The sequence below is a fragment of the Lepidochelys olivacea genome (assembly GCF_965140295.1).
Source record: "Lepidochelys olivacea isolate rLepOli2 genome assembly, chromosome: 3".
Taxonomy (NCBI): domain Eukaryota; kingdom Metazoa; phylum Chordata; order Testudines; family Cheloniidae; genus Lepidochelys; species Lepidochelys olivacea.
In genome coordinates, this window is record NC_140413.1 from 170,810,602 (window position 1) to 171,387,317 (window position 576,716).

General features: G+C 41.2%; 2 protein-coding genes and 1 long non-coding RNA gene across 8 annotated transcripts; all 3 read left to right on the top strand.

The window, feature by feature from the left end:
• The first annotated feature begins 123,670 nt into the window (after positions 1-123,670).
• On the top strand, positions 123,671-135,696 carry LOC311517474. The gene is made up of 4 exons (XR_014710710.1): positions 123,671-123,752; positions 127,409-127,539; positions 128,671-128,737; positions 135,181-135,696. It is a non-coding gene; the product is annotated as an uncharacterized lncRNA (long non-coding RNA).
• Positions 135,697-191,552: 55,856 nt separating this feature from the next.
• Positions 191,553-448,650, top strand: EML4 (EMAP like 4). Of its 6 annotated transcripts, none has more exons than XM_084623061.1 (24): positions 191,553-191,882; positions 333,863-334,045; positions 348,811-348,940; positions 355,331-355,501; positions 357,552-357,680; positions 362,250-362,275; positions 362,734-362,766; positions 383,747-383,870; positions 388,787-388,936; positions 390,344-390,413; positions 391,834-391,944; positions 397,020-397,115; positions 401,697-401,831; positions 402,049-402,184; positions 407,038-407,189; positions 411,993-412,118; positions 412,278-412,409; positions 412,897-412,964; positions 424,172-424,260; positions 425,653-425,750; positions 438,674-438,761; positions 440,116-440,214; positions 445,849-445,979; positions 446,590-448,650. In XM_084623061.1, the coding sequence occupies exons 1-24, from the start codon at positions 191,858-191,860 to the stop codon at positions 447,052-447,054; spliced, it is 2,967 nt and encodes a 988-aa protein (XP_084479187.1). In that variant the 5' UTR covers positions 191,553-191,857; the 3' UTR covers positions 447,055-448,650. The 6 variants fall into 6 exon arrangements, with proteins under 6 accessions (XP_084479187.1, XP_084479188.1, XP_084479185.1 ...); XM_084623062.1 differs by lacking the exon at positions 191,553-191,882 and adding an exon at positions 257,706-257,745; XM_084623059.1 differs by lacking the exon at positions 191,553-191,882 and adding an exon at positions 302,473-302,773.
• Positions 448,651-475,685: 27,035 nt separating this feature from the next.
• LOC311518884 (uncharacterized protein) lies at positions 475,686-483,676 on the top strand (the record flags this gene model as incomplete). Its single annotated transcript, XM_084624948.1, has 5 exons — positions 475,686-475,974; positions 478,224-478,840; positions 479,891-479,962; positions 481,102-481,173; positions 483,602-483,676. 5 exons carry the CDS (start codon positions 475,686-475,688, stop codon positions 483,674-483,676), a joined length of 1,125 nt encoding a protein of 374 aa, XP_084481074.1.
• Positions 483,677-576,716: the final 93,040 nt, after the last annotated feature.

Sequence of the window (576,716 nt, forward strand, 5' to 3'; positions counted from 1 at the left end):
CCAAACTGTAGATGACCAATTGGTGTCTCTTTAGCTCCCCTTTTTACTAAAATAATCCTATCTGCTCTTTTGCCATTGGGATTCCTTCTATGACTGACTGGGGATATTTATTCTCTACCAACTTTCGTTTTACTTCCAAATATTAGGGTTACGTCTCTGCAGTTAGGCCCTGATGCAACACCTACTAAAGTCAAAGGGAGTCTGTCCATTGAATTCAGTTGGCATTGGATCAGGCCTTTAATTTTCAGCAGCCTCAGAGACCTGCTTCCCCTAGAAGCTGAACTTGGTGTATGCTCAGACTGTTCAATAGACTCCATACGGTTTTACCACTGGCCAAATTTCATTTGGCCATTAAGGGAGGCAAAGCTAGAGGTTCCTTTGACTAAAAGGGAGGGAGTAGAAACCAGAGATTAAATTCCACATCCAAGGCAGGAAACATTTTTTCAAGTTCATTAGAACTGGGAGAATAATTTTATGCAAATATCCTTACAGTTTTCTAAATGAGTCTGCTTTGATTATTTATACAACCCTTTGTTCACTTTCTGGCAATATGTGGCAAGGGTGTTTGCCAAAGGAGTGGATTTTCAGAGAGTATTGCAGAATATTTGCAGAAAGACAATGTCAGATACCTAATCTTGAGTATTCACATAGGAAATATGATTCTAAGAATTAGGCTCTATCAGAAACAATAGGAGGTGTCCCGTGTCTCCACTGAAAACAGCTCTGATTCTGAATTTCAAATACTCACAGCAAACTGGTGCTTACATCAAATGTTAGCTCCTAAATTACTGAATAACAAAATTAAATTCTGCTTGTGAATGACTCATGAAAGAAAAAGAGAAGGAAAATTTGTTGAATGAATTATACATTATGAATTATTTGCTCAGCTCTATTTTTGATTCTTGGAGTCCCTCAGGGCCTGAGCCATGAAAGATTGAGGAATACAAAATTGATTTGGTACCCTCATTATACTGTTGATTGACTAATGATTTGCATCTTGACTTGATAAGACACTTATGATTCCAATGTACAAGACAAATATGCAGTGGTTTAAGGGGACCATCTAGATGACCCAGTAAGTACTTATTTATACATCTTCTGTTCTCTGTGGAAGAACTGTGATCTTAAACAGGGACACTATCAAACAGTTAAGACCAACTTCTGATGTACTTTCTAAACAGGTAAAATATGCTGGGGAAGTGACCTGGAGATTCTAAATAAGTTCCAGCTTGAAATCCACTTCTTTGTCACTGAGAAAAGCAATCAAACAGCCATGGAGATTGGTGGATGAGACTCAATATTTGACAAAATAGGAAAGAACAAAAGTTGGAAGAGGAATTCATTTAAATTAAGGCCTGATTCTTCATCTGTGCAAATCATGAGTAACTCCATTGAAGATAGCCGTGCTACACAAGTGTAAATGAGAGGAGAATCAGGCCTTTAAGTAGTCTTTAAGTTTATATGAAGATATTGCTAACAATAGACAGTCAAAATACATTAAAGCAGTATTTAAGTAAAGTAACACAATTGGTTTATCTCTGGATATTTATTAGCTTTAAGAAGTCTACACTGTTGAAATAATTTACAAAACTAACATGTTCACAAGTGCGATACATCTCAACAGCTCAGATGCTATGATCAAAATAACAGATTCATTTCATCATCATTCAATCGTCATGAGCAGAACTAGCTCCTAATGAGTTTATGGTTCCGTCATAGAAAGATCTGCCCTCGGGAAACAGAGACAACTGTATTTTCTTGTTGCAGGCCCTAAATACCTTTTGCTTAGACACGCTTTTGTTGTGAACATCAAAATTATGTTTCCATCATTTAGAAACACTCTGAAATGGACCAGTATGAAATATTGCCCACCAGACTTTGTTTCCTGTTCAACTCTTCCTTACTGTTGAGATTACATGCACATGGCGCTCCAAAGAATAAAAGGCTCATTTTGTAAGTCTAATGTTAAAGTTATGTGCTGTTGCTCACTAGACCAGCTCCTACAAAGCATATAAAAATCAGAGAAGTAAAAGGAGCCCAGTCTGGCAGCTGTGAAAACTTTCACTGCTAGCATAGCCAAGCAGATGCTTCAGCTTAACATTTACCACCCACCCCTTTAGAGCAGTGGTCATCAAAACCATCTCAGAATTCAGAGTCCTTTGGTTGGCAGAACCATTGCAGGCTGCCAATCGGAGTAAAGGTGGCTTTATGTTCAGTCGCCCCTGTGGATATTCATTTGTATTTTATTTGAGATTAATTTTAAAGCCAATAGAAGTGGTGAAGCATAAGCTGATAAACCTGCCATGTTCCAATAGAAAGATGTATGGAAAGAAGAGCACACAACAACTGTTATAATTAGACACATGGCGCCCTCGGTCTCAGATAAAGTGTAAAGAAGACACCAAAACCTAAGGGACTGTTACCCACACAAGGAAAGAGGGTATTCCCAACTATACTTTTTGTTCTTTATGTATGGGCTGTATCCTGCACTATTAAAGTCAACAGGAGTTTTGCTATTGACTTCAACAGGGCAGGATAGAGCTGGATATACTGTTTATATAAACTATTCCTTGAGGGACTGATACTCCAGTCTATACTCCCCACGATGTAAGGGCTGCAGAATCTAAAAGATGTGCAACGTGCCAACAGATTTGTCTGGTCTGAATGGGTATAATCTACATAGTTCAGAATCCTCCTAGGCCTTCACCTCATCCAGATTATATTAACACCAAAAATACATGTGGAATCTTATATGTGTGGATGCTGAATATACCTTTGTATGCAATGAATTGGGAGGGCTGCATATGGTAATTCACAAATGGCAAAACCATGAGTGAGTTGTGCTAAATCATCTCTAGCTTATTGAATAATAATAAGCACATTTACTGTCCTTGGATGGACTATTCTGTTTATAGTTGGACATGCAGCATATTCTATTTTTTCCACTACTGTAATATCACTAGGCTTCCAGGTGGTTGCTTGTGCAGACACCAGGAAGAGTCTAAGAATTACACAACCGAGTTAGTTTGATTGGGTTATAAGAGTTTGAAATTCTGGAAACAACTTGCAAGAATAGTTAACATTACAGTGGTTGCCATTAAATAGTCAATATTAATCTACAGTTTCTACAGCACAGTTATCTCCTGTAACAGAGAAGGAAACAACTTACATATCTCGGATAGTGTGTGCTGTAGAAACTATTGGTAAACACTGACTTCGCAGTGGTTGCCATTAAGTTGTCTATTTGCCTTCGCTACAGATATAAAATAACTCATCACACAGGAAATGAATAGCACAAAGGTGGATAATAGAATGCAAGTTTTCCATCCTCTGGTTAAAATGTGGCTTAGATACGTAATTAATTATATTAATTAATAACAAAAGATAGGTAGTGAGTGACGCCATCCATAGGATCACTGCTCGTGAAACCAGATGTAGATTTCAGTACATCTTCTAGTGGAGAAGTGTCCATCTCATGAAAAATACAGTCCTTGACACAATCAGACTTACTAGAAGCTCAGCTTGGATGTCAAAAACTAAAATGATATGAAAAAGATGCAGCTATCCTTTCCCTTCCAGATGTGGATGTGACAGAATAGGGGTGATGCAGATTAGGGAGGCAGTGTTGCTGCTGCTGGGGATAAAATGGAAGACTTCAGTCGCCATCAGCCTATCACAGACCTTTCACCAGTACCTCATTCACAGAGATCTGTTCTGGGCTTCGTGGGGCTATTTATGCAGTGAGGAGCGGCATCAGGAGAAATTCTGCCTTCGGGACACATTCAATTGTGTGGTGCATCAGACGCAACCCTGCACAATAGTCCCACTCCTGGCCCACTAGAAGGAACAGCCTGGAGCACTCATCAGCACAATACAGCTGGGAGAACAAAAGGATGGAAGACTGAAGACACACTGAAAAGAGTTCAGTTCTTGTTAAAAAACAAACAAACAGTCTTAGAAGTTTCCATCAGTGCTATCAGCATAAAAAAATTCAGTCTTTTTTCACAGACCTGCAGAGGAATTCAGGTCTGTTTAAAACTCCTCAAAAGAAATACCTCTGCAATGATTTCACCCAACCTCACTCCATGCCCAGCATTGTATCTGCAGACTCCACACACCACAGCAGAAATCTAATAGAACAGGAGAGATATGCTCTGCCCTGGGCAAGGCAAGACTGAGCATTATGACTCACATAATCAGTAGAGCTGGGCAGAAGACAGAAGTTCCATGTCACAAAGGATTTCAAGATTTAGAAATTTGTCTTTCTTCTAAGTCAGAGCAAAAGCTGACATTTCAAAAGTCTCTGAACATTTTAAAAACATAATCTCAGCTTATTCTAAGTGTTTGATTTTGATTGTTTTAGATAATACAAAACAAAAACAAAATAAAGTAATTTCAAAATGAAAAATGGAAACATTTAATTCCAACGATATCATAACGCCACTATATAAATCCATGATATGCCCACACCTTGAATGCTGCATATAGTTCTAGTTTCCCCATCTCAAAAAAAAGATATATTAGAATTGGAAAAGGTACTGAGAAGGGCAATAAAAATTATTAGGGGCATGGAACAGCTTCCATATCAGGAGAGATTAAGGAGACTTTGACTGTTCATCTTATAAAAGGGATGACTTAGGAAGGATATGATAGAAGTCTATAAAATCATGAAGGGTATGGAGAAAAAGTGTTATTTACCCTTCACATAATGCAAGGACCAGGGGTCACCCAATGAAATTAATAGGCACCAGATTTAAAACAAACATAAAGGAGTACTTCTTTACACAACTCACAGTCAACCTGTGGAAATTGTTACCAGGGGATGTTGTGAAGGCCAAAAGTAAAACTCGGTTCAAAAAAGAATTAGTAAGTTAATGGAGGATAGGTCCATTGATGGCTATGAGCCAAGATGGTCAGGGACACAACCCTATGCTCTGGGTGTCCTTAAACCTCTGACTGCTGGAAGCTGGGACTGGATGATGGGGGATGGATCACTCAATAGTTGCCCTGTTCTGTTCATTCCTTCTAAAGCACCTGGCATTGAACACTGTCAGAAGACAAGATTCTGGCCTAGATGGACCTTATGTCAGCACCTTTTTTCCCCCTGCCTCAACAAAATTCCAGTGAAAATAATCTGATTTCAGTTAAATCTAGCTGATGGAATGGCGTATTTCTCGTGGAATATGACTGTCAAAGTTCTCTGACTCCACTCTTCTGCCACAGCATCTGTTGGAGGTGGTACACCAGTGCACTGTCCTGGCAGTTGCTCTGAGGGGACGTCATGCTCAAGCGCCAGCGAGCACAGACCTCAGTGCCACCCCTTCTAAAGATGAGGCATCTGTTCCACTCTATGTCAGCTAGTTCTATGGGCCAGAGTGGGTCCTATTACCTTGCCTCTCCCTGCTAACTTTGAAGAAACTAGGAACAACGCTGGATCAAGCCTTGTATATTCTTGTTCTCAGAGGAGCACAAGGATGGCCATTTTGCCTGACCCCTGCATGAATGGGCAAGGGAGAAGCTCTCTGTATTTCTCTCCAGCTGCCCATCCATACATAGTCTTGCCCTAAATATACAGTAGTAAAGTTGCTAGGAGGATACTTGGCTGTTATTTCAGTATAGCGATTTATACTAGGATGTAATGAATGACCATTTTGTCATCAATCTGTCACAGTACAAATATTCTGAGTATCGTAAGACAGCTTTAATAATATGCCTTTGGTTAGTGGCAAGAGTGGCTAAAAATGAATTCTTGTTGTTGGAATATTGCATTTCTATGAGGTTAACCACACTTTGGTCAAAATAAAGTTAGAAACTAGCCTTACAGTTTCATGAGAATGCAGCATACTACACAGCACTGATCAGGAATTCCTCAATGATCCTTGTTTTCTGGGACAATTCAGACCTGACATAAGTGAGTTCAATTCCAATGGACTTTACTAAAGTTACACTTGCCTAAACTAGGTCTGAAATTGGCCCCCTGTGTACAGGTATGTCTACTGATCGCTCTCTTTATTTATGCTCATATAAATTTGTTAGTCTCTAAGGTGCCACAAGTACTCCTTTTCTTTTCTCTCTCTCTCTCAGCCAAATTCCATCCTCAAAAGAAGGCATATAATTCCTATGGATGTAAACTGGAGTCATGTCTGAGAAGAAGAGGTCAGAATTATTCTTATAGACAGAGCTGATAGCATCACCTATAGTTAAGGTTGCCTGACACTTTCCATTATAAGAGTCCATTTCAATTGCTTATAACTTCATTGAGACTTCAACCATTCAGACAGAAGAGTCTCAAACTGGGGTTCTGCCTTAGCCTATTTTTTTTTAATTTTATCTAAAACCAATCCAGATGTTTCAGAGAATGAGAGGTGTGGCAGAGAATTTTTGCCCATGTTAAAACATTTGTACAGCCATTTATTTAACTGAAAAGCTCTCACACCTCTATCTTTTGAGCAGGGACTTAAACTTTGGTAGGATGGTGGCATTTGTGTCAGGTGTACCTTTTGCTACTCCAGTGACAATTGCCCAAATTTGGCCAAGTTATAAGCTTGTGAAAAATGAGTTGGCACATGGTCAGTAGAGACCTAAGAGTTTGGCAGATAAATTCTTGGAAGGTTCCATCTACATAGAGCATGCTCCAACCCCTCATAACTCCTCTGTGTGCCCAGACTGTGCATGTGCCATCCTCACAGAGCAATCAAGCATGCTCCATCCCAGGTATGTATGGTCAGAGCAGGATTTTCCCTGAAATTGCTCTTCCCATCTTCTGAAGTGGTGCTGGGCATAAGAACAGAGGAGGAAGACATGCTACCCTTGCTGGCACTCTCATTCCCTGGACAAGGAGGCAGCTGCCTGACTGGAATATAGAGGGGAGAGGAGCAGTTGGGATGGATGGAGAACAGGAGTGGGGTGGCCAGGGCACAGGTGGGAAGGGAAAATATGACCACGGTAGGATACAGAAGAAGAAGTGAGAGGATAAGAACGGGGAAGACAAGGAGTAGTAGACAAGCCTGGGGGAAATGCAATAGAAGCTGGGGGTAGGAACAGATTCAGGATCTGGAGAGTGGGGCAGGGGGCAGGAACAGGGTGGGGGCTCAGAAGTCAAGAGAGAATATGAAAAGGTGAGAAAGGGGGTTCAGGAGCACAGTAGGGGGCAGGGGCAGGAGAGTCAAGAGCAGGGATAGGAGCAAGGAGAGAACAGTGGCAGAAGCACCCGGAAAGAGGATAAGGATTGAAGCAGATGAGGACAGGGATAGACAGGTTCATAACCAGTTGAGAACACTCCGCTCTGGAATCTGGAATTAAAGGATTCCTGAGTCTCAACTTTCCTTTCCTGTCAGCAAATAGCTCTGAAACCCACTGGCAAAGTATGTCCCATCCTGCTCCTTTCTAGGTTAGGGCTCAAGTAGTGGAGGTGTGTAGTGTGAGGTCTCAAATAGACCTGGGCGAAATTTTTGACCAACCTTTTTGGGGCGGGTAGGGGTAAGGAAGCAGAGTCACATTGATTTTGGTGAATTGTTCCGGATGAAATGAAAACATTTGGTGGGGCAATATCTAAATGAACCATTTAGATATTTTCAAAACATTTCAATTTTGGAGGCTAGATTCACAAAGGGATTTAGGCACCACTCACCGATGAGGAGCACGCAGCAGAGCCTCAGCTCCCCAATAACCTTCATCCCAGGTAGAAAACTCACCTAGGATGTGGGTGACCCAGATCTGAATCTTCACTCTGGAACAGGGACCCAGGTGTCCCCCTCCCAGGTGAGTACCTGGCTACAGAGTCATTCTCATTTTCTTTCTCTGGCTCAATATTCAAGTGTTTTATACAAAGTGGAACAGTTTCAACAGGTAAAAGCCCCATCCTAGAAAACCTATAGCATGGTGGTTAGGGGATTCACCCAAAAGGGAGGAGAACTGGATTTAAGTCCTTGCTGTAAATGGGGTACTCAAACCTGAGTTTCCCACATTCCAGGTGAGTACCCTATCCACTGCGTTAAAGATTATAAGGGGACTTCATTGGTTTTTGTGAATCTAGCCTTTCATTTCCTTTACTTATATTAAAAATACCCCGCATGAAATATTTCATTTTGAGTTGACAAAAACATTTCTTTCAATGCAAAATAAAATTTCTCTGATTTTTTCCAATTCATCAAAAAAGCCAAAGAATTTCAGCTTTGGTTCAACTGGAGCCAATTTCCACCACCCCTAGAGCTGCCAATAAGCAAAACAAAACAAAAGTTATTTCGCACAACTCTAGTGCCAGCTCTGCTGATGATCCACTCATTTCAAAAATTCTATATTAAAAAGTTCATTAAAGTTGCAATGCAGGGTGGATTGATAAACATAAAATTGCTGATTTAAATATCAGTCAGGAAACCTTGATGTAAATAACTGATTTTAACCATGTTTTGCATTTTGTACTTTTTAGGTTATTTTAATTTAAAAAAAGGTTGATTCTCACAGGTTGGTAACCATTAAAACCTATTCATCTGCAACTAAACATAACATTTACACTAAATTTGGTGCTTTTTGCTGACCAGGAGGATATACTATATCTATATAAATTTATTTAAGCAATTATATAGTTTTACTTACATTTGTTCAGATTCTCAATTTTTACATTTTTTAATATATTAGAAAATAGTGAATGATGCATTTTTATTTACTAGATTTAAATTTTACTTGTGATTTATATCAAACTCTATTAGGACGGAAATTCAAATTCAATCAAAAATGCACAAAAATAGCATTTTTTTATTAAATAAACTACCTTAAATGTGCCGGACAAACTTTTTTCTCATCAAAACATTTTGCATTTAAAACAGATTTATTAAACAACGGAAGTATCTGTTAGTGAATTGAACTGATGGTTTCTAGTCACCCTGTGCTTGAAGAATTTAGAACTAGTAGATCTGATCCTCTCATGCATAGTTTTTAGTCATGGATTGGAAGAGGAAAACAAGCTTTCCTGTTTTTTTCAACTTCCAATTGATTTCTTAACTTTGAATGAACTAGTCATTAAACTGAACTTGATGAATAAACTGAAATGAAGAAAATATTCTCTTGGCACCTGCAGAAGGGGCCACTGCTCTCAAAAGCTGATTTAGCTTTTTGTATTTTAATTCAAATGATTTTAACAGATTATAATAAATTTAGGCCTTACCATATGCTGTCAATTTAAAATTTAATTTTAAAGTAGTTTTTAAATTTAAGTCCTGATTTATTTTAAAAAAATGCAATATAAATGAAATAATCCCTCCTTTGGATTGAAAAAATCATCAATTTTTATTCACCCCCTTGCAAAGTCAAGCACTCAAAAGTTAAGAAATACCAAACTTAGGGTTGCCTTCATTCAGCTCTCTTGCATATATGGATTATGACAGTGTTTAATTACTTGATCACATACTATTTTTCCACAGGAACGCTGCCTCATTTGTGCACAGGATAGCTGGTGCTCAGGGAATGAATCAGGGATGCATGGTGAATGAAGCTGTTGTTTCCAAGACTCCTTCCTAGGTTGTGGCAGAAGTTGGAAGATTTCTAGGGAATGAGGCAAGGGACTGACAGCTGAGTGGCATTTTGGGAAATTGGATTCTATTCCTACCTTTGACCCAGAGTTCCTATGTGAAGCTGGGCAAGTCACTTTAAACCAAAATTTTCATAGGTGATCACTAATTGTGTAAAAAGAAAAGGAGTACTTGTGGCACCTTAGAGACTAACAAATTTATTCGACCTGTCCGTGACTTTTACGAAAAATAACCGTGACAAAATCTTAGCCTTAGCGATAAGCACCATAGAAAAGCCCATGAGGAAATTAATAATTTTATGGTTTGTGGTAAATAAGATATAGGACCACTCAGCAGAAGAACTCACACTGGGGAACACTTACTTATATGAATGATTCCAATGGCCAGTGAAGCACTTAGGCGTGTGCCTAACTTTGAGCACGTAAATAATTCCATTCAACTTCAGCAGGACAAACGTGCTTAAAAGGAGGCCACATGCTAAAGTGCTTTTTGCATCAAGGCAAATTGTAGGGAACAGTTGTGCAGCCTAGCCCCAAGAATAGTTTGCCCTGATCTACTCATTAATTTATACTAATGGGTATGAGGCCCATTGCAGATTACTGAATGTTGTGAGTTAGTGAGTAAGCAAATAAATATTTCTGTAACAAAAAAAACCCCCAAAACAAAACATAATAATGATATTGCATTCCAAAATACACTTTGTTTAATACCAAACAGCACGTGCAAAATAATGTGAAAGTAATGTGAATAATATGCCTTACCTAGAATATCTGGGACCACTCCATTGAGCAAGTGCTCATGAAAGTGAATAAGGGTTTGCACAGTCAAGCCCTTAGAAAACAATTCATCCAAGGAATTTAGCTCATTTCAAAGATGATTTCTGAACAGGAGAACAGGCTTCAGAGTTTGTTTGTTTTTTAAAAAAGCATGTATGTGTTATTTGAATTCCTTCTAAATACAGGGAATACCTGCTCGAACCTTAAAACCTTAGTTAACAGGAAAAGAAAACTTCTAAAGAGGGTCAACTACTGTATCCCATAGTCATGCAAATAAACCCTGTTCAACTCCTATGGTTAGCACTTATATCAAAATTCACATTTTAAAATCGTTGATTATACAGTAACTAATTAATCCTCGCTACATCTTTGTGAAGCAGGTGAGTATTTGGATCTGTCTACGAAAGACAATTTCCCCATTATATTGTATTTAATTGCCTGAACACAAAGGGTAAAATACGGGACCCAGTAGACCCAAATCCTGAAACCAGGATTCCACCCAAAGAGTTTTTAAATGACCATTGCATGATCCATTTCTTTCTCCTCCAACTTCTAATGCTAAAGCCTGAGCCGACATACCTTCCTCACCAACCCCCCTTGAAGTCAGTGGGAGTTTTAGGTTCACAAGACACGCAGAATCAGGCTCCTAATTGCCATATGTTTACTTAGGAGTCCATTAATTTTTCAAGTAACATTTACAATTCCTCCCCCTTCCCGATTTTATCTCTGACTCCTACTAAATCATTAATAAATGGTAACAAGAGGAACATTTTATAATCTTTGTTATTTGAATAACCAAAACTGTTTAAATTAGTTATTTAAAGTATTTCTCCAACTTTTTCTTCCATTTTTGTGTTTCTGCAGCTATTTTCTTACAATTGACTTGGCTAGACATAGCATCAGTCTTTTCCTAGACAAGCTAAAGAGTAAATGGCCATTTCACTGTAAGGTTCTGTATCTGAGAGAGATAAATTGTTTATTGTCACACTGACTAGTCTCAGAAGCCTCACTTTTTCTAGTAACATTAAAGCAACTGGTCCCACCACTTTTGTTATTTTCTTTTTTCAAATATCTCCTCTAATAATATGAAAGCAAAAAGAAACAACATGGCTATGTTCAACAACAAAAAGTCATTCCAACTCCCCTCTTCAATAATATTATTTCATGCCTTGCTAAGTTTTATTTTTACTTATTGTGTAAGTCAGTTCACAGATTTCTCTTTAGTCACAAATGACTCAATGTTATTTCAGAGCTATTATATAAATGTGCACAGGGGCCTGGACAACATACAGAGTCTCATAATTAATTCAGAGCCCTCAAACAAAAGCAAAGGCAAATGGCTCTCTTCAGGGTAGACTATGAATATGATTTTTAAAAAAATACAGTAAATGAAACAAAATAAAATGGCAAAGGCCCTGCCCCTGCTCCCACTGAAGTCAAAGAAAGCTTTACGATAGCTTTAAGCAGGACTGGGCTGATGGTTTATTTTACTGAAATTAAACATGTTTCCTCCTCTAAGTATAGTTTTAAAATAGAACAATGTAAAGCTGCAGTTCTGAAAAGCCGCAGTGGGACTACTCACCACACGTAACATTAAGCAAAGGCATAAATCTTTGCGGGATCAGGGCCTACGAGTGGTTACTAAAACAGAATAAGAAATCTTCTATGCAGTATTACGGCATTAGGGTCTGATTCTGAAAGGAGCTAGGGGCCTTCTGAAAGGTGCTGAGTATACTGGGCTACCACTGAAATTGTACATGCACACCACCTCCAAGGAGGGACTCAGAATCTGAATTAGGTCCTGAGGTGCATCCAGCTGTTCTGGCACTGTGATTGGCTGGATGCCTCTAAATACTCTATGATATATTCTATGGGGACCTCTTTGTTCAAACTCCTTGCAGAAGGAACCTTTATTCTGTGCCTGACTATTTCATCCACAGTAAAATGACTTCTGACAAAAATCAACATCCTAAACGTTCCATGTGGCCTCAGGGGCCACACAACACAAAATGGAGGACATGTCCAGATCCTAAGCTGGTGTGACTTGGCAAATCCCTATTGAGTCCAATGGAGCTTTGCCATTTTACACCAGCTGACAATTTTGTCCAATGAGTTTCCATCTTTTCTGCACCCTAAACCCTCTCATCACTGGCCCCACCCCAAATCTCACACCCCCAGCCAGAGTCCGCACATCCTCCTGCACCCCAACCCTTTGCCCCAGCCCGGAGACCTTTCCCACACCCTGAACCCCTCATTTCTGGCCCCACCCTGGAGACCGCACCCCCAGTTTAGAGCCCCCACCTCCTCTCACACCCCAACCCCCTGCCCCAGCCCAGTGAAAGTGAGTGAGGGTGGGAAAGAGCAAGCCACAGAGGGAGAAGGAATGTAGTGGGTGTGGGATGGGACCTCGGGGAAGGGATGGGGAATGGCCTCAGGGAAGGGGCAGGGCTAGGGTGTTCAGTTTTGTGAGAGTAGAAAGTTGGCAACCCTAAAGGGTCTATAAGCCTGTCTGATAAATGATAAAAGATGCCTAAATGAAAAGAAATATTTCTGTTTTTCTATTTGTAGCAGACAGAGAGGGATTTTTTTTGATAACTCATTTAATTTAAAATTTGAATGAAATACTCAAAAAGATAGAACATGAACACCAAAGCACCAACTAAGCTATGTACTATGCAGTGCTATAAATCTACAAGTTACATGGCAAAGCTCCCCAATGTATGTGTCAAAGTTGCTGACAGTATTCTAAAAATAGACAACAAAGTCCCAGTGTATAAACTTATTATGTGTTCTATATACCAGTGCAAAACCACAGTTCCATCTGTGTGGCCTGTTTTTGATGAAGGGAAAGAAACGAAACAAGCAAAAATAAAGGAAAGTTTCTATGAGAGAGCACAGTACATTTCTCTTCTATTACAGCTCGCATCTCAATACAAAAGAAAATTGCAGGTGTTTCCAACAGACTGATGGCTCTTCGATTTTTAAAGGCACATTGCATGGAAACCAAAATCATACAAGTTACCCAGCTACATACACCACATCACTAATGCACATTATTTATTTTCACTGCTGCAAACAAATTCAACCTTGCTGCACAGAAGTGGAAGGCAGCCTCCAAAGGAGCCCCAGATGGTATCAACCTCTTTCACATGCTTATGGGAAACTGATGTAGGATTTAACAGAAAACAATCTTCCTCTAAGATTATCAAATCACCTATGGAATTTACCAATGAATTATATTCCTGCTATAGAATGGCATGAACAAAACACACCTATGGGTAAAATGATAATCTCTATTAAATTCTGTAAGTTTTCAGATGTATTCAGTGTTGTTGTCACCATGTTGGTCCCAGGATACTAGAGACAAGGTGGGTGTGGTAATATCTTTTATTACACCACCTTGTCTCTCTCACCAATAGAAATTTCTCTAGAACGCCATTGGTTTCATTCCTATAAAGTTCTATATGGCTTCTTAAGGACAGTTCCCTCCCCTCCTCCTCCTAAGGCATTCTGCCATCTGAGAAAAGTTATAATGAGGCAAGTGCTTCTCATTCTTGCTGTAATCTCTAGCTCAATGCCTATCACTCTGTCTCTTAAATGGCAGCCACTGGAAATCTACTGAATTCTCCCTGGTGAACAAAACAGAAAAGCCATAAGAAACACCGTACAAACAAGACAAAGGTACGTGGGTGCCACTGCGGCCCACAGAACTCCTACCTGTCTGCCACCTAATCCCTTAGCTGCCTAAACTCACTCAGCAAATAAGTTTTTGCAGTAAAAATTCCCTAGGTACCTAAGTTTCTGCCTCTGGGCATCTGCACTGCAGCCGCACTCTAGGAATCCAGATGCCTAAGCCCCAGAGCAATCCACAAACCAGGGGAAGATAGGTGTTCCTCCACTTAACTCATGTGTGGGGCCAGACCAGGTAGGCATGCTTACAGGCTGCCTAACTCCATACAAATCATTTGAGGGCAGAAGAACCTCCCTTTAGCCCAGTGATTAGTGCAGTCACCCAGGATGTGAGAGACCCCTACACCAGTTCAAGTCCCACCTCTGTCTGATTAGAAGGGATTTTGTACAGGGAACTGCCACCCCTCAGCTAACTGCCCTACCACTGGGCTATAGAGTGATTTTCATTCTCTCAGGTCCAATTATTTGATTAAATCATGGATACAGCTGGTCTTTACTTATATCACATAAACAGTCTGTACAGCCATCGCCTCAGAATTTCTAACGCTGAACTTAGTCAGGTAAATTCAGTTCTGCTTCAGAATTCAGTGCATGTCATGTTTGACACCTATACTGGAGAATCATATAATCAGCATGAAAAGATGCCAGCGTAAACACAAAAATCAGGAAAAAAAGTTTAGGATGCAGCATGTCTCCAACTAACATATCTGATCCTCTCTTCACACAAATGAGGGGGAAAGTGCATTCCCTATTCAGAAACTGTCCACGCAGAGGTATTGCTTGTTGCATAATGATACCTTGCTTCTAGTGAGTTTGCGGAGTTTATACCCATAGACTATACCAGTGGTTTTCTAACTTTTTTCCTGGGGACCAAGCTGAAGAAAATTGTAGATGCCTGCGACCCAATGGAGCTGGGAATGAGGGGTTCAGGGTATGGAAGGGGGCTCTGGGCTGGGGCAGGGGGTTGGGGTGCAGGAGGGTGTCAGGGATCTGGGCTGGGGGTGCAGGGTCTGGGGTGGGGCCAGGGATGAGGGTTTTGGGGTGTAGGAAGGGGTTCCAGGTTTGGGGGAGCTCAGGGCTGGGGCAGGGGATTGGGACACAGGATTGGGGGGACTTACCTCCCATTCAGCAGCACAGCTGGGGTGCAGAGGCAGGCTTCCCGTCTGTCTGGGCACCATGGACCGTGCTGCACCCCGGAAGTGGCCAGCAACAGGTCCGGCTCCTAGGCAGAGGTGCACAAGTGGCTTTGTGCGACTCTCGCCCGCAGGCACCGCCGCTCCAGTTCCTATTGGCCACTTCCCGGCCAATGGCAGTCCGGAGCTGGTGCTCGGGCAGCACACACAGCACCGTGGCCCCCCTGCCTAGAAGCTGGACCCGCTGCTGGCCGCTTCCAAGGCACAGCGCAAAGTTGGAGAAGGTAGGCACTAGCCTGCTTTAGGTGGGCAGCACTGCCGATGGGACTTTTAACGTCTTGGTCAGCGGTGCTGACCAGAACAAGGCGATCCAGTGCCTTACATGCCCATGGTTTGAAAAACTCTGGACTATACGACAGCATAATGACAAGTGATATAATGGCTCAAATGTACAGGAGAGCAGACACCTATTTAGAAGAAATGCTGCCTTACCATTCAGTTCAAAATGTCTGAGCCCCCCAATAGCAAATTATTTCAGAATAATATATAGATTTTGCTGGAGGGGTGGAAGGGGCATGATTTATATTTCTATCACAGTAAGTTCCTGCCATGATGAATCTTTACATTAAAGCCACAAGGGCTACTATTGTTCATATCCTTTCCATTTTCGTCCCCCATCTGAATACATTCTTCTATGAGGATGTCGGAGAAGGCCTAGAAACACCTTGGGATTCAGTGAATTCAAAAGAACAAAATTTGTTTCTTATTTTTTTCTGTTGTGAAGCAGGAATTGCTTTTACATAAGGTTGGTTCTTTTAACAGAGTGAGACTAAACATTTATAAAATCAAGTAGGGGCTGAAATATTGCATTGTGGTTACTAACATTTTGCAGCAGCATATCAAGTTTCATGTTTCATCAGCCGAATAGAGTCTGTGTGCTGAGCTATTGTGGTTCGGTAGCTGACAGCAGTCAAGTAAGTGCTACTCTCTTCCTGACTTAATCATTTCTATTACACTTGGTGTCAAAACAATAATGTCAGTGAAATGGGCTTGCTGACATTGCAGATTAGAACTGAGTGATTCTGAATGTCCTGTGACTGAAATGCATTTTATTTCTAGAAAATTGCACATTACAATTGCAAATTAAAGAACATAGATCTCAATAGGCTGTATCAACACATATGTAGCATAGACTCCAAGCTGCCAAAGAGGTGATCAATCATGGAATCCATGCTGTATCATGCATACTAGCAAGTTAGGAAATTCCTAAATGCTCTCTGTGCTGTGTTTGGAGATGAATTTGAATAACAATAATTCAACTGCACAAGCAGGAGAGGTGGAATGGTCTGGTGGTTTTCACTAGGGCTCAGAGAGTGGCAAGTGTTCCATGAACGGAATAGTATCATTGCTTTATGCCTTCCTTTCCCCATCCCCAACTTCCACAACCTATCAAAACATGTTTACAGGCCTTCACTTTAGAAATACATCCAAGTCTTATAGGAGCAGCTGAAGTAGCAGTCTGCGGAAGGTCAGAGAGTCACTGAAAGCTACCAAGTGACAAGCTGTGGCTTTCAATGACAGCAGCCACCCGGTGGTCCTATTGAACGAAGATGGACATTTTCATGGCCTGAGATGTTGACTTTGTGCCACCCTGAGAACAGCCTATGCTAAAGGACTATCCTACAATCCCTATAATATCCACATGCAATAGTGTTTACAGGAATACAAAGAGCTTTATAAAAGTAAGAGTTATAATGGCTCCCTCTCTCGTCCTTAAAAATCAGCAAAACAGAAGACATGACGAGGGAAATAAAGTGAGCCCTCATGCAAGATGCTAGTAAAATTCATCTCACTAACACTGCCATGATCAGCTGTTTCTTAGAATAAAACAGAACAATTGAAGCTCTCCTCTGTATTTTACAAGGAAGTGGTTTGCTGCCAAAATAATGGTGTTTGTTTCTTTTACTAAACCAAGTTTTCAAAATGTTGGAACAAACCGGAGAAATCTGTGTATGCTCCTCATTATTAAGAACAAGAGCCACAATAAAATACACTCATAAGGCACTCACTATGTTTAAAGAATTGTTTATCCCCATGGGGAAAGAAAACCCACACCAGCAGATCTCTAAGATAGTGAGGGGGGAGGGGAGGGTAGCTGATGGGCAGTGATTTACACCATCATCATCATGAAGTGGATTACACATAAGGCTACATTTTCACCATTGTCAAGGGTATCTGGATGCTGCACACTCTCTACTTCTTTCTTGCCAAAGTCGGTGCACAGAGTGAATGTGTGTTGGGAGGAGCAGGAAGTGGGATGGAGTCTTGGTACCACCTGTTCTTTTTCCTGGCGGGGTGATACTGCAAGTGTTTTCTTTTCCAACAAGATGCTTAGACAGTGGAGGTCTGTAGTGCCGAACATCCATGGCCACACTGTGAGGCTTTACTCCAGGCATCTAAGAGGTCCACAGGATTATTACTGATCTGGTGCAGCCAACTTAATTGTAACTGACGGTGTGACTGCCACCAGTCATTCCCGGGCAGTGACCTGTCATGACCTCAAATCCAATCTTCCAAGCTCAGTGTTTGGGGACAATGACCAAAAAGGGCCAGCTGGCAGTGGCCAATGATGATTTCAGTCCTCTCCAGGCCAGTTCTCATTGATACATCCCTATTGCTGATAAAGTCAAACCATCTTATACCCAGTAGTCACCACTAGCAATGCATATGAAATGCCTCCACCCTCCTGATGTCTTGTTTAAGCAATGTCTATGTTTCAGATCCATATAAAAGGCTTGCAGCTACGCAGGTCTGCTAAATCCTAAAACTATGGGTACATAGTTTAACCTTCTTTTGGCTCCAAACGCTATGCAGCCCCTTCCTGACTGAGGCTACTAAACCCGTTCTCCTTGGGATGTCTGGCTGGCTGCACCTGTTGGATGGCAGTTTACTGCCTACTTAGGTAAAGTCAACCACTGCTTCCATATATGTCTTGCATCACAACTTTTGCATTGACACTCAAGATGTTTGTTTTTGCCCAAGAAACCCTTAACCCAAGCTGCCTTGTGCTGTAAACTCTCTAGGGCATCTTTGAGATTGGCTGTATCCGGACCAAAGACGACATCGTCCACATAATCTAGGTTGGTAAAAGTTTAACTAACAGGTATACCAATATGTTCAATGAGCCAATTCACTGTGTGACAGAACAGGGCTGGGCCTAGGATACATCCCTGCTTCACCTCTGATCTAGTGTGAAACCTGTCAGACCTGTGTGTCCCGCAATGCTCCCATGCCCCAAGTCATTAGTATAAGTCTTGTATTAGCCTCAGGGGAATGTCAGGAACACAGATACCTCCCCTCTCCTCTTAAGAGGATCCTGGTGCTTCCTAGTCTAAGGATCCTCATCTCTCTCCACCCTCAGCATTAGGTAACCTCTCTCCTCACTGAAATCTCCCCACCCCCACATTTCCATGTCCCTCTGTCTCTATCTCCCAACTGTCTCAGTGCCCATCAGTATTTCTCCATCCCTCAAAACTGAGAGTCTCCAAGCAACCCAGCTGCCTGTCCTTTTTCCCACCTCCATTCACCATCTCCCTCCACACACATAATTGAATGTCCCTGGAACCCCAGCAAATGGTTCTCTCTCTTCCCTCTATATACACACTGCAGAACGGTGTGGGTTCCTCCCCTCCCCACTCCCAAACACATACCAGGCAAGAGTCCCAGTTTGGCTGAGAATGCCCTGGGTTTTACAGACATACCCTGGATATTGACAGTCTCAGCTCACAGAAAAATGGAGGAATTTTCAGCTACGCTACTCCTCTCATTCCTCATTCTTTCTTTTTCCACAGTAGCTCAGTCTCTCTATTGCATAGTCAAAATTAAATGACTAATTTCAGATAGTCAGCCCACTATCAGCTAGGACTGGACAAATATTGCAAATAAATTGCAAACATCTATTTGAATTTAAAAAAAAAAGGAATTCTCTTCAGAAGCATTCAAGACACTTATTTACTTACTGCCAACATGTGGATAACTTAATTTTGTTTGAAAGTACATTAGTGCAAAGAGGAAGTGTCATAAGTACATGTGTGAATATGTATTCTGAAGAATACTTGAGCCAGAAGTAGTATGACTTCGGGAGTCACCCAAGTTTAAATGAAAGCTGAGATTTTCATGTAAGTCACCTGACTCCATAAGCAGGGGCTTTAAGAAAAATGCTAAGTATTGTGAAATTTGTGATACAATCATGAGAGTTGGCAATATTAAATTCAACATCTCCCATCTAGGACCAGCTGGAATCCCAGATGAGTGGGGAGGGATAGCTCAGTGGTTTGAGCATTGGCCTGTTAAACCCAGGGTTGTGAGTTCAATCCTTAAGGGTGCCATTTAGGGGTCATGGGGCAAAAATTGGGGATTGGCCCTGCTTTGAGCAGGGGGTTGGACTAGATGACCTCCTGAGGTCCCTTCCAACCCTGATATTCTATGATTCTAAGTAGTGAACTAGACATCAGTGAACAGCTGGTGCTGGCAGAGGGTTCTTGGGTTCTTCCAGAGGTGGCAGAATGTGGGGCAGTGGGAGCTAGCATCCCCACAATGAAAATATTTTGGGGGCTCATCTATGTTTCCACCTACACAATATTTCCTCTCTACCCTGGGAGGGTGTGGGATGGGACAGCCTGGGTCCTGCTTTGTATCCTGCCCACCTCCCTTGGCACTAGGGAGATGGGGCACCTGGAGGAGGTGGAGAGCAGGAGGCTGGGGAGGTAGCTGCTCTGGGGGCGTGGGATGGGGACACCATGCCGCCATGGCTGCCCTGACCATGCCATTCCCTCAGCCTGCTGTGCATCTCCAAGCTCAGATGCCTGCCCTGCTGCCCACTCCCAAAGCAGCTCCAGGCACTGCCTAAGTTCCCTCTGGGCCCGGGCTTCTTGGTGCACACTCCCAGCCTGAAACCTCAGCCCCCGCCCCTGGCTTCTGCTACAGTTTCTTTTCATTTTGCTCCAAGTTTTATTACTGTGCTGCAACAGCTCTTCCAAGTTATGTGCCTATCAGCTTTTCTTCGTATAACTGACGGAAAAAGTTTCTGCATTTTCTATTCAGCAGCAAGTCAGCCATGCACATCTTGGAGCCAGAGATGTTGGGATGGAATTATGGGTGCAAGACATAGGAAATATTTATGTGTGTAATCACAGGACATCTGTTCCTTTCCCCCTATGGGTGGTCTGACTCCAAAAAATCCAGCAAGTTTACACCTTTGGCTATGCAGCCCAGCCAAAATAACTGTACTTTTCAGGACCTTGATTATGGCTGCTTGTTATTTTCCCTTCACTAATATTGATTTCATGCATAGCTATACAGAACTAAAACAAAATCAGTCATCTCAAGTCAGGGAGAGAAATTGGAAAAGTAAGTGTAGCTAGAGATACACAACTAACTCACCATGCCAATGTATTTATCATTGATGAGATTTATAAACATCAAGTCTGCCGTAACACAACCTCCTGCCAACCCCCACACTCTATGCGGGGGAGTCTATGGATTCTAATGGTAAGAACAAAGGATCTAGAGCCATGAACATCCAGGTTGAGTGTCCAGTGATTTACAGTTTGACCTTGAGTAAATCATGTAACCTTGACCTTCTTATGCTATAGTCTGCCTTGCTGGCCTATTTGTTAAGAGAACAGGGCCTCACTGGAAACCAGATGCTGCATCTGAGCTGAGCTTTCCATGGTAAATAAATGACATCCATCCAGATACCATGGAATGCAGTCCCTCAGGAAAAAAGGTAAATCATTTTCCAACAGGGAGTTTCAAACCCACACTCTGCTCTAAAATTGTAATGAAAAGGTTTTTTTTTAAATGGGAACACTGCCGCCGCCTTCTAAATAATTCACCTTTCACTTTCATCAGCTGTAGAATGCAGGTTCCTGTCCAGCCCAGGTCAGTGGCGTGAATGAAAGTTGGTAGCATTCGATGGCTGTTCAGTGGCCTGATAGTTCTTTGTAGACAGGTGTTCATCCCACAAAACACGTCATAATTGGTACGAACTAACACCCTGAGTGGCAGCCTCAGAGAGCCCAGGGACTGAATGGCCATGGAAAATTATTTTCCTCTCAGCTCTGGAAGTTGTCCCTCCAGGAATAGTTGCAAGCCAGGGTGTGAATCCTGCACTGCTATTATTTGTGCTGTTACAGTATTAGTCCTCTGGACCCCGAGAGAATATGAGTCTCTGAAGCTGCCGATCCAGCCCCTAGTGGGAGCCTTAATATCACAATTCTAATTTAATTCAGTTATTAAAATATGAACACTTGGAACTTTGAATCTGAAGTTGTGTTCAAAGTGAACTTCCCTTTGAAGCTTCTGAAGTCCCCCCATTACTACAGTGAAGTTCCTAAGTAGATTTTTATATCAGAAATAACACCTCCTTTTTCCCTTCCCGGGATGCATCCTCCAGGTGGACCTGATTCTATTTCATTAAATGTCACAGAGGATCGCTAGACAAACACACATGACATGATTCTCATGTATGAGAAGGGGAGGGCCTCATTTTATATAGGACAGATGCAAACCAGATGGACTTGAATTTTTTTTGGGGGGGAGGGGGCTAAGGAGGGCTTGGGGAGTATCCTGCTGACTGTAAACTATCAAATCCGTAAGGTTACATGGCTCAGTACTGCCCAGATTTCATCACTGGATTGAATTAGGTCTTTCAGAAAAGAGCTGCTACTTTGATAAAAAAAATTACAGAGATAGGATGCATACAGTGGTGGCTGCCTTTACAATAGCAAGACAAAATCCCTCTGACTTCATTACTGGAAGGAAACAGAACTTTCAAATAAATTCAGGAAAGCTCATGGTCTTTCTATGCAGTGGAAGTGGCCTGTTTGAGGAATCAGGTCTCAGACTTTCTTAAGAATAAGTGTACAAATGTCTCTGCAGGTATGCAAGGCCTAAGAACTCTAATATTTTGCATCTGCATAATCAAATTACAATACAACCTACGAGCCAGGTGTTTCTTGCAGCTCATTAGAACAGGGTTCAGTTCTCTCTCTTGGTCTTGAGAGGCCTCACATTCATCAAAAATAGCACATTCTGCCGTCCGGGCCATCAAAAATGAGTACTGATGCCTTTTTATGTTTCTCCTCATACAGATTGGCCAGGAATATAGCAGCTCCAAGGAAGGATGGCAAATGGGTGGAGGTGGGATAAACAGGAAAGCCTTGGATCTTAGACAGTGAAGGTGCTTATTCCACACTGGGAAGAAAAATACATGAAAGGGAATAGTAGATAGAAACTCATCAGACTCAGAATTCAGACTGAAATTCTGTGATTAACTCAATTCCTCCTACTGGGCCTGGCTGCTGTAGTCTCAAAATGCGTTTTGTGGCCCAAGAAACACCTGTGTGTTGGTAAAGTGGGGTTAGGACAAGAGGGAAGGGGTACCTAAAAAGAAAATACATATTTAGAAGTATTTGAAAAATCAAGGGCACTTTTATAACTAAAAAATATGTAGATAGACTTCATTTGCCAGTTTGGTTTTTGTGAATCCTGATTACTTTTAGCTATAGCTTTAGTAACTTAATACAGTAGAAACACGTTAAGGTCAAGTGCATTAATATCATTACAATGCTACACCACCACAGTTAAAAAGTTGCGATATCCATTTGCCATGTGCTGCATTGGACTTCTATAGCCAAAAACTTTATTAATTTAACAGCTTTCCATTTTTGAGTGCTCACTGCATGTACACATTGATAGGTCCCATAACATGACACAAAACTTGGGAACCTACAATACAGAGGATTAACTAGTCTATTTAAATCTGAGCTAAAGAAGTGTCTGGAGTTCAAAAAGCATAAAGTCAGGAAATGAAGTTAAGGTTGTCTTCCTACCTTCACTCTGTTTCTTTGTGTGTACGCATTACAAGCCAGTCTTTATGGGCAATGTTTTCAAAAGACCTAATTGGCTTAGGAGTTTAAGTCCTATTGAAAGTCAGTGGGACAGAGGCCCAGCTGACACACAGATATTGTACTGGTATAACTATTGTGCATAGGGGGATGATTTAAAAAAACAAACAGATTAGTTATACTGGAACAATCCCTAGTGCAGATATTGTTATACTGGTATAAGCACTTCCTTGCTAGTATAACTGTGTCTCATAGGGACTTTGCACCAGCTGAGAAGAAGGCAGATAACCCTGCCCCAACACATTCTTTTACCTCCCACTGTCAGGGGTAATCCTCAATTATTCCTTCTATGCCACTTTCTAGCCACTTCATGCAGCTGGAACTGGGCTGAGGATCTAGACCTCAGTGACTTTCCTGGGATCACGTAGGAAGCCTGTGTGGGAGCAGAAACAGAACCCAGAGTCTTTGAATTCTATTTCAGTGCCTTGATCATCCTTCCTATTTCCACAAACTCCTGCCTCATTCACTACAGTGCACATGAATGAAGTGGGGCTGCTATTGGCTGAATAAGACAGCTGTCTGAGGAAACATTAGTTTGTGATCATGTAACAGACTCTATTGTATGCACACAGAAGTACAGCTAAGGTTGTACACCAAACAAACGAAAGGCAGATTTACAACATAGAGGTGCTAGAGTAATGAATTTTAATGTTGTCCCTCTTAGCAGAAAAAATGCTTTTGTCGCTCTTTCCTTACTTGAAAACAGCTCAGACCCCCCCCCCCTTTTTTTTAAATCAAAGTTTCAGGAAAAAGTGTCTCTGATTCAGAGCAGCATATTAAATATTATCTGCAAAGGTAACACTGAGAAAAGTTATAAACAATTGGAAACGGCCTTTTATAAATGGCAATACTTACTGTACTGCATAGTAGCAAACTTAAATACTGCATGTTATACTTTTATAAAAATTGTTTATAGAGCTCAAACGCTCTATGGATATCAATTAATAATGATCATATATGTTTGCATGTTTACTCTGGGTATCTATGTACATGACTTGATTGCTTCAAGTCATCTGGGAAAGAGTTAGCGTCTGCCATTTTTTAAACATAAGGGCACCAATCTTCTACTAAGCTACACTGGCAAGCCCCAATGAATTCAACGGAGTTTCAAGTGGGGACGCAGGTCTATCTGCATGGTGCTCTGTGCAGGATCAGGGCCAAAATAAATACAATTTAAACCTCATTGGAGGGCACATTTCCTGTAAGCAACACAGCGGAAGCAGGTCTTGAGGAGCAATGTGAAAGAGGAGAATGCATGGCTATTTGTGCTAGCTCTATAAAGACACTTTAAGAGGCTGTGACTGTTATTCATTTATTTTAGGCCAGATTCTGCAACCTTACTCGTGCTGAGTTACTCTGAGTAGCCAGGCTGAACTCAATAGGGCTACTCACAGAGTAAAGAACTGCTTAACATGAATAAAGGTGGCAGGATCGATCCCACTGATATTTTCTCTTTTCTCAGGTGCCCATTGCTAAGGATATAAAAGGCTAGAACAGTGATTAACATTTCTCTACATTCAGTTATACATTAAGACAGCCACCACAAATAAATGAAAAAATAATCCAAACAAAAGAGCGATGATAAAAAAGGAGGCTAATAAAGCCCAGCACATAGCTGGCTCAAGCCTCTGAACACAGCTACAGAGAGATTCTAGCTGACATCTGCAGAGAGCTCAACAGACAGATGCCCTATAACAAGAAGGGCCTGCCTCTTGTTAGAAACTCTGGGTGGAGAGCAAAGATAGCACAACTGATCTCAATAGCCTGGGAGAGGCACTGGGTGGAAGACTGGAACTTAGTGGACAGACCTTAATTTGTAAGGGCTTTATATTAGTGCTGAACAGATATCTACAAAACATTCTGCAAACATTCATTCAAATACAAAAGTCAATTACCTTTGCCTGTGACTAAGTGCTCGTTTTCCACACATATTCTAAGAAACTAGATTACTGGCCCAGGGTTATTTGGTGAATAATTCTGAGAAACAAATGTACTCAAGAAAGCCATAAGCTGTTTGTGGACAGTTCATACACAGAAAAGAGGTGAAAACTGTCACGTGATTTGCTAAGCTCCACTTTCTACCAGCTATAAAAGATCAGGCAGAACACAGAAGTGGATATAGGACACTTTTGCACTCCTATTATCAAGCCTTTACAGCTGAAGAGGAGAGACTCAATGACAAGAATTAATGTTGCTTTGGGGAGAAGCAGTGGAAATTGAAAACATACAAAGATGCTGTTCTTAGTGGGAAGGAGGTATGTTTCTTTTTTGAGCATTTTATGGCAGCTCCTGAAATTAAACTTCTATCGTTATTATGAGCTTGGAAAGGCTGTGCAAAATAAAAACCAGAGCTTGCAGCAGAATTTGGCCTAGAAAAATGTGACGATCTGCTCCCCACATTTCCTCTTTGTCCTACCCCCGCCCCCAAACCTCCTCTTTCCTTTCTCTGTCTGACCCCACCCTCAACTAGCAGTCCTGAAAACTTGGCTGCTGCATAGCCACATCCAAGCACTGAGGTTACAGGAGGTCTAGGTGGAATTGTTTTAGCTTCTCTTGTCACTAGCAGATCCCAAGTTATTATCATTGTCACTCTGGAGTTCTTCAGCAAAATACACTAATGAAAGCTACACTAACTTCCAGCATCAAGGCAGTTAAAAGGTTAAATACTGTTGTATCAAAGGGTACCCCTCCCCTACCTAGGACTTTTTACCCTGCCACGGCTTGTCTGTAGGCACAAAGAAAAATGACTGCAAATCCTTGATAGTGAGCACAGACCAATATTTCATTCACATGTGTAAGAATAGTTGTTCCTTTGTAAGAAAAAAGATTTCCTAAGAATTAGCTGAGTTCTATAAATCAGCTTCATGTTGAAGCATGACATTCCTCTCCACTGTCCAGTCAAGACTGGAAACGGATGCCTGTGAGAGACTTTTTCTTTAGATGCAAACACATGATGTGATCTCTTCACGCTCCTGGCAGAAGTAGTTACAGACTTAGACAAAAGTAAGCCACATGAAAGAAGTGTCACATCAATCCAAAGGACTGATTGGTGTCCGTGGGATCCCTCATGGAGTAAAGCAGTGAACAATCAGTCAGGGTACCAGAATCTGGCCCAGATTTGGGGGGAGCATCAAGACTTGCACTTTTGTTTCACTGAGTGAACTCAAATACCATTGTAAGAGTGGAAAGGCCACCACTAGAGAGTGTTATGGGTCAGGGCTGAACCCAATGATTAACCCATAAATATAACAAAACCTGCTGTGATGCAAGAAACAAAAATGCATAAGTTATTGAATGCAGTTGCTGTTACTTCCAGGCTGTGAAGAGTCACTGACAGGTGGTAAATATTTATATCACAACATTTAAGGCCTACTAGTTTTCCAGTTACTTCTGTTTTTTTTCCTGCTCTGCTCTTGAGATTGTAAGGGGCAGATGCACAAACAGCAGATAGTATATGCAAGATCTAGTGCTTTGTAAAACTGGCAGGTGGTTCTAGTAAAAAAATCTAGAACAACCCAAATATGAACTAAGTTCAAAGTTATACCCACTTCAAAATGTGTGAGTGACAATGGCATGTACATCGTCAGGTCTGAAAAGGATCTCCCCTAAGGTCTGAATCTACGGCCTGGTCTACACTAGAGGGTGGGGGGCGAGCTAAGTTGGTCTAAGTTATGCAACTTCAGCTACGAAAATAGCATAGCAGAAGTCGACATACTTAGTGTCTTCACTGTGGTAGGTTGACCGCTGATGCTCCCCCCCCCCATTGACTCCGCCTACGCTTCTCACTCTGGTGGAGTAATGGAGTCGACGGGAGAGTGCTCAGTGGTTGATTTATTGCATCTTCACTAGACATGATAAATCGACCCCCACTGGATCAAACGCTCTGGAGGTAAGTGTAGACATGCCCCAAGAGGATAACCAAAAAAGGAAAGGCCAAGTGTTGTTGGACTTAATTTATACGAAAGGGTGTGATAAAAAGCTTCCTCTTTACATTGCACATCTTTCTGTTTTATTCATAGTATAACAAATAAGTACTTTGTAATCATATAGCACCTTTCAAGGGATCTCAAGGAGCTTAAGGCCAAGACTATAACAGGGTTCAAAAAAGAACTAGATAAATTCATGGAGGATAAGTCCATCAATGGCTATTAGCCAGGATGGGCAGGGATGGTATCCCTAGCCTCTGTTTGCCAGAAGCTGGAAATGGGTGACAGGGAATGGATCACTTGACGATTACCTGTTCTGTTCATTCCCTCTGCAGCACCTGGCATTGGCCACTGTCGGAAGACAGGATACTGGGCTAGATGGACCTTTGGTTTGACCCAGTATGGCCATTCTTATGTTATTGTTAACAAGGGTAACTATCCCCATTTTGCAGACAGAGACAAGACAAATAGAAATTAAGGGTTACACTTTCAGAAGTGCCTAAGTGAGCTAGGAGGCTAAGTCCCATTGATTCCTACGTCTCTTTTGAAAATGTTACCCTAAATCTCTTCCCAAGGTCACATTACATCAGTGTTAGAGTTGGGAATAAAACTCAGTCTTGAAGTACAATCGGTCTGGCCCAAAGTGCCAAACTATTAAGCAGCCAGTTACTCATAATGACCACATGCATGTGTATCTTTGCTGGGAATTCCAGATACAGGAAAATTAAGGTTATATGGACAAAACACAAATTCATCCGTCTGGTTCCCAAATATTTTGATGAATGCCTTGCTTTGGCACTGGTGAAGTACAGTGTTGTAAGAAATAGCAATGGGGTTTGGGTACCTAACTGCCTTAGACTGCTTTGAAAAGCCCAACTTCATTTCAAAGAAGCCTAAGGGAAGCAGGTACCCACTCCCACTGAAATTCAATGGGACTGGGGTGCATCAGGGCACCTTTGAAAGTCTAAGCCTGAATAGTTATCTTTATATTTTTATGTAATCTGCAGGACTCTGGAGCAAAAACTCTAGTAATTGACCTTGGCGCACAGAACTTGCAGCTTTCATTTGCATATCTTGCCCTTTAGTTTAGAAATATTTCCCTGAAAGCACTTGAGCCAATGACATTACTTACAGCTCTTTGACCTGCATGCTTACCAAGTTAAATTTATTTAATAAACTCGGTTCTTTAATGAAATGTTTACTGATTGCATTGTAAAGCTGTTGCATTTTTTGCTTCCATGTGTTGAAAACCTGCTTCAAAACGGCAATAAAACCCATAAATTATGTGTTTTCAATTTAAACAAAAGTCATTAATTTTATCACTCAGATGTCAGTACATATCGTTCTCCTTTTATTGCAATTTTAGACCTTTTTCAAAGTAACAGAACAGATAATACATCTCTTGCTTAATCCATGGTGAAGTATCGGCCTGTTGGAATTCTTCTGTGTTTTGTAGTTCACTGTAACTTTGTCCACCGCTCCCCTAACTCAAAGAGACCAGGAAATGGAAAACAGTTCCAAGATACAGTGCTGAGAATTGGTGAAGGCTTGCCAGTTCCCTATTCACAAATTAGAAACAGTATCTGGGCCTGAGGTTTGGAAGGCATTTAAGAACAGGAAACAAAATTCAGCTTTTCATCAGTCTCTTTCAGCTGTCAGGACAGACCTAGTGTAGCTGGTCAAGTATTGCCATCTCATGGTCAAGACTGGAAGTAACAGATTTTAAGAACATATGGGGCCTGTCCAGTATAGAACTCCTACTGAAGTCCAAAGAGTGTGATTCTCCTTTCACCCGAGTTCTTCCAGTGTAAGTGACTGATCCAAAGCCCATTTAAATCAACGGGAGTTTTTCCATTAACTTAATGTGAGTTACACCAGTGAAAGTAAAATCAGGCCTATTATGAATTTCAGCAGGGATTTTATATTCCCCGCTGAACTGCCTTATTTTTAAATTGAACTCTAGCTTTCACAACCACCTTCTGTTAAAGCATTAAAAGTAAAGAGGAGATTATATGTTGCTGCTGCTTACAATTCAGGACACTAATAACCGTGCTTTCAATCACAAATAGTTGCAAAAGTCTGGCTTATCCTGAAGTCTTTGATTCCATTTCAACCTCAGATGAAAGAAATTGAAGTAGACTAGGGTCAGATCTAAAGAATCTCTACTATCAGATATAGATGTTTTGTTCAATATCTTCTTTAATGATCTGGAGGACGGCGTGGATTGCACCCTCATCAAATTTGCAGATGACACTAAACTGGAAGGAGAGGTAGATACGCTGGAGGGTAGGTATAGGATACAGAGGGACCTAGACAAATTAGAGGATTGGGCCAAAAGAAATCTGATGAGTTCAACAAGGACAAGTGCACTTAGGACGGAAGAATCCCATGCACTGCTACAGACTAGGGACCGAGTGGCTAGGCAGCAGTTCTGCAGAAAAGGACCTAGGGGTTACAGTGGATGAGAAGCTGGATAGGAGTCAACAGTGTGCCCTTGTTGCCAAGAAGGCCAATGGCATTTTGGTCTGTATAAGTAGGGGCATTGCCAGCAGATCGAGGGATGTGATCGTTCCCCTCTATTCGACATTGGTGAGGCCTCATCTGGAGTACTGTGTCCAGTTTTGGGCCCCACACTACAAGAAGGATGTGAAAAAATTCGAAAGCGTCCCACGGAGGGCAACAAAAATGATTAGGGGACTGGAACACATAACTTATGAGGAGAGGCTGAGGGAACTGGGATTGTTTAGTCTGCAGAAGAGAAGAATGAGGAGAGATTTGATGGCTGCTTTCAACTACCTGAAAGGGGGTTCCAAAGAGGATGGATCTAGACTGTTCTCAGTGGTAGCAGATGACAGAACGAGGAGTAATGGTCTCAAGTTGCAGTGGGGGAGGTTTCGGTTGGATATTAGGGAAAACTTTTTCACTAAGAGGGTGGTGAAGCACTGGAATGCGTTACCTAGGGAGGTGGTGGAATCTCCTTCCTTTGACATTTTTAAGATCAGGCTTGACAAAGCCCTGTCTGGGATGATTTAGTTGGGGAATGGTCCTGCTTTGAGCAGGGGGTTGGACTAGATGACCTCCTGAGGTCCGTTCCAACCCTGATATTCTATGATTCTATGAAATTACAATGACTTACAATTCTCACCCATATTTTATGCACCTACACAGCTGTAAATACACATGCATCAGTGAGATATCTTTTTAGGTGGTTTGCTTTGAGTGCCAGAATTAAGTTACTGTTACTTGTCCTGTTGGCAAAAAAACAAAAATGCCTCTCCACTATAACAGTAAAATGAAGCACTAGAAAAACAGCTCTTCACTACTATGTGCTTCTGTCAGCATTTTTAGAAATATAGTGGACAAAGCTAGCCCAATTCTGATCAGTTACATGGGTGTCAATCTAGAGAAACTCCACTGGTGACAACACAATTACTCCAGATTGCTCCCTCACATAACTGATAGCAGAATTTGCCCCCAGGTTATTTTTCTTTTGATTGAGACTGACACTGCTGCTAGACTGAGGCCACCCTATTGTATGTGGGTACCAACCGTGATACAGGGAGCACAGAGCTTTCTCCCAGTCTTGTACCATCGCTCAGGGACCAACCACAGTCTGATTGAGGAACATAGTCACTGTGCCCTTTCAGCAGTCTTAACCAACCCAGTAGAGACTGGGAAAGAGCAAGGTCAGGGTCAAGGTCTGGGGTTCCAAGTGCATCATGTTCCCCCAACATCCTGCTCCAATGCAGTCTGTATCTTAAAAGGCTTTATCTGCTCTTGATTGCCCAATACAATCTGATTGATTGGCTGGCTAGGTCACACTAACAGCTAGTATCCCTCTGCCCCTGGAACTTGGGTATGACACAGCTACACTCTGGCATCCCATCATTTCATTTGCATACTAGCCTGAGCCCACACAGGGCCTTGGGACCTGAGTTTGAATCCATGCTCTCTAGCAAGCCCTCCTGGAAGATGCCAAAAATGACAGTAACAGACTCTGAAGAGAGTCTCTCCTAGGTTAACAGGAGATTTTTTGGCATGATCAGTCATTGATGAGGGAACAGAGAAAAGGAAGAAAAACAGGGATATGACGGAGGTCTATAAAATCATGAATGGAATGGAGAAAGAGAATAGGGAAGAGTTATTTACCCTTCATAGAACACAAGAACCAGAGGTCACCCAAAGAAATTAATAGGCATCAGGTTTAAAGCAAATATAAGGAAGTACTTCTTCACACAACACACAGTCAACCTGTGGAACTCATTGTCAGGGGATGTTATGAAGGCCAAAAGTATTAGTAGATTCAAAAAAGAACTAGATAAGTTCCTAGAGGATAGGTCCATCAACGATTATGAGCCAGGATGGTCAGGGACACAATGCCATGCTCTGGTTGTCCCTAAACCCCTGACTGCTAGAAGGTGGGACTGGATGATGGGATGGATCTCTTGATAAATTGCCTTGTACTGTTCACTACTTCTGAATCATCTTGCACAGGCCACTATCAGAAGACAGGATACAGGGCTAGATGGACCATTGGTCTGACCCATTATGGCCATTCTGATGTTCTTAGAGGCACATGGGGCTCCGAGAGTTGTTCAGAGAATCCTTTAAAATAAAGATAAACTGAAGCCTCTCTTGTACTAGCACTACGAGCTTTCCCAGCTATTGATGGCACCATTCACAGCTGCATTCTGGATTATACGTTACCTAGAGTTTTGCCATCTGCACAAAATGCAGCAACAGGGTCCGAGCTCAGAATCTTTGACCCCAAGACGAAAGATCTCTACCCAGGGAACTGAAGCTTCTTCCCCTGAAAATCATTAAGGGCCAGGTTGCACCTTTAAGGAACAGCTCACAGTAGAAGGCTGAGCTAGAGGCCTCTACAGGAGCTCACAGAAACACTGTCTGAGACCGGCCATTATAGAAGAGCACACAGGTTCCACTATGCTTTGCCACACTCTTTTACAACGTGCAAATTTGCTCCCTTGCTAGGTCAGTTACAGCTAAACTATGGCTCTGCCTCAGCCTACCCTTTTAGGAAGGCTGGCTCTCCTGTTGGAGTTAGCATTCAGTGTGCTCCATGAGTGTAAAAAATTGGGATTTTGTTTGGCCCCTGTGCAGAGTTGGAAGAGAAGCTTCAGGGAACCTTTACTCTCTCTTCCTCTCCACCCCTTGCACGCTAGCACTGGATCAGAGACAATCTGGCTGCAAGAACAGTACCTAAAGGAGCTTGACCAGACAAGAATGCTGAGCCAAGTTCTCATCCCAATGAAAAGAGATGAGCCTCTGAAGCAATATAAAGTAAATACCTGGCAATTCAGTCACTTTATCTTTATGAGAACCGCCCAGCTATCCTCAGTGCATCAGCAAAAAGCATACTTCCAAAAGAAAACTTCTGTAATTAAAGGGTTGCTCCCAGGCATTGAGTGGTACTTCCATCAAATTTAGGTTTCTATTTAAAATGTTAAGTGAGAAGCATTACAAACTCACATCTGAAAGTTGCCAGCCCCTTTATGGAAACATCCCCATAGGATATAACAGAGAATAAGTTTTCAAAAAAATTTTAAAACCAACCTGTAGAATTTTATAGGAGTGCTGGAATTCTCCAGGATTCTAGAACAGGACTCTGCAGATGAATGACCCTAAACCCGAGTACCAAAATTCCACATTCCCACAAGATTCAGCTTTATACTGCTACGTCATTCTGGTAAGTGGGTGCATTTAGTTCCAACTAGAATAAAAGGGTGAAAGTTTCTCTTTAGGCCCAAGGGAAACAGGCAGGTAACAGAGTGGGGAAGCCCCTGGGAGGGCCAAACTCAGGGGAAAGCTTAGGCTAAGTGCTATAGTACATTCTTCTTTTTGTGTTATCAATAAATCTAAATTCCAGAAAGGGAAGTGTTTGGACACTACCTCAGGCTCTGCCCTGCTTGAGAAGTGACTACATCTGTTCACACCACTATTTACAAATTCTACAGAAAGGATACCATCCTCTGGTATTTTCTGAAATCTGCACAAGGGCCCTCCTACCTACCATGGTTAATGCCGAAAGCCAATGCCCTCAAAAACTAACCGTTTATTCTTTCATCCATGCACACCTCCATTTTCATTTTGTTTTGTTTTTTAAAATTAAGTTTTTTGAGGGAGTATGGTGTTCTAGACTCCACAGCACTAGAATTGTGAATCTTTGGAAATTGATCCTAACACACCTGCAATATCTAATATGTTAATGGTGCCCAATCTTTATTTCTTTGAGTCCTGCATTCTGCTAAACCACCCAGCTCATTTTAGATTAGACGTGGAGCAATGAATACCACATCTTCTGAGTGACCCATTTTGTTTGTTTTGATTGGCCTGATGACAATACATGGGAGACAGTGAATACTAACCACATTGTATAAAGATCTGGCAATTAAATAACAAAAACAGCCTCAAGCTCTAACTATTAAATCCCCCCTCCCTCTAAAAAAAAAAAAGGCAAAACAGGAAAGTCTTTAGTCCGTTCACTTTTAAACTCAGCAGATCTCAACCTTAACTAATGATGCATCATAAATTCAACAAGATCACAGTACATGTTTTGTCTTCAGATCCAACCCTCTACCCCCCCATGTATTTGTAAAGAAGGGATAAATGTAAAGTGTATGTATATATATTAGGGCTGTCAATTAATCACGGTTAATACATATGATTAATGCAAAACAAATTAACTACATTTTAAAAGTCATGATTAATCACAGTTTTAATCACACTGTTAACAATAATAGAATATCAATTTAAATTTATTATAAGGATTTTGGGATGTTTTTCTACCTTTTAAAATATATTGATTTCAATTATAACACAATACAAAATATACAGTGCCCACATTATATTTTTTTTGCTAGGGGGTGCAGAGAGGTGGCGCTAGGGTAGGGTTGCTAACTTTCTAATCACACGAAACCCAACACCCTTCCCTGCCTCTGCCCTGCCCCTTCCACCACGCTCCACCCCTTTCCCACCCCTTCTCTGAGACAGGGGTTTGGGGAGCGGGAGGAGGTGATAAGGGCCCCGGCTGGGGGTGCAGGCTCTGGAGTGGGGCCAGAAATTAGGGGTTCAGGGTGCAGGAGGGGATCAGGCTCTGGCTGGGGGTGTGAGCTCTGGGGTGTAGCCAGGGATGAGGGGTTTGGGGTGCATGAGGGGGCTCCAGGCTGGGGCCGTGGAGATCAGGGCTGGGAAAGGGGGTTGGGGCACGGGGGGGGCGTGAGGGCTCTGGGTCTGAGATGGGGAAAGGAATGAGGGGCTTGGGGTACAGGAGGGAGCTCAAGATTGGGGCAGAGGGTGTAGGGTGTGGGATCCGGGAACACGTTTGGGTGAGGGAGGGACTCAGGGCTGGGGCGGGAGCCTGGGATGTTGGAGCGGGTTGGGTTGCAGGGTCCAGGAGGGAATTTAGGTGTGGGAGGGGGCTCGGGCAGGGAGTTGGGGTGTGGGAGGGGATTTGGGATGCAGGCTCTGGCCAGGTGGCGCTTACCTCAGGCAACCCCCGGAAGTGGCTGGCATGTCCGGCTCCTAGGCAGAGGGACCACAGGACTCTGTGCACTGCCTGCACCCACAGGTGCTGCCCCCACAGCTCCCATTGGCTATGGTTCCCAGCCAATGGGTGCTGCCGAGTCAGCGCTCAGGGCAGGGGCAGCATGTGGAACCCCTTTGGCTGCCCTTGGGCCTAGGAGCTGAACATGCCAGCCACTTCCAGAACCTGCAGGGAGCCTGCCTTAGCCCCACTGCGCCGCCAACTGGAATTTTAGCGGCCCGATCAGCAGTGCTGACCGGAGCTGCCAGGGTCCCTTTTCGACCAGGTGTTCTGGTCGAAAACCGGACACCTGGCAACCCTACGCTAGGGGGAAATTAAATCCTGCCTGTATGTGCTAGTGTTGTTACTTGCAATGTTCCAATGAGTCCTTTGATTTCTAAAAAGCATATGACACAAACTTAAAGAGGGATTTTACAGTTAAAAGGGTGTGTGTAGCAGGGCCTGGTCCACTCCTGGCTTCTTGCACCAGAAACCTGCTCAGACTCCACTGGCTGGATAGCCACACTGTGCTGTTTATTTATGTCCCCTCCACAACACCTTTACAGTTTTGTACAAGAATACTATTTACAACATTGTTTGTATTCTCAGCCCTTCTTCCGGGGCCCAAGAGGAGAGGCAATCTCCCTTCCAGGGATTTGAGTCTAGGTTCAGCTGGCGCTGCTCCCACCCCTTGCATTTCCTTCCTGTGCCTTTTATCGGTCCTCAGCTGATGGGCTAATTAATCTTTTAGTTCACCCAGCCTGCTATCCTGATTAGCTAATTAAATTTCATTCCCAGGCCTCTTGGGGGAACCAATTAGCGCCAGAATGAAGGCTCTCCTGTTAAATCCCGGCAATCTGTCACAGGGCTCTAGGGAAAGGATAATACAGCCTGAGTCATATTTACCTTTCTCAGTAGACCCTCCACTCGATGCTCAAATGGGAGAGGAGAAATAAAGTGCGCAGCGTTCTCAATTCCCCTGCCCCCAACTCATATCCCTTTTGCCCACATGCACATCCCTGACTCACAGCAGGCTTATACCAGGGGAAGGATCCTCTTCATCTTTTACCGTGTGCTCCCTGCTTGAAATCCCCCTGCCCTCCAGCTATAAATTGCGTGCTGCCCTCATTCATTGACTGAAGTGGAGAAAGATGGCAAGTCACACTCTGAACAGGCCCACCAAATATTAATTATATACATCCTCCTATCCCTACAGGAAGAAGATAAAACCAACACACTACAGAAGTGACAGAAAAAAGCTACTTGCCTTTTTAATCTGCTCCCATGTTAATTTGTTACCATTATCTGCCTATATCCATTTAAACCAAACAATTTAGAAGACAGTGTGAATGGCAGCTCAACATTGGTGGTAATGCTCCTTCTTTGCTGTATGTACAGTAAATGGTGACTTTAAAAAAACCAAAACACCCAGATACTAAAACAATGTATTTACACAGGGAAGGACCACAAGGAGCCTTGAGCTAGCTGGCAAAAGGAAACAACAGCTACAGAGAAACAGCTTACTTTGTAGAGATGTTTTTCAACCCTGCCATTGGCAAGCATCCACATTCTGAATTTACATGCTGCTGAATCCCATCCAGAAAAATGTCTACACTTACTTACAAACACGGCCCTCAAGCCAAAATAATTGTTTCTTATAATGTGAATCTTGAAGAGCCATTTATTATTACAAATCATAAAGATTCTGTAAAAAGATTACACTGATGCAAATCCAGACCATCAGCATCCCAGGCTGCATGGGTGTAATGGAGGGCAGAGTTTATCATACTATAAATTAAACCTAACTATTGCATCATAGTTTAATGAAACCTCATTTTCTTGAGGTTGAAGATGTGGTGTTCAGTAATCACACCCAGTCAAGAAGTCTGATAGGTCTGTTTCATTCAGTGTCCGAGTTCTACCTGATCATCATTACTTCACATGAGCCATAACAACTGGTTCCAACTAGCTCTTTCCAGAGGTTCTCCACAGAAGATAGTGGAAGCCTACTATTCTTGCAGGATTTCAACAGTTGTATCATTCCTGTACAGATATCAGTCATTTGGACACAAATGAGAAGTGTTATAACTTTCCAGTAAGACAAAATATTCAGTGTAAATGGGCCTGAGATGGAAGTTTCAGTTTTACAAACAGAATTCTCCAAGTGCAGGGAAGGTCATCCATAATTCTAGGTATTACAGAGATACTGTAGGCTTTAGTAGCAAAGTCCAAATTTGAACTTTTGCAATATTTGAGAGGGTTCAGAGCCTGGTTTGCTTTTTGGATCCATCCCTAATACTTCAGTATTTGTCATTATTCTAAGGAAACAGCCTACCTTAAAAATACTATATACTGAATACCTTGGGTCAGATTCTCTGGTGTGCCCAGTTCACTTCGCTTTGTGAACTTAAAGCAATCAGAATTTGATCATGGAGACCACCCCATACTGTGCATTGGGAAACTCAGCTGGCATAATGGTGGCACAGGACGTAGCTCTGTTGCTGGTTCTGTAAACAACTTCCCCCAGCAAAAGGGGAGGAAGGTGGGGTGGCTAAAGGATGCATCTGGAGTGTGACAGGGGACAACGTGGCAGAGCAAGCCTCCACCATGTCAGATTCTCCAGTTTTGTAAATACAAGCCCCATCCCCAGTTTTAAGGTTTAGGCAGGGACCTAGCAGCTGCGAATCAGGGAGTCACAAGCAACTCCCCTCCACTGTACCTGAGCAGAGGTCTTCTCTCAGACCTTAATCAGGGAAGTTCTCACTGAGTAAAAATTGAGGCCCAGACCTTTCCCTCACAAGGTAAAAGTCACTGGAGGACCTAAGGTGGAGGAACCCTTGGTTTCATCAAGGGGGGGGGGGGGGGGGGATTCTGTCTCATACAGAACAGGGTCCAGACTCCATAGGACAGGGGTGGCCAACCTGCGCCTGAGAAGGAGCCAGAATTTACCTATGTACATTGCCAAAGAGCCACAGTAATACCTCAGCAATCCCCCATCAGCTCCCCACCACCTGCCAGCAGCCCTGATGATCAGCGCCCTCCCACCCCCGCCATCCTTCCCCATGCTGCAGGAGGCTCTGGGGGGAGGGGAGGGAGCGAGGGCATGGCAGGCTCAGAGAATGGGGCAGGAAGGAGTGGGGTCCTTGGAGGAAGTGATTAAGTGGGGGCAGGGCCTGTGGCAGAGCCAGGGGCTGAGCAGTGAGCCCCCCCTGGAACACTGGAAAGTTGGCTCCTGTAGCTCCAGCCCCGGAGTTGGTGCCTGTGCAAAGAGACGCATATTAACTTCTGAAGAGCCGCATGCGGCTCTGGGGCCACAGGTTGGCCACCCCTGCCATAGGACAAGGCTCTTCTGGGGCCCTGTGACTTCATGTCAGCAATGAGCACCTAGGAAAGGGGGCAACCATATCTGCATTTTAGGGGAGTTTTCCAGAACAGGCTGGGGAATAGGAAAAGATAATGCATCCCTGGTAATCTCTGTTTGGAGGGAATGATGTGCCTGCCACCTAACTCCATCCATTAAGGGCCTGACCACATTGACTTTCAGTGAGCCTTATTATCTATGATTTCAACAGGACTCCTAGATCATTTTTGAAAATGGGACCTGAGTGCTTTTGAAAATTTTACGTTAAATACTTGCCCAGACAAAATTTCCATTTAAGTCAAGGAGACTTTTGCCTGAGAAACCATGGAATAAAAACTGTGTAAGGACTTCAGGATTTGACCCCTAATCATTATATTAAAAAAATAATGAAATGCTATTTTTACCAAATGCTCAAAAGCCAGATTCTCCTCCTCTTGCTGGTCACTCAAGTCAACAGAGTCATACAAGTTCAAACCTCATGCAAGTGAGAGGAGAATCAAACCTTGCCTATCTGAATATAAATGACAGCTGTTTACAAGTCTTTTAGGATCTAGGATGTAAATTCCAAAGAGCTTCTGACATGTAACAGGGCAGGTACTGATTTTAGAGTTGTAAACGCTTTCCAAAATACAGAAGTAGATAGGTGTATTGTATCCTTGTTTATTTTCATATTTAAAAACACATAGCATAAATTTTGTAATTCTAGCAAAACATTTTGAATACACTATTCCTCTTTAAAGTAGCCAAAAATGTATCCCTGTATTCTCTAATCAAACCCACAGATGTATGTCAAAATTGTCTGCCCTTCAAGTATTAGTCATAGGTATTTTGCAACAAGAAATCTAGTAAACTTCAAATTTACTGTGACAACTTACATTTAACTCTACTAACAGAAGTTGGTGTTTTTTTCATGGCCTGCTACTATTATATTTCCCTGTATACCAAATTATTAAACAGACAACATAGCTGTTTTGGAATATTATTAGATATACCTATTTCTTACAAAAAGACGCTAAGAATAAAACACCACTTTGTAAACTCTTTCTTACATAATTCTTACAAGAAGAAATATGGGAACGTTCCTTGTTTTACAAGTCTAGTACTGCCGTTTAAAATCATGTCAAGAGAAAAGACTGTGGGGGGGGGGGGTTGTAGAGAGACTGCTATATTTACAGCATATTGAATCCTTTAAAAGTTAACACAGAGTGGTATCAAGAGATGATGACGATACCACAAGTACTAATATTATAAAAGCAGCATTTAAGAAATGTAAAAGAATTTCTGAATCCTCTAACTAGCAAGGTCTGCATTGACAAGAATATGTAACATCCATCTGCTTCTAGGTTCTACTACATATTTTGTATAGCTGACTCAGGGAACTAGAAGGTTGATTTTCAGCAGCAGTCTATATTTAGACTTGGAAAGATGCCTCCTAGAAGCCATACTAAAGACAGAAAAGGTCAGCATTTTTGGCATTCAAAACAGAACTAAATGAGAAGGATTCAGTACTCTTCGACCCCTTTAATATGCTGTCAGCTCCTTAGCTATCAGTAGAGAGACAAGAATGAGGTCCTTTAAGGAATGCAGAGAAACGCTCATGGAAGGGTAATGGGGTTAAGGAGGGGAAAAAAGCATCACTTTGTACTGGAATGTCTCTCTTGGGATCTAGCGGATGCCTTCGATACACAGTTAAATTGTGAAAGCTGGGAGCCTCAACAGTAAAAGTTATCCTGAAGGAAATGAAAGAAATAAACAAAAGCCTTATCAAGATTTACAACATCAAGTGGAAAATAAAACCCACTACAGTCTGCAGATCAAAAAACATTTCTTGTGACTTTTTCAATTAAATTTCCAACGGTGCACAGCATTTTCTATCCCCCAAATGATCCATTTCTCAGATCAGGAACATAAATCAGATAGTTTACCAGACAGGCTAAATGTTTTCAACACCCCAAGGTCCTCAGGATAGTCAGCCTGATAGCTCTTAATTGCTCATTTCATTGGTCTTCCCATGGTTTGACAATTGCACTACACAGAGCAATAGCCTTCGGTTAGTTCCTTGTGGCTTTTCAGAGTGGAAGGATGGTCCAGTGGTTAGGGCGCTAGTCTGGGACTCAGGAGACTGAGAACCAAGTCCCTCATCCCCCAGACTTCCCATGTGACCTTGGTCAAGATACTTTCCTGCTCTGTGTCTCCCTGCCCCATCTATAAAATAGGGATATTAGCCCTTCCCTATCTCACAGCGATATTGCGAGGATGAATACATTAAAAACTGTATACTATATTCTGGTCATTGTCATGGCAATGGGGTCCATATAAGTAGCTAGGTCCATGGTCAGAGCCGTCCCTTGGGTACGGTGAATCGGGGCGACCGCTGAGTGCCCCGCGGGCTGGTACGGTTGGTCCCGGAAGCGATGGATCCGTCACTTTTGCCCCAGGCCCCGCACCCCCCTAGGGACAGCCCTATCCACGATATCTGGTTAAGTCTATTATGAACACACAGTGACTAACCCAAGAGGAAACATTTTCAGTAGCATCATTTGCAGAACTAGTGACAAGCAGCAAAGGTGATTTCTCCTGCATTTCCTTGGAGAACACAAACATCTTGGTTTATGGAGAGACAAATTAACAAAATTGCATTAAAAACAGTGGCCAACTGTCTGGCATTATGTTGCAGTAATTATCCTAATGATAGAAAAGTGTATTCTGATATTCTATAGTTAGCACCAAAATGACCCAGAACCTGTATTCCAGTCATTGCCCATAAATGGACTGCACAGTGCATTACAACAGCTAAACCTTTGCTTCTATTTTATTGCCTCAGTCACAAGGTTTTAAGCTCTATTTACACAAGTGGTTTGAGTTATAAAACATACATTATTACTTATAAGTAATTGAAAATAGCCTCCCAGACAAACAGAGATTTGGCCACCTGAACTGTAAGTTTGCCTAACAAAACTATAATTTGATAGGTGTGCAACAAATGGTAGATATCCGGCACTAATTCTTCTGCATGTCATTGGATACAAAGATGTAAGGGAAACAGTAGCAGAGGTATACCCACTTATTTTTTCTTTAAGTCACTAGGAAAATGATGTGAAAATTGCAAATGTCTTCCATTAACTTTTTAAACTTTATTAATATGTTTTCAATTTAGCTGACAACTTCTCCTTTGCAGTTCCTCAAGGAATGTCTAGAAAAATAAGGTACCTGATAAAATGCTTCCTTGTAGAAATTTGGTTTCAGCTGTGCAATAAACTGTACAATAACATACAGAACTCAGTGCAGACATGGGCCTTTTCCTCTGTAGGCTGGTGGGAACTAGAAACATTATACAGTTGCTGTGTTCTCCTGCCCATAGGCCAAACGGCCTCATTTAAAAACACACCTTACAGGTCTGAGGGGAGGGATGGCAGATGAGAGTTTTAGGAGAACACAAAAATATATCCAGTAAAAGATGTAAAAAAATTCCTGAATCTTGCACCAGAGTCTGATCTCACTGCCACTGAAGCCAAAGGCAAATCTATTAAATTGGATTGGACCTTCTTCTAAGAAAGTAATAAGGATAAGTACATCTGGCATGACTTGAGAAAACCTACCCAGGAAGCGTGGGATTGTGTGGCTACAAAGAACATCAACCACCAGCTTCAAGTCTTTAGGTTTCTGTTAATCATGGGTAGCATTTTCAAAAGCACCTACGTGACTTTAAAGCATTTTAGTAAATTTTACTACAACTTCCAAATCATTCTGTGTGTGTGTTCTTTCCAACACACACATGCATGGCATCCTTTTAAAGGACATGTTGTACTGGAACACAGGGAGCTGTTATGCAGTACAAATAGCAGCTTTGCTTAATTGCAAAAGGAAAGGGGTTTTTTTCATTTTGTTTTGTTTTGTTTTTTTTATCATCCTATTAGGAGTCTAAAAGAGCAAGCTACAAGAAAATGTGAAGTCTGAATCATGTAAATATTTTTTATTTTAGATACCAGTAGATAAAAAATGAATCTGAGATGAGCTTGTTCAACAAAAGATAGTTTTTCTGCTTACCACAAATAGTAGGTTGAGATAAAATTTTAGGCAACAAATGTATTACAGCATAACAACATTAGGGGACATTTTGCTAGCAATTGTTTGAAGCAGGACTCCCCTCTGATTTCAATGGAAAATTCTGCCAAATAATCTTTGGCATTATGTACCCTAGCTTATCTGATAACTTTTATGGGAGCATTTTAAAGTAGTTGGCTGATTAGACATCACTGAAGTAAAGTGTTGTTATTCTCACTACAGATGGTAAACCAAGTCACAGAAAAATGACTAGCCTTACAGTGCTCATCAGAGCATTTTAAAAATCAAACACCTCTGATTTGTTTTCTGTTGTTTTTTGGGGTGGTGGGTTTTTATTTTTTATTTTTTTTTGCAGTTCCATAATAAGCTTCTACACTGTCTGGAGTAAAACTGTGTGCATGTACTAATGGTTTTAAGATGTCTCTCAATCAAGAATAAAAATATTTTTCCATTGGAACAAAATAAGCATCCTTTCCTGACTAGGATTTAACTATAGAATTAAAACCATTAGTATATCAATTGTTTTACTCTACGTTCAAAAAGTAGTTTACATATTATCAAAATCAGGAGCCTACCTAATTGACCGTCACACAAATATCACTAACTCTGTGCAGCCCTTTGGCAGGGGTGGGGCACAGCGTACCTAGAGTGAAGGATTGGTCCTGTTTAGAATAATTTATGGCCTAACTCTGCAGTCTTTGCTCAAGCAAAGCTCCAATTAACTTAATTTGAAATTTTGCCTGAGTCAGATTTCTAGAGCTTTATAGTTAATGAATACATTTTAATTATTTAAAATTTCCACTGCAGAAAAACTGCATGTAGTCTTTAGGACCACCTAGTGGAATATAAATACAATTGCAGTGATTCAACGTAAAGCTACATGGTATTTTAGTTGATCACAGGCAAACTTGTTCAGACAAAATAAGAATGGCTCTGAACTGTCAAGTTTTATGTTAAACTGTTTCCTGAGCCTCAGCCAGCTTCCTGGGAGCAAAATTTACAAAATCTTTTGTGGCAGGATATTCTTGTAGTGCTATCAAAGATCTGTTCTCGAAGTTACCATGTTTGCTTTCTACAGTAGCTTTCTGAAGTCCCTGGAGAGTCAATATTGCCAAGTCTCCATAAGGAGATAAACATTCTATAATACACACATGACAACACAACAGAACCACATTTTCTGGTAAGCGTATTCTGTATCAGAAATCAAACTCCGTAATGGAGTCCAATCCCATATCAATCGAATGTGGTGCTGAGAACAGTACTGAGTGATTCCGACAGCCAGACGCTGAGTGTCACGTATGTCGGAAAAACGCCTGTTAGTGTTGCAAAACCGTTCTGACCCGCTCTGTCGTGGTGCTAGCTCAGGTGGAGCATGGACTTCCAGTGTTACCAGCTAGTACGAAGTGGCAACTGCATTTCAGTTCTGGAGCTCAGCTCTTTCAGTAAATTCTAGATCTGGGAGAGCCCGTGACAAAACACTTGGATCAAATGGCACACTACTGCTCTCAGTGACACAGCCGAAAATCTGAAATGATTCAAAGGAAGTCCAAAGAGTTTTTTTTTACACTGGCGTAAGAGAACAAAGTTTGGTTCCTCCTAGAGATCAGTGATAAAGACTTCTTTGATCATCTTTCCATCCCTCCTTCCACACACCCAACCCTGCATTCTGCCAGCGCAGGATTGTTCGCTGCTTTCTGTTCACTATATTTTCAAAACCAGGTGTTAAAATTAGGCTCTTAAATGTATATGTAAGGCAACTAAAAAGCAGAGGTGCCTTTGAAACTCCCATTGACTTCATTGGCATTTGTGGGTTCTCAGCAATTCTATAAATCAGCTATTTATGTAGATACCTGTTGTGTTAATGAACACAAAATGCCTCTGTTAATTTAAGAGCCTAATTTGAGGCACCCAGGTTTGAAAACATTGACCTGCATCAACAAGTATTTTGCCCAATCTATTTTTAAATGACCATGAGATGGTTCTTGTCCCACCACTTCACCAGACTGTTTCTATATCCTAGAAGGCTACCCTTTGGAAATTCTTCCTGATAGTTTCTCTCTCTCTTTCCCTAAACGAGGGAAACTTTCACAGCACAAATGGCAGTTAGGACTGGTTGGCAGTGAACTACCAATTGTGCCTTCAAAAATCAACCCCAATACACATAAATGTGATTCCCACCAAGCAAGCCTAAACTGAATTGAACAGCTGACTTCCACTAAAGTGAGAACAAGCATGTTGTAAATCATTTAAAAATACAGTTTTCATTCTTTTCTCTGCACACGCCCATCCAGATCTCTTTTTGAGTGCAATAAAAGCTATGAATTTATCTAAAATGAAAGGTAGTCCTGAGCTTCCCGTTTGTCATCCCATCACCATTACAGGTTCTTTCATCTCACGCCTCTGGTTTGGGCTACAATTCACAAACACACACACACACACCTCAGCGAACCAAACTTCTAGTTGCCCACTCACCTGGGGTAAGTTACTTTTTGACAGGCAAGTAAAATAGCATTGGTGTTTTCGTTGTTATCAACAATCATAGTAAAGGGGTGTTGAAGGAATGTTGTAGCTAAGCTGGTAAATGTTTATTACAGTTTTGCACAGTTGGTACAATATAAAGCAGCCACCCAAGTTAGACCTTTCCTAAGCTTCAGCCTATAGAAATACTGAAGAGCAAAAACAGAATCTCTCTAACAAATCTTGGTCCAAAAGGACTGACACAGAGCCTTAGGTTCTGTTTAACAGGCTCCCTTTTATGACTCACAACCAAATATTGAACAAAGGCGGCTCTGCAACCTCCTTTAGTCTTTATGCAGTCTCTAGAACATATGTCCCCTTCCCCCCAAGGTTGAGGTTCTTTTATTCTACTTTTTATTCCTTGACCCAGAGACCCCCTGCAAAAGTGCACAGCCTCCTGCAGTGTCTATTCCAGCACTTCCAGAGATGTCTGCATGAGCCTCTCTGCTCCAGACAGTTCCTCTCTGTTCCAGAGGAGGTACCTGCAGAATTCTCCACTCTTTGCAACTTCCTCTTACAACTGAGCGGGACTCTTCCTTTTAAGCCTGGCCCTGGACATCTGCTTCCTGCTCCAGGTGTCTCACTTTCCGCTGAGTAGCTCATTCTACTTTCTTGGCTCCCAAGAGCCTAATGATTTTTTGACCCCAGATCTGCCACCCTGCCCTTAACCAGGCAAAGTCAAACTGACACACACTTTACTTCTCGTGAGTAGACGGATACTCACTTATATTAAAAGCTGCTCTAAATTAGGAAGGGAACCAGCCCAACACATAGTCAGTCCAAGACTGGGGCACACACAGGCCACTGTTGAGCTGCAGTGTGCATTCCTCAGCTGCAGCTGGTGATCTGGGCTCCAGATTGTATAGGAGCAGTTTTTAGATCTGTATTTTTAAATTATAGGAAGCGCTCAATATCAGTGGAGATAAAAATGGTCAGTGCCCAGAGTTATTACAGCTTTGTTACAGTGACATTCTTCCACTGCTGGTAACAGAAAAAAGGATTTTCCTTGTATATACACTCCACTGTGGAAGGGGTTCTTAATGTATCTGTTTGGATTATTTCTGGGTGATATTTTCTGGCAAATAGTAAATCTGTCAAAAAAATCATGTGTGTGCGGGGGAGAGGGAATCAAAAGTATTTGTGAATTTGGGTTCAATTCAGTAACAGATTCAGCCGAAAAAAAATATTTCCCCCCCAGAAATGTCAAAATGTTTCTAAACATTTTGTTTTGAAAATGTTTCAAATCAACAATGTTTCATATCTACTAAGGTTATATATGCCTTCATGTGCCAGCAACGCCCCTCTGCCATGTACATTGGCCAAACCGGACAGTCCCTAAGTAAAAGAATAAATGGACACAAATCGGACATCAGGAATGGTAACACACAAAAGCCAGTGGGAGAACGCTTCAATCTTCCTGGACACACTATAACAGATTTGAAAGTAGCTGTACTTGAACAAAAAACTTCAGAAACAGATTTCAAAGAGAAACAGCAGAACTAAAATTCATTTGCAAATTTAACACCATTAATTTGGGCTTGAATAGGGACTGGGAGTGGCTGGCTCAATACAGAAGCAGCTTTGCCTCTCCTGGAACTGACACCTCCTCATCTATTGTTGGGAGTGGACTACATCCACCCTGATCGAATTGGCCCTGAGTTCAACACTGGTTCTCCACTTGCGCAGTAAGTCCCTTCTCTTCATAGGTCAGTATATTTATGTCTGCATCTGTAACTTTCACTCCATGTATCTGAAGAAGTGAGGTTTTTACCCACGAAAGTTTATGCTCAAATAAATCTGTTAGTCTTTAAGGTGCCACCGGACTCCTTGTTGTTTTTGTGGATACAGACCAACACGGCCAGCCCCCACCCCCACCCCAGATACTTGACAACAATGTTTCATTGGATCCAAATGGAATTTTTTCAGTTTTTCATTATGACAAAAAAAAATCAGTTTTGGTTCAAAATGACAATTTTCTTTTAGAGACACAAGGTGGGAGAGGTAATATCTTTTATTGGACCAACTTCTGTTGAGGAATAGTTCTGTGTAAGCTCAAAAACTTGTCTCTTTCACCAAGTCTGAGAAACTTAGGCTATGTCTGCACTATGTCATTTACAGCAGCATCGATGCAGCTGCGTCACTGTAGCACGGTGGTCTCCAGCCTTTTTACACACAAGATCACTTTTTGAATTTAAGTGCAACCCAGGATCTATCCCGCCCCTTTCCCCAAAGCCCCGCCCCACTCACTCCAGAAGAGGGACTTCAGGAAATCAATGACCCAGTAACAATCCCTCCCCAGCTGCTTCCCCCCACCCATCCTCCCTATGACTGGGGGTGGGGGGGGTGTTAAAAGGCCACTTCACCTTGAATAGCCCCTCGAAATATTGTGTTAACTACTTATGCTGAACAATCTGTTCCATTTTGTATGAAGAAGTCTCTGTAAGAAGGCTCATAATAGCAGAGAGCAGAAATATATTGATATTTACAGAATATACAGATATTAACAGAAGCAACAATTAAATTAGACAAACTTTCAGTCTGGGAAGATGATATAGCCACAAATAAGTAAAAAAATTAATCAACATCCTGACAGATTGAATAAACCAGAAATTTTAAAAAGGGATTAGATAAATGGTTCTGGCAATATAAGAACTGAACTTGGGTGTGCCATTGTCTGAAACTTGAACTGAAACATTTCTGGAGTTTTAGAAAAGTTTTAATAACTTTACAAATATTTTTTTAAATTTTTTTGCCTATTCCTGTGGTCCAGATTCCAACCAGTGCACAAAGTGCCAAAATGCCACAAAAGAAATTATTCATGGTATTTCTGGCTGATTGCACTCAGGAAATACCAGAGATCTCATGAGAGCTTGTTCTCACAACATTTGCAGTCTGAAGCAGCATAGAAAAGCATCCAAACTTTTGGAAAATTAACCAAGTCCAAACTTTTGGGGTCACCCATCATTAGTTAAAGTCACAGCAGACCAGTTTCCTCTTGCTAATATAATAATAAAGATGAAAGGCAGTATATCTAGTGGTTAAAACTCAGGATTGTGAGTCAAACTCTACGTTCTACTCACTGTTCTGTCACTGACTTGCTGTATGATCCTGTGGAAGTCACTAATTATGTGCTTTATCTGTAAAATTGGGATAATGATATTTGCCCACTTCCCAGGGATGTTGTGAGCTGAAATACATTAATGTCTGTGAAGTGCTTTATGTTCATTGGATACAAGGGGCAATAGAAGTGTTTGGTGCAGAAAACCAGTGATGCTGGAACAATTTTTATAGTGGGGATGCTGATGATGGAAACCATGGAAACCATGCATTTGGTGTTTCTTATTACTACTTCAAGACAGGGGGTGCAGCAGCACCCCCAGCACCCCTAGTTCCACCAACACTTGTGAAAACAAGAATTTCTTTTACTCCAAGATCATTACAACAGGCAATTTTTATATAGAACCTTTAAGCTAAACTTCCCCATCAGATCTTACTTATAAACAAGAAAGGAGGTATTCCCTTTAAAGCTAAAATTCCACCTAACATTTCTGAGAGCAATACAGGCCTGCTAATCACAAATGTAACCACAAGGTGGTGTCATTACAATGCTTTCTAGGAAGCCAGATCATGTTGCCTCATATTGGTTTTTGCCCATTTTAAAATATTTTGACTTGAGTTGCCTCTAGATCAACATATCAGGAATGAAAAAGAAAAACAAGAAAACAAAATACAAAAACAGACCCCTGAAAGCAAATAGTCTCCTGCCAAATAATTTAAAAGAAGGACCTTATTAACTATTTCTGTACTGATTGATTTACTCTAATGAGCTGGACTCTATTTGCTAAATAAGAGCTAGATTGAGAATCAGGCATACGTGACCACACAGGGGAGTAAAGGGAAATTAGCATCTCCTGTGGGGCTGCATTGGACCTACATAGACCGTGAGTGTAGACATGGAGGGGGCAGAGAGTAGAGCAGAGGTGGGCAAACTTTTTGGCCTGAGGGCCACACCTGGGTAGGGAAATTAATTGCATGCAGGGCCATGAATGTAGGGCTGGGGCAGAGTGTGGAGTGCGTGAGGGGGTATGGTTACAGGAAGGGGCTCAGCGCAAGGGGTTGGGGCAGAGAAGGGGTGCAGGGCGTATGAGGAGGCTCAGGGAAGCGGCTGAGGTGCAGGAGGGGGTGCACTGTGCAGGAGGGGGCTCAGGGCAGTGGTGCAGGGAGGGGTGCAGAGTGCGGGGGGGCTCAGGGCAGGGGGTTGGGGTGCAGGAGGGATTCGAGGTGCAGCGGGGGCTCAGAGCAGGGGGTTGGGGTGCAGGCGGGGCGTGGCAGGGGGTTGGGGTGCAGGCAGGGGGCTCAGGGCAGGGAGTTGGGGTGTGGGGGGCAGGAGGGGTGTGGGGTGCAGGCTTCGGCCAGGCACCACTTACCTGGAGCTGCTCTGGGGTGGCAGCGGCGCACACCGGGGCCAGGGCAGGCTCCCAGCCTGCCTGCCTGCCCTGGCCCCGGCCCCGCACTGCTCCAGGAAGCGGCCGGCACTATGTCCCTGCGGCCGCTGGGGGCGGGGGGGGGGCGCAGAGGGCTGAGAGCGCTGCCCTTGGCTGTGGGTACCTCCCCCGAAGCTCCCATTTGGGATGTGGTGCCAGCCGCTTCCCGGAGTGGTGCGAGGCCCATGGTGCTACGGGGGTGGCAATCCCGCAGGCCAGATCCAAAGCCCTGAGGGATTGGGTCTGGCCTGCGGGCCGTAGTTTGCCCACCCCTGGAGTAGAGTAAGGGCTGTATAGCTACTACTCAACACTGAGCAAGTGGACAGAGCAGCAAATGGAGCTGGCTGGACCTGAGGGTGGGAATATGCTGCATGCATCTGGTAATGTACTGATAAGCATACTCCCACCCCACTCAAAACAGGCGCTCCAGAGGAATTGAGATTCCTCCCTTCCTCTGATGTTGTCCAGTTACAGTGTGCAAATTCCATATACGTTTCCATGAACAATAGGAACATCCAAATGGAACTGTGGATCCCTTTTTCATCTTACTAAGGGCTTGTCCTCATTAATACCTAGTGGCAGTAAATTCCACTGCCAAATGGATTATTTAAAATAGTATTTCCTTTGGGTAGTGGACATGGAGGAAATAAACTAGAACTTTAAATTGGTTTAACAAAATCAGTGCTTATAATCATGATGACTAACACATAGAGGAAAGTCTCATAAGAGGCAGTGATAATTAGAGCTGTGCAGGAACTAAATTTCTGTTTCACAGGAAATTCCACTATACTGTAATTTGTTTTCATTCCAATTTGGAAAGAAAACAAAGAATTGTGAAATTTCCCAAAAAGTGAAAAAAAAAAATGTAAAATGTCATCCAAAACAATTCTCTATTGTATTCTGACTTTGCCCTTTACAGTTTATGTTATAAAAATAATTTATAAAATAAATTTCTAAATCACTGTGCCCAAAATGTTGAAACAAAACACTGACATTATCAAAATGCTTTGTAACAATGTTTTTAAAGAAAATTTTGATCAATAGACACTTTCGTGCCGAAAGTTTTAGTTTTGATGAAATGACTTTTTCCAGCAGAAAAGTTTTCCTTCAGACCAATTCTAGTGATAACTTCTTCAGAGAAGACATGCATCTAAATACTTTTGTAAGTATCACAGCCTATATCTGAGAGGAGGATTTAAAATAAGGGGGATTAAGCACTTGATACCAGAGGATGCAAGACAGACAACGCTGGAGAAGGGACAAAGAATTAATTCCTAGACATTTAAGTTATTTCCTTTTAATTTGTGATAACCAAACCAAAGGGGAGTTTTTGCATTTTCAGACTCAATGTGTTATGCAGATAATTTGTGTTGTTTTAACCTGAGGTTTCTCTATTCCCAATAAATCTCGGTGTTAATTACACCACTTTAGTCTTAGTCTGTTTGGAAAATTCACATCATGTGCCCCAAAGGTGGTAAAAGTTTTCCATCTCTACCTGTGAGCAGAAATGCAAAGCCTTAACACTGTTAACACAGAATAACTTCCCAAATGCACTAAATGCATGACAATCATATGTGCTGATCTATTGACATAACTGATACAAAAGCAGATGAGGTCACTGTTAAGGTTTTCCATTAGAGTGCAAGTTTTAGGAAACTGGGGTATGTATTGCTTTGGGATATCTGTTGGAGATGGAAATGAAAGCCTTATGGAGCATTGGAGTTTATTATCAACTCATGTGAGCGGTATGAAGATAGAAAGGAAGGGGAAGTTTTTCCCTTTAACTTCTTTTTTCCAGCTTTCGAGTTTTAAGTGGGTGGAGTGTGTCCTGCCCCAGCCTTAACTATCAATAAATGGTTTCTTTTTGCTAACGTCCTCTGTTCTAGGTGGTTTTCCTCGCTAATCACATCTATTGGAAGGGATTCATCCTCCCTTCACTACAGGGACTCTGAATGCAACCAGGGATAATTGTAACACTTCTTTATATGGCCTCTTGAGTCCACACATTTCTTGTTACATTCTGTTCTCTTTTCAAAGCTATAAAGTTTCAGCAGTATTAATTCTGGCTACTGGAGTAGGAGGTGGGTGGCTGGTTTCAGAGCTCTTCAGGGATTAAACGGTTTCTGCCACCCTCGAGAAAGGTTCAGCTCAGTTCATTTCAGCTGGGCACACTCAATTGATTCCTCAATAATTCCTCAATAATTCAACCTCCTCCTCCATTTCTCACATGAAAACAATAGAGGGGGAGCAAGACTGCTCAGCTGAGATCTACTTAGCTTGATCATCCACATCTGAAACACAATGACAGAATCTGAATTGTCCTCCTCAAAAGACTTGGAGAATGTGGACTCCATCAATATCTGCTAAAGTCACTGCTCCCTTTTGGAGTACCCTACAAGTAATTTCTCCAGCTTTGTCATGTCGGAGAGCACTCTGGAAAACATGCTGTACAATGAAGGAGCTCAATCCACTTAGTTTACCAAAGAGGAGCTAAGGGGCCCTGCCACACATGTGGGCAGGGAGCAGATGAAGACTTGGCTCCACTCCACAGAGCAGGCCAATTAGCACACCAGAGCCACTGTGCCTGGGGAAGTAATCCATACTAGGTACAGGGCCAGGACTAAGGGGGAACCAGGAAGCAAAAGAAAGAGGTAGACTCTACTCTGGTTCCCAGTCTGCTCTTGACGTAGTACAACTACACACTGCCCCTTGCTCAAGGCTTATGGCAGAGAGACAACTGAGCTACTTTGATATAGTTCACCTCGATAATATAAATTCCCTCAGACCTCCTATACCACCCCCGCCTCAACAATCCCCTCCCACTCCCCTATTGGAAAAGCTAATTTCCCTTCTCCTTCATTCCCTAAAAGCCCCCAGTCATCCCTCCCCCAATCACCCAAGCCTTTCTTCCCTCCACAGATAGCTCTCTTCTGTTGATCCCTTAAGGTCCTTGTGTCCTTGTCTATCTCCCCCAGTCAAACCCATAACCTCACTTTACCTCCAGCCCACCCTCCTGGTCCCACTTCATTCCACACACCCAGTATTCTCCTTCTCCTCAAGTTTCCCCACCACCACCCTGTATCCATCTCCTAAGCGAGGGAAGCAGCAGAAAAAGCTGGAGTGTTGCTGAATGGGCAAGTGGCAGGATTTCTGCCCAGCTGGTTCTGCTGCCCCCTGACTAGCCAGGCTCCTCCCTCTCCCACATTCTCAGACTCTCCAAGCCAGCAGGGAGGAGCCCAGGCAGAAATAGGAGGAAGCCAGGCAAACTGAAGTGTGTCTTTGTAAGCGGGAGAATAGTCCCGCTATTGTCCTGGCTTCTGCACTACCCCGGTGAAGTGGGCTAGCGAAAGGATCTGAGTCCTCGCTCCCACTTCCTTTACCCAGTGGCCTCCCTGCCCTTGAGGACTCCCCTTCCACTCTCCTGTCTGGCAGAGTCCTCGTAACCCCAACAAGGCTGGGCCCAGGATCCCTGGGGAGCTCAACTCCCAACCCTGCTGTGGTCATCTAGGACAGGGGCTAGAGTGTCCCCACTCCGGGGTACTCTCTCTGCACTGGGCACTTCTCTGACCCACTTACCATTACATACAAGTTAAAGCAAATGCAAGTTATTTAATCAACAATTAATTTTAAAAAGAATAAGGAATAATGGGAAAGGTTAAAGGAAACACATCAACCGGCTCTGTGGCAGGGAACATCACAAACAGTGTCTCTGGAATGTCAGGGCAGTTCACAGTCTGTTCCTTGTAAGTCCCAGGCCACCTTCTCAGGCCCTGGCTTTGCTGCAGGGATGCTGTGGGTTTGGACACTTGCTTTTGTGGTGGCCACATGCTCTCAGGCTCTAAGTGCTAGGACCCTTCTTCCCAATGTCGCCCCCGCCCTGTCAGGGTTATGATCCAAGTCTGGCCTGCAGAGCCTCTTGCCTGAGGCGTCTCCCTGTGCTGGGCCTGCAGCCCAGGGTCCCCCTCGGTCTCCCCAGCTGCTCACCGCACCCAGCTCCAGACTGCTCCAGCCCCAGCTGCACCACTCTGTCTCTGCTGCTTTGCCTCCAGCTCCCTGGGCTGCTTCTTTGGCCCCTCTGGCTCTGGTTGCTGCAGCTCTCCTCCCAGGGCAAGTCTGCTCTCTCTGGGCTGTGCCTCTGGCTTTGGGGCTACAGCTCTGCTCCCAGGACAGGGTCTGCTCTCTCTGGGCTGCTTTTCTGGTCCCTCTGGAACTGGCTCAGCTCTGCGCCCCAGCTCAGCTTGAGCCCCTGCTTTCTCCTTAGCTCGGCCCCACTCTGTCTGACCCATGCAAATCCAGCTCACACGGAGGATAGGACCTCCCTGGCCTCCTGACTCTCTGATTAGCCTGCCCACCCTGTCATTCAGGCTGACGAGGAGCATTGGCCTCTCCCCATTGTTCGTGGGGACTATCAGTCTCAAGGTCCTGGTTTCCCATAGACCCTTCCCCTTTTAGTACTGGGAGCTAGCCAACCAAAACACCCCCACTGAATGTTAGTCAGGGGGCAACTGTTCCCTTACATCTTGCTTGTTGGGCAGGAAGGGGGCCAAATGGTCCCTGTTGGCAGGAGGTTGCTCCCGCCTCCTGAACCCTGCAGCAGATGGAGGCGGGAGAGTTGTCCAAGGGCTTCTGCAGAAAGAGCAGCCTCTGGCCTGCGCTACCACTGCCGTGCTCCCTCCTTTGCTGCTGCTGCTTCTTCCCTCCCCTCTCAAACTGGACTGGGCATGGCCGAACTTATTAAGGTTTGCCGGGTTTCACCAACTTTTTGGAATGTTAGCCCAAGTTGCAAACTGCCTTTGCCGTTTTGAGGCATCCCGAAACATTCGAATAGAGATCTCCTTTCCAGAGGAGGGAGGTATTCATGACATTACTGCAACAAATTCATCCACCTACAACGTCACAGTTTTCACGTGGCCATGCAGCATGACTGCTCAGAACTTCTAAGCAATGGCAGGAATGAAATTTGGATTCCCAGGCTGCCTGAGCACAATAACTTACCCTTTAAGCTAAAGCAAAATCTATGGTTGTGACAGTACTTCAGTGTCCATATTCTTTAAACATTAGAATCAACAAGTCATTCTGAGAGGGTAAAAAGGCCTAGGTTCTGAGTACAGTCATATAAACTTCTGTTGGGGTTGTTGGGAAAGCCTGTGGCTTGTACACCCACAGGGTGGTTTTCTACAATTTTTCTCTCCCCTCATGGTATTAGGGTTTCTGTCTCCATGTTATAATTCCTCATCTTCCCAGTGGGTTAAGGGGGTATGACCCGCAGACCTTCCAACAAATGTAATGCGCTACAGTTCCCAGCAATCCCTAGTATCACAACTTCAATACATTTTGTCTAAAGCAGTGTAACACCTTACTACTTAGAAGAGCACAGGATACCATCCTGTATAGTTCCTATCTGATTATCTTGAGACAATTAAGCAGCGTGAGATTAAATAAATCTTTGGTGAGCAGTATGGTATTATCAGCATCTGTTAAAGTTAAGCCTTCAAGATCTATTAAAGTTAGGCATGATTCATCTCTTCTGTGTCTGGAGGCGGAATATGATGCAGAAGGAAGTTAAAGGTTTGGGAAAAAAAAATGTTCTGCTTCTCCCTAAAACATGTTACAGAACTATATAGCTTTTTGGCTAAGAGCCATGTACAGGTTATATACTTGTCGCCCAGAGCTGTAAATTTATGTACAGCCATAACTTCTACCAACCACATCTTTCAAATCAGCAAACATCATTGCCGCTAGAGTTCTCATATTACAGAAAATTTACAGCAATAGGGATTAGATCAAATATGCTCCTGTATCTCACACATGTTGCTTTTGTTTTCTCTCTTCTTCTAATTATATATCAGTTCTTCATCTGAGCCAGGATAATAGGAGTGTATGTGGTTTATCTCAAGAAGAGTTTGTTCCCATATAATTTTTCAAAACATCTTTAACATTCTTAGAATTTGCTAAAAATTTGGTTTCTTTAAAGGCAGTTTTTATATTACAAATATGTTATACAGTTTAGTATTACCCTAGGAGCACCCTTCTACAAGATCTCTGTGACATACTGAATTTGCATTTAAAAACTGTTGGATTCTCATTTCTCCAGTTCAGTCTTTTCGGTCTATAGTTTTAACTTCAAAAACTGGTGTGCAACAGTTAAGGTAGGTCCACAGGTCTAGGGTGACCAGATGTAACGGAGAAAATATCGGGACACATTGGGGAAGCAAAAAAAAAAAAAAAATAGTGGACGGAATTGCCGAAGCAAAAAACAAAAATAAAACAAAAAAACCCTGGAGTGGCCAAAGCCGCAATATGGGGACAAATGGCGTCCTGACCATAAATCCGTCTGGAGGCAAGACAAAGACCTAAAAAACGGAACAGTCCCGATTTTATCGGGACGTCTGGTCACCCTACCCAGGTTCCACTATTTTGCACTACCCTGTAGAATTTTGGACTATTCTGCAGAGCTCCCATCTCTCCTTGCCCTGAATAGATTTTATAACATGTCCATCAGTCTATGCACACTTTACAAAGTGAGTGCTACTGTGTCAGACAGTAAGCCCAATTTTTGTAAATAGAGCTGTTATTGATTGTTCTTTATTATAAAAGGAAATTAACTGTATAAAGTTTGAAGTTTGCAATCAAGCTGGGGGGGTGTTAAGTTAATGGCTCCCAAAAAAGTTGACAGTGACTAAAATTCTAAAACAGTTTCACATTTAAGCATCCATAACTTAAAATCAGAGCTGGTTGGGGATTTTCTGATAGAATATTTTTTCCATCAGAAAATGCTGATTGATTGAAAGCAAAATGTTTTGCAGAAATTAGTTGACTGATAAAATTTCATTTCAGGGAGGGGGCGAGCATTTCGATAAGGTTGAAACAATTTTGATTTTTTTATTTCAAAACAACTTCATTTAGAAATTTATTTTATTTTATAAATTAGTGTTTTTTTAAAAGTCAAAATTGCAATGAAACATTTTGATTTCATAAAAACAAGACATTTTGAGCCCTCAACATTTTATTTCTTTCCTTTTCTTTTGGTTTTGGTTGTGTTTGTTTGTTTACACTCAGTTCTGGAACAGAAAGAGAGTTTCAGACTCACAGGATTTCCTGTGAAATTCCCACCAGACCTATTTAAAATGTTTTGATCAAAAATCTTTCATTAAAAAAATACCTAGTGCACCCTAAAGTAATCACAATACTTCACCCAATCATCATAATAAGGGGAGTTGATAGAGAGCTTATATACTGGAATTCTCGTCAGAAGTGTAACTGTGAAGCTTCAACTGACAAGTCAAAATGATCAAATCTGAGTAATTTGTCAATGACCTGCAACTCAAAAACAATATGACCAGTTTTCCTCAAACTGCAGAGATTTTCTGCCTTGTAAGGGTCTGCTCACTGATACTGCTGGCACAATTAAGGAGGCTCACTGAAAATGTGCCTATGTATATTTACATGAAGAAAACAAACCTTACAAGGCAGCAAATCCTTAACATCATCAAGACCATGAGCTGGGTAGCTACTGCAGCTGCCAACAGTAAGTCAGCTAACAGAGAAATAGTGAAATATGGGGGTTTTTTATTACTGCTACAAGGGACTACAGTTAGGTTTAAGTAAAGAATATAGTGCTCATGGGAAGCCTCATAAACACTGACATAATCAAGTATTGCTTTTAATACAAATTCATACATTTTTATAGGTGTTGAATTATCAGGCAAGATAATATATGACCAAGCTCTGGATAAAGTATACCGAAAGAAGCATTCCAGAAGGACTGCAAACGTAACATGATACAGTGCAATGCCATGGAGAGCTGAAGCTTTGCTGGGCCCATCACTGTGAGTTAAGGAGCGTGAAACCCACTCTAGAAAGGATGTTTGAAATAGGAGTTTATTGTGCAAAGTTCTGCTCTATTCCTGCAGATCTCTGAAAACGTCAAACAACGAAAACACAATGGTTAACTGAGAGATGTACACAGTAAGTGGAGTTGACATAGTACAGGCTCCACATAAATAAAATCTGTATTAGAGGCAACACTTACCTTACAAAGAAATAAGAATGGGAACTGATGGCTGATGGGATTTATAATAGGAGGATATGGCTGATGGGATTTATAATAGGAGGATATGGAGCCTTTCACCTTTAGGCCACTGGTTTGAATTTACTTCCATTGAGTAGCGATGCACTTTACCATCTGATGGCTCAGTGGTTGCCAGATTTGGTCTCTCTCCAGTTCCTAGCAAAATGTCACCTACATCACATGAAGCACTACAACAGCTAACACCTTCATGGAAATTCTCAGCAACCGGGCCCACTTGTGCTGGGTCTTACCTATTGCCTGTAAAAGGTAGTCTCTCCAGCTCCAAGGTCGAGAGGCATTGATAGAAAGTGCAAGGGGAAGCCTGTCCTGCTGCTGCCCATGCTGTAACTGGTCTGTGGATAAAGAGAGAACACCAACGTTCAGTGCTATCCATCTGGTTTTTACATAAGCATGCAGTTACCTTTAAGAACTGTAAAAAGAAGAGTGTAGCTAGCTGTTGTGTCTTCCTTGTTTCCTTCTCATTCTCGCATTGATCAGAAGAATGCAGGGGCCCATTTCCTTTTCTGTTATATTGCTGTTTTGGTCCTCTGGTTACCCCTTCTTCAGTACTTCCATTTGCTGGCCACTAGCCACTGACCATCTCCCCACAGGCAACTAGAGATGCCATCTCAGAAGGAGCGAAATGCCTAGCTAATCACGAAACTTTATATTCTGTCACAATACAACCTTGGCTTCCAAATAAAACAAAACACACACTTTGGGAAGCCAAGTGGCTAGTAAACCCCCTCCCAAAAAACCCCCACCCTGGATGGGGGAAATCCTAGCCTCATTAAAGTTAATGGAAAAATCCCACCGACTTCAATGATCCCAGGATTTACCTTGGGTATTCATATACCCTTCTGCTTCTACCTGGGTTTTAGTTTGAATATGGATTTGCCAAACTTCCTTTGTGCAATGTTTCACTCTCTTAATATAATCATTTTTGCCCCAAGTGATTATATTTGGAACACTTATTGTATTAGGAACAAATCTCCATCCCAACAGAACAGTTCAGATAAATCAACTGTGCACTGAGGAGTTTCTGGGAGGATGGAGAACAAGAATCTGTCTCTTTCCACACTGGCTGAGAAGAGTTAACATGGGAGCTTTGTGGCTGTGGCTGCCATCTTAGGGTGCCTATGTCGTAAGCTACTCTGGCACCCCTCTCCCTACTCACAGGGAGGAATAACCAGTGGATCTATGTAGTCATGGAACTACAGTCCTCAATCTGCCCCAGACCTATGCCCAGATCCCACTCCATGCAGCACATCCCCATGGAGTGATGGTTCACAGCACATTGGCGGTATAAACCTCCTATATATGCACCTTGAATCCTGCCTCACCTGTACACAGTCCCTTCCCATTTGCATGCAACATAAAGACACACTTAGTCCTAAAACTGATGCTGTGATTACAACCCAAAAATTACTTCAAATTTTGACAGGTATTAATCCTGTTATAGTATATAATCAGGGCTGGTACTGGAATGCAGCTTTGTTATGCACAATTACATGCATACTACTAGTCCACACTCTGCTAATTCCCTGCTAGTTTGGTTGTAGTTTGCATTTTGTCAGGCACAAAACTCTATTAGAGGGGTTTGACTCTCCATGCACTAGGCTAAAAAGTTACCCCTAAGTATTAGAGAAAATTAAGCTTCCTACTAGGGCTGTAAATTAATCACAGTTAACTCATGCGATTCACTCAAAAAAATTAATCGTGATTTAAAAAATTAATTGTGATTAATCACACTGTTAAACAATAGAATACCAATTGAAATTTATTAAATATTTTTGGATGTTTTCTACATTTTCAAATATATCGATTTCGATTACTACACAGACTACAAAGTGTACAGTGCTCACTTTATATTATTTTGGATTACAAATATTTGCACTGTAAAAATGATAAAAGAAATAGTATTTTTCAATTCACCTCATACATGTACTATAGTGCAATCTCTTTATCATGAAAGTGCAACTTACAAATTTAGGGGTTTTTGTTACATACTCAAAAACAAAATGATGTAAAACTTTAGAGCCTACAACTCCACTTATTCCTATATCTTGTTCAGCCAATCGCTAAGGAAAACAAGTTTGTTTACATTTACAGGAGATAATGCTGCCCACTTCTAAATTACAATGTCAGCTGAAAGTGAGAACAGGCGTTCACATAACACACTGTTGTAGCGGGTGTCAAAAGATATTTACATGCCAGATGCGCTAAAGATTCATATGCCTCTTCATGCTTCAGCTACTGTTCCAGAGGACATGCTTCCATGCTGATGATGCTCATTAAAAAAATAATGTGTTAATTAAATTTGTGACTGAACTCCTTGGGGGAGTATTGTATGTCTCCTGCTCTGTTTTACCCACACTCTGCCATATATTTCATGTTATAGCAGTGTCTGGTGATGACCCAGCACATGTTGTTCGTTTTCACAACACTTTCACTGCAAATTTGACAAAATGCAAAGAAGATACCAATGTGAAATTTCTAAAGATAGCTAGCACACTTGACCCAAGGTTTAAGAATCTGAAGTGCCTTCCAAAATCTGAGAGGGACGAGGCATGGAGCATGCTTTCAGAAATCTTAAAAGAGCAACACTTTGATGCGGAAACTACAGAACCCAAATCACCAAAAAAGAAAATCAACCTTCTGCTGGTGGCATCTGACTCAGATGGTGAAACTGAACATGCATTGATCCGCACTGCTTTGGATAGTTATCAAGCAGAACCCATCATCAGCATGGACTCATGTCCTCTGGAATGGTGGTTGAAACATCAAGGGACATATGAAACTTTAGCGCATTTGGCATGTAAATATCTTGTGACGCCGGCTACAACAGTGCCACGCAAATGCCTGTTCTCACTTTCGGGTGGCATTGTAAACAAGAAGCAGGCAGCATTATCTTCTGCAAATGTAAACAAACTTGTTTGTCTGAGCGATTGGCTGAACAAGAAGTAGGAATGATTGGACTTGTAGGCTCTAAAGTTTTACATTGTTTTGCTTTTGAGTGCAGGTTTTTTCTGTACATAATTCTGCCTTTGTAAGATCAACTTTCATGATAAAGAGATTGCACTACAGTACTTGTATGAGGTGAATTGAAAAATGCTATTTCTTTTATTTTTTACAGTGCAAATATTTGTAATAAAATAAATATAAAGTGAGCACTGTACACTTTGTATTCTGTGTTGTAATTGAAATAAATATATTTGAAAATGTAGAAAACATTCAAAACTATTTAAATAAATGGTATTCTATTATTGTTTAATAGCACGATTAATCGTGCAATTAATCACAGTTGATTTTTTTAATTGCGTGATTAATCATGGGGTTTTTTTAATCATGCGATTAATCATGATTAATTTTTTTTATTGCTTGGTAGCACTACTTCCTACCTATAGGAGCTTTGGATGGGAATAGCAATGGAGAGAATATTGAATGAAGTTAAGTGATCCTTCTGCAATACATCATCTGGCATTGTGCTGTCTTCAGTAGAAAACTACCTTTCATTTAGAGCTGGGAATGGTTAGCAGCCTTTGGTAAAACTGAGGAAGAGCAAATAATGCATCCCTAAATTTGTGTTCTTTAAAAAACCAGTTCATCTGATGAATGTGTATTTTGCAGTGTTTTCATTTTTTTAACTTTCTCCTGAACAAAAACCTCATATTTTATACTCTTAAAAACAGACAACTTTATAATTTATGCCAATTAAACATACGGTATATTAGAGCTAACATAAGCCCTTTGTTTTATTTCAGAACCTTATTTTGCATCACTAAAATCTTGCCTTTTCCCCTTTGCTCTGGTACACACACTAGGGCTCTGGGGCCATGCCAAGAAAAATCAGCATATACCCATGGAGGTCATAAAGAAAAAAAGTTTGACATCATTTCCTTCCACTCATTAGCAGATTTAGTCTGGCTGGACACCATTTAGTTTTCAGATAGTGTGGTAGCTGAGTACTGTGTCTCACCTCTCTGTGGATTTATGGGTAAGATATGCTAAAAGGTTTTACCATATACTTACACTGGGTAAATACTTGTTACTCTACAAATTATGAAAGCAATGTTGATTACACAAGGGCTTTTTTTCTTAAAGCAATGAAGTAGGAAGTGCTATTATGCATTCTGAACATCATTCTGCAGAGAGAACAGCAAAAATAATGAGTTGTAATTCTTCAGGGATTCCTCACAGAAAGATTGCAAAGTTTAATAACCTCATGTATTTTAGGACTGAAGGAAAATCACTCATATGAAACACATGTTCTGTACCTAGGCTGCAGAGTTAATTAAATGTTTCACAGACAACTCACATGGTATGTTCTTATTCTCTTCCTGTGGCGGACTATTTCTGCTTACAAGGCTGCAATTTTTTTTAGGTCAAAAGGAAGGTATTCAGGTGTGGTGTAGTCCATTTCAAGATATGATTTTTTTGACTGAACTCCTCTTGTAAGGGCCTATTCCTGCTCCAGTTAAGGTCAATGGAGAAAACCTCCCTGGTTTTCAGAAGACTATTTGGGCCCCAGACTAGGTGGGGAAACAGTCAAGAAGCCTCGTGAGACACTGATTGCTAGAACTCAGCGTTCCACAGCAAACACTCTGCAACTTGCAGGTTATGACCAACACTGAATCAATCAGGGCTTGTCTTCACTACCGGGGAGATCAACCCGGCTGCGATCGACGCAGTGGGTGTCAATTTAGCGGATGTAGTGAAGACCCACTAAATCAATGGCAGAGCACTCTCTGGTCGACTCTGGTACGCCAGCTCGCCAAAAAGAGTAAAGTAAGTCAACCGGAGAGTGTCTCCTGTTGACGCAGCGCGGTGTAGATGCTAGGGTAAGTCGAGCTAAGCTACCTCAACTCCAGCTATGTTATTCAAGTAGCTGGAGTAGTGTAACTAGGTCAACTTACCCCGGTAGTGAAGACAAGCCCTGATTGATTCACTGTCCCTGGAAGTCAATGGGAGTCTTTCCACCAAATTAAATGAGTGCTAGATTAGGCCCAGAGGTCCTGATTCATGAAAGCATCCCTGTTCAGAAGAGCATTTAAGTACATATTTGTTGTAAATCTGTTCTGAATAATGATGGGTTTAAGCATATGTTTAGATGTTTTCTTGAATCAGGGCTGTAGACTGCAACACAACAAAAACTCCAGAGGATAGGAAAATAACTATAAAACATCCAATTTACAAGATTACACCTAAATTGTCACCTGCTTTAGTTAGTAGATTTTTTCTTAAATTAAATATTTCAAGTTATGGACTTCAACTAATGTTACAGAAAGTTACTCTATTCTGTTGTGAAACCTAACATATTTGAATTTCACTCTGGTATCCACAAGACTTATCATAAGTGAGTAATAATGACCTTGTTAAACCCTGTGATGAGGGTTAATCTCCATCATTTCTAAGGTAAGAGAGAAAACCTAATTAATGGTGCTCCACACCTGGGAGTTGATTAACGGATTGCCTCCTGGTCAGAAGAGGTGGGATTTGATAGTAATAAGGAACAGAGAGAGAGCTCACTTCAGGCAGAGACCCAGAAGAGGAACTAGATAGACTTCTCACTCTACCTGGGAAAGGTCCTGGTGGAAGGTCTGATGGTTTGGGACTGGATGTGATGAGGGGTAGAGCAACAGGTGTCCGTTACGGTCAACTCCTGTGGCAGAGATCCTAGCAGAGGGGAGCCTTGGGCTAAAGTCTGTGAAAGAAACCAGGGAAAGAGGTAGAAGGCCATGATGGCAGGGGAAATCAGGTTAAAAGGTACTTAGACTCCCAGCAGGGACAAGCCTGGGTGGCCAGCACCTGACAAAGAAAAATTGGAGATAAGATGAGCTGGGGCAAAGGACTTTTGTGTGGAGGTAAGCCCAGTAAAGGAGAAATACCTTGTTTGTGTGAAGCTGAGCCAACGAAGAGTGAAGGACTTTTTGGTTTAGGACTTAACCCCAGAAAGGGACTGAGTTGTGTGTGACTTGGCTGGAGAGCTGAGCCACAGAAGACCCATCCAGGGAGCCCAGAAAAGGGACTGGCTGGGACTTATCCTAAAGGCTGAGTAAATGGCCATGAGAGGGAGTGAGGCAAAGTCCACTGAAATGCTGTGTCTGGGCAGCCAGGGGCACTGCAGAAGTAAGGATGCATGTTTACAAGCGTATTCCTTCCTTGGGTTTGCCTGCACACTGTGTCTTTGTGCTTTCCTTTATGTCCAGCCTAATCCTCAATTGAAGTCAATACAAACTCAGTGGCTTCAACAGGAGCTGGATCAAGTCCTGTATAGGAGGGAAAAGATATGTAGAAATCAGTTTTAAAAGCTTTAAACTTTTGGAAACATTTTTATTCACATTTTCTTTACGGACAAAAAAAATCATCAAAAACTTAGGCAAAAAGTTCCAAAAGCTATTTTAAATTTGTTAGAATGGACAAGTTGGTTTCATGGCTTTTGTTTTTAAATATTTTCTTAAATTCTGGAAGCTGAAATGGAATAAAGACCACAACTAGCGTTGGGGGATCTATTTGTTATAAATGAATATAACCCTTTTTCTACTAGGAAGTCACCTGCTCTATCTGACGCTGATAGTCTTTGAAGGTTCCTCTTTTCATTATCCAGTATCTCAGTGGTTCTCAAACTGTGGGTCTGTCAGGACAAATTGCTGAGAAATAGGGCAGACACACCCCAAGACTGGGTGGTTATTCTCCCATAAGATACATCAAACCAGCAACAAAAGTAAACTTCAGTCTCACCACACTGGCTAACAAGAAGTCAGAAAAGCAGTTTCCTTAGGTATTCCAGTACTAGTATCACCACCAAAAACACTAGACTTAAAGATGAGTGGTTCTTTAAAACCAATTTCATCAAATAAAAGGTTCTTCTGATCCCCAAGGACCAGCGACATACCCAAGTCAATATACAACTCAGATTTTACCCAATAATCACACTGTTGCCAATCCTTTAGTATCTAAAATCTAAAGGTTTATTTATTAAAAAAAAAGAAAAGTAAAGAAAGGTGAGAGTTAAAATTGGTTAAAGGAGTCTAATACACACAACTGCAAAGTTCTTGGTTCAGGCTTGTAGCAGTGGTGGAATAAACAACTGCTGGCTTGTTAAGTCTCTGGCTGCTTCCAAATCATTGGAAGGTCCTCAGTCATTTGGTTAGAATGCCCCCATTAGTATAAGCCCATAGTCCAGAGGTTTGAGTAGGAAAGAGGCAAAATGGAGGTGTTTCCAGGGCCTTTTATAGTGTCTCTCAAGTGAAGGGAATCCCATTGTTCTCACTGTGGAAAATTACAGGTAAAAGATGGTGTCTGGAGTTACATGAGCAAGTCACATGTCCATGCATGATATCCCTTAGTCACAGCAGAAGCCATTAACCATACTCCAGTGAGAATGTTCACAGGAAAGTTCATTAAGTGTAGATAGGCATCTCCCAATGTGAGTTAAGTGTTCTTTTGATGTTCAGTTTGAATAGTTCCTTCAAGATGTACAGGCTAAATACCTTGTGGGCATTACCACAGGAACAATCATATCTGAAATACAGGTACAGTGCCAATACTCATAACTTCAAATATAAAAATGATACATGCATACAAATAGCATAATCATATTCAGCAAATCATAACTTTTCTATTGACACCTTACTTGACACACTTTGTATAAGATTTGTTGCAATTATATAACAGTGGTAGCAACAATGGTTTACGTAGTCCTATTTTAATCAGATATCATCACAGGGTTGGGACCCCAAAGTGGGTCACAACCCCATTTTAATGGGGTCACCAGGGCTGGCTTATATTTGCTGGGGCCCAGGGTCAAAGCCCAAGCCCCACCATCTGGGGCCAAAGCCAGAGGGCTTCAGTCCTGGGTGGTGGGGCTCAGGTTACAGACCCCTGACTGGGGCTGAAGCCCTTGGGCTCCGGCTTTGTTCTCGTCCAAGGTGGTGGGGCTTGGGCGTTGGCTTCCCCCCGACCCTCCAGGGTACCAGGCTCAGGCTTCAGTCCTTCCTCCCGGGGTTGTGTGGTAGTTTTTGTTGTCATAAGGGGGTCATGGTGCAATGAAATTTGAGAACCCCTGCAGTATCTATTATTGCCTCAGTTCTGCAAGGTAGTAAATCCCACTGTTGGATGCTGAGCACTCAACTTCCTTTTGAAATCAGTGGGAGTTGTGGGTGCTGCTCTGTAGCCTACGGGATGGCACTTGTCACACTGAAAGATGAAGCACTACCTGTACTTATAAGTGTTTGGACAAACCAGTTTCCAGCTATGAATTATTCTACTTTGACTATTCAGATTGTGTTGGTCACATGGTACAGTTTCTTCTTGACTGGATGTCTTAACAGTTTAAACAAGAGAATAATGCATAATAAGCAAAAGATAATGCACCAAACACACTGAAATCCGTGGGGCTTTGTGCAGACTCAAGGATCTGCTCCCATGGAACTCATTACAGGATCACCACCTATGGCATGCCATTCCTCACATAGCCAGTTCAGCTTCTTTGTTTACTTGCTGCATCCTTTAAAAAAAAAAATCTCCTGTGGAAAGGCAAATGGTTTTTAAAATAAAATAAAATATACAACCAACTCACTAGAAGAGGGGAAATTTTGCTTCCCCTCCTTCTTCAGAATGGCTGGATATAAAACAAGCTGTTTTGCTTTACCCGTGGGGGGGGTCTGCTTGGATTTATTAAATGATACATCACTAATTTTTTGCAAGAGTTTTTTGATAATGTATATCTCGGGAGATTGGTTGTGGCACAGCATGATTATCTTGGAACCAGCACTGGTCTCTTCATTTTACACATATTCTTGCCTTTGTATGGTTTCTTGATTGGTACTTAAATGCTTAATCCCCTTAAGGATACTGCTCTCATGATGAAAGACGCCAATCTACAGAGCCATTCCAAGAACTAATCAGTCCAAAAACATTGTGTGGCAAGTGCACCTGCAGATTTCAAAAACAGCATTTTATTCCTGATCAAAACTATGTTCACAAGAGAGATGAAAAACATCTAATTAAATATAATTATTACAGGAGAGAGAGAGAGAGAGAGAGAGAGAGAGAGAGACAATTCCTGTCAAATGGAAAACGTGATATGCCAGGAGAGCTCAGTGAATTCTATACAACAGGTAATTTACCTGACAAGCTTAGTCACTTTCTGCAGATGGTCATTGTTTCCTCAGAATTATTCAACATAGAGGTTTCTGCCTGTATTTGCTATTCAGATACCTGTTGTACACTTTGCAAAAGGCTGGGCAAGCCACAACCATATTACCACCCTGACTCCTAACCTTTACTCATCTTTAGGGTTCTAAGGAGGGTTATTTGTGGGATCAGAATTGGCAGTGTAGGCTTGGGAATTGAGGGCTCTGTATTGGACAGGTGTAGAGCAATGGGAGATATGTTTAGTCCCAACTATACATATAAAATGATGGGGTCTAAATTAACTGTTACCACTCAAGAAAGAGATCTTGGCGTCACTGTTGAGAGTTCTCTGAAAACATCCACTCAATGTGCAGCGGCAGTCAAAAAAAGCAAACAGAATTTTGGGCATCATTAAGAGAGGGATAGATAAGAAGACAGAAAATATCACATTGCCTCTCTATAAACCCATGGTACGCCCACATCTTGAATACTGCATGCACATGTGGGCGCCGAATCTGAAAAAAAGATATATTGGAATTGGAAAAGGTTCAGAAAAGGCCAACAAAAATGATTAGGGGTATGTAAGGGCTTCCGTATGAGGAGAGATTAATAAGACTGGGACTTTTCAGCTTGGAAAACAGACGACTAAGGGGGGATATGATTAAGGTCTATAAAATCATGACTGGTGTGGAGAAAGTAAATAAGGAAGTGTTATTTACTCCTTCTCATAACACAAGAACTAGGAGTCACCAAATGAAATTAATAGGCAGCAGATTTAAAACAAACAAAAGGAAGTATTTCTTCACATAACACACAGTCAACCTGTGGAACTCCTTGCCAGAGGATGTAGTGACGGCCAGGACTATAACAGGGTTCAAAAAGAACTAGATAAATTCATGGAGGATAAGTCCATCAATAGCTATTTGCCAGGATGGGCAGGGATAATGTCCCTAGCCTCTGTTTGCCAGAAGCTGGGAATGAGCAACAGGGACTGGATCACTTGATGATTACCTGTTCTGTTCATTCCTTCTGGGGCACCTGGCATTGGCCACTGTCAGAAGACAGGATACTAGGCTAGATGGACCTTTGTTCTTACCCAGTATGACTGCTCTTATGTTCTTATTTTCTTCTTCAGCCCCACAAAGATTAATTAGAAGTTAATACAACCAACTGAGGATTGTAGGTTTTTGTGCAGAAAGCTCCCTTTAAGTGGTGTTTACAGGGTGGCCATGATAAAAGGAAGCCCCATTAGCACAATCCAATGATAATGTCTCATGACAACACTTCTATATCTCAAGATATGACCCCAACAGTAGCTCATTGCAGAGTTCGTTGCTTAGTCTGTCCCCCCCCATCTCTTCAATCTCTCCCAGTTCTAGTCACGAGAACATCTGTTCCTGCCAATGAACTCTCCAATGCTGCATTACCTATTCTTGCTGGAATTCTGCAACTGTTGCATTTAGAGCCATCGCACTGCTGCAGAATTCCAAAGAGGGATTACAGTAAGTTACCAGAGCAACTGTGCTGTTGGCTGTAGGGAGGTTACTACAATGTATATCTTCAAACCATTCACATTTGTCAGATACCTGAATGTCATCAGGTTGAGGAAAGCTCTGGTATGCCTGTCCTTGGGCAGACAGATGTATGCTTTCCTGATCAATGTCTGCACTATAGTACTTCTGTTGGTCCAGCAGCATCTAGAATTGGATCACTAAGGCCAGTAGACAATTACTGATCCTATTACCATTCAAGTCAAGTGGAGTTTTCCCTATACGGGAGGATTGGGTGCTTAATAGTTCTTTGATTCTTTGCACTTACCATGTGGAAGATCTTTTGAATGGTGGGAAACTTCTAACACTGAATTTGATATGTAATACAATTACAGGACAATCAAATTAGGAAACAGCAAACATCAGAATCAGAGGTAAGAAGATATTTAATTACCTATTTTACTGAGAATGAACCACAGACAGGGTGATCAGATGTCCTGATTTTAGAGGGACAATCCCAATATTCAGGGCTCTGTCTTATACAGGTGCTTATTGCCCTCTGCCTCCAGTTCTGATATTTCACTTGCTGTCTGGTCACTCTAGTCACAGAGATTATTACTGGAATATCTATGTACCTGCCACCCCAGCCTAAAGAAGAAAGCACTTCATGCTATAGGAGGGCATTATAGCACAGAGTAAAACTGCTTGTATACTTTACTACTGATAATTTTAGTGTGTGTTTCCTTTTTGGTTTAGATTGGCACTTGTAATAAAGCGTAAGTAAGAGCCTAAACCTTGGTCATCATTCTCAGCCGAATAGATCTGTTAAAAATCAGCCTGTGTGGGGCAGTGGCAGACCATGCGCCACAGGTCATCATGAACTCTGCAAGGTGACCTGGACTCCAGCTGTCGCTGCACATCCAACCACTGTAGGCACTATCCAATGGCAGAGGGAGCTTTTATCTGGAATTCAGCAGAGTCAAAACCTAATAGAATATTCACATTCCTATTGATTGCATAAGATATACAAGTCTACATATAGGGTATCAAATCCAATCTGAGTTACAGCGATGTAAACCAAGAGTAACTCCTTGTAAGCAAATGGAATACTATATAGTACATAGTACACTGAATGAAAGAAAAATACTCCTGTGCACAGATTTGACTGTTACAGTACCCACAAAATAGCTCAGTCGCTAGCTCTTAGGCCCCCTTCATACTATAGTTGACATTCTTCCTCTACTTTCAATCAAGAGGGCTGTAAGGGGTGTAAATAGGGTCAAATTTGGTCCTATCAATCCCAATACAGGCAAATGAGTATTCCCACACCGTCCCCCATTGATTTCCTAACACACAAAACTCCATTCACATGCCTCTGAACATCTGCTTATGATTGCCTTTCATACAACATAACCAACTCAATTCCTGCATAAGACATCTCAGTGTAATGGTAGCTATTTCTCCTCCTTTTATTTGACTGTCATTAACTTCTATGAAATTGGGAAGAGGAGAAGTTCCCTCCTCTCTAGGGGTGGATATTATACTATGTAAAACATAGGTAGTCAGCTGCATCTGCTTTAGATTGTAACAGTGCCACATCTTATTCTTAGCTAAATGGATTAATTGTCAAGGAGAAAATCCTGCCCCTAACCTCTCTTCATTTACGAGTAACCTCTTTGGGGTTTCGAGAGCATGGCCCCCCTAAATCTTTTTCCTAGGGGGGAGGAGGAGCAGTGAGAGAAAGGAGGGAAACTTGGGGATGTGGCCCTGAAGCTCCAGGGAGAGGGGGGTGGCAGCCTGCAGGCCCTGACAAAGTGAAGCAGCAGAAAAGCTGCCTGAAGCCTGGGAAGGACAGGGTGGCCGATCGGGGACACCCCAGGACAGGAGCCAGGAGGAGGACTGTGCCAGGGAGGAATCGCCCGAGAAGGACAGGCTGGAGCTGGACCCAGTATCATGGCTGCCCAGAGCTGCATGGGACTGTGAGTACTGGGGCTTGTGACTCTGCACTGGGAATAAAGAGGGAGGCTGCTAGCTAGATAAGCGGGGAGGTGGTCGCTCTATGTGGCTTTGCAAAGAGCGGCCGAAGAGGGCACCGGAGGGGTTTGTTGGGGAAAGTTCACTGGCCTGAAGATGACCAGGAGCACCCAAGGCTCACCACTCAACTGGAACTTTGCTCAGGACTCCTGAACTCTGTGTGCAGACGCATTGCTCAGTGTCTGCCCTTTCAGACTGTGCTACCACTGGGCCTGTGGGGTCTTGGTTTGGATGCAACCCTGTTCTACTGCTCCTCCTATACTTCCCCTTGTTGTTTTTCTCCTCTCATCCCTCTGTAAATAAATATCTCCCTTTGTTATATCCATTGTACTTTTCCTGTGGGGGTGTGTGTTCACTCTGGGGGGTTTGGATCAGGTGCCCCTGGGGTGGAAGGGATTTTTCCTGCTGCATTCCTGCGCGCATCTTCTCTTGGCCAGAGCTGCCTGCAGCGCAGACTCCATCTTGGCCACGAGGACGCTAAAGTTACATATGGAAAGTTGTAAAGATGCCTCACAGGGGGGTTCTTACCGCCTGTGCCCCATTGAGCACAATTCTACAGGGGTTCCTTGTATCTCACCACAGGGGAGATTTGAGGAGTAGGGATAGCAGCTCTGTGGCTCTGATGGTACATTAGCCAAACCTGATGCAGAGGAGTTGAGGGTGCAGCAAGCGTGAAGGGCCTCACAGATCTGATACTGCAATAAGAGCCACAAATCAGCTCTCTCACCCATGACCTAAGGATGAGGCCAGTAGTCCTTGCCCTAGTTCTTTCAGAGCCCATCTATCCTGTATGCACTGGGATGAGGATTTGGCCACAATATTGTTTAATATGTCCTGACTAAAGTACTTAGAAGCAGTTGGCCTTTAATAAATATTAATTCTCTTCTTTAAAAATAAGTGAAAATATAGGACAGTCTTACTGTAGATCCTATAACTACTAAAAATCCAGAATGGCCTTTTTGCTTTGGACTGAAACCAATTCTGTAGTTCCATACATGCAACGTTTATTGAAATACTTGTGTTATTCCCTTTAACGGAGATATGACCACATACCCTGCACAAAACGTTCTAGTGCTACTTTTACAAGCTTTTTCTTCTTCGCAGCCAAACAGATTGGCCCCTGTTTGCATTGATAACTGGGCACAGTAGAGTCAAAGAAAGCCAAGAATCTGCCTGTTTTAGCTCCACATTTTATTTTCATCGCTTGCAAAGCGAAGGATATTTTGAAGACTAATCTCCCAACTCACAGGACAGAGGGAAGCACCTAGTGGCTTATAAACACAGCCTATTAAAATGGATGTTTTTACTTCTATGCACACATTGTGCTCAGTTTGCAGACATGCCAATGAGCAGTGAATGTTTTCTTTTTACTCTCAGTAGTTTCATGGTGATGCTGGTATAAGAGCCTTGGGGAAAATCCAAGAAGCATGAATGTCTTTGTGTGTGCACTGCCATCTCCTCTGCAATCTGTTTTACACTATGCAGTATAATTTTAATATGATCTCTACAGTACAGGCCAGGTTGGCTGGATCACACCGGACCCTCGCTAGAATGCGCGTCTATATAGTGCAAATTCGCATATAACACAGTCCCGTGCATGGATCCCAAATCCTGCATTCTAGCAAGGATCTGGTGTATTGTAAAACCAGAAAAAGTGATCTCAAGAACTTCATAACAATAGCAGGGATAAAACTAGCTAGTACAGCTAGTAGATAAAGTGTAGCCTTTTGTAACACCAGACCCACTTCACCAGGCAATAAAAATCATTTTCTTCCTTCCACTCCTGCGTCATACTATTACTAAAGACCCAGACTGTGCTAATGGAGATTCTCGTATCGCTCATGGGAGAAGGATCTTCTGCTTTTAGAGCAGGCCGCTAGGACTTATGATGCATATTTGAGCAGTTCTAATTACATCCAGTAGAGGGCAGTGGTACAGCAACATTAACCAATTACAGCACAAATGTTTCCAAGACTTCTTTTTATATATAAAATGTCACATCCAAAGTCAATCTTCACCATTTTACACTTACAAGTTATGCACTAAGAAAATCACTGCTAATGCAAGAAGAATCCCTATGTTTGCCTGCAAGCATCCCATGCCAACTGCTCATCTTAAAAAGGAGGCAAGACTAGGGTCTTGAGGATCACATAAGGCTAGACATGAAGAAAACCCTAAATACTTGTCAGGTGAGTGGTGGGGAGGGGAACTGTACTCTTCAGGGTGGCATTCCACAACTCTCACCCACCTGCAGGCCTGTCACGGACATATCAGCTCACTGTTTATAGGTAGTAACATCACAATAGAGGCTGCTGGTGCTTCTCCTTGGGGTTTACTGCATCTCTGACGCTAGTCAGAGTAGGGTCTGATAGATAATACACCATCCCCAAACTTCATCCAATACATAAACTGAACCTGAGGTTTGCAGATGTGCAGTTAATTTTTGTATTCTTTATATTTGTATGTATGTGTCTCAGCGTTCTGCAGTTGATAGCAATATCCAGTATGACTAAAACTAACATCAGACATTTTCACTTCTGTCCTAAAAGGGGGCAATTTGCCATAGTTTCATGGTTGCCAACAATTTCCCGCCCCCCCCCCCGCACAGAGATAGTTTTTCAGTCCAAGTTATTATGCTGTATTAGGTACTGAAGAAGTTTTGAAAGCCCAAAAGGGGCTGGTTCTTATTTGCCCAGTCCTGTAGACTTTTCCTCACTGTACCGTCAAGAGGTAGTTTTGGAAGGCAGATTAATGTATTATTTTTCCTACAGTTTAAACAGCACATTCACAGGAAACAATTTCTGGAGAAATAGTAAATCAGAAAAAGAGTTCACTGGACCCCCTTCTGTTTTAAGCTTTCCCAGATGTTATCCAGGTGTCTTGGTCAATACATCACTCAATGGATTAAAGCTAGTCTCTGCATACAAAATATCATCACTTGCAGATGACTGATGTATCTTCTTGTTATTGGTTCAATGGCCACTCAAATCACAAAGCAACTAAATATGGTACTGCTCAAAGTAACACCAAAACCATTCCATCAAGGTTCTGCAGCATTCCCCCCCATCCCCCTTATGAATATATGAATGAGAACAGTCTTCTAGTGCACCTGGGGTTTTTTCCACCAAAAGACACTTCACTTCTCTCTTTCAGATCAGAATCTTCTGCTGAACACAGAAAGGAGAAGAGAGATTTCCTGACATTCAAATTGAAATAGGCCTCCCTTTCCCTCTTGCTACGTCAAAGACAAGGGGGACACGGAGAAGGCTGTACATATTTAGGGGACTGGAACACATGACTTATGAGGAGAGGCTGAGGGAACTGGGATTGTTTAGTCTGCAGAAGAGAAGAATGAGGGGGGATTTGATAGCTGCTTTCAACTACCTGAAAGGGGGTTCCAAAGAGGATGGATCTAGACTGTTCTCAGTGGTAGCTGATGACAGAACAAGGAGTAATGGTCTCAAGTTGCAGTGGGGGAGGTTTAGGTTGGATATTAGGAAAAACTTTTTCACTAGGAGGGTGGTGGAATACGCACTGGAATACGTTACCTAGGGAGGTGGTGGAATCTCCTTCCTTAGATATTTTTAAGGTCAGGCTTGACAAAGCCCTGGCTGGGATGATTTAGTTGGGGATTGGTCCTGCTTTGAGCAGGGGGCTGGACTAGATGACCTCCGGAGGTCCCTTCCAACCCTGATATTCTATGATTCTATTTGTCGTAGCCTTCTTGTGGTTCCCCCCCAATATAGGCCACTATCTGCTTCCCACTGTAGTGGATAGCAAACTCCCAGAGACCTTCCTAAGAGCAGGATCTGGGCCTTTTAGGTGTGACATACCATTGTCTTATTATTTAAAAGTTTGTTTTCTCTCTCGTGTATCTTGTAAACATTATAATAAAAACATATGATTGTAAACAACTTCACATTAAAGTTCTCCAAAGTTCATCCTTCATTATAGCTACCAGATCATTCTCTTGCCTGGAACTTGGCATTGGGTTTCTTTAGTCTGGAAAAGAGATGACTGAGGGGGGACATGATAGCAGTTTTCAAGTACATAAAAGGTTGTTACAAGGAAGAGGGAGAAGAATTGTTCTTCTTAACCTCTAAGAATAGGACAAGAAGCAATGGGCTTAAATTGCAGCAAGGGAGATTTAGGTTGGACATTAGGAAAAACTTCCTAACTGTCAGGGTTAGGAAGCACTGGAATAAATTGCCTAGGGAGGTTGTGGAATCTCCATCATTGGAGATTTTTAAGAGCAGGTTAGACAAACACCTGTCAGGGATGGTTTAGATAATATTTAGTCCTACCATGAGTGCAGGGGACTGGACTAGATGACCTCTTAAGGTCCCTTCCAGTCCTATGATTCTATGAACTTAAAACAGTAACTTTTCCAGCTGTAAGAAAAGGAGTACTTGTGGCACCTTAGAGACTAACCAATTTATTAGAGCATAAGCTTTCGTGAGCTACAGCTCACTTCGCTCACGAAAGCTTATGCTCTAATAAATTGGTTAGTCTCTAAGGTGCCACAAGTACTCCTTTTCTTTTTGCGAATACAGACTAACACAGCTGTTACTCTGAAACTTTTCCAGCTATATGAATTTGAGTGCTGTTGAAATCCCTTTAATGTTCAATTCACCTTTCTCTGATGCGGCACACAAAAGTGCCTTAACAATTGTACATCAGTCAATTCAACCTTAAAGATACCATTTGTTACACAGTAATTTCTGCTTTGCATGTCTGTGTAACATAGTGTACTTATTCTGAATAGTGTCAAGTAATGAAGGGGAAAAAATCCTTTCAAGGCTAGGGAAGTTCTCTCCCTCAAAGAATTGGCTCAACTATCGGGAAAGGAGACAAGTTGCTCCTGAAGAGAAAGTAGATGACGGGGGTAGCCTAGAAAGGAGGCAATCATCTTGGATCAATTCAGATCATCCCAATAAAAACGTGAAGAGGATGATTACTCTTAAGCAAATAGAGTCGTGGTGAGCAGGTAAAGAAAGAGCTTTTGTTATACCCAAGAGAAAAACAGTTTGTATCATTCGTTTAAGCCACTTGGCTTTATGGTTTGATGATAAAGACCAAAAAGTCATGTATAATCTGAACACTTCCATGTTCCACTTTTGTCAGATGATACGGGGAAGCTTATTTTTGCTCACGTAGCTAGTCTGGGAAAGTTAATTTTACAATATCTTCCCAGTTATCAACGGCATAGGAAACTAGTGTGGTACTGAATACTCTTGGAACTATAGTATAGATTCATATATCCCTTGGCTGTGTTCGAAAGGCAAAAAATGCAAGAGTCTTTACTCTGAGGGCAAAGGCCACAGAATAGCATTTCTCCATACACAAGGAGCAACCATATACTTTCAGTCAAAGAAATATTTTAGATGAAGGGAAACAGTCAGAAAGGATAAAAGTCAAGTCACCAGGAGGGAGCACAACGGGTGTGTTTCCTGTATGACACACTGCATCAGTTCTGCCTTACAGAATGGCAAGCAGGCAGACTCCTTACTTTGAAGAGAAAATCTTTAAACATTTAATAAAAGTTAATGTTTCAAGTTTATTACGATAGTGCCAACGGACCAACCAAAACCAGGGCCCCATTGTGCTAGCATAACACTGACAGATCCCAGTCATCAGCGGGTGGGATCGAATCTGGGACCTCTGAAGCTTAATGCATGAGCTAAAAGCCACATGCCTCTTAGCAAAGGCTGTAGCAGACTCATTAATCTCTATGTGGACTCAGTGCCACTAGATGGGGACAGAGCACCACACCGAGGAGGGGTGCGGGTTACACTAAGCTCTGTACATACACATTATAAGAGACAGTTCCCGGCCTAAACGGTTTACAATTTAAATAGATAGGACTTACAAGAGGTAGGGGGAAAGGATACAACAAAGCTAACATACCTATTTACAGTAATCTATTTGCAGTGTATAACAGACCATTTTCTCAAACCACCAGAAGCTGTTTCTCTCAAAAAGATCCTCCAACCATAGCAAAGTTTTAGGCCTATGTGGCATGTTAGAAAATGAAACATACTCCAGGCCAAATAGTTTAGAGAATTCCATAAATAGATCAACAAGCAAGAAGTTTACAATCACTGCAGTGTTCAATATCTGTAAATAACCTTTGGCTGGTTTTCCTGCTGGTTCTTTGTCATCAGTTCAAAGTGTGGAGTAATATTCTCATTCTGTGAGATATATCACATTTCTGAACCGTGAGTTTTCCTGTGAAATTTCACTATAGCTGTATCAAAACAATCCACAAAAAATTTAAGTACGCCATCTTCAATCAGAGGGGGGATTAGTATTTTTGATATTCTTCAGGATACAGGCATTCATCGGAATCACATACCCTCAATCTTGTTAATGCAATGCTAAAGTTGAAAATTTAAACCGCCAAAATGAGGGCATGAAAATGTTATGGTTCTCATAGCAATGTTATCTTTCTCACATTGCACATATTTGTACATTCAATCCTCTGCTGCTCTGATTTACAAGGGGGAGTGCATAAGGACCGTCGTCTCATCACAGAAGCAGCCAGGAAAGATGCCTTCTTGTCCCATAACAATGTGCTGGAAGGTACATCAATTTTACTCCCTTGATCATGAATTATGGACCTAATCCAAAGCCCATTGAAGTTCATGCGAGTCTTTCCACTGACTTCAATGGACATTAGACCAGGCTCTAAAATCTCTTACTTTGCTTAAAAAGAATCTTTATGTTGCCATCCACAGCAAACATTGGGCCAAGTTTTGTTTTTGGGGTTTCATTGTTGTTGTTAAAACATGTTCCTGATATATTCCACAGGCACATTCCACAGTTTTGGGTCCAGGCCAATGGAGAATTTTTCAGAAAGTTACAAGTGACTGAAAGTACGTTAAAGCTGCTCTGTGATGACTCCAATATGTAGTACTTGTGGCATCTTACATGTATACAGAGCTTTATACACTGAAGGATTCTGAAACACTTCAGAATTATCAGTCAGACTCACCATTTCATTACCTGACTTTTACACTAGTATAATTAAGTGGTGAATCAAGCTCCATTATACAAGGAATCACTTATTCCACTACTGAAATGTAAGCACAAGGTGGGACTAGCAGATGCTTAATACCACTCCACAACAATTGAGGGTAGTGCAAAAAGAATACTATATCCAATTCACATTTCACGATGAATTTAGATAGCCGCAATGCAATCATCCAAATAGCAATCTGGCTAAAATCCTAGAGTTGATATCCTTGAGAAAAGTGCTGTGAGGTCATTAATGACAACAATGGGCCTAGAAGGTGGTTTGAAACTTTAGCACCATGCTCCATATGTAGTTCAGTACTGTTTGAGTGCAAAGACTATTCACCTAATGAATCAACCACAGCACTGCACAAGGGCTGATTAAAATATTTTCCAGAGAATATAGATTAACTGTAGAGTATGCTAACGAGAAAAAACTCAGAGCAGTGACTCTGTGTATACTTTCAAATAAACTGACATTTAAATATTCTCCCTTCTATCATAGAGGGTATATAAGCAGTCCCTGTAGACAAGTCTCTTCTCAGGGGATGCGCTCATGGCCTTGTGCAGGCAAAGGTACAACAAGGGAGGGGGCAGGGGGCCCAAGCCGTTCCCTGGCCATAGACAGGAAGGGAAGGAGATGTTCTGGCTGGTCAAGGTCTCTCTGGTGGGGGTAGATGGGGGCAAGACGCCCAGTCTCTCCAGTTTGAGGGGGAAGAGAGAAGAGATCCCAGAGAGTCAGGTCTCTCTGATGGAAAGGAAAGGGAGAAGTCCTAGCTTTCTAGGGACACTCTGTTGAGAAGGGAAGGGGATGGGGGGAAGAGGTCACAGCAGCGTGAAGTGGGTAACCCCATACAAAAGTCCGCACTTCACAGGCTTCTTCATTAGGAATAACCCAGTCACAGGCAAGATCTTTGAACCAGTACTCCCCACGCTCCTGTGGTCTAATTTATTAAATACCAATCAGCTCCCCACAAAAAGACCCCTTCCTAGGGTTGCCAGGCGTCCTCTCAGCAGGCCGTTAAAAGTCCGGTCGGCAGTGCAGTGGGGCTAAGGCAGGCTCCCTGCCTGGCCTGGCTCTGTGCAGCTCCTGGAAGCGGGAGGCATGTCCCTGTGGCCCCTGGATGCAAGGGCAACCATGGAGGCTCTGCATGCTGCCCCTGCCTCAATCGCTGGCTTCCCAGCTCCCATTGGCCGGGAACCATGGCCAATAGGAGCTGTGGTGTTGGCTTCTGTGGGCATGGGCAGCGCACACCACACAAAGCCACCTGTCCGCGCCTCCACCTGGGAACGGACATACCGGCCACTTCCAGGACCCACAGGGAGCCTGCCTTAGCCCCACTGCACCACTGCCCGGGAGCTGCCTGAGGTAAGCGCTGCCCAGCCAGAGCCAGCACCCCAGACATCCTGCCCCAGGTTGGAACCCCCTCCCACACTCAAACTCCCTCCCAGAACCTGCACCCCACACCCCCCCCACCCCAACCCTCTGCCCCAGCCCAGAACTCCCTCCTGCACCCCAACCTCTTCATCCCTGTCCCCACCCTACAGCCCATACCCTGTGCCAGAGCCCGCACCCCCTCCCACACCGCAATCCCCTGCCACAGCCCTGAGCCCGCTCCCATGCTCCAAACCCCTTGGCCCCAGCCCAGAGCCCTCTCCTATGCCCTAAACCCCTCATCCTCAGCCCCACCCCAGAGTCTGCACCCCCAGCTGGAGCCCTCACTCTCTCCCACACCCCAACCCCCTGCCCCAGCCCAGTAAAAGTGAGTGAGGGTGGGGGAGAGTGAGCAACAGAAGGAGATGGGCTGGAGTGAGTGGGGGCTGGGGCCTTGGAGAAGGGGCGGGGCAGGGGCAAGGGTGTTTGGTTTTGTGCCATTAGAAAGTTGGTAACTCTACCCCTTCCCCTCACCCCTCAGGTTTAGTCTAACAATCCTCCTTACCACCGTGCTTCCAGTGTTGGTCTCTAGGCTGTGCCCTGTTTGAGGGGTTTCACAGCCCTCCTTCCTGGGACTGTATCTGGGCTGAGTTCTCTCTACATCGCACCCCTCAGCCACAGCCAGCTAAACAACATTGAAAGTTACCTTTTAAACCAACTTTTAGACAGAGCTAAAGCAAGGGTTTGGCAAAGCACCTTCACTTTTTAATGTTCTCATGTCACTTGATGCTATAATGCCATATTACTACTCGGAGTGCATTTGAGCTTAAGGGTGGGTAAGCTCAATCACCTTGCCAAAATACCCTGAGGTCACTTAAGAGGTCAACATATTATTTAAATTGATTACATGCCTACTGTCAAATGTTCTCAAACTGTGGTCCCCTAGAAAGCACTTATTCCTCCCCACACTTTGGAAGCCTCTTCGTACATCAGCATGCCCATTATTCATAGTAAACCTCAGGGATTTCTTTCCTCCAATACAGAATACTTGTATCATATTGGACTTTCCACCACTGAAGTTAGGGTTTCTAGGCCCCTCAAAGGTAACGAGGATTACATGCTGCTGCTTTGTGACCACTTAGAAAATGTCTAGCTCTCCTATTTCAACACTCCTCACATAATGTGCAGCCCAGGGAGACAGATTGCTTGTTCAGTTCTATTTTGCAAACTCCCCTAGTAGCATAGCTCAATTCTTTAGTGGCTCCCACATTCCTGAAACTTGGAGTGGTACAGACCTACACAGGAATCTAATTACTTAATTAAAGGAATACTAGAATGACTAGCTAATCATTTATATTCTATATATTAACTACATAAGAATATTAAGGGCCAAATATTTCACCCAGACTTTATTGGCCCTCCCTACGGGCTATGCATGAATGCCTGAGTCCACTCATGCACATGTCATTGCAGGATAGGAGTCTCGATGTGTAAAATTGCACCCACAATTAAAATTTGCCCTAAAAGTATATGACACATACAGTCCGTACACACACACACCCTCCTCCCCAACCCCCCCTTTGCTAAGGCTGATGAGAAGATTGTGGACTGTGACAAATATTTAGGGGCAGTCATTTAGTTTATATTGTGGCAATTTATAGGCACTGGATGGGCATCTCTAGAGACCCAGGAAATACAGCAGTGTTTGAATTTGAGCACGCTGCTCTCACTGCATCTGAGCTGCCCTATTGTTCCCATTTTGATACTTCTTCACCTCTTCACAGGAGCTGAAGGGCAGGGTGAACATGGAAAAGATCTCTAAACCAGAAAGAGGGATGCCTGTTTCTTGTGTCAATTACAGTGCTATGTAAACTACCCTCTTCTGACTCATTGGCTGCCAAATAGCATACACCCCTTTCTGCTAACACTACACAAATTCAGCTGGATTGTGCCCAGTTGCTGACTGCATGTGTGTGTGTGGGGGGGAGGCATATTACCCTCCCCTCTCAGTGGCCCACTGCTAGTAAAAGGAGAAATACCAATGCCAAAGCTTTCAGGGAAGACCCAAGGAAGGGCTCCCCATCCTCAACCATACAAGTTTTGTTTTGTTCTTGAATGAATAATCCCTTATTGCCCCACTGAAATATTTGAAAATACTCTTGGCTGGAAACAGCATCCAAGCCATGACAATAAATTTGTGTTGTGAAAAAATTTGTTTGGAACGAAAGAAAAGCCTGCAAAAAACAAACAACTCCCCCAGCGTTTCCTCCAAATGGCCTCATTCTGGCAACATGTAAAACTACAGAGGCAGAGCCTGCCCCCAGTTACATGGGGGTAACTCCTGTGCTAGGCAGAGCAGGACAAAGCTCATAATCTTCATTGTCAGTTCACGTCCAGTTAAACTACAGAGGGCCAATGTGCACTGTGTTATACACAAGCAATCCAGCTGGGCTCAGTAAGAAGACACTGAGAGCAGCATTTCACCCAGTAAGTGTTTCGCAACATCTCTTCCAGGAAACCCCCCCGCCCTCACATCTATCAAAGCAAGTACCTCACTGCGGCAGTTGGAGAGAGCAGGAGTAAAGAGTTTTTCCTGGAAAGCATTTGCAAATTACTACAAATCACATATCTTTACAGAAGCATTAAGAGGAATTTGGATTTGATTTTATTTTTAAAACACATTCTTTTTTCTTTTCTTCTGTCTAGTTCCAACTTTCCAGGACTATATGTACTACAAATGCACAATGATAAAGAAATCAAGAAGTTATTCGCTCACGTGCAGTGAGTTGATTTCATTTTTCTATATAAAATTTTTGACCAAGCTCATGAGTTGGTGTACCCCACCATCAAAGTCCAGGATTGAACAAAATCTTTATGAAAGATGTCTCATAAAACACGACCATATATTAAGAAAAGGTAACCACTGTTAATAACAAAACAAAGAATGCTTTCAGATGATTTTCTTTTCTGGTCATCATTCTTCAAGCAAGTCCTTGCTCCTATCTAGTATTTGGAGGATTTCATTGAACTGCAAAAGAGTTATTTGGGATTTTTAATTATGCCAGACTAGGTAGGAATATAGTCAAGGATAGACTGACCTAATCTTGCAACCTGTACTTCACATGAGAAAGAGTTATAAGTTTCTCCAAATATTCGAATACCAATAACAGTGGAGTAAAACATGCCTCATGTTAGATGAGAAGGACCTTTTAGACTAACTTAATGACACCAACTCTCCAAAGATGAGGAGGATATGGAAGAAACACATAAGTATCAAAGGCTGCTAAATTAAGTGTCTATTAAAGAAAGTAGAGACTACTGCCCAAATGGAGCAAAGCAAGAATCCACAAAACTCATAGCTTTGACCACATTCAGACCTAATATTTGAAGTGAAAGCTTCTTGCACTGATTTGCAATGCATCCTTAGCCGGCCGGATGTGTGCGGGGGTGGGGGGAGAGAAGAGGAGGCTGGTTTTAAACAGATGTTCTCCTTTCTTGGATTTCATTCATAAATGAATGGGAAATGGAAGTGAAAGTGAGTAAATGTATCTTGTGTGTAGAGACAAACATCAATTCAATTACCATTAGACATCTAACAATGTAATACATTTTTCCCTTAGGGCTGCAGCACTGCAAAAGGAAGAATCCTTTGTCAGACTCCAGAAGTGCAATGAATTTAAAGACGCTGACTTAATGCCAGTTTATCAGCTCAGATACTGAACAGGTTGATGTTAGCTGAAAAAGGAATTAACCTTGTCATGATGCATCTTGCAGCTCTTTGTGTCCTGCTAGCCACGTGAAAAATGACCCTGCAGGATAAAATGTTAAATGGCAGAGTGCGAAAGCTACAGTAAAGTAAGCTCAGATATGTTGTTAAAGCACCGGGAACAGGAACCACATACCCATACCTGCACGCACATTTTTTTTAATGTCTTACCTGGCTTTTATCATCCAGCATTAGCTATATATTACTTGTATCCCACCTCCCACCCAACATGCCTGCAGGCCAGTACCTACCTCTATTTATAGTCTTCTGTAATCTTTTCATCTTCTCCCCTGATGTCATCAGGTGAGGTGACTGCCTGGCTCTCCCACTCACAACACAGGGACTTGCCTACTCTCCCATCCTGAAAATAGAAGCGTCGCCAGGAGGCATGAGGGGCTAACTGCCCTAAGTACTATCCTGTTTGAGCCCTGCCCTTGATATGTACTAGAGCAAGCAGAGCAGGATTAATCTAAAGTCCCATAGAAAACATCTGACTTCTCCTCACCAACATGAATAGTATTCATTTTCTTTACCTTTTGAATACTTGGTGTTCTGAGTTTCATGGAATCACAAGAGAAGGAAGGGTGGTATCTGCCATCTGGAAGTGATTATGAAGACTTACTGTACTGCAGAACTAAGCTATTTTGTATCAAATTCTAACAAAAAGAGGTGCTATTGAGATAAATGCCAGACTAAAGAGTGGCTAAAACAATACAAACACGAAGTTTGCCATCAGCATTCCAAGCACTCAGTCTGACTAACAAAAAGCACAAACTGGAATTTATGAATAATCACAAAATGCTGAAGTAATTTTGCCTTGGGCCCAATTCCCCCCAGCTGGTCCTCTTTTGGCTGATCAGGAACTGCTACTTGCTTCTTATTTCTTAAATATCTTTATTTGTTCAAGTGTATTACTGACTGCATAATTCTTTCCTCCTACTCCCCCTCCACAAAATAAATCCCTTTCCATATTACCAACTAGAAATAACTATATTTTCCTGCATCTTCTCCAAATCTAACATTTTCACCATCATCATTTGTATTACGGTAGCACCTAAAAGCCCTGGTCATGGGCCAGGATCCCATTGTGTTAGGTTCTGTACAAACACAAGAGAAAGATGGTCTCTGCCCCAAGTTGTTTACAATCACCACTTTATAACAAATTAGAAAAAAAATCATAATGAGGAGTGCACCAAGGGTGTTACAAACTGACCAGTAAAAGCATAGGGCTAGATTTTAAACTGGGCCTCAATATAGCTTATATTTTTTGTACACATAAATAATTGCACATTCATAGTGTGTCCCAAATTTTGTGGGTGCAAAGTGACAGGCACATCTATCTGTGAGGGTAAAACTGTACCTAGAAAAACTGTTCCCATCTAAGAAAGCCATACTTAATCTGTATTTATACTGGACAGCTTGATTTAACTTACTCTGTAGCCATAAACGTAAAAGTCCTTAGTGACTACATGGATCTGCTCTGAGCAAAAGCACCACATGTTCTTGTACTGCCTCTGGAGCAGCCCAGTTTCCCCACTGCTCTAGGGAGGATGTAAACTGGTGAGTCTACGTTTTCCAGCATGCTGATACTCCTGGGGGAATTCTGCGCCACTGTGTGTGCACAGAATTCTTGTCCCCCGCAGATTTCTTTGCTTCCTCGCAGAAAAATGACTTCTGATGAGGAAGTAAAGGGAGGCCGCAAGAGTGGTCACGCAGCCCTCCACAGCAGTGTGAGCACGTCATTTTGGGTGCCCAGAGCATCCAGCAGAGAGGTAAATCACTGCAGAGGGCTGGGGACACTCTGGCTGATGGCTCCTGTGCTGCGGATGGGAGAGTCAGGACTTCCTCTTCCCCTGCAAGGAGTGGCCAGGGCCAGGTCACAGCCCCAGAAACTTCCCTGGCTGCAGGAAGCTTCACTCCCCTCCCTGGTTCCAGCCTTGTGTGGGAGGGGGGGAAACGGTCACTTTACAGGGAACTGCTCCCCCATCGGCCCAGCCCCTCCATACCCCGACCGACCCTCATCCCTGAACCCCCAACCTGCCAACCACCATCATCTCCTGCATCTGGACCCCATGAGCCCCTCCCCCCAGACCACCCACCACTGAGCCCCCAATCCATACCCCAACGAGCGGCATCCCACCTGCACCTGGACCACCCCGACGAGCATCCCACCCTATTGAGCCCCAACCGGCTGCACCTGGACCCCCACCCCACCAAGCTCCACTCCCCCCAACACCCAAACTCACCCCTGCTGAACCCCAGACACAAGCCCCTATGCATCCAGATCCCTGACACATTCAGACCCCTCACCAAGCTGCCTGCACCCAGATTGCCCCACACAGAAACCTCTCACTCCAAACCTGGATCCCCCCACACTAAGCTCCTCCACACTTGGATCCTTCTGGGCTGAGCCTACCTGCTCCACACCTGGATCGGGGGCCAGAGCTGGGCATGCGTGTGAGACTCTGTCGCTCTCACTTGAGTTGGTGTGCCTGGCATGGAGGGACAGGGCCCCAGGGTATTTCTGGTGCAGGTGCAGAATTTTGTAGACTTTTAAAATGTTATGCACAGAATTTTTATTTTTTGGTGCAGAATTTTTAATTTATTGGTGCAGAATTCCCTCAGGAGTAAATGCTGATTCAGCTATATAGATAAGTACATTGCAGGGTGTAGAGCTAAGGTCCCACCCCCTGCCAGGCACCAGCACAGGCATGGAATGTGTAGCCTGCTTCCCCTTGCATGCTGCTACTCCTTGTACAGATAGCATATACCAGGGACTAAGGAGGTGTCTTACACTTTATCACTGCCTTCCACAGATGCACAAGCTAGGTGACAATTTGGTCTTTAATAGCTTTCTACCTGCAGGTCACAGTCTACAGTAATGACTTCTCCAAGTCACGAAGTTATCAAGTGTCATTTTGCCTAGAAGAAGGACATTTATCAAAGACTTTAGACTAATAGCTCGGCTGATATAAGAGCAGACTATAGGATCCAATATAGAATTTGTATTAGGGTGCTATACCATTTAGTACTGATCCTAATAAAAATTGCATGTGCAAAGACTGGGTATTTAATGACACAGTAAACCATTAGAAGTTATGTTCCAGTTTCAGCTTTGTCACCTGAATCGCTGGAAGGGAATTTAATTGTATTCCATTATTTCATGGTTTGTTTAAATGTTAGTATGAGGGAATTTTCTGAAACGATAATAGAAAGTTACAGACCGTAAAAGTATAGTAGAACTAAAGTCTCCCTGCCCCCCTGTCCCAAGTCTTGTCTTTTTTCCAAGGCACATAGGAATTCCTAAATTGATTATGAGGCAATGAACATAACAGGAGATGACATTAGCTCCCTTTTGCTAATCAGAGGATAGGAAATAGCATAATTAAGAAATAAGTGTACACTTCAAATCACTAATTTGCTGTCTCAGATGATTCCATTTGTTAATATATAAAAAAGGTGTACATGCCATGCACATTATCAAGTTTGTAAGCTCTACAGAAACTAACCTAAATCAGTATATGCTTCACTTATCCTGTTGTAAAATATAAAATGCACTGAAGTTCAGAAGTTAATCTGGCTTTCAGTGAAGGAAAAGAAAAAAGTTATTTCTCCCAATTTGGGTCAGTTCAATTTTTTTGGAAGAGACTGATTGCAGAGAGAAACAGGCAGGTCCTTTAACACTCACACTCTTTCACCTTCCATTTGGAAGGAACAGTTGATTTCCCAACACCTTAAACTCCACCCAGAAAATTACAAGCATCTAGTGATTGATAGTGCTACAATTAAATATAGCTGCATTAAACCAGAACAGAACCCCTTTCTTCCTTCCAGTTGCATAGGGGTGGCTCTTAGGGGCTCAGTAGCACTGGTATTTTCCACCTGGGCTACTAGGTTTGGTCCATGAGCTACTGTGTGTCAAGGAAATTTTTCAAGCTTCAGTCTAATATTTGCACCTATAAAATTCCCTGCGAGTTTAATTTTTTTGTCAGCACAAAGTTGTGCCTACCAAAGAGGGAACTGGTTGACTTCCAGGTATATCTGCTAATCAAGCTACAGTTACAGGACCCCAGGGCCAGGGTCTCCTTGTTGGTGGGTTAGCACAGGCATGCAGTTCCTGGAATGAGGATGCTGGCTTGAGCTTTGTTTAACAACAGATTGTCCATTTATTACTGGGAGAGAGTACAGAGGCAGCTCCCCCTTCTGCTGCTAATAGAAACACTCACCCAGTCAGGAAGTGCACACACATTCAACTTCCCCTCAGAGGTACGTTCAGGGAGGGCTCTTACCTCTCTGGGAGAAGCCATATCTTTTAGGGTTTGTGTGCGGATGTGCCACACACACAGACCCAGCCAAGTGGTTTGAGCATTGGCCTCCTAGACCCAGGGTTGTGAGTTCAATCCCTGAGGGGCCATTTAGGGATCTGGGCCAAAAATTGGGGATTGGTCCTGCTTGGAGCAGGGGGTTGGACTAGATGACCTCCTGAGGTCCCTTCCAACCCTGATATTCTATTATTCTATTTAACACAGTAACTCGGTTATACTAGCAAGGGCACCAATTAGGGAGCGCACAGGGGGCTCCTGCCCCCCTCCCTGAGTTTCATACAGGAAGTGGGCTCCCAGGCGGATTTCTTAACTGCACAGAATTAGCCCTGGTCTACACTGGGGAGGGATCGATCTAAGTTACGCAACTTCAGCTATGTGAATAATGTAGCTGAAGTTGACATACTTAGATCGACTTACCATGGTGTCTTCACCGCAGTGAGTCAACTGCTGCTGCTCCCCCGTCGACTCCGCCTGTGCCTCTCGCAGAAGCGGAGTACAGGAGTCGACGGGAGAGCTCTCGGGGGTCGATTTATCATGTCTAGACTAGACGCGATAAATCGACCCCCTGCTGGATCGATCGCTGCTGCTGATTCGCGGGTAGTGTAGACATACCCTTAGGGTGGAATGTGAGTTCTGCAGAAAGTTCTCCCAGCTTGTGCCCCGGGGGCAGGGAGTCAGTGTTTTGTTTACAAACAGACGCATTAAGATTAAGATAAGAATGGGCTGGTAATTTAATTAAAGATCTGGAAGTCCTTAGATGAACCTGTAAAACAGGAATCCCTTGCGTGGGGTAGGGGGAGTGTTGAAGAAAGAATGCAGGGTACTCAGAAGAAATATAACTAAGCCCTTTGAACCAAATTTACATTCAGAAAAGAGGGAGATGTGAGGGGGGGTAGGTGAAAAGAAGGGGCCAAAACCCAGGGAAGGGATAGCAGTGATATAGAGAAGTTCCCACTCTACCTGTGGTACTTATGTGGCCCATCACCACAGTATCTGAGCACCCTCTATGAGGTAGAGCAGTGCTGTTATCCCTATTTACTCCTGTCATTCTGCGCCAAAATAATAAAAATTCTGCACATAATATTTTAAAATTCTGCAAATTTTATTTGTCAAAATAACACTACATAATCACACCAGTTTCAATTATTTTGGTAATTTATTTCAAAATACCTGTCAGCAAGTAAGTCTGTAAAACAGATATACACATAAAAATTGCCCCAGGAGTAGAGAGTAAAAGAAACCACGATGACAACCCAGTTCCTATTTCTATGTCCCCTTCCCTGCACCCCCGCATGTATGTGCACATTAATTTCTGCAAAATTCTGCATTGCTCAGTGGTGCAGAATTCCCCCAGGAATATCCCATTGTAGAGACTAAAGGCCAGATTTTCAAAGGTATTTAAGCACCTAGTGGGATTTTCAAAAATGCCTAGAAGGTTAGGTGCTTTGTAAACCCCACTAGCTGTCTGGCTGCATCTTTGGGTGTCTAAAAACCTTTAAAACTCTGTCCCTAAAGCACTGACCTGAGGTCACACAGAAAGTCCATGGGGTGGGAGGGAAAGACTAGAACCCAGGTCTCTCAGGGATAGCTCCCTATCTACTTGACCATCCTTTCTCTCTGATGCATGCTGCAAAAAAGAGGACTCAGATGAGAGCAAAACCAATAAGTCCAGGTCTCAGAGACTCCAGCAATTGGGAAGGATGTCATAGTTGACAGTATGAAAAGCAGCACAGAGGAAAGAAAGAAAGTTACATGAGAGGAGAGCACTTAACCGCCAGTGGGTGGTAGGTTCTGCCCCAGGCTGGATTGTACAGTAATGTGCAATTCTAGATTTTAACTGAAAACTATTTGGTTTTGTCATTTTTTTGTTCTGAGTTTGAGAAAAGGAAGGAAAGAGAAAGTGTCGTATGAGTATCAGATGTGATTATACCTCACATTCTTATGGTTTCAGCTGTATTCAGGCCAATTCCAGAATAAAGAACAGAAATTGCATCCACAGAATCCATAAAGTCAACAATTATTATCATGATTTGTATTATTCACTGGGGACCATCTGTGTGCTCAACATTGTTCAGAATATGCCAGAAAATGTAGTCCCGGAGCCAATGGGTAGCGGATATGTAACTCTGGATAAGATGGCTCAGATATTTAAGCATTAAGTGTAAAGTTATTGATCACACATGTTATCACGTGTTCACTGTGATGTTAATATTTATGAGTGGAGGCACTGATGGCAATAGAAGTTTTACTTGATTAATGGCTAGAAGATTTGACCCTCCAACTTTCTTTCAAGAGGAAGAACTGCCCAGAGCTCCTGTGCTTGTTTATTTTCCTTTCCTGCCTGCAGTGGCCCTGATATACCTCAGAAGTCTCAATTTTTTTTTCCTCAACTTTAAAACCTGGAATTTTCTTGGTGTGTGATTTAAAATATTCTACTGTGAAAACTGCAACTCAGTCACTGTAGTCTTGTGTTTAAGATCCTTCTGGAAAGTAACTTTAAACAGAAGTGAAAGCAGTGCTGCCAACTCTCATAATTTTGTCATGACTCTCATGATAATTATGGTTTTCCTTAAAGTCCCAGCTCCTGGACTCAAGTGATATGTGATGATTTCAGCCTTTATTCTTAAAGAAAAATGAAGTTTCTAGTCCTTGTGGCTCTGGAGAAAGCTTCAAAATGTGACCCCAGTGCATGTTAAAGGCTCAAAAAGCAGAATGTAAATAAAAAGAATCTCAAATCTATTATTTTTACATAATCTCATTATTTTAAAGCCAATCTCATGATTTTTGAGCCTGATTTATGATTTTTGAACATTTGAGCTTGACAGTACTATGAAAGTGACTTGAAAGTGTCAGTTTCATTCCTGTTTTAAGTCAGTTTCTAGTCTATTATTTGTATTGGGGTAACACCCCTAGAGCCCCAGGCAGGTGCAGTATAAACTCGAGGGGCTTTGCCCTAGTAGGATGTTACCAGAAGTTAAATGACCTATTCCAAGTTTGATGAACTGCAAAAAAATTAAAATTAAAATAAAAAAAAGTGATACAAAGTAATCTAGATTTTTTCTTCAATTGTTGTATTAGAGAGTTAGTAACAAAGTAAGAATATACATTACATTTTTAAACCTAACCAGTGTCCCGTAAGTGAATTGACACAGGATAGAACATGTTAGTATTGGAGCTGAGTGGGTCTAATATTTATTTAATTCTCTTTCTTTATATAGGAATTAGAAATGATTATCTGAGAGGTGTACTGTATCTAAGTTATTATCTGCAAAAAAACAAGAGTTTTTGGGTGCACAAGTAGCCTCTGGAATCACAGTTAAAGTTGCCCCCCTCAAATCTGAAATGGTGCCCCTGTCTAAGAAAGAAAGGCATTTAGTAACAGTCAGCCTTATATCTGGCTTGTGAAAAGAGAAGAGCCCTGAAGATTGAAGGTCTCTTCAGAGAGCAAGTAAAGCGTGGGCAGCAGCAATTGAATCTCCAGCACTGTTTTAACAGCTGGTAGAGAAGCAAGGTGGGTGGGGTAATATCTTTTATTGGACCGACGTCTGTTGGTGAGAGATCCAAACTTTCAAGCTTACACAGGGCTCTTCTTCAGGTGATGTGAGAAAAACACTACATCACCTGTGGGTAAACACTTTTCACAAAGCAATCACTCTATATCTGACCTATCAGTTCTCATCCTCACAGGAAACCTGCACCAACATTTTCAAAAGATGAGCCTGGGAGCTTAACTTCATAACTCTGCTAGAAACTAAAAATCATGGACTGAATAGAGACACTGGATTTATGGCTTCTTATAACAATCTATAACCCACTAGCCCCTCCCGATCCCAGCTGCTTTCCCCCCTGGAGCGGTTTTAAAGGGCCACTTCACCTAGAATAGTCCCATGAAATGTGTGTTAACTACTCATGCTAAACAATCTGTTCCATCTTGAATTTGGCTGTGGCACTCTGAGTAAGGCTACATCCACACTAGAAGCACTTCTGGTGAAGACACTCAATAGGAGAGAGCTCTCCCGTCAGCTTAATTACGCCGCCTCCATGAGAAGCGGTAGCCATGTCGACGGGAGAAGCGCTCTCGCCAGCGTAGCGCTGTCTACACCGGCGCTTAAGTCAGTATAACTTACGTCGGCCAAGGGTGTGAATTATTCACACCCCTGAACAACATAAGTAATACCGAAGTAAGTTCTAGTGTAGAAAAGGTCTAAGTTTCCCGGACCCGAAGAAGAGCTCTGTGTAAACTTGAAAGCTTGTCTCTCTCACCAACAGAAGTTGGTCCAATAAAAGATATTACCTCACCCACCTTGCCTCTCTAAGTTTGTCAATTGTTCATTTGAAGTATAGTTGATAAAGGTAACCATACTTTCACTTAGTACCACATGCCATTCTGGTTAAAAAATTAGCACAGTACAATATTAGTACAGCATAAATTAAATGGATCAAGAACTGGCTGACAGATCTCACAAAGTAGCTGTCAATGGGGAATAATCATCAGGATCGAAATTGGGGTGTTTCTAGTGGGGTTCAGCAGGGACTGGTTTTGGCCTGATGCTAGTGGACATTTTCATCAGCAATCCTGAAGTAAATATAAAGTCACTGTTGATAATATTTGCAGATGACAAAGATTAGCAGAGTGGTAAGCAATGAGGACAAGACAGTCATACTGTGTAATGTGGATCATTTGATAAGCTGGGCCTCTTCAAATAAAATGTGTATTAATACAGCCAAACACAAGGTCATACATCTAGAAACAAGAAATGCAGGCCACAACTATGGAATGGGGTGGGGGTGGGGGAGGAGTCTGTAACCAGGGAAGGATGTAGGGGTCAGCAGAGTAACAGCACCACATGAGCTCCTAGTATGATGCTGTGGCAAAAAAAAAAAAAAAAAAGAGGTTTCTATGATTCTTAGACACCAGGAAATAATGAGTAGGCAGGCACTTTTACCTCTGTATACAGCATTGGTGAGATTGGAATACTGTACTGCATACAGTTCTGGTGTCCACACTTTAAAAAGGACGTTGGAAAAATTAGAGAGGGTGCAGAAAAAGCCACAAAAATGATTAAAGGCTGGGGAAAGTGCTGTACAGCAAGAGATCTAAAGAGCTCAATCTTTTTAGTTTAGCAAAAAGAAGATTGATTAGGGTTTATAAGTATCTTTATAGGGGGGGAAAGACCTGGAACTAAAAGGGCTCTTTAATGCATAGCAAAAAGGGCATAACAAGAACTAATGCCTAAAAGTTAAAGCCAGATGTATTGAAATTAGAAATAAAGGAACACGTATTTAGTAGTGAGGGTAATTAACCACTGAGACAAACTAAAACTACCAAGGAAATTGGTGGATTCTCCATTTCTTGATGTCTTTAAATCAAGACTAGCTGCCTTTCTGGGAAATATGCTTTAGCCCAGTGGTTCTGAAACTATTTTTACTGGTGATCCCTTTCACATCACAAGCCTCTGAGTGCGACCCCCCTGATAAATTAAAAACACTTTTTAATATACTTAACACTGTTATAAATGCTGGAGACAAAGCGGGGTTTGGGATGGAGGCTGACCGCTCACAATTCCCCATGTAATAACCTCCCGATCCCCTGTTTGAGAACCCCTGCTTTAGCCAAACAAAAGTTATTGGGCTCAGTATGGGAGTAACTGGGTGAAATTCAGTGGCCTGTGACATACAGGAAGTCAGAGTAGATGATCTAATGCTTCCTTCTGGCCTTAAAAGCTGTTACTGAATGTATGAATTATTGCTTTATAACCTGAGTCCTCCACATCTAAACACATCATGTAATCCCGTGTGTACTAGAGATAGTAGCAATGTGTATACAGATGCTTTTAACACTGTCATATTCATTTCATGTCATATTCAGGCTACACTCAAAGCAACAGTTAAACAATAAACTTTCTCACTGTCTCATTTGCCTGCTCAAATCAGTAGACAAGGATTTATGGCTAACAAAGAAATAAAGTGCTCCTTCAGTAATCCCATTTGACTTTAATCTATACTAGATGAGATAGCCTACCATATAGAAACAATGATAAGATGATCCAAAAATTTATTGCAACCAAGATATTACTAGCTATCTTCAGGCTAGAGTAAACCCAATAAGCACTTATTCAAACAGACTATGACAAAAATCAGCACAGAGCTGGGACGGAGAGTAAGGATTAGAAATGTTTGATACTCACTCATGTGTATCACCATGGGCACTTCAATTTCTCTGCCTGCAAAGTGAGGCTCACGGTACTTTCCCTTCTTTAAAATTCACAAATGAAAAGTATTATTATTGTGTTGACATTTCTACCTGAATTTCCCCTATCTGTCCAATGATTGACACGAGTTGTGGTGTCTAATTAGCTACTGTTTGCACAGTGCTTTGAAAATATAAGGCACTATATAAGTATTGAATGTTAGAATAGTATCCATGAAGATAACAAGATTTGATGCCCACCCAAAGCAGTCCCTTATCCAACATGCCAAAAGAGAAGCCATTTTGCAAAAGACTTTTAATCAATTCAGTCAGAATCGTCACATGCTGATTATGCCGCAGAGCACAGCAATCAGAGGGTGTTCACGATGGGGCCGGGAGATGGCACCATAGTATTGTGAGCAGTCATTCCAGCATACAATTGACTTTGCTGTGGAACCATCTCATATTTCACATGCCTTAAATAAGGCATTGTTCTGCCACAAGTGATTTAGCATGCTTCAATACTTTGAAGAACTGTTGTAATTTAGTGGTGCTTTGTTCTGGGAAACCTCTATGTTCCCTCTGACTATATTAAGCTTCTAGCTGCTCTCTAAGAAAAGGAAATAAAAAATTTTTTGAGTGAAATTGGACCCAGTTCTGAGCAAACCTCGGATGATTTACTGGCTCGCATTAATGTGAATTGTGATTTCACATAAGTTGGATCCAAATCAGGTAATTTTGATTGGGTTTCACTATGAGATTTCAGAGATGTTTTTAAGGCCCTTAAGTGTGAACCCAAGTGAACAAAAAGTACAAAATACTTGTATGAATCCTGTGGGTGGAAGATGCTTAGTCTTGTCCATCTCTAATTTTCAGGTTGCCTGGAAATAGGAAGTATAGTACCAGAAGTTTGTTAGAACATCCATTTATGATTTCCAGCCTAATTTTGCAACCTAAACTTTCAGGTGCTTAGCTGGACTAAGCCGCCAATGTCTTATGAGGATCATCATTATATATAGTACAAATATTGCCCTTTTAAGTGCTTCTTTAATACAGCATAAACCTGGGCTCCAAACTTCTCTCCAGTCCCAAATACTTAAGATTAAGGCAATTTCCACTCCCACTGGGCCACTGAAATACAGTTTGACTTACATTGTAAAATCCAAAGACTTGGAAGTATTATAATAAGCAGTTATAATATTCATTTCTGGTTTTAAACACTCTCATCATTCCTCTTTTCCATGACAGGACAATGAACACTGGAGGAGTTGGCATAATTCATAATAAATTCTTCACAACATTTTGCTTCTTCTTTCTGTTTGTGTAAAGTTCATCATTAAGTTATTGGGCTCAGTACAGGAGTAAGTTCTATGGTTTGTGGTATACAGGATCTCCGACTAGATGGTCGGTGGTTCCTTCTGGATCTAAAGTGTCTGAATCGATTAATCACTGTAATTCTTTAGTTTATTATTTCAAATTGTGCATTTTTCATATTTTTCTAAACTATATGACTAGCACCCAAACAGCTCCTTGCTGTTTGATATTTGATATTTGATATACAGTATTTGGTTAGTCACAAATATTTGATATACAGTATTTGGTTAGTCACATGATGTTGTTTCCGGTCCCTTAATTACATAATTAACCAGCAGGTGAACGCATTGAGTTTCAGATGACACAACTGAATACATACATTCAAAATTTACTTTGAGTGAAAGTTTAGGCATCCAAGTTTAAAATTCACTTCCTACAAATGCTCATGTTAATGAAGCTGGGCTGCTGGTATTTTCATGAAATGCACAAATATGATAACATTTTGTTTGAATTCCAACAAATAATCCCAGAAAATAACTTCCATTGTTTGCTGAGCTATAAAGAATTTATCCAAGAACAAATGAAAAGGGATCAGAAGTACCACTGCCATTCTGAATACCCAGCCCTTACTTGTGTAAGTATTTCCAGTTACAATTCTATAATTGTTACTCTAATTTGGTCTAATAATGTTCTATTCATATGTTTTACAAATATCAAAATATAAAAGTGTAATTTAAACACTCGACAATTATTCCTTCCTTAGGTGAAGAATTGTGTTCCATTAGATCTCATGTGCAAAGAAAAAGAAAAAAAGGACGAGGAAAGAATGGGGGAGGGGAAATACTTTCCTTAAATTTTCCTTTTGGGGAAGTGGAACACTGATCAGAAATTCAACTGAAGAGCAGAGACGGACAAAAATTTTATGCAGTTCCAAAGCCAAGTCAAGCAGGAGCAATGCAAGGCATCACAGTAGTATAATCAAAGAAGATATCTTTTTGATTAAAATGCATATGTAGAATTCCAATATGTGATTTATGGAGGCACTTAGCTAATCGAGTGTCCTGGTGTTTTCTAATCAGAAAAAAGAGGAGTTTTACATTCACAGAAAAATACCCAGTAGTGAGAAAGCTGTAAATGTGCGATTCTTAGGATTAGTAACTAGTATATTTTTGGAACTTATTGTCCCTGTAAACTCTACAGATTTAGAGAATTCGTAAAACAAATGTTTTTTGAGCCAGCACTGCTGTCCATTTCTGCGTGAGTTTATGTGCTAAGCTTCATTTTCTATCCAATAAATGTCAGTTTTGAAGAGCTTGCTAAGCTTATAACCCTACAATATTTTTTGCTGTATTCACTCAGAACTCATAAACACATGCTATTTCAGCACTACTGTCAATTAACATTCTCATTCAACCCTGTCTTTATTTTTAGTTCTCTGATAAAGAAAATTGTTGCCATAAAAGTTTATGGCAGACAGATCCATGTCATTCCAAACAAGTATGCTTAATTTCAAACCTCAGGTTTTCAATGAGACGTCATTTCAAGATGCAAGTGCCTACATACTGTGACAGGGGCATTTGAACTGCGTAGAGACAGACAGATTTTAACCTTGGCTTTTCTCTTTCTCCCTCCCCCCCATACCCTCCATAGCAAACCTCTTGTATTTATTATGAACAACACATCAGAAGAACAGTTTTCAAAATTAAAATTATAACCCATTCAGAAAAGCCCAATGACTGCAAAACAGAGTCATTAGACTTCTCCAGACCATCCCCAATCTGATCTAAGCCAGTTCATTTTGACATAGCTCCTACACAGCCAAAACCCTGGCTTTTATCACAGTTTCTGCTTGGCTGGCTCTGTTGCTGCTTTTACCAGCCAGAATGTGCGGAGGATGGGAGAGCTGGAATCCTCCTTTTAGTCAATTCCTGAAGGCTACCTTCAATCCTTAAATCATTATCCAAAAGGTAGCCAACCAGATTTAGACAGGACAGCTTCATAATCACTGTGTGTGATGAATGCAATTATCTGCTCTGGCCATGTTGTATGCTTCTCAATTCTGTAAAAGCTATCAGAATTCTTAAATTTTGTAGCTGAGGTAGTGAATAAAGTGCTATTGTGCTACCCTTTAACCAGGTACAGTCCTTTGTCCCAATCTCTTGCAGAATATCATAAGCATCTTCCTATAATTCTAATTAGTATCCAGTAATCAGTTGAGACCACCACCTCAGGTGAGGAACTGTGGAGGGGTTTGGAGATATACAACTTAGACACCATGGTTAAGATTACTGTGTCACAACAGGAGTGTTGTCAGTCAGTCACGGGAGGCAGTTGTTCCACTCTATTTGTCACTGGTGAGGTCTCAGCTGGAGTACTGTGCCCAGTTCTGGGTCCCAATCTTTAGGAAAGAGGTAGATAAATTGGAGAGAGTTAAGTGGAGAGCAACAAAAGTGATAAAAGGTTTAGAAAACCTGACCTATGAGGAAAGGTTTAAAAGAAACTGGGCGTGTTTAGTCTTGAGAAAACTAGACCTGTGTGGGGACAGGGACTGATAACAGTCATCAAATATCTTAAGAGCTGGTATAAGAGGATGGTGATCAATTGTTCTCCATGTCCACTGAAGGTAGGACAGGAAGTAATAGGCTTAATCTGCAGCAAGGGAAATTTAGGTTAGATATTAGGAAAAAAATTTAACTATACCAGCTCTTAAGTAATATTATTCTATAATGTTGATATTTGACCTCTGACCTTGGGAGATCCATACAGATTATAGTTCAATGCTAGGTATGTCATGAAAAGCTAAAATGATAAAGGAAGTGATAATAAAAACAGTTAAAGATATAATGCAAGTAGGGGAAAGTAAGATGTAAAACTTTTTGAAATCAGCTTTGCAATAAGCTTGAGGCGTAATAGGACCTAGCAGTTAGGGTAACTATTCCTCCCTTTTGCTAAGTGCTTGACCTTTTAAGACTTAGCAATAAGTAATTTTAGGATAAACAAACTGAAAAACAACAGTTTGATCTTAACTTAGAAGATTTTTAGGAGCTTTTTGGTTATGTCGTCCTGAAGCAATTGCTTTTACATATTGAAAACAATGGGAAATGTGCTGACGCAAATAGTTTACACTAGAACGCTAATCACGGTCCCCTGGAATAACAAACATGGACAAGATTAAGAGACCTAATCCAGAATAGTCCCAGATGTGTGGGAATGTAAGGGGAAAGGGTTATAAAAGATTATCCCAACTAAGGTTTGGTCAGACTTCGAGATGACAGGATGGCAGAAATCTTATCACCATTCCCACTTACAGTTCTTATTTACTTCCTGTTCTTTCCAGCATCACTTCTGATGGTTTCCATAAGGTTGTGAATACGATCAAAGCTGGGGGTCATTTTTCTGTGTTTATCTTGCTTTTCAGAGGTTGCTATTATGCTTGTATGCAGTTGGGTATTAAATAAAGTCTTCATGTCTCTATGTACAGGACAATCTAATTTCCTGTAACAAATTTCAAGTAGCTGCCTGAATAAAAGAGCCTGTTCAATGACTTATGCATTTTGCACCCTAAATTAATAAAGGATACAAATGATGGCTTCCTCCAGCTATTAAGCCACATTGTTTTCCTCAATTGAATGTGTTTCTGTAAAATAATTCATTTCATCCCACTATTGTATCATTTGACAGAGGGGCAAAGATGCTATGTTCTCTCTTCAACCTTAAATCTGATTTCAAGGGAGCCAGCATTTCACCCTCTAAGTCTGTGACCAGAATAAGAAAATTATGAACGCTCCCCTTAAAGTCAGTGATAAAGCTCCCATTGACTATGGTGTGGTCAGGATTTCACCCTTAGTCATATTGCTAGTGTCAGCAAGAGGATACAATTCAGGGGAGGGTTTCTGCTCCAAAGTTCATTTTTGGCATTCCAGCACTTGTCAGTAAACTTTCCAAATTACAACAAAATATGCCACTGGTAGATTACAAATTACATTCTATATGCATGAGAGGAAAGTCTGGTTCATAACAGAATTCATACAATAATTACAGTGAGCACAGTGGATATGAGCTAGTGCTGATTATTTAGATCGAATTATAATACAGATTATTAATCATTCCATCATGCCCACAGCATACAGCAAATTGTGAATCTGGCAGATGAGGCAAGTTACAGCCTTGGAGTCCAAACCCTTCTGGCAAGCTGCATATAGTGCATGCCACCCAAGGACTGTCAGACCTTTTGATGAGGATGTGGAGAAGGTGTAAGTTGACTAAGACACATTGGGCCAAATAATTCCCTGGTGTAACTCCAGTGAGTACATAGGGACGTATTTGGCACATTTTCAACAGCTTTAAGAAAGGCTGTGTTCAGCCATAATTCAGTTGATGAATGATCTAGAAAGTTTCCTTCCATCTTGCCTATTAGGGAAGGGAAAATCCCATTTTCAGTCAGTCCTTCTTTCATCCTTTACCTTTTCTTTTTTGTTCTAATTTAAGTGAATTTGTTCTGGTGTCAAGTGCTTAATTAGCAACCCTGGAGATGGAGGCCCTCTGCTTCCATAGGATTCATACGTATGGAATCTTTATAAGCTTCCCCACATTGTCCTGCCACTGTGCCTCACCTCTGACTTTAGTCTCCTTGCCCATTCAGCCTTTGGCTTTCTCCCAAGATTGTGCCAATTAACGCCACTTGTGATTCTTGTCCTCTCATGAGGATGTATGTCCAGGAAGGACTCAACTGAGTGCTGCAAGTCATTTCACGTAGGCCATTCACCGAGCACAACCCTACAATGACAATAATTTCAGTCATTGCCAATGAGGCTAGAACTGAACTGGTACCATAAAAGTCAGATAATGCCCATCTTATGAATCCTTTTCACTGTAGAGTATTATCGTTATGGGCTTGTTCAGTAATATTGAGCAATGGCATATCATGAATTATAGATTGCGGGGAGGGGGAACAGAACACTTGCCTGGATTCTTTCCATTCTTTTGCAGAAGAGCAATGAGTTGCCTATAGCACTCTATCATCTGCAGTTACAAGGAAGGTTATGTCCCTTTCACACAGATGCAGACTTCAGCATAGTTATTTCCATTGCTCATCAACGCAGAGTGACATTACTCCGTATTTGGATATTAGAGTTAGGGCAGGACACTGCAGCCAACTTGTTAAACATTCACCCAGCAAGCACATTACAGCCGTGCTCCATATTCTGTACTCATTACCAGTTGATTTCCCAGTGAACTTGAAGCTAAGGGATACATGTGATACTAAGGGAGCTGCAATCATCTCAGGTGCTCAACTTAACAGCCCCTTGGTTTACCATGCCATAGAGCTGCTGTGTGAGTCACTGAGGCCTGTTTACACCACTTCCCAACTGAACATCAACATTTGGGTCATTTAAAATTAGACTGTACAAAGCAATACTGTAGAGACCAATCTTGCACTAGCAGAGGATGCACTACTTGATCTTCATTTCCATCTCCAGATGTATATTCTTCTATGGTGTAGGAAAGCTATCCCTCCTGCCTGACAGGAAATCTGGAAAATTGGTTTGCACAGGTTTTTTCTCTGCACTCTTGCTATTATTTTGATTATATCTGATTAGGTCTGTAATTTGTACACTTGTCAACTAATTTTTAAAAAATCTTGTTTTAGGAAAACAGCTCCTTAGAACAAACTAGGGGCAAATAACCTTGTGGGTGTAGCTTTTCTCCAAGTTGCATATACAAATGTAAAAATAATTCTCCATATAATTCCTCACATGCAGGATTGGAATGCATGTGCATATTTCTACAATGCCCTAAAGAGGCAAACTTTGTAGCCCTCTGTCTATTTTAAGGTTTTATGGAGTTTGTACCATGGTCTAAGTGCTCCTCAGGAAAACTAAATCTATATGCTGTAGTCCTTCATGGAGTCTTCTGCTCTTCCCCGGGTAAAGGAGGGTTTACTTTGGAAATTCATTATATATATTTCCCATGTCTTGGCCAAATTCTGCTGATTTACACCCTGTGCTAACTCCTTAATTGGTAGGCTAATAAATATCAATGTTGTAAAGAGACTTTTGCTCTGAATTCTGGACTTCTCAGTACTAGCAAAAGGAAAGAATATTTAGGTTCCCCCTTCACCATTCCCCAAAGACCATATGTTAAAGAAATGCCCTATAAAATAATATTCTTCCTATAGAATTCTATAGGATGGTTTAAAACATCCTATAAAAAAGGAGGCCATTCAATGAAATTCCATAGTTTTTTAGAGTAATTTCTACAGAGCCCTCCTAAGTTGCCATACAATTCTATTGGTTTCATCCCTAGTGAATTCTGTAGGACTTTCCCCATAAAGAGTACCATAACTGGCCTGTTCACCATTGTAAGAGGGCATAAGCAACAAATCAACAACTAGTGTGGGCTGCCTCCCTCTTACGCAACCCTCCCAGTTTTGCTGGGAGTCTCCTGGAACTGGGCTCTATCTCCTGGAAGCTACTGAAGCCAATTTGGGAGATTTAAACCCGCTTAAAGTCCGGCGGCGTAGGGGGGCTCAGGCAGGCTCCCTGCCTGCCCTGGCCCTGCGCTGCTCCAGGAAGTGGTCGGACCATCCCTGTGGGCTGGGGGAGGGCAGGGGAGGGCAAGGGATCTCTGTGCACTGACCCTACCTACAAGCACCACCCCTGCAGTTTCCACTGGCCAGGAATTGCGACCAATGACAGCTGCATGGGTGGTGTTTGCAGGGAGATGCAGCGTGCAAAGCCTCTTCTCCCACCATGCAGGGACTTGCTGGCTGCTTCCGTGAGTGGCGTGGGGCCAGGGCAGGCAGGGAGCCTGCCTCAGTCCTGCTGCACTGCCGACTGGGAGCCACCTGAGGTAAGCACCGCCCAGCTGAAGCTCACACCCCTCCTGCACCCCAACTCCAACCTGGAACTCTCTCCTGTACCCAAATTCCCTCCCAGAGCCCTTACCCCCAGCCCTGAGCCCTCTCCCAGAACTAGCACCCCAAACCCCCTCCTGCACCCTAACCCCCTGCCCCAGCCCTGAGCCTCTTCTTGCACCCAAACTCCCTCCCAGAGCTTGCATCCGACACCCCCTCCTGTACCCCAACCCCCTGCCCCAGGCTCAGCCCAGAGCCCCCTCCCACACTCCAAACCCTTTGGCCCCAGCCAAGAGCCTGCCCCCCAACCCCCTGCCCCAGCCCGGTGAAAGTGAGGGGGGGGAGAGTGGGCGACAGAGGGAGGAGGGATGGAGTGAGCAGGGCGAGGCCTTGGAGAAGGGGCAGGGCACGGATGGGGCCTCAGGGAAGGGGCAGGGCAAGGGTAAGGGTGTTCGGGTTTGTGTGATTAGACAGTTGGCAACCCTACTCTCTCTCATGAGTGTATGATTCTGTTGGATCAGGGCCCAGATAATAATGCTGAGCTCCAGAGAAAAGTGTTCTCTACTCTGCCATGTGGGTGAAGCTAATTCACATTAGCAGATAAATATACATGCTGAAACTTTGATGTGTAAAACATCCAAAACAAAAACACATTTTTCAGTTTTGCCTCACTTAAAGAAATAAAAAAACAAACCAAAACCAGACCTCTGTTATTTCAAATCAAATCAAACCTGAACATCAGCAATAAACATGAGCAGAGATCCCAGCCCTCTGGAAAAATAGTCATTAAATGAGCTTCGGCCATTTGCTTATTTAAAGCAACATGACTCCAGGGGGAGTTGAGCCTCCACCTGGATGGCGAGATAAACATAAACTAAATGATACGTTTAGGGGATTGATTTATGCTGTTGACAAGTTCTGTGCTTCAACGTGGCTGTAATATGAGATGTAAATGCAAGTGGCCACATGGCTTTCAGAAGAGATGCAAGTTCCAATGTTTTCACATCATTTCCATGTTCAAACTTTTATTTTTATCCCGCTGAGAGCCTCCATATTCGCAGAGATGTTGCAACTATCCAAATAAAATGTGCTCATCCTGTTCTCATCAGCTCTTAAGCACCTGTTTTAAAAAAGGACAGAGATCCAGGACTGTGACTCCTGATGTATGAAGAAGTCTGTCCCGCTTTTAAAAACTGGAAGCCAAATCCTACTGAAGAAAATGTAAAAGAGCATAAATTCTGGCAAGTCAAGTGTGAGAGTATAATCAGGTAGGACAAAAAAAGAATTTGAAGAACTACTATCAAAAAAAGACACAAAAACAACAATTTCTTTTTTTTAAAGTACTTCAGAAGCAGGAAGCCTGCCAAACAATCAGTGGGGCCACTGGAGAAGCGAGGCAATGGCATTGGAACCGGTTTTATAGTGGGGGTGCCAAAAGCCATTGAACAAAACTGTAGACCCTGTCTAAGATAGAAACCACATCAAGCCAGGGGGTGATGCCGCAGCCCCAGCACCACTAGTTCCAGCGCCTCTGGATCAAGGCACAAAAGGAGCACCCAAGGAAAACTAGGCTGTTGTAGAGAAGCTAAATGAATTATTTGCATTAAACTTCACTGCAGAGGATGTGAGGGAGATTCCCATACCTGAGTCATTCTTTTTAGGTGACAAACCTGATGAACTGACCCAGACTGAGGTGTCAACAGAGGTGCTTTTGGAACAAATTAATAAATTAAACAGGACTAAGTCACCAGGACCACGTAGTATTCACCCAAGAATTCTGAAGGAATTCAAATATGAAATTGCAGAACTACTAACTGTGGTATTTAACCTGTCACTTAAATCAGTCTCTGTAGCAGCAGATTAGCTCAGATTAGCAGTGGATAGCTAATGTAATGCCAATTTTTTAAAAAAAGACTCCAGAAGCAATCCTGGAAGTTGCACGTCAGTAAGTGTAACTTCAGTAGCAGGTAAATTGTTTGAAATTATCGTAAAGAATATTATTATCGGGGGGGGGGGGGGCGGGGGTGGACAAGGGTGATAAAGTGGACTTTCAGAAAGCCTTTGAAAATGTCCCTCAAAGGTTCTTATGCAAAATAGGCAGTCATAGGATAAGAGGAAAATCCTCTCAAGGATCATTATTGGTTAAAAGATGGGGCGATCCTATTGTTTGTTTCCTATCTCAAAAAAGATGAGGATTGGAAAAAGTATAGAGAAAGGCAACAAAAGACATAAGGAACAGCTCATATGAGGAGAGATTTAAAGACTGGAACTATTCAGCTTAAAAAAAAACTAAGTGGGAGGTGATAGAGGTTTATAAAATCATGAATATTTACCCTCACACAACACAAGAACCAGGAGTCACCCAATGAAATAAATAGGCAACAGGTTTAAAATAAACATAAGGAAGTGCTTCTTCATACAACACACAGTCAACCAGTAGAAATCAGGTTGCCAGGGGATGTTGTGAAGGCCAAAAGTACAACTGAGTTCAGAAAAAAATTAGATACTTCATGGAAGATGTGTCTCTGACCATCTTGGCTCATAGCCAGTGATGGACCTAACCCTGTGCTCTGAGCTTCCTTAAACCTCTGACTGGAGAACAGGGGATGGATGCCTGTTCTGTTTATTCCCCCTAAAGCATCTGGCACCTCCCACTATCGGAAGACAGACTACTGTGCTAGACAGATCATCGGTCTGACCCAGTAGGACCATTTTTATGTTCTTTCACGTTAACACAGAGAGGACAACTTTATTGACTTATAAATACAAGCCTAAAAATTCATTTAAGGAAATAAGCATTGTTGCCATTTTAGGTATTTTGACACAAATGTGGTCATAAATTATTTTTTTATCATATCTGATAACCTTTAAAGCAGAAACACACAGACTCGGGATATAATAATGTGAATATTTGCCAAAGGGTAAATCAAAGTTTGCCTTTTCCCCTGGCAGTTTGTTAGCATCTCTTATCAAGGCTAATTTTCAGAGGGTTTTTGGGCGGGGCTTAAAATGAGATCAAAAACCAAAAACACACATAGGTTGTAATAAACCATTAAGAAAGAGCATGGAAAAGGGAAATTAATCCTGGTGCCTTAAAATGATAATTACCTATTGAAATGTGACTGTGTTCTTATCAAGACAACATATGTATTGCCAGGTTGCTGACTCAATAGGAAATTCCTGAGTCCTGTAGGTTCCAAGAAGACTTTAAATACTCATTCTGTGAACTGTTATAAAGGAACTATGTGATTTTATACAAAGAGTAACTTTTGCAAGAAGCTTCATTTTTGTTGAACATTTAAGGAAGGAAGTGACCTTGTCTGCCAAAGGGCAAGGTCAGGGACAAATTAGTGGTGGAGATTTTAGAGAGGAAGTGCTAAAAACATGGCTAAATTTCCATGTTCTGGTCTTGGATATGGGTGTTATTTCCCCTAATACATTTGTACAGTTGCATGAACACATTGTCAAGCATACTAGCTATGCCAAAATAATGTCCATAATCCAGAACTCTTTAATTATTCTTGGCATTTTAATTTAAATCATAAACATGTAAGGGGCTTGATCTTGCATGTAACAGGTGCACTGTGTCGGATGTATAAGCACAGGGTGAAAGGTAATGAGAACAGGACTGATAATACAATCAGCAAATCCTGCACTAAATGAGAACAGGCAGGCAAAGGTTACTTCCACCTAGTAGCAGGAGTATGGTCAGGGAGAGATGTGTGTAGCAAAGCTCTTCATTTTCATATCGAGGTTCACACATAAGCCTATGTCTCCTCAGACACAGAGTCAGAGTTTAAGGCTAGAAGGGACCACCAGATCTCCTAATCTGACCTGTACACAAGAGTTTATTAACACCACTCAGCACCCACACACTAAACCCAACAACCAAAATTAGACCGAAGTATGATGGGCCACAGGAGACTAGACTGTTATGTGCCACAGGGAGAGAACAGGAGGAACTACAGTGCACCAGTGCCTAAGGCATCTGCAGTGCCAGGGAAATTAAGCGAGATAAACCCAGATAATCCTGACTCACACCACATGCTGCAGAGGAAGGTCACTGCTAATCTGACCTGGAGGGAAATTCCTTCCCAACCCCACCCTTGGTGATCAGTCAGACTCTGAGCATGTGAGCAAGAACCAGCCAGCCAAGCACTTGACAAAGGGAGAATGCTCAGTACCTCCTCAGAGCAATGGCCCACCCTTTCCAGTTTTCCATCTCCAGCCATAGCCATCCCTGATCCTTCAGAGGAGAGACACACCAACCTACCTTCCTACAGAGTACATTGAGGGGAATGCCTTCTTGATCCCTTCAGATGGCTGTCTGAAGACCTGAAGCATAAACTTTTAGGAATAAGACAAAGAGGAAGTGACTCACAGGGCTGTCCTTACCATCAGAAGGAACCTTGTAACATTGTCATGCTCAAAACTAATCCCTATCTCTACTAGAAATACCTCCCCGATACATCCGAGGATCATTTTTGCCTTTTTTCACTGCTGCATCAGATTGGTGCTCAGTCATCCTGTTATCAACCAACACACACAGGTCTCTCATCCTCTGTTTGTGCCAAATGATGACCCCCACCCCCCACCCCAGAGTGTAGCACAAATTCTTATTAGACCCTAAGTGTATGATCTTGCTTTTATGCTATTGAATTTGATCCCAACTATTTGTCCAGTCCTCAAGGTCATCCAGATCTTCCTGTATACAATTCTGACTCTCCTCTGTCTTGACAATGCCTCACACATTTTTCAATCCCTCCTGCCCTTTTTTAACACTGGATAATAGTAAGAGAAGGTGTGCATCAGGCGAGGCCTAGCTTAGCCTCTCCTCTCAATTGCCCCGAAGCACAACGCTGCCAGTCCCAATAGTTAGGTCAGCCCCAAAAACTTTGGCTTAAAATTAATGATGTTGGTGGCTTTTTTTTGTTTTTGTTTTTTTTTTAGAGAATATGCATGGGGTTCTTATCTGCCCTCTTGTTTTTGAACCTTTAGAGTACACTTGGTCACATTTTCTAACTTTTGTCTAACCATAAAGGCTAGAAACTTGCTTTTCTGAAACATGAAAAACCGAAATTTTAAATGGAATTCCCAGCTCCTAGAGTCTTGAGATTAAAGAGTACCAAAATATTGTGAGAATACTATTGTGAAAGCGGACAACACCACAAAATCTTGCAGTCCTTGCTACATTCCATGCAAGGACTTGTAAGTTAAATCTACCTGAAGTGTTTATGATAACTTTTGAATTTCTAGAGCATATTCCTTTCTTAATGACATTTTGAATAGAATATTTCTACCTGTATAAAATCATCTTTCTAAAGGCAGACTTCCTGGTTTATCATTCATTTTAATGGGACTAGTTGCAGCACAAGGTATTACTCAAGTAAGAGTAGCGTATTCTGTCTGGAAAGAGTGTTCTGAACTGGTCATTGATATTTTTTAATTGTTTGTTATGTCACATAGTCTGGGCAACTCACTGCAATAGGATCTTATGTACAATGGGAAGGGGTATTAAAATAAACAGATTAGATTGCCATATATAAGAAGGAAAAAGGCTTACTCAGAGTGCTTTAAAAACATTAATTAATCCTCTTAACTGGCCTATGACGAATGCATTCCCCATTTCATAGATGGGAAAATTGAGGCAGTGAAGGGATTTGCCCAAATCAAGGCAAGGCAGTCAGATTGAGGTCCAGCACACAGGAGTTCCTGGTACTCTGTCTTGTGCTCAGACCTAGATCACCGATAGTAACCCTATCTGAAAGATCACTACTTCTGATGGGAAAACACCTAAATAACCTAATCTGAATAGTTGAAGGGTTAGAAGCACCAGGGACACAGTAGGTGTACAATGTGCAAAGATGATACTTAACCAATTTCCTAAAAATATCTTGGTGAATCTTTTCCCACATCAGGTGATATGGTCATAGAGTGCTGTTTGTGTTAGCCCTGCTCAAACATTCTCTTTGTAGTTAAGCACTGGAAAAACATCCCACAGAGACCGTAACTCCGATTTTTCATTTGCCCAAAGCGAATACCTAGATTCTCACTGTATGACCCATAGCCCTTGAAAAAAAGCTACACAAATCTTTCTGTCCGAGCAGCAGAGAGTCACATATCGCTGTCAGCTGGATCACGCCGTTAGATCAAGTAGCCAGTACTTTCAACAACTGCACAACATACACTATGCTCAAAGCTTTCATTCTGCAAAGAGCTATTTTTGATAGACAAAAGAAATGTGATAAAATACTTCAGTGCTACAGCTTTCTCTGATCACTCTGATGGCCTGATGTGCATACATAACATTTTGAATTCAGCTATCAAATCAGGAAAATTTACATATTCAGACACATCCCTTGGGATACTTTTCCACAGTCTAATTGCCAGGAAATATTTCCAGATATTCAGAACAAACAATCTTTCTAATTGTACCCCATTGGTACAATTTTCTATAATTTAAACTCCAGCCTTGGCATTTAAACCCTTCAAATATTTGAAGACGTTTATCTTATTCCCTTATCCCCTCTTATTCATCACTTAGCTGTGCTGCATAGATCAAGGGCCCAACCCTACAAATCCTTACTCATGCTCTGCATATGAGTAAAGACTGGTCATGTGACCACAGCTTTGCTCTGCATTGTCTTGATCTTACATCTTCAATTAATCCCTCCAGACCCTTAATTATTTTGTTACTCTTCTCTGTATTCTTCCACTTGGTCAGTGCATCTTTCTGTTACTGAAGCTCCCAGAACTTAACTCATAATTCCAGATAGGGTCTCTCTGCATATATATAGCAGGGGTGGTCAAACTGTGGCTTGCAAGCCACATGTGGCTCTTTCACCATTAAAGTGCAGCTTGTGGAGCCCCATGCACCCCCCCCCCATTCTCCATCTACCAGACTTGTGGGGGATGAGCTTGGGACCTCTGCCTTGCAGCGGGGTGGTGCAGTAGGGGCTTCTGCCCAGTGAAGAGGGGGGTCTCAGAGCTTCAGCCATGCAGGGCGCACCTGCCAGGGTTCAGGGCTTCACCAGGAGTGGGGCTGAAGTCCCAACCCTCGGCTCCAGGCAGGTGTGCTCCAGCTCTTGAACTTCTGAAAACTGCCGTATGTGGCTCGGAAGGCTAGTAAGTTTGGCCACCCCTGGTAAATAGAGAGGGACCCTTACCTCTCTGCTTGCTGGTATGTCAAAGCTGCCCAGGCAGAAGTTTTGAGTGTAAACTTTAGAGTCTGGGTACACAGTAACAATTCTATTGCACTATTTCCTGCAACTCTTCCTGACAGCAGAAATTCTGTATCTGATGAAATATATTTGTTTGTACTTTATTGGCTTACATCAAAATACTGCAGCCCTAATTCACCTCTGTGTTTCTTCACGTTCACATTCCATGGATTTCAACAGAATTACATCAGCATAAAGCCAAAGTAACTTCAATAGTGGATAAGTCCCTGTATGTTTTGTCACACTGTGATAGAAATAAACACTAACTAGTAAGAGGGGATGTTGCTTACAGACAATTGTTTTGCCATTGTGTGGTTACATCACAGGAACGAAAAAGTTATGCCCCATAGAGAAGGCCATTTTGGCTTCTTTTGTGAGACAAACAACAGTCTGAACCACAGTGAGTCTGGTCCTATACGGTAGGCTTGGTCCAAAACATTCAGAATTTTTTTAATAAAAAGGGATACATTATTTGCAAAATATTCCCTCTTTCAGTATCATGTTTCCAAAAATACTTGATACATTGTGGGTGAGACCCTTGTCTCCACCCTCCCCAATCCTTCAGCAGCACTGCACTCAGCACAAAGCAGCTGGAAAGCTGTTCCAAAGAGGGAGATGGGGATGCTCCTGATACAGGGGAATCTCTGGATGGCAAAAAGCTGGCATATCCAGCTCTGTGCTGCATGCTTCCCAAAACAGTGTGTGGTTCATGCAGGCCTGATGACAGAAAAAGGTGGGATGGGAAGAGAGTTGTGGCGCACTGATCCTCTCCAGAGAGAAGCCCCTAGGAAGCCATAACAAGTTGGTTCAAGTAAATCTGGCTGAAACTTGGAATTCCTGTTCCATAGGAAATTCTATTTAAAAAAAAATGGAACAAAAAAAGTTTCCCAGAGAACGGGAATCCCAAAAAAGTTACGTTTGAAACCTTTTGATTCTTTTTGATTCAGAAAATTTTAGAGACTTCCCCCTCCCCCCAAAAAGAACCTTTTCAGTTGACATTTTAAAATTGTAATATAACTAAGATTTTTGTCCATTTTCTTTTTAAATGTCATAACATAGCTTCTACTCTGATTAGTACTGCGGGCCTATCTTCTTTCCTTGTTCAAAGCGTCAGTCTTGAACTGTTTGATTACAACACACAGGAGACACTTTGAATAGGTAGCAGCTATTGTTTCAATAATTTTAAAACTAAGATCAAGAACCAGGTGCACCAGCTGCTCAACTCCTGGGCAGCGGCACTGGCCCAACATTGTCCTCATCCTCCTTTCCCTGTCTGGGTTGTGATGTGCCCTTGAGGGAGTAATGAAGGATAGGAACAAATTCGCCCAGGGAGTGGAAGTGAAGTGCAGGAAGAGGAAGCACTACCTTGCCCTTGCCCAGGCTCTACAGAGTGCAGGGGGAGAATGACCTCTCATACCTTGCTCCCAGCTATATGCTCACAGAATCTGGCTCTTAAGGATTACAGAAATCAGCCCAATATCTGTTAATTTTTTAAAAGCTGATCTACAGCCAATATTTACATATCCAAAGCCTGCCTCCGCATTGTTTCTTTTCATCAGGAACCACTAGAATCTCTTTAAATGATGAATTATTGCAGGGTAACATTCTATTTTTGTATATTTAAAGTTGCTGAAGCTCCTCTTCACTTTGTGCAAAGAAGTTCTCTTAGCAGGTGTTTGACTTTGCTTTTTGCGCTTAGACTTACAACACTGAAGAATTTTCCATCTGATCTTGTGCAAAGATTTACACCTTCAATATTAAATGAGAAAGCGTGATGAAACAGCAGAAAGAATATACCAAAGAGTGTTGGTGCCAAAACCCATCCTTATTTGACACCACTGTGGATTTCAAATCTGTCAGATTGATCATTCTCCTGGACTGTAGCCTTTATGCCATAGTGGAAGGACTGAATCAGACTGAAGGCAACCAATTCTCTCCAGTAATTGAAAAAAGGCCCTTCCTGCTGACCTGGTCAAAAGCCTTTGTAAGATCTATGATGGCCACATAGCCATGTTTTCTTTGTTCTTGACACTATTCTTGCAGTTGCCTTAAGGCAAAGGCCATGTCAATAGTAGATCTACAAGCACAGAAACCACACTGACTATGGATATACATGTTCATCAATAACTTGCAATTTTTTTTGAAAGTGACCCATGTGAATGCTTTATCAGCAGAAGCAAAGAGAAATTCCTCTGTAGTAGTTGTAGTCTCCTGCACACCACCTTTTTTTTTTTTTTTTTAAATACACAATGTTATGTTGGCAGCATCCTTAAAGTCTTATGATACCACTCCTTTCCTCCATCAGGCAAGCAACACACTGCAGATGTTTAAGCACAACCTGCTCTCCCCGTGTCAGTACATCAGTTGGAATTCCATCTCTTCCTGCAGCTTTTCCTGGTGCTAGAAAGATGATTGCTTTTTCAAACTCATTTATAGATGGTTCTATCTCTTCGATTGTCTGGAGACAACATTTAGTGCTGCTTCAGAAACACATGAAGGAATTTCACTTGAAAAGTTTGTTAAAGATGCAACACTTCTTCTGACGAGGTCGTCTCCACTAAGAGATTTGAGTAGAACAGTCTTCCTGGCTGAAGGACCTATACCTTTTTCAATGCCATCACACATACCTTTTGCATTTCCATTCTCAAAGGATTTTTGTATCTTCTCGCACAGATCAAGCTAGTAAAATTGAGCACAATACCCTCTTGGCTGTTCTTAGATTAGCACATCTTAGGAGAAAGGTTCACGTTGTGGTGAAGATATGTTCTGCATTTTGCTTCAATAACTGGAAGCATTTCTTCAGAGTAAGCTGAAAACTAGTCTTTCACCAAAGGCTAAAGTTGCAGTTAAATGGATTTTGAGTGTGTGTGTGTGTGTGTTCCATGTTGCATTCAGTGGAGGTGCAATTTATGGCAGTTTTCTTGAGTTTCACAGTGAAAATTGCAGATACCTTCCTTGATCTTTTGTGTTATTGATGTTAATGCATGTTTGGTCTGATAGAATTTCTGTAGTGAAAGTTTTATTTTGCAGCACGCAGTCTGTGTCACAGTCTGCACTATGAAAAACTTCCTCTAGGTGTTTCCTGCAGGTGACAATTAATCCAGTTGGTTCCAGTGTGGAGAGACCCCAAATCTGGATGAGACCTTCTGACGGTGACCATACTGGTAGTAGGTGTTGGTAATGCATAATCTTCGGTGGGTGTGGAGCTCCAGTAATCTTTGCCCACTGTCATTCATTTTTCTCACTCTAGGTCAACATTATAAACTCAAAATAAAACATTTTGACCTTCATCTAAACTAAGTGTTTTGATAAGATCATAATAAAATATTCCAGAATATTTCATCTTGTAAAAAATTCCAAGATTTCTACTTGTCCTGACAAAATGAAATTTCCAAATCTCAGACTCTCCCATGAGATGGAAATTCCATTTTTTTCAACCAGCTCTAAATTTGGCATTTCCACCGTATCTTTCACCCAAGGAACTCAAAGAACTTTACAAATATTAGTTCTTTTAATCCTCACAACAGCTGAGAAGAAGGCAAGCATTATTATATCAATTTTGTAGATAGATAAGAGGTAAAATGACTTGTCCAAGGTCCTCCAGAGTGGTGATTATAGTAAAGCAGTATAATTTAAAATATAAAGCATGGATTAGTCACCATAAAACATGAAAGCTCTGCCAGGTGCTAGAGCAGGGGTTGGCAACCTTTGGCATGCCGCCCACCAGGGAAATCTGCTGGCGGGCCAGGATGTTTTGTTTACCTGTAGCATCCACAGATTTGGCCAATTGCAGCTCCCACTGGCTGTGGTTTGCTGTTCCAGACCAATGGGGGGCTGTGGGAAGCGGCATGGGCCAAGGGATGTGCTGGCTGCCTTTTCATAGACACCTTAGTTGACCTCCTTTGTACAAGATTTGGTACAACTATAGGACTTTTGTTTCAACAATGATCTATACGGTCACAGTTCATGTCAATAATGTCATGGGGGTATCAAAATTTATTTAGACTATTTTAAAACATACCAGCACCACAGTGAAAAAAGGTCACTATATGAATTGCCTAAATGCCAAACTGTATTATCTTTGCAGTGCAGCATATCAAAAATAAAGCCAAAATTGTGTGATATTGCGGATATCCTTGCAACCTCTGTTTCCTCTCCTACCCCTTCATTGTCAGTCTTGTTTATATACATTGTATGATCTTTGGGACAGGGACTGTCTCTCACCATTGTACTGTGTCAAGCATCATGGAGCCCTGATCTCGGCTGGAACTTCTAGAGGAAGTGTATTATTAACAAACAGTTAACAGGCCTGAATTGAACTCAGTGGAGTTATATCAGCTGAATAACTGGCCAAGACTTTTTAAGATTAATTGTGTGAGTTTTGCCAGTGATTTCAACGGGACCAGGATTTTTCCCTTAGTAACTTAATGAAAATAAACATTTTTAAAAGCCATTAGAAGAGTTTCTACACGCTACTAAGGCAAGTCCCAAACCCATACCCTCGATCTAAACATCTCTGAAAGTGATAGGGGCCAGAATCCAAGCCATGATAAAAATCCAGATTTCATATCTGGCCCCATTACCAACATGGTCTAAAATGGTCCAAAATCCTGGATCCAAACATCCTTCAACTTGGCATCTAGATTTAAACCCTGTCCCTGTTATCAGGACAAGCTCTATATACTATGCGTACATGATTTTTGATTGTACTATAGACGTATTCAGTCTTTATACATACATTTGTAAGTTGTATTTTGGGTGAGAAAGTCAAACACATTTTAGAAACTAGTGATACCAGAATGTGTGTACAGAGTGTGTGTTCAAAACGTGAGTAGGTACAGATCTACAACATTTTCCTTTGCATTGGTTTCCTCCTCCATAGAAATACCCCAGAGCAGTTTTCTAGCTCCAGTTCAGATATGGAAAATGTGTTTCATGCTGACAGGTTAGTTTAAGGCAGAATCCAGTGATCAGAATCTTGTGACAAGATTGTCGGTGGCTAGGATTCACTGTAGACAGATTTTTAGAAGTCCTTGCCTCTATAAATTCTCACTTTTCTAGAAGCACCGAAATCCTACAACTCAGGTCACTACACATTATAAACAAACATTAAACACATAATTCTGCCATCAAGTGTCAGAAAGCATTATCCCCTCAGTAGTGGTGGTCATTACTACTGGGGCACTGCCATATTCAGAAAATTAAATAAATGCATGGATATTAATTCTGAAGTTCCACAGTCCCATCTTTTAGATGAAGAATATAAGGAGGGGCACCTGCTCCAATGCCCCAGATGCTGTATTGTACATTCCAGTGAGGGCTCCATAGTAGCAAGGCTTCATTTAAGAGCCCATCAGCATCGTTTCAGAAGGATCTTTAATTAATGAGTACATTTGCAGCTGTGTAGATTTACATTACAATTTAGTAATTTAAGCTGTCCCTTAGTCTTTCCAAGGAGTGCCTACTGACATTACAGTCAAGGGCAGAATCTACGGGTCATTTCCACTCTCTTCATTTAGGGACATGGGCCTGATCCATGGTCCTTTGAAGTCAAAGGAAAGATTCCCACTGACTTTATTGGGCAGTAGACCAGGCCCAACAAGCCAGACGCTGCTTTCAGACATGCATAGTCAATTTCCACTCAAGTCAGAGAGCAAAATGTGAGGGCAGTAGCTGACTATGTATTGAGAACACAGTTGCTTCCAGTATACAACAAAAAAGTTAACCAAGCTGTATTTGTACGTGTCTTTGGATCAGAAAACAAATACAGAAGTCAGTGTAGAACTGGTAATTAACCACTGCTATCATATGTGGATTAATTGGTACATTGTACTGCTAAAAATCTGGCCAGAAACCTCTCCAATTACAAACATTTTGTTGTGTGCTGCAGTCATTAGCATTCTATAAAAAATGCTTTCTATCTACAGTAATTTATTTTCATGAGCTTCAAAAACCAAAAAACCCACAGGTCTCATGACTGGTATTGTCCAGTGCACCAAGCTGATTTTACATTTTACAGCAGCTTGGAACATTTGAGAAACAGACATCAAACCATGTTTGACGTGCTTATCTTGCTATGAACTGTTATCATAAATGGCACCTTATCAAAATATTCCAGTATGACTAAAAATAGAAGTGTTTGGTTGATTTTTTTCATTAAAAAGGTCATGCATTGTTTCAAATAAAATACTCATTCAAATGGGGGGGAGGGGAAGGGGAGGGAAATCCCTTTCTTTTCGTGAGTACTCTTTAGTTAAAACCCCTCTTACCTAACGTAGTTCACATTAGTTTCCCCTAAATTCTACAGTGTAGTTCAATTGCACAGAAATCTGAGAGTCTTTTCCCCTCAGAAAAGTCTAGTCTTATTTTAGTTTATGGTTGAATGTTAAATATTGTAATTTATGGCATAAGGTAAAAAATGCAGGGTCTGGATCAAAGTGCATTGAGGTCAACGGAAAGACCATCCTGGACTTCAAAAAGCTCTGGATCAAGCATATAACAACCATTCAGAAAAATTATATACCCACCTTCACAAATCCGGTCTTCCCTCTGTATATATTCCCTGGAATTCAGCAAAGCCATCAGGACTCTAAACTGGGTGGGGGAGAGGGAGAAGAGGCCACATAAAGCAAAGAGGCCACACAGTGGGACTGCAGCCACTACGTGCTGCAGACATTGAATTGGAGAGGGGCATGGTATGCCCAATGCGTTAATAATTGTATGCATCCACTAGCCAAAACTCAGGGGGAGTGAACAAACAGCAACCATTATAAAAGCCCATGGACTGAAATAGCAACAACAACAAAAAAAGAAAGAATAAGGAAAGCTAGCAACTCAAAGAGACTGCATGGACACTCCATGGTTTGGGAAGAGGAGGATTCCTTTTCCATAGAATATCACATCAGCTGGATGTCTCCAATACCCCAAGCAGGCTCAGTCTAAAGCCAGCGCTCACACAGTTAATCCAGTTCCTTCTCTCCTAATAAACGCAACTCCCAAGTCTTCATTAAGTATCACTGACCCATGTTCCCCCACAATGTATCACATCCTTGATCTGGACAGACTATGTTCAGGTCAGATTGCAGAGCTGTCAGAGAAAGCACATACTGCTGAACTCTATAAGATATTGTTTCTTTGGCAATATGGTACAGAACCTTGAGGGCAGGTGAAATTTGAGCAAGGTGTCTACTTTACTGCTTGTATCTCTCTCACATCTTTTGCAGTTTGTCATCTGATAACATGAATGGAACAAGACATGAACCTTCCCCTTCAGTCTTTACAAAAGCTGCATGCACCATCAGAGAATCTTTTCTGGTGCGACTTCTTCATGGAAGCAAGGATCTCACATTTTCAGAATTACCATGCCTTTCTCATTCACTACAGTCCTTCCCAGGCAGTTTGATATACATCTTACTATGCAAGGAAAGATAGACGCTTAGAGAAATCAAGCAGCACTTCTTGCTACAATAATCTATATAACAATTTAATAAAAGAAAACATTTTTCAAGAGGTTAATTTAGCCTCTCAACGTCAATCCAGTATGTGTGCTGCTACTCAACACAAAACGCAATGCAACAAGTGGTGCATTGTCTGCACCTCTTACAGAATTGAATAAAAAACCTGAGCCTTTCTGAACAAACCCATGGAATTCTCTCTGCTTTCACACTTGATAGCATGATTCTATAATGCTTTCTACAGGCTCTCATGCACTATTACATTCTATACACAATTTATATAGAATCTTATTGGTTTCATCCCTATTAAATTTGAGAGGACTTTTCCATAAATGTCTCAATACTGCTTCTTCAGGAAGCATACCCTTGTTGAGCTATATTTAATTTTTTCTCCCTAAATAAAAAGCGTTTTTGAATGGCATGCAGGATGTGCAGCTCTAAGCATGTGTCATGATTAATCAAATCCTAAGGGATACAATACAGAACTCATGTCCTCACAGGAGCAATTCCAAGGACCAGAAGTCTATTATTTTATAACAATTAATATGGAAATACAATCATTCATAGCAGCATGTTCATTAGTAGCATTTCTGTTTTATCCTAACTGGAAGACTTTGCCATTGTCAACCCAGTGCATAAAGAACTCATGAATATAAGACTGGTGTGGAAGAGGAAGTGTATTCTTGCAGGGTGCAAGATGTTTGTCCACATATTTCAGAAGCCTGTCTGTACTCATCAGTACAGTACTACTATCTAATGAGGAAGACTCACTGCAGTCTGGAAGAACTAAGGATGTCAGGTCAGGTTTGTCGACACAGCAGTTAATCTGAACCCAACAATAAAATAAAGCCGTCTAAAATACAAGGGTCAATGCATACCGAAAGAATTAAGGATACTGATCTACATCTGTCAATTACCTTGATAGCATTAATACAAGTATATTGTTTTAAACGGAAATAGTATTTCCAGTGTTGTACTTAGTTATTTGAAATTTGTATATACAACAACTGATCCATTATCTTTCTCCTTCCTTTTCTAAGTCATCCTGATTATGCAAGTTATCCACATTTTTATCATTAGCAAAACAAGCAGCTAATAATGACGAAGCAAATTGAGATATAAAGATCAATATTACAAACTAATATTGAATTGAAATGAATACCTTTCCCAGACCTGAAAAAGATCCCTGTGTAGCCCAAAAGCTTGTCTCTTTCACTAATAGAAGTAAATCCAATAAAAGATATTACCTCTCCTACCTTGTCTCTAATTATACAACAGTCATTGTTCTTTGAAACGTTCATTTACTCAAGCCCAGGTAACACACGCTTATGTACTGCTCGGTGTATAAGAGAATTAAAAAAGCAAAAATTTAACCCAAAAACATTAAACAAGACAACTATAGCCAACTCCCTGCTGAAACACTAAAACAAGGATCAGCAATTGATAAGACACAAATAGAAAGGGAAAGTCTGCAAAACAAGTATTGTATCCGAACAGGAAATTTTAATAAAACAATGGGCAAAATTAAAAAAAAAAATCTAGGAAGGAAAAGTTTAACCAAATAAGGGAACGTTCACAAGACAAAAGGTAAACAAAAAAAAATCAAAAACAAGTAAAGCAGAACTTTGTACAAAGGAAGAGTCTGTTCTCAATGGACATACAATACTCTGGTGCCTATGTCTTTTATACTGTGAGGGATAAACAGACTAAACAGAGTTTAAACAGTGTGACGGGGCAAGGCCAGATGGCTATAGAAAAGTAGTGGGAGATAGATATATTAGCTCCAGGCTAAACAAATCCCTGGTACCAGGATAAGTGAAATGGCAGCTGCTCCAGATCAATTAAGACACCTGGGGCCAATTAAGAACTTTCCAGAAGGCAGGGAGAATGCTAGATTGATTGGGACACCTGAAGCCAATAGGGGCTGGCTGAAACTAGTTAAAAGCCTCCCAGCCAGTCAGGTGGGTGTGGATGTCAGGAGCTGTGGGAGGAAGTTGTGCTGTTGGAGAGACTGAGTAGTATGCACCACATCAGGCACAAGGAAGGAGGCCCTGAGGTAAGGGAGAAGTGGAGCTTGAGGAATGAGGGCTGCTGTGGGGGAAGTAGCCCAGGGAATTGTACATGTCCTGTTTCTAAAAGGTCAGCTACTATAGTATACTATACTATTAGGGTCCCTGGGCTGGAGCCTGGAGTAGAGGGTGGGCCTGGGCTCCCCCACCTTTATTCCCTGATTAATCACTGAGATTGGGAGACAACAGAGACTGTGCAAGGAAGGATAACTTCTCCTCATCTCCCTTACTGGCTTATGATGAAAATGGCCCAGTAGATTGTGACTCTTGTCTCTAGAGAGAGAAGGGTTATATGGAGGGTCACAGTGAGCCTCTGAGGCTAGTGAAATCTGCCAGGAAATGTGGGACCCACAGAGGCAAGGACAGAGCTTTGTCACAACAGCTTCACCAACATAAATATAATCAGGAAATACAAGTTGTATAAAATTTGATCTGAAAGCTAATACTGTTGTTCTGACTTTCACAAGCACAAAGCACAGTATGTGTTCAGTAATATATTTGACCAATATCTACTGCAGTATTTTTTTAGGAAGGCTTGTTGAACATCACCACATTTGGAATGTTTCTGAGTGAAAGGCATTTGTGTTGCATAAGTTATATGCTATAAAATGCTGTAACCTGCCCTCCCATGTTTATAAAAAATGAGTTATTTTGTTTCCTCTCATACATAATGTCCTGAAAGGATTAAATATTGTAACTGTTTCAAATCTGAACATTTAATGTATGGATCAATGCTATTTCTGGACCTCAAGATTGCCCCAAAATGTATGAGAAATTCACAAGCTGCCCCAAGAACTGATTGTTCATTCAGATCTCTGTATTAGCTGAATTAATGTGTAAAATGTTGTAGTGCTCTATTTTAGCTACACATACAGTGACTTATAATGTACCATCATTATGCAAATTCATAGTACTACACTTAAAAAATAATCAATTGCACAAATACAAAATGACTGCCTAGAAAGGAGTTTTGCAAAAACAGATCTAGTAGTTATAGTGGATCAAACTAAATATGAGTTAGCAGTGGAACACGGTTTGGGGTGGGAGGAAAGCAGCACACGTCATTCTGTAGTGTATTAGCAGAAGTGTTCTAAGCAAGACAAGAAGTAGTTCTTGCACTCTACTCAGCACTGGTAAGGCCTCAGCTGGAACATTGTGTCCAGATCTGGGCACCACTCTCTGGAAAAGATGTAGATAAATTGGAGAAAGTCCAGAGGAGGACAACAAAAATGATTAAAGGTCTAGAAAACATGACCTATGAGGAAAGAGTGGAAAAAAAATTGGGTGTGTTTAGTCTAGAGAAGACTGAGGGTGGACATGATGATAGCCTTCAAGTGTGTAAAGATTCTTATAAAGAGGAGGGTGATAAATTGTTCTCAATCACTGAGGACAGGATTAGTAGTAATGGTCTTAAATTACATCAAGGGAGATTTAAGTAAGACATTAGGAAAAAATACTAAATTTAAGGGTAGTGAAACATTGGAACAAGTTACCTAAGGCGGTTGTAAAATCTCCATCATTGGGAGGTTTTTTAAGAACAGGTTAAATAAACTTCTGTCAGGGATGGTCTAGATAATACTCAATCCTGCTTTAGTGCAGGGTACTGGACTAGATGACCTATCCAGGTCCCTTCCAGTCCTACATTTCATCATCAATTTCTTATCAGAACTACCCACTGATTCCAATAGGGAGTTCCACTGAAAGATCTATGGCACAATATAGCCCAATATGGAGAGGTTCAGCAATGTAAGCTTAACCTTCCAAAATCCGTTGTGATTGAGTCTGATCCAAAAACCCCATTGATTTCTATGTGCAATTGAAAATACTGCCATTTTGGGGCCAGGTTTTCCAAAAAAGGACAGCTGTCACTGATGAGGACATGCAGGTCAGTCCCACTTTTGAAGGCTAGCTCATGCCCCGCTTCTATCAGTTTGCTTCTTTCATATACCATCATCTTCTGATCCTTGAGAGTGTCCTCATTTTCCTATTCCAAACCACAGATCCCTTTTTTCCATTCTGGCACGGAAGATGGTATTTGGACAAAATATAACAGAAGGGACAAATTTCAGAGTAACAGCCATGTTAGTCTGTCTTCGCAAAAAGAAAAGGAGTACTTGTGGCACCTTAGAGACTAACCAATTTATTTGAGAAGGGACAAAGATTTGTGTAAGAGAAACTTGTATGAGTTCAGATTCTCCCTCTTGTACAGTAAATGAAAAAAAATTAAACCAAGTTCTAAAAATTTGGTTGAGTGGGCAAATGAAAAGTATTTTAAAAGGTGGCAGTTAATTGTTGCCTTATCTTTGATCTGTGAATTTGGAACCTGTTGTTTTCTCCCATGTGGGAGACATACCATAAGACACACAAAAGCTGTGTGAGAATTTAGAGTTTATAGGCTATTGGTTACCTCACCATATTGGGCTTTTCCTTATTAGACAATCCTATCGTGTTAGAACATGACCTTGAGAAGTTGTATTAAATGTGACCAGAACTTTGCAGTCTGTGTAGCTAAATAAACGGATCCACATCATATCAGTAAACACTATTAATACCAAGGTTTACTCAATACCAGCTGAGATTGTTGAACATGACTTGTCCATGTTGATACTGACTGCAAAGTCATGATTAACATTTAACATAACTGCTTCAGGTTGTGTTCAAACTCCATGTCATTTAGTTAAATGAAAACAAGATTATTCTATACCCATAATTCCCAGTGTTCTCAGGAGTTTTGAGTAAAGATTATGGTAATAGTACATAGCTGATGTAAATTTAGAACATCACTAAACTTATCAAGTTCAGAAGTTTCTTCTTACTTTAGCTCTTGGATGAAAATTTTAGCAAGAGTTGCTCTCGCTCCCCACACACCTTTAAAGGGACGCATAACTAGAATTATTTGAAAAAGAAAGTGATTTGCTGTCGTCAAGTTTTCATTGGTTTAAAAGAAAAGCAAAACATGTTATGGCTTTGCCTTGAAAAAAATTTTCTTTAACACAGAATAACACAAGTGATATTCATGGATTACCTGTTTTCATGGATGAATGTGATGAACAAATTGTTGCCACGAACAAACATGTAAAAAGTTCTTCCTCTCCAACCATTTTTACTTTATTTCCTTCCTTGCAATTGAGGAGGAAAAAATGTTATGCCTTCATTAAAACTCTTGAATTTTCATTAAAGTTCCTTTTTTACATTTTCATGGCAAAAAAAAGTAAGAATTCAGTTATGCATAACTCTGATCATAGTCACTGAGTGGTATATGCTAGAGCTGATTCCAGTGCCACTCACATCAGTGGAAAGACTCCACTGAGCTTTGGAACAGACCTATAATGAGAAGTGCAGATTATTCATGAATATATTCTCTAAGTCTGAACTCAGTTTGTGTAGACTCTGTGACAGACAAAGTGTTGCATACATGAAATGGTCACAAAACATGTGAGCAACCACAAGTCATGAATTGTCAGGCTCGGGGGGGTTCTGGGAGTCATCACACTCCAATCCACCACCCAGTAGCTCAAAGAGGGCAGCTGGGAGCAGCATTTAAGAAACACAACTGGGGCACAAGTGCCACCCTGTGCTCTGATTGGAAGAGCTCTACAGTTCCTGACTGGACTGCAGCCACAATTTATGCCAGTGGAGGAAACAGGAAGTTATCCATACAAGTGGGTTCAACCCTGCCATGGACCACTTGCCTGGTTTTTACCTGTTCCTGCCTTCTGATCCTGACCTCCTGGTATCCTGACTTGACCTGACTGTTGGGTAACTGCATTCTGGTTCCTAGCCTCCTGTTCTGTCACAAGATCCTGACCTCCTGGTATCCTGGCTGAGCCAAATTCCTAGTCACTGACTCTTGATACCTGCCCACTGGTTTCGTCTCTCAGTTCTGACCTCCTGGTGTTCTTGGTAATTGGCTCCTGGGCCCCAGACCCTCATACCCAAAGCTAACCCCTAGACAAGGCTGCCCATGCCCCACCCTGGCATGAATAAAGGCTTAATGTGGAAAAGCCAAAGTGACTAGTTTGTCAGCCATGGATAGTCTGAATGTTAGTCCAAACAATTCAACAAAAGTTTAGCTACACTAAATGTTTGCAGTCTGTTATTGGCTAGCAAGTGATTTGTGAACCTCAAAGGCCAATATTCAATATGTTTTTGGTTCAACAAACACGACACTATTCAACCAGCTTGGCTGTATTTATGGAGATGAGGTCTGATTCTATTGGCACGTGAGAATGGAATAGCAATTCAGTTTCCATTATAAGCCAAAAATTTGGCTCTCACACTAAAATGCACAAGCATCCCCAGAGTTGGCGTGCAATCTATGGTGGAGTCAGAATTCTTCCACAACATTAGAAGTCAAAGTTTATTCTTGATACCTATTTTTAGTGTCTAAATGTCCAAAAAGTTTGTAAATTTTGCCATACCTTGGGGATCATCTTATCATAATAGGTAAGCTCTACTTTTATGCATTCTAACGTTTAGGTAGTAATGTGAGAACAGGCACATAAGTTCTAATGCGCTTTAGGTAGAATGCTAAATGACTGAGACAACCTTAGCTTTCCTTTTGAAAGAGTCTCTAGCCATTTTTCTTGTGGAGAACACTGTTAGAATATAGATATTCAGGCCTGTCTGTAAAGGCCTATACTTTAAGAATTTAGGTGTATTCTTATCACTTAGCTAGCTATAGAGGTACAAAACAAGAATCAAAATCACCATGCCTGTTTATAGGCCTTCTCTCACTAGGATAGTCTAAGGCAGTGGTTCTCAACTGCAGTCCACCGCTTGTTCAGGGAAAGCCCCTGGCCAAACCTGCAGACACAGCAGGTAAACAATCAAGGCTCCCACTGGCCACAGTCCCCCACTCCAGGCCAATGGGGGCTGCGGGAAGGGCGGCCAGCACATACCCTGGCCCACGCTCCTTTCTGCAGCCCCCATTGGCCTGGAGAGGCCAGTGGGAGCCACGATTGGCTGAACCTGAGGACGTGGTAGGTAAACAAACTGGCCGGCGTGACAACCACTGGTCTAAGGCCTTGTTCTTAGGCTAAGGCCTTTGGCTAAGCAGCAGAGGCAACCATAAGCTGGGAAGCAAACAGTCACGTCTTCACCAGTCACACTGAAATAAGGCAGTTTTGGGCTGTTAAAAAGGTGATCCAATCTATCACCTCCAGAGAAAGGGAAGAGCCTCGAAGATTTAAAGAAAACTTAGTTTGATAGCATCCTGTCTGGCAAGAACTCACTTATCAATAGCTGGGGTGTGAAATCTTCATTTCTTTGTTGTTCTATCACTGTAGTCCCCATTTCCCTCTAACATCTTGGTACCGTGACAAAACAATTGTCACGAGAAGTTTTTCCATCAAAACTGAAAACCAGACAAGCTGTAAATAATACAATGTTTTAAAGTGTTCTCCATCATTAGTTAATTCTACACTCTTCTCCTCCCCCACCCCTAAAAAAAAAGTGAGAAAATTCAAATTAAGTTTACTGGAGTCATCCAAATTCTAATGTTTTACAGAGACCAAATTTCTGAACTTCATAATAAAATTTAAAACTTGTTAAATGTAAAAACAGGAATGCCAGATGGGTGCATCAAGCTATGATGATCTTTTGAGCTTTCTTGGAAGCTCAGATAATCAAGCTCCGATAATCAAAGAAATATTACTTTAACTTTGAATTTTCTGGCCTTTTATTGTTTTTTTTTAATACCAACAATGCTCAGGTAATCCCTTTTATTCGCTCCTCTGAACCCCAATGTATTCTCAACCTAAATTTAATGTGGATTATTGTCTGGAAATACTTCCAAATGTCATTCTTTAGTGACCAGTTATCCTGCCAAACAATCTTGGCAATGCAGTTTGACAGATAAAAATCCACATTTCAATATATAAATAAGCCTTACTGGAGGAGAAAGCTTTGCACTATGAAATCAGAAATTCAAACAGGTAAGAATAATGCTCCTCTAAGCAAATGGTTCCCGCTGAAATCTGCCTTGAATAGACTGCGCAGCCAGCATATTTGTTGCTCATTTCTCTTTACCAAGATGTCTGACAATGGGAGGTTATAGTTGATGGAATACAGAATAAATTCTCCTGAGAATACTTCACAAGCGTAGAAGCAGTTTCTCTAGAGCAAAGCTAAAATACATATATTTTGGATGGCCGTGATTATGCAGAAAAATTGCTTGTCATAAGTAAATGGTTCAGTAGCATTTTCAAGATCAGGAAATCCTCTCTCTACAATGGATACTTTGTAATGCCAACAGACCGATCCCAAATTACATTATGACTCATTCCTAAGGCATTTAAACATTTTCTTAAATGTCTGGAGTTTGAATCATTCAAGGCTCTGACAAGAAAAAAAAATAGTACTTTCATTCCTTTCAGACAAATCTTTATAGGAAGAGCTGTGTTTTTTACGCAGTGAAAATGGAACAGGGTGTCAAGTTCAAAGGTTAGTACTAGGCAGAAAACTGCATTGATATTGTGGGGTTACTAATCAAACTAATTACCAGCTTGTCTCTACAGATTTTCGGCTTCTAATATAAAGCCTTTCAAAGAACAAAAGTATTTGACTGTTGTAAGGTATGTGTAAATCATAACAACTTTGTACAGCTCGTGGAGGATTAAAATTCATGTGTTTGAACAAGTTTCTTTCCGGATTCACAGCTTAAGTCATTCCCCCTTGACAAAGTTTTAATAGTTTTATTAATTTCCTTCATTAGTGCTGTTCCATCAAGGCTGATGGATGTCAAACTCTCAGGCTACGGCAAGGATAGCAACCATCTTTGTAGTTAATATTCACAAGATCCCATTGGCTTTGAAAGTGATTTTACTCTCCATTAATATGCTATGTTCTGGGCAGCAGCGATGGGAACTTCAAAGATTTAATATTTAATGCCCAGATACCTAAAGAGTCAGTGTATGTTTTAAAAATGTTACTGAATAAATGCACATCACTGTAGATTTCTTTTATACCCTGAAAAATCTGCCAGCTTTACTCTGATTTGCTTCCTATGTACATACAATAAAGAATGAGGCAGAAGTATCTGTCTTTTTTCTGATTGTTCTAACTAGAACAGGTTAAGCAGTAGAAAAATGTCCATGCATATTTGGAAGAAAATGACTATTTTTCTGCCCATTTTGTGTTCCTTCCAGTGTGGGTTTTACTCATGATTTTAAGATCATACATAAAACCATCTTTTGTGTGTGTAATTTAAAATTCATTTTAGGAGCATTCACACCTGGAAAGCTACTTAGAGTTTAGCTTATTCAATAAGGAAACAGAAACAATGCCTTATGATTTGGGGACCAAGCACAACTGAGCAATATAGCTCAAGTTTCAAATAGCAAGCTATAGAGGGCTTTTTTTAAAAAACTGAAAATTTTGAACAATCGAACTTGAGATAATTATGATCTCTTTAACATGCCACAAAGAAAAGTAGTGAAGTGAATTGAAGTGTTTGTTATGAATTATTTGCCAAGCTACCACTCAACACAAATTACACTGAAGTACAATACTTAATGATTAAGGCCTCAGTCCTGCAAACACTTGCATGAATGTTTAATTTTACTACTCCCATTGAAATTAAAGGGGCTACTTATGGTAGTAAATCAAGCACATTTTTTGCAGGATTGTGGCCTTATACCAACAAATACAATTGCTTAGAAATATGTTATTAACACACAAGCATCTGAAAATATAACTAAGTCAACTCACCAGCCAGCGCCTCTCCTCACAGCAGAGCATGGCATTCAAGACTGTGGCATCGGAAACTGAGGCAGACAGCTGATTGGTGCTGTGACAGTGGGTCTCTTCTCATGACTTTAGCCCTCCAGCCTGGTTGTTCATAATCTCACCCCTTCAAGGGTAATAAAGAGTCACACAGGCCAAAAATCCCATGACCCTGTACTGAGTTGTCAGCCCCTGTCCTGCCCTGGTCTCCAGTAGTCCTTGCCCCCTCTTCCTCACGGAGATTTTCCTATTCCCTGAGGATGTGGTGGGGGAACCCAGTCCTGCCAACTCACTGCTGTGGGTTCCAGGTCAGAATCCCTGCATGAAATGGTTGGAATCACTCTCTCCTGAGCTCCTACTGCTTCCCTGACCTGCCTCCTGAGGGCTATTTCACAGACACAGGTCCTATGATCCTCTCCTCCTGGAGGTCCAGCTTCTTAAGCAGCCTCTCACCAGTCTGCTGCTGACTGGCCTCTCTTCAGTGGTTCCTCAGCCTTTTTGGCAGCTTCCTAGAACTCCCTGCTCCCCTTTCCCTGCAGGGCCAGTCAGAGTATAAACTTCCTGCTTCAGCTCTCCTCTCTGTCCTTCCTTTGCAGGAGACACCCAATCTGGTCCTCTTTGGAAATTTCTAGATTGTTTTAATTACCTGATCTCATGAGAGCCAGCTTGTCTGGCACAGTGAACCATCAACTCTTCCCATGAATTTATCAGACCTATTCACCAACTGCTGAAAATGTCTAGAATTTAAACCATGAAAGATTTTTAAAGAACAAAAGAGAAGGCTAAATTCCATTTTTGGAATAGAAACAAACCTTTGGAGAAAGTTTAACAAAGAAGACATGGATTTAAGAATAATGGAAAAAGAGAGGCAGTTGTGATTATTTATAGGAAAAAGGGGACACTACGGATAACATTTTCAAATCTATTTACTAAGCCTGGGTGTTTCATTTTTATGAAATTTGAGACACCGAGCAACAGATTTTCAGGATTTCTGAGCGTCCATACCTCCAACAACTGAAGTGAACAGCAGTTATAGGTTATTAGCACCTCTAAAATCAGGCCCTACATGTCTCAGATCAATCACTCCAAATCAGTGGACACTGGAAACTTTTGGTTTTCCAAATTGCCCACAGGCTAAGTGCACCATCTCTCTGTAAGCCAAGATTTCAGAAACTGAGTGCCTCTTACATATGTAGCCTCATTTTCAGAAATGCTGAGAATTCCAAAAGCTTTGGTTGCCTTCATTTGCAGTTGTTGGGTGCTCAGAGTTTTGAAAATTCTGGCCACTTATTTAGGTACCTAAATGCATATTTTGGAGTCTTACTTTAGGCACCCATTTCTTGTCAGCTAGAATGTATTCAAAGAAAATGTACTTTGCATGGAATAGTGCAGCAAGTGTTAGATACACTAAATGAAACGTTTTCCTACTTCAGCCTAGCAGTTAAACCAGCAGAATCACGATTTTTAAATTTAGAGATACACACACAATAAAATCCTTTCAGTCTTCATTCATCTTTAGTCAGTGCTCAAACAAGTCCATGGAAGAAATGCCAGCTAGTAAAAAATACAGGTGTGATGACAGATTTACCAAGGGCTGGACTCCACCATGCAACCATAAAATCCATTAGTGCATGTTTTAACCAGTCTTTTTGATGCAGTTTGTCCTCGTCCATAGTTTGTAGTTATAATGTGCATAGTACTCTGGTTCAGCTGCACCATTTGGGTAACTTTCCTAATGTAGACAAGGCTTATGGGCAAAATTCTGCCCTGACTTAGGCTATGTCTACACTACAGACCGTACTGCTGCAGCTGTACCACTGTAAGGTCTCCTGTGTAGCCGCTCTATGCCCGCGGGAAAGCTCTCCTGCTGGCATAATTAAACCACCTGCAACAAGGAGTGGTAGCTATGTCGACATAGCACTGTCCACACCAGTACTTTTGCGGGTGAAACTTATGTCGGTCATGGGGGTGTTTTTTCACTTTCAAAAATTTTACCGACAAAAGTGCGAGTGCAGACAAAGCCTTACACTCCGTGGAAACCTACTGATTTCAACAGAATCAGACCAGATGTAGATCAAGAGATATTTTGACCCAATGATTCCTGAATATGAATTTTATTGCCAACAGTGGGAATTAGCTAGCCAGGAAGCAGATTGACAATGGAGTGTTTACCACCAGCTTGTAAAACAAAATGCCAATCACCGTCAGGCAGTATTTGTAACCTTGTAGCAGGTGATATGAACTCCTCCGTTCTCACCACTTATCAACTTAATGCCAGAGAAAACATGCTAATGGTACATAGTATTGCATACAATGCAGTAATTGTGTTATATAATTTCATCTTCAGTAGATCTGCAACCCATATTTTTTTGCAGATACATCATCATATTAATATGATATAGGTTAAATCCTGGGCCCATTGAAGCTAATATTAAAAATTCCTATGACTTTACTGGAGCCATGAATTTACCTGATGCCCGGACCCTGGAGAAGCCGCACATGTAAGGTGAGGTGGTGGCCTTGGGGGGGAATAAAGGGTACGTGGGAGAAGGCAGGGGGGTGAGAAGAGGGAGTGGGGGAAATTTGGGATGTGCAGGGCTGCAGCAGCCAGAGAAAGAGGTGACTTTCCCCAGCTCCAGGGCTGCAGCTACTGGGTAGAGACCCCCACCCCATTCCTTCCCAGACTCAGCTCAGGGGCTGCCTCAGCCAGGGGGAGAGAGGGCACATCCATTGCATTAGAAAGGTAAAACTATTGATATGAAAATATGAGTTGTGTGTTTTTATTTGTAGAACAAAAAAGCTAATTATTAAGGGTTTTTTTAATATAGTGCTTTTATCCAAAGCGCTTTACAATAGTTAGTTAACGGTACAAACAACATTTGGAAAGATCATTAAGTGGTCCGCCAAGACCCTCAGCAATTTTCAGGTGGTCCACAGGAAAAAGTTTGAGAACCACTGCCTTAGAAGGTCAAAGGACACACAGCAGCACTATGTGGTTCCCACCTTTTTTGAGTAATTTAACCAAACTCAGACCTGGGCTGCATGGCGGATTTAGAGTTAGTGGGGCCCTGTGCGCAGCTTCATTTTTGGGGGGGCCCCCCTCATGACCCAGCCAAGAAAAAGAACATTCTCTCATCTCCCTGTGTCGGTCTGTACCTCAGGGGAACACCCTACACCCCCATGTTCATCTTTATAAAATGATTGTGTGGTATCCAATGCACAGTTTGTCATGTTGGGTGTCTTTGGAAGGCTCATAATGTGCTGAGCATGGTTGTTACAGTGATGTTATAGTAAGGTTATAGGTTATAATTTCATGTATACAGTTATGAGGATACATTTTCAGCCTCGTGGCTTAAAGCAAACCCAGGCAAAAACTCTCCAAGAACAGAGAGGCAGTTCACACCTCGTCAGGGCATGGCTGGGACGACCCAGCCCCATCTCACAGGAACAATGGACATTGGCTCAGGCAGCAACAAAAGAATGTTACACCCTCGAAGGTGTCACCCCCTTCCTTTAGTCAGTTTGAAACTGAGGTAATGCTCACCTGACTCTAAAGGGGGGCACGGGCAAAGCCAAGAGGGAAGAAAGGACATGATAAAAGGGAGACATTCTACCATGCTCTCTCTTCCACCTACAGCTACAAACACCACCACGCAACTGAAATGCTGATCAAAGGGGGAGCCTGACTGAAAAGCAAGCCTGTGGTGAGAAGCATTTAAGTTTTTAAGGATATTGAAAGTGTTAAGATCAGCTTACAATGCTTTTTGCTTTTATTTCATTTGACCAAATCTGACTTATGCTTTGACTTATAATCACTTAAATCTACCTTTTATAGTTAATCTGTTTGTGTATTCTACCTGAAGCAGTGCATTTGGTTTGCAGTGTGTCAGACTCCCCTTGGGAGAACAAGCCAGGTACATATCAATTTCTTTGTTAAATTGACAAACTTAGATAAGCTTGCAGCGTCCAGTGGGCATAACTGGACACTGCCGGATGGAAGTTCCTAGGGTTGTTTCTGGGATTGGAGATATTGGCTAGTGTTGTTCACTTGCAAGTAGCTGGGAGCAGCTTACATGCCAGAGAATGTGTGTGAACAGTCCAGGAGTGGTTTCAGAGTAACAGCCGTGTTAGTCTGTATTCGCAAAAAGAAAAGGAGTACTTGTGGCACCTTAGAGACTAACCAATTTATTTGAGCATGAGCTTTCGTCCAGGAGTGGGGGTTCTCACAGCAGAGCAGGATAAGGCTGGCTCCCAGAGTCAAGGATTGGAGTGGCCTAGCAGATCACTGGCCCAGACAACAGAGGGGAACATCACACTCCCTGCCCCCCCACCGTTTTTTATTCTTTTTTCCTTTATCATCCTCCTATATTATAAGTAATGGGAAGTAAATGAAAAAGTGAGGTACCTTGATTGGGGCAAAGGGTTGGGGTGCACAAGTGGGAGTGGGTTCTGGGAGGAAGTTTGGGTGTGGGCTCTGGGCTGGGCAGGGGGGTTGGGAGAGGTGAGGGGTTGACTCTGGGAGGAAGTTTGGGTGCGGGGTGCAAGCTCTGGGCTGGGGCAGGTTTGGGGTGCGGGAGGGGAGCAGGGGCACAGCGCTTACCTCAGGCAGTGCAGCTACCAAAGCGACCAGCACACACATCTCTCCGACAGCAGCTCCTAGGCAGGCAGGGCAGGGAGCCAGGGGGTCTCCATGTGCCGCTGCCTGCAGGCACAGCCCCCGCAGCTCCCATAGAGCCAACTGTGGCCAATGCTTGTATTTAAAATGTTTTCTGTAGAAAGCACCTAAGGCAGATTTGGTCAACATAGTGTGAAGGGGTTATTCAAGATTAAACTCGATAAGTTTATGGAGGAGATGGTATGATAGGATAACATGATTTTGGCAATTAATTGATCTTTAAATATTCATGGTAAATGGGCCCAAAGGCCTGTGATGGGATGTTAGATGGGGTGGGATCTGAGTTACAGAGAATTCTTTCCTGGGTAGTATCTGGCTGGTGAATCTTGCCATATGCTCACGGTTCAGCTGATCGCCATATTTGGGGTCGGGAAGGAATTTTCCTCCAGGGCAGATTGGAAGAGGCCCTGGAGGTTTTTTGCCTTCCTCTGTAGCATGGGGCACGGGTCACTTGCTGGAGGATTCTCTGCACCTTGAAGTCTTTAAACCACGATTTGAGGACTTCAATCGCTCAGACATAGGTGAGAGGCTTATCGCAGGAGTGGGTGGGTGAGATTCTGTGGCCTGCATTGTGCAGGAGGTCAGACTAGATGATCATAATCCCTTTTGACCTTAATATCTATGAATCTAAGTACTTGGGAGAACTTGGCTAACAATGGATTTTGATAGACGCCAATCTATATCTGAGCTTTCCTGGGGACGTTCGGGCTAACATGTGGGCAGTGGCGTCGGCCTGTAGAGTACTGAGTCATTCATGGACATGTGATTTGCCCATGTGACTCCAAAACTCTATCTTGTAGCTGTGATTCTACACAGCGGGAGAGAGAGACTTCCACCCACAAGAGAGACTATATAAGCCCCTGGAAACCACCCCCATTTTGTCTTCAACTGGCTCGAGAGAGAACCTCTCCACCCCAAAGAGATGCCTGAAAGAAACTGGAACAAAGGACACTAACCACAGGGGTGTGAGTGATTGCTGGACCCAGACTAGGAGGAAGTCTAGTCTTAAAATAAGCTTATTGGAACATCTCTGAGCATGAGATTTACCTGCATTTAGTTTCTTACTGTATTAGACTTAGACTTGTGTTTTGTTTTATTTTGCTTGGTAATTTACTTTGTTCTGTCCATTACTTGGAACCACTTAAATCCTACTTTTTATATTTAATAATATTACTTTTTACTTATTATTTAACCCAGAGCAAGTATTAATTCCTGGGGGAGCAAACAGCTGTGCATCTCTCTATCAATGTTATAGAGGGTGAATAATTTAGGAGTTTACCCTGTAAAAGCTTCATACAGAATAAAATGGATTTATTTGGGGTTTGGATCCCATTGGGAACTGGGTACCTGGATGTTGGAGACAGGAGCACTTCTTAAGCTGTTTTCATTTAAGCCTGCGGCTGTTGAGGGACGTGGTTCAGACCTGGGTCTGTGTTTGTAGCAGGCTAGCGTGTCTGGCACAACCAGGCAAGGTACTGAAGTCCCAAGCTGCCAGGGAAAATGGGCTCAGGACATCTGGTGACAGTCCCAAGGGGGATTCTGTGACCCAACCTGTCACAGATGGTTCATTAGCCTCTAGGTTTTTGAAAGAATTGTTTTTTTCCTACCTCCTCTCTGATGTACTAGATGTTTAACCTCGGTGATTTTTTTTTACCCTCATTTGGAGGGAACTGAAGTGCACTGCCTGCAGTCAAACAGACTATATTGATCTGTAGCAATGCCACTGGCAGCATTAAACACCTGGACATTATGTAAGTGAGGTAGAAAAACAGACAGAACCACTCTTGGCTTCCAAATTCCTACTGAATTAAACACTAACTGATCGATCTGTCATTGTGCACATCATGTTTGCTGTGGTCAGTTTGCTCATCTTATCACATCTTCTCACTGGCCTAAAAGTCAACTTATGATGTAGCTGCCCCTATACTACTACTTACCTCTCATCCATAGATAAAGTGCTTCACAAAGGAGGGTAAATATCTTTACCCCTATTTTACAGACGGCTCAGAGTCCACCACACTAGACACCACTGCACACTGCCTCCATCAGACATCATTAATGTTTCCGCAGCAACATGGACAGAATAAGTCCAGACATGTCCTTAGGCCATATGTGGAAAGAAAGAACAAAAAAAGAGGACATGGCCTGCAGCACTTCATTATAGTAACAAAACTTTGTTATCTTAGTCTTCATTCTCTAGAATCCATAATGACTTTGAAAGAGATCTAGCTGCATCACCTGCACATTCTTTCACTTTTAAAAAAAAAAGTTTTCCGTCCTTTTTTCCACTGGAAAAGTATAAGACAGCACAAAGTGTGGAAAATCCCATTTTTCATGTTTTGTTTGATTATTCTCCAGCTTTGAGTGAAAAAAAGCAGGAAGGAATTATTAAAAAAAAAAGAGAGAGGAAGCCAGGGAAGAGATAATAGAAATCCAACCCCCAAAACACAGAAAATTGATTTTTGGTTCCTAACGCGTAACAACAAAAAATGACTAAGTCAAACCCGCAAGTTTCATTTTGTTTCTTCATTTTGGGATAAAGATATATTTGGGCATGTCATTTCAAAATGAAAGTTTGTTTTAAAATTCCCATGGACAACAACATTTTTCATTCAAAAAGACTTGAAAGGAGATTGTTTTTACTCCCGGGTAAAATTTGGGTTTTCTGACCACTCTACTTCCAAACTTTTGATGGGTTTGTGGCAAGTATAAACCTCAAAGGAAGCAGTTTGCTTCAGTGTGGTCTTTTTCACAACTTCTGATTCAGAATGCTGCATATTTGTTAGCTTGACAGAGATATGATGCTGGGCAGGGGAAAGACAACATAAGCAAAATCTCAGAGTGTGCTTTAAGGGACACAGTGTAATCAATCATGGAAACTTACTTATTCCAGCTGCAAACACTGTCTTTTACCCTGCTTACAGGGGAACAGTACAACAAAGTTAACCAAACAGATTTATTCTAAAAACAGAAGAAACTTAGCTTTAATTTTGTTCTTTGTAACTTCATTTTATATGGTTTTCTCATATTTTCTTGACTGTCAAGTTTTATTTGTAGCCCATTTGGTCTTTAAGAGGTAACTAGTCCTTTTTATTGATTTGTACTTAGTATTATAGAGTCAGATTAGTTTTTAATAGAACAGATGACAATTTGTAGGGTCTTTTTCTATATGGCTTTTACCTGTAAAAATGTGTGTGAACAGAACACAGATGTTTATATACACACACACATTGTTTTAAATCTATTTTGAATAGAATTCTATGGACACTTAATGCAAAGAAAAGCCATAATTAGTATAAAAACTAATTATATAAATTAAACATTAAAAGATGCCCTATATAGGCTAAAGGATTGGTGACTGACTGGTCAACAAGACCCCACATATGAGCATTAAGGAAATATAAAACCCTTTATATGGGCTAAATTTGGATTTACTTATTAAGACCCCTGCAGTGTGATTATGGGACAGCACCCCTGCCATACCCCATTTACACTTACTGAAGTAAGACCACTTGGATCAGATTGCAAGATTGAGGCACAAATTGTTAAGTGTGCCTCAAAGTTCTGATTATGTAATAGTCCTAATATTGGAAAGCTAAAGCACAATTGCAAAGTGGAGAGTGAAACAAGCAGAGAGTCTAGGGTTTGTTTTTTTATTGTTTGGGGTTTTCTGGGGACAGTGGAGGGGAAATGCAGAGTCTACAGAATAAAAGTTTACAGGGGAAACTTTCAAAAGGCACCAACAGCAGTTAGGATCATTAAAAGAAGGTGCCAAAAAACCCAGTAGGTGTTTATCTGCATCTTTAGGCATCTATATACCTTTAAACAATCTGACCACAACTGCTAGTGGGAAAAAAATTGGTACAAGGTGAACGCCTAGCTCATTTGAGCCTTTGAAAAACCTCCCCCTAAATTCATATTGTTATATAATCAATAATTGTATGAGGTAGGAGCATTTTCCCATTTAAAATTATTTTCCTCTAGAAAATGCTTCAAGCAAAAGAGCTGAATCAAAATTTAAGGCATGACTTTTCCTTCAGCAGCCAGAGTTCAAACAAACAGCTAGACAGCTTTGCAGCAGAGAACAGAAGACAGCAGCTTCCAGCCATCAATACATCGGCACCCTTTTATAGTACAATGTCACCAAACTGAATGTAATCATTTGGGCTTCTTTGTAGCTGCATGGTTCCTGCAGCTCTGAATCAGCCATTTGGCTTCCTCTATACGCAGAAGAGTTACAACTCTCTCCACTATGCCACCTACAATTTCACAATGACAGCATCTCCATGTTTCTCAAACATCCTTCATGTGGAAAGACACCACTCATTTTAAACCCCAGGCTACTTGCATTCCACACAAATTGGATATCCTCTCACTTTTATTGTCAAAAGTTATTTACAAGAGAAAAAGAATCATGAAATTGAGATTATAGAAAGAGATGTTTGCAAAAATCCCACAGCATTTTAAATTTCATGCATAAATAATTTTTGGTCACCATCATTTTGGGTCTGTCACACATTATGTCTCACATTTGGGACCTCAGCATCTCTTTTGCTTCTCTGAAATAGTCACTGCTTTAGATTTCTAACACTAAGCAGTCTGTAGTTAGATAACAGTATTTCCTAAGGGTGGGAAAGCAGGCTGACTATTCCTCTGTAAAAAGAAAAGGAGTACTTGTGGCACCTTAGAGACTAACCAATTTATTTGAGCATAAGCTTTCGTGAAGTGAGCTGTAGCTCACTAAAGCTTATGCTCAGATAAATTGGTTAGTCTCTAAGGTGCCACAAGTACTCCTTTTCTTTTTGCAAATACAGACTAACATGGCTGTTACTCTGATTTCTCTGTAGTTAACCCTCACATCAGGTTAACTATAATGGCACATTCATTTTGATAGTATCAGTGAGCACAAAAATAGATCAAAATAGAATATGCCACAGAAAAAATACAGGAAAGGGTGACTCAGTCCTTGCTGCAGGCAAACAACCCTTGCAATATTACAATAAATTTGGCAGCCCCTCACCACCGCCCCACCCCACCCAAGAAACAGGAAAATAATACACATTACACAGCAAATGCTACTAAGTTTTCAGAGAACACAGAGATAGTGGGAGAGAGATACTGACATATTAATCCCCAGAGAGCTGATTTTGTTCTCACTCACCCCTAATTAACACTGTTTTAGCTCCACTGAAGACACCTGTGTAAATCCTGTGCAAGTAAGAGAGAATCAGGCTCCTAGAGGAACTCTGAATTCTCATTACTGAGGCCAGGCACCAGGAATGACGGTGACTTAAAATGGATGCCATACAGAATAAGGTTGGACTCAAAGCTGTCCCATGGCATATATAATGTTAAATAATGACAAGTCAATAGATTTTATTATGGCCATTGTTATAGCCATTGTTTTATTGTATAGCCATTTTTCTGTAAAATGTATCTTTTTAAATACTTCACTCCCTTTTTTTCCTCCAGAACCTGAAAATGTTTCAAGCCTCCCTCCTCCATCCCAAAGGCTCTCTCAGATAAAGTGACGAAAAAAACACATGCACAATGAAATGTTCTCTGAGCTCATGCAGTCATCCGGCACTGACAGAGCTCAGCAGAATGTGTGGAGGGACACAATACAGGAAAGTGGCCAGTGAACTTGAGGAGAGGTGGCAGCAGGAAGATCAGAGAAGGCATGAGGCAATGCTGGGGCTACTGCGGGATCAAACGGACATGCTCTGGCATCTGGTGGAGGTTCATGAACGGCAGCAGGATCACAGACTGCTGCTGCAGCCCCTGCTTAACCGCCCTTGGTCCTCCCCAAGTTTCACAGCCTCCTCACCCAGACGCCCAAGAATGCGAGGGGTGGGGAGAGGCTCCGGGCACCCAACCACTCCACCCCAGTGGACAGCCCAAGCAACAGAAGGCTGTCATTCAAGAAGTTTTAAAGTGGCCTTTTCCTTCCGTCCTCCCACACCCTACCCGGGCTACCTTGTGAGTTATCTCCCTATTTTATAATCAATTAATAAAGAATACATGTTTTTTAAATGATGGTGACTTTATTTCCTTTGCAAGCAAACTGTGATCGAAGGGGGGAGGGCGGGTGGCATACAGGGAATTTAGAGGCATCCAGGGGGGCGGGTTTTCATCAAGGAGAAACAAACAGAAGTGTCACATGGTACCCTGGCCAGTCATGAAACTGGTTTTCAAAGCTTCTCTGATGCGTACCGCTTCCTGCTGTGCTCTTCTAACCACCCTTCTAATGGCTGCGCTTATTCAGCGGCCAGGCGATTTGCCTCAATCTCCCACCCCGCCATAAACGTCTCCCTCTTACTCTCACAGAGACTGTGCACCACACAGCAAGCAGCAATAACAATGGGAATATTGGTTTTGCTGAGGTCTGAGCGAGTCAGTAAACTGCGCCAGTGTGCTTTTAAATGTCCAAATGCACATTCTACCACCATTCTGCACTTGCTCAGCCTATAGTTGAACAGCTCCTGCCTACTGTCCAGGCGCATGGCTTCATGAGCCAGGGCATTAAGGGGTAGGCTGGGTTCCCAAAGATAACTATAGGCATTTCAACATCCCCAACAGGTATGGGAAGTAAATCGCTTCCTGCAGCTTTTTAAACAGACCAGAGTTCCTGAAGACATGAGCATCATGAACCTTTCCCATCCATCCCATGTTGATGTTGGTGAAACGTCCCTTGTGATCCACCAGTGCTTGCAGCACCACTGGAAAGTACCCTTTGTGGTTTATCTACTGGCTGCCCTCGTGGTCCGGCCCCAAGATAGGGATATGGGTTCCGTCTATAGCCCCACCACAGTTAGGGAATCCCATTGCAGGAAAGCCATCTAGTATGACCTGCATATTTCCCAGAGTCACTACCTTTGATAGCAGCAGCTCAATGATTGCGTTGGCTACTTGCATCACAGCAACCCCCACAGTAGATTTGCCCACTCCAAAATGATTACCGACTTACCGGTAGCTGTCTGGCGTTGCAAGCTTCCACAGGGCTATTGCCACTAGCTTGTGAACTGTGAGGGATACTCTCATCTTGGTATTCTTGCGCTTCAGGGCAGGGGAAAGCAAGTCCCAACGTTCCATGAAAGTGCCCTTACGCATGCGAAAGTTTCGCAGCCACTGAGAATCATCCCAAACCCTGCAACACTATGCGGTCCCACCACTCTGTGCTTGTTTCCCGTGCCCAGAATCAGCGTTCCACGGCATGAGCCTGCTCCAGTAACACCATGATCTCCAAATTGCTGGGGACCGTGGTTTTAGAAAAATCTGTGTTCATGTCCTCATCACTGCGCTGCTGTCGCCTCCTCACCTGGTTTTTCAGGTGCTGGTTCTGCAAAAACTGCACGATAATGCGCGAGGTGTTTACAATGGTCATAACTGCTGCGGTGAGCTGAATGGGCTCTATGCTTGCCGTGCTATGGTATCTGCTTGGGCAATCCAGGGAAAAAGGCACGAAATGATTGTCTGCTGTTGCTTTCACGGAGGGAGGGAGGGTTGACTGACTACATTTACCCATAACCATCTGCGACAAATTTTTGGCCCCATCAGGTATTGGGAGCTCAGCCCAGAACTCCAATGGGCAGCGGGGACTGTGGGATAGCTACCCAAAGTGCACCGCTCGGAATGTTGATGCTTGCCATGGTTGACGCACACCGCTGAATTAATGTGCTTAGTGTGGATGCCTGCACTCGACTTTATACAATCTGTTCCCAAAAATCGACTTCTGTAAAATCGGAGTACTTTCGTAGTGTAGACATGGCCCTAATGAGCAGCCAGCCACTCTTCTCTCCTGCTGGAGAAACAAAGATGCTTAGCAGCAGCCGGTGGCCACTTGAACAGTGTTCAGCAATTAGATCAACATGTCAATAGAGTGGTCAAGCATGTCTGTAATCATTTTGTGTAAGTTTGCCAAAGTATGTTCTTATTTAAGCCAAGGCTTATTTGAAGCTCCTTTTCATTCCTCTGTGACGTCTGACTGAGATTACTGAAACTCCTTTCTTGCTAGCCTAAAAGTTTCACTGCTTCACCTCTGCTGTTTCTTGTACATATTGCTTGTAACAGACACTGAAAGCTATTGAGATCCATGAAAGGCATAACCAACTTTTCCAGCTTTTAATGCTAGACTTTTGATTTTAAGTTTGTGGGGGTTTTAAAAAATATTTAACCCACTATGTACACTTCATTGTAACGTGGGCTAGTCTTTGCCTTTCAAGGACTCTTTTTCAGTGCATTAATGAACTACCTGCGATAACTTAGATAAGGGAGTCCTGCTTCAGGAAAGATAGTACCTTAGGTCCCAAGCAATAGAAAAGAAAAAAAATGAATGTTAGAATTTTCTGCATTTTGTGTTTGTTCAGCAAGCACAAGTGTGAACAAGAGCAGTTCCCCCATCTTCATCCACCTTCTAACCCCTCCTTAGAACATGCCTCTTCAAGAAATCCTTCCTCATCAATAACCCAGGCCTTCCCACTCTGGAACTGCTATCCTTGGCCTTATGGCTTTCCCACCACCATGGCTTATTTGGAGCATCAGTCAGAGTTCTTCCCCTCTTACTCCAGGAGGGTGGGGGAACAGTTTGCTGGTGCCTTCAAAGGGTTTAATTTAAGAGCTATTATGAAATAAGGGGGGAAACAACTGAATCTCAATAGATTTGGGGTTTTCTGAGGAGGGGGGGAAGGAGGTTATTTTTGTTTTTACAAGAAGGAAGAATTGTATTTTGATAATCCTCCTTATTCATTTCTTCCTGCCTCCAGCTAATGTTTTGTGCTTTTTGAAGTTTCCTTCTACCTTTTTCTCCTCTCTTCTTTAGAGGAAATTGCAATGTGGCTATTTGGTGCACTCTTGTCAGATTTTGGCTCCTAGATCAGACATGTCACATGGCATTACCACTGTCAAGATATATTTAGACTCAAAAGTTGATTAAAAATTGATAAATTGGAGTTTAAAATATCACACTTTCAGGGAATAGTTCTCCCAAAACTCAGGGGAACAACATTCCCAGTTAGCATAACCACCACCACTGGAAAAAATGCCCCATCAATAATATTGTTTAAATTAGGCCTAGCCTTTAAAAAGGGTATAGTGAAGAAGTGAGCTTGCATTTCTAACAAGCTGCTCATCTCTACTAATAGAGCTGGTGGAATTATGCATTGCTATTAATATTGCTAATAGGAAAGTCCTATAGAATTTAATAGGAATGAGAAAGCTTCTACAGGTTGTTGGGTTTTTATAATTAGACTGTTACTTCCCTGCCTTAGATCCCTAAAGGACAGTTCAAAATACTTATTGGAAGGATATCAAATTCTATAGAGCCCTACTGAATTTCTATAGGCTCTTACTGGTTTCAACCCTTTTAAATTCAATAAAGCTTTTCATTAAGAGCAGGTCTACGCTACAAATTTACATTGGCACAGCTAGGCCGCTGTAGTGCATCTGCTGAAGACAATCTAAGCAGGAGAGAGCACTCCCATCAGCTTAATAACTTTGTCTCTGTTAGAGGCTCTCCTGCCAACATAGAGCTGCCTACATGGGGTGCAAGGTCTGAAGCCTTTTTCTTTTGTAAGCAGCAGCAGCAGCCACATTAGAACAGCAGTAGCCATGAGCTAAGAAGCAGAAAGTCACATCCTCACATTCCATATAAGTTACATCAAAACAATCTAATATTGAGCTGTTAAGAAGGAGCTCCCATCCTAATAGTACCCACCATCACCAGATAAAGAAACAGATCTTAAGATCCTTAAAGAAAAATGGTTTCATAGTAACAGCCGTGTTAGTCTGTATTCGCAAAAAGAAAAGGAGTACTTGTGACACCTTAGAGACTAACCAATTAATCCGATGAAGTGAGCTGTAGCTCACGAAAGCTTATGCTCAAATAAATTGGTTAGTCTCTAAGGTGCCACAAGTACTCCTTTTCTTTTTAAAGAAAAATTTGTTTGATAGCATTCTGTCTGGCAAGAAACCACTGAACTGTAATTGTGAAATCTACACTTCTATTGTTTTGCCTTTATGGTCCCCACTTCTCTATCGTTTATCTGTATGGCCTCTGTCTGGTTCTTTGTTTCTGTCTGATGTGTAACTAATTTTGCAAGATTTAAACCAATTTAAGTGGGGGGAAATGATTGGTTAAAGACTTTTTTGTAATGGGCTAGGACTGATGAAAAATACTGGTTTGTAGAACTTTGGTTACAGTATAGCTAAGCAGGCCTCAAGTTTAACTATATAAACTGTGGTCCACAGGGAAGTTCTTTAGAACCTAACTCCAGGACACAGCCCAAATCAGAGCTGTCAGACCTCAACACCCTGCGAACCATATTGTGCAGAAGCTGGAGGAGCCCTGGACGACCTGATCCTGACTGGCCACCAGGAAAAGTTCCTCTGCCTTACTGGGAGAGATGAGCATTGTATGCTTAGTGCATGTATTCTGTTTTGGTAACTGTTAATAAATAGGTTTCAGAGTAACAGCAGTGTTAGTCTGTATTCGTAAAAAGAAAAGGAGTACTTGTGGAACCTTAGAGACTAACCAATTTATTTGAGCATGAGCTTTCGTGAGCTACAGCTCACTTCATCAGATGCTCATGCTCAAATAAATTGGTTAGTCTCTAAGGTGCCACAAGTACTCCTTTTCTTTTTGTTAATAAATAGAGAGGCCCCACAAACTCTCAGAAGATTATGCCCTGAGCCCTAGGAACTGGTAAGGGGTGGGAGTGACTAAATGAACTAGGTTACTTCTTCTTCATGGAAGGTAAAGGTGGGGTGCCCTGAAGTGTGCAGGCAACAGGGGGTTCAGGTTGATATAACTACATCGCTCAGGGGTATTAACTTTTTTTTTTTTAACTCCCCGGAGCGATGTAGTTATACTGAAGAATTTATGTAACGTAGATCAAGCCTAAGAGCTTTATAGCAAATTTACCCCTTCTTCCTCTTATGTTTATAAATTTATCCCAACTTCCAAGAACATGTATTCATGAGCCACTAGTAAATACTTAAATAGGTGTCGGCCTCTTCAGTATGGTCAATTGTGAACATGAGAAATTCAAGAACTATTTAGTTTTTCTAATTACTGCTTAGTCTGTGTTACTATTGGTTATGCAGTTGACATGGTATCGTCTCTACTGCCTAACTGGATGACTAAAGCTTAAAAGAACAAATGATGGATAAGAGCAACTAATAATGCATTTATGGTATTATTTTTTATAATCACCCAAATATCCATGACTCCTGTGGGATGGCATGAGTATATTCACAGTGGTCATGAAATCTCACTCAAATAAATAGGACCCCCAAACCTATGGAACTCCCCACTTTTTTGAGTTGGGGTTTGTTATTCAAGGTATTCTAATCAACTAGGGCTTGATCCTCCAAATTGCTACAGAGCACTCTGGCCCGATGCATTAAGTGCTTTGCTGTATGTGTTTAAGACCACTGTTGGATCAGGCTAGAGTGCTGAGCAGCAATTTAGAGGCTCACACGCCAAGTAAAAGCCACTAATGAGGAATAGGAAAGGAGTGTTCCTGAGCCATTTACCAGTTAAAATGCAGCTGCATTATTCCAGGAACTACATCACAGAAATATCAACTCCCATAAGATCATATTGACCACAAAATTCTCAAACTTAAAACACAGAAAAATTGATTACTGCCTCAGTCTCTAAAAGCTCTGTCTACTGATAGCAGGCTTCTGAAATGGATTTGTAGAGATGAGTCAGCATCAAGCAGATTTCCTCTTTCTGCTAAGTGATATCATCATGTGCTGTCTCCTACAAGTTGAATGAAATAAAATCCATAGATATTGTTCACACATGCATACTTCATTAGTGAAAGGGAAAGTGGGTGTTAGAACTCAGTTGCACACCAGCTGTGCAACCTCTGACATTCGCACAGACAAAAAAAACCTCCCACAGTTAAATCAAGTTTTCAGACTTAGATACTGATGCTTAGATCATTAGAGGCACTGAGCAGTAGCAGAAAATGCTGAGTTCAACAGGAACTGCAGGTGCTCAGTAATTCTAAGGATCATGTTGCCCACTTAACACGATACAATATGAATTTGGCATTTTAACTAGCCAAGCTTAGAAGAGCACTCAACACTGAGTAAGACCCCTCCAAACTCAGCCACCCTCTTTATCTTAGCAGGATGGAATGCCATCAACCAGTAGATGGAAGTAAGCCATGCAGAGTGAGTAATCAGCTCTGGTATGTATTTTACACTCATCTATGACACAAGGGTGTAGGTCCCTTTTTGTCAGATGCCCGGCTGCCGCCCCAGTTTTCCACCTCTGGAAACAGATTCCTTGGGCCAATGGATTGATTTGCCCAGAGGGCTAAATTAAGGAGACCTTTCAGAGCTAGGAAGAGTCCAAAGAGAAAAAACTTTTCAAGTCAAACTTCTCCCTTTGTTTGCAGATAGCTCTCCGTACCTCAACAGCAGGGGCACTGCTGAGCGTCCTCCTCTCCTTAGTACAAAGGTTCTCCATAGCCTTCTCCCCAGGAACTACCTGTCATTGTTGACCCTTTGACTTGTGGTTCATGAAAGCCTTTCCTCCTTCAGCTTTAGGGGTTTCTCCACAGTACTCACATATTATCTTCCCTTCTATCAAGGCTGTCTGCTCACTCACTCCAGGGGACACAGCTGATGTGTACCGGAGCCCTCCTCTTCTCTTCTACAAACTCCAGCCCCAAGGAGCTAACCAATAAAGGGGCTACCTACCCACACCAGCCTCAGAACATCTGCTTTATTATTCCATTGCTGCTGGTTCATAAGCTGATCAGCATGCCTGCCTCATAGCCTTCACCTCAGCCATCTTCAGCTTCTCCTAGCTCTTCCTCAGGCCAAGCCCTTCACAGGCTCCATTCCCAGCTTCCACTCTGCAGGGAGCCACGCTAGTCCTGTCCCAACTCCTGCAGAATTTCCTCATACAGCTGCTCACCCTCCAGAACCCACCCAGTTTCTGGCCAAAGCCACTTCCCAGGCTCCCTTCATATGGCTCTTTGGGGACTATAGTCCCCATGATCAAGGAAGAAAATCATAGACAGGTGGTGTCTGGTAGTGTTAGGCCGGCTACCCAGTATAGTCTGTCCCTTCCTCCCTTACCTCCTCCAGCCTGGGCTGAGTCAATCACGTGACCTCTTTGATTATTATTCATCCTCCCTTCCTGGGAACATGAGCTCAACTTGTCACAGGTGGGGATGAAACCCATCTCCCTTAAGGGGCCAAGCACTTAGTGTTTTTCAGACAGGACATAAGACAATCATCAGAAACAATCCCCCTGAAACGATCCCCCTGAAACGATCCTGGGGGAAATGATTCAGCGTCAAAGTACTCCCTACTGAATCATCAGCACCACTTCCTGCAATCGAGCTCTGCAGAGAAAATCCAGGGTTCTGCAAGAATTCACCACAACCCACTCTGCTTAGTGTGTGAGATTCCAAGGTCCCAACTCAGAGAAAATAGTGATTTTTATTGGACGTTAACATTTAGTTTTACACTGCACTGCAGATGAATGCACCACATAGGGCCGGATCCTGCAGTCCTTACTGAAGCAAGTTACACACTGAAGTCAGTGAGCGTTTTGCCTGAGCCAAGATTGAGGAAATAAGCCCCATGTAGCGTACATTGATCTATAATGCAGTGTAATCCTAAATGTAAATTTCCAGTAAAATAATCCATTAATTTTTTATGCTTGTGTCCATTCTGTTAATGGCCATTCCCACAAATGGGGCCTGTCTAGTAATACCAGAGCAAAGGAAACAGCAATATTTATAAATAGCAGCACTATAAAAGCAATTTAAAATATTCTCCCTCCAATGTTACCTTGATTCCTGCCCACCAATAGTCACTCTATGGGCTCAGTCTACCCCGAGAGTAACTCACTGATCTCAGTGGACATATGCCAGGAATGAACTCATCCTACTATGATAAAGAGATATTCAAGATGAAATTATTGTGCCGCATTCTGCTTTTGGTTATACTGGTCAATATCTGAATTAGCTTCAATGGAGTTACTCTCCGGGTTTATGCCTGTGAAAGCTGGAGCAGAGTCTCCTTTTAAACGCTCTTGCTTGTGTTACTAACAACACTACGCATTGATACAGAAAATGTGACAAAAACAAGTTTTTTTCTTTATTGAGGCAGTTTACTGCAGCATACTTCACTCAACCTGGAGAGTGAAAATATGCAAGCTAGTTACACATGGTGTGACAGACTCTGCCCTCACTTCTCAGTGTAAATACAGAGCAACTCCATTTACTTCAGTGGAGTTTCTTCGTGTTTACACTTCCGTAACTGAGCGCAGAATTTGGCCCTCTGTTAATCCTAAGTGGGCCAAACTAGTCTGTTACAAGGGTGCACGTCTTGAATAACTCCATTAACATCTTGGTTTGCACTGGCCTGTCACTATTTATATTAGTGACCCTTAAAATGATATTTTTCTGATCAGACAAGTTTGATATCCCTTGAGCTACAGGATAAAGAGCCAGATTCACTTGGCCCAGAACCCAATTTAACTGGACAGTTAAGCTGGGGTGGTGTAATGCAGATAGCGTGTTCTGGGGAATCTTGTCCAAAATAATGACATTTTTGTTCATTTGTGTGATCACAACTTGCAGATATTCAATTACGACCCTGATGGGGTCCGTATAGGTAAGTAGCAAGCTAGGCAGAAGGTTCTACCCATGCTGCCTTTTCTGACTGACAGGATGACACCTGTTTTTTGTGAGGAGAAGCACACCATTAGAGGACAGCTCTGTACAAGTCCTTGATTGTACAAAAGGTGCGTATGATGGTTTTAGAAGTAATCACATTCCAGTACATGAGTCACTTGCACAGTAAGATGGCATTTCGCATCAGGAATAAAATATACAAACTGTCAGAGGTGTGTTTAAAACATGCATTTTTCACTTCTGCTGTTATTCTTTTGCTGGCAAGCCCTGGAGCCTGTATTCTGAAATAAATTTAATTGAGACTCTTCTCTTTTTGGCAGATCAGATTTCAAGATTTGTTTCTTCCATAGAATAGTAAGACAGCACAGAGTAACAGAATCTGGCTACATTAAATACAAACACATACAGTTGTACAGGGGACCTGGGTTACCTACTTTAGTTAGCATAATAATTCCCCAGGAAAGAAACTGGGCATCCAAATAGAGCGTGGCATGCTTTAGAAGGGGATTTCTCTGGCTGGAATTTTTAGCCTGTTGGAGGGTAAAGGCTTAGAAATACTTAGTACCAGGATGGACGGGGTGGGGAAGGAGTGGGGGGAAGCGTTGTTTTCTTTTCTTTTTTTTCTTTTTTTAAATCAAACTACCTCCCAGATTGGCTTTCAACTTTACATATCTGCAAAGTTCCTAAATCTTCGGTCAAAAATGGGAGAAAGCATACATCTCCCTGACAAAGCAACTGCTGTTTGTGTGAGAGCTTCTAGAGCCTCTCCCTTGGTGTGGGGGACTGTATAGGGATCCCAGTGCTATGGAGAGTTTGTTCCTGCTCCTCTTCTACTGGGCTGAGGGAGGAAGTGGGAATGAGACTTACTAGTGGACAGGGAAAGGGAGTTGGGCTCCACTCCTCTTTCTCCTGAGTGAGGGTGAGTTGTGCTCTCCTCCACCATCCCCACTTGCTCCCCTTTTCATCTTCTTCCTCCTGGTGATGTGGGGGAGACAAAGCAGAAAGAATGGCTTGGTTAGCATGGGTAGGGAGGTAAGAGTGGATCTGAGGAATGGTGGTGAGTGGAATTTGGGGCAATGCATATAGAAAGGAGGAAGAGACTGGACAGTATAAGGCAGCGGTGGCACAGGTTGGGAAAAGGGAAGAGGAGAGAAAGAAAATCTCTTCCTTCTTCCACTTCATCCCCTCAGTCTTCCCACTCACCACCCTTCCCAAAATCACCTCTCACCCTGTCAACACATTCCCCTTTTTTCTGCCCAAGCTGCTCTCCCCCACTTTTTGCCTCATGTGATCTGGTCTCTGGTACCCCTAGTCCGTTTGCCTTTTATTCTCCCTGCACCTCCTCACATTGATCCATCAATTCTACAGAAGGCTGTCAGGTCAGTTCAGGGTCATCCGTTCCAACACTCCATTCCTCTGTTCTGGCTCACCTCTCCCCCAGCTCAGTTCGACCACCACCCCTTTTCCAATTCTGACCTCCCCACCAAGGCAACCAGCACTATGTCTGGGTGTAGTGACCCAGAGTGTTAACTCTTCATTTGCTGCTGCTCAGATCCACCCTCTCCCCTCCAGAATGAAAATTATAAATAAAAATATCCTAAACAGCTCGTAGAAATTCATGAAGAATAAACTTACAAGCAAATCAGCAGGCACATATAAATTATTTAGATCACAAGGCATATAACAGTTACTCTCAATGATTAGAGCAATAATACAGATCATCTGAATAAAGTTCAGAAGGAAGGGAGTTTGAAAGCAAGCCATATGAAGCATCTAAATTAACTCCAACAACATTCATGCGCCCGTCCCCCCCCTTCTATAATTGGTTACTGAGGAAAAAAGGTAGTGTCTTCAGCCTTGAAAAACAGTCTATTTTTTCTGGTCTACAATCACACTGAGGTTTAGCCATAAAAGAAAGAAAGATTTCCTTGTAGCCAAAGGGTAGAAGGGGGGGTGGAAGTGAGGGTTGCTTGTTAAGTGATGCTCGCTGTCAATGAACACAGATTCTGTTATGATATTTACCTTGTCTGCTGCTCATTAGAACAGCATATATTCATACTGATAATAGCTAAGGCTCTGTCAAAGTTCCCATCATATACCCCCATATTAGGGGTTTATATAACAACCGGAATTATTTGCTCCAGCTGAAACATAGCACATTATCCATGGGGCATATTTTATTTTGTAAATGCTGATTGAAACAGAAGTGGCCCCCTGTCCTGCACTGGGATCCCCTTGCATTGAATCTAGGGGCCTGTGTCTACACTGAGATAAAAGACTCGTATGATGGCCGCATCTGTCCCAGGTCAGCTGACTTGGCTCATGGGGCTATTAAATTTCAGTGTAGATGTTCAGGCTCAGGTTGGAGCCTGGTCTCTGAGACCGGAGAGGGGCTGTCTTTGAGCCCAGACTCTAGCCCAAGGCTTAGATCCACACCACACCCCCCAGCAGGATCTTTCTTCCACTATTAGAGGAGCTACTATGAAATACGTTATACAGAACAACTAATCACAATGAATGTTAGGTATTTTAAACCAATTCTAGACACTGTTTTCTATTGTTCCCAACAGAAAAAGGATTCGTTATTTTTAAATGAAATCTTGCAAGTCACTGGGCCCTGACCCCACAAGTGATTTTGTGTGGGCACACACTTGCACTGGCCCAGAACATCCGTGAAGTCTAAGGGGCTCTGTGTGGGCATAGGGGTGTGCCTTGCAGCACAGGGTTCTTAATCATGAAATGAGTAGTTGCTGCAGTCTTGTGTTATTGTTGTATCTGGAGAGGAGACAGCAGGCGTGAGCCATCCATTGAATCAGATACTGGTACCTTGCATGCATTTTGCACGAGTATAAGTCTTTTCATACACATTTATGGTATGTTTCCTGACATTAAAATTACCTCATGAGATCTTTAGTTTGTTTAAAAAAAAAAAAAACCAACAACACCATTTCTTTCTAGAGACAATACCACCTTCACTTGACACACAAAAGTACAAGTTCCCAGTGAGATCAGATCCATGTGGATTTGTGCCGTTTTGTTATGCCTGGAGACGATGATGACTAGTTTGGTATAAAGAGACAGATCATTAAAATGGCAAACTTCCTATGTTTGAACACCTGCTGTTGTGCACGTTAGGATGAACATTATAGGACCCATTTCTGCAGCTGACTATGCCCAGGTGGGCCCCGACCTTGCTATCAACCCACAATTACCCTGCCCCACCCTTCGCTTTTGCTTCACCCACTGCAAGGACAGGGAAACTCAGAATCAGATGCTCCTTCCCCCAGCGACTAATGACTAGGAGATGCAGCCCAGCTTTCAGTCTAAGGAGAGGTCATAACCCCACCTATTCTATAGTCCTACGGAAGATCCTCCAGAAAAGGCGAGTAAGACTTGATATTGAGGATGCAAAAAAACCTTTCAATAAACTAATCTGAAATTTTCTTTATGCATCAAAACATAGAAGGACACACATGCTAGCATTATTTGTTTTGTTTAAAATGACGTAGCCATATAAAGTCAAGAAATTTAGGGATAAGGCCATCATGAATACACCTAGTTGTGCATGATAAGCTCTGGATCAATTAGTACTACTGCATACAGTACTGTATATAGAGTATATTGACATTCTTAGACACAGTAAATTAACAACAATGAAAATTCTTAATTTGGAGCGTCCTTAGACAGTAACATTTATGTCATAATTGGGTTTTGCATTTATGCCATTCAACTAAGGGAGACTAAGACAGTTTAAGCCAAAAAATGTACACTTTGCACGAAGGGGGGGGGGTTATAAAATCCAGTATTAAACAAAATATTTTCATTGCATTTTAAAAATTCAATGAAAGCAGTTTAGTTCGGTGTAAATATTCCCCTCCAGTGCTGGAAAACCAAACACGGCAGCATTGTGCTAGTGCATAAGAACCAGAAAGTGAAACTGACTAGAAATGGCCCTAACATCAGGGGCTGTGCTGAGCAAAACACAAGCATCATAAATGAAGAAAATGAATTACTGTCAGTTTTAACCAGACCTTTGACCATCTCACGTGTTAACGGTCACACAAGTGAAGGAGTTTTGTAAAAACTACATAGGGCCACAGTCTGCTCTCAGGTTTCAGAGTAGCAGCCGTGTTAGTCTATATTCGCAAAAAGAAAAGGAGGACTTGTGGCACCTTAGAGACTAACCAATTTATTTGAGCATGAGCTTTCGTGAGCTACAGCTCACTTCATCGGATGCATACAATGGAAACTGCAGTAGACATTATATACACACAGAGATCATGAAACAATACCCCCTCCCACCCCACTGTCCTGCTGGTAATAGCTTATCTAAAGTGATCATCAGGTTGGGCCATTTCCAGCACAAATCCAGGTTTTCTCACCCTCCACCCCCCCACACACATTCACTCTCCTCCTGCTCAGTTGGACCAATGGGAATGGGTGTGAGGGAGGGAGGGACATGAATTTACAACTTCATGCCACCTTTGTGTCCCACACAATCTGGGTGCCAGTTCAGTTCCCAGCATAATGTAGAGCAGCCTCAGTGGGCAGCTGCAGATTAGTAGAAGTCCGGCCATGCCATCTTTTCCCTGACTATTCCCCCACCCCACACACCGGGAGATGGCGGGAGCGTCACAGCCACTACTTCAGCTTTGTTTCATCAGCGAATGCTCAAGGATCCAGCGAGGTCAGAAATAGTGTGAAGCAGCCAGATTCTAGCGGAGAATTAGAGCCCTTGTCTCACACGAATATTCCCTCTCTAAGGCACTGATAATGCGGTGTGAACAAAGAACCCTACCATAGGCCGTGGCATGGCATTCCTGTGCTGCAGCAACCATGCTGCTGCTGAATGTAAGAGCAGAGAGGGCAAACCTGTGCAGAATGCAGAACGCTGTCACCTACAATGGGAAGCTAACATAGGCAATTGACCCTATTATGTCAATACATTGTCCTGAAAGAAATCTTTCCCAACTCCCCTCTTCTGGGCTTCTAACAACCCCCCAGACTCACCAAGCTCATCATAAGGAGCAAGCTCCCCACAGATCAGGACACACCAACTCAAAGCAACACAAGGCCCTGCCAGAACCACAGATGCAAAACCTGCAGACATATCTCCACTGCTTGCTACAACGATCAGTAGCTCCCATCCAACAACACACCTTTCAAGATCCCTGGGTCCTACCACAATATCAACCAGAGCACTAAATACCCCCAATAACAACAACTATGCGGGTGAAACCAAACAAACTCTCTCAGGAAAATGATAAAAAGACAAAAGCACCACATCACCTGTGGGTGAACACTTTTCCCAAAGCGATCACTCCATATCTGATCTCTCAGTCCTCATCCTCAAAGGAAACCTGTGCAACACTTACAAAAGAGGAGCCTGGGAACCTAGGAAACTAAAACACATGGACTCAACAGGGGCACTGGCTTTATGGCTCATTATAACAACTTGTGACACACCCTGCTGCTGGCTAGTCCTTAATTGCCCACTTCATTTTAAGTGGTCTTGTACAGCCTGTGTGAACCCCTTATGCTTAACAATCTGTCCCAACTTGTATTTACCTTGGATGCTGTAGCTACTTTCTTCAGACCTAAAGAAGATCTCTGTGGGGCTCAAAAGCATGTCCCTTCCACTAACAGAAGTTGGTCCATGGAACAATATTACCTCACCCACCTTGCCACTATTATGTACTTTCAGCCTGGAGGCATGAAAGACAAGGACATTCTGAAGAAAAAAAAATCCTTCCTGATGGCTTAAACAGCAAACATGCCGTAATTGCAGCCTCCTTTTGTCTGTCACGAGTGGCTATCAGAGGTGACAAAGGCAGGTGCAGGTAACCGCAACAGTGCCAAAGGAAGTCAGCACCATTCACATAAGTAAGCTTCCAGCAGTGCTATCCAGGAAGCGAGCAACCTGCATGCAGAAAGTGTATGTGTGGTAGCTAAGCAGTAAGCTCAAAAACCTGAACAGTGACCACAGTATCACTGTAGGGTCTGTTAAGAAAAACAGATCACACACTCCTCCTGCATCTTCCTTGTTCATAAACCAAGCCCAGACCTCTAGCAGTCCAAGTGTTGCTTTGCCTATTAACTCTAGCAGTCCTCAAGTGCTCACTCTCACTCCAAAATACCTTCTTGTTTGCAATGCACCAGCTCTCACATTCCTCCCTGATAAAGAGTGTCCCTCCCTCCAGTGTCACATTGCATCTACCTTCTAACACCTTTCATGTGCCCTTTCAATACTCTGCCTTTTTCTTAACTTGATGCTGAATTTTCAGAACCTATATGCATCCTTGTATTTTCCACCATCCTCTACTCTTTCAAGATCACAATTTGGAAATATACAGGGTAAGGGTTTGCAATGTGACAGCTCTTGCAATTTTATCATGAATTTTGCAGTATTTGATGGGTTTTTTAAGGCCCCAGCTCCTGGACTCATACGGATACACCAGGCTCTTAGCTTTTTTAAAAGAGTTCCTAGACCTTGCGGCTGAAGAGAAAAGCTTGAAAACATGAACCCTAGAAGTTCAAAGACCTGACTGCTTCTTGGACCAGCTAATCCTGGAACCCACAAGAGGAGAGGCAATTCTTGATTTAGTCCTAAATGGAGCACAGGATCTGGTCCAAGAGGTGAATATAGCTGGACCCTTTGGTAATAGTGACCATAATAGAATTAAATTTAACATCCCTGTGGTGGGGAAACCACCACAGCAGCCCAACACTATAGCTAACAAGACACTTCAATTAAAGTGGAAGCGGGCTATTCTCAACAATAGGATGCCAAGGGAGGAAATAAATCACTTTTGTAGTGGTAATGAGGCCAATGTAAACAGGATGGCCCATTTCAAACAACTGACAAGAAAGTGTGAGTAACACTAGGGGGAAATTAGTATGGGGAAATTAGTTTTGTAGTGACCCATCCACTCCCAGTCATTATTTAGGCCTAATTTGATGGTGTGCAGTTTGCAAATTAATTCCAGTTCTGCAGTTTCTTGTTGGAGTCCGTTTTTGAAGTTTTTTTGTTGAAGAATTGCTGCTTTTAAGTCTGTTATTGAGTGTCCAGGAAGATTGAAGTGTTCTATGACTGGTTTTTTAATGTTATAATTCTTAACGTCTGATTTGTGTCCATTTATTCTTTTGCATAGAGACTGTCCAGTTTGGCCAATGTACATGGCAGAGGGGCACTGCTGGCACATGATGGCATATATCACATTGGTAGATATGCAGGTTAAGCTAGAAGAACGGCTAGCCAAAGACTCAAAAAGTAACAGCATAAAATTTTTTTAAGTACAACAGAAGCAGGAAGCCTGCTAAACAGCCAGTGGAGCCACTGGCAATCCAAATGCTATAAAGGAGCACTCAAGAACGATAAGGCCATTTGTGGAGAAACTAAATGAATTATTTGCATTGGTCTTTGTGGCTGAGGATGTGAGGGAGATGCCCAAACCTGAGCCATTCTTTTTAGGTGACAAATCTGAGGCGCTGTCCCAGATTGAGGTGTCATTAGAGGTGGTTTTGGAACAAATTGATAAACTAAACCATAAGAAATCAGCAGTATCAGATGGTATTCACCCAAGAGTTCTGAAGGAACTCAAATGTGAAATTGCAGAACTACTAACTGTAGTCAGTAACCTATCATTTAAATCCGCTTCTGTACCAAATGACTGGAGGATAGCTAATGTGACGCCAATTTTTTAAAAAATGGGCTCCAAAGGTGATCCTGGCAATTACAGACCAGTAAGCCTGACTTCAGTACCAGGCAAGCTGGTTGAATCTATAGTGAAGAACAAAATTGTCAGACACATAGATGAACATAATTTGTTGGGGAAGAGTCAAAATGGCTTTTGTAAAGGGAAATCATGCCTCGCCAATCTACTAGAATTCTCTGAGGGGGTCAACAAGCATGTGGGATCCAGTGGATATCATGTACTTAGATTTTCAGAAAGCCTTTGACAAGGTCCCTCACCAAAGGCTCTTAAGCAAAGTAACATGTCATGGGATAAGAGGGAAGGTCCTCTTATGTATTGGTAACTGGTTAAAAGATAGGAAAGAAAGGGTAGGAATAAATGGGCAGTTTTCAGAATAGAGAGAGGTAAATAGTGGTGTCCTCCAGGAGTCTGTACTGGGACCGGTCCTATTCAACATATTCATAAATGATCTGGAAAAAGGGGTAAACTGAGGTGGCAAAATTTGCAGATGATACAAAACTATTCAAGGCAGACAAAAGAATCCCTCAAAACTGGGTGACTGGGCAACAAAATGGCAGATGAAATTCAATGTTGATAAATGCAATGTAATGCACATTGGAAAACATAATCCCAACTATACATCTAAAATGGAGTCTAAATTGGCTGTTACCACTCAAGAAAGAGATCTTGGAGTCACTGTGATAGTTCTCTGAAAACATCCACTCAATGTGCAGTGACAGTCAAAAAAGTGAACAGAATGCTGGGAATCATTAAGGAAGGGATAGATAATAAGACAGAAAATATCAAATTGCCTCTATTGAATACTGTGTGCAGATGTGGTCACCCCATCTCAAAAAATTATATATATTGGAATTGGAAAAGGTTCAGAAAGGGGCAACAAAAATGATTAGGGGTATGGAACAGCTTGAAAAAGAGACGACTAAGAGGGGATATGATAGCAGGTTTAAAAAAAAAAAAACAAAAGGAAGTATTTCTTCACACAACGCACAGTCAACCTGTGGAACTCTTTGCCAGAGGATGTTGTGAAGGCCAAGACTATAACAGGGTTCAAAAAAGAACTAGATAAATTCATGAAAGATAGATCCATCAATGGCTATTAGCCAGGGTGGGCAGGGATGGTGTCCCTAGCCTCTGTTTGCCAGAAGCTGGGAATGAGTGACAGGGAATGGATCACTTGATTACCCGTTCATTCCCTCTGGGGCACCTGGCATTGCCCACTGTCGGAAGACAGGATACTGGGCTAGATGGACCTTTGGTCTGAGCCAGTATGGCTGTTCTTATGTTGGCAATCAAAAAGAACCCCACATTTTGAAAAATCTCAAGATCTGGGGGGCTGACTCAGGATTTTTGATGCTTGGGTTGCCAATACTGTTTGTGTCTTATTCGGTATGTCCCAAAAGTGGTAGAGAGCGAAATAATGGGGATGTAAGTGTTATTTCTGACCACCTTGACATCCACCAACCCTGCTAGTCACAAACACACATCATTTCAAACAAGTATAGTCCACATCCTTAGACGGTACTCTCAACTTCTGCTCTGTGCACCCCCATATTAAGCAACACATTAATGTAACAGCTGACAGAATTAATCAGTAGCACTAGAAACACTTGCATGACTTGACCTATATAATCTATTTGAAGACACTGCTCTGTGACACTTGAATTTATGTCTATCCCATTTATTTTTACCAGTCATTTGCAAGTCAATCTTAAACACACAGTAGCATCACTGTGATTACTGAGCTACCCAGTACGAGTTAGTATTGACACTAGGCATTTTATAAAGCTGGTTAAAAATATTCTATAGAAGCTTTTTGGGGGGGACAGAAAATTATTTGTATCTAAATGAAAATTTTCCATGGAAAATTTGTTTAATTTGACTTCTTTTTTCCCCGTACAACAAACAAAACAAAGTCTCAGGGAGTGTCGGAGGGGTGGGGAGAAGGTTGATACCGAAGAAGAGGGAAAAATAAAAGGGAGGGAGGGGAAAAGGGTCAAAGAAAAATTACCCCCAAAAAACATTTCCCTCCTTAAAAATCTGTTTGCAAATACCACCACGGGAGCTTTTATCTGAGAGCTACTCTTTTGTACTGGTGTATTTCTGCTAACAATGGGCGAATCTGATCTAAACAAAGGACATCGCAGGAAGAAGTCCAGAGCAGGGCAATGGAAAGGATTACAATCCTGAGGGCTTTCTATATGAGGAGAGATTAAAAGCACTAATTGTATTTAGTTTGTGAAGACAAAGGGAGATAAGAGATATAAAAACAATGAACTGTATAGAAAAGCCCATCCAAGAGCTTGTTCGTAACACAAGAATAAGGAGAAACATAATGAAATTAAAAGGCAACAAATATAAAACAGATTAAAATCCTGTCACTGCATGGTGAGGACAAGGCTAACCAACTGCCAGAGCATTATTGCTGCAGAGCGCAAACAAGCAGCTCCTCCTCATTAGGGCCAGATTGTGCCTGGAAGGAACTGGCTTGCACAGGGGTGATACGGAGTCCTTGGGTATTGCTCCAGAACAGATTGTGCCTCAGGGATCTCCTGGAGAGGGGGGCCCCATTTGATGTGTGGCAAGCGGGGGGAAAACCTGTTTGCCACCCCAGCTTTTCTAGATTTATACACTCCACTTTTTGCCCCTGTAGACTTTGCAGGATATAATTGAATTACATATAAGGTTTTACATACTGACACAGCTTTCCCTTTACCCCCAAACTTTCCCAAAATAATGCCTCTGCCTACACTGGGGGAAATCTCTAACGGTGTAAGCCAGCTACATCGCCCCTTGCACCTCAAGATCAATGCGTCAGGAGCACAGTAGGGGCTCAAGGTTGAGCCCAACATGCTGATGTTTAAAAGACCCTTTTAACCAATGGCCTCAGTTGGAAAAATTGAAAAAAAGTCAATTTTGTTTCATATCAAATCTGGCCAAAAATAAATAAATAATAATAATATTTTTAAAAAAAAAAAATCACAGAAAGGGGGGAAATACTCAAAACAGCCAAATTAAGAAACTCAAAACATTTATTCAAGTCAACCAAAGTGTTTTGTTCAACTTGAAACAAATACAACAAAATTGAAAACAATTTTTGACCAAAAGATTTTGAGTTGAATTTGAGATTTTCAATTTGACAAAAAACCTCAAGTTTTTCATTAGAATCAAGCCAGATTTTGTGGGGGGGAATTTATCCATTTGCATCCCGGAACCAAAAAAATCCATTATTTGCTCAGCTCTAGTTGTGACTGTCCATGCATGTTGAATGGTAAAAGGAAGAGAGGAGGCATCCTATACCTGCATCCACTTGGGCATGCACACAAGCTAACCCCTATCAAGGAAGGTAAAGCAAAAGCAGATACAGTGATGCCGGTTTTAAATTTGGGTGTGCATAAGAGAATATACAAACTAGGCACAGCCCCTGAGTCCTGGCTGCTTGCCACCGCAGTTGCAAACTTTGGTCAGGTTAGACATTTATATGAATAATATGTGCAGTTACATTAACTAGGATAAACATTATAAGAGCGACCAAGCCTCATGCTTCAGAACATAAACTGATCACCAGCTGATACGAGTATAAGAACGTATATCCCTACTCTCAGTCCACAGTATGGTGTCATAACCCTCTGTCTTCAATTTGTACTTGCAAAGAAGACAATAGAGACAAGTGAATAATTCACAATGAGTAATTTACGCGTTTACTTTTTTCCTGCTTGTTGAATGTCCACAGAAAGATTCACTTCTCCAGGTGCATTTGATATTCACATTTACTCACTATATCTTCTCTAATGTTATACACTGTGGATCTCTAGGGTGAGCTGTGTGCATCAGGCAAGCCACACAGCATCATCTTTGTTCCCTAGGTTCATGAAGACATAAGGACTTTCAGAGCAAATTTTTGTGACTGAATCTGTTCCTCCAAATACTCAAACATATTACTTTGAAAGTTGCAAGTATTTGTGCCAATGAAATTTGATTACTTGTATATTTGCAGAAGGCCAAAGCAAATTGCTGTACAAATTTGAATCAGTATTTGTAGAATTTTTTGGACATTTACCCACCCAGCTTGGATGGAGAGAGAGAGATGATATTTGGTAGAGTTGGTCAGACTCATTTACAGGCATTTTTCTCATCTTCTTATGAAGCATCCTGTATGTGCCGTTGCTGGAGGCAAGATACTAGATGGTCTGTGTGGGTCTAACAACCAGCCTCACCTGGGATTAATAACTAGTGATCCTGATGATAGCTGTTAGGAATATCAAATATTCTAGGTAGCCCACACGGGTGCCTCAGAGAAACTGGGTGAGATCCTCAGCTGGGGTAAATCAGCGATGCTCCAAAGGAACTGTGCTAATTTACAGCAACTGATGATCTGGCCCACTGTAACCTGCATACCATGTTATGGTTCACAACAATCCCACTTGCTGCTACCTTTTTCATGCATTTTAACTCACAATGTCCCTTTTCAGAAGGATTCTCAGTGCTTTATAAAATATATACAGCTTATCTGACAAATGCTCAAGGTCTCACAATCCTGTGGCTATGCGTGATTCTAATGCTAAATGGCAAGAAAATCTTAAGAATCCCTTTTGTAAAGCATTTTAAAGTACCTTTGTCATGGGAATGACTAGCAATAACTGTTTTTTATAGTTAACCATATAAATATGTAGATTCACCACAAGCACACCCCCTCATGGCTGGGCATGTGTAGCAGGTTTTCCTCTAACACCTCCAGTGACAGTTGCTTGGGTCCCATAGTGGTCTGCCTCTTATTGTGACTTGGCCCTCCGTCCAAGCCACTGTAAAGTCTCTCCCCTTCAAGGGTATCAACATCCCAAACAGATAGTGTCCCACGTGACGTAAATATGACATCCACCATCCCTGCATGCCTCCTTTTCCATCCCATTCTTCAGTGAGACTAGTGGCTCCAGGAGCTTCTCCTTGGAGCTTTTAACCAAAATTCAGAAGCAAAAACACAAGTGCAACAAAAGCAACTTCTGCCCCCTCCCTTTGGGCTTAAATTTTTAATCCATCCTGGGTCTTCCCCCAGCGCTCCATTCTTTGGTAGAACACTAACATTCAGGGTTTAGCTCCCTGGAGCCTCATTTCTAATCTGGATCCACCACTCCCATCAAACCTCAAGGTTGTCTGCCTGGCAGTTGACCTCTCAGGCCCTCCCCCAAAATCTCCTTCACCCTCTCCCATCAGGGCCTGTAAACTCCCTCCTGAAGCTCCTCCTCAGTTAAGCATCTTCCTGGTTTCTTCCCTGGCGAACCAGGTTCTACTCTTTTACCATGACTCACTACCAGAACATGCCACACCCTGGTAACTCCTCTGTTCCTCTCTGGGTTCCATTCTCCACTCCTCAAAGAGGAACTTCTCTCCCTACAACTCTCTTCTTCTTGTATTTTATGGCATAGCAGACTCACATTCTGAGTCTATAACTGCCAGGAGCTGAATTTCAGTCTTGCTCTTTTCCCAGTATTTTTGAAAAAAATTGTAATCTTGCTTTTTAATGGTGCTGCATTTTCCTGGTACTCTTACCAGATATTTTAGTGTAAACTTTATCACTTTTAGGTGCCTGAATTTGTCATAAAAAATCCCCCTATCAATGTTACACTTCTAGAGGGAGTGCCAACTGTTTCTTTGACCTTGCATGTCTCACACCGCCCATCTTCATGTTTATTAATTACAGACAAGTTACTGTTTAAGCCACAGTGTCTGGTAAGTATTCGGAGTAGAGCTAACTCACTCATTCTCTCAGATTCTTCTGGTATGTCAGCATTTTCCATTCTAGGGCATACTTCATTAAAATCTTTCCCTCCATGTTTCTTTTGTCCATACTTCCTGCCGCCTGCTCTCTTAGTTCATTTTTAATTAGGTTTTTAAACTTTGTCTGCCACCTCACTTCTTACTATCCCTACATGCACTGGGATCAATGCTATTTCAATTATTACTGCCATCTGTGCCAATTCTGTTAGTAACAATATTTCAATAATTATGTCACTTCTGCTATCTGAATTCCCATTTCTGATCGCCAGTAGTCCTGATAGTGAATCTGAAGAGATGACAACGGAGGTAAGTCACACATCCAGGATCCAATATAAGGCCAACATTATGCCTGTCAGTTCAGTCTTTATAAAACTTACAAAATTTGATAGCCTCGGGATTTTTTTATTCCCAGCATTGGCATGGAGAATGCTGTCCCCATTCTCCCATCTTTAGACCCATCTGTAAATATTTGGCAATGTTTGCTCCCATTTATTACATATACATTTAGCTCTCCTTTTCTCTCCCACCCTTTTAATTTTGTAATATAGTGCTACATTTACATCAGGGGAATCCCCTTCTAACCTATGCTTCCTTTCTATATAGTCACCACCCAGCTCCTTCCCCCAGCTGGGCTTCATCTTTAATTAAGCCTGGTGTCCCTCCAGGTGCAGCCAGGTGGGATAATTGGCTTCACGTTCACAAAAACCCTCTCAGGCTAAGGTGGAGTACATACCCCATCACTGTATGTGTGTATCTAAATTATTCATCATATATATTGTTATGGTAGGTGCCACAAAGTGACCTGTTATACACAGTCTTCCAAGTTATTTTTCTTAGCACACAAGCAAATATTCAGTCTTGGGAAGACATGCTGTGATATGCAAGGGTTGTGTATTGAGAAAGTGTCCTTGGAGACGGAGCCATGCAAGCAGTGCCTAATCTGGGCCAGGGCTTGCCAGGGCTGAGCTCTGGCACCTCTAGGATTGGCAGATCATAGCCCCAGCCCCTCTGGGCTTGCCGCATCAGTTATGAAAGCAAAAAAATTGCTTGAGCCATGGCATCTCTTTCATTACAAATTAAGCCCTGTGTGCAAGCAGCAGGAGAGTTTGTTCTTTGATTAGAGTCAATTCTTGAAACACAGTTGCTTTCTGGAAACCAGGCGTTGGCTTTTGGCTGAGATTCTTGAGGGATAGAATTGCCCTGCATACTTTTTGACCTTGTCTGTGCCAGGACTGGTGTTTATACATAAACAAAAGGGTGATGATGTTTTCATAGCAGGACACTGGTGTCAAAACAAGAGGCAACAATTTAATACAAATCTCATTGGATGTATCACCAGCAGGAAAATTTTTACCTGTCCGTCACCAGTGATGCACCTGCCACCAGACTACCGTGATATGTAAGAATTAGTGTAAAAGAGGGCTCTGGATTTTTTTGCCACTATGGTATGGACTGCTCTATACAAGACTGTCTAGTGTAGATGCGATCAGGAGGAAGAGGCATGTCATCAGGATTTATATACCGAGAGGGCAAAAAAAGGGGATGTGGAGGAAAACCAACTAGCATGAGGGGAAAGAAGAAATCCTGGAAGCCTTAGAAATCATCACATAAAACCATCCTCAAGCGGCATGTGCCAGAGAACACAAAAGACGTTCTGCCCCCGGTGTAGCGCCTGGTCTTTTTATTTTTTGCAACTAACTTTAAAAACGACTTCTGTATAGCAGCTTACGGGGGCTGTGCCACAGGACCTGCCCTGGGAGTTATTACCCCAATCACTATAAACAATTCACACAACCCATAGTCTAGCGCTTCGTCTAGGCCCTCTTTACCGCCAGACTTCTTTTTCCCTGCCAGACTTTTTTCTACTTGTTTCGTTCGGGATTCCCCATCTTCCTCTCTTCTTCCCTATAGTGGAAAACATCTCTCCTTGCTACTATAGCCTCCCTCTGGATTCCCCTAGCACAGCAGAAGTTGGGGAGTAACCAATGAAGTTGATTGTGACTCCTGATTCCCAGGGACAGTTGGGGCCTGGTTCAGCCCCCAGTGTATTGTTGAGCAACCCCCAGTAGTGCTCAAAAGTATACTCAGGCCACAATAATCCCTAAGTGGCTGTCTGCCAGTTGCCCTTCATCCATAGCCATGGCCTGTTCCTACCATACCCCATCTACTGGGAGCTAACATTGATCTGATTATAGCAGATATACCTGGGGATTGTCCCCTACTTCCAGGGGCATACTTTGCGATGGGGTCAGGAGGGCAGTTGCACCTCCCAGACTTTGGTTTGCACCCCCCTAGACTTTTCATAGATCTATATGCTCAACTTCTTTCCCACTCCAGCTTTTCAAGATATAATGTAATCACATGTAATGCTCTATATGCGGATGCAACTTTGCCCCCCACAGAATTTTTTCTGAAATGACACCCCTACTTACATTGGGGGAGTCCCCAGCTGGTTAAGGCAGCTACATGGCCCCTTTGTGCCACCAGATTGGTGCTTCAGGAGCATAGCAAGACTCAGCATTGAACTCTGTATGTTTGACATTTTAAGAGAACTGCTGTTCCTCCAGGAGAGGAAGGCTGTCAACTTTTGCCTTAAAAATCCTGTTTTAATGCGTTCCCTCAACCTCTCACCCAAATCCACATGTCCATGAGAATACAAAAGCCTTGATGGTTAGTTCCAGAATTTGGAGACAGAAGCTTTGATATAGAATAGGTCCTATTCTAAAGCATGGTAGTTAAACTTAGGCAATTCAGTGTTATTATAACATATTCCATTGCAAGTGTGTGCTTTTTAAATAACTTACTTTGCTCTTCCTCTACCATGTTTACTTTGTCATCAGCTATGGCTTCTAGAGTTAATATGAAGTCCTCCTTATTCTCTTCTGCCCACAATAACTCAATCCTTATTTGCCACTCACCCTTGTGTAATATTATAAGAGAAATGTTGTCAACTTTTGCAAAGGTGGATGTTTTTCTTAGGACTCCAGCTCCTGTAATTACATGAAACTCTTATAATTCCTTTAAAAGAAAAGTTGTTTTCCCTTATGATTAGCAACAAGGTGTCCTGCCCCTTTCAGAGCCAGAGGCTTGAAGCTGGCCAGCCACATCCAATTAGCCCTGCTTGCCACACCTGGGATGGGGTATGGGGGTTTAATTAGTAAAATAGCTGGGTACAGAGCAGAAGGAAGCTATAGTGGGGAATATTCAGGGAGAGAGACAGACTACTGGGAAGGAATAGGTTCTAATAGCTACTGTGGAGTGCCTAGGGAAGGTGTGGGAGATACCAGTAGGAAAGGCTGGCAGCTTGGACTTGGTGAAGAATTGAGAGCTTAATGTAGGCTTTGAATGGGCTGTTTTAATAAATACAGACCCACAGAGGGATGTGGCTGAACCAGAGAAGAGTTTGTTTTAAGGGCCTTGAGCTGAAGAAGAGGGGAAAGGGGGGCAGACTGCCTCCACAACACCTCCCATGGCCTAAAGTTACTCTGCAGGTTTTCTCTGTCTTTTACTTGACAAGTGAGGGTTTGTTACAATTTTTACCCCTGAAGCAGGGTCAGTACCAGTACAAACTGTTTGCTTACCTGGTGCATGGACACCCACATTTTTGCTTACCTGGTGCATGGACACCCACATTTTGCTAAGTCTAAGCCAGCTCCCAATACACGCTCTGTACTGTACAGCCCAGAACATATACTTAGTTGAAAGAAAATAACTAATTTCCTGGATTCTTTGCACATATTGTGTATCTCTGAGTTTCACAAAGTTAAGGTAGAAGTTATTCCAAAAATGAAGGTGCTAAAAATATCCAGGCTTAGGAATGAAATAACATACACATATGTCAGTTTCTCCTTCTAGGTATATAAATCTTGTCTTGAAGAGCTGTAGTCAAGAAATTTGAGTAAGACTCCCCTTAGTAACCACGTTGCAAATATAAAAGTACTAATGATTTCTTTAGGCAATAATGATTCACTGTGTCAAACATCAAATGCATAGGCATCTGACTAATAATCACAGAAGGACATGGAATAACAAATGTTCACTAACTTACATAAAACATCCAACAAAATGTGCTTAGAAGCCTCTGACTTTTTAAAATTAAAATATGCAGCATGCCATTTCTGGAAAATGTACACAATATTTATAGCATTTAGTCATGATTAAAAACAGAAAGCCAGATTCTGGCTGCTTTTGCATGCATGTGTAAGGGATGGGGAAGGAATAATTTCTCTGCTTGCACATCTGCAGTGGAGGAGCTAAAATCTTGATGACATAGAATCAGAGGACAGGAAGGAACCTTGAGAGGTCATCTAATCCGGTCCCCTGTACTCATAGCAAGACTAAGTATTATCTACACCATCCCTGACAGGTGTTTGCCTAACTTTCTCTTAAAATGATGCTTTATTATATTACATTCTTTATAATTATTATAATGTATAGTTATTATAATTATAATTATTATAAATTCCACAATCTCCCTAGGCAATTTATTCCAGTGCTTAACCACCACAATAGTCAGGAAGTTTTTCCTAATGTCCAACCTAAACCATCCTTGCTGCAATTTAAGCCCATTGCTTCTTGTCCTGTCCGCCGAGGTTAAGAAGAACAATTTTTCTCCCTCCTTCTTGTAACAACCTTTTATGTACTTGAAAACTCCTATCATGACCCCTCTTGGTCTTCTCTTCTCCAGACTAAACAAATCAAATTTTTTCAATCTTCCCTCATAGGTCATGTTTTCTAGACCGTTAATCATTTTGTTGCTCTTCTCTGGACTTTCTCCAATTTGTCCACATCTTTCCTGAAATGTGGTGCCCAGAACTAGACACAAAACTCCAATTGAGGACTAATTAGCACTGAGTAAAGTGGAAGGATTACTCCTGATGTCTTGCTTACAACACTCCTGCTAATACATCCCAGAATGATGTTTGCTTTTTTTGAAACAGTGTTACACGGTTGACTCATATCTAGCTTGTGATCCACTATGACCCCCAGATTTCTTTCTGTGGTACTCTTTCCCAGGCATTCATTTCCCATTTTGTACGTGTGCAACTGATTGGTCCTTCCTAAATGGAGTACTTTGCATTTGTCCTTCTTGAATTTCATCCTATTTACTTCAGACCATTTATTCAGTTTATCTAGATCATTTTGAATTTTAATCCTATCCTCAAAAGCACTTGCAACCCCTCCCAGCTTGCTATGTCCACAAATTTTATAACTGTACTCTCTATGCCATTATCTAAATCAGGGGCTTCCATTTGACCAGCCCTCCAACCAACAGGGGAGAAGCTAACAGCTGAGTAGGCACCCCGAGCAGGCAGGGAGAGGGGCCGCCGGCAGCAGCTCACATGGGGCGGCAGCACAGCTGAGCTGGGCAGAGGGGTGAGTGCCTCTGGGAGCCAGTGTCCCCCAAAAGGGGAGCCAACTTAGGGGAGAGTCATTGTTGCAGCCGAGCGGCACAGCCCCCTGCCTTAGAGTAAAAATACAAGCCAGATGCTTAATTACATCTCCAATAAATGGAGTAAAGAAGATGGAAATTAACAATTTCATAATGATTAAATTTTAACTACAGTACGAATAGAACCAAACAGTCCCAACCAACCACGGGAACCTGGAGCTTCTCTTACCAAAGTAAAGACAAACTTTCAATCCTTTGTCATTTTCTTCAGCAGAGCAGACACGCCTAGCGGGCACAGGGAGAAGGGAGCAGGCACAGGGCAAAGCAGACCCCCATAGGGGAGCCAACTTACAGTACCTGCACTGATTAACTTTTATACCTGATTTAGAATTTAATGCAACGCTGACACAGTAGAGTAGTGTTGTTTTTTTAACGATTTTGCATATACTTAATTTCTTTCACAGTCACTTTGGCCTGCGAAGCCCCTTCAAAAATCTCCTCGTCTCATAAAGTTTGGAGACCCCTGATCTAAATCATTGATGAAGATATTGAGCAGAACCGACCCAGAACTGATCCCTGCAAGACCCCACTTGATATGCCCTTCCAGCTTGACTGTGAACCATTGAAAGCTATTCGCTGGGAACGGTTTTCCAACCAGTTATGCACCCACCTTATAGTAGCTCCATCTAGGTTGTATTTCCCTAGTTTGTTTACTAAAGTCAAGATATACCACATCTACGGCTTCCGCCCGTCCACAAAGCTTGTTACCATGTCAAAGAAAGCTATTAGCTTGGTTTGACACAATTTGTTCTGGACAAATCCATGCTGACTGTTACTTATCACCTTATTATCTTCTAGGTGTTTGGTAATTGATTGCTTAACTATTTGCTCCATTATCTTTCCAGGTACTGAAATTAAGCTGACTGGGTGGTAATTCCCCAGGTTGTCCTGATTTTCCTTTTTACAGATTGGCACTATATTTTCCCTTTTCCATCAGCAAGCACCTTTCACACTGGACAGTCGCCCGTGCCTGGCTTTCTGAGAGTGGGAAATGCAGGCCAAAGTCTCTTGCAAATCCACACCAGGATCTGGGTAGAGGCATCCATGGTCAGGTTCTCTGTCTGGATCCAGGTGCAGGTGGAGGAGACAGGAGCATTATTGGCACTGGCAATGTGGTCCTTCCTAACTATATTGATTATATTACGGCTCCCTCTTTCACACTCCCAGACAGACAGTCTGAACTGAAACTATAACTTTAAATAACCTGAAAGAGAACGAAAAACACAAATAGCCAAACAAACTCATTCACGCCAAGATTAGCACTCACACCTTGTTCATCCAGCAGGGGATCTCCTTCTCCCCCTCTCAAACTCCCCTGTTTGCTAGCCCCATGATGCCAACCCTGCCTCTCCAGAGTGAAAAGGGGACCTACTGCTCCCAATGGGAAGGAGTTTCCTGTTGCTTTTCCTGAGGACAAAGTGGGCACCTGCCTTCCTGGGAGGGGAGAGGTGGCCTTTACCATAACGCTCCAACTGGAGGGCAAGGTCACAATGTAGGGAGGGGGCCATGTGTGTGGAACTCCAGAGGACCCCATGTCATGGTGTGCCTAAGGCCCAGAAGTGCTTTAATCTAGCCTTTCCTAGTGATTGTTCTCCTTGAGTGTAAACTGCAGAGGGTCAAAGGACTAGCAGCAATGCTATCGGCATCCAAAAAAGGACATGGTAGAGTGACAGCCTTCATCCATATGGCTGTTAGACAGAGGCTGGCACTGGGAGGAGCACAGACTGCGTCCTATGAAAGGATCAAGCAATTACCATGCCTGTATTCCCCAAGGTGCATTCCACCTGCCTGCCTTCTCAGCAGGTACATGTCTCTGAGGTACTGCCCGGATGCAATGATCCTCCATGCACACTCTAAGAAGGAATGGGCTGATGAAGCAACTGTGAAGCCGAGAATATGGTGGAGAAATGGCAGTTACTTTCCTCCTTCCATTTTGTAATATCCCCTCTCTGGAGTTTGTTTGTTTTTTTATCATCTTTGAGATATGGATGGGGTCACAGAAACTTCATGATACCTTTAAAATACCTCACAACTAGCATTCCTTAGAGCTACTTAGAAACAGTGGAGAGGACAAACATAGCTATATCATTCCCTCTATATACCGCATATACTATATGTTCCTGTGTCACTGAGTGCATTAAAGCTGGACAAACACTGCAACAAACTATTCATGAATATTCATTTCAGTTACTAAACTAACTTGCTGCCGTTGTGTTCACACCCCTTTTGTGTCTGCTTTCTGCAAATATTCTGACGAACAAGTTTTCCAGTAGGACTGTTTGCAAAATGTAAATATTGCAGAAGATGCATGGAAAGCAAATCTGGCATCTGTAATCACAAACAATCACAGTGGAAACACTATCCCAAGAGCTACACCCAACAAATCAGGGAAAGGAGACAAAAATCATGTGACCTATGTATCCAATCAAAACAGCTTAAATGTTTAAGCTACAAATCTCAAATACTTGAAACAATAATTGCAGTGAACATTCTGCAAGCAATCCATAGCCTGTAATAGGTTTCTACAACACATTTATCAAATAACTTAGAACAGTTAATACATTCATAGACATTATGCTCAGTTGACAAACAATTCTCCAACAGAAAAAAGGATAAATAAATAATGGTTTACTCTGTATAGTTTACTCAGCTGAAATGTGGGCATCTGAGGTAGGTCTGGCTTGCACAGGTTTTTAATGCTACATGATATGGCTGGATCTGATAGAGCTCAAGTCTGTTGTCCATAAGGACTAATAGCAAGAATCAAGCCAGTCTGCCAGTCTGCCAGTCTTACTCAGCCAGTCTGTTTTTGGAACAGGTGTACTGGCTGTGGCAGGAGGGATTTGTTATTTGTGGAGAATGAGTTTTTTTGTAGAGTTTATTAATTGATTACTCTGTTTTAGTTACAGATGGGCAAATTAGAGCTGGGAGTTCCAAAAATCCCCCCCTCCCCAAATCCAGTTTGACCCACAATCTGAAAATCATGAAAAAATGCAGCTAACTGAGAAAGTCTATTGCATGTCAAACAAAACATGTCGGTCAACCCTATGTTTTGTTTCCAGGCTCTTTTGAAGGGCTATATGCCCCAAACGGCAGAAGTCAGAGGAACTCCTCTGCTTATAACTGTCAGCCCAGTGATTAGGGTACTCACCTGGATGTGGGGGATGCAGCTTTGAATCCCTGCTCTGGAGCATAGTTTTGAACATATAGCTCTCCTCTCTCACACGAGTGCCCTAATCTCCACACTATGGGCTATTCTGAGGTAGAGCTTTCTCAGTCTCTCTTGTTGAAGCTATATAAATAATTAAGTCATCCATGAAAGAGGGATTTGAGTCTCCATCCACCCACGAGATGAGTGCCTTAACCACTAGGCTAGAGAATGGTTGTCATATGTTGTGGCCCAATGACTATTCAAGTATTTTTTTACAAAGTGGAACAGCTTCAGTAGGAGCAACTGAAACCATCCTCTAGCCTGATGGTTAGGGCATCCCTCCCCATGGGAGAACCTGGCTTCAAATCCCTTCTCCAGAGTGGAGATTCAGACTTGGATCTCCTACAACCCACCTGAGGTTCGAGCCATTGGGCACCTGCCACTGTTTTTTAAATCTAGCCCCAATCTTTTTTTGGGGGGGGTCGGGGGGGAACTATTTGGCAAATTTGTGTCAAAATTCACAAATAGTTCAAGGTTGATTGAAACTTCATTTTTTGGCAAATAAAGTACTTGTCCAAACAAATTCATCCAGCTCTAGTTTGAATGTCATTAAGTGTGCCTAGAGATTAGATTAATATATAAATAAGTAAACAGTCAGAAATACATGCGGAGTGAGAGAAAAAGAGAGATTGATTTTATCTAGGTGGTAACTGTTATCTTCTGAATAAATCTTAGTCCCAGCACTGTCTGCCTGGTAACTTCTGCTTGTCCATCTATTGATTTAGAATGCTTCCATAAACATAGTCAATGTATCTAAGCACCATAACAGACATGCCTTAAAAATGTTGATTGAGGATCATCAGGAGACATCTATATTTAAAAGGAGCTCTTGGAAATGGGAGCTTAGGGGGAAATGATAAATATTTAAGATATTTCTGACCAAAGATATATCAGTATATCTGGATAAAGGATTAGGTACTGCTCAAATGCTAAAAGAGACTTTATAAGCCAAACCACACAACAAGGATTTTGGATTCTCTACAGGTTATGTGACTCATACATTGTCTTCACTGACACAAGCGGGGGTGGGCTTACAGCAAAATAACGAATGAGCAATAGTTGTCTCACCGCTAAATCCTAGTGCAGACAAGGCACCTGTAGTGTTTACCATAAAGTTGCTAAGCAAGGTCAACTCTGTATCCCCCACCCCACCAGTGGTTTACCTCACCAACTGCAGTGTCTTGTTTCAGCTAGAATTTTACAGTGAGATAGCTAATGCACCTACATTAGTTATCTCAGTAAAAAACCCATCTTTTGAGCAGTGAAGACAAATCCTGAGAAACTCTGAGCTAGCAAAGAGAGAAAGCTTTGGGCTGTGAAAGAGGAAGGATCTTTTTCTTCCATGTCCAGGGATTGATATGATTTCAGAATTCCATAACCCAGCTTAGGGTCAGTCCAGCAGTGCCTTTCATTGTGTTCACATAGACATCTTTATTTAACTCTTAGAATCATAGAATCATAGAATATCAGGGTTGGAAGGGACCCCAGAAGGTCATCTAGTCCAACCCCCTGCTCGAAGCAGGACCAATTCCCAGTTAAATCATCCCAGCCAGGGCTTTGTCAAGCCTGACCTTAAAAACCTCTAAGGAAGGAGATTCTACCACCTCCCTAGGTAACGCATTCCATGTTTCACCACCCTCTTAGTGAAAAAGTTTTTCCTAATATCCAATCTAAACCTCCCCCACTGCAACTTGAGACCATTACTCCTCGTTCTGTCATCTGCTACCATTGAGAACAGTCTAGAGCCATCCTCTTTGGAACCCCCTTTCAAATAGTTGAAAGCAGCTATCAAATCCCCCCTCATTCTTCTCTTCTGCAGGCTAAACAATCCCAGCTCCCTCAGCCTCTCCTCATAAGTCATGTGTTCTAGACCCCTAATCATTTTTGTTGCCCTTCGCTGGACTCTCTCCAATTTATCCGCATCCTTCTTGAAGTGTGGGGCCCAAAACTGGACACAGTACTCCAGATGAGGCCTCACCAATGTCGAATAGAGGGGAACGATCACGTCCCTCGATCTGCTCGCTATGCCCCTACTTATACATCCCAAAATGCCATTGGCCTTATACATCCCAAAATGCCATTGGCCTTCTTGGCAATGTCTCCTTTCATGTCATCATTCACAATTGTCAATACGATATTCTTCCCTATAAACCAAACAAAATGGGCTTGAAAATTTATCTGGGGCCTATGCTGGGTGGTATCCCTAGATGGGGAATGAAGTACTCTGTCCTCTAAAAAGAGATGAGAAAAGGTAGGTATTTGCCTGTGTTTATGGTCAAGACAAGGAGATAGTTGTGATCTTCCTCTGAAAATAATGCCACAGAAAGGTTTGCAAGTGTCCTACTGGACACAAAGCAACCCAAGCAACCAGATACGTGTAAAGTATACCTAATATTTATTTATTCATTTAGAACTAGATTGTGATTTAGACTATGCACTCAGGAGGGGAAGTAAGAGGAAATAAGAACTCCCTTAAGCAGGCTACTCAGACCTGAGGTTTGAACATGCAGAAGTAAGTTGGGCTGGTTAGTCTAGTGATTACTGTAACCATTGGGCGTGGAGGTAGGGGCTAACAGTTAGGAGAGGAGATGGCCTATAGGGGAAACTCTCTCCTGTGTGTGTTTTATTCTGGATTTTCCATACAGATAAAAGACTAAGGAGAAGTTAAGAGAAAGGAATAAAATGAGACAAGTTAGCAGATGTATGTTAAAATCTTTTATTTTCCTGCTATTTTCCCTTCTTTTCCCCTATTTCTCAGTGTTTGAAATGTGAGTTTCAACCACCATCTGTGATTCTCTTGAACTATGCCATCAGCTGTCAAACTATTCAGACAGCACTAACCTGACAGATTCAGGAAGGGAAAATCTGCAAAACGCCAGCACTGGTTTTAAAGAGTGAAAATTAAAAGAAGTACCATTAAATGCAAAAATACTTGCAATATTTCTTCCACTAGTTATCTCTTCAGCAGGCAAACAAACGCGGCTGGAGAGATTGTGAAATTTCTGTCAGGGGTTATAAAAAACAATAATAATCAGACAGACAAACAGAACTAGATTTGTTGAACTCAGTTCATATTTTGAAGGTTGTCTTTGCAGCCATAAAGACTACAGACTTAGGGTGCAACTGGAGTTTTGTCATTGACTTTGAATTGCACCCTTATTTTTTTAAAGTGAAAAGCGAGGGCCTCATCCAAAACCCATTGTAATCAACAGAAAGACTCATGCTAATTTCAGTGGCTTAGCCCATTATGCAGCAAATTTACAAAAAAGGGCAGTGACATGGCCATATCATCCTATCGAAGAGCTAAATATAAATATAAATTATAAGAATTGGAGACCTCCCTCTTTCTAATGGCAGGTTCTGTCAGAGACTATTACAGAGTTGGCAAGAGCTTAGACTAAGATAGGATAATCACCAGAGTCACTGGAAATCTGCAAGTTTTGCCAAATTCTGCAGATCTTTTATTTCAAACTCGGTGGGGTGTTTTGTTTTGTTTGCTTGTTTTTAATTTAGAGGTTATTTTCCTTTAAAAAAATTCTCAATACGTACATATGAAAACCCAGAAATAATCTATGTCTTGATACTGCTCCTACTGAAGCAAATGGAATTTTGCACACAGTTTCAATGGGATAAGGAATTTCCCATAGCAGCCAAAGTACAAGGATCATGAATCAAATGTGCCAGGCAATCCTTGGCTGGGCATGTTCCTTGCATTAAAACTGAAGCAGTCAAAACAGGCAGCTAGTCCAAAGAGGAAGGATGGTCCAGTGGTGAGGCACTAGTCTAGGACTTGGGAGAATACAGCTCAACTCCCTGATTTGCCGTAGACTTCCTGTGTGAACAGGGCAAGTCACTCAGCCTCAGTTTGCCATCTGTTGAAGGGGAATAATAGCCTTTCCTGACCTCACAGGAGTGTTGTGAGGATAAATACATTAGAAGGTTGTGAAGTGCTTTGAGATCTACTGATGACAAGCAGTATGTAAGAGTTAGTTATTACTAATTCTTAGATGCTTTGAGTCTTCCGTACATGATCCTTGCACACTAGCCTGAATGAATCATTTAGTGAATTCTTTGTATCTTTACTGATTTAAAAAAAAAGAGTCCAAAAATGGTTGCAGACTCAGCCTTTCAGGTGGAGAGAGCAATAACAAGTTAGGTCAATCTGAGGGTACACTTCTTTTTATTATACACCCATCTTTTCTTTGAAGAGATGCATTATTAACAGTAGGTTTCAGAGTAACAGCCGTGTTAGTCTGTATTCGCAAAAAGAAAAGGAGTACTTGTGGCACCTTAGAGACTAACCAATTTATTTGAGCATAAGCTTTTGTGAGCTACAGCTCACTTCATCGGATGAAGCTGTAGCTCACGAAAGCTTATGCTCAAATAAATTGGTTAGTCTCTAAGGTGCCACAAGTACTCCTTTTCTTTTTATTATTAACAGTAGTTCACTCTGAACAAGTACCAGATTTTATTAAAGTGCTACATTCTGTGTCTCTCATCCTACAGTCCTTCCTCACACAGTATGTCATTGACTTCACTGGGAGTCATCCTTGCAAGATCATGCCGCTGGAGTGGTGTACGTATCAGTTACAACCAATTCTGCCTCATATAGCAAGGCTAGTGTGGCACAACTGATAAATAACAGGTGGCTACTGGAAAGGAATGCAGGCACATAACAAAGGCCATAAGGGGCTGAAACAGTGGGATTTTGCCTGCAGCTGTCCACAATAAATATGCATAAGTTCATTTTTTGCTCAGTTATGGATTGATCCACCTGTTTTCCTGGGAGTGCCAGACGTTTCGTATTCTAAGTATTACAGAGCCGATCCAATGCCCATTGAAGTCAATGGAAAAATTCCAAATGACTTCAGCGGAGCTTGGATCAGGCCATCTATTTGCATTATAATGTTTGCATTAAGGCTTTCCTGTTCTATCATCCACCAGTCTAGAGCTGTGGAGAAATGCCTTCGTTCTTTATACCAAGGTCTTCTACATTTTTTTCATGTTGTTACACCCAGGATTGAGGGAAGGGAATGGGTTTTTTTGTTTGATTTGATTGTTTGTTTGTTTGTTAACGGAAACTGGTCTTTTGTTACATTGTTTCACTAAAAATCTTTCTTTAAAGAAAATCACACAGTAACAACACTTTGTCTGGAATCCATTGGAATGTATAATCCCAGTCACTATCTAACATTTCCCATTCCTCTGCTGCTCTCATCACCCACTGCTAGCTTCACACAGCCTAATGGTTCCTGCATCTTCCCACTTCTCTCCCTTTAGTCTCACTGCTACCTGCATGAGCACACAATGCTGGTCATAGAAGTGATGGAGCAGCTAATGGTGCTCCTGCCCTGATGACACAAGGTACATTGCAACCTTGCCTTTCCTCTTTCTCTCTATCATCTCTCAACCCTCAGCCTTCTTCTGACCTCCATCTGATTTTCTCTTGCTCTCTTATGATTTTATGATGCTGTAATGACTAAACATACCCTCCCCACAGTCCTGGACCCCTGTTTTAGTCAATTGGACTCTGTGTAAGCAGAGGGGTTCCACCTGTGTGGAGCAGCTTGCAGTAGCAAAGCCACAAAGTGAAAGCTCACCAGGACAGGATCCTATGTTCTGTGAAAGTGCCAACCAAACTTTAGGGACTGTGGCCAAGATTTTCAAAAATGGGTGCCTAAAGTTAGGAGCCCAAGTCCATAATTAGACATGTGACTTTTCAACAATGCTGAACACAGCTCCCACTGATTTTAGAGAACCATTTTTGAAAACCTGGCTATATATAAAACTAAATAATCAATTATGCGTGCACCTTATTATTAATCCTGTGTCTGTTCCTTATTTTCTCTCCTCAAACAGAAATTTTGTAGCTATTTTATGAACTGCTTGACTCCTGAGAATCACTAAATGCCATACCCCACTTTAGATACAAATTTGCAACTGAGCCACAGAAGACTTGTCTTATCTTTCTTTTTATTATTGCAAGTTATTTGCATTAGAAGTGCTCACTCTTGGAACTGAGGTGAGAACAAATGTGGTTTGTATTACAGAAATGAATCCATGCTCACTGCCTGCTTCCCGCACACAACACCATGAATCCAGAATTCAGAGCTTGGCAGGTAAGTGGAGGAAGAGCTAATTTTGAAATATTTTCTTGTTATATTTTTTGCTATTTTTTTAATTTTGTAATTTCTACTCTCTGCCTATATTCTATTACTGAACAGATCACAGCCTTTCTTTTCTACAGGTTTATAACTCACTTTTAAACTTCAACATTTTTGCTACAAGCTACGTACTTTTCTGATGTGCATGTATGATACAACAGTGACACGCAATAATTGACTGAGGTAACAGTGGAAAAGTAATCCCAAAGACTATTTTCTAAATTCTATTTGCTTTTTTAAAGGCTGGAATATGAACAGATCTCTATATTTGATACATATCTACATTTAAAATTAAATTGGTAAATAAGGCTGCACTTGGATGTTATTAACTAATACTCAGCTGTTCATATGGTTTGAAACCCGTGCAATGCTCTTATTATTTGTATAACAGTAGCAACTGGAGCCCATTGTGCTAGACCCTGTGGATGGCATAAGACAATCCTTGCACTGAAGAATTTATAGTCTAAATAGACAAGACAAACAAAGTGTGGGAAGGGAAACAGGCACAGAATGGTGACGAGATTTGCTCGAGGTCACACAGTGGTTCGTGGAAGAGGGGGAAAGAGAATCCAGGTTTCCTGCCTCCCAGTTCAGAGTCCTATCCATACTGCCTCTCTTGTTTAGTGTGAGAGACTCCTTAATTCACAATCAGATTTGCTCGTCTCGTATTAGTCTTTTTGAAAACATTTGGGCCATTCCATTCGTAACTGATGGAAGCTGTAACTGGGATTATTTCACTACAGAGATATTGTGCCACATTCTCTGCTTATGTAAACTTATAGACTAACAGACGTATTGGAGCATAAGCTTTCGTGGGTGAATACCCACTTCGTCGGATGCATGAGGCCAAGAATTTCTAAGGAGTAGCTTTTCCTTTTTGAACTAGCATTCAGGAGAGGAGATAAAGTAAGATGCCTAGGGGGAAAAAAGCCCTCCTGAGAGCTGAATAATGATTTTCACTTAACTCGCTGCAGCTAGTCAGGATGCACTCATTATTACTAACCGCTGAGGAGGCAATCAATAAAAACATATTCAAGGCCAGATCCTTGGTTGGTGAGTATCAGTGTAGCTCCACTGGAGTCTATGAAGCAATGCTGATTTACACCACAGATAGATCTAGTTGTTTGTCTTAACACAGCACTGCATTCGGCTAGCCTTCATTTCCAATTTTTCTTTTATATAGAAAAATATCAAATAAATCCTTTTTGTTTCCCTTCATTAGAAAATATAACAATACACAAAGCAAACGATTAGCTAGCTGTCAGGGCAAGGGTCACAAAGTTATGTACACACAATTAATAGTTGACATGGCTTTTTATTCAAGACTGCTTTTATGTCTCAGAAGCATCAATGTCTCTATAAAGCGACTCAAAGCTTATTGGAAAAACATGCTCAGTGAAGGCATTTTACTTTCCTTTAAATGGCTTGCTGCAGAACAAAATAGGGAAATATGTCCTGAACTTAATAAAATATCTATAAAGGACCTCTTCCTAGCAAGTCGAAACTTTGCCTATTGAGAATAAAACATTTAAAAAGCTGGGGACAGCAGTCATGACAAGTTAACTGTTCCTGCTAAAATACTGCAAAAAATTTATTTTAAATATAGGGAAATATACCCAAAAAGAGATTAACTTGGCAAAAGAATTCAGAATGTTGCACCAAATGATTTGCATTACAACACAGCATCTGGAGTCATTCCAGCACAAGCAGACACCAGTATCAGAATACTTTGAGAGTGCCAGTGTGGATTTCATCCTCCCATTTTCATAAAGATTTGTAGATAATGGGCCCTACAAAACTAAATCCCACTGACAGAAAAAACTAGTTATCAGTCAACCTATGAAAAAATGTTCCTTTTATATCTAGTTAAAATAATGTATTGAAATTGTTACAAGCATGCATTTTAACATTTTAAAATTAAGTTGGAGAAAAAGGTAAATTTATATAATTTTTATACATTTAAGGAGTTCTTTTTCTAGTTATTTTAAAGATTTTTTAAATATATTTAATAGGAAGAAATTTAGTCAATGATCTCAAAAGTAAGTGCTCCTGTTTCCGAGTTGTGATAGCAATAGTGTTCTTCTGTAAATCTTTGTTTCTTGAGACACCACTGAAAGATTTCTCATACATAGGACTGGCTGGAGTAAATAATTTGCATTAGATTTGCCAGTATAGAAAATGTTTACTTTGCTTCAGTCTGATTTTACAGTGTCCTACACCTTATGTAATCATTGGTTTCAGAGTAACAGCCGTGTTAGTCTGTATTCGCAAAAAGAAAAGGAGTACTTGTGGCACCTTAGAGACTAACCAATTTATTTGAGCATGAGCTTTCATGAGCCACAGCTCACTTAATTATTGATACTTGTGCAGAGTGGGTGTAAAACACTGCTAATGTTGTATGGTACCTGAATGATAGCATTTCACATCCACTTTAGTCAGGTGTAATTGATTACACATGGTGCAAGCCTATGTAAGGTCAGTCCCATTGTCTGTTATGTCCACTACTGATTGTGGGCTAGATTCTGATTCCAAATTCACTGATCTAAATTCATTAGGCCTGATTCTCTGTCTATACACTATGGGATGCATTTTCTTTACAGACAGATAAGGCCCATCTTCTATGAATCTGTAAGCCTGATCCTGAATAGTCCTGAATATCCTCATAGTATTTGACTTCTTTTAAATCAATGGGGGTTGAAGGTGCTCAGCACCATTCAGGATCAGAGCCTAAGGGAGATTATAAAATGATTTTTTGAATTAGGCATTTGCTGTAATTTCAGATAACAAGAGTCCACATTTAAGAATGTGGATACTTATTGGATAGGGTATCTACTAAAAGTGAGTTTTGAACTATATGCAGCTGGTTCTAATCCTTAGATAATTCAATCTACATGCATCTCTAATTTTAACATGAAGCAAGCCATCTGTAAAATGTTAGTTACATTAGAAGATACAAATCTAGATTTTGACCAGAGCAGAGACAATCAAACATGACTTTTTATTTTCTTTGATCTTTGTATTTTCTGGAATAAGGACAAAAAAACAAACAAAAGTCACCACAAAAATCAATCAAGGCCAGAATCCAGTCCTGAAACTACGAGGCACCCTTTTTGATTAGGGACTTCATTGCTGATAGACTTTCCCTGCTCACCACATGCATTTCAGTGGGGGTTCAAGTTCTTCTGCAGAAATTAGCTTGAAAGAGGATAACTGTGCTTGCAATCGTCTTATGAGCAGTAGGAATAAAAAAAGGGGAATGTGAATTTTCTCCTAAGTCATGTAGATGGTCCCTCTCATCTATTTCAGCTAAAAAATAGACTGAAATCATTTAAATAACTAGGGAAAATGATACAGAAAATTGCCAGCAATGAGAGTTCTTATGAGAATTCAATGCAGTCAATCTTTAGGTACATTTTATTCATATTCCCTAGTCACATTGCACTAAAACTATGCTTATTTCATAGTCTCACTTTCATACAAAAGAATGGTTTCATTGACTCGCCTACTGAAGGTTTTGAATTAGAAAAAAATGGAATATGATTTGTAAAAGAAGAAAATTAACAATAATGAAAAAGCAAGTATGTTAGCAAAGTTGACAGACCATTATATAATTTTGGGCTTGATACACTTTTTGGGGGGCTTGAGATGTGCAAACTCTGGGCCTCATTCATTACTGCCTTGCACCTTGTGAAGTTATTTTTACACCAAAGCTAAGTGAGTGCCAAATGGGTGTAAAAGACTGATATGGTAGCATTTTGTACTCACTTTGTACAGTGTAAATGTCTGTGCAAAGTGATGGCGAATAGGGCCTCTGTCCAGTAACCAGCCTTTGGGGCAAGATCTTGGTCCATGATATGGCCCCTATACATTGCTCTGGCTGCAAAAATGGATGTAAAGCAGCTTTAAGCAGGCAGCTGAAGATTCTACTTCCTATCGGCTTCAGGGAATTCCCAAGTGGCATAAGGCTACTTTGCAGCAGTGCCCCTTGTATAAAATTTTGCCAAAAAAGAAAGAAAGAAAAGAAAAGAAAAAGAAGGGATGAACAAGAGAGCACCAGGGGATGCAGAGAGTGGTTATTACCAGGAAAAAGATAGCCATATGAATAATGGATTACAAAAGCACTCGGCCCATTTCAGCCAGGCTGCTCAGCACCCCCAGCATCAGGCCCTTCATTAACAAGATGGTTTCCACAAAATTTTTGTTCCTGTTCTATCGTTTTATTAGCTCTAGACTAGAAGTTTTGCAATTGTAAGAGTTTGTTACATTGTCCAACTCACATCTCTGGGGCAGCTAGGAATTTGGAAGGCCTTTTAAATTGTTCTATTATCTATATATCTCATTCATGGCCAAATCTCTTTCTGGTTCAGTTACTTGATATCTGTAGAGGCTACAGACTTCTGACAATCACTGATTCTCATGTAGAGATACATTTTTCATTTAGACTACTTTCATATACTGCATGCTGGTTCTCCCTGCTTGTCCCGCTTAGCTTTTAGCTTTACAGTCTCCTCAGAGCTCAGGAGGTCAAATTATTTATCATGGACTTACTCTGGTTACCCCTTTGCTAATTGATTTCACTGACATGCTGAGAGAATGAAGATTCAAAGTCAGATCCTGGCCACTGCTTTTGTGTGCTCTGGCATCATAAAGTGGTGGAAACCAGCTGCATCTCCCCATCAGGTATAGCAAAGTATAAATAACTCCTATGTCCCCCACCCACCAGGTTTGCCGCTGGAGTAGGGAGTGTGCTGGAGGGGAAAGAAAGCTAGGAAGTCCTTACCAGCTGGCAGAGTTGGGGGCAGCTCCCAAGCTGCTCTAGCCTGTTGGGGACCCTCAAATGAAGAACTGTAACTGGCTCCCACACACTTCCCTTTCCTCTGCTATTCCCTGGAGGGAAAAGTCTCCCCCCAGTGCTCCTTTAGAGGTGGTGCAGCCATCTGCTGTTTTCATGAGGAAATTTAGTGAATTCAAACACCAGGAATTCTGTCCCCTCTAAATACTGAACATAGCCTCAACTTTGGTCCTGGTGTAAACAGGCAAAATTCCATGGATTACAATGACATTGTGCTGTCTTACCCAAGTGCTGATTTGGCCCGTAGAATGGACTCTGTACTAAAAGGGCCTCAGCAAAGACATAAGGCTTGGGCACTACATCTGCTGAGTTTTTAATGGTATCTCTGAAATTAAACAGGTATTGGGACAATTTTATTTGGTGCCGTGCACAAGTGCCCACAGTAAAACCCACATACAGAAAAGTGCAGCACCAAAACTCACTACCCCTGTTAAGTGTTATAGAGGGGGCTACTCCATAATTCCTCTCTGAGGAGGGGATGCATTATGGGGTGTGGCCCAGGAATGAGGAATCATGATCTGCATTTTTATGCACATACACTCCCTGACATGGCAAGGGGGTCTACACATAGATCCTTCATTCAGATTTATTCCTGTCTTATAAAACTAGATTATATGAGTGAGTTTGGGGGAGTTGACTTTCAGTACTTACCAGCACCTACAATATTAATGCTGATTTTGTAACTTATATCTGCTCCTGTTTTAGAAGCTATCTACCACAATTTGCCAATTTGCTTTAATGGCAAAACCTAAAAGAGTTTATGATAATATTACTGAATTGTTTGATTCTTTTAAAAATTGTGCTTTTTTATGATGAGACGGTGTCATGTAACATAACTATTGACTTTTAGGGCTCAGTTCTGTGAGATTCTCGCTGTTGGGACCAAAACATAGGCAGCCAAGTCTAGTGGTCAGAGCCAGAAATGGAGTCAAGGAGTCAAGCCACAGGTCAGAGCCGGAGCTAGAATCAGGGACTCAAGCCAAGGATCGGAGCTGGAATTGAAGACCAGAGGCAAGGATCAGAAACAAGGCATGAAAGCTGGACTTAGGCATCAGGAAAGAAAGCAGGGTTCAATGTAATAGCCTGATAGAGGCCAGTTGTGCAGACAATTTCCTGTGCCTCTCTTTGGCTTTAAATAGGATGCCCTGACCAATCAGAGGTCCTGGTGTTCCTCCAGTCAGGACCCAGGGGAGGGCTCCCAATGTAGCTTCAGGTTTCAGAGTCCCTCTGGTTAGTCAGCTGTGGGGTAGGAGCAGGGAGGTAAGTCAACTGGGAACCCCACAGCTGCAGGTTCAACATCTGTGGACCACGACACTTTCATTGACATCCTTGGGAGTGAAGGGCATTCAGTACTTCACAGAATCAGGCCCTTATTTATTTTTTCATTGAATTAAGTAATCAGAATTCAAGGCATAACTCTGACTCACACACACTTATATTTAAGAAATGTAAATTTACTTATTTACTTTGGAAAATTCTTCTTTACTTCTGCTGATTCTGCCAGTTTTTTTGACATGTGCTCCCTCCCTCTTGGGGTACAGTGAAGGGTTTGTCATTTTTGCAGAAAAGCAAAGTACATTGATTAATGGGGGAAATAATGTATTCATTCTGGTATATCGTGTACCTTTCTATGAGTAAATTTTAATTGGAGGACTTGCATAAATGGAATGTAAATGTGTCTACTACACAGCATGTGTCTGGTGCTTTAAGAGCCAAAGTTCAACTCCTGATGTCATTAATCAGGAACTATAATTTGTAAATGTGGGATACGTAATGGAAATTAAAACAAATGTGCTGTATTAACTAATCACTCATTCACAGGTACATTTCTTTCATAGTGAGCTCATTCAACCTAAGTACATACTCTGTCCTTAAGACAGTACCATCATAAATCGTCTAATGTGCTTATGTGCCACTGTCCTTTACTGGAAAGGACCAGGACTATTGATGTGTGTGCCGTAGGCCCTATATAACTAACCTTCTTTAGCTCTGCAGGAGCCTATGCTTTGGGATCACAGTTCGGCAAAGCACTTAAGCATGTGCTCAGTCCCACTGAAAGCAATGGAACTTAAATATGTTCTTTGCTAAATGGGGGCTTGAAGGAAAGGCTGCCTATAATGACTGTCATCATGAGCGGCCATGATGCGTTGCATAGCAGCAACTGTTAAGCTCCTTTGGGGGCCCCAATACTCCTATAAATGTTCCCAAACTGCAGTGTTTGCCATGAAAGACGTCATAAATGAGCGTGGGGACATTCCGTTTTAGAATTCCCAATCAAAACAGTACACGTTAAACGATCTCTGACTCACATGTTTTGGATGTGCAATAAGAAACTGATTAGAATCTATCCCTTATATTTATTTCCTTGATTGATTGTGATGTTTTTAGTTCAGCAAAGATGTACCCAGATATCACATTGTACATTACAGTCAATGCTAAAACCATTTCTGCATTGATCTGCCTACTATCCTTGCAAATGCAGTAATGGCATAAAGATCTGCATTTGTCAGCTTTTCCATCATAAATGTGTCCAATATACTGGTAGAAACCTTCTTGCCCAGATCTACAAGTTTCAAAAGAAGTAGTGAAGCAAATCTCTATTACTGTAGTAAGCAGTTAGTTATATTCTTTGTTTGGGAAACAGCTTAGTAAAGAGTAAGGTCTAAATGCACAATCCTGCATTACTTGTGTAATAAAGTAGAACTGAGCCCTGACTTTGTGTTTGTTACACTCAGAAATACTTTTGCAAAATACCTCAGACTTAGAATAATAATTAATATGTTGTGCTACTGATCAAATGTCCAAGTATTGCTCAGTAGCAATGGTTTGTACATCTTAATTTGAATGCATTTCTGCCTGATAATATTCAACTACATTTTAATTTTTTTAGCAAGGCTGTTGGTGACACTGTATTATACTATTATTATGTATGAAAGCAGATTTGTTTGGTATATCTGGCATGGCTCATCTGAAATTAATTCATATCTAAATTGCCCCATCTGAGTGCACAGATGCATAGTCAGATTTATCAGGTGCTTGGAACCCAAATCAGTCTTTCATTTCAAATTTGACAGTGCCAGATGCCCTGAAGCACCACACTTCCATCCCGATAGAGAGCTGGAAGAAATTAGATTTCCATTTTTCTTTGTTTTAGTTAGTCTTTTTTAGATTTCATTTTCCTGTGGTTTTCACTAGTGAACTTGTTGCAGATGCTACCAGTCCTTGAGATGGAGGATCATAGTTGCACTGCTCCCTGAATCCTGCAGCTACCAGTATCAGTTCTGAAAGGAAATGTTACTCACCTGCCATCCTATCGGTTTACAAGACAAAGTGATGGTGGTCAGAGAATGAGAAAAGAGGGATGGAAACTAGAAAAATCCCGAGGCTGTCAGAAGGAAGAAGGGCAGACTTAAGAGACAGCTTAAATTCATTGGTGTGTATGACATAAAGACTATGAAGGATTTTTTAAACTGTGCACAACATGACAAAAGAAAAAACTGCTAAAACACATGCCTGTTCATTTTTATTCCAGAGTCAACTGTGGGCTCCCAGCCTGTTTTAAAATCAACATTTCACAGCAAGAGACCAAAAAGCAATGCAACATGTCAGGCACTTCCTCTCACTGACAAATGGTTCAAGTAGAGTAATAGCATGAACAGAGCTTCTCTGAGGAGATAGATGTGAGTGTGTATGTGTATGTATTATATATAATATTATAAATGTATTAGATATATTGATAGATAATTAAATTCAGTTCAACTACTTTTCTGATTAATTCCTGGGTAAACAGCAGAATAATTGTCGTGGTGGTAGAAGTCAATACTGCAGAGTCTTTTTTTTCTTTCCCCATGGCAAAATCTTGTTGATTAACATATCTCCAAAGGATTCCTAAAGGATGCTCAGTCTGGTTTTCATTGAGACAGCTCTCTGTGGGCTACGAAAAACTGCCCAAGCTAGTTTTTTTCTGGACATTGGACCCACATTTAAATGCTGGGTTACTCTTATTTTGACCCCAAAAGGTTCCCTCTATCCCCATTATAACCACAACTCTTTGTATTAGTTTACACTTTTACCATTAGGTTCCTTCATCACAACCACTGTTTTTTGGTTAAGAAGGGCTGAGGCTCATTAATGCTGCTCCTTATTTGGACAGAGGAGCTACTTACTATAGGACAAGGTAAGGCACATTTTCCCCTAAAGGTAAAGGGTGACATTCACCTCAGTTAAACATAGGCACAAGGTCCCACGTATCACTTATACCTTACCTAAGCTCTTAATAGAAGGTTTACATAGTGTATGGAGCTTTTGTATGACCTTTGCACTGGGGGTGAATTTCACCAAGGATGCACTAATTCAGGCCAAGCAAATCCAAAGCAGAGTCTCTTGTATGACAACACAGACCACTTACCATTGCAGCTGGCTGGGGGGAAAAAAAGTGTTGGGGTGGGGGGGAACCTGTGATTTTTTAAAAAATTTCCAAGTTTTTGAAGAAGAAAAAAAAAATTAAAAATTTTGTCACAACTGAAAAACACTTAACTACAAATGGCCAAAAAATGGGAAATGTTTTCGCCAGAAAACATAATTTAAATGTTTCCCATTTTATAAAATGTTGGAAATGTTATTACAATTTTAACCTGCTCTATTTATCATTATCCCATTTGTGCTGATATTCTTTTCAATGTTTGCAACTATGTAGTAAAGAGTAACTTCAAAATGGCTTCACAAGAATCTTCCTATAAAGCGTGCTTGGGTTAATTAACACTGCTGCGTGTGTGTGTGTGTGTAAGATATTTTTTTCTTATTCCAGCATTGAAGTTTTCCTGATGTTATTGTTTTACAAACTGACTACTGTGAAAATAAGAAATAAAACTTCAACTAAACTTGATTTTTTGTAAGTCCTACATGTGAACAAAACTGTACATTTAAAAAATGTCACAGAAAAATAAACATTTACGCTTAAATTTTCAAAAGTGACTAGTGATTGCAGTACCTCAGGTTTTGGTGCCCAACTTGACACCTTAAGCAGCAGCTCTCAATCTTCCAGACTTCCAGGAGTCCGATTTGACTTGTGTACCCCAAGTTTCACCTCATTTAAAAACTATTTGCTTATAAAATCAGACATAAAAATACAAAAAAGTTTCACTATTACTGAAAAAATTGTTTACTTTCTCATTTTTACCTTACAATTATAAAATAAACTGTTTGGAATATAAATATTGTACTTACTTTTCAGTGTATAGTATACAGTACAGTATAGACAAGTCACTGTGTAAAATTTTAGTTTGTACTGACTTCACTAGGGCTTTTTACGTAATCTGTTCTAAAACTAGGCAAATATCTAGATGAGGTGATGTACTGCCTAGAAGACCTCTGTGTACCCCTGGTTGAGAGCCACTGCCTTAAAGGGAACTAATTTTCAGAGAGTGGGTGCTCAGCACTTCCTGAAAATCAAAGTGTTTCAAGTTGGGCCCCCCATACCCGCAAATTTAAGACCTCCAAAAGCAACAATCACTTTTGAAAAATTAGGCCTTACAGCTAAGTTTGAAATGTTTGTCCTTTCCACTCATCCTATTAAAAATGGTTATTCAAGCACATATAGGGATCTGACTTTTGCAACAAATTTTCAACTTTAATTTGTAAAATTAGCTTACTTATGAATACGTAATGATGTGCTGAGAAAGGAGTAAATATTAAAGCTAAGTTAATACATAATTCCCTAGGTCAAACTTCTACCCACGGTTTTTGTTCTGTTTGTACAGTGCCTAGTGCAATGAGGTCCATGACTGGGACTCCTTCGCACTATGATAACAGAATTAATAAATAATTAATCATTAATACCTTTTACCTGCTGTTTTACAAACTCACAAAAGAAGGCAATGGAATTGCACTGCTGTAAATGGGCTTACTCCGTGCACTTCCACTGAGCCCATTCAGAGCAGAATTTGGCCACTTGAAACCTTGATTCTAGCATTTCTGTACATATGTTGGTCTTTTCACTTTATAAAACAATTCTGTTGCTACTTTATACAAAACAGAGAGAGACCAAAAAGCCATTAGAAGCTGTTTACACCATGGAGTTTCAATGCTTACATTGATGTGACCCAGACTATTTTAAGAGAACCTAAAGGGATTTTTCTTTTTTCCCCTTGAGAGTTTACTACTGGAACACTGTGAAAAACTGTTTAATATGTACATTTTATTGCCAATTCACTTAAATAAAAATGCAATAAGAGCATGATGTTGAGTATTGTTAATTCAAAATGTTTAAATGGGTTATTTCTTCAAAGGATCAAATATCCTTTTTAATACATTCTAAAGAAACAGTGTGACACACTGCCTTGTTTTTATATTTTGCAATATAAATGGAACGTTTCTCTGTTGTGACTAAGTTCCATAAACATTAGACATGCACAGATGTGAGATTGCGGTTCTTCCTTCAATATCCTGAATATTATTATTTAATATTTATATTACAGTAGCACCAGGGGCCCTGATCAGAATCTATGGGAGTAAACCTGTTTCTTCATCATTACATTTAACAAATTCAATATCCTTCCACTTTGAAAACCTTCCATTATTCAAACTCCAGTTATGTGCATAAGTAAAAATGATATCGTCACTTAGCTCCAGATTAGCTGGAGATTAGTCTATTAGTCATCATTTATCAGGAGTTAAGAATAAATGATGGGAAGTAAAATTAACTCATCAGGTGAAATCTGGGTCCCACTGAAGTCAAGGCAAAACTTCCATGGACTTTGATAGGGTCAGGTCTTCCAAATAGATGCCCCTGACCTCAGGTGCTTTTGGGGACTGAACTTTCTGTTTCTTCTATGGAAAGGAAAAAACCCAACCCCCAAAGGAACCATCAATAGTCTCTGTAATGGAGATAAAGAGAAAATCCTCCATAATGACAGAAGGAGTAATTTAAACCGTCTATGGATGGATATCAAATGATTTCCTCCCCTAGACAGACAACCTAGAACAACACCGGGATAGTCAAAGTTATTTTAGACATTTTTAGTTTGCTTCAGATTTATAGAAGAAACAGAATACCCTCGTAAGTAATAGGATATGAGTTCTGTGGGAAGCAGACCTCTTTTTTTCTCCTAATTTAGAACATTAAATGTCTCAAAGATTCAGACTCCTAACCTCACATCGAAGGACTTGAGCTATTTAAAACTATTAACCATTTTCATGTTTCCTTAGTGGAAAAATAAGTTTAAAAATAATTTACATTCAAGCTACCTAGAAGTCATAAACAATTCCCAAGCTGAAGGTTTCCAAACTACATTGATTAAAAAAACACACAAAGAAATTATTACTCACAAAGAAATATTGTTTTAAAACGTATAGTCTAAAAGAGAACATGCCAGAGAAATGAAGCAATAAGAGAAATAGCCTATTTCCTTCAAGGGCAGAGTAAAAATTCTTGGAATGTATATAGCCTCCACTGTATATTGCAGTGGTGATCTTCTGTGGTTCAAACTTTCCACAACCTTCTAGTAAGATGAAACCCCACATGTATGGCCCGATCCCCACTAGTGTAAATCAGCATAGCTCCACTGAAGTCAATGGCTTTACAACATTTGAGGATCTGCCCCACAGTTTTGTAAATTGATTTCATCTGTGTAATTTAGACTTTATACTAAACCAACACATGGCATCACCCTGGCAGGAGATGAGCCCTTGAAGTCAATGGGAGTAGCAGAGGCTGAGCACCTCTCAGGATCAGACCCATAGTGAGAGAGACTTCTGTCTCAAAGTGAAATTAATCTTTTGGAGACAAGAGTTTGGATTTCCCAGACATAACTGTTATCTCTTATTCCAGTAGCTGGAGTGTAATCTACACCAACAATTAGCATTAGATCCTTGAATCAGAGGGCAGCATAGTTTTACATCTATCTTTACAGTAAAACCATATTACTCTATCTTTACAGTAAAACCATGGGCATCCACCTGATTTGGAAACTGATAATTTATGTATTCAAAATTTAACAACATCCAGAATAAAACAACATTCAATGCATCGGTAAAAGTGGTTAAATATTTGGAAAGCTAAAGCGCGCTACTTGTAACAAAGATTGTCAACTAAGAAACTGAACAAGTCAAACAATTCAAAACAATGTCCATAAACAACTGAATTTTCCTGTTTTTTGTAATATACTCCAAAGGTTGGAGGAATTCAAGTGCTCCTTATAGTCTGAACCTGAAACAGTAGGGCTCTTTATCGCCCAGCAGGTTATGGAGTTTTTACATACACTGTCTGTGTGTGTCTGAAATTTACTAGTAAAACAAAAATTCCTTTATCCTTTAATCATAATTTGTTCACTTCTTGAAAGTCAAGTACAATAGTTGAAGAAATATATATTTTTTTCCCTAAAAATCTGGGTCTGTGTGTTGTATGTCTGTACCACAATGATGTTGGCTGTCTGCGCCACAAAAAACACTAAATTCAAATCAGATTTAGGATTTGACTTAAATGTACTGAACAAAAGCAATGATATAAAGGCTGGAACTCATCATATTCTGTCTAGGCACTGCAAGACATATAATTTTTGCTCTTCAGAAATTCTTAATGGCACAACAGGCCAAGCTGAGGATGAATTTGCTGTCTTAAGTCTGGATTTTCTTGCTTTTGTGAATTTAGCTCAATTCCTTAATTTTATTTTTGGCATCGTTTTATTGTTTCATTACTTTCTAAAATAGTTCTTATTACTATTTTGCCATAGTAAAAAGAAAAGAAAATGGAAGATGTGGGTTTTTCCAGTGTCTCAACAGTAAGGTCATCTTGTATTTTAAGAAAGCAGCCTATAACTAAGGAGATCTAGCTCATGGTTCTACAACAGACTTCCTCTGTGACATTGGGAGTACAATTTAGTATGTCTGTACTTTAATTTCCCATCTGTAAAATGGGGACAATAATATTTCCCTACCTCTCACAGGACAGATTCATTAATATTTGTGAAGGGCTCAGATACTTTGGTGATGGGACCAATGAGTAACAATGTTAGCAGTGTAAGATAGTAAAGAGTGGAGACCAAGAAGACTAAGGCTAATTGAGTAGACGATAAAGTACCATTTGCAGTAGAACCTCAAAGATACAAACACCAGGGTTATGTACTTACTGGATACCCTGTGGAATTGGAAGTAATCCATCAGGCAGCAGGGGAGACAAAAACAAACAAATGAACAAAAAGCCCCAGCAAATACTGTACAGCCTCTGGAGGGAAGGGGAGGTTGGGGCTGCAGCCGCAGGTTGTGTGTGGGGGTCAGGGCTCCGAGCAGGGGTTCTGACCCTCATTGGGACCACTGGGGCTCAGGGCTTTAGACCGGGGAGAGCACTGGGACTCAGGGGTTCAGCCCCATAGCTCCATTCCCGGCTTCAGTCCTGCGGGGGACGTCGGGGCTCCAGCCCTGTGGCTCTCTTCCCGGCTTGAGCCCCACAGTGGGGTGGGTGGGCGGGCGCCAGAGCTCGGGGCTTTAGCTAAGAGGGGAGTGTTGGTTTCAGCCCCAACTCTCCCCCTGTAGCTAAAGCCCTGAACCCCGATGCGCCCCCTCCCAGCTGAAGCAGAGCCGTGGGGAGCCCTGAGCTGTGGCATTCTCCTTGAAGCTGAAATCAGGAACGGAGCCGCTGGGCTGAAGCCCTGCGCCTCAGTGCTCCTGAAGGGCAGAAGCCCTGAGGTCCCCTCTGCCCCACCCGGAGCCCTGGTGACCCAAGGGTCAGAAACCCCGACTCCCCCTCCCTCTACCAGCCCTGACACCCTCCCACCCTGCGGCTGCAGCCCCAACCCCCCATGGCTGAAGTCCATAACATCTTGTTCAGAGTTAGGGAACATTTCAGAGTTCCAAACAATCTCCATTCCCGAGGTGTCCATAACTCTGAGGTTCTATTGTAAAGCTTCTTTCATCATGGATTTGGCATAGTCTGGATGATGAAGATGTCCATTTTATGTAGCCATGCTCTGTCTTTTAATGACAAGCAAGGAGAAATTATGCAATAGTATTTTGGTGGTGGTAACAAAGTCTGGTACAACTAGTTATGAAGCTAAATTCCTTGAAGACAAATTCAGGGGTGTGTCTGAATCTGGCATTAGTAGAGGGCTTACATTTGAGACAGATAAATGGCTTGAGTCTACAATATCAAATTTGATCTTGAAAGCCTGATGATATCACCAGTGGGCAGGAATATTTTAAACTACATGTGTAGCTGTTCCTGATGGCTGGATCTCATATTCAACTCCCTCACCCCCACAGGGCTTCTGTACCTGCTGTAAGTACTGCTGTACTAAGGTTAATTACTGCCCAGTATCAAGCCTAATAGAGAAGTAGCCAAAGGACTCATCTAACTGAAGCTGATATTCTAAACCCAGTATAATCTGGATTTAGATGAGGAATGGGATGGAAACAGCTTTTGTGGCATTGATGGATTATCTCTGGCTGTCAGTGGATGGTGGGCAGACATCCATTTTCATCCTCTTGGGCCTCTGTGCAGAATTTGATATTGTTGACCATGAGATACTGCTCTCTCACCTAAGAGAGGCGGCAGATACCCAGGGGAATGTACTCAACAGTTTAAATTCTTCCTGGAGGGATGAACCTAAAAAGAGCACCTCTGCCACTAGATTCCACACTTGTGGAGTCCCACAAAGATCAATTTTCTCTTCAGTCCTGTTCAACACCTATGTGCAGTACTAGGTGAAGTGGTAAGGTGACATGGTCTTAAATGCCAGCAATATGCAGATGACACACACAGCTACAGCTTTATTTATCTTTCAATCACATATGACCATACTACTACCACCAAGATGGCCCAGTGCTTGGGCAAAATCAGTTCACAGATGAGGAGCAGCTGGCTGAAGATGAACTTGAGAAGCACAGTGGTGATGTTGGTGTGCAGAAGAAAGCACTTTGAACAGTTCGCAGCCACCTTTACAGTCTCCTTTGGGTACACGTTGACCATTAGTCATTTCAACCTGATTTTTTAGGAGTACTCTCTGATACTAACCTCTCATATAGCAACATCCACAATTAACTCTTTCTACCATCTCTGGTTGGCTAGGAGACTCCATTACATCACCACAGATGACCTGGCTGGCATTGACTGTACATGCCAACACAAAAAAACAACACAAGCATATAGGGACAAAATTAGAAAGGCCAAAATGCACAAAATGAGGTTAAATGAGCTAGAAACATAAAGAGTAACAAGAAAACATTTTACAAATACATTAGAAGCAAGAGGAAGATCAAGGCCTGTGCAGGGGAGGCCCCTTACTCGAGGAGGGGGGAACGACAATAGGAGAAAATGTGGAAAGGGTAGAAGTGCCAAATGACTTTTTTGTTTCAGTTTTTACCAAAAAGGTAGTAGCTATCGGACGCATGGGGCGACATGTGGGGTCATGTGCTCCCCCCCGATTTCTGCTTGGCCTGCTGGGGAGATGAAGCGGGGCTCTGTCCTTCTCCTGCTGCACCTGCCCCTCCAGCATGCTTGGCCCCTGTCCCTGGCAGTCACGCCCAGGAAAGCAGAAGAAGGGGTGGGACCAACTGCGTCCCATGCCGGCCACTCTGGATCATTGCTCTGTGCAGGGCAGAGGCTGCCTGAGAGAGAGCCCAGCTGGGGTGGCAGTCCACCCTGCCCTGTCCCCTCTGCTCCCTGCCCAGGCCCAGCTGAGAGGCACAGGGGCCGAGTGAACCAGAAACATGCTGGGGTGGGGTTGCTCTGTCTTGCTCGTCCCTTGTCCCTGGCAGCGAGGCACAAGCGGAGAGCCCAGGCTCTCTCTCAGGCATCTGCCACCGTGCACAGAGTCAGTGACTCAGAGCAGCCAGCTTCAGCTGGCATAAAAAGTGGCTCCCTCCTGCTCCCCACCCGGGCCCAGGTGCCAGGGAGAGTGGCCGAACGTGCTGGGGGCACAGGAGAAGGGAGGCTCAGCAGGAGGACGACAGCGGTCCTCTCCCTCCCTAGCAGGCCAAGCAGAAAGCTAAAGCTCCGCGATGAAGATGGTGGTCAACACCTTCACTCCTCTGCACAATGGGACTCTCTACAATAAAGGACAAGATACAGCAGGAGACAGAACTTTCTCAGTAGCTGGTCCACGAATGTGAGACAAATTCCTACAGGAATTAAGGACCATCATGACCTTACCACCTTCCACTTCAAGTGCAAGGCACAATTATATGACCTTGCCTTCTCTAATATAAACATATAACAGCATATTCATTTACAGAAAAAAAAATCCCCATCAAACAAGAAAATACACTGTACAAATTCTCCCTCTAGAAAGATGAGAGAATTAAACATGTGACAGATGTGAGTCACACTGCTTAATGCAGTACTGAAAGGTGCTCAGACACTGTGATAAGAGTGGTATAAGAACCTATATAGGATAGGATAAAATAGAATAGTAATCTGCCAGTTTGGGTCTATGTTCTAAAGCTGGTTCCATCCTGGAGTTTTCTTTTCCCCAAATCTACATGTCTGGGGAAGAGATGAGGACCACATGAAACCTGGTTCCGCTGGATGTATGTGGGGGTCTCCCATACACAGTTCTAATATTAATTCTAAACCCCAAGAAATGTGCACTTGTATAAATGAAAACTTCTCTTGCTTGTTATTCAGATAGGATACAACCTTCTGAATACTGGCCAAATCACTCAAACTGATTGCTGACCACAACAATACAATATTTTGGTTTGATCTTCTTTTTAAATATATGTATTTTTGTTGTTAATCTAGCAAAACCTTTTAATTCTGAGGGGTAACATTTAATAATATTAAAGTTTAAAAAAATCTTGCAGGAATGGATATGATATTCTCACTGGGTAAAAAATCACTCTCTTGCAGAGAGTCTGTGTATGGTACCTCTGCATGAGGAAGGCCTGGGAAAGTGTGCTTCATGCTAGTGCTGGGGCAGGCTGGGGAATGGCCAGTATCTGTGCACCTCAGTGCAGTGACTGGGAACCCCTCTATAGTGGAAGTGGAGGACCAACAGTCGCTATTGTAGCATGCTGCAACCTTGCTGCTTGGCTGTGGGTGGGGGATGGATTCCATTTCTGCCAGCTCTTATTTAGCAGCGTTTCCCGCATAATGCGTGTTAGTATGGGCTGTGTGCAGGTGTGTGTGCATGCCTATGCTTTTCATTCTTGTACAAGTATCTTATTGATTTGAAATTATGAGCCCTACTAATAAGAAGGGATTGCGAGGAAACAAGCAGGTGCATAGGTCAACACCATAAGGTGGATACTTTCATGGGTGCAAAGATACAAGGAGATGCATAAGTGCCTCAAGAAGATGTGCCTAAGTGCCTGGAATCAGCCTTCTGCATAGACTCATTGAAGTGCCTGCTGTGAACAGAGATGAGGTACATGAAGACACCAATACCAGACACAATGAGGTGCCTACCTTATGTTCAAACATAGCAACTCATATATCCTGCAGCAATAATCAATTAAGACTCAGGCAATACAGTGAACAAAAAGGGATGATGTCTCTTGAGGCATCCTCCCCCACCCTTTGTCTGGTCCTTGTCAGAACGTTGTCTGTTATAAGCTCTTCAGCACCAGGTTTCTGCAAAGAGCACCTCACCTGGGTAGGACACCGTGCAAATCAAAAAGCAGGTGCTCCCGAGTCAGCAGGGCTCCAAAGACAAGGAAGTGAACGCCCAGACAGTGAGCTGCACCAGTGCCTAGAGCCACGGTCATGCCCTAGCACAAGCATGGCGAGGTGCACCTGTGCCTAGGAGCAATGAGGTGCAGGAGAGCCTAGGAGCAATGAACTGTACCAGTGCTGCTTCGACAGAGCCAGGCAGGTTCAGAGGGAGGCCTGCCCCAGTCAGTCGCGGCGAGGGCGGCAGAGGCTCACGCCCTGCAGGGCACAGCAGCCCCTCACCCAGGCTCGGGAGGGCAGGTCGGCCTGCTCCCCTCCCGCCGGGCTCCTCAGCCTGCAGGGGAAGCCCCGGCTGCCAACTGAGGCGGAGTCGGAAGCACGAAAGCACTGGGCGCTATTGGGCGGGACTGACAGCCGCGGGAGGAGCCGGAGCCGGAGCGGCGGCGGCGGCGCTGGGTCGCGGAGCTGTGACTGAGCCCGGGCAGCGGCGGCGGCGGCGAGTGAGAGCAGCAGCAGCAGCAGCAGGCGCCGGAGGAGCCGCAGAGCCTGGGGGATCCCCGGGAGGCAGCGCGTGCGGCTCATGAGCCCGGCGCGGAGCCGCAGCCGCCTCCCGCCGCCGCGGCTCTGCGGGTGAATGAACCTGCCTCCCCGACCCTCTCCACCAGCGCGAGCGGCTTCGCCGGGGTCCCGGACCCCAGCTTCTCCCGACACAAAATGGACGGTTTCGCCGGCAGTTTGGGTAAGTGGCGGAGCCTGTAGCATCCAACTCCGGGGCGGGGAGGACGCCCCCCCCGCCGCCGCCGCCGCCGCCGCCGCCTCCTCCTGCTCAGGGCACGCACAGCGGCGGAGCTGTAAAGCTGCCCTTGTGGGAGATCCCTCCCCCCGGGGTAGGCTCTAGCAAGTGCAAGAGTCTCCTTCAGGTCCCACGTGGGTGGGTGGGTGTTGAAAGGGGAATGCGGGGTTGACTTCAGGGTGTTACTTTTTTTTTTTTTTTTTTTTTGCCTTAGCAGCTGTCAAGCAAAGACCCTCCCGAGATCTCTGTTCCCATTTGCACGGTCACGAATCCGCTTAAAATCCTAGCCGGGCAGAAACACGCAGGTGGAGAGCTCCGCACAACGTTTCGGGCGCGGGGGGGGGGGGGGTTAGATGTTGGCGGGGTGCAAGCCCGGGTGTCCCGGGCCGCGGGGCGGGGCGGTGGGCACAGGGGGCTGCGCCAGCGAGGGGATGGGAAGGAGCGAAAGCTGCCGGCGTGGTGGCCAGGGTGGAGTGTGGGTTGCCTTCCCCGCGCTTGGGTCGCCGCCTGCTTAACCGCTTCTTTGCCAACCACAGCGTCCAGGCAGGTGCTTTGGCCTCTGCCTTCATGGGAGCTCCTCTGGGGCCGGATGGCATCTGGGGCATGATTTAGTGTCAGGGAATAGCATGGGGAGGGAGGGAGGGGAGCCGCTTCATTCAGAAGCCTGGGGGGACACCGCACTCTCACTATTGTAGCTGTCCCCAGATTGTGCCCAAATCCATGTTTTCAGTCCTGAATTTCATGAATCTGCCTTTCATAAACGGTTCTATGCTTATACCGGGTTCTGTATCCCACACAGCTCTCCTTGGGAACAGTGCCTAGAAGTGTGCAAAATCTGAGAACGTGGGTATTCACCCACGAAAGCTTATGCTCCAATACGTCTGTTAGTCTATAAGGTGCCACGGGACTCTTTGCCGCTTTTACAGCTCCAGACTAACACGGCTACCCCTCTGATACGCGAAATCTGAGAGTTACAGCCGCCAGGGCTCTCATTTGTTGGATCGTGATCAGAAAAGTATTGTGAAGCTCTCTGTTAGCAATTTTTAGGTGAACGGCATAAATTCTGAATGCCTAAATTTCACAAGGTGTGATCAGCAGTTTAGTTGTGTTTCTTGCAGAATACAGGGAACTAGAAAGTTTCTCGGCAAATAATCTTAGAATCATAGAATTCATAGAATCATAGAATATCAGGGTTGGAAGGGACCTCAGGAGGTCATCTAGTCCAACCCCCTACTCAAAGCAGGACCGATCCCCAACTAAATCATCCCAGCCAGGGCTTTGTCAAGCCTGACCTTAAAAACTTCTAAGGAAGGAGATTCCACCACCTCCCTAGGTAACCCATTCCAGTGTTTCACCACCCTCCAAGTGAAAAAGTTTTTCTAATATCCAACCTAAATCTCCCCCACTGCAACTTGAGACCATTACTCCTCGTTCTGTCATAAATAATGTTTTATTGAGTAAAATATATCTTTCACATTGCAATCATGGTCAAATTAATGTGGATAGGTCAGCAACTGAAAGAAGAAAATGTTGGATTTGGTTATGTGTGTGAGAATACACTCAGCTCTTTAAAGAGACACCAACTTGAAATCTGGTCAGTTTCATGCAAGGGGTTAAAAGTAGATTCAGGTAGGCTTGCCCCATTGTTCTTCCTCTACCATTTTTTGTGGTTTTACAGTAACATTTTCATGTTAATTCCCTCCCCCCCCCCGCCCCTTTTTGCTGTGTGGAAGACCCTGAAGGAGGAAACTGACCAAGATCCTAATTCTGCAATAAGCACTATGCCTGGGTAAAGTACATTTACAGGATTGGGTCCCAGATGATTTAGAGGAGAAATGCTTGGCGGGATCTTTGGCTGGTATAAACAGTCATAGCTCCATTGAGTTCAACTGAGCTACAACAGTTTATGCAAATTGAGAATCTGCTCCACTGAATGTACACAAAGAACTGTCAAAATACGATTTTTTCCCTTAATTCTCAGAGTCATGCATCCTCTTAGGAGTTACATGTAATAATAAAAGGTAAAATAGTTTCACAAATGTGTGTTCTTTTTAAGTTGTTGGTATTCTAAAAATCTGAGAATAACTATTGTGTATGTTTCTAGCTATAGAATAAGCTTGGATTTTATTCAAAAATGTGGCAACTCAGGACAGTTTATTTAATAACATTTTTTCAACAGTACATATTATCAACACCTTTAAGGGTGAAAAAGTGCAAATAACAATAATATATAAATATTTTCAACTTTTTTTTTGGTTCATAATGCCATATAAAAGTCCATTTGCAGTACCTAAACACAAAGTTTGTTCTTTTTCACTGCAGTTGCATCTATTCCATGACAAAAGCTGTGATAGGGAGGACTCCTGCAAATCTACCTTTTGTGGTATTATAGGTCTCTCCCTATAAAGATTAGATTTTTAGTCCAATTCTACAGTCCTACTGTGAAATCCATATCATTAGAAAATCCTTCTCAGTTTTCTAGAAAAAGTTACATATTTAAATGCTTTTGAGTGTGATTATGACCTTTTAGATTTTTGAAATGTCTGTTCTGGCATTGTGGGCATCTGTCTGGACCAAACTGGTAACCATAATTAACAGTATGCTATTTTGAATTTGACTCTTTGCCTTATACTCTATTCCTTCTTGAATAATTGTCACAGTCATTTTATGCCTTTTGATCAAAAAGTGACACATGATGAAATTATAAGGGTTCTGTTTCCATTTTTAACAGGAAAAATTGTGCCTCTGGGTGACACATGCAAATATAATACAGTTAATATTTATAAGCATCTTCACCCCAGTGGTGAAGTTGATCTGCATTTCAAAGAGTATCAGTACTGTGTTAACACATGAAGTGCTAGTCATCCCACCTCAGCATGCCTAAAGCTATTTTTTTTCTTATGTCAGGAAATAAAATGTATGTGAAAGAGGTTTTAAAAGTGCCATTTTGGACACTGGTGTTCGTAAGGCATTAATTCTACTACAGTCAGATCCTGCAGCATCTTTCTTTCATGAATAATCCTTAGCCATGTGGGTAGTCCTATAGGCCTCACTTGCATGAGTAAGGGGCAGGATTTGGTCCTTCATTTGTACCATTGTTTGGTCAGGAAACAATGATTATGATTTTATTAACATTTAATGAGGACTGAACACAGTTCAACATGCCTACTTTTTAATTACATATAATGTGATCTTACATCCATTGTAAATTGGTCTTTGATTTTTATGTTTTTTTTTATAGTGAGCATTGACCTACAGCTGTTTTCTAGGCTTTGGTTGAGGAAAGGGCATTCTCAGAATTTTTAGCTTTGAAGTATGATGCTTTATATAACTATCCTGTTTTTCATTTGGGTCATGCTGTATGTGACTAAGATTGTTTGTTTGTTTGCACTTGCTGGTAATCCAAACCCAATGATATGTATATTGTTTGAGATTTTGAACACTTCCAATTAACATCAAAACAGTATATGTTAGTAGCTTTCTGTCTCAGGAAGGCCATAAATTTACTCAGTTTGGGGTAGAGTATAGAAATTTACTTAGATTTCTGTGAGTAAAAGTACTTTAGCTAGACTGTGTGTGTGCGTGCGTGCGTGTGCATTCTACCAGCCAAGCATGCTTGCTGCAGAGCTAGTTGTCCTGTTAATAATGGGGCCTGTCATTATTATCTGGAAGGCAGAAAGTTATTACAGATTGTGCCCTCCAGCACAGGCAGAACTACTTTCTAACATGTCTCTTGAAGTTGAAAAGACTTTACTCAGCTGTTTTCTTTTGGCTTTCTTGTTGAAACTTTTATGAGAATAAACAGATCAAAGAAACACATTTTTATATGTAATTTTAAAAATGATTGTTGAGATCTGGATAAATACAACATTGTACGTAACATACGAGAGAGTGTATTACTGAACATGAGTAAAAAATCCATATATTGCATATTAACTTCCACAGTTGAGGCAATTATTGATTTCCTTAAAGAACAGAATACTGAAGTCCTTTTTTCTTCTTTGCCAGAACTTCAAAGCATTTTGGATTTAATTGTCTTGCAATTGGGCCTGATGAATAATCGGGACTGGGTTGTTTATGACCCAGAAATGTCGTTAGCATGTTATAACAATATGGTATAAACCCCTTCAACAAGATCCCTCCAGCAAAGGAGGCTTTGACAGAATGGTATCCTATAAAAATAAAATGAAGAATTCTTACATATTAATTCTAGCTCTTGAATGGTGCTCTGTGCCCTGAAGCATCAATGAACTCTTCACTGAAAGATTGGAAATATTTTGACGAAAAGATTAAATCAGTCCCTTGAAAAGCAAACCAAAAGAATAAGTAATGCAGTGTTAAACGTAATAGGTGAACACAAATGTATCTTTCAGGGGAACAAGAAGGAAGCAGAGCTATTAGTGTTTGTGAGAATTGGAGAAATTCATGAGAAAGTGATGTGAAGGGCTATAATATGTGTGTGGAATCTGGATATCTGTACTCTTACGGCATATTGTCACTAAATAGTAGAAATGGGTGATAGCATTATAGACTGGAGTTAGCTGCCAAATATTTGCTGCTCAAATTCATCCTTTTTTGTTCTTTCTTCCCCCATTCCCTATGCCATATAAGATGAATGGAAAATCTTGATATATAATTGCCTGCTGCCAGCCCTTCCTAGTCTACATAGCTGTTTACCAAAGATATGCTCCTTTTGTTGATTTACAAGAGCAAGGATTTGGTGTACCTGGCTGTACTACAGGCCATCTTGGGCTGAGCTAAACTAGCAGATGCTCTGGAAGAAGCTGCTAGATTTGAGAAGTGTCATCCGTGGAAATGGTCACTTCCTCCCTTTGAAATGGTCACTGCCCCCCTGTGCTCTCTTTTAGTGAAGGTAATGTTAGAAGAATGTGCATTAGCATTCTGCTATGGTTGGGCTGAGTATGGTGGAAAATGAGTAGAACTAAGTGAGTAGCTACAGCAAAGGTTGTTCACCATCTATTTGGGCAGGTGTATGGAGGCAGAAATTACTACCTTTTTGATGTTCCCCCTTCTAGGCCTCTGAAGTGAGTGTGTGTGGGTGTGCTAGCAATTTTATTGTTGGTACTAGTAATAAGTTCAATTTACCTGAGGGGTTCTCAAACTTCATTTTACTGTGACCCCCTTCTGACAACAAAAATTACTACATGACCCCAGGACAGGGAATTGAAGCTTGAGTCTGCCTGATTCCCACTGCCCCAGGTGGGGGAGCCAAAGCCCGAGCTCTACTGCCTTGGATGAGGAAGGGATCAAAGCTGAAGCCCAAGGGCTTCAACCCCAGCCAGGGGGCTTGTAACCTGAGCCCAGCCGCCCAGGGATGAATCCCTTGGGCTTCGGTTTTGGCCCTGAGTGGTGGGGCTTGAGCTTCAGCCCCGAGCCTCAGCAAATCTAAGCCAGCCCTGGCGAGATCATTAAAATGGAGTTGCAACCCACTTTTTCCAACCCACAGTTTGAGAACCGCTGATTTAGCTCATTTGCTGGGCCTTTGAGGAATCACTGCATCCTATTCTCAGGGGCTAATGAGTTGTCCCTTCCTTAACAATGAAAACCTGGACAGAACAGAATTATGGCTTGACATAGAAAGGTTAACTTGATTGGTACCAGCAGCTGTCAGTCACACTGATAAAGAGGACAGTTGGTGGCTTTTTGACACCCTGAGATAGTCCATCTTGTTGAAAAAGGAATTAATTGGCTGGAAGTAGCCATCCTTCATTATGTTAAACAACTGAGAAAATGACTGTATGTTGCAAAAGTGACCTTTTGTACAGAAAATATGCAGTGTTGGGAATGGCTGGCAAGTAAAACTTCTGTTTTAAACCCCACCCCCACCCCAAGTCTGGTTATTTTATATTTTCTTTAGAAGAGTACTTAATATCTGGAGCACTCCAGAGAATTACTGTTCTACTTAAAGTCAGTTTCTTACTCCCTAGCCCAATACTTTTTGATTTGAGCATAACTATGTGTTGGATTTAATTCTCTGGAAAGACCTAGATTCAAAGACATAATAATTAAAAAAAATTCATTGAGGTTGTACATCATGTTGTATATAAGAGAAAATTAAGAGAGAATACTTCAATAACAAATCTCTATTGCATTTGTTAAAATGTACATTGTTTCCAATTATGCTGCTGTTAACCTATAGTGAGACCCCTAGTGGTAGTCTTTGTTATGCAAAAAGCAATTCAGTTTCTCTTCCTAGTGTGGCTTGGAGCAGTCACTGAAGATTTTTTTTCTCCCACTTGCATCAGGTACTTTCTAATCCTTTCTCTTAATCAGGGCAGTATCATGCCTACAAGGGTGTTAAGGACATACTTCCTGTGTACCTACTCCTAACATACTGCAGAGAAAGTGTTAAAATGAGCTTATTTAGAGCATGTGGCATGCTGGTGAGTATGAAGGTCCATGTACTTCATCTAATGTGAAATGTTGCCAGCAGGGATACTGGTTTTGAAAGTAAGTTTGTTTAGGAAAGAGCAGATTAGAATCACCAAATAAACAGCTAGGTTTTTAAAACTTCAGTTATGATTTCTAATTTATTTGCATTTGGCTATATATTAATAAATCATAATACCACTTAATTACTAGGTTAAATAACGCTACCATTCATCCAGCTTTATTATCTCTGCATTAGTCACTCTGTGTAACAGCTTGTGTAGTGAAAAAATGTAGTGTCACATTGTAATTTTATTAGTTTATTTGTTTTGTTTTTAAGGCATCATAGAATTCCAATTTAGAGTGCATTTTCTGATGCTTACTAAGGGAAAGAGTACTCTGTAGCAAGGTGGTAACCATGTGAATGCTGCTGTTTTTCACTTTGGATTCATAGATCACTTTTAAGAAACCTAGAGGTAGGCATTCTGATGAAAGGTATCGTTCCTAGACTGGCTATCAGACGCTGTTGGTAGTGCAGGGAGTCATTACTAGCAGAAGTGGCGCATGTGTCTGAAATCAAGTCAGCTACAAAAGCAGTATTTCAAAAGGAGAAAAGGGAGACAGCTATAAACTCAGGCCTGAAATCTAAGTCTGGGAACATGAAGCCTTTCTATTCTCCTCCTCCACCGCTTTTTATGTTTAAGATCTTTCTCTTTTTGGCTGGTTGTAATAGCTGCTTATGCTATGTGACATCAGTGAATGTAGCAATATTCCTTCTAAGCCTCCTCAAACCAATCCATCTTTATTAGTTGGATGCAGTAGCTCTTTTTCTAGACAGTAGGTCTTTCTTCTTTCCTACTTATTGCCATAGAATTTGTATGCTAAATATAGCTTTGTTTTGGACTTCCTTACTCATTGGTTGGTTCCCCAATTACTCTGACATTTGGAGACCAGGTCTGATTTGTCTTTTTGCTCAGTTTTACTTTCCAGGGCTGTGCTACTGTTTGTTGAAGCAGCAAGTAGGAATTCTGGTACGTTCTCCTCTGTTGGTGATCTGCACTGCACCCAAGTTCTATCTAGCTTCATTTCTTCCATGGTCACTGCAAATTTGACTTTTAGGGGATTTGTTTTAAAAGGTGTGTGTACAGTATGTACTTTTAATTAACGGCAGAGCAGTACAAGTACATGCATGTATTACTAAACTGAAAATCTCAAACATACAAAATAATGATTAAGTCAGGTGGGCTAAGATTTTCCGAATCTGCCTTCATTTTCACTGAGGATGGGAGATAAAGCTTTATTTTCTCCTTTGGTAGGCATGGAGCAAGATTCCACTGATCTGCAGAGATTTCTTGTTGAGTACAAGTCAACTTTCAATGAACGTATGGTTAATTGGAACACCACATTGATTTCAGTTGAGAGTTCTGTTTAAAAACTGATGGCATGGATAAGGTCAGTGGTTTCTAATATAAGCAATTCAGTTTTCTAGGCTAGGTATAGAGTCCAAGAATTAACCACATGCATTATAATTCTAATACATATCTTAAATTACCTCTTGGTTTTATGTGTAATAGACAAACCTTGGGCTAACATGAAATTGTGCACTGAAATATCCATGCTACATCTGACTAAATTCTTTCCCAGAAGTGGTAGATTTTGGGATCTGACCATGTAGAACAGAAAAAGAGATGGCTGGAACTTTACATTTCTTGCATATATTTGGTGTGACCCACTTGTGGTGAAAGAATACTTTGAGACAAAATATAGTCCTGAGATCATTGCTAAATTTATATGTGTGGGCTCCCTCTAGAGCAAAAGACCATTTTATAGGTTGGTAAGTCTTTTTGCCATTTATTACTATGTAACTTATAAGAATCGCAGAAAGAACACTTTAAGAATACGAACTGAAGCTTTGATGAAACCCTTTCATATATTCCTTCTTTTTAAAGGGGAGCAATGGGAATACTATTAGAAGCGTAAAAAATGAGAACAGCAAGATTAAACTTTTCATTTGAATGTAGTAAAACTTACGGATGTCTGTGTCTTTTTTTGTTTCAGAGTAATTTTCTTTCAGGTATGAAATTCTACAACTTATACGATCCCCCCCCCCCCAACTCGAATTTCAGGAGCAAGGTGGGAGATCCCAATGGAAAGTTAGTGCTTCCTGCTGCTGTCTTTTTTTTTTTTTTTTAATCCAAAAGGTGTCCCTTTAAAATTATGATTTAGTAGAGAATACAGTAAATTTTAAGAGTGTATGAATAAGAAATAAAAAATCCAGTCCCTGTTGCAATTATAGTTATAAGACAAAGCTAGAAAAGGGAGCTGTGAGCTCCTGTTGGCAACTTCCCAGCAGTGGTTTACTAACAAATACTATACCTAGAGCTGTCCTTTTGGTTTTTAGAATCTAGTGCACAAGTTAAACAAAACCCACCCTATTAATTTAATCTGTATTGAATTTCAGAAAAAGAATTTGTAAACCCAATAAAACAGAATTCGACAGGAATTTTTGTTTTAATTATTTAAGCTTTTGAGGTAGTAAACACAGTTGGAATGTAGATTGTGTTTAGGAAATTGATTTGTTTCCCCTGGTGTTCTAAAGGTTTAGAAATCCATTTGTATTTTAAAAAGTTTGTCTGTGACTAGTAACTTGCTTAAAATAAAAGGTTTAAATGTCACAAATGTAGTCCCCAATCCTTTAATCGAATTCATATCTGTGAAAGTGTGTACGCAGATCTAATTGCAGCAGGATCAGGACTATCACTTGTGTATCTTTGTCTCCCAGAATTTCTGGACTGAATTTCAAATGTATGAGTGAGGGTATATACCATATATGAGTGGGGGCAAGAGTGGAGAAATAGTCCTTCATTTTGCAAGTGTAAAAAATCTGCTTGAGAGCTTTGTAGAGTTTGCTTATTTTTTTCTTCACATTAAAAACCCTGAGCATTAAAGCCATTTATTGAGCTTGTTTAGACTTGATAGTATTTCTTACATAAATAGGATCTTTGTAATTTCTGCACATTAAATTAATAATGCATTACTGCATTTGCTTTAGGCTGCAGAGACTCATCTTTACCAAGTAAACCTTTTTTTTTTCCTTAAGGGCAGTGAAATGTTTTTAATTTAAAACATCTTTATAATAAACTTCATTCTTTTTAATACCTTTTTAATGGAATAAATTATTTTAGGCTTTGATGAATTTACAGAAATTAGAGCTGACTTGAACCTAAATTGTGCTCAAAATCTGCCTCGATTTGAATTTAACCTGCCAACTGGCAGTCGTTTGCTCAGATTTTTTTTTTTTTTTGGTCTGCAAGCTTTTCAACCAGACTGGATGCAAACTGTTTATTCTTTATCTGCATACCACAAATGTTCTGGAGCTGCTGTATGCAGATGCATTTCAAGCTATAGCTTTATTTGGTGTAAAAAGTTGCATGGTATCTATCCTGGGACCCTCTTAGGCTGAGCCATCAGGAGGGGTTAGCAGAAGCCATTTTCACTTGGTTTCTGAGAAATGCAGGATGGGTTTAGCTGTTTTCTAGAAGAAAAATATTTATTATGGAGGAAGGTTTAAAAAAAGAAGTGCTTCAGGACACTGTTCATGCTTATCTTGTTCCAAGTGTAAAATATTAATTGTCTTTGTTTTGTAGGTAGAGCATAAGCCCCACACAAAAAATGCTGCTGCAGCAGAGGGTTTAGCCTGTGGGCCAAATTATGGGCACTGAATAATGATGTGCTGGGCAGGGGGAATTGGGGTGAAGAGAAGATGAGGCAAGAAGCCAGCATAGTTTTGTTGCAGGTGCTGAGCTAATGGGGTGGGAAGGCAAGAGAGGGTGGCTGGAGGTGGAGTGTGACTAGTGATGTCAGTGTCCTAGCAATCCCAGAAGGAGTGGGACTGGGTGGGTATTGCTATGAGTCATCAGGCTTTTGTCGCTGCTGTGAAAACTATTTTTCATTCTGCTCTGCAACAGCTAAGCAAAGGTATGAGCAGCAGCAGGGTCACTGAAACTAGATATCTGCAGACTTAGGGAGACTGCATTGATTTTTAAAAATGGTTTGTGTTTCTCTTCACAACCAATAACTTGGAAGCTGAAGTTCTGCAGCAATAGTTGGCGTAGGCTTCCATGCTAACTAGGGAAAGGCTTCCAGTTGCTACTGGTGAGCTGATCTTGTCTCAGAAAGTTGAACAGACTCCGGGTGACTTTGGCTTAACGTCACAATGCTTCAGTTCTCCATTTGATAAAAACAGGTAATAATATATACTCACCTCACAGGAGTGTTGTGAGGCTAAGTTTGTTTATGCTCATAGAGTGCTTTAAGATCTTTAGAGTAGGTGGTGCTGTCCTGTACAGATACACAGTATTATTAGTTCTGCAGCACTTTACAGGGTTAGATGGATAATTGAAGTAAACTGATTTATTTTCTTAATTTCAGTTAGTTTTTAAAGAAACTCCTAGGATGGCTTTTTAAAGAAAATAACTTCAAGAGCTTGTTTGCTTTTTGCTTTTGCTGGTGATTTTTTTTTTTTTAAAGTGAAGAACTAAAACTTATGCCAATAAAAACCAAAACTAAATGTTTAAGCTTTTTAAAAAAAGCAACACACAAACAAAACCCCATAGTTCCTTTAAAAAAAAAAAAAAGCCTGATCTAACTTACCCAGTTCTCTGTAAAATGTTTCATCATGATGTTGTTGTGTATCCTCTCCATCTAGCACAGCTAACTGGGAGGGTCAAGTACAAGTCTCATAATAACTGTATTAGTATCATGGGAGTGAAGGGTCCACTTTGTGAACAGACATGGAACACCACCACAGAATTCAATGATTATATGGTGTGGGTGTCCCACTCGTGTGTAAAGGTCACCTTTTCTTTTGTCAGGTTTCAGAGTAGCAGCTGTGTTAGTCTGTATTCTCAAAAAGAAAAGCTTTCAAAAGCTTATGCTCAAATAAATTTGTTAGTCTCTAAGGTGCCACAGGTACTCCTTTTCTTTTCTTTTGTGACACTAGTGTTAGGGGGGTTGCTATCATAGGAGTTCTGTAGTTATAGCCCCACATCATGGTTTTTGAACGCAATGTTGTCTAACGTCCGGTAAACGCATCAGGCTCTCAAATAACAGTGCCTCAGAGAGGTCTAGCCTGTTTTATGTGAATTTTAGTGACAAACTTGTGTGAACCCGCATGATTTCATGTGAGACTCCACAGACAATGCAGAATAATAAATTTGGACAGTGGTTTCTCTTTGAGATTAAAATGTGACCTGAACCTTTCCCATGCAAACCAGTTCTGAGGGAAAAATACATAAAGCCATTTGGCGCCAAACTGGGATTTGCACTGATCTAAATGTGATGTCGTCTTCTTAGAAACCATTAGTAATTAATTACCTCATTCAAAACCTGAAGAAGGGTCTTTGTATATAATATATAATTTTTTCCCACTTGAAAATTGTTATTTAGTAGTGGTAGTGTAATCAATTTTAAAATCATTACACTTAAGCGGTTCATTCTGTAGTGTATTGCTTTTCATATAAAAAGTTGATAGCATAAATGTGTTGAGGATGCGAATAACTGTTATTTATTATCGGATGTAAGTTTTTAAGTTGAGCTGTGTTGTCTGCAAAATGCCTATTTGCATTGTAATGAAGTACACTCAATAACTTTTTTGGAGACTTCAGCCAACAAATGTATAACACGGATTATATGTGCAAGGCTTGGAGAAGAGAAGAAAAGGGGCATTGGTGTAGATTAGAGAAGTCCGATATCCCCAGGGAATTTTGTTTGGATATTTCTTTATTTAGAAACATAGTATTCACCTAGAAATGTCATCTAATGATCAAACATAATAAAGAAAATGCCTATTTTGGTCTGGTGGTGAGGGTGTGATAACTTAATACCACAAGCTAATTTAGATTAACATTTGCTAGAACCCAGCCAGAATCAGGCTGTAAGAAAGGAGAGCTCTGATTACGCTGTTGCATACCTTTCTGGGCATGTATCTTGGACAACATTGGAGCTGTGGGTATGACCCAGACTCTTCTGTTGTGGGTGATTTTTTTTTTTTTTTTTAAGGATCTTAAAGTGTGGTTCTGCTATCAAAATGACTCTGTAAAATTGGCATCATTGGGCCCCATGTTTTGTGTCTCAATGAGTGCCATCTAAAAAATGCTCAGTTTAAAATTATATTACTTCCATCCCTGGAAAATGAGACTCAGTTCTGAGAGTCAAGCATGGCTCCTTCTATCTTGTGCATTATCACCAGTAATAAAGTCCAGATATAGCCCTCAGTAATTCCAAACTATCTTCAGTAGGTTTGCACAAGTGTAACTGGAACTAAGTAAAAACTCTGTGATGCACAAGAAGGAATAGAATTCGGCTCATTGAAGCTTAGCTCTGCAGGGCTAATGCATAAAAAGTTGTTGTTGTCACTCAAGTAGGTAGATATGGTTCTGAATTCCTAATCAGAACCATTAAGGTTCAGTTAAGATGCAATTCCTACATACTCAGTTTTCAGAGTAGAGTTGTACTTTAAGCTCTGCTTTGTCACGGAGCTTAAGTGCCAGTTTAGCAATGCTTTGCATAGTATTAATGTGACATGTTTGTTTCTACTTACTGTATTATTTTGCACCTCTTTTGTTGCAAAATTGACAACAAAATATTTTCTTTAGGCAACCTGAAAATGTCTCAGAACTGTAATTGGGGCAGTTATTAGTGGGTGCCTTGGGGAAAAATATGAACTCGGACATTGAGAGAGGCAATACCAGGGGTAGGTAGGAGCTTTTTACTAAGCTATAGGTCAGTCTGTGATTGTTCTTCTGAAACGGGACCACTGAAAGGCCAAGTGAGGGGTTTTATGGAACAATGGGGATGCTAACCAATCTGAAAGGTAATATGCACATTTACGATCTACCACCTGATTTCATGTAGATCGAAATAGCATTTCTGCTGGTATCAGTAAAGAAATCTTACCAGGGTAACTCTGATGCAAACTCACATAGAGCAAAATCCTTTCATTTGCTCTATGAACTCAGCATTCTAATCTGAATTTCTTGCAGACTTTTCTGATTTAGTCTCAGTTACACCTATGCATATTGTCAAATCCCAAAAATAATGCTCCATCTGAAGCATTCTAGCAAATTTACATCGTTCTACTATTGAGATAAACTGCCAGTGGCATGCATAGTAGGGCAATGTTTAAACAGATGCTCACTCTCTGTTTTTTTTGGAGCAAGGATACTAATAGTGGTTAATTTTACATCAAATGAAGTGAGTTTTCAGCAGCATTTAGAACTTTTCTGTGTGTGTGTGACTTAAGTTGTAATGATGAACTCAAGATTGAATTTGTGTTTTTTGAAAAAGGAAAAACCCAGAGGAATGGTTGGTGGAAACTTTTTGTGATCGGTTTCAACTGTCAGATACTTAAGCAGAGAAACATCTTGATTGGAAAAAAATTATTAGCTGTGTAGCACTGTTTTTGTTTAGTTTTTTTTTTTTAAATTGGTGTATACATAGTAATGTTTTCAGAGTTATGAAAGCACCAAGAACTCTCTTCCTATGTGTACGTACAGTGCTTTTAGATAATAGATACTCTGATTTTAAATAGGGCTTCTAGGCAAAAGTAAATTACAGATAATGAGTTACAGCAGAGGGGAAATTTGTGGGACAGTATTGCCCAGAAACAGCTGTAGCATGTATATGCACTAAGCCCCAGAAGTATTACCCTGTGTGAGAATAGTAAAAGGAGCATAACTGGGATGAAAAAACCCCAGCTACGAAGAAAGAGAGCAGGTTTAAATGAGGTGTTTTTTCCCCTTGAAATTTTACCATAAATTCAGAATAGGAGGATAACTACATTTCATGCCAGTTTTGTATTTGGTCCAGGCACTCTGACTGAGACGTTGAATGCTGGAAAGTCAAATTTTCATTTTTCCTTAAGCTTTGGCAGTTTTTAAGTATGAGACTGAGAAAATTTGAGAAAATTACCACCAACTACAGTTTAAATGTCAATATCAAAGTTTGTGGGTAAAATTCTGTCCATGTTGAGGTTAATGGCAAAACTCCCATTGACGTCAATGGAGCCAGGATTACACCCCGTGTATCTTCCCACCCCTTCCTCCTGGAGTGAGGCATCCTATGCATCCCTGTCCTTTTCTAATAACCCTCCATATTTTCCTCCCTGCTTTTCAACCTGCTGTTCCCCATCCTTAAAACATCTCATGGTGGCCATAGTGCTTGTGGTTGAGGAGGATTGAACAGAACTCCTTATCCAGACCAGAAGTGTTGCTGCTTATTAAATATTTGGGGTGATACCTGGGGGTACAGGCATGGACAGGAGGAGACTTCATACCTAGTCAGCATTGGTTAAGGTTTCAGTCCTTAGTTTTCCTGTTTGAATTCTGGCCATAAAACATTATTGAATGCTGCACTCTGAAAACTGTTCGGAAAAGAGCCCTTAGGGTGGCATGAAGGACTGTTTTTATTCTTTCCTGGTGGCTGTTTATCCACCTGGCTAGATCCACAGTTACATGCATAGTGTTTATAGGTGCACAGATGTGTACATCTTCAAGGTGTCTGGAGTGATTGTATATTAAAGTACAAGGAGAAAAGAGAGGAATAAACAGAGAAAAGTGTTTTTATTTTATTGAAAAAACAGGGCAGTTTTGTCACCAAAAGTGACATTGCAGTGTGTATACCTGCACTGTTTTGCCACCAAAGCTGCCTTTTGCCAACAAAACTCTGTTGTGTAGATAAGGCCTTTGTATACGGCTCTAGGAATGGGTACCAGATTAGCTGTATGGAACCCGCATAGTCCTTCATGACAAATCTTTCATATTTTCAATTTAATATGAACATTTGTTAAAGCTTTTGCTCCAGTGTTCAGCAGTTTTTAGTTATTACTGCTAGTGGTGAGATGTCTGTTTCCAGTGGAAAATTTGCAAAATTTAATTTTTGGTGCTATGTTTTCTTACCAAAAACTGATTTTTTAAAATTTTGTAAATTAAAACTTTTCTTGAGGCTATTCATACAATTATAGGCATAGATAATGGGCAGAAACCTGTTGATATAATAATCCAGAGGTATATCTCAAATTGTGTTTGTTTTGTTTTTTTTTTAATTTTTGTTACGGTTGTCTGTGAGAGATCTTTATCATGATTTCAGTATGAAAGGGCAATTAATGTGCAGTCCCTATATACAAGTTGTAAATGCTTTTTTAGTTCAAGTTAGGTCAGCTTCAGGTTTAAGAGGCTTTTAATTTTCTAAATTATTTAAATACTTTTGGTTTTCCTTGTGTGTGAGAAATTTTTGTCCCCTATTTATACATCTGTAGTGAGCTTACCAATCAAAGGAAGCTGTTCTCATTTAAGTCATAGCTGTCTTTAGACTTTTGGAGCGTTAGATTTGTCGGTTGTGATACTGTAGAATCTCAAAAGTTTTTTATGCTTAAGCAGCTACATTTGCAGGTAAATGGATTTTGGGTTCCCTATTAGTGCTGTTCTTGCAGATGCTGACACTGAGTTTCATGTGCATTGCCAATGTTTGCTGCTTTCTTTTTATAGAACATAGAGGGACATCTTCAGAACTATAGATAAAATAACAAAGGGAAATTATATTAGTTTGCTTCCTTGCAACATGCATACACAGCATTCTGGCAGTATATATATTATGTAATGTAAAGATATATACAAGACGCTTTTTTGCTGAAGGGAGAACTAAAAAATATGTATGGGTTTCATTGTTTAGAAGGGGTCTCTCACTCTTGCGCTAAAATCTTCAATTGAGTTGGAAGTTGATATAAACAAACATAATAAAATAGGTCTCAGGAAGCAAAACTGTTCTTGATTTTCAAGCTAAATTGGTGTTTCCAAAACTCTTTTTTTGGGGCTGAACTCTGCCTTTAGATGTTCATGATAGACTTGCGCTATGACAGCATTTGTCCTTTATAATTCAGAACTAATTTACAACAATTTTGTTTTCATTCTACTAATCACACATTTTAAGCTAAAAGAAAAGGAGTACTTGTGGCACCTTAGAGACTAACCAATTTATTTGAGCATAAGCTTTCGTGAGCTACAGCTCACTTCATCCGAAGTGAGCTGTAGCTCACGAAAGCTTATGCTCAAATAACGAAGTGAGCTGTAGCTCACGAAAGCTTATGCTCAAATAAATTGGTTAGTCTCTAAGGTGCCACAAGTACTCCTTTTCTTTTTGTGAATACAGACTAACACGGCTGTTACTCTGAAACCTGACATTTTAAGCTGTACACAGAAAGTGCCTTTGTAACTCCTTATAATTATTTTGCAATTTTTGTGTGTTCTTTAATTGGATTATTGAAGCTGTGTGTCTGTATTGCGGCGTTAAACCCTTTCATTATATTGTAAGCCATTATTTTCAAGTGTTTATGATTTAATTTAATTGTACAAATATGTTCTTTGTTGTTACTTTTCAAGGCAGTTGGTTCTTGATCATTGTGTAGTGCATTCTGGGAAAGTTATTTGTTTGAAATCTTCTTGGTGCCTTTGCAAGACTTTTAAACAGTCAGCATCTTTCATATCACATGCAAAAGATGTTGCAGATAACAGTTTTCCCTGTAATGAAACTTAAAATCACTTCCACAGTTGTTATGATTAACTGGTAGAGGAAGAGTTTAAAAACAGAAGTGATATTAGAATTAGTTGACTAATGTAAGATGAATATGATCTAAAACCTAAATTTTGGCAAACGACCAATCTATAAAATAGTCTAATTGCATTTGTTTTTTAGAATAAAAAATAGTGTAAACAGAGATAATATTTTAGAAATTGCTACTGTTCATGTGCTCTTCTTCAACTTAGTTATTCTGGGGCGGTATTGGCCCTTGAATTGATATGGTTGAACCCTACCTCAGATCATAATCTCATGTTCTGTTTCTGATTAGCACCAATTTCCATTACAGTATGGCCTCGGTGCAAAAATACCAATTTAATGACGATTTGTGAAAGATGATGTCCAGTCTGCCCATTGTGAATTTTACTTGCTATGAAAATATTGAGGATTTTAATTATTTGTGTTCTGTATGTACTCTAGATAGTTCCCTGCCTTGGACTAAAATGTATGTAAAGGGCCCATTTCCATTTACACAGCAAGAAAGCATCAGTAAAACTATTTAGCATCCTTATACAATGAACATGATAATGGACATGTGTGCAAGACTTGGGGGCAGGAGACTGGGAGTGTGTTTCCCACCCTTACAATATAGTCTTCTCAAACTGTCAGATGGTTGTCAGAGGAAGAGGCTTTACTGTGTATCAAACATTGGATATGCTTTTTGATTTACTGTAAACAAATGCATGTCACACTAAGGAAGTAACCACCTTGTGAAAAGGCAAACATCTCCACATGAAAGAGAGGCCTGTAACCAAGAGGTGTAGGAGCTACCCTCAGATACTCTCTGGGAAGTGTCATTATATTGTTGGCAAGCCGCAGCTGTCTGGAATGGTGGTCTGTGAAATAATTTGTATTTTTTAATTCTATTTTAGCTATAATAAGCGATGAGCACAATATAAATTACTAGATATATACAAAGTGCAGTTCCAGGAACTGAAGTTGTGTGTAGTCTCTGTCTTGGTGTATTTGCATTCATCTCTGTTGTTTTGTGCTTTTTCTCTCTTCTGCAAGATTGCCATTAAACTCTGGTTGCTCAAAAAATAAAATAGGTTCCGTCTGTTTTGTGGTATAGTCGCTGGCTGTAAAACTGAATTCTAACCTCAGGGAAGGCAGGAAGGGTGACAGGAACCCTGCCAATGTACTAGCTGACAGTAAAAAGAGGACTGTGATCTTTGTCTGGCCATGCTGGAAGAAAGACAGGAGGCAGTGGATGTGGTTTAATTAGCCTGCAGCATTATTCACTTAAAATATCTGGGAGTACCTGGCAATAAATTGTACAGTGCAGGTCATCATTTTATCCTTAATCATTTCTACATAATCCTCAACCTAATCTGAGCCATCCTGTCGCTGGGACTCCCCTGCTGTCCCCTGGCCTAAGGTGAAAGGGGTCTAGGAAAGGGGGGGGGGTTGGCTGGCTCCCCATTGGACAAGACATAGACACCTCAACCCCCTCCCCCCCTTCCCTCTACTCAGCTCCCTTAAGGAAAGCTTTCCTTCACATCCTTTTCCAATCCATTTTATCCGATAACCTTATCCTGTCCTTATCTAGATGTGGTCATCTGCTATGAGGAGGCACCAGCAATCATGCTTATATATATATGCCTACCAATAGGATAGGTGTACCCCATCCTCCCTAAATAACTCTGGTGCCTAGTAAGATATGTGCGCTTGTGAAACTATCAAACCCCCTTGGTTACATATGAGTTTAGCTACCTTCCTATTTACATAGCTCCTAGTCTTCTCCACTTGTGGAGGCTCATTGGTCCCTGCCACACACTGTGTTGCAATATGTCAGGCCAAATAATCATTATCACTGGGGAAAAAATCCTGGGTGTGCCCCAAATCCCTTATCAAGTTGACCCCCTTACATCTCTTGATAATTTCATCTGATGCCTGCCCCTGGGCTGCCAAAGAACATACAAGGGGCATGAGCTGGTCCCAGAGCATGCCCCATTCATTTGCTGCTGAAGAGCACCCCTCCATCTCTGCCATCTCAGAGCTGCCTTACTGCTAATGCCGTGTGGGCCAGATACTCAATATTACGCCCACAGAACCAATCACCAACTCCTTTGCCCATGCATATAATCCTGAAGGAAGAGTTGAGTGCACAAACCACTGAATTATCTTCCTGAAAAGGGGGTTCCAGCTTTGTACAAATTTGCATGCTACCATTGGTAGGCTTGATTTGCTGGGATCCCATTCCAAGCTGTGCTGGGGATGTAACCAATGCAATCTTGAACAAGTTCACCTGGGACCCTCGGCAGTACGCTGTCTTTGATGCCAGGAACTGAAATTTCCTTCTCCAAAGTAACTCCCTTCCCTAGAATGGCACCTACACTAAGCAAGTCTGTGGGAAAATCGCAGCCTCCCCCACACTCTTGTTGTATTAGGACTCTCCTTGCCATACCTTAATTGGTGTGTTTGACAGGTATCTGGTCCCTCCATCCCCATTGCAGATTCCTGTTTAACACCTTCATTGCTGAAGCCTTTATTAACCCTGATAGACACTGTCCCTGCAACTAGTCCCAACCTCCCCAAACTCTTGTAACATTATGACCCACCTTGCCATCTCTTAATTGTTTTTTCCATGCTCTGAAAGTCAACGAGTCAGATCTCTCCTGCAGATCCTCAGATTCTAAAGCCTTATCTAAACCTTCCTTGTCGACACCTTTGTTAACCGTGATAGTGAAGCAGAGTAAATTCCCCGCCCCCCTCCGCAATATACATTCAAGGTGCTGTTTGCTTTGCATTAAGACAAAATAGTCAATAAAGAACCAGACTTCCTGAGGTATCACTACACCACTCAAATAGGCTCCTCGCTGGTTCCCTGCACCTGCTCTGAAATTCCACCCACATCATACTTCGAGTGACTTGAAGAACTGACCAGCACAGACCCCTGCCTGAATCGCCTCTCTCACCCTGACTTCATTCTCGTAGGTAGTCACCATCGTTAGGACGGGAAAGAGCTCCCACTGGGTTATGCTCCCATCCCATCCCAGATCCACTGAGCAGAGCTCAACTTTCAGGTCGGACTCTGGCGCCTCATCCTTCCCTTTACAGAAACCTGACTGGAGGGACTAAGAGATTGTCTAACACTTGATAACCTCTATCTCTTAATTTTCCCTGAATAAGTTGAGGCTGGCCATGACTGAGAAGGCTGCCAAGTGTAAAACGCCCATCCCAGGGGCATCACCTGGGGTGTGAAATTGGAAAATGGCCACGCTTGTAGTGCATACAAAGAAATTGTGGGTGCCATGATCCTGTCGGGGACTAGAATCCCTAATAGAATACCTACTTGTCTCTATCTTGTCTCCAAATGAGCAGGGCTAGTGTCAGTGAGTGGGCTTTCTGTATTTCACTTTGCTGGCAGTACTCCTAACCTACCAGCCAGTGTGCAGTGAAGTCAACAGGCTTCTATTTTCTTTTGAATCCACTCTTGCTGCAAACAAAAATTGCATCCAGGTGGCCTACCACATGCAAAGCTGGTTTTAAGTAAAATGTTGTACTCAGGTGGGGAAGTGACTTACACCTCCCTCGTCCCTTGCTATGGCATGCTTTTGGGGGGTTGTGTCTACCGCTGGGCTGCATGTTTATGAGGAAACCATCTCCCCTCTTTTGGGCTGATGCACAACTTCTTTTCTCTGTCCTGACTCAGTGTGTGCTGTGAGTCAGGGTCTCTTGACTGAGGTGCCCAACGCTATCCAGGGTTGTGCCCTGCCATAGGCCACAGCCTTCTGGTTGCTGCACATACCTTGGATGCTGTGTCTCATCTTCCCAGTTTTGGCTGGGGTCTTAACTGCAGCAACACTGGTCTGTACCTATTTCCCCAATTTCCACTGAAGTCTTTGCCACAGCTGCCCTGGGTCATGCCTCAGTTTCCACAAACTTGGTTCTCCAGTTTTCACTGGCAGCCACCCTGAACTGTGCCTGCATTTCCCCAGTTTTGGTTCTCACTATCTGCAGGGAGCTTGGCTTCAGCCAACCTGAGCTATGCCTCAGTTTCCCCAATTTTGCCTGCCCCCCACATTCTCCCCCCCAGTTTTGGCTGGGGTCTTAGGATGAGTGTGGCCAAGTTGTGTGTCAGTTTCCCCAGTGTCAGTTACCTCACCATATAGCATGCCCCAGCCTCTCAGCGGCAGTTCTCTCAATGGCCTTTGGCCCCTGACACTAAATTCCTTCTCTGAGTTGGACGTAAGGTGTCTGATCTGTAACATTCTGCCTGCTGGGGAGACCCATGCTCTGCTGGTGGCTTCCGGCCCCCTGGTCCCGCACCGCTGGGTAGCTTGCAGAGTGCCCACAGGGTTGCTTTCCTACCCCTTAATGTGTGGACTCTAAGACTTGGAGAATCCCAGATAAAAATTCCAAATTCTGGGAATATCCCTGTTTCTCCCCGGTTCTCCTTCCTGACCCTCCCAGCTCTTTTGTGGTGGGGAGGGCCCAGTCAGCTAACCTCTTCTCCTTCCCCTCCCCTCAGAAGGGGCCACACAGCTCTGTGGCAGGAAAAGTGTAGCCAGCCATAGTGCGCCTTTCACCCGGGTGGTTCCCTACTAATGTCCCGATGTACTGACTTGTCCCCAGTGACCCTCCCACTCACTGCTCTGTGATATGTTGAGCCCAGCCTGCCACCCAATGGGACCCACTCACAGTCCTGTGGTATGGGGAGCCTGATCAGACCTCTGCCTCTGCAAGGAGCCATTTGCCCTCCCCGCTCTGGGCTTCCCCTCCTCCTGCCCCCCTGTCCACCGCACATACTCCCACATATGGATTTGGGGGGTGGGATGCGGAAGAGAGATCTGTTGTGATCCTGAGGTGATTTCCGCTTGTCCTCACTGGGACCCTGCTGGTGGTCCTGAGGCTCCTGACCCAAGGCACCGCATGGTGGTGCCCTGTGGTGCGTGTAACTGTGGCAGGCTCCTCAGCCACCTATCAGCAGCAGCAGCTGCTCAGTGATTGATGAGAGTCTGGTGGCCCACCCTTGCTTCTCCAGGACTGCACAGGGGTATAAATGCCCACCCTATCTCCTCATCAGTTGGAAGGGCAGTAGCCATCCTCCCTAGACACCCACCTGGTCCATCTCCTCTCTGCTCCATACAGGTCAACTCCCCCCCCCCCCCACCTTTACTCCACCTCTGTTTTGCTACCAGTTGCAGGGGGAGCCAATAAAATGGCAAGAATCCCTTTTCTTCCAGCCAGCCGGGCAAGGACCCAGTGCATAAAGTTGCAGTTGCACATTCTTCGCATTGCTGTTGCAGAATGGCTGGTAATGACCAAAGGATCACTAGGTGGCAGTTACACATTACACAGTAAAAAATGTGAAATGGGGAGGCTGTCAGTGCTGTCTCTAAATGTCATCCCATAGATTCTATTCATTGCTGCTTAGCTCCAACTGCTGATTCAGCTCCTGTTCCTGCCTCCCTAGTTGCTTTCTCTGACAGCTTATCCCAAACCTCATGGTGCTGACAGGATAAACCAGATCTTGAATCTCTTACTGTCACTGTGTGGCATGCAGCACGGCTAGCACAACCCTTCCCTGCAAATACTTTCATTTGTCAAATCTGGGTGTACACCACATGCCTCCCGTGTTCTCTTTGCATGCCACTGGTTGTCATGAACCATTTTGTATCATGTCAGATAATTGTCTAATGACCCTTCTTAGGCTGTTCAGATGCTGATGTTGAATGATTTCCACACTTTAGAACTAATTTTCTGTGTCTTGGACGCAGCTGTTCAAATAGCTGTTCGGACTATAGCAATTTACTTTAGCCTTTAAACTGCCAGTGTTAGCCATCAGTATTCTCAGTATCATAGGCTCATTCATTTAGAAATGTTCAGATGCCTTGCCTTGTTAATATGCTAGTTCCTGGTATAGTATAATGCAGCATACTTTACTGATCATGAAAGCAGGAAAGATCATGTTTTCTTCACATACTGTCTAATGCAATGAATGAAGTGTACAAATAATTATAAAGGCCTTCCTCAATAAGGAGAAATCATTATCTTCACTGCATTTAATGAAGGGCTGGTTGTCAACTGACAGACCTTTTCTTTTTCTCCATCCAAGTGTTAATGATGATCTTAGAAAACTTGGATTACATAATCATTATTATGATTATTATTAATTATTTATTTGTATAGTGGTAGAGTCTGGGCTCTACTGTGTAGTGGAAACATGAGGTAAAGACATGGTCTCTGTCCCAAAAAACTTAGTCTCATTTGAAAAAAGGTGCAACAAGCCAGGTGTCTTTTTATTTAAGGTTTCAGAGTAACAGCCGTGTTAGTCTGTATTCGCAAAAAGAAAAGGAGTGCTTGTGGCACCTTAGAGACTAACCAATTTATTTGAGCATGAGCTTTCGTGAGCTACAGCTCACTTCATCGGATGCATACCGTGGAAACTGCAGAAGACATTATATACACAGAGACCATGAAACAATACCTCCTCCCACCCCACTCTCCTGCTGGTAATAGCTTATCTAAAGTGATCATCAAGTTGGGCCATTTTCAGCACAAATCCAGGTTTTCTCACCCTCTGCCCCCCACCCCCACAAACGTACTCCTTTTCTTTTTATTTAAGTTAATTGCTTGTCAATTATGAGTTAACTAAAACATTTTCGCATCCTCATCTGGACACTGAACAAACATTTGTTCCACAAATGTTATAGTTTACCGTAGGACTCTGTAGAGCGGTGGTTCTCAACTGGGGTATAAATACCCCTGGGGATACACAGAGGTCTTCCAGGGGGTACATCAACTCATCTAGATATTTGCCTAGTTTTACAGCGGGCTACATAAAAAGCACTAGCGAAGTCAGTACAAACTAAAATTTCATACAGACAATGACTTGTTTATACTGTTCTATATACTGTACACTGAAATGTAAGTACAATATTTATATTCCAATTGATTTATTTTATAATCATATGATAAAATGAGATAGTAAGCTATTTTTCAGAAATAGTGTGTTATGACACTTTTTTGTATTTTTATTTCTGATTTTGTAAGCAAGTAGTTTTTAAGTGAGGTGAAACTTGGGGCCATGCAAGACAAATCAGACTCCTGAAAGGGGTACAGTAATCTGGAAAGGTTGACAGCCACTGCTGTAGAGTGTCTGAGTTAATTAGCAATCAGTTAACTTGAGTTAAACTCTACCATAGACATAGCATGAGTGTAGCAAACAGTAGGAAAGAAGGGTGTGGAGAGAGGGGAAAAATGAAAGTAATGGTAATAAGACTGTGGTCTTAATAGGGTAACTATTGTGCAATTTGGTGTCTTCCTCACTGCACCTAAATTCTATTTCTCCCCCACTCCCCCCCCACAAAAAAACCCCAAACCCCCACAACTCTTTATCTTAAGGCCTGTCTGTGTGTATACACACAGGAACGTAAACAAAATCCCATTAAGAATGTTGTAGCTTGAAAGCCCTAAACATTTTGAAAATCCAAGACATTTGGGAGTATAATTTTCTCTGCTCCATAAAGGTATGTCTGTGTAACATAAGTATGGATCTGTAAGTTTTTCAGCTACTTCTCAATTTTTCTGAAATTCTTAAGAATAATATTTAATAAAAATAATAAATACCAAGCTCTTATAGAACGCTTTCCATCAGTAGACCTCCAAGTGTTTTTATGCAAGAGAGTGTTCACCTTGTAAATATGTGGAATGGATAAGGTTATATAGTCTGTACATTGTATTTGTAAGGCTGACGGTGTTATGGTGGGTACCTGGTTGAATATGGTGAGTAGGGTCTTTGACCCACACTCATAGATTCATGAGTTATAGCCAGAAGGGGCTATGAGGTCATCTAGTCTGACCTGTATATCATAGGGCATTGAATTTCACCCAGTGAATCCTGTATTGAACCTAATAACTTGTTTGTCTAAAGCATATCGTCCAGAAAGGGAGCCAGTCTTGATATGAAAACATCAAGTGATGGAGAATCCACCACTTCCCTTGCAATGGTTAATCACCCTCACTGTTAAAAAATAAATAAATAAATTGTTCCTTGTTTCTAATTTGAATTTGTCTGGCTTTAACTTCCAGCCATTGGTAATTGTTATGCCTTTCTCGCTGTAGTTTGAAGTCCCTTTTAGTACCTGGTATTTTTCCAACAGTGAAAATACTTATACACTGTAGTCGTCACCTCTTGAATTTCTTTTTGATAAGCTAAACAGACTGAGCTCCTTAAGTCTCTCAGTGTGTGGCATTTTTGACAGCTCTAGAAAAAATGTGTTTCTTTTCTGCACTTTTTTCATTTTTTGCAACATCCTATTAGAAATGTAGATACCAGAAACCGGAGGGAGCTTTCCAATATCAGACTCACTGGTGTTGTACAGATAGGTGAAATCACCTCCTTGTTCCTACGTACTATTCCCCAGTTTATCCATTCAAAGATTGCATTAGATCTTTTTGTTACAGCATCACACTAGGAGCTCATGTTCAGTTGTTAGTTCACTATGACCTTTAGATCCCTTTCAGAGGTCACTGATTTTCAGGATACAGTCCCCATTCTGTAGGTATGGACTGCATTTTTTGTTCCTAGATGTGTGACAGCCATAGGTTGAATCTGATAGTTGCACTTAAGGGTAAGCGGGGAGGAGGGGAAAAAAATCCCAAACAACCCATCTTTTTACATGTAAATTGAGCATCTTTGATGGGGAAATATTGACAGATGATGAAAATTGATCCCTTCAATGCCATGTTTACAGTCTATTTTCAGAGTAGAATCACACTTTTTAACAGCTTTAGAATTAACTTTTTATCAGGTAACTTCAGTGGTAGGGACTTAAAACTCAGCTGGTGGTGGACAGGTTTTTCTGCCCATGAAGCTTGATGGAGGCTGAGGACATATTGTGAAGGCTGATGGAGAGGAATAATTGAAGAAGAGATGCATTTCAAGTAGAATGTTGTCATTTTTCATGACAGTACTAAGAGCTATAACTAGAGGTCAGAATTTTTTTTTTCCTAGAGAAAACTTGAATTTTTCCCCCTAAGAAATCAAAAACTGAAATATTTAAGCCAAAAGCTCAAATGACATCATGGTGCCTCATGAGAGTTGTAGTTCAGATGCCTCGTGTTCCCATTCTTCTTCCTGGTTGGACTACATCTTCCATGATACAGCTCAATCTCCTGGAGAGGGGAGGTGGAGCACCAGGGGAGATAAAGTCTGTTGGGAGAGCCAGGCCTGTATAGGAGAATGGGGACAAGAGGCCACTGAACTACAGTTAACGTGAGGCACTATGGTGGCATATCCAAATAAAAATATTTCATGTTTTCTGTGGAAAGCAGACCTGTTTTGGAGAAATTTTGTTTAAATGAAAACTCAATTTTATGTCAACAAACAGTTTATATGGAAAAATTTTGAGCAGCCCTGGTTGGTTCCTGGTTAACTATGGAATCTTTGCTATGCCACCAAATCTTGCTTTCTAAAAAAAAAAAAAAAAAAAAAAAGAGGAAGAAGAAAGAAAGTGTTGTTTGGGTTTTTTCTTAGTTTTTGTAACAGTGGTAAAAAAAAAAAAAAACCCAGCATTTTCATGCTGCTTTGACTTTATTCTATTTGCTGTTTGAGGTAGAGACTATTGACAGGGTACTGAATTGGTTTGCCTAAATTAGTGGAGCACATCTTTAGACTTCCTGAAAGTTAACACAAATATTTATGCAAAGTTTTTTAGGTATCTTAAAATCTACTAAGTATTTTGCCTGGATATTAGTATGCAGTTCAAATATTTTAATTGAATGCATTTAAAAACCTGGTCATAGAAATAGGCATGCATCAACTTTGGTGGGCAAAAAAGGTGGAAGTATTGTTTTGAAAGTGTAGAACAGAATATCTTTGACTTTTCTTCTAAAAATGAAAAATTTAATTGTATTGAACTCTAGGATTTGTGCCATTTTTTGTTAATGATTATGTTGATTACGCTTTGTTCGAGATGACTCATTTTTCAAGGGCTTTTATTGCAGTAATTTACATATTTACAACACAAAGCTTAGAAGGAAGTGGAACATCAGGACACTGGAGATGTTTTATTTTTTTACAACTGTTTATTGTACTTTATGTTGTTAAGGTTAATTATTTCTTGGGGCTTATATTCTGTGAAATATTTTTTTTCCTTGGTATCATGTCTGCTGTATCAAAGAATGTTTTCTCTTCCCCTCCAGAATTCTGTATGAATCACCATAATTATTAAACTTTCATCTTCTTTGATATTGAAGGGTAGTTGAAACTGAACACATGTAGCTTTTCTTAAAAGTGCTTTTTAATTAATTTGTTGATAGAAAAAATGAGATACAGACTAACGTAGGTTAATTACAAAATTCTCAAGAAATAATGCTATAGTATTAATGTTAGTTGCTGTTGAGCTTTATTTTTCTCCCCTTGAATTAGATTGCATTGTGGTTACTGCCTTATTATTGCATAATAACTTTAAATTTTACAGTAATTATTAGGGCTGTCAAGCAATTAAAAATTAATTGTGATTAATTGTGCTGTTAGACAATAATAGAATACCATTTATTTAAATATTTTTGATTTCTACATTTTCAAATATATTGATTTCAATTACAACACAGTGTACAGTGCTCACTTTATTTTTGATTACAAATATTTGCACTGTAAAAAAACAAAAGATATAGTATTTTTCAATTCACCTCATACAAGTACTGTAGTGCAATCTCTTTATCATGAAAGTTGAACTTTAAAATGTAGAATTATGTACAAAAAATAACTGCATTCAAAAATAAACAATGTAAAACTTTAGAGCCTGCAAGTCCACTCAGTCCTATTTCTTGTTCAGCCAATCGCTCAGACAAACGAGTTTGTTTACATTTGCAGGAGATAATGCTGCCTGCTTCTTGTTCACAATGTCACCTGAAAGTGAGAACAGGAGTTCTCATGGTACTGTTTTAGCTGGTGTCTCAAGTTATTTACATGCCAGATGAGCTAAAGATTCATATGTCTCTTCATGCTTCATCCACCATTCCAGAGGACATGCGTCCATGCTGATGACAGGCTCTGCTCAAAAACAATCCAAAGCAATGTGGACTGATGCATGTTCCTTTTCATAATCTGAGTCAGATGCCACCAGCAGAAGGTTGATTTTCTGGTGGTTTGGGTTCTGTAGTTTCTGCATCGGAATGTTGCACTTTTAAGACTTCTGAAAGCATGCTCCACACCTCATCCCTCTCAGATTTTTGGAAGGTACTTCAGATTCTTAAACCTTGGGTCGAGTGCTGTAGCTATCTTTAGAAATCTCACATTGGTACCTTCTTTGTGTTTTGTCAAATCTGCAGCGAAAGTGTTCTTAAAATGAATAACATGTGCTGAGTGATCACCCAAGACTACTTTAATAAGAAATATATGGCAGAATGTGTGTAAAACAGAGCCGGAGATATACAATTCTCCCCCAAGGATTTCAGTCACAAATTTAATTAATGGATTATTTTTTTAATGAGCGTCATCAGCATGGAAGCATGTCCTCTGGAATGGTGGCCGAAGCATGAAGGGGCATAAGAATGTTTAGCATATCTGGCACGTAAGTACCTTCCAGTGCCACCTACAAAAGTCCGATGTGAGTGTCTGTTCTCACTTTCTGGTGACATTGTAAATAAGAAGTGGGCAGCATTATCTCCCATAAATGTAAACAAACTTGTTTGTCTTAGTGATTGGCTGAACAAGAAGTAGGACTGAGTGGACTTTTAGGCACTAAAGTTTTGCATTGTTTTGTTTTTGAGTGCAATTAAGTAACAAAAAAAATCTACATTTGTAAGTTGCATTTTCACAATAAAGAGATTGCACTACAATACTTGTATGAGGTGAACTGAAATACTGTTTCTTTTGTTTATCATTTTTATAGTGCAAATATTTGTAATAAAAAATAATATAAAGTGAGCAGCGTACACTTTAACAACAAGGAGTCCGATGGCACCTTAAAGACTAACAGATTTATTTGAGCATAAGCTTTCGTGGGTAAACACCCCTCTTCTTCAGATGCAGTGTACCCTTTGTATTCTGTGTTGTAATTGAAATAGAGATATCTGAAAATGTAGAAAACATCCAAAAATATGTAATAAATTTCAATTGGTATGCTATTGATTAACAGTGTGATTAAAACTGCAATTAATCACGATTAATTTTTTTGATTTAATTGCGATTAATCGACAGCCCTAGTAATTATACATTTGTCTTTATTGCTCCATTGGGAGCAACACAGAGAGAGGAGCTGCATACTAAGCAGCTCTAATCCGTTTGTTTTGTTGCAATATTTTAAAGTTTTTAGCACTCCTCCACTGTCCCTATTATGTTAAAATTTTATCCAGATCAGAATTTGAAAGAATATAGTTTTAATGAAAAAATACTGTATTTTTTGTGTGTAAGAAATAAATGTTGATAAAAGAGCCTAGTATTTTGTGGCTCAGTGCATTGCAGTTTGTGATACAGTAACACTTACTTACGCCCTAATAAAGACTGACTGACTGTTAATAGCCAGCCTAGGTGATAACCTGTCTTGGTCAGCTGAACACATTACCCTAGCAGGGTGCTGTGGAGAGGGAGGGTTTAACAGCATCTGTACATTCCTGTTAGATCTAGGCCTGGTTTACATTTAAAATTTAGATTGATCTAGCTACATCGCTCTGGTGTGTGGAAAAATTCACACCCCTGAGTGTTGTAGTGAAGCCAACTTAACCTCCGATGTAGAAGTGGTGTAGGAAGTGTCTACTGGTGCTCAAGAGCCTGTAGTGTAGATATGGCTCTAGGCTTGGAGCTGTCTTCTCCCTTCAGACCAAAAGTGTGTGTCTTCAAAGCAAATGCTTCTCTTAGTAGTCTTGCTTCACTTCTTTCAGGAGCCTCACTTTCTGGAACCTGAATAAGTAAACCTTAGTTGGACCATGTCTTGCTGGGCCCAAGGCAAGCTGCACACGGTCCAAAGATTTTTATGAAAGCTACAATTCAGTTTAGATTAAATGCAAGGCTGTTTGGAAATCCACTGTGAGGTGAACATATTCATTGCTATTTCAGGCTGTTGGCAAGAGCTGAGTCTGATTGCAGTGAAAATACAACCTTCAGGAGAACACAAGAAGAGAGTGCCTAAACATGATTCTATTAGCTAAGAAACAAGATGTCTTTTTACAAGATAGGGCTTGTAGACTCACTAAACCCCCGGCTGTAATGAACACTATGTTTAGGGGGAGAAAAAATATTGCTTATGCTTAAGACATTTATTAAGACAGTTTAGGATTACAGGGATGGAGTAGTTGTTTTCCTGGGAACTTGACAAGGGATAAAGTTTCTACAGAAGCTAAATAAATTAATGAGCCAGGCTGACATGGCTGGATCAGTTACGCTGTGGGACTGACTTTTTTTTTTTTTGTCCAGAGTCAGGCTAGCCTTTTCCTTAAGGAAGGCTTCCTGACTTTCTGAGAAGTTCTGAGATTTGACAGTCTGTTAGTCTGCAGCTTTACTGTCATGAAAGGTACAGGTACTTGCAATGCTGGATGCATTTCATGACTTCTGTAATTTAAGTGGTTCATTGTTATGGGTTCTGCAGAATGGCGTTGGGAGATAAGTGTGTCATCTAATCCCAACAAGGCAGAAGACCTGACCCTTTATGCTGACCATGAAAAGTAATTCAAAATCAATGGAAGTACAGATGGTGGCTAGCCTCTCCTGTCCTATAGAACTCCCCTGCCAAGAGGAAGACAGGAGATTTCAAGCTGTATTCCATTGTCTAGCACAGGCTTCCAAAACAGAGGGCCCTTGCTGGGACTTCCTACCTTTAATAGTGGGCGTGAGTGGTTTTCTTCATGCGTAGCCTTATCTTTCCTCCTGGCAAGGTCACAAAAATGCTTTTGAAGGTGAAAACATCTGCTGCTGGAGATAACGGAGATAATGGTGTGGGGTTGGTTCCAGTCTCCACCTCAATGTGAGGGAACTGTGTGTGCGCCTAACTTACCCACCACTGATAACCTTGGAACTGGAGATTTTTGGGCAGATGACTGGTGAGAAATAAAAATTATTTGTTAATTTATTCTTCAGGTTAACGTAATAGCACAAGCAGATCATGAGCTAGAGAACTTCTCCATTTCCTGCCTCCCAAATGCTACCCTCTATTTTCTTCAGCACTCAAATAAAAAGGTGGTGTCATCTCTGGTAGTGGATTTTCTCTTCCAGAGAAAAAAATAATGTATGTCAGTTATCAAGTTTATAGAGATTGCCATTAAAAGGAGTAGCTCTAGCAAATTTCTCCTTGCAATCACCAGAAACTATATGTAAGTAACATACATATTTATTAGTGTTTGATACAAAGTGAGAACATATTCATAAGTGAGCATTGTGACTAATGATGCAATTATCCCCATTGATTGTCATTGTGTGTTCGTTTTTACAGCATCTACATTTTACCGTCTGATATGTGTGATGTCTGTTTGAATTAAGTAATTTTACTGTAGCTTTGTACTAAACTGAGAATAAGTTGCCTACTGTATTCTCTTTTGGTATGTGATTAAGTGACTAAGGATACTCTTGGATTTAGAGTAATAGCCTCAAATTAACTAATTATTTTAATGCCTCTGAACTAATACTTGGTTTACAAGACCTGATTCCTGTCTCTGTATCCCATATCTAGTGTATTATGGAGCAGCTAAAGATGAGAATGGAGAACAAGTGTTAGGTTACAGAATTCTTCTCCTCAAAAATATGACTGCACATGTTTTTGAATAGTTCCAGATGGAAGAATGTGAGTTGTAATTTATTTTTGTGAATTGAATTTCTTTAGAACTATTTTTTTTAAAACCAACTCTTTAGAATAATTTTTAGGTGTTCTATAAACACTAGACAACAAAGGAATTTAGCTCGATTGCTTAATATATACTAAATGGAACTCCCCCCAAAACACAATGCTAAACAAACGACAAAGAAACGAAAAACCCAGCCCAAAAAACCCTTCTTCGTGTAATGCTGTGGTTTCACAGTTAAGCTTTCCAAAGTCAGGACATGCTAAAGGCAAGACTGAATATACAATTCTTGTGTGTATTCATTATGATGGAATTCTCTAACTATGACTGCATTTCTCCAATAATGCGCTATATATATATATATATATATATATATTTTGAAATCTTAGTTAAACATGTGCATTTCTTAAAAAGTTTATTCAACTGCTTATCCCGGGGACAAATGGTTGAGAGGACTAAGGAGGTCTGGGTGGAGACACTTAGTTAATGAAGGAGGGGAAGCAACTGAGCGATTGGCTATAGCTGCTATTGTTATCCACTAGATTAGACCACACTGTCCTGCTAGGCAAATCACTTGAACTCTGGGTGAAATCCTGGCCTTACTGAAGTCAATGGGAGTTTTGCCGATACTTTAAATTGGCCAGGATATCACTCTCAGTGCCTTAGTTTATCCATAGTGACTATATTTGCAAAGTAATATTGAGGCCCATTACTCTCTGCAGTGCAAAGAGAGCTCGGGACCTCCAGTGTGCGAGCCCAATGCACCCGGTTCTATGCCATGGGGCTTTTTGGTAGGAAGAAGTAGATCAGTTTTACCAACTCCTGGATTTTCCAAAGCTTTTGTGGCTTGCAAGGTTGTCCTCATCTGTTTCAAGAGACCAAGGAATCCGCCATGCAGCTAAACCTCCATGTAGTCATGTGCAATGCATCCAGTATTAACATTGCAATGTAAGATGTAATGGACTTTTCTACTGCTTGTGTACTGGGAGACATCTTCACTCTTGTTTTTACAAAGTATTTTCAAACTTATAAAAGCACATACTACCCAATAATGACTGTGCACATGGCGGATTTCAAGTTTAAAGATTCTTTTCTTTTTTTAACAAGATTGAGACTGGTGAATAGGTGGAACATATGTTTCATTGCTTAAACTCGAAGGTTTTTTGCTCAACTTTTTTTTTTTTTAAAAGACCTTTGAGGAGAGAACAAGCATGAAAAATTTCAGATGAAAAGGTAAAAAATATTTTATGAAGTTATTAGTATCAGAAAACAAGGTTAGAGTGGTAATTGTTTTGCAACATTAACTCTAACTGTAATTTACTGCATTGAATGCCATAGTGTGTACATATGGAAAAACAAACCCATCCTTGACAAACGACTAGTCCTGGTTTTGATCCCAGTTATTTATGTTCAGTGTGTAGAAAGCTAAGTGTTATATTTTCCTTAAATTCTGTGTTGCTTTAAAAAAGAAATTGTTAAATAAAGTGAACTAGTTGTTAGGGCTCAGTGTTTCATTTGTAATGAGTTTATATCTTGGAAAATGACAGAAAAGAATGACTGCCAGGGTAAAGATTGGTTGTCTGTATCTTCTTAGTCTTAATGATGAGTTGCAGGCTGGAGTAGTCTGTCTTTCTGAGGAATGGCAGTAATTGTTTTCTGTGTTGTCACAGTCTGAATAGTTCCAGTACACCTTGGGGTTTTTTTTAGTTCTTTTGTTTTGTAATACTGAAGCGTTAAGTCCCTTTAAAATGAAGCCGGTACTATGGTCATGTTTCTGGGATGGAAGAAAAATTGTATTTTTTATACTGTATTTTTCTATTTCTCAGTGACGGTAGTGGTGTAGGATCTAGCTTTCCTCCAGACAATTATAAAATCAGAATAGCTGGAAAACTCATTTCTGCAATAGAGAAATCTACTCTGGTTTTATTTCATTCGTGGTCTAGAAGAATACTGGTCTTTGATTATTCATAAAAATCGTATACAGTACTGCACATGACATCTTTGGTTTAGAACATCATTGCTTTTAAACTCTTGTAAATCTGTCTAAATGATTTTGAAGCATTGAATTAATCAATGAGTTGTTTTACATGTCTTAGCTGAATAAGTGTTAGGTGTCTCTGGCTCTCTAAAATGTAGAGGAGCTTTTCATGTTAGTGCTTAGAAATACCATCACTGTAAAGAGGACAGCGAGCACTCTGATACTTGGTTTTTAAAATCACTATGAATGTAAATAAAGTAAATGATTCTTCGAACATTTTTTTTCTAGGATATTCACTTTAATTGAAGTTACAAGTAAACGTGATTAAAGAGACAAATAGTCTTGTTGCCTCTGAAGAAACATTGTTTTATATCATACATGTGGAAATATACAACTAAATAAAATTGTTTCTGAAGTACAGAAGCTACTGTACAATGCTGTTTCAGAAATGCCACTAGCAAGACAGCCAAGAACAAAATTAAGGGGAAATAAATTTAGTATGGAAAATTGAAACTAAGAATGATCGGTACTTCCTCATGCTCGTGGTCATCCTATTCTGTTTACATCATAACCTTTTAGAGTGTTCCTAGATTTTCTTCTGAGGGCATAGCCAGAGATCTTAACAGCCCCGGCATCCTAATATTATGATCATCTTTATCTGTTACTCTACTGTTCTTGCCAATAGTCTGTTTTCAGAGGTTTGTCAAGTAAAATGCAAATTTGTCCCCAAATCTGCAAACATGCTTAATTTTACATGCTGTGAGTAGTATTATTGCTTTCAATGGGGTTAAATATTGAGTGTAAAGTTAAGCATGGGCATGAGTCTTTGCAGGATTAAGACCAGGAAACATTTTGATTTTATATTTGGTTTGAGAGCCATAACAAGAGGTTTAGGTTCCTCTAGTAATGTTCTGTGACTTCGTTGCAATTTCATCACCTTATTACCATCTGAAATGTATCACCACAAATGAGAGTCCTCATAATACTGTCCAGATGGTTTTAGGCCCAAGAAATTTTACCTAGTGGACAGTTACCCTAAAGAATTTGCCTCAGGACTTCAATAAACTGGTTTGTCCCTTCAAGGCCATGTGTACACTGAGTTTTTTCTTAACATTTCTCACAATTTCAGCTGGTCTACTACCAGTGAAGTGCCATCTGGAAATTTTTGATTGCCAGTCCTGTGGTCATTTCTCTAGATTAAGCTTTCAGGAAGACACTGCCACCACAACTACTAATAACACCTTCTCATTTTCCAGGGAAACTGTTGTCTCATGGTAGCTAAAATATCTGTAGGATTTAGATGCTTAAAATACTTGCAAGTTTAGATCAAGCTAAAGTACTCATTCTCCCAAAGTGTTCTAAACCTTTTTAGCTCAAGAAGAGGAAAACCCAGAAGCTGACAACAAAGTCAGCTTTGTTATGTGCACATACAAAAATGTAGGCGTGATAGTGAGTGTGTGTATATCTGCACGTGCTTTAAGAGGGAGACTTATTGTGTTTACTGAAAGTACAGTGTTCAGAACTTTATAAATCATAATTATTAGATCAGTTTTCCTCAGACTTGGCTTATTCCAAAAATCTCAGAGAAATCTACAGAGCAAACCATGTTCCGAAGAGTTCTGGCTCATATGGAAGTAATTTACCAGAGTTGCGAGGAACTAAAAAGGGGGTTTATAATGGACGGTGCTGTTGGACCTATAAGATAACATGTACTTCCAAGCATGCTGTGACAAACGATATATTTCATATGGAAAACGTTGTACACGTAAATAATAGAAATGACAGCATTACTGTTTTAGAGTAAAACTTTAAACATGGAATTACTGTAGTACTTTTACCCAAAGGGAGTTGAAGAGGGAGCTTAGGAAGAGGCAGAGATATTGGAGACTTTTTTTACAGTGATATCTATGCATTTTAATAAATTACAACAACATGGAGGGTGGATGGAATAATATATTTTCAATTATATAAAAATAAAGATTAGCTGAAGAAATACCAAATATTATTAAAAACTGGGGTGACCCCTGGTGGCTGCTATCCAGCCTTCTGGAACAATAATTTGCTGGCTTAACCAGGCAACATTTTTTTTGTTACATAAAAGATCTTCCTTTATTCGCTTGCTTCTTTGTTATTCTGTGTGAATATAATAAGTAGATTCCCTTCTTTATATTTTGAGCTGCCACAGGCAAGTATAGTGGCTGAACAATATTTGAAAAGCTGGACTTGTTCTCATTTGATTTAGTTTCCCATAAGTATGTTGTTAAATGTTAAAAAATTGTGAGCTAATTAACTTATGTGGCAGAAAAGTTCTGCTTTTCAATTAAAAATTTGGTTCAACCACTAAGAAAAAAACCCACCTTTGATTCCCAGTAGTTTCTTTATGCCGTCAGAATAAAAATATTTGAACTTTAATTAGAAACTTCTGAAAAAGAAAATCAGTGGTTAATTTTCTGATTCTGCCAACCCTTTATGCACCGGAGTAAAGTTACTTATGGGGGTAGACCTATTGGCTACAGATTATTCATTTGTTTAATTTTTCCAGGATGAAGCTCTAAGACAATGTAACATATCATGATACCTGATTTATTCTTCACACTGCTCTCTTTTTGATGTTAATAAATTGTTCAGCGAATACTCTGAAATGTTTTCTAACTAGGTTAGGAAATGGTGTGTCTTGTTTCTACCACCTTTAATAAAGCATAGCAATCTGGTATATTGTAATCTGATTACCCAAATGGGGGAGAGCTTTAATAATATAAATGAATAAGAAAGGAGCACACTGGGGAACAACAATACAATTAAATATTTCTGATCTCTACAGTTTTCATGTGACATAAAGGCAATAAAATATTCTAAACTGCTGTGCTGTATGATTTTTTTGGCCAGTAAATTCTATTAATAAAAAATACCATTGGAATTTTATGTGACTACATTATATTTACTACACTGGATTGTATGTTTTTAATTAGGTATCTAAAGCCATTTAACTGAGGCATGTCCTTATTTTAATTCCAAAATAACAAACAGATATTGATAAACTGCCATAAATTGCACTTGATCAGCAAACATGGAGGCACTTAAAACTACCAAAGTCAGGGAAAATGACAAGTTGTTTGGCTGGCGATGGCATCTCCAGTTTTAAGTAGCTTGCTCATGTATTATTCTATGCTTTTGTAATCCTGCCAGTTTGCAGGAAATTGTTGGGGGTACTGCTATCTTTCTGTATGATGAGCAGAAGATGTAAACTTCTGATATCTCAGTCCTAGCTCTCTGACTGAATTAATGTGTATTTGTGCACAGTGTGCGTTAACAATGAAGATGACTTTGGTTTGCAAAGACTTTTCTAGTATTGTGATGGTTCTCTAATTGCTTAGGACTATCACCTTGTTATCTCCTTGCCTCCAGTGAGAGAGAGAGAGAATTGTTTGTGACTTACTGGGTGTCAGCTCCCTGACACCATAACCTGTTAGTCACCCAATCTTCTCTGGGCTATGCTAGCCCTTACTTTGCCTTGGAGGTTCTACACTAGGTGAACCCCAGTTCTCGAGCCCTTTGAAGCTTCTCATAGAGTGTCTAGCCCTTTATCCATTGAATACTCTCAGAAATACTAGGTTTACTGTCCCAGAGGGGAGAGTGTACACACCAACTTGTTTGATTCCACTCAAGATCACTTCCTTCTGGTCTCAAGTTGCAGTGGAGGAGGTTTAGGTTGGATATTAGGAAAAACTTTTTCTCTAGGAGGGTGGTGAAGCACTGGAATGGTTTACCTAGGGAGGTGGTAGAATCTCCTTCCTTAGAGGTTTTTAAGGTCAGGCTTGACAAAGCCCTGGCTGGGATGATTTAGTTGGGAATTGGTCCTGCTTTGAACAGAGGGTTGGACTAGATGAGCTCCTGAGGTCTCTTCCAACCCTGATATTATTTTACCACAGCTTTGAGATATATTTATAGTTAAAACCGTGTTTATTATCAAAGATTTAAGATATAGTGACTAAGGACAGTGTAAACAGAAGGGTTACATATAAAACAAAATCATAACATGATTCCTAGGAACTAAACTTAACAGGCTAACCTTCAGTCTAAATACCTTTATCTCACCCAAATGTTCTTTGCAGCATTTCAACCAAGCTGGACTGAGAGCCTGTTTTCATGAATGTAATCGCACTACCTGATTACCTCCTAAGCAAGATAAAAGGGTGTCTTCCTTTCCGTCTACTTATATTCCAAAAGTTCATTGTTTGTACCCTGAGTCATAAGCCACTTTGTAATTTATTCTCCAGTATGCCGCTTCCTGCTAACTTTGTATGTAAATGACTCCCCATTTTATTAACTTACAGTGCTTAATTAATATGTGGACTGACAGAGACAGATGAATAAGCACCTTTGTCTGGCAGAAACCTGCTTGTTAACTCTGCCTTAATACAGACTTCAGGAACATATTTTAAGCATACATAAATAATTTTTACATAGTACCTGTACATAAATTTCACAATGATGTAAATGATCAGTGTGATCCTGGCTTTCGTTTAAGACCTTACATGATATTTGGAGAACCAGAATGTAGACACTGAGATGAGGATATTCTTGAAACCCCCTTTACAAGTTGGCATTGAAGGGTCCTTAGGGTGACAAGTATATATTATAAGTATGTGCAACTTTTGGGGAATGACAGGTGGGTTAAACATTTAACTTCTTTCCCACGCTATTTTTATCAATGTTTTGTAATACTTGTCTGCTTATTTTGATAAGCTCTGCCATAGTTCCTTCACCACATATTGCACAAGCCATAGCACTTGGGCCAGGAAACTAGGGCATTTTCTATAGCAGTGAAAAAGTGCCTACTATTTCCATCCCTTACATGTATAATTTCTCCCCTACTTGTACATGCATACACAAAACACACCAATGTGAGCAGCTGCTGAATAACCTTAAGTTGAAAGATTTCTGTTAGAGGGGGTATGTTTTCCAAATGTCAAAATTGGCACTCTTCCTAAGAACATTCCCCCACTGCAACATTTCCCAGCGCTCCCTACCCCCCTTGAAGACCTGTGAGCGCTCTCATTTTAATATCTTAGCTCTTGGTGTCACCTGCACTTTTACCCACTTACGTCTTCTTTAGGCTGACCACAGGCCTAGGCAACACATGTCCTGGGAGAGGACATTTCTGTCCAGGTCCTTCTGATTGAGATTTCAAATGGGGATTAAGATTCTTGACAACCCTGTACTCTTTGCCTTTATTCTCACCTTAGAGGAGTAGGGGGTGTTTTCGCTCTCCTGGGGTAAATTGTGTGAAATGTAGAGCCATCCAAAACACAGAATTTTCAGAAGATTCTGAAAAAATTCATTTCAGGACCATCAGAATACTTAGTTTTGATAATATTCCCCACCTTCATGTCTCAAAGTCTTGCATTTCGAAGGTTGATTTGATTGCCTGTGCCTTCACCATCCTCGCGAGTCAGGGTAATTTAATTCTGCTTTATGTCTATTGTTCTTGACTATAGCTGTGTTAGTTCATGCTTTGAGTCTGCTATATGCTGTTTGTGCACTGGCCTCTGAAAGAAGCAGAAGGGATTTTTCCCCAGTATATATCCCTCTTGCTATGAAAAATAACCATTTGGCAGAGCACAAGTCCTGTGTTCGGTGGCTTTCATAATGTTAACATTGATTTTGGAGCTCAGTAATCAGATATTTTGTTTGCTGTTGAGGAACAAGTGAAATTAGTTTGCAAGCAGTATTGCATGGCTGTTTATATTAAATGGATATTTATAGTTCATAAGGCTCTTCCTCTCCCCAACAAACATGCACTTTATTTAAAAAAGCCCCCTTTAGTATACTTTCAGTGACAGTTTCTCTCTGACCTTGGCTTGGTAAACACCGCCACCACCCAAATGCAAACCCTTTGGAACCCAGGAAGGCGCACTTGGGAATTCCTCCCAGTGCGGTACCCTCAAGCGCTTTCACCCCCCACGCCCCCCGGAAGAGCTGAGAAAGAAAACAAAGGGAATTAGCTGTTGCCCCCAGCTAATTAAACAATATATGCACAAACCTCTTAGGACACAAAAACCCAATCCTGTTCTGAAAGATAAATTTTATTAAAAACAAAAAGAAAGAAAATACATCTGGAACTTAGGCTTTTGCTAGATTTTAAAAGAGCAATTTTAAAAACTAAGCACCCAAAATAGCTTTCTTGCGGGTTCAGTTTAAAGGGTTACAAACAAATAAAAGCATCTGGGATTAGCACAGAGGAGTCCAATAGCCATAAGAAATGAACAGAAATAAACCTAATGGTGTCTTTCTAAACATTTCTGATCTACTTACACATATGGGGATTCCAGATAAGTAGTTGTAGGTATGATCTGATGATCTATGATCATACCTGGCTTAAAGTTTCTCATCGCATCACTGCTCCCTGTTCCCCTCTTTCCCGGAGAGCAAAAACAGAGACAAAGGGGAAGTTTTTCCCCATTTAGAAAAGTTTTAGCCTTCCCATTGGCTCTTTTGGTCAGGTGCCAACTCCCTTTCCTTTACCTGGGGGATTTTGTTAACCCTTTACAGGTAAAGCAAGCAGAGAACAGCTACTCAGAGCGACTTTATAGCTAACTGGCTGGCTGGGTGTCCATAAAAGGGAGCTACCTCCCCGCCCCCTTCACTTGTCACAGTGGCTAAGAACAGAAATCATTGACACTAAAGGACCGTATTTTGTAATAGGGAAGTATGTTAATTCTGTGATCCATTTTGTTTTAGACATACTTTTGCACTAATCTCCTTAATTTGTTGGGGGCTCAGCTTACCAGATACCACCTTGGGGATTGTCTCAACAATTCTGAACTTCACCTCTTTGGTTAACAAAAGTTCTAAACAAATTGTAAGTAACTCACAATACTCACTTGTAATCCCATGTTTCATAGTGGATTGGGGCAAATTAGGATTCTGTGAAAAGATTTTTTTTATCAAAATCTTTTTATTAAACTGCACTTCATCTGGAAATAAATTTGAGTTGAACTTGGATAATCACAAGACCTATGAATGTGTCTAGTTTGGAGCAGTTTGGTTCATCGCAGCTGTGAAAGGAGAAAAATAAGAGTGTATAACTGAAGCATATTGAAAGAGGATGGCTTCCTGCAGTGAGACAATGTCAGTGGGTGGTGGAAAGGCCCACCTGCAAAAAGATACAGCATGTGAACTTTGCACTACCAAATAATAATAATAAAAAAAGTGGGTGGGGGAGGGAGATACATCATCCCCAGCACCTGCAGTGCTGGGCATTTTAAGATCTTTAGTCCAATAAAATCATTCTCCCGTTCATCACAACATGAAGAATTTAGTCATGAAAGAAGAAAGAGTAACCCAGAGCAGTGGAAGGATTGATTGCCAGAGGGGTTGAGTGACTGACTAAAGAATGCGGGAATAATAGTTGGTCGATTCTGCAGCCCATATTTAAGGAAAACGCCCATCGATGCCTATACAGTTGACTGCAAGAACAGCCATAGTATTTGGGTTTTAAGATTAAAAAAATTAACCTAAATTAAAAGCGTTAAGGGAATACTTCATTAAATGTAATTCTAAAGTTTAAATTCAGTCCTGAATAAAACAATTCCTGTTTTATAACTCTATCAAAAAACCAAACACACACACTGCTGGAAGGTGGAGGGTGGGGAAGAGAAGGAACAGGCAGACCCAAAAAACCAAACCCTATTCTGGAGCTAATCTTCTTTTCTTTTTAATTTTATGAGTGTATTAATGCTTATGAATGTGAACAATTAGTAACCCTGGTTTAAGACAGCCAATTGTGAAAAGACACTTTGTAAGCTTCCCCATACAACTCTTCAAGTGCACTTCAGTCCTGACCTGCAATGCCTCTGTTCCAGTGCTTAGCCTCTCTTGAGCTGCAGTCACACCTGGTGTGCTAAATTGTTTCTTGGTTATGTGATTTGTGCACATGGGGACTAGACAGAGACATCCAAACACAGTTCATTTGTGACGCTAAGCAGGATTTGAACTCACAGATCAAGGAGATTGAGCTAAATATCCACATTATCTCATGATAGAACCATCTATTTCATTTAAAATAAAATGGATTGTCGATTTAGAGGTGTGTTTTTTCTATTCAATAGTGCTTTGTATATATGTATTACATCTGTAACTGTAAGTGCCAATACCAATAGCCAGTATTTCAATATTTACTTTTTAAAATATTTAGTTCCAGGTATGTCTTACCATTGTCCTTTAGTCTATACTAATTGCTTACTAACATCACTAGATCAATTATTCCATTTACATTTCTCCCTTGTGTTTGTTTTGTACTTGGAAAAGCTAACACATACTAAAGATGTATTTGCATGCTGCCTAACTGAGCCAACTAGCTTAGTGTGTTAAAAGATGATAAATAAATGTGTTGACTTTGTACACAATTAAGCATTTGGTAGATTAAGCAAAATGTTTTTATGGAAAACTTGTTCTAAAAAGCAACTTGGGGAACAAATGTCCATTTTTACTAAGAATTCAAAGATAAATATGGTGGAAACTAACTTATTGTACCAAAGTTGGTAGTCAAAACAACACCTGTAATAGAAACTTCGGTGGTAGAACTATAAAAGTCACAGCAGGCTTTCACAGTTAACAAAAACTGAGATTGAAGTCAATGGCCTTGAACCAAGAGAAAGTATACGCTAGCAGTCCAAAATCTCATCAATATGTCTGTTATCCTAAGCATTGGTATAAAATTTGGCTGTAAATCAGAATGGAGAAGAAACTCATAACAATCTCTCTCCATAAGCAGTTATGTTTTTCTTTTTCTTTTTATAGCAAAGTAATATTCAGAATACTTAAAATGCATGTTTTAAAACTCATATGAACTTATGCAGCTTTACGTGATATTAGAAAAGGTGTTTGAAATGTCAGGTAGAAAATGTACTGTAGAAGTGCATGATCTCTATTTTTAAATACTGTAATCCAATGGAAGGAAGAAAAGTTGTTGTTTTCCACATCCTAAGGTACAAAGGATGTGGGTTGATGTGGGCAGGGTTATGCATGGTTAAGAAATGAGTTTCTTTTAGTTTTCAGTCGGGAGCTCTTGGTGTGCCTGGAAGAGTGGGTTGAAAAATTGGCTAATCAGGCCTCTTGTACATCACTCCATGCTAGAACAGGTAAGGGTAGTTTGCTCTGAGGCAAGTTAATTGAAAAAAGGGTTAAAAACATAACAGCTTTGGAGAGATTATGGAGCTGTGTGTTTGCAGGAACTTCACTGAGTGGAAAGTCATCTTCCATTTTTTCTTATTGCCTGGAGCACATCTTGGTAGTAGCATCTGGAGTTGGGCAATGAACTGTGTTGCAAAAACAACAGAAAGTACAGGTTTAATTGCTACTGTCGCAAGAGAGTGCCTGTTAGAATTTTTTTTTTTTTAAAAAGAGTTTTGAAGGGAGAAGCTTCTGGAAAGAGAGTACAATGAGAATTTTACCTATAGTGCCATGGGTAGGAACCATTTATTGTACTGTGGTATACCCAAAATATGTCAATGTCCCTGCCTTGAAGATCATACAGTCTAACTACTTATTTTTTGTGAGAAGGCCAGAGGTATATATGTGTTACAATATTGTATAACTGGACAGGAGATATATCAGTGTGAGAGGGTATTCTTTTGACAGGAGTTGCTGATCAAAATAAGATAATTATACACTCCTTAAATGCCTCATCTCCCATCAGGGGTCACAGAATATATTTAGTGTACAGTAGAAAACAGTTAAATTTTACAGTCATCTTGAACAGGTTTATGATGCAGGTATATGTGCAATTATTGATCTGCAATTATTTTAAACAAATCTTACTTGCTTTGTAGCTCTTATTGAGACTTAAAAATTCAGCCAAGTTTGTAGTGTGTGTACTATGCCGTAATTTATTACAGATGCCTTCAGTCCTGTAATTGGATTGGTACAAGCAGACGCTTGTATCCAGGGAGAACCCTACGGAAGTCATGGCCATGATTTCAGTGGAGGTCAGCTTAGGAACAAGAGGGTACTTACACTGCCTGGATCGGAACCCCAGTCAGTTAATAATACCCTGGTGGAGTCAGTGGAACTCCACATGGTCACAGGAGTTCCCTTGTTTGGTATAAATTGCTGGGTTGAGTCTAACTCTTGCGAAAGAGTACATAACAATTTAATATATAAAAAATTCCAGTATAATAATATTAATTGTTAACCTGATAGAGACACCATGTTTTAAGGCAGTAGCACAGAGGCAGATTGTCTGACATCTGAGTGCTTGATTTTTTAATTTTAACCTTGCATTAATACTAGTTTGTTGGGTTTTTTATTGTATGCAGAGTAGCTTTTATTGTCTGTTTTAGAGAAAATAACATATAGCTTGATATTTTTATGTAAAGATACAATACGTACAATTAAGCTAATCTAGTTTATCTTCTTCTGTGTATACAACATCTTTCATACATTTTTTTCCTGATATGTTGAACTGCAGAAATAACCATTATTCCTTTTTGTGTTGTGATGCAGCTTCAGTTCTTGAAAACGTTTCCCCCTCCCACCCTCCAGTTTTCTGGAGACATCTATCCTGGTCTGTTGAAGTTGCCTTGGTACCTGAGAAAATATTTAGCCTTAAATTCACCCAATTCTTATTGCAAATCTTTTTTCCCACATTTCATTGATTTTTAGCAGCTGATCTCCTCCCCTCTAACCTCTGAACTAAGAGAGAATTTTTTTATTCCAAGCTTTCCATTATCAGAGTGGGTTTTAGGCTTTTAGAAAGTATAAGGCATTGGGGTCTCGCTATAGCAGTTATTCTCAAGTTATCAACTCTTAAAGTCATATAAAAAATCAGGGTGACAAGCAAAATGATAATCAGAATAATATAACTTCCAAGTACAGTATCTTGTGAGCTGCTGGAACAGAAAACAAAAGTTTGTACACAATTCAGAAGCTGTGACTTGTAACTTTTCAATTATACAAAGCACAATTTTGCTGCCATGATAGCGTCTGTGATATTGCCTCTTAAAGCTGTTCCCTTGATGCAGCAGTTCTTTTCTGGTCCTATTCCAGAATTGTATACAGCCTATTTGGAACCTCATTCCAGTATAATTTTCAATCCACGAGATTTATGCTTTTCAGTGTCTATTTTAGGATAGGAGGAAGAAACCTAATCAACTCAGAGGTCAAAACATTTGTAATAGGCAAAATCTAAAATGACAGGAAAAAGTAGCACACTACATACAGTAGATGGAAGTCATTGGTCTCAAGAGCACAGTCAAAGTTAAAAGTGCAAGATAGTTACAGAGGTGGAAATAATAGTTACAGAGGTGGAAAATAAGGAACAAGAATGCAAAGTATAAGAAACTTGGGAAGTCTATCTACTGTTCATGAACTGTGATTGGTTTTTTCTCTGTGTTGCTTACATGCTTCATCAGAAGATGACTTATTTAAAGAAGTGAGGGTCTTTATATCTTTTAAGTGCAATGGTTGCATAAATCTGTAATCTGTGCTCAGAAGATAGTGCTTCAGAGTGAAATAGGAGTTCAAAAATTGAAATCACCTTGAAAAACCCACTGTGGTTTGGTTTTTATTTCATGGAAAAATAAGCAGAAAACAACCCAGGTTTTTCACCACTGGTTTGTACCAGAACTAGGGCTCTCCCTCCACCTTCGAGGAGTTTGGTGCTGTCAGGGGGAAATGCACTAGAGCAGGGGTTCTCAAACTGGGGGTCATGACCTCAGGGGGTCGTGAGGTTATTACCTGGAGGGTCGCGAGCTGTCAGCCTCTACCCCAAACCCCGCTTCACCTCCTGCATTTATAATAGTGTTAAATATTTAAAAAAGTGTTTTTAATTTATAAGCGGGGGGGGGGGTCTCACTCAGAGGGTTAGTATGTGAAAGGGGTCACCACTACAAAAGTTTGAGAACCACTTCACTAGAGGTTGAAACAGCTTACAGCTGAATTTCCCAGCATAGGTTTTGTGGATAATAGCAAGCATCCCATAGTGGTGTAAATTGTAATGTATTTTCTAACTCTGTGTCTCTGCTATTAGTTGACTGAGGGTATGTCTGTGCCACAAAAAAAAAAAAAAAAGAGTGTTCTTAACTTGGGTTAAAAAAGCAGTGAAGACATGGCATCTTGGCTTAAATGCTGTGTATTTACTGCTGTTTTAACCTGGGTCAGCTAACCCAAATAAATGTTGATTTTCAATAAGTTTTGGAACAAGGGGAAGTTACAGAGGACTGGAAGAAGGCTCATGTTCTGCCAGGTTTTAAAAAGGGTAAACAGGGCAACACTGTTAGTTATAGACCTGCCATCGGTCCCGGGTAAAATGATGAAATGGCTAATAAGGTACTTGATTAAATAAAGAATTGAAGGAAGCCAATATAATTGATGTCAATCAACATGGGTTTAAGGAAAACAGATCCTGCCAAACTAACTTGATTTTTTAAAATAAGTTTACCAGTTTGACTGATAAAGGTAATAGTGTTTATGTAGATTTCAGCGCAACAGCCGTGTTAGTCTGTATTCGCAAAAAGAAAAGGAGTACTTGTGGCACCTTAGAGACTAACCAATTTATTTGAGCATAAGCTTTCGTGAGCTACAGCTCACTTATATACCTGGACTTCTGTAAGGCATTTGACTTTGCAAACAACATTTTGACTAGGATACTAGAATGATACAAATTCAGCATGGCACCCATTGAATGAATAAATTGTCTAGCAGATAGATCTCAAAGGGTACTTATAAATGGGGAATCATGGAGAAATAAGGGGTAAATTTTTAACAGTGAGAGTAATTAACCACGGGAAGAATTTGCTAAGGGTATGGTGGATTCTCACTCACTGGAAACTTTTAAATCAAGTTTGGATGCTGTAGTTCAAATAGAAACTAATTCAGGAAAGTTCTATGGCCTGTGTTATACAGGAAGACAGACTAGAAGGTCACAATGGTCCCTTCTAGCCTTGGAAATTGAGAGTTTAGAACACATCTTTTTTTTTTTTTTTTTCCCCTCCAGTGTAGACATCTCTATCCTCAGTTGTTCACAGCTGTTGTAGCTATAATTAGTCTGATCATTCTTGGTTGAATTTAGATGTTAAAAAAAAATCCAGTTTTCACTGCATATATATATTAAAAGCCAGAGGGTGAATCTCTTAAGACACTTCGTGGTTTAACCATCTTGAAAGCCATAAAAAGTTAATGCGTTTTGTAATTGCAATTGTAATTATCCTGCCTGATAAGCATACAGAGTTCCTGCTTGCTTACTGGCAGAACATTTAAGTATTGTCCTCTTGGCATTTCTTTAGGGGAGATGGATCATCATACTCCTTCTTACAAGGTGTTTTTTTTTTTTTAAAGTAAGTGTTTATGTACAGCTGGGGCAATCCATGCGCCAGTATATTAAAATAATGTATTCTGCAACAGCATGCCTCTCCCAACTGGTTCTTTAAAATGTACTGACAGACTTCTTATTGCTTTATTTAAAACACACACAAATATTCCAGGGGATTAGCTAAAGAAAGATGAGTTGATGATGATGGGGTGGGGGGGGGAGGGTTTGGTGAGTGAGGAGGAAGTGGAAAATGTGGTGGGTATGAGGTGGAATTAAGAGATACTAGGGTTGACCTAGTAGTTGTGCAGCTATTAAGTGCACTGCCTGGTGCTAGAGCTGGGGTGGAAAGTCAGAACACATGCAGCGTTCTTCATGCACATTTTCTTTGCTAATCCTGAATGCTGTATTCCCCTTTGCTGAGACACCAGTTAAAAATACATATGTGCCAGTTGGGGAATTTAACTTTTTTCTCTTTCTTTGTAATCTGGGAGTGCAACATTTGCATTTCAGGTCAAGGTATAAATGCAAGCAAGTGGAAGAAAGGCAAGCTCCTCCTTCGAATACCAATGTACGGTCAGAGAGGTACCAAATAGATTAGTTCAGTCTCCAGATGGAAATTGCTTGGAAGAAGCAGTATTTTTCTATAGAGATCTGCAAAAGCAATTGGAGCTCTAACTGTATTCTATATAAAGAGGAAAAATGGAGTTTGTGTGGAACTTCCCACTGCAGTAAAGATGACCAGTTTAGATATGGAAGAAAATACTTCTGCAAGTGGAAAAAGAGGTCTTTTTAATTTTTCTTATTTTTTTTTTTTCGTTTTGATCATTTCAGTCTGGGTTCTTGCAAAAATATAACCGGACAAGGCCTCTCTTAAAGAATGGTGTAGATGTTCCTGTTGTGTGTTTTTTTTTTTACTTCCTCCTTGTATTTCTTTGGGGAAATGGACAGGGGATAGATACAGTAGAGGTGTGTGTATATATAATATAAAGAGATCTTGTTTTTAATACAGTAAAAATGAGTATAAGCAAATTGGCACATAGAGAAATTTGGCCTATTGGGAAATAGGACTTTCTGTATTGCTCATGTCTGAAGAAGTGAGACCCGCTTGCCAATCTTAGTGTATACATTAGAGACAGGAGGAAGGAACTGAGAAGTGAAGATAGGAAAGGAAAAAAGGGTAGATTATACTGCAGTATGATTAATTCTGATTCCCACTTAAGGAATAGAAAGTATATGCAACTCTTTTATTCTAAATACACTGCTGAGATACAGGGTAGAATTTATTTTCTCTTCCTGAATTCACACTGTGTATGTTTAAATGCAAGTTGATCTTGAAATGCAGACATCTAATATTTTGTCAATTTTTAATGTTATTGGAATATGCAGGATGAACAAATCTTAAGAAATTACATAAGTGGCCAAATCCCTAGTGTAATCTCTCTGACTTCATCTGGAGTTCCAATGGAGCTGATTTTGAGTCTTGTGGACTTGATCCTTGTGTGGTGGGAGTTTTACACTCAGTAATTGTTGGCTTGATGGTGCAAATTATATGGTTATAAACTGTTCAGGAAGGACAGGCAGGGCAGAAAAGGTGGGGGAGTAGCACTGTATGTAAGGGAGCAGTATGACTGCTCAGAGCTCCGGTACGAAACTGCAGAAAAACCTGAGTGTCTCTGGATTAAGTTTAGAAGTGTGTGCAACAAGAGTGATGTAGTGGTGGGAGTCTGCTATAGACCACCGGACCAGGGGGATGAGGTGGATGAGGCTTTCTTCCGGCAGCTCACGGAAGCTACTAGATCGCATGCCCTGATTCTCATGGGTGACTTTAATTTTCCTGATATCTGCTGGGAGAGCAATACAGCGGTGCATAGACAATCCAGGAAGTTTTTGGAAAGCGTAGGGGACAATTTCCTGGCGCAAGTGCTAGAGGAGCCAACTAGGGGGGGCGCTTTTCTTGACCTGCTGCTCACAAACCGGGTAGAATTAGTGGGGGAAGCAAAAGTGGATGGGAATCTGGGAGGCAGTGACCATGAGTTGGTTGAGTTCAGGATCCTGACGCAGGGAAGAAAGGTAAGCAGCAGGATAAGGACCCTGGACTTCAGGAAAGCAGACTTCGACTCCCTCAGGGAACGGATGGCCAGGATCCCCTGGGGGGCTAACTTGAAGGGGAAAGGAGTCCAGGAGAGCTGGCTGTATTTCAAGGAATCCCTGTTGAGGTTACAGGGACAAACCATCCCGATGAGTCGAAAGAATAGTAAATATGGCAGGCGACCAGCTTGGCTTAATGGTGAAATCCTAGCGGATCTTAAACATAAAAAAGAAGCTTACAAGAAGTGGAAGGTTGGACATATGACCAGGGAAGAGTATAAAAATATTGCTCGGGCATGTAGGAATGTTATCAGGAGGGCCAAATCGCACCTGGAGCTGCAGCTAGCCAGAGATGTCAAGAGTAACAAGAAGGGTTTCTTCAGGTATGTTGGCAACAAGAAGAAAGCCAAGGAAAGTGTGGGCCCCTTACTGAATGAGGGAGGCAACCTAGTGACAGAGGATGTGGAAAAAGCTAATGTACTCAATGCTTTTTTTGCCTCTGTTTTCACTAACAAGGTCAGCTCCCAGACTGCTGCGCTGGGCATCACAAAATGCGGAAGAGATGGCCAGCCCTCTGTGGAGATAGAGGTGGTTAGGGACTATTTAGAAAAGCTGGACGTGCACAAGTCCATGGGGCCGGACGAGTTGCATCCGAGAGTGCTGAAGGAATTGGCGGCTGTGATTGCAGAGCCACTGGCCATTATCTTTGAAAACTCGTGGCGAACCGGGGAAGTCCCGGATGACTGGAAAAAGGCTAATGTAGTGCCAATCTTTAAAAAAGGGAAGAAGGAAGATCCTGGGAACTACAGGCCAGTCAGCCTCACCTCAGTCCCTGGAAAAATCATGGAGCAGGTCCTCAAAGAATCAATCCTGAAGCACTTGCATGAGAGGAAAGTGATCAGGAACAGCCAGCATGGATTCACCAAGGGAAGGTCATGCCTGACTAATCTAATCGCCTTTTATGATGAGATTACTGGTTCTGTGGATGAAGGGAAAGCAGTGGATGTATTGTTTCTTGACTTTAGCAAAGCTTTTGACACGGTCTCCCATAGTATTCTTGTCAGCAAGTTAAGGAAGTATGGGCTGGATGAATGCACTATAAGGTGGGTAGAAAGCTGGCTAGATTGTCGGGCTCAACGGGTAGTGATCAATGGCTCCATGTCTAGTTGGCAGCCGGTATCAAGTGGAGTGCCCCAAGGGTCGGTCCTGGGGCCGGTTTTATTCAATATCTTCATAAATGATCTGGAGGATGGTGTGGATTGCACTCTCAGTAAATTTGCGGATGATACTAAACTGGGAGGAGTGGTAGATACGCTGGAGGGGAGGGATAGGATACAGAAGGACCTAGACCAATTGGAAGATTGGGCCAAAAGGAATCTGATGAGGTTCAATAAGGATAAGTGCAGGGTCCTGCACTTAGGACGGAAGAACCCAATGCACAGCTACAGACTAGGGACCGAATGGCTAGGCAGCAGTTCTGCGGAAAAGGACCTAGGGGTGACAGTGGATGAGAAGCTGGATATGAGTCAGCATTGTGCCCTTGTTGCCAAGAAGGCCAATGGCATTTTGGGATGTATAAGTAGGGGCATAGCGAGCAGATCGAGGGACGTGATCGTTCCCCTCTATTCGACATTGGTGAGGCCTCATCTGGAGTACTGTGTCCAGTTTTGGGCCCCACACTTCAAGAAGGATGTGGATAAATTGGAGAGAGTACAGCGAAGGGCAACAAAAATGATTAGGGGACTGGAACACATGAGTTATGAGGAGAGGCTGAGGGAGCTGGGATTGTTTAGCCTGCAGAAGAGAAGAATGAGGGGGGATTTGATAGCTGCTTTCAACTATTTGAAAGGGGGTTCCAAAGAGGATGGCTCTAGACTGTTCTCAATGGTAGCAGATGACAGAACGAGGAGTAATGGTCTCAAGTTGCAGTGGGGGAGGTTCAGATTGGATATTAGGAAAAACTTTTTCACTAAGAGGGTGGTGAAACACTGGAATGCGTTACCTAGGGAGGTGGTAGAATCTCCTTCCTTAGAGGTTTTTAAGGTCAGGCTTGACAAAGCCCTGGCTGGGATGATTTAACTGGGAATTGGTCCTGCTTTGAGCAGGGGGTTGGACTAGATGACCTTCTGGGGTCCCTTCCAACCCTGATATTCTATGATTCTATGATTCTATGAAATGTTAATTTTTTTACCTTTATTGCAAGTGATAATTAATTAATTAATTAATATCTTGATTTTTCAAACTCCCTGCATACCCACAACTTCCACTGACCTTTCAGAAGATTCTTTCCTCTTCTGAAAATCCAGTCACGGCCTATTTGGGTGGCTATCTTTAGTGTACATTCCTTTTGTTTTAATGTTTGTGTCAATAGAATTATTAACTCAAAGCCTTAATTAAAACGAAACGCCTTTTATTTGTGAATATACGTGGGAACTTGTTAGTCATTAATATGTTTTGTCACTTTGTAGTGAAACTCATTACATGATGTTTGTTTCAAATGAATAACTGTATTGCTGGGTCATTGGTCTATATTAATCTGAAATTAGCAGTTCGGTACAAGAAATGTAAAATTTTATTCTTATGAGACAGAAATGCATCCACGATTATTATTGTATCCTTCCTCTGTGTATGTGTGTGGGGGGAGCACATTATTTACTTAAAACAAAAAAACCTGAGGTTTTAAAAAGATACTTCAGAATAGACCATTTAAACATCTGTGCACTAGTGCCAGTGGATAGGTGAAAGGTAAGTGCTGCCCACTCCTCTCCCCTTCATTGTGGAAAATTGCTCGGGGGAAATGCTATTTACCCACCAAAACCACAGAATCTCAAAGCTTGAGCTTATGCTAGCTCGCAGCACAAATCTCTCCTCCTCTACCCCCTCTCTCCCAAATATCTGACCATGGTGGTATGTCATACTCTTACCTCTTAAAGAAAAGAAGAGTAAACAATTTATTTGAGTAAAATGATTCGGTGCTAATTCAATTTGAAGAAAATTTGCAAAATAAGTAATAAGATATTGGTGTCAGATATCTCCTGTTTGTATATCTGATGCATATGAAGAACAGTTTTTTGTTCCTTTGCTAAAAGATTTATTAACTAATTCACATTTGTATATGAATTGAAAAAAAAGAATAGTTTCCCATGTCCCATTGCTCATTACTGTATTTATTCTAATTGTGTATTACTGAATTAGCATTTCTGTTGCATCTTCAAAGTTTCTCAAGTCACTTTACAAGCATTTATTACTTAATCCACACAAGTACCCTGTGAGGAAGGTGAACGTTACTCCTACTATACAAATAAGGTATCCATGGTACAGAGTTAAGTGACTTGCCTGAGGTCACATGGCAAGTCTCTGGCAGAACCAGGAAGTGAACCCAGGTCTCTTGACTCCCAGGACTTGGGGTTCAGCAACAACTCCATCCTTCCCTGACCTACTGATTATGCACTACAACATATATTGTCCTGTATGACTTCCATAATGGTGCTTAGATATATCCATGCATTTCTCTCCCTTGTTTTGCTTTGGTTGTAGGAGAATATTTTTGTGCTCTTTATTGTTGTTTTTTTCACGAATGTGATTTTGTTTATATTTTAAGAGAGCAACGTTAAATGCATTCCCAGTAGGTTAGGTAGTTAGTCTAAATGCTTAAAACTTAACCTGTAACTCTACAGTTCCCATCTATAAATTTATCATTAACGAACTGTCAGCTCCCAATTTATTAACATTTAATTTTTCTGCAGTGTTGTCACTATAAGCCTTAAGGTTTAAAATAAAGTTGTTTTAAATCTTTGCTGTTTAGATGTAATCTTTTAAACATTTTAATCGTAGCCCTAAAAAGAAGAAGCAATGAAAATCTGATTAATATTCACTTACACACAAACACACTTCTATTTTTTTTATACACACATTGACTGCAAGTTACTATTTCTCAGCTGCAACATCTGTTTTCCTGCTAAACGCTGATAGCTATGCTACATCTATTGTTAGTTGTTCTTACAGTGTCTAATGCAATCAGACCTTGAGCCTTAATTTGGTGTTCCTTGGTGCTACTGTAACACAAATAATAGTAAATTTGACTGAAACTCGTATCAAGTGAAATGCTCAGTAAGATTATATCAAAAAACAGAAATTATATGCAGATAGTGTCACAATTGCACTCTGTACTAAAATAGCTTTGCTTCAGGAAGTCCTGCATAGTACCATACGTGTTCTACAGAAGGCTGAGTATACTTTGTTTCAAAGGAAAGCTGAGTAAAATGGTATAGGATTACAGTGTTAATCTGTGTTCCACAACTATTGTATTGTTTCACAACGGTTCATACAACGTGACCTGGAGACATGCTGTGCTTTGAACCCAGAGTTAACCAAGTGTAAAATATAGAGTCACTGTTTATGTTTAGAAATGTTTGAAGATGAGAATATCATGAACATGATGGGCATTCTTTTATGCAGCAAAGGTAATTTGTGATCAACAAAGCGATAACTTCATTCATTCACTATACAAAAAGGGGATGAGCAGATAAATTGAGAAGTTTAACCAATTATTTTAAAAAGATGATCCACACAGAGCTCTAATACCGTGCTTCATGGTTTGTGAAATTTGACCATTGTAAAGTGTGGCTGTGTAGAAAAGATTTTAAATATTGCAGACTTGCAATTCTCATCAGTGCAGTGTTTTCAGATGTTTTCACATGAGTTTGAATTTAAAATTTAATATTAAGTTAAACACATTCTATCTTAGGAAACCTATACAGTTACTTATAGATTGGGGTTGCCCAAACTTACTGACCTGCTGAGCCACATATGACAATCTTCAGAAGTTCAAGAGCTGGGGCACAGCTGCCAGGACTTGGGGCTTCAACCCCATGGGAGGCGCCTGATGGGGCTTGGGACTTCAGCCCCACTCCTGCTGAAGACCTGAACCCTGGCAGGTGTTCCCCCCTGGGGCTGAAGTCCTGAGACACCCCTCCCCACTGGGCAGAAGCCCTGAGAACCCCCTCCTCACTGGGCAGAAGCCCCTACCCCACCATCCTGCTGCAAGGCAGAGGTCCTGAACTCCCTCCCCTCCCCACAGTCTGGTAGGTGGGAAATGGGGGGGGCCTCTGTGAGCTGCACTTTAACAGTAAAAGACCCCCATGTGGTTCACCAACCACAGTTTGTCAACCCCTGTATTATAGTGCAGGGACAATCCTGTGTTAGTACCCCTCCCACCCTGTCCCTGCAGGGCAGAAGCCCCTAGTCCCACCACCCTGCTGCAGGGCAGAAGCTCCCACCTTCCCTATCATGTAGGTGGAGAATGGGGGGAGGGTGTAAAAGAGCTGCATGCAGCTCATGAGCCACAGTTTGGTCACACCTGCTATAGAACATTTCCAGTTCTTGATTTATTGGTAGTCTGTGAGCTACTTCAGTGGGCTACAGTAAAAGTTTTCGCAAAAAGAAAAGGAGTACATGTGGCACCTTAGAGACTAACCAATTTGTTTGAGCATGAGCTTTCGTGAGCTACAGCTCACTTCATCGGATGCGCTGTAGCTCACGAAAGCTTATGCTCAAATAAATTGGTTAGTCTCTAAGGTGCCACAAGTACTCCTTTTCTTTTTGCGAATACAGACTAACACGGCTGTTACTCTGAAACACACATACTACCAAACATATTCTGCTTGAATTGAGACAAATGGGATGTTTGTTGTACAACTGGTGGAGAGAGGAGCTATCAGAATTCTAATTAAAGGGACTGGTACACCTGTGTTTTCTTGCCTCCTGCAGATGGGTGTAAATCATATTATGCTGATTCTCATTAGTTATGGAATTTTAAGTTTTATGCTAGATACGCCTTTCCCTTATTTATTCGTGCTTTGTTCTGTTGTTTTCCTGTTTTCATTGATGGAAGCGATTTGCGTTTTCATTTGGTTTTTAGATTTCTTGCTGAATGAGCTAGTAATTGCTTTTTTTGAAGCTGTTTTGTGCAGAAAGCTTGTCAGATTCAATAGCACTTAAGTTACTAATCTTTAAAGATTTGCTACACAACATGCATTGGCAAGTTCCTTCAGCCTTGATTGCCTGTCCTTTATGTGCACTAAACATACAGACCTGTCAGTTGTTTTCTGTATTGTGTTGTAACTATTTTAGTGCCTTTAGACATGTCAAGCCATGATTTAGATTTAAAACATTGATTAACATTTTTGAACTGTGCCTATCTTTTTTCCATTTATTTAGAGTAAAAATGGATTAGTGCTATTTGAAAATGTTTTGCAAATGCTTATACTGTCAAAGGAAATTAAGCGATGGATGTTTGTATTTACCAGTATACTATGTGGTTCTGTTGTGAACAGCAGGGCTTTTAATAGTTGACCAATAACATAAGTGGATCCATTCACAACAGAAAATTTCTGGCTGTTAGGAACTGAAACTTTCTTGATTAAATCACTTTCACACCCTTCAGTTGCAGTAAACTGCTTGCAAAGACTCCATGAGGATTCCTTTCCCTAGGGCTTTTCTATGCAACAATTCACCCTTCACAGAAATTCTGCTCTTACCCTCTTTACCTAGGGCTTGCTCTAGGGGAACACTTTCCTGAGCAACAACAGACTCTTTCTGGGTCTCCCTTACATCCAGAATTACCTCTGGCCCATCCGGCGGATTCCTACACAATCCCCTTTCAGGCAAACTCGCAGACTTCCTAGATAAAAGGTCAGAAGCATTCTCCTTCCCTTTGCCACACACAAGTTCAGGAATCTTTTCCTTCTTGCTACAGGTTTCCACACCCTCAGTAGGTAACACAATCACATCACCTTCATGCTCTCCTTGTGCCCTGGCTAGGATCTCACCCTGATTAGACAGAGTTGCTACACCCTTTCCCAGCCAAACACTAGCAACAGGTAAAATACAAGCACCAGAATTGTCTGGTCTCTGGGATTTTACATAGACACTAACTGGATGCGAGCTAGTTACAGGGCCATTCTCCGGAGCAGACACAAACTTAGGGCCATTCCCTTCCTGGGCTTTAGCTGAATTGAGAACAAACTGTGAGACAACTGCACTATTCTCAACCATCACAGGCTGAAAGGCCCCTTCTGTCTGCTCCACAGACAAAGAAGAGCCAGACACACTTTCTCCTTTACCAGACACACAGCTTGGGATCTCATTCCCCTGGTCCCAGCACACAAGGCTGGTTACAGACAACTGCTTGGAGATCAGGGTAGCTCCCTCCATAGGCAAGTCAATACCCCTGACAGACACAGGCACATTTCCTTCACTGTCACAATTCTCTACCCAGCTAACAGGTAAGGTACAGGGACACTCATCTTCCACTCTCCTCACCTTCCCACCCTGCTGACTGGACACAGCCATCAGCTCACAAGGCTGCCAAGGCTCATCCAAACTTTCCATACCAAGCATCTTGCCACTCCCAACAGATAATGTTCCCTGCCTGTGTCTCCCCCCACTCAGCTAGGGTCTCAGCTCCCACTGTGCTCAATGCTGCCCTTGCTGTCCCAGTGGGGGTAGCAGCGAGCTCGCTGCTTTCCTCACTGCATCAGAGCCAGCGTGAGCCCCCTCTCCCGTGTGCAAGGGGGGCGGGGAGCCCGAGGGGTCTGGTTACAGGCAGGCAGGTAGCCTGAGCCTAGCAGCTCCTCCCTGCTGCCAGCCAGGTCATCTGCATTTTCACTGACCATTTCCCTCTCCACCGATTGGTTCCCTGGATTCAAATTCAAACCCTTGGGAGTTATAGGAGCAAGGCCTGGATCCTGTCCCAAAGAGACACAGTCCCCTCACAACAGGGTCTCGCAGCTGGTATCCTGGAGAACCCCAACAACCAGCCAGCCCCACCCCTCCTGGGATCTGGGCCATAGGCAGGGTGAGGGGGCTTCGTCCCTGGGACCCTCACCCAGCTCACACAGCCCCTCAGCATCTGAGGCTGCACCACCCAAGGCCTGACAACAGTTCTCTCTGTCCCAGGATCTCACCACCCCAGGAATGTCTCCCCATCACCTTCCGCTCCCACTGGAGGTCCGAGGGGCCTGGCCCCAGGAAACTCCACACAGACATATAGGTTGGGACCAGGAGTGGGAGCATGTCCACCTCCCCACCCATCTGGCTGACGGAGTCTATGGCCTTGGGACCCAGCAAGGGAGCTAGACACCGGGGCTTTTCCGCAGGGTCCCCCTGGTTCAAATCTCCAGCCTGCTCAAAGGCAGTGAGGTGGGCATCCACATCCCACCCCTCCTTAACCAGGGGCAGCAATTTAGTCTCGAGGTTTCCTGTGGAACTGGCACCCCGGGGTCTATCCCCACTCACCCCTGGGAGGTCCCCTGTGCCTCTCCGCTCTCCCACCGCCAGTTCATGCTGCTGCTGCCTCTGCAGCTCTTTCTTGGACTCTCGTCTCTCACAGTCCTCTTGCTCTCTCGGACTCAGCTCCAATCCTGTCCATCTCCGATCTCCTGATGGGGAACCCGATCGTGAAGACCCCCGTCTGGTCGGGGACAGGAGTCTTGGCGATGCCTGGCTACCACTCCAGCTGCTCCCAGATCCTGCTATAGCCCCATTTGGGGTCAGGAATCTGTTCCTGCGAGCGGTCATCCTCCTCCAGCTGCACAAAGCTGTGCTTTGATGAACTTTCCAATGTTCAACCCTTTCTTTCTGCACAGGGTTACAATGTCCTTCTTAAGGAGACGGTGACAGGCCATCACTCCGCTCTTCCCAAGTTGTTGTGGACTCACAGGCCTGTGTGCTCTCAGCTCCCCATGGTTTCCAGAGAGAACCCCTAGTGTGCCAGCCCTTCTCGAGGTCACCACCTCTTTGCCAGGGTCGAGCTCCAGACTCCTCCGCCCCTAGACTAGTCGCTGCAATCCCCAGGGGAACCCTGTTACTGCAAAAGTCCTTCTCTCTCCCAGGGCCAAGCCGCAGGCTCCTCCGTCCCGAGACTGCTCATCGCAGTCCCCAGGGGGACCCCATTACTGCACAGTCCTTCTCGCTGGTCACACGCTCCCAGGGGTTAACCGCTCCCCGAAACTGCTCCTCTCTGAGCCTTCAGCATGCCTGGTCCTTGTCAATCCCCCTTCGTTTTACTGCTCCCCCGTCACTTACTGCAGGAAGTGCCATCCATGGGGTGCAGTACATCCCACCTCTGCCACCAGTTGTCACGGAGTCCCTGGGCAATGCTCTGGAACTGCTCCCCATGAAGCCACCCAGGACTCTGGGGAAGTCTCCTTTCTGTGAGCAGCCTGTCTTCAGGAGACACAGCTCACATAGCTTCCACCTTCCTGGGTCTGACCTTGGAGCATTCGGTGTCCTCTGCCCCTCCGTGTGCTTCCCAAAGCAAGTCCGCTCAGGAGGGGCTCCTGGGGAAGCCAGAGGGTCCTGCACCCCAACTTCGCAGTCAGACATGACTCTCAGCCAGCCAGTAAAACAGAGGTTTATTAGACGACAACAATGTGGTCTAAAACAGAGCTTGTAGGTGCAGAGAACCGGACCCCTCAGCTGGGTCCATTTTGGGGGGCAGTGAGCCAGACATCCACGTCTGCCCTTCACTCCATGTCTCCGGCCAGCCCCAAACTGAAACCCCCTCCAGCCCCTCCTCCTCTGGGCTTTGTCCCTTTCCCGGGCCAGGAGGTCACCTGATTCCTTTGTTCTCCAACCCTTTAGCTCTCACCTTGCAGGGGGAAGGGCCCAGGCCATCAGTTGCCAGGAAACAGGGTGTCGGCCATCCTCTGTGTCCAGGCCCCTGCACACACCTGCCCTCTAGGGCTCTGCAGTGATCATACACCCTTATCCCACCCCCTGGATACTTAAGAACTGCATAGGGGAAACTGAGGCACCCCCACACTATTCAGAGGAAACATTAAGAACAGTCCCACTTCGTCACATCTCTCCCCCCTTCGAGATCGAATTGAGCGGGGTCACTTTAGCCAGTGACCTGGGGAAGTTCGAAGCCACCAACGTTCCCATGGATGCCCCAGCATTTCTCCCATTCCTTGGTAGGAGTTACACCAGGCCCTTCCAGTTTCACGCCCTCCCTTAGGTCAGGGGTAGTCGATAGCACTCGCAGGCCGCATGTGGGAAGGTTTATGCGGCTTGTGCCCTTTGGCCACCCCCAAAACCCGAGGGGGTCAAACTGGGATTGGGTCTTCTCCCCAACAAGCTGGCCAAACAAAGCCACTTGGTTATAGGACTGTTTAACTTTCTTAACAGCTTTCACTTCATCTGAGCCCTTCTCAAAGCTATCCACACTGGATCTTTCAACAGGAAAGTCAGTGGATCCATTCTTGAGTATGTTTAGTTCTAGAGTACAGAAGAGAAGGTATTCTTAATTTAACCCTAAGTAATATGCAATAGTTGATTCAAGAAGCACCTCTAAATAATAGTGGCCACATTGTAATTAACTTCAATATCTCTGGTGGCGGAGAAAGTACCAAAAGTTAGTATGGTGTCACTAAACTTCAGAAAAATGGATTAAAAAAACTAAATTAGTCATAAAGTTTAATGCCAAAAGCAAAAAAATTAAGATCCCTAAGATCATTAGATTTGGCATGGATGTTATTTAAGGAAACAATAATAGTCTCAAAAGGCATGCATACTTCTAAACAATAAAGGAAGCAGGAAGGCAAAAAGTAAACCATTGTGGCTAAATGGCAAGGTTTGAGCCAAACAGATCTCCTTTAGAAAAAGGAAATTCAACCTAGTGAAGCCAGTGGAAAGGAGCATAAACTACTGTAGATAATATACAAGAAGGAAATTAGCAAGGCTACAATGAATTTGAAGGGCAAATAATTGAAAGTATTACAAAAAAATCTTTGTCAGAACCAGGAAACTTTTGTGTGTGTGTGTGTGAGAGAGAGAGAGAGCGAGAGAGGGTGAGTGCACTAACCCACCAATGGGTAGAGGGTGCAGTTGAGGAATTGTGCAATTGCTAAGAAGCTGAATAATTTCTTTGCACCAGTCCACACCACAGAGGCTGGAAGAGTGATCCCTACCACCTGCCCTACCCTTTTCTGGTAATAAAAATGAGGTACTATGATGATACCTGTGCAGATGGTTTTATACCGAAGAGTTCTGAAGGAATTTAAGAATGAAGGGGCTGAACTACTAGTAAAGATCCACAATTATTCGTTAAAATCAGGTGCGTTAATTGAGGATTGGAGGCTGCAAATGTTGTACCAGTAACTTTAAACAAGTTGTAGAGGGTGATCTGGGTAAGTAGACCAGTCAGCACTCTCTGTCTGGCAAATTGTTGAAATGAAAATTAAAAACAGAAATGTAAAATATCTTCAAGATCGTATGATGTGGTGTAATAAGCACAGCTTCTGCAACAAAAAATATCACTTGCTAATTTATTAGTTTCTTTAGTAGCCTTTTGTGACAGCTTTTTGAAAGTCCAGATAAATTATATCAAGCTGTTTTCTTCTCTTCACTCTGAGTGACCTGTTCAAAGAATTCCAAGTATTTAGGGACCAAAGGAATCTGCTGTCATAGATCAGAGAGTTGCTAAGAGCCAGAAAAAAATGAATATAATAAATAAATGGTCAGTTTACGCCATTGTGAAACTTTAGCAGCAGGCTGCCACAAGATTCTGTACTAGAAGTGGGGTGCTTAACGTGTGTTTTGGAAAAGGTGGTGCACAGCAAAGTGGTAAAAGTTGCAAATGACAGTTATGTAATGTAGTCAAAATCAGAAAGCATTGTAAAGAACTTCAGAGGGGCCTAACCACGCTAAGTAAATTGGCAGCATGATGATATGTGAAATAGTGCAGGTTGGAGGGAATAATCTGACCTACTCATCCCACTAAATTAAATTGGGGTGGAAAGAGTGGGGAAGGACACTTGGATATCATTGTGGTCAGCTCGTTAAGACCTCCGCTTAGTGTGCAGCAGTAGTCCAAAAAGCAAACAAGATGGCATATAAAGAATGGAATAGAGAATAATATGGAAAATATTACTACCCCATTATATAAATCAAGGTTACAAGCTCCTCTGGTGTACTCTATTTGGTTCTGTTCTCCTCATTTCGAAAAGAATATAGCATAAATAGGAAAGATTTCAGAGATGGTCAACAACAGTGATTAGGTACATGGAACAACTCATATGAAGATTGAATGAAAAAATTGGGACTATTTATCTTAAAAAAGGAGATTAAAAAGAGGGAATTTGATAAAAGTGTATTGAAATAATGAATGGTATAGAGAAGGTACTGTAGATCAGAAATTTCTATTCTAATTCTAGTTCTAGTTTTAATACAAGAACTAAGGAACATTCAATGAAACCGAAAGATGGTAAATTGAAACTCCATAAAAGGAAATACTTTTTTCACAGAGAGAATATTTAGATGGTGGAACTCATTGCCACAGGATGTCATTGAGCCCAAGATTCTTAGCAGGATTCAAAGATGGATTAGACATTTATAACAAGAATATTGAGAGGAGTTACAAAAAATAACAAAAAATATATGGGAAGTGATAGGCTTCAGGGCATAAGCAATCTTCTAATTATTGGGGTTGGGAGAAAAATTTCCAGAGGGTAGGTTATTATATAAATGCCCGTGGCTGGGTTCCTTGCACCTTACTGTGTAGCAGCTGGTACTGGCCTTTCTCGGAAACAGGATAGATGAGCCACTGGTCTAATCTAGTCTGGCTATTATAATTTTCCTACAGTACCATCACTTTGAAAAATTTGATAGAGCCACATAGGTGTTATACACTGCAGTGAGGTGTTTGTTGGGTTTTATTGGGAAAGGGAGAAAGGGAGACTCCTTCCTTTTTAAAAGAAACTTAAATGCTAAAGGATGTATATTGGGCTCAGGACTCCTCCTGCACAAAAATCACCATGAATCAGACTAACAACTCTGCAACTTCATCAAATACATTTTGGGAATATCTCCCTCTTCTGTGGGAGGGTTATATGAGTCTTTTGATGCTGACAAGGGGATGCAGACTCAACCCCACAGATCCAGATCAGCAAAGGCAGGAGTTGTCCTGAATGGATGGCTGCCCCCTCCATTAGCTGTGCTAACTCCTCCCCTCCCAGTGATAGCACAGATCCTGTTGGAGCCATGTTGCCCTTGGCTGCCTTGTTCTGGCTGCTTATTTGCAACTGAGGAGAGGACTCATGAAGAATTAATGCAGCATTAAATTCCAGCCAGATTTGGAAGTCCAAAGGCTGAGCAGATGACGGTGCCACAGGAAGAAGTTGGTGTAGCTTTTAAAAAGGAAGGTAAATACAAACTCTTACCATAATTGTCTTTTTTTTTTAAGAAAAAGAAAAATATGACCGTTATGGGTTTGTCAGCTTTAGCATATTAGATCCTTGGTATGCTCAGTTTGAGCCTGTTGGGGTATTTCGAGATTTTGCACCATTCCTGTAGAATGAAATACAGAACATTTTGCTAAGTTGAGCATGCTTTTCTTCTGACAATGTTTGGTAACTACCTTTAATTTAAACTGATGGGTGTGCGTGGCCCCTTTCAGTCCTACATAAAAAGCAGATCCCTACTCTAAAGAGTCTGTCTGAATTATGACTTTTCAGATCTACAGAATGTAAGGGTTGTTTCAGTAGATCAGACCAGCGATCTAATAGTCCGTGTCCAACAGTGGCTAGTCCCGGGTGCATCAGAAGAAGTGCAAGATGCTCCACGTGCACAGTTAAATAACCTAATAGAAGTTTATTTGTAAGCTTTATCAGTTAATAGCTAACTTGTGCCCTCACAAATCAGGGTTTATATCCCTTATAAAAATGTTTCACTCTTTCTAAAGTAACTCTGAATATTCTCATGATCCATTATCCATCTCCAGTACTCTTAAAAAAAAAAATAAAAATCTTGCTACGTTCCTGTTTTCAGTGGTATTTTGTCGTAAGGAATTGAAATGGAAGCATACTGAATTTAATTGCTGAAACATTGCCATTGGATGTCTTTTGTTTTCTGTCCATAGTACCGACTTCATAGCTGGCACAATGTGTCCAGGAATCCTGTCGCTTGCACTGTGTAATTTAGAGAAAAGAGTCAGTTCTAAGGTGGCTGTAAAGAGTGTTCCATTTATTTAGAGAAATACAATTAGTAATTTTTCGGGAACAAAGCAGAAATGTACTAATATTTTGTAGTACATGAAAATAAATTAAAAGCAAACACATTGATACTTCGATAGGAGGAGTACCAAGCTATAAAAAAAAAATTTAAAAGGAGATAAAGTCAGAATTTTAGGTGTTCAGATGTTTTTTAACATCAGCCCTCCCTCTAGCTAAAATTCAGACTCTCTTTAAAAAGTCACATATAGTTCATGCACAATAAAGATAAACGTGTATATATTTTAAAACAAACAAAAGCCCCAAACTGATCATTCAACTTATCGCATGGTGGAGAACACCGTGGCCCAGATTTTCCTACGACGATGATAACATCAATTAGAGATTTTTATGCAAATCTCTGTGTGTGTGTGTGTAAATCTTGAGTTATAAAATGCTCATGTAGATGTGTTCAAACACAGAAAGATCTATTCATAATTTCAATCTGCTTCACAGATGCAAAGTAACTTCTTGAGGGGAATTATACATTAGTTTGGTGTGAGGATTAATTCAATTTTTTGGAGTTTGAAAAAGGAAAAAAATATTTTGCAAATAAACATGTATATATTCCAGTGTTTAAAAATGTTATGTTCAGATAATCCATGTTGGAAAAGACATGAAAGCTATAGTAATTCCTTTTTACTATTTGCAGGGTATTATGGGAATTAAAAATGACTTGCTTAATAAAATGTGTATACAGTATATCAGGTCTAATTGAACACGTAGAAGCACTATACGTAAAATATAGTTTAAAAATATAAGTTTTCTTTAGTCTAGACCACACTCTACAAATCTCTACTCCATGTGTGACCTGTTGACAGGTGAATTTGGTAAATATGTGCATTATTATTGGTGTTTTAAAAAATCTTTTTAATTCCAGCAAGAATATGATGAACAGTATCTTTAGCAAAGTTGCTCCTGTATGGATATATATTATGTTTTACTTTGTGCCCTGATATGCAGCAAACAAAAAAACAAAACAGCATGCTGTATTTTTCTTTGTCCTGTAGAGTGGTATGAAGTATTACACAATCATATTATTTGCAGCCGTTATTCATTCTTGTTTAATGCAGTATCCAATTACTGTAATATAAGTAGGAAAACACACAGAGTAAATTATGTAAACTAAATGGGATTCATGTAGAAACTATTGGTTCTTAACAATTGTTCAGGAAACCCTTTGATAGCCTGAGAAAAATTGCCTAATTTTCCCCTAATTTTCATCAACATAAAAGTTGATGGTCTTTTACACAGGGACACGGGAATTGCAATATGAGATCACTCCTGTTGTCCATATAGTTCAGTATCCTGTCTCCAACCATGGCCAATACCAGATTGACATACATGACTGCAAGGTACAGCTCCCCCAACCCCCACAAGGTAGGCAGCTGTGAGGTAACCTGTCTCCTAACCCCCTAATAGCTAGAGATTGTTTAAAACCGTGAAGCATGAGGTTTTACGTCCCTTCCAAAACACTTACTTCGTTTAAAGTATCTACTATCAAAACTGGATATTCTTGTTTCTTCAATTTTTTCCGTTGTAGTGACAATAGCAAGTTTTTACTTGTGAAGAGAACTAACTGCTGCATGTTTGGAGCGGGGAGTTGCATCTAGTGACTCTGTCATTTGCTTTAAATCCTGATATAAATTTACAACTAAATAATCTCAACTGGAGGCAGGGAGTTAGTTCTGTTTTTAAGTAGAATGTTGATAATTTATAATGTGGTATTGACTTTATTCCCTTTTTGAACAAACAAAATAAGAAAAGCATTACATCTTCAAAATGTATGCAAGGTGGATGAAATTATTCTTACTGATACCTAAGACTATAACGTTCTTAATAGATAATTCATAAGTCTTTCTCACTAACATGATCTTAAAATAGGTGGTTTAGCAGTTGTTCTGATAATGTAAGAGTAGAAGGTTTTAAGTGATTTCTGTAAGGGTAAAGAAAATTTTATTTATTTATTTATTTTACTTTATAAGGATGATACCAAGAGTTTTCTGGAAGAAATTTTGATTGCAAGAAAAATTTAAACCTCAGAGTTCGTTAAGAAAAATGTGAATATCTGAATTCTTGTCTTCTCATCTTTCTTGTTCTGGAGCTGGGCATACATATACTTTCATTCATGTTCACTTGTGATCATTTGAAACAAGAGTAACACTTGTTCAGTGTGGAAAGTGTTTAAATATATATTACTTGGAGTTAAAAAGCAAATGGTGTAATTTTATTTTTTTCCTAAATGACCTTGAATGTAAGTCAGTGCAATAATTGGTTATTGCTGGAACAAAAAGATAGCCCTGTCTTAGGTTTGTTTGAATTCAGGAAGCTGTGTTTGCCAAAGTTAATTTTTGTGACGCAGCTATGTCAGGTTTCAGCAGCCACACCTCTTCTAAGCAGTTTCAAATCTTCAGTTTTGACCTTTGTTCATAGCAGTATTGCTTTTCTAAAGAAACACTCGAGGCTTTAAATTGATTCTCCTAAAACAGCTCAATGAAAACGGGAAAACACAAAGTTTTGAAATGAAAAAGCAATAGCAAATACTGTTAACGTTTGCAACCTTTGTTTTATTAATTTTATTCAGCAACAACCGGATAATAACAGGACAGATGGATACTGATCCCAATCATTGCGGTAAGGATAAGTCTAAACATTACTGTGATAACCAGTGAATGATGTAGCTAATGAGGCTTTTGTTAAGTGGAATATTACAGCAAAGCTACTTTAATTCTTGTTTTTAATAAAATAACACTGGCTTGGCACTCAGGATTTTTCGAACATTGTAAGAGAGCAGATTATTTCTTATACAATGTATAAAATTAAGCATGCATGACTGCTGCTGCAGGACCTTTTTCAGTACAGCATCAGACAGGTGTTATTGCAGAAGGTTTGCCCTTTGCTTTGGCAGTTAATGTAAACCTTGGTTCATAGTAATCAATGCCGCTGAACTGTTCTCTTTAGAGCTATGAAAATAAGTTTCCATAGCTTTATAGTGAAGGTCATAGAGTTATGGCTCTATAATAGCTTTTAAAGTTATTAACGCCTGTTTTCAGAGGGTTATGCTTTGGATGAAGAAAAATCCATTTTTTGTTTAAAGTGTAAAACTGTGCTTTTGTGTTCAGTGATTACATTGTACATATTGACTGAAGTCAGTGGGGCTCTGCATGGGTACAGTTTTGCAGGACTGGGGCCTTGATTGGTGTAAATCATTACCGATGTAAAAACTTGGCGAGTAATTGCTGTTTTAATTGCTTTTCATATTAGGAGGAAAAAATATTTCCTGAGCGCTGAATGTGGGTCTTAAAATATCACCATTTCAAAAGAGGATGTGCTCATTGTGCCTGTGGCAATCCATAGTTGTGCACGCAAATGCTTAGTTTGCATAGTATAAATAGCCAACTTTTGTGGTAGAACCCTTTGAAAATTTGACCCCTAGAGGCAAATGTTATTTTTAATGGACTTTGCCAAGTCCATGATAAATATCATTTTTAACGTGTCTCAACATAACGTCCATCTCAAGCAACCACAGAACATTTTATAAATGTTGTGAAAATCTTAATTCCAGATATGTGAATATTGCTGAGCTTCTCCTGGTTCCACTGCAGAAGGGCTTTGTTGTAATTGTAGCAGATGGATGTGAGGGGAAAGACTGTGTCAAGAGACTAGTTTCTGGCAAGTTTTCAGCAGGTTGTTTAATATTACTCCATAATCATATAAAGCATTGGGAGTCAAGACCTTCTTCTTCTTCTTTTCTTTTTTTGTTTAAGAGCAGTTTTATAGGGGATTTGTAGAGACAGTGGGACATAGAACTTTTGCTTGTCAGTCACTTTTTAATTTTTTCCCATTTTCATGGTACCCCCAAATTATTGGACATCTGCCCTGTCCTGTGTGAAACAAGTTCGTGATTTTAATCTAGGGGTGTGTGTACACCAAAGGCACCATCACAGTTGTCACTAATTAGTAGGGAGCAGAACTGATGAGGAGGAATGAACATTTCACCTCCTCAGGAGGACGCGGGGGATGGGGAACCCGAGGCAGGTTGAGGCACACTGCTAGGGAAGTGTGGAGAACTTTGAACTGCTGGTGCTGCAGCCTCTGCTGTCTAGTTTGTGACAAAACTCCACTTAACTTTGAAAAAAAGCAATATTTTAAAGACTACACTATTTAAATGTTACTTAATAAAATAGGCCCCCTTTCTTCCCACCGAGAATCCCAGGGATTTTACTATACTCTTCTTAGGTCTCTCCTTTCTGTTTTGATTCCCTCCAGAGCCACTTCTTTCATCAGCCCCAAAGAGGTATCGGGAGAAAGTTTTTAGGGCTCCCATCAACTCGAAGGGCTAGGCTTGCCCCCCTATACTGGTGCTGGTATAAGGAAGGGAGATAGAGAACTGAACTTTTGTTCACTGGTGTAGCAGCACATTATACTGGAGCTGATAGCAAAATCCCCTGAGGAACAGCCAGGTTCTAGAATCTTTGATTACAGATATTTAGCAATACTTTCGTTTAAAATGAAACATTTGAATTCCTCCTGTTGCAGAGTGTTTCTTCATTTTGCCTTTGTATAACACATCTCTAGCTTTCTTATTGGTAGGAGATGTTGATTGTTGAATTCTTAGGACTTGTTAAAGCAGACTGGTAAATGTTTTCTGGTTAGGGATTACTTTCAGAGAACTGCTGTGTAAAATACATTCAGAGTATGTCCCTATCATTAAGATAGATATACATATACATATATTAATTATACTGTGAGAGGAGCTTTTTCAATCTGCTTTAAGTTCATGTGTTAAGTAGTTTCTTAACATGGCTGGAACACTTGTGAGATGGCATTTAAGACCTCAAAGTAGAGTTTTCCCAACATAATAGAAAGAGGATGTTTAACTGCATAACACTGATATGCACATGGACTGATCCTGGGAGGTCCTGCATGCTTTCAAAGGGACCTGAGGCTGTACAGCCCTTTCTAGGGTCAGGACTAGAGCTGGTCAGGAAATGGCTTTTGTTCCCATGAAAAAGTTTTCATTTTTGTCAAACATTTTATTTAAAAGCTTTTGGGTTTTTGTCCAAAAAACTGAAACCTGAATTTTTTGTATTTTATTTTATTTTCAATGAACACCTGACAAATTTAGACTGAAATGGAAGGTTTTTATAGACCATATGGTCTTGGGTGTGTGTGTGTGTGTGAAGAAATTGTGAAATGTTTTGAATGAAAACTATTCAGCAGCTCTAATCAGGATCTTAGTTTCTGGGAAACTCTCTTTTACCTTCTCTTTGGGTTGCAGCAAAGGTGGCAGATAAAGGCTGCTAATGTAAGGTGAAAACAGAATAGCAAAAGAGAGTTGAAAAATAAGCAGACTTAAACATGCTTTAACTGAGCAGCAGTCTTCAGGTTCTGTTTATCTTTTTATTTTATGTCTGACAACCTCTTAGAAGGGTGGGATGTGATGTGGTTTTTGGCTTAAGTTGGAACTGTGTAAAATTAAAAGTGTTGATAATTAAGCACTTAATTTTTTTCTGCATAGAGATAATTCTTTAATTTGAAGACAGGTTTACATGATATTCACACGACATAACGCCTACTTGCATTGCCTCCTTGCAAGACTGTTGGCAGTCTTGTACATTCCACTATATGTGCCTGTTTTCAATTAGCAAAAGCAAAATTCTCTGGGCACCCAAGGGACTGTCTCTCTAATACCTGACTTGAATGCTAATTAAATGTTAAAATACACTTGAACTAGAGATCGCTGCAGTTTATTTTGGATAATTATTGATCAGTGCTAAGCTATGAAAATAAGGAACATAATTACGTTAAATAGTTCAGTCATCTAGGGCAGATTCAAAGCGTGTGATCAATTGTTACATAAAAGCGGAGACTGAAAAAAGTGTTTTCAAAGTGACATTTGATTTGCTTGTGTTTTCTAGTTAAGAAAACAGAGGGTTAACAGAAGAGTTATTATTAGGTGAACAATCTATGCAAGTACAATGTATACTGGGGTTGTTGTAATAGAACTATATGGGACATATTGACAGTTGTTTTCAGTCACCCTTTTTGTAAAATAAGCAAAAATGCATTGGGAGAAATGTTTCAGTTTATTGCACAGCAAGTTAATTTCTCTTGTTTTTTCTCTCCTTCCTTTTCTTTTCTGTTTTTGCCAGTAATGTCCCTTTTCCAGAAACAAGATCATGTGAAAGCCACCCTGTTGTGCTACAGGTTTCTGGTTTTTTTTAATTTCTTTCCACTAAACTAGCTGCAACAAACACGGTGGCACTCCACCTGGCTTTGGAGAGGGTACCCTTGAGGATGCCCTTCATTCATGTCTAATAATAGGCCAGCAGGGAGTGCTCATACAAGAGCGTGATCAGCGTATGTCTTCCCCCTAAACGAAGTGTGTGACCTCTACGCTTGAGCTGATTATGGGCTAGTGTAAGCGATAAGGTCAGTCTCTCCAAGAGAATGGGGTGTTTCTTTTGTGTGGTAACTCCACATATGGCTGCCATTGTGCCATGTTCTTTGTCATGGCTCTGAAAAATTGGTTTTAGAGTCATAGTCAAAGAGATCAAGGCCAGAAGGGACCACCAGATCATGGAGTCTGACATCCTGTATATCACAGGCCACCAGCAGCACCTACACACTAAACCAACAACCAAAATCAGACCGAAGCATTACAGCCCACCAGAGACTAGACTGTTGTGTGCCACAGGAAGAGAGGAGAATAGGAGGGACTGAGGTGCACCAATGCCAAGGCCCCTGCAATGGCAGGGAAATGATTAAGTGAAATATACCCAGATAATCCTGGCAAGTGATCTGCACCCACACACTGCAGAGAAAGGTGAATCCCCCTTCCCTTCCCACATCACTGCCAATCTGGCCTGGGGAAAAATTCCTTCCCAGACGCACATATGGCGATCAGTTAGACCCTGCACCTGAGAGAATGCTTTGTATTCATTCAGAGCGTAAGCCTGTTTTCCATTCCCTTTATTGCTTATGGTCTGTGTGTGAAGGCATCTAGTCTAGAATCATTTCCATAGTGGCATTTCGTTTTCTCTGTGAAGGTGGTAACCTTGCTCACCAGAAACACCGTAGTTTATCTTTGGTTTCTGGAATGGGAGAGAAAACAATGTTGCAGTTTAAGCCATCTCTTCTCTCCCTTTGCAGCAGATTAGTTGTGGTAAATTCTCCTACCCTGCATAGAACCAGGCCCTTTCTATCTCATGGCAGTGATATTGGACATTTTTACATTTGGTAGATTTTTTTTTTCCTTAACAGTATTTGCATTTTTTCTTTTGGTAGAGACACTGACAACGTACAAATCACATTTCTGTCTGAGAATTTTGTTCAGAATATATAATTACAAGTTATATCTCAGATTGAAAATATGTTAGTGAAAAAATTGGTTTTTAATTTGTTTACTTTGTGCATTTGGCATTGCCTTCTGACTAGTGAGTTTCACTGTTTCCCTTGTATACTCAAATCAGTCAGTTTCTTTTGTGCTGAAAACCCTGGTAAACATCAACAAGGTGACATAACTCTTGTAAAATTTGGATTTTTTTTTAAATTAATCACTTGAGAAATATTCAGGTTGACAGTGTTCTATTAACCTGCTTCACTAACTTCTAGGATTCAAATTTCGAATGGCAAAAGGTCAGTCTGGATTTGTTCAGTGTTGGCTTGTCGTCTCAGAACATGTCTATGAAGTTTTATAACTAGGTTTTATTCAGAACATTGTAGCTGAAATCTTAAATCCAACCCTCCTCAACTGTCTGATCAAGGATTAGGAGTTAATTTCACTCCCTTTGGCCATTAGCAAGGCAATTGTCTGACTGTACTGAATTAGTATGTGTATCTGGTTGTATGTCTGAACGTGTATCCCTCTGAGGAATAAGTTGCTCCTTGGGGGCGGAGGGAGAGAAGGACGATGGTGCATCTTTTTGTTACAACTCCAAATGTGTATTTTTGTATGGAAAAACCCTCCAAAATGGCATGGTTGACAAACTTGTAAAATGTACATGATATTTAAGAGGCACTGGCCATTCAAATCTGCCCCTGGATGGGCAGGGGGGACCAGTGGTTCTCCTTCAGCTCCATCCACTTGAGACAAGAAAACGAGACACAGTAGATTATCCAGACATTCAGAATGTGATCATGCATACTCTGCTGGGCTCTTTGGACTTGTCTGCCTTGTATTGGCATTCAGATGCAGTGTGGACTCTGTTTGACTCCTTTGACTTGGTTCCCTTTCATTTGGGGCTCAGCTGCATCCATGGGCTCTTTGGGAATTCTTAGGCTTGATTCCCGCTTGCTGGAACTCGGATACTCTGCTTGGCTATTCGGATTGGGCCCTTTCTTGATTGGGTGAGGGGACAAAGGGAAGACTTGGTGGTACTCTACCAAATGCCACCCACTTGTGATGTCAAAATGAAATGTCATTCACGATATGGTGTAGATCATCCTTCTCTTTTCTTAGAGCTGGTAGGTATATTGGTTTAACTAATGTCTGGAATCTTAGTGCAAATGGTGAAATTATTTTATTTTAATTGGATGCTCTCTTGCCTTGTGACGTTTGAGGCAACCCAGTCTTTCCACCTCCATCTGTCTAGTGCCACATTTCTTGCTCTGTTACAGTCTATTTCCATGGCAGTGGCATCTTTCTCAGTTTTTTTTTGTATGTCATCTGTTGTCCTCCTCTTTTCCATCTTCCACCAGGTAGTCTCCAATCAAGGGCTTGTCTAGCAGTACTATTTTTTGATATCCACACAACATGTCCAAACCACTTTTAGCCTTCTTTCTCGAATCATTGTCTCTAGAGTCTGCTGAGCTTTCTACCAGTGGACACCAAGTATTCTTCCCAAGCATCTCTGATGGAATGCATTAAGTTTGCTATTGTAGGTTTCTAGTGTTTGCCAAGTTTCAGAAGCATATAACAATGTGAGTATCACAAAGGCATTGGATAACTTTATTTTGGTTCCTGTGTGAATCTCCTTATTTTTCCAGATATTTGTCAGTCTTGAAAAGGCTCCACTTGCCCTCACAGTTCTTATTCCAGTTCCTTATGGAGTCGGCCGTTGGCAGTAATTGTGGTTCCTAAATATGCAAACTAATTAACCATGTTGTATTCTTCACTATCGATTGCATGTGCACTATCGTTTCTGACTCCTCTTTCAATGATCATGACTCGTTTTCTTTTACCCAGTGAAAAACCCCTGCAAGGAAGACACACTTAAGTCTGTATACAACTGGTTTATCTTAATTTTAGCTTAATTCAGTAAGTTTCTAAATGTCACCTCAGGAAAATTTGGTATGTGGGGCAGGGCACAGAAGGTGACCACAAATCTTTGTGTAGCTCTGTGGCATGTGTCAACCAATTGCTGCTCTCCCTTGTTGGGAAGCCATTATTGACTAACCCTTGCACTTCTAAAAGGTACTGGGATTGTATGATGGCTGGCAGGATATGGCTGTTAAAAGGCAGTGCTTGATGGAAGCAGGCCTCTTCATACTCAACCCCCGATGCTGCAAGTTGATGTCAGGTTTCCTGTTTTCAGTTCATGTTGGGGTGGGACACTTTGGGGCAATTGTAAGGTACAATGATTTGTGTGGGTACCATTTCAGATTTGACGCAATTGCACAGGTTATGTTGTGTGGGCACAAACTACACAATAGGAACGTTCATATCACAGTCATATTAATTTATGGCTTGTTTTCTACTGGGTCACAATTTTGGTCATGGTGCTCGGACAGCAGGTTTAGATTCCACTTGATGGGGTTAGAATTATTGGGAAGTGGCAGTTCAGTCTCCCAACGCTGCAGTCTTCGGGAGAGGTGAGGTGCAAATCCTGCAAATACCTTTCCTGCAAATTTAAGCATCAGCCTGTTTTGAGACCAGCGGGTTGGATTAACTAAGAAATCTGAGCTGTTGTGGTGAGACTTGGGGTTTTCTCATTCAGTATAGGACCTGCACAGGTCCATAGGCCTTAGAGTTGCATAGACCCATCAGGATCTTGGGTTTAAGTGAGACAGTTAGACCTTGGACAGCTAGACTGCTCTGGATTTAAGCAACAGAAGTGTGGAAGGGGTACAGGTCAGCAACAGATCAGGACAGCTGTTGCCTCCCTTTTCCCTGCTGCCAGGACAGATTCCCCTGAGAATTTACCATTTCTCTTGTTGAAAAGTTCTAAAAGATGTGAAAACGAACATTTGTGCCTGTTCTTACTGACTTCTACCATTGATAATCTCTCCTGTCAACCTATTCTAATAAAACTTTACACAGTGAAAGAGTTCTGGCTTCATTACAGAGAGAGTGCGCTTGTGTGTGCACTCACATTGCATGTGTTTATGCGTATATGAAATATGTTTACACAATTGTTTTAAATGCAGAGGATTCATGAGTATTTGCTCACCAATAATTCCTGGTTATAAAAAAAAAACTTCCATAAAGTAATATTGTTTCACTTGATTAATATTATTCTGGCTTTGCTCTCTGTTTGTTCAGCTGGCCAGGGGACTCTAAACATTTAATTATTTATGCAGTTTCCTTTCCTTTGTGTTCAAAAGAAGTAGATCATTTCGAGATGCATTGAAAGAGAAGCATAAATCTTGTACAGGTGACATTCTAAACTGTTGTAGGTAAAGACCTATACCGTTCATGTAACTCATTTACTAAATTCAAATAAAAGATTTCATTAGCACAGTTCCCTTACTCAAATATTCAGTGTCTCAACTGGTGATGCAGAATCTCCCTTTTCCCCCTCTCTCCCCCACGCTCCATTGGGTTTTTCAATGCTGTCCATCCCCAGTAAATGTAAAGGGGATCACAAGATGTTTGGAGATGACTAGCAATAAATTAAAATCTCATCAGACAGAGAGACTTTGCTACATTCACATTTAAAATGTGAATTTTGCGTGTACCAGGTTACAGTGTACAGTAATAGAATTGATCACACTTCATTTTTCATACGTTAAGAACCTCAAAGTATCCATAATGTTGCAGTGTAAAATTGTTTGCCATGAGGTACAGAAAAGTCTGCTTTGTGAAGTGTTCTTCATTTATCTGGGTTTGTGAAGAGATTAAATAAGGTCACAATCTCACAAATGAAATATGGGTGCAACAGTCTGCCCAGATGGAGTCAGGAGCTGTTTTAAAGAGGCAGATTTTCTATTACTCGAAGAGCTATTATAAAATGTTCCTTCAATGCATCACTATCGTTATTTAAAAAAAGAAATATTTTTATCTCCTCAACTATAAAAAAATAAATGGTTTATAATAATAATACTTTGAACTTCTATAGTGCTTTTCACCTGAGAATTTAAAAATGCTTTACAAATGTTACTTAACTCAGTCAGGCTGGTCAGATATTTGTCATCAAAACTGTTTTTCAACAGAAAATCAGGTTTTTGACGAAATATACTTTTTCATGAAAAGTGTCTGTGTTCTTTGGAAAACATTGATTTTATTATTATTATTTTTGCTTTTTAGTCAAAATATTTCAGCTGAAAACCAAAATATTATGATTTGGAAATGCTGCTGAGGTGCCTCATTATGAGTTCAGTTGCCTCATGTTCCCCTTCTGCTCAATGGGGCATCTTCCATAATGCCTCATGGGTAGGGACTCCCATAACAAACAGCTTTCCTTTCCAGAGAAGGGAGACCATGGTGCATCATGGGAGATGTAATCCAATCAGGGAACAGGAGCCTGAACTACAACTCCTAGGAGACAAAGTGACAGTATGAGCAAAGCAAAATATTTCTGCGTTCAAATTTCTGCTGGAAATCAAAATTTTCAGGGGAAAACCCGCCATTTTTTAATCAGCTGTAGAACTGAGCCTTATAGAACCTCTATGAGGTAGATAAGTAGAAAAACCCTGTTTTACAAAGGTTGTAAAACTGAGGCATTGAAGGGAAGAGGTTGAGGCAGAAAGGCACTGCTCTTTGAGTCTTTGAAAATTTAGCCTGCAGGGTATATCTATCTATACAGGGAAAAAAGACCCCTGGCACTGCCATGGCTGGCCCATGTCAGCTGACTCAGGCTGTGGTGCTAAAAATTGCTGTGTAGATGTTCAGGCTTGGGCAGGAGCCCAAGCTCTGGGACCTCCATCTTCATCGTGCCTCAGAGTCCAAGCCTGAATGCCTACACAGGGATTTTTCAGCCCCAGAGCTTAATCCCTGTGAGCCTGAGTCAGCTGACCCATGCAAGCCATGGGTTTTTTATCCCTGTGTAGACCTATCCTTAGAGTTTGACTTGCACACCAGAGTGGCAGAGCTGGGAATAGAATATAGATCTCATCTTGACTTCCAGTCTTGATCTTTAACCCAATAATACTCATTCCTTTTACCAACACTTCCCCCCACCCCATGCCTTTTTTGAAAAATACTTGGAAATTGCCATAAATGTGCAACTTTGCAAGGGTCTTTTGGCAGTAATATACAATGAAGTTTTATAAGATGCTTTTTGGTACTATGAATGAATGAATTAATGAATCTGACCACTTTGTTCACATTATTTTAGAAGTAAATCTGACAAATAGTCACAATGAGTTAAAGAACTTGCTTAACCCCAAAATGAAATTCAAAGTTAAGGTTAAAAACTCAGCAGTACAGAATACCTAGGATATACCATTTGCACTGTGGTCTGTAAGTGCAACAAAGGATGAACTGGCAGCGTTAACTGAATTTCTTTGTTTATCTTCTTACTCATTTGGAGAGGGGTCATTTTGTGGTTGTGGTCATGAGTTTCTTTTGTGTTTGAAGTGGTGGAATAAAAAAAGAGATTCAGGGTTAATTCAGAGCATTGAAAAGGGGTCTAATCTTGCTGCTGTTGAAGTCATTGGGAGTTCTGCATTCTCTTCAGGAGGAGGAGGAGGATTATTGGACCCATGGTATCAACGGACATGTTGTGGTAATAAATGAGTGTAAAGATTGAACTGTGCATATTAGCACATCTTAACATTTGCTGCTGTCAGAAACATGCCTGTTTTCCAGCAGCACTTTCCTGAGGGACTTCTGATATATCCCAGCAGCACAGAAATACAACTGTTCAGCATGGATGTGTTTAAATGTTACACTGTTTTGGTGTATGAAACATAAGCAAAACTAACAGAATGCTTAAAATCTTTTTTGAGAAGCAAAAATTGCGGGTTACAGAGGTCACTTTTTCATGCCTTCCAGAGAGAGTTTTTTTTTTTTTAGAATCTAAACATCCTGCCTCTTTAGGTTGTTCGGATAGAGCTGATACGAACATAGAAGAGGAGGTTGCAATAGATGACGTACTGCTGGGGAAAGTATTCTATATTGTATAGTCAAATATGAACATGCTCTGAAGAACAAAGGACTTTTCTTAATTATTGCAGAACGATAACATTATTTTTTCATGTGAGATGGATCCCTTCCAGCTCTGATTGTTAGGCTGGTTCTCTGTTACTTAAATAATTTATGAAACTGAAAGGGTACTAACGGTTTTTCATGGATCATCGGTTTATGGGCTTAGTTCCAAACAACCTTCTCGTAAAGGATAATTTCGTTAGAACAGTGACACAAATCAAGTGGAGGAAGGAGGCTCAGCAGATTGATAACAGGATGCAGAGTCTTAATTCTGTATGGGTACCTCCTCCACTGTAAATCCAATACTGCTGGGTTTCCTGCCTTTGTCCCAGGCTCGGAGGTGGTGCACCAGAGCCCCCTTATGACTTTTTATCTCTTTGTGGCTTGCTAGCTCCCCATGATGGCGCAACTGGAGAACTTCACTCCTATTCAGAGCCCAGTCTTCAGCCTCTACGCTGGAAGGCAGAGGTTCCTCCCTCAGGCCTCAGGAATTTTTTTTGCTGTTTTTCCCCCCCTCCCTCTCCGCTCAGGACAGCAGCAGTTCTCGCAGGGAAATTTATTTTTAATTTTTTTCCCCCTGGTGGACCGAAGGACTTGAGGCTAGAGATTCCTCCGGCCAATTGGTTGTCTCTCTCCAGAGCTAGAAGCAGTTGCATTGAGGCTTCCCATGCTGACAGTCAATGAAATAGCGCTCACAGGAGTTTGAGGGGGTGTTTTGGGTCTTTTTCTGAGGCAGGACCTGGGTCCTTCTGCAGTTGACTGCCCAACAATGAACTTGTCATCCAGGAGCAAGGATCAGGTCAGGAAGGAAGGAAGAAAAGGCCTGAGATTTGAGACTTCCCAGGCTGCTACAACAAGATCCTGTTGCCCCAAGGGCTTGTCTGTACAGGGCTTTGTCTGGAAAACTGTCCTATTATTGCTAATACTTGCCCAGCTCCCCCTGCAGGTTGGTCTTCACTGCAGTGTTGGCTTGAGGTGTAACTCGGAATGCTGCCACAACTTATGTCCACATTCAAAAGTCTCTAGTTCACCTTAGGTGGTGCTTTAACCTCGAACTAGCTGGCCTGTCGGGGGGTGTGTGTTGAAACTCAAGTGCTGCTGACGCTGGAACTAGTAATGCAGTGGAGATGCAGCAGCTGGAGTTACAACAGCTCAGTTGCTAGTCCCATCGTTCTGTGTAGTTGAGTGGTTGCAGTGTGGTCATTAGGTCTAGCTCAGGTGGAGTAATCTGAGTGTACTAACTTGAGCTAACTGTTGTAATGAAGACAAGCTCACCAGTGGTCGCAAAAGTAGCAGCGCTAGTGTAGGGAAGGAGTTGGTAACAGGACGTCATGTCTTATAGGCCCTGTTTAAGTAGGGTTAGATGAGAGTTTATAAAACCCCAGAGCCCACCTTGAGCCTTGTCTACAGCAATCCCACTATTATTAGTTCCACTAGTGGAGCTGTGCCAATGGTAACCATTGCAAGAAATTCGTCATTCCAAGGGCAGGGCTAGTGTAGGCCCTAACACAGTGGTCCCCAAACGGTTGAGCGTGACCCCTGGTGGGTACGGTGGAATGTTCAGGGGGGCATGCAGCCGGGCCTGGGGCAGCCCTGATGGGGGGGGGGCGGGGAGGGAGTATCACACTTTCAGCCTTGCTCCTCTCCCACCCTTGCTCAGCCTCCAGGCCCAGCTCCACCCTCACGGCCTCTCTGTCCCCAGACCAGCTCTGCCCCGAGCCGCAGCTCCGCTCTGCCCCCTGCTCTGCCTCCAGCCAGGCTCTGCCTTCATTCCCTCTCCACCCCCAGCCGCAGCTCCACTCGGCCTCCTGCTCCGCCTTCAGCCCAGGCTCCACTGCTGGGGAAGCCCTGGCCGTACAGTAATGGGTGGGGGGGTGGGGAGCGGGGACAGATTGCGTTTCTGGTATAGGCAGGGTACCACTCCCCTAATATGTTGTATTTCCTAACATCAGTGCCCATTCCCCATCTTGCTTATTTTCATGATGACCCACAGCCTCTTTGGATCTCTTCCTTCAAAGATTGAACACAGATGCTAGCCTGGGATTGGCTCTGAAACTTCAGGTTAGGTTGTCTAATTAGGATTAAAATATCAAGATGAAATGGTCTACACAGGCATTGTCTATATTCAGAATAATTATGGGTAGATGGTTAAAATGAGTTTATAATTTGTGTATTTTTAAAATCTATTTATGGCAACAAGTTCTCTCTGTTTAGCTGACAGCTGCTACAAAAAAGTAACCCCTTTTTTCAGGAGGATGCTGTGTTTGCCTACCATGTGCTTTTAGTGTATGTTCTGTCTGCACATAAACCCCCAAACAAACTTGCTGCATTCCCCCCCCCCCCCAAAAAAAATGAAAAAAACAGCCTTAAGCAGACAGGATGCTTACTGTTATGTGAGAATGTAAAGTTATTTCTGACATGGCAGGGAGAGAGAACTGTGACCTAGCACTAACTACATTCCTTCACAGGGCAAGTTCAAGTGCTTCTCTTCCCTCTTTGGATCGCTCTCCTGCAGAAGAGGATACTGAGGAGATAAAAATTCGGTGGTCCCGAGAGCTCTGAATAGGCTGTGTACTTTCTTCCTTTCTAATGGAGAGGGGGGGAGAGGAATGTAAAGCAGTTAAAAGTGAACAGCTAAGCCAAACAAAAGGCTTTTTACTGCTCCTTCATAATAGATACAGATGGGGTTTTTTGAAGCAGGTTTTCTGCCTTAACCCCCTCCACCCACACACGCTGGAAGGTAATGAGGCCCTGTCTACTTCTTGTCTCTCCTCTGCTACTCCCACGTCCCATTCTTCTTGTAGTACTATGTTACTTTGGCACTCTTTTTGGAAGACTGTGAATATGATATGATGGGACAATGAAATGTGAGCTGCAGATCTTCCAGACCCTAAGTGTGGAAAAGGGTATGTTGAGTAAGACCCACAGATCAGGTGACAGTCTCTTGTGACGTCCTGCTGCTTGTCCACCAAAGGTTGCCAGAGTCCTCCAAGGAAAAGTGGTGTGTCAGGAGCTAATCAATCTGATGAAGAAAATAATAAGAAAATAAACTTTTAAATATAAGAAGTGTTTAGGCTGTCAGTATACATCATAAAGAAACTATAAAGGGCAAAAGCAAAAGTTTATTTGCTTTGCAATCTACCTTTAGCATTAAGAGCTGATCAAATCAGACTTGGCTATGCAAAGCAAGAGTATTTTCCTCCTCTCCTGGCCCAGGATGATCGTATTACCTTAGAATCTGACACCATTGCGCCACTATGAGTGTCTATAAACACGTTTCCAAGACATGCATTATACCATATAATTATTGAATTAGGATGAGGAGATGAGCTTGGTTCCAAGGTAGGATGGAGATTCATTCACAAATGGGAAAAACTGAACATTTTTGAAAAGTAGTCCCCCCAAGAGATAACTGGGTACAAAAAGAGGGTTTCTTGTTTGTGAGAAAAGGGTGAGAAAAAAATGAAAATTGTTTTAGGGAGGGAGGGGATGGAAATTAAGACATAGTCCTGTCAGACAAACACAAAACTAAATGCAAACAGAGGCTAAGTCCCAGGTAAGAAGGTAAGGTGGGTGACAACTGGGCAACTACTCCTTGTTTCCCACCTCCTTTGCTACCCTCTGCAAGGGCTATCACCCAGAGGAGGATTCCCAGGCACACATGAAGCTTGGAGATCTCCAGCCCTCCCCTACTCTTCCTTACTAAGAGAGATCTTTAAATCCAGGCGCCATTGCCAGTTCCTCAGGGCCTATGTCTCCTTCCGGTTCTATCACATCTGGGACTACTCCTCTACTCTGCCCGGTTAAATCAGGTTCTTAAGAGACCACTGGCCCTTCTTATATTCTTCTCTGTCCTCTGAAAGGATGTCTAAAACCCTGGTCCTTCTCACAGCCCTCTCCTCTGAGGTAGACCTTTAGAAGAGGTTGATGTCATCTTGCCCCTGTCAGACCCATCTGTTCCTCCAGTGAAAATTTAGAGAGAGATCTTCAGACTAATGTGGTACCTAGAGTCTCACAGATCCTTATGTTTTCTCCAGTGGAAAAAATGCCCAGGTGGATGATGCTGATCTCCCCATTTTCCTCCATCAGGGACCTCAAAATTCATTATTTTTGCTGATCTATTAACAAAAAGGTGGAGTCAAGCTGAGCCTCTCTGGATGCCTTCAAGAAACTTGTATAAACTTGACTTGTCCTACTGTGATCTGTGGCTCAGTTGTGGCCTTGCGTTCCAAAGAACTCCATCTGCCCCTTAGAGGCGAATATCTCCCTTGAAGATGCCCAGAATGTGAAGCAGAGGGAGTAATTAGATCTTTTGAGTTGAGGGACTTCCTAAGGCAAACTACACCCCTGTTTTTCTCTTTTGAAGGCCCTTGTAAAAAGGGAGAGAGCTTTATGGATACCTTTTATCCTATTGGATCCACTTGCGCATCTAACTAACATTTTCCCCTTCTCTGAGCTCACTCCTCTCTCATCACAGTTAAGGACATCTGCTCTGATGTAGAGATCAATAGAGGGTAGCTGGAGCACCAGAATTTGGCATGATGTGCACACTTTCTCCAAATATGACCACCTGGACTTGATCTCATCAGCAGATGGTCTTTTAAACTATTGTATGCAAGAGTCCTTTTTCAGAACCTTACGGTTGCTGTTCCTGATAGAATTTTTTAAAATATTGTAAAGAAGATTACTTTCTGACCAAGCATTGTGTGCTAAGACTTTAAATGGCTGAAATATATATGCTTATAGTAGAAGCTCTGGCATGTGAGAATGCGATTGCCTAAAAATGAAGGGTGAAAGCCTTATGGTTCCTTTTCCCAGGCAAGTCCCCTTTAACAATAGTTACTACCTTAGGAGATGTGAACCTTCTGAGCACATTCTTTCATGGGCAGACTAGAATGTCTGATACCAACCAATAAGCTCAGATTTTCCTAATTATGTGCACACAACAATCCATGCACTTGCGTGTGCAGTTGCTATCAATGCAGTAGTGGTGTTTGTGCATGCAGATTGGCGGATGTCAGTTAGTTTGTGCAATTGGTTGCGACATGGTTAAAACTTGTGTGTATGATTATCAAAATCTGGATCTGTATTAATAAATTTGCAAACCACTTCTGGGTGCACCCTTCATTAGGAAGCTGCCTGAGCCTCCCATGCACAATTACTGTTTTTAATTGCTTCAAGTAACCTTTCAGAAAAATTAGATTGAATCAAATATGGAAACTACAGGATTCTTGTGCAAAAAATTGTTGAAAACCTGGAGTGGGGAGACAGGAGTGGGGAAAGAGTGGGAAGAGACATCAGCAATCCTGGGGGCCTGGCAGGGTTCAGTTACATTTAAAATAACAGCTAGTTTTGATTTACTTTGTTTAGCTTTTGACTAGGAGGAAAAGGAAGTGGGTAACACTAGGAGACAAGTCCTACATCCTGCATAACAATTTTGTAATTTTTTATTTATCCTTTCTCTGAGTCACCACATTAAAAAAAAAAAAATCATGAAAAGTACTTCACTTTGTCCAATATATTTAACACTGGCTTATGTTAAAACAGGGAATTTTAGACTAGATAACTTGTGCATGGAGGTATGTAGTGAAGTTGTACTAGGGATGCTAGTCTTTTGTGACTTCTTTAAACACTAAAACTGGCTTATCTGCAAGTTTGCTATACTTAGGTTATTCCAACTAGATGGGAGAACAATGTTCAGCCATTCAGAAGGAGCAAGGTGTCAAAGCTGTGTCCTCTATTGGCCTTAATAGACCATAAGGACATTGTGTAAATATAATCTCTGCCTGCTCGATGACTCATGGTGGTGTAGGGCATTAAAACTTTTGAACCCGGAAACAACTCTTAAAAATATCTTTTCTTGTTCTCGTTTCTGCAGTATTTCCTTCCTTTATTTTATGGTCATTGAACAGACACAGCATTTGCTAAAACTGAGTCATATTTCACATTGGATGTTCTTTAATGTGTCTCTGCTCTGAGCCTGTATGCACTGTAAATGCACTGTAAAATTGTTGGCAGACCAGATTATAATACAGTTGTTCAAAGACATGGTTTAAAAAAACCCAATACAGTCTTGTCTTGCACATTGGGTTTCACTATGCATTTTTAACTGTGACCCAAAGCATCATCTTCAATATGGAGAGGTCCTTAGGTGAACAAGTGAATTGTGAAGCCATGTCTTTGTTCTGCGGTTGTTTACTCCTCCTCGCTCTTCTACCAGTGAGGAGGTGAGCAAGCTCTGTTCATGAGACAGTAATACTTGATATCTGAGGCACGGAGCTGCTAAAACTTGTATTTGAGGCAAAGGATGGGATAAAAAGGGATAAAATATTATAACTTATATGTTGTAAGTGACATTAAGGATTTCTTATTTGTTCCATAATTTTTCCATTAAGGGCTGTATATTATTCCCTTATTGCTGCCCCATGTTAAACATGCCTATTTCACACCTTGCTAATCTCACCCCACAGGTGAGTGTGCATGGCTTCTGGGGCTTTTTAGAATAGGAGCCATAGACCCTTTTTGCTGGTCCTGTGAGTTTGAGGTGGCTCTTTCCAATCTGCCCTCTGTCATGAGGGAGGCCCTGTTCTGTAAAGTCTTTGCACAGCTGGGGGCTTGCATTTTAGACCTGCGCCTCAAGTTTGAGGTGGCTCTCAACTTTTATCTCTTCAAATACAGAAAAAGCCAAATAATTCACATTATGAAAGGACATACTGAATGCAAAGTTTAACATTTGTGTTTGGCACAGAATTGAGAAACAAAATATTAAAGTAAAGAAATCCTTCTTTCCCAGCAGTAGAAAAGTATAGCATAACATGACTTTGTGCCTGAAATAACATTCTGTGCTGCTGGTTTGTCAGTCATTATCTGATAAATTACTAGTTTGATAGATCCTACTGGGAATTGGAAGTTTGACTGTGTATGTGCTGTAATTTATAAGTATACTGTATCCTTTGGTAATACATTTACTTAGGGCAGGGGAAAAACCCCCACAGAAGCTGAGTTTCAGTGAAATTGGGCATCATATTATAATGTTGCCATGGCTCATCTGGAAGAGTGTAGAAAAGCAAAAACTGTATTTTCTTTTTGACTCTTAAAAGGAATATTTCTGGCACCCTGCCTTGTGGCTTAGACATGCAGTGCATTCTAACAGTGGTGGGAATCGTACAACACAATCTGCTGGGCCTAGGATCAGACATATAGTCATTATTCAATAAGTGCATGGCCTTTGATTATTCAAGTAACTTTCCCACACAGATGAACACAAGAAATTAGCTCAAACAAACATGCAGTTCAGTTTAAGCACTTGTGCCCCAACTGACAGTGCACACTTATTTTTCTGCACCTTGTTTACCAATATTGTTTTAAACTTCTGTGTCTTAATAAAGGCCACATTAGAATTGTAATGCCAAGTGCATTTTTTAAAAAATTACTTAGAATGCACCCTGGTAAAGTTCTGATTACTTTACAATATAATAAACACAAAAACCCTTTTGGATGCAATTAATTGGAGTTTTAATTTCACCAGAGCACTTGTTTGTAAAGAGATTCAAAAACAATATGCTTCATGCTCTAGTACAACAACACTCTAGCTTTCTGTTTGCAAATGATATGACCAGTGCACCTGGAAACAATCAATATGACCTATGTAGAATGACAAGTTTTATGTAAAGGTGATATTGTTCTTATGCAAGCCTTTTGAAAAGCAAAATAAAGTGCCTTGGATGAAAGCTATGATCTGAATAACTGAATCTAAGTAAATATCTTTCAGTGGAGGTACAAGTAAAGACTATGTAAAATCTGTTTTTCCTCCATCACTAGCAGTCTTGCCAACTTTCACAATTTTATTGTGAGTTTTGCAATAGTGTGTTGTTTTCTTAAAGCCCCAGCTCCTGGAGCCATGAATTCATAAGAGAATCTCACCTTTTGTTTGAAAAAGAGTAAGTTTCCAGCTGTCAAAGTTGCAGAGAAAAGCTTGAAAATGTGACTTGAAATATAACCTATAGGCTCAAAATTCAAAGGGCAAACAAAATCCCACAATTAAAAAAAATCTCATAATTTTAAAGCAAGTCTCATGGTTTAGGGGACTTGACTCAAGAATTTGAACACTTAGGTTTAGGAATACTGACTATACTACTCAACGAAAGGTATGTAAAGGATTTTTAAAAATACTGTATTAATAAAAGAAAAATTCCAACTTTTCAAACATTTTACATTTTATAGGATACCAGATATTCTTCCTTTCCCCTATATGTGCTCAGATAGCTAATTTTGACCCCATTCCTGCAATCAGAGCCTTGCAAACAAATTTCCATACCCATGTGGCAGCATCACTGACTCTAGTGGGGCTTTGCTTGGGCCTGGAGGTCTTTCTACATCTGGATCTGGATGCAGAGTTGGATCTTAAGTATTGAAAAAGATAATTGTAAAAGGCACACTTTTGTCAGTTTGAAAAGAAATAATCTGTTTTCTTCCCCTGCTGTTTAAAAACAACGAAGCAACCAACAACAACCCTACCCCAAAAAACAGAAGATTAATCAAAGTGAAATATATTTAATTAAACATCAATGTGAATTCAGTCCATACTGACTGGAAACATTGCTTCTACTGTGCCTTTTTTATCTTTTGTTAAATCAATAGAGCACTGCTGAGCAAACTGCTGTGTTTCACTGTGCTCTCTTGCTTGTGCCACTTAAATTAGGCCATGAAGAAACCCAAAAGTAATGGAACATTTAAAAAAAAAATCTGAAAAAAGTAATAATGTGTTTGAAGAGTTTGTTTACATTATTCAGTAACATGAAGGATAGTATCTCTTTGTCACAGAGTCACCGGGCGATGCTCTGGAACCACTCCATAAGAAGCCAGTCAGGACTCTGTGGGAGCCTTCTCTCTCTGAGCAGTCTGTCTCCAGGGCAAGAAGCTTACACAACTTTGGCCTTCCTGGGGCTGACTTTGGAGAATTCAGCATCCCCTACCCCACTGTGCGCTTCCTGGAGAAGCCAGTGGGCCCTACACCCCAATTCCACAGTCAGACATGACTCTCAGCCAGCGTAAAACAGAAGGTTTATTAGACAACAGGAACACAGTCCAAAACAGAGCAGAGCTTGTAGGTACAGAAAAAGGACCCCTAAGTCAGGTCCATCTTGGGACAGGGAGGCCAGACCCCAGGTCTGGGCCTCCCTCTCTTTCCCCAGCCAGCTCCAAACTGAAACTCTCCAGCCCCTCCTCTCGCCTTTGTCTCTTTCCCGGGCCAGGAGGCCACCTGATCTCTTTGTTCTCCAACACCTTCAGTTGGCACCTTTGCAGAGGAGGGGGCCAGGCCATCAGTTGCCAGGAGACAGGGTGTCAGCCATTCTCTGTGCAGACCGCATCACACTGGCTCTCTCAGGCTCTGCAACAATCACCCAGCTTATCCCACCACCTAGATACTCAAGAACTGCATAGGGGAAACTGAGGCACTCACACAGTATTCAGAGAAAACATTAAGAACATGCCCACTTAGTCACACTCTTCAAGCCTTAATGTGGGACCACATCCCTCAGGGCTCCCTCCTGGAGACTTTTTGCCTCTCCAGGCCTTTCTGGCCCCAGCTCTTCAGCTGGGCCACCAAAAGAGTACAGTTCCCCTTCTGGGGTGCATCAAAGGCTACTTTCCTGGTGGCTGGTGGGGGAGACCCAGGCCTGCTCTCTACTGTGGGTCTCAGCCCAGGGACCCTATAGATGGTAGCCATTCACCATGTCCCTTTAAATAAACTGCATTGCTCCTACAATTCCCTCAGCCTCTTCCCCGGGGCTCCAGCACATTCTTCACCCTTACCTTAGGGTCTTGTCCTGGTGGAATCATAGCAGCAAGCCCAGAGCATCATCCACTCTCCTCCAGGTCTAGCAAGGGACTGATCTCAGTGACCCTGCAGCTCTTCTTATACTAACTGGCTGGGCCCTGATTGGCTGCTTCCCCCACAACTGCTCTAGGCAGCTTTGAGGACCACTACTACCCTTTTCTGGGGCTGGAAGGCCTCCAGACAGAGGCCTCTGGACCTAGTCCACTTCATCACAGTCTTCCTGTATTAATGATAAATATGAGAACTACCAATATTTTAGTATTGCTTCTGTGTAATAGATATGTCTTTACATTAGTATTAGAAAATTATAAATTATGCTTAATAGCCATTCTTTTATACCTAAATAGTGGTTGCCTGTGATATTAAGAACCTGACCGCAAAACCTTAATGTTATCAAAAACAACTAATTATCCACAGTAAAGTGTGTGTTCAAACAGCAAGTTCTGTATAAGCTACTAACATGGTTATACTAAAACAACATTATGAAGAGACTGCTGTATACAAAAAGATGTTTGGTATTTACTGTTTTGAGGTAAGACTGCAACACGGTTAAGAATAAAAGAATAGATTACAATAATCTTGGGGTGAAATCTTGCCTCTATTGAAGGTAATGGGAGTTTTTCCATTGACTTCAGTAGATCCAGGATTTCATCATTAGTGTTTAATGCTAGCAGTGCCCTCTATGTTCCCCTATTCCACAGCTGTAGAACCCACTTCCCACTATAAATGTGTGCAACAGAATCCAAGATTGTTTTTACCCATTAATCTTCCAAACACGAATCCACTGTAAAACAATACGGAATGCAGTTTTCTTGAGTTCTGAGTCCCCAAAACATCTGTTGCAGGTCCACCTGTTCCTATTCATTCCAATGGTGTATTAACTCTGTAACCTAATTTCAATATTAGCTGTTTCATTGAAGATCTAGAAAGCAGAGTGGTACCTTAGAAGGTGTTATCTTCCTGCATAAGTGAAAACTTCCTCAGGGACTCATTAATGTGTGCCAGGGTCGCTGGCTTCATGTAGCCCCAGGATCAGGGAGGCAGAATGATAGTGGAATGCTATCTAATGTCCCCCTGCCCTGTCAGTGCAGCATCAGATAAGTTACTTGAGGATGCCAGGGAAGAATTTAAGGCAGAGGGACGTCTAGTAACTAGGACATCACAACAGTCAGGACTTGATGTGGCGGACATCTCATCTAGGATTATGGCCTTAGCTGTAACAATGAGGAAGGCTTCTTGGTTGCAGAAGTCTGGCATTGCTCCAGACGTGCAGCAGACCACAGAAGACTTACCATCTTCTGAAAAGGCGGACGAGACATTTCATTCTTTTAAGGATTCCAGGACCGTGTTACGGTCCTTAGGGGCTTATACCCAGTCAGTTAAAAGGTGCCATGATGGCCAGAGGTCCCCAAAGTGTGGGGTGTGCCTCCCTGCGGGGGGCATGGCGGAACATCGGGGGTGTGTGCAGTGGGACCCAGGCCAGCTCTGACAGGGACAGGGTGGGAGTGCCACCCAGCCCTTCCCCACCCCTAGCTCTGCTCCAGCCCCAGCTACAGCCACGTCCCCAGCTCTGGCCTCGTGCCTGGCTCCATTCCCTGGTCCCAGCCCCAGACCCACCCCCAGCTGCGGCCTCAGCCTTGGCCCCCTTACCTCTGTCTGCGTCCCCCCTCACCCCAGCCACCACCATGCTCCTGGCCCCGGGAGGGGTCAGAGGGGATGCAGAGAGGGGTGGGGGGGATGCAACACTTAAAAGTTTGGGGGTCACTGCATTATGGGGGTCAGCAACAACGGCAGTTGCATCAGTTCTCCCAACAGTATTTCAGATAGCCTCCTTACTTTGCAAGGCAACAGAACTTCTTTAAGAGAACACACAAGACTTACAGGAGAAAACCCTCTAGTTACTACTTTTACCAGCCAGGTCATCCTTCATCAGCTGCTGTCAAGCAATCAATCTGACTATCCCCTTGAGGGGAGCACGTCAGCATGTTTCAGGCCATTTCCCTTCTGTTTGGGGACAGGCTATCCCACTTCCATAGTGTTTGAGGTTCAATAACCTCAGACAGGTGGGTCCTAAACACTGAGAGATTGGGTTATACCATACAATTCTTATGTATTCCCTCTTCCCAGACCCCCCTACCCTGTCTCCTTTTTTCAGGGACCACTGTCGGGAGTCACTGCTCCTTTAGCAGGTCCAAACTATGCAGACTTCGGGAGCTGTAGAGGAAATTTCCCTGCAGTATCTGGGAAAGGAGTTCTGGCAAGGGTGAGACCTATTTTCAATCTCTGGGGTCTCAACAAATCCATGAAATATTTGAGATTCTGCATGGTCATCCTAGCTACAATTCTTACTGCTTTCAATAACAATAATTGGTTTGCTGCACTTGATCTCCAAGATGCTTACTTCCAATGTAGCAATTTTCCCAAGCCACAGGAAGTTTCTGTGATTCCTAGTTGCTGTGGTCAACATTATCAGTACACAGTTCTCCCTTCTGGCCTGTCATCAGTCCTACGTGTCTTTACTAAGGCATGACAGTGGTAGCAGCCTGTCTCAGAAAGAAGAAAATTCACGTCTTCCCGTACCTTGGTTAGTGAGAGGCAGATACAAAGAACAAGTCTTCCGTGATGTCCATTTCACACTGGACTGCTTTGGTCGACTAGGGTTGATACTGAACAAAACAAAGTCAACAGATTCCAACTCAAAAAATTGACTTTATTGGAGCCCTACTAGACTCTGTGAATTCGAGGGCCTTTCTGCCATGTGAGTGATTCCAGTTTGACACCTGTCCAGATCTCCAGTCTCAGCCTTCATTTATTCATGAAGTTAATGGGCCATATGGCTGCATGCACTTATGCTCAAATAAATTTGTTAGTCTCTAAGGTGCCACAAGTACTCCTTTTCTTTTTGCGAATACAGACTAACACGGCTGCTACTCTGAAACCTGTCATGGTGAGATTGCATCTTTGTCCTCTTCAGTTATGTTTGAAGTTGGTCTGTCACCTGAGTTTCCACTCATTGGACAAACTGGTCCAAATATCTCCTGAGATACTGATCTCTCACAGTGGTGTGTAGAGCAGAACAATTTACGTCAGAGTGTTCCCTTTTCCCATTCTCTGTTGACCAGGACTGTAGTCACCAATGCATCCACAATAGTTGGAGAACGCATCTAGGGACATTAAAGTTTCTGAGTTTATGGTCAGAGTGGGAAGCATCTTTTTATATCAGCGTTTTGGGACTTTGAGCCACTTATGATGTGTGTCATGCCTTTTAGTATCAGATTGGAGCAGTGGTGCACAAACTAACTGAAAATACCACGGCAACATATTATATGAACAAGCAGGGAGGAGCTTGCTTCAACCAGTTTTTCCAAGAAGCAATAGACTTAAAAGTGGCCATTCTTCAACAAAAATCTTCAAAAACAGACTTCAACGAGAAACTGCAGAACTGGAATTAATTTGCAAACTTGACACCATCAAATTAGGCCTGAATAAAGTCTGGGAGTGGCTGGGTCACTACAAAAAGTAATTTTCCCTCTGTTGATATTCACCCCTTCTTGTCAACTGTTGGGAATGGGCCACATCCACCCTAATTTAATTGGCCTCATTAGCACTGACCCCTTCCCCCCCCGCTTGGTAAGGCAATTCCCATCTTTTCATGTGCTGTATATTTTTACCTGCCTACTGTATTTTTCACTCCATGCATCTGATGAAGTGGGTTATAGCCCACAAAAGCTTATGCCCAAATAAATTTGTTAGGGTCTAAGGTGCCACAAGGATTCCTCGTTGTTTTTGCTGATACAGACTAACATGGCTACCCCTCTGAAACCTATCATACCCATAGTGGCACACGTACCTGGTTGTCAAAATCAGTTAGCTGACCATCTCAGAAGCACTTTCTTCAAGAACTATTTTCAGGGAATGAAGCATCCCCTTGGTTGACCCGTTTATAATGAAGGACAACAAAAAGTGCCATCAATTTTGTTCTTGGCTGGAACTCAGTCCAGGATCTTTAACTAATGCCTTCCATCTGAATTGGGGATCAGCCCTGATGTATGCCTTTCCCCCTATTCTGTCATCACTCAGGTTCTTCTCAGACTGAAGTTGGAGCATGCCAAAATGATGATGATTGTGCCAGCTTGGCCAAAACAATGTGGGTTCTGAGTTTGTCTGTTTGATCTCCCAGATCTCTCTCTTTGCTTCAGAACCTGCTGACTCAACAACACCATGGCTAGATTGCTCATCCTGCCCTGAGCAGTCTGCACCTTTCAGCTTGGATGGTACATGGTTAGATGAAGAGGAAGGACAATGTTCAGAAGCAGCTCAGGTAGTAATTACTAGTAGAAAACCATCTACTTCTATTAGGACCATTTATTTAGAGAAGTGGAAGCATTTTTTGGTGTGGTCGATATCCAGGAGAATTCAGCTTATGTTCAGGATGTTTTTATGTGATACAGCTGAAGTCCTCCAGTTTGGCTTTTAGCTTGTTGAGGGTTCACTTATAAGCGATCTTGGTGTTGTATTCTCCAAACCAGGGGAAGTCAATTTTCTCAAACTCCATGGTAGTGGGATTTCTGAAAGGTATTGTCTGTCTGCTTCCACTGTAAAGGAAATGGTGCCATTCACACCTGAGTGGGAAGCACGTCTGTATCCACATCCTGAAGAACAACAGTTACAGTATAGGTAAGTAATTGTCTTTTTCTGTATACAGTTCGACAAGCACTGTGGAGAGCTAAATTTTCCTCTCAGGAGTAAACAAAGACATTATGGATTCTCCTAACACTTGCTATCCTACATATATTTAAGAGAAATGCCTTTGTGGCACTTTAAAAAAAGATATTTTCCAATAATCTATCTCGAGTTTCTGAGATCTGCTAAAAGTGAAAGGAAATTGATAGTCTCGTATTTCCTAGAAGACGTTTTTCCACATGGCAAAGCCACTAGCCCTATAGGCAGAGAGCATGGGTTGAACCACTCTTTTATGTAATCTGGAAAGCTATATCCTTATTTCTCATAGGAGAACTGAATATATTCGCAAATCCACCGGGTCAACTTCAGAGCATTAGGGCTTTTGAAAACAAAGGTCCAATCCAACATGCATTGAAGTCAATTGTCAACAGAAAGACCCCTTTAATGGAGTTTGAATCAGGACGTAAATAAACAGAATTTTATCCTTCTCAAAATATAGATAGGCCAAAATCAATACTGTAATGTTCTCATTGAATAGATAGAGGGGAGAAATGGGTTGAAATGAAGAGTAGCCTGTTTACTTAGCTTTGGCACAGAGCAAAATGGATTGTTCTGTGCTCTTGATGTTTTTGATAAGTGGTATTCTAACAGGCATCCTCTAAAATCTGATTTGTGATGTTAGCACAGGCACAAGAGAAAAAGAATACCACAAATATTTGCAACATTTGTTATAAGTATAAGGAGGTCAGAACTTCTGTCAAACAGAAAATGAGGCACTAATCCTATATTCGAGTCTTCTCCCTTTGAATGGGAATGTAGCAACGATTACAAATTTATATCTAAATTTGATAGCCAAAACAGTGCTGCAGCAGTGAGCTGGTGAATGTCCTTCAGTCCCCCAGCAAAAGAACGAATGGGATATTCAGATATGATGTGCACCATCGTTTTTGCCTGGTGACCACAGTCACATACAAGCGTTTCCCTCATTTTCCTTTTAAAGAGGGTTTGTTCACATCTCCCTTGGGATGTCCTGATGTGATTCAATCTGTACCAGTCTTTCTGACATAAATCAAAACCCGGTGATTCCTTGGCAGGGTCAACGATGAGCTGTTTGTTTTGAGCCGTCAAAATGCTCCATGTGACTCTCCCATTGAGTCTCAGCTTCAAAGTTGGGTGTAATGGTCTTGATGTGCTACCATAGACGGTTGCTGGACTTTATATGTGAGTTATTTCATTTATTGAAATTGGACTACTTGTGGGTAACATGCATGTTTGCAGTATCAGGGCTACATTAGAGATGGAAATGTCCTTCTGAAGCATTTAGACAGGGCTTCACAAACAACTGAGACAAAAAAAGAACAGTTGTCAGATTTCTAACCTATACACATCTTGAGCATATAATTTAGATATGAATCATGGATCCCCAGTGAAATGGGCAGTAAACACTTTTACTAACCGTCTGTATGATGATTTGTAAGCTCTAAAAACCACATCAAGAGAGCAAAGGGTGCAGCTGGGCATGCCTATGTAGCTTCTTGTATATTGAAGTCTCTGTGGCTGCTATTCACTTTTATTTACTGTATACTTTTCTCTGAACTATTAAAATAAATCTTTTATGTTAATACTGTCTTGAGACATGAGAGCTATGTGCAGGGGTGAAAGTAAGCCAGTATGCGCCGGTATGCCATACCGGTAAAAAGTGGCCGCCAGTACCGGACCCTGCTTAACCCTCCTTTAAATCACTGCTGGAGCTCCGGGTGGCGTAGGCCAGGCAACGTGAAAGGGCTGGCTAGGGGACGCTGACCCCCTAACTCGCACCCTTCCGCCCGAGGCGCCGGCCCCCATACCGACAAGTCTTCGACTTTACTTTCACCTCTGATCGTGTGCATTATGAGGACAACACCATTACATTTTCAATGCAACTGGCATTTCATGTAATTTTTTGCTTAGTATCTCTATAAACAGGAAGACTCAGCTACTTCCTTTAGACAAGTATTGCAGAGCTATTAAAATAACATGGCCTGAAATAAACCTTCCTTTACAAACTGACAAACTATCCAGATCTCTAAGCCTAACTCTAGCATAATGCTGTTTTTTCATTTACTTTAGTTTACAGTGTGAATAGTGTGTCTTTTTACTTTAAGTGTAAAAGAAACCACAGGATTAAATACACTACAGTTTCACAGTTCTACATTCTTAATTCTTCCAATAAAGTGGGAATGCCAGTGCTGTAAAAAAAGAGAGAGAGACTCAAAGAACCAAGGGGAGGAGAGATGCACTTCACCTTGCTCTAGATCTCCTCTCAGAAATGAGCTGTATATTTAGATCATAGCTAGAGGGTGCTTTCCGTTACAACATAATAGCTATATCATGATGGAAACAACCTTTGAGGCAGTGTTAACAAGAGGATCTTCCAGAAGCATTAGGTTTACTGAATGATTAAATATCTGAGAAATGTGGATCAGGGAATTAATTCTTCTGCTGTTTGGATGAAATGAGACTGTCTGTGTTTGTCGTGGGCATGTGGATGTGAAGTTTGGAGGATAGCTGCAAAAGGAATGCAGGATTTGCTCTCTCTCTCCTGAAGGTTGAATTCTTTTCTCATATCCACAGAACTGGCATATAGCCAGTGGCAGCATAAATTTCCTTAGTTAAATGGGCATCAACCTTGACCTGAAGAAACACTTTGTTGAGACATTAAGCAAGGGTCTTAACCATAGTGGTTTTTGTAATATGAACACTTCTTCACTTGGAATGGTACAGAGACCAATAGTATCTTTTATGTAACAACAGAGCAACTCTCAAATGGTAATGACTTCTGGTCATACACAATCTGATCTGGTGGCTTAAAGGTGAAAAATTCTGTATGCCATTGCCAGTTCCATGAGCCAATCAGTTCTCTGGTGGTGATTTTTTTTTTTTAAACAGTACATGAAAAGAACAGGAGTACTTGTGGCACCTTAGAGACAAACAAATTTATTAGAGCATAAGCTTTCGTGGGCTACAGCCCACTTCATCGGATGCATAGAATGGAACATATAGTAAGAAGATATATATATATACACACAGAGAAGGTGGAAGTTGCCATACAAACTGTAAGAGGCTAATTAATTAAGATGAGCTATTATCAGCAGGAGAAAAAAACTTTTGTAGTGATAATCAAGATGGCCCATTTAGACAGTTGACAAGAAGGAGTGAGGATAGTTAACATTGGGAAATAGATTCAGTATGTGTAATGACCCAGCCACTCCCAGTCTCTGTTCAAACCCAAGTTAATGGTATCTAGTTTGCATATTAATTCAAGCTCAGCAGTTTCTCGCTGGAGTCTGTTTTTCAAGCTTTTCTGTTGCAGAATTGCCACCCTTACGTCTTTTACTGAGTAGCCAGAGAGGTTGAAGTGTTCTCCTACCAGTTTTTGAATGTTATGATTCTTGGTGTCAGATTTGTGTCCATTTATTCTTTTGAGTAGAGACTGTCCGGTTTGGCCAATGTACATGGCAGAGGGGCATTGCTGGCACATGATGGCATATATCACATTGGTAGATGTGCAGGTGAACGAGCCCCTGATGGCATGGCTAATGTGATTAGGTCCTATGATGGTGTCACTTGAATAAATATGTGGACAGAATTGGCAACCGGCTTTGTTGCAAGGATTAGTGTTTCTTTGTTCCTGGGTTAGTGTTTTTGTTGTGTGGTGTGTGGTTCCTGGAGAGTATTTGCTTCAAGTTTGGGGGCTGTCTGTAAGCGAGGACTGGTCTGTCTCCCAAGATCTGTGAAAGTGAGGGATCATTTTTCAGGATAGGTTGTAGATCTTTGTTGGTGCACTGGAGAGGTTTTAGTTGGGGGCTGAAGGTGACAGCTAGTGGAGTTCTGTTATTTTCTTTGTGGGGCCTGTCCTGTACTAGGTGACTTCTGGGTACTCATAAAAGTGTGATTTCTCCTCAGGAACCATTTAACTATAACCTACTTGGGTCCATCTCTCAGTTATAAGATTTTAAACAAGCATAAAAGTGAAGCTGGAGTATAGCTATGAAAAAATGACAGAGCCTGAGAGACCTTATTTAAAAAAGGTCATAAGAGTTTCTCTACACCTAGTTTCTTTAAATATGCATGATGTCTTTCAAGTACTTCCAATGACATGGGTCACAAGTCATGTCTTGACATTTCACAATAGATGCAACCACTTTTTTATTCAACATTTAAAATGAATCGTGGTATCTGTTTTATTGTGACTCATTTTGCTGTGAGTGCAGATAGAGCATGCTATTAAATATCTTTGTTAATGAAACAGATATGAAGCTCTGTGTAGATTCCTCTTGAATGACTTCGTATAGTATTCTGTGGCATCAGAAGAGTAGTTAATTTATGGACTGTACAGCTGTTACATGTGATGTTTCAGAATTATATGACTGTAAATGGTATTTTGATAAGGTCAAACTCTGAAGTGTTGTAATAGTTTGTTTAAAGTGTGACACTGTGATTTTAACTCACTAGATAGCAGTTAAATTGCGTATATCATGCTTAAGATGTTGCCATGAATACACGCTAAGGGTAATAGTCACTCCACCTCCACAGAATCTGAGTATTTAGGCTCTGTGCAGGTAGGGCATTGGGAGATTTGGGAGGTCACTCCCACTAACCCAGGCCTGTGGTCGCCAGAGCCCATCTGCAATTTGCACACACTACTAGGGCTACTGGTTCTTCAGAAGTACAGATCCGTGACACCTACCCTGTTCCAAACCTTGGCAGCGCCCATAGTGATCTTTTGTGCTTGTCCTGTGCAGCTACTCACTCCCCTCCCCGCTCCCATGTGTCCACGTGTGGGCTAGGGTTGCCAACTGTCTAATCACACAAACCCAAACACCCTTGCCCTGCCCCTGTCCTGCCTCCAAGACCCCACTGTGCTCACTCCATGCCCCCTCCCTCCATTGCTTGTTCTCTCCCACCCTCATTCACTTTCACCGGGCTGGGGCAGGGGGTTGGAGTGCGGGAGGGGGTGAGGGTGCGAGCTCTGGGAAGGAGTTTGGGTGCAGGAGGGGGCTCAGGGCTGGGGCAGAGTTTTGCGGTGCGGGGGGGAGGGGTGTGGGCCCTGGTCGGGCAGTGCTTACCTCGGGTGGCTCCTGGGCGGCAGCGCAGTAGGGCTAAGGCAGGATCCCTGCCTGCCCTGGCCCCGTGCCGCTCATGGCAGCGGCTGGCACATCTCTGCACCCCTGGGAGGGCCAAGGGTCTCCGTGTGCGGCCCGCACCCTGAGCACTGACTCCGCAGCTCCCATTGGCCAGGAACTGCGAACAATAGGAACTGCAGGGGCGGAGCCTGCCTTAGCCCGCTGCGCTGCCAACCGGGAGCCACCCGAGGTAAGTGGGGCCAGGGGGCTCTGTGTCGCTCCCAGAATTGGCCAACACATCCCTGCAACCCCTGGGGGGGGGCAGGGGACTTCATGTGCTGACCCTGCCTGCAGGCACGGCCCCCGTAGCTTCCATTGGCTGCAGTTTGCGGCCAGTGGGAGCTGCGGAGTTGGTGCTCAGGGTGTGGGCAGCGCATAGATATTCCCTGACCTCTCCCACAGGGTCTGCAGAGATGTGCCGGCCGCTTCCGGGAGCGGCGTGGGGCCAGAGCAGGGAGGGAGCCCCGCTGCGCCACTGGACTTTTAGCGCCTAAAACTCAAACTCCCGGCCCGTGGGCCATCTGCGGCCTGCGAACCTCCCCCATGTGGCCCGCGGGGCTCCAGCAGTTTTGGGGCCGGGTCTCTCCCTTGGCCCCGTCTGCCGCCCCCCAGGCGCTCCCGCTACCATGGGCCCTGGCAACAAGTGGTGTCTGCCTGCTTGCTCCAGTGGCTGCTGGCCCCTCCCTGCGGCCCTGGGGCAGGGCTGTGTCTCCGTGCACTGCCCCTGCCCCAAACGCCCTGCAGCCAATGGGAAGCTGCAGGTGCAGTGCCTTGGGGCATCAGCATGCAGATGCCCCCTGGCCCTCCCCGCCTTGGAGCCCCAGGTAAGTGCCGCACCCCAGACCCCCTCCCCGAGCCTGCACCCCCTCCCCACATAGTCCCTCCCACCCCCAAATTCCCTCCCAGAGCCTGCACCCCCTTCCCACGCACCCCGAGCCCCCAAACTCCCTCTCCTAGCCTGCATCCCCCCTTTCCCACACACCCTCTCCTGCCCCCAAACTCCCTCCCAGAGCCCACACCCCAGACCCCCTCCCGCCCCAAAACTCTCTCCTAGAGCCTGCACCCCCTTCCCACATACCCCCTCCTGCCCCCAAACTCCCTCCCAGAGCCTGCACCCCTCCTCCCTCCCAGAGCTTGCAACCCCATCCCCTCCTCTTGCACCCCCACCCCCTGCTCCAGCCCTGAGCCCGCACCCAGCACCCAAACTCATTCCCAGAGCCTGCACCCCAGACCCCCTCCCCCACCCAAACTCCCTCCCAGAGCCCAACCTCTCATTCCTTCTGCACCCAAACTCTCTACCAGAGCCTGCACTCCAATCACCTACCCCAGACCTCCTCCCCCACCCAAACTCCCTCCCAGAGCCTTAGGCAGGTGGGGGGCATAGTTTTGGTAGGGCTGGTTCTGGGCGGCATGAGTGACATTATTGGCCCGCTGGCAGGATTTGAGGACTGGCACTGGCCGTAAAGTAAATTGAGTTTGACACCCCTGGCCTAAAATCTCCCAATTTGGCTTCAGTAGCCTCTGGGAGATGGAGCCTGATTCCGGGAGAGTGCTGGCAAAACTGAGAGGGTTAGCAACCCTAGTGTGGACCTTAAGAGGTTCATAGGGCCTTGTGTTGGGCCTTTTTACCAGAGATGATTTTTATCCTGTAAGTAGATGAACCATCATTTTATATCCTTTTTAATCTGAGATTTTTCTGATCCACTGAGCACCTAATAGGGTATTGTACCCTATCTGATAATAAATGCAGGTCTTGAACAAACATAGACTTGGTCTTAGGTAATCAAACTGGTTTCACATTGCTATTGTTTACATTTAAATTGGCTGGTACAAATACATTTTAAGGATGGTGCAACAATCAAACATTGCAGTAGTCTATATTTTCTACTAGCTGATAGAGTCCAAATTTTTTTGTTTGTTTGTTTGCTGGAATTAAACTTCTAAAAAATAAAAGCGTTTAACTTTTAAGCAATGTAGTATTTCTGGAAACCAAAAAAGCACTGCATTTTGAAATCACTTTACATTTGTGCAGTAATCCCTCTTCCCCCTGCCCACCACAATACACTGTAAATGGCAATGGTTTTCTTCATGTTGAAATGAATTAAATAATCAGACTGCTAGTCATTTCCATAACCATAGCTTTGGAGTGACGAATACTATCAGTTACTAGTTTGTTTTCAATAATCGAACTTTTGCTAATTACTTAGAGAAAAATGAATGTACTACATAATATTATCATAACCGTGTGCGTCGTTTAAAGTATATAGTAGTTGCCAAGATAAGACTTTAGAGTCGCCCACTTATGGAGAACTTCCATGGGTGAAACAAACTTGGCCTGAGGTGAAATAGTAAGGATCTCTGTACAAAAATACAGAATTCTCTGGTGGTGATGCTGCCATTCAGGATTACCCCTGTTTCAGTTTTGTTATGGTATATGTAATCATAATATAGCATGGCAAATGTCATTAGCAAAAAAATGACCTGGAAATCATGCCCGGAATAAGAGGCCATAAAAGAGATGCTTTGTCTGATGTACTTTTTGACTTACTACATTTTAATTTTATCTTTTAACTCATTTAATTTTATCTTTAACCTTCTTTCTTGTTTCCCTTCTATTAGATGTTATCTCTACTTCACGCAAACCTTGCCCTCTATTTTTGTTCACTATTTATATTATAGTAGCACCCAGAAGCCGCACTCAGAATGAGGGACACACTGTGCTAATCACTGTGTAATTACAGGTATGGTGCCTGCCCTGAAAGAACTTACTGTTTAAGAGTTATTATGCGCGCTCTCTCCCATCCCTTTGTATTGTTCTTCTGCTCTATTTTGCGTCAACTCTTGCTCCCCTCATTGTGTTGACCATGACATGAGCTGTATTAGGATCCTGCACTATGAAACTGTGTTGTGCTAATGCTTCAGAAAACATAATTTTAGTAAAACAACATTCCAGCGCTGGGACCTTGAGTTGAAGCAAGAGAAGAGGAACATTGGGCATCTGGAAATGAGTGATTGTAAGGTAGCTGAGCTTCTCTAGCTGACTTTTCCTGAGCAATCTCTGGCACTGGGAAACCTGGGGCCTCGGGTTAATGAAAGCATTAAATCCTAGAAACTGTTCTTGTCCGTTCTAATTTATTAGCCTATGTATATTTCATATGAACCCCTTCCCGCCCCTGCCCCACCCCCCCAAAAAAACCCCAGACCTCTTCTAAGTGACTCTTATTCACAGATGCCCTGCTGTGTTGTGAAAATATATTTGATCCAGCCAGTGAGCATGTTTTTAATTGAAAATATATATTTTGGAACTAATTACATTTCTTCAGTTATTTCTTGTGATTCATCTAATAAAACAGGTTGATCAGTTTTGCCAGGAAAGGGATCAAGTATATAAAATTGTTTTAAAGTTACATATTGGTTTCTGAAGAGAGGTTTTTCCCCAAGAAAAGGGAATAAAATAGTCTAACAATTTTCTTAAAGCATTGGGTTGGTCAGTTATTAAAGAAATCACTGCAATTCTGCCTTTCCACTGGGGAAAAGCAATAAAGTATATGGTAAAAAGATGTAGCCAGTTGCTGAGATGCCATATTTGGCTAGCATGAAGATTATTATTTACTGAAACACTGCTGCTGCTAGTTGTATGTTGAAAAGCTGTTAGCTATTAAATGATTAAAGAACATTGACTCTTAAAAAATTGAATTAATCGCTGCTGGTATGTTGCCATTCAAAAAAAAATACACATTACATGAATCCAAATAATAGATCATTGCAAGGTTAATTATATGCAATTATACATACAGTTTGTGTACCTCAGGAGTGGGCAGACTTTGGGGCCCAAGGGCCACATCTGTGTATAGAAATTGTATGGTGGGCCATGAGTGCTCACGCAATTGGGGTTGGGGTGCAAGACGAGGTGAGGGTTCTGGTTGGAGGTGAGGGCTCCAGAGTGGGGCCAGAAATGAGGAGTTCAGGGTGCAGAAGGGGGCTCCGGGGTGGGGTGGAGATGAGGGCTGCAGCTGGGGGTGCGGGCTTTGGGGTGGTGCTGGGGATGAGGGGTTTGGGATGTAGGAGGGTGCTTTGGGTTGAGACCGAGGGGTTCAGAGAGCAGGAGGGGGATCAGGGATGGGGCAGGAGGTTGGGGCCCAGAGAGGTGGCTCAGGGTGGCACTTACCTCAAGCAGCTCCCGGAAGCAGCAACATGTCTTCTCTTCGGCTCCTACGCGGCCAGGCGGCTCTGCTGTGTGCTGCCCCATCCGCAGGCACTGCCCCTGCAGCTCCCATTGGCTGCGGTTCCCCAAAACACCCATAAGAATGGCCATATTCGGTCAGACCAAAGGTCAGTCTAGCCCAGTATCCTGCCTTTTGACAGTGGCCAATACCAGGTATCCCAGAGGGAATGAACAGAACAAGTAATCACCAAACGATCCATCGCAAATGATCCATCCCTGGTTGCCCATTCCCAGCTTCTGGCAAACAGAGGTTAGGGACACCATCCCTGTACATTCTGGCAAATAGCCATTGATGGACCTATCTTCCATGAAATTATCTAGTTCGTTTTTGAACCCTATTATAGTCTTGGCCTGCACAACATCCTCTGGCAAGGAGTTCCACAGGTTGACTGTGTGTTATGTGGAAAAAATACTTCCTTTTGTTTGTTTTAAACCTGCTGCCTATTCATTTCACTTGGTGACCCTAGTTCTTGTGTTTACGAGGAGTAAATAACACTTCCTTATTTACTTTCTCCACCAGTCATCCAGTCATGATTTTATAGACCTCTATCATATCCCTTCTTAGTCGTCTCTTTTCCAAGCTGAAAAGTCCCAGTCTTATTAATCTTTCCTCATATGGCATACCCCTAATCATTTTTGTTGCTCTTTTCTGAACCTTTTCCAATTCCAATATATCTTTTTTGAAATGGGGCGACCACATCTGCATTCAGTATTCAAGATGTGGGCATACCATGGATTTTTACAGAGGCAATATGATATCTTTTGTCTTATTATCTATTCCTTTCTTAACGATTCCCAACATTCTGTTCACTTTTTTGACTGCCACTGCATGTTGCGTGGATGTTTTCAGAGCACTATCCACAATGACTCCACTCTTTCTTGAGTAGTAACAGCCAATTTAGACCCCATCATTTTAGATGTAGTTGGGATTATGTTTTCCAGTGTGCATTACTTTGAATTTCATCTGCCATTTTGTTGCCCAGTCACCCAGTTTTGAGAGATCCTTTTGTAGCTCTTCTCAGTCTGTCTGGGTATTAACTATCTTGAGCAATTTTGTATCATCTGCAAATCTTGCCATCTCACTGTTTACTCCTTTTTCCAGATCATTTATGAATATATTGAATAGAACTGGTCCCAGTACAGATCCTAGGGGACACCACTATTTACCTCTCTCCATTCTGAAAACTGACTATTTATTCCTACCCTTTGTTTCCTATCTTTTAACCAGTTACCAAACCATGAGAGAACCTTCCTTCTTATCCCATGACGGCTTACTTTACTTCAGAGCCTTTGGTGAGGGATCTTGTGGAAAGGCTTTCTGAAAACCTGAGTACGGTATATCCACTGGATCCCCCTTGTCCACATGCTTGTTGACCCCCTCAAAGAATTTTAATAGATTGGTGAGGCATGATTTCCCTTTAAAAAAAAACATGTTGACTCTTCCCCAACAATGTTGGGGAATGAACAGTGTTCATCTATGTGTCTGACAATTTTGTTCTTTACTATAGTTTCAACTAGTTTACCCGATACTGAAATCTGGTTTATTGGCCTGTAATTGCTTGGATCACCTCTGGAGCCCTTTTTAAAAATTGGAGTCACATTAGCTATCCTCCAATCATTTGGTACAGAAGCTGATTTAAATGATAGGTTACAGACTACAGTTAGTAGTTCTGCAATTTCACATTTCATAGAATCATAGAATATCAGGGTTGGAAGGGACCCCAGAAGGTCATCTAGTCCAACCCCCTGCTCGAAGCAGGACCAATTCCCAGTTAAATCATCCCAGCCAGGGCTTTGTCAAGCCTGACCTTAAAAACCTCTAAGGAAGGAGATTCTACCACCTCCCTAGGTAACGCATTCCAGTGTTTCACCACCCTCTTAGTGAAAAAGTTTTTCCTAATATCCAATCTAAACGTCCCCCACTGCAACTTGAGACCATTACTCCTCGTTCTGTCATCTGCTACCATTGAGAACAGTCTAGAGCCATCCTCTTTGGAACCCCCTTTCAGGTAGTTGAAAGCAGCTATCAAATCCCCCCTCATTCTTCTCTTCTGCAGGCTAAACAATCCCAGCTCCCTCAGCCTCTCCTCATAACTCATGTGTTCCAGTCCCCTAATCATTTTTGTTGCCCTTCGCTGGACTCTCTCCAATTTATCCACATCCTTCTTGAAGTGTGGGGCCCAAAACTGGACACAGTACTCCAGATGAGGCCTCACCAATGTCGAATAGAGGGGAACGATCACGTCCCTCGATCTGCTCGCTATGCCCCTACTTATACATCCCAAAATGCCATTGGCTTTCTTGGCAACAAGGGCACACTGCTGACTCATATCCAGCTTCTCGTCCACTGTCACCCCTAGGTCCTTTTCCGCAGAACTGCTGCCTAGCCATTCGGTCCCTAGTCTGTAGCGGTGCATTGGATTCTTCCGTCCTAAGTGCAGGACCCTGCACTTATCCTTATTGAACCTCATCAGATTTCTTTTGGCCCAATCCTCCAATTTGTCTAGGTCCTTCTGTATCCTATTCCTCCCCTCCAGCGTATCTACCACTCCTCCCAGTTTAGTATCATCCGCAAATTTGCTGAGAGTGCAATCCACACCATCCTCCAGATCATTTATGAAGATATTGAACAAAACCGGCCCCAGGACCGACCCTTGGGGCACTCCACTTGATACCGGCTGCCAACTAGACATGGAGCCATTGATCACTACCCGTTGAGCCCGACAATCTAGCCAGCTTTCTACCCACCTTATAGTGCATTCATCCAGCCCATACTTCCTTAACTTGCTGACAAGAATACTGTGGGAGACCGTGTCAAAAGCTTTGCTAAAGTCAAGAAACAATACATCCACTGCTTTCGCTTCATCCACAGAACCAGTAATCTCAAGGCAATTAGATTAGTCAGGCATGACCTTCCCTTGGTGAATCCATGCTGGCTGTTCCTGATCACTTTCTTCTCATGCAAGTGCTTCAGGATTGATTCTTTGAGGACCTGCTCCATGATTTTTCCAGGGACTGAGGTGAGGCTGACTGGCCTGTAGTTCCCAGGATCCTCCTTCTTCCCTTTTTTAAAGATTGGCACTACATTAGCCTTTTTCCAGTCATCCGGGACTTCCCCGGTTCGCCACGAGTTTTCAAAGATAATGGCCAATGGCTCTGCAATCACAGCCGCCAATTCCTTCAGCACTCTCGGATGCAACTCATCCGGCCCCATGGACTTGTGCATGTCCAGCTTTTCTAAATAGTCCCTAACCACCTCTATCTCCACAGAGGGCTGGCCATCTCTTCCCCATTTTGTGATGCCCAGCGCAGCAGTCTGGGAGCTGACCTTGTTAGTGAAAACAGAGGCAAAAAAAGCATTGAGTACATTAGCTTTTTCCACATCCTCTGTCACTAGGTTGCCTCCCTCATTCAGTAAGGGGCCCACACATTCCTTGGCTTTCTTCTTGTTGCCAACATACCTGAAGAAACCCTTCTTGTTACTCTTAACATCTCTGGCTAGCTGCAGCTCCAGGTGAGTTCCTTCAGAACTCTTGGGTGAATACCATCTGATACTGGTGACTTATTACTGTTTAGTTTATCAATTTGTTCCCAAGCCTCCTCTAATGACATCTCAATCTGGGACAGTTCCTCAGATTTGTCACCTAAAAAGAATGGCTCTGTCATAAAAATAAAGGGAAGGGTAAACCCCTTTGAAATCCCTCCTGGCCAGGGGAAAGCTCCTCTCACCTGTAAAGGGTTAAGAAGCTAAAGGTAACCTCGCTGGCACCTAACCAAAAAGAAACAGCCAAATGCTGTTCAGTGGACCGGAAAGTGTCAGAAGGCCTTTAACAAGCTTAAAGCGACACTCATGTCTGACCCTGTACTAAGGGCCCCAGACTTTGACAAACCGTTCCTAGTAACCACAGATGCATCCGAGCGTGGTGTGGGAGCAGTTTTAATGCAGAAAGGACCTGATCAAGAATTCCACCCTGTAGTGTTTCTCAGCAAAAAACTGTCTGAGAGGGAAAGCAACTGGTCAGTCACTGAAAAAGAATGTTATGCCATTGTCTACGCTCTGGAAAAGCTACGCCCATATGTTTGGGGACAGCGTTTCCACCTGCAAACCGACCATGCTGCACTAAAGTGGCTTCACACCGCCAAAGAAACTAACAAAAAACTTCTTCGGTGGAGTTTAGCTCTCCAAGATTTTGATTTCGACATCCAACACATCTCAGGAGCTTCTAACAAAGTGGCTGATGCACTCTCCCGTGAAAGTTTCCCAGAATCAACTGGTTAAAATCGTCCTTGAGATGTGGAAAATATTGTTAGTCTTTATGTACTTGGTAGTATATTTAGAGATGCATGTGTCTTATTAACTCTGTTTTCCTAGAGCTCCAGGAAGAAATCCCAGCCAGTGTTTCACCCTAGCTGAGATTTGGGGGGCGTGTCATAAAAATAAAGGGAAGGGTAAACCCCTTTGAAATCCCTCCTGGCCAGGGGAAAGCTCCTCTCACCTGTAAAGGGTTAAGAAGCTAAAGGTAACCTCGCTGGCACCTGACCAAAATGACCAATGAGGAGACAAGATACTTTCAAAAGCTGGGAGGAGGGAGAGAAACAAAGGGTCTGTGTCTGTCTGTAGTCGTCTTGGCCGGGGACAGAACAGGAATGGAGTCTTAGAACTTTTAGTAAGTAATCTAGCTAGGTATGCGTTAGATTATGATTTCTTTAAATGGCTGAGAAAAGAATTGTGCTGAATAGAATAACTATTTCTGTCTGTGTATCTTTTTTGTAACTTAAGGTTTTGCCTAGAGGGGTTCTCTATGTTTTTGAATCTAATTACCCTGTAAGATATCTACCATCCTGATTTTACAGGGGGGATTTCTTTATTTCTATTTACTTCTATTTTTTATTAAAAGTCTTCTTGTAAAACACTGAATGCTTTTTCATTGTTCTCAGATCCAAGGGTTTGGGTCTGTGGTCACCTATGCAAATTGGTGAGGCTTTTTATCCAACATTTCCCAGGAAAGGGGGGGTGCAAGTGTTGGGAGGATTGTTCATTGTTCTTAAGATCCAAGGGTCTGGGTCTGTAGTCACCTAGGCAAATTGGTGAGGCTTTTTACCAAACCTTGTCCAGGAAGTGGGGTGCAAGGTTTTGGGAAGTATTTTGGGGGGAAGGGCGCGTCCAAACAGCTCTTCCCCAGTAACCAGTATTAGTTTGGTGGTGGTAGCGGCCAGTCCAAGGATAACGGATGTAATATTTTGTACCTTGGGGAAGTTTTGACCTAAGCTGGTAAAGATAAGCTTAGGAGGTTTTTCATGCAGGTCCCCACATCTGTACCCTAGAGTTCAGAGTGGGGGAGGAACCGTGACAGGCTCAGGTGTGGGAATCTCCCTCACATCCTCAGCCGTGAAGACCGATGCAAAGAATTCATTTAGTTTCGCCACAATGGCCTTATCGTCTTTGAGTGCTCCTTTAGCATTTGGATTGCCCAGTGGCTCCACTGGTTGTTTAGCAGTTGTTTTACTGCTTCTGATGTACCGAAAAAAAATTTCTATTACTTTTTGCATCTTTGGCTAGTTACTTTTCAAATTCTTTTTTGGCTTTCCTAATTATATTTTTACATTTCATTTGCCAGAGTTTATGCTCCTTTTTGTTTTCCTCACTAGGATTTTACTTCCACTTTTTAAAGGATGGCTTTTTGCCTCTCACAACTTCTTTGTTGTTTAGCCACGGTGTCACTTTTTTTATTCTCTTACTCTGTTTTTTAATTTGGGGTATACATTTAAGTTGAGCCTCTATTATGGTCCAGCTATATTCAAGGGGTCCAGCTATATTCACCTATATATATATTCAGCTATATTCAAGGGGTCCAGCTATATTCACCTCTTGGACCAGATCCGGTGCCTTTCCTCCTGTGGGTTCTAGGACTAGCTGCTCCAAGAAGCAGTCATTTAAGGTGTCAAAAAACTTTATCTCTGCATCCCGGCCTGAGGTGACATGTACCCAGTCAATATGGGGATAGTTGAAATCCTCCATTATTATTGAGTTTTTTATTTTAGTAGCCTCTCTAAGCTCCCTGAGCATTTCACAGTCACTATCACCATCCTGGTCAGGCGGTTGGTAATATATCCCTACTGCTATATTCTTATTATTAGAGCATGGAATTACTATCCAGACAGATTCTGTGGTACAGTTTGGTTCATCTAAGATTTTTATTCATTTGATTCTGCACTTCCTTTCACATATAGTGCCACTCCCCCACCAGCACGACCCATTCTGTCCTTCCGATATATTTTGTACCCTGGTATTACTGTGTCCCATTGATTATCCTTATTCCACCAAGTTTCTGTGATGCCTATATATCAATATCCTCATTTAATATGAGGCACTCTAGTTCGCCCATCTTATTATTTAGACTTCTAGCATTGGTAAATAAACACTTTAAAAACTTGTCACTTTTTAGCTGTCTGCCATTACATGATGTAATTGGATGAGACTTTTTTCTTTTCACTGTTTCTCATCCGATCTTACCTGTATTTTATCATCTTCCATCCTCTCCTCCTTACTAGGACATAGGGAATCTCCATTAATAGATCATCCCCTAAGGGATATCGCTGTCCGAACCACATGCTCCTCTGCACCTGTCGGCTTTCCCCCAGCCATTTAGTTTAAAAACTGCTCTACGACCTTTTTAATTTTAAGTGTCAGCACCCCAGAGTTAAATAATAGCGGAGAGGAGGAGAAACAAAGTAAGAGATGATTGTTAAGAGTGAAAAGCTTTGAAGAGCTGGAAATGGAAAAGACTCTGTGGAGTGCAAAGAAATTGCAAAAGAGAAAGCTCTTGCACTAGGAGTGGTGTAATTGTTTGAAGCGACAGATTAAGGACCCAGCTAGAAGGGTGGAAGCACTTAAGAGGCAAAGTTCATGAGATAAGCAAGACCTTGTCCATGAGGGTTTTAAAGCCAAAGGAAACAAGATTTGTCTGGATCCTGAAATTAATGGGAAGCATGTGGATTTGTATGAATACTGGGGTTGTAACTGTTCATGCCATTTTTTATAATGAACACATTGTATGGTATCAAAGATCATATTGCAATGACTGGCATTAGTGCCATGAGTCAAGTCAGCAATATATGCAAAAGGGAAGATGTATATCACACTAGCTATAACTTGAATATGTTTATGGCAAATATTGTTCCCCTTTGCACAGGTGCAGAAGGCCAGACAGGCAGTGGAACTGATAGACTTCCACTGGGTGACTGGAAAGAAGCACAGGATGTGGGATTCTTTGTGTGCAGCTATACTCGGAGAAGGCTCCACCCTATTGTACAGTGTTGTTTTGAAGGTGTAGCAGGTTGGGGGAAGGCTGGAAAGTGGCCAGTGGATTCAGAACTACACATATTCATTAGTAAGCCCCATCTCCAGTATAGGGATGATTAGGGGAGCAGGGCAGAATGGCGGTCATGGAGTGGTTGTGCTGTCATTCCTTGCAGAGTATTTAGTTATTCTCACTGCCCCACCCATCCACACACACCGAGTGCACAGAATTTTGAGAGTCCTTATATAATTAACCATCAGACACCTACAACGGCATAGCCATCTTGTTGACCAGCATGGTCAACAGTCATTTAAAGCAAACCATTCAACAATAAACAGTTTAAGACAAGGACCGAAAAATGTACTGTTTTACTTCAAACTCTATTGAAAATTATATTCTGAGCTCTGTATTCCAATAGTGTGTTTTGCTTCTTTAAGGAGTGCTTTAAGTGTGCTTTGCTTCCTCAGGAAATACACTTTTTGCTCTGGTGGGTGGTAGGTAGGGTTGCAAACACTCCAGGATTGTCCTGGAGTCTCCAGGAATTAAAGGTTAATCTTTAATTAAAGATTATGTCATGTGATGAAACCTTCAGGAATACGTCCAACCAAAATTGGCAACCCTAGTGGTAGGTTGTGAGCTTAGTTGGAAATACTGCATTAATGTAGCTTCATAGTGGGGGATTTTGTTGTTGTTTTCTTTTAAGAAATCCCTCTTCATCAGAACTAAAAATCGTTTGTGTCAAAGGTCATACATCTGGAAACATTAGCATTTAATTTCCCATATGCACAATACAAGCTCTTAGTTGCGTCCTGCAACAAGAATTCTGCCTTTATCCTAGAAATCCAACAATCCAAAGTTAATTTATTGTTTAAAGCCGTGTTTCAGTTGGGTGTCTCCTGTTTATCATGTACAATTGGTTATATTTTATGATCATCAAGAGCAATTTTAAGAGTAGGGAATTAGGTCTCTCTTCACCTCCCCCTCTGTTCTGTACCACTTAGCAAACCCAACAATCTGTTTGTTGGCCCAAATGTCGTATTCTGAATTTCAATTTTGCTTGTTTTTGTTCTCTTTAATGATGTTACAAGAAACAGGGGTGGAGTGGGGTTTTAAGTGATTCCCTGTCTCAGCAGTTCACCACCATCCAGTTTCTCAGGTGATTTCCCATTCTACCTTCTGCTTACTGGTGCAAGAGTTGTGTAGACTTGCATGTCCTGGTGATAGCCCACCTGATCTTTTGCTTATTTCTGTTTTAATCTCTTATAAGGTAAATTCTTTCCTTCCACAATGGGAAGCTTTCAGGAGTAGCTACAAGGCACATATTTTTGCTGGAATCGACTAGCTCAGGGAGTTTGAGTTTGAAAAACATCCTCTTGTGTATTATTTTTACTTTTAAGAATGTGTTGTCACAAACTCTTGAAGAACAATTCACATTAGAGGAGTGAGAGATGTTCAGAGCTCAGACAGGTTTCAGAGTAGCAGCCGTGTTAGTCTGTATTCACAAAAAGAAAAGGAATACTTGTGGCACCTTAGAGACTAACCAATTTATTTGAGCATAAGCTTTCGTGAGCTACAGCTCACTTCGTCGGATGCAGTTCAGACAGTATCACATGCCCATTGCCTTTTGAATGGTGAGACTTGACCCCAGCGTGCTTTTGTTTCTGATACCCTACTCTTTTTAGTCTCTCTTTTGCTGCAGGTATTTAATTTTTGCCTTTCTATGGCTCTGCAAAGCTTTGAAAGTGCTAGATTATTTAAAGCATATTAGAGATATAAGGGAAAATATATGCAATATGTAACCACCGATTCCTTTGTTTTGACATTTATCTTACTGTATTCATTTTGCCAGTTGGCTTCAGGCACAGCTACCAAAAGAATGAGCACATGTTGCATTCATTAGTTCTCATCTGGCTCTACTTGGTTTTGCAAGACAGACAAAAGCATGGTCATATTAAATAGACTGTAATGCATTTGTAATATGAGTTCTCTCACACTTAATGGAATGATAGCATTGCAAAAGCAGCTAGTTTTAAACTAGGATATTACACTTCAGTTTATTGTAAAATAGTGCATATAAGCATATTGCCAATGGTAGCATTACTTTTTAATTTTGAGAGATATGGTATGAAAATACCAAAAATTGGTATATCACTTCCATTTTCTCATGCATTGTTTGGCTGCAGTTACAATTTTTATTGATTGTAATACATGAGCAAACACACTTTGGGACAGTAGCAGTTTTCATTTACACTGTTTTTGTTTGTTTTTCCAGTTATTAAAAATGCAACATTGGAACTCCTCCTGGTTAGTTATTCTTAATTATAATTGTTTGTTCAGGTCTATGTAGGTGAATAAAAATTCAGTTGTTGCTTTTTTAATTTTGTAAAAACTAATCTGAAAAACCTGTGGATTAGCACGCATTGAGGACAAGTGGCAGTATAGCTTAATCTGAAGGAGAAATAGCAGAGGTACAGGTCTCTAAATTAAGAACCCAACTTTGCTCCTGTTGATTTAAATGGGGGTAGGAATGGACCCTTATTGTGTAAAAACAGTAGCCTTTTTTTTCTTTTTTTCCCTTTTTTCCCCTTATTTTGAAAACTAGTTAGTGAGAATTCTGTGAATTCCTCGGACTTTTGCTAAAACAGAGGTAACAGAGTTCTAACATTTGAGATCTTTAATTGTGACAAATTGCTGTAGTGCATGGGTTAGTGAGTGCCTTTATTATTGTATTTCTGATGTCTGAGATTTAGCCACTCCCTGAAACAGTCTCAGATTTTTTTCTGCATCCCACCCCCTTTTGCCTCTCTCTCTCTCTCTCAAAAGCAGAAGCTTTCCTCTTGCTCAGAGTGCAAAGAGAGGCAGAAGGAGGAGACCTATCTTAAGGAGTTTTTATTTGTGCCAACACAGAAGTGCTTTGTGGTGGGCCATCTGGACTGGGAGGATTTCCTCAGAATTCAAAGTATGCCTTCAGATTTACAGAGCTGGGATTTACTCTGAAACTATCTGGGAAGGCAGAAAGAAACATAGAAACAACTGGTTTTATAGTACTTGTAACATAGGTGACAAGAATGGAAGACAGCTTGCCTTGTCTTGCTTCAGTATGTGATTCCTCAGCACTTATGAACTTCTGCACTGGTAAAGTATATCTATCTTTTCTTTACTGGGAATGCCAGGGCAGTCTCTGAAAGTTCTTATGAATCATGACAAAAGAAATCTTGTGCTAAAGACTGCTAAAATGAGTTCCCCAACTCTTTCTTTGCCAGTCCCCTTAGCCCACACCAAAAAAAGAAAAAAAAATACAAGTAAATAACATGACAAATATTTATCTGCATACATCAGTAATTCTGCACCCTTGTTACAGTCAGCAAGGTGTGCTTATTCAGAGATCAAGATAGCTTACTATAATGTAATTTACAGAACAGAATGCATGGTGGCCTTGAAACAAAACAACTTTTTACTAGTGTACATGTACAATATAAAATACTTACTAGAGAGGGAATAATTAAACTAAATGTTTGATGGAAAAATACTCTTGGCGTGGTGACTTTTGTAGTGTGAATACACCCCCCCCCCCCCGGAGAATAGCATGTTAGTTCATAAAATGTATCATATAATGTGTTTTTCATTTTAATTAATATTTCAAATATTAATATATTTCAAATTAATATATGATCTATGTAAGCCTTTTACAGAGAAATGCTTCAGAAAACTAATTGTCTATTTCAACTTCAGTGTTGTATTTAAAAATTAAGTAAGCCACTGCAAGAAAGTTTTGATTGCATCGGGCTCCTAAGGCAGGAGGCAGTAAAGATTCATTCACAATAAGTAGTTAAAATAACCATGCATGCTGAAATTTCAAGTATGTGCAATGCTGTATTTTTGTTTCTGCATGGCATGGCATGTTCTCCTCACAAACTTAACTCAGTCTTCCTTTTCATTTTTAACGTTGACTGAAGCCTTACTAAGAGTAGCAAAAACTTTCAACATAAACTTCCTTTGTTTAAACAATTGTTATCAAACCAAACTGTATTTAGTGTAAGTTAAAAAATTAACTGCAAGGTTCCTGCTCTTTCATAAAGAAGTTTGAAATAGATCTTTAATATTCGGAGACAAGACCACTGAGTCAAATTAGAGGAATGAAAATACTGCTGGGTAGTCAATAAATAAATACTCATCCCAAAATCACACATCCCTCACTGAAAAAAGTACTGCTTTGCTTACTGATTCATAAAGGACAATTTTGATATGAGTACAACAATACATGTACAAAATCACATGCTTTACAGACTTAAGATAAAAGATGAACAGGAAATGATTAATTCCATATTTTAACTTTTTTTTTTTTTTACGTTTCCCAAATGTAACGGTAAATGCTCAGAGCAGTAGATTTCCATGCATGTTTAATTGGTAGAAGAATAGCACTGCTCTAATTTAAGTTCCTAAACTGGGAAATGTACTGTACTTTATCTGCTGCAGAATTCAAAGCATTCAACCACGATTAATCAGAATGTAATATTAAGATGTTGCAATCAGAGGGGAGTGAATTGGATATTAAAAAAACACTAGTGCTTCTCATAATCCCTTGCATAGTTACACAATGCCAGAAAGTACAGCAATACGAAGAAGGCTGCTGTTTAACTCTTTAAGTACCCACAGAACAGAAATCAAAGGGCACTAAGTTCTGTGGAAATACTTAGGGTCATATTTGGCCACCCTTGTTGATGCTGAGTGGCACCTTATTCAGCAAAAACTCCCATACGTTTTTATGTTCCTTAGAAAATAAGTTTTTAATAATCCTCTGAAAAAATTCAGGTGCCATCTCAAGCTGGTGATTTTTAAAAGCAAATATGAAATTCCAAATTGTGAATGAGTTGGATGGTTACCTCACTGTTAATTTTTCTTAAGTATTTCCATCCTAATGTGCATTGGAAATATAGGCCCCTTTCTACCTTCTAACAACAGCAATTTTAGTTTTAGTTAATTGGAAGCAGGAGACTACGAAAGGATGATACTTGTTCCTCTAGTCTAAGAAAGGGACTCAAATCTTTAATGTAAATTTTTGTGCTTTGTTAAATGTATGTTAAAGTCTCTAAAACAAAAACACAAATAACAATAAAACAAGGATCTTATCATTCAATTTTGTATATCATTGTCATAATCAAGGTTTTAGCCCTCGTTGGACAAATTAACTTAACATTTGTTTCTATACTTGTTCTGTGGAACATAGCTTCCACTTTGCAATTTTTTAAAAAAAATAGTTCCTATGAAATTTTATTATATAAAATTTTGGAGGGAATTTGCTCTGTTTTGAAAATAAAGCATTTCAAGCTTAAGTAACAAGCATTTTGGAGAAGCAGCTGCTTCTTCACAGTTTTAAACTGGGTTCCATTATAAGTCATATTTTTGATCTTCCCCCTAAAATTGTCTCTTTGGTATAAATGCTTAACAACTCTGAAATGCTTTTTTTAAGAAAACCCACAACATACATTTTAGATATAAGGTGCAGAACACCTTGGTCTGATAATGGTAGTTGATTCACACCTTATAAAAACCTGACCCAGTAAAAGGGCTACTTGCATAAACAAGGTTTGCGGGACTGGCCTCTACTTTGTTTGGCAAAACTGCCACTGATGGCAGGAGTTATGTCTGGGCAAGCTTTTGGCACTCTGCTTTACCACTACCTGTAATTGTTTTCATGTTGTAGTTGTGACTAGCAGAAACGAGTGGGGGAAGGCAGGAGTGGGGAAAGGAGTTTTCTCCACTTATTGTGGGGAAGTCCTGATTTCCATTTCCAGATCTTATAGTGCATACATTCAAGTGCTCATCCCCTGCTTTCACTAAAAGATTCCTTCATCATGAATGAGGCTAAAGAGTGGAGCACTTGCACTTCCTTTATAGCATGGGATATATCACATCACACCTGGCAGAGAAGCTCATTCAAATTTAAACTACTTGTGCTAGATAGAAGTAGTGGTAATTATTCCGCAAATGTTTGGTTATAAGGATGGCTTTTATAGTTAAAACAGTGTCAGTGCCCCTGTAATAGCATCTTCAGAGAGAACTTGGCTGTAAAAATTAGCTCTGGGATGATATGTGTTGTTTCAGCCCAGGATTGAGGTTTTTGTTTTGTACCAGAGAAGATAAATTTACTTGCAAACAAAATTAAGGAATTTTTAAAAATCCAGTAGTGAGTGTGTTGTTGGGGTCTGAGTATTTCAAATTCTCTGAAACCTGTCAAATTACATTGTAACTTTTTTTAATGAATGTAAGCAAATTCTAATGACACTAACTGCTGTGCAGCTGTTCTTGGAAAGATGGATGACCTTAGACTGTCCTATTGTCTGGAAATCCATATATTTTAAAAGAGTTTACTTAGGCTTTGGCTATTCTGGGGTTTTACCATGTTAGATCCATCAGAGCCTAGCAACCAGTAGAAGTACACTGGTTTAAATTCCTATTTTAAGCAGGAAAAGTTCCATTTTGATTAATAGAATTCAAGGCCAGAAGAGATCATTGTGATTGTCCTGTGTGACCTTGTATATAACACAAGCCATACAACTTCCCCAAAATAATGTATGTTTGAACTAGAGGGTATCTTAAAATAAAAATAAAATAAAATAATCCAATCTTGATTTAAAATTGCCAATGTTGGAGAATCTACCACCAACTTTGATAAATTCTCCCAGTCATCCTCAGTGAAGGTTAATTACCCTCACTGTTAAAAGTGTATGCCCAATTTCCGGTCTGACATCTAGCTTCAGCTTCCAGCCATTGGCTCTTGTTATACCTTTGATCTGGTGCAGCTTGCACTAGTTTCAAGCTGAGATAAGCTGTGTGGGTGCAGATCATGACTTATAGCAGATTTGGCTGTCTACGCTAGGGTTTGGCAGCTAGTCTGGTGACTGGCCACTGATAGGTAATTCTGCAGTGAGGACAAGGCCTTTAGAGTGTGGAGAGGGGAGAGAGAAGGAATTGAAGAGAGTGTCCAGAAAGTCTAGATGTCATATTTCTCTTGTCAGTTGCTCCTGATTCTCTTCCCCAACATAAGGGAGAAGGGGGTTGTTGTACCATGTTTGCTCTATTCTTTTCCTCTCTGTAGCTTTCAGTAATTGAGAGTCTGATGTGTTGGAACTGGGAGGGAGAGTTGGGTGGAATTGCTTAAGGCAGAGGGGCTGTGAGATACATCCTCTGTGCTCCAGTGCTGGCTAAACCATTGAGTCGCTGTGTGATGTTGGGCATCGTCAGAGAAGAGGCACTTTCATAGATGCTAAGTAGTAGTATTTTACAGTTCTTTCCGATGTGACTGTTACTCAGTTAGCTGGGGAATAGTCTGCTCTGTGCTAGGATGCCAGTGGAAAGGGAAAGTTATCTCAGCTGAGATCATTCCCTTGTGCCAAATTGCAGCCTAAAGCAGTCGAGCTGTATGGAGTCACTCTACCCTTGGGAATGGACAGTTGCACACACTGTGGAATGTCTAATGTTGCATTCTGCAGTTTCTGGAAAGGGAGCAGTCTTTGTCTCCCCATCACCCAGGAAATTCATGGCAGTTCTCTTGGCCAGTATATATGGAATTATTTTTTTTCTGCCTAGGACAGCGAAAGTAAAGATAGAATATTCACACTAATTTTTAATTATACACTGATATGACTAATATTGTGTTAATGTTGTTTTTGACTTTTAAAAAGACTGAAATGCCTCGGGGGAAATTGTCTCCTCGCAGTAACTGTGAATAAGTGCGTTCTGGGCCGAGGGAGGTCCGGCAATGGTAGAGGTTATTCCCCTCCATCAACCTGTGGAGTGGCACTAGAGTTACATCACATCTGATGTCAGGTTCTGCTCCTACTCAATTACATGAAGGTGTGTGGCTGGCTGATACACACAGGGATGGATCCCCTGATCCTACTGCCCAGATACAACAGCACTAACAGAGCTTCTGCAGAGCTGGGCTCTTGTGGCACACATGAGGTGTGGATTATATACACAGATTTTACAAATCTTGCACACAGTGGAACTGTATGTGGCTACGTGCCCTTCTATAGGCTCATAGGAAAGGATGAGATTTTCCCCTTAGTAAACTGTAGAGAGCTTTAATCAAGGTGGAGGAAGATCTATCTACGATAATTTGTGATAACCTAAAGTGTTTTCAACCGTTCATGTTTCTGGACTATGTTTTTGAATTGGGTCAAAATCAAAATCTGTTAAATCAAAATGGATCCAAAATGCACGTATACAATACAGATGGGAAGTTAGAGCTGAGGAGAGTGAGTCAGAACCAATATTTGGTATTAACTGTGAAATATGAAACTTAGGGTGACTTTAAAACCATCCAGACAGGGTTGGTTTTCACATAGAAAGGTAAATTCTACTCATGAACTAAGCCAAAATCCATAGTGATTTAAACTTTTATCAATGTGTGTGTTTTTGTAATATTTCATATGAATCATTAATTTTAAAGTATATTATCTGTCTTCTCTTTCTGTTTTTAAGTGTGTAGTACATCTTAATTTTTAACATCAGACTTTTACATTATTATCATTACTATTACATTAGTATTTAGAGTAGAGCTGATGTGAATTTTTTTCATCAAAGTAATTGCAATGAAAAATATCTGTCTTTTTTTTTTCCCCCAAGAAAAATAGAATAATTTCATTTTTGATGTCTTCCAGTTTTCTAAGAACTGGAAACTGAAATCAGAAAAATTTTGCTGAAAACTTAAAATGTTTCAGTTAAAAAAGAAATGAAAACTTTTAATGGGAAATTTCTACAAAGAATGGGGAAAAACATTTTTAAAAAATTCCCACAAAAAACGACTATATTTTTTGACCAGCTCTAATCTAGAGATATAAAGGCATCATTGTGTTAGGCGCTGCACAAACAGGTAGAACGGTGACAGTCCCTGATTTAGTGAGTTCTCAGTTTTAAAGATTGGAGATGAAATCCTGGCCCCACTGGAGTCTGTGAGAGTTTTGCCATTGACCTCAATGGGGCAAGAATTCTGCCAAAGAAGTTGCATCAGTCATCTTATATTTGTTTGTACAATTATGTTCCTTAGCATTTTCATATAGTTTTACTTACCTGTAATAGATGAGTTAGAAAATGGAACACTTCAGCCCAGTCTAAATTGGTCTGGGCACAGAATTTAAATGAACATATTGTAAAGCAACTTCAGATAATTCAGTATTAATTCAGTTGGACAAAGCAGTATGGACTCATTAGTTTAGAAATGAATTTAACTTAACGTGTAGTGTTCAGCTAATTTTGTTTGCAGGCCAGTGTAGATAGGGTCTCCCTTATGGTAAACTTACTATCAAAGAGCTATTTGATTCTGATAGCTTTTCCCTTTTCAGGTAACTGATACCAAGGAGCATGTCTTGTCTTATCCAGCTTTGCCCAGAATAACCTAGCACGTGTCAGTCCCAGTCCCGTGCAGAATGATGGAGATAGTTAGTCTAACCATTAGTTCAAAGAAGTTGATTGTTTGACCAACTGAAACAAGTCAGAAAATATGGGCATTTTACAGACAGAGTTTGCTAAAATTATTTTGTTATAGGGCACCTGGCATTTTCTGTCTTTGCTGTACTTTAAGGTCAATAATTGGTATTTTACTGAGAACTAAGGAAGGAGAAGCATGTGATATCACTGGCATATTTCTCAGTATAATTTTGTTACTAGTCAAGATCTCAATATAACACAAGTATGTAATATGCTTATAACTTATTTAGTTTAAAAAATATGCTTTAATATGCTTTAAAAAAAATCTAAAATTATTGTTGAGATATTTCTGCCAAATGTGTGCTTGAGTCTGCCACCCTTTTAATGGTTACAGGAATGTGCATTAACAACCAAAGAGGGATATGAAAGGATAACAATGATTGAAATAGGATGATGATTAATCTTTCACAGAAAAGAACTGAAAACTATATAGCTGAAGTCTTGTCTGTTAAAAATAGCAGTCCTGGAGTATTGTCAGAAAATTAGCCCAGTAGCACTCACAATAGACAAACATGTTAAAGGAGCAAAGTAGCTAAGCAAACTCACTTCAAAAATCACAAAGACAAAAAGCAGACTAAGTAATTGCGTAGAACCCCGAGCAGCTCAAGGTGGCCACCTGTTCGCTTTTAATTGTGTGTGTATGGGGGGGGGGGGCAAAATATTCCTGCTTATGGCCCCCAGTGGACTAGTACCACCTCTACTAGTACATGTTTTTTAGTCACATAAAAGTGAAATTGACCCTTGTGAAGAGGGACCCGAATAAGTATGTAAGCCCTCCACATAACTTAAGCATTACAGAGCCACATATTCAGGGCTTATATGATGCAAAGGGTCTTAAAGCAAAACTCATCTGTGCAGGAGACAGAGTTTTCTCAGGTGTTGATTCAAGATTGGGAAACAAAATCCCACAGCAGCTTAGAACCATCAAAAACCTCACGCTCTTCAGCTCTAAGAGCAAGGCTCGCTTCTTTGCCCTTGCCTTCTCTAACATAACCCCATGGTGATATATTAAAAGAAAAAACAACACTGGTCTGCACACAAACTGGGGAGAGGGTGAGAGAACGAACCACACGTAAGCTGACCAGATGTCCCGATTTTATAGTGACAGTCCTGATTTTTGGGTCTTTTTATTATATAGGCTCCTATTACCCCCCACTTCCTGTCCCAATTTTTCAGACTTGCTCTCTGGTCACCCTAACCACAAGTGAGTGAAATTAGTCACATTGCTTAATGCACTCCTAGAAGGTGTTCAGATACTATGGTGCTGAGCATGCTGTAAGTATTTCCATAAAATAGGATAGAATTTAGAGGCTCTCTCCCTTGTGGGGAATTTTACCTCTAACAGAAAGCATTTGGTTGTGAAATCTTGCTTAACACATTTTTTTTTTCAAGCATGAATTGCCACCAATTCACAGATATGTTTAATACTAGCACACCCGTAGGTATATCTTATTTTATTTCTAAACTGCCATAGAAGTGCACTGTGTTTACAGACTGACAAAAGGCAGGGGACCCTGCTCTGAGGAGATTATTAACAGGAGCTGATCCTACAATCCTTTACATTTGCAGTTATCCTTACCTATTAGCTCACTGACTTCAATAGGACCACTTGGGTAAGCTACAATTTATACGATGGGGTAGCCCTAAGAGAGCTGTGAGAATTGAAGTATGGCTATAATGTCTGCCCATATTGGTCAGGCCAGAGCCTTCATAGCTTGAGAGATCTAAAATCATAACTGAAGGAAGAATGGCAGATGCAGGTTAGTAGGTATTACTAATATCAATCCTAAATTTAGCCCTCTTGCACGCAAACCAAGCGTTATCTCACTTTATTCTACTCTGTTAATATAAAAAATGTGAAATCTTGAAAATGAGGTTATGAGAAGGCTTATGGATGCTAAAAGATGGATGCCATATGATGTCATGTCAAGCTTTTTTGCTCTTGTTTTTGTTTTGCTCTTGTGTTTTGCGTTTTTATCACGTCTTAACAAGGCATTTTGGCCAGTAACATTATGCAGAAATAGCATAATGATTGTACAGTCCCATTATATAATTGTAAATGGACACTTCGTTATGTGCGATGCTTAGAAGTGCATAGTTCATCCAACTGGGATAATTTTATATGAATTTATATAATTTAATCCTATAATTTAACAAAGACTTCTGGGAAATGGAATAAACTGGTAATTCTGTGGTCAGACTTCAGCTACAGTCAAAATGAGCTCGCTTCTTGGAATTTCTTTTCTGTTTCAGATTATTCCAATATGAGGCACTGAGCTAAGTTTTGAAAGGTCTACAAGATAAAATTTCTGTGGAAAGGGTGGCGGGGGGGTGGAACTAGAGTAAATACTAAATCTTTCTACAGACAACTTACATTTGGCAGATTAACCTTTTCTGATATTTGTAAATATTTATCAAGTTTATCAGCTAATAGCAATTATTACTGAGTTGAATGGGTTACTATAAAAATATGTGTCTCCTGTCTGTAAGATGCATGCAGATGGTATCCAACTTCATTGTCTCTAATTTGTCTCATGTAGTGTAATGAATGACAGTGTTTACTGGAAGCTGGGATTTGGCTGAGCTAGCTGGCTGAAGTCCAGATGAATAATGACTGAGATGATATTGGTAGTCTGAGGGAGGCAACCAGAAGGGTATTCGTAATTATATCAGCTCCCTTTATTGAGGGATTGAAACCGCTAGCAGTGACATAGGTTTGCTATTTCGGGTTCTTGTTCTGCATTGGAATTATGCACTTTGTTTCTGGGTTGCCTTCTGGGGGAATTCTCATTGGGGTCCCTTTTGATTAGTAAAAATTCTTGGTTTATTAAATTTTAAAAAACCTAAAGAAAATCAAAACACAACACGAGAACAATAAAAAATCTGCTTTTTTGAGCACAAAGGACTGAGTGGGTAGAATCTAATTTTCAGTGTCACTTATTTAGCTGCAAGTAGGCTTTCTCCCTCAGTCATGAGTCAAGTTTTGATTGTACTTTATCACTCCCATTTTTTCAGTTGTTTCAGACACATCTAGGGAAAAACACTATCCATTATTCAAATACTTAGTGTACTAGAGTTGGTGTGGTTCTGCAGAGCCTTCTCTTTCATGTCAGCCATTACAGGCAATACTCTTCCTTTTGTGAACAAGCAATCCCTGGAGGGATCCAGTGTGTATCTCTAGGATTTTGTTACCTTTTAACCTGACATACATGCTCTTTGCCGTACTGTATTTAACTTCATATTTAAATAAGTACAGCAACGTTTCTCTTCCCCTCCCGTTTCCCAGAAGAACAAATGTAATTTGAGGGAGCAACCTGGCAAGAAATGAGAGAGAACTCCAAAGCAAAAAAGCAAAGCACGCACACTCTGCCTACAGTAGGAAATCCTGCTGTGTTTGACAATGGGTATCAGAGAGTTTGTCTTGGCCAGCGGTTCTCAAACTTCATTGCACTGTGACCCCCTTCTGACAACAAAAATTACTACAGGACCCCAGGAGGGATGGGGGACGGGACAAAGCCCGAGCCACACCACCCTGGGTGGGCTGGGGGGGAGTGGCCAAGCCAAAGCCCTGGGTGGTGGGGGGGGGGGTAAAGCCAATGGGCTTCAGCCCTGGACGGGGGGCATGGAACCTCAGTCCTGCTGCCGAGGGTGAAGCTGTTGGGCATCGGCTGAAGCCCCGGGCCCCACCAAGTCTAACACCAACCCTGGCGACCCCATTAAAACATGGTTGTGACCCATTGTGGGGTCCCGACCCACAGTTTGAGAACCGCTGGTCTAAGGCAAGAGAAAAGGTTGTGTGGCTTATTTTTAGAACACAATAGCTAGTGGTTTCTTACTAACTCATTCTAAAAGTCTAGTGTAATGCAATGAAGGCAAATCCATACTTCAGCACATGCAAGCCAAGGGTTCAGCTCAACCAGCTAGCACCTACTAGTCATTTTCAACTTGTTTTTAAGAAACACATTTCTCCTAATGTAGATTTACCCAAGTACAACTCCATCCACAACTGTTGTTGAAAATGGTAGTCCTACAGTGTACATAGGGTAAAGAAAATTATAGGAAAGCATGGAAAAATCCTTGTTTTACTGGGCACATCCTGTAACCACTTCCATCTACCTTGATACTTCAAGCGACTCTTCCTTTCCTGAAGGCTGGTGCAAGTTACTGCAGCTACAACAGTAGGATGGAAAAGGGGGCGTTCCTTTACAGTATAGAGCAGGGCTTTGGATCCGGCCCACAGGATTTCCCCTCCACGGCACCGCAGGCCCTGTGCCACTGCTGGAAGCAGCCAGCACCATGTCCCTGCGGCCCCTGGGGAAACGGGGGGTGGGATGGACAGAGCACCGCCCGCCCCCCCCCCCGCCCCCGCAGCTCCCATTGGCCGGGAACAGGGAACCATGGCCAATGGGAGCTTCAGAGGAGGTACCTGCAGGCAAGGGCAGCGCGTGGAGCCCTCTGCCCCTCCTCCCCCAGGGACTGCAGAGACGTGGTGCCGCCCACTTCCAGGAGTGGCGTGGGGCCAGGGCAGGCAGGGAGCCTGCCTCAACCTGACTGTGCACCACTGCCACCCTGGAGCCGCTCAAAGTAAGTGGCGCTGGGCCAGAGCCCAAACCCCTGCCCTGAGCCCCCTGCCGCACCCCGCACCCTTCCTGCACCCCGACCCCCTGCCCCAGCCCTATGTTCGTGGCTCTGCATGCAATTTCCCCATGCAGATGTGGCCTTCGGGCCAAAAAGTTTGCCCACCCCTGCTATAGAGACTTCACCTATGTCAAACAAAAATTATATGTAAAGCACATGTGAATGAATATAAATACCATATTGTTTGTACATAATTCATACACCAACTACATGAATATAATTCCTTTTATATGAAAGTCCTCACAGACCGAATATAATACATCAAAATATGATTAAACGCAGAAAAGACTTGTGCTTACTCTGCACAGATAATAGGTCATAAAAATATATAGTATATGTGTGTAAACTAATACATACACATATCACTTAGTTCATGAATCAGTATGTGATCCTTCATAATTCTTATATGTAGAACATGCTGCTTAGAGTACATATATAAAATTATTTTTGTTCTGGTAGGTAAATTATTACAGAAAACTGTGCTTGGCTTAATTTAAACAAAATTTTCCCCAAGACTTAATTCCTTCTTTGCATCAGATCTCTCCTTCGTTTAAGCAGGAAAGCAATGGTCACCCTAAACGGTGCTTGACTCCATTATGTACTATCCTCTTAAGCTTTCTCTGCATTAGGAATTATACAAAATAAAATTAAACAAGGTTCCAGTTGCTTTTGGTGTTTTGCTATTCTGTTAATCAAACTTGCTTTTGAGCTATGCTAGGACTCTCACTGATGCTAACAACGATTCAGCTGAAATAGTGGTAGCAGTGGTTGGATATTTTTCTTTAAAATTCCTTGTTGTAGACACAGCCTAAATGTGGCTTAGAAGGGTAGTGTAAACTGTTTGTGTATATATAAAATTTCTTGCCCTTCAAGAAATTCTTCTGGTATCTGTGAATGAAAATGCCTGAATCCCATTATTAGTTTAATCTCTGTTTACCTCTATTGTTTGTTCTGTTTTGTAAATTTTACTTAGGTTTCATGGTAGTAATGCTGCTGGTAAGAGATTCTGCAGTTTCAATTTTTTCGAAAATTCTTCTATTGCTTCACAATCTAGGATTTCTTAGATTAAACAATAAAAGTAGCCTTCTCCTTTCCGAAATAACCATCACAAGGTAAACTCAGCCTAGCTGTGTATCCAGACCTGCCTCACAGGGGTGGTATGAGGATTAATTAGTTAATGTCTGTGCCATTCTCCAAATATACAGAGTGCTTTACAATGGCAAGCAAGTATGATTATTACTGCAGAAAATGTCCTGCAGCATCAAAGGTGTGAACTGTTCTTTCCACCCACACCTTGTTTACTTCAGTGAGGTGTTAGTTGGGGAGCTTCACTGGGAACATTTAAATGCTAATTTTCTTAAGCAATATCAGCCTAAAAACCCCAAAAATTTAAGTGGAGTCAAGGAAGTTTCAGATATATTTTTTCAATACCCTGCTGTCCATTTCCAGATTGTCATGGGTTTACGAGTTCTGCAAAGCAGGATTTTCCTGTCTCGCAGCTTAGGCTGGAAGGAGGTTTTTTCTGCCATTTGTGTTGGAATTGTTCCTTCATATTTCCCAATCCCTTCTCTGTAATGACTGAAATGCATATTTTGCACATTACTTTTTTTTTCAATGCGGCTACAAGCCATTGTAAATATCGCCTGACAGAGTGGTTGTGTGGGAGTCACAGAGCCTACTCTTTATCTTTTGAGACTAAGCAGATACTTAGCAATGTCTGATCTAGGCCCTGTCTACGCTAAGCAAATTGTTTCTTAGATCTTTTCCATGCTAGGGAATATTTACAAAAAATTGTCACTGTTGCTGGTTCAGTTCCACCTGTGTTGGAAATGTTGAGAGCCCTAGAGTTGATAGGTCTCCTGCACCAGTGCTGAAAACACTTTTCTTTCCAACCCTGAGAGAAGAAGTTGGACCAACTTCTGTTGGTGAAAGAGACAAGCTTTTGAGCTGCATAGAGCTTTTCTTCGGGTCTTGGAAAGGTACTCAGAGTGTCATCACTAAATACAAGATGGAACAGATTGTTTAGCATAAGTAGTTAACACATATTGTAAGAGAACATTCAGGGAGAAGTGGCCCATCACAGGACAAAAAGGGGTGGGGATGGGTGGATTATTGATTGTTTTAATAAACCATAAATCCAATGTCTTTATTAAGTCCATGATTTCTGATGTGTAGTGAATTAATCTTTTGAGTATGGGTTGCATTGTTTGATGTTACCCCGTATGTAACATCAAACATTGTAACATTGGGGGGAGGGATAGCTCAGTGGTTTGAGCATTGGCCTGCTAAACCCAGGATTGTGAGTTCAATCCTTGAGGGGGGCATTTGGGATCGGGGCAAAAATTGGGGATTGGTCCTGCTTTGAGCAGGGGGTTGGACTAGATGACCTTCTGAGGTCCCTTCCAACCCTGATATTCTATGATTCTATGTGTTCCAGTGTGGGGTGGTAGGTGACAAACAGGGAAGTGCAATTGGAGGGTTTTTCCCCCTGTATTGAAGTAGGTTCTCTCAGGGTATTTGCGTGACCTGTTCCATGATGAGATCTTCTTCTCTTCCCTTCTTTGGTGAAGGCAAGTTTGTGTTAACGTGTGTAACCCACACTTTCTCCTCAGAGCATATTCTGTGGTATCTGAGTGCCTGGCTGTTGATAACCTAGTTCTTGGTGTATTTGAGGTGGTTACTGGATCTGTGAAGGTAAGCGTGGACAGCTGCAGGTTTCTTGTATATAGTTGTCTGTAGGGTTCCATTGCTGAAGCTGATTGTGGTATTCAGAAAGTTGCTGGAGATGTGGAGGTGTTCTAGAGAGAGTACGTGTGCAAAGGCCATGTACATTGGCCAAACTGGACAGTCTCTACGCAAAAGAATAAATGGACACAAATCAGACGTCAAGAATTATAACATTAAAAACCAGTCGGAGAACACTTCAGTCTCCCTGGACACTTAATAACAGACTTAAAAGTGGCAATTCTTCAACAAAAAAAACTTCAAAAACAGACTTCAGCTAGAAACTGCAGAACTGGAATTAATTTGCAAACTGGACACCATCAAATTAGGCCTGAATAAAGACTGGGATTGGATGGGTCACTACAAAAACTAATTTCCCCCTTCTGTTACTCGCACCTTCTTGTCAGCTGTTTGAAATGGGCCACCCTTGTTACATTGGCCTCATTTCCACTACAAAAGTGATTTTTCCTCTGTTGGTATTCTACTTTGAGAATAGCCCACTTCCACTTTAATTGAATTGTTTTGTTGGCATTGACACCCGCCCCCCAACTTGGTAAGGCAACTCCCATCTTTCCATGTACTGTGTATATATACCTGCCTACTGTATTTTTCACTCCATGCATCTACTGAAGTGGGTTTTAGATGACGAAAGCTTACGCCCAAATACATTTGTTAGTCTCTAAGGTGCCACAAGTACTCCTCGTTGGTTTTTTTTAGATGGCCACAGTGACTCGTGGTGCCTGGGGCAGCCCTCACTGGAAATGGCAAGGTCAGGGCAGGCTGCAAAAGGGAGAACAGATACTCCCAAGACTAGTGGGTGACATTGAAGTTAAACTCCCCAACTAGTCACAAACTGTGCTTCTGATCCCCCACACTGGTTGTCAAGAAGCAAAAGAGGAATCATATAGCCCCCTTTATTGCATTCCAGTCCTCTGGCTCCCAGTCAGCACATAGGTCCAGTACGGTCCAGTACAGTGAGAAGTTATTTAAAAAAACTCTGCTCACATATATACAAAATGTTCTTCAGACCCCAAAGGGTCAGCCATGTCACCAGGTCAGTATAGGTTTGGATCTTACCCAAAATACCACGCTGCCAGCCAATCCTTTAGTATCTAAACCTAAAGGTTTATTATAAAGAAAAAAGTACAAGAGGAGAGATGTTAAATGGTAAAGCAATCCCATACATACAAAGATTCAAAGTCCATGAGGGTCCTAGCAGTACTGGTGAGTTTGCTGGCTTAAAGGTCCCTCTGGAACACATCCACAGCTTGGATGGGTCATTCAGTCCTTTGTTCAGAGCTTCAGTTTGTAGCAAAGTTTCTCCAGAAGTAAGAAGCAGGATTGAAGACAAAATGGAGATGGTGCAGCTGCCTTTTATAGTCTTTTGCCATGCGGCTTGTGCTTTCTTTGTCCCAAACACAAGCTGCACGGCACATGGCTTGGAAGCCTTAGAGTTCTGTCCATAGGCATGGCCCTGCATGCCTTGCTGCGTCATAAGGTGTATCCCTTGCCTTCTCTCAATAGGTCAATGCATAGCTGATGGTCCTTAATAATCAATAAGGCTAGGCAGAGCTGATGCCAAACTGTCTGGGAGTGTCACCCAGAAGCATAGCACAATTTTTGAAATACAGACATACATACATATCTATAATCCATAATAGAGGTGATACAAACACATAAATGAGATTATCATATCTGGCAAATTGTAACATATTTGCAGACATATTACATGGCATATCTGGCATAACTCATTGAAATTTTACGATATTGGTATTCATAATATCCTAAATTGTCCCCCAGCCATAAGACCCTAAAGTGTCACAGCCACCATATTCTGTTAACCTTTGCAGGTGAATGTGAGGCCATCCCTGCCAAGAATAGCCGCTACCTTCCATTATTTCCAGTAGAGCTGGGCGGGTGGGGGAGGGGAGGCCAGACAAGAGACAGGAGAGTGTGGAGTTAGAGATGTAAGATTTCTGGAAATTTTGAAGGTATTTGGGGGAAAAAAAGTGGAAATTTTCTGAGAATTTGAAATATCTGAGGTAGTTACTTGTTTATCAAAACTTAACTTCGCTTACGTTTTTAAAGAATGAGATATATATTGAATTTAGCACATAAAAAGTACTGTTTGGTATCTTTGTGAAATAAATACAAATGATCTAGTTTTGAGTTGAATAATCATGACAAATATATCTAGTATTAGGGATGGACATGCCTGACAAATGTAGTTGCCATTTTGCCTGTTGTCAAAGAGGGGAAAACATATAAAATGTTGAAAATAGAAAGCATCAGTATTGTTGTAAACAAAAAAAGAAGGTTGTATCCTTTGGGCTCAGAAATTGTATGCCAATAGACCTGACCTGACATTGTCATGCAGACCCAGCAGAAACTCCTGTTTCTAGAAAAAAGATTTAGAAAATGACGTAACTGTAAAGTTGTTATGAGAGCACAATATTAAGGATCAACAGTAAATTCGGGTATATATCCAAACTTTATAGTAACACCAGACTCTTTAATAGTGCATTATCATATATGCAAGTATAATTGTAGACAAAATTAACCATACCAGTCTTATATACAACGTAAACCGTTACTAATATATTCTTGGATGTGCTAGAATAGCTCAAGTTTTCCTTCTTTCCTCCTCCTTTCACTGTTTATTCTGAGAATATATTTCATATAACAGTTGATTTTCAATTTTTCCCCAAATTTCCAATTTTTCCGTACCGGGCCTCAGGAAAACAAAAACCTAGAAAAAATTTTCCTCCTAAAATTTCCGTTTTTTCCCCAGACCCTCATATCTCCACATGGATGTGCTGGGAGAGGGCCTCAGACAAAGGGAATGTGTTAGGGAACTAGACAGAAAACAGTTAAGGAGTCAGAGGAATAAGGGGAACAAGAAGTAGATTTGGGGGATGTCAGTGAAAGGTGGGGAGAAGTAGGCAGTCTGAGGGGTATATATAAAAATGTGGTGTCATGTCAGAAGGATGTGGAGCCCTGTCTAGTTAGGGATGCATATAGAAGGACCTTTTTTGAATGATAGTGAAAATATGCCCATCCAACACTCTCTCATTTGGGAAAAGACGTTCTTTACCTCTGTTCCTAGCTAACTGAAACCAGTGAGCTATCACATATGAGCTTCATTAGCTGGGGAGAGTAAAATTTGCAAACATTAAATGGAGCCAAATATACTGTATCCATAAAAAAGGATGGTAAGCTGTTTTCATACGTTATCTCACGTAATGACTTGAATGTTTTTCTCTTGTTGTTGAAATCATGTCCCAGAATTGATCTGGAAATAGCAGGTTTAAAGAGTGGAAACACAGCCTTCCTTTTAGGCAAAAATTTGCTAGCAAATACCACAGCACAAACAAAAATGAGGCACAGTTTATTGTCGGAATAAACAAGAAATATTTAAAAAATACGTCAGAGGCTTTCAATAACTTGCTTGATCAAATCTGTACTCCTGAACTCAGACGACTTGCAGCAGAGTAGATGTACTGCATTGATGGGAAATGCCAGTTTCTCCTAGTAATGTTGCAATCTCAGAAATTCAGACTCTGTGTTGGAAATCTGCTTTTGCACACACGTTGTTGAAAAAAGATTATTTCTCAGAAAATTTGCAGTAACCTAGATGAATTGGTATTTAACTAAAATGCTACAAAGAAATCTTATATATTTAAAGATTTTCTGTCCCAAGAATTACGAATTAGCATTATTACATTGGCAATTATAATTATAATAATAAAAAAAATCCTTGCCTGAGGAAGTACTTTATATGTTCAAAGCGCAGCTCCTGAGACTCGAGTTGGAGCACTTCTGTAAATCAGTCCCCAGGATCTCAAGTTGGACTCCCAGAAAATTAGAAATATGTAGTTAGTGACCACTTGTGAAAAGTTTAGTTTAAGTGACTTGCTCAGCATCACACAGGAATTCTGTTCCATGTCAGAGATAGAATCCAGTTCTCCAGGGAAGCTTTCAACTGGTTTAACCATGAGACCATCCTTTCTGTTTCTGACGTCTCTTGCCTCATTCACTACAGATCTTCCAGCTTTTGCTACAAATAAGGCAAGGGTTGAACAGAGAGCAGTCTTACACACAACCTTGATTAATTCCCAGAGCAGGTCCTTCCCTCGCACTGAATGAAGAGGGGATTGGAACCTTTAGCGTGATTGGAACCTTTAGATTTCATGCACAGACCTCTGCCACTTGAGGTAATGGAGTAGTAGGGCATTGTCATTCTGTATGAGGACCAGTATTAGAAGGGGAAGAGAGAGACCCTTTGCTAGGAGGTTTCATTGATATTTGCTGACAGCAGAGGAATGGTGAGATGCATATTTTGTTTCCATGCTGGGCTGTGAAGGGGAGTGTACTCTAATGGGCACAGACTTGTCCATCCGCTCTCTTCAAGCTTAATCCTTTCTGCCCTATCCCTCCAACCTATGTCATTACTGTTTCTTCCCACCCACATCCTTTGAGCTCCTCATCCCAGTCTCCTTGCCTGCCCATCCAGTCCCAGTCCCTGTCTCCTCCCTCCCCTTGCTTCTCATGCAATCTCTTTCCATGCTTCCTCCTACCCTGTCATTTGATTTCTAGTCCTGGTCTCTCTCTTTGTCCAGTCTGTCTCCCCACTCTAACCACTCTCCATCTCCTTGTCTCCTTCTGCTTTCTCCATGGTTCCTTGTCCCAGTCTCTTTGTCCTTACAGCTGTTGTCTTGCCCCAGCTCCTTGTCTTATCTCAGCTTTCCCTCCTTAGCAGCCAACTAGCTCTCCATTTTCCTAGCCCCACCCACCCCCAAACTACTTCTTCCCGCTTCCTCTCTGTCTGACTCTTGTCTCATCTGCATTCAAATCAGATAGCTTATTCCTCCCTGCTGCTTTGGTGCCAGCAGGGAGGTCTCTGAGAGCACTGGAGAAACAGGCTTCTCTTCTCAGTTCCATGCTTAGTGACAACGAAATCTTTGGAGATTTTAACTGCCAAAACTGAAGATATCTCTAGTGAGCATGTTCACACTGCAATTTTTCAGAGTCATATAATATGGCCAGATTTAGGCAGATTTTCATGGAGACAGCAAAAAGCACATCCCTGACATAAATGTCAAATCCCTGCTGCAAAGTACAGGCATGCAAAAGCTGTTCAAAGAAAAGGTCACCAGAATTTTTAAACATGGGCAAATCATATTTTTTCCTTAGCCTTGTTCTCAGAAACTGCTGAACTGTTTGGGTTGGGGGTGGGGGAGGGCAGCCCAAAGTGGACACTTAATATGGAAAATTTCAGCCCCAGTTGTTAAAGTTTGGCAAAGTAATAAGCAACCAAAAAGAGTCTTTTAAGATTGCCTGACCATTCCCAGTATTAGGCAGTGCTACTTGCACCACCTAAAATAACGTAAACATACACAAACATTATATATTTTCCACATATGTATAATTTCAAATATTTATATTGTCTATACCTGTATAATTTTCAACTTGTAGTATAATATATTGCAAAAGTCTCATCTATTCTATTCTCCCCCACATCAAACTTTCAGACGTTTATTTTAGGGAACAGAAAATTCCATCAAAATTTGTAACGTTTCTGATTATTTTTTACACTCGCAGAACTTAAAATATGTAATGCAAAATTGTGAAGGATGATATAAAGGGCTTGGGAATGGCTGGGTGACTCCTCAGTCAGTTATGCATGGTATCCCAAGCAAGTGTCAATAATCATACCACAGCATCATGAATTCTGTCTGGCACACAGACATGTATCTTGTCTATGTAACAGAAAAATTATTTTAGAAATGTTTTAGACACTTTTAAGTATGTTATTGAGACTGTTTCTTTGTATTCTACTTGTGAAGTTAGTGCTATGAGTCCAACTATACAGGCCTCAGAGTGAGAAGGGGATATTAAAAGTAACAAAGGTAAAATACTTCTAAAATCTTTTTTTTTAAATGGCACTTTTATGTATACAATACTACTTTAAATCCTGTCTCAAGATACCTAGGGCTACAAGCAAGTACACTGTGTGCCTTGCTGAAAAGCAGTAAATATCCTTGTTCACAGTTGTGGAAGATAAGATTGTGGATCGTCAACCTGGCATTAGTCCATTGCCCAGTTTGCATTCCAAAACAAGAGGGTTGTGGGGATTTTGGAGTAGGGTGGTGAGAATTTCCCATTTGGGGAGAAGAGGAATGATTTTTAAACCACAGCATTTAAAAAAAGCCAGTGACTGAAGGCAGCTACTGGGAAGTTTGGAACTTTGAGATAAACCCCAAGGAAGATAGATTCGTAGGCAGTGTTATAGGTGAGGTTGTAAAAGGTGCATTAAAAATGCAATGTGGATCCGCAATTTATTACCAGGATATCAACATCACATATGTGGGGTAGATGTGTATACATGTAGATATATGAATTTTTCTCAAAATTCAGTATTGGCAAGAATAAAATTGACTTTGTTATATAATATGGGTATCAGGCAATCAACACCGTTACTGGAATCTTTTACAAGCTGGAAACTAATACTGGCCACATTTTGTTGGCAATGAAATACTATGTATGGTCTACTGTATGAATCATACATTGATATGTTTCTAGATTACTTATGTTAAGATAATTCCAGAATATTTTCAGAGGCAGATTTACTGGACTATTCTGAGAAATTTCATCTTTAGACATAGCTTCTGTAATTTGTGGTTATTATGGAAGTGGTTTTAAGGATGTGTTTGTAATCCTCTGGCTCCTTTTTTTCTGAGCCAAAGAGCCTGAAAAGCCACAAATGATTTTAGAATTTTTTTAGCGTAACATGAAGATGAAGATAGTTATCTGATACAAATGTTTGTTAAACTCTTTGGAGATGCAATTTAATAATTATACGAGTTTTTTGATATATCTGAATTTTTCCTTTTTAGCATTCTCTAAGTAGATTAAGCTGATTATTTCCTGAGTAATAAGGTCTAATAAATTTTAGTATATTAAAAACAGCAAATGCCAAGAAATTGCACTTTAAACATTGAGTAGTGTGCACAGCATATCTGGTCACAAGGATTATATTTGATTAGAAAAATAATAGTTGATGAAATATACCATTAGACTCTGTGGCTAAAACTTTCAAATCTAAGTTACTTGAAGTTAGGCTCTTAAATCAAGTTTTAGGCACCTAAAAAGTTTCCTTAATTTCAGAGTTGCTGAACAGCCACATAACTCATTTGAAATCAGCACCTTAGAAAATAAGACCACGTTCATTTAGGTGCCTAAAAATAGATTTAAAACACTAACTTTAGTCAGACCGATTTATATGGCCCACATGCCAATACCTAAAACCTGTGTTTGTGTTCTCTGGAGTGACTGTAATGTTTTATTTAACTACTGTTTGCTGGTCCATAAAATTATATTTTAAAAGGTAAAAGTGTTATAAACATTTTTTTTATTTTGAACTTGGCTTAATTTTTAAGAAAGGTGCTGAGCTGACAGCACTACAGACAGAGGTGTAATCTGTACAGAATTAATTACAGCAGCAGTGCATCCTCTCATATATCTCAGTCTTGACCTACTGGGACCTCCTTTATGGAGGATATAGATGATAGTTCAATTTCTGTGCCTGTTCAATTTTTATAAAAGCATATAATATGCTGGAGATAGTATAACATGCAGTATAAGGTTCCTAGACACTGACTACTTTCAAATGGGCCATCAAACAGCCATCGGATGGTAAAGACCATTGGTCACTATTTCACTGAGTTAGGTTCATACTGATAACCTGTGAGTGAAAGGCTATGAGTTAGCTAACTTATAGTCTGTTGGCTAATACTTAACATAATGCATACTTTGCACCTAATGCAAAAATTCATATAAAAGTTAGTTCAGGAACAGTGAAGAGGGTTGCCAACTTTCTAATTGCAGAAAACCAAACACCCTTGATCCACCCCTTTCTGAGGCCCTGCCCATGCCCCGCCCCTTCTCCGAGGGTCCCCCTGCTCACTCCTCTCTCCATTGCTCATTCTCCCCCACTGTCTCTCACTTGTTCATTTTCACTGGGCTGGGGCAGGGGGTTGGGGTGTGGGTGAGGGTGAGGGCTGTGGCTGGGGGTGCAGGCTCTGGGGTGAGGCCAGGGATGAGGGGTTCGGAGTGTGGGAGAGGGCTCCAGACTGAGGCAGGGGGTGAAGAATGCAGTCTCTGGGAGGCAGTTAGGGTGCGGGAGGGGGTTCCAACCTGGAGCAGGGGTGGGGGTGTGGGCTCCGGCCAGGCGGCTCCTGGAAGCAGCTGGCATTTCCAGCTCCTAGGCTGAGGTGCAGCCAGGAGGGTCCGCGCACTGCTTCGGTCCACAGGCGCTGGCTCTGCAGCTCCCATTGGCTGTGGTTCCCAGCCAATGAGAGCTGCGGAGCCGGCACTCTGGGTGGGAGCAGCGCATGGATCCCCCGTGGCCACCCCTGTGCCTAGGGGCGGGCCACAAGGACATGTTGCCACTTCTGGGAGCCACGCAGAACCAGGGCAGGCAGGGAGCGTAACTTAGACCTGCTTCGCTGCCGACTGGACTTTTAGTGGCCTAGTCAGAGCTGCCAGGGTTCCTTTTCGACCGGGTGGTTCTGGTTGAAAACCAGACGCCTGGCAACCCTAACAGTAAATAATATAGAAATGTCTTGTCTTGGACATTCCTTTTAAACTTCCAAAAGCTATTAATGGACAAAGTTCATGTCTAATTGTTAAAAAACCCCAAACCTGAATATGACTACACATAAAAAGTCCCAAGTTCGTAAGTTTATATTTATTACATACTTGTATAAATTTATAACAACATAATGAAACTTGAAAAGGAATGTTGAGGGCAGTGATTTTTCAGGTTTAAGCCTGGATTGTGGTTTTTATTAAGATTATCATATTGCTAATCATGAAATTATAGCATAGCCTTTGGAAGCTCATACTTTAGGCATGTGGCTATTATTCCCCATTTAGGCAGAGTACCCGCATTTTAAAGCCCTAATCCTGCAAAGTGATCCATTCATGTAGATCTTTAGTTCCCTACAGAGAACCATTAATGTAACAAAAGTTCTGGAAGCTAATGGAAAGAGAATGAATCACAAAAAGGAATGTAAATTTAAAATTCTACAACTTCAGTAGTACACAGGGATTCAAAATACAAACATAAATATGGAATGTTTAACAATGTAGTACATCAGTACAGCAAGGTCAGTTTAGTAACACTTATCTACTATTGCAACAAATAATCACATCAGTACATAGATCTCGACGATTGTTTGATAGGAAAAAATAAGCAAAAACTCTTGCCTCTTTTACCAGTAGTCCTTCATATTTTATATAAAACTAATCAAACAGTGCATCTGTTATTAAATGAATATTTTAAAAAACAGGGGAAAGAGTGGCAAAGGGGACAATGCTGTAATATATATTGTCGCCATGTCCAGTGTAAATTTCCAGCAGTCAATAAGAGTTTTCCTCTCGTAGTCTACCTATACGTTTGGGTTGTTTAACTGTACATGTTTGTTTTGATTTTGAATCCGAGTTCAAAGTTGTATTCCTTACATGATTCATATAGCTACAAAACCTTTTGTTATTTTCATGCATGTTAACATTTGAAAGGGTCAACAGAGGCATTGGGGTCTGTAGAGTCTGATGCTTCCATATTATTAAAAGTTGTCTTGTGTCATTGGTTTTGCCACCTTATAAGCTGATTTTAATACCAATATATTGCAGCAAACTGCAAAGAAATTTATTCCGTTGAAAGTGATTGCAAAAGGAATTTTGTGAATTATCTTTCTAGAAATATGTTTCTAATAATCCTCAGCCAGTCAGATGATTCACGGTTCTTCAGAACAAAAATGGCAGGTTGTCTAAAAAGTGGCACCGAAGGGAGAACTGAGAAACATGCAGCCCCCCCCACACAGAGCCTTCAGATTGTAATGAGAATGATTGTTTTGGTACCATTTCATTTTACAGTCTTTAATCATGAGACTGAATCTGGTCCTGGGAACACAGGAAATTTAGACTGTGTTCCCACATTGAAGGGGCTTTCATGTTACTGGGGAAATTGTGTGTGTTGGCAGAGGGGGTGTAAAAATATCTGTGGTTTGTGTGGCTTATTGGATGAAGTGCTGGCTTTTCCACTCTGTAGTTTAAATTTCCATGTGCTGGGTTTTGTAGAATTTGTTTTTCTCAAATGTTGTTTTTTCTCGAAAATCAAACTCTTTGTGATGTTTGGGCATATTATGCAGGGATTAGTTGGCATATAGGACTGATAATGGGATTGATAGGTGCGCTGATATTATCATTATGAGCCCAGTATAGAAGGCTTGATATGTTTTCTTTTACATTTAGGTGGACAATTCAAATTTGCCTGAAGTAGTCAGTGACTAAGGCGGAGATTTTAAAATGTGATTACCCTGCTAAGTCTGCTTAGTGGCCTATGTGAACTGTGTTTGGAGGTCTGTCCAGCACCATCACTGGTGCCTCTTAGGGCTTCTGGCAAAGAGTTCCAGCACCGAATGGGCTGAGAAACTGAACTCTCCCATCTTCTAGAAGTGGTTTCAACCCACTTAGGCAAATTAGAAGTAGGGATGTAAATATCGGTTTAAAAAGTTAACCAGTTAAACTATTAAAATTATATTGTTTAACCAGTTAACCGTTAACCGAGGTCGCTCCGGCTGGCCTGGCGGGATTGGGACTCCTCCAGATGGTTGGCACGGGGTGGCTGAGACTGGGGTCACTCTGGCCAGTCGGCATGGCACGGCCATGGCTGGGGCTGCTCCGGACAGCTGGCGGGACTGGGGTCGCTCTGGGGCCGCTCCAGTGCGGCCGGGGCTGGGGTCCCACCACAGGGCAGCCAGGGTTAACCATTAAGGTTGGCTAACAGTAAGCCTGATGCTTACTGGTTAACCGTTGAACCTTTTACATCCCTAATTAGAAAAATAGCATGGAGCATTTTGCAGTGCTGTGGCTGTACATGTTATATTGAAAGAGGACTCTAGTCTCTGGGGCTTTTGTTTCAGAGATTTTTCTGAGCACTAAATTCATCCCCCTCTTAAAAAAAAATGTTTTTAAAAAGTTAAATCTTTTTTTTGTCTTTACATCATAAAAATTATTTTTCATTGATCAGGTGATTGCACAGGTGATAGCTTCTTTTAAATAAATCACATGCCATGACATTAGATCTGGAAAGTTTTTGGTATATATCTTCATATCTATATTATGAGCTCTTTGGTAATGTTCCCTGTTATGTCAAGAATAATACACATTGAATATTCTAAGGTAATGATAGTGCACAAAGTTGGTGTGACGGGGTATACCAGACCCTCTGAGGCCCCCTGCTGGAGACCTTGTTGCCCTGCCACACCCCAGCCCAAAAAAGGGCAGTGAAGAGGGTCCTCCAAGCTGCCTAGAGTGGCTGTGTGAGACACAGTCAATCAGGGCCCAGCAACCTAGTATAAGAGGAGCTGCAGGGCCAGAGGGAGTTCAGTTCCTTGTTGGAGTTGCAGGAGTGTGGATGGTGTATGGCTGAGTGATGGACCCCAGACAAGGCAGCACTGCCAGAAGCCGGGGAGAGTGAGAAGGAGACCTGAGCTGGTTGCTGGGACTCCATTAGGACAAAGCTCTAAGGTAAGGGTGAAGATGGCATGGGACCATGGGGAAGTGGCCCAGGGAATTAGAGAAGTCGTTGGACATAGTTAAAGGGACACAGCAGATTGCTACAATCTACGGGGTGCCTGGGCTGGGGCCTGGAGTAGAGGGTGGGCCTGGGTCCCCCCCACCAAGTCCCCATTAGCCACTGGGGGGGAAGTGGCCTGGACATTGAGGCACCCCAGAGAAGGATCTGAACTGTAGTGGCCTAGCTGGAGATCTGTAGCCAGGAAGCCCAAGAGGGTGAAGACATTGTCTTCAGGATGGGAGCCCTGGGGCACTGCTCTATTTTTTGAGCAGGGACAATCAGAGAGAGAGAGAGACTGGGCACACGTACTCGGCCAAGGGGGTGATCACGAGAGGTGAGTGCACCCCATTACACTGAGCTAAAAAGCACTATTTAAAACATAAATCCAAAGCATACTCTTTGGAAATCAAAATAATCAGCTGTGTGTACTCCATTCCCTGTACCCTGCTCCTGTCTTAAAAATCCTTGCCCTGGATTGAAAATGTAACTTAAATTTAAATGGGAAAATTGTAAAATCCTGAATAATAATATTCATAAAAAAAATTGAGAAATTTTAAACTGTATGGGCCAAATCCTGGCTGACTAGAAATCAATGGCAAAAAAAAAAAATCCAGTTGATTTCAATAGGACCAGAATTTTACACTAGAAGTGAAAAAGTATTTAATTGCTATGTCAGAGGAAGACTTTATATCATGAGTACCATAAGTTCTGTTGTAGCATTGGTTACACACGATATTGCATAACTGAAGAAAGCCATAAATATTTTGATCCTTTGGAAATATTTACTTCTGTTATTCTGTTAAATGACAGCCATATATTTGAATGAAATAACAGCACAGCAACTTTAGTTTATTTACACAAAGTAGACTTAGATTTGTGAAGAAAATCAATGGATGTTTGGAGGTAACTTAAGAAAACGTCATTGAACTACAATATTTAAGTGCTATTCCTGTTTGCTTTTCAAAAATTAAAATTAGTGTAGCAAAGTCAACTGACAAAATCATTGGTAGGCAGTACTTGCAAAGTTAGAAAACAGAATGTCATACAGGTTGGTGTTTTGTTTGTTTGTTGCTTCTGAATTTTGAAATGTTACACTACTGACTTCATTCTGAAATGCGTGCATTGCAGGTGGCTTCTGTAATATCTGAAAGTAGAATACTGCTTGTTCATATTTTATAGTTTAAGAGGTTTCTTTGCTTGTTTTTTCTGTTTGCCGTATGTTTGCTCTTGGTCTAGTGACCTCTAGGCCTGGGCAGCTTGAATGTGAAAAATTGCCCATTAATACTCTAACACTATCTTTAAAAAATGTATATATTTTATATATATATATATATAAATAATCAGTGCCCTAAAAATGGTATTTAGATTACAAGGAAACGTTTGTAAGGGAAGCAGAAATCTGTGAAAACAATTCATTTTGAAAACTGCTGATCTGCCAAGGAGGAAGAGCAGTATAATTTTCCAGTGTCCTAAATTTGTTGTAATGGTCTGGATAATAGCCTGTCATATTTAGTTTGAAGGCATCCTTTAGGGTAACTTGAAGTAGGTACCCAATTGTTTCAGTTTTCCAAGCACTTTTGGAAATGGGATCTCTTGGAATTTTAGTTTGTTTTTGCAGTTAAGCATTTCAGTTTTAGGTAACTCATTTTATATCTGTAATGTTTCACAATTTAACCTATAATCTATTATAATATCTGTTTCTCCTCTGGTGTGCTAAGTACTAATAAGTCATCTTCCTAGAGTGTTACTCTGGTCCTCAATATCAGCCTCAGTACTCTTGCTTTTCCTTGGAGGTTGTTCTTGCTTATTATTAAGAGTCAGATAATAAATTTAAGGCCAGACAGGTCTTTATGATTATCTAATCCGATTTCCTGCATAACATAGGCCAAAAAATCTCACCCAATAATTTCTTCGATTCCATAGCTTCTGTTAGAGCTATGGCATATCTTTTAGAAAGAGGTGCAGTCTCAATTCAAGACTTCAAGAGATGGAGAATCCATCATATCCCTAGGTAAGTTATTCTTTGCACCATTTTTTCCAGTCTAAATTTGTCTAGCTTTAGGTTCTGACCGCTGGACCTCATTATGCCCTTTTCTGCAAGATTAAAGTGCTGTCTGCTCTCAGAAATCTCTGACCCGTGTAGGGACATATAGATCATGATCAAGTCACTTCTCAACATTCTTTTGAATAAACTAAATAGATTGAGCGTCTTAGTTATCTTATGCTATTGGGTTTGCTTTCTAGATGTTGATCTTTGTGGTTAAGTCAAAGCAGGTCTGCTTTCCAAGTTCTCTTGTAAGTTTCTAATGGCAGCAAGAATTTCTCTGCAGCCATTGTTGCAGAAAACGAGAATGACTCAGTCCAGTTGCTAAATACTTTTCTTGATGATCATTTTATTTGGTATCTGGTTCCAGTTGATGTCAATACTGAAAATACAATAATTTGCATTGGCCAGTATTTCACTTAAATACCTAGTGTCTGTGTTCATCAAGGAAATAGATGAGCAGACTAAGGTATGTCTCTGCTGCCACGCAGTTTGGACTACAGAGGAATGAATAGCAGTGCGTACCAAAGTGCTGTATTGTAACTCCCCCTGTCTGGATGTTGTGAGCATGAACTAAAAGGTTCCTAGTTTACATTAATGTAGTCCTGTTTGAAGAGGGCTACGTTAATGTGAACTGGGAACCATTTAGTTTGTCCCGCAGCATCCACACAGAGGAGTTACAGCCCAGCACTTTGGTGTGAGCCACTATTCATACCCCCATGGTCTGAATTATAGGCTAGTATAGATAAGTCTTAAGTAGTGGAGCCTTGTTTGGTAATTACTATTGGATTTCACACAGTGAGCATGGTAATGTCTGGCTTTTAAAACTCTGAAACATAACTAAAAGATGTCTGTTTCTTTTTACAAATGTTTTATAGTAATCTGTAGTGTATCTGTAGGGCCTGGGGATTTACTCATTGTAAGACTTTTCACTGCTGTTTATATTTTTTTATTTTATTTTTTATTTTACTTCCGTATGAAGCACTTCAATTTGGGCTAATTGATTTGGGGGTGTATTGCGACAGGTATTATGTGATAGCTGTGGTATTTTGGTTTTGATTGCTACCAGCATAAGATGAACTTTAAAGATCCTTACAGTTATTTTACTATTCTTTCAGTATATCTTTAATTTTAATTACAATTAATGTCTTCCTTGTTTTAAGATAATATAGCTGGCTTATAGTTGCAGTTTTTGGTACGAAGTTGACAACGATCATCCCATATTTTATTTGAATTCTCATAATATCTCTATTTAGCAAAAGTATAATTGTGTTGTACTTTTTGGAATTCCAGGGAGTCCAGTGTCTTCCTCATGAGTTATAACATTTCTAAGTTTTTATTAGTTTAGAGAAGGATAACATGCACTCTTTACTTTGAGCAAAATTTTAAAATACAGCTTTTTATGTTTTGTCACTTGTTTGACATGGGGGCATTTAAAAACACTTGTTCATTCTTTGTACATTAGGGAACTTATGTTTCTTTTCTGACTAGAGTAAGACATTATGGCGCACGATCTGTTTGTGTTATGCTTCTTATTTTAGTAAATAAGCTTTCTGCAAGAAACAGAAATTTCTTATATCCACTGAAGGTGTATGGAAATAAAATGTGTAATCTTGCACTGGTGTCATTACCTTTTCCCTCCATATGTTGTAACAACCCTTTCATTCTCTCTCTCTCCCTCCCTCTCTCTCTTTTTAAGTTGTGTCTTCTAAGCATGAAGACTTAGTCTCTTACTGGTGGGTGATCTTGCAGAATACTTATGTAGCAGTTGAAGTATCCCACAGATGCCAATGACATAAGAAATATGGCTGTTCACTTTTTTCTGTATGTTTTAAGCATACATACGTTTGCCAGGATTAAAGGTGTTTTTGTTTAGAGTCTTTCAACTGCTATCCACATTACTGAACTGATTACATATATCTTACAATGCAGCTTTTTATTGATTAGTATACACCTATCATTATTAGCATATATTTTTCCTCCCATTAACTCAGGACTACAAAATGCATATTATATATACTTCTCCAAATCCCCTTGTAATTTATCTTTCTTTTAGATTTAAGTGAGTTTCCAGCCTAAAAAGCAATCTTAATTTTTCTTTTTAAAAATATATCTGACTGGCAAAAATTGATAATCAAGCCTTCATATGTTGTAAGAAGACATTTTATGCCAATATCTCTTTGGATATTCTTGCCACTGTTTCTGCCATTATATGTACATTTCACTTGTAACTTCTCTTGTTTGAATAAATCCTATGGTGATTTCTTTGTATCTCGTAAAATATCAGTATTAAGAATTACAATAAAATAGAATTTGGTGCTACTTCAATAACTACTCCCAAATGTTAAACATTTTATCAGTTTTATCAGCTTAGGGCCTGATGGTGCAAACCCTTACCACCCTTTGTTGTATTTATTTCATTGGGACTAGTCAAGGTAGGGAGTGCTTTGTCCCCCATTCTTGCAATCACTTACTTACATTGAGCTTGAGGACTACTCAGGTGTATAAGTGTTTATAGGATCAGGGCCTATGTTGGATAATAAAGGGTTTCAGGATTAGGCATTTAAAAAAAGTTGTTTCCCTGCATTGAAATTCATGAAACTAGTGGCCCAAAATTTAAAATGTGCATAACATTTCACAAACAATAATGAACTTTACTATTTGCATATTTGCTTTTACATGTGATTTGATGGTATGAATGTGCTTCATATATGTCACCCATCCAATATTAAATAAGTAAACTTTATGAACCCCAGTGACTTTACACTTTGTATTTTGTTTAAAGTATGCATAAACCCAAACTCACCAAGGATACCTTTATGAATACCTTTTCTTTGATTTGTATTTTTTACAACCCATTTGTAGTGCACACACTCCGATTTATGCTAAAAATAAAAACCTATGATGTGTTATTTTGGCTTGGCAGAAATAATGCAATGAGCTGTCAAAGGCAAAGAATATGCAGAAGCTGTAATTCCCATTTTACCACTGAAGAATAGATTTGGCCGGATTATGCCTTCAGTACTAATCTATTTCTGTGTGGCCAAACAGATTTTTGGAGCCCTTCACAGCATATTTACTTTCTGTTCTCTTCACTTCGGGCCAAATGTTATAAAGTAGTATATTTTTTTGGATCATACAGTGTGGTGATGTGAAAAAAAAAACAGTAAAAAGAAGAAAAAGTAACAAGTTAAAACATCTGATCTAGAATATTTTTGAATTGGAGTTGTCACTTCATTAAATTTGGTCTTGGTGAGTTGTGTATTTTTAAATTGATTTTTAATTATCTCATGCTTTAAAGCGAAGGATGCTGAGGATGCTTCTTTAAAAGTTGTAGTAGAATACACTTCAAAATGTTTGCATATATTTTATTTTGTATTACATTTGAAAATATAGCCTTGTCCTGTTTAGCATGTATCTTGTTCCCATTACAGTACAAGTTCAGTTTCCAAACATCCTGTGTAAGCTTCAATGTTTAAGGGCCTTAATCTTCTCCTTATGTTGGTTATGCTTATGATCCCGTACTTATCCGTTATCATCTTTATCCAAACATCTTCAGTATCCCCCAAACATTTTTGATAAACAAGATTGCACTGTATGTTTTTATAACTCTTTTCTTTTTAGTAGTTTTTGAAAAAAACAATTGAATTCCCTCCTCCTTTCTCCCCCTATCCCCAACTAGATGATAGCATCTCTGCTGCAAGCACATCCGATGTCCAAGACCGTCTTTCAGCTCTCGAACTGAGAGTGCAGCAACAAGAAGATGAAATCACTGTGCTAAAAGCAGCATTGGCTGATGTTTTGAGACGTCTTGCGATCTCTGAAGACCACGTGGCCTCTGTGAGAAAGTCAGCACCAAGTAAAGGTAATGATGCATATTGTGGATTGGAATGAATTTGACAGATTCTAGCTTTTCATATTGGAATGTTAACACTTGGAATTTTCTCATTGGATTTGTTTGCTATCTTAAGCATGAAAGCAGGTGTCAATAAATTGACTTTCAGGTATTTTTCACCAAGGTCTTTTTTGATAGGATAAAAATCTGAAAGCTGAGATTGTCTTTTTGACTTTTACCGTAGAACATCAGAGTTAAGAACACCTTGAGAGTGGAGGTTGTTCGTAACTCTGAAATGTTTGTAACTCTGAACAAAACATTATGGTTTACACAACTGAATGTTCACTAATACAGCTTTGAAATTTTACTATGTAGAAGAAAAATGCTTCTTTCCCTTTATTTTTTTATATTTACATTTAACACAGTACTGTGCTGTATTTGCCTTTTTTTTTTTTTTTTTGGTCTCTTTTGCTGCCAGATTGTGTACTTCCAGTTCCAAATGAGATGTGTGGTTGACTGGTCAGTTCGTAACTCCGAGGTTCTACTGTGTTTACATTTATATGAGATCTTCCGTGAACTCCACCTTACTCCTTGTAAAAAGACCACTTTCTACTTAGACAATAGTATACTTTACATCAGGATTGTTTAACCTGCATCCTGAGGTCTGGATGCAGACTGGTGAATCTCTAATCCCACAGCCAGGTTCTTCCTGTTAACTTCAAGGTGAGAACAAAGATGGTCAACTGAAGACTCTTACTGGAGGTTAACTAAAAAAAATGAATTCTACTTTCTGTTTATCAAGGAAAAGGCAAGATGAAGGAAATATTATAGAGGGGTGTACTTTAAAAAAAATAGAATATGTACATTTACACAGAAACTTTTCACCACCCTTATGCTCCTTGCAAATTGCCATGTGACCACTACTATCAAATGTTTGGGCTTCCATTCATTAACATTTTTACATCTACTTTCTTCATGTACTATGTATATATGTTTTATTAAAAAATTGGGATAAAAGAAAATAGACATATTTTGTGCTAATTTGCACAATATTTAAGAACTACAATAAAAAGTTAGCAGAGATGATTCAAATCCATTTTAAGGGTCTTCCAATTCTCAGAATTAGAGGAGTGAGTATAATTGTGTGTATTCCCATCAAACTGCCCCAGTTATTTGCCTTTAACTGAATTATACATCCTTGATTCTCCACTGTTACTCTAGTTTTGAAATCAGTGCTGTCACACCAATAAATTGGAGTAAGATAGTGGTGAATCAGGGCATGTGTATGTTTATTATACATACATTTTATATGTTCAAAATATGAAAGTTGAAAAATACTGATTTTTGTAATCATTTTAGATATAGAACAGCATAGAGATCTAATTATTGTAATTGTTTTTTTTTTCATGTCCCCATGCCAGATGGAAGGAAGTGTTGACACTTAATTGGCATTGACTCTGAATCCTGCTATTCTGTCTTATTTGCTAAATGGTAGACAGTCATTATCTGTGCTTATAAATTCAGCTTTCTTTATCTGACATTTATCATGCCTCATCAAGATTCAAACTTACTTGTCTAGCATTTTGAATAAACAAAGTACTAGCAAGTATTTGCAAAAAGTACAGTAAGTCTGTGTTGCAAAGTATTCATTTTTGCAGAAAAGTGATGCTTTCAAGTGTAAAATCATGGACAGAATGTACATACTTGGGGCCATAATTTTCATACTTGGATGGTTAAAGTGCCTAGTTTCTGTTTAGGCACTTACATAAGTGGCTTGATTTTGGAGGTGCTAGGTATCCATGGCCTCCACTTAAATCAGATGAAGCTGTAGGTGCCCAGCACCTCTGAAAGTCAGGGGTGAAATTCTGTGCCTATTGAAGTCAATGGTAAAACTCCCCTTAATTTCAGCGGGGTCAAGATTTCATCCCAGGTCACTTAAGGAAAAAAGGAAAGGCTTAAATTTAAATATGTGTTTTTTAACATGCAATCTTTTGGTCCTAAAACACCTGACCCAGTCCTTTTCCCATACAGAGCACCTGGTATTGTCTAGATCACAGAAATGATTGTATCTGATTTTTAGAAATTTTAGGTATATTACCTTAACTACTTACAGAAGATATGTGTCTGTACAGAGAGACACTCCATGTACTGAAAAATGTAACTCAATAGCACTGGAAAGAAAAATACAATCTCCCATGCCTCAAACAATTCCTAAAACTGTCCATATCTGTCTGACTCTTTGCATACTACCACTAAAAAAAAAATATATACAGCAAAAAGCATGTGTTAAAGAGCATTTCAGTCATTGACTTGAATGTTTTACTAAAATAAGGGAACAAACAAAAACATTATTCAAATGCTAGACTTAAAAGTTTTCAGATACACACTATTGCTCTGAGTCATGCTTATCTTTGGTTGTATATAAATAAATTAGTGGACAAATGTCCAAACTAATGAGCATCTACAAATTTCACTGTAGTCAGTGTCTGAAGTAGCTTCTCTTTACCTCTGAAAATCAGAGTTATAAATGGATTTTTGTGCCTGGATTTGAACATTTTAACCAATAGTGTTTTTTAATCAGAGTTGTTTAAATGTCTTCATATAGCTCCATTCCTCTGGTATTTAGCTTTAACAATGATTTTTACTATTGCTGATCTAAATTTCACTCATTTTAGTGGGGGAAAGAGAATACACCGTAAAAGCTTTTAACTTTGCTACTATATATCTGCATAAGTGCATATTACATAACATTTATGTATATAGTAGCATTGAAGTATTATACTATTATTAATTGTATTATTGTTTCTTATTTTTATATGTTTATGTTAACATATGTTTATATGTTATATTTTATATTTTTATTTTTCCCACAATGTGCTAGGAACTATCCATAAATATACTGAGTCACTGTCACTGCCTCAAAGAGCTCACAGTCTCTCTATTTGGAATCTTAAGTCATAATTAGTTTTTGCCACAGAATGGCAGTTTTTAATGACACAAACTTTCCTCTAATCCTGTAGATCCCCCAAGAGACATAATTGGGGAAAGCTGAGTAACATGAAGAGGGGAAACTGAAAGGAAATAAAACAAGATAGGCACTGGATCCCAAGATCTTCAGTGCTTACAGATTCACTACTTGAAAACACATTCAGTTTACTAGATCTGGGATTCAGATTTTTTTTTATGTTCAGACACATTTAACACTAAAATCCAAAGTCATTTGGAAGGTTTCTGTTTTATGCGAATACTTTGAATAGTATGCTTCCAGACTTCAAGTCAAATGAGTGCTAAAAAGGGGTGTGCGTGTGCTTGTATACATACCAACAGCTGATTTTCTCCCTTTTATAGATAGGCAGATACATTTTGGCACTACCATTGTTCCCTTTGGAATGGTCTCACTTTCAGTCTCCATTCTGTCTACCAAGACAGCAGATGGACTTTTTTCCTGGGGAAATGTCTGGGAATATTTTACTCAGTAATTGTGAAATTTTGCACAGTGTAGGGTGCCCATAACTCCAGATTTACTGCTTCTGCCCTAATTTAGCCATATACTAAGGTCTTAAGAAGGATGTATGTCCATGAACGGTCCTCTGGGCTGTGTGAATTTCACTCAATGAAAAAATCAGTAAGGCCTCTGCTACTTGCAGTTGTAACCAATTAAACCTCTTCAGTGAAAGGCTTCTGAATCTTGGTGGCTGTCTGGTAACATAGGAATACTCTAATTCTAACTTGTGCCTTGGGAGGTTGTTTACACCTGTTCATTCACAGTTACAGAAATAGTGAAAGACAGGTCGAGGTATAATTTAAAAATTGTGTTTAACTATGTATACACAATATACAATATCTAATATTAATGAATTATAACTAATTGCTGCTATTTTTATGGAGGAAATGGCCCCTTTGTGTTGAAACACCTAACAGAGCCACAAGTAAAAAGCACTGCAACTGTTGCATTAGTTTCACTATTGATGACTGGATATTTTTATCTTGATGTATAGGACATTATAGAGTGGCAGAAAAGAGATGTTTAGTGACGTATTGCCACCGGTATTTTAGACTTCAGGAATAGCTTTGGTTTGGTTTAGTTGAGCCATAAAAATTAATATTTGGAACAAACATTCCAAAATATGATTGTACACAAATAAAATATTAGTGATTTCTATTTTAAATATTTCTTTCAGTACAACAGTTGACTTATTTTCCGGTTGTGTAATAAAACGATACAAGTAAGGCCAATCTTCCCAAAACCCTCCAAAAATGTACTTTATAAAAGTCACTCAGTATCTGATCTGCTTTTGCACTGGACATTCTTTTGTACTTGCTGCTGAGACGTATCTTCCAAAACCTCTACAAATTTCCCTTAAGTAGCTCAGCAGTTGCCTTCAGAGGGGTGCTTTCCACAATGTGAAAATGAGTGTTGTGAACTGACTAAATCAGGTTGAAAGGGGCAAACGTAAATGATACTTTTTGGTATTCACACTTCTCCACCCCCATTCAAGCAGATGATATCCAAATTCGTTGAGAGAGAGAGGATCGCTAGGGCTTCTGGCAAACTGCTTCAGTATGGTTTGTTCATGCTGGATATCTCTTTGGACTGAACTAATTTTGTTTTACCTTTCTTATCCCCCTATTTCTTCTTGACTAGCATCTGAATCAGCAAAAGCTAGGACCTTTGCTAATATCCTGGTATTTGTGATATTATTCTTGTCTGTACTTTTCATCATATGCTTATTGTTGTATTGTTTCAGTGGAAACCTTCCCAATAAGTGAATAGATTTCTATAGAAATAGCACAGGGGCATCCATAAGTGAGTTAATTCGGTAGGGACTGTTTTGTCTGTCTAGTGCTCTCTCAAGAGCAGTGAGATCCACAAGGTGGGAGGTGGCAGTTGAGATGTGAGCTATATGGTGTTCATTTTTTTTGTCTTCAGTTCTTCCTATCTTATGATTGAATTAAGCCAGAGGGCAAGTTTTTAATAGTCATCCTAGGAAGGTGTAAGGTTCAGGGACTACCGTGTGAGAGAAGTATCTCCATTTGGAGAGGACAAGGATATCAGCACTTGTCTGTTAGTGGGCAACTGACAAAGCAAAAGGAAGATATTTCTGCCTCTGTATCTTCCACCAAGAAGCTCTCATAGATACAGGAAATCCTTTCAAAATGAACATGGAAGAAGGTTGTTATAATGCCTCTCTGTCTCTACACAAACTATGCACAAGTATGCAAAGCGATAGGAAAGGCTAATAAATCCAAGGAAGGTATTAAATATTATTGAAGTTATTCTAGTTCAGAGAAGAATTAGTGGTGCTGTCCTAGCCTCTGCCCATACACAAGCATCCCTGTAGGTTAACACACAGATGCTCCCTTCTGAGATAATCTTAATGCTTATGTTTTATAGCAGTTTACTTGTAGCTGGTAAACTGATCATTTCCTTTTTTATGATTATGCATTTAGATGACACTATTCCCGCCCTCATATGTGTTGAGCTACTGAACTAGGGCATGGGTGTTCAGTAATCTTGGGGGGGTGGGGGGGTTGATAGGCAGCTTCAGTAGTTCTGTAAGTGCCATCTCTTTTGTGGGAAGTTCTTTCCTTTTGACAGCCTTGAAGTGTTGGTGCCACATGCCTCTTTACTTGATTACAGCAGTTGACACTTATAGTATCTGCCAAAAAAGATTACCTGAACACTGGAGGAAAGGGAAAGCATACAGTCATTTGGTACTTGTGGTTGCCAGCAAGACAGATTCTATCACGGTTGGTGCCTGGGATGCTTTTGGGGTGTCAAAATGTATGTAACATGAGAATGCAGCTTGTAGGCAGTGTGTGTGAAGACAAGTCCATGACACACAATGGCACTAGTAAAGTAGCTCAGGGTAATCATACCAATGACGGCCAAGATGCTTCCCGTTCCAAGAAGTTGCTATCCAGTTGAAAGTATATATAATTTTTTTCTCTTATCATGCCCTCTTTTTGACTAGAGGCAAAAATGAGATTTTGCACACTTTGAATCTCCAGACAGAACATGATGCAAAAAATAGGAGAATGCAAGAACAGAAATATATAGCAACTGGCTCCTACACAAGCTCAGTTAATGGAGAGAAATAGGTTGCCACAGAGAGGGGTTGGTTGTCAGAAGATGTGTGAGAGTACAGGCCAGCGATGGAAAAGGCATATGTTACACTTTGCACAGAGGTGTCTAGGACAAGCCAGTGGCACTTTGTGTGACAATGCAAGTTTTTTCTTTAGTGGACTTTTGGTGATATGAGTCTGAAGAGTTCCTACTTGTTTTGTTTTGGTATGCAGTAGTGTGTACATACCCCAAATACACAGAAAACCTAAAGCAGAATCCTATTTCATTGCAATAATTTGAGCAGAAGATTTAAGATGTTGTTTTTCACCTGATCTTAACTCTTGTTTCATTTCAGTAATATTAAAATGAAAAGTAGGCTGGCCAAAAATGTTGGGTTTTTTTTTTTTTTAATTTAAAAATGCTGACTTTAAGGGAAAATAGTAAACTTTGTGGAAAAAAAACTTAAGATATGCTTGCACTTGAATTTTTAGTCATGATTAACACATGCTAATTAACAGAATTGTAAATTCTAGTGTAGACGCTACAGGACACGATTTACAGTTGCTGGATTAATAGGTGTTAAAACACAACTACAAATTCAAGACCTACTCTGACGGTTGGAAGTTGCTGTTAGCCATGAATTTCCATAGAGAGGAGGGTATGAGGAGGGGCATCATTTAAGCAGTCCCAGAGTTGTATCTGCCTTATCAAGGCCAACAACTGCAAGCTTGCATGTATATCACTTTACTCATGGGAGTAGTCCTGTTGAAGCCTGTGGGCTGTATGCTCATGTTACATACATTTTAACACGCTTCAAATCTTAATGACTTTCCCATGCACTGGTTATTATGTCATGTGCTCTTTTTATGTTAAGTGTCTTTCTTCTTTATTACTTCCTTTTTCATTTTTCTGTTCTCCTCTCTCCTTCCAATTTTCCATCTCCTTTAACCCCTTTTTGCTTTCTTACTCTACTCATACTTGTAATTATTTTGGTCTCTCTTCTTTTCCTCCTTCCCTTTACTTTACATTCTTTTGAAGACTAATGGGAATTAATGAACATTTAACCTTCTTTCTGAAGAGCTTATTTTTACATCTCATATGAATATCAGTTATCTAATTATTAGATATATGCACTTGCAGCTGTATTTATCAGGAAAAATAATTTAGGCTAATAGTAAAGGTGTGTTACCTCTGTGTGTGTGGTTTTAAGTGAAAAAAGCAGTGTGCCATTGTCTCAGAATATATGTATCTATCAAGTAGTCTTAAATTCATCAAACCTTTATTACAAGTCACACAAGTGACTGAAGGTCATAATAAACAAATTAGAACCATTTTGGGGAACGTAACAGGCCTGCAATTCTAAAATCCTGAGACATACATCTGGAACTAAAAGCTATCGTTTTATCACAAGACACACATTTTCAAAAGTTACTGCTGTCACTTAAATGTCATTTGCCTGCATTTCTCCTCAATTTAGCTAATAAAATCTATCTCCTTTTTTTCTGATTCTGTTGGTATGGAAGAAAGGGAGGGAAACAGATTTCAGGTTTATGGTGGTGGTCTGTCTAATCTTATCTTTCATTCACACACTTGTATACTTGACAGATTTTAATGAAAGGTCTCTTTTGAACTCAGCAGATATTATTATTCTATGAAAATTATCAGAATAGAGATGGAATTCATTATCCATGAAAGACATTTTTACTACTTTGATCTCACAGTTTGGCTTTAATCCTGGCCACCACACACTGGATCTCATTTTACATTCAGCTTGCATCCGGCTCTTGTTCCGAGCCAAAAGATAAAGCTGAGTGCTATTCAGACTGAAAAATTACAGACTGTTTATGTTAGTAATTGACATATAATGTGATATTGGCAGACATGCAATTTGAATGCTGAGAACTTCATTGTTTTAGCCTATTGAATTCCATCCTGAATTTGTGTTTTCACTGCAACTTCATTATAACACTCTCCTTTGAAATTAAGCCTGTTAAGGCTGTTATGAAAGGATATTTTTACAGTGGGAGACAGAAACTTTCTAAGGGTATTAATGTAAGTTGGAGCCTTATGATGAGTATAGATATTCACTAGCCATCATTGAAGCTCTAGGGCTGTGGACCAGGGAATTGGCTCCACTGGAATTCTGCAGCTAGAGTCAGAAACATTCTAATCCCAATCTCTGATCATGGAGAGCTAATTCATAAAGTCCAATACTCAAGGTCTGCAAATGGGTTAGGAATTAACCCCATGAGTTTTATTTTAAAATGTAAATGTATTTTCATTTTTTAGATTAGATTTTTTTTAAATTATTTGGGATCCTAATAAAAAAAAAATCCTGAGCCTCTTTTAGTTCACCTTTAAAAAAAGAACAGAAGTCCGATATTAATGAATGTCGAAGTAGAGGAGTGTAAAATATTTGTAACATTGTGCAAAGCTACTTGGAAATTGCGGAGTTTTAACATTTTCTTACAAACTGAAAATTTACCCATTTTTCCTCAAGAAATTCTAAAGTACACTTTTCTTTAGTAAAGACAGGCTAGTTTTACGGTGAAGATGCCTTCATTCTGGAATCAAACTGAAATTCACTTTTTTGATTCAAATGTCGCGATTTAAAATGGGCAAAATTTGGGAGTTACAAACTTAGCTGAAACTAAATTATACAACCTCTTTTACTGCAGCCTGTGCAACACACATAATTCCCCCCTAGAACTTGATATTTTGATGACTATTTGGAATGTGTCCAAGTATTTCTTATATCACTTCTGAATTCCTTATTTCTTTTAGAGGCTAGTTTTACAAACAATAGCTGCTCCAGTTTTACTAAAATCAGTTTTTAAATTGATTTAATTAAATTAATGCAAGTCCCTGTCTGGATTAATTTAAATCTCAAGTCAGTAAGTGTTCTGTGAATCACCCTAGCATGTTTGTGGTCATTATTAAAATAATAATTTAAAAGGAAGTCCTTTCATTTAAAAACAAGTCACCACAATCTACTGTATAGATGAGAATCAACCCTTTTACTGCTGCCAATGTCGTATGGTCAAGAGCATAGTGTAGCTAGAAAAGAGCTGGATATAATTGATCTCAGATTTTTATTCATGGATAAGGTTTTATTATTCAGCGTAAGAGCCTGAGACATTTTATCTTAGTATAGACAGTTCCTTGTAGATGTAATGTCATGAGCCCAGTATTCCCATTAGTATTCTCTCCCTGTGGAGGAGAAGGTTGTACATGTTTTCCATCTGATTATGTGCCTATATCAGATGTTTCTGATCTGAAACACTGTTTCTGTGTGCACTTTACACACAGCTTGTCCACTGAATCTTTTGTGTCTGTCAGAGAATTCAGAGTTGTTATACTTATATCTCCCATTCCCATTTCTGCATAATTGCCTCAATGGCTACCTGAGATGTACTGATCTATTACCACATACAGAAAGACAGAGAAGGGTCACCTACAGTTCAAGAGCAAATCAGGAGCTTTGACATATTGTACCTTCTTGGAGAAGATGATTTACTTAGTCATAGAAAATAAAACAAGCACATTTATATGCCAGTATTACTCAAGATATTTTTCCAGCTCATACTGGTTTATGGCTTTCCTGGTATCTGTGTTATGAAAACATGTTTGAGGTATTTTAAAAATATGTTGAATTTTGAAATTAGAATCTTTATTTAAAAAAATGAAATAAAACATGTCCACAAAAGTAGTCTGTAGAGTGTGGCTAACTGAGAAGAATTATGTTTGTTTGATTTTTTTGGGGGGGGGGGACAAGGGGCTGGGAGAGGGGAGGGGGGAAAAAAGAAAAATCAAAATGATTTGTATCACTTTCCTCATCATCGATCTCTTTCCTGTCATCTTCTACTTCTTCCCCTCTTCTACTGTGCCCAGGTTTTTTCCTGACTGCTTTTGTCCTCTTGACCTGACTTTCTGTCAGCTTTCAGTAGCACTCTGTACATTTGGAGCAGCCTGCCAATTAATGTTTCCCCATCCCCAGCCTGCTCACATTTTTGTTAAATCACACATTTTCTTGACAGACTTAACCTGTTACACACAAAAATGGTTAAAATAACATGAGTAAGGTTGCAAAGTCAAGTGCTCAAAAGTCAGGAAATGCCAGAATTAAGGTTGCTGGTGCAGCCTTAACTCAGCCTGTCTTGCATATGCTATATAATTAGGTATGGTAAATGTCAGTAAACGTCAATTTCACCATATATGGACAATCAGTGAAAAAATATATACGTTGATGATAATCAGACTTTACAGATAGGCAAAGTAAGCAAAATACTGCTTGAGAACTTTGTTTGGATTTAAGGATATCTATTTTCTATATTTTGACATCTGATGTTAGCAATTTGTGTTTTAATGGTTATAAAGCTTTAATTTTTTTTTAATCTCAATGTCTGCTGTCATTAAATAATTATACTGACCCCTTCATTGCTTGTTCCATACATCATTTCCCACAACTGTGAAAATTTAAATAGATAAAAATAAAAAAATGGTGAAAACCCATAATTTCCCCAAAATGTGAACATTTAAATTGATGAAAATAAAAAAATGCTTAAAAATAACCAATATTATCCACTGAAATTATATTTAAAATATTGAATTCTGCCAAGCCTAATTACAATGCAGTCTTTAATCTTATTAAGTATGGCTTAAAACCGACAATGTTAGATGTCCAAATCTAGGCTGGCGATGATGCAGAGTAAATGGCAAATTGATTATTTGGGACATTGGTTGATCAGTCCATAGTCTGAAGTCTGTTTCTGCAACCACAAATAGGATTATGTCTTAGTCCCCATTTATGGAGAAGGGATGTGCGGCTGCAATTCAAAGTGGACCATATTTTCCATGGAAGTGAAAAGCCATTGAGCTCTTCGGCTGAGTCCCTGATGAGCTTTTATTCAGGATGTTAGCGTCCTTCCACTTTGCTGGTCCTTGATCTTTGGGTGAAAAACCTGGAGTCTTTGAGCTTTTGTGCTGCAACCCAAAAAGATTTTTCTGGATTTGAATCCGAATGTTGGTGTATTACTTAGATCTTCTTGTACTGGGGGACCCTTGTTCCCTCAAGTTTGATGGAGCTTCTGAAGAATTCTCCGGTTATGACAAATTTGGGGTGGGTGGATATATGTCAGTATGGGAAGCCATGGTTCTGGTGTTGATTCTACTGTGGCCATAATAATCCACATAGCAAAGTTGTGATAATGTAATTAGAGACTTTCTATTCATATACTATGCTTTCCACAGGATCCCTGCCTCATTCAGAGCACAGCGTGGACCTGCTTTGGAGATGAATCAGGCAGGGTCTGTAGGACACCTGCCTAATTTGTTTCAGAAATTGGAAAGTCTGTAGTGAGTGAGACAATGAATTGCAAGAAAAGAAAGAAGGGTCTCATGGCTCAGGCAGTTCGATGCCTTAATAAATAATTTTAAAATAGTTTTGTGTGTGTAAATTCCTAGATTTAAAAACAAACTGGAAAACAGAAATTCCTTCATGTGGCATCATATTGACACCTATGTGGTTCGTCAGAAGGGTTGGAACCTTTAGATCTGCCTCACTGACATCTGCTACTTGAGCTAATGGAGTAACTGATGGCAGTAGTAAGTTGTAACCCACTGCCTGTGGGCTAGCGCTAAAGCGGGGGATAAGATGCTTGTTGACAGTAGAAGAATGGTGAGACTCAGGGATCTTGGGTTCCATTCCAGCCTTTGGGGAAAGTGTGTTCTAGTGTGCACAGAATGTTTTGCTCATTTTCTCCAAGCTTAACCCCTTCCACCCTGTCCCAGTTCTTGTTCCATCCTAGCCAGTCCCCAACTACAATCCACAGGCTTCTCATCCCAGTCTCTTTGCTTAGCCAGCTCTAGTCTCCCACTATGGACTTCTTGCATCAGTTCTGGTCTGCTCCCCACCAGTTCCAATCTTTCACCACTCCTAGTGCAAGTCTGCTTGCCCTGCCAGTCCCACTTTCTCCCCTCCCAACTGCTCTTCCAGTCTATCTCTTTTGCTCAGCCTTGCCTCCAGCTTCCACATTCCCCATCTCCACAGTCTTCCAGTCTGTGGCCCTGGTTCCTCATTTATTCTCAGTGACCAAGTCCCTGCTCCAAAGCAGGGGGATGCTAGAACATCTCACGCAAAGGTCGTCAGTGTTTTGTAGCATGGGTAAAACAATGTATTTGTCTGTAGCTTCATTCTTGGAGATGGCTGAGCCATTTTGGGGGTTGCCTGGGGCCTCAGCAGGTGCTGGGAGAGGGTGGCCCAGCTGCTTGGGGGGGAGGCGGAGGCCAGGTGGTGGCACGCGGACTGGGACCCCCGCTGGTGCTGGGTGGAAGGGGTCGTTGGGGCCGGCAGGCTCCCTACCTGGCTCTGCACCTCTCTCTTCCCTCCCGCTCCCACCCAGCAGCAGCGGAATCTGGGTGTGGGAGGGGACAGGGGGTTGTGGCACAGGACGGGGTGAGGTGAGCTCTGGGCAGGCACTTACCAAAATAATTTTCCAAAATAATTCGGTCTGAGCTAGACACCCGGCATGGAAAATTTCAGCCCAAACAATTAAAGTTTGACAAAGTTATAAATAAGGCTGCGAGTTTGTCACAGGGGGTCATGGAAGTCATGGATTCCGTGACTTTCCCTGACTTGTGCAGCGCCTGCTGCACCTGGCTCAGGGGCAACTCAGACAGCCCCTGCTTGTGCCAGGTGCACTGGCCACTGCTGGGGCAGTCTTGGGCCGTTGCCCCCACCCCTCCGCAGCAGAGTTTGCATGTGGGAGGGGGCACTGGCCAGGGTGAAGAGGCTCTGGGCAGTGCTTACCTGGGGGGCTCCCTGGAAGCGGCGACATCCCCCTTGCTCAGTTGTTAGGTGGAGGCGTGGTCAGGCACCTCTGCACGCTGCCTCTGCCCAGAGCGCCGGCTTCGCAGCTGCCATTGGCTGGGAACCACGGCCAATAGGAGCTGTGGGGGTGGTGCCTGCAGGCGGACGCAGTGCGCAGAGCTGCCTGGCCATGCCTCCGCCTAGCAGCTGAGGGAGGTGGATGTCGCTGCTTCCGGGGAGCCCCCCCAGCTAAGCCCCACCCAGAGCCCGCCTCCCCCTATCCTGTGTCTCAACCCCCTGCACTCTCCCACACCCAAACTCCCTGCCTGGCTCCACGCCTCCCCCCCAAGCAGCTGGGCTGCCATCCCCCAAACACCCACGATGGCCCTGGGCAGCTGCCCCCTCCAAGTTTTATTCACTGTTATTTTTAGTAAAAGTCATGGAGAGGTCACAGGCTGTGAACTTTTGTTTACGGCCCATGACCTGTCTGTGACTTTTACTAAAAATACCCATGACTAAACCGTAGCCTTAGTTATAAGCAGCTGAAAACAGGGTCTTATGATGGGAAGTGTCAGGCTACTTCAATGGACAATACTACCCTCCCTGCCCATTATAAGGACCTCCTGGCAATGTACCTTGGTGTGTATTGTGCCATTCTGTTTATAATGGCCTGGGACTTCATACCTCGTGGTTGCTACAGCTCACTTGTAATACAGCCTTGTGTGTGCTGATGGCACTATGAAGTAATAACACAGTGATCTTTTGGCCAAAATCCTCTTCCCAGGCCACAGCCTGAGTAATTCAGTTGTATACTTGGTAGAAGTCAAGCCTCTTCAAGACAGTTATAGCTAAAATAGCTGTCTTGGCCCTGGAACCCCACCCTGGGACAAGAAGTTTTGTGTAGCAGTAAATGCTGTGGTCTTTACCAACCTTGGGCTCCTTACCTTACCTTGTGTTCACAAGGTGTAGGAAGCCCCAACAGAGTTGTGTTGTGCCCCCTCCCCTTACACAGGATTTTCCACTCTAAATGTACATTTATTTGCATATAGTATCTTCAATATTTACCTAATGGGAATGGTTTGAAGTACATTGTATTGTACATTGTAATGACATGCTATCTTTCTGGTTTCTTCATACTTCTTATCACAAAGCACTTTATGAAGGGGTGATAATGATGAGAGAGCCTACCTGATGAGCTTCTGGGAAATGTGATGATTTAAGATGACGCAGCTTTTTGAGCAACAGAATGCTGCTGCACAAGGAATTTATATTTCTGTTGCAATCACGACTAAAATAATTCTGTGGCAAGTGAAGCTTAGGACGATACTGTGCCAGAGTATTGTATTATAATTTACCATTTGACTGTAACATCCCATTTGAGTTACTCCACTTTGCAATTTAAAATATCACTTCTAATGTTTCCATTTTTGAATTCCACAAAAGAATCCTCCTATGTACAAACATCCTTAGTTTTGGCCGTTAAAGTGCTGTTTCATTAGCCAGATGTGTATGTGAACATATTTTTGGTTAATAGTTTCATGTCAGATAAACTTTATTCCTAGCTTAAACAAATTGTTGAACTACCAAAACACAGTATTTCTTTGCAAAAACTAGATGTTTATTGGTTTGGTGTGAATGTTTGACAATAAATCTTTATCTACCTATCCATCCACTTACCCACCCACATGAGGGTGTTCATATACACACTGCATATGAATTGTTCTTGTTCCTACGGTCGTCTCTTAAAGTTTTAAATGATTTCAGAACGCGATTTTTGGATTAATACACACATCCTTTGTCTTGAATGCCAGCAACAATGCTGTATGAAAGCCAACCCCACCTGTTATGGTTCTTAATTTGAATGTCACGTGGATGCCTTGAAAGCTACTATAAAATCTCTTCTTCTTAAATTTCTTGTAGGTCAGCCAGGCCTCCGAGAAGCTATCTCTATGTCCTGTATAACCAATGGAAGTGCAGGAAGCAGAAAAACAGGCCATAGTTCCTCTGTATCAATTGCCAGAAAAGAGACCCTCTCATCTGCTGCTAAAAGGTACTGGCGTCTTAAAAAGTTAAATTATACACAACCACAATAAGGAAGCCCCTTTCTGTGTTAATTTTGAAGTTTTCTGAAATATACCAATTAAAGAATAGGATTTAGACTCATAGCATACCATTAGAATTCGTAACAGCTGGATATATAGAAAGGGGATCACTTTGGTTTTCAGTGTACAACACATGAAATTAAAGTTTCGCAAAAAGAGGAAAAAAACATATTTCTAATAGGCATTTTTGTTCCAAAATTGAAATGAGCCACTTGGACAGACAGTCATGCTTTTTAGCATGCGCCTGAATTTTTTAATCTTTGAAAGGAAATAAACAACAAATCTGACGTCATGGTCTTGAATGAAAATAGTAGATGATACCAAAGTGAAAATTATGAAATGAGTTAGGTGAATTTAGGAACTTGTGTTAATCGATTCTTTATAACTTTATATGGCACATTTCAAATTTAAGAAATTTCTTGTTGCAGGATTTTACAAAACAAATTTTGTAAAAATAAAATAGCTTGAATTTTCATTTTATTTAGTATCTAATATATATATATATATATATATATATATATATATATATAATTGATTTTTTTTTTCATACAGTGGTGTCAGAAACCAGCAAAGTGTTTTCTTATTTATTGTTTTCTTCTGGGACTTTTAACCACTCATTTTTCAGCATCTCGGAGGAATGGTTTGTTTCTGCTCCTGTTTGTTGGAGAGAATGAAAGAAAGAGCTGCCACAGATACAGCTATGGAACACAGCACACGTAAATGTTTTACCATCTGTTCAATTATATATGAAAAGTTCTCGGTCTCTGTAGAGTACTGTGCTGACTTCAGTGGATGATTTATGATTCAGTGTGGATTTAAATATTGTGCTATACAATTAGACAGGGATGCAGTATATTTTAGGGATTAAAGATATTGTATGTAAACCTAGGCCACTTACCTTTTCTTCTGCCTTTAATCAGTAAAACAATTAAACAGGAAGAGCGAAGCAGAAAATGTTTAAGGCTCTTTTGAGTACAGAAAGCAGAATTAATTTGCTTTTTTCTATTCTCAGTTATGTAGTGTCTTAGTTTTTGAATGTCTGACTTCCCCTATCCTACAATGAATCGAACACTGACATCTCTATCTATTGGAAAGCCAGGAGCTCTAAAAGAGAGAGTCACTTGGGAAGGTATATATGAGCTAGTACTTCCCCATTAATTTTGTCCTGGAAGTATGGAGCCTGGGTGTCTGCCCTCTCTTTCATACTTCCTTCCCAGCTCGTCCCTTCCACCCCCTGTTCAAAGCGAAAAAAGGAGACACGGGAAGAGACTAGCTATGTCAACATAGCTTTTAATGACAGGTTTCAGAGTAACAGCCGTGTTAGTCTGTATTCGCAAAAAGAAAAGGAGTACTTGTGGCACCTTTGGTTAGTCTCTAAGGTGCCACAAGTACTCCTTTTCTTTATAGCTTTTAATGGAGCCAAACCTAAGGGAAGAAGATGGATGGACAGATGGCTGGCCGGAAGGAAGGAAGGAAAAGAGAGTTTGAGAAGAATCAGAGAGAATGTCAGACCCAAGACCTTGTGGGGGAAAGAATCACTCCTGCATCTCCTCCCTCCATGTCACCGGGAGCTCTGTGAAATTGCCTAGGGGAATCTTGGACATATACCACTTCATCAAGACTACAGATAATCTGGATGAAGGTTCCATGGGCTCTGTGACACAGCTTGTCCAGATGAGAGAAAGGTTACCTGGTTGCTATAGGATCATACATTTGTTATTGGTTGGGGAGAAAGCCCATCTGTATCCTTCCAGGATATTACTCTATGTGAGTATGATCCTAGATACATACTGGGAAGGCTTCCATGTATCCAAACAGACTGTCTGTCTTCTCTGCAGTTTTACCTCCAGGAGGGCTATTAATCTCAGCCTGTCTTCACATCAAACATTTCTTAGACTACTTGATTGCCTGTGTAGACCAGGCTTCCTGGAGTATAGCTTGATCAGAAGTTCTTTTGGTTGTGTAAAGGAATCTCCATTTTCTGGATGTTTCACTCCTTGTTTCATTATTGGTACAGCAATATCCTTCTGAGTCTAAGGTTTACTCACCCCGACAGCTCAGGTTTGTATAATTGCAACACAGACTTTTGGGGTTAGAGAAAGTCATTCAGGCCCCTTTGCCTTCAGTGGAAATTTTCCCCTTAAAGTGCTCATGCAACATCAACTTGTTGAACTGAGGACAGTGAAACCAAATCTTATATTTGCAAACTGTTACTTAGCGGCCTTCTGGTTCTGTCATGGTTCAACAGCTGTACAGCAGTCTCTTACATCATCCCACAGGTGGGATGCTAAAAATTCAGCCATAATTTCAGAAGCACTGCATGAGTATTTTTAGAGGCACCAAGGGATTTGGGAACCTGGTTCCTTTGAAAACCTGAGCCTGGATATTCTCAGTGTCATATATAATTCTGGCTTCTGTTAGGGCAGTCTATTTACAGGGCAAAGATTGGCTCAGATCCGTGGGATTGATCCCAGGGGAACGGTGCCTGAATCTGGAGATTTTCCATTCTGTATGTCAGCATCTGTGTCATCTCTTAGGACTATCATGCCACCAGGAATTCTGCAAAATCAACCTGATTTTTCTCTGTTTCTCTATCCCTTTGCTATAGGGAGAGTATTTTTGATGAATGGAAGAGGAGACCTGGGTTATGCTTTCCTGTCCCTTTTCCCAGTTCATTAAATTCTCTGCAAAACCTGACAGGTCAGAGCAAAGGTGATTTTATTTGACCCCTCTTAGCCACGTGTACCTGGTTCTCAGGTCACCGGAATGTTTCTGTAGGACTATAGATATGCTTCGTTAAGGACCATTTCCCTTTGAACATTTTGGGGAGATTCAGCCTTCTGGTCTGACTGAAGGCCACGAGTTCCTGATGGAAAGAGCTGTGGATTGTCAAAAGCAGGTTGGAGGTCACCAGGATCTGAAATGTGTTCACATTTTGGTGTTGCATAAGGACTGCTCTGCAGATGACTAGCTGTTCACTCATTAGCCATTGTGGTTTATTTTGGACACTTTATAAAAGAGTCTATGGATTAATGTGGCACAGTTTCATTTAGATTGAGTTCATTGAATTCATTTAGATTTAGATAGTTCTCCAAAGAATGACTTCAGTTAAGTAGTTAAGTATAATCTTAAAATGTCAGACTTCAGGTAAGGTCACATCCTCACTCCAGTTTCTGGTTTGTTGTAGTCTGGGAGAAGAAGAGAGAATTCACAAGTTGGAATTTATCTTTGTCACAGTTCTCTCTTCCATCCTGCTTCCACTCTCCTCCACATATACTTCATAACACAACTGTGTGTATTTTGTTGGTTTCTTGACTAGAGAGCTAGGGGAAATGCTTGTTTGTGTGTGTCTTCCTGAGTGACCCTCTCTCTCTCTCTCTCTTTTTAACGCCTTGCTTCCTGGTAGTTGGACTCACTCAGTCTCCCTTTCATTGTAGGAAAGGGAAAGAAGAGGTTATGACAAGCATCATTGTTAATAAGTAAATTGGCCATACAGGATTATGAGTACAAAGTACAGCTTTCATAATTGTAATAAGAGCCTGTTATTTGCTTTAGTGGTAAGACATTGCTAGGGCTTGTTTTTTTGTATTCCATTTTCCTGTCAGAGACTTTGGAAAAAGGTGAAAGTTGTTCAAAGTACTCTTGTTTCCAGTAATGCAAGCTAAACCTAATGCAAACAAAAAATGGCTTCCAGAGTTCCAGTTGAACAGGGACTTGAGACCACAAGTTTATCTGCCAACCCATCAAAAGTCATCATGCTCTTATCTCAGGAGCCAATCACAAGCGTATCTTCACTGAAAGTGAAAAAATACTGTTGCGTGTTTCATAACTGCCTTCAAAACAAGCACATTTCTATTTTAATTTCTCTTCTAGTGACTTCCTTTAAAACAAAATATGCCTTGACAAGTTAAATTGAAGGAAACTCTCTCTCAAAAAAAAATTGTCGGCTGTGCCCTTTCTTGCTGCTTTATGATGTATGACATATCCCTGAATGATTATAAATATGTATTTTTTTTATATTGAAACCATCAGGAATATCCTGTCTTTTATCCCCTGCTTTTTACTGCAGTTTTCCCCAAAAGGATTCAGAGAAATGGGTTGGGAACTTTGAGCCCTTAATTAGAGGGATGAGATGTTGAATCTTGAACAAAGACAGCTTTTTCTCCATCTGCACTTAATGAATTTGAGTTAAATAGCGATTAACAAAAACAAATTAAAACCAGTGTTTTAGATAGGCTGAATAAAAATCATCTCCACTTTCACTTAGAATCAGATTCTGTTTCCATGGTTTGTACTAGTTTTCCATTCCATCCGGATTCTGTTTGCAGAGTGTCTTTTGTGGGGAAAGGTAGATGAGTCCAGAATTTCTAATTTAGTAAAACAAGCAGGAAAAAAACACCCTCCTCTTTTTTTTTTTTTATTTTTCAGTTGGAGATAGGGAAAAAACATTTCATCTCTTCTTTGTACCTATTTTGCTTCTCTAGGATGTATAAGCTTTATTTTTTTAATTTGTAGATTACTTTTAACTTGAGAGAGGGAATACCAGACAAAATTAGAGGCAGGGGAATGGTAACCTTTTTTCTTGCTGCTTATTTTGTTTTATGGCATGTGAAAAATTTAGTCAGACTTCAAATTCCTGTAACATTTAACAGTCCACCTTGAGTATAATTAAAGGAAGAAAACATCTATATGCTGCAGAATACTACTACCTTGAGCAGCTTGTCTTGCCATTGTGTGTTTGCTTCAGCATGTCACAGGAAGCATGCAGCAATGTACTTGAAATAAGTCACATGGCAAGAGTAAATTCTCAGTTAAATGGGGATTGTATAATTGGTCTGTTAACTCTGATCCTCTCAGTATTCTTTGTACTTTAAAGAATGTATTGTTGGCCATTTCAGGACTGTATTCTTTTGCTATGGGGAGAAACCTGCAGGAGTGAAAGATCCATCCTAGTTTAAACTCTCAGAATTTAGGTGAATTCTACTCTCAAAACAGAGAGATTTGAGACATTGTTGAGGAGTTAGAAAACATGGCCTCCAAAGTCTCTGGATTCCAGTATGGTGGTCCAGTCCTCTCCTCAATTCAGTTCATCCTCTCTCTTTGCACCAGCAGCGTTTGCCCGTAAGGGGACATACACACACATTTGAAGAGGGGACAGGGGATGCAAGAGAAGAGGTTCATTTCCTGTGAAGTGCTGGCTGGAGAGGCTGCTCCCCCATTCTACCCCAACATATTTCCCCAAGTCCAATAAAGTGCTAACCACTTGAGGGACTTCCCCAGGCTTGGAAAAAGGGTGAGCATTCTACAAAGGCTCTGCTTGCCCTTTTACATGGCTCCGGGACACTTCTGCTCCTTGGTGTTGCTTTGCTCCTTTTCCCACATCACAGCACAACAGATCATGGGGACCTGAACTAGTGCAGGACATCTACATTAGAGAGTCACATTTTCAAATAGTGACTGTTAATTCTGTTTGTGCACAAATGTGGTAACTAGCCATCAGCTTGCCACATAAACATGTACATATGAGAATATGCACAAAACTAGCCATGTTGAGGCTGGGTCCATATATCAGTGATAGCAATAGGAGTCTTGCTATTGACTTCAGTGGACTTTGGACCAGGGCCTTCATGAATAAGAACATTTTAAAATTGCCACTTAAAATTATTTAAAGGGATTTAAAATGTTAAAACAACAAAGATTATGCTCCATTACATTGTTAAAAGTGAGGGAATTGTAATCTCATAGTTTATTTACAACAGGTGTTGAAAAAGTGACAGTTTGACCATTTAATATCTGTTATGGCCAAATAGGACCAAAAAAGGTGTACCCAGTAGCTGCTTTGGTACATGGCACATTTAGTTAATCTATTTCTGGAGAGACCCAGGACCAGTGAATGCATTTTATTGCTAACAATGGAAGGCTAGGAGGGACAAAGCATACACAACAATCTGCAGAGAGAGATACAGCAGAACCTAGGATACAGTGCATATTTTAAATTGAAAGGAGCTGTGTTCAGGTTTAAATGGGAAGGGGTAAGTAATGAACCTAAAACAGCGATAAACCTTCGCTACTTTTCCAAGTAATATAATAATATTTCTTAGTACTTGACAGGAAGCTCTCTTCAACTGTTTGATCTTTGCTTTTAGCAAAGTACTTTACTAATAATTTCATTAACAAAACCCAACAAAATCAGTAGATAACCACACATTTTCTTATGGTGATTTTTCTTTAATGAATTTTGAATTGCTTCTTCCTTCTCTGATAAAATGTGTGCATTTTTTTCACCTTCATATTATTTGCTTATTCTCTATTGTTCCATCTTATACTTTTTTTTACAGCGGTACAGAAAAAAAGGAAAAACCTCAAGGACAGAGAGAAAAAAAAGAGGAAACTCATTCTAATGATCAAAATCCACAAATTCGAGCATCACCTTCTCCCCAGTCCTCCTTACAGACTCTCCAAACACACAGGCAAACTCAAGAAAGCAAGAGCTCTGCTCCAGCTAAAAGGTTTTCACAGTACCAAAGTACAGAGCTAGAAAATGGTTGTAATGATACTAAGAGTCCACGTTTAACAGCAAATCTTGAGAAACCAAGATCCAGTTTCACAATTGAGTGCAAAAATCAGTATTTTTTTATGCTGCAAAGTTGCACACAAGATGCATTACAACATTTACCACTAAATAAAGATTAAAAATGCAAATATTTCTTCCATAAATTTAAAGATGAGAAAAATAGAATTAAGACATTGCAAAGTACACAGGATATAAAACATCCTAATATGATAAAGAGAGATTAATTACAATCTTATTAAAATATATAAAAAGGTGCCAAGAAGTAATATCACTGAAAGTATGCTTTTCAAGGTATTATGTTAAACATGGCCAACTAAAACTGTGAACCATATCTTGTGCTATTTACCACATATCATAATAGCACTTGTCATAAACTAGTATCATTACAACCTTTGACTCGGGTGCCTTTCTTCCCAAACTACTGTTTAATGCGACTGCAGTTTGGATCTTTTGCTTTTTTCTCATATCCCTGCTTGGTTACAGAATGGTCCATTTCACCTGATATTTGGATTCTTATTCTACAGACATGTTTGGTGTCATATTTCTACACCAATATTAAACTGCGATTTGACCGGGGGAAGGGGACGGGAGGGATTTGTTTAGGGCCTGATCCTGCAACCTTGCACATACAGAATTCTTGCTGATTTCAGTGGGAGTTAAGTGCAGAGAACATCTGCAGGATGATGCTCTTTGATTTTTAAAATTGAATATTTTTCAAATAAACCCATTTTAAAATTTGGCTGGTTATTTTAGAGCAAAAATGTTCAAGTTCACGCCTAGTTTGTTATGATCCATTGTCACCTTTATTATTTTGAAACCTTGGGAAGGTATGGAATTCTTTCTCGGACCACTTGGCATTTTAGAAGACTAAAACAAACAATAACAATAACAAATGAATTATACTCTCAAATTTGCGCTGGTTTACAAACATATGTTGGCTTGTGTTGCCTGAATTCACAATTCTAATAGAAAATAAAAACAACCCTTTCACTTGACTGATGCATGTTTAACACTCATAAAGGCTGTGTCTCCATGTCTTGCACAAACTCTTACAAAATCTAAAGCTGAACTTTGGTTTGTTGTTCTCCTGCCTGGCATCTTACTGCAAAGAGACTTTTTGTGCCTGGGTTTAGCATACTAATTTATTACCTGGTGGGGGAGTGGTAAGGGGATGGCTTTTAAGTCTTTCTTAATATTTTAATATGTCTTGATAACTTGTCATCATCTTTTTTCAGCTTCTTGAGATACTGTGGAAATAAGCTTGCCTTTCTAGAGTTGCAGTTTTGAATGTTGTTCTTGCAAAAAGTATTTTTGACTGGATGAGTTGCAAGGTTGTTGGCAGGGCATCTGCAGAATCATAATTCAGGTTATTTAATAACTGTTATAGCCAGACCACATTTAAACAAATTTCCTATGATAAAGATATTATACATGAAATTAACTTCAGTGAAACCAGTGACTACAAAACAGTTTTGAACTGCCATTAGCATAAATTTGGCTCCAGCAGGATTGCTGATGTAGTCTATCAGACATTCATGGGTCTAATTTTCCATGATATTGGGCCAAATCCTGCTTGCCTTATTCCTCTCTAAGAAGTCTCAGAGAAGTGAATGGAATGTTGTGCATGAACAAAGGAAGCAGGATTTTGGCCCATTGTTTTGGAGCTATTTGCTTCCAAACAGTCAGTGGCTTACAGGGCTTGGAACTTGCCACCTCAGAGTGCTTCTTATGGAATTGTGCCCTATCTATGTGCTGACAAAACAGCTCAGCATTCAAAATGTTTTATTGTGTTCAATAGCCATTGAGCTTTCACTCATCTGGTTAGAACTTTTTGACTAATCTTTATTTCTGTTTTCTGGATCAACTTGAAGGAAGTCCTAGCACTGCTTTAGTCTCCTGCTGCTTGATCTGTCAATTGCATACCAGCACCAGCTATCGTTATCTCATTAATTTTTAATTTTAAATGTAAATTTTGTGTTTTTTAGCATAAAGCGAACTTCGACTGCTGAAAAATCACATAGCATGTGGGACAACTCAGATGACAGTCGTAATAAACTGTTGAGGGCAGCTTCAACATCAAAACTCATATCAAAAGTGGCAAAAAATGCAGAGAAGTAAGTATTGCCGTTTGTAGCAAAGTGGTATCTGCAAGTTTTAAGAATAAAAACCCTCAAATTAAATTGTTTTAATTTTATTACATAAGCAAATTTTGTAAACTGTCAGTTTGCATTGTTAATGTTTTGCAGATGTTGTCTGCATAATCTGACTATTCACCTCTCTAATGCAAGGAAATCTCCAGAGAATCTTAAAATCCCTGCAAAATGTAGATGTATTATTTTAAAGCATGAATATGCTTCCACTGCTACATGTTTGGATTTTACAAATTATGCATGCATATGAAGGCCCACTGTCATTCATGTACAAATTTCCCCACTTGGAAATGATTGCCTAGAACAGCGGTTCTCAAACTTTTGTACTGGTGACCCCTTTCACATAGCAAGCACCTGAGTGCAACCCCACTTATAAATTAAAAACACTTTTTTATATATTTAACACCATTATAAATGCTGGAGGCAAAGCAGAGTTTGGGGTGAAGGCTGACAGCTCGCGACCCCCCATGTAATAACCTTGTGACCTCCTGAGGGGTCCTGACCCCCAGTTTGAGAACCCCTGGCCTAGAAGAAGTACTGCAGAAGATGATCTGGGGTTATAGTGGATTACAAACTAAATATGAGTCAACAGTGTAACACTGTTGCAAAAAACGCAAACATCATTCTGGGATGTACTATCAGGGGTGTTGTAAACTAGACATGAGAAGTAATTCTTCCACTCTAATCTGCATTAATAAGGCCTGAACTGGAGTGTAATGTCCAGTTTTGGGAACCACACTTCAGGAAAGATGTGGACAAATTGGAGACTCCAGAGGAGAGCAATATCAATGATCAAAGGTCTAGAAAACATGCCCTGTGAGGGAAGATTGAAAAAACTGGGTTTGTTTAGTCTGGAGAAGAGAAGACTGAGAGGGGACATAACAGTCCTCAAATACATAAAATGTTGTTATAAAGAGGAGAGTGATAAATTGTTCTCCTCAGCCACTGAGGACGGGACGAGAAGTAATGGGCTTAAATTGCAGCAATGGAGCTTTAGATTAGACATTAGGGAAAACTTTCTACTGTAAGGGTAGTTAAGCACTGGAATAAATTACCTAGAGAGATTGTGGAATCTCTGTCATTGGAGGTTTTTAAGAACAGGTTAGGCAAACACCTATCAGGGATGGTCCAGTTAATATTTTTTAGTACTGCCTTAGCACAAGGGACTAAGCTAGATGACTTGTCAAGGTTCCTTCCAATCCTACATTTCTATGATTCTGTAAGTTTTCTCCACTTCTCTTGTCTTTATTTAAAAATAAATTTTGAAATGTTAAGGTTTCAGACACAGTTTTTATTTCATTGTAAATTCAGTTGTGTCTTTTCTGGATTTGTGTTAAGCTGCAGTTTTATACTTAAAAGTAACTGTAAAATGGCATTGTGAGGTTCCATGTTTCCATATCTCAAATATGCTCAATTTACAAGTAAAGATTTTTTTTTCCTCATGGCCCATTCTGCAAACTCAGCCTGAAAAGTAAAACAGGTCTTTTTCCTTCTTGAGCAATATCACCAGGCATAAAAGGCCAAATTATACTCTCAGATACATCTGTGCTACTCTCTTCATTTTTGGTGGGTTTGCAGAAGTTTGATTGATTTAGGCCCTGATCATGCAAACACTTATGCACATGCTTACTTTTACTACTGCAAGTAGTCCCATCAAACTCAAACAGTAGTAAGGTTAAGCATGTGTATATGTGTTTGCAGAGTCAGGGCCTCAGAATTTAGTGGGTTTTTTTAAAATGGTATTGATCATACATAATAGGGCATAAAGCTTAGCTGTGTTGGCTTTGCAATGCTAACAAAGAACAAGGAGTAACATTTTGTTCTGTGGTATAAACAAATACAACTCTGAATGCACACAGGGAGCAGATGTCTTCAGTAAAAAGGTGCCTTTTTACACAGTAACTTCACTGTAGATCTAATTAACTGTAAAGGTGGCTTAAATAGAATTGCTTTGAATGAAGCTGCAAAATCATATATGTAAATAAAGGTAAAAATACTGATGAAATACAGGGAGGTTATCATTAAAATAAGTTCTGAATTTGTAAATGAAATTAAAAAATAAAATTCAAATCTGCTGGCATTAACGAATGTATTAATAATGTAAAATAGGTTGTTTTCATACAGATTCTCAAGACCAGTGCAAAACTTAAAATTGAAAGGGGGATCACAATATTATGCTAATCTGACCTGACAGCAATACTTACATTTAGTCACAGCTTTATACCTAGACTGGAGAATTCTGTAATACACTGAAGTAGTGTGCACTAAGGATTATGGTTTAGACATTCTGCACACAATTTTCTTCCCTTTTCTAAATTCCTCTGGCAATTCAGGCTGTTGCTGGATACTGATAAAAGCTATTTAAAGACTGAAAAACTCTCTAGCTAAATCCTCTGGCTTTATTTCAGCTTATCAAGTTCCTTTTTTCAATTATTGCTGTTAAAACAGCGTAATCACAGTAGACATATTTAAAATTATTAAGAATAAAAAATGGTTGCTCTTTCCAGGCATTTTGAATTTGTGCAGTAGTTCAGGCATATAGTCAGATGTTTTGTCTTTTTTTTATGATATGCTCCTTATCCTTTGAAATGCTTCAATTATTCCACTTCTACAGTATTTCCCTAGAATAAGAAAAAAATATACTTTTCAGTGATTATGGATTAAATGGGGGCCGGAAGGATTAGGATTAATAATTGTTGGAGAAAAACAATCATCTGAGTGCATCTTCAGGTCATTGTTTAGCCTGAAATACTTAATGAAAGTGAAGCTTCAAAAGTTGTGAAAACATTTTACCATCATCTCACTTGAAGACTGTGTACTATATTCTTTACAAAAGTATCTTATCATTCACTTGTCTCTGCACTGAAATTCATTGTAAAGACACCCCGGGTTGAGGAGGGTAAGGGAGGAGAAGTGGAGAGAAGGACATGTAAATACTAACTTTTTACAAATATGCCCTTGGAAATGCATGCCCAACTCCTGTTGAATCAGTTGGCTTGTGTGCATGCATCAGAGGGCAGCATTTTGCTTATTGCATTTAAGATTATTAATTAGGGGAAGTTGCAAAGGCCCAAAATGCATCAGAACCAACCCATTTTCTGTGTGAGGAAACAGGGATCCAGCCCTAACTTGGGTCCTGGATAAAAATCGCTTTATACATGCTTTGGACTCTAGACCCAGATTTTGAATTTTGTTTATTAGGAACAGTTTTAAAGCCAGTGTCATGCTATATATCATCCCAATAAAATAGCAGGAAGTAGAGCAACTGTCACCTTAGCCAGTTGTCTTAAATCAGAACTGGGAATCCAAGTCTGGACTCTGCCATTTGGCAGCCAGAATAAGGGTGATTGAACCAGCAGTCAGTGAGAACTCTATATATGTGTATGTTTGACTGTCTATCACTGTTATAGATGTTTGACCTCCATACAAGTATTTGACCTCCATTTTGCTACTCAGCTTCAAGTCAGTTGACAGTTTTCGTGAAATAAGTGCTCTTTAACAAGCAAGACACCTTTAAGAGGAGGTTATTATAAGGAAATTTAAGTTTTCCTCCCATCTTCTGAAAAAAATTGAGGGTTTTTTTTTTCATGCATGGCGCTTCCTTGAGTGTAGTCTAACAAGTCAGCACTTACGAAAACTTATTTTGTGTCCCCCTCAGCAGACCTAGTACTGTTTATCTAGGGATCCTGTGAGGGATTGTGGTAAAGTTGACTTGCAGTGAGACATAGTATTAGCATCACGTTTTCTGATATTAATAGTCACACTGATACAAGCTCCTGGATAATTATTCAAAAGAACTTATAATCATTATGTGCTAGTCACCTCATGCTTGATTTTTCACAGGTGCTGAGAACCTTGAATGCAAGCTAAATGTGGTCTTCAGCTCCAAAAATTAGGCTTTTTATGGTTTTGTTTTGTTTTGTTTTTTGCTATCTAAAAGCCAGTTTCCCATATACAAATGCTAATATGATTTTAGTATTTTATTAGTATTATTTATTTGTACTGCAGTAGCTCCTAGGAACCTCAGTTATGCTAGTCACACAACAAACATAGAACAAAAAGATTGTAAGCCCTTTGGGGATAGGGACTATCAAAGTATAAGACAAGAGACAAAAGTTGGGGGTTTTACTGTATTGGTTAGGATTGGTTATCTAACATCTTATCCCCAAGTTTTCATAGGAACATAAGAACTTTCATATTGGATCAGACCTATGATCCATCTAGGTCAGTATCATGCCTCCAACAGTGGCCAGGACTAGAGCTTCAGGGAGAGTGTACAGAAGAGGCTTCTGGCAGTCAGAGGTTTAGAGTCACCCTGAGAATGGGGTTAACATTCTTGACCATCTTGGCCAACAGCCATTGATACGCCTATCCTCCATGAACTTATATAGTTCTTTTTGTGAATCCAGGTTTTTGGTGGTTGTTTTTTTGAAGAGGTGGTAAGACTTAGCATAATGTGGGACTGTACAGAAGCTAGGTAGTATTAGTATTATAACTAATACACTAATTCTATATTTTGTGATTTTTCCCCAGACACAAAGATGTCATTGTCAGCCAAGGTAAGTGAAAACATTTGTTTCTAAATATTGGGGTAATTGGAGAGATTTAATGTTGCTAATTGAATATTATCCCAATGGAAACAACCAAGTCATTATGAAATATCTTTATGAAGCACTGATTTAGAATTTACATAATGGTAATAGTTACTCCAAGGGTTAATTCAGTTGATTGTTGCTAAAAGATCTAGTGCCCGATGCAAAGCTCTTTGAAATCAGTGGGAGTTTTTTTTGTGACCTCAGGGCCCTGCGGAAGAGGAATATTTTGTATTGCTTTTGTAAAACACAGAAATATAAGAAGTGGTTAATTATTTCATATATATATATATATATAATAAAAATATGCTTGCTTGTTTAAAAATAAAATAGAAAACATTGCCCTTGTGTAACATAGTTTTCACGCCAGGGAGGTGGGACTTCAGAAATAGTTTTAAGTTATTTTATTTCTGTCCCATAACCAGCAAAAATGTCAACCCGTGAAAAAAACAGCCAAGGTAAGAATTAAGCTATGCCAGTTGGTTGCTTTCTAATTTAACTCCTTTTCATGGATCTTTTATTTGGCCTTTCACCATCACAGGATCAGTGCATGAATGATCCTTTAAATTTGGACTGTGCAATTCAGTAAACACTTCATTTTTTATAATTGAACTGAGTTTAAAAAAAATTACACACTGTTTATTTCTTGGAGATTTCTTGGGGAGTTAAAAGTAAATTACTATATACTTTATCCTGTCTGTTGAGAGAGGAATATGAATACATGAGGGGTAAGGGGTCTAAAAGTCTTGCATTGTTGCCTAATGTACCACAATATCAAGAAGTGCCAGCTAAAAGATCTCTTCACTTCAGTTTTCTGTCTTGCCAATATTACAGCAGATGAATGCTGATTGGTTGATAGTGGAGACTGAAGGTTTAAAATATTCTCCTATGGCAAAAAAAAAAAAAAATCTTCTCTTCTAAAGCATATTTCTTTTGCATCAACAAATTTTGCATTCTGTGTCTATCTGCTGCTGCTGGCTTGTTTGGATAGAAAAAAAAATCTTTCTCAAAATGATGGAATCTGTTGAAATCTACTGACAATAAAGAAAATTCATTGCTGTGTCTCAACATCACTCTGTTTTGATCACGTGGAACCTGAAGCATGCAGCTCAAAATCTGGAGCATGTTTCCTCAGTGCATGCTATTCACAGCTGTGTAGCGAGTCTCTCTTCCCTTTTAAATCCCTCTTCTTTGCTGTTGTATTAACAAATCTGCAGTGTACACATTCTGTGCTGTAAGACTGTTGATATTTTTGGTTTCCCTTTGCACTGCCCTTAGCTTTTCTATATTTCAAATGGACAAAAGCAAAATTAACTGGAAATTCTCATACTTGTTCTCATTATTATGAGATCAAAACAAGCTTTAATCAAAGTGCCTTTTCTTAATTTTAAAATTTACTGAAGAATATGTATTAATCTTTTTAACTGATTCCAACTTATCAAAAATCTCCTATTAAAACAATATGAACAACTTTGACACAAAGGCTTCATAAAAGAGCAGGCAGGAAATACTTCATGACAGTATGAAGCACCAGCCCAGATTCAACAGTCACTGAGAATGAATGCCTCTTGTGGTTACAGTGATGATGCTTCTAAAGGCAAAATATTCACTAATGGGGTTTATTGTACAGAAGTGGTTCTAATCTGTATGTAATTTCAGTTGTGACAAAGCTTTCCAAAAAGGAATCACATCTTTGGCAAACACAACTTACAGTGCAATGATACACTCTGCAAGTATCCTTACATTTTTATTTCTTTCTTCCTGGTGTCCTCCCATGTAACCTGAGACTGGACTCACCTTCACCCATCTCATCCTGGCAAATGACACATCCCAGCAGCTCTAAATTCTGTGAAACAAGTTGGTAGAGGTCATATAAGTACCTAGATGGAAAATGGTTTAATTAATGTGTGTGTGATCTGGGCTTTCACAAAATGAGGAGAGCCTACCTAGATAACTTTGAGGAGTGGAGCAATATGTTGCATTGGTATGGAGCAGAATCAAAGGAATACCAGAGACATATGATTCAACTGACATTGGTCCTGTCTGTAGTGGAGGGGGGAAAAGCATCTTATTAGAAAACGTGTTCACTAACATCTTTAAAATAGCAGTGTTAAAGACAGTTCTGCCTTTAATGTGCCCTAGGACAGCTGTCATTTTAAATGTTGTATCTGATTGGGGTAAACCATAGAGGACCCCCCACTGAGGTTAACTATGACCAGACAGCACATTTTTAAACACAACCTAGACAAAGACAAGTTAAATGCCCAAGTTGTGTTTAACCTCACGTTAGTTAACGACATTTTCTAATGGTTTTTTTTTTCTCCATGTGGATCTACCCACTGTGAAACAGACCTCTTAGTTACAATGTACTATGCAGGGCTGGTTTTTTCTACACAGAGAGGTGTACTTCCTTGTGTGCGCTAATAGGCCCGTGTGGACTCTGGTGGTGTGCACTAAAAGCTCCATTAGTCTGGACAACTGCCCCCATAAGTATCACTATCCCAATTGACTCCTCCGGCTGTCTGACCAGAAAGGCCAAGGTTTTCGCAGGAAGCAGTGCACTATTTTCAGAGGTAGTTCCTCCACTTCAGGACTGAGACACCCTTGGCAGAATGGGGTTGGGGAAGCCTGTGCTGCTTCTGTCTGTGCTGTCCTTGTTTTGTTGTGCCTCGACTAGGTGCAGCTCTAGTGGGAGTGGGGCTCTGGTTGTTCTAAGCCACGTTTGTGCCTTCATAATCCTGGGCTGTTCTGGGGCCTGAAGAGGTACCTGGCACAATGTATTGCTCGGGATCTGTCTAAGGGTACATCTACACTTAGTGAGTGTGTAGACTATGGACGCTGCATGCCCACCGAGCCTGGGTGTAAATAGCAGTGTATACGTTGAGGCATGGCATAGGTGAGTAGGGTGCCATACGCGCTGGAAACCCTACGGTGTATATCCTACACAGGTTCTCTGCATGCCCAAGCAGTGCCTCTCCGCTCCAGTTTTTAGCAGTGTTGTCCCCTGCTGTGTCCCCCTGCCAGAGCTCTTCCCCACTGCCTCCCTGCTGTCAGAGCCTTTCATTGCGGTATGTAGCTACACATGAAGTGCCTTTACTCTACACACCACCATAAGTGTAAATATAGCCTATGTTACAGCAACCTCTTTGGTCTAGCTTATGGGCTGCAGTGCTCCCTGGAATGCCCCCAGCACTCCATGCTGTCACCCCACCCCAACACACCTTTCCTGCCCCGTGTGCCCTCTCTGCTAGGGCTTGTGAGGGGATCCTATCGGGTTTTCAGAGCTTATGCCACTCTGGCTTTTACACCCTGTGTAAAGGAGACACCACAAGGGTGTGTCTCCGTGACTGGCAGTCCAACACCTTTAGGAAGAGTAAAAATTCTCTATAAAAAAATCTATGCAAATGTAAGTAGTTTCTTTCTATTATATATTGGAACCTAGCTCTTAAAGATAACCTCCAAAAGAACAAACATTATTACATTTTGTTTGTGCGCCCCCTTTGATTTTTAGAAACATTAGAGTCTGGTGTGTCATTTTTCTCCCATGAATTTTGTGAAGACTTTCAGCTTAATAGCTTTTAACTTAAGCCAAGAGTTTTAAACAGTCTGAGTAAAAATATCTTTCCTGTCACTGACCGAGGTTCCTGAAGCTTGTCAATTCTTCTGCTAGTTTTCTAGGTATCTGTAGAATCTCCAGGAAAAAAAAACAGGGGGAGATGAGGCTCGATATTTTAATATAAAAAAGCAGTGGGGGGGGGGGGAAACCCTTCAAACATCAAACCAAATCCCCCACTAAATAAATAAAAATCATTCAGGTGTCCGTTTATACTTATAAGTAAGTAAAAAGCAAGCAGGCACATTCAACCCCTCCCCTCCCCACACACACATACACCTTCTTTCACAGGTCAGCGTGAAATGATCCTGCAAGGTGCTGAGCACTCTGTCCCTGGTCCAGCTAAGCATATAGTACCTGTCTTACTTTAGCTCACTTGGAGTACTCACAGGCTTAAAGAAGACTCAAACTGTAATTTGGACTGAGATGAATTAATAAACCTTAGCAGCCTTAAACAGAGGAAGCAGTGCCAATTAAGGGCCTGATCCCCCTACCATTAAAGTCAACGAGTTTTTCCATTGGCCTTTAGTGGAATTTGGATCAGGCCCCAAGAGAAGAAATCAAATACACACTGAGATACTGATGATTGCTGTTGTGTAAGAATATTCTTTCATGACACAGCTGGATGAAAAATGACACCCTGGTGCTGCTTGGCATGCCCTGGAATTATTCTAGTATATATTTTTGGCTCAATCCGTTATGATGGTCCATTGGAATCCTATAATTATTGAGAAGTAGATTATAAGTGGTTCAAGATTCAATACCTGATTGTAGTAGAAAGTCACAAGGTAAGCTTCTTACACTTTTACATCTTAGCACTACATTTCTCTAGCATCAGGAGTTCCATTATTTTGTGAAAACATTCTTTTCCATTGACGTTATCTCCTAATTATAAAAGTGCAAGGTTTGAGGTAATGACTGCTACAAGAGAGAAGAGTTAATCTAAATGAGTCCCTGAAGGAACAGCACCTTTGTCTGCAGCATGAGATTCCTAGCATGGAAAATATGTTTCTTCCCCTTTAAAAAATGGTTAAACGTTGAAAAAAAGCTCATCAAATATACATTTTGAAAAATTGTTTTACTCTTAGAATCTGCAGGATGAGTAAACTTGTCCTGAAGGGCCTAAACTGAGAGACTGATTCTGTTTCTACCTCCATACCCTCCAGAGTGTGAGCTCTGATTTCTCTTTCCCTGTCTAGTTCATAGACTTATCTTGCTATCCTTTCTATCAAAAAGAAAAAGAAAAAAAATCTGGTGTTCTCTAAAGCCTGTCACCACCCCATGAATGACCAAAACAGAGCCCCTTCAGTGGACAGAGATCTTCAGGTCTCTGCAAAACTTACCTTTCTCCCTGCATTGCTCTCGCCTCTGTGTTGCACTGATGTCTCAGTATTTTCTGCACTAACTTGAGTTTCTGAATGGTCTTAGTGTGTAGCACCATACAGAGCACAGTCTAACAGTTTAATTTTAACATGAGCAAGGCATAGATAATTGTATCAGGGTTCTGCATTCCTGCTGGAGCAGATGGGAAAAAATAATGCACTCGTGGCCATAGCTGCTGCATGAGCATTCTGTTGAGTAGCCCTGGGTGTAATATCTCGCCTAAGCTATCACCTGTTACAGATAGTGGCCATGCTCCCTCTATTATCACTAACCCCACCAACATTACCTCTGTATTCTCTGAGTTGAGTTGCTGCCAGTTAGCCCTCAGCCAAGTCCTGAGCTTTCCTAGACCTGAGCTGGGACAGACATGATAAAGACAAGGATGATTCAGCAATGATGATAGCATTTAATTAATATTAGACCCTTAAATATTATTTTTTTGCCTGCTCCAAGAATTTTTTTCTCCTTTTGCTTCATTAATCCTTGTAAACCAAGTTCATAGAACAAATTCCAGTGGTGGAAGGCATGTGGCCTGTGAAATCCAACAAAAGCATGTGTGAATTATGCAGGTGCTTACCACAGGCCCTTAGCTAAAGTTGTTCTATTAAGTTCTTTACCAGCAGGTGTTTATAATCACCTAGCAAAAACCTGCATTTTCTTATTCAGCAGAGATGTGATTTTAAGTATTAACCATAAAGTATTCATATTTATACACCCAGAAGGATGGAGCATGGTGCCAAAGGCGCTGTTTATCTTAAAGAAGATAAAACTAACTTTTTTTCATTGGGATGCCAGAGTTCTTTTTTAGACTATAAAGTCTAAAGTGATAGCAGCTCTGTGCATGACTCACTTTATAAAAAGTACAATCCCTCAAGACATTTTTGGATGGCAATAAATTAAATACCATATGTGAAAGAATTAATGAAAAACACACAGTACATTCCTAATTTTGTTATTTTTAGTAATCTTCAGTGCTTCATTAATTCCTAATACTTTTCTTTCCTGTTTGTCTTTATAATCGTTTTACCTTCGTGCAGATTGTGGACTCAGTCTTGGAGCTCATACAGGCAAAACTCGATGTTAGTGTGACTCATGCCTAAGGGAGCCTCCAGGCCCAATTCACCATTTCACCATCAGATACATAGAATCATAGAATTGTAGGGCTGATTATCTGATTTTGTCCCTGCGCATGTTTGTGCTGTTCTTTTGTACTCATCCTTAACAATTTGTCTGTGTTTCCACTTTATTTTTGGTAGGATTTCTTTTTGATTTTCAGGTCATTTAAAGGTTGTTGCAGTCGTATTGGCCACTTACTATTCCTCTTATCTTTCCTTGGGATAATTTGCTGTTGTACCTTAAATATTCTCTTTGAGAAGCTGCCACCTCTCCTGAACTCCTTTATCCCTTTATTTTTTTTCCCATGGGACCTTACCTGTCAGTTCCCTCAGTTTCTTAAAGTTTGCTTTGTGGTTTTTTGAAGTCCATTGTCCTTATTTTGCTGCTCTCTCTCTCATTTTCTGTAGAAACTTGAAGTCTGTTATTTCATTATCACTTTTTTACCTAAGTTGCCTTCCTTCTTCAGATTTGCAACTAATTTCTCTCTATTAATCAGAATCAAGTCTAAAATAACTGCTGCCGTGGTTTTCCTCCATCTTCTGAAATAACAGGCTGTCCCCAACACATTCCAAGAACATGCTGGACATTCTGTGTTTTGCCATTTTACTTTTCCAGCAGATATCTGGGTAGTTAGTCCCCCCACTACTGCCAGGTCTTGTGTTTTGGATATTACGGTTATTTGTTTTATAAATGCTTCGTTCACCTCCTCCCCCTGGTTTGGTGGTCTGTATTAGACACCTACCATAATGTTGCCCCAGTTTTCCCCCTTTTATCTTCAGCCAGAGCCTTTCAACGGGTATGCTTTCACCCCCTTCTGGACCTCAGAACAAGTGTATACATTCTTAACATATAATGCAACACCTCCTCCCTGCCTGTTCTTCCTGAACAGGTTATCCCTCTCTGTACAGATATTCCATTCATGAGATTGATCTCACCAAGTAAGTCTTTGTGGTGCCAGTTAAGTCATAATTTGCTTGTGTACTAAGACTTCCAGTTTTTCCTGTTCATTCCCGATATGCCTTGCATTTGTATGTAGACATCTAAGCTGCTGAGCAGATTGTATTCCCTCTTATTAGTTTTATACCCTATTATAATTTTGCATCCTGACCACCTTTCCAACTTCCAGCCCTTTGTCAAAATCATCTTTTTTATATACTTGCTTGTGGGATTTTCTCACCTGCCCCCTTAGGTTATGTCTACACTTCAATTAAAAACCCGTAGTTGGCCTGTACCGGCAGGCTCAGGCTAAGGTGCTGTTTAATTGCAATGTAGACATTTGGGCTGGGACTGGAGCCCTGGTTCTAGGACCCTGCAAGGTGGGAGGGTCCCAGAGCTCGGGGTGCAGCCTGAGCCCAAATGTCCACACCGCAATTAAGCAGTCCATAAGCCAAGTCCTGTGAGCCCGAGTCAGCTGGCATAGGCCAGCAATGGTTGTCTAATTGCAATGTAGACATAACTATAAAGTCTAGTTGAAAGCCCTCCTCACTAGGTTGGTGAGTTTAAAGCCCTCACTAGGTCCTTTATCAGGTAGATCCAATGTTGAAGTCACTTGTGTATCTGAGGGTGCAGTTGGACCCTTTCTGTTTCTTTGTATGTTTTATTTTTTGCTACCTTTCTGTTCTCTTAAATGTCACACGCACGCACAGATACTAAGGGAATCAATGAGTTTTGCCATTGGCTCCAGTGGAGCCAGAATTTCATTTGTTAAGCGGGTAGCTAGCACTAGATGTACTGAGCTTGTGAAATATATACATTCAACATTCATTCCTCTGGCCCTTGATTTTAGCTATAAAACAGAATTTATTCCAGAGCAACTGCTGGTTGCTTTCTGCTATTTCACAGCGGTATGTAATGGAATTGTTACTTGTCTATCAGTAGCTCCCTCTGCCAGCTGATTCTTGTGTGAGGAAACAAAGTTTTATACTTACATTTAATATTATTACATTTACATTACAGTAAAACTATTAACCTTTAAACATCCCTTATGTGCTCTTTATAGAATGAAGTCATTACACATCAATTTATTTGTTTTAAGGCAGATTTGGACTGCCTGGGTGGCACTTTGACAACGTTTTAAAATAATAAAATTACACTTTTACTGTCAAATTCTTCCACAGTGAAAAACTGCATCCACATTTTAGCTTTTTGTTTCTTTGTTTTTTGTTTTGTAATATAAAAATGTTATGGTCTAATGATCGTAGTGGTTTGGCTGATGGCAGGTTGTGCTGTGATGCAGGAAGTATATCTAACTGGAAACTAGTTTCAAGCTCTGCTCCCCAGCATAGTGTGTATATTCCACTCTTGGATGTAAGGCTGAAGGGAGGGAAAGCTGTTGGGAAAGAGGCTAGCATTAAGGAAAGAATCATTTCATGGAATGAAAATGCTGAAATCTCTCTTCCCCCTGGCCAAAACCCCTACCGGGAGGTGGTCATAGACAACTCCATATGAGGACAAAGTAATAGGTTGCTGAATCAAATTAACTATAGATTTCTGTAGTACATAGCTGAGCTGTTTTTAATTTTACAATTGTTCTTTTAGTTTGTAAATGTCAGGATTAGCTTAAAAACAAGTCAAAGTACAGTATATATGATGTAAACAAGTGGGGGTTGAGCCATGTGCCCTATGTCTTTTGATGTCTTAACATTTTACCGTTTACTTAGTAGACCATATACAGCAGTGAGATGACAGAGTGAGGAGCAAACCCAGACCCCTTCCCCACTTCTCTCTGTACCACCTTCCCGGGCCACTAGCGGCGCCCTTGCCACCCCAAGAGCAGGGGCAAGGGGTGGCATCCTAGCCCCCTCCACCCTCCCGCCAGGAAAAGCATGGCACCCAGCATACCAACATCGGCCATTTTGTCACACCTGTTCTAATTAATCCGTCTCATCAGAGTGTTGTATTAAGGTGTAAAGTACTGATGCTTGTGGAACAGCTTGTCTTTCCTACTTTAACTCATTTCCAGCGTTCTCATTTTTAATGCTATGTACAATAGGGTTGACCAGGTAACTCCTTTTAGCAATAATAACAATGATGCAAATAATAGCATAATAACCTACTATGTAGGAACTGCATCTGCAACTGAATTACTGTGTGTACAGCTGAAAATGTATGCCTTAATTCCAGTGTATGTATATATTTTTTTCTTCTCTGGTCCCTGATCATACCATTGTTGTTTTTCTTTTCCTTTTTTTTCTGTATTCGGGGCGGCATTTTCAAAGTAAAAAGAACAGGAGTACTTGTGGCACCTTAGAGACTAACAAATTTATTTGAGCATAAGCTTTCATGAGCTACAGCTCACTTCACTGGATGTATGTCAAAGTTCCTTCCCCACTCTGAACTCTAGGGTACAGATGTGGGGACCTGCATGAAAGACCCCCTAAGCTTATTCTTACCAGCTTAAGTTAAAAACTTCCCCAAGGTACAAACTTTGCCTTGTCCTTGAACCCTATGCTGCCACCGCCAAGCGTGTTAAACAAAGAACAGGGAAAGAGCCCACTTGGAGATGTCTTCCCCCAAAATATCCCCCCCAAGTCCTACACCCCCTTTCCTGGGGAAGGCTTGATAACCATCCTCACCAAATTTGTACAGGTGAACACATTTTCAAAGTTCTGCACAAGGATTTAGTAAAGTCAATAGGAGTTGTCAAGATAAGTCTCTGCCACTTTAAAAAGTGTGTTTCTGCATAGAACCGTGAGTCAGAACATCCCTTGACTAGGTTGAAATACAGAATTGTCAGTTCTGTATCTATTGCCTTTATGGGTGATAGCGAAATTGTTTTTCTATTCAAAGTTCTTTAAAGTTTCTCCTCTTGTCTCTTCCTGATCACCTACTTTTCTGCTTTGCACTACCCTAGGAAATAGCTAGCTCTTCCTAGAGACTATTGGAAGAGGTGGTATGGAAAGAGAAGAAATGTTTGAGATAAATCTGAAATATCTCTTTGTACCCCAAAAATTGTTAAAACTTTAGGAGGAAACCAATAAATTTCAGTTTGTTCTTCACCATGCCAATTAAGCCATATAAATTAAAAGGGAGTTAAACTTCTGGTTTTTCTAGCTTGTATTTACAGGAATATGGCCCTGGGCAAATATTTTCTTTTTGAAAATGTTTTTGTTGATATGCTGCCATCATCTGTACTGTTTGAAAATATTTTGTATTAATTCTCTCATTGCCCTCAGGGTTATACCTAATGAAATGTTATGGTCTGACAGAAAGGGGGAAGCAAAGAAAATGCTGTGGTATCTTTTTTTCAAGGAGAGGCTTGGTCAAGTAATATTTGATTAATACATCTTGATTAAATACATTTAAAAGTGAATCCATAGAATAATCTGGAATATGCACAAAATACCAGCAAAGGCCAAAAATGCAGTGTCTTTCATATGGGAAATGAAGAGAGTTACTCTGTATCTGAGGATGCTGTAGACAACCTCCCTTCCCCAAAGCTCCACATTATTGCACTCCTCCTTTCTTGCCTCAGACGCAAACAATGCAAGGTACTCTCTTCCCCAGGGACTGAACATGCAGCTAGCGCCTGCTTTGCAATAGGGGAGTGAGAGGTGCCTGGAGTCATTTTGTACTTTCAGGACTAGCTAGCCAACCCATAAGCACGAAGAAAATTCAGTCTTTAAACAGGAATTTAAGTTCTCACTGTGAGTGTTTGTTTGTAAATGCCTGCAGACAATACTGTATTTGTATGTTAAATTATGGAAGCATGAACACAAGATTTTCATAAAAGGTTCATTTTTATTACCTTAACATCTGTGGATAGCCAGTATGGTTTTGTCTTTGTAAAGTGTACATGATAACAAGTATATTGAAAAAAATCAATTAAACATATGACTTGTTTGGAATAATTATCTAAACAGTTTGTCAGACCAGTTGCAGCCTGTGTCAACACAAAAATATAATTAATACATATCTCTGGTAAAATAAGTGCAGTTCTAGTCTGGCTACTTGGAAATAATTCTCATTGATGGTCCATGCTTTTGACAACTTTAAGCCAAATTCTCTACTGGTGTAAATGGGCAAAATTCCAGTGAGGTAAGTGGAGCTGCATCCATTTACACAAGCAGAGAATTTGGACCACTATTTTTATATTCATTTTGGCATTGTAGTTTTGATACTTGCTTTATTACAATGAAACTAAGTTGAGTCACTTTGTATTCTTGAGAAGGCAAAACTTGTATGCATGGGTTAATTTCCTTTGGACCCAGTAACTACTACTCATTACTTATAGGAATAATTGGTGCAATACTGCAAAATTATCATTTTCAGTGACCTATGCCCTTTGGTCACTTTTATGCTATCTTTCAGTTGTGTTCAGAATATTATGAAAATCTTGCTTCACTTGATTCCAGTGTTGGGAAGTTCTACTTTGGGGACTAAAGGCTGCTTGAAATTCAAGTTAAATGAATTCTTGATGTTTCAGACAGCTGACTGGAGTACATTAAAAGTGGCAAATGCATCATGAAATCATGTTCTTTGAAGTCAGAGGACTTAATAAATTTGGTTTACTGGAATCTACTTTGACTGCTAGTTAGACAACAAGAAAACAAAGTACTATAAATCAACAATAAAAGTTGTTGCTGATTAATAAAGTTAACTGCCTTAAATTAAATATGTCACACAAGCAGTAGAACAGCAGCTTTAACAACTCAAGTGTAACTAGCTCGTGATTCAGATATTCATGTACACTGATTCATCTGTCAGATTAGTCAAAGGATTTTGGTTTAGAATGAATAGAATACTTAAATTCAAGTATTCACCTCATCAAATGACTGAACAATCACCTCATAAAACAGGTGTGTCAAATTTGTTAGTATTATGATCTTTTTGTCATTTACATAGAGTAGGATCTTGAGGTACAGTCACTCCGTTTGAATGATCTATTTGCGTTCCTTAGCTGGTTATTAGATTTCTTTGTATACTGGTAAATGCAAATACAGTAAAAGCTGTATTATCCGGCACTTTGCCAACTGGAAAGCTCTATAAACTGCCATTTCTGATCTTCATTGAAAATCCAGTTTATAGTCCGGTTGGCGCGTGGACGGCAGTCTCCCTACCTGGCTCCGGATGGCTTCCCAGAAACGGTGACATGTCCCTGCTCTCTTAGGTGGAGGAACAGCCATGAGGGGTTCGGCGTGAGGGAGGAGGTGCGGGGCGCGGACTCTGGAAGGGTGTTTGGGTGTGGAAGGGGGCTCGGGACATGGGGTTGGGGCACAAAGGGAGGTGTGGGATGCCGTATCCGGGTGGTGGTCACCTCAGGCGGCTCCCCACAAGTGGTGATATTTCCCTGCGGGTGCTGCCCCAGCCAATGGGAACTGCCGAGCCAGCGCTCAGGTTGGGGCAGGGGCAGAGCACAGAGCTGCGTAGCCGTGCCTCCAACTAGGAGCAGCAGGGACATGTCGCCACTTGCAGGGATCCGCCCGAGGTGAGCGCTGCCCGGCTCTGGCACCCTGCACCCCCTCCTGCACCCCAACCCCCTACCCCGAACTCCCTTCCAGAGCCCACGCCCCGCACCTCCTCCCTCACTCCGAACCCCTCATGGCTGTTCATCCACTTAAGAGAGCCAGCAAGGAGAGCCTTACACCCCCTCCCACACCCAAACTCCCTCCCAGTTAATTAAGAGGAATGTTTTACTTATTGGCACACTCCATTTTCCCGACATGTCGGATAACAAAGCTTTTACTGTATTAAATTATGGTAAATGTAAATTTTGTCAGCCTGAAAGTGTTATAATTTCTGTTACGGTACTATGGTATTATTTATATAGTATCATAAATATGTGTGGTGCTTTACAGACAAATACAACGACAAGATCTTTCGGTAGTGAATTTGCAAGCTAAATTAATGCAGTTATTTAGTATGTTTTAAGATTTCATTGCTCTGTGATTTGTTAGAGGTCATGATGCCACAGAAGCTAGCATAGTGGTTCATCTTGGTTGTTAAGATCATAATTTTTCTTTTGTCTCAGTGACTGAGTTGGTCTTCCTTCAAGTCTAGTTAGGCTTGTCACAATATCTCCAGGTCTTGTAATTACTGGTGTTTTCAGGGCGCCAGTTTTATTCCACAGAATTTCAATCAATCCTAAGAATCCTTTGAATTCAGTAGGAGCTTCCTCAGGTCTGTATTCACTAGATAGGTGACTTTCCAGTTCTCAGACTTAGTTGTTTGGTTCTGGGAGGAAACCTTGACTAACTACACTTTATTTCTAACGTTATTCATGCTCATTCTGTCTTTTTCATAACTGGAAATAGACTTTTTGTTGTTTCCAATCTTTGTTCTCTGACTGTAGTTTTATTATTTATTTTTTGTGTACACCTATGTAGTTTAAACCCTGAGAAAGATCTGGACCCTGTCCTCAGAGTTTACTATTTAAATTACACTTTTGGCTCTCGTCCTTGATTGCACATTTCTAGGTCTTGTGCATCTTCTAAAATGCTTTTGTATTAATCATAGAATATCAGGATTGGAAGAGACCTAGGGAGGTCATCTAGTCCAGCCCCCTGCTCAAAGCAGGGCCAATCCCCAATTTTTGCCCCAGATCCCTAAATGGCCCCCTCAAGGATTGAACTCACAACCCTGGGTTTAGCAGGCCAATGCTCAAACCACTGAGCTATTCTATGTATCTATGTATGTATGTAGAATACTGAAATCTACTGCTGTTGCTACTATGAAATTATCTGCTCTCTCCTACCTTTCTTGTTCTCCAAGAAAAGAGTTTCTTTCAATTTGAAGTGAATGGACAACCTGTCATTGACTTCAATAAGAGCAGATCTGGGTCCACTGTTAGTACCCATAGTTGTACTATTTAAGTTTGTCACAATTATGTTATTTTTTACTTGACAATTCTGGGGATCATTAAATAAACCAGTGAATGAGAAAGGAATAAAATTTTAATAAAATAAATTGGACAGCTTCTGCAGTGAGCTGCTTTACACAGCCATGTGGTGCTCCCAACCCCCTCCTTCAAGGCACATTTCCAAATTCCTGTGTTCATAATACTGTCCCTTGTGAGGGAGCGTCTCTAAATTATAATCTTCTACAAACATATCTCTACATCTTTTCTCTTAAAGAAAAACAAATTAACTCTTATATATTAACAGCTATCTAATAATACATGCATTACTTTCTCAACCCACGTAGTACATTTCCATAAACCCAATGTGTCAGTTACCTAGAAAGGAGAGGTTACCAGCACATCATTCTCGAGTGAGTCTTTACCACTCAGTTTAGTCAAATACTCCTTCTCCGGGCAGGTTAACAAGTCTCTGTGTCTTTCAGGGTGTTAAATCTCCCACTCTGATTTTCTCAATATCAACTTTTCATTAGAGTCTGAGTTGTTCTCCTGTTTCTTGACAGTTTCTCCGTTGTGCGTTGATGATAAAGGATCAGTCAGATGGGAAATACCAGAGTCCATATCTACTGTCAGCGTGTTGGAACTTTCGTAAATCCCTTCAATAATGTCAAAATGTGTCCCATTGGTCTGTCTGTCAACTACATAAAACCTTGGATGCAGCTGTTCTTTGATGATAACCTTTTGGCCCCAAGTATTAGATTCCTCAGGCACACACTCTCACCTGGGTTAAGAAATGGGAGATCCCATATGGGCCCTTTTGTCAAAATATTTCTGCTTCCACTTCTGATTTTCTTTCATCTTCCCTATGGTTTCATTGTTATGAGATTTCAGCAGGTTATCAGTAATTGGTAATTTAGATCTAATCCTTCTTCCTGCTAACAGCTGAGCTGGAGAAAAGCCATTCTCCAGAGGTGTACTTTGGTAAACCAGTAATGCTGCATACAAATCACCCCCACTGTCAAAAGTCTTTTCATAAGGTTCTTTGCTGTCTGTATAGACCTTTTCACAAGTCCATTTGATTGGGGGTATTTTAGACTTGATGTTTTGTGATTGAAAATCGCAATCTATGGCAAATTGCCTACAATCTGAACTGGAAAATTGCAGTCATAGAATCATAGAATATCAGGGTTGGAAGGGACCCCAGAAGGTCATCTAGTCCAACCCCCTGCTCGAAGCAGGACCAATTCCCAGTTAAATCATCCCAGCCAGGGCTTTGTCAAGCCTGACCTTAAAAACCTCTAAGGAAGGAGATTCTACCACCTCCCTAGGTAACGCATTCCAGTGTTTCACCACCCTCTTAGTGAAAAAGTTTTTCCTAATATCCAATCTAAACCTCCCCCACTGCAACTTGAGACCATTACTCCTCGTTCTGTCATCTGCTACCATTGAGAACAGTCTAGAGCCATCCTCTTTGGAACCCCCTTTCAGGTAGTTGAAAGCAGCTATCAAATCCCCCCTCATTCTTCTCTTCTGCAGACTAAACAATCCCAGCTCCCTCAGCCTCTCCTCATAAGTCATGTGTTCCAGACCCCTAATCATTTTTGTTGCCCTTCGCTGGACTCTCTCCAATTTATCCACATCCTTCTTGAAGTGTGGGGCCCAAAACTGGACACAATACTCCAGATGAGGCCTCACCAATGTCGAATAGAGGGGAATGATCACGTCCCTCGAACTGCTCGCTATGCCCCTACTTATACATCCCAAAATGCCATTGGCCTTCTTGGCAACAAGGGCACACTGCTGACTCATATCCAGCTTCTCATCCACTGTGACCCCTAGGTCCTTTTCCGCAGAACTGCTGCCTAGCCATTCGGCCCCTAGTCTGTAGCGGTGCATTGGATTCTTCCGTCCTGCACTTAGACCCTGCACTTATCCCTATTGAACCTCATCAGATTTCTTTTGGCCCAATCCTCCAATTTGTCTAGGTCCTTCTGTATCCTATCCCTCCCCTCCAGCGTATCTACCACTCCTCCCAGTTTAGTATCATCCGCAAATTTGCTGAGAGTGCAATCTACGCCATCCTCCAGATCATTTATGAAGATATTGAACAAAACCGGCCCCAGGACCGACTTGACACCGGCTGCCAACTAGACTTGGAACCATTGATCACTACCCGTTGAGCCCGACAATCTAGCCAGCTTTCTACCCACCTTATAGTGCATTCATCCAGCCCATACTTCCTTAACTTGCTGACAAGAATACTGTGGGAGACCGTGTCAAAAGCTTTGCTAAAGTCAAGAAACAATACATCCACTGCTTTCCCTTCATCCACAGAACCAGTAATCTCATCATAAAAGGCGATTAGATTAGTCAGGCATGACCTTCCCTTGGTGAATCCATGCTGGCTGTTCCTGATCATTTCCTCTCATGCAAATGCTTCAGGATTGATTCTTTGAGGACCTGCTCCATGATTTTTCCAGGGACTGAGGTGAGGCTGACTGGCCTGTAGTTCCCAGGATCCTCCTTCTTCCCTTTTTTAAAGATTGGCACTACATTAGCCTTTTTCCAGTCCATTATATCTAAGGACTTCATGTGGAATTCTATGTCTGGAGAAGATTCCCTTCATGCTCTCACTGACTTACTACTAGTACTGTGCAGTGTGCAAATGTCTGGAGACCAAGAATAATAATTTGTGACTACTAAATAATCCTTTGATTGCCAGTTAAATAAATCAATGCCAACCTACTCATAAGGCCTTTGTGTAAATGGATGAGGTTTCAGTGTCTGAAGGCTCATTGGAATTACAACCTTACTGCCCTTGGAAATCACTGCATCTATCACGGTAATTTCATGTCTGCAGTTCCAATAGTCTCTTATACTTGGACAGCAACTACTTATTTCTTTTATTATTAATTCTTTAATTATCACTTCTTTAAGGATTCCCAACGATTCCTCTTTCTCCATTTCCTCTCTTATTTGTTGCAGTTTCCTGTTAGCTATGGGAATTGACTTTACAATCAGATCTACATAGGCTTGCATCTCTGTCTATAAAGTCTTCTCTGGTTTCGTGGGAGCCACTGCTCTGAAAAATGCATCTTCAGTGAACATGAATTTACCATGCGCGTAAGTCACAACCAAATCATAGTTTTGCAGCTTTATCATCATTCTTTGAATCCTTATGGTATAGTCATTTAGCGGTTTTCTAAATAATGCTATCAGGCGCTTGTGGTCTGTTTCAATGTCCACAGTCTGTCCATAAATATACTTATTGAATCTCTCACAGGCAAACAAAATTCCTAAAAGTTCCTTTTCAATCTGTGCATATCTGGTTTCTGCCTCAAGTCAGTGATTTGGCTGCATATGCCACTGGTTGCCAGCAATCCTTATGCTTCTGTAAAATCACTGCACCTAACCCACACTGTGAAGCATGTGCTGAGATTTTAATAGGCTTTTCTGGTGCATAGAGCTTCAATAGTGGTTCTTGTATCAGTTGTTGTTTTAAACCTTCCCATGATTCCTCCTGTTCTGCATCCCAATACCATTCATTTTTATTCTCTAGGAGTTTTCTCAGAGTTGTTGCTTTGGTAGATCGATAGTTAACCATTCCCAGGAACCACTGGACATCTTTCTTTGACTGGGGACATGGCATCATTTCAATGGCTGAAATCTTCTTTGTATCAGGTTTTACGCCTTGGTTGGAAATAATGTCCCCAACAAAAGTCAGTTCTGTAACCCCTAAAGCACATTTCTCTCTATTTAGTTTGAGGTTTGCATCTCTAGTTGCACCCAGGACTTCCCAAAGTCTACTATCATGCTCCTCTTTTGTTGAGTCACAGATGACGATGTCATTCATTGAGGTGTCAACGTCATTCATTGAGGTGTCAAGTCATTCATATGTTTTTAGATCATATGTATGGTTTTGTGGTACACTTCTGGTGCTGAAGCTATGCTGAAGGGTAACCATAAGAATCTATCTTCCAAATGGGGTTAAATGTGCATAGCTTTGAACTTTCTTCGGTTGATTTTAGCTGTCAAAACCCCGAGGATGCATTTGTTTTACTGAAATATCAAGTATTTGCAAATTGAACCATAATCTCTTTTCTGCTTGGTAGTTTTTAAATGTTCTCTTTTTATAGCCTTGTTGAGGTCTCTAGGATCTAAGCATATGCCTAGCTGGCCATCACGTTTCTCTATGATGACAAGGGAGCTCACCCATTCTGTTGGCTCCTCAATTTTTTGTATTACTTGCATTGCTTCCATCCTTGCAAGCTCAGCCTTGAGTTTATCACAGAATGCAAATGGCACCTTTCTACATGGATAGATAACTGGAGGGACCTGCTTGTTTATCCGGACTATATGTTCACCCTGCAAGCAAACCCAACCATTGAAACAGGTCATGATATTCCCAAAAGAGTGCCTCATAGCCAGGTTCAGTATGATCTTGTAGTGAGGGCACCCCTTTTACCAGACTGAGTTTCTCACATGCAGCCAGGCCTAAAATTGGTGTCACCTCCTTTGGCACTACAGTGAAAGGGAACCTGTACGTTGTTTTTATGGTTGATGCTAGCAATGTACCTCTCTTTCACCCGTATATTTGTTCCAGAATAACCAGTTACTTGTATTTTTGTTGGTTCCAGTCTTGATTTTCTGTTGAGCCTCTGATAATCTTGTTCAGACAGAATATTAACCTGAGCTCCTGTGTCCAGTTTCAGTGGAATAATTGTTCCATTCTCTGTCATAGGCAGTATCCGAGCTCTCTCATCAGGCCTTATAGATCCGAGTACATCTATGAAAAACTCCTCAAGATTGTCTTTAACTGAATATACTTGACTTTTCTGCATTTGGGATCTACAGCATTTTGCAAAATGATTATTCTTCCCACATTTATGACAGAGTTTCCCAAAGGCAACACATTGTATGGGACCATGTTGTGATCCACATCTTCCACATAACCATCTGTACCCCGTCTTCTCCCTAGCAGTGGTTTTCATAGCAAGTGGTTTCACTCTTTGATTTGACCTATTCTGGCTATATTCTTTAGTACTTAGTACATGGATAACCCCTTCTCGACGAATTCAGCTCTTTGGCTTGTGCTTCTACTGCCCTGCGTACTTGGGGAGCCTTTTCTAAAATTAAATCCCCTTTAACGAGCAATCTCTCTCTTAACACATTGTCTTTAATGCCATAAATGATTCTGTCTCTGACCAGAGACTCTGGCCACTCAGCAAAGTCACAAGCATGGGCAGGACCGGCTGGGGGCTAGCCTCCCCCAACCAACGGTTCGCCCACTGCCTATGGTCACAGATTTTACTGAATTTCCTTAATTCTGTGACACATTGCTCTATGGTGTCATCAGTTTTTTGCATGCATGTGAAAAAATTGTCTCTCTCAAATGTTTCATTCTTTTTTGGCGTGCAGTGCTTCTCAAATTTAGTCAGTAAAAATATAAATACAGAAGAAATTTAACTTCATGCTTTCACCTTCTTTAAACTTAGTTATAAATATCCAGTGCTTCCTACCAAAAACATGCAAAAAGATAGATGATTTCCCTTTATCATTTTTCTCCTCTGCCGCTATGGCTGTTAAATACAATTGAAATCCCTGTCTGAATTATTTTCCAGTTCTCTACAACATTGCCTGACAATTGCAGACGGGAAGGAGGTTGCAACACATCCATTTTTTGGCTTCCACCAACCCCCTTCTTAAACTAGTCAAGCTACTGTTGTGCTCACGAAATAAAGTACATGCAAACGCTTCAGTGCCTGATGCTTCACCTGTTTCTCTGGTGCCTCCCTTTGTCTCTGCTTTCAGTTGAAAACACAGGAGTTAACTTCACAATCACTGCAGTTTCCTTCTCATTACTTCTGACACCTTGTAATGATCCTGGGGTTAATTAAATAGCAAACCAGTGGATGAGAAAGGAATAAAACTTTAATAAAACAAACTGGACAGCTTCTGAAGTGAGCTGCTAAACACAGCCATGTGGTGTTCCCAACCCCAACCTTCAAGGTACATCTCCAAATTCCTCTGTTCATAATACTGTCCCTTAAGAGCGAGCATCTCTAAATTATAATCTTCTACAAACATCTCTACAAGAATATTCTACATTGCAATCTGAAAGGCAGTGACCTTGCCTCTCATCTTTAAGAATGATTTATAAACATTGCTTGGTCACTTAGAAACTCAAGACAAGCCTTTTATTTCTTACCAAGAGATTTTTAAAAATTAATCAAATATATTAATTTCGAATTGGCAATATTAATCAATTCAGATGTCATTATGCCACTTCTCAGTGCCATAGTGCTAATCCATCAACACTGAATAGCTGTGCTTCCACTCTTCCCCTATTTGTCAGCAAGCTGGTTCAACTGACTGCTGCAATCTCTGAGTTATCATATTAACTATTAGGATTTTCAAATATCATACTCAAAAACATCTGGGAGTTCTGCTGTTGGTGGAAGTTAAACTCTGGGGGTGGGTGGGTTTTTTGTTTATATCTAATCAAATTTGTATATTTAAGACTGAAATATTACACTACATTTTTTAGTTTATGATCGTGATATTCACCATTGACATTAATTACTGTTAAAGAGGAAAGATACTGAAAATAGGCCGTAAATTGAACCATAATAAATAAATCATTTAGGTTAGGGCCTGTTTCTCAATTGCACTAGGGCCCCTGACACTGCTCTTAACACAGCCAGAGTGGTGTACAGTGCTTCATAGTGTAACTCAGAATCAGGTCCTTGATATATTTTAAACTTCATCAGAAATTGTAATTGGCACATTGTGTGGAAAGGACTCCACTGGGACCATGGCTTTACCTAGTGGTCACAGCAAGGGAACCTTGAAGCAGGATTACTGTCTGTTACTGACTCGCTGTGCCATCTTGGGCAAACCATTTAGCGTCTCTGTACATCAGTTCCTACATATGAAAAATGGTCCTCAAAGAGGAGCTGTGAGGCTTAATTCATTGTGTGGTAAAAGCATTCTGAGATCCGTTCATGAATACATGCTATGGAAGTGCACATTATTTGTCGCTGAGATATTTTCAATATAGTGATAGTACTGTTAGGAACAGTTTTCTATTCGTTTCTACTGAATGTTCAAATTATTTGAGTGATTTTAATGATGTCCACTTGACACACTTTTTTAAAAAAAATCTATTTTAAGATAGTGATGTTTGGTAAATATTGTTTGTGATAATTCAACTTCAGATTTTGTGATAACTTTGAAATTTGGTATCATGAGGTATTTGTATGTATAAAATGTTACATGCATAGTTTATCCAAAGAGTTACCACAAAGGCATTTATGGTAGCAGTAACTGTACATGCATATTGTGTAAGTATAATTTTTCAATACACAAATTTTACAGATCTTGTCCTTTATCAAACCCACATTTTGTAAGATAATAATCATAATACTGTAAATATATTCTTTGAGTCTCTCTTAGCTTAGTATTGAGGAATTCATTAAAATTGAACACAGAAAGTAAAATCATTGCAATTAATATTTTTTTGTTTCAACAGAGGGAGAGTATATTAAGATGTTCATGCGGGGTCGACCAATCACAATGTTCATTCCTTCTGATGTAGAAAATTATGATGACATTAGGACAGAACTGCCTCCTGAGAAGTTAAAACTGGAGTGGATGTATCCTTAAATATTTGCTTTTCCTCTTTTGTGATTTTTCTTTAAAAATCTAATCTCGTGTTTTTTCTTATAATTATGGAATTTGCTTAAATCAGAAAAATTAATTTTCCTTGACAAAACAGTTTTTTTAAGTTTACTGGCACTAAAGAGCCATAAAGATAGACTTCATAAATTTCCATGCACTGAGCAGTCACACCATATACTCCTGTATTTATTTTTCTATTGGAACTAATTACATCTTTATTTTAACTAGGAAAAAAAGGAAAACTTCTCAAAATTGTTTCATTAGAATATTATTTCCAAAAAGCAAGATTTTGATTTCAGACACATTCACGTACACTCTTTGTAATGGACCATTGTGAGACTTTTTCTCTTGGTTTTTAGGAGGTTTTGATGAGGTGAAAGGTGCTGAATAAAACCCCTAAATCTTCTGCTATTTATCCACAAAGCAGGTAGAGAACGAGCCACAGAGTGAAAATTTCCCCATATTTGCACCACCAATGCACTTGAACCCTCAAATGAAGGGACTTGTCTCTAGGGGCTGGTCTGCATTATGAAATGGTATTGTGTTTGTATTTGATTGTGAGGAATGAAGTTAGGTGACATGATGCTGATCACAATTTTACATCAGTGTAAACTAGGACAGTTTATTTGCAGCATCATGGGGTTAGTCTGTTGTGGGAAATGATGCTGAACGTGATTTGTCCTGATCTGCACTGACTCACCCGTAAAAGTTGTGGTCAGCATTGTGTAAGCTAATTTGATTCTTCTCCATTGTATTCACATTGAGCAGACAAACTTCTAGGGCATACTTCAGTCCAATAATTGGTTGCTCTGCTGACAATGCCCAAACTACCAATCATGCTAGTGGCATTGATGATGTGAGCGACGGTCAGGTTGTCTGATAGGGATCAAGATGAAAGGACCCTGTGTCCTAGTACTACTGTCTATAGACATTCTGTCATTAGATGTGTCATCTTAGCAAAGTAAATTAAAACTACTCATTCTTTCCTTTTGTCCTGCTGAGTAATAGATAGTGTAAAGGCTGAGAATATCAGTGCTTCGGAAAGGAGAAGCTGTGGAACCTACATCCACTGTAGCCGTGAGGTTATAAAGAGGGAGCAATCAAGTCCAGAGAGAGAGAAAGACACCATAGGGCAAGCAACCGAAGGAAGGGGCACCAGACTGGTTGAGAGCTAATCCCCAGATGAACCACAAAGAGGCACCCCCCAGCGGATGAGTAGAGAAATTTGTACCAGTGCCTCTAAGAGGCAAAGCTTCCCCACTTGCAACCACCAATTCTGTGTATAACAAAAAAGAAAACCATTAGCAAGGGGGGAGAGAACAGCATTAATGTTGGGAAAACACAGCAACAATGATTCAAAAGTATGCAAACAATAAGTAAACCCACACACACACACAGTATTTGGGGGCAGTGTTCTTTGCATCAGTTTCCAATCTTGCTGAGAGAAAGTCCAGTGGACAAATATCTCTTTAACCCACCACTCCCTTTTCCCTCCACTGTTTTATCTGCCAAAATTTGTAGCTTTCCACTGATAGCTTCTGCTGTAAAACACCTGTTTACACCATCAGGGTTCAATGCCCGATCTGCTAAGTCCCTAACGGTGTTCTCGGTCAGTGATTCCCAAACTTTAACAACCTATGAACCCCTTTCACTAAAATGTCAAGCCTCGTGAACCCCCTCCTAAAAATGAATATTTCCAGGGATTTTCTCCTTTACCTGAGTATAAATTATAAAAGCAGTGATCTTGGAAATATAAAATTTGTTTTTATGGCATACTTATTACACACTATTTATTATTTATCATTACAGTATTTTATTACATTATGAAAACAGCAACACTCTTCCAAGATCTCACTTTCGTAGCTTGTATCACTTTGAATAATCCTGTTATAAGACAAGGATTCTATGTTTCATCAAGGAGTATCAGATGTGAAACAGTATGAAAGTATTTAAGAAGCCAACTCAGAGTTCCTCCTACACAAGCGTTCAGGTCTTGAGCAGTCCAGGCAAACAACGCAGGTTACAACAAAGCTTAAACTTGTTCTTCATAATAATTTTAAAAACAATACTAGCTGCCTATTTAATTTTAAAAACAGCAAAAAATATCCACCTCCCTTTCTATTTCTTATAAGGAGTCTTGATGTTTAAATCTCCTTACTGTGATAGATATGCTTGCTTTGATCTGCTTGGAAGTCCCAAGGGAGAGCTCTGTCCGCCATTAGGGAATTTTTTCCCGAGAACCCCCTGTAACATTTTGCGAATCCCCAGGGATTCACGAACCCCAGTTTGGGAACCACTGGTCTAGGTTGAACATGCAAAGGTGTCAATCCAAATAAACCTTTATCATTATGCTCCTTTACTACACTTGACAACAAAGATCTACTCTTCCCCAAGAAACTGCATTTAGAACACAACTCTTCATACTGTGGTAAAGAGATAATGTTATGATTGGTCTGTCACCATCAATTCTGGAAGTTCGCTGCTAGTCACTTCCCTATTGTTAGGATTTTCACTAATGCCATCAACAGACAAAATTTCCCTTATCTGTTAATTTCCTTTCCCCATCTCTAGCTGTCTGGTTGGACAAAATACTGTTGCTGGGAATGTTTGATATACTGTGGCAAAGTAAATTTAATGGGTAAAGACATTTGTCTTTTAGTTTTCATAATTTAGCAACCTCATCTAAACAGTATGCCTGTCCACTAGGAAGAGAGCTCAGGCTGCCAGTTCACCTCTCTCCTCCTAAGGTACAGCCACAGTTGTTATCCAGCCTAGCAGCCCTCTGGTTTTATTTTTTTAAGGAAGGGCTCATGGTAGGGCATTCTCTGTGCAGGACCTTTGACTATGAATTTCACTTCCTGCCTGCTTAGTTGAGCAGAGCCCATTTTTGGAGGCTTTCAGGGCAACACTGGAAGAGTTTCTTAAGGTACATCTACACTGCAATTATAGGCGCCGATTTCGTGGGTGCTCCAGGGCTGGAGCACCCATGGGGGTGTTCTGCACCCACCAGCAGCTCCCCGCCCTGCCCCCCAGCTCACCTCCGCCTCCTCTCCTGAGTGCACTGCGTCCCGCTTCTCGCCCCTCCCTCCCAGTGCTTGCCGCCACGAAACAGCTGTCTCACGCGGCAAGTGCTGGGAGGGAGGGGGGGAGGGGGAACGCAGTGTGCTCAGGGAATAGGCGGGGCTGGCATGAAGATTTGGGGAGGGGTCCGATGGGGCCGGGAGGGAGCAAAGTTGGGGCGGGGACTTTGGGGAAGGGGTTGGAATAGGGGCAGGGAACGGGCAGGGAAGGGGTGGAGTTGGGGCAGGGCCAGGGCAGAGGGGGTGTGAACACCCACCGGTGCCAGGGAAAGTTGGCGCCTATGACTGCAATAAAAAAATAGCAGTACCAAGTTTCAGAGACCGAGTCAATTCACTCAGGCGCAAGTGGCTTTGGCTGTGGGGCTAAAAATTGCAGTGTAGATATACAGGCTCAGGCTGGAGCCCAGTCTCTGAGGCTACATCTACACTACAGCCGGGATCAACGCTCTGAGATCGATCCACCAGTGGTCGATTTAGCAGGTCTAGTGAAAACCCACCAAATCGACAGCAGATCGCTCCCTAGTCGACCCCTGTACTCTACCCCCGACGAGAAGATAAGGTAAGTAGACAGGAGAGTTTCTGCCGTTGACCCCTTGCGGCGTAGACCCCATGGTAACTCAACCTAAGGTACGTCGATTCCAGCAGCATTACTCATGTAGCTGGAGTTGTGTAGCATAGGTAGACCTACCATGGTAGTGGAGATGTAGCCTGAGACTCACCTCTGGGTTTCCCAAGCCTGAACATCTACACTGCAATTTTTAGCCTGACAGTCCAAGCCCTGACAGCCCAAGTCAGCTCACCTGGGCTAGCTATGGCTGTGCCATGGGTCTTTTATTGCAGTGTATTCTCCCTACTTTCCTGTGGGATACCAGGTGCTGAGGTGGGAAGTTGTCATTGACAGCAGGGTGATAGTGGGGAAGGTATTTTAGTAAATCTGTTTTTAAGGTTTTATAGATGTTATTTTATATTCTGGTAAAGTTAGTGTTTGTAATTGTATGTAATGAGCCTAAGGATTGAAACGGGAGCAGATAGGTACATTAAATAAACATAACCTCCTTACACAGGACACCAAGCAGCTATATGGTAACTAGGTTTAAGCACTACTGAACTAGGTTGGATTTGAAATCGGTAAAGGCTCTGTATCCACTGATCAGCACGGGTCCCTCCCCCCTCCACCATATCTCCCACACCCCTCAACTTAATATGGATTGGGTAAATGTACCTATCTAGTCCTATCTTGTTCTTTGGTCTTATTTTTAACGACCTTTTTATATTTAAATTTCCATTTCCCAAATGGTGGAACTGCTTTGCAGTATCTTGCCTTTTTCTGAGGAGCATTTGGAATTTTCACACACTTGTTTTAAGAGGCCCAGTGGAACTGATACACTTGTACTCTGGAATGCAAAAGTACAAAGTCTGCTGTCTGACGCAATTCTGTTGCTGTGAAACACGTTAAGGCGGTACAGTGAGTGCTCTTATTACCTAATGAAATTTCACATTTACACTTTATAAACTGACACTGTTTCATGCTTCATACTTCTGCATATTTTTATGTATGCTTTCTTTTTCTGTTAATGGGAACAACTGACAGCATATTGGTTTCCTGAACTCTTCTGCATGTGCAATATTTTTTGTTAAAGCTACATATTGGTGCAAATGTAATGCTCCTTGATGAGGATAATGTCTGGTTCAGAGGTTCACAAGGGAAATTAAAAAGGAAAAGGTATTAACATTTGAGAACTCCACAGGGAAGCCTTTCTAAACTGATCCTCATACGCTATTTTATTTAAAACCTTGACTTTTTAAAAAAGATATGGGTATCGTGGAAGAGATTGTCGAGCCAACGTATATCTCCTTCCTACCGGGGAAATAGTATATTTCATAGCATCAATAGTGGTATTATTTAACTATGAAGAGAGAACTCAGCGACACTACTTGGGTCATACAGACTGTGTTAAATGGTTGGTATATAACAACTGGTTATAAATGCCTGCTTGTGTGACTATACCATAATTTATTGTGATACAACTTCATATTCATTTAATATCCTCCAACTGAAGGGGCATTTGTTGCTTTATTATTATTTTGTCATCTTTGTCATTTTTATTATTTTCCATCACAGCAGTGCTTGGAGGCCCTGATTAGAGCTCCACTGTATTAAGCACTGTACAAACACATGACAACAAGACAGTCCCTGCCTCAGAGAGTTTAGTCTTGGATTTAAACAGAAAGTGATGGGAATACACAGATGTGGGGGAGCAGTGTACTAGAGGCAGGAATAGCAGCATAAACTAGTCAGAATACTGGTCAGAGTTGTCATCAGCCCAGTCAAAGCCAGGTGGGAGTGATTTGCAGACATTATGTCAAAGGTAGGTTTTAAGGAGGATTTACAAAAGTATGAAGTTGGGTAGTGGCTTTGCAAACTTTGAAAGGGGGTTATTCCTAAGGATTAATGGATAGCCTGGGAGTCAGCACAAAGATGCTCATGTGGAAAGCAGGCAGTCAAGGCCAGTATCCTTAGCAGAAGAAAGGCAATGGTTGACTTTAATTAGATGTTCTATTGGAGAAGTAATGTAGGTTTATCTGGTGGAAGGCCATAAAGGTGAGAAGGATGTTCGATGTGTTGGTGAAGTGGTCTTTCTGTCTGTACAGACAACAAAATATATTGTCTAGACCCTTATTGTTTTGTGACTTATTTACTGTAATCACTTCCTATGGCCTTGATGCCTCCAATCTTGCCCCCTTTACATTCAGTCACGATGTTGTGCTGGACTGATTTTCCTGATCCATCATTCTGACCACATCAACCCTCTGTTTGCCTTCCTCCACTGACTCACTCATCTTACAGATGTTACAGAGAAAGTGGATGAGAACTAAGTCAAAGATGACACCCAGATTATTGGCCTCAGATTCAGGCAGTATGCTTTCAAATTACAGTATCTGGGGTGTTTTACACCTGCTAGAAAGCAATATAACATGCACATGAACAAACAGTGGCTTATACCAATTTATCCTTCTACACTAAGGATTTTCACCAGTGTGGCTATCTTTAGATAACACATACCTGAAGTAGTATGACTCAAAAATTGTCAAGACTGTCTCATTGAAAGTCTGTGGGACTTATGATCCTAAGTTAAGTCATTTTTGAAAATAAAACGTAGGCTCCTAAGTCACTTAAGCACTTTAGAAAATTTTACCCAAAATCTTTTCTTTGCTCCTGTGTGCATATTTTGTGTGAAACGTCTGTTCACACAGATAAAAGGACTACAAAATTGCATCTCACTTTGAAGAGCTGTAATGGCAAACGCAGGGCATTAGAATGTGGAATATCCCTAACAAATATCTTCCATGTTGACATTATTTCTTAGCCTTGCAGTTCATCCAGACAAAATTAGGATTGCCACAGGACAGCTAGCTGGAGTGGATAAAGATGGAAGGGTGAGTAATAGAGCTGCTGAGGAATAGTATCTTGTTTGAAAATCAGGATAAAACATACATACTTCATTCTTTTCATCCCTCGATCCTCTATTTATGATTTGTGTGTGTGTTACATTTAGATAAATATTTATTTTTCCTGTTTTTTAAGGTGATTGTGAATTCCTCTAGCATAAGAAAATGAATACAAATCAAGTACACAACTGCACATTATAAAGAGCAGAAGTTTATAAAGCCTTTTTTCGTGTGGTATGCATCACATATTTCTGCTTCTCTTTCCCACACAAATGTGGAATTTGCAATCCGTGCAAGAGGGCCATAGGATTTCCACACTTATTCTAGTCAGTCTTCTCCCCAAGGGAAAGAGATTCTGACTCAAACTAGAGGCCCCCATGTACTCTTATGGCCTCAAGGAAAAGGAAACCTGACTTCATGAGCTGTGCAAGACTTGAGGGTTTGGCAAGCTGTACAGTAAGTTCACCCAGCTGAGTGAGAGTACCCATAACCAGTCCTGCGTATGGCTGTTAAACTGGTCTGTTGGAATTTAAATGATCAGTTCATCTTTACTGAGTTAATATAGCTAGTATGACATACAGTAGAATTTTATAATGAACGTGGTCCAAGTAGTAGATGCACTGTAAATAAGACCAATACTTAGACTTTGCAATTCATCCCATTTTGCTGCAAAGAATAATTGTAATTTTATTGTTGGTATTGTTTACAGTTAAGATTTCCATTGCACGGCTGTTGAAGTAATCCTTTTAGAATTGTTTTCTGTCAACATCATGATTTATTATCTTTTTGTGGTGAATACTGACTTTATTCTTAAGCTATACTAAGCCATCGTGGGCTGTGGCCTTGTCAAATATGTGAAATCAAGCAGGTTTGGGCCTGGATATCACTTGGATGGAACATCACCATGGAAAAAGCTGCAGCAGGAAGCGGGGTGTAGGTGATTCAGTCCTGTCTAACCTGAGTCAATTCTGAAGCATTAACCTGATTCGATGCTAGGATGCACTGCATGGCACTGCATGTGCCATTTTTGGTATGAGATAAAACGCAGGTCGTGTGTGTGTGTGTGATCAGGATATTGGCCAAATTTCAGCTTAGGTATTTTACATTTTGCCCTGCATTTTAAATTGGACAACGCTGCTCTGTTTCCATCCCAGAGGTGATAGGTAAAGCAGTCGCTATACAGAAGTCTGTAAATCTTGCCTAGAATCCTTTGAGATTAAAGGTGCTATATAAATGTAAGGTGTTAATGTATAATTATTTATCTTCACTTCAGTCAATATTTACTTTACAGGTCAATAATTCGTGGTGTTGACATCAACAGAAGTCAGTATCTGCTTAATGTAAGATTAAATCTGCATGTGACATTTTAGCCTTCAGTAACAGTTTTTATCAAATTGCTTTTACTTAGCCTTTGCAGCCCCATGTTAGAGTATGGGACTCAGTGAGCCTGATGACACTGCAGGTTATTGGCCTCGGCACTTTCGAGCGTGGAGTGGGGTGTCTGGATTTTTCAAAAGCAGTAAGAAAAAAATTGCATTTTTTTAATAATTTACCATACTGTATGTAAGTCAGACAGAAACACCTGTAGGTGTTATATGTACTGTGGTTTTCTAGCTGAACTATCTTGGGACTGAAGCATGTTTGGAAAGTTAAATACATTGCATTAAAACAACTTAGGGCAATGAAAATAGTTCTAGGAAAACCCCCAGAAAGTTACACATGTAAAATAGTGGCAGCAGAATAGTACAACCAATAAACAGTTTACGAGAAATACGTAGAATAGAAATTGAGAAGGCCGTACTGCATTTCTGTTTCAACACATGTTGAAAGATTTGTTTCTGTTAGGAAGTTCATGAAGATGAATCTTGGCAAGTTCTGATGCAAAGTATTTATTTTCTCTCTGCGTCGTACTAGAGTTTCATCCTAGGACAGGAAACAACAAACCCCTTGCTTGCACTTCCGTCTGCTTAAGAAATAATGTCTTATCAGCTCCTCTTAATGGCAAGCATAAAGGTTTTAAAAATTTAGACCAAATACGAGCAATCTTGTTATCTAGGCCATCAAAAGCTTGTGACCAGAAAAATTGTTAGTAACTTTATCAAGCTGTTTCATTTTGTTAATTTTGACTATTATATAAAACAAATATAGATTTTGCTAAAATCATTTGTCCAGCCTGCCCTGCATTTTTTAATGGAAAAAGTCTTATCAAATCTGCTGAATATGGAGAAAATATTAAACTCTGGAATATGTTTCATTTCAAAATCATAATTTTGCTTCCCATAAGATTTGCCAGATATGCATACATTAATCGTTAGTTTCCTTTAAGTACACCCACCCTGAAAAATTTGTCCCAAGCAGTGATTCTCACATGGATATTGACCCCACTGGTTGAGAATCAAATACAGTATAATTCTGTGCCCTGTAGATGGGGAAATGAAGGGGAATAGAAGATGTTGCTGTCCTGCTCAATCTGGTATCCCCTCTCCCCATCCCTTCCCACTTCAACACCATCTCTATTCATGGAAGAGGAAGCCTGCTACCATCACCTGAGGATAGAGTACAGTTGGGTTGGGAGGAGAAGGGAGAAGTGCTATCCAATAGCAGCTCCTCCTTTCTCACACTGCAGCCCATTGATCACCCAGCACCCGCATCAGGCCTCATATTGCTGCAAGCAGCTCATGGCAACCAGTCCCCACCCATCAGCAGTCCCTGCCCTGCTCTACCTCCTTTTCACCAGGCTTCTGACCCAGTGCCCCATTTGTTTCCATCAGGTTTTCCCCATCCTCAGCAATTGAAATCAGCTGTGGTTTCTTTGCAATTGCACAATTCTTTGTGACTGTAAAAGACTGTGGAATGTGGATAATTCATGGCAAGAAGCCATGCCTAGGTTTTGTATCTTAGCTGGGAAAACTTTGATAAATACTGAACTAAAAGAATCAACAACTCCCTGTTCCAAGTAACCTTTCATTCTCTCATGCCATACCTCTTCTTCAGGCAAAGGCCTGTGCAAAAATATAGACCTTTTGGTGTACCTTGCCAGATCAGTGAGGAAAGTGACTTCTAAAGTCCTGTGTCAGGGTGGTTTCTCAGCTGTAGCCAGATCTAAACAAAGTTTGAAAGGGTTTCCAGTAATCGGAAATCCAGAAAATGGAAGAATTTCCTTGTCATAATCTTCCTCAAAGAGGACATAGCAATAATTTGCCAGATTATCAATATTATGAGGCAGTTTCTTGAATAGAAGAAATAACAATTGATTGCTTGAGAGATGTTAGCACTTTGGCCTTGCTTAGGGAGGTATTGATTGTGTCTATCAAGAGTAGAGTCGATGTCCCACCAGTAGGAATGTATTTCTCAAATTGCAGCCCAAAGCTTCCCAATAGCTCAGCAGAACCTTACGGAGTGGGTCTGGCTGAATCAAAGAAGCTAATCAGAGACGACTTTGTTTACTTCATAAGAAACAATTCTATATCCGGGTGAGACAAACACAATCTGATCTATAAAGTGGATAGAACATTCCTCACAGTGAGAAGCACTCATGTGGGTGTATGTAGGGGTGGATCAAATTAATCAGATGGTCTACTAACCAGAATGATGCTTTTGATCGGGACTTCCTAGATGATGATATGCTGGAGAAGAGTGTTCTTTGCTTCCATCATGGCCATGGCATAAGACTTCAAAATTCTTTGTCATGATTGATAAAATCCCAAAATGTCGTTTTTGTCATCTGCATTGTACCTCTCCCAGCATGTTTAATCTGTTGCAGATCATCTGAATACCTAAGTGAGCTGCTCAGAAGATTAGGAGGGAAGGTGTGTGTGTGAAACACCGCAGGAGTAGATGATGATAAAACATAATCAGAAAATCACGACATGCTATTAACAGTTGCCCATCTGTTGCATAATATTCTCCTCCAGAGATTTCAGAAACCTGATTGGGTCCATTAATCTCAGGGTGGCACAATAAAAAAGATTCCCTACCCGGAAGGTGGTGTTTAACCTCAAAGTAAATGAAGTTCATGCTCTTACTCTAGCCAAGTATAATCTGCACTCCTCCAGCCTCAAGTCACCAGTACTATATCTAAAATAAAATCCAGAGTGCAACCAGCTTTGTGTAAATCTGTGAACCACCTGTGACTTTTCTGTGGTTGTCAGAGGCCAGGACATCTTGAGTCAACCAAGAAGAGTCATTGTTTTCGTGGACATAATTCATCCAGGATCATTAGCCTCAGTGACTCTAAGACTAAGTTGATTCCATGGTCACATTTGGGAACTCAGCCAGGAAATCCTAGATACAGAGGGTGGGCTGTAAACAACTACTTAGTCCCATGTTTATCTTGTTCTATGACACTTACACTAGTTGACCATGTTGAAACATACCCAATTTTGAGGAGATGATCTGCGTTTAAGATTACAAGCAGTAAGCACAGCCACTCCACCACCCCAGCCAGCCTGTGCCTCAGATTGAATTTAGTATCTCTTCGGCGATATCTGGGCTAATTCTTCAGTATCACAGCAAGTTTTCAGTAATATATGCAAAGTTAGGATGTCATTCATTCCTTGTCATTAAACTGCAGAAGCTGTTGTGGAAGGTCCCTGCCAACCAGTGCTCTGCATTCTGAGATTATTCCCCATTTGAAACCAGGGGCTGATATCCAATTCCAGACACCTAGTCTAGTCCTCAGTGGTTTATTCTTTCATATCTACCATTGTCCATCATTACGGCAATCGAGGGACCTAGGGCTCCAAATTACTTCTTCCCTTCAGGCCTTTCATATTATCATCCAGTTAGATCATCCATCATAATGTGGTTTTTAAATGAGCACACCTGCCATAAGTGTGTATGAATAAGGACCTCCTGGTAGGGTGCCAAAGCCATATGTAGGGCAGTAAAGATGCCATCTCCCTTTATCCCCAATTAAAAGAAAAAATCTCCCACAATTAAGAAATTAAATAAATAAAACAAGATTAAATTGGTGCTTAGTTATGCTGCTAAAATTATTATTGTTAATTATGTTTGAGCTGTGCCCTCAAGAAGTGACAAAAAAAACTTTGCTGTTAAAAAGAATAAATGTTCACCTTCCCCAGCATATTATAGAAACAAAATAGTACAGTTTAAGGCAACACCATTATTTCCTCCAGCTCGTTAGAGCACACAATTATAGCCCACAGAGCTGTATCAATGCAATTTCAATGTCATACATTCATCGCCTCTAAAAGACCTCTCTTATACCTCTAAAAGTTTTCAGTCTTATTTTCTAAGAAGTAGAGAAAATGCCATCAAAAAAATCTTAGAAGAACAGTAAGGGCCAGCATCCATTTTTGTTAGTGCCATTTTGCAGCTACAGCTTAGACCAATTAGGGCTACATTTTCAGGTTAGCCATAATAATCTAACAACACATAATTTAAAAACAAGCATTTTACATCCCAAACATAGCTGTCATATGGTGCCTTATAGGGACAATAAGCAGGAAATACCCTAGGGCCATAGTTTTCTACAGATCCCACTAATCCCAATAAGAGCAGCTCATGTAACCAAAGCAAGAATAAGGCCTCTTAGTTTAGTTTTGTACACTTAGCATTCCGTTTCAAATTCACTTTTAAAGGGAAATTGTACTGTCATTTAAGGTTAAAATTTCAGCCACCTGAAAATTGTCATAATCTGTTAGTGAATGTAGGTAGGACTCTAGGAACCACATTTAAAAGAAAAAGAAGGTCCCAAATCTGTTCACCAATGGGTACTTAAATGCCTGCTTTTTATATGGTACTACAATAATACCCCCCCGCCCCCCATGTTCATTTGTAAATACTGCATATTTTTGCCCCAAGGATCCTGGGCCTGTCTTTTAAAATTTGTCCCTAACTATGTTATCATTGATTCTTTTTATTCAGTAACTTCTTGTTGTAAAACATTTAAACTGTTTACAGTATGTAAAACTTAAATGCTAAGCTGCCGCCTATTGCAGAGGGAGAACAGACATTTAAATTTGATACCTAGACATGCTCTTACTTTAATAATGTATTCTGTGCTTCAGTTTTCCTATCTGCAAAATGGAGCTTCTAACAGTTATTGCTGTGAGGTCTAAATTGGCTATGTATACATAGCTTTGAAAATATAAAACATGATATATATGCTAAGTGTTAATATTATTGTCACAATTAAAGAAATGAACCAAGAAAGTTACATGTCCCAAATGAAACAGACAAGGAAAATATTTTCCAAATGGGAAGGGACAAGTGTGGTAGATGACAAAACATTTTGTATTTTATGCAAACAATAGGGTTAAAAAGGTATTAAAAGGTGGTGGTGAGGGGGACTTGACAATGCCTGCTTTCAAAGTCTACCAGAATACCATCTAAAGTGTGGTTCATTTGTTTATTGGGAAATGATGATAAGCTGAATTTAGATTTCACAGTTCCAAGTATAAAGGAAAATATCCAAATATATTAAACTTTTGCTTATTCACATAGACACAATATTTATTTGTGCATTCTAGTGATTTTGTAATATACTACTGCTGTGCTTGGTTTTAAATCATACCTTATCCTATTTTAAAATGTGATATGACAACACTGTCTATGGCTTTCTTTTTAAAGGATTCAGGTTCTCATTTGTGTGTGATTGATGACTCTAACGAGCACATGTTGACTGTATGGGACTGGCAGCGGAAATCAAAGGTAGCAGAGATAAAGGTAAATAGGACACTTTGCTTAAGCAAATATTCTGAGATATAATTTATACAGCACATGTGCAGTTTATTCTCATGTGGCTATCTATGTATGCATCTGGTGCACTGAGAGGCACAAATCCAAAGGCAATCTTCTATCATCCGAGAAGCCCCAGTGCATAGTATAACTCCACCACACACTATTTGTTCTTGATTTTATATATGGGGATATGAATATTTCAACATTTTTTTAAAATAAAATTTTAAAGGGTTTCAAGTATAAAGACCATTAAAAGCAAAGTGACTCCTTAAGGGGAGAAAAACTTTTTTCATTAATGCTTTTTCTCTTTGAAGTCCTGGGGAGTTTAAGGGGCCAAAGGATAAATAAAATTTGCTACTGCTTTTTGAAACTGGCACATCTAAGTGTAGCCAAAATCTACAAGTGGGAGTTCTTACTCTTACACTGTCAGCTGCCTGCTCTCTGTCAGCAGCTTTTCCATCCTCTTTGTTTGGAAGCAAGGGTCAAAAACATGAACATAAGGTAAGGATAAGTATTTTAGAGCTGACTCTATGACAGCCAGAACTGACTACTGAGAGGGATTTTCTGGCTTCCAGTTCTCCGATATTTTGATTTGCCATTTGTTTTCATGGAAACTAATGTTGCGTCATCAAAATACAGTTATGTTTGAAAATATTACTGTCCTGATTCTGGTTTCACCTTTGTTTTACACTGCTCTACTACCTCCACTGACCTCAGTGGAATTTCTTCTGTTTTATACCAGAATCAGCCCTTAAGTTTTAAAATGTTTACGATATGGTACTACAGTATTTTTCTCTTTTCTGACCCTTATCCCATTCTGAAATGTGAATGAAAAGATAATCTCTAGATGGAAGTTGCTGGCTGCCTGATGAGATGTACAATATTCAGCTATTTATAGAGCTTAAGGTCAGAATACATTATTAAATCTTCTAGTCTGACCTCCTTTACATCACAGGCCATAAAATTTCGCCCTTTTACCCTGTACTGGACCATAACTTGTGTTTGGCTATAGCATATCTTCTGGAAAGACATCCAGTCTTGATATGAAAACATCAGCAGATGAAGAACCCATCACTTCTGTGGTTTTCAAACTGTGGGTCGGAATGTAAGACACTGGGTCGTGGCGGCTCTGGTCAGCACCACCAACTGGGCCATTAAAAGTCCCGTCGGCGGTGCTGTTCAGCTAAGGCAGGCTAGTCCCTGCCTATTCTGACACCGCGCTGCTTCCGGAAGCAGCCAGCAGCAGGTCCAGCAGCAGGTCCTAGGTGGGTGGGGGGGCCACTGGGCTCCACGCGCTGCCCCCGGCCCCGAGCACCAGCTCCGCGGCCAATGGGAACTGGGGGGGGGGCAGTGCCTGTCGGTGACAGCTGCGCTGAGCTGCTTGCATGCCTCTGCCTAGGAGCCAGACCTGCTGCTGGCCACTTCCGGGGTGCAGCGCAGTCTGTGGTGTCAGGACAGGCAGGAAACCTGTCTCTGCACCCCCGCTGTACAGCTGACTGGGAGCTGCCGGAGGTAAGCCCGTGCCTGAATCCCGTGCCCCAATCCCCTACCCCAGTTCTGAGCCCCCATTCCAAACCCAGAGCCCCTTCCTCCACCCCAAACCCCTCATCCTCAGCCTGCACCCAGAGCCCTGCCCCCATCCCACACACCAACCTCCTGCCCCAGCCCTGAGCCCCCATCTCAAACCTGGAGCCACTTCCTGCACCCCAAATCCCTCATCCCCCAGCCCAGACCCCTGACTCCCTCCTGCACCCCAACCCTCTGCCCCAGCCCTGAGCCCCTCCCACACCCTAAACCCCTCATCCCCAGCTCCGTTGAGTCACGGGCATCAACAATTTTCTTCAACTGGATCACCAGAAAAAAAAGTTTGAAAACCACTGCTCTAGTTAGTTTTCTCCAATGATTCATCATCCTCACTGTTTGGTTGTTTTTTTTTTTGTTTTTTTTTTAAAGTGCCTTAGTTCCTATTTGGATATGTCTGATTTCAGCTTCCAGCCATTCTGCCCAGTATGTTCTCCCCATGAAAGTACTTATACACTGTTTTCATTTTGATAAACTAAACAGATCGAGCTCTTAAAGGCTGTCACTGTATGGCATTTTTTCCACCCTTCGAATAATTTTTGTAGCTGTTTTTCTGCACCCTCTTCAGTTTTTCCCACATCCTTTTAAAATGTGGGCACCAGAACTGGAGGTCTGACCTCCATTCCTTGTTCCTAGATCTATAGCTTTACATTTGGCTGTATTAAAACACATTTTGTTTGATTGGGCCTAGCTTACCAAGTGTTCCAGATTACTATGTATGACTGCCCTTGTAACAGGGCAAGCTTCTCTCCTTCCCTCACCAACATTCTCTAGATGTCTGTGAGTTATTTGTTAACTCTGCCAAGACACCATCACAACCCCCATGCAGCATTTCTACCTACCCTGTCCTTCGCTCCTCAGCCCTTTCTCCAGGGAAAGGAAGAGGAAACAATTTTGCCAGCTGGAGAATTTGTTTCCCCTGCTCTCTGCTAGCCCTCTCTCTCTCTTTCCTTTTGCATTTCTCTCCTGTGCTTTTTAACTACCCTCCCAGCTAATGATAGGGATAGTCCTTAACACCCTCAGTCCACAGTCTGATTACGTTTACTCCATTCCTTAGTCAAGTCTTCTCTGGGGGGCAGCTAATTAGTGTGTAAGTGACGAGAGTGTTGTCACATCTGTTAGCTCTCAGGACTCTTTCACAGCCCAGTCCTTTGTGTCATCTGCAAATTTTATCACAGTGATTTTATATTTACTTCCAGACCATTGATGAAAATGTTGAATAGCGTCAGGCCTACTGCCGATCTTTGCAGAATACCATTAGAAACACCCCCGTTCAAAGATGGTTTCCCACTGACAGCTATTATTTTCAGATATATCAATTAGCCGGTTCTGAATCCATTAAACACATGTTTTATTGATATTGTTTGGTGCTAACTTTTAATCATATTTAGGCTAAACATTATTTTGTCAGGATTGATGTTAGACAAAGTGGCCTGTAGTTTCCTAGGTCATCCTTCTTGCCCTTTTTGAATATTGACACAACATTAGTAGCCTTTCTGTCGTCTGGAATTTTCCTGGTATTCCAAGATTTATTAAAAATTAACATCAGCAGTTTCAAGTGTTAATTTAAAAAGACCTCTTTATATTTTATAAATGCTTTTGGTTTCTAAATTCTGTAGTACTTCAGTCCTGAAATCTGGTATCTTGAGGTGGGGGGTTTTTTTTGTTTTTTTTTCTTGGATGGTCATAATTATTTCTTGGAATGCAGGCAAGTTGTGCCCCAGAGTTTCAACTTGGGGTCTGATCCTGCAAGTTGCTGAACCACGTTCAACAGCCATTGGCTTTAATGGGAGTTAAAGGTGTTCTGCATCACTCAGGAGGTGCTCTGCACCTTTCAGGGTTGGGCCCTAAAATCTAATAGTTATAGGGTTTAAAGTTTGTGTGTGCATGTGTATACATGATTATGTATATATGTGTGTGGTTTCACATATACAGTGAAATATCATTTAAGTTACCACAGGTGTCCAACAAAAATCACTATGGTCTTCTAATGACCTTGAATAAGAATTTATTAAATACATATGGGGATAGTTGGGATACTCTCATGGGTCCTTATTCAGCAAAGTATTTAAGCATATGCTTAAGTCCCATTGAAGCCAATGCTTAAATGCACATACTTTAAGGTACGCAAAGATTTGATTAAGTGCTTTGTTGAATCTGCACCGGAGATTGCCTTCTAAAGGTATTGTCTTGTACAGGTTTCACTTAACTTGTATTAATTACTGGATAGCAAACGAGTCTTATCTGAAAAAATTGTAAAAAAAATGAATCTGTTGTAAAATATCTTATTGGTAAAATGAAAGATTATTTTAAAATTAATAAAATAATAAAATTTGCTTAGCTATTACTATTCAGTAAAGGTACATCCAACTTGTGAAAAGTCCCAATCTATTTATAGTAAGAGACTATAGGGGGCTATATTTATTATCTGTGAGTTATGTAGCTTTTTCAGAGCAGGGGGGAAGAACCAAATAGAACTTTTATAGGATTTCAGAAAATGAGTGAACTTAAGCCAAGTGTATTATGATTGGCTGAGTTACCTCTATCATAAATCCATTATCCAAAACAATGAGATGCTCATATGTGTCTTGAAATCAGACAGCAGCAAGTTTTTGTTTATTTCATCCAAAAAACATCTCTTGTGTTTTTTCTTGTTTTCTTTTGCAAAAGGCATGCTTAGCGGGGGAAAGAATGCTATGCCAAAAGATCATTTCAGATTAATAAAACCTCTCTTTCTGGCTAAAAATCTTATGAAATCTTTCAGAAATGTAAAAGTCAACAGCAAACTAATATATATTCTTATCCACACAGATCTGTGTGTATGTTTTTGTATATATACATTTATACTCACAATACCCTATGTACTCTTTTTTATCTGTGTAAAACTGTGTGTGTGTGTGTGTGTGTGTGTGTGTAAAATAGAAAATTAATATCCATCTGAATAAATATTACATTAAGCTCATGGTTTCTTCATTGTTTCTATAGACTACAAATGAAGTTGTGCTTGCTGTAGAATTCCATCCAACTGACGCAAACACAATCATAACTTGTGGCAAATCTCACATATTTTTTTGGACCTGGAGTGGCAATTCACTAGCAAGAAAGCAAGGGATTTTTGGGGTAAGAAATATTTTTGCGCTAGGCCAGATTCATAAATGAATATAATTGGAGTCAGTGGAGTTAGCCGCTTATGCCAGGTATGAATTTGGACCACCGTCCTTATTATACGTGTTGGATGAAGAAATAAATTATGAAAATTAGAAACTATTTTTTACACATGTGGGTGTGCATGTGGCTGCACAATTACACTCTAATTTCTCTTGCTGTTCCATTTCAGAAATATGAAAAACCCAAATTTGTGCAGTGTTTGGCATTTTTGGGGAATGGAGATGTGCTCACTGGAGACTCAGGTGGGATAATGCTTATATGGAGCAAAACTACTGTAGAATCCACGCCAGGAAAAGGGCCTAAAGGTACAGTACACTCACAGTTAATTTTACAGGCATGATGGTCTGCAGAAGTCATACATACAAAAGATTGTGTTAGGATGACAAATATCAAAATAAACCCGTCCATATTATGTACAGTGCTTTCTCTTGAGTTTTGCAACCGTCATTATCATGGTTGGGCTTGATGTTTAAATTCCATGCCCTGTGGTATGCAGGAGGTCAGACTAGAAAGATCATAACGGTCCCTTTTGGTCGATTAATCTGATTTCTTTTTTATAAAATCGTATTGCAAAAACAAACCACGTGAAAACGTGTTAATTGGTTTCTCTTTTGTGTCAGTATGCATATGACAATGCCGTTTCACTCCCAGCTGCTGCTAGAATCATTTGTTAAAGGCAGGGAGAAGCATTCTGTTTTATCTGGGATTGCAGCCATAGAAATGTCTATAACCCTCACTAGAGTGGCAGAGCTAAAGAGGGGGAGGTGATCACTTGACCAGAGGGTTGAACCCTTAGCAAGTGATAAGAACGATTGTCATAACATTGCACCAAGTGGAACTGGACAAAGAAATTCAGTGATATAAATGCTCCAGTCTGCAAGGGTGCCCAGCCTTTTTGACCCAAATGGCTAAATGGGCTACATGCCAGGACCCCAAGAGGTGCTTATAAGTTGCCTTATAAATTTGCATAATGATTTGTATTAAAAGTATCCATGTATGACCACACCATTTGCTTGTGTTTGTATCTTCCTTGATAGTAGCCCAATCTTAGACCGTGCTGAGCTTCCACAACTCCCATGAACATGCCCATTGACTTTACACCTTGCTGGAGCTGTTCAGCACCTTGCAGGACTGGGTCCAAAATGAATAGAAATTATTTTGTTTGAATTTCCCAGCAATAAAAATAGTGTAGTTAATCAGACTCGTCCTCACCCTATAGTTTCAGGGAGGCTCCATGGACTACATTTGGCTCTTGAGGCATGCTTTGTGAAACCTTTAAAGTCTCAAATGAATATCTGTCATACAGAAAGCTTATATTAAGAGGACCTGTATGTAAAGAAAAAAGTGTAATACAGAACTGTAGGATTTACCCAAATAATAATAGTTTCTAACTAAGCAGGTGCTCAAATCCTGACACAAAAATATACTTTAAATACCATTTGATTTGGCATTTGGATTGAACTTGTTTTTTAGGGTGAGCTTTTTGTTCAATTAAAATTAAAGAAGAAAAATGAATTGCTACTAGACATATGGAGAACTGGCACTGTTGAGCCCTCAGGTAGCTTTTAAATTCAAGGATAATTATTTTACTTGGCAGCTATTTCAAACACTCTGACTTAAACTGGTATGCCAGGAAAATAGTCATGTAAGAAGCAAATCTTTAAGTGCAAATCTATTTTTATAGGAAAATCTGTTTGTTTGTTTTTGTTTTTTTGAAACCACTAATTGAAATGGAAAAATAATTAAGAAAATATTAAATGTTTAGTTAATTTTATAACATCTGGGCAAATAGCTTTTGCCATGATCATCTTAAAAAGTTTTTGCCCATGATGGCTGGAGTATTTCATACATGTGCTTAATTGCTTTTTTTTTAGTTAGTTTACCATGTTGGATTGGTGATGAGCTTTTACCTAGACCACCTTTTTTTTTTTTTTGGTAGGGTGTGAAACCAGATTTTAAAAACCTGGTAAATTGTGCCCTACAGACAGTTAAGTAAAGTGATATCCTCTGCTTTTCTTAATTTTTAAGAAAATATTTGAAGCTCTAGAAACTAGCCTTTTTATATTGCTTCATATCGCAGGTGGCAATTCCCATTTATTTGAGCATATGTGCTCAAAATATAGTCTTTGAGTAAATATAATAGCACAATAACTGCCAACTATATCCAAGACCATTTTTTCTTGTTTTTTTGTGTTTTGAAAACATTTTTGTGAAAAAAGTGTTCACATCGGTAATTGAAAGGACTCATAGCATTTTCGACTGCATCATAGGATCAAATTAATCAGGAAACATCAACTGGGTCTACAAAGTTTCAAATACTAATATATATCTGACACAGTCCCCTCTGGTAGACATCTAGAAAACGTACCCATTTTGCACTGACCCTATGGCACAATTTGAAATTGGCAGATATGCCCTTTGTGGCTCATGTGCCTTGCCTATCCTTCAGGCTAAGGGTTTATTTTAAGAAGTGCTCATGTAAGAGTATCTTATACATCTGTGCATAAGGCAACATCCTCTAACAATAGGTATTTAAGAGAAACCTAATTCTTCAGAAGTGAATAACAGTCTTCTGGAGGTTAGCATCTAGTGATTAGAGGATGGGACTAGAGATTGGGAGTTCTGGGTCTTATCCTAGCTGTGCTGCTGAGTGACCTTAAGTCACTCAGGTCAACATTTTCAAACTTGTGTGCCTAAAGTTAAAACTATATCCAGGAATATTTTTAAGAAATGGTCTAAATAAAGTGGGAACTGTGGGTGACCAGCATCTCTGAAAATCAGTTCAACTTCATTTAGCTGTTTGATTTTAGGAATCAAAGTTTGAAAATGTTAACCTTTGTGCCTCATTTTCCCCCTTTTGCAAAGTAATTCCTTACCTCCCACTGTATATATAAGCATTATGGAATGCTACTAAACGTTGGCCAAAGTTTCCAAACTTAGGTGCTTGATGTTGCTCCTAATCTATATATTTAGACACATAAATAGCAATGGCCTAATTTTCCAAGATGCCAAGCGCCAATAAATCCCGTGCGTGCTCAATACCTTTGAAAATCAGTCCCAGCTTTAGCAGGGTACTTATGCCCACTTCACATGGCATATATCAACATCAGAGTGGCTCTTGATTCAGTCTTTAGATCAGCACTTTGGTTCGCACAGAAAGGATTTGGTGTTGCAGATATTCTGCTGAATCTGGTGCACGATCTTCATACCAGTACCAGTAAAAGTGTACATAGGTCCACAGCTTTTGCCATGTTTCTGCACAACCTCAATTGTGCAGCAGGAATGCATTCTTTCCCCAGTTCTGTTCTGTTGAGCTGTCAATTGGATATTTGGATTTGCTGTTCAACATGTCAGAAACAAGGTTAGTCAAGAAGTGTTCACCAACCCAAACTATACTGATGCTGCTGCCCTGCTTTTGGAGAAGTCAGAAAATTTCAGCTCCACCCACTAAGAGGCCACACACACACTACAGGATTGAATGTCTCGTGGCAGAAGACCAAGATCCAGAACCTTGGAGCTGGGCCACCAGAACCCACAGTGCAAGTGGGATCAAATACTGTGGAGAGCATTGATGAGTTCATTTACTTAGGCATCAAGCAGAATTCAAACAGATGCAGCAAACCAGATGTTCTTCAAGAATAGGTCTCGCCACCTCCTGCATGAAGTCCATGCCTCACTTATGGATGAAAAACCATCTTTGCGGTGAGACAGAGTTTGGGATCTGTCAAACCTGTGTGCTACCTGTATTGCCATATGGGTCAGAAACCTGGACCCTCTTACAGGCAGACTTGGAGCCGCAGAGACATTTAATGTGCACTGTCAGCACCAAATCCTGTGCATAAAGTGGTATGACTGCGAAATGTCATAATCTCCGTGGTTTGGCCTTCTTTCAGTCACTCGTTATATTTGAAAGTGGCATTGCATGCTCTTTGGCCATGTCGGACAAAAACACCCCACCACACTGGGTTCTCAAATTCTATATCAATGTACAAAGGGGTGCATGCCCTGACCCTACCTGGCACCAGCCACAGTGCTGCTCCAGAGATCTGTGGATTCATAGGATTGAGCCTGGCCTGTGAACTTCGCTACACAGTGTCTAGTGTAGCACCGTCAACCGTGGCCACGTTGGCTAGCTCAATGGTCATTGGTAGGCTTATGCATGTTTCATTATTTGGTTATGCAGGTTCCTAACTTTAAGTGGAACTACTCATGTATTAAAGTTAGGCACATGCTTCAATAACTTACTGAACTGGAGCCTAAATGTGGACTTTGAAGCCTTACTTTAAGCAGCCCTTTTTTGAAAATCTCAGCACCAATTCTGAACATTTTAACCATTATTATTATTACGTATTACTGTTGTCTCCCTAATTTAGTAAATTAGACAACATTGCACATTCAAAAGTTATGAACTATAGCTGCTAAAATTAATGTATAAAATAATCATACTACTATTTTTTGGTGAATTCTTAGTCTCTTCTGTTTGAAGAAGGCAATGCAGACACAGTTGGAAATTGAGAATTCTCCTCTTTTCTGCTTTCACTGTGCCTTTTTACCTATCCAGTCCTATTCATCCTACGTTCACCAGGATCTTAGGAGGTAGATCCTTCGCTTGGAGCACCTATTGATTTAATTTCAAAATAGATCATAATTGATACATAGATAGTTTTAGGTGAGCCTTTAGTGGGAGTGTCGTGCTCCAGAGACTTTACCATAATTGATTCACTTATTTTGGTCCTCATAAGACTACAGACAAGGATTCTTGAAGGGTCACATTTGCCAAAAGAACTTAATTCTTTACATCAGCTGATAACACGATAAATGCTTTCCCTCCCTAGTTCACAAAAGTAATTGTTAGAAGTTTCTCTTGCCCCTTTTAAGAAATGCTTTCCCTCAGATAGCAGCGAATTCAAAGAAATTTTAGAAGCAATCTCACAAAATAATCATACAGGTGAGCAGATCTTTGTTTTATCTTCTAGTTTTCTGTAAGAAAACACTACCACCTTTTGTTTGTAATACTCATTGGAACAGCCTCAAACATCCAATGCAATTTCTTATTGTACAGTGCCACGTAGTTCTTGTTCCAAAATGCAAAGTTTTGTGAAATCCAAACTGATAAAAAAAAATGAGTGGCATTCATTATATTTTTTCGTGATTGTAGGTGTATATCAAATAAGTAGACAAATCAAAGCTCACGATGGCAGCGTGTTCACACTGTGTCAAATGAGGAATGGAATGCTGCTAACTGGAGGTGGGAAAGACAGAAAAATCATTCTGTGGGATCATGATCTGAACCCTGAAAGGGAAATAGAGGTAAGAGTGGAAGCACAACCCCTCACCCGTCCTCACTCCCCCATACTTAAGTGAAGATACTGTACCTAAGGAAAAAATCAGTATTTCATAACCTTTTTGCATTATTTTTTGCTGTTTTCCATTTACAAATCCAGTAGTTCATTTAAAGAAAATTGTATAAATAAAAAATTATTAAGCCTCAATGTAGCTTTGTATTACCTATAAATGAGGTTCAGATACTAATCGGGAAAGGATGATGAGAAAATTTCCACTTTCTTCTTCTGTGAGCCCTTCTTGGCTAGATTTTACTCATCCCTTTAACAACAAAAATGTTATTTAGCACCACCCATCTTCCAGTATCCCCACAACAAAATTACCTCTTTGGAGAGAAAAATATGGTTCTGGTCAAAAGCAAAGTAACCAAGATGTAATCTCATCACATTTTCCTGTACGCTGTCAGATAGCGAACGCCCTTTACATTCGATAGATTGCTTACAGAATACACAAGAATATTCTGTACCTAAGAAATAATGATTGGTGTGAGGAGGTTGTTTTAACATCATAGTTACTGCTTGATCTGCTTGATCAAAATTCTTTACTACCATTTCAAAGTATGGTATCTGTACACAATTTTGGTACATAGCAAATCCAAGCAAATTGTGATTACTTCTCTCAAATAAAAATGGCACTTTGTAGTATTTTAGAGCAGCTGTAACAGCCTGTCACTGGTACGCTATAGTGACAAAGGTACAAGGAATAGTTTATCCCTTTTACATATTCTTTATAATGATACTTTGAATTGTGTTTTCTATTTAACCAGTATCAACTTATCACAATGATGAATTCACAGCATTTTGGGAAACTAAATGTAGCAGTTAAGCAAATGAATCCCCACAATCTTTTTTTAAAGAACTGCCTTGAAGCTAATTAATAAGTGTATCTAATAGGTAAACACCAACTGAGAGAGAAATTTCTGTTACACTTGGTAAACAGTAATTTGAGCAATATTGATGATCATCTCCACATTCCCTTTTCTAATGTGCCATATACTCTATACATAGTAATTATTTTGGGATGAAAAATCTTGCCAGTACCCTGAATAAATAACTTTCATAGTGATAGTAATGTTACTTTTATGGCTGTTGTTCAGATTAATAATTAAACAGAAAAGGAGCACTCAGAATAGGACAACATATCGTAAAACAGAACAACATTGTGTAATACAGTTTAAACATACAGTAAATAAAAATTATTATAGGCCAAAGTAGTTGCTGACAGTTCATGAACATCCATGAAAAGTTAATAAAATAAGGATGCATTTGGTAGAAACGACACAATTTTTCTTTCAGATTTTCAGTGTGTAGTGTTTAAAAATGTAAACATCATATTCTGTGTGTATAATCCAGTGGTGGGCAACCTGCGGCCCGCTGGCCAAATGCATCCCATCAGGGTAATCTGATTGCAGGCCGCGAGACATTTTGCTGACATTGACCGTCCGCAGGCACTACCGTCCACCCCCACCCCCACCCCCTGAGTTCCCAGTGGCTGCAATTCTCTGTTCCCGGCCAATGGGAGCTGTGGAGAGTGGCGCCTACAGGCAAAGCGGCCACAGGGACATGCGGGCCTCAGGTTGCCCACCACTGGTATAATCTCTACCTACATGAAGTCTTCAGGAGCTACAGTAACATTTTCTAAAGCATCTATGTCACCTACGAGCCTAAGTCATTGGCTCCTAAGTCATTAAAGCTGTTTTGAAAATTTTACCACTCCTCTTTCTTATCACCATGTATTTTTAGACAAATAAATGAATATATGTTTTCTCCCTATCCTGGAAATAGCTTGTTTGAGTATGCTAGATTCTAATGGATCTTAACACTAATAGTTATTTTTTTTAAATTAAACCCTAACTTATTTATAACGTTATGACACTTATATACTAATACCCTGATTTTTTTCAAAGATGCTGAGCACTCTCAACTCCCATTGACTTTCTTGGGTATATGTGGGCATTGTGTGTCTCTGTATCTGACCATAAGGTGCCAGATGTATTACAAATGTCCAAAGGATGACCTTTTCTTAAAGAGGGATGTGTGTACATGAATAGATAGGCACACAATAATTTAAAAAGTGTGAAATAAGAATTAATCAGCCTTACATGTCTGTGTCAGGGCTGAACTAAACTATAAAGACCTATTTGCTGAGAAGATTTGCAAAAGCATAAATTACTGAGCTGTACCAGTTCACATTTAACTTTTTCCACATGTTGAGTTAACTGCCTTTATTTATCAAAGCAAAATGCACATTATGGCACTGATCCTGCAAACTGTTACTGAACTTTACTTAATTGTACACACATCAGTGAGATGAATGGGACTATCGACATGCATAAAGTTAAGCACCCACCTATGTGTTTTCGGGGATTGTATATATATATTCTTGGGTGAGAAAGTGGGGAAACTCATCTTTACAGAATGACGTATATATCGTTTATTTGGGGTCAAGTCCTTGTGCATGTGCCTGACCTGAGTGAATAAATAGACTGGGTTTAGAGTGATTCTTGACATCAGTCAGGGTGGATGTGGAAGGCAGGAGGAAAGGGGGATATCGTCTCTTTCAGCAAAATACAGCTCCTACAGCAGCCTCATGGGTAAATTTCAGATTAAGTAGAGTATATACAGGTAGTGAGCACCAGTTGAGACATATGTCTTTTCGAAAGCTGGTGGAAGACAATTGTCTTACAGTGCTCCATCGGCAAGTGAAGACGCAGGGTATGTCTACGCAGCAGCTGGCAGGTGTTATACCCAATGTGGGTAAAGGTACACGTACTAGGTCTGCTCAAACTGCCTAAAAATAGCCGTGTGGCCGCAGCAGCACGGGCAGCAGTTTGGGCTAGCTGCCTGAGTACAAACCTGCCTGACCCCCTTGGTATGTACCTGGGTAGCTCAGCCAAACTGCTATTTGTAGGCATTTGTTTGAGCAGAGCTAGCTCATGTATGTCTACCTGAGCTGGGAATTACACCTCTCACATACTGTATAAATATACCATTAGGTGTGACTGCTGGACCCTCATACGGGGTATCATCAATCAATTACAATCCATATTCAATGGGGACCACATCCTGAAAAATCTTTCCTAAACCCTTTCTGGCCTTCAAACACCCCCCCACCCCCGCCTCTCTCCGCACATCGTCGAAGTAAGCTCCCCACACACCAAGTCAAAGCAGCATCTGACACTGTCTGAACAATAGATGCAAAACCCGTAGACATTATCTCCACTGTTATCATGATCAAACACCTCCTCCCATGACACAAGTTTCAAGATCTATGGTCTACACATACCTCTCATGTGCGGTGTACCTCATCCAGTGCACTGATTGCCCCAGTAGCAACTATATGGGTGAAATCAGACAATCACTATGCTCCCTTGAATGAATTCACACCGAAAAATGATGGAAGACAAAAGCACCACATCACCTGTGGGTGATCACTCTATATCTGACCTCTCGGTCCTCATCCTCAAAGAAAACCTGCACAGCACTTTCAAAAGATGACCCTGGGACCTTAAATTCATAATATTGCCAGAAACTAAAAATCATGGACTAAATAGAGATACTGGAACTATGGCTTGTTACACCAATCTATAACCAACTTAAACCCTCTCCCCCTCCAACTTTTTTTGTCTTTTTCCCTCCAGATTGGAGAGATGTTAATGGCCACTTGACCTTGAATGCACCCTTGAAATATGTAAAAAGAAAAGGAGTACTTGTGGCACCTTAGAGACTAACCAATTTATTTCAGCATAAGCTTTCATGAGCTACAGCTCACTTCATCGGATGCATTCAGTGGAAAATACAGTGGGGAGATGTATATACATAGAGAACATGAAACAATGGGTGTTACCATACACACTGTAGCAAGAGAGTGATCACTTAAGGTGAGCTATTACCAGCAGGAGAGCAAGGGGGAAAAAAGCCTTTTGTAGTGATAATCAAGGTAGGCCATTTCCAGCAGTTGACAAGAACGTCTGAGGAACAGTATGGTAACACCCATTGTTTCATGTTCTCTTTGTATATAAATCTCCCCACTGTATTTTCCACTGAATGCATCCGATGAAGTGAGCTGTAGCTCACGAAAGCTTATGCTCAAATAAATTGGTTAGTCTCTAAGGTACCACAAGTACTCCTTTTTCTTTTTGCGGATACAGACTAACACGGCTGTTACTCTGAAACTTGAAATATGTGTTGTGCTAAACAATCTATTCCACCTTGTATTTTGCTGTGAGCTCTGAGTACATTTCCCAGATCAGATGAAGAGCTCTGTGTGGCTCGAAAGCTTCTCTCTCTCACCAAAGAGAAGTTGGTCCAATAAAAGATATTACCTCACCCACCTCATCTCTCTAATGTCCCCTCCACTAACATTCCCACACTTCCAGGTTTTGAAAGGGCGGAGTGAACCACCTCCTCTTTCTGGCTTCTTTGGTGCTGTTCCTTAAAGCAGACATTAATAGTTTCATTAAATGTTGTGGTCTCTGTGTTCCCAAACTTGTGTGCTGGCAGATCCTTTTCATTATTTCTAGTGAGAAAATGCATAAGTGTATGAAGTGGAACTGCAGTTAAGTTTGGGAGTGATCTGATTAGACTGTGTGAACTCAGCTGCTGAATGTGGTCAATATCCTGATGTCAGATAGGTTGGATTATTCCTTTTTAATTAGAAACTGCATCTCCTGTTGATTATTGTTTCATGAGACACTATAGTAATTGTGTCCTTCAAAGATGAAAATTGGTACGTGTTAAGATTTGCCTTTACAGAAATTTGTTTCCCTAGGTTCCTGATCAGTACGGGACAATCAGAGCAGTAGCAGAAGGAAAAGCAGATCAGTTTTTAGTTGGCACTTCACGAAACTTTATTTTGCGGGGAACGTTCAATGATGGTTTCCAAGTAGAGGTACAGGTGAGCACAATATTTTTTTTTTACTGCAAATTCAAACTTCTCCTCTGGTATGTATTTTCTCTCAGGACCTAAATCAAGAGACTTTTTTTGCGGGGGGTGGGGGGTTTACTGGTTTATGTCTTGGAACTATAGTAAGTAAATAATGTGTTTCCTTTTCAGGGTCACACAGATGAGCTCTGGGGTCTGGCAACACATCCCTTCAAAGATTTGTTGTTAACATGTGCTCAAGATAGGCAAGTTTGTATGTGGAACTCTGTGGATCACACACTAGAATGGACCAGGCTGCTAGATGTACGTGAGCTTTCTTCTAATGGCATCGAGTTTAAAAATAACAGTCAGAGGGAAAGTACTTAAAATGTCTTTCAGAAGCATTTGAAATTAACCATATGTAGCTTGTCCTGCACAAACAGGCAAAATGTGGGAAACTGTAGCATTAAAATGGTTAGCTGGAAGGTGTCCTGCCTCTGCAAAATATAAATATTGGTTCAAGTAGCTCAGTAGTACCTAGCACCTTGGCTAATTTTAATAGTGAACTGTCAAGTGCTGTGAAAATTTAACTTGGGGACGTGTGTGTGGAAACATCTCCCCCCAAAGCGTACACACTTACAGAAACTGGGAAGGTGGGAGTTTATATAATACTTGAATGATCAAAGCTGTGAATGATGTGTTTAACTGAGACTTTTCTTGTCCTGTCTTTTAACATTGCTTAAATATAAGGGAGGTTGTGAATATTAATACATTTGATATTAAGTCATATATCTACACCTGTCTCTTGCAGGAACCAGGGCACTGTGCTGATTTCCATCCAAGTGGAACAGTGGTAGCAATAGGAACACACTCGGGAAGGTAAATATATTTTGGTTTTGTTATGATGAGGGAAAGGAAGGGGGGATGATGTTCCTGAAGTGTAAAAGTGACCTGTAAAGGAATTTTAAATATTGTGTTTTAGGCCCTTTTTTCCTTCCTTCTTATGTGTGAAGCTGGCTATCTTGAAAGGTGGTGGTTAGGGTGGGGGAGAGGTTAAAGGTTTTTCAATTTTTTTAATTACTTTTGAAATATTTGGATTGTCAAGCCTGATATTTCCTAGCATTGAGAAGCAGTTTTTGGGAGGCGTGGAAGATGGGTGTTGTGAGCTGCCATACCTTATTTGAAAAGGTGAAATGTTGAAACTAAGACATCCTTTTCCCCTAATTTCAATTAGACATGGGAATGAATTGGTCACTAAAGAAAAAATATTAAACAACCCGCCTAAAAAATCTCTTCCTTCCGCATTTGCTCATCTTTCACTCTCTTGAGATGTCCTAATTTTATTCATTCTCCAGTAGTCATAGAATCTTCCAAGGAGTCAAGACTTGAATTTCTAAGTTTATTTTTTTTAATTAAATTTAAAAAATTAAAAGGCAGAATCATCCACCCTCTCTTTTTTTTGGAGTGGGGAGGGGGAGGTACCCTTTCAAAACTTCTTTATATATCCTAAAGAAGCAAAAGAGGGCAAAGACCTTTTTCCTTTCACTCCTACCCTTTGCAGATCACCTTAAACTAATTCATAAGACAGGTGAATTATAGTACCTTCTCCTCCTCCCAGCCACATACACTCCCTTCATATTGACCTGCAGAGGCCTCTATCCCTAGGAAAGGAGGCAGGCTTAGTGCATTGAACCTATCCAAAGAAAAGAGTGCTGCATTGCACATTATTGTAACAGTACAGAGAGTTAGCACAGTGAGGTAGTCCAGCCCTGTGTCTCAGTTCAGCTTCATCATAATATCCTTGCATCACTAAAGGCTAGAGAGGTCCTGATCAAAACTCTGGATTCAAACATTTCTCAGCTTTGGAGAAATTTGGCTCTAGATGCAAATCCAAACTCTCTCTGGCTCAAGGCAACCTCTGTAAAAGACCATAAGGCCTTGTCTTCTCTAGGGATTTTTGAGCTCAGAGAAAACACTCTTGCATCCAACAGTGTTTTTACCACTGTGTCATTTAGACCAGGTCTGAGCAGGATTAGACAACGTACTGGTAAAATAACATGACCTGTTTTTTTATTTAGTGTATATCTATAGTACAGTTGCTACAGTGGGGCAGCTCTCGGGTAGACAGTTACAATAGCGCCACAAAGTGTTTTTCCGTCGCTGTAGAAAATCCACCCTCTCAAAAAACAGTAGCTAGCTGACAGAAGAATTCTTCTGTTAACCTAGCTGCATCAACAGTGAGGGTTAGGTCAACCTAACTACATTGCACAGGGCATGACATTTTTCACAGGTCTGAGCAATGTAGCTAGGTCAACTTAAGTTTTAGGTGTAGACCAGGCCGTAGTTCACTTGATTGCTGTCATGTCAGCAAAATTTTAAGTATTTAGGGCTTGGTCCTGAGAGGAACTGAGCATTTACAACTCCTATTGACTTCATTGAGAACTGTGGGCACTCAATACCTTTCCGAAACCCCCTCTAAGATCCTGATCCAATCCTTACTGAATGCAGTGGGAGCTCCATCAGGCCATTAATCAGGAAAGAAACCTCTTGTAATTTCCGGACAAAGATATAATTCGTCTCCAGTTTGCTTGGTTTCCACTTCTTCCATGTGTTCTTACCTTTACCATCACTTTCTTGATATGGCTTTAAATTGACTCAGTACTTCTTCCTTAGTTTATTTAATAGAGCAGAAGGGCCGGATCACAGGGCAAGAACTGAGTGAAAAGAACGAGCCAGAGCAAACCTCCTGTACTAGTAATATTTGTGAAAGAGAGAGAGAGCGCCATTGCAACTCTTAGACATTCTTGAGGTCCACCTTAAACTTTGAACAAGAGTCAGAGTGGATGGTCAAGCTGTGTAGTTTGGTGTTCACTGATTTTTTTTTTTAAAGTAGCCTTCCCTGGAGCTGGTCTTCCAGAAAATCACTTCCATTATAACATTACTTGGTCCTCTTGGTGTTAGCATCCTAATATCTGAAGAACAATATGAACTTTCTTCCTCTCCTCCTTTTGCCTTCCTCAGTCAGAGATGGTGCATTGTTATCAACCATGGCATATTGTCAGACTTCTGGGGTGGGTTTTCCCCTTTTCATTTCCCATCAGTCAGTATTTCAGTATCTTTTCTCCATTCAGGCTGTCTCTATGTAGCCTGCTGCATGTGTTGTTACCTGCTACTTTAAATACTCTCTTCATGTCCAATCATAATTCTGTCCATCAGATTGTAGAAAATTGATTTTTTTCATTGGTACCTCAGTTTTCTGCAACTGCAGAGCTGAAAAAGTACAGATCCTGGTGATAGGAAATCCTGCTGAAAAATATATTGTTAAGTAATGTACAGACTACCATTCCATAGTTTCTCAAGGGCTGGCAAAATTATTATTCAAGGGGAAATAAAGCACCAAGTTGCTATTCATGTCACTTTGAGCACTTTTGATCTAACCATTCAAAAGCGCTGCTGAAAAAACAGATCGAGCTTTTTTTAGATGAACCAGACATCTTTGAAAGCTACCAATGACCTCATGAGAAAACTAAAAGGCAGAGAAGACCTACTGGTCCAGATCCTCAGCTGAAGTACATAAGTGTAGCTTCACTGAAGTCAACAAAGCTACATTGATTTGCACCAGCTGAGGATCTGGCCGCTGTGTTTAGCTACAGGAAGCTTTATCTCTTTGCTAGTTCCTTGACAAAACTAGTAAGTTTTTATAGCCCATTACTAGACATTCATTGGCATATCTTGCATCAACCAGATCAGCATCAACCAGATAGTTTTATGGAAATATGCAAACATTATGGCAAAAGATAATGTCCATTCTTGAATGCTACCCATGCTCTGTATCTTACTTTATTTCTGTTGACTCATGATTTCGCCAGTAATCCTGTGAGTCTACAGAGGTAAATTGCCAGCAATCATGTACTGTGCCATAAGTGCCCCGCCTGGTAGAATTAGTTTTAATTCTGGAGCTGTGGAGCTGTTCACCATCTTCTTTTCCCAAGAGCGGTATTTTGTTTTGTTTTCTTTTCCAACATAGAAAAAAACTTGTATCTGGAGAAAGGAAATTCTTTTCAAGTGTTTGGGGGCATGACCTAGAGATTAAAAATGCCACAGTATGTGCAAGGTGCTTCAATCAGTTCATAAACAAGTTAGGCATGATATCTGCAGTAACAAGTGGGAGAAATCCTCGGTGAAAATCAGCAAAGGCCAAAGACCTACGATTTTGTCTATGGCTCAGGAATATTTGTCTGTTTTAATCTGGTCTACAGATCAGAAGTCTAAGAGTTCACTTAGCAGACAGTCCTTGCATTTCACAGCCCAGTAGAACTTTACAGGGCTGGTTACCATCTGCTTGCTGCGTACATTCATTTGGAAATGAGCGCCCCCCCCCTCCCCCCGAGAACTTGTAGTCCTAAAGTAGAACCCAGCTGTATTTGGTAGACTGGAAACACATTTCATGGAGACTGACTCTCTCACTGGCAATTACTGTACATTCACTGCTAGACTGGGAGAACTAAGGTAGTGTGTCTATGACTAAAGCTTGTGGAAGTACAATGAACTAACTAAATGAGGTCTGACCAGCACTTTCCTCCTAAATTCATAGTTTGTCATACTGCACTGACTAGTATTACAGTTTGGTGCTAATAATCTAGTCTGCTGTTTACCTCATGATTGTACCTCACTCTGAAGAAGAAAAAGATTCCAGAGAATTAGGCAGCATGTTACATAACCGTATATCCGGTGCCAGATAAAGTTGAATGTATTAAAGGTACACGAGATGTGCATTGCAGCCTCCTTTCTCTACCCTTTCAGTAAATTACATTTTGTGCACCACTTTTGTAGATGTGTGTTGCTAGTGGTGCAATTTGACATAACCCACTTTGAAATAGACGTAAATCAAAGTGCACTAGAGAACTTATGGTGTGTGGCAGCAGGACCATGTGGACATTTAGTTTACTGCAGTCTCGTACAAAGTAATTTATACCTCAGCTTGCGGCGCACACGAGATGTTTGTCTAGAAAAGCCATGAGGCTTTTACGGTATTTAAAGTTTTAAGTAATTGACATTAACTAGGTGGCACTCAGGCCTCAAGGTTTGATGTTTTCGGATATGGTAGGGTAGTAAAACATTTTGATGGGACTAATACAGATGCTTTCAGGATCAATCAGCTTTACTAAGAACTGGTCCTGGCCATTGTTTAGAAAGACTTTTTAATTCCCAAATCCCAGCACCACTGCCCACCTGAATCTAGCAGCCACCTCCCTAAGCACTACCACCCATCTGTCCCCTAATATAACCCAATAAGACCATTCATCAGCATTCAGAGCCAGCAATCTGGTGCATGTCCCTCAGGACTTGGGAGAGTTTAGTAAGGAGGTTGCCTGCCTGCCTGGCTTAGTAAAGAAGTAGGTTTGCCATGGCTCATTCTTGTAACTCAGTTCTTGCCCTATGATTCAGCATCCTGCCTCCTTTTTATTAAAAAAGGAAATGAACTCATCTTCTCTTTCTGTGTCAGACAATTAGATTAGGTTTCTCATTGCAGTGCACATGCTAGGAGTGTCCTGTAGGAGAGACACGTGTAAAGTGAGGCCTTTCTCTTCCATTTTATTGCTCACACAGGAAGAGGTGTAGCAGCCATCTGGACTGAAACAAAGAAGGGACCTGATTCACAATTGGTTGTGGTAGAATTACACCAGCAAAAACTGGAGTAATGTGATGTTGAATCAGCCCCAAGGAATCTAGTGCAAAGTGTTTCAGACTAATGTATTTATTTATCATGGAAAATATGATAATTGTCAACCCACTGAAGACTGCAGTTGTATATCTCATGTTCCTGTGGCCTTCCATCAGCGTGTATCATATAGCAGAGTTACTATAAGGAGTCGCTATTTCTCTCCCATTGGAGATAAGGGCACAGTTTTCTCCCTCCCCGTTAACAAATTTCCCTTTCCCTACCTCAGCTGTCACAGAAATGTAGGAAAGTAGCATTTTGAGTTAATCCTGTGGCAGGAGCAGGCAAGAGGGTGGGAATGAAATTCAGTACCAGAGCAGCAATTTGAAATATCTGATTCACCCAGTTACCTTGAAAAATCTGTGTACAGCTCATAAGTAAGCAGAGTTGGCTTTTTCCATTATATTAGAGTGATATTATTGAGGGTGGTTTCTATTGCTGTCTAATGAAAACATTTTTAGCCATTTTTCCACCATTTTTGCCTAAGCCATTTTTGAGATACCTGGGTTTCAGACTCTGCATTAATAAAATAGAATTGGTGCTTCTTCTATCAAATTTAATTGTGTATACTGTTGATCCTGGAATTTATTTTAAGTTCTTTTAAGTTTCTTTTGGAATGCCCTGTATTAATTTTTACAATATACAATATGAAAATGATGGACTAGATATGTCTCTGAATGAATTTGTCCCATTTATACAGTATGTAACGTCTATGTAACTGTATATTATGTTAAATGAAAAAAATATCTTTAGTGCAATGTTATAGTTGTGAGATTCACTTCTGTAATTTTCTGACATTTGAAGTCAAAGTTATCTCAAAATTAACTTAACAAGATGGCTCATCTTATATTTTTATGCTATCATCAGCGATCCCTCGAGGTCGAGGATGGTCTCTTTATTTTTCATGGGTCCTTTGGTGACTGAGGAGTCCAATTCTTGAGTCACAGGCTCATTGGCAGATATTGCAGGTAGTGTTGGAAGACAGAGTAGGGCCACGATTGCTGCGTGACAGTTATCTTTCCTTTCTTTTCTGGCATTTTTCTGCAACCAGGCCAAGGCAATTTTCTTCAAAAGTGGACGTTCCCTCTCTGACAAGCCTTCACCAGTTATCCCTATCCTGGGCTGCTGTCTCCCAGTGTGTGGTGTCGATGCCACATCTCTTGATGTTTATCTTGAGGGAGTCTTTAAAGCGTTTCTTTTGGCCTCCCCATTTCCTTCCTCCTTTGGTGAGTTGGGCGGACAGCAGTTGTTTTGGTAAGCATATATCAGACATGTGCACACAGTGCCCGCTCCACCTCAGCTGGTGCTGGATAATCAGGGCCTCAGCACTGAAGATGGCCTCTGTGAGGACACTGACATTAGTGTGATGATCCTCCACTTTATGATGAGGATCTTCCAAAGAAAGTGCTGGTGCTGGTGTTCCAGGTTTTTCAGGTGTTTTCTGTAGGTCAGCCAAGTTTCACAGCCATGGAGGAGAGCTGGGATTACAACTGCTTTATAAACTAAAAGTCTAGTATGCGTTCTGACGTTGTGATTGTTGAACACCCGGCGAGACAGCCTGCCAAAGGCAAGGCTGGCACAGTGAATTCTGTGCTGAATCTCGTCATCTGTTCTGCCCTCTGTGAGAGATGGCTGCCAAGATAGGCAAAGTGTTCTACATTGTCCAGTTCTTCTTTGTCGATGTAGATCCTCCTTGCTGGGTCTGAGGATTGACCAGGGACTGGCTGGTGGAGAACTTTTGTTTTGCTGATGTTCAGAATTAGCCCTAGGCTTTTGTAAGCTTTCGCGAAGCAATTAAGGGCTGTTTGTAAATCCTCCTTCGAGTGTACAACTACAGCACAATCATCTGTGCACTGGACTTTGTTTATTGTTGCCGATATTACTTTAGTTCTGGCATGGAGACGAGAAAGGTTGAAGAGGTTGCCATCAGTCCGATATTGGATTCCAGTGCCCTGTGGTAGACGGTCTTGGGTTAATGTTTTCATAGCTGCTTAGAAAATGGAGAAAGGGATGGGTGCCAGGACACAGGCCAGTTTGGATGACAAAGGGCTCAGAGGTGGAACCGCTGCACAGGATGGAGGCAGTCAGTCTGGTCATGGAGGAGTCTTGCAATGGTGATAAATTTTCTTGGACAGCCAAACTTTGACATGATTTTCCACAGAGCCTCACGGTTGATAGAGTTGAAGGCTTTGGTCAGATCGATAAAGGCCATATACAGCTCCTGGTGTTGTTCTTGACAGTCTTCCTGCATCTGCCTGGCTGCGAAAATCAGGTCACTTGTGCTTCGTGATGGTCTGAAGCCACACTGGGACTCTGGAAGTACTTCCTCTGCAAGAGGGAGCAGGCGATTCAGTAAGATTATAGCAAGAATCTTCCCAGCGATGAAGAGGAGGGCAATGCCTTGATAGTTGCCACAGTCGGCCCTGTCTCCCTTTTTGAAAATGGTGACGATGTAGCATTACGTAACTCAGCAGGGGTTTCTTCAGTGCACCAGATTTGGAGTAGCAGCAAGTGAAGCTTGTTAGTTACTGTTTCTCCCCCGACTCTCAGTACCACAGCTGGTATGCCATCAAGACCTGGTGCTTTATTGTTCTTCATTTATTTAATTGCTTTGCAGACCTCCTCAGGTGTTGGTGGGTTGGCAAGAGTTTCCCAGATTGGGTTTTGAGGGATGGAGTCGATGGTGTCGTCAGTAACAGTTGATTCTCGATTTAGAAGCTTTTGTTAGTTTTCCTTCCAGCACTCTTTGATGGATTCATTACCTTTAAGAAGGGGACTACCATCTTCGGATCTCAGAAGTGTGAGACCACATGAGCTTAGTCCGTACAGGGTCTTTGTCTCACAAAAAAAGCTCCTCATATCATGTCTGTCAGCGAATGTTTGGATTTCTTTTGCTTTGTCCTCCCACCATTTGTTTTTGATTTCTTGGATCATCCTTTGAAGTTCAGCTTTGAGCTGATGGAAAGAGCTGTGCTTCTGACTGTATAGTGGTTGGTTTTGCCAGTCACAGAAAGCTTTTCTCTTCTGGTTTGAAATGGCTGTAATCTCAGTGTTGTTATTGTCAAACCAGTCCTGATGGCGGCAGGTAGCAAGGCCAATGCATTTCTCACAAACCTCATGAAGGGTCTGTTTTAGGACTTCCCAGTCTTCTTTGACACGTGTTTCATCATTTCAAGGTGTGCATATGGCCAGTTTTCCACTGAGGAGTGTTTGGAAGTTCTCTTGGTGCACTAAGGATTGAAGTCTTTGGATGTTGTATTGCCATCTGTATGATTTGGATTGATTTCTATGTTTCCGTGCAATCCTGATGGACATGACTTACCTCACCAGGCAGTGGTCAGTCCATCAATTGTCGTCTTCTCTCATGATATGAGTGATTTGGACATCTTAGATCATGTGTTCTTACAATGACATGGTCTAGAAGGTGCCACTGTTTTGAGTGGGAGTGTTGCCAAGTTGTTTTGTACTTGTTGCTTTGTCTGAAGATTGTATTTGTGATCACAAGTTTGTGCTCTGCACATTGGCAGAAAGATGCCATTGGAATTGGTCTTACCCACTCCTTCCTTCCCAATGGTGCTATTCCATACGTTAGAATCTCAGCCAACTCTTGTGTTAAAGTCCCCTAAGAGGATTATTTTATCTGTTTTTGGAATGGATGAAAAAATTTTATCAAGGTCAGTGTAGAAGGATTCTTTCTGTTCTTCTTCAGCGTCAAGTATTGGTGCATACGCACGGATAATAGTGGCAAATGACTTATTGACCAATTGGATGCGGAGGGTCATAAGGTGCTCATTGATGTCGACAGGGAGATCAGTCAAGCGGTTGACTAGAAGGCTCTTGATCGCAAAGCCAACGCCGGGTATTTGCCTGTCGCTTGCTGGTTTTCCTGTCCAGAAGAAAGTGTAACCGCTGCCCTCTTCCCTCAAGTGGCCTTCATCTGTACGTCTTGTTTCGTACAGAGCAGCGATATTGGTGTTGTACCTCAAGAGTTCTCGGGCAACAATTGCTGTTCTGTGTTTGCGTCTTTCGCTTTTTGATTCGTCTAGTAGGGTATGAACATTCCAAGCGACAAGAAACATTTTTGCTTTTCCACTCATTGGGAGTGATCCCTCTGGACGCAGGTATCCAATCAGGTATGGTGGGATAGCCTGTGTTTGGGACACCTTTCTAGCCCCTTCTCCACATGGGGTGAGCGGAGGGGTTCCTAAAATGGCCTGCTCAGTCATGACCACTGCTGCTGAAAATGCCCCCTAACCCAGTCCAGAGGCACATGACAACCATCTTGCGGTCACTGCCTGCATGTGGGTCTGTGACTAGAGACTGCTGGTGACCTTCACCTATCCCCATCGCCATTTGCCCATCGCCTCAGGATTTTTAGGGGGAGGGGGAGGGAAAAAGTTCTTCCTGTGAAAGAAGCCTGTGTTTGAGTAGTTTAATGTGGGGGAGCTGATGCGCACCAGCAGCCACACAAATCTTGGCGGAATAGGCACCTATGTCCGGTGTCAAGGAGGTCCAAGACAATTGGGGAGGTCTCCTCCATTGCAGCCTTCATCTGCCCTCACAGCCTGCTTCATCCACCTGTTCTGCCGTTGAGGTCTTATACTGGGTTGTGTTGTGCTGGGCTGCACTTTGGTACCTCGCCTTCGACCTCACCGCCATGGGTGAGGAGTACAGGAGTACAGTACCAGGAGTACAGGACTCCAGATGCATCGCTCTCTAGGGTTTTAAGTATACGCAAGCTTCTCCACCACGTCCAAGTGGCGGCCCGAGGAGAAGTTTTATGCTATACATTAATAACAAAGGATGCAGTTTTGCTAATTCGAATTATATTATCAGAAACTTGGATTGTATAGACAAGAAAATATATATATATATATGACAAGAATATTGCCTAAGCTGCCTGCGGTTTCCATCTTCGGCCATTAGAGCCGACTCTGCCACTTGTGCTGTGTGTGGAAGTCATGGCTGCTGCTTGCAGTACAAAGAAATAGTAAGGGAGGAATTGTGATTCAGAGGTACCTCTCTCAATCACAAAGCCTCCTGAGACAACTAGAGTAGTGCAGTTTATGCACCACCCCCTTGCTTAGAGCTGTGCCTACAGTCACAGACAGCCCTTGGTTAACAGGCCATTTAAGTTCCTTACTGTAGACCTGTTCATCTTGAAGTAAAACTTCTAAGTTCCTTGAACCACCTACCTAGCTTCACACTGGCATACAGTGTGTATGTGTTTAAGTGTGGCGCTGTAGATTTAATGACATTTTTCTACTATGCATGCTCAGTACTAGAGATGACCAGATTATCTACAGTAAATAGTCTCAAATTCATTCATTACTCATAATTCTTTCTAAACTGCCCCACTGAATAATCTTGGTCTACAGATTATTCAAATATTTAACATGCAATATCACAATAGAAGATACTGTTTGCACATCACACTGTAACTTATGCTATTTACAGAACTAACAAACATGTCATGGATTTTGAAGTGTATATTCAATCATGTTAGTAAAATTCAATTTGTGCTGAATTTAATTAGTTACATAGGTCACCTCTTCTGGGAACAGAAGGAATGCCAGGTAACTTATACAGTTAACCTACATGGGATAAATTGTGAATTTTTCTATTTGAATGTATAATGTAAATATTCACAGAAAGTAAAGATGAAGGATTGCAGAAAATATCAAATCAGAATTCACTTTCTACCTCAAATGGGTAGCTGCAGATGCTCCTCCGCCCCCCCCCCCTACTCATCTCCACTCTGTATGCAAGTTTCAATTCAAGTTTTTAAATCAAAGCCACTTTTTCTAAATAAGCAAAAAGGACTAGTTTCAAACTTCAGCTGTAGCTTTATTTACTTTTTTCTTTTGGAGTGGGAGGGAGGAAGAAGTTTGGACTCAAAAATGACTGCAGAGATTTTGTTCAGACTTTCCAGAAGAATTCATTTGCAGGTAGACACCAAGGACGGAAAATTTCAGGCCCAAATGTGAATTTTTCGGAAAGTACGTGAAAATGTGAGATGATAATTGAAGCTAAAATATAGTGAGCTCTAACAGAGACCTGCTGTAATCAAATCATAGTTTCACCAGCATGTGTATCATCTACATTACATGATATACGAATAACTATTCTGTATTCAAGAATAAATATATGTAGTGGTGTTTTGGTATGCTTGTATATCTGTCACTGGAATATACATCATTTTGTAAACCTAGAAACCGAAAAGAAAATGTTTAATTAAAACAAGTTAATACGGTACATTGAAAGGATATCATGCTAATAAGCAGTGAGATAGAATGCAGTGCTTTTACATTTTTTGGTTTTGTTTAAGTAGAAGTAACACTCACTAGAACTCTTTCCTTAACAGGTGGTTTGTTTTGGATGCAGAAACAAGAGACCTGGTTTCAATACACACTGATGGTAATGAACAGCTTTCAGTGATGCGCTACTCAGTAGGTAGGCAAACTTCCTGTGTATTCTGGGCACTTCACTGTAATTGCATGTTTTAATTCCAATAAAATAGGTGTTTTTCCTGCACTTCTCTGGAATTGTTAAGCTATTAATGTGTTACACATCAAATTACCCTACAATAATAGGGAACTGCAGAGCTTTTAAAAAATTGCTTAAGATCATAAACAAAATACATGTGTAAATTAACAATTACAGCTTCATTTGCATTTTGCCTGCACTGGAATTCAGTTTTATATTTACTGTTCTATCTCTGCAAACATCACTGTTGCCTAACACAGCACCCCATTGTATAGGTGGTTGTGATGTGATGTCATCATTTCTTTCAGGGGAATTCAGTAACTCTAAACTGAATGTAAAGGTAAGGTAAATGAAGCAATGAAAGCTTGATTTTAAGACGTATTTGTAACTTTTTAAGTGTGCCCAAACATTCTTTGAATGTTTTAAGATCTTAAACAGCTTTTATTGTATTTATTATTCACTTTATTGTTTTTGTACTAATACATTTTAAAACTTAAGTTAAATTCAGGTGTGTCTCTCTCTCAAACTAAAGGCCATTTGCTATTAATTATTTGTGTAGAGATTATGTGGAAAGGTATCCTCTTACTGAATAAAACCCAAGGTCATCTTATGAGAGTCTGACAAACGGGCAGTAGTTGAATCCTCTCTTCTGACTGGATGGAAGAGAAGTGTGGCAAGCCTGTTTCATGTTTGCTGTTGCATAACATGCCAGGTAAATTGGGCAAAACTTATCTCTACTGCTGCCCTATTTACCAACAACAGCATTTCATTTCAGAGCACTCACATTCATTGGTGCTACAGAGGAGTTTGATCATGTTCCCAGGCAGTGAAATGGTTAATAGTACCAAGGACCTTTATTGTTATTAGAAAACAGCTTGTAATGTTTAAATACTGTGCTACGGTGACTTTGTTGAAGATGTTGTGAAGTTAGCCTTTGATTAGCATTGGTTCATGTGTAATAACTTTACATTTAAAAAAAATAAACTGTTCTTTGGAGATAATCTCCAGTGAATCTCAAAACTGAGAACTTTAGGACTGCATGTTGTCAGCCATTATCAGAAGTCCAGTGCAAGCTGAGGATTCATTAGCTAGCCTAGTTCCCTGTCCAATGATAACCCTGTTTATCCAAGACATAGTGGGAAGCAAACTCACTTACCCCATAATCACAATCACCATGAAAATAGGGGAAAAATAGGAGACCAGTTGGAAAGCAGTATAGTTAGTTCCATGCTCTTGGGTACTAGCTCATTCAGAATTGTATGATTGATAATAATGCATTGGTATTAAATATGAAATCATTCCAGTTCAAAAAAACAGTATGTTAACATTATTACACTATTTTTTAAACTTCTATTGTAGATGGCACCTTACTTGCAGTAGGATCCCATGACAACTTTATTTACCTCTACATAGTGACAGAAAATGGAAGGAAGTATAGCAGATATGGAAAGTGCACTGTAAGTTCTTATCCAGCTGTGTTTAATGATAGGCTATACCTTTTGGTAACAATGTTTAACTTTTTTTTAGTGTTGGATCCATCTCTATAGATTAACAATAGTGACAATATCCTTTTTATTTTTGGCAATCAATATCTTTCACTGGTTTTAAATGTAAATATGATTTGTAGCAAGAAATTATTAGCAAAATGAGGTGAAGCCTATTGCCTATAGTATTGCTTTTTAGACATGCCTCATTATTTTTTCTTTCAACTCAGAAGCTATCCATCTGATGCAAAAGCTATCTTGTGTTTATACAAAGAATGTCCTTCTTGGAGGTGTTGGAAGTTCAGCATTTGTTTCTTTTCTACTGATATAGTATCCCTGCCCTTTTATAAATCTCCTTGGCATGTCTTTGAGCAACATTATTAGATAATGTAGTTAATGAGTTGCATTATTTCATAAAAATGCTATCAGTCTGATGATAAAGACCAGCTTTCATGCATACAATAACAGTGGACTGATAATATATAACTGTACATAAAACAGTATCTGTCTAGGATCAGGAGAATCAATTTGGAGATCTCTAACTATTATTACTATTATAACATTTTAAAACAGGGAACTGTTACGATCTAGGGATGAAATTCTACCCTGGTGTAAACAAGTGTAATTCCAGTGAACTTCCTGGCATTGTATCTCCCAAAACCTAGTCTGAATTTGTCCTTCAGTGCTGAATAGCCACCCAACATTACATTGCTGTACAAAAGCCAAAATATTGTGAGTAAAAACTGATCCTTAAATTTGCTATATCCTTGTTCTTCTTCGAGTAGATGCAGCCATATATTCTGCTTCCTTCCTGCTTAGGCGTGTGCACACCTAGTGCACCGGAAACAGAGTACTTTGCCTAACAGTACCTACTAAGGCAGCACTCGTGCCCTGTGGCCCTAGACCCTCCCCTGGCCTTATAAGGGTGGTGCCACCCCAATTTCCTCAGTTCCTTCTCACCTCCCGTGGCTAGAATAGATGATCTGTGTGGTGTTTCTCACCTCATGCTTTGAGCCTCAGTTCCTGAGAGAATTGTCTTGTATATAGTAGTTAGTAATACCTTAGGTTAGGTTTAGAGTAGTTGGCTGCCCTGTGTGATGCCCTCACCAGGGTTCAAGCATTGTCTGTCATGTGTGGAGAGGCCATCCCGACAGTGAGGTACAGTGAGGCACCACATGAGGTGCTTGTTTTGCCTCGGTGAGGGACATACTAAAGAGCAGTGTTCCATCTGCAGGTTATTCGCTAAGAGGAGTCAGGTGGCAAGAGACTGGCGGCTGAAGCAGCGCCTAGTGGAGCAGGCCATGAGGCCCACTTCAGCCCCAAGGCCCTTGTCGCATCAGCAGTTGCCTTCAGCTCTGGCAAATGATGCCACTCCATGCTCAGGCTCTGCCATTTCCCTCAAGAGGAAGAGATGTCATTTCCCCCTTCCCTGGGAAAAGGTCCCACACAAAGAAACAGAACCATTCTAGGACTTGGGGAGACTTATCCTCGTCTCCTAAGAGGAGTGGTGCCTGGCACTGTACTCCCTCTGGCATGCGGGCTGGAGCAGGTCCTTCCTACCGCTCCCCGATACCACTCCGAGATCAGCCAGAGCCCATACAGTTGGCTCCAGTTCCAGCAATGGGGTGTCCATCGAGTCCAGGACTGACATCGGCACTAGTGCAGACTGTCTTCGCACAAGTGGCATACCAGGCAGCATCAGACCTATTTTGCTTCTCAGACCCGGACTCTCCACTGGTTCAAGAGTTTGCTGCTGCCATGGCTTCTACCACCTCATCCTCCGTTGTACCTTTGGTACCTTCTGGCCATGTGACAGAGCTACCGGGCTTCTTAGTACGGGTGTTAGCCTGGAGACTTCATCCAAAGCTGGCTTGTTTCCAGGACGTCCTGGAGTACTTGTTACACCTTCAGTTTCCTGGTCTTGTTCTTAGTTCACTGAGAGTCCACCTGATGGCGATTTTGGCATTTTATCTGCTCATCTATGGGAAGTTGGTGGCAGTAAGGTTCTTGACAGGAGTCACTTGTTTTCACCAAAGGTAAAAGAGCCTTTGTGGGACCTTAATACTGTCTTAGCAACAACTTTGTGTCTTGCGGCAAAAACATCTGCAAGGAGAGTGAGGGAGTTGCAGCTTTTATGGTGGAGCCCCAGTACACACAATTTGCTAAAGACAAAATACCCCTGTGGCCACACCACAAGTTTTTATCTTAAGTGGTTTCCCAGTAACACCTGAACCAAGCTGTGTATTTACTAGTGTTCTTCCCTAAGCAGCATTCAACACCAGAGATCAACATCTACACACACTGGATGTCAGGTGACGTTTAGCTTTTTATCCAGCTAGGACCAAGTCATTCCATTACTCATCTCATTTGCTTGTCTCATATGCAGACTGAATGAAGGATCAAGCAGTCTCTTCAGAGTCTATGTCCAGGTGGATAACTTCCTGTATCATGGCAGCATATGAATTAGCCCAGGCTGTGCCCCCTCAAAGGGTGTGAGCTCATCCCAAAAGAGTCCGGGCAATGCTGATGGCCTTCCTAGGTGGCATTTCTATATTAGACATTTGAGGGCTGCCAGATGGTCCTCTGTGCATACTTTTGTAAACCACTATGCCACTCCTGCTGCATCCAGATCAGACGGAAACTTTGGGAAGGCAATCCTACAGTCCTTACAAATAAACTCCAAGCCCCACCTCCTGTAAATACTGCTTGTGAGTCACCTAAGTAGAACACACAATTGCATCTACTTTAAATAAATAAATAAATGAAAGTGGTTACCTGCCTGTAACTGTTGTCCTTTGAGATGTGATGCAGATGCAGATTCCACGACCCACCCACTGTCCCCTCTGCTTTGGAGTCTGTACTTCTGACTTGTGATGCAAAGGAAAGGAGGGGGTGATGCTGCCCTTATATGGACAGGGGAGGGGTTAGGGCGGCAGGATGTGAGCATCACCACTATGGGTACAGCTAGGCAAAGTTCCAGCTCTGGTGTACTGGGCGTGCACACACCTAAGTAGTAACTGTAAGTAGAATACACATCTGCATCACATCAAAAGAACAGTTACAGATGGGTCACAGAGGTTTTTTTCTGAGTTTTGCAGACCCTTTAACATGGCTGAGACTGAAACTGCTCTTGATGAGAAGCAGCAATTTCAAAACATAGCATAGGTTTATTTTACTCAAGTCTGAATTTAAGGCCATGGTAATAGAATGCTGTCTTTTCTGTGTGCGTGTGTATGTGTAATACAGTAATAGGGACTTGATTGGGGCTTCTAGGTGACACCGCAACTAAAATAATAAATAAAACCTTTTAAAATATTTAAAGTTAGAATAACAAGGATACAGTCCATATTTTAGACATATTTGCAACATTTTATGGATTTTAATAAGTTGTGTATTTTGTTTTACAAGTATAAGAAAGCTTCTCAAACTGCTACATCAGTTTGAAATATTTGTTTCAAATTTGGGGGATGGGAAAAAATTATCCCTGGGATAAGACTATATGCCTGACTCATGCCCAAAATTAATGTGCCAGGTAGGGTTTTTTATTGAAATGTTATATTTGTAGTGGAAAAACTGAGCAAATCTTAATGGGTATTAGCATGCCCTGCAGTAATATACACTGCGTCTTTCCTGAGATGTGTTGTTATTAACAAGGGATGTTCAGCTGAGATAGGATATGTATTTCTAACCATCTGGATTATAGGCAGCACAAGAAGTATAGGGTCCTGTTACACAGTCAGTGAGTGGTATGTCCCAAACTATAAAAATATGTCCTCCACTGTTCCCTCTAAGTTGTGTGTGTGCGTGCGCACACAGATCCTAAACCCCACGCACACGGTGAAACACCGCGTGTACAAAAATTTGCACAGAAGCACAATTTGCACAGAAGAAATTTTTGGCGCACACGGACTGTCAAAAATTAGAGGGAACATTGATGTCCTCCCAGTTCTCTGCTCTAATCAGCAGACAACACTCTATTCGCCACAAGTTTCAGCTGTTGAAGCAAATGTATATACAGTATATGTTGGCCCCTTCTGAAGAAATTTTAAATTGGGGGGAAGGGAGAGAGTTTGTCTGCTATTAATATATTTTTCTTTGAAAAAAGACTGAGATTCTTTAATGTTATAATCTCATTTGGTTTCACTTTCTTTTGAATAAGTACAAGAACACACAAAGCTTAATCCTTTGTTGGGGAAAACAGAAGTCAGTCAATGATGTTGATGTATGGTCACTGTTGTATTTACAATTCAGCATCCATTATGGCTCTGTGTTATCTTTCAGATTGCCCAGGGGCATGTGTGAGTGTGGGTGTGTACACATACATGTACAGAGAGAGAGAAGATCTCTTAACAAAATCTTTTCTAGTTCACCTTTTGACATGGATAAATGACCGGATAATATTGCCTACTAGATATTCAGGTCTGCTTGGGGAAGGGAGAAGTCTTGCTACTAGATAGTTGCTGCTCTCTCCCTTTTCATGTCCCTTGTAGTTTTCCACGTTAAGAACCTCAGATTTCTTTCTGCTATGCTATTTCCATGGAAAGTCGTGTTTTGCTGTTATTTGACAGTGTTTCAGCTGCACAACTTCTGCAGCCTGCACCCTTATTTATTCCACAGTCATTTTTCAACAGCAGCACATGATCTTGTAATTACAAAGCTCAGTTCCCTCTTAGCAGGGCTTCTATGCCTCTTTCGACTTGTGCAGAATGCAGCAGCACATTGGCTTACTGGACTGAGCAACCATCCTATGATCATATTACATGCATCCTGTATTCCTCTCCGCTGGCTGCCAGCAAAGGGGTGGATATATATTAAGCTGGTATTTAACAGGGAGGGATCTGGTTATGTTCAAGGCTTTGAACACCTTCCTGGCTAGTATATGTCCTCTGGCACCAACGTGGTTTTTTTTTGTTTGTTTGATTGTTTTTTGGTTTTTTTGGCAGAAGGGTGTGGGGGGGCGTTTCATACCACAGCCTGGCAGGTGATCCCCAGGTTATATAAGTAATTCCTTCTGACTATCGGCCACCATTCATTTCTTCTAGCTGGTAAGCATTGTTTAAATCCATCCAGAAGTGTTTTTATATTTGAACTAGGGCTGTCAATTAATCGCAGTTAACTTACGCCATTAACTCAAAAAAAGTAATCGCGATTAATCGCACTTCTAACAATAGAACAACAATTGAAGTTTTTTTAATATTTTTGGATTTTTTTTCTCCATTTTCAATATTGATTTCAGTTACAACGCCCAGAATACAAAGTGCACAGTGCACATATTATTATTTGTGATTACAAATATATTCACTGTAAAAATGATAAAAGAAATAGTATTTTTGAATTCACCTCATACAAGTACTGAAGAGCAAACTCTTTTTCATGAAAGTGTAACTTAGAAATGCAGATTTTTTTTTTGGTTACATAACTGCACTCAAAAACAAAACAGTGTAAAACTTTAGAGCCTACAGGTCCACTCAGTCCTACTTCTTATTCTGCCAATTACTAAGACAAATAAGTTTGTTTACATAGACAGGAGATACTGCTGCCTGCTTCTTATTTACAATATCACCTGAAAGTGAGAACAGGTGTTCACATGGCACTTTTGTAGCCAGCGTTGCAAGGTATTTACATGCCAGATATGCTAAACATTTTATGCCCCTTCATGCTTTGGCCACCATTCCATAGGACATGCTTCCATGCTCCATGGTGCTCGTTAAAAAAATAATGCGTCAATTAAATTTGAGACCGAACTCCTTGGGGGAGAATTGTATGTCCCCTGCTCTGTTTTACCCGCATTCTGCCACATATTTCATGTTATAGCAGTCTCGGATGATGACCCAGCACGTGTTCGTTTTAAGAACTGTCACAGCAGATTTGACAAAACGCAAAGGTACCAATGCGAGAGTTCTAAAAATAGCTACAGCACTTGACCCTAGGTTTAAGAATCTGAAGTGCTGTCCAAAATCTGAGAGGGACGAGGGGTGGAGCATGTTTTCTGAAGTCTTAAAAGAGCAACACTCTGATGCGGAAACTACAGAACCCAAACCACCAAAAAAGAAAATCAACCTTCTGCTGGTGACATCTGACTTAGATGATGAAAATGAACATGTGTCAGTCAGTACTGCTTTGGATCATTATCAAGCAGACCCCGTCATCAGGATGGAAGCATGTCCTCTGGAATGGTGGTTGAAGCATGAAGGGACATATGAATCTTTAGCGCATCTGGCACATAAATATCTTGCAACGCCAGCTACAACAGTGCTATGCAAACGTCTGTTCTCACTTTCAGGTGACATTGTAAACAAGAAGCAGTCAGCATTAACTCCTGCAAATTGTAACCAACCTTGTTTGTCTGAGTGATTGCCTGAGCAAGAATTAGGACGGAGTGGACTTGTAGGCTCTAAAGCAGGAGTGGCCAACCTGAGCCTGAGAAGGAGCCAGAATTTACCAGTGTACATTGCCAAATTGTAATACATCAGCAGCTCCCCCACCCTGCTCCCAGCGCCTCCCAACAGCCCCACCGATCAGCGCCTCATGCTCCCTCCCTATACCTCCCGATCAGCTGTGTCATGGCGTGCAGGAGGCTCTGGGAGGGAGCGGAGGAGTGAAGGAGGGGGAGCACTGTAGGCTCAGGAGACGGGGCAGGAAGGGGTGGAGTGGGGGCAGGGCCTGTGGCAGAGCCAGGGGCTGAGCAGTGAGCCCCCCCGGCACATGGGAAAGTTGGCGCCTATAGCTCCAGCCCCAGAGTCGGTGCCTATACAACGAGCCGCATATTAATTTCTGAAGAGCCGCATGCGGCTCCGGAGCCACAAGTTGGCCACCCCTGCTCTAAAGTTTTACATTGTTTTATTTTTGAATGTAGGGTTCTGGGTCCAATTTTGTTCAATAGCTTCATCAATGATTTAGATAATGGCATAGAGAGTACACTTATAGTTTGCGGAGGATACCAAGCTGGGAGGGGTTGCAAGTGCTTTGGAGGATAGGATAAAAATTCAAAGTGATCTGGACAAGCTGGAGAAATGGTCTGAAGTAAATAGGATGAAATTCAAAAAGGACAAATGCAAAGAACTCCACTTAGGAAGGACCAATCAGTTGCACACATACAAAACGGGAAATGACTGCCTAGGAATGAGTACAGCAGAAAGGGATCTAGGGGTCATAGTGGATCACAAGCTAAATATGAGTCAACAGTAGAACACTGTTGCAAAAAGAAAAGGAGGACTTGTGGCACCTTAGAGACTAACCAATTTATTTGAGCATGAGCTTTCGTGAGCTACAGCTCACTTCATCGGATGCTGAGCTGTAGCTCACGAAGCTTATGCTCAAATAAATTGGTTAGTCTCTAAGGTGCCACAAGTCCTCCTTTTCTTTTTGCGAATACAGACTAACACGGCTGTTACTCTGAAAACTGTTGCAAAAAAAGCAAACATCATTCTGGGATGTATTAGCAGGAGTGTTGTAAGCAAGACACAAGAAGTAATTCTTCCGCTTTACTCTGCACTGATTAGGTCTCAACTGGAGTATTGTGTCCAGTTCTGGGTGCCACATTTCAAGAAAGATATGGACAAATTAGAGAAATTCCAGAGAACAGCAACCAAAATGATTAAAGGTCTAGAAAACATTGAAAAAATTACGTTTGTTTAATTTGGAGAAGAGAAGACTGAGAGGGGACATAACGGTTTTAAAGTATTTAAAAGTTTGTTAGAGGGAAGAGGGGGGGAAAATTGTTCTCCTTAACTTCTAAAGATAGGACAAGAAGCAATGGGGCTTAAATTGAAGCAAGGACAGTTTAGGTTGTACATTAGGAAAAACATCCTAACAGTCAGGGTGGTTAAGCACTGAATAAATTGCCTAGGGAGGTTGTGGAATCTCCATCATTGGAATTTTTTAAGAACAGGTTAAACAAACACCTGTCAGGGGTGGTCTAGATAATATTTAGTCCTGCCGTGAGTGCAGGGGACTGGAGTAAATGACCTGTCGAGGTCCCTTTCCGTCCTATGTAGAACCAAATCATCTCTGAATCACCTGACAGCATCCTAATTAAGCAATATTTCTATCCCAGCTGTACATTGCAGCTAATATAATTCAGATCTCTATCCATTAAAACTGGCTAGTTAATTGCTGCAGCAAATCATGGGGCTGGATTATACACTCCTTATTTCTGAGAAGTCTCATTTTACCCAGTCTTAAGCCATGTGAAGAGCACCTAAATATTATGGAGATGGGCAACTCATAACAGTTTGTAATAATAATGTGAATGGTTATCATTAATCTTAGATGTCTAGATCAAGTAGATTTCCAAATAAAATGAGGTGTACTTAAAATGTTCTTTACACATCTAGAAATATAGAAAAGGTTTTCATGATATTCCCTATACTTAAAATGGAGAATATCTCCAGAGCTGGAAGGAACTTTTTAAGTGTGCTCAGGGTATGCCTATAGCATGATTTAATTATTATTCATCATTATCTGTCACCTATTCATTCAGGGCCACAAACATCTTGATTTTTACTGTTGCTTCAAAGAAGGGTAACTTGCAGTCTGAGCCGTGGACATTGTGATCCGTGGATTATGAATTTACCACCTGCGTCCATTGAGGCAGATAAACATGAGCAATGAAAGGGGAGGCTTCTGTCCAGCCAGATATTTTCAATAGCCAGTTATAAGTGCACAGTGTGTGAAAGGAAGTGTGCCTCTCTGTGGTAGCTGTTGAAGGAAGATTTTTATTGGAATATAAAATTGTGCTGTTTAAAATATTATGACAGCGTTTTATGTTTAGATTCATCCTGTCACGGTTGCTTGCTTCAAGGGATTTTCCAGCACAGAGTCCCCTTGCCAATAGCTTTGTTCACCCTCCCACCACCCCAAGGAATTTTAACAGCTGCCAAAGGTCTGGCAGGATTTAGTAAATGGCTGTCCAATTTTTTTTTCCATGTTGGAGTTAGTTTGCAACTTTTAAGGTTTTGAAAAAAGAGAGAAAAAAACCCTGTCTCATTTTGTGTTTAATTTTTTTCAGTGTATTGTAGTTCTCATAAAGTACAATGCAGCCTTTTCTCAACTACAGTATAGATCTGTCAATCAACAATAAATTAATAACCTCAAAGGCCATGACTAATCCTAAAGTACATAATATCATCAGGACTAGTCATTTTCCTAAATGTAGCAAGTGCTCTAGGGGATCCTGTGGCAGGTCGGAGAGCAGAATGATAAATATATCTTTATATACATGCTGTATAATTTTGCAAGAAACTCAGCAGCCATCACTGATATTTATGTAAGAACTTCGAAGGATACATTGTGTGGCTGCTAAGAAGAGGGCTCACTGGGAGGGACCATGTGCCAGGTCCTGAGTCATAGGAACACATATCTGCAGAGGGAGATGGGGCAGAGAGACTGTCCTCAATGCCATGCACTAGACTAGAGGATGAATGGAGGTGGGGAGGCCATCTTCTGGTGGATATGGGGGAGGTTCATTAAGGAAAGGAGAGGGAAGAAGAGGTGGAAGACTATGCAGTAGGGGAGGGAAACAGGAACCAAGTTTTACTCTTCTTTGGTCTGTAAGGATAATTTAACTTTGTCCTTACCTGTCAAGGTGTTAGGAACCCGTTCACAAAATTACAGACTCCATTATATGGACTAAGGCCTGGATATCTTTTGGATTTTTTCAGAAATCCAATCTATGTTAAGTAGATATACCCCCTAGAGATACATTTACAGATGGGAATATATATGAAATTAATAAAGCCATCACCACATTCTCTCTCCACAAGTGTAAGGTTCATTCATGAATATCGAGAACCTGCTCCAATGAATTTTGACATTAACTTAAATAAGAACAGGATCAGGCCTAAGGGTCTTTAACATAAAGGTTACCATGAGTGTGGGTTTATCAGTTACACTGATGACCTTGTGTACACAGGGAAGAGTGACTTTGTGTTTTGGCACTAGTTGAATATGCACATGCTGTAGGGCAAATAGCGGGGATTAGTGACGGATATATAAGGTTATGCTCATAATGCTAGCTATTGATCCATCAACCTTGCATTGTGGATGTTTGCCAAAGTATTCTAAATACTTAGGAAAGTCGAGGGCTGTAAACTAAATGCTGACACATACATGATTTAAATCAACTTTAACATCTGAAAAAGTAAGATAGTAGTTTTGGATTTTGTCAGAAGACTGAAACAAAGTGCTCCATTACAAAGCACGCTCAGCAATGCTGACTGATGTCACAGTTCATGTTTTACACAAGATTTGGCTAGAGCATATAATTTGGCTAGAGTTACTCGTTTTAATGCTATGTAAAGAAAGGCTCATTTGAATACAAGATTTCATTTGTAATCTGGTTTGACTAATCTTGTTAACTAATTCTAATGAATACTTTGATATTAACTTGGTTAATTAATTTTGCCGCTATACTATGTAGATGCAGATTTCTAGGGCCAGATTGTGTTTGGCTCGAACACAGAGATGAATAGGAAGGGGAAGCACGCAAGGAGGCTCCTACCCCATTACCCATCACATCACACTCACAGTTCTTGTGTTCAGGGGATTGCAGGAGCTGTCCCCTTCATAATTCTGCCAGAGGTACATATTGCCACAAAAATGTGGAGAAAAAGGTGGGGCAATGCCCTCCACCCCCACCCCTGCCAGTGGACAGTCAAACTAGGGGAATATAGTGCAGACACTGTTAGGGTGTAGCCGCAAATGTGGTCCCAGAACTCATCATGGAGTGATGCAGCTTCCCAGGACTGTGCCCATTGGCGTGGTTAAAACCTTAAAATTAGCCATACAGCCATTGTTTAAATAGTGCTGTGGCCTGATTCCACAACCTTTCCTCAAGTGAGTAATCTTTATTTGTGCAAATAGTCTCATTAGAGTCAATGGGAGGCAGGGTTACTTGTGTGATTAAGCATTGTAGGATTAGACCCTCTTGTGCAGTGTATTTGTAGCTGACTGGTGGCAAGAGCAATCGTTATTAGAAAAAGAACAATATTCACAGCAAATTAATCTGATAGCTCATATCCCTGTGTATATTGTAACTTGAATTTTTCCTGCAAGAATTTTGCTCAAATTGAAAACTCTTGGTTAAATTATATTTGCTGGTTCAAAGTGTTTTCTTAAGGCTATAGTATATATTTATCTTTCTGTAGTTTTCCATATCAACTTGCTGTAGATTTACAATCTAATAAAAATCATACTTGTTCAAAACTAAATACAGCAAAACCAGCGTTAGCTGGCAGTCCAAGAAACCAGCAATGTCAGTGGCCTAGCAGAAGTAGACGTTTACTAAAGGTCAAACAGAAGTGTACTTGAATCCTTGACTTTAAAGGGACTTTAAATTGGTCCCTTTAGAAACAGAATTGCATGTTAAAGGTTGTATTTAAGTGGAGGTTTCAGTGTAATGTAGCCATGCGCAAGAAAAACCTTGTTTTTCAGAAATCAGTTATAAAGTTATGATTTCATTCTGCAGTTGGATTTCTTATTATAACTTGATCAGTGTAATAATATAGATGATCTGGAGGGATTTAAAATCTGCAGTGCAGTAATCTGAAATTACAACTGTGCAGGTGTGCTTTTTATAAAGGTGTTAATTGACGAGGCTAGATCAAAACATAAAGCAGGGGTCAGGTGCAGCTTTCTTAGTAAACACAGAGCATACAAATCCTGAGCTCTGTAATCTGCAGCCTTTCAAGATATTACCTCACCCACCTTGTTTTTTTCTGCAGTCATTTAAGAATTGGTCTGTATTACATATCTGTCATGTTTCTGAGTTTCAGTGTGGATTTATAACTTACCTAGAGACTGTTCAGAGTTGTGAACCATTTCCAAATAAAAAGCTTCTTTTTTTTTTTATTGCAACTTCTGGATTGATTTTCTACCACCTGAACAAATGTAGTATTCCTTTTCCTTCCTTATAAAGGGGAATTTTGAGCCCTTTTGAGTAGTTTACAGTGCTGTTCCATAAAAATAAGAACTGGTAGCAGAATGCAAGATTATTGGCAAAATTGTATGAAAAGTTCAACTTGCTGCAGCATGGACAGTGTAAAAATAAGTGAGCTTCCCGTGAGTCTATGCTGGCTTCTTTGTGGTGTTGAATCTGCCTGATTTATAAAAGCAATGTTTATAAGACTTCGAGCTCATTTATTTGTAATCATTTCATCTTCCTTAAAAGAGAAAAGTAGGAGGCAGCTATTGGAATTCTTTGTTCATCAGAGTGTCAGTGTTCTGTATTGCTAAGGTTTGTGGGCCACATTTCCAAGAGAGCCCAGCACCAGTAGCTCCCACTAGGCTGAATTTTCACAAGAGCTCAGCTCCTGGCAGCTGTACATTTCTGAAAATCCAGCTACTTACTCAAGTGCCTAAACAGGAGCTAGGCTTGTCTAAAAACCCAGTTGCAACTGAGAGTGCTGAGAACTTCTGAAAATCTGCCATTTTCCTCTACCTTTAGTAATGCAAATTCATGCATTTAGTCTCATTGCCCTATCAAAAGACAATTCAACATGATTTGTTTTTCCTAATTGACTGGTTGTAAGTAGAGCTGTGCTCTGTCGTTTCATGAACTCATCCACACTTGAACAACTCGTCTGCTTGGATTAATTTGTACCATGAAGGGACAATATTATTACCAAGGAAAAATCCACTTTACTCTGAAACTCTAATAGGTTACAGGAAAGGCACTTTGCCAGATTCATGTTTGTTTAGTCATTGGCAAATGTTTCTCTGTGTAATGAGAATCTTTACAGGAATGCAAATGTTTGCAACAGATCCTGGAAAAAGAACAACTCATTACTACTTCTGATTTTAATTATCCTATGCCTTGTTAATTTTTAAGCCATCACTGGACAAGTTTATGTTTTAAATTAAAAGTTTCATGTTGGCATTATTGTGTTATTCTTTAGGGACATTCCAGCTATATTACACACCTTGACTGGTCCCCAGACAACAAGTATATAATGTCAAACTCAGGAGACTATGAAATACTATACTGTAAGTATGAAATTAAATTATATGTACTGGACAGAAATTTGCCTTAGCAATCATAATACATGGAAGAATGTATGTGGTCAGGGCTGTCTGTGCAAAATGCTTTCTGACAAAGGAACTAATTTGAACTTTTGTAACCTGATATTATTCAGAGCTGTGTATTACCTAATGGCACTTCCAAATATAGTTTACTTCTCTACAAGGTCATAAATCAGGATAACAACTTAGAATTTACAGAACAAGTGGCACTAGGTTGTGATGTTGCTCCAAAAGGTTTTGCACTTCGAAAATAGTATGTATACGTTGTCTATTTTGTATCAACAGTGTGATCTATTGAAGTGTGTAAGATTTGAAAGAGAAAAGCTTGAACCAATAACAGGATTTATTTAGCTGTATAGTAATAGCGTTGGCATACCTTCTGATTTTCTAAATGTATGTGTTTATTTACCTAGTAGATGTATCTAACAACTATGCAGTATCACACCTAAAGCAAGGTGAGCTGGTCAGAGCACAGACGTTTTAATCTATTTTAAAAAATAGATTTTCCCACCTATTCTATTTGAAGGAAGTCATCAGTCTGGAATTGATGGGTTGTGGCTCCTCTTTCTTTACAAGCATGGAGAACCACCCCTCAGATATGAAAAATGTCTGCACCTTCACAGGTCTATTCCACCGATTACAACTCAGCTGTGAGCTGAGAGTTCTGTATCGGAATCTGCCCAAAGTTTCTGTGACTGTAATTATCTGTGCAATGAGGTGAAGGGCTACAATCCATCAATGCCAAACTGCTGAACTGAAAGACAGAATCATTCCCTTTCTGGTTACAAGGTGAAAGGGGATTGAGACTCCCATGACAAATGGTTCCTCACTACCCAGAATCATGATTTTTAAAGTAAACTTCCTGAGTGAGTGACTGACTGCTAATTCTAGCAAGTATGGGGTCTGGCAGCATGAGGTCTGAGATGTTGAAACATTTTATAAAGCACTTAATGAGGGAGCAAAGGAATAAGGGGTGGGAGGTAGGTCCCAATTCTGATCTTAGGCCATTGTAAATTAGAAGTAATGGAAGGTGAAATTGAAGTTGTTGGAGATACCCAGGTGTAAAACCAGTGTAAATGAGAGAAGAGTCCGGCTCTTGGGTCCAAAATAAAGCTCAGAAGTACTTGGAATTTGGTGAAGGATGTCTCCCACAATGGAGGAATCTAGTGCTGGCCTTGTCATTAGCTTTCCAGAATGATTCAAAAATGGTTTAAAAAATTGCACTTAATTAGTTTCTCCAACATTCTTAGTGTCTTCAAGGAACAAAATAGGTGGATCTAATTCATATGCCATTACTGTTAATTCACTTCTTTTAAAGGGGACATTCCAAGTGGCTGTAAACTTATCAGGAATCGTTCAGATTGTAAGGACATAGATTGGACGACGTACACTTGTGTGCTAGGGTTTCAAGTGTTTGGTAAGTACCATTTAACTTGCTTTTAACTTGCTTTTATCCTTCATTTTGTTTAACCTCTATTATGCTAGATTTTATAATTGGAAATACTTGATTAATGATCATGGACAGTAATTGGAATGTCAGTACAGAATTTCTTCAGTTACCTCCTGGTAATATTGTTATCAGATACCCCCAACAATTCCCTTATGTCTGACACACCATCCCAGGAGACTGACCGCAGTGCTGGTCTTGTGATCAATCTTAAGCAGGATGTAGCTCTTTGAAGGTAGATATTCTCCATAGATAATACATATTCATCTTCCATTTAATATTAAAGGTTTGGGATTTTTTTGTTCTACTCATTGTAGACTCCGGAGTTTGGGCCTTGAGCCATGAACTTTTGTGTTTTGAGAGATGGTACTGGGGATGGGAATAGGGAGGAGAGAAAGTACAGTGAAGATCTGAGGTGTATACTCTGTACTGTGTCGTCCATGACTCAGGAGGGTGGCTACACCATTTGAGGACTACAATCAAAGAAAAGAAATGTGCCCTATGTCTGCAAAAGAGGAGTGCTTTAAAAAATGAAACAGATTTTTTAAAACAAATCTACAAAAATGTAAAGAACGGACAGTGTTGTGTGATTTTTATGCCAAAACTCAGGGCTGTGGCTGAATAGTTCAAGTTATTTTCTGCAAAATGGCATTCTGTCAGTCCTAAGTGAGAGCCCTTCTGAGAAGTGTTGAGAGATATTGTTCAACCTGCCAGTGTTGTGAACCAAATCATGTTAGCAGGGTGCTAAATGTTTCACGTTCACCACTAGCACAAGAGAGCTGCCTCTGGTGTTCACACTTATATGAAACATAAAAAGTAGGTAGAAGCAAGTCAGTAAATCCTTGGGAGTGAGAGAAAAGAGCGTGCAAAGCTTTTCTTCTTGGCTAGTGGGAGTTCAGTTTTCAATGCCAATTTATTTGCTGGAAGGAAGAAAATGGAGAAATGTTTTTTTCTGAATGCTTACTCTTCATGTAGCCTTTGATGGTGACCACATACCCCCTCTGAGAGGATCTCCTTAATACGCAAGTGCTCTAGAAGAGCTACATTTAAGTTGGTGGCTACAGTGATGCCCTTGTACGTCAAATAAGCCAGGCACCTGATAGTTTGGTCTTTATAATTGAAGACCTACAGTCCTTTCTCTTTAGAGGTGGACAGTTGAGATATGCTGGAACATCCCTCTGGTGTAGGTGAACAGATACCTACACTGCTGCTGCTTGGTATTTTGATCAGGATTCTGGCTCCTGTTAATTTTTCAGGCTAATGTAATGTTATACACACACATGTTTATCCAATCTCTGTTGATGGCATTCAGAGCAGATGGCTGCTTTCTCCTGAAGCTCTGAGTGTGTAAGACTGGATTGGTTAACGATATTTGTCTGCAACTTTGATTTCCTAACTTTCTTTGCTGTTATGGAGCAAATACTGAAAGAGTGGAAACTGTACCATGAAGGAATGGGTATTGTTAGTGGCTCACAGGAGATTCATCAGGTAGCAATGAGGAAGTGCAAGGAACCAAGCTTTCAGCATTTTCACAAGAGCATAATGTCCTGGTCAGTGAGCAATGAAATACTTTAAAGGAGGAAGACGGACTGAATCAGGCCTTTACCCCCTGTGATGTTATGATTGGATCTGAGGCACTCCTTTGACATTTTTTCTACTTTATATTTTGAGTTAATGAAAGATGCCATCTTGCAAGCACTAAACCTACAGCAGCACTACATTTAGCAGCATAGCAGATACAATATGGGCAGCAGCTGTATCCGATTCCCTGCTCTTTCTCAGAGGTGCCCTTCTTCTGGATATAAAGGGACAATGTCTGGAGATGCAAGAGGAATTCTGTTTCCATGCTCAATCAGTCATTCGCTATACTGGTGACATTGCATGCAAGAAAGTCAGTTGTGGTTGTACCAGTATCTGTATGATTTGAACACCTATTCACTCTGATTTGGATTTAGACCACCAGCTCATTCTACTTAGCAGCCATCAGATAGGAGCGAGTGATGACCTGGGCAAATTCAGTTGAGATGACATGCAGATGAACAGCTCTGTATCTCATTACCAGTACCCTATGCCATCCAGGCCCTTTCTTTCTGTTGTGTATTTTAAACTTCATTTCAGTTGCTGGTAATTCTGGTCAGAGTTTCTGGTTTTATCTCCATTCCATCCAGATTATTATGCACTTTTACTATTATGTACTAAAGTTTTTTATTAAACTTAACAGCTCTCAGATTCTTCAGAGTTCTAAGGGGTCTTGGGTTCACAATGGAAAGTGAAATCTGAGTGATACTTCTGAATGAAATATCCACCAGTGACTCACTTGTGTGTTTAAAAATAAAGTGAGCACAGCAAATAGCGTGACATCAGTTATTCTGCCAAAAATCATTTGTCATCTTCAAGGTGTAATTGCAAACTTAAAAGTTCCAGGCCCATCATGTTTTAATTTTCTACTGTTGGGCATTCCTGGCCCTTAAAAACATCCAGGACCAATGGCTTAGTCTCAAATTAAAGCATCATCACCTAGCATGAGACATGAGTTCTATTCCTCGTTCAGCCACTGAGCTGCCGTGATGCTGAGCAAGTCACTTCACCTCTCAGGGCATGTTTCCCGTACCTTCCTTTGACTTTTCTCTGTTCAGATTGTAAGCTTTTTTTAGCCATGGACTGTCTCATGTCTGTTACAGTGACAGCACAAAAGGACAATATCTTATAGGGACTACTTATTCTGTCAATACAAAATAATAGTAATAATATAAACATCGCTATTCTTAAAAGTTTTTAAACATTTGATACTTCCTTTTTTTTTTTTTTTTACCCTGTCAGCCACGTTGATGGGTTACTCTCATCATACTTCCCTGAAACCTTGAAAGGAAAAATCCTACCAGTTTCTTAAAACAGATTATCTTTTTCTTTAAGACTGCTAATATCAAACTGGTGTATACAATAGAGCCCTCACCCTCATTATAAATTAAGAAGGGGAACATAGTATAGCTCTCTGGTCAACATCTGTCTAGAATGGCATCTGTAATTTCAGGAAGCAGATAACATTGTAGAGTTGTTGCTTAAGAAAATTCTTTATTTAGGCTCCTAAATATAAACTTCAAAGAAATGTCTGCAGCAGAGTTTTGAGTGTACTCTAAAGTTAATTTATTAGCCCCACCTGCTGGTTATACTATATTAATAGATTAAAAAGGTATTTTAAGATCAATCAATTTAGTTCTAGCTGCTTGAAAATTCTTGAGATATTTATTTATGAGACAGACATTATCATTACTGTTGAGACATTCAAAATATTGCCTAACAATTTCCTTAGCAATTCATGTTGTTCATTTTGGTAATTTATCCACAGTAACGTTTGCTTGCATCAAATATCCTCTAATACTGGCCAGGCTCCCTCCTCTTTCCTTAAAGAGTGAAGAATTAGGCATACCTTTAGTTGTCCCATGGCTTCTAATCTTCTAGATAAAATTTCCTGACCCAGTGAAAAGTGTCACAAACAACCTTCATATAAACTAGTGAAAGAGGTGTTGTTTTTTATAACAATTTCAGATGTGAACAAGTTGTTTACTTTGAGAAAATTTGCAGTGTTGAAAATATAATGCTGTACAACTTTCAGGCTGGCATTCAACCTACAGTTTACTTGGAGTTCCCTGATGTTTCTGTCTTGGTGATACAAAGAAATCATGGAAGTATTTTTAATGCCTATATCAGTGGTCTCCAACCTTTTTACGCACAAGATCACTTCTTGAATTTAAGTGCAACCCAGAATCGACCCCTCCCCTTCCTCGAGGCCCCACCCCACTCACTCCATCCCCCCCTCCCTCCGTCACCAGCTCTCCTCCACCCTCACTCACTTTCCCCGGGCTGGGGCAGGGAGTTGGGGTTTGGGCGGGCTCTGGGCTGGGGCTCAGGCGTTCGGAGTATGGGATCAGGCTCCAGGCTGAGCCTGAGACAGGGGGTTGGGGTGCAGGAGAGGGTGAGGGGTGCAAGCTCTGGGAGGGAGTTTTGGTACAGGAGGGGACTCCAGCTGGGGCAGAGTGTTGGGGTGCAGGAGGGGGTAAGCGGTGCTAGCTCCAGGAGGGAGCTCGGGGCTGGGGCAGGGTTTCAGGATCCAGGAAGGGGGGTTGGGGTGCAGGAAGAGGTATGGGGTGATGTATCTGGGAGGGGGGCTTCAGGGCTGGGGTTGGGGTGCGGGAGGGGTGCTGGCTGCCCCCAGGCGGCACTTACCTCGGGCAGCTCCCGGTCAGTGGCGCAGTGGGGCTAAGGCAAGCTCCCTGCCTGCCCCGGCCCCATGCCGCTCCCGGAAGTGGCCAGCATGCTGTGACTCTGCGCACTGTTCCTGCCTGCAAGCACTGCCCCCACGGCTCTCATTGGCTGCAGTTCCCCGTTCCTGGCCAATGGAAGCTGCAGGGGTGGAGCTTGCAGGCAGGAGCAGCGTGCAGAGACCCCTGCCCACCCTTTCTCCCCCAGGGCCACAGGGATGTGCTGGCCGCTTCCGCAAGCAGTGTGGAGCCAAGGCAGGCAGGGAGCCTGCCTTCGCCCTGTTGTGCCACCGGACTTTTAGCAGCCGGAGATCGCAATTGACTGTCAGAGGATCTAGGATCAACCAGTCAATTGCGATCAACCAGTCGATTGCGATCAACCAGTTGGTGACCACTGGCCTAAACCAATGCTTGTAGCTGTGGGAAGATATGCCTTCCCTGGCTATTTTGATAATTGATATCCTTTGCAATCACAGTGCCTAAAAAATGCAACAAAACAAAAAAGGCTCTTCATATTTATACAACTCCTAGTCACCCAGCAGGTGGTGGCCGAGTTGTAAAAGTTGGCACCATGGAGAAAAGTATCATATTTTAATTCTTAGTTTACCCTTTTTTCTGCTTTGCTCTTAGATATGCAAGCCCATTTTTGCTGCATGTTGAAGCTCAAGAGCATGTTTTTATTTTTTCTTAATTCCGTGCTCCTTTTTTGTTCCTTAACACGATGCTACTTTTCTTCTGTCTAGACAGACCAATTCTATGCTTTGCACTTACGTGCAATTCACTATGTATTTGTTTTATTTAAGCACTGTTATAGGGCACATGTCCAGGCTGAGTTTCTCTGCAAACTATGCTGATCAGTGGTCTGTTTCAAATCATACTGCCATTAGAAAGAGGGTTCCACTACACAATAATTATTTTGCTCCAAAAAATGGTTTATAAACAAACATTTCAATTAATATAGTGTGCTGCATTTAAGTTTGCTACATACTTCAGAAACTCACATCACTTTTAGAACATGAATACATGTACCAAACAGTGTTCATTTAAGAATTATCTGTTTTGGCAACAAGTTGAATTTTAAGTTAAGCACTTGCACATCCATATTTGCAGGATTGGGGTCTTGAATAGCAATTTAGCAAGTGAGATAAATTTTCTTGGCATGACAAAATATAAACTTGAGTTCAATATCCTATTCAGTTTCCTAATTTAATTTGATAAATGCATTGTTTGGCATTATTTTTAACCTTATTTTAGGTTTCATGGATTATATTTTTGCTTCAGGATTTTTTTAAAATTTTGTTTTTAAATTACTGTTATTAAATATATCTGTGTGTCTGTATCCTAGGAGTATGGCCTGAAGGATCAGATGGGACGGATATAAATGCTCTTATCAGATCCCATAATCGAAAGGTGATAGCAGTTGCTGATGATTTCTGTAAGGTCCATCTCTTTCAGTATCCCTGCTCCAAGCCAAAGGTAAGTTTAGACTACTCTGTGGGGTGTATTATAGACAAGGCTGGTAGAAAAGGTTACGGGTGCCTGACACTTCCCCTTATAAGACCCTGTTTTCATTTGCAACTTTGGCAAACTTTAATCATTTGGGGTGAAATTTTCCATGCCAGATGGTTCAGCTGTTTGTAAGATGGGTTCCCATAGCAGGCCCATCCTGTGCCCTGAATGAGACAGGGACCCTGTCAAAATAATAGTATGTAGGAAGAGAGTAACTTATTTATAAAATAATTTTGATTGCCAGTTGGTGGCAAACTAAATTTGTTGCGGGGTGTTTTAAAGTTATCTATTTTTATCTGGCCCTTTCCAGATACAGATTTCATAAGGACATACAGCCAGCCCAAATGTGGAAAAGTCTCCTACAATTTGGAATTTATACAGTTCAGTAATAATACTCAAGAGAAAAGTATATCTTGGGGGTGGGGGCGGGAAATTTAATATAGATTTGTGTAGGTGTATATAAATTATTCTTTGGAATACTCTAGCAGATATTTCTGTAGTGTTTTGATATTAACAAATAACAGGAAAAGATTGTGACAGTTAATTCCTCTCTCCCCCCCCCCATTTGTTTCAATAGGCCCCCAGTCACAAATACAGTGCTCACAGCAGTCATGTGACAAATGTCAGCTTTACGCATAACGATGGCCACTTGATTTCAACTGGAGGGAAAGACATGAGTATTATTCAATGGAGACTTGTGGAGAAGATAACTTTGCCACAAAATGACATTGTAGTAGAAATTGGCACAACCAAAACACCCATCCCTGCAAGTGAAAGTGTGGTACAGTCCCTTGCCCCTCTTTCACAATCATTTGATGAAATGGCACAAAATGAAAGCGTAACCGGCAGCTCTCTCACATGTGTGGAGAGCAATTTGGAGCAGACTGTGGAGGCCAATGAAGAGCAAAGTGAGGAGCAAAGTGAAGGGAGCAGTCTGGATCCAGGTGAGCCAAGCTACGAAGAACCATCCAATGAAACAAGTGAGGAGCAAAGTGAATCCACTGTTACTGAAGACCAGCAAGATAATTCACCGGTGTCTTAACACTTCAAACTCAGATGGTCTTTATTTTCCGTTTGTGTGTGTGCTTTCATAAAGGGGAGAGGGTTTAAATAGGGGAGGGTAAATAGCTGAGATTCATGCCCACTCCAGCAGTTGGGTTTCAGTGAGTTTTTTAGTCTGACTTTGTTTCAATATGTGAACTATCCCAAGGGCCCAGCTTGACAGTTTGTCAAGAACTGGTCAACGTTAGTAGTGGGACAAAACCATAGGTTCATTTTTAATTCTGAAATTGCTGTCAGGAAGTGGCATGATGTAAATACTGGAAAAAAGGTTAGTTCTAAGGAAAAGCTGAAATAAACCACCTTAATCTTGTGAAAGTGTTTTCTGGAAGTGTTTTCTGTTTTCTAACACCAAACAGAAGCACTGAATAAATACCAGCTGAATAATACTGTGCTGTTTTTCCAGGTGCATAAAAAAAATCTGAAAAATTAATTTTGTGGAGCTGTTCTTTCTTTTTTTAATGAAAAAAGGAAAAACAAGAATAATGCCATGTTCATGAAACTGCCTTCTTGATATAACACATATGCAATTTTCTAACACTACTAATTCCTAATGGAGTGTGGACATGTTTGCAGTCTGTCTGCCCTAGGTGCTGCTCGTTCTAATGCAAATCATATCAAGGAACAGTTTTTATTGATCCTTGTTTATAGACCTATTTAATCATAGAACTTAACAAAACATCTGTTTGTTCATGAATTATTGATGACCTAAAAGTTGATTACAATGTAAGAGGCAATTGTGTTTTCAAAGAATTGCTCGCCTTGATATTTTGAAACTTAAGAATCTTTATATTGACCTTGATGTGAACAGAAGAGAATGCATGACAAGAAAACAAAAGTCTAATGGTTCTAGGGTTAAACGTAGGCTTCAAGCAGAAATCGTTCCCTTATGTCTAGGAGAAATATAAATATAGTTAAATTGGTGCTTGGGATTAGTATAGTAAGATGTTACTTTTTTTTCCTGTTATGTGGTGACTTTAAGAATCAATAAACTGCAAATGTTTTTTTACTGGCTCATTTAGCAGTCATGATAATATCACAATAATTTAGATAATGTTGCGTATTTTGAGATTTCCTCTTTGGTGATTTTTCTTTCGCCGAGTTGCTGTAAGCCATGCAGCTCTTATGTGGCTATACCTGGCCAGTTACAGGATATCATGGCATTTGTTATGCATTTGGAAAGTAAAGTTTTTTTTACAAAACTTGTCAGACAGCTACATTTGTTTCTTAAGTACATAAGTTTCCTACATTAAAAAGAAAAAATAGATTTACTGACAAGTATGCATTTCCTATGTACTTGTTTATATTTTGATTACATAGAATTTTTTTAACTTGCTGCATTGTGCTGATATTTTAGGTTTTAGTTAGAAAGTCTTGTTTAGAAACTTTGGATGAGTTCATAAGTCTTAAGTGTGCGAGCGTTTACGTGATTGTGCCATTCCAAAGTGCATCAAAACTGTCATTCCCTTTCTAGTATCTTCTCAGGAGTAATGCTACAGATCAGGTATTTAGTCATCATTTGGTAAGATCAAAAAACTCAAATGGACTCCCAGAGGATATTTATAAATATATATATATATATATATATATATATATATAAAATATCCTCTTGTTTACAACAGTTCCAGAAAACCTCAAAATAATTCTCTTCAAATGAAGGGAGATGTGGATTCCAAGCAACCCAACTGCTTAAACTGTGCTCTGTACATAGTATTTTATTGGAGAGCTCTAGTGTGTCTGACTTACAGTTTTGCCCAATAATAGTGACAGAAGATAAAGATCAGCTCATCAAATTATATGGTTTCAAATGAGGAATATGCTGTAAGGTGAGAAAATAATTCTAATAAAGAAAAAAGGGTTTATCAAAGCCAGTGAGGCACAGAGCTCTCTCTATCATTTTTATGAACTCCACATAAGCAACACATGTCATTTGGAAACATCTATTGCTTAGGGGTTGCCATGTAAAGTGAGAGTTATAGTTGTGATATTCTTGTGTTGTAGTTCAAAAGACTCTACTAATATGCAAAAAGCCTTACAGCTTTCAATTCCTGGCAACTACTGTTTAACCGATAATTAAATCTGTGATAATGGATGGAAATGGGTGGGATTATGTCACTGTAGATGTTTTAGACAAATAATTGTGAATGAAATATGATTCAGAGTGTTTCATGTGAAGATGTTTGAGCCATTTCTATCTATCATGCATTCCTGTCTCATGGCAGAAAATTTTGAAGATTAAAAAAACAATAAAATCATCAAAATAATACGTTGCCTTTATGTCTTTCAATATAAGTGCTGATTCCTTTATATATATATGCCAGTTTTCATCAGATCCCTCGTAATGTGTTTATCAGATTATTTTTTTCTTTCTTTCTTTAATATCTTCTTGTCTCTGACTAATGCTTTTACTGGTAAACCTCTTCCTGGCTAATAAAGGATACCTATTCACCAGGAGACTCAGGAAATACTCCTACTACTCCAAATTACATTCATGTGAGTGGACTTACATGTCTGCTCATTGCTTTGGAAATGTACCCCTCAGTGGTTGGGGTTTAGACGCATACAGTGTCTCCATTCCATTGATGGACTAATAGGTTGGCAAGACCACAATATATCTGTTGATTAAGGAGATCACAATACTGGGTAGAATATTGTTGTGCTCTACTGGACTCTATACAGACTTTATGCCCTGATATTTTTTATTGAGTCCCTCTCAGGAAATTTAGAATCTGTCCTACTGAAAGATACATGAAGGTTACAGTTGTATTTTGGATATAATGTAGTAAGTATGCAATCATGCTTTCACTTTGCTAATGTCATCATCTTGGGTCAATATGGGGGAGCTGGTAGGGACCCCTATATATTTAGGTTGCCTTAACACTTGCTGCCATTAAAGATTCTTGTGATTTTTTTGTTGTTGTTGTTAAAGAATCTGTAACATCTTCATTGCTTGCTGCAGGCGTTTGAAATTCAGGAGAGAGAAGAGAAGGGCCTTTGTCCCATGAAATTCCATTCAAGTTTGACTGAGATACCAACTGCAGGCCAATCTCCCTCCAACCACCCTCACTGCAGACACACCACTTGGCACCAGCTGCCCATTCGGGATAGCAGCTTTCTGATAATGCCAGCTAACGTGCTTAGTTCTGTAGCTCAAGTGTTAGATGTCTGTTCTGGGGCTGAAGGCTCATGGTTCACACTGGAGGGGCACGGAGGATTAGTTGCACTTAATTTTTTTTTAATGTAGGGAACTGTATTTTTAAAAGCTACATTAAAAACATTATTTAGGGTCAAGTCCTTGAAAGTTAGGAGATGCCAGGTTTATGGATGCCTGTGCAACCTTAATTTGGCCCCTTTGTTCTTATATATTATGGTATATCTTTTAAATAGGTGATCACAGAACCCTTGCCTTATTCAGTGCTCAGGATAGACACAGAAGGGAAGCAAATTAAGGTGGTACTGACATTTCTTAACTTTTGAGTACTTGACTTTACCACCTAAATAATGTTATTCTAACAGTCTTTGTATATAATATATATTAAGATCCAGCATTGTATTTTCACTGGTTCCCACAATATAATGCACACATTCTAGTCTCAATTTACAAAATTAGGGAAAAATTCAGTCTTCATGTTAGGCTGATGTAACCCACTATTCACTGTATTTTGTGTCTTGCTCTGTGCCCAATCCGCAGCTAAAGAGTTTTTAACTGTTGGAGATCCCTGGTTCAAGTGTCAGCCAAGATGGTGGTGTCATAAGTGAAGGTTAGTCTGGAATTTGAACTGCTGTGGGACTCAAATGCTTGGTATGAGCTTCCTCAGGGGAAGTATGTAACTCACTGGTCAGTGTGTGCTACCTGTCTCCCTTGTGCCCAAGCCATGGAGGATGTGAATGTGTTACCTCTGTCAGCCAATGTCTGCCATGCTTTCAGTTCTGGACATCCCCAGTTCAATCCCTCGTGTCTGCCAAGATGGCTACTGTCACACGAGGTTAGAAAGTTTCCCTTCCATTTCCAAATACATATTTTTTGTGAAGAAACTTAAAGTAGTAAGTGTTACAATGTAAGCAGCTTTGGTGATTCAATAGGTGGCACTCTTCTTCAAGTCAATACTGAACCAATGGCCATCGTGCTGAGGGAATCTCTTGTGCTGGAGAGTGTGTTCCAACCCAAGATATAAGGCTTGGGCTCTGCACACCATAAAATATCCAATGACACCTCTCAGAATAATTGAGTTGCCAATCCTGGTGTCCTGACTAAATTCCAACTAGATATATATAACTCTGCCGTGTGTGTGGGGAGAGGGTCCCCATTACCATCATATCTGAGCAGCTCAAAAACTCTCATGTTTTTATCCTCACAACACCTCTATGAGATAGAAAAATATGGTCCTCCTCATTTGAGAGATGGGAAACAACGTGGAGAGACTAAGTACAGTAACTTGCATAGGTCACACAGGGTTATTACAATCTGCCTACCAAAATTTGCAAGTAAATAGAGTAGGTGAAGTCCTGTCTCTCTGGAAGTCACTCAGTGTCTTGCCATTGACTTCAGTCATCTTCACTGACTCTCCTAAACTGCTATTCAAAGTTGCTGTACGTCGTTGACACACTTCACCCCAGTGGTTCATGAAGAGATCTTTATGTAACTATTACAGGGCTGAATTAACATTGGGGTCTACACATGGAAGTTACTATTTGTGTGTATTTTACCTGTGTAATAATTACCTATGGTCTATGGATGTTTTTTTGTAAACTTTCTGAATAATGCAAGTATGTGTCTTAATACTGGAAACTTAGGCAGCTTGTTCGTAGCTAAGTTGTAGTTCCAACTAAGTACCGGGTAAAGCTCTTGAGCTTAGCCCATGATCATCCTAGTGGCCATGCTGGGGTGAACAGGACCAAAGACCATTTGGGGAGGTCCTTCCTCAGGGAGGGAATGGGCAAGGATGTTTCTACCTATGTCTGGTCTTGTGAGGTGTGCCAAAGAGTGAGAAAACCCCAAGACCAAGTCAAAGCCCCTCTCCAGCCACTCCCCATAATTGAGGTTCCATTTCAGCGAGTAGCTGTGGATATTCTGGGTTCTTTCCTGAAAAAGACACTCAGAGGAAAGCAGTACATACTGACTTTCATGGATTTTGCCACCTGATGGCCGGAAGCAGTAGCTCTAAGTAACAGCTGGGCTAAAAGTGTGTGCCAGGCATTAACAATCATTTTTGCCAGGGTACCTTGGCCCTCCGACATCCTTACGGATTCAGGAACTAATTTCCTGGCAGGGACCATGAAAAGCCTGTGGGAAGCTCATGGGGTGAACCACTTGGTTGCCACCCCTAACCACCATCAACAAATGGCCTGGTGGAGAATTTTAATGGAACTTTGGGGGCCATGATACGTAAATTCATAAATGAGTACTCCAACGATTGGGACCTCGTGTTGCAGCAGTTGCTCTTTGCCTCCAGGGCTGTCCCACATTCCAGTTTAGGGTTTTCACCATTTGAACTTGTGTATGGCCACAAAGTTAAGGGGCCATTACAATTGGTGAAGCAGCAATGGGAGGGGTTTACGCCTTCTCCAGGAACTAACATTCTGGACTTTGTAAACAACCTACAAAACACCCTCCAAACCTCTTTGGCCCTTGCTAGAGAAAACCTGAAAGATGCTCAGGAAGAGCAAAAGGCCTAGTATGATAAACATGCCAGAGAACATTCCTTTAAAGTAGGGGACCAGGTCATGGTCTTGAAGGCGCTCCAGGCCCATAAAATGGAAGTGTCATGGGAAGGGCCGTTTTCGGTCCAGGAGTGCCTGGGAGCTGTTAACTATCTCCTAGCATCCCCAACCCTAAGGTGTACCATATTAATTCTCAAAAGCCATTTTATTCCAGAGAATTAAAGGTTTGTCAGTTTACAGCCCAGGGAGGAGATGACGCTGAGTGGCCTGAAGGTGTCTACTACAAAGGAAAAAGTGACAGTGGCGTGGAAGAGGTGAACCTCTTAATGACCCTCGGACGTATGCAGCACCAGCAGATCAAGGAGCTGTGCACTAGCTTTGCGCCGATGTTCTCAGCCATCCCAGGATGAACTGAACGGGCATACCACTCCATTGACACAGGTAATGCTCACCCAATTAAAGTCCAACCGTACCGGGTGTCTCCTCAATCCAAAACTGCTATAGAATGGGAGATCCTGGACATGCTACAAATGGGTGTAAGCTGCCCCTCTAACAGTGCATGGGCATCTCCAGTGGTTCTAGTTCCCAAACCAGATGGGGAAATATGCTTTTGCATGGACTACCGTAAGCTAAATGCTGTAACTCGCCCAGACAACTATCCAATGCCACACACAGATGAGCTATTGGAGAAACTGGGATGTGCCCAGTTCATCTCTAACTTGGACTTAACCAAGGGGTACTGGCAAGTACCGCTGGATGAATCCACCAAGGAAAGGTCAGCCTTCATCACCCATGTAGGGCTGGATGAACTTAATGTGCTCCCTTTCGCGTTGCGAAATGCACCCGCCACTTTCCAAAAACTTGTAGATAGTCTCCTAGTAGGATTGGGAGAATCTGCAGTTGCCTACCCTGATGATGTGGCCATCTTTTCTGATTCATGGGCAGAACACCTGGAGCATCTGCAAAAAGACTTCGAGCGCATAAGGGAGGGAGGGCTAACTGTTAAGGCTAAGTGTCAAATAGGCCTAAACAGAGTGACTTACCTTGTACACCAGATGGGTCAAGGAACTATCAACCCCCTACAGATCAAATTGAATGCTATCCAAAAGTGGACTGTCCCAAAGTCAAAGAAACAGGTCCAATCTGTCTTAGGCTTGGCCGGATATTACAGGTGATTTGTACCGCAATACAGCCAAATCGCCACCCCACTGACACACCTAACCAAAAAAAAAAAACAGCCAAATGCAGTTCAATGGACTGAACAGTGTCAGAAGGCCTTTAACCATCTTAAAGCAACACTCATGTCTGACCCTGTGATAAGAGCCACAGACTTTGATAACCGTTCCTAGTAACCACAGATGCATCCGAACGTGATGTGAGACCAGTTTTAATGCAGGAAGGACCAGATCAAGAATTCCATCCTGTCGTGTTTCTCAGCAAGAAACTGTCTGACAGGGAAAGTCACTGGTCAATCAGCGAAAAGGAATGTTCCGCCATTGTCTAGGCTCTGGAAAAACTACGCCTATACGTTTGGGGACAGTGTTTCCTCCTGCAAACAGACCATGCTGCGATGAAGTGGCTTCATACCATCAAGGACAATAACAAAAAAAGTCTTTGGTGGAGTTTAGCTCTCCAAGATTTTGATTTTGAAATAAAACAAATTTCAGGAGCCTCTAACAAAGTGACTGATGTACTCTCTCATGAAAGTTTCCCAGAATCAACTGGTTCAAATCATCCTTGAAATATGGAAAATATTGTTAGTTTTTATATAATCAGTAGTATATCTAGAGGTGCATGTGTTTTATTAACTCTGTTTTCTCCAAGAGTTTCAGGAAGAAATCACAGCCAGTGTGGTACGGGCTGTCCAGCACTGTCTCTGTGATTTGGAGGGGGTGTGTCATAACCATACAGCTAAGGGTAGCTTAGAATTCCTGCTTACCTGTAAGGGATTAAGAAGCTCAAATAACCTGGTTGGCACCTGACCTAAAGGACCAATGGGGAAAGAAGATACTTTCAGATCTTGGGGGCGGGGGGAAGGCTTTGTTTTATGTGTTGTCTTGGGAAGCAGAGAAGCATCAAGTCAGAAAACTCCCTCTCCATCCTAAAAGTCTCTCATATTACAAAAATTGGAAGTAAAAGCTAGGCAAGGCGTGTTAGATTATCTTTTGTTCTGCTTGTGAATTTTTCCTTTGTTGGAGGGAGGTTTATTCCTGTTTTTTGTAACTTTGAAACTAAGCGTAGAGGAAGTTCTGCTGTGTTTTTGAATCTTTTGTTACCCTGTAAAGTTATTTTCTATCCTGATTTTACAGCGGTGATTTTTACCTTTTTTTTAAATTAAAGTCCTTCTTTTAAAAACCTGACTTATTTCTCTATTGTCCTAAGACCCAGCGGCTTTGGGTCTGTGATCACTTTGTAACCAATTGGTTAGGATATTATTCTCAAGCCTCCCCAGGAAAGGGGGTATAAGGACTTGGGGGGATATTTTGGGGGAATAGGAACTCCAAGTGGTCCTTTCCCTGATTCTTTATTAAATCACTTGGTGGTGGCAGCATACCCTCCAAGGGCAAAGAATTTGTGCCTTGGGGAAGTTTTAACCTAAGCTGGTAGAAAAAAGCTTAGGGGGTCTTTCATGCGAGTCCCCACATCTGTACCCTAGAGTTCAGAGTGGGGAGGGAACCCTACAGCCCATACAAAGCTTCTCTCTCTTGCTGGGGTGCAGGTGCCATGCTGAATTCTCAAAGTTCATTGACCCTGTTACAAGAGGCAGGAGGGCTTCCTGCTGTTCTTCCCTTCTGGTTGACTTCCCATCCCCTCGGCTGATTTGTATGTAAACAGAGCTCCCATTGTTTCAATTCCATAATGCAAACACCGGCCTCATTGGCCCCTATCTCTAAGAAGGGAGAACGCAAGTACTTTGTACCCACTAAGGGGCATGAGTACTTGTTTACCCACCCGGCGCCCAACTCTCTGGTGGTCAAGTCGGTCAACCACAGGGAACGGCAGGGTCAGCCAGCCCTGACCCCAAAGAACAAAGACTCTCGGAGACTGGACTCTTTCAGAAAGAAGGTTTTTCCATCTTCAAGCTTCCAGTTACAAGTGGCAAACCATCAGGCTCTCCTGGGCCGGTACGAATTCAATCTGTGGGGCTCCCTGCCCAAGTTTGAGGATTCCCTCCAGGAGCGCGATAGGAAGGAGTTCAAGGCACTAGTGGAGGAAGGGGCAGCGGCCGCTAGGGCGTCCCTGCAGGCAGCCTTGGATGCTGCAGACACAGCTGCATGATCCATGGTCTCCACGGTGTCCATGAGACGGGCGTCATGGCTCCTGCTCTCTGGGCTGTCCAGCGAGGCACAGTTTTCCATGCAGGATCTCCCGTTTGACGGAAAAGCTCTGTTTGTGGCGGAAACAGATACAAGGCTGCATGGCATGAAAGACTCCCGCATGACCCTCCAGACTCTAGGCCTCTATGTCCCGGCTCTGGCAAAACCTAAGTTCAAGCCGCAGCAGACTCCCTCCTGGGCGACCCTCCCAAAGTATGAGGCCACCCATAAGAAGCAGTGGGGCCATAAGAGATGCCCTCAGAGGCAGTCTCGGCCTGCTCCCCAGCTTGCATCCTCCAAGGGTAAGCAGGAGGGGAACAGGTGCTTTTGATGGGATGCTTGGGGGCACCCCACCAGTCCTCATCAGGGATCCACTCCCAATAAAGCTCACCTTCTCCAACCGGTTGTGTGCTTTCCTCCCAGAATGATTGCAGCTAACCTCGGACCAATGGGTCCTCAACACCATCTCCTGGGGTTACACCCTCCAGTTTCCTGCCTCCCCGCCCAATCACCCCCCACCCCCGTCCCTCTTGGGGGACCCATCGCACGAAGCTCTGCTCGAGCAGGAGGTGGGGTGGCTCCTAGGACTAGGAGCGATAGTGTCAGTGCCTGAGGAGTTCCTGGGCAATGGGTATTACTCCCGTTATTTCTTTATCCTGAAGGCCAAAGGGGGGCTCAGACCCATCCTGGACCTGTGAAGTCTGAACCAGTACATGGTGAAATTCAAGTTCCGCATGGTTTCCCTGGCCTCTATCATCCACTCCCTGGATCCCGGGGACTGGTACGCTGCCCTCGATCTACAGGACGTGTATTTCCATATCCACATATTCGAGGGGCACAGGCACTTCCTCCATTTGATGGTGGGACAGAATCACTAACAATTCACGGTCTTCCCGTTTGGTCTGTCCACTGCCCCCAGGGTGGGTACAAAATGCATGTCAGTGGTAGCGGCCTAACTCAGATGGCGGGGGGTCCAGATATTTCCCTATCTGGATGATTGGCTTGTCAAGAGCACCTCCCGGTCGCAGATGAGGGATCACGTGGATCTCCTCCTGTCCACATGCACCGCCTTGAGCCTGTTGGTAAACAACACCAAGTCCATGTTAAACTCTATGCATTGGACTGGGACTATCAGGGCACTCCTGGATGCAGCGTCAACCAGGGCCTCTCTCCCGCCAGACAAATTTGAGACCCTGAAAGGTCTCATCAACTCAGTCACAAGGTTCCCGGTGATAACAGCCAGGGTTTGCCTGCAGCTCTTGGGTCACATGTTGGTGTGCACGTATGTGGTTTGTAACCTCAGACTCAGGATAAGGCCCCTCCAGCTCTGGTTGGCCTCAAAGTTCTCCCGGGCCACAGACAGGATGGACAAGGTCCTCACCATGCTGGACTCTGTGATCACCTCCCTTCGGTGGTGGTCTGCCCCAAACAACATGCTCCAAGGGGTCCCGTTCAGGGACAGGGCCTCGTTGTTGGAGCTGGTGTCCGATGTATCGGACCTGGGTTGGGGGCCCCATGTGGGGAACTTTCAGACCCAAGGCCTGCGGTCAGCTCAAGACCTGACCCTACATATAAATGCCAAGGAGCTCAGGGCGGTGCGGCTGGCGTGTATGGCCTTCTGCTCACACCTGGAGGGCAAGGTAGTTAGGGTCTTCACAGAAAACGTGGCCTCAATGTTCTATATCAACAGGCAAGGTGGGGCCCGATCCTCTGCCGCGAAGCCCTCAGGCTGTGGGACTTCTGTATAGCCCACGACATCCACCTGAAGGCCTTCCACCTACTGAGCACCTACTGCGGAATGAGCAATGTTTTTAAAATGTACAGAGATATTTATTGAGTTCAAACGAGTGGACAATAGTCTCTTAAAACCCTAGAACATGTTTTCTGCAGCCTTCTGCTCTGAGGAAACTCTTGGAAATTAACCAAATCTGTGCAAAAATCACCTAAATTTTCTCTCCCTTTTCACACTCACGTTCATGTTACAGTAGAACCTCAAAGATATGAACACCAGAGTTACGGCCTGAGTGCTCAACTGGACACCATGTGAAACTGGAAGTAACCAATCAGACAGCAGCAGAGACCAAAAAAAAAAGTGAATACTGTACTGTCCCTATATTGCATCTTAAATGTAGGCACATCTGGGCTGCCTGTCCCCAACCCACCCCGACATGTGGGGCAGCCACTTACAGCCAGACGCTAGCATAAGTGCTGAAACTAGGAGTGCGGCGGGGGGGGGGGGGGTGCTCACTGGTTCAGCAGGGATTAATCACACTCTGTGGGCTGAGAGACCACACCCCCTCATCCCTGCTGGGCATGCTGGGCAGGATATAAAAGGGAGCAGCTCAGTTCAGTCTGGGCTGGCTGCCAAAGGGAGCAGACATGTGTTGCAGGCTCCTGCGAAGGGACTGCCAGAGCTCCAGGACACAGAAGCCAGTTGGGCTAAGGGTCCAGCCCACCCCTAGCTGACTCCTGGCATCACTGAGGGAGGAGAGATGGCAGAAACCCAGAGACTACCAGCTGACCAGGATGGGTAAGAAGTAGCCATGGGGAACTAAACACTGATCTGGTTGTGGAACTGGGGTTTGATTCATCATGTTTTGGAATTGGTCCCCACTGAGTTGGTGGTAGATACCCCTGCTGCAGACAGGGCCCTGGGCTGGGACCCAGTGGAGCAGGCAGGGTCCGGGCTCCCTACGTTGGCTGCTGCCCCTCTGGCCACTAGACCACACTGCCCTGCAGCACAGGGTGATCCTATTGACTCTGGCCACTAGGACACATGGCCCTGCAGTGAAGGGTAGTCCTGTTGACTCTGACCCTGGAGCCGCACTGCCCTGGGAACTTGAGCTGTGGTGGCGGCTAGGGAGATTGGGCCACTTGGGCTGCCTAAATTCTACTCTAATTCACCCACAACCTGATACCCCCCGGCGCTCCAGATACACCATTGTTCACAGATAAGCCGTCTGAGACTGCTGTCTTCAAAGATATTATCTCCCCTACTGTGGGACCTTTCCGCAATTTCTGATGATTTTGCCGTGCACCCTTAATTAGCAAACTGACTGTAAAAAGAAAAGGAGTACTTGTGGCACCTTAGAGACTAACCAATTTATTTGAGCATGAGCTTTCGTGAGCTACAGCTCAATCATCTCCTTGTCATTCAGTCGGGTTTGCAAAAGCAGTCAGTGAGTACACCATTACCCTTCCCGTCCACAAGAAAGTAATGATATTTACCTATGATTGTTGTTTCTGAATTTTTAAAGTTTCCTTTAATAGAAATCTTGTTTTGTCATCTTATCATCTGTGCTGGCTTTCTATTTTTGTACATCCGTCACAGCAGTCTCTTACCAAAAAAGAGATCAGTCCATTCCTGCTTTGGCAATGCTATTTCTCACTCACATTTCAACAGCTCCTCATTGTGCATCTTTCTCTCATTTCATTCTTTTCCTGGAAGCTGGTACAGGCACATGGCGAAGAAGGAAAGACATTTCAGTACACTTCCTTGCTACAATGGGACTAGAGATCCAAAAGCAAGCCAGCATACTAATGGAATAAATCATAGTAATTTTCATAATATTAATAAAGAAATATTATGTTTCAAGACATGGGGCATAAGTGTCCTCAGTATGTAGTGAGTTTTTCCATAGACAGTAGATCCCAGGATTTAATAAATCACTTGGTGACCAGTGCCGTGGTTAAAATAGCTTGAAATAGGAGGGGAAATTCTCACCACACTTGTGCAGGAGGGGGCCAAGGGGCTCTCTCCTAAATCTAAGAGAACAGAGGGAGCTGTCCCTCTGTTTTAGCAGAGGAAGAGAGAAGCTGTACTGTCCCACCACCGACATTCCTCCTCACTTTAACCCCTAAACTGAGGGCTAGTTCATTGCCCTGTGTTCTGCATGGAGGAGATGCTCTGCACAAAACTCATCTTCTCCTCCCCCCTCTAGCACACAAGGGGTGTGAGACATCCACGGCAGTATCCATCTGAATTGCTGGCAGCGATGCTGGCAACCTCAGTGTGGACTGCGTGTATGTGCATTTAAAAATATGGTGTGTACATATATATGTTTTTAAAATCAATTCATAATTATTTGGTACCAGATCAATATTTTTCAAGGGGAAACACTCCATTCTATCTAATCAAAGGCCTTCTCTGTATCTAAATATAAACGTTTCTAGGCAGGGCTATTACTCAAGAAGGAACATTGGAGGCAACAAAATGTTTTCCCCCAATAAGGCCCTCTCCTCTGATGGGTTTTCATTAGCTATCTACACACAGTTTCAGCACTTTCTTCTCTAGTAAAATGTCTTTTTTAATAGCATTCCTGAGTCTAGATTATTTGTCAATAATGATGTCATCTGCTATCTCTCAAAAAAGGGAGACTATTGTAGCTCATATAAGCCTTCTACCCCCTTTAAACTAATCATATCAAAATCTTGGCAAAGGTTTCAGCCTCCAGGCTCGAGAATCTTCTGCCGGAAGTTGTAAATAAAGACCAAATTGGGTTTATTAAAAAAGAGAAAAATCTTGCTGACAGTAAAAGACAATGAAATGTTTTCCATTCTACCTGATCAGAGAAATCTGCTAGTAGCCTTCTCTCTCTTATCAACTCCAAATTGTAATGTGTCATTATTATCAACATTTGCGATAGCCTTAGAACAGATTCAATTACTTGAATTACCCAGGCTTTCTCCCTGAGTACATGTGTTTCCAGTTCAGCTGCAACATAGAATATTATTTTACGTGGATTTCCATAGTTGGTTGGAAGAGGGGGAAAGTTTTTTTTTATTCAGAAATTTATTTACAACTTGAATTCTTTCAATTGTCCCATGAATTAAAGAATTATGGCTAAAATTTGTAAAGGAGACTAGTGAGTTTGGATGTCCAGCTTGAAAGATCTTAAAGGGAACTTATTTTTGTAGCATGAATGCTCATCCTCAACGCTTTCTGACAATGAGTCAGTTTTTAAATTCTTGGCCAATAATACAAGAACAGGGGGATATTCCAGGAAGAGCAATAAATTTAAAACTGATAAAAGGAGATACTTATTTTGCGGAACACATAGGTTGCCCGCGAAACTCCTTGCCACAAGATATACCATAGATTTGATCTGAAATTGAAATGTCTGTGTTCCTATGTTTTGTAGTGGGCTGAGTCAAGTGTCCATTTAAGGTACAATAAGACTATAACAGATAATAGGAAAGAAATTCCATTTCATCTTAGCTACAAGGAAATGGATAATGAAATAATGGTGTGTATTCCATTTCTGCCCCTGATTTATAGCCAAAAGCATTACTTACAATTGTGGGAACTGCCTATACATATTAAAAAGAATGATTCTGTAACTGTACAGAGGAAAGCGTTTTCCCTGTCCCTTTATGGCCACGTCTATAATAAATGGTTTGCGCTCCCTGCTTTCTGCTGCATCAAAAACTATTATAAAATTCAGTGCCAACAAATGTTTAAATTCCCCACGCATATTCTGCAAGGGGCCCTCGTATGATCCCTTCCCTCCCCCGAGTGCCTCATGTCCCATCAAAAATCATGGGAACCTCTTTTAAAAGCTGGATCCTGTGTTTTAGACAGTACCTCCCTGCAGAAGGCTGTAAACTTGGTCTAATTTTACTGTTCATGTTTTATGCACATGTTTTAACTACAAATCTTTCATGTCCTGCCTTTTCCTTAAATACATATTTTACAGTGTACAATTGAGGGAATGAAAATCAGATGTGTGGTGGAATTAAGCAGGTTTTTGATTGGCCCAGAACTCAGTTTCTGTAAATTTGGTTTGATTTGTTCTTGTGCCTCCAGCTTCCACAGGCCTTTAAATTCCATTTACTCCTAAAATTGAACTAGAGTGTGTGGAAAACTAACCTTTAGTATATAGATTTATAGACAAAAGCAACAAAATGCACCATGGTTCTTGTGGCCCCATTCAGCAAATCACCCCTTGATGTATCCAAAAACATGCAAAAAGAGACTATGAAGGATGTAGATCAGGATTTCTCAAAATCCCTTGCATCATGACCCCCTTCTGACAACAAAAATTACTGTAAGACCCTGGGCAGTGGACCAAAGCCTCAGCCCTGCTGCCAGGGAAGCCAAACCCAAAGACCAAGCCCTGCCACCCGGGGCAGCGGGAGGATGGGGGAAGAGTGCGAAGTCTAAGCTTGAGGGCTTGAGCCCTGCCACCCAGGGCTGAAGCCCTCGGGTTTCGGCTTCAGCCCTGAGCGGTGCGGCTCTGACTTTGGCTTCAAACCCGGGCCCCAACAAGTCTAATGCCTGCCTTGGCGATCCCATTAAAACAGGGTTGCAACCCACTTTGGGGTCCCGAGCCCAGTTTGAGAACCGCTGATGTAGATTTATTAGCGAAATAAAAGCCAACTCCCAAATTAATAGTTATGGACCAAGGAAAAATACTGTAAGGGCAGCAAGAGTTCTTTTTTAGTAAGGGTGTGTTCAAGATGTAATTAAATTTAAATTAAATTCATTCACTTTTAGCAACTTTGGCTGAACAAAGTACACATTTGCTTATACTTAACTCTCAGGCACTGTACAAGTGCAACAGCTAACTACTTGTTACCTTCTGGCTTGTACTGATGTTCATCCAGCTGTGCTTGTTTGTTGCCATCCATCCTACAGTGGTTCCTCCCACAAATCACGTCCCCTGCTTTATCATGTAGATGCTGTGCGTATATGTTTGCTTTGAGTAACCCACGGCTGCTCTGAGTTACCTAAAACTGCTAGACTTTCCTGGGTCTCCAGTTGCAATCCCAACTCCAAAGACAAATTTTTCTTTTGATGGTTGGCAATAGGATTGAGGGAATATGTGAAAAATGTTTAATGAATATGCACCTGGAATACAAATGCTGTGATTACATCCATTTTGCATTCACTTTCTCGGAATAATCTACTCCTAACAAATTTGATTTCTGGCAGGTATGTTCACGCGCACAGCAAAGTTTAAGCAAACATGGCAAGCCCATTTCAACACACAAATTGAAGTGTTAAAATAGCAAACTGACTATAAGCATTTGTTATCTGATTATCCATGCAGGAAACAGACTACAATGTGATCTATATCGCTAATCAAAGCAAACCATTTCTTTATTAAATTCTTAATATTCGCAACAAACTATTCCCAAATTATCTCCAGACAAAAAATGAATAGCTGAATAAGTTTCAATAATAAAAATATTCTCAGAAATGGTGATCTGTTTCTTGGACTACTTGCAAACTGAAGAGAAGTTTAAAGTAATAAAGAAATGATTTGGCCTGGCTTATCTTTGCACAGGGCACACTATGCGTATGTGTCTAAAACGAGAGCTTTCACTGTGCATCACAGATGCTGGTTTTGTGAGTCTCATTCTTTAAACTGCAACAACTTGGCTTCTGATGTGGAGTTTGGTATCCAAGCAGGAAAAAAGGCAGTCAGCATGATATTACACAATGCTTTGTCTAAACTCATCACAACACAGACTGTTTCATGAAGCATTTTCCCAGTAACTGTTTAAATCCTTTCAAGTCTCCCTTGTCTCATGCTACTAAACTTAAATGCAAACAATTGCTGGTGCTTGCTATTACAGCTCCAAACATTGTTTGTTTCCCAATATCTCTTCATGATACTCAGGTGACGTTTCAGAAAACCAGCTGGGACAGTGGAAGGGTTGAGACTAGTCCTGTGTTCTTCACAAGAGGGGACCCTCACCATGCACTGAGCCTCTTATGGATGTGGATTTTATTATACTGGATTTTCATCCTAGCAGATTCAAAGTGTCCCCTCACCCTGGTGTATTTTGGCTCTGTGCTAGCAGCCTTTCCTCTAGAAATTTTAATATCCAGAAGTTGATCTGATCATCACAAGCTGGATACTGAAAGTAAATGCTCGAACCTATGTAGGCTGTCACATACACAGTCTTGGGAACTCCACATTTCTACCCACAGGCTATCCTCCCAACTCGTCCATCTGTGGTATGGTGTTTACCATGTTGCCACTCCCCATGGAAAAATCAAGAGGTTTGGCCACTCTAAACTCAAAAAAGTTTTGAGATCCACATAGGCACATCTGTGTGGAAGCCTAGGGCCCACAAGTTCACAGCATGCTCCTACCCCTTCACATGCAATTGTACTACAAGGTCCCCACCCTGCCCCTCTTCCCACCATAGTGTAAATTATAGCTGGCTAGCAGGGAGTTACTAACTTGTGGATAGCTTTCCTCCTGGAAATTTTCCTGGATTCACACCTAGAGTGATAGAGTTCCTAGCTCTATGGAGGCCCATCCACGTAATCTAGAGGGTATAATGCAATCGAGCCGTTGTTCTCACGCACTGAGGACGTAGCCCCTAGCTTGGGAAATATTACTGTTCTCTGCGTAGCTGAGTTTTTTGGCTATTTTAATTGTTTTTCACTTTTTGCTTTTTGTTATTGTCACCATTTGTTTGCACAGCATCTGCTTTTTCTCTTTAAGTGGAAAGTATGTAGCCACTGCCTATGACATCTTGGTTATACAGTGAGTGGCACTTATCACCCTGGTACTGAAGTCTGCTCAAAATTAGGTGCATAAAAGCAAAAAGGAATTTGTTCCTCCAGAGAAGGGTACTGTGGCTTTGTAGGAGTTGGATTTTGTTTCTGAAGCACATTTGTGGGAGAAAGCTTTAATGAAAAGTTACATTTTATACCACTGTCAGGCTTCGGTTTAAGATGATTTTTTTCTGGCCAGTAGCTCCACAGCTCATGTCCTGGCAAGGAAAAGGCTCTGTTATCAGGTTTCTCGATAGGCTGTGTCTACCCAGCTGCATCATCCATGTAGAACATACTTGCCTTGGCAAATCAGAGACGATAAATCAGTCTCTGAGGTAGCCAGGTCCCAATCTGCGAACCCTGCTCTGAAGCCAATGGGGGACCAGTGGCATTCAATGAAGTACAAGTATGAGGTGTTCACATCAGCCTTTGTTGTTAATGAGAGACACTGCTGTGTGCTGTACTAGTTTTATACAGTGGCTGCATCCAACCCCAAGCAGAGTGAGTTACAACACTCCAATCTGGAAGTGACAAATGTGGATCGCCGCGAGGAGTTCTCATCTGAAAAGAGTGGGCCAATCTTAATGGAGACCCTGTGCTTTTTTTAAAATTGGCTCAGCTATAGTTTTCTTTGTCATTGCTAGTCAGATTGAAATAAGAAAATTGTGAGGTCCCATAGACCTTTTCCTTCCCCATGAACTTCAATCTCCCCCCTATAGTCGTCCTCATCACAGCAGTGTACCTGGGTACTGCAAACAACCACCACTGCTGGCACCAGAAAACCTGCAGACTCATGGAACAATAAATCAACCAGTCCCCATAGCTAGTCTTGCTGAGCATGAATTGTTTTGAAAGTTTTTTGAAATTGTCAATATGGCAATATGTGTTAAATGAAAAATTCTGGTTTGGGTTTGAAACAACTTTTTCATTTTGAAATTTGTTAATTTACAGTTTTTAAAAGAGTAAAAGATTGAAACTGGAACAAAACATCTTGACCAAGTCTTCCCTCCCCCACCCCCACCCCCACCCCTTTTTTTTTTTTACTTTGAATTTTTTTTTCGAAATCTTAAAGTGTTTGGAGACAGGAAAACCATTTCCTGCCCAGCTTGACACATAACTAAAGATTCTGCCACTGCTGGACCCAATAATCCAAGGCCAAGAACCAGATGTCTGAACCAGTTTTAAATCTTCCTTGAACATTAACTTCTGTGTTAGAAGCATACTTTACTCAAGCTTGTCAGTGTAAATAAAGAGGCAAATCCTCAACTGGTGTAAAGTCCGTTGGCTTCAATGGAGCTATATCAATCTACAGCAGCTCTCCCAAAGTCTCCCACAGAGTGCAGCGGTCAGGAACAATCTGGTATTACACAAGAATACTGCTTCAAGGGTGCACTGGGTGCTGCCTTTGGCAGGAACACTGTAAGATTCCTTTTTGAGCAAGGCAGCCAAAACCAGGAGCATCATGCTAATAGACTGTTGCATGGTAGAAGCAAAAGAATGCACATGCCTCCCATGGGCGGTGGGTAGCATAGGCAGGGGAAGGCTGTGCCTCCCCAAGCAGCCCCATGTGGCCCTGCCCACACTCTGCTCCGAGGTCCCCTCCTGCTTGCCGCTAGTTGGCCCCAGCCCAGGCAGGCTGCTCCTCTTCTGGGAAGCCTGCTGGGGCTAGGGCAGCTGGGACTTGGGGTGGCTGGGGCTGCCCAGTGCTGGGGCTGTGCCACCCAGCACTCCAGGACTGCGGGGACCATGCACCACCCGCCCAGAGCTCCGGATTTGGGGAGGGGGAGCCGTGCGTCACCCACTAGGCTCTCTGGGGCTGGAGGCGCTCGCGCAGCCCAGGCCTGGGGGGCTTGGCGGCTGTGGGGGCAGAGGAAAGGGCACTCTGGGCTTCCACGGGGGAAGATGGGTGGGAGGGGAGGGGCCTCAGGTGGCTAGCCTCCCTGAGCCTGTGGTTCACCCATCGCCCATGGTACCTCCCCTAACTCCATTTATCAGCAAAGCTGTTCCTGGGAAATCTGCAGTCCAGGCAGGTGGTTTCCAAACACAGTGTTATGTATGTAGCTATGTATTATGTATGTAGCTGTGGAACTGACTTTTTTCCCCCTAAAATTTCTTACTCCTTTCCTTCTATGTACAGTTTAACAACCATTTTTGTTGTAATCACTCAGTACAGACTCTTGGAGGAGAGACACACTCTGTGCTCTCTCATGGAGACTTTTTTCTTATGATCTGCTACTGTGTTTTGCTAAGCTCTTAATAGAAAAAAAAACCATTCTTCCTGGAAGGTGTGTATCTGCTCTTTGTAAGTGGAAAAACATAAAAGTGAGTGATTTTTCATGTCTTTTAAAGAGAAGCTGATTATGCAGTACAAGGAGTCTAGATCAGAGGACAGCAGGTCTTTAACTAAAACATTGTGGAAAGGGAATGCAAAGATGCCAGGTGTGAGAACAATATTCCCTGAATACTAATGTGGAGGCTGTCTCTTACTCACTGCTAAGCACCTCTTCCCAGAGCATCTGAGTGCTGTAAGAGATTAAGAATAGCAGTGAGTTCTCTCCGAAGCAGGATCAAGACCAATCCTCTCCCCACCCCCTTCCTTGGCTCTAACCTTTGTTTGCTAGTTAGTGCTGCTGGGCTTTCATTCCCCTCTTTCTGGGGAAGTCTTCCCTGTTCAGCTGAGGTTTGTAGTGTTCCCTGGACATGGCAACACATGGGCTCATTCTGATCTCTGTGATATTGAAATACCTTTTGTAACCTTTACAGATGAAGGATATTACTCAGTCGTCTCTGCCAAATACATGAAATTGAAATGGGAGCGGAATGTAAGCTCTCCAGAAATAGGGCCTCCTTACATGTTTAGTGAACACAAGCCAGGCATTTTTGTGGAGCAGGAATAAAAAAGCTCCTAAACTAGAGTATTCGCAACCCATTTTGAGAATTCTTTTCTTGCTCACATATAATAGCTAAAGCCACTTGCCATCATAGCGCCTGTTTAATCTGTTTCTTTCAATACATTCATAAGAAGTATTTCCTTTCCCCCTCCCTCCTTAAACCAGAAGGCTGATGGGTATTCCCTTGATCCATTTCCCTTCAGGAAGTAGAATGAAAACGGATATGGGATAACATGTCTGTTTGCGCACACAGCTCTTTTATGCCATACGTTAAGATCTCAAAGGTGAGTGCCCTGTTTATGTCAGCAGCTACCTCAAAAACAGCAACTCAGCAGCATCTAAAGTGTGTGTGTGTTTGTGGTGTGTGCGTAAAGCACAAGACTGTCCAGCCTATATCTTTTAAAATTTGAGAGCTTAACAAAGAATTGGGTCACATCTGACTGCTACCATCTGGCCCACTTCACTCAAAGATTACCCAGGAATGTATTTCACATGTGTCTTTGGAACAAGATTGTGAGCTGCCAAAAAGAAAATATTTTGCAGCTGAGCGTTGCCTTTAAGTCTCTAAATATTTCAAGTGCAATAACCAAAAGAGAAGTTTATGTTATAGCATGGTGAGTATCATTCAAAATCAGCCTCTTTTGTTTCTCTCAGCAACTTTTGATTTAACTTATTAGGTTTTTTAAAGATCTGTGGCTGTACCATAGTTTCCTTACCAGAATATTCTCTTGCAGGATGATGTCCTAAATAGGCAACTGATTTCGAATGGATGGACCCCCAGAGAAGCTGATGGGAGATAGTGTGGCCTATTGGTTATATCACTGTACTGGGACTTGAGATAGGGGTTTTAGTCCCTGCTGTCCTGCTGGGTGACCTTGACCAAATCACTTCTCCTTTCTGTGACTCAGTTTCCTCATCTGTAAAATGGGGTGAATGAAACTAACCTTCTTTATAAAGCACTTTGAGATCGACTGATGAAAAAGCTCTATAGAAGAGGTAGCTGCTGCTATTTTTAATATTATTTATTTATTTATTATTCATGCAGGTGCAGGGATCTGCTTAGAAGGAGCCAGATGCACCGTAGGGTACATTACATGATATAATGCTGCATTGATCAGGTTCCTTTCATTGCACTCAGGATGATAGTACATTCATTCAGTGCTATTTAATATAGTGTAAGAAAAATTCTCAATAGCTGGGTAAAATGTGAAAGGTTTGGGGAGCTTCCCCCTCACCACTCTTTTGTTTCACCAAAACAAAGAGAAATGTCCACAAGTGAAACCCTACTGTGTTATCCAGAGCACAGCAATGAAGGAGTTAACCCTCTCTCTCTCTGCCACAAATTGTCTGCCCTGAGTAGCAGAGCTGGGCGAGCTGTGGACAACTAATTAATTTCTCCAAGCAAACTATAGAAGAGGTCTAATGTGGGAGATGAGAGTTGAAAGATGAAAGATCCCTTGGAAGGTGGAGCTGCGTGCGAGGCGCTTTGCTTTTGCCTTGGCTCAGAAAGTCTTCGCTTTATACCATGAGCTTGGATTTTGTCTGAGGGAAGGAAGCCCAGTTGTTTTTTGGCCCTGTAACACTTTCATTTGCATGTGCCCTAAAGCACACAGCTAATGTGCTTAAATCCTGCCAAATGATGTGAAATCCTTGCCTGCATTGCCACATACAGCTGGGGAGCGGGAAGGGAGGTGGGGGTGGGCTGGTGCTAATGAGAATTTGAGCTGTTCTTCATCAGGCCACTAGTCCCAGGGCAGCTCAGGAGCAGAGTTACTAAAAGCTACCATGGGATCGCTACTCAGTTGGCTCCGTGCAATGAGTTGCTGGTTGTGGTTATGGTCAAGCAGCCAATGGACAGGTGTTTTCATGATGGTGATTGTGATGTAAAGTGGCACTGAAGTGTCATCTTTACCATTCGTCTCAGCAGAGTGATTAAGGACTGCATAGATACCTGCCTTCTCTGTCTCCACTTGAGGGGGTTCCCTTACTTAGGTCATAGCTGGTGCCCATCAATGGGGCTATGTGGGGGAAGTTTAGGCTTCCCCTGCCCATGCAGTAACTGCACAGTAGACAGAGGATTTTAATCACAAGGATTTTCTGTCCAGCATCTTTCACAAGCAATAAAGATCAAACAAACACTAAACCAAAGCCAATCTCTTCCACTGCCAAAAGTGGGGGAATAAGTCCTGGGCAAATCCAGAAAATTGACCAAACCATGATGAAAACGTGCATGTGCATATTTGTAAGAAGTGGCAGAGTTGGCAATATCTGTGTCTTGTTCACATTTGCAAATTGTAGCCACCCTCACCCTACAGCTTCACATGTGAAGAGCAAAAGTAGTTTTTCACAGTTCTGCTTCAGACCTAGGATAGTAAGGAGTATGGGGCAACACAACGGAGCCTGCGATTGTTCATTGAATTATTTCCTGATTTACTCTACCCTATTGCAGTAACCAAACAGATAAGCCACGTAGTTCATGAAGACTGGCAATTCATCCTCTCACCTTTCTCATAACCATTTTCAAGGAAGGAGGCAGCATCACGCAGCCAACAAACTTAGCTCAAGCTGAATTTTGCTGGGAATATTTTAATTTACATTCTGCCCCTGCAAAATATCCTGGTGTACAAGGCACAGAGCACAGTTTTACTTCTGATTATTTGAAGGGGAAGGGGTGAAGTTCTTGTAGCACTCAGGGTCCTTCTGTGGGAAATAATTGTTTTAAAAATACCTGTCATTGGGTGCAATCAGCTCCATTGCAAAGGCAAAAAGTTGGCTCTCCAGAAGATCACCCCCACTCACCCTGAGTCCCTGGGTTAAGGCATCTCAGTGGTGATTTCTGTGAGGGGGGGGGCACACCTTCCCAGACAGGGAAATACCCACAAATTTCATCTTTAATTTGATATAATTTTAATAAGAAGATCCCAGCCCCTCAAGAGCCTCCTCCCCCATCAGTGAAACTGGACATTTATATGTCTAGGGAGCGGAAGCTTTTCAGGCCTTTGATTTGGGTCTCTTTCAGTCCATTAAGGCATTCTTTAGAGCACATAGGCAGAGTGTGACTGGCTCCAAAATGTCTTCTGAGGACACCTAAGACCTGATCCAATACCCAGTGAAATCCATTGGTTGGGTGGGGTTCTGTGCTCTGAGCACCTCCTCTTGTTTTTTTTTTCTTTTTCAATTTTTTTTCCTGTTAAACTCCGTTAAAATAAACCCCTTTTTCTTCCCCCTCATCCCTTTCCTTAATGATCATTGTGCTCTTACATTATGTAAATGTAATTATTGTATTTTACTGTAGCACTTTGCATAAGGTTATGCACTGAAATATGGCATGTGTACGTGATAGAGACACTATCAATACACTTAATTTAAAAGGAGCCCTAGAACATACCATGTTTAACTGCAAAGCCTGAGCATCCTTACAGGACAGTGAAAATAACTCTCATTCTGGCTGTTTTACAATCTTATTCCCTGTTGTTTTACACACATTCCATTATTCCTCTCAGAGAGTGAGGGTGTGTTATCGTCTGCCAGATCCAAATCAGAGAGTGAATATTTGTGCAAGAACCTTTTGGGGATAAGAGAATGCCTTTCTGTTTCAAATCTAGCTCAGCACTAGGTGGCGCTCTGCTATAATCTAAATTAGTTCACGCTAGGGCTGAAGTTTACAAACAGGTTAGCAAGGGGAAAAAGAAGGTAAGACTCTTTATCAGAATACCCAACGTATATCATTGTGTCCTTAACTAATAAAATGGTGACACTAGCTACGTCACAATACTATGACAGCTATTCCTATTTCCACTGGACAAGAGCACAGGAAGGGTATGAAATCCATTGATTCCATTAGGTTCGTAATAGTAATGAGTGCTCTGCTGAAAAAGCAATGGGCTTTATTCATCTGACCATCACTATTATTCATTATGTTTAAAGCGCTGTAGATGTGCATGGGGCTTTATATAGCAAATAAAGCTGTGAATCCTGCCTCAAAGGGCTTATGATATAAACGTATACATCTAGGAATAAAAAATTGTAGGCCATGCTTACAGGGTGAAGGGCTGTATCCTTGGAAGCTGTGACTCTAACAAAGATTTGGGGGGGGCATGGTGGATAATCAGCTGAACATGACTTCCTAATGCGATGCTGTGGCCAAAAGGGCTACTGGGATCCTTGGAAGCATAAACAATGAAATCTGAAGTAGGAGCAGAGAGGTTATTTTACCTCTCTGTTTGGCATTGGGGCATGAAAGGCTTAAGGAGCTGCTCTGCCAGCACCTCCTTGCCAGACCTGCGAGAGACACAGACTGGAGGGGGAGTTCAAAGGGAGCAGAACAGCTCACTTTGGTGGCAGACCAGGGAAGAGAGCAGCACTGCAATGCTCAGCTCCTGAGGAAAGGGCTGAGGGAAGGCAGGATCTCTCCCAGCAACAACTGTCTGAAGGTCCCTCACTGAGGGAAGGGAGGACCTGCTTTAGATATACTCTGAGAGCGAGGCATTTCCTGCTGTCTCCCATATGAACTCAATTTGTTTGTGTTAATTCCCTTTGTGTTGTTTATGGACTACCCCAACAGGAAAGAGACTTGGAACTGACCTGGCTGGAGGGCTAAATCACAGGAGGAGAAGGCAGCTGCTGCCCTGAGAGAGAAAGAGAGAGCTGCTATGCCAAGCACGGCCATGAGGAGGCACCCAGCAGTGAGCTGACCCCCTTCACACCTCCTTGCCACAGACTGCAATCTTTGTACAATAGTTGAGTGACAAGAAGTGCCCCAGGGAGCACAGCCTTAAGATGCTCCTGGGTGTCAGATCCTTGTGTCACCCACACAGGGCCCTGGGCTGGAGCCTGATGGAGTGGGAGGGCCCGGGTTCCCCTACCAAAACCCACCTCTGCAGTGTGAAGGCCCTGAACCCCTGACCTCTAGGCAATGCTCACCATGAGAACAAACCAGCATAGTGATTTGAGTTGGTTGTATTGGTTCAAATCAGTCCATATAGGGTGCAGTGGTGGTAAAATATGCTGAAGCAATCTCCCTTCCAAAGTACATTTCTGCTGGAAAAGATCCTAGACCTCTCTGGACAAGCATTCAGCATATGCAAATACTCTAGGTTCCCTGCAAATTCTCAGTAAAACGAAAGGCATTTCTCGAAGTGTAGCCAGAGATCAAGCTAACTTAGGACTGTCACATGATAGTCAGAAATACCTTGAAATCTGTTTGAATGACCTAGTGTGTAGAAATAGTTTAGGTCAGCTATTGTATTCTCTCAAGACTTGTGGGCATTTCTGTGTGAGTGTCAGAAGAATTGCAACAAATGCTGATCTCTTATTTTCACCCTGTCACGGTTCCTCCCCCACTCTGAACTCTAGGGTACAGATGTGGGGACCTGCATGAAAAACCTCCTAAGCTTATCTTTACCAGCTTAGGTCAAAACTTCCCCAAGGTACAAAATATTACACCTTGGACAGGCCGCTACCACCACCAAACTAATACTGGTTACTGGGGAAGAGCTGTTTGGACGCGTCCTTCCCCCCAAAATACTTCCCAAAACCTTGCACCCCACTTCCTGGACAAGGTTTGGTAAAAAGCCTCACCAATTTGTCTAGGTGACTACAGACCCAGACCCTTGGATCTTAAGAACAATGAACAATCCTCCCAACACTTGCACCCCCCCTTTCCTGGGAAATGTTGGATAAAAAGCCTCACCAATTTGCATAGGTGACCACAAACCCAAACCCTTGGATCTGAGAACAATGAAAAAGCATTCAGTGTTTTACAAGAAGACTTTTAATAAAAAATAGAAGTAAATAGAAATAAAGAAATCCCCCCTGTAAAATCAGGATGGTATATATCTTACAGGGTAATTAGATTCAAAAACATAGAGAACCCCTCTAGGCAAAACCTTAAGTTACAAAAAAGATACACAGACAGAAATAGTTATTCTATTCAGCACAATTCTTTTCTCAGCCATTTAAAGAAATCATAATCTAACACATACCTAGCTAGATTACTTACTAAAAGTTCTAAGACTCCATTCCTGTTCTGTCCCCGGCCAAGACGACTACAGACAGACCCCGACCCTTTGTTTCTCTCCCTCCTCCCAGCTTTTGAAAGTATCTTGTCTCCTCATTGGTCATTTTGGTCAGGTGCCAGCGAGGTTACCTTTAGCTTCTTAACCCTTTACAGGTGAGAGGAGCTTTCCCCTGGCCAGGAGGGATTTCAAAGGGGTTTACCCTTCCCTTTATATTTATGACACACCCAAAACTAGACAACGTCAATATAATGTGATGGAAAGATTTAATTATAGTTTAGCTCTTGCATCATTTCAGAGACTTTGAGCAAGCACAGCAAAAAACAAACAAACAAAATAACAACCGAAAACAAAATAGTATAACAGGCATGAACCAGAAAGCAAATAATTCGGGTGTACCTCACGTCATATTTTAAAGCTTTTCTCTGCAAGCATGAGCGTTAGGTACTTACTTTAATAAAGAAAAAGAGAGAGAGAGAAAAGATGAAATTCTCTTACAAATTAATGATAGCAGCATCTGGGGCTTTAGGAAAAGCGCCAAATACCACAAGACTTGTGATAAAATTGCAAATGTTGGCAACACTGAAATAAAAACATGGTTTGGTCTCTTGTAAATAGATGCTGAGGGGTCAGGGGAAGTAAAGGGAAGCAGCATCATTGAGACCATGAATGAGGTTCTGTTTAGCAATAATCAGTGAATGGAAAAAGTATAATAGAAGAGTAACAATGCTCGGCATCGATCCCAAATCCAGCACCCAAATTGTAAAATACAATAAAATAAAATTAAAATTAATGGAGACTTTAGCCAATGAGTAATAATCCTGCACAACGGATGAATGGATTGGATAATGTATTACATCTTTTCATTACATCTAATGCCTATGATATGTCACATTTAAATAGTTGCATCTTTCTTACAAGGATCACAAATTCCTTTACAAATATGAGACTTCCAATATTTTTGTGAGCTAGATGTTAGAGTATTTGGTTTAGATGGTCAAATTAAGGCACAAAGAGGTAAAAGAATGGACCATGGTCACACAGCAATTCAGTGTATACTCAATAATAGAACCCACGAGTTCTAATGGCCAGTTCCTGGCTTTAACACTGGAATATCTCCTAGTTGGTAGCCAATGAGACTACTCAAATAAAATAACAAAGTCACTGAAGGTTGTAGCAGTCCAATCAACAGCTGGAAAGTTTTGCCTGAATAAAGGACTGTGTGGGGATTTGGCTCTATGTTTTAAATATTTCATTTATTTTTAAAAAGGAAAATTAAAAAAATAAGGTTTTGTGATACAATATAATCTCCCAACTTTATTGGTATGTAGAATTATTTAATCTGATATCTTGTTTGTTTGTGTTGAATTTGTTGTTAAGGAAATTGCTGGCAGTTATGAACTGGAAATGGGTCTGACCCAAGCACTTTCACCAGGGGAGAAGTGGCACAAGAACTTAATTTAATCTTTATGTCTATAAACATAATGAACCACACCAAGGCTCAATATCTGAATACTCCTCAGAGATCTAGGGCAGTTTGGTTCCTGACTGACTGGAAAACTGGAAGTTTTGCCTAAATGAGGGCTGAGTAAAAACTGGATAAAGAATTTCAGGATTTGGCCCACGGAAATTTACCAAAATTTGTATTTTAGTATAAAAAGTAAGGAGGACAAAATGATCTGTGGCTGATAATGGTTGTCAGCAAAGAGTCAATTTCCTCATGCCAGCTTGTGACAGGGTGCGGGACACAAACTGCTGAGCCAGCCTTCTGTCAGGCCAGCTCTCATTAAGGATGGTCAATTGGAGCGGCCTAGAGAAACCTGCGCCTGATTGGCAAAGGGGAAACAGCCGCCAGCTTGGTTAGCCTGGGGCTGCATTAAAGCCTCAGAGGAAGGAAGTCAGGGGGGCAGAGTGACACATGCAGTGATCTCAGCGCATCTTTTCCGGTGGCCAGGCCGGTTCCACGCACCAGGCGATCCCCCGCTTGGAGCAATGCCGAGCTGCTGGATCTCATCAGCATTTGGGGAGAGGAGGCTGTCCAGTCCCAGCTGCGCTCCAGCCGTAGGAATTATGATACCTATGGACAGATTTCACGATGCATGACAGAAAGGGGCCATTACCAGGACACACTGCAGTGCAGGGTCAAAGTCAAGGAGCTGCAGAACGCCTACCACAAAGCGCAGGAGGCAAACCACAGCTCTGGTGCTGCACCCATGAGCTGCCAGTTCTACAAAGAGCTGGACATGATACTCCGTAACGACCCCACCTCCACTGAGAAGGCCACTGTGGATACTTTGGTGGCTCGCATGCCAGTCGAGAGTGGACCGAGCCAGGAGGAGGAAATCTTGGACCAGGATGTGGAGGGGGAGGGGGACCCAGAGGCAGAGGATGACTTGGAGGTTAGAGATGCATGCAGCCAGCAGCTCTTTTCTACCCCGGAGGAGGCTAGCCAGTCACAGCTGTTGGATCTTGGTGAAGCGCAAACAGGAGAAGAGGCCCCTGGTAAGTGGATTTGATTTGGGGAATCGCTGAGTTGTTGGGGGCAGGAGGGTCGCAGAAAGCAGGCTTGTGTCTGTGTGATGCATGTATCACCACATGCCTAGTTTGAGTGGCGGACCAGGCTGTTGATGGGAATCTGCCTCAGAGATCTCCAGGAAACTCTCATGGGGATACTGGGCAATCCGCTGCCACGGGTTCTTTGGCAGAGCGGCTTTGTTTCTTGCCCCATTAACGGTAACTTTCCCACGCCAGTCTGCTGTCATGAGGTGGGGTGGGGTGCTGGGGGAGAGGACCATTGCGGTAAAAAGGCAAGCCGCATAAGGGCCAGGGCAGAAGCTGCAGTCTTGGAGAAGACCCTCCCTTGATTCCCTGTTCACCCTTAGCAGTGAGATATCTTCCATAATGAACACAGCTTGTGGAAAATGTGGGGACAGGAATGATTATCAGGCCCCCTTTACAGTGCTGGCTCTCTGAGCCACGTGCCCGGTGTACAGTAGGGTCTGGGAACACTGATTTACTCTGTCCCTGCGGCTACTCACCATTTTGGAGGTCTTAGAGTAGCAGCCGTGTTAGTCTGTATTCGCAAAAAGAAAAGGAGGACTTGTGGCACCTTAGAGACTAACCAATTTATTAGAGCATAAGCTTTCGTGAGCTACAGCTCACTTCCTCAGATGCATATCGTGGAAACTGCAGCAGGCTTTATATATACACAGAGAATATGAAACAATACCTATTCCCACCCCACTGTCCTGCTGGTAATAGCTTATCTAAAGTGATTTCCAGCACAAATCCAGGTTTTCTCACCCTCCACCCCCCCACACAAATTCACTCTCCTGCTGGTGATAGCCCATCCAAAGTGACAACTCTTTACACAATGTGCATGACAATCAAGCTGGGCTATTTCCTGCATAAATCCAGGTTCTCACATCCCCCCCACCCCCATACACACACAAACTCACTCTCCTGCTGGTAATAGCTCATCCAAACTGACCACTCTTCAAGTTAAAATCCAAGTTAAACCAGAACATCTGGGGGGGGGGGGTAGGAAAAAACAAGAGGAAACAGGCTACCTTGCATAATGACTTAGCCACTCTCACAAATCTTGGGAGACAGGCCAGTCCTTGCCTACAGACAGCCCCGCAACCTGAAGCAAATACTCACCAACAACCACATACCACACAACAGAACCACTAACCCAGGAACTTATCCTTGCAACAAAGCCCGTTGCCAACTGTGCCCACATATCTATTCAGGAGACACCATCACAGGGCCTAATAACATCAGCCACACTATCAGAGGCTCGTTCACCTGCACATCCACCAATGTGATATATGCCATCATGTGCCAGCAATGCCCCTCTGCCATGTACATTGGTCAAACTGGACAGTCTCTACGTAAAAGAATAAATGGACACAAATCAGATGTCAAGAATTGTAACATTCATAAACCAGTCGGAGAACACTTCAATCTCTCTGGTCACGCGATCACAGACATGAAGGTCGCTATCTTAAAACAAAAAAACTTCAAATCCAGACTCCAGCGAGAAACTGCTGAATTGGAATTCATTTGCAAATTGGATACTATTAATTTAGGCTTAAATAGAGACTTGGAGTGGCTAAGTCATTATGCAAGGTAGCCTGTTTCCTCTTGTTTTTTCCTACCCCCCCCCCCCAGATGTTCTGGTTTAACTTGGATTTTAACTTGAAGAGTGGTCAGTTTGGATGAGCTATTACCAGCAGGAGAGTGAGTTTGTGTGTGTATGGGGGTGGGGGGGATGTGAGAACCTGGATTTATGCAGGAAATAGCCCAGCTTGATTGTCATGCACATTGTGTAAAGAGTTGTCACTTTGGATGGGCTATCACCAGCAGGAGAGTGAATTTGTGTGGGGGGGTGGAGGGTGAGAAAACCTGGATTTGTGCTGGAAATCACTTTAGATAAGCTATTACCAGCAGGACAGTGGGGTGGGAATAGGTATTGTTTCATATTCTCTGTGTATATATAAAGCCTGCTGCAGTTTCCACGATATGCATCTGAGGAAGTGAGCTGTAGCTCACGAAAGCTTATGCTCTAATAAATTGGTTAGTCTCTAAGGTGCCACAAGTCCTCCTTTTCTTTTTGGAGGTCTTGTGGCTCATGTGTCCTTGCCTGGGGTCAGCCAGTTAGTGACAGGTATGGGAATAGCAGCTGTGTTTTAAATCACTGTGTTGCAAACAATACTGCTTCTGTAAACTGTTGCATTTTGGCTTCACAGAAATGACCTTGGGAGCCCAGCCTCCCTCTTTGTTATTGCTGGCTGAGCGGCTGTGCAGAATTAGAAAGCGGCCACGAAGAACTAAAGAGGACTTTCTGCGTGATGTCATGATGCACTCCGCGGCCGAAAAACAGGAATTGAAGGAGTGGCGGGACAGCGAGAAGAGGGACCGTAAGGAGAACGCGGCACGCCAGAATGAAGCCATGGAGCGGCTCTTAAATGTTATGGAGCACCAAGCAGACATGCTCCAGGCAATACAAGCTCTGCAAACTGAGCAGCTCCACGCCTGCCCTTCCCCGCAGCCCCTGTCACAAAACTCTTTCCCATTCTCCCCCCAGACACCGCCAACGCACTCTTGTCAACCTCCTGGCTCCAGTCTGTACCCGCAGCATTCCACTCCTCCCCCTCACAGACCAGCACTGCGGACTCCCCGTACCCACTGCACTCAACACCCATCCCTCTGCAGTTTGGCTGTGCTGAAGTACAGTACCTGCTGCATTGTACTGCAGAGGAGAAGGTTGGATATGATCCCTGGACATACACAGATCTTTAACCATCCTGAGACCCCGCCTTCTCCTGGGCCCTTCCCTTCCCCCATTCCCCTCAGTGCTTATGTGGTTTTTTGGTTGACTCTCTCCTCCAGTTGTTGTTTTTTAATACAAGAATTGTGTTGATTGGAAAGCAATCTTTATCCAATTAATTGAGAGCCAACAGAGCCCTGCAAAGCAACAGACAATTATTTTAAACGTTCATATTGCATCATCTGCACCAATCACAATCATCTCCTGGCATTACAAGCACTGCACTCCCAAGCATAGCAACAAATATTAGTGGCTTTCAGCTTCAAATTGCGGCCTCAAGGTATCCCGGATCCTTATGGCCCTGTGTTGCGCTCCTCTAATAGCCCTGGTCTCTGGCTGTTCCAATTCAGCCTCCAGGCGCTGAGCCTCAGCGGTCCAGCCCTGAGTGAAGCTTTCAGCCTTGCCATCACAAATATTATGGAGCGTACAGCACGCGGCTTTAAGCATAGGAATGTCATCAATAAGGTCCAGCTTTCCATATAGGCAGTGTCAGCAGGCCTTTAAATGGCCAAAAGTACACTCAACAGTCATTCTACACTTGCTCAGCCTGTTGTTGAACCGCTCCTTGCTGCTGTCAAGGTGCCCCATGTCTGGCTTCATAAGCCACGGCATTAAGGGGTAGGCAGGGTCTCCCAGGATCACAATGGGTATTTTGACTTCCTCTACAGTGGTGATCTAGTCTGGGAAGAAAGTCCCTGCTTGCCGCTTCCTGGACAGGCCAGTGTGCCGAAAGATGCGTGCGTCATGCACCTTTCCAGACCAGCCTGCGTTAATGTCTGTGAAACGTTCACGGTGATCCACAAGCGCCTGGAGAACCATTAAGAAATATCTCTTATGATTAATGTACTTGGTGACTAGGTGGTCCAGTGCCACAATTGGAATATGGGTGCCATCTATTGCCCCTCTGCAGTTAGGGAAGCCCATTTGTGCAAAGCCATCTACAATGTCATGCATGTTGCCCAGAGTCACGGTCTTTCAGAGTAGGATATAATAATGGGAGTCTCCTGCTTGAAATGTGGGTTTTGTCAATTACTGTTCACCAGTCTGAGAAATAATCTTTTAATGATATTGATTCTTACAATGCAGTCTGGTAGCAGCGAATTGCTGGATATCAAAAATGATATTCTTTTTGATCTGCTTCCATATTTAAAAGGCCAGGTACGGAATTTGTCAGTCAGTCCCTGCACACTTCCATCAACACGAGTCCAACCGTCGACTTTCCCACTCTGAACTGGTTAGTTACTGATCGGTAGCAGTCTGGAGTAGCCAGCTTCCACGGTGCAATTGCCACACGCTTCTCCAACGGTGGGGTAGCTCTCATTCTCATGTCCTTGCGCCGCAGGGCTGGGGCGAGCTCATCACACTGTCCCGTGAATGTGGCTTTCCTCATCTGAAAGTTCTGCATCCACTGCTTGTCATCCTAGACGTGCATGATGATGCGATCCCACCATTCAGTGCTTGTTTCCCAAGCCCACAAGTAGCGTTCCACTGTGGTTAGCATCTCTGTGAATGCCACAAGCAATCTCGTGTCGTAGCTACTATGCGTGGCAAGATCAATGTCACGCTCCTCTTGCCTTTATAGTTTAAGGAATAACTCCACTGCTACTCATGATGTGTTTGTGAGAGCGAGCAGCATATTGGTCAACAGTGCGGGATCCATTCCTGCGGACCGAAGAGGCAGAGCAGAGCGCGCAGTACACAAACCATTGAAAGATGGCGCCAAATGCGGACGGAAGCACAGGGATTGCTGGGATGTGAAGCAATGCATCCCGGGGCATTGGGACAGGACCCAGGATGCCCCATGACCCCCTCCGCCTTCCCAGAGCCCTTAGCGGCAGAAGAGGAAGAGATGCTCTGTGGGATAGCTGCCCAGAGTGCACCACTCTGAATACCGCTGCAAGTGCCACAAGTGTGAACACGCTATTGTGCAGGCAGCTGACAGTGTGAACACACAACAGCGGTTTCCCTTCTGCGCTCTCTGAGCGGTGCTGTAACTCTCCAAGTGTAGACAGACACTAAACGGTGTTTGGAGCAGAGGCAGGTTCAAAGGGGGCCCTGCTACGCCCTGTTACACAGCTGAACTAGAGTGTGGATGGCTATGGGGATGCCCAAAGACAAGAAGGGAGTGGGAGAAATTGATATATAAACCATTTTCTCATGTATTTAAACTATACCCAGTCTGGACCGTAGAAGAAAAGAGCTTTATGGGAGTCTCCTGCTTGAAATGTGGGTTTTGTCAATTACTGTTCACCAGTCTGAGAAATAATCTTTTAATGATATTGATTCTTACAATGCAGTCTGGTAGCAGTGAATTGCTGGATATCAAAAATGATATTCTTTTTGATCTGCTTCCATATTTAAAAGGCCAGGTACGGAATTTGTCAGTCAGTCACTGCCTTGGATGGTATCATTAATATGGGTTTAATATTCCCTTGCTAAGACCTACAGTAATAATTCATTTTATTTGCAGGAAAGACCTCTTGGGTAGAAAAGCATTGCAGAGAGAGAGAGAGAGAGAGTAAAGCCATGAGCACAAACCAAATAAAACCTGATAAGGAGCAGAAATCTATAACAATAATCCAGGCTTTTCAGCTCCCATTTTATTCCTTTTTAGATTTTTTTTTTAACTACAATAAATACAAAGGCCAAACTTTAAAGTTACAGAGACATACTTGAGAGCGTTCATCCTATCACTTTTGGGAGGACTATTTTTTTTTCCCCAAAATACGTGGGCCTGATTCGCTCTTTACTAATGCCAATGTAAATTCCATTGATGTCAATGGAATAATGCTGCTATATGTGAGAGGAGAATCAAGTTTTGTGCTTGTAACCTAAGAATCTTAAAAGCACCGGGGGGTTGGGGGGGATGGTCTACCAATCTGTTCCACCGATGCTTTTGGAAAAAATCAGCCAAGCAATCAATTTCAGAAAGATTTTCAGAATAATTTGGTTCTTTAACAGAATGTTATTTTCAATGGAATGGGGTAGATAAGAATGGGAATCCAGGCATGATTATATGATCTTGACACCACGTTTTAAAAAGCTAGTATCCATGCAAGAGGGGAGCAAAAAGATGCAACCTGACCAATTCTGTCAAGTTTTCAATATTTTTCTACATGGGAGTTTCTCTCAAAGTCAGAGAACTCGAGAGAGAGAGAGAGAGAGAGGTAGCTCAGATGCTAGCTGTGAGATGTTTCTACATTTTACCACAACAGCCGTGGGGGCTAGCTTTGTATATCAAAAAGGAAGTGAGTGTTGCTCACTATGTTGCTACTAGATACTTTGATGATCCCTGCATTAATTAGTCTCAAAGTTTACTTCTCTGTTGGCTGAAGTTCCCTGTCCAATGTAAGTTTTTAATCCTGCATGAGATTCCACTCTTTCATCTCCACACAGTCTTGAAGCTAGGAATCCCATTAAAAATTATTTGTCTGACTCCCTTCCCAGAAGGTAAGTAAATTGTTCATTGCCAGTACTCAAAGCTGTGTATCTACTTGGTTAATCTCCAGTTGCCATTAATATCTTATGCATGTAATATCTTACACATGTATTCCTAACACTAGTAAACTCATATAAGAATAATAGCTTTCACTGCATTAGTTAGCAGCAGCAGTGGAAATAGGAAAAAAGATGGAGCTTTATGGGGAAATTCAGATGGAAATGAAGGAGTGTCTGTCAAATGAAAGTGTTTTGTTTGCTGATAAATTCCTTAGATGTTTATGGAAATAGTCTCTCATTGTAACAATATTATACAGCTGAGAAAGTGCTGTCCATGGAAAGCAGCCTTGTAACAGATCACTCTCATCTGTGACATACAAGATGATTAAAAGCTCTAAAAGAAAGGATTAGGGCATTATTCATTTGCAAAAGCATGTTAGCAAACACAGATAATCAGTCAACTGGAGTAGTTAGAATATAATTTATTAACAAGAAAAAATGCATTATTTAAGAAGAATTGGTTGAAACATTGTCACATTTGTGGCACATTTTTCAGAGGTAGACTAAAGGCTACTTCTGAAATACTGTACACACTCCTGTGTTCATTTGATTTGCAAACATGTGATTGGCAAATCTTCCCACAAACCTTCCCTTAATATCTGATCCTCCAGAGATTAATACCAAGTTCTGGGCAAAGTTTTCATTCATAGTTCTGGAAACGTGACTATGGAAAGTCACCTAGAGTTTGTAAAAATAATGGATAATTTGTAGCGTATGGATTTCTCTACCTTTACTTGCATGGCACTTAGTTCTTAATGCAGAACTTAGATCAGTGTCCCCTTTAAAACCAAATTCTGATTTTGGTAGCAGTGATCTGGAGTAACTCCACTGAAACCAATAGATTTACACCAGCATTACTGAGAGCACAATCTGGTCCTCCCAGAGTCTCTTTTGTATTAAATTACATTTAATTTTGATCAGCGTAACTACTCAGTAACAAAGGCCCTTTTATATTTACACTATTAAGATGCATAACCATTGCTTGTAAAGGAATGTTAGAGTATCCGTCAGCATTTATTCAATAGCCCTGTATCTAGGTTTTGTGTGTATCCTTCACCTGGAACAGATGTTTTCCTGTTTGCTTTTTGCCATCTACCAAAAATATCTGAAAGGAAAATGAAAACATTAATATGCATGTCTATCCAATTAATTTAAATAAATTACCATTAAATTGTTTTTAGTTTTATTTATATGCTCTCTGCAGTAGCCAAAATTAATATTGATGTGGCACCGGGCTTTATAGGAGGCTTAACCAAGCAGTGGAAAAGTTCTTTCATTTTAGGTGTTTTCCCTTCACAGGGTACTCAGTATTTGAAACCAACAAAAGTGAATTTCAGACTGCCCAGCAAAATGGTAGCAAAGGAGAACAGCTGAAGTGGAGGTGGTGAGGGATGGCAGACCTATTTTGACTTTGATAATGTGATAGAGGACAAGTGCAATCTGACTGGATTTGACTGGGATTTGCAACCCTGCTATAATGTACTCACCACGAAGACTAGCTCACAGTTTTATAGCAAACATTAGCTTAGTAACTCCAATTCTATGGGCCTTTCTAGGCCAGTGAAAGCATGTGTTGTGGAGGGCTGGGGGCTGAGAGGAGGGGATGACTGGCCAAAGTAGGAGTGCAGTGCTCACAGGATGTGACCTGTCTGGGGTTGCCAAGTGGAATGAGAATAATGCATTGGCGAGTGAAGGAAGGTAGGAGGTGGGTAAATGAAGGGGAGACATGTAATATAATAATAGTGTGTGTGATTTTTAATCTAGTAACTTGCACTTGCCCAACCTCCTGTTTCCCCCACCTGTTGCTGTAGGTGTTTTTTTGTTGCATATAAATTATGTCCATCTTCCATAAGGTGCCTAGCATTGTGGGAAATAAGCAGTAATAATGGTGTGATGATACACACTTTTATACAAATCTGAGACAACAGCATCAAGCATTTATTGGTGCCAACTGCTTTGCAAAGGGTACAAGCAACGTACAAATGACACACAGCTCTACCTATCCCTCCCACAAACAAGTATACTAGTACCACCAAGATGGCCCAGTGCCTTGACAAGATCAGCTCAAGGATGAAGCACAGCTGGATGAAGCTGAACCTAAACAAGACAGGTTGATGCTGTGGGGAAGAGGAAAACATTCTGATGAGTCTATAGCCATGATGAAGTCTCCTTTGGGTCAAGGTACATGCCTATGCTTGGCCAATTTGGTCTGCAGTTTAGGTGTACTCTTGGTTTCTCACCGACGCTAACCTGTCACATAGCATCCATGAGTAACATTTTCTATTATCTCTTGTTGGTTAGGAGACTCCATCCCAACCTCGTGGACAATGACCTGGCTTCAGTTATTCATACCTTTCTCATTTCTTGATTCAACTATATCAATACCATATAGCAGGGCATGAAGCATTTTAGCATGTGGAAAATGCCAGCTAGTAGAGAATGCTGCAGTGTTGCTCCTTGGCAACACTGGCTACTGCAAACACATCAGACAAGTCCTCTGTTCTCTATCTTGGCTTTCCAAAGAATATTGAATCAAGTTGATGATCTCGGGTCTAATCATCGAGGCTCACAATGGACTGTGAGGAGATGGAAATTCCTTAGGGCCCAACCAGAGACAGTAGTATGAACTCTCTCAGGAGCTAAGGACCATCAAAAACCTCACCACCTTCTGCTTCAAATGCAAGGCAAATTTCTTTGACCTGCCTCCTCTGACATAAATACATAGCAACATGTATAACACCCCCCACCCCCAAAAAACCGCTAAACAAACAATCCTCCTCCCCAACCACCAAAGCAATGAAAAACCACCCTCCCAAAGCACGATACTCCATGGCACATACCTCTCCCCCGGGGAGAGAATAAACGTGACAAATATTAATCACGTCACTTAATGCACTACTCATAGGTACTCCGATATTATGGTGATAAGCATGGTATAGGAACCTATACAGGATAGAATCTCTGACTTAGTCAGCATATGCGCCACCCTAAGTATGAGAGACTATCTTATGAGTCATTGTACATAAGGTGTACGTGACTTGATTATTGTACAGTAGCTGATTATTGAAGAATGAAATAAATATGGCTTGCCAGTGTTAATGCAGTCATTAAACACAACAATAACTCTGTGGCACATAATAAAAGTTCCAATACATCCATTGTGTCTCAAGTACTGCAGATGGAAGTTTCCTTGTCATCACCCACTTTAATGAAATCCATGAAAATAGTAACTAATAACATTCATTTGAAATAAAGGAACAAAATGAAGTTGTGATCATTTTCTTCCTCAGAAGATCAGCTGTTAATCTAGTTCATCCCACATGCTAATGATATGAAATCTTTCAGCCAGTATGTGAAAGCTTGAATAATACTGGAACATTAATGAAAATTAGCTTTGAAATACTCAAAAAGATTTATTAGATAGACTTGAGCCACTTGTAATTTGTTATTTCTCTAAAGCCTCTGTTTTAATATGGCAACTTGGAATGTATGCCTTGTTGGAATTAACACCCGATCCCAAACAACAAATATATACTTTTTAGTTAAATGATACAATAAAAGACAGATTTTGGTGACTTAATAAAGATTTTGTCAATATCCCAGCTGAAATGCTGAATTATATTGAGGGTCCTGGGCTTATCGTTGTGGTAGTTTAATACATTGATAGATGTACTGCAGCCTGTCAGCATTCTTTCTAACCTACTAGCTAGCAAAAACAAACACATAGTGAATATAAATCAACATGACTCATGATGGGCTTGTTGATCCACATACTTCCCAGAATTATTTTTTGGTGCCAAAGCCTTGATCTGCTTTGGCACGATGTTGCTAAAATGTAACAGACCCCAGTGAGCCAGGGAGTATGGGTGGGGAGGAAATAGACCTACAGTGATGTCAGTTTCCCTAGCTGCTGCTAGGATTTTTCGCTAGCAAAGGAATTTGCCAGTTGATAAGCTGTGACAACGTGATGGTGAATGGAAAGTGCTCTTGAGATCAAGGTGTGTTTTGGCAATTTGGAATAGTTTTTATCATGGTAAAGAAACAAGATTTACATTATCAGCTTCATCAAGATCACTCTAATAATTGCCAGGTTTGTGAGACTGGGAATGACAAAAACTGCCAGGGCTGTATAATGGTTGCCATTTTAACTTCCAGTTTTCATTCAGCACTTTCTGAAACTTTCACTATTTAGGTTCAAATTCTACATATATGGTCTCTAGCTGACAGTGACCTTTTCTGGAAATTTTGAGCAAAAACAGTTCAGTCATTTGTGAGTATGAGGAAATTTAAAAACGTATACTTTTCCAATTACAAAAAACATCTTTGTATTCATTTTTGAACAGCTTTCCAGATAAAATGGCTGGAAGTTGAAAGTTAAAATATGGCCTGGCTATCTCTCTCCTTGGGAGGTACTTTTGAGCATTCCAGTAGAAACTGGGTTTGATTTGACCATGTTCTGGGCCTTTGAAAATAATAAAATGAGTATGACCAAATGAGCATGTTTTTCTGCCAAACTCATATGGATGGATTCATTGTTCATTCTTGTGTGGATAACTAGCTGCATCATGAAATATGACGTGAAAGGCCACAGGAACCCTTTGCCTCAACACTTTTTGAAACGTAAAGGCGTTCCGTTTATAAAGTGCACAGCATGGACCCTCACTCTGATGAACATTAGCAGCTATGTACCAAGTGGAACATTCCCCAACCCTGTCAAGAGTTCCTTTAACTCTGACATCTTGTCCTTATGAGCTACAAAACATCGACATGAAAACGTACCATTTGTCAAACCAAGCCACGTGGTATTATGCAACTCTTCTGCCAGTTTAGATCTATGTGTGTAGCATGCCTCCGTACTACCTTGTGTCTATCAAAGAGAGCTCATGAAAGTCATTTTTAGGAATGAAAACAGTAACTAGTACTTGTACAACTTACTGTGAATTAGGAGCAGCAGCAAAGAACAATAGTAGAAGTGGCATTTATAGCCACCTAAGTTTTCGGCTTACTAAGCTTAAGGAAGGTTGGCTGACTGAAAAGAAACATACTTTGAAACACAGTTTTCAACTAAGTGCCTGATTCTGCAACTCTGACTCATTCTAAGTAGACCTGGTCAGGAATTTTGTGATGAAGCAGTTTTTTGTCAGAAAATGCCGGTTTGTTGAATTTGAATAGAGTCAGGGACTTGACTATTTTTTTGGATTTTTTTTTTCAAAATTGTCAGAACATTTCATTTCAGTATTCTCTAAACAAAAAGTTTCATTTTCTCAGTTTGAAATGACTTTCTGCTTGAAATTTAAACTAATTGCAGTTATATTTTAAACGGTCAAAATAAAAACCTCATATTTTGAAATTATCAAAATGAATGAACCAAGCTAATATTTCTTTTCAGATTTGTGATTCACAAACACTTTCAAGATTTCAACTTTCTTCCTGATTTGGGACAGGAAGTTTTTTTTATCTCAAAAATTGTCATGGGACAGGACACCCATTTCCTGCGCAGCTCTGTTCATTCATGATCACCATATCTCAGAGCAAACAGAACTTAAGTCTAAGTCTCATTTTCAAAAGGCATTTAGGCACTTAGGAGTCTAAATTCCATCAACTGTCAATGGGATTTAGACTTCTAAGTGCAAAAATCCCTTTTGAAAATTGGACACAGGCTCTTAAATCAGTTAGGCATTGCAATGATGAGTGCAATGAAGCCTAAATGCCTTGAAAGATTTGGGCCTCAGTCAATAAATATACAATGCAACATTATGATAATGAAAGTAGTAGAAGTATAAAAGAATGAAAAACATTGTTCAGTATGGTACACATATATCTACAGCTATTGGGGAAAAGCCAGTATACAATTTGGTACTTTAGGTATCAAAGTGATCTCAATTACACCTGCTATCATAAATATGAAGGGAAGGGTAATTACCTTTCTGTCCTCAGTGCTATAAAATCCCTCCTGGCCAGAGGCAAAACCCTTTCACCTGTAAAGGGTTAAGATAACCTCACTGGCACCTGACCAAAATGACCAATGAGGAGACAAGATACTTTCAAAGCTGGAGGGGTGGGGGAACAAAGAGTCTGTCTGTCTGTGTGATGCTTTTGCTGGGAACAGATCAGGAATGCAGCTCAGAACTCCTGTAAAAAGTTAGTAAGTAATCTAGCTAGAAATGTGTTAGATTTCTTTTGTTTAATGGCTGGTAAAATAGCTGTGCTGAATGGAATGTATATTCCAGTTTTTGTGTCTTTTTGTAACTTAAGGTTTTGCCTAGAGGATTCTCTATGTTTTGAATCTGATTACCCTGTAAGGTATTTACCATCCTGATTTTTACAGAGGTGATTCTTTTTCTTTAATTAAAGGTCTTCTTTTAGGAACCTGATTGCTTTTTCATTGTTCTTAAGATCCAAGGGCTTGGGTCTGTGTTCACCTGTACAAATTGGTGAGGATTTTTATCAAGTGTTCCCCAGGAAAGGGGGTGTAGGGCTTGGGGGGATATTTTTGGGGGAAAATGTCTCCAAGTGGGCTCTTTCCCTGTTCTTTGTTTAACATGCTTGGTGGTGGCAGCATAGGGTTCAAGGACAAGGCAAAGTTTGTACTTTGAGGAAGTTTTTAACCTAAGCTGGTAAGAATAAACTTAGGGGATCTTTCATGTAGGTCCCCACATCTGTACCCTAGAGTTCAGAGTAGGGAAGGAACCTTGACACCTGCATTTACTTTTGCTGTCAATTTTCTGTTGCACAAGTGGAAGACCAGATCCTGAAAATCTGCTGGTTTAGATATCCTCCACCATTGTTCTCTTTGTGGGCTTTTAGGAAGACTCAAGGAGAGAGATTTCTCAAATTTTTCCAGTCATAAAAGGCAAAATTAACCCACAGGCAGAGAACCAGCACAAAGTTTATGTATCACTCTTTTTAAGGCTTAAGGAGAGTGAATTTTGCTCCAAATCACTATATAATCTATTAAGCGCTGCCGAGTGGCAGTGAATATGTTAAATTGTGAGGTAAAATCAGATCTTCATCAGTGTGTTTAGAAATGGTTCATTTTTCCAAAACTCTGTAAGGACCAAAGAAACTCAGCATTTATTAGTGTAAAGAGATGTCTTCATATAATCATAAAAATGTATGAATTATTTCTTAGAATTTCTACAGTGGTGATTGAGCATCAGAAGAACACTTTTACCATCCGAAGAAATTAAAAACTGATGTGTTCATCTGGAGCATAGCCTGAGGCTTCAATATGAAGATGCGGGGAAGGCAGATTGGAAAGAACTTTGTCTCCATAGAGTTTAGGTATTTACAATATTTTTTGCAGGATTCAAGATGTTATTTCAAGAAACACCTTGCCCCATCTCACTCTTATAAAAAAACAGGAATTGGTGAACTAAAGATTAATTTTCATTTAAAAATGCATATGATTTAAACTTATGTATTCAATGTATTCACATTTTCATATGTGTTCTGAGTGAATTTGCTTTAAAACACCTGGCAAGTTTTCACAAAAATTGTGCAGAAAGTGAAGGAAAAGTTTTACAGAACTCGGTTAATTTTTCCAACAGTGGCACTAATAAAAGGGACGGAAAACCTTCCATCTCTAGGGAACCAATTTATCCCTGGAATAAGTGGGTGCAAGTCTATTGTACCTGTGTACCAAGGACTGATTATAGCTCAATGTCACTGGTTTGCATTCAGCCCAGGTCAGTAATGACTCAAATTTGTTACCACCACGGTAGCTGTTAGGCCTTTTGTTACATAGAATGAGTGTGCCTGTCCCACCCTTGTCTCATTTAGCTAGACAGTTGTCCACATCACAGAAGCTACTACCACATTTGGCATTCTTTAGTAACCTTATCTACAGAGGCTAACTGAATGGGCCTGGGGAATGAATATCATTCTCTCCAGAGATTCTCCTTCCAGGTCAGGGTGGAAGGACTTTGGAAAGGCAGCATAAGGAAGCTTTTACTTCTGGTAGATACGTATTCTGTGGATAGGTGATTTCACTGTCTAGGGCTTCTTAAACCTATACCTTTCTTGAGCACTAAATTCTCTCACTAGGGTTGGTCCCCTGATCTCAGTTCCATTGATCCACGTGAATTTGAACAGGACATGGTCCACCCCTGAATGCAAAGTACTCAGGATGCAACTCCCAGAAAAACATGTTCTGTGTCTTAGTTTCCCCATCTGCAAAATGGGGATAATAATATGTACTTCCCTAGCTCACAGGGCTGCTGGGAGAATTTAGGAAGAGATTTTCAAATGCACAGTATAGCTTACAATCTATAAGACAAGAGACAACAGGTGGCTCAGACTGACAGACAAGACAGCACAAGGAAACAATGCTAAAGAGCAAGCAGTAGCCACTCTGACAGCAGTGCTAGTGGAGAGTGAGCTTTCTTCAGTATCAGAGAGAGGACACTGGATCCATGGACTGAGGTGTGATCCTGTATGGCAGGTATGGGCTGCATCCAACCAGATGGTATTCTCTCACCGTCCACTGCCCAGCTTTGGGCAGGTGGCCCAGCAGTGCCAGGGCCAGGGAGATGGCAGGGTGTTGCATCCCGGGGGGAAGGCCCTGCCTGTGTGCAGACATGTGCGTGATGTTAGGATGGTGACAGCCCACAGGTTGGAGCAGGAGCCGGGACCAGCACCGTAGGACAGGAGCCACTGCTGCCAGGTGAGCGCGGGGCGGGCTCACTCACCCTCCCCAAGTACGTCCCTCCACCAAATAATGTTAGTGGATTTTGTGGCCCTCTAATACCTTATAGTTGCCTGTCTCTGCAGTACAGTAACTCCTATGGTTTGCTAAAATCCTTTCAGTTGATCTGCATCTATTTTCACAGAAGGGATTCAAACTCCTGCTGACAAGTAGTAAAGGGTTTAATTCTGTTCCAAATGAGCACATGCTTCAGAGCACGCTCACCACTCAGTGACCATATGCACAGAACAGACAGACTATAAGGTTCAGCACATGCATTTGGGCAGGATTGGGGCCTAAAAGAGGGCCTCCTCTATAATGACCCCCACTACAATCCAAAGACTTCTGCTGTCTGTTTAATGGGGTTAGTATTTTCTTTATTTTAGGTGAAGAGGTAAGGATGTTTTTAGGATAAGTTGGGGTTGAAACTCTCATCTCAGCCAAGACTCATGGGTCAGTAATATCCAGCTGCTCTCTCCTGTCCTATCTCAGATTGAAAGCAATATTATATAAAAAAGGATTAGGAAGACTCAACTAAACAGAAGAAACAGGAGCTTGTAATTTCATCTGAATTTTCTTTCCAGTGCATAACAAATCTGAATTTTTTTTTTTTTTTTTTTTACTGAAAATACAGTCAGAGATCAGCCAAGGCAATGTGAGGTAAATTGTTTAATTGGAATATACTGTATATTTGGATAGTATTGACAATCTGTGTAATTTATTTTAAAAATAGTTAAAACTTAAGCATCTTTCCCCAGTTTGCATACTTAAGGTTTGAGGATCCATTACCAGTTAATCAAGATCCTGATCCATTTAAAGAGCCAATCAGGTTCACTTGTATGCCCACATTGCTTTTTAAAGTGACATACAAGCATTTCTTGATTTCACTGAAGTTGTAGGAGCAGTTTACTTCAGCTTATATCTTGTATCTTTAAAGATGGAGATGGGAATTACAGATATAGCAGACTCACTGTACCTTATTGATAAATTACAGCCCCGGTCTATAGTCTATTGAAGACTTCTAATAAAATTAGAAACATTATGCCATTCATTTACAAATTTGAAGATAAATGTTTTTAAAAACGGATTCTACAAAAATGCTCTTTGTGTTATGAAATAATGTAGACCAAGAGGCTCAGAATTTATTAGAACTCTATTTCCACAAATATATGAAGAGGTAGAAGTGTATCATTTAATAGTTTGTTCAAAGAATGGTCATTAGATGCTAAATAAAATGGCAATTCTTCAGAGATTTTTTTTGTTATACCAGTTGAAATTGCCTAATTTAGTGTGTGGAACAGGACACACATACATACAAAAATGCATTCTTACTTTCCAGGGCTACTAACAGCAGGGATAAAGTTATCTTTAATACAAACTGGCAGACAAGCTATTTGGGATAAGAAGGTATTTGGGGGCATTAGTAGAAGAGTTATAGAAAGTGACTAGTAACGTTCAGGGAAATGTATAAAGGTGCATTCGGAGATCAAATCAAAGGATCAGATTCTATGCTGCATCTAAAGGAGGCAAAGCAAGGAGAAAACATAGTCCTAGAGAAGGTGATTTTAAGCAATGTTTGTGTTGTTCTGATTCAGGGCTACTCAAGGAGTTGGAACAATCCACAGCATAACTGAGGCAGTCCAGGTGGCTGCTCTAATGTGGCTGTGGCCTGCAATGAAAACCAGAATTGCGGGAGTGGTGGGCGTTAGAGAGTTGTCCTGTTACGTTCCCTTGACTATTGACTGTGAGGTGACCACTGTAGGGCCATCCATGGGTATATCTACACTGGAGCTGGAGGAGTAATCTCCTGTATGCGCTAGTTTTGACGGAGCTACTGCGCTAAAAATAGCAGGGTAGCTTCAGCTAGGCAGGCAGTGTCGACATGTGCTAGCCACCGGAGAACAATCCCATCCAAGACCCTAGAAAAGTACTCGGACAGGTAATCCAAGCTGCTGCCCTGTGGCAGCGGCCATGTTACTATTTTTAGCGTGTTAGTTTGATCAAAGCTAGCACATGTATATCTACCCGAGCTGGAAATTACACCCAGCTAGAGCTGGGTGACATTTTTTGGATGAACGGTTTATTTGCCAATAAATTACACCTCCAGCTACAGTGCAGATGTCTCCTATAATAGCCCTGTGTTGTATCTGTGCTGGGGCATCTCTTCCCTGATCTCTTGATGGCTCTTTACAGCCTCTATATGCCAGCAGAAATCTTCCTACAGTGCAGTAGGGGGCAGAAGCTCTCAAGGCTTTTAAGGTCTTCATCTTTACAACAGTCCTATCCCATGTACCTTTGTCTGTATTTAGAACTAGCATGGTAACAGGCAGCTTATTCCCCAAGTGACACTCTAGGGGAATTCTTTCACCTTCTTCTGAAGCACTAGGGCCTTGCTGGTGTTAGATACTGGGTGTGATGGAGCATTTGTTTGTTCTGATAAATCCTATGTAAAATTACTCTTCAAAAATTGGTTGAAAATTAAATCACTTGAAGTATAAGGTGAATAACTGACTTCAGGCTGGATATTTCTTTTTCCCCTTTATTATGAGTGTGCAGACACTCAACTGTTCCTCTACACTTAGTGGTAGTAGTAAATACTTTTATTCTGGTAGCACCCAAAAGCCCCATGAGGATTGTGACCCATTGTGTTGGGTGCTGTGCAAACACTGAAAAGATACAGCCCTTGACCTGAAGCGTTAACAATCCTAGCATTCATCATAATCCTGTTGTTCTCACCAAACACCCTCTCTTCACACATGCTTTTATTGTTTTGGAAATAAATATATTAGGGCTAGAGTTGGGTGAAGTTTTTTTTGGATGCACAGTTTATTCACCAATAAAAATGCAGTTTCAGGCTGACCAAAACCATTTGCCAATTTGGGCTGAATTTGGTTAATAGTTCTGGCGAAAAAAGAAAGAAAAAAAATTCTGAAAAAGCCAGAACGTTTCATTTTGACATTTTCAAAGTGAAACATTTTCACTTTTTGTTTCAAAATGATATTTCATTTTCATATGTAGCTAGATTTATTTTAAAAAAACATAAAAAGGATAAAAAAATCCCCAAAACAAAACAATCTAATTCTTTTCAGTTCAAACTATATTGGTCAACTCAAAACTATTTTTTTTTGCAAGAAAAACAAACAAAAAAAATCCATTTTGGGTCTATCCAAATGAAATGTGTTCAGATTTTTTTTTTTTGGTTCAGCCACTGAACCAAAAAAAAATTATTTTCTCAGCAATAGTTAGCTCTATGTTTCCATGTTTTCAGGTAATTTTATTAAGATGGAGGCACCAGCACAAGAAATCAACTGCTTGAAACAAGGGAGCACTACACCTGATCTCTCATTCCAAAGGTTTATTATAAGATTGTAATTATTTTTACAGGGGCTCTGCAAACACCTGATAAATCATGGCCAGAAACAGTTGATTCTGATGGGATCAGCTACTTTACAATGTCTTGCAGTAGGAGTGGGGTCAAAACACTTCAATTGGACACACCAGATTTTCTTGGGATTTGCAAGTGGGACAGGTGAAAATCTAACTGGTGTCAACTGCAGGATAACTATCTTCAAATAACTGTTGGCCAACAGATGTTTTGTGATACATAAAGAAGGAAACTTGGCTAGAACCAGTACCTTTTTGTTTGTTCATTTGTTTTAATGTGCTTTGTTGGTAGGATTCAATGCTTGCTGAGCATAGTTTAAAATGCAGCAGAAAATGCTCTATTCTTGTTTCGTTTGGTTATACTGTATTACTCACTTAATTGGAGATTTTTAGAGACACCAGTGGGAGTTAGAAGCACAATTTCCACTGAATGTGGGAGTTGGGTGACTAACTCCCCTTTGTGCCTTTGAAAATCTCCCCTTTAAATCAGAAAGTGCACCATGTATTTTAGGCTAAGAAGTAAAGCCAACTTGTTGTAATTTTTTTGTTTTTAAAAAGTCATTGTGCTGTTGTTCTCTAGTGAATTTTTGCTTGAGGCAAATAAAGTGGGCTGAGTGGAAACCACATTGCTTTTCTCTCTTCCAGTTATAGAGAGAGAATCCGGAGGGACAACCAGAAACGAGAAATCTTTATTTTTAAAATTACATTTCACTGCAGGTTATTAGAATTACTTTTAATCTGGTTGTAGGTAATGTTCTTCTCTCCCTTCTCTTTCACTTTTCAAAAACTTCACCAACCCTCCAGATGCTCATGTGCATCATCTTGGTATTCCATTCATCTCTGGGGCCTCTTTACTCCCCACCCTCCATGTGCAGGGCATTGCTAAATCTTGCGGTTATTCCTCTATATTCTCAAGCTCTGCCCCCGCTCTCTATCCCTACTGATAGAACCTTGTCCTACATCTTGATCAGCTTTCCCCTCTCACAGTGCAATGCTCAAATCTACCTAGTCTTCTGCTGTTAAAAATCATTTCACTCACCTGCTGCTCTGACCTTGTCACCTCCTTCTTGGAGTCTTTGCATTGGCTTTGTCTCCTCTTGAACCATGTTCAACCTCACCTAAATCCCCATCCTGAGGCTGGTCCCTACCTCTTTCCAAATGCCCTAAGCAATGCCAGCCCAGCTCACCTTGATGCATTCTTTGTACTTTTCCCACAATTGACTTTATCTTTTCTCATGTCTCCTCCTGTGCACCACCCAGTCTCCTTCTCTGCCTCCTCTTTCCAATCCCTCCTCAAGAGTCAAACCCCATTCTTGCGAACAAGCCTCCCTCATTGCTGCTCACATTAACCTTCATGCTGGGCATTGCCTCCAACTGTTAATAAATTAACCTCTTAAAAAAGCAACAGAAATGACTATATCATAATAAGCACGTCCCATGGTCTTTTAGTGTTTAACTCTTGGGCTTGTGTACCCTTTTCCATACTCTTTGCCAGCGGTCCTCCCCTGCTGCATTATTGGCACTGGTCATAGTGTGCTTACAGCTCTGAGCTATCCCTTTGAAGTTACTGTGCTCAATCTCCACCTTTGCCAACAATTTACCTTTCAGTCCTTTGTTGATTACAACCTAAGGGCTTAAGCCTGCAAACTGAAGTCTGAAGGACAACTCATGGTGGAAAGCACTACTCCCAATAGTGTTTCCAGGATCATGCCTTTAGACCAGGGGTTTCAAACATGTGGCCCGCGGTCTGCATGTGGCCCGCAGAGTTATTACCTGCAGCCTGCCATAGGCGCCGACTCCCCCGGCAGCCAAGCTCCCCTCACCCCGCGTCCCCCCACCTCCGCCCTCCCAAGTGTGCCATGTCCACGCTCCTCCGCCTAGCTCCCCGCGCTTCCCGCCGCCAAATAGGAGAGGAGGCAGAGAAGAGGAGGGGCCGGGGCCAGGATTTGGGGAAGGGGTTGGAATAGGGGCAGGGAGGGGGCGGAGTTGGGGCGGGGACTTTCGGGAAGGGGTTGGAATGGGGGCGGGGAAGGGGTAGTAAGAGATGGGGCAGGGGCAGGGCCTCATGGAAGGGGTAGAGTGGGGGTGGGGCCAGGGACATGGGGAGGGTTTTGTATCTTTGCATGAAAAGGTGTCAGTGATGCAGCCCTCGGGCCAATGTACAAGTCCTCATGTAGCTCTCGTGGTGATTTGAGTTTGAGATCCCTGCTTTAGATTGTAAACTAAGGGACTAACATGTCAGTGTCAGGCCAGACTCTGATCCTCTTCACTAACAGTGAACAGCATCTTGTTCCACTGACAGTCCCGCTGACTTCATAGACTACTCATGGAATGAGATACTACTGAGCATGAGCACAAGTATGAGAATTTGTCCTCATAATTGTCTGTAATGTGCCATGTACACAATAAAAGAAGAAAAGCTAATAGGGCATCTTGATTTAACCAGGCATATACACCATGTTTAACAGAAGATATTTATTACATTTAAATGACAAAAATACCGAAAACATCTTGAATTATTAAGAGTGTTTGGCACTTGATTATTTTAATGACTATCAGTGGGTCCAATTGGTACTGTAGGCTGATAAAAAAGGTGTGGGGAAATGCATTAATTTGTGTTGTCATTGTTAAGGAAAAGTTAGCATATGTGCATATGTGATTCCATTTTGGTTTGGGGCCCACCATTGTCTAAAAGCAAACACATCATGCACCAGGAGGAGTGTTCCTTAGATACTGCATTCCTGTGAACCTTCCCCCCCACCCCCTTGTTTCCAGCCTGTCTCGACTGCCGGTTTCTGTTCTTTGTCTGTTCCTAACTCCCTGGCTCCTGGCCTTGATGTGAGCCTCCCATCCTGATACGAAAAGCTACTGGTGCATTGCTTTAGGACCATGTTGTGTAGTTGAAGTAATGGTCTAGCACGGGGAATGTACCTAACAGGGATAGGTGGTAGATAAGGGAAGGGTTTGTCTAATGGCTAAGAGCATAATAAACTTTGGGAACTCTGCAGTTGTGGACTTTGTTCGTGTGCCTCAGCCTAGACTCGAACTGTGCGTGACCTGTCGGGTATAATTCGTAGCAGTTTGTGTGGGTGACCTGTCAGGTATAATTCGCAGCAGTTTGTGTGCGTAACCAATTAAGTATAATTGTAACACTTTTAAGCTCATTCTTTAAGCAATATGACATTTGTGGTTAAAAAGATAAGTGATTACTCTGAGGTGCCCTAAGGGAACTGATAAGGAAACCACTGGAACTAAAGGAAGGAAGACTCAGACAGGGAGGGAATAAGATTAAGACTTGATAGTGTTTCAAGTCTCTGTCACTTTTTCTGCTCCCCCAAGCTTAATTTTCAGCCCATGATGATTCTTGGAATGATCCAGTAATCAACTGATGATTATGACTTAAATCGCTGGCAAAAGGTGAATTTAGCAAAATGATTGCTACATGTAGGTCACAGCAGCTGGGGAGTGTATTGGTGCGTGCTGTTTGGGCAGTTTTCTTGTGGGCTGAGAGATGGAACATTTATTTCTGACACTGGGGAAAAAAATCAATGAACAAGAAGAGAAATGCTGATCATGAAGTGGTTGATTTCGGCTTAAACCTTTCTATTTATGTAAAAAGTATGGACAAAAATCCTTTTGCTGCAACTCCCTAATGGAATTTCTAAATATCAATTTTCAAAGAGCATGTGTTTTGTTGAGTGGTGGATGCATGTTAAAAGGAACATATAATGGGGGCAGCCACAGACAGCAGTTTTTGGCAACACTTGTATAGATTGTCATGCCCATATGAGATGAAGTTCAAGTACACTGTCTACAGAACAGAAACCATAAAAGGATGAGGTGAAAAAGCAACTCCTCTTCCTGTACATTACACAAACCATATCAGAGTGGGAGATATTGCTCTTTATTGCAGGTTTACCAGATCTTAAAAGGAAATTGACACATTCAGGCAAAATTGGAAGGACTTTGGTGGGAAATGAGTGAGATTGCACCTCTCTCACTGCCCTTCCCATGCTCACAATGAAGGATTAGGATATTTTACTACAAATGGGGGGTGGGAGAAAGCATTATTTACCTCACTGTGACCTCTCTGCTGTTCTCTCCTCATCATGGCCTCTTTTCTCTTTCTCCCCATCCAATCTAGATCTTATCTTTATCTCCCCTGTTCTCTTCCCTACATCCCCATTCACATACATCAACCTATTCATTGATTCATTCTGTTTCCTACTCTTCAATACACGCTCAATCTAGATCTTACCTTTATCTCCCGTTCTCTTCCCTACATCCCCATTCACATACATCAACCTATTCATTGATTCATTCTGTTTCCTACTCTTCAATACACGCTCACTAACGCTCCTGTTACCTTTGATTATACACACTCAACTCTGTCAACACAACCCATTCCCTCCTGCCTCAGAACAGCCACGAAGTTTTCCTTAGTTCCCTGAGCCCACTGAGAAACCCCTTCCCATTTGACCACCTAGGTTGAAAACTCCACCCACTCCCGGCTGAGACACCTCCTCACCCGCACAGGTGGGAAACCTTTTCCCCTTCCCTTTCTACCCAACTTTCCCACAGCTCAGAACCTTGCCTCGCCTGGCTTTAAGATGGCTCCACTCCTGGCTCAGTACCCCTTCTGATTCCGTCTAGGCTCCTAAGTCCCAACTCGTCCCATCCCACCTAGAACCTCCCCAGTGGAGAAATCCTGCTTCCTGTTGCTGGGCCTGGAGAAACTGGAGTAGAGGTAACAGGGAGAATAAGCATGGATTCCCATACTCTGCCTCTCTGAAGCTAATCTGAATTAGCCCCTCACAGGCCTGAATTCCCTTCTTTGCACCTGCTAGGTTTGCTGCTTGCAGCCCATGTCCTGCAGGTTGGTGGGGCTGGAACTGCTGCAGCCCCATCACATGTCTCCCACTGTTTTCTGGTGTAGCGGTGTAGTCACAGGAGCCTCCCGGAGATGGAGAAACTCAAGCTCAGTGTGAAGTCCCCTGGTGGCTGCAGTGGTACTATACTCTGCAGTACAGCCACACCATTGCCTCTGTTTGGCAGTATAGTGCTTATAACACACACGCAGCTTGAAGTGCGATTCCATCCAGTGCAAGGGTAGTACATACACCACAGTTCGTCTGACTATGTACATGTGTATTGCACAAACGTACTGTAGCTAGTGCAATACTCGGGAGGGCTTTGTTAAGAAAGAGCTATGCTTGTATACGCAATGTGCTATTAACAATAAGAACCTCATTAGCATGTTGTACTCTGAAAAAGAATAAATATGGAAAAGTCAGGAAATGTAGAGTTGTGGCCACCCTCACGCCTCTTCAGCTTTGCTCCCCATCCCACCCTGACTTATTGGGGAATATGCATCTAAGTTTTGTTGGGTCCTGGCCCTCCTGCCAGATAGCACTCAGATCAGTGGGATGTAATCAATCTGCCACTGCATGGAGAACGCTTGGGTGGGGTGGGGGGGCTTCTGTGAAATTTCCCTGTCCAAGTCTGCTCACAAAAAGACAATAAGGTAGGTTTTGTCAGATGGGAATGAGAAGACAACCATCTTCAACAAAAGGGGCTGATTCCAAAATCTTTGCCAGCATACAGCACCTTTTATTACACCCTGTACTAGTTCTGTGCCTAGTCCATTGTGCCAAGTGATGCATTGCCCTAGGAAAATGGTTTTGTCAGGTATCCCCAAATCCCAGAGCTGAATATGTGCCAGGTTGTCTAGAGCAGTAGTCTCCAAACTTTTTTGGTCATGATCCCCCCTTACCTGGTCCACCCCCCCCACCTTGAGAGTGGGAGCTGGGGGCTGCAGCCAGGAGCGGAGCCACAGTCAGGGCCAGGGCTGCAGCTGGGGCTACGGCTGGGCACGGGGCCACAGTTTGAGCCAGGAGCCGGGGGCCATGGCCGGGAGCAGATCCATGGTCAGGGCCGAAGCTGGGGGCAGGAGCTGGTGGCCAAGGCTGGGGCTGGGGCAGAGCTGGAGGCAAAATGGGGCTGGGTGGCACTCACTCCCTGCCTACTGTTGGGGTTGGCCCAGGCCTCCCGCACCCCCCCCCAACATTCCTCCAGACCCCCCCCCCGGGGAGCATGCCCTACAGTTTGGGAACCACTGGTCTAGAGAGCATTATACAATTATTTCACAAGTTCCCTTTTTTTTTTCCTAATATTCCTGCCCCTACTAAGAACGACATCACAGTCTCCCTGAGAAGTGACATGATTTAAATGTAGTTCTATTGCGTGTACATGTTATAAGTCAGTTCCATCACTGTCTTGGTATTCCGGAGATGGAAGTTTAAATAGTATTTATTATAAGAAAAAAAAAGTTCAAGTATGAGTCTTTTGACGTTTAATTTGTTTTTAATGACAGAATCACTATTCCTATCCCTGGTATTTCATACTGTGCATCATTTCAGACAAGCAGATTGCTGAAAGTGTCAATACACGCAAAGAAGTGTAGGATGATGAAGCTAAAAGCTCGCTCAAAGATTTTCATGTAAAGTACCAATTGAAACCCCCAGTAATTTAAACTCCCACTGTCTGAGGAGTGGGCCTTTTGTGCCAGTACCAGTGAAATGACAGTGTAGAATAATTAAACGATGATACACTGCAATTGGTTATGTTGTCTTTACTGGACTACAAGAGCCAAAATGTGGCACTTGGAGAAATCAGTTGTAATTGTCCCGCTCCTCTTGTTTCTGTTCATGTTTCTCAAAACCCCATTCATGGCAGTGGCTTAATAATACTGATGCCTTTGTGGACGGATAAATACAGGAGGCAGCAACAGGAGTGTGTTAAAAGCAGTCATTATTATGTACAGCACGTCAAATAAGAAGAAAGTACTGCAGTTAATCACAAGGGCTCTACTTTTTCTCCCCCTAAAAAACCTTCCATTTTAAGTGCAATTTATGCCATACACCCACCTTTTGTCTATTTTAATGAAGCATTTTGTGGTTGACAGATAAATTAAAGATGTGCAAGTACAGAGGGTTGAGTGATGTGATGGAATGACTAGTAGTTTGATTGTGAAGCTCCTTATCCCAACACCATATATTTTTGCTTATGTTAACTTAATTAGGACAATATCTTTATTTGGGAATATAGGCCTGGCTTAACATGAAGAATTGGACATGGGTGTGGCCTCATTTCTCATGAGACAGGATTAGGGGGATAAGTGGATCAGCAGGCTGGAAACAGAGTGTCTACACTGGCTAGAAAAAGGGGGAACAGCCAGGGAACCATTTAAAATGGTCAAGATAACGATGGATAAAATATGTCGGGAACATAAAGAATAAATTGTGCAGGGACGGAGCATGCCATACAGGGACTGGTTCCTACAAGGTAACTAAGTCAATCCCAAAACATTAGTGCAAAGTATAGTAAATGCAATGTAATGTGTAACTGTATATAAAGGAAGAGTTCTGCTGTTTTACTTTGGAGGTGTGGTTGCCCTGTACCCCACCCCCCACACTTGAGCCTGATCAACTCGAGTGTAGTTTGATTGTGCGTCAGTAATAGAACCTGAGTGACGAGACTGGAGTCACACTAAGTTCTTGGGGGAACCGAGTGGAAGAGGTCTCGGGGGAGCCCAGCAAGGGGCACCAAAAATTAAAGAAAAAAACTTCTACAACACAGACAAAGTTTTTAAAATAAATCCACTGAAATGTCAAAATAAGTCAACACTCATTTTCCCATAACCTTTTGCCTTCATTAGAGCATCTGAGGAAAGCAGACAAATGCAACCATTCCTTGGCAATTGGCAGGTAACTTGGACAATAATTATTATAACAAAAGTGATAGAGCTGAAAACAATAATGTTAATTAAATAAGAGCCTGTGGTTAAACTATCCACAGAAGGGCTAAGTGTGGCCAGAGTGGAGTGTCTGAATGGTTAATAGCTCAGAGCTCACCAAAACTTAAGCAGCAAGTAGGTAAGAACAATGACTGAGCTCACATATACAAGAACTGGGTACACTGGTTTCGTTGTCCAGAGCCAGATCCTCAGCTGCTCTAAATGGATGTAGTATCATTGATGTCAAGGGAGCTACACCAGTTCATACCAGCTGAGGGTCTGGTCCCCCAGCCTTCACTTTGAATTTGTTCCTCATTAACACAGGGAACGTCATCCATGTGAGTGACATCAGAATCACATGCTCCCACATGTCTTGGGAGCAGAGAAGAGACACAGTCTTTTATATGGAATTTGAATCCAGAACTGTGTTAGCTGGAGTTCTAATAGTGAAACTGTGCATGTGAATTTTAAGCATTTTTATTGCGTTTGCTACAAAGTCTATGTTTGGGAATGTAACTGCAGATGACTACAACACTAGGAAAGCATATGGTGGCTCTGTCTCAACTAGAGCTGGTCAGAACAGTTTTCTGTTGAAAAATGCATTTTCCCTGAAATCAAAACATTTTTCAGCGAAGTGCTGATTTTGATGACATTTCTGATGGGGGTGGAGCGGGGGAGTCAAAATGTTTTGGTTTTGACTTTTCTTGTTTCATTTTGATGATGTCAAAATGTTTTCTTTTGATACAGTAAAAATGTTTTGTTTCCACTTTCTCATTCCATTTCAGTTCATTTAGACTTGTCTACTATTTTAACTATTAATTTTAATATCGATACATACTATTAGGGCTGTCGATTAATTGCAGTTAACTCTCACATTTAACTCAAAAAATTAATCACGATTAATCGCAGTGTTACACAATAGAATACCAATTGAGATTTATTAAATATTTTGGATGTTTTTCTACATTTTCAAATATATCTTAATTAAAATACAGAATACAAAGGGTACAGTGCTCACTTTATATTATTTTTTATTACAAATATTTTCACAGTAAAAATGATAAACAAAAGAAATAGTATTTTTAAATTCACCTCATACAAGTACCATAATGCAATCTCTTTATCATGAAAGTGCAACTTACAGATGTAGGGTTTTTTGTTACATAACTGCACTCAAAAACAAAACAATGTAAAACTTTAGAGTCTACAAATCCACTCAGTCCTACTTCTTGTTCAGCCAATTGCTAAGAGAAACAAGTTTGTTTACAGTTACAGGAGATAATGCTGCCCGCCTCTTAATTACAATCTCATCTGAAAGTGAAAACAGGCATTTGCATGTCACTGTTGTAGCTGGTGTTGCAAGATATTTATGTGCCAGAAGCGCTAAAGACTCATATGCCTCTTTATGCTTCAGCCATCATTCCAGAGGACATGTGTCCATGCTGATGATGCTCATTAAAAAAATGTGTTAATTAAATTTGCGACTGAACTCCTTGGGTTGGGTGACCATAATTCCCTATGCTGAATATGGGACATCTGGTAAAATTACTCGTATTCAAGCAAGTTCAACAGCAATCAATCAGAACTACGCAGTACAAATGTTCAAATTAACTTCAAGTTGACTGAGCCCCTGTTAAAAAGAAATATTGCATAGTTGGATTCTTTTTATTTATCATCTTATCTTTAAGGCTTTATGGTTCATATGGGGAGAGGTGACACACACATCCCTACCCCCCTACACACACACACACACACACACACACACACACTCTCCCATACACCTCTCTCACATGGCGGGGAGGAGTGACGGACTGACCTGCCCCTCCCTGCCCGGCGCTCGCTGCCCTCCGTGCCTGGCTGGGTCCCTGGGACGGACCCGCCTCTCCTGTACCTGGTTCCATGTCTTCCTGAGGCAACATGTGGAGGGGCCACAGGGTCACATGCCACCCCCCCATATTTCTGCCAGGGTTCACACCAGACTCTGACCACCAGCAGCCTTTTGGCACTGTGCAGGAGGGAAGGGACGGAAGCTGCTTCCAGCCACAGGTGAGGAGTCGGGGGGGAGGGATGACCTGGCCTGTGTCTTTGCAGAGCTCATCTCTTCCCTTCCCCACTCCTGCTCCCCTGTGGCTTGAAGCAGCTTGTCCCTTCCTCCCACATACTGTTGAAAGGCAGCTAACACCTCCAGGCTACTGCTGGCCACCAACATAACCCACCTTCCTCCTGTTCCCTGGTTACAGCACGGACAGGAAGGGGTTAAGCCCTAAGGATGTATTGTTTACCAGGGCCCAGAGAACCTGGCTGCAGGGGCTTCAGTGAAAAAGAGGTGGCTCAGTAGGGGAGGGTGCCTAGGGGACAGAGCAGCCCTGTGCTCCCTGGTGGCAGGACCCAGGGTGGCGGGGGAGCAGGTGAAGAGGGTGCTAAGCCTGTGCCAGCAGTGTGTGGGGCTTTGGCAAATGCAGGGCTCAGCTCCTCCTGGCCAGTGGCCTGGGCTGGAGGGTTGTGGACTTTCCTGGTTGTGGGCTTTCCCAGCCCAGCTAGAGGCAGTGGGGGCAGGAAGGAAGGACCCTGGCGGCCAGACTGCTGGTGACCTGAGCACTCCAACCAGGGGCTGGTTCTCCTCACAGTGCTGGCAGTGGGACACGCCCCACCGGGGGAGTGGGGGGTATGGAGGAGCAGCGGGGCTGGGCGGGGATGAAGGGGCAAAGCTGGGCGAGGACAGCAAGATGGGGAGCACATAAAGGGCTGATGGGTGAGCAGCAGAGATGACATGTAACCAGCCACCGCCTGGTGCCTGCCCACACTCACCAGCCACCGCAGCGTGCAGCCAGCTCCCTGGCAGAATTTCAGGGTAGCAAAGAGTAGCAAATTCTGCTGGGTAAGCAAAGAAGGGCATTCTAATGTGGCGGTAACTGCTACTGGTTAGAATATGTGCTGGTTGCAGTTCGTGCCACTACGCTAGTAGGAAATGGTTCAGAAGGCAGGGCCCTGCTGGCCAAGAGCCGACACACAGCAGGGGCTGTGCTGGTGGACCAGCAGGAGGAGAGGCTGGCCCCACACACTGCAGCTTTGCCCTGCCACCAGCTTTGCACACCCACCCCCATCGTTGGCCACTGGAACCCACCCACCCCCACTCACCGCTAGTGGGCGGACAGGTGGTGAGCAGGGATTCGGCCAGCAGCAAGTCCCACCATTACTGAAGGGGGGGGAGACAGAAAATATGGAACAATTTGCCCGTTTTAAAGAAAAAGTCATGTCACCTGCAGGAGGGCTTAAATATGGGACTGTCCCTTTAAAAACAGGACATCTGGTCACCCTATCCTTGGGGGGAAATAGAATGCAGATAAAACAGAGACGGAGACATACAGTCATATATTTCATGTTATAGCAGTCTCTGATGATGACCCAGCACATGTTCATTTTAAAATCACTTTCACTGCAAATTTGACAAAATGCAAATGTGAAATTTCTAAAGATAGCTACACCATGCGACCCAAGATTTAAGAATCTGAAGTGCCTTCCAAAATCTGAGAGGGATGAGGTGTGGAGCATGCTTTCAGAAGGTTAACTTTTTAAATTGTGATTCACTTTTTTTTAATTGCTTGACAGCCCTATATAATATGAATTGAATAAAAAAGTGTAAACATCACGAGTCAACATGACCAAAACAAAACTTTTTGATAGATCCAAATAAAATAATTGTGGAATTTTTGTTCCATGGGAAGTTTGGAAATATCATGTTTTTGTTTTATTTATTTAATTATTTAATTTTGGACTTTCCTGCAGCATAGAAATTCAGCTCTAGTCTCATTCTATCTCTCTTCCAATGAAGAATTCATGTCATCACAGAATATCAGGGTTGGAAGGGACCTCAAGAGATCATCTTGTTTAACCCCCTGCTCAAAGCAGGACCAATCCTCAATTTTTTGCCCCAGATCCCTAAATGGCCCCCTTAAGGATTGAACTCACAACCGTGGGTTTAGCAGGCCAATGCTCAAACCACTGAGCTATTCCTCCTTTGTACCATTTTGAAAGGCCATGAGACACTAGAACAACATAAAGATTTCAACAAATAGCAACAAGAGAACTTTAAAGGTTCTTAATCAGATAAGTGCCCAGTAGTTCTGATACTTAACTGAACAAATTGAGTCTCTTGATTCTGCAAAATTTGGCTGGAAATCTCATGAGAACAGGCATTTCCAGTACTTCCTATCAGGATACAAATACCAGAAGAACACAGTCAGCAGTACACATGTTATTTTCACACAGCTCTGCTGTGCAGATGGCAGGCAGCTGGAGACTGAGATCATCGGTGGTGGGAAGATGTGTTGTAGGGACTCTCATCTGGCTGACATTGGTCTGGCCAATCCAAGTTTAATGTCATAAAATTTGGTGTTAATATGGATTGATTATGCTTTGTACCCCCAAACTCTTTTGTAAGTTAAAAGGTTTGGGGCTGTGATCCAACTGAACAGAACAGAGACTATATTGTGTATGTGTATCTGATTGATTTCTCCTCTGCTCTTGTCTCTATTTATCCTTAATTTTATTTAACAGTATACTGAAGTTCCTTCAAGAAACAATAATTTAGTTGTATTATGTTACCCTGAAACTACCATCTGTCTGATCTTCTAAGAAAAGGGGTTACTCTGAACAATTCTGCTATTTAAGCCGAAGGATGTGATGTGATTATTTGCTATGGCACATCTGTTCTGTGTATGTCTTCACTCATAAGACGTTCAGTACAATCTAAAACAAAAATCATAGACATGAATTTCTTTTTGCTGAGAGAACATGCATGACTCTTCATCTGCGCCAGGATGTTGCTCTTCTTATTCAATGTCTATGTAATGCTGGAGGAAAAAGTAAGGTGATCTGGTTTGCAGGGTCTCCAATACACAGTTGGCAGCCAATTCTACGTACTTTTCATCAGACTCTACCAATGTGGCTGACAAGTGCACCCAATTCCTGAACAAGCTCAGGACCTGAATGAGGGCAAGCTGGCCACCACTCATTCCAGACAAGGCTGAGTTAATGCTGCTGGGTTGGAGGAACCACCTGGGAGAATTGGTGGCAAGAATATTGGCCCCTTCAACTGGAGGAGTTTGGATGAGTTTAAATTTACTCTGGTTTGCAACCTGATATTCCTGCACATACGCTATTCACAGTAACGCAGATGCAGGTAGCTGTCATCATACTGTGCCATTGAAAAAACTCAGAGAAACTTTCACCTTGTAAATACAACTGATTCTTGACCTTCTTAACAAACACATCTTATGTTCCTACCAAACTAAGTTAGCCTGATGAGCTATTTCCAGCATACTCAACATATGCATCTTCATGAGGTTCCTTCCTCATCACAGAAAATGGTTACTATAAATCTTTTACTTCATAATTTTTCCTCCTTCATCTACACCTGGTCTATACTTGAATGTTTTGTACAGGATTTCAGTATCGGGCACAGCTGCACCAGTTTCAAAAACAGCATAAGTGCTAAATCATTACCAAAACAGTTTCAGGAAGACTAACCTTCAGCAAGTCTGAATCACACAAGTCTGAACCATTTCTGAAAATAGTTTTATCTAGCCTATGCCAGTGGGAAAGGAAACATCACAAAAATATACATAATACACTAAGTAGTTTTCCAGCTTCTGAAAAATGATTTACCTTTGAATCTGACCATGAAATAGGAGTCTGCTGATAATGTGGATTTGTGGCTACAGGGAATATTTAAACAGCTATTATACCATAGGAATAAATGAACCCCCAATTAACTGGCATGAGAATTGTGGCATACATGCTACTGGCAAAAGTCCTGGATGTTTTATTTTTTCTTAAACAATTTGATTAGTAACTATTTTGGACTCAGTAGTAGGATATAAGCCATGGACAACTTACTAAATAAGATGGAACACCTAGGATACAGGAACAATTGTCCATAGTACCAGCAGCCTATAGGCCCTTCTCAGGATACTTTGGAACACAAAAATACTGTATATAAACAGTGGACTTGGAATCATAGGACTGGAAGGGACCTCGAGAGGTCATCTAATCCAGTCCCTGCCACTCATGACAGAACTAAGTACTACCTAGACCATCCCTGACAGGTGTTTGTCTAACCTGCTCTTAAAAATCTCCAATGATGGAGACTCCACAACCTCCCTAGGCAATTTATTCCAGTGCTTCACTTCCCTGACTGTTACAAAGTTTTTCCTAATGTACAACCTAAACTGCCCTTGCTGCAATTTAAAGCCCATTGCTTCTTCTCCTATCCTCAGAGGTTAAGGAAAACAATTTTTCTCCCTCTTCCTTCTAACAAACTTTTATGTACTTGAAAACTGTTATCATGTCCCCTCTAAGTCTTCTCTTTTCCAGACTAAACAAACCCAATTTTTTCAATCTTCTCTCATAGGTCATGTTTTCTAGACCTTTAATCGGTTTGGTTGTTCTTCTCTGGACTTTCTCCAATTTGTTCACATCTTTCCTGAAATGTGGCACCCAGAACAGGACACAATATTCCAGCTGAGGCCTAGTGTGGAGTAGAGTGGAAAAATTACTTCTTGTGTCTTGCTTTCAGCACTCCTGCTAATACATCCCAGAATGATGTTTGCTTATGTTTGACTCATATTTAGCTTGTGATCCACTATGACCCCCAGATCCCTTTCTGACATACTCCTCCCTAGGCATTCATTTCCCATTTTGTATGTGTGTAACTGACTGTTCCTTTCTAAGTGGAGTACTTTGCATTCGTCCTTATTGAATTTCCTCCTATTTATTTCATACCATTTCTCCAGTTTGTCCAGATCATTTTGAATTGTAATCCTATCCTCCAAAGCACTTCTTTTTTGTTTAAGCATGTCTATGTATTACTCAAAATTGGATGGCTTGTTCCTTTCTTTATCCAGAGTTGCTGATGGGTACTGAGTTATGTAGGCTATTGCATTTTTGTATTATCTCGTAGGGCTGGGAAATTTTGCAACTTCATGTAAAAGAGCTAAGCAGATGATGATGAGTTAAATGCAAAGGAAGAAGAAATGCAGAGATACTGATCATTAAATGTAAAATACTGTGTTCAAACAGCATTCAGCCTAAACCATAAAAGCTAGAATAGTTTTCTTTTTCTGTTTTAAATTATTTTCTAGATCTGAAATATGTAGAAATAACAAGGAACAGGGGGGCTGATTCAAGGACGGTGAGTGGATTTGGAAGTCTAAACTATCTTGCTTTTAATGGCTTTAATTGGATTGTTAACAGAATTATATTTTGTCTTTTAACTCATAGTTTTCTTTTACTCTATCAAAACACACTGCGAGTGTCTGCATTCTGTCAGTGCTTAAACTGACAGAACGCAGTGCAAGGAGTTATGTTATACCCACCTTGCTCTCGCAGTTAGAAAAAAAAAAGGGAAAAGTGGGGAGTTCATGAAAAGTTGGGCATATCATCACTTTTGGGGGGTTAAAGTTTTCCTCTGGTCACTTTTAACAAATAGGAGCACTACAGACAGGTACACTGGAGTAAAACAGGAGAATCCAGTGGAGTTACAAAAATGTAAAACCAGTGTGGGTAAGGTCAGAATTGGGCCTTGTATCTTTCTATACTTTTAAAACATAAACATTTCCACAGTATATTACATCTTGTACAGTGCAATTCATTCATGATCTTAGTTTGATAGATTGGAACAGATCCTATTTCATCACATCACATGTGGCCCTGGCAAGGGAGTTATGCATTAGAGGTTGAATTCTGGGAAGTGTGGGCTCTGCACAGTTTGCGTCTGTCACAAGCAGGAAAGTCAGAGATAAACTTAATTGCAGGGTTACTGCATAATTAAGGTTATGAGACAATGTCTGGAAATTTGATTTGGAAGTAAATTTAAAATGCAGAAAGAGAAAGAAATTAGCAAATTCACAGAAACCAAACAAAAGGCACACCACTACAGCAAATCAGCTAGGCAAACACCAAACATGTCTGGTCTATAGAACAGTTATATTTCAGGAATACTAAAGATGAGAATGATCTGAACAGTGTAGGCTGGATTTAATTATTGTTTACCAATCTATAATCTTTGGCTACTTATACAAATTATCAGCAAATAAGTAGTTCTACAGAGTTATGGGATGTGGCTAAGTAGTAACCTATTATTGGTTTCTATGGTAAGCCCCACCACACCCCAAAAAATCCAAAACAATACACCTCAGGCTTACACTTTTGTTTATTTCCATGAAGGAATTGTGCCTCCCTGTCGAGGATACTTATTAACCTTTCCTTTGTGGGAAGATGGGCCTACTTGCACACTGTCCTAGATCTTCCTCCAGCACAGTGCCTAGCTGAGCACTCTCAAAGGTTTTGAGTTCTGTGGCAGTCTGAAGTAAATGGCCGATGAAAAACCTCAGCCCATTACAGGGCAGAGTGTCAGATGAACACAGAATAACTTAAATGAATAGGACAGTGTAGTTGTAGCCGTGCTGGTCCTGGGACCTGAAGAAGAGCTCTGAGTAGCTCGAAAGCTTGTCTCTCTCACCAACAGAATTGGTCCCATAAAAGATTTTACCTCACCCACCTTGTCTCTCTACATAACTATAGTTAGTATATAGGGCTGTTTGTTAGTCTGAGATAGAATTTTGGGTTTAAAGAAAAGGAGTACTTGTGGCACCTTAGAGACTAACCAATTTATTTGAGCATAAGCTTTCGTGAGCTACAGCTCACTTCATTGGATGCGCTGTAGCTCACGAAAGCTTATGCTCAAATAAATTGGTTAATCTCTAAGGTGCCACAAGTACTCCTTTTCTTTTTGCGAATATAGACTAACACGGCTGTTACTCTGAATTTTGGGTTTGATTTTTTTATACTTTTATATCCTTACTAATATGTGTGAACAAAGACACTGTGTTGCTTCTGCCTAACCGGATGGGCTTTTTAGCACAATGAGAGGAGACAAAGTGTTGCTGGGTATGGTGGGAGTTTAATATACGAGCGTACACTTGACAACTGCCTCGACTCCTATCTCAAGGCAAGGTCAAGCAACCAGTCAGGAGGGGTAAGGGAAATGAGGGGAGGCATAAGAAACACAAAGAAGTCAGAGAAAAGGTGACCTTAACTGGTACATAACCTCACTCCTTACCCCTCTCGTGGGGTACAAATGAGATGGTACCAAAGGCCCCAGACTCACAACCATCCAAAACGGAATATGACCATAAATTGTAAGGGGTGGGACCAGGGGTGTGCACTACAGGTATAATTAAGCCGGCTAAGAAGGAGGAGGTGGGGAAAAAGGGGGAAAGGGAAAAGTTCTACTGGTGTGCAGAGCTGTGGATATGCTTGCTTGATTAACCCCAATAAACATCGCACTGCCTGCGTTTCAGACTCTGGTCTTCTGCTTTCTTTCTGCATGACAAGAAACAAGGGAAGGGGCGAGGGAAAGCCCAAACAACTATGTCTCAGCCAATATACTTTCTTCAGAAAGACATTTCCCCTGATGCAGTTTTGCTTTCATTTTTTGCTATTCTGACTAACAAACTCCCAGATGCCTTAGAGCTGGCAACATTTTTAAACGTATGCAGATAATTCTATTCATTTCTGAAGGCAACTCCTAACAGATCATTTGCTTTTATAATCTGCTATTGTAAATAAATGTGCAAGATGGAATACATTCACTGCTTTTCTCTTGTAGCAAGTGACATTGTTTATTGATGAATGTTTTGTCAAGCACGTTTCTGGCAACGTATATATTCATTGTTTCTCACAAAGGAAGATCATTCTTGATCAGGCTGAACTGAATACATGGAATGACATGGTGGGGCATGCACACTGTGAAGCCAAGAGTCAGGGGACCTCTGTCTGAGGTATGTAATGATGAAAAGATTCAACCAGAGGTCAAGTCTGAAACTGTGGGGGCTTTACAGACCACAGTTGGAGGAAGTTGCTTCTGAGCTCGCAAAGTAAGAAGTTCCTGCTGTGTTCTTCAGTGATTTTTTTTTTCAGAGTGAAGCAAGGTGGAAAGCCACAGAAGCAAAAGGACCTGGCCAAGACAAAATAGTAACTCATGGTCTGATTTACCTTTCCACTTTCAGGTGGCCTCATTCTCTACGGGTTAGGGTTGAGATGTACTGGCCGAGCTGCCTGTGGAAGTATGCATACCTTCTGCTTGTCCGTTTTCTGCTTGCATATCTTCTGCCTGGCTCGATCTGCTTCTCTTGTTCACTTCCATGTAAGTAAAGGAAGCAGAAAATATCATCTGGTAGAAATGTAGCTACCTAGGTTGGCTGAAAAGCTAATATGGGAAAAATGAATAAAATCTATCATTTATTTTAGAAAAACAAAGATTTTTTTAATACTGTACACTTCTTCAATACCTATTTTATAAAGCCATTATGAGCACAGCAATAACTACATCTGTAGATAATACAACTGATGTTTCCTATATAATAATCAAATCATTCCCCACTAAGCTTACATTTACTATCATGGGGAAAATCTGCATTAACAATGTGCTATTTGAAAGATGTCAAAGTACCAGGCCAGCAGTGATGCTTGCCAGGAACTGAGAATTGGGACGAAGAAGTGATCCTAATAATGTGAGGAGGGAGTTTTATCTGTATTGCTGCATCTTAATACGGAATACGAAATCTTTCCAAGATATCAGCCATGGCATCTTAACATGCCTTAGCCAGCTTGGTTCACATAGTATTAATGTGCTGATGCACTTCTGTGTAGCATTTGTCTACAGCAGGCTAAGTAACAAGAACCCACAAAACCCCTCCCTCCATATCCATGTAAGGAAGACAAAACCATGCCTACCATCCTATGGCTCTTCCATGCCCACAATAGCCTATATCAGCTTCCTTGCAGCTTCCTGATTCCTTCCTGGGGGCAGAGATAGCTCAGTGGTTTGAGCATTGGCCTGCTAAACTCAAGAAACTTTTGAGTTTCATGTGAGTTCCATCCTTGAGGGGGCCATTTAGGGATCTGGGGCAAAAATTGGGGATTGGTCCTGCTTTGAGCAGGGGGTTGGACTAGATGACCTCCTGAGGTCCCTTCCAACCCTGAGATTCTATGATTCCTTGGGAAAGGGTTCTAGAATTCCCTCTGCTTTAATTGAGGAGCTAAGCAAGTAACTCACTTGGCTTTCTGTGTCTTCATAGATCAGATGTTTTCCTCCAGGAGTATTCAACAATACTTATCATCAAACAGTCCGTACTGCCAATTTCAGATATCTTAACTAATGCACTGGCTTGTGCACAGAAGCATAACTTCCTCTGGTAACAGGTCCTAGCGTGTTATAGTATCACAGTGAAAGGCATTCTCTCTTGCACAGAGGCTGTTTTTCTCTGTTATGTTTCACAGCTAAAGTTGCGAATCTTTCACAGAGGTCATGGAAGTCACAGATTCCATGACTTTCCAGGACCTCCGTGACTTCTGCAGCTGAAGTGGGTGGTGCGGCTGACCCCAGGGCTGCTCGCCTGAGCAGCTCAGGCGACCCTGGGGCCAGCCACACCGGCTGCTGCTCCGGCGGCCCCAGGCAACTGGTCCCAGGCTCTGCCCTGGAGCAGCGGTCCTGGAGCAGCAGCGGCTCCACGGACCACCTCCGCCTGGAGGAGCAGCAGCGGCCGTGGGGCCCCGGGTCACTCCTCCAGAGGAGAAGCAGCAGTGATGGTGGGGCCCCAGGCCACCCCCAGCCCAGACTGGTGGCCCACGGGCTGCCTCCCACCCGGAGCAGCAGCGGCGGCGGCAGGGTCCCAGGCTGCTCCCCACCACCAGGAGCAGCAGCATCTGCTGGAGCACCCCACTCCCCCCAGCAGGTAAGATTTAGTTAGGGGTATTTTTAGTAAAAGTCAGGGACAGGTTACTGGCCATGACTTTTTGGTTATTTTAGCCTGTGACCTGTCCATGACTTTTACTAAAAATACCCGCGACTAAATCGTAGCCTTATTCACAGCACACAAACAAAGAAGTAGAAAAAATGTAAATTATCTTGCTGGAAGGTTGCAATGCAACACTATTTTATTTCTGACAATTCAGAACGATAACACACAAGAGCCCAAAAACACACAGAGAGAAAACAGGCTGCTCCCTAAAACAGAGAGGCACAGTTCAGCCACTTTGCTTTACACTGCGTGCCTGCAAACTGACCCTGCTCAAACACTTTGCTACTGAGTCTCCTAGCCTGCAAGTGAGACCAGAGAGACCTCCTCTCCCCTTAAAGAGATAGCTTACAATTCCAGCACAGCCCTCCAAACACCAGAGAGGACTGTGTTATTGGTGCTGAAGGTCCAAGGTTGGGTCTCCACTAATAATTGTGTCATCAGTGGAACTTGAACCTCAGTTGATGTCAGATGCTTGGGACAAGGTTTTCTAATGAGAGTGGAGGAGTATGCAATATGCTGGCCTACTATTTGTCAGCATGTCTTCCTTTAGTGATCAGTCCCAGATAATATTCCAGATATTATCTCTGCTCTGAAGAATTTCTTCTTTCACTTGGTGTGAAAGATTTGAGACTGAAACTCTGCTGATGCCTGCTATGTCTGTCTGTGCAGCCATGATTTGTTGCACAGTTAATTTGGCATGGTAGTGAAAATAGAGAAAAATCACACACAAAGCTAGGAAAACTATAAGACTAGACAGACTAAAACATAGATAAGCCTGGTTAGCTATGCCCTGACCTATTAGCACCGGAGCTGGGATAGTGAGTTTACAAGCTAAAAATCTCAAACACCTTTACAAACCGTTACGAAGCCTCCCAACACTCCTGGCTGGTATCATAGGTAAATGTTGTTATATTCTATGCATTTTACAAATGGTAACATGAGGCACAAAGCACTTAAGTGACTAGCCTAAGAACAGTAAGACAGTGGCCAAGTCAGAAATAGAACTCATATTTTACAAATTAAGATGGTTTCTATTTGAAATACCTGTTTGATATGCCATAGATGTGTGTATTGCTTTGAGTTTATAGAAAGAGTAAAATCAAGCCTCCATTATCTATCTCTGTTTGGCTATTTCCAGAAACCATAGATTTTGACCAGTGGGGTTACCTGGGTGTCACTGAGGATATAATGAAGAACAACAAGGTTGCACATGTGTAGCTGAGGCCCTGTAGCACCTCAATTGTAGGGATGTTGCATGAGGCAGAGAAAACTGTTGTATTAATTTTCACGGAATAAGTTGGCTAAAGGTGTTAACACAACCCAGTTACTGTCCAATATTAAACAGTGTTAAACAAGGTTTAGGGTTTGGTATACAGAGACCCCAGCCTGCTTAGCAACATGGCAAACACATCATTAAAAATCCTTTCAACCTTTTATTTAAGATACAGAAAAGAAGGAAAAACAGTTAAAGAATTTGACATATAAAGTATTAAAGAAAGGTTTTCATTACAACAAAATCCCTTATTCCCTTTCCTTTTAGCTGTAGACAGTTTTTAGAAGCAAAAACCCCACTCTTATTTGACAAGCTCTTAGATGGTATCTAAGATGGCAATAACTATCCTTTTGGGAAAAGAGAAATTAGTTAAGATGGGCTGGAGATGTTGCTGCTGATGTTGTTGGCGTCCAATTTTAGAAGGAAAAGTCCCCTTGTTTGAAAGTTTCTTGGGTGGTATTAAAGATGATAATACCTGTCATCGTAAGTGGTGTTTGGGATTCAGCTAGAGCCGGTAGAAGTGGTGATATCATCTGGTCCCCCTCTCTCTGGCCCGTTCCAGTTCAGACGCCTCTCCAGATCAGGATGATGAAGGCCTGGGGTTCCAGGAATGGTTGGCATGGCAGCCACATGATGGTGAAGCTTGCTTCAGTAACCTCTGTTTGTTCTTCCTGCCTGTATCTCTTTTTGTTCTTTCATCCTTTTCCCACAGAATCTCTCTCTTTTAAGGACCCAAAAGGGGAGTGATGTGTGGAATAAGCCATCCCCTCATTATTTTCTCTACCAATCAGGCTTAATATCCTACATACCAATTTTGGCTCCACATCTCCTGTTTTTAACATGCATAATTTCAACATAGTCTTTGAATCAACTTGGCCTTTTTGTTTATACTAATCCTGTCTCCCTTTTGTACCTTTTCTCATCAATATTTGTTATTCCAGGTTACTGTAACATCATATCAACTATTACATACTGTCATAAATATAAAGGGCAGGGTAAACCCCTTTGAAATCCCTCCTGGCCAGGGGAAAGCTCCTCTCACCTGTAAAGGGTTAAGAAGCTAAAGGTAACCTCGCTGGCACCTGACCAAAATGACCAATGAGGAGACAAGATACTTTCAAAAGCTGGGAGGAGGGAGAGAAACAAAGGGTCTGTGTGTCTGTCTATATTCTGTCTTTGCCGGGGACAGACCAGGAATGGAGTCTTAGAACTTTTAGTAAGTAATCTAGCTAGGTATGCGTTAGATTATGATTTCTTTAAATGGCTGAGAAAAGAATTGTGCTGAATAGAATAACTATTTCTGTCTGTGTATCTTTTTTGTAACTTAAGGTTTTGCCTAGAGGGGTTCTCTATGTTTTTGAATCTAATTACCCTGTAAGATATCTACCATCCTGATTTTACAGGGGGGATTTCTTTATTTCTATTTACTTCTATTTTTTATTAAAAGTCTTCTTGTAAAACACTGAATGCTTTTTCATTGTTCTCAGATCCAAGGGTTTGGGTCTGTGGTCACCTATGCAAATTGGTGAGGCTTTTTATCCAACATTTCCCAGGAAAGGGGGGGTGCAAGTGTTGGGAGGATTGTTCATTGTTCTTAAGATCCAAGGGTCTGGGTCTGTAGTCACCTAGGCAAATTGGTGAGGCTTTTTACCAAACCTTGTCCAGGAAGTGGGGTGCAAGGTTTTGGGAAGTATTTTGGGGGGAAGGGCGCGTCCAAACAGCTCTTCCCCAGTAACCAGTATTAGTTTGGTGGTGGTAGCGGCCAGTCCAAGGATAACGGATGTAATATTTTGTACCTTGGGGAAGTTTTGACCTAAGCTGGTAAAGATAAGCTTAGGAGGTTTTTCATGCAGGTCCCCACATCTGTACCCTAGAGTTCAGAGTGGGGGAGGAACCTTGACACATACTTTTTGCAGTTGAACTTACAAGTCAGGTAAATTTGTAGGCCAAGTTGTCACAACAGAACCCAGCTTGAGTGTCAGAGCCAAGGGTAAGTTTCTGGGGCTGTAAGAACTGCCCCTCCCCATTTTTACTTTCAACCTGAGCAAATTTGATATGGAAATAAATGAGACATGATGCATCTTGAAGCCCTTTCCCCCCCCCCCCCCCGCCTTCCATGGCATTGTCAGAGAAACTCTGAGGGCAGAAACACACTTTGACACAACACCTTTCAGGTGCATTCAATACCCTTAGAAAAGCAATGGAACAGGAGAGAGAAAAAACGAGACAGAGGCACCTCCCAATTTGGCGGTGTCTCTACAGTAATTCTCAGCTGCTAGTTCCAAACACACACAAAAAATAATATTTTTAAAGTGTACAGGAAGACTAGCTGCTACTAGCTACATTATGTAATTGGAAGAACATGAAAGGAACCAGGACACTCATAGTAAATAACCCTTCCAGGAGAGACAGTAATAGCTTGCTGCATAGTGGAACATTTTAAGTACCTTATTTTAAAATTTTATAATGCAGTGATAATAGCTATCAATCAAGCAAGGCAGCCCTCATGGAAATACTTGGACTTTTATCGTGTGGGGTAAAGATTCTGGCGCTAAGCCTGTTTTTCATAGACTCAGTGTCAAAGGGTAATGATGCTCTGAGTGGAAGAAAATCAATATAATATATATATCTGATGTGAACAAGGAATAGGAATTAGGAGAGTTCTTTGCAACACTCTTGAGCCCTAAGCTATTTATAATGTTACCGGTATTGGCTTAATAGAGATAATTTGATAAGTCAAGTCAAATGGGCATTGTTCATCTTTCAGAAAAAAATCCTCAGACCTGAAGACTGGTATTAGATGTGCTGGGCCAAATTCATTCTTGGTGTAATCCTATTGATGTGACTGGAACTACGCTAGGGATGTACGTGGGCCTGAGTATATAGTAATTACACAGTATGAGTAAAAAGGACTTGAGTAAGAAGTACTAGTGGATAGGGAGCTGGACTGGGATTCAGTTCAATTCAATTCAGTTCTTGACTCAGGCTCAGATTTTCTGTGGCAAGTCACCTAATCTACCCTGTGCCTCAGTTGCCTAAGTGGAAACTGGGGCATGCTGAGAGGATAAAATCTATTAATGACTGTGACATGCTCAGGTACTAGAGTGGTGGAAGCCAGATAGAAGATAGATACATACACAAGTGATGCTGAGGTGTCACTTTTTATCACCTCTTATGGATGGATCTGATAATCACAGACTGATTACAGACAACTCTTTATTGAATTTAATAGTAATAGCTACATTTTTGTAAAAGGAGGGTGATAATACTTAGCAGCAATTCCCTTCATTATAGGATCTTAAAGTGCTTTACAGAGATGTGTAAATATTAATATACATGTGCATATATATATAGATGAAAGCCCATACTGTAGAATCGGTTAATTTGTAAAGTATAAACTGGCTGAGAACTTAAAAATTGGACAATAACAGACTGCAGATCCCAGAGGTAATTAAACTTGGGTGATTTTCTAAATAAAAAGAGCTCTCAACTGTGCTTGTAGCTGTTTCCCTTTCTTCATGCTGACTCAACAGCCATTCTAGGCTTCAGAGTGACACACTGACAGAGTGACATTCCTGGAATCTTATTATGCAGATAAAACATACTGTGTGTGTACTATATGTATTTGTATTTTACAAATTGGAAGATGTCATCACTCCTTTGGCCCATTCTGCTCCTTTTCCTTCCCCAGCGCACTTTTACTATCAGCGTGTGACTGGAGAAGCAGTTCCTCACAGAATAAAGGCAATGTAGCCCTGTTTTATTCATAACTCGCCATAGAATTCAGTGGGGAGCTCTGTTTAAAAATTGATGCGATATGGACCATGGGGAGGAAGGAAAGACTGAATGCCACAGAGAAAGGACTAATGTGTGCTTAATGCTTGTTTCTGAGCGAAGTAGGAGAGGATTCTGCAAATGAGTTTTGGGAACGCTGATCTCCAGGCTGTAATTGTCACAGGTGAGGGGTGTTAATTAGCCACACATGCCTTATAGTTAATTAGACAGAGCAATCTTAGTCTGATAATTCCCATGGAATAATTCATTACCCAACACTGTTCTCTGGCTGTCACAAACAAATTGTTGATTGGAGTTAGTGCCTCCTACTTTCTGACTACAAAATTATATTTTGGCTATAATGAGATCCTTCAATTGGTGTACACTTTTTAAAAGAAAAATAGGGAAAGAACTATTGTCTAAATATGATTGTCTAATCTATCAATGTCTAGTGCATCCATCACTGTAATATTACACGGAAGTGAATATTCATTTTCCATCAGATAGAAGCATTTTTTGAGGTTCCAAATGTTCATGTAACTTGTGTACTGATCATTATTTTTAATTACTTCCCATCACTGGCTGCAGTTATTGATTCTGGCGAGGACCAGAATGTGGTAAAACACTTAAAGAAAGTTTTTTTTCTGGGATTTTCACTTTGACTAGAAGCAGGGTACACCGGGATTCTTATGAAAAAGCATCTAGTTGGATGGCTTTTTTAATGACTAAAATATTCAGATAAACATCAGGATACTGTGTTGTTTATTCAAATAGAAAAAGATCCCTTTTCACCGTACCCCACTGCTCATTACAAGCAACACAATATTTTTCACTGTGATGATAGAGACACAAACAAACATGCCCAAAAGCCTGCTTAGTTACATTGAGGTGCTTACAGTTAAAACATAGGCTAGCTGTTTTCCAGTTACATGGATAGATAAGACTCTGAAAGATTATGGCAATGAACTCACTAACATCTGTCTGCTAAGATTATGATAGATTGAGTGAGTTGAAAATTGTCCAGTTAGAAGGCCAGCAAATTTACAACTGCTCAAGATATAGGCACACAGGGAAGTACTGACGTTATACAGTAACATTCAGAAGATGTGTGAATATGACAATTTTTGGTTCTCTGCTTCCTGACAGTGAGTGCTGTGTGGAGAATTGAGTATTGGAGAACACAAAAAACCCAAGAATTAGACCTTTGGGACTGAACTGTGTGGTGAACTCTGAGGCCAACATACAACAGTGATTACTGTCAGACAGAAGTTTTTCCCTGTGCAGGGTCCAGACAATGCCTCTTGAGACCCGTAGTAGTGCTGTGGGTGGGAAGGCTCTTGGGCAGAGTAGCTATTCAGGGTGTCTTTTCAACCAGGCTTATATGGATCCCATTGAATAAGAAGCTCCATTTTGGGGGTTGGTCGGGCACCAGTCAATATTCCAGCTGAAGGAGTGGGATACTGGTTTCACAGGGCTGTGCTGCTGCCTTGAGCCCTGTCAATGGGCTAGGATGAAATCTATCCTCCATCCGCAATGCCTGCAGAGTTCTCGGCATAAATTTGAATTCCTTGAGCTTCATGGATAGGAAACCAGGGGGTGGGAAGTGGAGATGTCAGTCCAGGTTTGAATGTTTTTTTCCAGCATGAGAGAAACTAAGCCTTGATTTTTAAAGGGGGTTCAATATGGTCTTCAGTACTTCATTTTACTTTTCCACATGTAAATAATTATGGGTGCAAATATATGTAGGTGTAATTTTCTGCCCTTACCAATGGTTGTCCAGGTATCACATCTGCAGGCACAAGACAGCTTATAAAAAACATGCCTGCTAACATTAGCAACCCAGACCACTGTATCCACAATTGTTTGCACACGCAGTGATGCGGGCAAAAAACCAAAGCACTTTGTACCCTGAATAAGGCCTTGTTTCATTTTTTGAACAAAGCAGAGATGGATTTAAAAAAAGAGGCTAATTAAAAAATTCCCTTGTTGACAATGTACAGCAGGGAGGGTTTCCCAAGTCCTCTCTGTGATAAAAATGGAGCCACTATGTAATAATGTTCTGAATACCAGGATGTAACCTGGGCAGTTAGGGTAAATTGTTGTATATTGGGTGTATACGACTTTCCTGGGTCAATACATCCATCTAGCAAGAAAGGGCTGCGAGAAGAACAGGGAAGCAATATAATGGTTTCCCTAGACAAGCACATCTAGGTAGACACTTGAAAGACAGTGAGACAAACAGTTGGCTTAAGAAAATCCTGTATCCTGACTCCAACAAACTGTAAATCTTGTTTTGCAATAGCTGGGAGTCACCAGATCAAAGGGCAACAAACAGTTTAAAAGTGTCATGATTCCTCCAAAGCGGGGGCTTAGTCACCAGCGCCTGTCCAGAATGTCAAGGTTGTTCAATTTCTGACAGGGAGAAGCTGACACAGGGAAAGGTAAGCCTTAGGGAAAAACTAGATGTGCCTACAATTTTGTTGTATATATTTTCACTGAAATGCTTTTGTGCTAAATATCTGCTTTAAGGAAACTGATCGGTCACTGATTTACCTCTCCCATTGCACCAAAGGGAACAGAACTGCAGGGTCTGAACCTAAGCCAGGCATGGTGAGGCAATCATGGTTGATAAACATGGGACTGCAGCCCAGAGCCTGGTCTGACAGTGGGAGCATTGCATGATTTCACCCCACGAGACAAGTAATGGCTAGACACCTCAGACGTAGAAGGGTGAGTTTGGAGAAGCCAGGAATGGCCAAAGATGCATTCTGCCCAATAATTGTGGCACTCTCATTGCAACATCAGGACTTCAAATAGTTCAGACAGTTATCATTACGTTTAAGATGTTCTGAACCATTTATCTACCAGGTGTATATTTTACCAACATATAATGGATATAATGGCTATGGAATTTTATATGGTTTCTGAGATTATAGATACAAAACTACCCTCTTTTATCTGAAGCATTCGGTATAAATGTAATCTAGCACGTCACTGGGAATAGGATGTCTCATCTGAAGCACATTTCTGTAGAAAACAACACTTTCAGTGGCACCATTGCTCTATTTAAGGGCCAGTTTATGATTTATATGCAGCTCTGCATTGCAGTGCATCCCATCCACTCACTGGCCCTTGAAAAGTTCAGCATCTGGCCAGCAGTGATTGGAGAGCAGCGCCACACTCACAGCCTGTTTCCACCGTCTCTGCTCCTGTAGAGGTGGTTTGCACCTCTGGGGACACATGGGAGTGATTCTCTGTGCTCCTTGAGTGCATGACCCTTGAATGGGCCCCCACACTCAAAGAGCCTTATTTGGTGAAATGTTAAAGAAGTTAGAGAGCATTGTGTAGATGAAAACAATCTGGTGTCAGCCGTTTCAGAGTACTGAGCCCAGTCTTGTCACCTTTAGTTATGTAAGTTGGAGGAGTTTCATGGGCACACACATGGACACTCACCAGGTTGCGGTGTTTGGGTCCCACAAAACTGGGCCCCCTTTGCTCTTAAGTTTCCTTTGTCTGAGTAGACTGCAATACTCTCTCTTTCTGTGGCTTCTCTGGCACACTTCCTGGGCCCAGGCTCCCTATCTGTTAACTGTTCGTGGAAATGGGACCTCACAGCCCAGCTGCCCTAGGCCCCCAGGACCAGTGCTGACCCATCTCGACTCCCAGATAACTCAAACACACCCTTTCCCTGACTTCTAACCTTGTGAGGACTCTAGTTTTTAGTTCACCTCTTTAGGGGCACATAAAAAACAAACAGACACACAGGTTTTGCATAGCGTTTCAAAAACCAACCACTCTTTTCTTTGGCTAGCATAAGAAATATACAGATCTAGAGAAAACAATGAGATACCTGTATGCATTTCCCTGCCTCAGTTTCCTCCCCATATTAGTGATTTTTGGGCTTAGGGTGGAGTCCTCTAAGGACCACAGGAATCCCCCTTTGTGCACGTGGATTCTCCTCCAAATCATGTAGTGAGTCTGTCTCTGTTTTTCCTCTGCAACCAGTTTCCTTTTTTCTTGCCTGGTCCCTTAGCTAGACAGGATCCCTGAGCTACAAAAGAATACCCCCTCTGTTCCTCTCTCCTGCCCAAGCTTCCTTTGTGAGTTCCACTTACTTTCTCCCCTGAGGCTTTCAGGCACTGTGATTTTTTTATGACCCAGAGCTAACACCTGATCTTTGTTCTCCTCTTTGGGGTTTTTCCACTCTTCAAATCTCTACCTCCTGCAGAGAGGATGGAAGAAACTGGTTTTATCTAGGATGCAGTTACTCTTTTGTTCTCTCCAGGTATGATCTGTAAGTTGCAGGTAGAATAATACAGCAAGGTTTACAAAAAGGCAAATGTTGGTTCCGCCCATTAAATGCTGGTATATAGTTTTGCCACCATCCATATGGCTAAGAAAATGTTTCAGGATCAATATAAAGTTACCATATGCTTATTTTTAACCAAACTTTTCAAGTACTGAGAATTATTATTACTAAAACAGGGCCCCTGCTGTTATGTCTCTTGCACATGTGCAACTCTCATTGACATTAATATGCAACTGACAGCTGGATTAAGCTCTAGTAGGGTCAAATACCACTGGCCACATTTGTGTGCAGTTACAAGGGTGTAAACCTATAGTAAATCTGTTGAAACCGATGAAGTTACTACCAATTTGCATCAGTGTAACTGAGAGTAGAATTTGACCCTCTGTTTTGTGGTTTATGAAGATTCTATTAAGTATGTTGACCATAATCCTATTTTGTCTATTTTATATTGTGTTGTTTGGCTAGGCAGCCTTAGACAGGCACTGGAGAAGCTCTCTCCCTCCCTCCCCACCCTTATTTATGTCAGATTTTGATGGGTTGTGGTTTGGCTTAGAACACAGAGCAAAATCTCCAGAGAACAAATTAAACCAGTTACAACTCTGATGTAGTACCAGCCCTGGAAGTCAATTATACATCAGCTACTTGGCAAAGACCCATAACACCTGCCAGAAATGAAGGGAAAGGGGAAGAAAAAAACAAGGGTAATAACAACCATAGCAGTGTGGTTTTGAGAAAATTCCTAATGTAAGAAGTCAGGGGGAAAATATGGAGATATACTATAGCTTTCTGGTTTTTCCTTTTTCAGGAAGTGCATGCAACAGTTTCATTTGGTTGTATTATGATCTGAGGGGCTGGTTCAATGTAGACAAGTCTTTATTTGTTTTGTAATTTCTTTCTGACATTACTAATAGATATGGAAAAAGTTATGGCTATTGGCCACTGTGATGTTCAACATACAATCTGCAAATGAATCTGTTATTCTAAAGGTGGTTTGAATTTAACACTAAAGAGTCATTGCCCACTTCCATTATTTGCAGACATTCGTTGCAAATAGATTTTATTCACACAAAGGTTTGGGGAATAGCTGTTTTCCATTTGCATTTTTTTTTCAGTTGCAGTTCTTTATGGAATGAGAGATTAGTAAGAAATAAACTTCTGAAATTATTTTTTAAAAGAAATTGAAATTTCACACTCTGCAAATTGCTAATTTAATGCAATATTGGAAAATAAATCCCCAGTCTGAGAACTTCCATGTAATTTTCAGCCCAGAATGAATTACACCGAGACACAAGCCCTAGTATCTCCCTAAGTCCCCAACCATGTAACGTGAGGATCTAAATGTAGTGGAAAGGCTAGAGTTCCTTTGTGCATGTGTTTGGACAGATTGCAGATATCTTGTTCTGGAGGGATTTTGCATCCAACCTGTGCATCACAGAACAGTACTCCATTATTGCTCTCAGAAGGATTGTGAATTAGCACAGGAGGTGGCCAGTACATTCATGCATTGCACAAATCCATCTGGCCTCAGACCTCACAACATTTGGGGCAATGCTGCTACTCTTTCCTAATCCCTGGAGCAGTAGGTGTAGTCTGGTTGAACGACCTGAACAGCTTAGGATGGAGATACTGTTTCTCGGCTCCACAATGTTTTCACCTGGAGCAAAACTGATTTAGATAGGCTTTCCTCTTTGCAACAGAATTTTGTCCTAAATTAAAAAATTCCAGACCAAAGAAGCTATATGGAAACTGCAGCTGAATGTTACCAGTGGTATCGTGAATGGGACCTTTAATGCATTCATATTTGTGGCTATTCAGACCTTTACCTTGAAAATCCACAGACCTCAGTTTTGTTTTGTCCTTTTAATGAGACAGCAAGTAAGAGAGCAATGTTTACAGGATTGGCTAAGGGACAGGCATGACAAGCATTCAGAACTGGCTATCAGTGCCACTGGCTTTGACTTGTATTTTCCCCCAGAGGTGCTCCACCCCTGCTCCACCTCCTCACCAGAGGCCCAGCCCCTGCTACGCCACATCGACTGAGGCCCCCTTCCTGCCACCGCTCCCTCCTCTCCACTCCCCATTTCCTGAGCACCTCCTGCCTGCTGAACAGCTTGTTGGGGGCCAGCCCCTGGGCCCCATGGAACAGCTCTCTGGGGGACAGCCCCATGTGGAACCACTGTGGCTGGTGGGTGCTGAACATCCCCTATTTTTTTTCCGTGGGTGCTTGAGCCCCGAAGCACCCCACGGAATTGGCACCTATGATCAATGCAGTGAAAGGAAACCACCTGCAAGAAGCAACAGCTTTCCAAACGTTAACATCACCACCCATATCTTTAGACTCCAGTATTCTCATTTGTACCCTCAGCAGGTTGCTCAGTGATAACGGTATTAGCGAAGGCTTATTCTTTTCTGCTTTAGATTAGGGGTGGTCTGTTTTTCTCCTAATTTACATTTTTAAAATGGAAAATATCAAGGGGATTCTCTCTTAGAACATGTAAATATCACCAGAAGGCAGGCTGAGTAAGCTGGGAATGAAAATCTGATCTCAGAGTTCAGCTTTGTGTCCAGACAGCTAAGCTGTTGCTACCCTAAAGCCCCAGTGCTCACATCACATCCAATGACTGGATAGCGAAGATGCTGCATGGAGGCAGCAGCAGCACCATATTCAAGTTTTTGCTTCATTTTTTAAAATTTGAAATATTGACGGAATTGATTTTTTTTTTTACTATGGGTCCATCTGTTGGATATTTCTAGGGGAGCTTTCACAAGATGACCCGTAAAGGATTTCTGATGGAGAATTTATTGGGGCTTTTATGGGTCATACATAAATTTATTCTAAGTATTCATTGGGCCCTGGAATTAAACAAGGGTAAACAAAAAATAAAGAGTTTTAGGAGCCTGACTAAAAATCCCTTCCCCTTTTAGTGGCTCTGTTTTCATTGTCACATCTCTTGTGATGTTATCATTTCTGATTCACTTGTCAGTGGTTTCCAGGGTAGACCTGAATTTCTAATGTAAAAAACAAGCAGGAAAAAAACCCCTTTCTTCCCTTCCTTATGTATCATTGTATCATAAACAAAGAAACCAACAAAGGGCTAAAGCCCACTTTCTCCTTCTTTGCAGGACACTTTTAAGAAACTAGCCCATTATCTACTATATTTGTGGTAACATTCCTGAAAGAACTGCATTCTGGGAAAATCATAGGTACACTCCAGTAGGCAGGCTGCAATACATCTGTTGTACCTGCATGGTACTTCCAGTTTTGGAGATACTGATCTTCATTCATCTACCTTTGCTACATCTAGTCATACATCTGCATTTAGACTCATGATTGTTTAAAAAAAATTATTCTGCCAAGACTTCAATAAAGTGCAATAAAGCTATGGGTATAACTGGTCAAATACTGAAAAATATTGCTTGGGAACATTTGCTTGAATGCTGCTCTGTTCAGCCATTATTGTGCTCCTTGGTCATTATTTTAAGTACATTCATTTTCATACAGCAATAATTGTCCTTCATATGAATGCCCTTTTGTAAACAAGGATATTTGTAAATGAGCAGGAGGGATAGCTTACTTTGCTTGCAGGAGGGCAGGGGTGTTTAGAATGAACTGTACCAGCAAAAGCACAGTTTTGCCAGTAAAAGGAGCAAAGCTTTCACAGTGTAGGAGTGGCCTAGCTCTCAGGGTTGTGGAGAAAAGCTGAATATGTGAACCGTGAGTGTACCCTAAAAAGTCAGAAACCAGAAGGCAAACAAAGAGAACCCAAAACTGGGTTTTCGACTAAACACCTTTAAAAATGAAAAGTGCCTTCTTTCCATGGATAATTTACAATTTTCACTTTTAAAAAAACCCTGAAAAGTTTTGGTTCTCCAGCCAGATTACATCTGCCATACTGTATCATGGCCTTGGAACTCCCAAAATACACTGTAATGGTTCATTGAGAGGGAGACAATGGTGCATTGTAGGACATGTAGTCCAGCCAGGAAGCCCAGCCTACAGAAAATAAGGGGTATGACACACCTGAACTATCACTCCTGTGAGGCACTGTGTTGGCATTTCTGAATGAAAATTTTCTGTTTTAGGGCCAGAAGACTTTGGTTATTGATTCCCCTCCCCAGGTCAATTTTTTCCATGGAGGAAACAAAACCAAACCGTTTTCTGACTAACTCTACCCAAAATATATCATTTTACATCTCTTGAGTTGTTTTGGGTCTCACTCATGATGTTTTAACATTTGGGTTTGGCAATACTGCATTCATTTTCATTATTTGCTATTCTCCTTTTTAAAACAAGAAGCAGAAATTGTATCATGTGACTTAAGGTTATCAGTCTGATACCCTATCAAAATAAGCAGTTCATAAGCAACCCCGGCTTGAAATAATGTTTGCCAAATAGTTATATAAAGTGAATAGATTTGTACAAATCAAAGTCTGTTCACAAACTATTTGTAAACAGAATAAAGGGAAAATTTTGGATTATTAATGTTTTACGTAGCAGTGTTGATTTAAAACAGAAAATAGCCCCACCCTTCATGAGACACGAAAACAAAGAGGAATCAGTAATATTACTCACAAGTTTTCAAAGCTGGGCTTCTAGCTGTTTCATGCCAGCAGTTTTATTTGTGTTCTTAATTTTGACATGTAACAGCACCTCATCTGTTACTGGGATTGTAAAGGAAATTGGAAAAGTGTCTCTCTCTAAAAATTCCTCTCTAAATTAACTCTTTAGTAGCATTTCATAGGCTGGCTGATTCGCCCTGTTAGGGTATGTCAACACTGCAGCTGGGAGTGACACTCCAGCCCTGGTAGACAGACTTGCACTAATGGGGCTTGAGCTAAAATGCTAAAAATAGGCGCTCTGGTGGAGACTTGGGCTGGCCACCCATGCACAGACCAGGGAGTCAGGAAGGCTTGAGAGCCCGAGTTGCTGCCAGAGCTACAACATCCACACTGCTATTTTTAGCGTGCTTGCTCCCAGCTGCTGTGTAGACATATCAAAGGAAGCTGTGCTCAGCTTGCTTGTGACATAGTAGCTATCCCCCAGCTGATCTGGTGATTTAATTACCATTAGTGACCTCAGTTGTGAAAGGATCAGGCAGGACTACATAGAGAGGGAAGAGAACTCAGTGAGGAAGGAGACCGGTAGGGAGGAAGCGCTCTCTCAGAACAGGTTGAAGAGAGCCTACAGGGGGTAGGTTAACCTCCTGTGGTAGGTATGGAAGTAGGGTTTGTAAGAAGTAGAGAGGTCTCTGGGAGAAGATGCTAGAGTCCCCAGTCAGGAACCCTGCTGGTAAGGAAGAGCTCCAGGGGAAAGCCCTGGGAAGCATTACTCTTCTTCAGAAGCATACCAGGGCCCAGGAGAAGAGATGAAAAGCAGGAAAATTCAGCACAGCCCAAGGGGGCAGAAGAATCATTTATCTGTATGTTTCAGATTTCAGTTGGATTTTGTTACCCTGGAAGGAGTCTGAATTTAAAAGGTCTAGATGCTTAGGCCAATGAAGACATAGAAGCAATCCATTACAGGGCTAAAAAAGTGGTCAACAGGGAGCACTGGAGACAAAGGCCCCTGCAATGCCACGCTCCAATGACAGGGCAGATGGTGAGTGGTACCACTTACACACCACACGTCTTTTGCCTTCTTACAGGGGAGCAGGGAAGACTTGGATACTCAGTCTGTTAGCCATCAAAAGTTTGAAATGGTAGGAACAACTTTCTGTTAAAAGTTTGATTGTGTGTGGCCATTGCATGGGTACCTGGAGTTGGAGGGTACAAGGACCAGTCTTCTTATGTGCCCCATGCTGAGTGCCTTGGAGATGTGCTGAAAGCTGGAACTCCCAAGGCTCTCAGCACTTCACACAATCAAGTTAATTATATGTGGGACAGGAGGAGACTAAACAAACACTAGTACTAAGTGGTACTGTATGTAATTATGCTATAGCAGATTTCAGGACCTTGTAGGTCAGTTTCCTGTTGGAGGAGAAACCAGTGACATGGAGTAAAGACATCATCTAGTACCATTTGTTTATTTACAAAATAATGGTGACACAAGTCCCATTTCTTCTAACAGTGGTGATCACAAACTGAGTCTCTTCTCATGCTACAATTGTTGTTGTGTTGTTGTTTGTATTGCTGTAGCACCCAGGAGCCCCAGTCACAGACCATGGCCTCATTGTGCGGGGTGCCGTACAAACACCAGTCAACTTCGTCTTGCAGAAATGTCAGTTAACACAACACTGGTCTTTCACCAATGGTCTTCTCTCGTACCTGGCATCTCACAGTTTAGACACACTGTTACCACCACCCTGGAGCTATTTACCTGGGAAAAGCCCGAGCTAAAGCTGCTTAAAAATGAGCCTCAGCATCAATCCTCCTTGTATGCAGCTGCTTTGCAATACAAAGGACCCTCAGAGCAGGTTTGACTACCCAGACAAATGACACTTTGCCTCACACAATCCCCTTACCTGGGTCCTTGGAGTTTCATCCTGGGTTTCATTTATCAACAATGCATAACATATACAGCATTAGCAACTTTCAGTGCTTCTAAATGTCCGGATTCTGGATCTGATTCTCCTTCTACTTACACAGCTATAAATCAGGAGTAACTACTTTGAAGACAGTGGACTTGCTCTGAGGTATAAGTGATGCAAGAGAAGATCTGGACTGCTTGTGTTCAGGGTGAGAATTCATGCAGGACTTTTTTCTTACTAGTCACCCACTGCTCTTCTCCAGAAGACCAAACTATTACTTTTGTGGGCCTGAGTCTCCACCCATACTGTTATAACTATTAATTATTTGTATTACCGTAGCACCTATGATTACCAGTCATAGACCAGGACCCCATTGTGCTAGGGGCTGTGCAAATAGATGGTACCTGCACCAGGGAGCTTCCAGTCTAAGTGGTTTTACATTGATACAAGTCCTGTAATGGAGTTGCATCTGATTTTTATACTGCTGTAAATGCAAGCAGAATCAGGACCTATGACTCTTAAATCTAAGAAACGATGCTTTTTGAAGGTTGCTTTTCATTGCCTCTCTGAATTTTAAGAATTGGGTCCATCTGTAGCACTGGGAGAGCCTAACAAAACGTTTTGGGTGAATAACTGCCCCCCCCCTTGAAATCAATGAGGGGCAGGAATTGAAATCCAACCCTTTTGCTCTCACTATTTATGGTTCCTGCCTGTTCCCCTCCTGGATCGTTAAGATGAGAAGCAGATGTAACAGCTCAAGAATAATTGTTTTTAAAAAAGTTTGTTTTCAGATAACTGGGTGAATATAAATCTGTCCCAGACCAACCACAAAAAGAAAAGGGGCAAATATAAGATGTCGTTCTTTTACAGCAGACAGAAACCATTTTTAGATCCTTATAATCCATCAGTACCATTTTTTAAAAAAATCTGCTTTGTATTGTGCCAAAATTATGAAATGGTGTAGGAATAGTATTGTTAGAGTCACATAAAAACAAAGCTCTTAGTATGAGAAATCTCTCACCCATCAAAAATACACAAACCTAATGCAAAACCCTCTGTTTGTTAATTTACCGAAATAAAGTGTTTTGTGGCAGAATAAAATAAATTCAGAGCATAAAAAAACAAAGCAACCCATAACTGAGTGTAACAAACTTGGTACCCTTAATGAAGTTGCTATAGTTGAATGAATTTATGTTGCTCATGGGAGCTTCAGCAATACTATAAACTTCTCAAATACTCCTTTGCCAGACTGACATTTCATTGGGCAGTCTTAGCATATACCTTGCTTATGCCAGTGTCCCTTTTCATCTCCGGTGCAGCCAGCATCATTTATAATCCTAGTCTATCTCTCGCCATTTAGGCCTGATTTTCAGCTTCCATTGACTACAGCTGGAGTTCTAGGTGCTCAGCATTTCTGAAATGCCATGGTTGTCTGCATGGATCAGTTCAATAAACCTACAATTAAGTAATAAGATAATCCTAAAAGAGGCTAACTTTCAGAAGTTACACTGCTGTAAGTGGTGGCTGAGATAGTGTCGCACCCTATTCAAGCGCAGTAAAGGAGCATATCAGGAAAACAGGTGCAGTCAACAGAAGAATCCATTCTACATTGAATGCAAAGATGGGTCTTTGTCCTGGAAATGCAGAAATTATGATTAATAGGCAAGGCCGGTGCTATGTTATACCCAAGCTCTCTAAGACCTTTCCAGTGTGTTTTAACTTGCCACTGATATTCATTTTGACTTGATAGAGCCTGGGTAGCTGCAAAGTGTGTTGCGTTCAGCAGTGAAGTCCTTCCCTCTGAGTAAAAGTAGCAACCACAGATCCTGTGGCCCCCTCAGGGCCCTCTCTCAGCACCGTCCTTCACACTAGTCTCTTCGCTGATCCCATGTAGACACCCCTCTGGAGTGCACCAGGTGCAGAATTCCCACCATGTGACTACTCTGCTTGCAGTTTTCTCCAGGCAGTCCCTCTTCGAGGCTTTGGGTGAGCCCTCTGCATCTACCATGAATTTCACCCTAGTAAAGGAGCTGCCCTAGATGTTATGAATATATATCTAGATAGCAAGCTAGATATCCACAGGAACTGGTTGAAAATTGATTAGAAGAATTTCCCTTTCCCCACTTACCTGGCAATCACAAACAAATCTCTTTCTTTCATTGAATCATCTGTCTCCTTTGTAGAGACTTTATACTACTTTAGCTATAATCTAAATTAGTCAGTTTATAACAAGTATCCAACAAAAAGGAAACTGGAAAGAGACTGGGGCCCACATGATCAAATCAATTAAATGATGTACTAGATGTTGCATTATTTAAGTTTTTTTTTTTTTTGAAAAATTGAAGAGCTGATATCAATCCATTGTGAACTCTTTCTTCAATAAACCAAATGTCAAGGGGATAACACTGCTTGTTAGATTTTGTGTAAATTAATCCTTCCTATCAAATATTTTAGTGAGATCAAAGAAATAAAGACTTTCTACTGCCCTGTGAAAATACAGGAAAACATGAAAGATAAGAAATATCCCCTTAATTCAGAGACATGCGTGGAACAAGCTTGTATCAATTCTTTCAGAATCGATATCTTGTTCTGATCAGTGTTAAACAGGCTGATACCTGCTGTGTCAATGAGGTGGAACGCGAAGTGTGACGGCAGAATTTACATTCTATTCCAGATGAGGAATTGTAGATCCTTGCAGTGTCTACTGGGATAAAATAAAGAAGCCCAATTTAAATCATTAATCTGTGTCTTATAACTGTACCAAATAGGTGATGGAGCATCCAGTTCAACTTTTTTTTTTTAAACTTTTATTGATTCATCTTTGCCACGTATAATCTTGCAAGAACAGAGACGTTATTACCTAGGCAAGCTGAAACTCATAGCAGTTTCAATTTTAATTACTTAGTCCCTACCCTGTAGGTAATATTCTATCTACTATCCTATGTTTGTACAGTGCCTGGCACAACAGGGCCTTGGCCTTGGGTGACCCTAGGCACTGCTGTAATAAACGTGATTATTAATAATAATAATAATTAAACCAATGGTGCTGTAAGGTTTGGAGTCAGGGTAACATTTTGCAGTCTTTAAATGAGCAAAACTCCCACTAAGTAAACCCATACATCAATCTCCATTTCACTCAGAATTCAGCTGAAGTTTGCCAGCTTCAAAAACTCATTCTTTGACATCAGTGGGGGTTTTGCTGAGTTACAAATTGCAGAATTTGCAACTTAATATTTTAACCTTTGCTGCTGCTGATTTTATCCAAATTGCTATCCTTAAATAAACAGGGCCAATTTTTATTATTAATTAGGATCTCTCTCATTCTGCAGTAGCACTTATAAACACCAATTAGGGATCAGAGCTTCAGTGTGATCAGTACTGTACAGATGATGTAAAGCTTATTGTTCCTGTATCAAAGATCTCACAATCTAGGAATTATAGCAAGAAGCAAGAGGTAGGTCGTGGGAACAAGGCATGCAGACCCACCTCTCACAGGTATTTATGCATCAAGCTCACATTAAAATCAATGGGGGTTAAGCATAAGAACATAAAAATGGCCATACTGGGTCAGACCAATGGTCCATCTAGCCCAGTATCCTGTCATCCAACAGCAGCCAGTACCAGATGCTTCAGAGGGAATGAACAGAACAGGGCAATTTCAGAGGTTTAGGCTAATAACCGTCTTGGCTAATAGCCACTGATAGACCCATCCTTTATGAACTTCTATAATTCTTTTGTGAACCCATTATTACTTTTGTCCTTCACAACATCCCCTGGCAACGAGTTCCATAGGTTGACTGTGTGTTGTGTGAAGAAGTACTTCCTTATGTTTGTTTTAAACCTGCTACCTATTAATTTCATTGGATGACCCCTGGTTCTTGTGTTACGTAAAGTGGTAAATAATACCCCCATATCCACTTTCTTCATACCAGTCATTATTTTATAGACCTCTTTCATACTGCCCCGCCCCCCCAGTCATCTCTTTTCTAACTGAACAGTCCCAGTCTTTTTAATCATATTTAATCCTCATATGGAAGCTGTTTCATACCCCTCACCATTTTTGTGACCCTTTATCACTTTTTGTATCTGATCCTATCCTTAAGACTAAATCAGAAATTCCTTCTCCCCTTGTGGGTTCCAGGACTAGCTGTACCAAGAAGCTGAGAGTTACAATATCAATGAAGGTGACCAGGGTTGTCATTCAGAGTGCTCTGGGAAAGATTCTGTAGAGCCATTATATATATATATATAATTTTGAGATGGGGACACCGGAACAGCATGGGTACCATGGATTTATATGATGCAATTATGATATTTATTATTATTATGATATGAAATGTTCCCAACATTGTTAGGTTTGTTTGTTTGGTTTTTTTTTGACTGCCACTGCACACTGAACAGTCAGCTTTGGACTTAACTATCTTGAGTAATTGTGTAACATCTACAAACTTTGCCACCTCACTGTTTACCCCTTTTTCCATTTCATTGATGAATATATTGACCAGCACTCATTCCAGTAGAGATCCCTAGGGGACCCTGCTATTTACCTCTCCACTGTGAAAACTGATTATCCAGACCCTTTGTTTCCTATCTTTTAACCAGTTATTGATCCATGAGAGAATCTTCCCTCTTATCCCATTACTGCTTATTCTTCTTAAGAGCCTTTGATGTGGGATCTTGTCAAAGGCTTCTAAAAGTCCAAGTACACTATATCAACTTGATCACCATTGTCTGTATGTTTGTTGACACCCTCAAAGAATTCTAATAGTTTGGTGAGGCATGATTTCCCTTTACAAATCCATGCTGATATTTCTCCAAAATATTCTATTTATCTGTGTGTCTGATAGTTTCAACCAATGAGCCTGGTACTGAAGTTAGGCTTACCAGCCACGGTCGCCTCTTAGAAAAATTGGCATCATGTTATCTGTCCTTCAGTCATCTGGTACAGAGGCTGATTTAAGTGAGAGGTTACATACCAGTTAGTAGTTGTGCAATTTCATATTTGAATTCCTTCAGAACTCTTGGGAGAATACCATCTGTTACTGGTGACTTATTACTGTTTAATTTTTCTGTTTGTTCCAAAACCACTGCTATTGACCCCTCAACCTGGGAAACTTCCTTAGATTTGTCACCTAAAAATAATGGCTCTGGTGTGGGAATCTCCCTCACATTTTCTACAGTGAAGACTGATGCAAAGAATTCATTTAAATTCTCCGCAACGGACTTGTCTTCCTTGAATGCTGCTTTATCATCTCAGTTGTCCAGTGGCCCTACTGATGTACTTACAAAAAATTTTTGCTGTTGGTTTTTGTTTCTTTTGCTACTTGCTCTTCAAATTCTTTTTTTGCCTGCCTAATTATACTTTCACACTTGACTTGCTAGAGTTTATGCTCCTTTCTATTTTCCTCAAAAGGATGACTTCCAATTTTTAAAGGATGTCTTTTTGCCTCTAACTGCCTCTTTTACTCTATTATTTAGGCATGGTGGCATTTTTTGGTCCTCTTACTGTTGCTTTTTTAATAGGGGTATACATTTATTTTGTGCCTCTTATGTTTTTTTAAAAATAGCTACCATGCAGTTTGCAGGTATTTCATGTCTGTGACTGTTCGATCTAATTTCCATTTAACTAGCATCCTCATTTTTATGTAGTTTTTCTTTTTTGAACTTAAATGCTGCTGTGGTGGGTTTCCTTGTTGTTTTCCCTCCTACCCCCACTTAAAGCATGTTACATTTAATTACTTTATGGTCACTATTACTGAGCAGGTCAGCTGTATTCACTTTTTGTATCTGATCCTATCCTTAGGACTAAATCAGAAATTCCTTCTCCCCTTGTGGGTTCCAGGACTAGCTGTACCAAGAAGCTGAGAGTTACAATATCATAGAATCATAGAATATCAGGGTTGGAAGGGACCCCAGAAGGTCATCTAGTCCAACCCCCTGCTCGAAGCAGGACCAATTCCCAGTTAAATCATCCCAGCCAGGGCTTTGTCAAGCCTGACCTTAAAAACCTCTAAGGAAGGAGATTCTACCACCTACCTAGGTAACGCATTCCAGTGTTTCACCACCCTCATAGTGAAAAAGTTTTTCCTAATATCCAATCTAAACCTCCCCCACTGCAACTTGAGACCATTACTCCTCGTTCTGTCATCTGCTACCATTGAGAACAGTCTAGAGCCATCCTCTTTGGAACCCCCTTTCAGGTAGTTGAAAGCAGCTATCAAATCCCCCCTCATTCTTCTCTTCTGCAGACTAAACAATCCCAGCTCCCTCAGCCTCTCCTCATAAGTCATGTGTTCTAGACCCCTAATCATTTTTGTTGCCCTTCGCTGGACTCTCTCCAATTTATCCACATTCTTCTTGTAGTGTGGGGCCCAAAACTGGACACAGTACTCCAGATGAGGCCTCACCAATGTCGAATAGAGGGGAACGATCACGTCCCTCGATCTGCTCGCTATGCCCCTACTTATACATCCCAAAATGCCATTGGCCTTCTTGGCAACAAGGGCACACTGCTGACTCATATCCAGCTTCTCATCCCTAGGTCATCTCATCCCTCATCGCTTTGTCACCCCTAGGTCCTTTTCTGCAGAACTGCTGCCTAGCCATTCGGCCCCTAGTCTGTAGCGGTGCATTGGATTCTTCCGTCCTAAGTGCAGGACCCTGCACTTATCCTTATTGAACCTCATCAGATTTCTTTTGGCCCAATCCTCCAATTTGTCTAGGTCCTTCTGTATTCTGTATCAATGAAGGTGACCAGGGTTGTCATTCAGAGTGCTCTGGAAAGATTCTGTAGAGCCAAAAATTAGATCTCAAAATGATTCAGCCAGGAGCTCACAGAGACACAGCTTAGCTGCTATGCTGTGGCTCATGTATTCTCGCCTCTCAAGCTCTTTAAAGCCAGATGGAATCAAGAATGGTATGTACCTTGAAGGAAGATACTGTATTTCTTTCCTATCTGAATTTTTTTTTGTGTGTGTAAGAAGTGTATGGAAAAAGGAGGAAAATTTAAAAAAATAACAATTTTGGAAAGATCTTCTGCATGATAAATCATGGAACATACCATGGTGCCTCAAAAAAACAAACTCCACCCCCTGCCATTGTGCTCTACTGACCAAATAACATTTGAATGACAAATCATGACACACATTTTGTGGCATGTAAAGATTTCCATCTCTGCCAGGATACTAGTCAATTAGTCTTTATGTGCATGACAAAGCACCGAACACTTTCTGGGACATGTGAAAAACAAAATGAAGGCCTCTTCCAATGAAGTGCAAAGACAGAAACATATTCTGTAGCAAGATAAAGATCCTGAGATCCTACCAGCCTGAGTCTAATTGAGCAAAGCAGAGCACGGTGAATCACATTCTGTGACATGAACAAATTCCAGATTTATCCAGTGTAGTAGTTTGCTCATATAATAAGCCAGACTTGTGAATTGGTCGAAAATGTTTTTCTATGAGCAATCTACTTGTTTGAGTGTTCAAAGGACTTGCATGGGCTAATGCCATCCCCAGCAGCAGCTACACTAATGTATGGTTCTAATTGTACATGCGTGGGATAAATATATTTCATGTCCATCTTGCAAGTGACTCCTAGGCCCAGTGGACAATCATCTGAGAATGTGGTTTCAGAGTCACCCTGGAATTTAAACTGTGTTCTATAGAACTCAAGTTGTAAGATTCTCTCTTAAACGTGTAGTGGGGATAACCTTCCCTACATAAGTCAATTTACTGATTAATCTAGGTATCTTTGAACCATGGGCGGCGCCCCTTCTGCCCAAGGCCCTGCCCTGACCGACCCCCTCCCCTGTTCCCCAGAGCCCCAAGCCAGGTCGCCCGCCGGCCCCAGCGCCAGGTCGCCGCACGCCAGCCTCAGCGCCATCCCCAATGCTGGGCCACCCGCCACCACCAGCACTGGGCCCAGGGTCGGGCTGCCCACTGTCACCAGCTGCCTGCTGACCTCTGGCCGGAGCTGAGCTCCTGCTGATTTGGCGGGGACAGTGCTTGGCTTAGGGGAGGCTTAGCCTCCCCTGGCCTATTCTATCCGCTCCCTTTGCTTTGAACTAATTCTCCTGAAAGTTCCAGTTTTCTGAATTTCTACACTGGGCTTCATTGTGAAGTTGTAAATCCCCATGCATGGAAATTTCCTAAGGGGAGTTTTTGCCTTCATTAAAGATTGCAGACTGATGCCCATTCATCCAAAACTGTTTTTACAGAAAGGCTGGGCGTGATCATTCCACTTTCATGACGGACATTTAACAATCAAGAAGAAAGGCTACTACATTCTATTCACACCTCTCATTTTCAACCTCTTTGCCTGACTCCAGAACAGCATTCTTACTGTATCACCCTGAAATAATATGAAATGGAAAGGAGGGGATAAAGGAAAAGAAGAGATTCCCATGGAAAATGCTACATTTTGATGTCCGTGTTTAATCCAAAGTGGTGGTGAGAGGAGAAGGCAGGGGGAAAAAAATAGATGCACTCTAGTAACAAGGAAGTATATCACCTTTTCTTGTTGCTTTTTCTTTAGCTTGCTTTCACCATTTTCAAGACAGGCTGTTACCTTTTTACATCAGCCCCTACCAGAACACACCATTAGTCCAGCCATTCACCATCAGTTCAGAATAAAGCCATAAATTCACTGGTCAATCTTTTAACCGTTGTTCCTTAGCAGTGAGACTGAGGTAAAAGCATTTGGTTTGCACTCTGACAACAGCTGCATTTTCAGAGTTCCATTACAGTTCGTAGACAGGTGATCAAGACTTTATTGTAGTGGGTTTGTGGTCCTTACTTCCCTTTGACATCCCCTCATTCCTCCCTTCCCCACTGCTAATCAACACTGCAGCAGGGTGCTGCTGCAAAAGCACCTAATTAGCCCCTTCTCAGCCAGCTCCAATCAAGAGAAATAGATTGGGGCTGCTGTAACAGGCATGATGCCTGGCCCAGAGATTGGCTCCACCTGTGGGCCTGACAAGCCAGCAGTTATAAGGGCTGGGAGCCAGCATGAAGGGGGTCTATCAGGAGAACGGGCAGTCTCCTGGCAGTGGGCTGACTGCTAGTCAAAGAGGAAACTAACCCTGTAAGCCTTGTAAATAGCTCAACACTGATGGTGGGAGAACTGTGTGTGTAAATAACAGCACCCCCTGCAAATGAGTTAAAATAGTTGTCACAACCAATCTGGGTTAAGTAAACAGACTGTAAGGGTCACTGGATCAGCATAATAACAGAACCCATGTACGCTACCTTGGCCCACTGTCTGCTTCCCAGGCAGCTAGTGCCTAAAATAAGAGGTGGGATTGCAGACAAAGTCCTCTCCTCCCAACCTTGCAGATTAATTCTATTTTCAAAGAAAAAGACTGGGACACTTTATAGAAAAGGGCAGTGTGGGAGAAAACAATAATTATCCCTCTGTAAACTCTTTACGGTTCCTTCCTAGCCCCGGCCTCTCCCTCTCATCTTCCTCTGACTTTACCCACCCCCAACACACACACGCTTTCCTTAGCCTAGAGTGCTCTTCTACTTAACCTCTCCAGAGCTCAGAACCAGCCCCTCAGCTCTGAACTCTCTCCCTCACAGAATCTCCAACCTCAGAAAGCCAATCCCCAGGCTCAAAACTGTTCCCCCTGTTACCCATCACCTCTTGGAGAAGCCCCCGTTCTTCCTCCGCTTGTTGCTGGGTCTGGAGAAGCAAGAGCAAAAGCTGAAGAGAATGCGAGCATGTGATCTGAAATGGCTCAGAGAAGCCTGTGTCCCCAGCTTGATGCCTTCCCTCTGCTGCCTGCAGTCCATGTGCTGCAAGGCTCCGGAGCATGTGCAGACAACTCTATATCTGCCTTTGTGGGACTAGCCATACCAAAGCCTGTATTCCCTGCTATGTAAACCCCTCCCTCTGCTGCTTCTGGTGCTAAGTGCTGCAGGGCCAGATGTCCCTTGGTTCCATGCCCGGTGTGCTGCATGGTAGGGGCTGGAACAGTCCCAGCCCCACCAGGAGCAGCAGGTGGCATCACTCCTGTCAGTGCATCAGCCACACTACACAGTTGTGATCCTGTTTAATCCCATCAGCTCTGATGACCAGTTGCACAAGGCGTGAACCAATTTATGCAAGAGCTACATGGAAACTCCTTCAACAGTGGGCAGGAAGAGCAGAGATACCAGTAAATCTTGCAGGGTGAGTTTATCCTATAAAAATAGCTTCTCACTTCGAAAGTATTGGTTTAGAAAAATGAGTGGGATGAAATATGCAGTATAATAGGCTTTGAGTTGAAGGTAAAGTTTCCCTAATATGACATGTTCTTGTAACTATGGATAACAAAGTAATCCATTATTTATTAGACTGAACTTTAAAAATGTGACCCTCCAAGATGAACTGCAAGCTGAAACGTCTGTGTACTTCAGTAGCATTTAGCTAAAGGATAAGTGCTCTCCTTCTCAGCAGAGGTATGATTTGCATTTTGATTAAACTAGCCAAATATTTTGTTGAACCAAAGTGTTTCTTAATAAACATAATTACAGTTCTGGTCTAGCTGACCTTTTTCCTGAAAAATCTCCTGAGTACACTTTCTGTTAGTGAAAGGTTGGTTGATGTATTTGGAGAAGTTAATAAACTAGGGAGAACTGAATTAATCATACTCAACATCAAAGCAAATTATTAAGAACAGAAAATTTAGTCCAAGAATATTCCTATGTATTATAGGTTTAAATAAACAGATATTGGTTCAAGTAGGAAATGGACACGTTCTTTCTTTTTACATAGATTGAAGGAAGTAAATATGATTGCTTTAAAAAAAAAAACTTAGGGTATATGATCAAATGGATATAGAATATAGGTAGGACTGGATGGGGGACACCCATGGGTGTACGTTTGGTTAAGTGTTTGCTACTTATTTCTGCTAGCAACTAGAAACCTGTTTGGTTTTTAAATGTGGACTTAAATTGCCACAGGGCCAAAAAACCTGTTGTTTTTAGATAGATTTGACGATATTCAAACATTGTGGCCGAAGAATCAATTCTGAGCCTCTTTAAGCCCAGAGTCACCTTGTCCAATTACTGCATTGTAGATGTGTTTCTTGTGTTTTGAGACAATGTGGCTGTTGACTGAAGCATTTTCAGTGTTTCAGCCTTTAACAGAAAGGAAAAACAGATCTGTTCTTCCTTTTCGGTTGTAGACTTTGCAGTCACACAACCGATAATTATTAAGACAGGTGGGATATGTGCAGGAGCTGAACGAATGGAGTTGAAGCCAGACAATAGCATTTTTCTGCTCTCAGAGTGTGACTCTTCTCAAGGAAGAAACTGTCTGCAACCACTGGATTCCACAGTCCTTAAAGCTTAATGAGTCCCTACTGTACAGTGAAACAATTCCAGACATACATATGTGACATGGGAAGAACCAGGTGCCAAAAATGTCTCTCTTTCTGGCCACACAAATATAAAATACAAACCCAATGAGTTCACTATCCTAAAAATGAGAGCTATTTGTTTGCGTAGGGTCTTATCTGACACCCATCACTGCAGTACCTGAGCATCTCCAAAAATCCTTATTAAGTTAGGAAAAAGTCCAAGAAGTGGATTTGATTTTGCCCTTCTCTTCTGGAATGTTGCTAGAATATTTTTTTTAAGCTTCTCCTCTAACTCCTGTCTTCCCTTGCCTACTTAGATGTGGGAAGGTTCTATGATATTTTTTGCCCTTGCTTTCTGTGGCATCTTTAGTTTTCCTTGGGGGAAAGCTGCATTAGGAACATAGAAATGGCCTGAGTGGATCAGACTCGCGTTCCATCTAGTCCACTATCCTGCCTCTAGCCACGGCCAGCATTAGGTGCTTCTGGGGAAGGGTCAAGAAGCAGAGGGGCAGAACAGCAGGGGCCGGGGGGCCATGGCCCCATCACTTTTAAAAGTGGCCGTAAGGGTGAGCGATGGGGGTGGGGGAGGAGAGGAGCGGAGCAAGCGGGAGGCAGGGTCTTGGCGGGGGGGAGAGGCAGCTTAGGACAGGACCTAAGGGGAAGAGACTGTGGGAGGGGGGGACTTTGAGGAAGGGGCCAGGCAGGGCCTCAGGGGAATGGGCGGCAGTGGGCCACACACACACTTTTAGGAACACAAGAAAATCCTATAACTTGTTGTATCTATAGAAAGGGGGGGAGCGTGACAGTCTGTAATATTATGTTCACCCTTTTTACAAAATCATAATTGATTTTGTACAAAGTACGCCTTTTGAGGTATCATTTGAAAACTCATAATTTGCATATCATTATTGTCCTGGTAAAATATGTGTGGCAACATTGAATGTAAAATTATAAGATTGTACAGTATGACAGTAGTGAGACATGCTCCAAGTTTGTAAAAGCAGGCACAAACCAGTTCCTCAGAGACAAAAGGCAAACGGATGCCTTAGCCAGGTGTCAACAAAATAAAACTGACTATCACCTGGTTAAGCAGCCATTCTTTGGCAAGAAAAAAGGTGTGAACGAGAATTTTACATCTTGGCAAAGAAATAGCTGGAGGTTTCCAGCCTATAGACTTTCTGTCTCCTGAACCTCAGCTAGAGACGATTCTCAAAGAGGAGGAAAAGATATAAAAATGGGGAACAGACACCCCAAGACATCTCTGCCTTCATCTTTACTTACAGCATCAACAACACTTGAAGAACTAAGAGAGCATCAGAGTGGGGAGAGATCCTGTCTGAAAGGAGTTCAGCCAGTAAGACTGGTACAAGCATGTGGTGAGAGAGACTCTGCTTTGAATTCACTTAGCTTATTAAGTTAGGTATTAGATGCCTTTTACCACTTATTTACTTGTAACCAGTTATGATGTTTATGCCTCATTACTTAGATTTTAAGTGATTACATCTTTCTGTTGTTAATAAACTTGTTTTGTTTAAATCAGTGCTTTTGGATTGAAGTGTTTGGGAAACTCCATTTGCGATAACAAGATTTGTGTATATCATTTTCTATTAATAAAATGATAGACTTTATATGAGCTTGTATTGTTCAGGAGGGGCTGGGCAATACAAGATACATTTCTAGAGGAAAATCTGGGACTTGGAGTTTGTTGGTGTTACCCTGTAGTGTAATTTATGGCTGGCTAGCTATAGCACTCACACAGTACAGCTGGGAGTAATTTACATGCTGGAGGCTGTGTGTGGACAGACCAGGAGTGATTGCTCTCGCAGCAGAGCAATGTAAAAGACACCACAGGCTGGAGAATTGAGGGGACATAGCTGTTCAACAGTCCAGATTCTACCCTGGGGAATGTCACGGGAAGCACTATTACTTATTGTAGTACCTTACAATGCTGAAGGCAGTTAGGTCTGTAATCAGTCTCCAAGAGTTTGCTTTGTTTGTTTGTTTCTAATCTAGATGATGTGATATGAAATTTGTTTAACTGCAGTTATATTCATAAACTGAGTGTAGTGGAACCTGTATCCATACTGATCAGGATTTCTGCTGAGAGCTGGGTGATGTTTAAATGAGTGGCCAGGCATTGACATTATTTGTAGAGGTGGTGGGTTTTTTTAAAGGGGTCAGGTGCCCAACTCCCACGGAATTCCAAGGTGAACTGTGCACCCAACTCCCTCAGGATCCTTTGAAATTATTACCCAGCATCACCATCTCACTAGAAAGTCAGCGCTAATGCTTAGTTTTTAAATTGTTTAAAATGGGTCTATTAGTAGATTATTTCTCTTTGGATTTCCTGCCCCTACCTATCAGTTCTCAAACCTTTATTTAATTATCTGCTTGAAGTTAAGCATACACTTAAATGATGTCCTGAATCGGGATGAATTTAGGTATATGCATGATGCTTTCCTGAACCAGGGCTAAGACTTGAAGTAAAAACAAGCAAACAGAAACCTAGGACAGAAGGATTCAGAATATCCACCATCTGCCCAGTCCCATATGCTATTACAGAAATTATTGAGGTAAAAGATTACCTATAAGATTTATAGACTATTATTTAAAAAGTATTTAAGGAATTTAAATACTCTGAAAAATACCTACGAGACTCATGTCGTATTCTCATACGTATGTATATATTGATCTTTGGCAAGGTCTGACATGATATACATTTGTTTGTTAAGACTTTCCTCTGTAGGAAAGTTGATCAGCATTCCCTGTAGCAAAAATGAGCATCAATAAAATGGAGCGCAACTTGTATTTATTTTTCTCAGGGTAGTATTTCATCCTGGGTTTAAAATTGCCTACGATCTACTGAACTCTTTCTTGAAATTGACAGATGAATTGGAGACATGATGGTCCCCCAAGAAGCTCCTGTTATAACCATTAGTCTCATGTCCCCTGAAAGTGGACACACTGAAATCAGCCACACAAGACAGGAGGTTGAGATAATTGAGGAACAATTAAGTGATCTCTATAAAACTCAGATTAGGAATTCATATATCAAAGGAATGAAAAGGTTTTTCCACAATGGAAAGATAAAATCTGACAAATCCCTTGTTTCAGTAAAAATTAATACCTCTGATTTTAACCAGAGAATGTTGTTGTTGTTTTTACTGCATCTGCTTTCATAGTCATTTGAAGATGCATGAATTTAGGTTAATACAGACAAGGTTATGCATGTGCTGGCATATTGACCAAATACCAACACAGGCTTCCATGGCTGGTATTGTGCTGGACTTCATTGTTTTAAAAATGCTTAACCATCTTTGCTCCCCATCAGTAAAAGGAAGGAAATGTCCAGAAGGTAGCCAGTCATGAAAAAAGACTGCTCAGAATCATGAAGCATCCATCAGCCACACTGGGGAAAAAAACAAACCCTTTTGAAACTTGGCTTGTTCTGGGTTAGGAAATTAATTACTCATGCAAAAATTATGGCAACAGGTACAGGTGTACTACAAGAGAAAAGGGGGTATATTTCCCATGAGGTAACTGATGGTAAGGGAAATGATACAAATGTGCAACATACTAATATGAGATCAAATATTCTTAATATCCTGAAGCTTTTGATAATCTATACAAGGAGAAATGTATTAGCATATAAAATATTAGCTGGCAAATGTAGATAGCTATGATTTTGGGAAGGTATGTTCTGGTTATAATGCATGGAACTTCTATTAATCCTACCGGAGTTGTTCATGTAAACTCTTGCAAATTAGGATTAGAAAAGCCACTTTAACTGCATTCTTTCAGATAGACCCTTGCCAAAGATGAGTAACTCTTTGAAAACAAACCTGTGAGAGCTGATCTGAAATTGAACAGATGAAAACCAAATAAATCTCCTTAAATGTTTATGAAAAGTCAATATCATAATGGCAAAAGCCTCTGAAAAAGCCAAGTTACAAATCTCTGCTTAGGGATTTTCAACAATGTGCATCAGTCTTGCCCAAAATAATCATTTGCTTCCCACAAATACTAAGAGACAATACATTGTTCCGAAGATTTTTCAGTATTTACATTGCTTACTGGAAACACACTGTGTCAGCACTAAAGTCTATATTTTGAACTCCAGTGCAGTTAAAGCTATCAATTTGATAGGCTTGTACCAGGGTGTTGATGCCTTTCAAAAGTAGTTTTGTCTGAACGTGACCATTATAAGCCATGTATCAGGAGGACAGGCTCTTGTGGGTGAAATTCAGTTAAAGCTATTGAAACTACCTTGTTGCTTGTGCATCTGCAGACAAAGATGTTGATTTGCCATATGCATGGTTTTCTGTGTCACTGGAGAAATCTGTTTATAATTTCTGCATTTAAACACTTTTTTTTCTATGAAAACTATGATTTACAATCCTATACATCCTCCATCATAAGTTATTTGGTTTCATCTATGTTAATTGTCTTAAACAATAGCCAAGGAAATCATTTTTCTCATTTTTTTTTGTGTTCTGCTTTGTCATAATGATAGTGATAGATTTTTTAAGGGTCCATTCTGATCATCTAGCCTGCTCTCTTGTACAACACAGGCCATAAAATTTCACTTGGTGATTCCTGCAGTGGAGGGAATTCTTTGTCCCTACTTTGTAATTGGAGGCCACTTCATCTCTGTGTCTCTGAAGGTCTCCTCTGTGTCTCCCTATCTCCATGTATACCGTCATTATCGAATAAGGGTTCAAACAACTTCATATGTAGATGGCTCTGGAAATGTCTTAAGACTGAGTATGTACTGCTTTATTTTTCCACTTGTTGCTGGAGTCAGTGTTTCTATTAGAGGACCAATCCTGTGAGGTACTGTCCACTTCCTCGGTGGTACTGAGTATCCTCAACTCCCACTGAGCGTCCTCAGCCTTGACACAAGATCCTCAGCATCTTGCAGGATTGAGTCCTAGATCAGTGATATGGCCAGTGATCAGACAGCCCATTTCATGGATATAAAACAGACCTTTAATGGAAGCTGAGGTTACAAGGAAGAAGGATAAAAGGGATGAAATTAAAGAATATTTCTGGGAGTTAAGAGCACCCCCAAAAGACCTAAAGTTCCAATCCTGGCAGGTGCTGGGAATGTTCAGTTCTAACTAAAACCTGTAGGAGTTCAGAACGCTCAGAACCTTGCAAAGCCAAGCACTTACAGTATAAGAAGAAAAGGGTATTACTTGGACAGGTCAGGAATAAAAAAACGGCTGTTAAGAGAGAGGGAGTGGGCAGAGGAAGGAAGCACAAGCTACAATCCAAATGGATAGAATGAACTTAAAACACCTTGTTTATAGTAATAAGTCAAGTTTCGAGAAAAGTCTGAATTGGAAAAAGGAAAATTTAAAGCCCTACAGGTATTGCTAATCCATCATGTTCCTAACCTCATCCATATGTTTTCTATGAAAACCAATGCAGTTATAATGGAGGATATCCTATTTATCCAATCAAAACAGTAAATGCAATACTTTCCCTTCCCTATCTCCACATTATATGGTTAAATAATGGATATGTTCTCTGCTTTTACATAAAAACATAAGAATGGCCATACTGGGTCAGACCAAAGGACCATCCAGTCCAGTATCCTGTCTACCGACAGTGGCCAATGCCAGATGCCCCAGAGAAAATGAACAGAACAGTTAATGATCAAGTGATCTCTCTCCTGCCATCCGTCTCCATGCTCTGACAAACAGAAGCTAGGGACACCTTTACTTACCCATCCTGGCTAACAGCCATTAATGGACTTAGCCTCCATGAATTTATCCATGTTATAGACCCTTTTAAACTCTGTTATAGTCCTAGCCTACACAACCTCCTCAGGCAAGGAGTTCCACAGGTTGACTGTGCGCAGAGTGAAGAAGAACTTCCTTCTATTTGTTTTAAACCTGCTGCCCATTTATTTCATTTGGTGGCCCCTAGTTCTTATATTATCAGAACAAGTAAATATTCCTTATTCACTTTCTCCACACCACTCATGATTCTATATACCTCTATCATATCCCCCCTTAGTCTCTTCTTTTCCAAGCTGAAAAGTCCTAGCCTCTTTAATCTCTCCTCGTATGGGACCCGTTCCAAACCCCTAATCATTTGACTTGCCCTTTTCTGAACCTTTGCTAATGCCAGTGTATCTTTTTTTGAGATGAGGGAACCACATCTGTACACAGTATTCAAGATGTGGGCATACCATGGATTTATATAAGGGCAATAAGACATTCTCCGTCTTGTTCTCTATCCCTTTTTTAATTATTCCTAACATCCCTTTTGCTTTTTTTGACTGCTGCTGCACTCTGCGTGGACGTCTTCAGAGAACTATCCACGATGACTCCAAGATCTTTCTCCTGATTAGTTGCAGCTAAATTAGCCCCCATCATATTGTATGTATAGTTGGGGTTATTTTTTCCAATGTGCATTACTTTACTTTACATTTATCCACATTAAATTTCATTTGCCATTTTGTTGCCCAATCACTTAGTTTTGTGAGATCTTTTTGAAGTTCTTCACAGTCTGCTTTGGCCTTAACTATCTTGAGCAGTTTCATATCATCTGCAAACTTTGCCACCTCACCATTTACCCCTTTCTCCAGATCATTTATGAATAAATTGAATAGGATTGGTCCTAGGACTGACCCTTGGGAACACTGCTAGTTATCCCTCTCCATTCTGAAAATTTACCATTTATTCCCACCCTTTGTTCCCCGTCTTTTTTAACCAGTTCTCAATCCATGAAAGGATCTTCCCTTTTATCCCATGACAACTTAATTTACGCAAGAGCCTTTGGTGAGGGACCTTGTCAAAGGCTTTCTGGAAATCTAAGTACACTATGTCTACTGGATCCTCCTTGTCTACATGTTCATTTGACCCCTTCAAAGAACTCTAATAGATTAGTAAGACATGATTTCCCTTTACAGAAACCATCTTGACTTTTGTCCAACAATTATGTTCTTCTATGTGTCTGACAATTTTATTTTTTACGATTGTTTCAACTAATTTGCCCAGTACTGACGTTAGACTTACTGGTCTGTAATTGCCAGGGTCACCTCTAAAGCCCTTCTTAAATATTGGTGTTACATTAGCTATCTTCCAGTCATTAGGTACAGAAGCTGATTTAAAGGACAGGTTACAAACCATAGTTAGTTCCACAATTTCACATTTGAGTTCTTTCAGAACTCTTGGGTGAATGCCATCTGGTCCCGGTGACTTGTCACTGTTAAGTTTCTCAATTAATTTCAAAACCTCCTCTAGTGACACTTCAATCTGTGAAAATTCCTCAGATTTGTCACCTACAAAAGACAGCTGAGGTTTGGGAATCTCCCTAACATCCTCAGCCGTGAAGACTGAAGCAAAGAATTCATTTAGTTTCTCTTTAATGACTTTATCATCTTTAAGTGCTCCTTTTGTATCTTGATCATCCAGGGGCCCCATTGGTTGTTTAGCAGGCTTCCTGCTTCTGATGTACTTTAAAAACATTTTGTTATTACCTTCTGAGTTTTTGTTTAGCTGTTCTTCAAGCTCCTTTTGGGCTTTTCTTTACATTTAATTTGGCAGTGTTTATGCTCCTTTCTATTGACCTCACTAGGATTTTACTTCCACTTTTTAAAAGATGCCTTTTTATTTCTTACTGCTTCTTTTACATGGTTGTTAAGCCACAGTGGCTCTTTTTTAGTTCTTTTACTGTGTTTTTTAATTTGGGGTATACATTTAAGTTGGGCCTCTATTATGGTGTCTTTGAAAAGTGTCCATGCAGCTTGCAGGGATTTCACTCTAGTCACTGTACCTTTTTAATTTCTGTTTAACTAACCTCCTCATTTTTTTGCATAGTTCCCCTTTCTGAAATTAAATGCCACAGTGTTGGGCTGCTGAGGTGTTCTTCCCACCACAGGAATGTTAAATGTTGTTATATTATGGTCACTATTTCCAAGCAGTCCTGTTATAGTTTCCTCTTGGACCCGATCCTGCGCGCCACTCAGGACTAAATCGAGAGTTGCCTCTCCCCTTGTGGGTTCCTGCACCAGCTGCTCCGAGAAGCAGTCATTTAAAGTATCAAAAAATTTTGTCTCTGCATTTCGTCCTGAGGTGACATGTACCCAGTCAATATGGGGATAATTGAAATCCCCCACTATTATTGTTCTTTATTTTGATAGCCTCTCTAATCTCCGTTAGCATTTCATTGTCACTATCCCTGTCCTGGTCAAGTGGTCGATAATAGATCATTACTGTTATATTCTTATTAGAGCATGGAATTACTATCCATAGAGATTCTATGGAACATGTGGATTCATTTAAGATTTTTATTTCATTTGATTCTACATTTTCTTTCACATGTAGTACCACCCCCACCCCGTCCGCATGACCTGTTCTGTCCTTCTGTTATATTTTGTACCCTGGACTGATTGTGTCCCATTGATTGATTGTCCTCACTCCACCAGGTTTCTGTGATGCCTATTATATCAATATCCTCCTTTAACACGAGGCACTCTAGTTCACCCATCTTATTATTTTCAGTGTTAGCCTATTGCTGAAATGAAGGATTGACAATAGAAAAGAAATGGAGGAGCTACCAGGAATCTGGTTTCTACAAAGTAAGTTATACAAAATGTGTAAATGCTCCTTAATAAATACTAGGAAACAAGGTATTTCCATTTCATTGAATCAGTCATATCACAGTAACAAATACCTGTGTTACACTGCACGGTTACAAGAGCCCCAACAAGCAGATTTTCTGAATATTTTCTAGTTCTCTTTCACACTTTTCCCTTCTGCAACCCAAGTTCTCTCCCTCCAAGTTCCATATAGGTGGCTACAGAATAAAAGGAGAAGGATCTGGCTGAGTTAAAAGGCTACTGGATGGAAGGTAGAGGAAAGATCTCAAAAGTTTGAACTATATTGTTTGAACTAAAAACAGCATCTGAACTTCTAAGCTTTGCCCATTAATCTCTTTTTCCGTAACAGTGTTTAGGCTAAATGAGGATTTTTTTTAAGGGAACTATTTTGGATATTTTACAATCAATATGTATATCACGGATTTTTTTTAATCAAAACCCTCCAGATGCTGTGGTCCTCTCCTCATTCAGAAATGCCAACAGCCATATGCTACCAAATCAAAAGGGTCTAATTATATAAGTGTATCATAAAGCCTTCAGAGTCAGGTGCAAAGGAGGTGAGATTTCATTAGTAATCAAATGGGATATTGGCAGGATTCATAAATATCTAAGAATAGGGCTGTCAAGCAATTAAAAAGATTAATCTCGATTAATTGCATGATTAATTGTGGTGTTAATAATGGAATACAATTTATTTAAATATTTGTGGATATTTTCTACATTTTCAAATATATTGATTTCAATTACAACAGAATACAAAGTGTATAGTGCTCACTTTATATTTTTATTACAAATATTTGCACTGTAAAAAACCAAATAGTATTTTTCAATGCACTACAGTACTTGTATTAGGTGAAATCTCTATAATGAAAGTTGAACTTACAAATGTAGAATTATGTACAAAAAATAACTGCATTCAAAAATAAAACAATGTAAAACTTTACAGCCTACAAGTCCACTCAGTCCTATTTCATTCAATCGCTCAGACAAACAAACTTGGTTATAATTTGGAGGAGATAATGGTGTCCACTTGTTGTTTACAATGTCACCTGAAAGTGAGAACATCCATTCGCATGGCACTGTTGTAGCCGGCGTCACAAGATATTTATGTGCCAGATGCGCTAAAGATTCATATGTTCCTTCATCTTTAACCACCATTCCATAGGACATGCCTCCATGCTGATGATGGGTTCTGCTCGATAATGATCCAATGCATGTTCATTTTCATTATCTGAGTCAGATGCCACCAGCAGAAGGTTGGTTTTCTTTTTTGGTGATTCGGGTTCTGTAGTTTCCGCGTCTGAGTGTTGCTCTCTTAAGACTTCTGAAAGCATGTGCCACGCCTCGTCCCTCTCAGATTTTGGAAGGCACTTCTGATTCTTACACCTTGGGTTGAATGCTGTACCTATTTTTAGAAATCTCACATTGGTACCTTCTTTGCGTTTTGTCAAATATTCTGTGAAAGTGTTCTTAAAATAAACATGCTGGGTCATCATCTGAGACTGCTATAACATGACATTTATGGAAGAATGTGGGTAAAACAGAGCCAAAGACATACAGTTCTCCCCCCAAGGAGTACAGTCACAAATTTAATTAATGCATTTTTTTTAAACAAGCATCATCAGCATGGAAGCATGTCCTCTGGAATGGTGGCTGAAGCATAAAGGGGCATACAAATGTTTAGCATATCTGGCACATAAATACTTTGCAACGCCACCTACAAAAGTGCCATGTGAACATCTGTTCTCGGTTTCAGGTGACATTGAAAATCAGTTAGTAGGCAGCAGCATCTCCTGTAAATGTAAACACACTTGTTTGTTTTAGAGACTGGCTAAACAAGAAGTAGGACTGAGTGGACTTGTAGTCTCTAAAGTTTTATATTGTTTTGAGAGCAGTTATTTAACAAAAAAAATCTACATTTGTAATTTGCACTTTCATGATAGAGAGATTGCACTACAGTACTTGTATGAGGTGAATTGAAAAATACTATTTCTTTTCTCTTTTACAGTGCAAATATTTATAATAAAGTGAGCACTGTACACTTTGCATGCTGTGTTGTAATTGAAATCAGTATATTTGAAAAGTAGAAAAACATCTAAAATATTTAATTTCAATTGGTATTCTGTTGTTTAACAGCGTGATTAATTGCGATTAACTCAAAAATTAATTGCGATTAAAAAAATTAACTGAGTTAACTGCAATTAATTGACAGCCCTATATAACAGACATGCCCATTGATCTTATTATTGAGTGAATATTTAGCCCCTGGAAATGGAGAAAGGAGAGATGGAGGTAAAGTTGCTCTTCTCTCTCTCTCTCTCATTGGTTTTATTGCTGGCTGATGTCACCACAGAACAGATGAATGCAGGAAATAATCTGTGAACAAAATATAACCATAAATAAATAAATGCGTCAGAGTTGTTCTAAAGTTGAGCTTGCTAGGAGATGCCATCTTCACAAGGAAGGAAAGTCCACAAAATTGTGGCAGGTTGCTAAAGTTTTTGCCTTGACTTCAACAGTCAGAGTAGCAGCTACTCTCAGATTCTAAGCCATTGGCAAACTTCAGACCCCATCAGTTTAAATGAAGCACAAGCGTTAGTCAATTTGAATAAAATATATGAAGAATTTTCGAAATGTGTATAACTGTAGCAATAGCAGGAATTGTGACTTTTTATTATTATTAATAATTTTTTTAGTCTAAGTCCTCAGTCCTGAAATGTAAAACATGCAGGTTCCTAAGAATATTCTCTACTATCTTGGAAGATTTCTTCAACATTCTGGTAATAAGCATGGGCATTTGAACATGTTCTGAGAAAAAAATCATAGTACACATTATACCCTTGTCTACATATTTACATGTCAAAACAGAAAACCTGGTCACCATAATGTGCTATAACCATTAACAAAATCATTTCACAATATAGCCCTACTGTCATCAGGAGGCAGGCAATATATGCTCTACATTAATGCAGCAGAAGCATTTTGGTTAGCCTGTTTGACAGAATTACATACTCAAATATGCCAAACAAGAGAATCATGATGTAAGTGTAAAATGTACTTAGGAAAAATCCTTTCAGCATGATTTTGGAAACTTCTCCATCGTAACACTGAAGTTGGATTACATACTAGGGCCAGTATTACTGTAAGGTAAACTATTACTAAATATATAGCTATTAAATATAAAGCATGTGCGAAGTATGGCTATTCTGTGCAGGTGCAATATAATTGGGCACTGAAGCTGGGTTGATTGCAGGGCACGTTGTGAATTTTATAAATGTTTTGGCTCCAGTTTCACTAAGCTGAACATGCTCAATGAGGCTGCAGATTTTAAAAGACAATCAGTCACAATCTAAACCTTAAAGGTGCCATACTGTTAAAAAAAAAAAACAATTTAGAGACAGACTAGAAAAAGCTTTTGTAGTAGTGTATTTGTAAACATATGTGGAACTGAAATGATATTCCAGAAAATGAATGAAATCAAACAAAGTTGCATTAACAGCACCGTCCCCTGTCCCCACTTCCTGCTCTCCAACTTTGGGTGGCTTCCCCATCTAACTTAGTGCTGACTGGAGAAAGGGAGAAGAAAATGGAATTTATTGGTTTTAAAATACATGCATCAACTTTCAATTTACACATAGATTCTGTGAGGCCTCTTCTCTACACCAATGCATACACCCTCATTCCAGGCCTGACCCAAGGGGCCGTGTCAGGAGCTGGGGAAGGAAGGAATTGTCTGAATCCTACACATGTGGGATGCACTGCTGCTCTGGTGTTCTGATCCGGTGGAGCTATGGTCAGAGGATCTGTGTACAATTGAATCTGCTCCTCCCTCAGTCTATCACTACCCCACTCCCAAACCGCAAAGCTCAGCAATGGATAAGGAGCCCCTAGAGATCTCTGGAGCACAAGGCTCTCATGTTCTCTATCTGGATTCCCCCAATCCTACTCCTTCCATGCAGCCAGAACTGCAGCATTTCTATGCATGTGGGGCCATCTATCCCCAAGAAGCAGAAGGCAGGATTAGCCCTTTAGTGCCGTGGGATCTGAAACACAGGAACATAAATAGGTTGTTTCTTTTAAAACCCTTCCTGTTAATCTTAATGGTTTATATATCCTGGATGACTGTTAAATGGGGAGCACAGTAAAGTCCTGGTATTGAGAAAGTGAAGTATAGACAGGTGGTTATTTTCATCACCATTATTTTTGTTCTGGTCTACAGCTAATCCTATTCAAAATCACCCTTCTCGTCATTGTTTTCTGGACATCAAGTTCAGTTTATTTTTAATATAATTTTGTTGTTCAGCAATCTCTCCCTCTTCAGATGAATCCCTGCTCAGTAATGAGGTCCCCTGGTTCAGATATTGTTCTGTGCCTATAGATCTAGCCCCGGGACGAATTCTTGGCCTTACTAAAGTCAATGGGAGATTTGCCATTTATTTAAATGAGGCCAGGATTTCATCCCTGCTACATGTTCCACCCAATTCACTGAAAGGATCATCTGATGGTCAGGGAAGCTAGCTGATATCTGCCCTCTGTAATAAAAGTATGTCACACAGGAATGATAGTAATTTCTAGCTACATGACATAAATGAGTGTGACAGGTAATTAAACCCTTCTCCACTGAATCTTGTTAAATACAGATCAGATGCAAATAAAATGCGATATCAGCTGAAAATAATAACCCCAAATGAATCTAGCCAATGAGTGAAGCAAACATAGAAATATCTAGGATGGAGATCAGAGTAGTGGACGTTTGATAATAACTACCTTGTAAACCTCACTAATTTTCTAATCACAATGGGTATGTCCACATCAAAAGCCCCTGGCTGGCCTGGGTCAGATGACTTGGGCTTGTCGGGCTTGGGCTCCAAGGCTAAACAATTGTTGTGTACACATTCAGTCTTGGGCTGTAGCCCAAGCTCTGGGACCCTGTGGTGCTGTTTTGGTAGGCCACCCAGTCATTTTCTGTTTGAAATCTAATGTATTCTTCCACTTGCAATGGTAGTAACTGATGAGCATTCTTGTATTATTTCTGCTACTCTAGTTTCCTGGAATATAGCTCTTTTGCAGCTTCTTCAAGGTTCATGTCTTTGACTCGAGAAGCTTGGTAGATGTTGGAACTATGGTTTTGTCCTTCTCCCTGTAAATCTTTTCTCTCGTGATTCTACCAACATGTATTTAGGTATGTTGTGCTACATAGGAAATAGTCCAACTCACAACTCAGCTCCTTGCACAGTTTGCAGGGAAATCTTGTTGATGTCAGGAAACACTGGGTCATTAAATGATTTAAGATCTGAGCTTTCCTAGCTGCAGTTTCTTGAGAAGATGAGTATATTATCAAAATTCACCTCTGACTCTTAATTTTATTTGGATTTTGAATGAGCTTTTCTCTGGGCCATCTGTTCCATATTATGATTTCAGTTCATGTTTGCTTAAGAGAAAGACCAAGAGCGTCCCCCGGCCTATGTCCCCTCCCCCTGGGGCATGCTGCCCAGGACAGAAGGAGGGTCCAGGGCTCCCCACAGTGGCCTGGGCTCCCTGGGTGGCTCTTACCACTGCCTGGATCCAGCTTCCAGCCTGGTCAGGGGGCAGGGCCTCAGGGGGAAGAGGAGGAGTAGGGGGCAGCGCTACTGAGAGAGACCGGGGCTTATGGTGAGGAGGGGGCTAAGGTTCCCCTCAGCCCCTCTGTCGGGAAGAGGCAGGGTGGGGGTAGGATCTTGGAGGAAGGGGTGGAGTGGGATGGGGCCTGGAGCAGAGCTGGAGGAGGGTGATATTAAACTTGGTGCCTATCGTGCGACCCCTGCCGGCACCGCTCCGTGCCTGCCCGAGGCGTGCAATTTGGGGGAACAACATGGCCCCAAGCTCCCCAAACTATGCCCATGTTTAAAACCCTTGCCTTCCCCCTTTTTATGTGGGGAAGGGCAAATGTTCTTTGTGCCCAGGGGCCCAATAAATCTTAATCCACTTCTGCTAATAGGCAACGCTGCCACACATGCAAGCACTGAGTTGGTGTATAACAAAAGAGAACTTTTATTAAATGGGAAAGGGAACCAAGCATTAACTTGGGAAAACATTCAAAAGCATGGTTTCAGAGTAGCAACCGTGTTCGTCTGTATTCGCAAAAAGAAAAGGAGGACTTGTGGCACCTTAGAGACTAACCAATTTATTTGAGCATAAGCTTTCATGAGCTACAGCATGTGACCAAATCTGACCCTACAGTGTAGTACATTGGGCAGTGTCCTTTGCCTCAGGTTCACAATTTGTGGTGTGAATGTCTGATGAACGAATGTCTCTTTAACACATCACTCCTCTCTCCCTCCGCTGCACCCTGCTCACAGTTGGCAGTCCTCGGTTAGTGAAGACCCAGAGGTGCATTCATGGAGTTCATCTCCCACCATTGGGATGGTGTTGGGAGGAATCAAGCAATGCCTCTGCTACTGCCTCTCCACCTGCTTCCTCAACACCTGCCCTTTCTGCGGCAACAGGGAGACCCTGGAACACATTTATAGTGGGTGCACCAGACTGTTCGCAGCCCCTCTTCTGGCTCCTCCAAAATGTTCTGGCTGCACTTTTCCCCACACCTCTTGAGCTACGCACACCCTGTCCATGGTCCACAAATTTGCAAAACCTGCTCTTCAACCTCCTCCTGGTGCTGGCCAAGGTGGCCACCCACCATACCAGGAGGAGGAGGAAGTTGGATGGTGGGGACGGGGGTGCTCTACAACTGTGGGGCCTATTTCCAATCTCTTCTCAGGTCACATCTCCAGGCAGAGTAGAGTTCCTCTGGGTCGTGTCCCCGGGTGCCTTTGATGAGCAGTGGGTGCTGTCTGGGGTTCTCTGATCAGTGTCGCCCTCTGGATCCCTGATTTTATCCCTGTGACTTTCACTCCCATCCCTGTTTTTTCCTTTGTCGTCTCCCATAATTAGTTGATGTCTGGATCCAGGGCCCCACACCTCCTTACACGGCAGGGGAGGGCCATTAGTAATGGGCAGGCCCACACCCGCCCATCCCCAGACCCTCCATAGGTGCAGCTGGCTCACAGCTGCAGCTATTTCTCTGCTGCTACCACTGGCCACCATCTCTCTGCTGCCACTAGCCACCACTGCTTGCAGCTCCCACAACATCACATTCTGAAGTTCCGCCACATAACCCAGCTCTTAATGCTTTCAGCAGGAAGTAGGGAACCTCACAGTTAGGCATAGTTTCTGTGTTGTCTTTCACTATTCCCACACAAGTCTAAGGTTGATCTTCTAGACCTGGTCAGCAGTGATGTCAGCTCTAGGAATCACTAACCAGAAACAAGGGCCTTCAGCTGAGACTAATCAGCTCTGTCATTAACTGCTAGACAGGAGCAGGTAAAATGGTTTCTAGGGCTCTTTGGGCAGAGTCCACACCCTCACCATAGGAATACCTGTCTTCACTCACTCATCTTCACTGGGATTTGGCATCCCTACCGCCTACTTAGCAAGTGAGGGTCATTTTAGGGGGACCCTTCCCCCCCAATCAGGGCAGGCTAAGCACAGTACTGCTGCCCTTATTTGTACACTAAGGATAACAACAATTCATTACCCCTGCATTTGAATACCAGAGTGATTCATAACCCAAGCCAGCCAGAATTGATCATTTTGGCAAAGCAGCTCCATCATGCTGTGCACCGAGACAGAGTAGGCATATGAATGCAAACACGGTCTGCTCCTGAATTCTTTTGTCCCCAGTGCATCACTAGATGTCATGGGAGAGCTCATTCAGACCCTGCTTACGCTTGCATTTCAATATATGCACGTCTGCCATTTATGTTTTAATGTCTGAAGAGTCTTGCACAAATGTAATGAATGAATGAAATCAATGAAAATAATTTTTTAGACTGATAAATAATCAGTGGCAAATTTTAGAGTGGATCAAAAAAATTTTTGCTGAAACTTTTTTCTGGCGAAAATGCCTTTCCCATCAAAATGGGGAGATTTTTTTTTTTTGTGAAAAAAAATCAATGAATACTTTCAAATTGAAAAGTTCCAAACATTTTCAAAAATTGAATTTCAGTTTGATGTGGGGAAAACACTCTTTCCCTCATATTTTTACTTCTTTTTCCACTGAAAAAGGATACAATGAGAGAGAGAGAGAGAGAGAAATGTGTCATCCCCTCATTGCCCCTCTCCCCCCCAAAAAAGCAAAAAACAAAATGAATGTTGTCATTGAAAAACCAGAAAAAATTCCTGGAAAATTTCAAATGAAAAAACATGTTTTAATTTCTCTTTTGTATACACGCTTGGGTACACTTTGAAAATCTCTATGCATCCATCTTCCACATGGACACTAAGGACGAAATTCTCATCTGGTATAAAATAGCATAGCTCTATTGACTTCAATGCAAATACACTGAGTTGCACCAGTTCCACTTCAATGGAGCTATGGCAATTTATAGCAGCTGACAATCTGTTCGCAAATTCGCCATTCAGGCACTTTGCTCTTTAAGAGGTCTTGAAATTCAGGCCTGGGCCCATAGAATACAGTAATAGGATCGTATCACTCTGCTCAGAATTGTATAGGGCTTGGCCTGAAACAGACAGAAAAGGGAGGAAGAAAAAGTGACCAAAGGAGAGAGCTGTGTGATTTATAAGAGAAAAGAACTTAGAATGGATTTTATGATTAGGAACTGCAGGGTTTTTTGCTTTATTATTTTCAAGTTAAAATCAACACTCCCAGCTGTGCAGTAGAGGATAGACAATACTGAGTAATCCCAATGCACATAGATCCAGTTACACCAAGTATTTGAAAAAGATTTTCTGCCTTTTACTGAAGACCAGATCAGCATAAAGAAATTATATAGTGGCTGGTGCCCTCCTCTGAGAAAAAACAGTATGTTCTGATTTTCCTTCATTTTGTCATTTTATCCAAAGTTACACAGTGCACGTTAAAAAGTTGATCTAGAGAGACAGCTGCCAAATCAAACAAGAATTTATTTTCCCCAAAAAACAGTGATATGGGAACAAACTGGACATAGAACATGCTGTTCAGCCCTGGAAATTAAAGTGTAGGTTGTGTCAGCAACAGTCAACATAAACTTGCAATACCCTCTTGTTATTTCTTTGCGTTAGTTCATATGGTTGCCCCATTTTGACCTGAGCAGTTAGTCAAATTTGGGGTGTTTCAGATTGTTTCTGTTAAGAATTGCTGACGGAGTCAGGTGATTCTTTGATACAATCCTGTTTATTTACAAAGAATGTACAAAGTCCTGTTTCCCTGAACACAGCAGGAATCAAACGACAGGTGATTGTTTCCTTGCTCATAGCTCCAAGCCCCTGGCTGCCAGCACTCAACCCCAGAAGCTCGCACTCTCTGGGTTTTCCCAGGGCCATGCTCCCAGTGCTTGTTAAGGATGTTTGGTGCTCCCTTCTGACCTGCTCTCACAGTTTCTCTGGACCTTTTTTGCCTCTCTTTGACACACAAACTTTCCCAAAACAATAGCCAGTGAAACCCCTTTGCCTCATGTGCCTTTGGGGGGGGGCAGTGACGTGCCTATAATTGGGGTGGAGGCTGCTATTTCAGCTGTCTGGTTCCATAAACGAGCTTAGTTGTTTCTGACAGCTATCTTAAATGAAGGGCAGCAGTTACCCTGAACCCATAACAATACACGAGGGAGAATTTAAGAAGTGTTCAGAATATTTAGACCTCGCTCAAACTCAGTTACAACAAGATGGGTACAGTGCTGTGAAATATGTATTATTTCTCTCTAAAAATCCACAAAATCCATTAATCAGCACAAGACACTTACTCTTCCCAACCCCTCCTACGAAGCCAAGAGATCTGGAGGAGTAACCATGGTCTTATGAGCAAGACACACCGTGGTGTCAAAGGTTCCGAGTTCCAGTCCCACCTCCACAGACTTCTTGAGTGACCTTGGGCAAGTCACCAAGGGTATGTCTGCACTGCAGCTGGGAGTGTGGCTTTGAAGCCCAGGTAGAGGGACAAATGCTAACTCTGGTTGAGCTAGAGCACTAAAAATAGTAGGGTGGATGTCATGGCATGGGTGGCAGCATGGACTAGCTGTCGGAGTACAAGCCTGCCCAACCGCTGGTAAATACTAGGGTAGCTCGTCTGTGTCACCACCTCTGCTGCAACATCCACCCTGCTATTCTTAGCATGCATTCTCCCAGCTGCAGTGTAGATCTACCCTTAGTTGTCGAACAGAAATAACTATACTTAGGGAGATGCAGAAATAATAATAATAATAATAGTGTTATACTAACCGCAAAACAAAAGCATGGCCAGTCATTTATACTTGGGAGCAGTCTAAGTAAATGGAGTCATCTTTCCTGGGAATACTGGTAAAGAGAAGTCCATTCAGATCTGTATGTCACTAGGAAAAATGTATGTTGATTTAATTTGATTTAATTGGGTATGGGTCCTGCTTTTGAGCAGGGGGTTGGACTAGATGACCTCCTGAGGTCCCTTCCAACCCTGATATTCTATGATTCTATGTCTAGAAATTATTGGAAGGAAAGTACAAAGGGGATTATTGTCATTTCTAAAGCACTGTCTGGAACAGGGAGGATGAATATACAACTCAAAATGTAACATAAATAAATCATGATCAACCCATGTTTGCAAGGGTTCCTGGCTTTCCCAGGCGCATGCTACTTGTGCTGCACTTGCTTCCAGCTCTTGGTTCAGTGTGGGCATCTCCCAAACCTTCTCTCATTCTTCCCTTGTTGTCTTTTATCCACCTGTCCCCTACTGTGGAATGAAATAAGGGACAGAGCTCTTTTCTTTTTGTCTTCATTACAGATGGACATTTTACAACTCTCTTGAGAAAATTTAGTATTGGAGTAAGAAAGTTCCCGTGATGTGAAGGGAAGAAACTTCATGATAAAGTGACGTACTGATTTTTGTTCATTCTCATTCAATTTGCCATTCGTTTTGGTTGGGCCAGGATTTCACCCCAGTTGAGTCCCGGCTGTTGGTGGGCTTTCTGGGCTAATTTGATAAATACAGAGTAATTTACGCCGAGAAAGGGCATTGTACACTTTAGGGTTATGTAAAGTACAAGCAAATGTAAACAGAGTGCAAGTCTTTGTATATCATGCCTAAAATAGTCCCCATCAATTATATTCCATTTAGTTCAATGGAACGTAATTAACAGATCTGTAGCCTCTTGAATTTAAGGATGGTGTTTCAGACCCTCAGTCCAGCAACAGACTTTAAACACCTGCTCTTTAAGCATGGTGGTGCTCATGGTGGTATTAGAAGCTCAGGGGCATAAAGGGAAAGTTTTACAAACACTCAGACTCCACTTAACTATGTTCATGCCACCCTCATTCTGAGGATTGATTAGCTAGGGCCTGATTCTCTGTGGCCCTTCATCTTGCTTAGATGTTTGCAGCAGTGCAAAGTGGAATGTTCCCGTTCTGATTTCACACCAGTTGTGCAGGAGTGACAGTAACTAGACAAATTGCAGGATAATCAGGCCCTTGATGTTTACTGGTCACTTTTAAGATGCACTGTGTTCTTGCTGTAAGTGACAATTATTAGCTTCAGATTCTTAGGTATGCTATCCTGTATAGTTTATACATGTCACTAAGTGTTCGTTTACTCTAGAAAACAGAATAAACATCTATGCTCAACATGGTATATATAGCTAGCTTCTGATACACTGACTCACATTGAGTAGCATCTTCCTGCATGAGCAGTCCCACTGAAATGAATGGGATTACTTTTGAAATGAGGTACAACTCACTGAGAGGAAGGGTGGCATAATCAGGCCCAAAGTAGTTTCCTGAAGTTTCCCTTTTAGTCCAGTGTTTTTCACAGTTATGATCAATAACCACTTGACTGTGGAAGTTACTTTAATAGATAGTTTGCTTAACATAAAACCTTCCGTTTTACCTTCTGATTAGAAATCTCAAAAGATCATTTTCATTTTGCTGAAAAGACATATGATATAAGTAGTCTATAGTGTAAGTTAAAAGAATGCATGTGTAGGGCCACTCAGCATGCACCTGCCATGAGTTTTTGTATCTTAGAGATACAAATTCATAGAACATCAGTACTTTTCTTAATACAGCACACTTTTTTAAGTCAAATAAGAATTCCGTATAAGATTTCATTGTATCTTGCAGTTGGTGACTTTTTATACAAAGAATTGCTCTAGTTTCAGGATAAAATAATTGATATGGAGAGAGATTTGTTGGTATTAAATCTTGACTCCATAGATAAGATGTTTAAAATGTGTAGGTTGTTAGCCTAAGGAGTGGCTGAAATTACTGTTAATAAAGCTGGTTGAGGAGAAAGTTATTTGAAAAGGTGATACTAAAAGTGTATGTGCTAAAATTATTAGAGCTATCAGCGACGTAAAATCCCAACACTTGTTATCTGTACAGCTCAATCTATCTGTGTAGCTGTTTTTGAGAGACAGACACATGCAGTAATTGATTAGCTCAGCAGTCCTCAGGACAGCCTTTAATATCATTTTAGGGTTATGAAAATTATAGTGTTAGTAAACTAATTTTCAGAATACAGTACAAACTTTAGGCATCTGTAGGCAAGATGCTTCCATGCACCTGATCTTTAAGAAAGTGTGGCTAAAAAGAGTAGTAAAGTTTGTGACTGGAAAAAACATACCTTTTTTTTATAAATTAAGAGAAAATATCTTTCTTCATTACTTCTTTTCCCTAAGTCCAATATTTTCTCCACTTCTGCTAGTCTTGAATGTTAAAACAGGAACTGTTTTGACATATGAGACTCAATAGAGAGCAATTGATAAAGACACCTATTTCATTTTTCTTTATCTTTAGCGGATATGCTGTATTGGAAATAAGGTGCCGATAAACTGATTATAGTTGGTTTCACAGTTTTAATATAGCATAAGTGTTTTTGATGGACAGGCATAGAACAATGCACACAGTACAAAGGGCAATTGCCATGAATTAGTCTTCTAGAGTGATATCCAGTTGACGAAAATCGCTTAATCAAATTAATTCACTCAGATCTGGTACAAGGTCAAGAGATCTTCTGCCCCTATGTAAAACAACGTTATTACATTTTCAGTCAAACTGGAAAGAGAAGGCAATTCAGTATATACTAACTCTTCCAGGCCAATCTGCATAGATGAGTCTATCAATCAGTCTAATTTTTTTCTAGGTCTATTATAGAGAATGCTTATCACACTGTCTAAAACATGTCGCTTCAGTTATATATTTTACATACAGAATATATATACATTTTAATATATTTGTATAATTCTGATGGTCTGTCTTAGATGCCTGTCACTCGGTGTCTGCATACTAGTTCTCCAAATGTAGCACAGTAAGATTTCATTTAAGATTTAAACAAATGGTGTTATATCTTATGTGGGATCTGCTAAATTAATTCCCAGTAATGGCGTATCCCTTTGGGACAAAAAGCATTATGTCTTTAAGTATACGATATGCTGAGACTCATTTTTAAAAGGTGTTTCTTCCCAGCCTTCTTTAGTTCACAGATGCACTTTGCGCTCATAATACTTGCACTTGCATTTTTTGTATGCCCACAATTAATTGCAGGTGCAAGTCTTAACATTTAAACTGTTTGGGATGGGCTTGATCCTGAAAGGTGCTGAACACGCTGCCCCCAGGCATTAAAACACTTAAGCATATGAGGTGGGATTCACAAAGGTATTTAGGCATTTAACTCTCATTGATTGAATTGAATGGAATGGAATGGAATCCCTACAGCAGGGACTAAATTAGGAGTGATCTCATGCGTAGGCTATGTCTACACTACCACGGTAAGTCGACCTACGCTATGCAACTCCAGCTACGTGAATAACGTAGCTAGAGTCGACGTACCTTAGGTTGAGTTACTGTCGGGTCTACACTGTGGGGGGTCAATGGGAGAAAATCTCCCGTCGACTTACCTAACTCTTCTTGTCAAGCGTAGAGTACAGAGGTTGACTGGAGAGCGATCTGCAGTCAATTTGGTGGGTCTTTACTAGACCTGCTAAATGGACCTCCTGTGGATTGATCTCAGAGCGTCGATCCTGGCTGTCATGTAGACCTGCCCTAAGAGTTAAGCACTTGGTTGTATCAGGGCAAAATTGCTCAGCTCCTTGCAGAGTCAAGTCCAGCATTCACATTCAGTGTGTACCATTTAGGGCCTGTCCAAAGCCCATTTAGGTCTCTTCCCTGACTTCACTGGACTTTGGATCAGGCCCTTACATGACAACACTTGTGGATGCATTTTCTGCAAGCGCAAACTGTGCCAGCAAAAAATGGAGGCTGCCGTCGGAAAATCTGGGCTAATGTGCTCAAAGCCTGAGGACCAAAAGGTAGGTTTTTAAATGGTGAGTGATAACTGAAAAAGATCAGTATGAAATACTAATCAATAAACTTTAATTTAAAAGATGTCCTGACAGAATGATCCAGCTCCAATGCCTCTCTGCAAGAGCCAGTGCACATGAATCAGTTAGTGTTTTTTATGGGAAATCATGTTGTGGTGACACCCACTAATTCCTTAGTGAAAACAGCCAGAGGAGGGAGCTGGGCTCAGTTCTGTGGGACAGGAGCCATCCCTTCAGGGTGAGTGTGGGGCAGGCTTGCTCTCCAGCTGCACTGGGCCGGCATTAGGGTGATGGTGCCGGGACAGAGAATGCATGTATGTAATGGTGGATCGGAAAAAAAGAAAAGACAGTGCAGTTGGGTCACCTTAGTAAAAAGTTGGGAACCAACTGCCTGAGGAGTCACTCTGCCACTGTCTCCTAACATCACCTTTATGCCTCCTCTCTGGTTCTCCCTGCCATAACATGTCCTCTGCAGCAGCTTTAACTCACTAAAGGATTTCCCCTGTGTCAGGAGAATCCCTGGCATTAGGGTTGCTGTCCATCCCTTTTTTATAAGGAGCCAAGGATGAGATCTGGCCCTAAATCTTCTTGGCAAAAATTTCCCACTGTTGCTAACACCTGTCTGGTTCCACTAGAGGTAGCAACGGTGGGAATTTTTGTCTAGGAAAGGCTGAGCTGGCCCAGTGTTAGCAATGGTACAATGGTTTTGCCAAAAGCCCTAGGATAGATGCCATTGTGGCTTTGAATTTTCTTTCCATTCCATTTCGGAATCCTTACCCGTTTATATGAACAAGGGAATTGTATTATGGATTGTCATAAATATAAAGGGAAGGGTAAACCCCTTTGAAATCTCTCCTGGCCAGGGGAAAGCTCCTCTCACCTGTAAAGGGTTAAGAAGCTAAAGGTAACCTCGCTGGCACCTGACCAAAATGACCAATGAGGAGACAAGATACATTCAAAAGCTGGGAGGAAGGAGAGAAACAAAGGGTCTGTGTCTGTCTATAGTCTGTATATATGCTGGTCTTTTCCGGGGATAGACCAGGAATGGAGTCTTAGAACTTTTAGTAAGTAATCTAGCTAGGTATGTGTTAGATTATGACTTCTTTAAATGGCTGAGAAAAGAATTGTGCTGAATAGAATAACTATTTCTGTCTGTGTATCTTTTTTGTAACTTAAGGTTTTGCCTAGAGGGGTTCTCTATGTTTTGAATCTAATTACCCTGTAAGATATCTACCATCCTGATTTTACAGGGGGGATTTCTTTATTTCTATTTACTTCTATTTTTATTAAAAGTCTTCTTGTAAGAAACTGAATGCTTTTTCATTGTTCTCAGATCCAAGGGTTTGGGTCTGTGGTCACCTATGCAAATTGGTGAGGCTTTTTATCCAACATTTCCCAGGAAAGGGGGGGTGCAAGTGTTGGGAGGATTGTTCATTGTTCTTAAGATCCAAGGGTCTGGGTCTGTAGTCACCTAGGCAAATTGGTGAGGCTTTTTACCAAACCTTGTCCAGGAAGTGGGGTGCAAGGTTTTGGGAAGTATTTTGGGGGGAAAGACGCGTCCAAACAGCTCTTCCCCAGTAACCAGTATTAGTTTGGTGGTGGTAGCGGCCAGTCCAAGGACAACGGGTGGAATATTTTGTACCTTGGGGAAGTTTTGACCTAAGCTGGTAAAGATAAGCTTAGGAGGTTTTTCATGCAGGTCCCCACATCTATACCCTAGAGTTCAGAGTGGGGGAGGAATCTTGACATGGATCCTTTCCTAACTGCTACTCCATGCAGCTGTTTTTGTTGCTGTCAAATAATTAATGTGACATTTTGGGGATTACCCAGACCCAGAGGGGTTCTGTCACTGCCTGCCTTGTAGCTTTGGGTGCCTTAATGCTGTGCTGTTATGGCACAGAGCTCTGACAGTAGTAGCCAGCCTACTAGCATGAAAGTCTCAATCCTGGCTTACTCCTGACAGGATGACTTCAACAACCCTCTTCCGAGTTCCGCCAAATCCGTCTCCCTGAGTTCTTAACTACCAGACTTGCGGACTCTTCCTCTCTGATTCGGCAGGTCACAAGGAGTGAAACCCGCTGTTGCCAGCTCCCTTTGGTCCACACACTCCACACAGTTTGCACCACAGAGACTGCTAGGGGTAAACATGAACACAGAGTTTCTTGAATAGAAAAATCATAGGTTCAAAGATGAAATAGTAAAGAAAAGCAAACACATAAGTTACACAGAAAATAAACATAAAGATGCAACCTCGGGCTTTATGCTTCGGTATTAGCTCAATTCCCCTTTCTAATACAGGTTACCTATTGCCTCTGACCAGTTTCCCAGTGTGTCCTCTGTCCTAGAGGGGATCCAGTGTTTCACAGACAGCATCCTGCTTAGCCTCCTGGCCCTTTGTTTCTGGGCTGCCTTCATTTCAAACCCTCTTCCTTTTCAGCTGGGTTTGCCATTTGTTTTTCCTTTCTCTCAAGCTTTGTCTACACTAGCACTTTTGTTGGCAAAACTTGTCGGTCAGGGGTTTGAACCCCCCACCGAGTGACATAAGTTTCACCGACAAAAGCACCAGCGTGGACAGCGCTATGGCGCTGGGAGACGCTCTCCCGCTGACATAGCTACCGCCGCTCGTTGTGGGTGGTTTAATTATGCCAGTGGGAGAGCGGCTGTGCAGGAGACCTTACAGTGGTGCAGCTGTGAGGTCCATAGTGTAGACACAGCCTCAGACTGTGGTAATTCATGGTTACATACAGTGGGGAGAAACTTCCTCCTTCCTTAGTTTTCCAAGACTTTGGTTTTCTTTTTGGTTTCAATGTCTTTCAATTAACTTTAATGGGCCACCATTGTGTCTTCCTGGCTGGACAAGGGATGTTGGTTTTGAATAAACAACTACCCTTCCCTGCCTAATTACATCACCTTCTATTGTGAGGTGATGCTTTAGTTACACCCCAGTCACAATTACAATATTCTGCACATATACACATGCATACATTCCTAACCATAACCTGTATACAGATCTCCTAACGACCATCAAGTACAGGACAATTACAAGCTTTCATAAATGACCTTATTTGACATATATTTATACACAGTAACATTGTATGTAATCAGTTGATTCAGTTGCTTATCCTTTGGGGTTCAGAACCCTGTTCTCCCTTTCAGGTGTCTGGACCCTGATTGTCACATTACTTGCAAAAATTAAAATTAATATCTGTTTGAGGAAGACAAATATTTTAAGTGCTTATTATCCATAGCCTTTGTGAGAGCTATCTGAAATACTTGATTACATTTTCAAATTTCATTCTCCTTCTGTGAAGGCTGCTGCTTCTGAAATGAAATCAATTTAAATGTCGCTCCATGTTTTCTGCCTGGAGATAACCAATGACTCTTTACAAAAAGCAAAAAAACAATAAACGCACCATCACCCCCCAAACAGTTATGTTCAATAGACTTTAGCATTTCCATTTAGAAGACCGATTCATTTTTATCTGTTGTAATATTTCACTTTCCACTTCTTTTATCAAATGATTCTTTTGCATTATCCAACTAATGACAGTGTCAGTACTATAAAATTTGGGCACGAAAGCTCCAGCTAAACTAAGCTAAGCCATCTAGATGTTCTTCATTGGCACATTTTCTTAAATTGAATTTAGTGTTCATCAAAGGTGCCAGAGACCAGGGTCAGTGCATTTCTAATTAGTACCCTCTAGTGCAGTGGTTCTCAAACTAGGGCCGCCGCTTGTTCAGGGAAAGCCCCTGCCGGGCCGGGCCGGTTTGTTTACCTGCCGCGTCCGCAGGTTCGGCCGATCGCGGCTCCCACTGGCTGTGGTTTGCCGCTCCAGGCCAATGGGGGCTGCAGGAAGGGCGGCCAGCACATCCCGCGGCCCGCACTGTCTCCTGATACCACGGCTACCTTTGAGAACCACAGCTCTAGTCTAGAGCACAGGAAGTATCAGTTCATGCTTTCTTCCATTATGTCTCCAATGCACCTCAATTCTTCCCTGGTGGGACTACCTGGTGGGCCGTTAGTTCTCCAGTCTCTGTACACATATAGTCCCTGGTATAATCTATTCATTGGCAAGGCAGGGAACACTACCCTGCAAGGGGAGGCCGGAGACGTCCGTTTGTTCTTGGCCCTGTGTTACTTCAGGCAAGTCACTTCACTTCTCTGGGCCTTTGTTTTCCCCTCCCACCCTTTGTCTGTCCTGTCTATTTAGATTGTAAGATCTGACTCCTATGTGTATGTACAGTACCTAGCACAGTGGACCTCTAGGTGCTACTGTAAAACAAATAATAAACAAAAATAATTCCGAATCATAGGAAATGTGGGGCTGAAAGAGACCTCAAGAGTCTAGTCCATACACTAACACTGGGCCAGCTCAGCCTTGCCTAGACAAAAATTCCCACCCTGTGCTGAGGAAGGACCGAGTACATCTAGAGCATCCCTGACAGGTGTTGGTTTAATCCGTTCTTAATCTCCAAGGATGGGGATAGTTCCCATGTTATTTTAAATTGTTTATGAACCAAACCTGGTTTTCTTTGAATGTGTGTGTTATAAGTAAGGGCAGCATTTGCTGAATAGCTTGAACTAATAATTTTGTAGCAGTGCGCTGTTTGCAAACAGTTCTGTTTGTTCGCTATTCGTTATTCACCATAATGGAGTCGCGTGGGCATAAAATAGACGTAATAGAGTGGAGAATAAGGCTCAAAATGTTTCTCATCAGCCTTGCTCTCAGTTAATGGAATTCACCCCGTACAGATGGCCTGTGCAAGAGTTATAGATCACAGAATTAGATGTGCTTAAATTGTGTGCACAGCCTTTTTCAAGGCCTCAGTGCTGCTGTTAATTTCATCCTGGATTGAATATGGAGTGCTACATCACTCACTGTTTCTGGCAAAAGTGAAGAGTTTGATCAGCTGGCTTTTGTTCTCTGTTTTCATATTGCAGGTGAGCAGAAGGGACTCTAATCTGGTGTAATTTATGCACCGAGAAACTGGAGTGAAAGATACCTAAAACAAAGTGGTGGCCTCCTTTAACTTATTGGTTTCTGTTTTAGATTACATTAGTTGAGACTTGTCTAGACTCCCTGACACGCTCTATGGGCCAAATCCAGAGTCATGTGTAATGGGTAGTGTGAGTTAAAAGTCTAAGGCACCGGTTCCCAAACTTTTTACTGAGACAACTCTCCTACTGCATTTTATCTTTTTCTTGCAACCCAACATTACATACCTACACCCTCTACCCCAGCACCGCTACCCTAATCCTAGCCTCGTGCAGAGGGGAGGCCCTAGGGGCAGGAGGATGTATGTTTGTGGAGTGAGCCCACCCCACAACAGTGGCTCCTGCCCTGGCGGCTGGGCCTAGTTCCCAGCTCTGGGCATTGCGACCTGGAGCACAGGGTCACAGTGCCACTCAGGTTTGGCCTGGTTGCTCCTTGGTCGTGGTTGCAATACCTGTAATAGGGAACTGGGCCCAGCCCGATGGCACAGAAGCTGCTGCTGTGGGTAAGTGGAGAGTGGGCTTGCTCTCCAAAACTCCCCACCCAGGGTTTCCCCTCTGCACTGGGTTGGGAGAAGTGTGTGTTTGCCTTGGCCAGGAGCCCAGTGATAAATTAATCCAGCCCTGGAGGTGGCAACTGATCTAGAACATTCCCGGGACCCACTGGTGGGTTGGAGTGAAACACTGGTCTAAGGTAATCTAAAGGGAACCAAATGGTGCAATGCTGAGGGGGCTAGAAAATGGTTTGAAGTCTGGTCTCCACGTCACTTGCACCAACTTTACTAAAGTTGTGACTTCAAACTGAATTTGTGAAACCTATGCAAACCCCTCTGTGGAGACACACACATCAATTTAAACCTGGTTTATAGCAATTTGGTTTGCATTGGTAAATTTACAGGCACATGCTAAAGTGACATAACCAGTTTTAAACAGATAAGCGTCTCCATGGTGACATTTGCACCTGTTTAACTAAATCAGGTTTTTAATTGATTTGCATTAAACCAGTGCAACTTCTGTTTGTAGGCAAGGCCTAAATTATACCAGTTTAGACTCTCTTAGACTGACCTCTAAATTTGGCATATTGTGTCCTGTTTATCTGTTCAGCTGGTTGATGACGTGAACAGAAGCTGATGGGCATTAATTCAACTAAGTGTGAATAATTGGAGTAACTATTAATTGAACTAACTATAAGAATCCCACACTTTAGCTAATCTACTGTATATAAAGAATAACATCTAACCTCTACCTCTAAATCAAATCAGCCAGGAAAAAAATCTATTTCCACTTTTCAAATGTAATTACTTTATGAATAGTAGCTAAGAAGATGCCAAGTGCATTGTCAGATCAGTAAATAAACTCAAGACTATGGATTAATCTCTCCCTTTATTATTATTATTTGGAAGTTATTTCTTGTTCCTTCACTTCTTTCAGATAACTGCTGACAGCATCTTTATACTAGGATTTTGAAAAGCCCTCAAGGTTGTGCTGACAGCTTCTTGATATTCAGTTCTCTTTTATTATCTTAAATTTTTACTCCACCGGCTATAAAATAAATTAACTTCTAAGTTTACTGAGATATAGTATAAGAATTACTTCATACCCCATCAGATTCTGCTCTGAGACTTGTTTTCTGTTCCTGTTAACTGTTTCTAATAAAAACGTTGAAAGTTTTATGCTTGTTTTTTAAAAATGTATTATGGGAACGTAATTGATCTATGTAAGAAGTTTTGCATTGCTGGTTTTACAGAGAAGGTTAAATCCTGGTGCAAACTTTTAAGAGCTTCACCTGAAATGAAAAAAGCTGTTTCCATGGGCAGAACTGCTTGACAAAACTATTGTGGCTTATTGCTACTAATTATTGTTATTTAGATTATTTTAGGCCTCCATGATGAGTTCCACATTTTCAGAAACAGCCTCCAAGTTTGCACATAAAAAACAGTGCAGCCTCACTTTTCTGCACTTATTTTTCAGTTCCTGGGTTTTTTTTGCCCATATCAGAGATTCTGCATTCCATTTTAGATGTGCACATATGCAAGCTGGAGTAAGGCCCCTTTGAAAATGTGTCTTTCAATATTTTCTTGCTCCCATAATCATCTAACCACCTCTCCTGCTATTTCTCTAGGATGGCATTCCCAGGTGGCTTCCAGATCTGTTCTGCCTACTTCACTGGCTTTAAATTGTAATTGCCTGAATTTTCCAATTTAAAACTAATTTGCATGTTCCTTTTATGACTGTACTGATGAGCAGGATTTCCTTTATCATTTAGGCAAATTCTTTCAGCACTAGGGATGCATGTGTAATAGAAGTCTATTTTGGCAGCCTGCCTCTAATTTGTGCATGGTCCTGTTTGTTCATTTGTGCGCATGCCTACCTGATTTGCAGGTAATTTACAGACACGGAAGCACAGATGCTAATTCTCATTCACAGACAAACCCCAGAAATACAAGACTATTTTCAAATGAAATACAATCCAAAGTTTCCTATCTGCTCATGCACAGCACATAAATAGAATTCCATGGCCTGGAGGCTAGAGCATGAAACTTGGTCTCAGGCAATTCAGATTTTAGTCGTGTCTCTGTCCCTGACTTGCTGGATGACCTTGTCAAGTCACTTAAGCTCTCTCTGTGCCTCAGTTTCCCCATCTGTAAAATGGTACTTACCCACCTTTATGAAGCATTTGGAATTTTTAGGTGCAATATAAATCTCAAGTGTTATTTCATTATGAAATATGCCCCTGTCACAGTAACTGCACCTCTGACATCTTTGTGGGCTCCTTGAGGGCACCCCAAACAGTTCTCAGGCCTCTAGGGAACCTGTGTTCCTCTCCCTCCAGATTTGGGTGGCAGTTCCTCCTGCAATTCACTGTGCTCACCTCAGCAAGTCTGAGTTTAGCTCAGCGCCTGCTGTCCTGTTCTCTCCCAGGGCCAATGACAGGTTAACCAGTGGCCAGCCAGCTTTCATAAAGCAAAGTATTTAGTTAGAACAAAAGCATTCCAAAGAAAACCTATCTTGAAAACAATAAGGAGCTTATAGGCCTGCATGTCTTACCAGGTGCTGTCCATCTTATACATGGAGACCTTGGTAGGTTGCAAAGCCCTTGAGACCTTTCAGCAAGGCCTCTTGGTCACAAGAACATTTCATTCTTGGATTGGGTGAGAGCGATCCCTCCTCTTTATCAGGCTGCCCACATTACACAGATCCCAGTTCTTTGTTTCCTGGGCCACTTGAACCAAGTCAAACCAATAGGTGCAAACTCCAACAGAGTGTGGTACTTCTCCGGACATCTTTGCTGGCTAGAGATTTACATTAATTATACCCTAGAGATTTAATTTCCTGATAGTTCATTCAGCTTTTAGAACTATACCCATGTCCCATTTTTGCTGTGGTTTGAATTTTGTGAGAGTCTGTATTGTTAAAAACTAATTAAAAGCCTAGTTTGAAATGAAGAGCTGAAGCATGGAATATTCCTGAGATGGACTGGGTTCAGGGGCAAGAAAGCAGTTTGCAATGGCAATGAGCCCCAGTACAAACTCAAGAGTAGTTAACATGTTAAGGACTACCTAAGGAAGGACTGATAATTAAGGAGGTCTAGAAGAAACACTTGGGGAAACCAAGGCAAGCCACGGACCCTCCTTTAGGAGAGTGTAGTGCATGTGACCTACTGCTTCACGTGGGATGCACTGTTCCATCAGGCATGTCCCATTGCAACTTCTATCTCTGCGTCCCAGTTCAGGAGCTAGCTGGGAGTGCCACCGACCATGTGGAATGTTGGAGACCCCTGCGCTAGGCTTCTGCTAGAGCAGAAAAGCAGCATTTATGATGTGTTTGCAGCCTTACACATCTGTTCATGGCCGCTCAGGATCTGGCCCTTTATAAAGAGGGTACATCACCAATACCAACATCAGGAGAAGGATGTAGCAAGAAATGAAAGCTGATTCGCTGGCCAAACACCTAACAATAAATTCAGTATTTGGGCAGTATATGCATACACTAAATCAGTTCGTGTATCCACACTTTAACAGATATCTCTTTTAGGCAGATCACTTCTGGACACAAACAAGTTAATCAGCTCTGTCAATAGGAGGAAGTAAACAAAGGCTATAACTTTGGGAAAACAAACACAGACTTTTGATATATTAGCTTCAAATATACAGTCTGATAACACCTCCTGGGAAGTCTGAGAAAATTGAATTCCTCATAATCTTTTAGCGTGTTACTCTCTCCTTGCTGAGATTAACTGTAAAAGACTCCTCAAGGTTAAATTAATATCTTTGAAGCTGTGAAGAAGAAGAAGAAAAATCCAGCAGTTAATCTTGGTATCCAACAGCTGTTCTGAGGAAACCAGTTCATACAAATGAATAGAACAACAAATCCACTAACTCTTTAAACACCGAATGCAAAGGGTTAACATAATGGCATCGTATCAACCATACTGGCTTAGTTTGCATGCAGTTCATCAAGTGTCCCAAGCAGCAAGATGAAAAGAAGACTTATTTACTTAGGCAAAGAGAAGCATTGTTCCCTGACCTAGTGTCCCTCTCCCTCCACAAGCATGCCTGCAAATTATTTGTATTAGCTGAGTATATTGACTGAAATAGATAGAATCACATGAATCATTCAACGGTGGTCATTTCTGTTCTGGCTCAGAGGCTATGATCATCTGCCTCTTGAACCAAATCAAAGTGTTCTGGGATCCATCCAGATTCAAGGTGCTATATAAATGTGTTCCATTTGCTTCTCCCCTATCTATTGTGTAGAGAGAAGGAAATCCATGGAAATAGTTACAGTGGGACCGGGCTTATGGGGAAATGGTTACAGAGGATGTTACGTCCCTCTGGATGGCCACCTTTCCCCTGCTGCAAAATATTTACACACTTTTGGACTGCAAAAGAAAATGGCTAGGGCTAGAGGTAGTGGGGAAGAGCTGCACTAGGTGGTTCCCTCCCTCCTCAAATAGGAGAAGCTGTGGAAAGTTAATGCTGCTTGAGAAAATTCTATCCCAAATTGCATGATCTAAGAATTTTCCACAAAACCACAGAGGACAGCTGGGGGTTGCCAGCCCAGCCATTGCTCCTGCCACAGATGGGGAATGGAGCTAACACAGAACATCATCCTTTGTCCTTTGTAGTAGGGAAGCAGCAGGAGTGTTAACACTGGTGCTCTTGGACCACTTCTGGTCACATGCCACTTGGATGGTTACCTTCTGCCAATGTAAATTTCTGTTTGGAGTTTCACTTGCATATGATACCCTATTCTGCTTCTTGTATAGTTTTGCTGTGCACTACTACTAAGCACCTGCTCCCTAGTGATGGTTGTCTTTTAGTCAGAGGTGAAAAGACCCTTTTAATATCATCCAATTAAGACACTTCTGAGTCACACTGGGAATTCTTCAGCGTGAAAGACATGACAAACATGTTCTTATAATAATAAGATTTGTTTAAACAAAACAATTTAACAGTCGAGAATATAGGTGGAGAGATGCAGATTTTTTTTAATGAGTGACCTCAGCCAGGTAACCTAATCTTCATAGCAAAACCTTTCACTAGGCTCTTTGAAGGCCCCAAGAGATAGGAGAGACCAGGACTTGTCAGATATTCGAAGTAACTAAAAGGGAGAGTCAGCAGTTTAATTACCAGCAGTAGGTGAGAGTGGTAGTAATTAAGCGAATTCTGCATTTTTGCTAATAAAACCACTTCAAATGCATAGCCAAGAAAGGATTGAACTACTGCAATATGGGTCTGAATTGAAACTCTGTAGCTTCTTCCAAAAGCAAGATTGCATAAGTAACAGTAGGGGAAGCAAATGTCTTTTTAAATTCCTTACCAGCTGTCCCCTTAGTAGATAAAATTATTCTCTTTTAGAGGTGGGCTAAAACTTAAACCACCTCCCATTGTACTCCAGCTCTACTTTCTAGCCACTTTAAATTCAGGCACAATAAGGAGGATCACTTAATTTATGTTTTTCTCCAAACAAATATCCAATAGTGGTTTAACAAGCCCCATGAATTAAGAAAATGCCTTTTGCAAACCTAACCCTAAAGGCTGAATAACAATGTTATGACACACGTGTGATGCATTTCTTTTAAGTACATTCTAGCAACATCCCTAGTTACAGTGGAACAATTTTAAGCTCGGACACGTAATCCAGAACCTTAGGAAGACAGCACTTCTCTAGCAGCAGTTAATTAAGGGAATGGTTGCAAAATTTATTTATTCTCACTTGCGTTGTTTTCATTAGTGACTTTAGAAGATAAGATTTCTTTTAAGATGTTTTTATATTCTTGCAATGCGTATGCATGCTTCATGGATCCACATGCATCTACATTCTAGGCAGCATATAACTAGACATATGGGTTCTGTCCCCAGGAACTGTGCCAAGAAAATTAATCATAGTATCTTGCTGATATAATTCTGTGCAATCTTTCCAAATAATCCTTCACAATTTGTGTGTTACAAACTATAGTTTACCTATGTGGGTGATATTAATTTAAAATGTTAATGAAACAGGCACAGCCAAATTTGGGATCATTTTCAGGTCTTTTTTAGCCAGCTCTTTACAGATCTGTGGGAGAGTCACTTGGAGTTTTCACCATTCAGTTCAGCTTCTTCAGTTATTCATAAAGAGAGATCTTTGCAAGGGTTAAAACAATGGGATTTCCCTGCATACGGAAAATAAATCTTCAGACTGTATTTAATATTTAAAGCTCTCTCAGGTTATTACTCCATGAAGCCAGCAAGGGGGAATCACCACTCAGATACCCACATTGATCAATAAAATATCAGAAATGGAATTTATAAGCACTAGCTCCTCATCATTTGCAGTTTATGAAGACATAAATTGACTCAACTCTGGGAAGGTAGCTGTTTCCATCAGTGCGGGGACACAACATCCTTGCATTTAACAAAAAGGGTAGCTACTTTATTAGGCTGTCTTATATATCTTCTTTGTAGTAAGGAGGCTTTAAATAAAAGGGCTTTTAAATGTTTTAACACTGTGCCATCTTCCTCTTTTTTAAAGAGAGCTAAATTGTAATTCTAGGAGAAGGGTCTATGGGCCAGTGTAAGGGGGTTCACTCACCCCTGGGGCACCTCCTTGTGGCTGCAACTGGGGACTCATTTCTCATTCGATCTGGCACCTCCTTTCATCATTCACTCATCTTACGGCCTCTCTCTCTCTCTCTCTCTCTGCAACTCAGTGTTTTCTCTGGTTAGGTCACTATATAGTCACCCCCTTCCAGGGTATCAAAGTCCCTCTGGACCAGCAGTCCAGCCGGCATCTCTCACAATCCTGTGCCACTTCTCAGTGGCTGGTAGGGAAACCTGGGCCCACCCACTACTCCGAGTTCCAGCCCAGGCAACCTATAGTTAGCAGCCAAGGGCTACATATTCTCTCTCTTCTGGCCTTGTTGCTCTTTTCTTGAGCTTCCTACTCCATCTCCCACAGGCTCTCTCCTCCACCCTTCCATGTAAACCCTTCCCTCATGACCAGGATTCCAGGGCTTCTCCCTCTCCCCGGATATTCTCCTTTTCCCTCTCTAAGACCAGAGAGTGATTGCTGGCTTCCACGCTGCAGCTCCTTTCTTTTTCTTTTTCCTTT

Coding starts and splice junctions, on each gene's coding strand:
- EML4 (XM_084623059.1), top strand. CDS start 302,707: ATGGAAGACAGCTTGCCTTGTCTTGCTTCAGTATGTGATTCCTCAGCA. Junction 302,774..333,862: donor ACTTATGAACTTCTGCACTG/GTAAAGTATATC, acceptor ATCCCCAACTAG/ATGATAGCATCTCTGCTGCA. Junction 362,276..362,733: donor AGATGTCATTGTCAGCCAAG/GTAAGTGAAAAC, acceptor TCCCATAACCAG/CAAAAATGTCAACCCGTGAA.